Here is a 568,994-nt window from a genome sequence, read left to right as displayed (position 1 = left end):
GTTTCGAGTACCATTCTTATTTACGGGACAATACATTTCGGACACTGAGGATTTTAATTTGAACTCCTGTGTCATTTTGTGTTTCTTCTATTTCTAAATATCACGGTTATAAATTTAGCTAAAATTGACCGTACATCGATTCTTATATTCTACTAAAATATTCCAATAACAGTGGACCCAAAAAAGTTTATTTTTATTTGAATATAAAATTACTAATGTCAAACTATGAACGTTTTATAAATATTAAATATGACCGTCCAGTCAGTTATCCGTTGAAGTAATAAAAATTGTCGATGACAAATATCTTGATTGTCTATAGCTTCGTGTAATATAATTATTTCTTTACGTACTTTATATAAATTGCAATATTTCAAATGATTTGAATTATTTCAATTCAGATAAAAAAGGGAACATTTTCATTTTCTCATTGAAAAATCAGTCTTCAGCGAGCTCTTTCAATTACGTGCCTCCTCGGTATATTAAACATAAAATGTAGAACGTTCGCGCGAGCGAGTGCACCTCTTCCGGTCAGATGCGGCCAGTGAGGCGCGGTATTGCTGCTAGCCTAACGAGCAATGCTTAGTACTATGAGAAAATATTTTAAATTGTTAATAGATACATTTTAAATGTTTTATTTACCGCGAAATATTTCAATGATTTTACAAGGGAATATTAATGTTCTTATTTATTACAACAACACTTCATCGAATAAACGATCAGTGGGCATACAATACGATGACATATATTATAATATGTTATGTACTTATTCGTCGAAAAAAAACTCAGAAACATCTCAGAGCCTGCAAGTTGGAAGTGTGTATAATTCCAAGTTTCGAAGAGCGAGCAAGTAAAGTCGTTGGTCCTGCGCAGGAACTTATTCCGATCGGGTTGGATTTGTAGTCCTATCGAATTGTGAAAGTGAAGGAATTATGAGTAGATCTGTATTTTTGCGCACTTGATGATGGCATAGTTCATATAGTTAAGCGTCAATAGCGCAGTGGTTTACGGGTCTACCGACTTAAAAGTCACAGGATCAATCATGACCCCTTAGAATATTGTCGTCTCATTTCCTAACGTAAGGAACAAACAAGTTATTTCCTAATTAATTTGTGGAATTGATAGTATTCTTTAAAAAAAAAAAAGTAAATGTTTCTCATTAAATATGTTGCACGAACTCAGTCAAGATGCAATTATTTAATAACTTTATCACTCAAATTATAATTAGTGAATGATGAACAAATGGGACACCTTCTGCTTTTCGCCAGAATATCGAGTAAAATATAATATCATACAAAGACAAAGTTTGCCAATAATAAAAAGACTTTTAATTTTATATTTTATCGCACAGAACTCTAATTATTCCGATGACATACTTTTGTGAAAGTATAAAACTAGATAAGAAAAGGAGAGACGAAATCAATAACGCGGCTCAAACTTCGTCTTCCCAAATCGATTACATATTGAAACTTTGCCGTCAATTCCATCAAATGGTATAAAGTAATCCTTTTAAACATGCTTCAAAGTATTGGAAACTGGAATGAAATCTGAATAGGTCCAGCTTGAACACTGGTTGGTAAGCGGTCTGTGGAATTTAAATGTAAATACGAATTTAAATTGGAGGAATTGAATGCGGGCACATTAGTGCTCAATTTTTCTTATTATATATATTTTTACATTGAATTATTAAGTAAGTAAAGGTTTAGCCATCAATAAAGCAATAAAAATTATACCCTTATATATGTGTATATACACAGCTCATTGCGTACACCAAGCTCGGCTTTGCTTGGAAAAATAGCCGTTATAAAAAGCTGTTATTGAATATAAATATAATAAATAAAATGTAAGAAAAAGGAAATGACTGCAGAAACCTTTGCACAGGCAAAGTGACTCGTGATTTTTTTATCACAATCAAAATAATAACTTCGAACGGATAGACACACTAAGAATTATATTTTTTAATTAACCAATAGGATACGTTCTCTTGATTATTAGCAGAATAGACCATATATCCCAATATACTATTATAGAGCGTTTTTTCCATAAGATTTACCCGTGAGTTACCAGCCTTTCAACCATCCACCAACGCGTATTGGAACAGCGCAACGTGGTGGAATATGCTCCTATCCTCCTCCTTGAAGGGAGAGGAGGCTGTTACTATTATTATTACCAGCCTTTAAAATGCCTCGGAAACTGATAAGTTGTCCGCAGGAAAACTTCATGCCTTGAAGTAATCGTAATTTGATGACTGGTTTTCTTTATTATGAATAAGCACAAATCTTCAGGCTACGCGTATTTTTACCATTCTATCCGACCATCTCTATAATTTTAATTACATACTCTATTTATTAACCAATTGAAGGATCAATGCAAGGTTTTGTTGACAACTATTAATCGATTTTGCGGTTTAGACGGGCAGGCATTTGCCGTAATTTATGTTCGTGTGCATTGTCCACGATCTGACCAAGATTGTTTATTTAATCTTAACAATATCAACATTAACACACACACACACACATACGAAAAATATCTAAGAAATTTCGTTGCAACAATACCAGATACCACCGTTAACTTATATTTCATAAAACAACAACAACAACAACAGCCTGTAAATTCCCACTGCTGGGCTAATGGCCTCCTCTCCCTTTGAGGAGAAGGTTTTGGAACATATAACCACCACGCTTTCAATGCGGGTTGGTGGAATACACGTGTGGCAGAATTTCTATGAAATTTGTCACATGCAGGATTCCTCACGATGTTTTCCTTCAACGCTGAGCATGAGATGAATTATAAAGACAAATTAAGCACATGAATCAGCGGTGCTACCCTGGGTTTGAACCCGCAATCATCGGTTAAGATGCGCGCGTTCTTACCACTGGGCCATCTCGACTCAATACAATACAAATATTTCACACAGTTTTCTTGAAAATTTTATTCTAGCTCATTTTATTTCGATTTTTTATCAGTGACCAACTTTTCTTCAATAAATGTATTTATTACTCCTTATTAAGTGCATTTCATTTCATTTTTGCCTGTTGTTTGTGCAAGTTTCTATTTTATTATTTCCTTTTCAAATATAATAATTGTTTAAAGTTTTTAACTACACTAGTCTTTGAAACAAGTTTTAAGACACAGCAAATAAATAAAGTTAATAAAACTGCGTTTGCATCTCAGTACACGTGCCAGAAGTGAAACTTCTCGTACGGAAGTTTCGAAGAAGTGGACCATAAATATAATTAATAATAACATGTTTCGCTTTCAATATCGTGAAACAATCCAGAAGTAAAAACAAATAAGAAGACGTATGTAAAAAGTAGATGTTTTAATAAAATCATTGCAATACTTAACACTTTAAATTATTTTCTATGATGTCTGACGATCATTACGTACAAAAAAAAAAAAACATATATTAAATTTACTCTAAAGTAGACTCTAAGCGCACAAGTATAATTAATTCTTGACTAAAAGGGTTTATGAAAGTTGAAATGTCAGAGTGAGGACCAGTGGTCCTAGAATAATTGCCGCGACAGACTGGCCTGTATACCGCTTTACTAATGTTGGTGAATGGTATTGAATCCGAGGTGTGCTTTATCAAAATAATTTAAATTAATTAGTGACAGACCCTGAGAAATTCATTCGGTGAGCCCTGCACCTCTCAAAACATGGTTATTGGCTATTGGCCGATATAATAATTATAATAATTTAATGTATCTATATACAATCTGAGGACATATTAGAGAATTACTGATTTCATATTTGATCATGTTAATGTATACTAGTGGGTTTCCCGCGAAACTTCGTATTTATTCAAAGAATTGGAGTTTGCCAGTAACAAGGTTCTTTTGGTTTGCTTACGTTTTTCGTTTTTTTTCTTTACAGCCGTAGTACCGCTCTCTAACCGAACAGTAACTTTCCGCTCTCTAATAATATTTATTAAATTTCAACAATTTAGTAAATTGCAATTAAGAGACATTGCATTAAACACCCAGACCCAGACAACATAGAAAACTAATGGTAATCTACATCGACTCGGCCAGGAATCGAACCCGGGACCTCAGAGTGGCGTAAAGTTAAAACCCAACAACTATGTGAACACAGATTGTAGACGAAATATTTCACTTATAAAAATCAAATTATTGAATCTAAATAGCTTAAAAAAAGAGTTCCTAAATTATATATTAAATTTACATAATCTTCATATTAATTATATTTTGTCAAAATATTTATACATGGATAAAGTTATTTTATTAGAAATCCATCTTTTAATTAATTGTGACAATTAATTTATGCTTATTTGTACATAGAAGGATAGCAAACTTGTGTTATGTTGACGTTAAGCATTGTTTTTTTTTATATTTATAAAGTCAGCTTAAGAAATTTATTACATTCACATAAAGTGATATTATTTATTAATTATATAAAAAAATATATAAAAACCACCGTCGGGCTTAAACAACTCGTTTTAACTGGCTTAATTTATGAGTACTACCTAAAAATTCGTCTAAAAATTGCTTTACAAATTTTATCTGCATATATATTTATGCAGCTAACCCCATTTCGCGAGTACATTCGACGTCCCACTTTCTCGGCCTCGGCTGCACAATACCTAGACATCTACTTGTATACTATACTAGATATTCAGTGCTTTCTCAGTCTAGGCGTTCTATTGAATTACAAGCTACACGAACTACTATTGAATTACGTCATAGACGCTAACTTGATAAAATAGATCTATTTGTAACGATCTTGTTTTCGACTCCACTGTTAGATGTTGACTCTTCTCTATTCGGGCCATGTCAGTATATAAATAATAGTTTAATGTATACTTTTAATATGTATCTAAAATTAGGCAACAACAAAATAGTTCAGTGTCATTTTTCCCTCTGCTTGTCTACAGATTTTTATTTTTTTTTATCAATCGACAAGCTTAAGTATCATTTTATTTATGATTAGTTTTCTATGTTGTCTTTGGTCTGGGTGTTTGTGGTACAGTCTTTACTTCTGATTTTCCATAACACAAGTGCTCTAGCTACTTACATTGGGATGAGAGTAATGTATGTGATGTTGTATCATATTTATTTATTAATAGAAATATTTTGGAAATATGAGTTAAAGAGTTGTTTAATAAGTACAAATTCATGCAAGTATTTTAAACAATTGTCAAACTAGTGTTTGACAGACGCAACGAGTAACAATTCTTGTACTCAATATTTTCGAAATCCCTTTACTAATAGGTTTATAACTAACAATAAATAATTGCGTTTAATTTAAATGTCATTAAACATAATTTCCCAGTTAATACTCTGTTTGAGGTGGATTGCTTGAGAAGAAATGAATCAAAACACATACAAATTATGGCATTTCGTCAGTTCGTGACGGTTTAAAATTCATGCTTTGAGTTGCAGATTATAAATCAACACAGTGCCTTCGTGCTTAGAACATAACCAACCTTGAGTAAAAGTACCTACATGAATATTTATCGAATATTCACACACAGAACCTCAATTTCCTCTTTTTAATTTATGTAAACACTTTTAAAAGTAAGTAACCTTTGCTTACTATAAGATAGAGATTTAGCGCGGTTTCAACCGCAAAATGTATTGTTATTTTTATACACAATAATCAATATTTAAGTAATTTAGGTAACGTGATTGGCGGTGCTTTACGAAAGCATATCTATAATCCAAATACCAGGTACCAGCTACATAAAATAATATATGCATATCACAATTTCTGATATGCATATATTATTTTAATATATTTCCTCAAAAATGCCTTAAAAACTATGCAATAATTTTAACCCCCATAGGGTTAAAATTATTGCAAATAGTCACCTCTATCACCTCCTAACGGATATACGTCGAGTTACCAATAACCCTGTATATTTAATTCATAGTAGTAAGCTTAAATACTTATATAATTAAAATTGAATGACATAATATGCTTATATGATACTAATACAAACACATAATAACAATGACTATATACTTTTTACAGTGATAGGTTTCCTGTAAAAATAGGTCCAGTTTTAGAAAGTTTTCTTCTGAAATATTTCAGAAGAAGACTGGGGAAAACCTTTTCATACGAATATAATCAATTTTCTTCAATGGAGATTAAAATCGTGTATCCAAACTTTAATCAATTTTCATTCTGTAAAACTACCTAAAATCTTTTTTCCTGTTCACTTTTGATTAAACAAATAAATGTATTAATTTTATTAAGAGGAAACTTTTAAGTTTTCCATATATTAGCGGTATGTATGCTGCGTTCATAATACGGTAGAGAGGGAACCTCCAAACAGTTCCTGGGACTTTTGAAGGTGTAGCTTTAAGGTCTTTCTAATGGGTACCAACGTTCACCTTCTCTGTACGTGTTAATCTCCCTCCCTTTTTTTGTTTTTTGTTTATTGAGGAGGAAATGCATTTACGCAAGCCACCCGGTGGGGACCGGAACGGGTATGTGGGACTCAACCGGGGCCATAAGAGCTTCGTATCAGGGGCTAATGCCCTGTCCTACACACTAAAACATCCTTGGGTTTCCACCATGCCGCCGAGTAGTGAGGCAACGGGATCGCTCAGGGCATGCAACCGCAAACCCACCAGCGATAGCTGCCTTGAGAAAGCTGAATGACAAACATGTGCTGATACCCTGCGGCGGAAAATATGCTTGGCTCCACCACTGACCGCCGGTGGAAAACACCTGGGAGGCTCGAGTAGCAAGCCCTTCCACTCCCTAGAGAAAAGGAATATGTCTGATTTAGATAACGAAATTTTCTTATCTTGCCTGGATGAGCATTAATGCTAATGTCATCCACCTCTAAGTGGAAGTCTGTGGAAAGGTACAGCGTCACGTAGGATGAGACGTTTCACTAGGGTCTTTAACTTAGCCTTAATTTTTATTATACAAGCAATATATCGACGCCAAATATTCAACATCTGGCGCTAGTGTTATTAGCTTGGAACATTACCTTCGTCGATTATTATTTCTGGTATTTAAACGATGTCAATCGTTGATAGATCTTTTCACAATGAGATCTCTATGCAACACCGACTTGCTCCACCGGCATTACAATACTTCTAATAATAATTAACCTTATGTTTAAAACAAATAATTCTGCTTCGGTTATGGACTAAGGTTACAATATGTTTATACTATCCTCAATCTCAGGGTTTCTTTGATACTGTAATGATAATTAACGCTAACGAACTTCTCACTTAACAATATTCTAGCCGCAAAGTAGGAAAATGAGAAATGTCGTCACGTAACTACCTAAGTGTAACACGATAGACGCAATTTCAAGACACTGCGTCGTTAAATTCAGCACTTAACCTTCCCTATTGCTAAGAAAACAGAAGAAATATTGAAGAATTACATTTATTATCATTAGTTATAAATTCAAAAATATATGTAATTTCAACTTACCACGCAGTAACATTTGATAATCTAGGTACCGGGTTTATGAAAAACCAAATTACAATTACCAAATGAAATCAGATAACTTCGTATCATACTGTTGTGACCTCATCTTGACACTACCTAGTGATAATAAGATATTAAAAATTATATAGTGAATTAAATGATAGTGTATTAACATAAAAATGTTGTGTCATATCAAATGCACTTTATGATTTGCCTCGGAGAAGTCACAGGTTGCTTTGTGACTTATTTAAGGCCTTCGACAGAATGTACCTTAAGGCACTGGTTACAAAAGCTACGTCGCTACGATATTAAAGATGTCGCACTTAGTATTCGAGCTGTCGCACTAAGTATCTGAGTATTCGAATTCAAAGGTTCGAGGTTAACGGCAACCGATCTCCTGCGGCTCTGGTGCCTGAGTATATGGGGGACCCTCATAGTTACATTCTTGGACCATTTCTCTTTCTCGCTTCAAATATCGCTCATCCAGAACGTTTTCAATGATATTTGACTGTCATCTATATAACAATAATTCTGACAATATTACACTAGAAAGTATGTACGAAAAGAGATCGTTTGGAATGAAAAAGTAATCTTAGAGATTTTTGCAATTGTGACGATGTCGTTCTGGATGAACGATATATATAACTTTATATTTTGCACGGACGCGCAAGATATTATTCGCTGAATATAATATAATATATATATAATTCTTCGATTTCAAAAAATATTTGACGATGTGAACAATGCTTTCCTAGAAGTAGTACAGTGCTTTAGTACCCATATATTATGGGCCCTACACCAATGATAAACATTAAAAAAACAGTACGTATAAAATTGATGAGTCGATTACAACTACTATGAAATAAAAATCTATTTTTTTTTTTCATATGAAACTTTATTAACATTACATGAAGTATAAAAACACAATGACTTAAATCCTAAGTTATTACACAATGTATAAGTAAGATATACAATACAAATCATCAAATTGGAATATTTTAAAGCCGGTAATCACACATAAAAATTGCAATATAGCACCTAGATTTGCCTGTTCGGCTTATTGTTTTCCTCTAATATGTCTAAGTAACATTGTAAAATCCATATATTTTTCATTATTCAGACGGATGAAAGTAATTTTTAATTCCAACATTTTTCTTAACTGTCATTTATTGAAATAATTAAAATAAATGTCTCATGATTACTGTCTACAAATAATTATTATTTTTTAGACTAGCAACACGAACACGAGTGAATATTATTAGCAAGATTATTTCGAATAAAGCAAATCTAATAAACTTCTATAAACAAAAACATTCGATGCATCAATAATGGCACGAAAATAATATATAAGTAAATAAAAGTTTTGTTAAAACATGTTAGACAGATCTTTAAAAAAAGCATAAGATTCATCAATCTAATTCATAAGAGTATTCTTTATTGGTAAAATCATATGAATAAATGTATTAAATTATAATTTAAAAATTTGCCTAATCTAACAAGCCTCAAATTTTGAGATTCTCTAAACCGAACTCAACAAATATAATTAAACTAATTAACTCTGTCGAGTTTATTGACAAAAATAATGCTAATAATTGTTTAAATAAATGTGTGAATATAAAAATTATTATGAAAGAAAAAAGGTAGTTATGTATTTATATCCGACTCTAAGATTAAACGGATCGAATTCGAAAATACAGTGAACAAATATAGACTAAAAGTCACTAATATGAGTATCTTGCCACATACGAGACCGGTTACTATGTTCAAAAACCATAAATTTTGATATTGGACCGTAGAAGTGTGTATTTAATGTTAATAATTTTTTTTATGGCAATACTAGAACACATAATCTGCATTGATATACTTTTAACTACTATCAATTTTCCTAGCTTTATTTATTGTGGTAGTCAGTGTAAGAAAACCTTCGTCAGTTTTCAAATTTCCTTTATCAAGTCTTAAGCTTTTGAATCTAAACATCTAATCATTGCGATATGTAATCCACGATTGATAAAGCAGATTATCGCTCACAAACACTCCAAAATAGATCTTAAGGTGACGAACGTTTTCGTACCCCAACTCCACAAGCCCATGGTAACTTTTAAATTACGACTCATAATCAATTCCACTATCAGTAACAAACCGATTTGTTTGACGAACATGATAACCTGTCAGATTTATGAATGCATATTTTATATATTTATTTACTGTTAATATTTATGATACTGTTATGAAAACAAAGATCACTAATTAATTATTATTTTTTGGTTATGTAAACATTAAAAAGAATACAAATATAAGTTGCGCAATCAATCAATCGACTGTGACACTTACTATCAACAGAATAGAGGACAAAATTGCTTGATTTATTTTAACATATTACACAACAGCGCTACTGGCCATCTGGTTGACGCCGCACGTTCCGTCGCCCCGATACACGCGGTAGTAACCCTGCTCACCCCATGACTTACCCCATGAATTCTTTATTATCCAGTAGGGCAAAGTTTTGTGGAACAGCGGATAATCTAAAAAAAACATATAAATTTGATATGACGCTATAGAAATATATTTTTGGTATATCTACTTATATTTGGTAGGTAGATACCACCTACTCAGCACATATCACACCACTAGCTGTTACCCGCAGCTGTGCTCGCGTAGACAATATGAATATTAAGCAAATTAACTTAGAATATTACATTGATGTAAGGGCAAATAAAAAATGGCCCATGTCCTTTCTCAGACTCTAGAGTATTTGTGTACGAAAATTCATTTCAATCGGTCCAGTAGTTTTGACGTGAAAGCGAGACAGACAAGAGTTATTTTCGCATTTATAATAGCAGTACGGATCAAACAACAATAATTAGAATTGTTTTGTTCCGGTTCGACAGGTTCCACTTATTCCAAGTGGCACAGTCACTTCAGACACAAGGGATATAACGTCTTAACACCCAAGTGATGGAATAATACAAAAACTCTCCTCACAATCAATACTTTATCTCTCCTGAAGTGGTTCACAATAACTGATACAAGATTGATTATTTTGCTCGATCCTTCCAATCCGAATTTTCGATTAAAGTAAGAATGACCATTTCTAGGCTTACTCCTAATATTTAATGTTTACACGCCCCTCCTCCGACTGTAGCAACGTCCGGTTTCGATCCATTTTAAAAACAATTTAGTTTAGTCAAAACCGGATGTTGACAACCAACGCAAATTGTAACAACTATTTAAATCGAATTATTTATGCTGATAATACTTTAATACATTAAAACAATAAAATATGATCATATTAAAATAAATATGCTAACACAAGGTATGCATTGAATAGGCTATTTGACAATGCGAAAAATAAATTGTGAATTATTGTAATCCAATGATGTTGTAGTAACCAGATATGTTATTAACGCGCAAAAAGTGAAGATTAGAAAACGTCCTAAATGGGACGTTTGCCTTCAGTTGATTTACGTAGTAATACGTTATAATACATCATAATTATGCAGTAATAAGTCTTGCTTAATTAAAACATCTAGTTATCCCTTTTACTTATTGTTTTTATCAAGCTAACTTTTTAAATTTTAACGAAATGTAAAAATAAACTAAAATGAACGGTCCCCGGCGCGGCACACTTTTTTCTGTTGTTTAGTATGGATATAACACATCTGTTTATTAGAATATCATTGTTGTAATCACTATATATTATGAGTTTAAAAACGGTTATTTACTAACGAAACTTGAAAATAATAATTAATTTATTCAAAAAGCAATAAATAAAAATGCATTTTTTCAAACGTTCGTCACGTGACACAAAACGCTCCTGATTGGCCGGGCTTATGATGAAGTCACTTTGTTGTAATTTTGTAAACCTTACTTTTCTACTATATGTACCACAGATTAAATTACAGTAAAGTGACGTCACCGACCACTTTTCAGAGCCATATTGTCCAAGTAGCGTTTCCGCGCGTTATTTAAATATGGAATTTTTAATATGATATTTTTCGGCAAATATGTACTAGAAATAAAAAAATCAACTCTTGCTGGGTTCCTTAACCTCTACTAAATAATATAAAATGGATTTTAAAAACCAGTCAAATAGCCTATTGGTAACGTAGGGAGTAAATAATTCTTAAAACGTCAAAGTCTATGGTGACCACTTACCACAAGCTGGACCTGCCCTACTTGTACGCATGTAGATATGGTATTGTACAAATGTATTCATTAAAAATAATTATATATCTCTATAATAATATAATAAAATAACTAACTTTAATAGTAAAACAATTTTTGGATAGAATTTCTTCTACACGCCTTACAGTAGAGTCAACTGGTAGAAATCGTCTCGTAAGCATAAAGTACTTCGTTCAGGCTACATTTCCTTCATTCTTATAATATATACGGTTTTATAAATTGTTTAAACATATTTTATCTTATTTATTTAATTTACAAGGCATTTATTTATTAATGATTCTCAGTCATTGTTAATTTATTGCATTGTATCTGTATTAATTCCAATCGAATGTCAAATCAAATCAAAATAAACTTTATTCAAGTAGGCTTTTACAAGCACTTTTGAATCATCATTTTACAATTAAGTGAAGCTACCACCTGTTCGGAAAGTAGATTCTACCGAAAAGAACCGGCAAGAAACTCAGTAGTTACTCTTTTTCAACATTTAAAAAATACAAAGTCAAGTTAATTAAATACAATTATTTAAATTAATATATCCCGCTTGGAAGTCAACAGGTATTAACTCCACGCTTTGTTATCGTCTATAAAATCTTATATCGAGTAATGTGCCTTTATTACTCGATATAAGATTTTATATACGTATAAATAAAAATACGTATTTTTCACAAACGATTTGAATTTACGAACGATTTGAATTTACGAGACGGCAAAGTTAAAAATGTCTGCGGAATTTTATTATAGAAACGGATACCTTGCCCCAAGAAAGATTTATTTAAAAATGTCTGCGTATTTGTCCCGTGACACACCGTTATTCTAGTTTCACATATTTGGCACTAACAAAAATGTTTTGTTTACCTTTAACGCCGTATCCTACAATGAGGACACCGTGATCCAAATTCGTAGGACTGCAAAGGACCTTCCACGGGTGAGAAACGCCACCCACGTAGAACTGCATCGCGTTCGCATTGATACCTTAAAACAAAAAACAATATAATAATAATTCAGAGTTATATTCGTTTCACAATCCACACACGAATTCACAATCACCCCTAGGTAGTCAAAAAACAATCTAAAATGTTCTATAAACACCCTTTAGTCATCTTATCTTTAATTTATCTTAATATAACTTACCATTTTCAAAATATAAATAAGATTATTAAGACTAAATTAATAAATAAGTCATACTATTCATCAAAAGAGTACTTTTTGGAAAGAAGCGCCTGGAGTTAGGCGCGGGTTTCATCATAGGACACTAATTACTGTAAATAACAGCATTGTAAATTTGTTTATATGAAAATAACAACTATGAGAGTTTCTTGCCGGTTTCTTCTTAGAGGCTAAGAAGAAACCGGCAAGAAACGGCTTTCCGAAAAAGTAACAGTAACAGCCTGTAAATTACCCACTGCTGGGCTAAGGCCTCCTCTCTCATTAAGGAGAGGAGTTTGGAACATATTCCACCACGCTGTTCCAATGAGGGTTGGTGGAATGCACATGTGGCAGAATTTCGATGAAACTAGACACATGAAGGTTTCCTCACGATATTTTCCTTCACCACCGAGCTCGAGATGAATTATAAACACAAATTAAGCACATATATATAGTGGTGCTTGCCTGGATTTGAACCCGAAATCATCGATTAAGATGCACGCGTTCTAACCACTGGGACATCATGGCTCTTCTTCTGCTTTCCGAAACGTTATTAGTATTTAATTATTGACGATTCAAAAACGCTTCATTGTGAAGTTTATTTGAATAAAATTTAATTGATTTGATTTAAGATCAAAAGGTCATATTAACTGTTCAGTAAATAACGTGCATGTAAAGTCAAATTAGTTCATCCCTTTCTCCATTACAATACGACAATGATACAAATTACATTGATAATTTTTCTTAGGTAAACAATGTTTTTGTAGGTGTAGGTTGGAAATAGACTCACCGATGGAAATAGGGCCGTTCTGTACGAGCCACTTTGCCATGTCAGTTTCGTTGGACGTTATGTTGACGGCGCTTGTGATCTTTACTTTGGAAAGTGTTTTGTTGAAAGCGCACTTGTCGTTTTCACCTTCATATGGATAGTCGTTCTCTGTTTCTAAGCCGCCGAGTTGTTCTATCGCTCTGTAAATAATATAACACATGATATATATTAGGTAATGTGTACAAAAATTTTAAATAGTCAATGTACTTGCGTATTTTATTTCCAATTCATGTATATTACTGTGAATATTGCTATCAAAAATAAAATCGCCCAAGTTGTAGGTCACATATGGTCATCTTTTATTCTAAGTTTTTCTTGAAATTTGTATGTGTTGCCAAAATTCGAGAGTGGATTCGAATTTCGTATGGTATTATATTTGAACGTATTCAAGCTAACAATATTCTTTAACCAAATCACCGCAATCTCGATAGTAGGTACAAGGTGGGATCAAATAGGAAGTAGATTTACCAAAGCTAAATAAAGCATGGAGAACACGATTATTTTAGCATGAAGATAACGCCTATATCAATGAAATTCTAATAAACAGATATGTTATACCCATACTAAACAACAGAAAAAAGTGTGCCGCGCCGGGGACGGTTTATTTTAAATTTCGTTACAAGTAAAAAGGAGTAGCTTGATAAAAAACTTTAAGTAAAAGGGATAACTAGATGTTTTAATTACGCAAAACGTATTACTACATAATTATGATGTGTTATAACGTATTACTGGCATAATTATGATGAAAACGAAAGGCAAACGTCCTAATTAGGACGTTTTCCAGTCTTCACTTTTTGCGCGTTAATGACATATCTGTTTACTAGAACATCATTGGCCTATATTATATAAAATTCGATCTTAAAAGTCAAGTTTTTAATATTAAAATATAACCTTCGAATTTCGAAATTCGAAAAGTGACGTCACCGGTGCTTCGCCCCTTGCGTATCAAAGTATACCAATCAGCTTCGGCTTTTTAAAAATCATATACGTTACAAGCGCGTCAAAATACATATAACGCATAGCAAAATTAAGATCAATCGGAGGTATGGGCAAAAAAAAGTTTCCTAAGAGTTCCTAATCCTTGCGTTTGTTGGTCATATGTCAGTATTAACTTCTAGTCATAATGATTTGGAACAAACATTCAGAAGCCACTTTAAACAATATCGAGAAACACGAACAATAAAATAATTACGAATGTCATTATGCCCAAATGCGTTGAAATTGAAATCAATTAGAATTCATTTAAAAAACAATTAGTAGATTATTTATTATATGAAGATTTTTTTCATAATTAAAATATCTAAGGTGAAATTGAAACGATAATAGCGTATATAATGCATTTATCAAAAATGGCCATTCAGTTACATCCGCAGCGGATGCCAAGTCGATGTTATCATATTTTAAAATCTTCATTTCGACGGACGTAATTGAATTCTTGCAATTAATCAAACAGAATCGTTTGCTACTTTGTAAATAAAATTAATCACGTTGTTTTACACTCGGCGTCGTTCATTGTTTAATAATAACGTGTGAATTGACGACATTTTTAATGCATTGTTTATTAAAAAACAGGAAAACAATTGAATAATAACGCAATACATCTATAATTATAAAATCGTTTGCTCTGACCGACTATGTACTTAGGATCATATCCACTAAGACTAAAAGAGCTAAAATTTTTATAATAATAGGTTTTATAACGTAGCCATCCCTTAAGAAAGGATTTAATTCAGAAGGAAAGTGGATTCATATGAACCACTAAATAATAAAATATTAATTAGAAGGTGACTGTCGTATTTCGTAAGACATGTAAAACCAGTCCCAAGTTTATTCTCTCCGAATAAAATTCACCATTTACATATTATCGCCCCATATATCGCACTATATTGTACATGTATTATACATAGAAACCTTTCGCTAGTATCACTCTTATCTTTTTAAAAAAGCCGCATCAAAATCCGTTGCAATTTTTTTAAAGATCTAAGCATACATAGGGACAAACAGCGGTAAACGTTTTTGTATTATACTACGTAAGGACATTTAAAAATCAATTTAAAAAAACCATTTCATGTCGAATCGCTAAAATTAAACTGATACGTTTCAAATTGTCGATTAAAATATGATTTAGACTATAAAATTGCTCAAAACAACTTTCGGAATAATGATTTTTGTAACAAAAATAATCAAAATTTTTTTTTTTAATAAATGCCATAAATACATTACCGCAATCCTTATTTCTATACGTTGGGTTACAGAGATTTATTGGGTTAATTTGTAGTTGTTCTCAAAAATATTCCAATAAATTTTTTATGCGTTGCAATAAATACTTTTTCGTTATGTAAATAATTCTCAATTTCGTTTCGTATTAATATTAGGTTAGAAATCTTAAGTGTCAACAACATCTGTACAAAGATTGAACTTAATCGTCAATAATATACAAACTAGGAATTCAATTTATAATTAATTTATAATTATGAACTTTACTGGGTCAAAGTATTTGATAATGTTTGCAATTATTTGCACTTAACACGTTTCAATCATTTCAAGGATTATATTTAAAAATAGAACGTTATTAACATTCAACTTCACGAAAGTTATTCGAAACTAATTTAGTAAAAAAAATAAGATTTATTCGTCAGAATTTTAAGCAGATAATATCACTAGATACCAATGTCAAGACCTAGGCCAATAGGCTATTTGACTGGTTTTTAGAATCCATTTTATATTATTTAGTAGAGTTTAAGGAACCCAGTAAAAGTTGATTTTTTTATTCCTACTTAGTACATATTTGCCAAAAAATATCTTATTAAAAATCCATATTTAAATAACGCGCGAAAAACGGGGTCGGTGACATCACTTTGCTGTATTTTAATATATGTAAACATATAGTAGAAAAGCAAGGTTTACAAGAAAGTGACTTCATCATAAGCCCGGCCAATCAGGAGCGTTTTGTGTCACGTGACAAACGTTTGAAAAATGCATTTTTATTTATTGATTTCTAAATAAATTAAGTATTACTTTCAACTTTCGTTTGTAAATAACCATTTTTAAACTCATAATATACAGTAATTACAATAATTCACAATTTATTTTTCGCACTGTCAAATAGCCTATTCAGAAACCTTAGCTGTTAGTAAAAGCTCTTTACGACCAATTGGAAATTATAAACCTGGATACCGTAGGCACAACAGTTACAAGGCATATCAGTATTTATTTTACCTATAAGCATTGTCTGGGAGACCGCCATTGCACCCGTCGTCCAACTTGTCACAATCCACGAGCTCCTGCTCCGACAGCGACACCAATTCGCCTGTTTGAATCTTCCATTGACCTTCTATATTACCTGCAAGTCGAAATAGTCTATTTACTTGGTGGTAACGATTTGTCCAAACCTTTCTGGGTATATCATCAAACATCAATCAACAGCCTGTACATTTGCCACTTCTAAGCAAAGGCCTCCCCTCCCTTTGAGGAGAAGGATTGAAGCTAATTCCACAACACTGCTCCAATGCGGGTTGGTGGAGTACACATGTGGCAGAATTTCTATGAAATTAGCCACATGAAGGTTTCCTCACGATGTTTTCCTTCACCATCGAGCACGAGACGAATTATAAACACAAATTAAACACATGAATATTCAGTGGTGCCTGCCTGGGACCCGCAATCATCGGTTAAGATGCACGCGTTCTTACTACTGGGCCATCTCGGATCTTCTGGGTAAGTCTGGTACCAACTACTCCTTATGTATTTCATCGCCAACACTTAGCATTGTTGCGTTCCATTTTGAAAGCTGAATGAACCAACTTCAGCGTGTCGGTGATATGAGGCAAGCTTAATATGTCTGTGTTTGTCTATGGGCTGTGATGACCACGTACTTATGTGACCCTTTGGCTCCCCCATTTATTACTAAAACATATAAATACCATCATACTATTGCAATACGATCAGTGAATAAGGATAAATGACAGAAATATCGAATTAAAATTCTAAAAGTCGGTTTGAATGAATATTAGTAGACATTATGTGACGAAATGTACCGAAAATATTAGTTGACACTAAAGTTTAGTTATAAAAGATTTACCTGTTACACTAAATGCCCAGCAACTGCCACATGAACCCTGGTCTTTGACTTCAGTGACTGCATTGTACTGCCTCCAATCAAACAATGTTGGAAGATGCACCTGAGGGATCTCAGCCTTTCTCATTGGTATTTGGTTATGGTCTCGAAGACTCGGTTTCAATCCCATAAACTTCTGGGCAAACTCCTCGTAAGTCAAATCGGCAAATCTTGTAACAGCATATCTAGCTGTTCCCCTTTCATGAATGTTGAAATCATGAATCTTCTTCACATTTTCTTTAAATATACTGAACCTTTTAAGCATTTCGTTGTGATCATTTACATAATCGGGCGTGTATGTAGCCAGAAAATCGGAAAACAAATGTTCCGCTTGTATATTTCGATACAATTCAGTTGTAGCGCCGTCTTGATAATCGCAGGATACGCGATATATAGGCGGACGGTCAGTCCAAGTTCGCAACCAAACATTTACTCGACAAAATTTATTTAAGCCCATATTATTGACCACCTTGCAGTTATCTCGAATGCTTAACGCCATGCAGTCGGTATACCCAACTTCGATCTTCATTCGATAATGGAGACCGGCTATTTCTTGTTTTTCTAATGAATATACTCTAACGACTTTCTGTCTTCTTGGACTTGGGTACTTCGCCTCAATGTGCTTCACAGCCTCGTTGGCTAATTGCATAGCAGTCTCGGTACTCTCAAACTCGACGTGCGCTTCAAGAGGAGTTTCGTCATCAACACAACTAACATCGATCTGCCTACCATTTTCCAACCAAAGTCGCTCCCAGACGTGCGAAATGCAATGTCGTCTGGGTAAATGTTCTATGAATTCACATGAAGTGATATTTTCTACCCATTCGTATTTTAGACAATTTGTGTAACCCACGTCGAAATCTATAGTAGTAAGCTTGCCTGTAGTAATTTTGTTCGAAATGCTGTTGATTTGCATAACTCTTTGTTTATATTTATTTATTGAAGACATTTCTAGTTTTTCTAATGACTCTTTTACAAAATTTTGTATAGTTTTATCATCACTAGTGATATTCTTTAATTCTAAGGATCGCTTATATCGATACTTTTTCTGCTCTGAACATTTCGTAGACATTTTCCCAATTTTTTTACTATTCGGTTTCATCCACACGTATGAGGTACATGTCTTCGAAATTCTAGATACATCTACAAAGCACTCATCGGGGTCACGATCTAAATCTACGTGTTTTGAACAATTTAAAGTATAAACTACGAACGTCACTTTAGTGGGGTTGTAAGAATCTAAGCTAGGTACAACGTGCGGGTCGCCCTTATTAATCAATTTGTTATGAACCTGAGGTGACGCTTCTAACTCTCTTAGAGATCGTTTTATTATATCTGGTACTGAAAGGCCTGTAACTTTTTTGAATTCGGCCTCATCATCACACACTACATCAATGGTCTCCACGTCCAATTCATCGTCCGGCGATGTTCGTAAGTTGACAAGGCACATCCTGTGATACATTCCCGACAATTCTTCACAGTTTTCCAAGCGCACTTCATCTTGATGACGTAAACAGAAAGTATATGCAGTTTCTATATACATTTTTACCGTATTTACGATCCCACTCTGGCTTTGAATAGAATGAATAGTGATAAGCTTTTGCAAATTATTTGTGTCCGATTTATCATTAATTTTATTTATAGCACGATCCGCGTAGTAGTACATGGTGTCCTCGTCAATATTATTTTCACCTGAATGTATTTGCCTCTTTGTTCTTTTATCGTTATCAATCAAATCGTCCGTTTTAACATTCTTAGTATAAACTTTCTTACAACTTACTTTTATTTCCTTCTCTGATTTTAACCATGGTCTGTTCCAAACTTCAGATTCGCAGCGTAGCACGGTTTGAGGTTTCAGTAAACTGCATTCGTCGATTACATTTGGGCCATCAGCGAGTAAGCATTTTGTTGGTGATATAGAAAATTCTAACTTTGTGAGAACACCCTCTACGATTTGTTCGGTTACATGATGTATTTTAACAATCTTATGTTGATACTTCGTGTTGCTTAATTGTTGATATTTTTCTAGGGATAGATCAGCTAGTTGTTTGTACTCTTCACTGCCTATATCTTTTTCTTTCGGAGCTCCCAACCGGATACTGCGTTTTTCTCTATTATTTTTTTCATTGTCATCATCATCATCTTCATAGCTAAAATAGTCATTGCAATGTACATCGATTTCCTTGCTTCCTTTCCAAGGTCGATCCCAAATTTTCGAATGACAGGTAAGTATGTTATTTGTTTTACATTCAGATTTTCTTTTTCTGCATGAAGCAGGCGTAGCTATAAAATCTATTTTATATATTATTCCCGAAACAATTTGCTCAACTACCCGTTTTACTGTTATATCATGTTTAGTTTTTGTTTTTTGAATACGTTGATATTTATTTAGTGACTCTTCAGCCAGTAATTTGTATTTTTCACTATTTACATTTTTTTTCGATGGAGCTCCTGTTAACGCTCGTTTACGTCTTACATTTTGCTTGTTTTCACTTTTTTCCCTATAAGTATGAACATTCTCTAAATCTTTTCTAGAATTCAAAGCGCCAACGTCAGCAGGTATATACCGTTTCATTCTAGATTTACTCCCTAAATCTTCACAATATACTTTATAATTAGTGTCATTCAACCATGGACGTTTCCATATCTCTGAATGACAAATATGTTTTTCGTTTTGGTTATTTTTATTTATTATTTGAAAATGCATTTTAATTAACAATCCAGATACAACTTGCTTTGTAACATTATGAACTTTAACAACTTCATACCCATTATTAATGCCTTCGTTCTGCAAAAAACTTTTCAACGATAAATTAGCTAACATTTGATATTCTGGGTCATTTGGATCAGTGTCCTTAACTCCTCCAAGATTTATCGATCTTTTCTTTAAAGATCTATGACTATCTTTGTCTATAGGTTCATCACATTTGACCTTCATTTGTCTGCCATCTTCTAACCAAGGGCGATCCCATATTTGTGCCTGACACTTTCGTAGTGGTTCATTATCTAATAATTCACAAGTTTTGAGATCAACTTTATAATCATTAGCGCATTTTGTGTAACCCACAGCAAACTTTACTTCGGTCAACAATCCTCCTATAAGTTGGGTTGTCACAGAATTAATTTCTACAACCTTTTGCTTATTGTTTCTATTTGAATTAACGTCTAAATATTGCAAGGCATCTTGCACCATTCCATATACTTTTGGATCATGTAAGTCTTGTATATCATTTGATTGTCTCTTTTTAGTAAATCTGCCATCAATAGGCCTTTGATTACATACATGTGTCATTTTTTTCTCTTTTAACCAGTGTCTCTCATGTACTGTTATCTCGCATATATTGGAATCCATACTTTGTATCACTGTGCAATTTTTCCTCTTCCCATAGGGAATTGTTTTATTACAATCTGTATATACAAGGTGTAGGATGAATTTTGTAAGTCTACCCGAAACTTGTTGTGTATTAGCTTCTAATATTTCTTCGATTTTCATTGCATTTGGATTCGATGACTCTTTTTCGATTTTATTTAATGAATCCTGAGTAAGTTTCAATAAAACAGGATCATTTAATGGAATACTTTCTGGTTTGCTGAATTGATTTTTTCTCTTTTTTTCGTCGTGACAAAACGCACTTAAAATTTGAGGTGGATTTTGTTCAAAAACTTCAATCACACCATTGCAAATTTTAGTTAACTCATTGTTACTCTCGCACTCTGCTTTATCGCAGGGAATTGCAACACGCGCTTGAATATAAAAGAAATGTTGGTAATTTTCGTATTCTTCTTCTGCAGTAATTACTTCTTTAAGGATTCTTGTTTTGATTGATAAGTCCATTTCATTAATGTAATCTACCATATCCTGTGCTAGATTATATAAATAATGTGCATTATTGACATTATCCTTGATCTTATGGATTTTTTCAGCAAGTGACATAATTTTTAAATCATGATTGTAGCTTCTTTTATTTCTTATAATATCATAGTGATTACCATCAAAGCCAGCAGAGTTGAAAAAATTTATTAACTCATCAATAGCTTTTTTCTTGTCTTGGTTTAAATAACTAGGCTTTTCTCGATTCTCGGGTGGCTTCTGTTGAGCTGAATTGCCATCGTAATGTCTCACTGTCTCCATATCAGAAACAGTATTTGCACTCTCATCACCTGAGTTTTGTGATTTTAATGTTTCACTGATATCACTTACAGTTGTTTCATCAAATTTATTATAAGGAATTATTTGTTCTTCTAAATTTTTCATTTCACTCTCAGTAAGAGTTTTCTCTTGTTGGGGCTGTGCCTGTGCATCACTGATATGAATCTCTTTAAGGATTTCACCTTCAGATTTTCCATTGTCATTATTTTGTGCAGGTTGTTGTTCACCATTATCATTGTTATTGTCATTATTCGGTATATATTCACCCTCATCTCCAAATATCCATTCCTCTGTACAGTTATTTGATAGAATAGTCCTGTATTTAGAACCGTCACTCGTTCTTATCCAACTTTTTTCTAGTATAGTTACCTTGCATGGTTTAATTTCGATACATTCATCTGTAGGTGGTGAGCATTTATTGACACCAACTTGAAGTGTTAAGATATATCTGACACCATTCACAGGCTGAAATAAAATATAATAGTGAATATATCTGCATTGATAATTATTATAGAAGATAATATTTTTAACTTACTTGCACTTGTCTTTCCACATCAAGCACAGAGTCGAGTGAGTGTTTGACACTAGGTTCATGTTTATCTAACTGCTTGATAGCAAGAACAGCCAGGTCATTGACTCCAGGTGCTTGAATGTTTACATGACTTGAGCATCCTATGCAGGAGCTACCATACTGTTTTCTAGGTATTGCTATAAACTGCTCACCGGATGTAATCTATTAACAAAAAAAATGTTGTGATATTTGATTAATTTTGTTATCCAATTTATATAAAAGAACAACATGAATCAAACGACTTTGTATTAGAAATAATTAATAATTAAACCAAATTACGTAAAAATTTTCAGTTTAAAATATTTGTAGTGAAATATTTTACCCCAATATTTGATTGGACTTCATTATCCAAATGCACAGGTTCATGGGCAGTGACTAGTTCCGTTTGAGTAGTTTGATCAATATCCTGCTGATCAACGTCTTGCTGACCAACTTCACTAGACTTTTGCTGTGTTATCTGATCACTGTTTTCACAGTGATACTCGTTATTCTGTACACTTATGCCAGCTTCATTCAAGTCTTGTATGGTTGCTGAACATTTTAAGTATCTCGATGAATCTAAGTCATGATTATCTGTGGCTTTCAAATTGATTTCAATATAATAACTTTCACTAGCATCATTCTAGAACAAAACAATTTTTATGTATGTGAGTTTGTCGGACTCATAAGAAATGTTTTCTAGCTGGTTTTAATAACACTTTATTTTTCTAAAGCAATTATAAATATATTTTGTTGGAAACAATTAGCACATCATTCATATAATCAAGGTTACAAGAAGTTATTTGACTCAGAATATTGTAATACATTAATATTCTGATATCGTTTTAAATTAACATCGTACAATTTTATTTTATATAACAAATGAGCATACGATAATTTAACCAGGGGTCTTCCTTATGATAACCTTAGGCAACTTAAAAAAACGTATTGTCTTTTGTATGGCTTACCGTTTTATGCGCTTTAATAATAGCACCATCTTCGTAAGTATATGGCTGATTTGGTAAGTTATTTAAGTAATCTACAAATCCATTTAAAAATTTATCCCTTCTCTCGAAGTCTAATTCAGCTAAACAAGCAGATAAAAGACAGCACACATTTAACGTGAACGCAAATTTTAACCACCGCATGACGCTATTATTCAGGCGATATCATAGCTGAACACACAAAAACAGAATGAAGAAAAGACTATGACACTACGACTTATTTAAAATAGTGAATGATTCAACAAAACAGCAGTGATTACTGATCAAAACAAGTAATACGTATGTTGTGTATATATGTATGTTGGTTATTGTTGAGTGTTGACAATGTTGACATTGACATATAAGTCGCGTATTATTATAAAAATCTTTTAACAATGCATAAATAAAAATATGATAATCTATAATAATATCATAAAATTTATAATATTCGTTACTTTAATTTAATGCTGGTTGATTAGTGGATTTCACATTTAATGTGAAAGTAACTCTGTTTGTCTGTCTGTCTGTCACTCTTTCACTTCGAAACCAATAAACCGATTTTGATGAAATTTAGTATGAAGCAAATTTGAACTTCCAGGCATAGGCTACTTTTTTGCTGAACACATGACAAACAACCCTCGAAAACGTGAGCGAAGTCACGGGCGACAACTAATATATAATATAATAAATAAAATATTCTTTAAAAAAACTATAAGCTGGCGATTTTACTATCATTCCCATTTACAGTTTACCCAACAATTATTAATCATATCCTAAAGATTCATTTAAATTTAACACTTAATTTATAAGAATAAAATAAAATAATGTTTTCAAAGGACACTTTTTATACGCAAAGATAATTCCTTACCTCTGCTTTGATAACAATAGGACATTCTGCTATGTTTGAAATCGTACTTCAAAATGTTAATTTTCTAATAAAAAGTTATAACAAAATATGGTAAATATGTCGAATCAGGTCTGCAGCCCAAAAGTGGTCCAATTTTTTTTTTTTTGTTTTTAACATTAACGAATCAAGACCAATCAATATGTCACCGTTATTATTCGGTAGTTTACATTCTATCGAAGTAAATTTTAGTTAAATTATAAAAACTCTAACTTAACCGATATGCGCCTAAACTTGCAAAAAGACGACGTATATTCGACATATTTACCAAAAATATATTTACAAATACTAACATTGAAACTGCAGAAAAAACTTTATCTATGTAGTATACCAGATGATATTGAAATGAAAGTTTTGCCTATATATATACGTATAATTTATTTTTTATGAAATTTTCATAATTTATTTTACATTAACGAAAATTTGTGACAGATACTTTTGATGATCCGCCCATTGACTGGCAATACTGACACTTGACAAACTTTTAGACATTTAATAAACAAATACCGTTATATGTATATCGTACTAGTGGGACTTTCTCCTATGATTTTCAATTTATTTTAATATGTTAACAATTTTTTTTCCTATTGCAGCATACGTTATGGTATTGTAAATATACACCATGACTGAGTTAAATAAAAATCGGTCAGCAAGTTCATCGAATAATAAAATGTATGTATAATGTACATGTAGTTTAAAGGAAATGCATAAATTATAATTTCTTAATAGGATTATTATTAACTGAAGTTAATAATATGAATATTATTTCTATTATTTTCTTAGATGGTGGTTAACATTCGGCATTCTATGCGGAGGAACATTCTTGACTCGATTTTATAAAGTTTTAGAACCAGATCATGTTTGGTGAGACTTACATGTTTTGTATCATAAATTTAATTTCACACTCGAACGTTAAACCGTAAGAGAGATATTAACACGAAAAAATATATATTATTGTTACAGTTGGGATGAAACACATTTTGGCAAAATGGCAAGTTGGTATATAAATCGAACATTCTTCTTTGACGTCCACCCTCCGCTTGGAAAGGTACCATTGTTAAGCTATAGCTCATTGACATTTAAAAGATAAACAAATACCTGTATTAAATTCAGTGGGCTATTCAGCTAGGTGAGGAAGTGCCCCGGTGCTTAGAAATAGAATCGGGCCCTCACCCCTTTTCTTGTGTGTATGGTCATGTTTTTCTAGCTTCAGAAGGTTAAAGTTTAGTATAGAGGGCTCCCTGAACTCTGGGCCCCTGGTGTACTCCAACACCTGCCCTACGATAGCTATGTGACTGTGCTTATTGTGATAAGACCTAATGATCCTATTTGTTGGAAAGCAATTACAGCCCGGTTGCTCTTCATCCTACTAAATATAACTCTGAGACCAGACTGATTGTTACTACTTATTAATACTGAAGAATTCACAGTTATATGATGTCTGTGTCTATAACTAACATAAGAATAATTAAATTTCAGATGCTTATAGCCTTGTCTGGAAAGTTGACAGGATATGATGGCACATTTCCATTTGAAAAACCAGGTGATAAATATGATGGGGCCAGATATGAAGGCATGAGAATTGTAAGTTGAAATATGATTCCAATAGAATATTTTACCCTTGGTTTACTTTGATAAAATAAAAAACTAAGATCTATGTATATACTTATCAAGGCTGGTGGAGAGTTTGTATTAATATATTTAATAAACATAAAAATATATAATACCATACTATTGTGAAGAAATTAGCTAATGAAAAGTAGATAAATACACAGTCTTTGTAGTGTTAGCAAAAATGTACAGATCTAAATAATTTTAATGGCTATAGCCACTAACTACATATATTAGATTTTATGAGTTTAAGATCACATTATATTAATATAAAATCTAATATAAAACCTTTCTTTTCAGTTTTGCACTACATTAGGAGCTCTCATAATTCCACTTACATTTTTAACATTGTGGGAGATGACTAAATCAATTGACTCCACTTTTATTGGAACATTACTGTTATTATGTGGTAAGTACTTTGATTTTTATTATATGAATACTATATAATATGAAATTTTTGAGATTGTAGATTATACTGTCAAATCCAAGCAAGCATGTTGGCGCTAACTGTATCATGTCTTTATTTGATGTTCATATTTTATCTTATACTTAGTGGGAAAGGAAAAAGTTTGTTGGGTGAAATTTTACTACATCTGTAGCCATCAATCTGCCTCTCAGTAGTATAGTGAAGTGTTGGATTAAGCTTCTAATATTCGAATAGTCTAGCATTAGGAGTTCAGTTAATTTACTTAATACATTGAGATTGTGTGAGATGTGATTTTCTCATGTGACATTACTTATTAGTACTGAAGCTAATTGTACTCTAAGAAGCCACTTTTTCCTTCATAGGCATATGAAATGAATTATATGAATATTAACAAAAAAAAAAACTAGACAATCCATTCAGCTTTATAATATTGGTATAGATGAATTGAAAGTAAATAATATTCAGTGGCAACATTCTTCACTCGGCACACAATTACATTGCAAGGAATATGCTTCACATTAATGCTGGTGTTTCCACATGCTTTCAGACGTTTTTTGTTGGTCAGATACCCATGCATTATTTAATTTTTATTTAAGTTTGTATTTATAAAGTTGCTATTTATTTTAATTTATTAAAACTGTTATTATTATTTTAGATGTCGGCTTTTTGACTCTTAACAGATACATTTTGCTCGACCCGATTCTGTTATTTTTTATGAGTTGTTCACTTTATGGTGTATTTAAGGTAAGCTTTGTAAATTAATTTACATACATAATACGAATGCTATATGTGTGATGATATAAAATAAAAATTATTATTAAAGAAAATGATTAAACTGCCTTGTCTACAGGTTCGATCGCTTACTGAATCTGGTCTCGAGCCATTTTCCACAAGAATGTTATGTTGGCAGTTATACTTGGGTGCGTCACTTGCTTGTACAATGTCTGTTAAATTTGTCGGTCTGTTTGTTGTTCTCTTCGTCGGCCTTCGAACTATTGCCGATTTGTGGAACGTGTTAGGCGACCTAACGAAGCCTGTGGTAAGTTGACTCTTCCTTAAATATTAAGAAACATGATGTTTGTACCCCCCAAAACCACCCCATGTTTACGGTCAAGATAGACGGTCGTATGTAATTATTGTGTAAGTTACAAAGAGTTTAAAGGACTTCATAACTATTTATTAATTTATGGTTTTATAACTGTAATCACGTATCACAACGTAAGAATATATAATCATCGAAACCAATTAAGAAAATCGTTGATTCATATAAGTTGTAACTTTAACAAATTGTAGTTTAAAATTTAATTTTATTAGAATAGTGTTTATATATTAGCTAAAGTATCCTACAGTATGTTAAAAGAGCCATCTACTATAGGACGCCTTTGTGTGAGAATCACGTAGAGTTGTTTCTAATAATGAAAACTTTATTTTCAGAGTTTGACGATAAAGCATTTAATTGGAAGAAGCATAACTCTCATACTGTGGCCAATTGTAATGTATGTTTTCTTCTTCTGGATTCATCTAACAGTTCTCAGTAAAAGGTAAGAAATAGTCACCATGAAAGACTCCTTCATCTCTTTAACTCTTTATTTTTGTTCTATCGGTCTTTTTTATGGTATATGTTGGCGGACGAGCATATGGGCCATCTGATGGTAAGTGGTCACCATCGTCCATAGACAATAACGCTGTAAGAAATATTAACTATTCCTTCCATCGTTAATGTGCCACCAACCTTGGGAACTAAGATGTTATGTCCCTTGTGCCTGTAGTTACACTGGCTCACTCACCCTTCAAACCGGAACATAACAATACTGAGTACTGTTATTTGGCGGTAGAATAACTGATGAGTGGGTGGTACCTACCCAGACGGGCTTGCACAAAGCCCTACCACCAAGTAAGTCTTATTTGCGGCTTTGTATAACACTGAACATTTTTTAAATTGTTTTTTTTCCAATTTGTTTAATTGTACCGGTTATTTAATAAAAAAGGAGATGTCTCACAGTACAGTCCTGTAACACATGTCCTTTTTATTTATCTCTTTATAATGCGATATAAACATGCGACATTTTAACATTACAAAAAACTATTAAATATTATTTTTATTATGTCAGTTAATCTTTCCAGTGGCAACGGAGATGGCTTCTACTCATCTGGCTTCCAAGCGCGCTTGGAAGGTAACAGCCTGCACAATGCTAGCGCACCTCGAGTCCTAGCGTATGGAGCTATCATTACCTTAAAGAACCATCGAACCGGTGGGGGCTATTTACACTCCCACCACCATTTGTACCCCGCCGGAGTGGGAGCAAGACAGCAGCAGGTACAGTACACCTTTACCTTTATTTTTTAGTGCGTGTGTTGTATACGTCAAAAGTAACATACTTGGTGGTACGGCCGTCTGGGAAGGTACCGCTTGCTCATTATTTTCTACTCAAAAAAAAAAATCAAAATCAAAGTATACTTTATTCAAGTGGGCTTTTACGAGCACTTTTGAATCGTCATTTAACAACTATACTATGTGAAGCTCCTACTCAGCAACAATACTCGGTATTGGTGCGTTCCGATTCGAAAGTCGAGTGAGCCAGTGTAACAGGCACAGTAACTAATACATACCTGTTCTCAATGTTGCTTGGCGACCAGTGGCGTAGCTATTGTAGGGCCAGGTGGTGCAGTGCACCAGGGCCCCTGAGTTCAGAGGGCCTTCTTAACTAAAGCTTAAGCCGCTGAAGCTAGGAAATCACGACCCTGACTTCCTATTTTGTATCTATAATTTTAAAGGGTAATTATTAGTTAAAGAGGGAAGGGAAACGGGGTGAGGGCCTCATTCTTTTTCTATGCACCGGGGCCCTTCCTCACCTAGCTACGCCACTGTTGGCGACGTAAGGAATTACTTCAGGTGGCCAATGTAAATATTTGCTCCCCACCCGCAGATAACGACGTACACGCACAAGGACGACAACAATCGCTGGCAGGTGCGCGCTTGGGACGGCGCGGGCGCGGGGGCGGGCGCGGGCGCGGGGGCGGTGCGCGTGCGCAGCGGCGACCTGGTGCGCCTCACGCACGTGGCCAGCGCGCGCAACCTGCACTCGCACCGCGAGCGCGCGCCGCTGTCGCACAAGCTGCTGCAGGTCACCGGCTACGGCGAGGTGAGCGCCTCCAGTTATAATGACTTCAGAAAACGGAATCGCGAGCTTATATCGACATGGCCCAGTGGTTAGAACGCGTGCATCTTAACCGATGATTGCGGGTTCAAACCCAGGCAAGCACCGCTGATTCATGTGCTTAATTTGTCTTTACAATTCATCTCGTGCTCAGCGCGAAGGAAAACATCGTGAGGTGTGCAAATGACCAATTTCATAGAAATTCTGCCACATGTGTATTCCCCCAACCCGCATTGGAACAGTGTGGTGGAATATGTTCCAAACCTTCTCCTCTAAGGGAGAGGAGGCCTTTAGCCCAGCAGTGGGAATTTACAGGCTGTTGTTGAGCTTATATCGAGATATAAGATACGTTGCTGGTCGTGAATTGCATTCGACGTTCGATTTCAATGGGACGTTCTGACGACACCGATATTCCAGGACGGCGTCGGCGATGCGAACGACGTGTGGAAGGTTATCATATCCGGTGGCAAGGATGGGGATGAAATCCAGACTGTCCGCAGCAAAATTATGTTCGTGCACTACTTGCAGGTATGTACCAATTTACTACAGTCACGAGTGGAGTCGTGGAAACATTTTGTTTATCATATTTTTTATATTGACCACTCAATGGTCGATGGTCACCACCGCCCATTTACATTCTCGCTGAAGAGATCTGTTCACTCGCGAACGTATGTCCCTCTACGTTAAATTAGTATGGGCATGCTTTATGAGTATCTATGAGTAGGTGACGTTTATGTTTATAAGATGTTTTAGGTTCGTGAGAAGACTAAAAAAACATAACGACAAATCATTACATAGTATAAAACGAATGCCCTTGCCGCTGTCTGTCTCTATGTATAAATAAATAGACAACATCACATACATTACTCTGATCCCAATGTAAGTAGCTAAAGCACTTGTGTTATGGAAAATCAGAAATAACGAAGGTACCACAAACACCCAGACCCAAGACAACATAGAAAACTTATGGTAATCTACATCGAGTCGACCGGGAATCGAACCCGGGACCTCGGAGTGGCGTACCCATGAAAACCGGTGTACACACCACTCGACCAGGGAGGTCGTCAAATGTATGCTTAGATCTTTCAAATTGCGCAACGGATTTTGATGCGTTTCTTTTAATAGATAGAGTTTTTGTATAAATAACACATGTAAAATGTACTAAAGAGACAATGAAAATTCTGGAATATATTAAGTATCTAGGGGGGGGGGGATGTTTCTAGTTTATCTTTATAACAAATCTATATGACATATATAAAATTGACGCACTCTTCAACTAACTCGCACCTATCCTGCATTTAAATGGCAACATAACATTTGTATTCTGTAGTCGTGCGCTCTGACGACGACCGGCAAGCAGCTACCGAAGTGGGGCTTCGAGCAGCAAGAAGTCGCTTGTAACCCCAACCTGCGGGACAAAAACGCGCTCTGGAACGTCGAGGACAATATATTCGATCAGTGTAAGTACTTTGATCGATTATTCATGTATTTATTATTCTTATACATAAATCTATATATTTATTATAACTATATTGAATATACGCGTGTTACATAGAATTAGTGATAATGGTTAGATGCGTACGAGTGTTTAATACGTAGGGATAATCTTATAACACTGAGATTCCGACTCCGCAAACTTAATAAATCCTTCTTGTGGCAAAGTATCCGTTTCTATAATAAAAATCCGCAGAATTTTTTGACATTGCCGATTCAACAACAAATTCCTGTAAATTCCCACTGCTGGGCTAAAGGCCTCCTCTCCCTTTGAGGAGAAGGTTTGGAACATATTCCACCATTCTGTTCCAATGCGGTTTGGTGGAATACACATGTGGCAGAATTTCTATGAAATTTGTCACATGCAGGTTTCCTCACTATATTTTCCTACACCGCTGAGCACGAGATGAATTATAAAGAGAAATTAAGCTCATGAATCAGCGGTGCTTGCCTGGGTTTGAACCCGCAATCATCGGTTAAGATGCACGCGTTCTAACCACTGGGCCATTTCGATTCATAAATTCTAAAAATATAAAATAAAATAATAATTGTACAAGCATATAAAACTCTAAAATAAGACAAGTAGTGTCTCGAGTCTCATCGCGTATGCTGACGCTACCGCACATGTCTCAATTCCTAAACGTCGTATCAATATTGATAGCGCGCGGATTATGTCGCGTTAATGTTAATTTTAAAATAAATAACGATATACTATTCTGACTCCTAATTTCATCAGGATAGAGTACAAAATTCCTCGAGAAATGCAGTAACTGACCACCCAATTTTTAATAATAAACATATATTAGTAGTAGTATGTATATTAGTTTATATTTACGGATTTTTTATACTTAAATTTATTACAGTACCAAAAATGAGTTTCGAAGTTTATGCATCGGGTTTCCTGGAGCGCTTGTTCGAGTCTCATGCAGTGATGCTGCAGGGAAACGCCGGACTCAAACCTAAGGAGGGAGAAGTCACCTCACAACCCTGGCAATGGCCAATTAATTATAGAGTAAGGAACTATATGGACTGATTATATTAGAACTGTAGAATTATTTTGTATAATTAATATTTTTATTATTTGTTTTATAATACACTTAAAAAAAATCTGCACGTTTTAGAATCTAATATGTTTAAATTAAGGATAAATTGAGGTTAAATAAAATAGCATATCAGTAAGTTATATAGATTTTTTTGTCATTATCGCTCGGGCTATTTGCTTTTTTATATTTTAATTGTTGTATTTTTTTTATAAATAATAATAATAATTATTGAATAAAATTTCAGGGTCAGTTTTTTTCAGGCAGTGCACACAGAATATACTTACTTGGTAATCCAGTCGTATGGTGGGCTAACCTAGCGTTTCTCGTCATATTCTTCATTGTTTTCATTTACAATTCGGTGAGAGAGAAACGAGCAAAAGCTTTTGGGAAAACTGTACAAGGTGAGCTTCTATAATATTAAAAAAAATAAATTTTTGAGTTTCCGACTCAAAATTTTTTTTTTTGGCCCAGTGCTTAGAATACATACTTCTTAACTGATGATTACGGGTTCAGGCACGCACCAATGAATGTTCATGAGTGACGACCTCTGTGGTTGAGTGATGTGTACACCGGTTTTCATGGGTCGCCACTCCGAGCTCCCGGGTTCGATTCCCGGCCGAGTCGATGTAGATTACCGATAGTTTTCTATGTTGTCTTGGGTCTGGGTGTTTGTGGTACCGTCGTTACTTCTGACTTTCCATAACACAAATGCTTTAGCTACTTAAATTGGTATCAGAGTAATGTATGTGATGTTGTCTCATATTTATTTATTTATTTATTTATGATGTGCTTATAAGTTTATCTCGTTCTCAGCGGTGAAGGAAAACATCGTGAGGAAATCTGTGTCCAATTTCATAGAAATTCTGCCACATCTGTATTCCACCAACCGCATTGGAACAGCACCGTGAAATATGTTCCAAACCTTCCCCTGAAAAGGAGACTAGGCCTTAGGCCAGCAGTGGGAAATTTATAGGCTGGTGTTGTTATATATTTTTATATATAATTCATTTTTATATATAATTCATTTTTATATATATTCATCATTCATCTTCGGGTAGTACTTGTGTAAACATCGATTGTAACCGAGCGCCGTAAAATAATCCTAAAACGTATTTTTCGTGGCTGTCAGTGCAAATACTTTTATTAAAATCAGTGATTATAGACAGTTTAAGTGTTATGACAATTAGTTTATGCAATAACTGGAGTTTTGTGACTGATATTAACGAACTGATATTATTGCTAAGTGATGAATGAATGAAGTTATTTTACACTACCCACTAAGTACTGATTATTTGCTTGTCTCAGAGCTAAAGTATTGTAATGTACATTCTTTTCGACCTCACTAGTGTTTATTATATTGGCGCAGCGGTGCTGATTAGTGCAATAAACTTAAACACTTGGCGGGTACTGAGTTCAAACCCCGAGGCCCAGTAAATGTAACTTAATTTTTATTTTTTAATTATATTTTTTTTAATTTAATATATGTTAGTGAACACTTATCACTAGCAAACAAAAAACTTCATGCAGCCACAAGAATATTCGCAAAGGAGAAGAAATATGAGTTTGTCTGGATTCGTAACAGCCGTATCTATACTTGTAAGAATAAACATTCACCTGCAATTTTAATAAAAAATGCCGAATTTCTTGAAACCCTTAAATAGTTTTGTAGAGCTTTTTTGTATTATAAGCTACTCTATATGGTTTTGTAATATTAAAATTCAACTTTAAAATTTATTCTCAAAATGTTAGGGGCTTGCGGACAAAAACCGAAGATTTCTACTTATCAGTTTTATGTCATGATTGCGATGCATTAATCCTTACGGAAACTTGGTTGAATGATACAATATTTGATTACGAATTATTCGACACTCGTTATTTAGTATTTAGGCGCGATCGAAATTCAACTACATCTAGTATGGAAAAAAAAGATGGTGGTGGTGTTGCTATAGCTATACATAGAAAGTACGAGGTTCTAAGAATGAATTCCTGGGAATCCACATCCGAAGACCTTTGGGTTTCAATCAAAATGGGTAAAAAGGCTCAAGTAAATATCTGCGGTGTATATATTCCACCACCAGTAAAGGAGTCAGATTTAGATTACTTTCTTAAAAACACTACACAAATTATTAACGCTAACAATAATGACGACACAATAAATGTTTTAATAGGAGACTTTAATTTGGGAAACATTATTTGGGAATATAGCACTTACAGCCGTAGCCTAATCCCTATTCGAAGTAATAGTAATGTTGATCGTTTGTTTATTGACAATATATTTTTCAACAACTTAAATCAATGCAACTCGATTTCAAATACTAATGAGCGAATTCTCGACTTAGTTCTTTGCTCGCATCCATCCTCTACTACAGTATTTGAAGAAAGCCCCTTAGTTCCACTTGATAGTCATCACCCAGCTTTATTAATAGACCTGCATTTTTCGAGTCATAACCGCTACCTTAAAAGAAATACTGAGCCTAAACTAAATTTTAGATATTGTGACTATGATTCTGTCATTAAAGAACTTTTTGACGTTGACTGGTCATTTTTATGGAGAAATTGTAACTCTGTAGATGAAATGATAGAAATTTTTTATGATACTTTATTAATTATTATTGAAAAAAATACTCCAAAATCCAAGTCTCGAAACGGTAAACATCCTATATGGTACTCGCGCTCTCTTATATCTACTTTCAGGGAAAAGGCTAAATATCATAGAATATTCAAGAAGTATAAAAATCCTATGGACAAATATACTTACGATCTTTTAAGAGATCGCTCAAATGAGATGATACTTGAATGTCACAAATTATTTAAAGAACATGTATCTGATCACATTCGCAAAAATCCAAGATATTTTTGGATATACTTTAAAGAGAAAAAATGTAATTCTAAATCAATTCCTAACCAAATGATTCTAAATGATAAAAAAGTGACCGGAGGGCAGGATATATGTAATCTTTTCTCTTACAACTTTCAGACAATTTACGGCACGACTCTTAACTTTCCACCCGTTGAATTTAAGAACCTAACCAATAATAAACTCATTAACGAAACGTATGCCACCTGCTCTGTAACAAAACAAGAAGTAAGTACACATCTTGCTACCCTAAATTGTAACAAAGGTGCTGGACCTGATCTAATACCACCTTTATTTATTAAAAATTGTGCTGAAGTTTTAGTTAATCCTCTAACAACTATATACAATCAATCTCTTCGATCAGGTATATTCCCAACTAAATGGAAAATCGTATATGTGACACCTGTTCATAAATCTGGAGACTTGAATAATATAGCAAATTACAGACCAATATCCATATTGTCTTCTTTTGGCAAAATTTTTGAGTCGCTAGTTCAAAAGAAAATGTATTCTCATTTAAAACCTTATTTGGATTTACAGCAACATGGCTTTTGTCCCCACAAATCAACTGCATCTAACTTAGTCAGTTACATATCTGATATTGCAGAAGCAGTTGACAAAAATAAAGAAGTACATGCGATATATCTGGACTTCAAAAAAGCTTTTGACCTAGTTAACCATGACATTCTAATAGCCAAATTAAAATTCATGGGGATTCATGGTTCTTTATTACGCTGGTGCGAGTCATATTTAAGGAATAGATCACAGTTAGTTGCAATTAATGGTTTTAAATCCTATCAGTGCACAATTCCGTCCGGTGTGCCACAAGGATCGCATTTGGGACCTTTATTTTTTCTTGTTTTTATTAATGACATAGGAGAAGTAATTAAATCAAAATATCAAATATTTGCAGATGATTTAAAAATTTACAGAGAAATATAGACATTGCAGGATACAGATATCCTTCAAAATGATATTAATAGTATTGTTCACTGGTGTTTTGCAAATAATATGATTTTAAGTAAGGATAAATGTACACATATTAAATTTAGCCGAAAACGAAAGCTTCATGATCACACCTACTATATTGATAACGTGCCTCTGAGTGAATCAACTAGCGTTAGAGATCTCGGCGTAATAATAGATAACACTTTAAGTTTCAGATACCATATTGATTATATTATATCAAAAGCCTCACAACTATCTGGTCTTATACTAAGACTTATGAAAATCTTTAAAGAGCCAAGCCTAACAATACTAGTATACAATAGTATAATAAGAAGTATTTTAGAATACTGTTCTGTTGTCTGGAATCCTGGCTACGAAGTACAGTCAGACAGAATAGAACGTGTACAGAAACGGTTCCTCTATCACCTTGCTTATATAGATCTCAATGCTAAAAAATATATTTCCTACGACGCTCGCCTAGCTAAGTATAAAACAAACACTCAAACATAGAAGAGATGCTGCTGACTTTCTCTTCTTATATAAGCTGTTAAACGGATTCATTGATGCACCAGAGTTACTAGCTAAGATTACCTTCTCAATACCGCGTCAAGGCAGCCGTCTTCAAAATCGTAAAGTTTTTACCCTACCCGACACCAAATCGAATCTTGGTCAGCATTCACCAATTTACTGTATTTGTTCGCTTGCGAACTGTACTCGTCAAAACTTAGATATCTTTGGTGAGTCCACTTGCTCTATTAAAAGAAAATTAAACAAATATTTTATGTAGTATTTACACAAGTACGGTTATTCTTTGAGTAACTTAAATTTATTTTAAAGCACGCTACGTTTACATCTAGAAGACTGCAACAAAAGTATTGTCTCTTATGCTAAGATTTAATTTTGTAAGTTATAGTTGTAAGTCAGTTTTGTAAACTTATATAAATAAATAAATAAAATATAACAACACCAGTTATGGATTGAAAAACCTTTACAGAGAGCTGTGGCGACGGGCGGCTTCTGGGCGCGGCGGGTTGGTCGTGCGCGGGCTGGGCGCTTCACTACGTGCCGTTCTGGGCCATGGGCCGCGTGCTGTACTTCCACCACTACTTCCCCGCGCTCGTCTTCAGCTCCATGCTCACCGGTGCGCCCCCCCCCCCACTAGCCTCACACACCCTTCCCGCTATCTCTATAGCGGTAAGGGTTTGTGAGGCTATGTATGATTGGATCTTTCAAATTACGCAACGGATTTTGATGCGGTTTATGTACTTCCCCGCGCTCGTCTTCAGCTCCATGCTCACCGGTGCCCCTCCCCCCACTAGCCGCACACACCCTTCCCCGCTATCTCTATAGCAGTAAGGGTATGTGAGGCTATGTATGATTGGATCTTTCAAATTACGCAACGGATTTTGATGCGGTTTATGTACTTCCCCGCGCTCGTCTTCAGCTCCATGCTCACCGGTGCCCCTCCCCCCACTAGCCGCACACACCCTTCCCCGCTATCTCTATAGCAGTAAGGGTATGTGAGGCTATGTATGATTGGATCTTTCAAATTACGCAACGGATTTTGATGCGGTTTATGTACTTCCCCGCGCTCGTCTTCAGCTCCATGCTCACCGGTGCCCCTCCCCCCACTAGTCTCACACACCCTTCCCGCTATCTCTATAGTGGTAAGGGTATGTGAGGCTATGTATGATTGGATCTTTCAAATTACGCAACGGATTTTGATGCGGTTTATGCATCGATAGAGTGATTGAGAGGAAGGTTTCTGTATATATGAACAATATAGTAAAGACTTTACTTGGTGGTAGGGCTTTGTGCAAGCCCGTCTGGGTAGGTACCACCCACTAATCAGTTATTCTACCGCCAAATAATAGTACTCAGTATTGTTGTGTTCCGGTTTGAAGGGTGAGTGAGCCAGTATATTACAGGCACAAGGGACATAACATCTTAGTTCCCAAGGTTGGTGGCACATTGACGATGTAGGGAATGGTTGATATTTCTTGCAGCGTCATTTTCTATGGGTGATGGTGACCACTTACCATCAGGTGGCCCATATGCTCGTCCTACCATACCATAAAAAAGACATATTGATAATTTTAATTTTTAAATTGATTTCGTAAAAAAATAAAATGTTTAGTATATTTTTAGTTTCGACATTGCACCGGTGCATGGCCGGGTCGAGTCGCTAGTACAAGTATAGATGTTAATCAAATACCTGAATTATTTTAGACCAGTGGTCAAATATTCAGGCCACATTGAAAACATAGATAAGAGAGTACATACAAACAGACATACACAAAACTACACTGAAACCTGCCTCACTCATATAGTTTAATCTGACTCTCATCGATCCCGATCAATGGATTTAACGTGACCGAGGAAATCTTTTATGTACATCCGCTAGTCGTTATAATAGAATCCAAAAAATTCATGAACCATCATAAATATAAATAAAAATTTTAACAAAAAGAAAAACCGACTTCAAACAAAACACTATTTTAAAACAAATAAAAATGCACTAAAAAGTAATAATAATAATTGCATATTTAACATATTTTTTAGAGTCCTCCTAGGTAAAATGAAACGAAAAATATTAGACTACTTAAAAGTCAATTTACGATTATATAATGCAGTTATAGTTATTGTTATATTTGGAGCCGGCGTCCTGGCGTCCTTGGCGTTACCTTCTCATCTCCGTCAATACATAGTATAAAACAAAGTAGCTTTCTCTGTCCCTATATCTTTAAAACTACTCAACGGATTTTGATGCGGTTCTTTTTAATAGATAGTGTAATTCAAGGGGAAGGTTTGTGTGTATAATGAATGAACAATATAGTAAAGAAACACTGACAATTTTAGAAGTTTGCAATGTGATGTCGTAAATAAACAAATTCTTTAGTATATTTAGTATCAGTATTGCACCCGTGAGAAGTCGGGGCGGGTCGCTAGTTGATTATAATAATCGATTATGGCAATTACATGAACATAAGCACGTTCAGGAAGGTGATTCAAATATCCAAGTAACCCATAAATAAAAGATTCGACCGAGTATTGCTAACGTGCTCCTCAGAATTGTTCCGTTCCCTCCAGTTCCCTTAATTTGTGATGGATCCTATGCACAGAACCTTACCAAACTTTCACAAAACTACCCTTAAAGTATATCCTTTATAATAAAAAAAGAATCATCAAAATTGTGCCAACCAATTTTGAGTTATTCACCTATTTACCGCGCACATACTTAATGCAAATTTAAGACTTATGTCGTTTTCATACGGATACCATCATCGGAAAAAAATAAAATTAAAATGGGACCCCACGGGAAGCACTACCTTTCAAACAAAAAAAAAATTATCAAAATCGGTCCACCCAGTAAAAAGTTATGAGGTAACAAACATAAAAAAAAAACAGACGAATTGATAACCTCCTCCTTTTTGAAGTCGGTTGAAAATGATTCGATTTTATTTTGAAAAAGACTGAAATCTAATCTGCTATTATGAGGCAAAGATCGCATAATTTTTTTCAACTAGTCGTTAATATTGGATCACAGAAAGATTTCCTGAGCCCGGTTTTGATGAAAACAAACCTGTCACATTCAGTTTTTTATAAAATATTCATTCCAGTTTCAGCCAGGAATTGAAACTTGACCGCGAGGATTTCAAGTTGTGTAATTTTAATATAAGCATCATATTCCGCGAACTAATGACATTACATACACGAATTAAAGGAAATATTGTATTTAAATGTAACTTCTCTTTGATTCATTATTACACTTAAATTATATAAATCAATTATTTATATCTCTTCTCATTTAATGGCCACAATAATGTTTTAGTTAATTGTAAATAATTGAAATTAGAACTTAGTGGCACTCCGTTGATAAATATTTATGCAGAATAAATTTTACTGCTGGAAAGAATGTTTCTTGTATGACGTCATCAGATTGGGAAGAAGATATGCTGCGCCGAAGTAAATTGAATTGGGATAAGGACAGAAGCATGATGGCTGGATAACTTTTTGTTTTTTTTTTCAGGTATTCTGACAGTGTACTTGCTGAGAAACCTAAGACGTTACTTGAGCCAGGAGTTGGGGAGAACAGCGTACCAGTGCGCCATGGGCCTGGTGATATCCACTACCGTATACAGTTTCTACTTGTTTTCGCCGCTCGCCTACGGCATGAACGGGCCTTTGTCTCATGAGCCCAATTCAACGATGACTGGATTAAGATGGCTGGAGTCGTGGGAATTTTAAATTAAAAACAATGATAAATATTATAAAATATCATATATTTTATATGTTTCCGTCCTTAATTTTAAGCAAAACAGTGCTAATTTTATATACATTATATTATTTACTAATGTTACATTTACAAGTATAAATAATAATTAGGAATGTGATTTATATTTACACTTTATATACATTTAAATAAAACTAATTATAACGGACGAATCGCGTATATTAATTATTTTTAAACATCCCGACGTTTCGAGCACTTTGCAGTGTTCTTGGTCACGGGTAAAAAAAAAAAAAAAAATTAATATACGCGATTCATCCGTTATAATTAGTTTTATTTAAATGTGTAATAATCGCGAAAATTTAAGACAACATCACTTTATATACATTTTTTTTAAATATAAATTGTACATGAATAAAATAATTTTATTTACATCTTTTGATGAATATACAACAACAACAACTGCCTTTAAATTCCCACTGCTGGGCTAAAGGCCTCCTCTCCCTTTGAGGAGAAGGTTTGGAACATATTCCACCACGCTTTTCCAATGCGGTTTGGTGGAATACACATGTGGCAGAATTTCTATGAAATTTGTCACATGCATGTTTCCTCACGATGTTTTCCTTCACCGCTGAGCACGAGATGAATTATAAAGACAAATTAAGCACATGAATCAGCGGTGCTTGCCTGGGTTTGAACCCGCAATCATCGGTTAAGATGCACGCGTTCTAACCACTGGGCCATCTCGACTTTCAAATATTGGTTTTCAAAAATAAATATCTTTATAAATAGGACCCTTAAAACTTATAATAATATCTACAGATAGGCTATAGAGTCATGACAATTTATATATGTTATATATGTTTTTGAACCACCTGTAACCTAATTTTTTTATATAGAGATTTTAATATTTTTTTACCAATAAGTTAATACATTTTTAATATAATGTAATAAATGTTTTATAAACCTCCTAATATTTGCATGCTGTATCTGCCTTAAAAGATAATGCATTTAGAACTAAGCTACACTGTAATTCTTTTTACCCAATATTGTATTAATCTAATTATCACTGGTGGATCTAAATAAATAAATATATACATAAATAAAGACTCGTAGATTATCCCTCCTATCGAGCCGAAATGCTTTTGAATAAAAAAAAAAATATATATTTTCGGCAAGGAGAAATTATAACACCAAATCTGGCGTGTGATTATTAAAATTGCATGCAATACTTAAACGGTGACTAAATAATATTAACAAAGACATATGAAACTTACTATCACAGATTTAATAAATTATACTACTAATAATAATACCTTCAATTAAAAAATTACACATCATTTCTCTGTATACAATTAGCTAAGGTTTAAGATTATTATAAATATTTTATGGTTTTGGTTTGCAAAGTACTTCTATATTTTTTTCATTTAACCATGACTGTTCCAAAATTTCGGCACTACAAACGAAAATATGAGGCGGGTGGTTTATTACACATGGAGGATTATTTGTTTCCACGCCTTGCATCAGGGGACACGTGGTCGAAAAAGCATAGAAATATATTCTCGTTAACGTTCCGGCGACTACTTGGGTTGTTACTCTTACCACTTGTATTTCATGATGTCGATTGAAACCAATCTCTTCAAGATATTTATTCATCGCTTCTTGAGCCAGCTCCGTGTATACTACGTTGTTTGGATTTTCCACAGTTTCTCCGCCAACAATTATGTCTTCAATAGGATCTTCTTCGTTACTTACCTAAGAGAGGAAAAATAAAAATTTGAATCAACGAAATCAACCATAAAACTGGGTGGGTTTTTGAAATACATAATAAAAATAAATATAAATCTCTGAAATATTCTAATCTTGTTTTAGAAAACAATATTTTTATTTAATTTGCTAAAGGAAAGTTTTTTTTACATAATTTAGTGTAATTTACCTCATCGCCGTAAGAGAAACTTGCAAGTAACACATAAAATAAAATTATGAATACTAAAAAATGACGGATATAAGTCTTGAAAATGTAATGACTCATATTTTAGAAATAAATTTGATTTCAGATCAAAATTCAAACAAGGCTTGATTTACAAGCACGTAACTGTATACAAAGTTTATTGATACACAAGTTATATAGAACATTTTTCATTTCCGTTATCTTAGATATTATATTCATTCTTGAAACACTTATATTATTGAGATCATTCATGATAAGTGGGCTACGCTATAACTCAAACTATTATTCATAAATTCAGGAAGGTTTTAATTAAGCAAATCAATTACACATATAGTTTCACAGTTGTTACAAATACCGTTACGCTAACATATCACATGCACAAACACGTAAAAAACACTGAATCTATTACAAAACAATAGAGACACTATCGGAAATTAGCGATACGTCGTGAGAGCCCTTCGCTGCTCCTGCCGCCTGAGCGCTCCGAAGGCAAGTCAGGGTAGGACTCATTTCCGCCACTTTGACGAACGCGACTCCGGTCGTAGAGCTGCCATCCCTCTCCGCCAGGATGGAGTAATGACGAGCCTAGAGCTCATATTGTAAACAGTTCGGGGATCTCTTTTCTGCAGAATAAAAATACTTCAATATCTGCTGCATTACCCATAACAGCATTCCATATGACATAAGACTGTGAAAATTACTAAAATAAACTAGACTAGCAGTACTTATGGCCGTGAACTTTCTAATTGTTTTTGTTTTTCCTTCCCATATCTATGCGTGCTTGGCGCTTGCTCTCGATCGGACTGTGACATCAAAACCATCTAGCACGATGAAATTTGACATCTTTTTACTTTGTCAGACCGCTAAAAAGTCTAACTCACGTTATTGTCTCCTCATATCACCGGTTTTCCGAGTCGTGGCTAGTGCAGTTTATTTTTCCTGACTGCTTGCGTTTGGTCTTCATTACCTCTTAACATCAAATGAAGTGAAGGTATTTGCCTACTGAAATATTTATGCAAAACTAACCTAACCTAAACTAAATTATTTTTTAAAAAAAATAACAAAGGTAAAAGTAATAATCCACTGTTTCATATGCATTGAGAAAAGGGTCCAATATATGATTTTTGTTATATTTTATTACGATATTTAGTTTTGTTACATTAGTCGTTTTAGATGATCTTTACTCGTAGTTGTTTATGAATAAGAATATTAATATATTACAAACAGTACTATTTCAAAAGTCAATAGAAAAAGTGCAGAGAAGTCATCATTTTCATGTTAACATTGAGTAGTTAATATATAACGATGTGTCAATACAATTTGATTATGGATATTTATACTGTTTAAAAAAGCGTGTAGATACTGTTACGAGTTTGTGTAAATAATAAATGATTTTAAAGAAATACCTATTGAATGCTGTACTTGCATAAGCGCAGCGCACAATACGAAAGTGGCAATGGAAAATGATTTATTATTTCCGCGTAAGTGCATTGGTTACTTTTACATATAATTAACAATAACGCCATTATTTTAAAGGACTTAAAAATTGGTCACAGTTGGCTTCGATTTACTCTTTTTACTACACCATTTATTTTGTAAACTAGGGACTTTCGAGTATCACTTATGAATAACAATAGCTATCTTATCAGAAATACTTCTTTACTCAATCGTAATCAACAGCTGGACAGCTTTGTTTTGCATGATAATCCCCGTGATGCATGCTTAGCCAACACACCCAAGGTGAACACGATCACCACGTAATAATCGATCCCGCTGATCGCCGCAACAATTCTTAGTAATTTTCTGACGTGAAAGATTTAATGAGACAATAATACCTAATATATTCACCTAATATATTAATAATAAATATAATAATAAATATAATAGATATATTAATTAAATTATATAATTTAAATGATAAAATCGAATTATAATTTTACGAATATTACATAATAATAAACACTAGTAAAATTGTCTGTATCTAAATCTCTCTGTCATGTTAGAGTGATTTGCGGAAAATTCATCTAAAACGATTCGTCTAAAACAATTCGACTAAAGCAATTCGTCTAAAAAACAATTCGACTATTAGCAATTCGACTAAAGCAATTCGACTACAACAATTCGACTAAAACAATTCGACTAAAAACAATTATACTAACAATAATTCGTCGAAAAAAAATTTTGCTGAAAAAATATAAAAAGTTTGTTTTTTATATTTTTTTCTGTTGCTTTTTATATTAAGTTTATTGCAATTAAAAACTTTACTCTTTAATTATACTTATATTTATTAGTAATAAAACACGGAATTAAATATACAGAAAGGGAAAAGCAAAAAAAAACAAACAAAACGTTACACTCCACGAGCGCAGGAGTGGAGATAGCGCACAACGTTGACCTTTCCCTTTTAATTCCCGCGACGCACTGCTCTCTTTAAAATTACAAGGAACTAATGCGGAGGGAAAGTATCAAGGTCGAATCGCACTGGACGTCGTCGAGTACGTTGGGGCCTTAAGGGTGGCGGGCTAGGCACTACATTTGCTATAAGTTTCATATTATTTTCTTGAACGAACGATGGAGAGAAGCTGATTTCAAAGATGAAAGAAAGAATAAAATAAAAAAAAGAAAAAGAAAAATATAAAATGATGAAATAAATTCTTCATATCGACAGACTGTTCACAATTGATTTGACGTGTACTGTCTGTATATATCGGATCGTCATAGTTGGGCGGGTGTGGGGCATTTCAGGAGTGCATGTCAGTCACGTCCTCGTGGTGCACCCTGGGCAACGGGGCCGGCTTGAGCTTGCTCGTCGGCCACAGCTAAGACTGGCGGGAGGGATGCCGCGTGGCTGCTCTTGGTACGTTCCTGGTCGGCGTCGGGGCGGACCATGTGAGTGGCCTCGTTGGCTAGGAGGGAGTGGGAGGGCTCGCTACTCGAGCCTCCCAGGTGTTTTACACCGGCGGTCAGCGGCGGAGCCTACCATCTTTTCCGCCGCAGGGCGTCAGCTTCGTTGCCGCCCAGCCTCCAGTGGCGGACTCGGGGGAGTTCGTCACATGAGCACGTGGAGGATGAGGAAGAAGGCGCGCACTAGGCGCGCTTTACGGCGGCTGCCGCTGGTGGGGTCGCGGTTGCATGCCCTGGGCGATCCCGTTGCCTCACCATTCGGCGGCATGGTGGAAACCCGAGGATGGTTTTAGTGGGTAGGACAGGGCCTTCAGCCCTGGCACAGTTGAGTCCCACATACCCCCGTCCCGGTCCCCCGGCCGGGCGGGAGGCGTAAAATGCCTTTCCTCTTCGTAAAACAAAAAAAAAGGGTGTGGGGCATCTCGGATGGTGTGTGGGACATAACCGGGCTGGTGTCGGGAAGACAGAAGGTTCACAAGTGGTCGCAAATTTACAATAAGATCGATGAAGACTGCGGAGTCGCGAGACTGAAGTGTAATGGGGAATGAGCAATGTTTCTAGTCGATTTGTTTTTAGTCGAATTGTTTTAGTCGAATTGTCTTTAGTTGAATTCTTTTAGACGATTTGTTTTAGACGAATTTTTATTAGTCAAATTGTTCTTAGTCGAATTGTTTTTAGTCGAATTGTTTTAGTCGAATTGGTTTAGACGAATTGTTTTAGTCGAATTTTCCGTAGACGTGTTAGAGTATCTCATGGTGCAGACTCAGCATGTTCGGCTGGTACATTTTGGAGTACTTGCCGGTAATGGTTTAACACTATGTCACATAATGGTTTACATATGTGTTTATATCATAAGAAAACGATGGAGAGGTAAGGATGCATTCGCCTTGCGGCTGAGCTGGCTATACAAATCGTTTTGTGGCGGTACCTCAAAGAACCGCACCTCTTAAGGGGACTACATGAGCTAAATGCAAGTTTTAAAATGCCAAAAAGTCCAATGCAATAAACCAAATGAAAAAAAGATATGTTAATCTTCAGAATACATGCTAATTATTTCTTATTTTGAAAACATGATGTAATAAATTTGGTACGATAGAAAAAAATCGCAAAGTTACCTCTAAAAAAGTCTTTTTTTGTTTTTTAACTGTACTTATATACCTTCAGTAATTTTGGTCTTTTGTCAGATTATTCTACTAACAATATACTAAAATATTGTTATCTTAATTATTTAATAAAATTGTTTTTAAATCAGATATTCTTATTTTCGACCAAAATGCGTAAGCATGTGGCCTCGTACAGACACTGCCGGCGGAGGCCTGTTGCTATACAGACGTGTCGCTCTTTTCACCGCATCATTGCGAATAAAATCTCGTAGATTTTAGTTTTTGTGTAATTTTAATTGTAAATAAATAGTCGAATATTATTCTTTTTTTAAATAAATGTATTAAATTAAAATAGTCTAATTGTAGTTAGCCATTTATTTGTTTATTAAGTTATTTTTTATAAAGTTTAATTTTAAATGTAAACATGGGAAATAAAGTACAATCTGTGAAGAAAACTACAAAACGTTCATATAAATTAAAAAGCCGAACATATGAACGGTATGAAAAGGTAAGAGTATTTTATTAGAAAACATATATATATATTATAAATAATGATTATTGGAAACATTTCTTAGAAAACAGTGCAATCAGTTCGCATATGGAGTATTTGGTCAATGTAAGCAAATCGATGAAGAATGTACGGGTTCGATCCCCTGCTCTCTGAATCTAAATATTATTTATTTTTAAATGACTATATTTAAAAATATATTATATGATAATTATTAAAATTTAATTACTAACAACTATGTATTTATTTTTTCAGAATTAAGAAAATCGAAAAAAAAAATAACACGGAAGCTAAACCTTAATAATAAAAAAATAAATAAACACAAATTAGCACATCACAGGAATATTTAGTGGTGCATCTTGAAATATGTAATTGTTGTGAACCAAAGAACTAAAATATTTAGAAGTGTCATATGCGTAATTCAATATTTTTTATAGATTGGAAATAGTATAAAAAATTTCAGCTCGTAGCTTCAGTGAAAGTGGGTGAAAAATTTGATTGCAAGTAACCATGATATTTTAAAAACGAACGACGACGAACGAATAATTTAAAAAAAGATTTTAATAAAAAAATTAAAACTAAATTTATTTGTTTTTTTTTTTTGTTATACCAAAAATAAATAAAAATATTTGAATTTAATTGAATCAGTTTTATTTCAAATATTAGTCAAAAACAATACAAATAATTCTAATATTCTAACTATTTTTATGAGATTAATGACTAAACCCATTATGATTGACCGAGTTTACGAATAATTCAACTAAACCGACTTGACTTCATTTTTATAGTAACTTTTTGATGCTGATTTTTTTTTAACTTATTTTTTTTTCTTTGTGAACCGATATTAATAAAACGAACAAACACTACGCTTTTTGTCAGTGTACAGATTACGAACAGTTCCAATTTTATTTAATAAATCGATTAACAAACTTATAAAATTTAAAATAGGTACGATTTAATATTTAGTATAACAACTAATTGAGATACAGTAAAAATGAAAGAAAAAAATGTTTAAATTAACCATTTTTTGTACATAAAATATAAATGAAAATAATTTAAGTTTAATCAATTCAGTTTAATTTTATCATATTTTTTTAAATGACACTAAAGAAATTAAAATAATTCTTTTGTCCTGTCTATTTTTATGAAATCTGTGATTGATGGAATTGATAGAATTGACTTCGCTTCGCTTTCGCTCGGTGCGGCGCGCGGCGGTTCGGCGCCATCTATTGGAATATTCAGGCGTAACCTCGCCGCCTCGCTAAGCGTAGTGCGCGGGGAGACATGCGACATGCCGTTTTTGTCGTTAGTGTAAGTGTGTGCGCGTGATTCTCAAGGGCAATTAGCTACTGTAGTCCCCTTAATGAAAACACCGTTTAATCCACAGCCAACAAATGCCGACAAGCCGACGCGGTCCTTTTGTCGGTTCCGTGCCGAAACGGTCCGGCGCCGTTTGTCTTCGCCGACAGGGATTATCGCGGCACATCAACGCCGCCTAATAACACCGGTGTCTTTTGAGCAGTTGCCGCCGCGATCATATATAACGCGTACTCGAGTTCTACAACGACACTATCAGTCTGTTAAACTCGATAGGTAAAATATACGAACGTGTCATATTAGCCCGACTTTGTAGAGGTCAATAACCTCTTACCTAACGAGTAATTCGGATTTCGCTCCGGACACTCGTGCGTCCATCAAGTGCACCGCATAACGGAGCACATTCTATCCGGTCAGACCCGCGCACGCCTACCGAAAGGTACGGGTGCTATTTTCCTAGATGTAGCGAAGGCATTCGATAAAGTCTGGCACAACGGGCTTATTCATAAGCTCCGCAACTCAGGCCTGCCTGACACGCTCGTGCACATCATACGAGACTACTTATCGAATCGCTCCTTTCGCTACAGAGTGGACGGTACACTATCGTCCACCCGCCCTATCCGAGCCGGTGTATCGCAAGGTTCCGTGCTCTCTCCCATCCTGTTCTCTCTATACACCTCGGACATGCCGAGAGCGAGAGGCAAAGAGTTAGCCCTATCCGCGGACGACACAGCTGTGTACACAATGTCCCGCTACCCCGTCTTTATTGGGGCGCGTCTCCAATCCGCGATCAACGCGCTAGGCGCGTGGTTCCGGAAATGGAATATAGAAATCAATCCCGATAAAAGTGCAGCAGTGTACTTTTCTCATTCAACCCGTCGCCACCCGGGGTCAATAACCCTGTACGGCAAGCAACTCCTCTGGCAACCTAAGGTTAAATACTTATGTGTTATTCTAGACCGACAACTATCGTTTAGACTTCACATCGACTACATAAAGAACAAAGCCGCCTTTATTCTAAGTAGATTGTATCCGATGCTAGGCAAGCGTAGTAAAATAAGGTAACAATTTACAAAACTTGCATACGACCCATCCTCTCATACGCTAGCGTGGTGTTCGCTCACTCGCGTCTTCACAACATACCTAGGCTACAAGCTATTCAAAACCGCTTCTTACGCATTGCCTCGGGCTGTCCGTGGTACATGCGTAATGTAGACCTCCACAGAGACTTTAAAGTCGAATCAATATCTAAGCTGTTTAAAGACCTCTCTATCAGATACTTCGACAAAGCGTCGCAACACTCAAACCCCCTAATATCCGAGGCGAGCAAATATAGCCCCTAGGAGTTACCCTAATAAGAGGCCGCCGGCGGGTTCGAGGTCCCTCTTATTTACCGACACGTCGGCGCCTAGGCGTACGACGTTGAATGCACACGTCATTCCTCCCTGGAGTCGACGACGGCGTCCTAAGCCGAGGTCCGGCCTCATAGGAGGCACCCTTAGGACGCGCGTATTCTGAGCCCTTCAGTGGGCTCCCATCACTTGGCTTGAGTATTTTAGCTCGCCTACCCCACCCGGTGATGCTACATAGTTCCTCAGCCTCGTCATTTACTCCCTCAAGATGGATAGTTCATGGACGCCAAAGTACCACATGACCAAACCGGAACCCTTTACCAGTTCCATGTGAACGAACTTCTAATTAACCTTCTGGCCTAGGTATTTTAATGTTGACAAATAGGTATCTAGTGTTAAGTAGTTTTTTTTTAAATCAGAAGGAAAATATAGATTTTAATTGATTTTTTTTTTTAATTAATTTTTGATGTTGCATTTTTCACTTATTTAGAAAACATCTAAAAAACGTGATAACTCAAAAATGATTTACATTTGCATTATGCATCATCATCATCAACAGCCTTGAAATAAAACTAGTTATAACGGATTTGAATCGCGTATATTAATTATTTTTTTAACATCCCGACGTTTCGAGCACTTTACAGCGTTCGTGGTCACGGGTCAGTCTACCCGTGACCACGAACGCTTCAAATCCGTTATAACTAGTTTTATTCCAATGTGTAATAATCTCGAAAATTTAAGACAACATTATCAACAGCCTTTTTTGTCCACTGTTGGATATAGGCCTCTCCAATAGCACGCCACTGTGATCGGTCTTCGGCTACTCGCATCCAACTCCTGCCAGTCGCCTTGCGTAAATCTCTCAAAATAATGCTAAGAATATCGAGCCATTGTGTCGGAATTAGCACGTATTTGCTGTAATTGTTTGGGCAGCTTAAAAATATTTTTGAAGTGCCTTGCGTAGCGTCAGACACTTCAAATCTGACAAGGACATTGCGTTGCGTTTTGTGTCCCAGATTTTGCTAATAAAATCGATCCGTTGTGTCGGAAATAGTAGGTTTTCGGAATTTGGTAGAATTCGCTATAATTGACTGTGAAGTTTTTATTTTTGAAGTGCATTACGTAATGTTTAGCACTTGAAAAACTTGAACTCTGACAAGGACTTTGTGTTGTGTTTTTATGTATCTCCAACAATTTACTGTAATTAATTGACTTGTCTTATCATTCAATAATAATAGCTGTATCGTTTACGCTATATATTTTATAGCAATTACAATTTGGATTGGCTTGCTATTAAAAAGTCGTTTGACAACTATGCATCTGAATCTGCAACTTCTTACTTCGGCTCTGTTACCCAGTTAACGCTTTTGGTGCTGACGTAGAGCCAAAAGGGAGACAAGTCATCTGAATTAGAACAAAATGAATCTGTAATGGTGTTAGGGTAGATACATGAAAGTAGTCTTGCATTAAAACCCACTTTTATCATTAATTCTAGACCTAAAATAGTGGTAATCAAGAAACTGAATAGAAATAGGTTAGTATTTGAAAATCTATTTAGTTATTTAAAATTAAAGATTAGGCTGCAAAAGCCTAAGAGGCTTTGGCACCAAAAATAAGATTTATCGACTAACAACATCGTGTCGTTCCAGATCATATTGACAAATGTTGTCATTCTGTATCATTGCATGAATTTGTAAATAAGTATAAACATTGACGTTTTAATATTAATTTAACGGCACATTGCCGTTATCATTATTTTTGGTTCCCATATGTGGCTGCCGAGCGATCGTGGGATGTCGGGCGAAGAGAATTAAAATCACGTGTATTAGGTTGTTTTACAATATCCAATAATTATTATAACGAAATATTATCAGTAATACAATCAACTCAGGTAATGACGCTCCATCAGGCACGTTTTGTTTCTGCGAGATGCAAAAGGATTGTTTTCCGTTTGACTTCGCTTACAAAAGAGACTGAAGTCGCGTCAGAGCGAAGAGACGTCAAAACCGCCACAATTTAAAAAGGTTGCTATCCAATATCATAATCGCATTTGACGTTTCTTGACGCTCTCAAAATACAGTGGCGCCGTCAAATTTATTAACATAAGATAAATTAACAACATTAAATGCTTATTATATATGTAATGTGTTATATGTTATTGGAGTAAAATAACACAATGATTGAATATTTATCTAAAAATAGAAAAATTTATTGTTATTATATTTCAATTAATGAATATTAAATATTTACATGTTATATATTATTAAACATCATCCTGTATTAACTGAATGTCATCAACTGATTTTACTGTTTTGTAAATTTTTAAGCCATCTGCATATAACGAGCATGAACAATTTTTTATAACATTAGTGATGTCATTAATAAAAGCTAAAAACAACAGTGGTCCTAAATGGGATCCTTGGGGAACGCCGGATCTGAGATCTCCGCTCAAGATAAGATTTAATCCAATTAGTTAGAGTGGATCCTATACCATACTGCGAGAGTTTGTTAACAAGTTAACAAGACGATGATCAACTTTGTCGAAAGCACTGCTAAAGTCAGGATAGATAGTGTCAACTTGTTGTCCCTTGTCAACCTCCGATAGCAGATCAGATGTGAAATTGGATAGATTCGTTTGTACAGAAAAGCCATTTCTGAATCCATGTTGAGAGCTAGTAAGAAAATTATCAAGGTGTTTGGCTAACAAGGGATACACAAGACTTTCGAATAATTTGGAAAAACAAGATAAAATGGATATAGGACGGTAATTTATAATATCCATGCGGTCACCTTTCTTGAAAACTGGCACGATTCGCGCTTTTTTCCATTCTTCCGGGAAAACACCTTCATCAATGGAACGATTGAATATAAACACAATGGAAGTGCCAATCCTAAGCCACAGCGCTTAACAAAAATGGGAGGAAGGCCATCTGGTCCAGCTCCCTTTTGGGTATCCAATGTTTTGATTCGCTTAATAATATCCGATTCGAGAAATTTAAATTTATTTAACTGTAAAATGTTGTTATTTTGTTGCAGGTTCACAGGCGTGAAGTTTTTCGTTACAGTATAGATGGATGAAAAATGATTAGCAAAAAGATTGGCAATTTCAGTCCCAGTGCTTGCTATGTCACTGCCGAGTCTCATAGATGCTGGTAGAGAAGATTCGTTTTTCTTTTTCTGTTTAAAATATTTCCAAAAAGCTTGCGGGTTTTTGGAAATATTATATTCAGTATTGGGCTTAAACTCGTTTAGACACGAATCAAAAAGTTTATGACAGCGACTGCGAATAATTTGAAACTCTAGTTGATCCCTAGGATTTTTGTATATGCCAAGTTTCTTATGTAGTTTCTCTTATTCCGAAAGTATTTTAATTAAGTTTTGTTTGAACCAAGCTGGGTATTTAACAGAAGTAGGCTTATGTTTAGGCACAGATTGTTCGATAATATCGAATAGACTGGTGTAAAATATCTTAACCATGGCATTGACATTTTCGCAATTTGAAAATTTATCTGACCAATTTACATTTTTTATTCTTTTACTTATAAGATTAAAATCAGCTTTAAAGTAATTGTAGTCGACCTTTGGAGTGAAGGTACAAAATTTTAGAAGAGTCTATATTTATTAACAAACATGGATGGTATGAGTCAAGTTTGCTCAGCAGATCGGGGGGCTTTGTAACTGTTACACTACTTAAATTACTTATTACCAAGTCCAAAAGTCTATCGTCACAGTTACTTATATTATTATATTGGTATTAATTATTAATAGACATAAAATCAACCAACGAATATCCGAGAGTATTGTTGTAATTAGATGGTGTCATGTAGGAACTGTGATCACCCGCTTTACATTCGATAAAATCCAAATTGAAATCTCCTATCACAACCACATCATTAACTTTGTTAATTACATCGTCTACATTTTCGTGAAATTTATATTCATTTTCGTCTACATTCTGGCGAACATTCTTAGACGAGGCCGCCATTTTAATTGTTCGTTCATCGAAAAATGGCGATTTGAATGTCGGCAAATGTGTTTTGTTACTTCGGATGTAAAATTAAAGTGGAGGAAATGAAGATATTATTATATTAATGAGGAACTGTTTGTAGTAAATCATATAATGGACTTATATCGTATCGTACGTATCTTATTAATCAAAAATAAACAAAGTTTTTATATATATATGTAAATATTTTTTTAAATTCTACGTGTACAGATACAATATTAACATCGCGTTGCCAATATGAGCTGGACAGGTATTTCAAATAAATATTTCAATGGGTAAGTTTGAATTTGTTTTTTAATCCACCAATAATGAAATATGAGCGAATGATATAGATAGATATATTATAAGTAGTGATGACAATTACTATCGTAAATTAGTTTTGGAAAATGTTCGTGTTTCGTTTCACATATAGCATGGGCAGCAGGTGTATCCGTGTTAACTTCTGTTTTTCAAAGGATTGCATGTTACTTTTACTTGTCTGAAGTTTTCCCAATTCATTTCATATATTTCTGAATAACACTCCAACATTTCGACCGGATAGATTATGACACATGGGGGATTCACTGGATTCATTTGATTGTCGAGAATACAATTTGTCGCTGCGGCGACGAAATTTATTTTTGTTATAAATCCCTGAACTGGTTTGACCCTCACCCTCTGAACTTGTAACACAGTATAAAGCCGGTCATATTTATTGGTTTCTAAGTACTTCCACAGTGATTCTTCAGCCATTACTTTGTAAATAGGTTTTTGCGGATCCTCATCATGATCGCAGCCAAAGCAAATTTCCTGAAAGTATATACCAAATATTATAGGTTTTTTGTTATTTTTTTACCATAAAACAGAGAGAACAGTAGTATTAAAAAAACTAACTAAGTAGGTGAAATTATTAATTAATTATAATAACAATGAACATGTTGATATTAATAACATTCGAAGGGGGCCTCAGATAAGTTGTATCCCACAACTCAAAAACTTTGCCTGTTTTTTTTTTCAGCACAAATGTAAAACTGTTACTTTACTAGATTAAAAGTAGCAGCTACCAGCTTTCCGCATCTAAAATTTCCGGCAAGCACTACAAAGAGTACCAAGTAAGAGCAGAGTGTGACCGTCATATGCATCGTACGACATCAGTGTCGAGGTGACAAGTGATCTATTCAGCTGAAATACTAGTACCTGTGTACCCTTTTCACAAAAACATTTTAGTTCGACTTTCGATCGATCGCCGATCGTACTGCATCAGTGTGAGGTAATTTCGTACGTGACATGTCTACCAAAACTCGATACAATTCCTTCGTATACTGTCATTACGATGATGTTTTGAGATAAACTAAGAACTTTAACTTTTACATTGCTTACCTTTCCGTTGTTGTTGTTCCCCAAGCAACAATTAATTAGTAAACATTGAATCAATGCAATGACGACCCTCATATTAAAATCCTATATGCGAGATAAAATATAAGGCGTTATTCGGTCAAAGCACGTCAAAATAATAAAAAATCATCGAAACACCTACGGCTTATATAGATGAGGACAACACGTAAAACTGTAAATAATACCGATACAATTTAATCAATGCGATAAAAATAAAATAAATTTAGTAAGTGTATACACTTAATACAGCTAATTGGTCAGGGTATGATTTGGTTTGTTTGGGTATGTACCCAACATCTAAGTAGGTAATTCGCTAATTACTTTTTACGATTTTTACACCAGCATAAAATAATTGATATGTACAACAGTATAAAATAAAAATAGGATATTAATTTCAAAAGGATTTAATAAGGATATGGAATCTTGATTGACTTGACTTGAAGAGCGCGATAATTAATCCGCTAGGATTATACCAATTAGAAGGAGCCTAGTAGGCTGTCTCCTATTGGTTGCTCCGGTAGATATACGCACACGATAGCAAAGCGGGAGCGAGAGACCTATGCTACTAAACCACTTCGCCGAAGAAGACCGGGAGGAAATGTCTACGCTGTAAGTGTCGTCATTTGTCGGAGCTGGGCTCTCTGCCCTGAGAAGCCTTGAGTTGGAGGACCGCAGAGGTTATATATTTAATAGTAGCAGTATATGCCCAACGTCACTATGGTGATAGTCAGTGCATACTGTAATTGGTAGTTAATAAGGCAGTAAAATTGAGAACGATCCATTCTCAAAAATCTATTGTGACATTCGGAATGTAGACAAAACTACTAACCTTAACAGGATTTTTAAGAATATTTTGAAATATTTTCAATCTCTACAAAATGAGATAACTTAGGTCTCATTAAATTTAGTACACCTAAAAAAAAGATATTCGTATCTTATATCAAATTAATTTTGTTGTTCCATTTGCTGTCGAAACGCTTGGCCCTTGGAGTAGTGGTGCAAAAAGCTTCATCAAAAGTAACAACACCTCGCCTCATTGCCTCCACTGGTGACATCAAGGCTGGTTCGTTTTTTGCCCAGAGGATCGGAATTGTGATTCAACGGGGAAATGCTGCTAACTTTTTGCCATAATTCCACGAGGACAAGATTTATACAACTATTTTCTATTCATACTTGTATATAATATGTATGTAAGCATTTAATGTAATTAATTCTTTTGTTATTAAAATGTCCTCATTAGTATCTGTATATCGTCAGCAATACAAGACAAGTTTAAGTGGTAATACAATACTGTATACCTTCAGGTTGCAGCTGAATGGGCCGGCACGCCCGGGGAAATAAATTAAATAAATAAATTTTGGATAACATCACACACATACTTCTATTTCGTTCGCCTTTGTTCGTGGCCTCATAACCCCTAACAGACAACCCCTACCACCCTCGCAGTGGAGTTTTGCAACATAAGGGGACTCAACTCCAACTTCGTTCACTTTCACCTTGAGACGGAGAAGCCGGCCTTGCCCTTTCTTGCCTTACTCGATTATCTTACTTTATGTAGACTCTGACGACCATCCTCGAATCCATGCGTATAGGTTCCATGGTGATAATGACGAAACTGACCGAATGGTTGGGAACGTCTAAATTGCTGCAGATTCCGTGCTGAAGTAGATTTAATCGCCCACGCATCTATAAGGTAGGTAGTAGATTTGTTCTGGACTTCGCTCTAGCATATGATCTGACACAACTGGTCAATTTAAATTCTGTCGATTCTGGTCAAATACCTAATGTGGAGAACCATATACTTTCCCTCTTAGGCTACCAGGTTATCGTTGACCTCACTCTGGACTTGTTGGACTACTGTCTCGTCCGATTACGCAGACACAGTGCCGGTTGTGCGGTACTGACGACCTCGCTATCGCCGGTGCATGCTTTGACTTAAAATTCGTCAATGTTGGTGTTCCACAAGTCTGCGTTTTATTACCCACTCTGTTTCTTTTTCAATCAATGACTTGTCAAATCAGTAACATTCACTGCTATGCAGACGACAGTCCTGGGGCACCTTATATACCGGTCGGACGAATACCTCTCGGAAAAACGTCTAAGAAAACTGGAAATGAACTTGTGTTTGAAATCGAGGCCTCATTAAACTAATTCTTGTACTAGAGCCGGCCAAACCTATCGATCAAGCCCTTCGATCTGCTTGATCTTTTGGCTTTGCCTATAGATGTTGGATCACTCTGCATCTCCAACCGATTTTTTCACGGTAATCACTTATCAGTAGATAGGCCTTCTGCTCATTTAACCCCCAATAACATAAAAAAGACAAATTTGTATTTTTTTATTAGATATCTAGATAGGCTCTACTGTAAACGATTTCTTTAGTTACACTTTATTACAAAAAATATACAATAAAGATAAAATTAATCAATTTTCTATACATATTTTTTTCGGTTAAAACCATAGCATAGCATAATGTAAGTATGATTGTTTTCGAAGAGTAATAGTAGAAACTTAGGATATAATTCCTAAGATATTCATTTAAATAATGTAGTTCAAAGGAAAAAATCTTATGTATTTATTACGAATATTACATAATAGTAAACACCAGTAAAATTGTCTGTGTCTAAATCTCTCTGTCAAGTTACATACAGGTACATTTTGGAGTACTTGCTGGCAATGGTTTAACACTATATCACGAGAGGTAAGGATGAATTCGCCTTGCTGCTGAGCTAGCTATACAAATCAGATCAGAAGTTCAGTCGCAACTGCATTCCTCGATAGGAAACCGAACGAAACCCGTAGCGACTTAAGTGAGGCTTACGCAGGAAATATCGACCTTTATAATAGCTCTACGTTAAAGGCGTGGCACTATTTATGAGTAGAGCTGCCAAGAGGATGGGCATCGGATACTACGCCTCCCTGTAATACTTGGATTTGAAGACGGTGTCTCCTGGACTAGCCTTGCTCATCAAAAACAATGCAGCAACGACTCATCTCAAGTTCTCGAACGGAAAATGTAGGAAAGGCACATGGCAAGGCTGCCATGTAGCGATGATACAGCGATGCGGGAAGATACGTGATACTGGTTTAAGCGGAGAAGCTCTAGTTTGTTAAAAAGTAAAAAAAATAAAAAATAAACTAACCATGGTATCCGTACAACTGAATGTTTCGCAAAAACGGCACTCACAGAGTTTTACATTTGTAGAAACTCAAACTCAAACTCAAACTCAAATAACTTTATTCAATATAGAAGCATTACACTTTCTTATTGATGGTCAATTGAAACACTACCACCGGTTCGGAAAAGAAAATACCCTGACCTGAGAAGAACCGGCGAAAGAAACTCAGCGGGTTTTTTTTTTTTTTTTAGTTGTCTCATATATTATTTAAACCATTTAATATGAGATGAAATAGCCAGGAGGCGATCGTTTCATTCCCAAGGTGTGCTATCGATCATAAACTCATTAATTGTATAGTAACCTTTTGCACACAAGCGTTCCTTAATAATTTTCTTAAATTTGGCAACAGAGGCATTTTGAACGCTTTCTGGGATCCTGTTGTAAAACCGTATACATTGCCCCACAAAGGAGTTACTGACTCTATGTAGTCGAGTAACAGGAGTAACAAGTTTGTGTTTGTTCCTTGTACCAATGCTATGAGTATCACATTTTCTCATGAAATCATTAATATTTTTTCGTACATACATAACATTGCAGAATATATATTGAGAAGCAACAGTCAATATCTTGATTTCTCTAAATTTATTCCTTAACGATTCTTTAGCTCCTAGGTTATAGATTGCGCGAATAGCCCTCTTCTGTAGCACAAATATAGTATGGATAGCGGCTGCGTTGCCCCACAGCATAATACCGTATGACATTATACTGTGAAAGTAACTGAAATATACTAAGCGAGCCGTATCAACATCGGTACATAATCTAATCTTTTTGACCGCGAATGCCGCAGAACTCAGTCTACTCGCTAATCCGTTAATATGGGGGCCCCATTGCAACTTGGCATCAACAGTAAGGCCAAGAAACTCAGCAGAATCAATTGGATCCATAGATTCCCCGTTAATGAGTACATCGGCTTTTACATTATGTACATTTGGTGTACTAAATTTCACAATTTTTGTTTTGTTATTATTAAGCCTAAGATTGTTTACGCTAAACCAATGTACTATATCAGCTATAGCATTGTTTACGTCGTCGTACTGTACCTGTTTTCTATTAATTTTAAAAACTAAGGAGGTATCATCAGCAAACAATACTATATCATGTTTGTTCCCAACAAGAAAGGGCAAGTCATTTATATATGTGAGAAACAGAAAAGGTCCAAGAATCCCTGAGGGACCCCCATACCAACTGAGACCCCAGGAGACCTATTTCCTTTAACGTCAACCCTCTGAATTCTATTGTTAAGATAAGAAGTCAGAAGGTCAAGCGCACATTCTCTAATTCCATAGTGATAAAGTTTCCTGACCAGAGTCTCATGTTGAACACAATCAAAGGCTTTGGATAAGTCACAGAAAACCCCTAAGGCATCCCGTGACTCCTCCCAGGCTTCATAGATATTCTTAATAAGCTCGATACCAGCGTCTGTTGTCGAGCGACCCCTCGTGAATCCAAATTGTTTACTATGAAGCAGATTATGTTTGTTAAAATGTTCTAATAATTGATTCAGAATTATTTTCTCAAATATTTTGCTCAGGGTAGGTAGAATCGAAATTGGCCTATAGTTATTGGGGTCTGAAGAACTACCAGATTTAAATATTGGAATAACTTTACTATGTTTCATCAGGTCAGGAAATATACCACGTTGGACACAACTATTAAATATTAAAGCAAGAAAAGGTGCAATTACATCAATAATCGAATTTATCACCTTTAGAGAAATACCCCATAAATCAGCCGTTTTCTTGATGTCTAGTGACTTAAAGGCGCGTATTATGTCGTTGGGGTTTACAAGGGTAAAATTAAAGTTATATTTACAAGCTTTTACATTTTCTTTCATCAATGACTCGGCAACATCTGGAGAAGATACAAGTGACTTAGTTGTCAAAACTGGTATGTCAGCAAAAAATTTTTCAAAAACTGTAGCAACTTCCTTTTGACTATTTACTACTTTATTATTATAATTCAGGCTCAATTCGGAGTTGCAACTGCCAACTCTACCAGTTTCACAATTAATAATTTTCCAAGTCATTTTTATCTTGTTATGTGCATTCTTAATTTTATTTTTTATAGTTAAAGATTTTGCCAAAAAGCACACTTTTTTAAATAATTTAGAATAGTTACTTACATAATTGGCAAAAGTGGCACTATGATTGTACGTTCTTTCATTGTAAAGAAAATGTATGAGACATTCGTTGCCTACTTTTATGAATTCCAATAGTCGCCCAAACACTGAATTTTAAAAAGTTTTTTGTATTAACTGTTTTAGAAGTGAATATAGATTTAAAACTGTTTTTAATTAATTTAAATAGATTGTTATATAATACATTGGGATTATCACTGAAATGTATGTGAGGGAGATTAGCCATAATATTACTTCTAAACTTCTCAATACGACTTGCGGTCAAAGGAACAAACATTATCTTTTCAGAAGTACTTATTTTTTTAACATGAAAATTAAATAAGGCTTGTTGTCCACAATGATCTGAACTTAGGTTATTAATAATAATTTTGTTTTGTGGAATATAGGTAGCAAATATGTTATCAATGCAAGTTGATGTAGGTGTCAAAAAACATAGTTCCTTGTACTGGGTCTGCAGGTGAGGATGTCCTCAATGGAGATATCAACCAGTTGACTTATAGTGGTAGTAGTATATACATACGTATGTATATAGTACTATATATTTTAATTTGCTCACAATTAAGCTTTTTTCACTTTCTAATACACGGTGCGGTAATTTTCGTAACATTGTACGAATCTGATTGGTTACAAATTTTAAAACTTTAAAACTTATACAAACTGTTGGCTATAATATATCTATTTTTCTCATGAAGAGCACGTCTATAGCTTTCAACTTTTAATATCGACTATTATAGTCACTTGCCTTTTGATAAATATGCCAGTTATTTCATACAAATACGTCAATTTCGAAAGTATACATAACTGTCTACGTATTGAAGAAATCGTTGGCTCTTCAGGGCTCTCGCAGGACGGGGCCACGGCCACGTGCCCCGACCTGCGTCCTATCAGTCAAGGACGGTAGTGTATAAAATATATTAAAGCAGTTTTTTTTACAACTTTTCAAGAGGAACGATTAAGCTACAGAATATGATCGCGAATTACTTACGCAGCGAACGCCATAGCGATACGCCCGCCCCTTCATAAAATTGCATTGCATTTTTTTGTTTACACATTTTGCAACAAATCAGGTTTTAGGTATCTAATTATGTTGCGCAGTACACCGTTTCTACCGACAAAGGAATTTCTGGGAACCTTCCGTGAGTTCCCAGTAACTTGCTGATTCCTTAAATTTTACATTGTATAGTTTTAAGCTTAACAAATCATTACATGATTGGCATCCAATTCTGTCACATGTATTCATTTTATAATTAATTTTAATTTCTGTTTAAATTCAAATACATTTTGACATACAAGTCTAATTGAAGCTCTCGAAACTTGACTTCTGAATTTTATCAATAAAAAATAAACAATGTTTTCATATTTATGTAAATATTTTTTAAAATTCTACGTGTACAGATACACTATTAACATCGCGCTGTCAACATAAGTTGGACAGGTATTTCAAATAAATATTTCAATGGATAATTCTGAATTTGTTTATTGAGTCCACCAATAATGAAATATGAGCGAATAATATAGATCGATATAAGTAGTGATAACAATTACTGTCGTAAATTAGTTTTGGAAAATGTTCGTGTTTCGTTTCTATGAGAAAAATGAAATAACAACACAGATAGCATGGGCAGCAGTTGTATCCGTGTTAACTTCTGTTTTTCAAAGGATTGCATGTTACTGTTATTTGTCTGAAGTTTATCCAAGCCATTTCATATATTTCTGAATAACACTCCAACATTTCGACCGGATAGATTATGACACATGGGGGATTCACTGGATTCATTTGATTGTCGAGGATACAATTTGTCGCTCCGGCGACGAAATTTATTTTTGTTATCTTTCCCTGAACTGGTTGGACCCTCACCCTCTGAACTTGCAACACAGTATAAAGCCGCTCATATTTATTGGTTTCTAAGTACTTCCACAGTGTTTCTTCAGCCATTACTTTGTAAATAGGTTTGTGCGGATCCTCTTCATTATCGCAGCCAACACATTGTACCTGAAATTATTTAATATACAAAAATCTATTTGCTATCATAAAACATTGAGAACAATAGTATTAAAAAATACTTACAAGTAACTAAGTAGTTACTAATTAATAATTAATTATAATAACAATGAAATAGTTGATATTAATAACATTCGAAGGGAGCCTCAGATAAGTTGTACCCCACAATTACTAAAACAAAAACAGCACAAATATATAAACTGTTACTTTAATTAATTGAAATTTACAGTCACCGGCTTGTTACATCCAAAACTTACCATTTCTGGTAAGCACTACGAAGAATACCAAGCAAGACTAGAGTGCACCACGCGTAGGTGACTGTAATATGCACCCAACGTGTTATTGGGTGGGTTTTCCACTATATACAAGTGACCTATTCAGCTGAAATACTGGTACCTGTGTACCCTTTTCACAAAAACATTTTAGTTCGACTTTCGATCGATCATCGATCGTATTGCATCAGTGACGAGGTGATTTCGTACGTCACATGTCTACTAAAACTCGATATAATTCCTTCGTATACTGTCATTCCGATGATGTTTTGAGATAAACTAAGAACTTTTACTTTTACATTGCTTATCTTTCCGTTGTTATTGTTCCCCAAGCAAACATGAATTAGTAAACATTGAATCAATGCAAAAAAGACCCTCATATTAAAATGCTATATGCGAGATTAAATATAAAGTGTTATTCGGTCAAAGCACGTCAAAGAATGAAAAATAATCGAAACACCTACGGCTTATATAGCTGAGGACTCAAACACGTAAAACTATAAATAATACCTGTATAATTTAATCAATGCGATAAAAACAATAAAATATTAGTAAGTATACACTTAATACAGCTAATTGGTCAGGGTATGACTTGGTCTATTTGGGTACATCTAAGTAGGTAATTTGCTAATTACTTTTTACGACTTTTACACCAGCATAATATAATTGATATGTACAACAGTATAAAATAAAAATATGATATCAATTTCAAAAGGATTTAATAAGGATATGGAAACTTGAAATGACATTTTACACAGAGTTTGATAAAAGTTTGTTAGGATTACATCAATTAGTAAAAGCCTACTAGGCTACCGTTGTAGTTTGCGGGAGGTACATGACCTTTAATTAAATAGGTTTCGCATGTAAGTATTTACCGGGCGCGGTCGCTTCGGTAGATATTCGCACCCGATAGTAAAGCGGAAGCTTGAGACCTTTGCTGATGACCCACTTCGCCGAAGAAGACCGGGGAGAAGACTCTCTCGGGAGTCTTGATTTAGAGGACCGCAGAGGTTATATATTTGATGGTATCAGTCTATGCCCAACGTCTCTATAATGATTGTTAGTGCATACTGAAATTAGTAGATAAATAAGGCAATAACATTGAGAACGATTGTGACATTCGGAACGTAAGAAAAAGCACTAACCCTTAAGAGGCTTAGAAATATTTTTGAAATATTTTCAACCTCTACGAAATGAGACAATTTAGGGCTCATTAAACTTGGTACCTCTAATCGTAATAATGTAACGTCAGCAATGGGCATTATTTTTTACAGTGCTTATGGGTGCTGGTGGCCATTGTAAGGTAGATATTTTGCTAGTACAACCTACCTATCATATAAAAAGTCAAAAATTAAAATATGCAGTTGGTAATAACTTAGATCATACACAACTTTTTACTATAATATCATTTTTCGTTACGTTCGTTAATAGTTTTTTATTAGGTACCTATACCTACAACATTAAATCTATGAAAATTAAGTAGTATAATATATAATATACTATTTTTACAGAAGAAAAATGGTATCGCTTTTTGTACACAAAATTACAGCTTCATAGCCTAGTCCTCTTAAGTCTCCGGTCGTGTCGAATTTGCCGTTCTAGAAGATTAAGAGAGTTAGGTAAGTTTGTGTACTTACTTGTGCACTATAATAATAATTAATGAACCTTTTTTTATGGTAAAAAGCTTGGCCCTTGGAGTAGTGGTGCGAAAAGCTTCATCAAAAGTATAACAGCTCGCCTCATTGGCTCCACTGGTGACAGGAGGGCTGGTTCGTTTTTTGCCCAGAGGAGCGGAATTGCGATTCAACGGGGAAATGCTGCTAGCATTCTTGCCACCATTCCACCCGGTCATGATTTATACAGTAACTAGTTTTAGTTCATATTTGTATATATATATATATATATATATATATATATATATATATATATATATATATATTTAAGCATTTAATGTTGTTAATTCTTATGTTAATAAAGATTATTATTTTTTATGGTTGGACTTTTGTCATGGACTCCCTCCGGCCTCGGGGAAGAGCGAAGGGGACTGCCCATGCGTCGGAAGGGCGGGTATCGCCGAAGCATTCGTCGCAACCCTTCCGACGTGTATCGGCTCACCTGATGTAAAGAGTCAGACGTGCCCCGTCACTCGTCACAGTGCTAGTGCCACACTGTATACCTCTCATTTGCAGTCGAATGAGTCGGCACGTCCGGGGAAGTAGTAGAAGTAGTAGTAGTAGTCTAGTCTCTCGCCAAGACTGTCCTAGGGAATTTCTGTCAGCCTTCGTTTCCATCTCTGCACAGGGACGGTGAGTCATTGGCCCATACTGCGAAGAAGAAGTTCGATCTTTTAGGGTCTTTCTTCGCGTCGAACTCGACTCTGGATGACCGAGGAATGTCACCACCATCAATCCCGCGGTGTGACACGACGATGCCGGAGGTTAAATTTCGGCAAAGTGCAGTTCGGAAAGCACTTGTTTCCTTGGACATTCCACAAGTCGAGTGGACCAGATGGCATCCCTCCAATAGTGCTACGGACATGTGCTCCTGAGTTGGCACCGGTCTTGACGCGTCTTTTCCGGCAATCCTACGCATTAGGCGTCGTCCCGAACTCCTGGAAGACTGCTTTGGTGCATCCGATCCCTAAAAAAGGCAACCTCTCAGATCCGTCCAATTATAGGCCTATAGCCATCACCTCCTTGCTCTCCAAGATAATGGAGCCCTTATTAACTGCCAGCTCCTACGTTTTTTTTTTGTTTTTTGTTATAGGTTGGCGGACGAGCATATGGGCCACCTGATGGTAAGTGGTCACCATCACCCATAGATAATGACGCTGTAAGAAATATTAACTATTCTTTACTTCGTCAATGCGCCACCAACCTTGGGAACTAAGATGTTATGTCCCTTGTGCCTGTAGTTACACTGGCTCACTCACCCTTCAAACCGGAACACAACAATACTGCGTACTGTTGTTTTGCGGTAGAATAACTGATGAGTGGGTGGTACCTACCCAGATGGACTTGCACAAAGCCCTGCCACCAAGTAACGTTAGTTAAAAGTTAACTGGAGGAGAACCAACTGATTAGCGATCGCCAGTATGGTTTCCGTCGGGGTCGGTCGACTGTAGATCTTCTAGTTTAACCTACTCATAGATGGGCTGAAGCAGTTGAGAGTGTTGCTGGGCTGATGTTGAGGATAATGAAAGTCACTAACTAGTTCACGATTTATTAACGAGACGGTACAATTATACAGACTGCGACGCACTTGATAGACGCTCTGTTTTACATATGCAATTGTTCGACTTTTATACAGGACATATGCCAAAGAATATGAGATACACAGATGTGAACTATTTTAGTCATAGAATATGCAACTTTACTAACTGTTTACTTTAATACCTATGTGCATATACGGCACATTATGAGTTAACACATTTGGAATTTCATGATGAATTATAACTATCGAATATAATTACACATTACAAAATATACGAATAAAAGAGACAGATTATATAGAAAACATAAAAAACAAAATAAACTAGAATAATATGTTAACAAATAAGAAATATAAGAGGCGAGATGGCCCAGTGGTTAGAACGCGTGCATCTTAACCGATGATTGCGGGTTCAAACCCAGGCAAGCACCGCTGATTCACGTGCTTAATTTGTCTTTACAATTCATCTCGTGCTCAGCGGTGAAGGAAAACATTGTGAGGAAACCTGCATGTGACAAATTTTATAGAAATTCTGCCACATGTGTATTCCACCAACCCGCATTGGAACAGCGTGGTGGAATATGTTCCAAACCTTCTCCTCAAAGGGAGAGGAGGCCTTTAGCCCAGCAGTGGGAATTTACAGGCTGTTATTGTTTATTGTTTGTAAATAAGTAATAAGATTGTCGATATAGCTATGTATGTATATGTAAATTTGGCATCTCTACAAATTTTTAAAAGATATACTATGAACCTTAACTATTACAAATGTAAGTTGAAAATTAATCACAAAAAATAAAACACTATAATTTTATGTTTCATTTATTCACTTTATCTTCACACAATGATTTGTTGGGTGGTCAAGGGTGAGGCATCAGCAGCCAGCTTGGACATAGCGAAGGCCTTCGATCGCGTGTGGCACAAAACGCTTCTTTCGAAGCTTCCTTCCTATGGGCTTCCCGGGAAATTATGCAATCGGATAACCAGCGTTTTGGCAGATCGGAGCATCAGGGTCGTTGTCGATGGTGCATGCTCTGACTTAAAATTGGTCAATCCTGGTGTTCCACAAGACTACGTTATATAACCCACTCTGTTTCTTCTGCATATCAATGATTTAATGTTGTCTTAAATTTTCGCGATTACACATTGAAATAAAACTAGCTATAACGGATTTGAATCGCGTATATTAATTATTTTTAACATCCCGACGTTTCGAGCACTTACAGCGTTCGTGGTCACGGGTAGACTTAGGTGACATTTGTCTATATGAAGAACAAAGGAAATATTATTTACAACTACCGCCAACGATTTCTCAATTGGTATCTTGAGTAATGTTCCGGTTGCACGCAGAAGGCAGAGAGCCCACCATCTCTGCGATGCTGAACACCTAGAGGACGAGCTACGTCAGGTCAAGCTTGCACTCCACCAGAACAAGCTGCCCGTGCCTCGCCAGCATCGCAGAAGTCGTATCAAACCACCCACAGTTGAGCGACAACCTGCATTTCTACCATATGTGAAGGGAGTTACAGACAGGATTGGCAACATCTTGAAGCGAGCTTCGATTAAAACCGTTTACAAGCCTCATAATAAAGTGAGCCAGTGAAAATCCACAACAGTGCGATTTCTTAGACATTTTCTGCCTCGCACAACCACTTTGTCGAACCAGCTTTCGCCGGCGGTTTTTACGAACCGATACGTCATGGGAACCTTCAAGAAAAGAGCGTACTCAGTCTGGTTGGAGGATAATGCGTAATAATGAAGATCCGAAATTAGATCCGTTTAACTGGATTAATCAAACGATTAATTTATTTAAGTCAAGACGTGTCGAAGCTAATTGTAATAATTTATTTATTAATATTAGAGGTCAACCAAAGGCTGCCTCACGAGCAGTTATTGCTGGTTGGATAAGATCTTTGTTATTAGAAGCTGGTATAATCTCCACTCCTGGAAGCTGTCGTTCTGCCGTGGCTTCAAAAAATTGGTCGGATAATTTACCTATTGATGAAATTTTAGCTCGAGGTAATTGGCAATCGGATAAAACATTTAAACGATTTTACAGACGTGAAGTTATGCCAGTATCGTCTCAAAGATGTATTACTAAATTGTTTAATCCTATTAATTGATTATTCTTTTTATTTTTATATAAAAACCGAATTTGTATTTTGTGTTTAAAATGAGAATTTAAAAAGGATTGTCTTTCATTGTTTTATGTTTCCAATTTATATATATAATAATGATGATATGAATCAATGTATATATACATATATACATTGACACTGTAATTTTGTTTTAATTTAACATCTAATACCTCCTTATTAAATCAAGTCTCATTGGCGTACTATTCTACCACCAGGCGATAACAAACATGTCTCAAATAAATAAGCTTTGAATAACGGTCAAGTGATTTAATAGACACGTTTTACCTGTAAATAAAACGTTTATTAAATTACTTACCTTATTCAAAGCTTAGAGTAAACTCTGCCTGATTATTTCTTCGAGACTTAATGAGCTAGACATTCTAACGAAGCTACCTGGTGGTATGTGAGGTGGGGGAGACCCGAGGGGGAGAGATGGTGAGTGAGACGGACGGACTTTCCTATCAACTGTCCGTCTCACAGAGGTATATAAGCGGAAACGGAAGGTGCCTATCTCAAATAAATAAGCTTTGAATAAGGTAAGTAATTTAATAAACGTTTTATTTACAGGTAAAACGTGTCTATTAAAACGCGTTGCCAATATGAGCTGGACAGGTATTTCAAATAAATATTTCAATGGATAATTCTGAATTTGTTTATTGAGTCCACCAATAATGAAATATGAGCGAATAATATAGATCGATATAAGTAGTGATAGCAATTACTGTCGTAAATTAGTTTTGGAAAATGTTCGTATTTCGTTTCTATGAGAAAAATGAAATAACAACACATATAGCATGGGCAGCAGGTGTATCCGTGTTAACTTCTGTTTTTCAAAGGATTGCATGTTACTTTTATTTGTCTGAAGTTTTCCCAATTCATTTCATATATTTCTGAATAACACTCCAACATTTCGACCGGATAGATTATGACACATGGGGGATTCACTGGGTTCATTTGATTGTCGAAAATACAATTTGTCGCTGCGGCGACGAAATTTATTTTTGTTATAAATCCCTGAACTGGTTTGACCCTCACCCTCTGAACTTGTAACACAGTATAAAGGCGGTCATATTTATTGGTTTCTAAGTACTTCCACAGTGATTCTTCAGCCATTACTTTGTAAATAGGTTTTTGCGGATCCTCATCATGATCGCCGCCACAGCAAGTTTCCTGAAAGTATATAACATAATAGGCTTTTTGTTTTTTTTTTTTTACTATAAAACAGAGAGAACAGTAGTATTAAAACTAACTAAGTAGGTGAAATTATTAATTAATTATAATAACAATGAATAAGTTGATATTAATAACATTCGAAGGAGGCCTCAGATAAGTTGTATCCCACAACTACAATAAGTTTGCCTGTTGACACAACACAAATGTGAAACTGTTACTTTACTAGATTGAAAGGTGGCTGACCTTCTACGGTAAGCACTGCAAAGAGTACCAAGTAAGAGCAGAGTGCACCACGCAGAGGTGACTGTCATATGCACATGCATCGTACGACATCAGTGTCGAGGTAATTTCGTACGTGACATGTCTACCAAAACTCGATACAATTCCTTCGTATACTGTCATTACGATGATGTTTTGAGATAAACTAAGAACTTTTACTTTTACATTGCTTACCTTTCCGTTGTTATTGTTCCCCAAGCAACAATGAATTAGTAAACATTGAATCAATGCAATGACGACCCTCATATTAAAATGCTATATGCGAGATGAAATATAAGGCGTTATTCGGTCAAAGCACGTCAAAAGAATAAAAAATAATTGAAACATCTACGGCTTATATAGATGGGGACAACACGTAAAACTGTAAATAATACCGATACAATTTAATCAATGCGATAAAAATAATATAAATTTAGTAAGTGTATACACTTAATACAGCTAATTGGTCAGGGTATGATTTGGTCTCTTTGTGTACATCTAAGTAGGTAATTTGCTAATTACTTTTCACAACTTTTACACCAGCATAAAATAATATATACAACAGTATAAAATAAAAATAGAATATAAATTTCAAAAGGATTTACTAAGGATATGGAAACTTGAATAACTTGAATTTGACTTGACTTGAAGAGCGTGATAATTAATCCGTTAGGATTATACCAATTAGAAGGAGCCTACTAGGCTGTCTTCTATTGGTTGCTCCGGTAGATATTGGCACTCGATAGCAAAGCGGGAGCGAGAGACCTATGCTGCTAATCCACTTCGCCGAAGAAGACCGGGAGGAAATGTCTACGCTGTAAGTGTCGTCATTTGTCGGAGCTGGGGGTCTCTCTGCCCCGAGAAGCCTTGAATTGGAGGACCGCAGAGGTTATATATTTAATGGTAGCAGTATATGCCCAACGTCACTATGGTGATAGTCAGTGCATACTGTAATGGGTAGTTAATAAGGCAGTAGCATTGAGAACGATCCATTCTCAAAAATCGATTGTGACATTCGGAATATAGGCAAAACCACTAACCTTAAGAGGATTTTTAAGAGAATTTTGAAATATTTTCAATCTCTACGAAATGAGATAACTTAGGTCTCATTAAATTTAGTACACCTAAAAAAAAGATATTCGTATCTTATATCAAATTAATTTTGTTGTTCCATTTGCTGTCGAAACGCTTGGCCCTTGGAGCAGTGATGCAAAAAGCTTAATCAAAATTACAACACCTCGCCTCATTGCCTCCACAGGTGACATCAAGGCTGGTTCCTTTTTTGCCCAGAGGATCGGAATTGTGATTCAACGGGAAAATGCTGCTAACTTTTTGCCACCATTCCACGAGGACAAGATTTATACAACTATTTTCTATTCATATTTGTATATAATATGTATGTAAGCATTTAATGTAATTAATCCTTATGTTATTAAAATGTCCTCATTAGTATCTGTATATCGTCAGTAATACAAGACAAGTTTAAGTGGTAGTACAACGTTGTACACCTTCAGGTTGCAGCTGAATGGGCCGGCACATCCGGGCAAATAAATTAAATAAATAAATTTTGGATAACATCACACACATACTTCTATTTTGTTCGCCATTGTTCGAGGCAAGTGGAGCAGGCCTCATAACCCCTAACAGACAACCCCTACCACCCTCGCAGTGGAGTTTTGCAACATAAGGGGACTCAACTCCAACTTCGGTCACTTTCACCTTGAGACGGAGAAGCCGGCCTTGCCCTTTCTTGCCTTACTCGATTATCTTACTTTATGTAGACTCTGACGACCATCCTCGAATCCATGCGTATAGGTTCCATGGCGATAATGACGAAACTGACCGAATGGTTGGGAACGTCTAAATTGCTGCAGATTCCGTGCTGAAGTAGATTTAATCGCCCACGCATCTATAAGGTAGGTAGTAGATCTGTTCTGGACTTCGCTCTAGCATATGATCTGACACAACTGGTCAATTTAAATTCTGTCGATTCTGGTCAAATACCTAATGTGGAGAACCATATACTTTCCCTCTTAGGCTACCAGGTTATCGTCGACCTCACTCTGTACTTGTCGGACTACTGTCTCGTCCGATTACGCAGACACAGTGCCGGTTGTGCGGTACTGACGACCTCGCTATCGCCGGTGCATGCTTTGACTTAAAATTCGTCAATGTTGGTGTTCCACAAGTCTGCGTTTTATTACCCACTCTGTTTCTTTTTCAATCAATGACGTGTCAAATCAGTAACATTCACTGCTATGCAGACGACAGTCCTGAGGCACCTTATATACCGGTCGGACGAATACCTCTCGGAAAAACGTCTAAGAAAACTGGAAATAAACTTGTGTTTGAAATCGAGGCCTCATTAAACTAATTCTTGTACTAGAGCCGGCCAAACCTAGTCCACTTCAACCCTAAGAAGACGCAAAGGCAGAGCGACTCGAATAATTGACGATCAAGCCCTTCGATCTGCTTGATCTTTTGGCTTTGCCTATAGATGTTGGATCACTCTGCATCTCCAACCGATTTTTTCACGGTAATCACTTATCAGTAGATAGGCCTTCTGCTCATTTAACCCCCAATAACATAAAAAAGACAAGTTTGTATTTTTTTATTAGATATCTAGATAGGCTCTACTGTAAACGATTTCTTTAGTTACACTTTATTACAAAAAATATACAATAAAGATAAAATTAATCAATTTTCTATACATATTTTTTTCGGTTAAAACCATAGCATAGCATAATGTAAGTATGATTGTTTTCGAAGAGTAATAGTAGAAACTTAGGATATAATTCCTAAGATATTCATTTTAAATAATGTAGTTCAAAGGAAAAAATCTTATGTATTTATTACGAATATTACATAATAGTAAACACCAGTAAAATTGTCTGTGTCTAAATCTCTCTGTCAAGTTACATACAGGTACATTTTGGAGTACTTGCCGGCAATGGTTTAACACTATATCACGAGAGGTAAGGATGAATTCGCCTTGCTGCTGAGCTAGCTATACAAATCAGATCAGAAGTTCAGTCGCAACTGCATTCCTCGATAGGAAACCGAACGAAACCCGTAGCGACTTAAGTGAGGCTTACGCAGGAAATATCGACCTTTATAATAGCTCTACGTTAAAGGCGTGGCACTATTTATGAGTAGAGCTGCCAAGAGGATGGGCATCGGATACTACGCCTCTGTAATACTTGGATTTGAAGACGGTGTCTCCTGGACTAGCCTTGCTCATCAAAAACAATGCAGCAACGACTCATCTCAAGTTCTCGAACGGAAAATGTAGGAAAGGCACATGGCAAGGCTGCCATGTAGCGATGATACAGCGATGCGGGAAGATACGTGATACTGGTTGAAGCGGAGAAGCTCTAGTTTGTTGAAAAGTAAAAAAAATAAAAAATAAACTAACCATGGTATCCGTACCACTGAATGTTTCGCAAAAACGGCACTCACAGAGTTTTATATTTGTAGGTGTCAAAAAACATAGTTCCTTGTACTGGGTCTGCAGGTGAGGATGTCCTCAATGGAGATATCAACCAGTTGACTTATAGTGGTAGTAGTATATACATACGTATGTATATAGTACTATATATTTTAATTTGCTCACAATTAAGCTTTTTTCACTTTCTAATACACGGTGCGGTAATTTTCGTAACATTGTACGAATCTGATTGGTTACAAATTTTAAAACTTTAAAACTTATACAAACTGTTGGCTATAATATATCTATTTTTCTCATGAAGAGCACGTCTATAGCTTTCAACTTTTAATATCGACTATTATAGTCACTTGCCTTTTGATAAATATGCCAGTTATTTCATACAAATACGTCAATTTCGAAAGTATACATAACTGTCTACGTATTGAAGAAATCGTTGGCTCTTCAGGGCTCTCGCAGGACGGGGCCACGGCCACGTGCCCCGACCTGCGTCCTATGTCAAGGACGGTAGTGTATATTAAAGCAGTTTTTTTTACAACTTTTCAAGAGGAACGATTAAGCTACAGAATATGATCGCGAATTACTTACGCAGCGAACGCCATAGCGATACGCCCGCCCCTTCATAAAATTGCATTGCATTTTTTTGTTTACACATTTTGCAACAAATCAGGTTTTAGGTATCTAATTATGTTGCGCAGTACACCGTTTCTACCGACAAAGGAATTTCTGGGAACCTTCCGTGAGTTCCCAGTAACTTGCTGATTCCTTAAATTTTACATTGTATAGTTTTAAGCTTAACAAATCGTTACATGATTGGCATCCAATTCTGTCACATGTATTCATTTTATAATTAATTTTAATTTCTGTTTAAATTCAAATACATTTTGTCATACAAGTCTAATTGAAGCTCTCGAAACTTGACTTCTGAATTTTATCAATAAAAAATAAACAATGTTTTCATATTTATGTAAATATTTTTTAAAATTCTACGTGTACAGATACACTATTAACATCGCGCTGTCAACATAAGTTGGACAGGTATTTCAAATAAATATTTCAATGGATAATTCTGAATTTGTTTATTGAGTCCACCAATAATGAAATATGAGCGAATAATATAGATCGATATAAGTAGTGATAGCAATTACTGTCGTAAATTAGTTTTGGAAAATGTTCGTGTTTCGTTTCTATGAGAAAAATGAAATAACAACACAGATAGCATGGGCAGCAGTTGTATCCGTGTTAACTTCTGTTTTTCAAAGGATTGCATGTTACTGTTATTTGTCTGAAGTTTATCCAAGCCATTTCATATATTTCTGAATAACACTCCAACATTTCGACCGGATAGATTATGACACATGGGGGATTCACTGGATTCATTTGATTGTCGAGAATACAATTTGTCGCTCCGGCGACGAAATTTATTTTTGTTATCTTTCCCTGAACTGGTTGGACCCTCACCCTCTGAACTTGCAACACAGTATAAAGCCGCTCATATTTATTGGTTTCTAAGTACTTCCACAGTGTTTCTTCAGCCATTACTTTGTAAATAGGTTTGTGCGGATCCTCTTCATTATCGCAGCCAACACATTGTACCTGAAATTATTTAATATACAAAAATCTATTTGCTATCATAAAACATTGAGAACAATAGTATTAAAAAATACTTACAAGTAACTAAGTAGTTACTAATTAATAATTAATTATAATAACAATGAAATAGTTGATATTAATAACATTCGAAGGGAGCCTCAGATAAGTTGTACCCCACAATTACTAAAACAAAAACAGCACAAATATATAAACTGTTACTTTAATTAATTGAAATTTACAGTCACCGGCTTGTTACATCCAAAACTTACCATTTCTGGTAAGCACTACGAAGAATACCAAGCAAGACTAGAGAGCACCACGCGTAGGTGACTGTAATATGCACCCAACGTGTTGTTGGGTGGGTTTTCCACTATATACAAGTGATCTATTCAGCTGAAATACTGGTACCTGTGTACCCTTTTCACAAAAACATTTTAGTTCGACTTTCGATCGATCATCGATCGTATTGCATCAGTGACGAGGTGATTTCGTACGTCACATGTCTACTAAAACTCGATATAATTCCTTCGTATACTGTCATTCCGATGATGTTTTGAGATAAACTAAGAACTTTTACTTTTACATTGCTTACCTTTCCGTTGTTATTGTTCCCCAAGCAAACATGAATTAGTAAACATTGAATCAATGCAAAAAAGACCCTCATATTAAAATGCTATATGCGAGATTAAATATAAAGTGTTATTCGGTCAAAGCACGTCAAAGAATGAAAAATAATCGAAACACCTACGGCTTATATAGCTGAGGACTCAAACACGTAAAACTATAAATAATACCTGTATAATTTAATCAATGCGATAAAAATAATAAAATATTAGTAAGTATACACTTAATACAGCTAATTGGTCAGGGTATGACTTGGTCTATTTGGGTACATCTAAGTAGGTAATTTGCTAATTACTTTTTACGACTTTTACACCAGCATAATATAATTGATATGTACAACAGTATAAAATAAAAATATGATATCAATTTCAAAAGGATTTAATAAGGATATGGAAACTTGAAATGACATTTTACACAGAGTTTGATAAAAGTTTGTTAGGATTACATCAATTAGTAAAAGCCTACTAGGCTACCGTTGTAGTTTGCGGGAGGTACATGACCTTTAATTAAATAGGTTTCGCATGTAAGTACTTACCGGGCGCGGTCGCTTCGGTAGATATTCGCACCCGATAGTAAAGCGGAAGCTTGAGACCTTTGCTGCTGACCCACTTCGCCGAAGAAGACCGGGGAGAAGACTCTCTCGGGAGTCTTGATTTAGAGGACCGCAGAGGTTATATATTTGATGGTATCAGTCTATGCCCGACGTCTCTATAATGATTGGTAGTGCATACTGAAATTAGTAGATAAATAAGGCAATAACATTGAGAACGATTGTGACATTCGGAACGTAAGCAAAAGCACTAACCCTTAAGAGGCTTAGAAATATTTTTGAAATATTTTCAACATCTACGAAATGAAACAATTTAGGTCTCATTAAACTTGGCACACCTTTATCTAATCGTAATGTAATAATGTAACGTCAGCAATGGGCATAATTTTTTTACAGTGCTTTTGGGTGCTGGTGGCCATTGTAAGGTAGATATTTATTATTTGCTAGTACAACCTACCTATCATATAAAAAGTCAAAAATTAAAATATGCAGTTGGTAATAACTTAGAACATACACAACTTTTTACTATAATAACATTTTTCGTTACGTTCGTTAATAGTTTTTTATTAGGTACCTATACCTACAACATTAAATCTATGAAAATTAGATAGTATAATATATAATATACTATTTTTACAGAAGAAAAATAATATCGCTTTTTGTACGCAAAATTACAGCTTCATAGCCTAGTCCTTTAAGTCTCCGGTCGTGTCGGATTTGCCGTTCTAGAAGATTAAGGAAGTAAGGTAAGTTTGTGTACTTACTTGTGCACTATAATAATAATGAATGAACCTTTTTTTACGATTGGACTTTTCTCATGGACTCCCTCCGGCCTCGGGGAAGAGCGAAGGGGACTGTCAGACTTCTACTGACTAAAAAACCAACCCTTGTACTCTTGTGCCCATGCGTCGGAAGGGCGGGTATCGCCGAAGCATTCGTCGCAACCCTTCCGACGTGTATGGGCTCACCTGATGTAAAGAGTCAGACGTGTCCCGTCACTCGTCACAGTGCTAGTGCCACACTGTATACCTCTTATTTGCAGTCGAATGGGTCGGCACGTCCGGGGAAGTACCACTCTCTCACTTAAAGTCTGCGTGAAGTGGTAGCTACGCTACAGCGTTTCGTCCGATAAGTGAGAGTTCCGGAGGCCTGATCCCTCTCCCCCCAAAACATGGTTGTGCAGAATTTGATGACATTACCCCAGGAGGGTACCATCAGCGACTGCGGTGGAGAATCCCTCTCTGGGCATCAATGTTCAGGACGTACACCACCTGAGCAGGGATGCCCAGGCTGCCCTCAGAATTCGGGGGGGGGGGGGGATATCTTCTCCTGCCGATACGTCTTTTCTCTCTTACCCCGGGTACAAACTCGAACATACTTTTGTGCCACGAATTGGGGTGTGCGTTTACGTCAGAGATGATACCTGCTCTCGACGCCTCGGCAGCCTTGAAGGGCAGGAACTATCACTTATCTGGCTGCGCGTAGACTACGACGACCATCCGCGAATCTACGCGTGCCTTTATAGGTCCCATAGCGGGAATGCCGAAATCGACCGACTGGTTGAGCTCGTCCAATTGGCTACAGATTCCGTGTTGCAGCAGACTCCATCCGCAGATATAATTATTCTGGGCGATTTCAATGCCCATCAAACACAGTGGCTTGGATCACGCACCACTGATCATGCGGGTAGATCTATTCTCGTCTTCGCTTTGGCATATGATTTGACACAACTAGTTACCTCGCCAACGCGAATACCGGATGTGGAGGATCATACACCTTCCCTGTTGCACCTTCTGCTGTCTTCCCATCCGGATGTCTATCAGATTGTCGTCGATCCCCCTTTGTTACACGGTACTCACGACCTCGTTTCGCGGGCTGTCGTCGCGTGTGGCACTACAAGTCAACAGATTGGGATGGGATGCGGTCCTTCTTTGCATCTTCCCATGGGGGCGGGTTTGTTTCTCGATGGATGATCCGAGCGTTATTGCTGATTCTGTCGCCGATGTGCTTCAGCGTATGGAACTTTTCATTCCATATTCTGCGGTGCCCATTGGTGGCAAGTCCCAGCCCTGGCTTTTATCGTTTCTGTAAAACGGCTTCACGCCGAAAATGGTAACGCTACCAAGACTGGGCTAACGCATCGGCGTCTCGTGATGCAAACACCAGCACATTCAGAAAGGAATATAACTCTGCCTCTAGGTCCTTCAAAAACGTGATTGCTCAGGCGTAGTCGAAGTACATTGGAAGAATTGGCGAGAGACTAGTGCGCTTCCCTTCAGGAACACGTGCGTTCTAGTCTCTCGCCAAGACTGTCCTAGGGAATTTCTGTCAGCCTTCGTTTCCATCTCTGCACAGGGACGGTGAGTCATTGGCCCATACCGCGAAGAAGAAGTTCGATCTTTTAGGGTCTTTCTTCGCGTTGAACTCGACTCTGGATGACCGAGGAATGTCACCACCATCAATCCCGCGGTGTGACACGACGATGCCGGAGCTTAAATTTCGGCAAAGTGCAGTTCGGAAAGCACTTGTTTCCTTGGACATTCCACAAGTCGAGTGGACCAGATGGCATCCCTCCAATAGTGCTACGGACATGTGTTCCTGAGTTGGCACCGGTCTTGACGCTTCTTTTCCGGCAATCCTACGCATTAGGCGTCGTCCCGAACTCCTGGAAGACTGCTTTGGTGCATCCGATCCCTAAAAAAGGCAACCTCTCAGATCCGTCCAATTATAGGCCTATAGCCATCACCTCCTTGCTCTCCAAGATAATGGAGTCCCTTATTAACTGCCAGCTCCTACGTTTTTTTTTTTGTTATAGGTTGGCGGACGAGCATATGGGCCACCTGATGATAAGTGGTCACCATCACCCATAGACGATGACGCTGTAAGAAATATTAACTATTCTTTACATCGTCAATGCGCCACCAACCATGGGAACTAAGATGTTATGTCCCTTGTGCCTGTAGTTACACCGGCTCACTCACCCTTCAAACCGGAACACAACAATACTGCGTACTGTTGTTTGGCGGTAGAATAACTGATGAGTGGGTGGGACCGACCCAGATGGACTTGCACAAAGCCCTGCCACCAAGTAACGTTAGTTAAAAGTTAACTAGAGGAGAACCAGCTGATTAGCGATCGCCGGTATGGTTTCCGTCGGGTCGGTCGGCTGTTGATCTTCTAGTTTACCCTACTCATAGATGGGCTGAAGCAGTTGAGAGTGTTGCTGGGCTGATGTAGAGGATAATGAAAGTCACTAACTAGTTCACGATTTATTAACGAGACGGTACAATTATACAGACTGCGACGCACTTGATAGACGCTCTGTTTTACATATGCAATGGTTCGACTTTTATACAGGACATATGCCAAAGAATATGAGATACACAGATGTGAACTATTTTAGTCATAGAATATGCAACTTTACTAACTGTTTACTTTAATACCTATGTGCATATACGGCACATTATGAGTTAACACATTTGGAATTTCATGATGAATTATAACTATCGAATACAATTACACATTACAAACTATACGAATAAAAGAGACAGATTATATAGAAAACATAAAAAACAAAATAAACTAGTATAAGGAGAATTAGTGTGACTTTCCGAACGCCACGCGTCAAGCTGACAGATGTCTTTTAAAATTATTTCTCTTTTTGGTGGGACTGGCGGGAGGTGGCGCGAAATACGGTCAGGCGTATCATTGTTTTACTGTTTTGTAATAATATTAGAAAACCAGAAATTGATTGAAGTATTTTGTTGTTAATGTTTATTATTTTATGTCCTTCCAATAAATTTGTTATACAAGTAATTTTGTTTTGTTAATATCAGAAGTGGGATTTCAAACTCACTTTTTCTTTAATTGATTTCTGGTTCTAATAATTCTTAATAGCTTTTATTTTTAAACATAATTTGAGTTTTTGTTTTGTTGTATTTATTTAAATTGTAACTATGGGAAAACGCAAGTGTAGCCGTTCTAAAGATTATAACGTTCCGAAACGTCGTCATCGTTGCCGTAGTCGTTCTACGCACCGTTCACGATCTAGAAGTATTTCTAATAACTCGGAATTACGTGAGTCATTGAATACAATTATTACTCGACTTAATGCGCTAGAGGATATATCCTCACTGCCCGTATCATCTAATTTTAATGTTGAAAATAATAATACGGCAAGTGATACTGCTACTAAGATAGTTGAAGCTATTCATAATTTAAAAAGTAGTTCTCGCGACTATTACGTTTCTAATTTTGATCCAAATGTGCACAATATTGATTCTTGGTTTGATGAAGTCGATCGTGCACAAAGTATTAATAAATGGAGTGATATAGAATGTTTGTCACGCGTAGGGCACTGTCTAAAAGGTGACGCAAAGTCTTGGTTAAACGATTGGGTCACCACGGATTGTTCATGGAGTAATTTTAAAAATGATTTTAAATCTTTATGTGTTAAAAATGTTGATGTGGCTAATATATTGTATGACGTCATGAGTACAAATTCGGATGATTATCCTACATATGCCGAATATGCTCGTCGATCTTTACTACGTTTGCGTATGGTAAAAGGTTTAAGCGAGGAACTTATTAGCGCAATTGTGATACGGGGAATTAATGAACCACATGTAAAAGCCTCAGCTAGCAATGGAAAACTTATGCCCTGTGATTTAGTTAATTTCTTGTCAACTTTCGTTAAACCAGTATTAGTTAAAAATGAGAATTTCTTGTCAAACAACTCTTCAACGCGCAAACACATAATAAAATCACATACAACTAAGCGTATGCCCCTTATTACATCATATAAGTGTTTCACATGTGGTCAAACGGGCCACAAACAAGCCGTTTGTCCGACGAATAAAAAGTAACGATGTAAAACCGAATACAAAAATAACTTGTGCATATTGTAAGAAACTCGGTCATCATATTAGTATTTGTTTTGCTAAGCAACGTTCCGATCAGAGAAAAGGTCACGTTAATTTTTGTTCTTTGCCTAAATTAAATAATTCTAGAGATGTAATGGTTGGAGTGGTTCAAGGTATACCTATTGATATCCTCATAGACAGCGGTGCTTTAGACGTGTCACTTATTTCGTCCTCCGTGGTTAGTCATTTAGCATGCGCTATGAAGCCGATTTATCGTGAATTGAAAGGTGTCGGACAAGGTACCACTAGAGTGTATTCTTATGTTACTCTCTTTATTGAATTTGAAGACATCACTCTTGAAGTTGATTTATTGGTTGTGCCAAGTGATAGTATGAACGCACCTATTATAATTGGTACCGATGTCCTCAACCGTGAAGGCGTAACATACGTGCGTACAAAATATTTTCAGCGCTTATCTTACAGTCCTGCCTCCACAAACGTTTCAAATGTAAAAGCGAATGAGCAATCTATTAAAACTCCGTTGGTTGGTAAAGATTATGGAAATCTTAATAAAATTTTAAAGGAATTTTCAAAATTTATGATTGTTGGAACTGCTACTTCTACTGTAACTACAGGTAGCATGCACATTCGCTTGAACAGTGAGACGCCTGTATATTATAGACCTTATAAATTGTCAATTAATGAAAAACTCAAAGTCCGAGAAATAATACAAGACCTTTTATCAAAAGGTATAATTCGTGAATCCGAATCTGCGTATGCCAGCCCAATACTTTTAATAAAGAAAAAAGACGGAACAGATCGAATGTGTGTAGACTTCCGCGCATTAAATAGGGTGACGATTAAGGATAGGTATCCTCTGCCGTTAATCGAGGATCATATAGATCGTTTAGGTAAAGGACGTTATTTTACAACTTTAGGTATGGCGTCTGGCTTTCACCAGATTCGTTTAGATGATGCGTCAATTCCGTTAACAGGTTTTGTCACGCCCGAGGGCCATTATGAGTACTTAAAAATGCCTTTCGGACTTGCTAATACACCAGTAGTTTTTCAGCGTATTATTAATAACACGCTGCGTTCATTTATTAACGATAATAAGGTGATGGTATATATCGACGATATTTTATTAGTAAGTGATACCATTGAAGAAGGGTTAAAGCTTTTGCACGACGTTTTGCGTACCTTAACTAATGCTGGGTTTTCTTTAAATTTATTAAAGTGTTCGTTTTTAAGCACTCAAATTGAATATTTAGGTCGTGTTATTTCGAATGGTGAAGTACGACCATCAAAGTCAAAAATAACTGCTTTAGTCAAATCTCCGGTGCCTGAAAATGTACGACAGGTTAGACATTTTCTAGGATTAGCTGGATATTTTCGAAAATACATAGAAAACTACGCCCTTAAAACAGCGTGTATAGCTCGTTTAACAAAGAAAAATGTTGAATTTAAATGGGGAATAGAACAGGAACAAGTACGACAAAATCTTATTAAATGTTTGACAAGTGAACCAGTGCTCACTATCTTTGATCCTAACCGACTAACTGAAGTTCACACTGACGCTAGCAGTCTTGGATATGGTGCTGTTTTACTTCAGATTCGTGAAAATGGCAGCAAGTCCGTAGTCGCATATTATAGTCAGGTCCCGCAGGGGGCAGAGATACGTTATCATTCCTATGAATTAGAAACCTTAGCGGTGTTCAAAGCTCTTCGTCATTTTCGTCATTATCTCATAGGTATTGAATTTAAGGTTATCACTGACTGTAACGCTTTAAAAGCAACACAAAATAAAAAGGATCTCCTACCCCGCGTCGCAAGATGGTGGGTTTACTTACAGGATTTTTCTTTTACGATTGTTTATCGAAAAGGTGTTTTAATCATCACCTCCTCATGCCGACTACTTGAGTCGCAATCCCATCCGTGTAGTAAATAGCATCGATAGACCACGCAACTGGGCACGGATAGCGCAATCAGGTGATGAAGAGACGCAAAAACTTATGGAACAGTTAGGTGAAGGTCAGTTAGATGCTAGTCGATATCAAATAAAGAACGACATCCTTTATTACAAATATACGCCTGTGGGTGAACAAACGCGTTTATTGTGCTACATACCCAAAGGTTATCGATTAAGTTTGCTTAGAATTTTTCATGACGAAAATTGTCATGTAGGCGTTGAGAAAACGATTGGGTTAATTTTAAATCACTTCTGGTTCCCTGGTCTTTTCACATTCGTGAAGAAATACATAAGTCATTGTCTAACTTGTATATCCCATAAGAGAATCCCGCGAGCACCATTACAACCTATCTCATCATGGCCTAAGCCGGATACTGTTTTCCACACGCTTCATGTAGATATTTTAGGGCCTTTGCCAGAATCAAATGGCTATAAACATGTAATGATAGTGATCGACGCTTTTTCTAAGTATTGTCTCATGTACGCTCTCTACAAACAAGATCTAGATGAACTAAAGCGTGTGTTTAAAAATGTTATTTCGTTATTTGGTACGCCACGTCTTGTCGTCACTGATAGGGGTCGAATGTTTGAGTCCTCAGAGTTCATAAAGTGGATGAATAGTTCCGGGTGTAACATACATCATATAACACCCGAGATGCACCACGCTAACGGTCAGGTGGAGCGATACGTGCGTACTGTACTTAATATGCTACGCATAGAGGTCAGTCATAAAAAGAATAAGTGGTCTGAAAGTTATGGCGCCTGCAGTTGGTGCTCAACATTACTAAGCAAAAGACGACACAAATGTCTCCATTGAATCTTTTAATTGGTTCTGAAGGGACTACTTCTGTGATACAAGCTTTAGTTCGTGATGTGGCTACTGATTATTCGGGATCAAATCGCCAGTCTTTACGGGAGTTAGCTAGGCAAAGGACGGCCGAACGTCTCAAAGAAAATGAAAAGCAACAAAATGAATATGTCAATAAGGGACGTGAATCACCTCGCGCATTTCAAGTTAATGATTTCGTATTTGTCATTAAGTACTCTCAATCTAAATGAAAATTAGATCCCGGAATGCGTGGTCCTTACAAGGTGACAAGAGTTCTTGAAAATGGACGATATGAGTTAAGACTTGTGGCTGGAGACTATGGCAAGCTGACTTATGTTGCTGCTCAGTATATGGTGCCTTGGAGAGGAGAATGGACACCTGATGAGTGTGCCGCTTTCTTTGATAGTAAGTTATTTCTTCTTTTTGAAACTAGACCTTGCTGTGTTATGTCTAGTCTTATGTGAATAACTACTAGACCTTGCTGTGTTATGTCTAGTCTTATGTGAATACCTACTAGACCTTGCTGTGTTATGTCTAGTCTTATGTAAATACCTACTAGACCTTGCTGTGTTATGTCTAGTCTTATGTGAATAACTACTAGACCTTGCTGTGTTATGTCTAGTCTTATGTGAATACCTACTAGACCTTGCTGTGTTATGTCTAGTCTTATGTAAATACCTACTAGACCTTGCTGTGTTATGTCTAGTCTTATGTGAATAACTACTAGACCTTGCTGTGTTATGTCTAGTCTTATGTGAATACTTACTGGACCCTACTTTTGTATGTCTAGTCATATGTGAATGCTAGAGCTTCAAGTTGCTATGTCTAGACTGGCTTAAATGTCTACTAGACCTTATTGACATTTACATGCTCTAATAATACATTTCACAGGTGTAGACCAAACAGATGAACTGACCCCTACGAGCAAAAATGATAGATTTAATAAAGAAGATGGACTTCAGACTGGCGAGGACGCCAGGACGTCAGGAGAGGCCGTATAAGGAGAATTAGTGTGACTTTCCGAACGCCACGCGTCAAGCTGACAGATGTCTTTTAAAATTCTTTCTCTTTTTGGCGGGACTGGCGGGAGGTGGCGCGAAATACGGTCAGGCGTATCATTGTTTTACTGTTTTGTAATAATATTAGAAAACCAGAAATTGATTGAAGTATTTTGTTGTTAATGTTTATTATTTTATGCCCTTCCAATAAATTTGTTATAAAAGTAATTTTGTTTTGTTAATACTAGAATAATATGTTAACAAATAAGAAATATAAGAGGCGAGATGGCCCAGTGGTTAGAACGCGTGCATCTTAACCGATGATTGCGGGTTCAAACCCAGGCAAGCACCTCTGATTCACGTGCTTAATTTGTCTTTACAATTCATCTCGTGCTCAGCGGTGAAGGAAAACATTGTGAGGAAACCTGCATGTGACAAATTTTATAGAAATTCTGCCACATGTGTATTCCACCAACCCGCATTGGAACAGCGTGGTGGAATATGTTCCAAACCTTCTCCTCAAAGGGAGAGGAGGCCTTTAGCCCAGCAGTGGGAATTTACAGGCTGTTATTGTTTATTGTTTGTAAATAAGTAATAAGATTGTCGATATAGCTATGTATGTATATGTAAATTTGGCATCTCTACAAATTTTTAAAAGATATACTATGAACCTTAACTATTACAAATGTAAGTTGAAAATTAATCACAAAAAATAAAACACTATAATTTTATGTTTCATTTATTCACTTTATCTTCACACAATGATTTGTTGGGTGGTCAAGGGTGAGGCATCAGCAGCCAGCTTGGACATAGCGAAGGCTTTCGATCGCGTGTGGCACAAAGCGCTTCTTTCGAAGCTTCCTTCCTATGGGCTTCCCGGGAAATTATGCAATCGGATAACCAGCGTTTTGGCAGATCGGAGCATCAGGGTCGTTGTCGATGGTGCATGCTCTGACTTAAAATTCATCAATCCTGGTGTTCCACAAGACTACGTTATATAACCCACTCTGTTTCTTCTGCATATCAATGATTTAATGTTGTCTTAAATTTTCGCGATTACACATTGAAATAAAACTAGCTATAACGGATTTGAATCGCGTATATTAATTATTTTTAACATCCCGACGTTTCGGGCACTTACAGCGTTCGTGGTCACGGGTAGACTAAGGTGACATTTGTCTATATGAAGAACAAAGGAAATATTATTTACAACTACCGCCAACGATTTCTCAATTGGTATCTTGAGTAACGTTCCGGTTGCACGCAGAAGGCACTGACTGTATCTTTAGGTCTTGCAGTCTTATTATCAAGAATCCTGACAATACATTAAGTCACACAGTTTATAGGAAAGCCACACACACCAACAAATACCTCAATGGTGACTCGCACCACCACCCTAGTCAGTTAGCTACCGTTGGCAAATCTTTGTTTCAGAGAGCCCACCATCTCTGCGATGCTGAACACCTAGAGGACGAGCTACGTCAGGTCAAGCTTGCACTCCGCCAGAACAAGCTGCCCGTGCCTCGCCAGCATCGCAGAAGCCGTATCAAACCACCCACAGTTGAGCGACAACCTGCATTTCTACCATATGTGAAGGGAGTTACAGACAGGATTGGCAACATCTTGAAGCGAGCTTCGATTAAAACCGTTTACAAGTCTCATAATAAAGTGAGCCAGTGAAAATCCACAACAGTGCGATTTCTTAGCCTATTATAGTATGTATGAACTTGTAATAAAATCTCTTTGGCTATACCATTTGTATCTGGCTGGTTTTGGTATCATTAAAAAGTTTTAATTTTAAAGAAGGCACTTCCAAATTCAAATTAGGAATTTGTGTGATTTTCATTTGTTTTTGTTGTTAAAATGAGTGAATCTAAAGAAGAAATTCGATACATTTTAAAATTTTACTATAAAAAAGGTAAAAATGCAACTCAAGCCGCGAAAAAAAATTGTGATGTTTATGGACCTAATGCAGTATCTGTGAGAGTATCGCAAGTTTGGTTTAAGCGATTTCAAGCCGGAAATTTTGATATCAAAGATGCATCTCGCTCTGGTCGTCCTGTTACGGATAAAATTGATGCCATTATTGAAAAAGTGGAGCAAGATCGGCATATTAGTAGTTACGATGTAGCTGAAGAACTGGCAATTGACCACAAAACGGTTTTGGCTCATTTGAATAAAGCTGGGTACACAAAAAAGCTCGATATATGGGTGCCTCATGAACTCACTGAAAAAAGTGATAAAAAGTGTATCACATACGACAAGAACGTGCGAAAAAGATCGTGGTCAAAGGCCGGTCAAGCTTCACAGACTGTGCCAAACCCGGATTAACTCGCAACAAGGTAATGCTGTGTGTATGGTGGGATTGGAAGGGCATCATTCATTATGAGCTGTTACCGCCCAGCAGGACCATCGATTCAGAACTGTATTGCGAACAATTGATGAGATTGAAGCAAGAAATTGAGAGAGAGCGGCCAGAATTGATCAACAGAAGGGGTGTGGTTTTTCACCATGACAACGTTAGACCTCACACATCTTTAGCCACTCAACAAAAATTACGAGAGTTTGGCTGGGAGGTATTAATGCATCCGCCGTATAGTCCTGACCTTGCACCTTCAGATTTTCATCTGTTTCGGTCTCTGCAGAATTCCTTAGGCAGTGTAAGGTTAACATCACGAGAGGACTGCCAAAACCACTTGTCGCAGTTTTTCGATCAGAAGCCCCAAAATTTTTACAGCAATGGGATCATGTCACTACCAACAAGATGGCAAAAAGTTATGGAACAAAATGGCACCTACATACTTTAGTCAAATGTAAATAAACTATAAAAAAAAACTTTTTGAATTTTCATATAAAATACGAAAAAACTTTTTCCCCAACCTATTATTAGAAGGCCTTTCTTATAATACTATTCTATTACATAAAACAGTTGTCTCGACTTTATGTAATACGGACTCTTCTAATTTATTAGGCTCACATACTTTAGTAAGGCACATTTTAAAATCCATTGCCGTTAAAAAACCACCTTCCCATAAGTCGTTTATTTGGAATATTGATAGTCTTATCTTATATATGTCTAATTATGAATTGGATGAAATTAATTATTTTCAAACTGCTAGGCATACAGCAGCTCTCCTTTTGCTTTGTTCTGGCAGGAGAATACACGATCTTACTCTGTTAGAAATAAGTAATGACTCATTTATTAGATGCAGTGATTATGTTATATTTTGGCCGAAATTCGGGTCTAAAACAGATTTACATAATTATCGACAGTCTGGTTGGAGGATAATGCGTAATAATTTTTAGGATGGTCACGAGTTTAAACAACGATATTCTTCCAGATTCATTTATTAGCGCTATTTTCACATTCATTTTATCCACTATTTCATGTTTTACAATACATCCCGTATTTTATATCTAAATTTAGCTTCTCATTCTCATTATTTCCAAATCAATAATATAAATATCACCAAACATTGCCGTCGCATTCGATTTCCTGACATTCTCTTTCTTACCGGCCAGTATCAGACAATCGGCCAGTATTCATCGTGAACAATTAAAATATTACATTACAACATATTCTAAAAATAGTCAAACGACATATTATTAACTAAATTATTCTAATAAATTATAGTTATACGATTTATAACAAAAATAACTCTAACAGCTCGGCCTTCCTGTCCAGCGCGTGTCCTCACGCGTTACAAACACTATTCTTTAAAATATCAGTAAATACCTACATAGGACATAAAAAAAAATACGAAAACTAAATTAAGCTTCATACAAATAGTACTGGATATTATGGAGATATTTTGAACCATACAATATCTTTTTAATTACATATATATGCTAGTGTTATTAACATAATCGTCTCGATCGACATTGTCAACATTATTTACATCGTCATCATTATCATTGCTGGTATCATCGTCTGTGGAATCATCGAAATTTCGGTCGAAACTCATCCAAGGTTGCATTTTATCTACGACAATGATGTCTTCATATCTTTATCATTGACTTCTGAAACTGTTTTGTCTGTCCTATTTTCAGTTTGTTTATAAAAACTAACTCCAGAGCAGTCAGTCATCAGTAGACTGATGGCCAATCCTATCACAATTTGTAATGTGTACATTTGACCAATCTATCAATCAAAATAAACTATTGTACAACAGTGAGTATTCTTACTTTGTTAAAAACATCCCGTCCCGTCTCTAGTTCAAAGATAATTAATAGACCGGATTACTTTCTTTTGTAAAATAATAACAGATTCAATATCTGCAACGTCACCCCAAAGTAATATAAAAAAAAAATATATATGACATAATAGTGTGAAAATAACCGAAATAAACTAGACGAGCAGTATCAATATCAGTTAGTTGTCTAACTTTTCTAATCGCGTATGCTGCAGAGCCGTCTTCCTGTTAGGGTTGATAAAAAATAATGGGGACTCTACAGAAGTCTGGAATTCTATTCCTTAGAACACCGTAGTATCGGCTACATCAAGACGGCCACCGTTTAAAAATATATCATAATTTTGCTTTCTCACATTGGGTAGTGAAAAAAAAATTACATATTTTGTATTTTCATCATTCAAAACCAAATTATTTATTTTAAACTAATCATGTTTCTGCGATAATGCACCGTTCACATTGTCATAGTAATTTTTTCCTGTCAACCTTAAAAAGTATCGTCAGAAAACAATTATATCACAAATACCCTTAACATAGAAATGGATATCATTTATATATACTAGAAATAGAAAGGGGCCGAAAATTGAACCTTGTGGAAAACTTATTAGTAACGTGGATCCAAAGCCTTAATTCTATTAACCTTACTTAATACACCTTAATATTTGTGCTTATAAAGAAGTGTCTCGTGTTCTACACAATCAAATGCTTTAGATAAATCACAGAATACTCCGATAGAAGCGGTATTCCCGCATCAGTTGTCGAGCGTAAGTATAAAACCAAATTGCTCACTATTAAAATAGTATTTGTACGGAAATTAATGAGAATTTGATTGAAAATAGAATTTACTTTAAATTTATTAGATTTTACATAAATATATTGAAATAGGCCTGTAATTACTGGGATCGCTTCTGTTTCCATTCTTAAAAAGTGGTAAAACTACTTCATTTTAACAAGTAAGGCAAGGAACCCGTGAGCAAACTTTTTAAAAATTAATGCTATATACGGAGCAATATCGTATATGATACTATTAATGAATTTTACCGAAATGCTCCATATGTCGTTAGTTTTTTTTTAATATTGAGCGCTTTAAATATTTTTATGATATAAATTACAGAAACTGTTTCAAAGGAAATTTCAATAACGCATTTAATAATCTTGCTGCATGTAATGTTGATGATTTTAAATGAGATATTATTTTATCAGGTATATTATCAAAAAAAAATATTTCAAATAAATTTGCCACTTATAATTCAGAATTAGTTTTATAATTTAGTATCTACTACCTGTGTACAGTTGGATTAGTATAATTTCCTTTTTAGGTTTTTCCACAAACACTTCCAATAATATCCCAATTGGCCTTTATTCTTTTATCGGAAGTCAAAATTTCGTTCTTTATTTATATTATATAAAGACTAGATAGATATAGAGCATAAATGCATACTGTTTTAAATATTTTGGAATATTTATTGACGTATTCTAGAAATTCGTTTCGATTCCACTGCCTCATACCATTTAGATCATATAATTTATTTCTACTTTTAAATATACCAATAGTAGCCCATTCACTTAACTTCATTTTTGTGCTATTAAAAAAGGATTTCATTTTGAATATCCTATTAAATTCCTTTAATATTAATTCAAAAAAATAATAAAAGTTAATTTCGATCTTGTGTCGTTTGATTTAAATTACATATTTTAGACGCCACAATATCTTTAAAACATTATTGGCCTGTACATTATTTTTTAATGAATAATTTATTTGTGTACCAAAGAAAACTTCTGTCGGTTCATTAAATCTTTGCGTTAAATTAAATGACTTAAACAAGATGGCAAAGCGAACACTCAACGAAGTTACTTTTAATAAGTCGACGTAAAAGATCGCCACATACAATTACATATTTATTACTATTTAAAGTTTGGGATATTAAATATGTCAAAACTCTAATCCAATGCTTTGTGAAACAAAATACATTAGTTTTATAACACTCCGAAAATAATTCTATTTCATGATCTTTGCCACCTATGCCCTGTATATTTTGATGTATAATATTTAAGAATGGGCATAGGTACTGTCATTTTATATACTTTAAACTATATACTGTTGTCGGTGTTAATATAACTTAAGTTACTATTTTTATCATATATATGATCCTTGGTAACATTACACATTAAATAATTATCAATATTGTAAGCAATTAGGTTACCAAGTTGTCTTCTGGATTTAATTGGTAGGTACATAGTACCCTCTATCAACTTAAATCTATAAATGAATTTATTAATATCAAATAACATGACATTATTGCTACAATGTCGAGTCAAATTGTATAAACTTACATTTAATTCATAAATATGTTAGTTATGTGCATATGTGAATATGGAAATGTACTAATTATAAATTTTCATTTCTTTTGATTTTGAATTTCAAATAAATGGTTTGTCGCACCTAAAGCTAGAATAACCCATCTGATTACAGCTAAAACATCTAATTGTTGGGCTTAATATTCTGACTATTTTTTTATAGCTTTAAACTTTGTTAAGCTCAGACTTGCCATTTCAAAATAGCTTGCCATCGCCATTGTCCCTGTGCGTTCCTATTTTAACTGACCTAAAGTATCTTAAAACGTGCTCAGGTTCAGAGAGATTAGCTGCTCGTGCTCCTACTTTAACCACGCAATCGTCTAACCCGTAATTTAAAATGTTTATCTTTGCACAATCACAATACTCTATATTCCCCATAACGTACCCATTTATTAAGTATTTCAGTTACTAGTTCAACAAAATCCTCTCGGATAAGGAAAGACTCTATAAGCTTATTTTTCATTCCGACCAACTAAGCAGTAAAGAAAGCAGGCCCTGGTACCATGACTTAGCAATACCGCATAATTTTTGAAGCGCATAGTAAATGATAGCTTTTTCATTCCAACCATATATTTTCGCACATTCGTCAACTTTGTTTATCCAAGTTAAAATAGTTTATTCTTTACTCATAGGATCAAACTCCGGGACAACATTATTTTCGTAAGATAACTTAAACGTCCTTGATAATTGACAGAAATTTGTCAAGTATTTGGCTGATATCGTTTTCAGAATCATTATAAGAATGCTTAGGTTTTGGATGAATTTCGATCGACTTACCGACTGACCGACCAGATTATTCAGTTGATGAACTTGAACACCTGTTCCCCTACGTTTTCTATGTCAATTCGTGCTGTGTCCGCCACTCCGCTTCTATTCACCATGGTCTTCCTTTCTAACTTCAGCAGAAGATAATGTTCTTTTCTTCCCTAGTCTCCTGTCCATTTGCACCTTAAGTTCACGTTGTGATCTGAAAATTCCAATCAATCCTGGCCTCGGACCTCGGGAACAATTATCATTATGCCCTAATCCTCGGGCACAATGATAACTATGCCCCAATCCTCGGGCACAATGATCATTATGTCCTAATCCTCGGACACAATCATCATTATGAGCTAATCCTCGAGCATTATCATCCTCACGCCCTAATCCTCGGGCACAATCATCCTCAAGCCCTAATCCTCGGGCACAATCATCAACACGCCCTAATCCTCGGGCACAATCATCAACACGCCCTAATCCTCGGGCACAATCATCAACACGCCCTAATCCTCGGGCACAATCATCATCACGCCCTTAACCTCGGGCACAATCATCATCACGCCCTTAACCTCGGGCACCATCATCATCACGCCCTTAACCTCGGGCACCATCATCATCACGCCCTTAACCTCGGGCACCATCATCATCAAACCCTCGTCCTCGGGCATCATCATCATCATCAAGCCCTCGTCCTCGGGTATCATCATCATCCAACCCTCGTCCTCGGGTACCATCATAATCATGCAGCCCTCGTCCTCAGGCATTGCATTGATCCATGTTACTGAAGCTCAAGAAAAAGAAAAAAAAAATGGTTTAGTATTATGTGTGACATTAAAGCGTTTATGCATGATTGGTTTTTTTTTTTTTTAAATAAATAAATAAAATTAATGTGTAGGAAATAAGAATATTTTTTTTCATGTAGTCTACGCTCAACAATTATAACATACCAAAAATATGCGAGTAACAACGAAGGTATTAATATAAATAGCAATTAAAAAAAAAAAACATTAATAATCTTAATTTAACCCAAGAAAAGACAACAAATACTATGAAATCTATTTTTTTAGTGTCATTTCCTAGAGTCTTTCCGGTGCCATCACCACATCGTTTCACTTTTACAATCACATTATTATTCAAAATTTAAAAACACTCATATCGTACCTCAATCAACAATCGATAAATGGGTCCAATCCAAATCCTTTCAATTGAATATTAATTCTAAGTTGCTGCTAACAATTTTAATGGTGGGCGCGCAAGGAAATTTTATTTATCCTTGTCGTAATCCCACTTCTGAACTTTTAGGATGGTCACGAGTTTAAACAACGATATTCTTCCGGATTCATTTATTAGCGCTATTTTCACATTCATTTTATCCACTATTTCATGTTTTACAATACATCCCGTATTTTATATCTAAATTTAGCTTCTCATTCTCATTATTTCCAAATCAATAATATAAATATCACCAAACATTGCCGTCGCATTCGATTTCCTGACATTCTCTTTCTTACCGGCCAGTATCAGACAATCGGCCAGTATTCATCGTGAACAATTAAAATATTACATTACAACATATTCTAAAAATAGTCAAACGACATATTATTAACTAAATTATTCTAATAAATTATAGTTATACGATTTATAACAAAAATAACTCTAACATAATGAAGATCCGAAATTAGATCCGTTTTACTGGATTAATCAAACGATTAATTTATTTAAGTCAAGACGTGTCGAAGCTAATTGTAATAATTTATTTATTAATATTAGAGGTCAACCAAAGGCTGCCTCACGAGCAGTTATTGCTGGTTGGATGAGATCTTTGTTATTAGAAGCTGGTATAATCTCCACTCCTGGAAGCTGTCGTTCTGCCGTGGCTTCAAAAAATTGGTCGGATAATTTACCTATTGATGAAATTTTAGCTCGAGGTAATTGGCAATCGGATAAAACATTTAAACGATTTTACAGACGTGAAGTTATGCCAGTATCGTCTCAAAGATGTATTACTAAATTGTTTAATCCTATTAATTGATTATTCTTTTTATTTTTATATAAAAATCGAATTTGTATTTTGTGTTTAAAATGAGAATTTAAAAAGGATTGTCTTTCATTGTTTTATGTTTCCAATTTATATATATAATAATGATGATATGAATCAATGTATATATACATATATACATTAACACTGTAATTTTGTTTTAATTTAACATCTAATAACTCCTTATTAAATCAAGTCACATTGGCGTCCTATTCTACCACCAGGCGATAACAAACACGTCTCAAATAAATAAGCTTTGAATAACGGTCAAGTGATTTAATAGACACGTTTTACCTGTAAATAAAACGTTTATTAAATTACTTACCTTATTCAAAGCTTAGAGTAAACTCTGCCTGGTTATTTCTTCGAGACTTAATGAGCTAGACATTCTAACGAAGCTACCTGGTGGTATGTGAGGTGGGGGAGACCCGAGGGGGAGAGATGGTGAGTGAGACGGACGGACTTTCCTATCAACTGTCCGTCTCACAGAGGTATATAAGCGGAAACGGAAGGTGCCTATCTCAAATAAATAAGCTTTGAATAAGATAAGTAATTTAATAAACGTTTTATTTACAGGTAAAACGTGTCTATTAAAACGCGTTGCCAATATGAGCTGGACAGGTATTTCAAATAAATATTTCAATGGATAATTCTGAATTTGTTTATTGAGTCCACCAATAATGAAATATGAGCGAATAATATAGATCGATATAAGTAGTGATAGCAATTACTGTCGTAAATTAGTTTTGGAAAATGTTCGTATTTCGTTTCTATGAGAAAAATGAAATAACAACACATATAGCATGGGCAGCAGGTGTATCCGTCTTAACTTCTGTTTTTCAAAGGATTGCATGTTACTGTTATTTGTCTGAAGTTTTCCCAATTCATTTCATATATTTCTGAATAACACTCTAACATTTCGACCGGATAGATTATGACACATGGGGGATTCACTGGATTCATTTGATTGTCGAGGATACAATTTGTCGCTCCGGCGACGAAATTTATTTTTGTTATAAATCCCTGAACTGGTTTGACCCTCACCCTCTGAACTTGTAACACAGTATAAAGGCGGTCATATTTATTGGTTTCTAAGTACTTCCACAGTGATTCTTCAGCCATTACTTTGTAAATAGGTTTTTGCGGATCCTCATCATGATCGCCGCCACAGCAAGTTTCCTGAAAGTGTATAACATAATAGGCTTTTTGTTTTTTTTTACTATAAAACAAAGAGAACAGTAGTATTAAAACTAACTAAGTAGGTGAAATTATTAATTAATTATAATAACAATGAATAAGTTGATATTAATAACATTCGAAGGAGGCCTCAGATAAGTTGTATCCCACAACTACAATAAGTTTGCCTGTTGACACAACACAAATGTGAAACTGTTACTTTACTAGATTGAAAGGTGGCTGACCTTCTACGGTAAGCACTGCAAAGAGTACCAAGTAAGAGCAGAGTGCACCACGCAGAGGTGACTGTCATATGCATATGCATCGTACGACATCAGTGTCGAGGTAATTTCGTACGTGACATGTCTACCAAAACTCGATACAATTCCTTCGTATACTGTCATTACGATGATGTTTTGAGATAAACTAAGAACTTTTACTTTTACATTGCTTACCTTTCCGTTGTTATTGTTCCCCAAGCAACAATGAATTAGTAAACATTGAATCAATGCAATGACGACCCTCATATTAAAATGCTATATGCGAGATGAAATATAAGGCGTTATTCGGTCAAAGCACGTCAAAGAATAAAAAATCATTGAGACACCTACGGCTTATATAGATGAGGACAACACGTAAAACTGTAAAAAATACCGATACAATTTAATCAATGCGATAAAAATAATATAAATTTAGTGAGTGTATACACTTAATACAGCTAATTGGTCAGGGTATGATTTGGTCTGTTTGGGTACATCTAAGTAGGTAATTTGCTAATTACTTTTTACGACTTTTACACTAGCATAAAATAATTGATATGTACAACAGTATAAAATAAAAATAGGATATTAATTTCATAAGGATATGGAATCTTGATTGACTTGAATTTGACTTGACTTGAAGAGCGCGATAATTAATCCGCTAGGATTATACCAATTAGAAGGAGCCTAGTAGGCTGTCTTCTATTGGTTGCTCCGGTAGATATACGCACACGATAGCAAAGCGGGAGCATGAGACCTATGCTGCTAATCCACTTCGCCGAAGAAGACCGGGAGGAAACGTCTACGCTGTAAGTGTCGTCATTTATCGGAGCTAGGGGTCTCTCTGCCCTGAGAAGCCTTGAATTGGAGGACCGCAGAGGTTATATATTTAATAGTAGCAGTATATGCCCAACGTCACTATGGTAATAGTCAGTGCATACTGTAATTGGTAGTTATTAAGGCAGTAAAATTGAGAACGATCCATTCTCAACAATCTATTGTGACATTCGGAATGTAGACAAAACTACTAACCTTAACAGGATTTTTAAGAGTATTTTGAAATATTTTCAATCTCTACAAAATGAGACAACTTAGGTCTCATTAAATTTAGTACACCTAAAAAAAGATATTGGTATCTTATATCAAATTACTTTTTAGTTCCATTTGCTGTCGAAACGCTTGGCCCTTGGAGCAGTGATGCAAAAAGCTTAATCAAAAGTACAACACCTGTGGAGGCAATGAGGCGATCATTGCCTCCACAGGTGACATCAAGGCTGGTTCCTTTTTTGCCCAGAGGATCGGAATTGTGATTCAACGGGGAAATGCTGCTAACTTTTTGCCATCATTCCACGAGGACAAGATTTATACAACTCTTTTCTATTCATGTATGTAATATGTATGTAAGCATTTAATGTAATTAATTCTTATGTTATTAAAATGTCCTCATTAGTATCTGTATATCGTCAGTAATACAAGACAAGTTTTAGTGGTAATACAACGCTGTACACCTTCAGGTTGCAGCTGAATGGCCGGCACGTCTGGGCAAATAAATTAAATAAATAAATTTTGGATAACATCACACACATACTTCTATTTCGTTCGCCATTGTTCGAGGCAAGTGGAGCAGGCCTCATAACCCCTAACAGACAACCTCTACCACCCTCGCAGTGGAGTTTTGCAACATAAGGGGACTCAACTCCAACTTCGTTCACTTTCACCTTGAGACGGCGAAGCCGGCCTTGTCCTTTCTTGCCTTACTCAATTATCTTACTTTATGTAGACTCCGACGATCACCCTCGAATCAATGCGTATAGGTTCCATGGTGATAATGACGAAACTGACCGAATGGTTGGGAACGTCCAAATTGCTGCAGATTCCGTGCTGAAGTAGATTTAATCGCCCACGCATCGATAAGGTAGGTAGTAGATCTGTTCTGGACTTCGCTCTAGCATATGATCTGACACAACTGCTCAATTTAAATTCTGTCAATTCTGGTCAACGACGGTCAAAAGACGCAAAGGCAGAGCATCTCGAATAATTGACGATCAAGCCCTTCGATCTGCTTGATCTTTTGGCTTTGCCTATAGATGTTGGATCACTCTGCATCTCCAACCGATTTTTTCACGGTAATCACTTTCCAGTAGATAAGCCTTCTGCTCGTTTGACCCCCAATAACATAAAAAAGACAAGTTTGTATTTTTTTTATTAGATATCTAGATAAGCTCTACTGTAAACGATTTCTTTAGTTACACTTTATTACTTATAATTCATATTTTATTATAGTTTATAATTCATCTCGTGCTCGGCGGTGAAGGAAAACATCGTGAGGAAACCTGCATGCGTCTAATTTCATCGAAATTCTCCCACATGTGCATTCCACCAACCCGCATTGGAACAGCGTAGTGGAATATGTTCCAAACCCTCTCCTCAATGGAAGAGGAGGCCTTATCCCAGCAGTGGGAAATTTACAGGCAGTTACTTTACTTCTTTATTACAAAAAATATACAATAAAGATAAAATTAATCAATTTTCTATACATATTTTTTCGGTTAAAACCATAGCATAGCATAATGTAAGTATGATTGTTTTCGAAGAGTAATAGTAGAAACTTAGGATATAATTCCTAAGATATTCATTTAAATAAATAAAAATTTTAACAAAAAGAAAAACCGACTTCAAACAAAACACTACATATTATAAAACAAATGAATATGCACTAAAAAGTAATAAAAATAATTGCGTATTCAACATATTTTTTAGAGTCTTCCTAAGTTAAATGAAATGAAAAATATTAGACTACTTAAAAGTCGATTTACGATTATATAATGTAGTTATAGTTATTGGTATATTTGTAGTATATACATACGTATATATAGTATATAGTATATAGTATATAGTACTATATATTTTAATTTGCTCACAGTTAAGCCTTTTTCACTTTCTAATACACATTGCGGTAATTTTCGTAAAATTGTACGAATCTGATTCGTTATACAAACTTTTGGCTATAATATATTTATTTCTCTCATGAAGAGCACGTCTATAGTTTTCAACTTTTAATATCGACTATTATAGTCACTTGCCATTTGATAAATATGCCAGTTATTTCATACAAATACGGCAATTTCGAAAGTATACATAACTGTCTGAAGGAATCGTTGGCTCATCAGGACTCTCGCAGGACGGGGCCACGGCCACGTGCCCCGACCTGCGTCCTATGTCAGGGACGGTAGTGTATATTAAAGCAGTTTTTTTACAACTTTTCAAGAGGAACGATTAAGCCACATAATATGATCGCAAATTACTTACGCAGCGAACGCCATAGCGATACGCCCCTTCATAAAATTGTATTGCATTTTTTTGTTTACACATTTTGCAACAAATCAGGTTTTAGGTATCTTGTTAACCTATTAATTAACATATGTATATGTTTTTATATTTATGTAAATATTTTTTAATATTCTACGTGTACAGTTACAATATTAACATCACATTGCCAATATGAGCTGGACAGGTATTATAAATAAATATTTCAATGGATAATTCTGAATTTGTTTATTGAGTCCACCAATAATGAAATGTGAGCGAATAATATAGATCGATATAAGTAGCGATAACAATTACTATCGGAAATTAGTTTTGGAAAATGTTCGTGTTTCGTTTCTATGAGAAAAATGAAATAACAACACAGATAGCATGGGCAGCAGTTGTATCCGTGTTAACCTCTGTAGTTCACGGGATTGCATGTTACTTTTATTCCTCTGAAGTTTTTCCAAGGAATTTCTAATATTTCTGAATAACACTCCAATATTTCGACCGGATGGATTATGACACATGGGGGATTCACTGGATTCATTTGTTTGTCGAGAATACAATTTGTCGCTCCGGCGACGAAATTTATTTTTGTTATCTTTCCCGAAACAAGTTGGGTCCTCACCCTCTGAACTTGCAACACAGTATAAAGCCGGTGATATCCATTGGTTTCTAAGTACTTCCTCAGTGATTCTTCAGCCATTACTTTGTAAATATGTTTCTGCGGATCCTCTTCAAAATCGCAGCCAACACATTGTACCTGAAATATACAAAAACATAAATAAACATATATAAACATTGAGAACAATAGTATTAAAAAAACTTACTGAGTAACTAAGTAGTTACTAATTATTAATAATTATAATAACAATTAATAAGTTAATATTAATAACATTCGAAGGGGCCTCAGATAAGTTGTACCCCACAACTACAAAAACAAAACCAACACAAATATATAAACTGTTACTTAAATTAATTGAAAGTTACAGCCACCGGCTTGTTACATCCAAAATTTACCATTTCTGGTAAGCACTACGAAGCTGGGTTGCCAATGTGTGGGGAATTCCCCAAATTGCGGGGAATCGTAAGTCGATCGGGGATTAGTGTGGGGATTGTCACATGTGGGGAAAATGAGAGGAATTTATACTTATGCGTTTTATACCAAAACGATCAGTAATTGATTGTTTACCCGTCTTTTAGTTAGTACAAGAAATGAAATGTAGACGCATAGTAACAAAAACACACTATATACACATATTAACCACGACTAGTCTGATTCAACGAAAAAAAAAAAAATATATTGTCAGTAACCATGACTAGTCTGATTTAACGAAATTTACCTCGAAAATTGGATTTTATTGTTAGGAAATGAAAAACAAACATACAAAAACATGATTTTTTTTCCGTTATTTCTGTGTGGGGAATTGGGACATTTCTTTTCCCCAATTTGGGGAATTTCGATAAGATTTTTGGGGAATTAGGTGAATAGGCATCGGCAACCCTGCTACGAAGAGTACCAAGCAAGACTAGAGAGCACCACGCGTAGGTGACTGTAATATGAACCCAATGTGTTATTGGGTGGGTTTTCCACTTTTAACAAGTGATCTATTCAGCTGAAATACTGGTACCTGTGTACCCTTTTCACAAAAACATTTTAATTCGACTTTCGATCGATCACCGATCGTACGGCAACTGTGACGAGGTGATTTCGTATGCGACATATCTACCAAAACTCGATATAATTCCTTCGTATACTGTCATTCCGATGATGTTTTGAGATAAACTAAGAATTTTTTACTTTAACATTACTTACCTTTCCGTTGTTATTGTTCCCCAAGCAACAATGAATTAGTAAACACTGAATTAATGCAATAAAGACCCTCATATTTAAATGCTATATGCGAGATGAAATATAAAGTGTTATTCGGTCAAAACACCTCAAAGAATAAAAAAATAATCGAAACACCTACGGCTTATATAGATGAGGACTTAAACACGTAAAACTGTAAATAATACCGATACAATTTAATCAATGCGATAAAAATAATATCAATTTAGTGAGTGTATACACTTAATACAGCTAATTGGTCAGGGTATGACTTGGTCTGTTTGGGTCCATCTAAGTAGGTTATTTACTTATTACTTTTTACGACTTTTACACCACCATAAAATACATGATATGTACAACAGTACAAAATAAAAATGAGACAATAAGGTCTCATTAAATTTAGTACACAATAATTTAATCGTAATGTATTCATGTAACGTAAGTAACGGACATTATTTTTTGAAGTGCTTATGGGAGCTAGTGATAATTTATGGTAGACATTTTCTTCGTACAAACTACTTATCATATAAAAAAGCAAAAAGTAACAGCCCATATATTTCCCACTGCTGGGATAAGGCCTCCTCTCCCATTAAGGTACATATTCCACTACGCTCTTCCAATGCGGGTTGGTGGAATGGTAGAATTTCGATGAAATTAGACACATGCAGGTTTCCTCACGATGTTTTCCTTAGCTACATCTACAAAATTAAAAGTATAAAAATGAGACTACGTTTACAGAAGGAAAATTGGATTGCATCTTACTCAGAATTGTTTCTCACCCGATGATCCGAGCGTTTGTGCTGACTCTGTCACCAATGTGGTGTTTCAAGGTATGGAACTTTTCATGCCTTATTCTGCAATACCTATCCCAGCCAGGTGGCAAGTCCCAGCCTTGGTTTGGTCTTTGGGTAATTTCTGTCAGCCTTTTTTCCATCTCTTCAGAGGGACGATCTCTTTCTCACGAGGGACGATATCACGACGCTGGTTATTCATAAGTCAAGTGGGCCCAATGAAATCCTTTCCACCATGCTACGGGTATGTGTTATCCACAGATATGTCTGTTCCAGTAATCCTTAGCATTACGCATCGTCCCGAACTCCTGAAAGACCGCTTTGGTGCATCAGATCCCTAAATAGGGCAATCGCTCAAACTCGTCCAATTATAAGCATACAGCCATCACTTTCTTGTTTTCTAAGATTATTGAGTCCATTATTAACTGCCAGCTCAAGCCCTTACCGATCTGCTTGACTTTTGGCTTTGTATATAGACGTTAGATCACTCTTCATTTCCTACCGAATTTTCCTCGGCGAATGTTCCAGAGCGAGGGTAATCACTTTTCAGCAGATGAGTCTTCTGTTCGTTTGATCCCTATAACATAAAAAAGACAAGCTTGTATTTTTTTATAAGATATATGTTCTACTGTAAAAGACTTCTTTAGTTGCACTTTATTACAAAAAATATAGAACAAAGTTAAAATAAATTAATTTTCTATACATTTTTCATAGGCCTCTCCAAGTGCACGCCACTGTGGTCTTTCTCCGGCTACTCACATCCAGCTCCTGCCTGCCGCCTTGCGTATATCGTCACTCCACCGTGCCTGAGGACGTCCTACACTACGTTTGCCGAGACGCGGTCTCCACTCTAGAACACGTTTTCCCCAACGGTTGTCGGTTCTGCGACAAATATGACCAGCCCACTGCCACTTCAGCTTACTAATCCGGTGGGCTATGTCGATGACTTTGATTCTTTGACGGATCACTTCATTTTTGATGCGATCCCTCAAAGAAACGCCGAGTATAGCCCTTTCCATAGCACGCTGAGCGACTTTAAGCTGGTGGACCAGCCTTGTCGTGAGTGTCCACGTTTCGGCTCCGTATGTCATGAAGGGTAGGACGCACTGACTGAACTTCGAGGACGGTACCGTGTGTCGTAGTCGGTTCCGGTAGAACATGTTCATTGAACATGACCTTGGTTTTATCCAAGTTCATCCGTAGGCCGATACGCATAGAAGAATCAGCCAGCTCGTTCAGCATTTGTTGTAGGTCCTGCAGCGTTTCTGCCACGATGATGATGTCGTCTGCAAATCTCAAGTGAGAGATGTATTCGCCATTGATGTTGATACCACGTCCTTTCCAGTTCAGCGTCTTGAACATATCCTCCATTGCATGAGTGAACAATTTGGTTGAAATAACGTCCCCTTGTCTCACTCCTCGATGCAATGGTATGGGATTTGTTTGCTGATTCTGTACTCGGACGGACATGGTGGCAGCTTCGTAGAGACATCTCATCACTTGGATGTATCGCCATTCAACTTGGCAACGCTGCAGGGACTCCAGAACAGCCCAGATTTCAACCGAGTCAAAGGCCTTTTCATAGTCCAGGAATGCAAGAAAGGGGGGTTGGAATTCGTCGAATCTTCGCGCAAGACGTGATCACACTTGAAAACAGCTTATAGACGTGGCTCAGTAGGGATATGGGACGATAGTTCTTCAGCAGGGTTTTGTCTCCCTTTTTGAAGAACAGGACGACCACACTCCTACTCCACGCCTCCGGAGTTCTCCCTTCGAAGAGGACAGAGTTAAAAAGCGTCTGAAGTTCCCTAAGTACCGGTTTACCTCCCGCTTTTAATAGCTCTGTGGTAACGCCGTCCTCTCCAGGGTCTTTACCATTTTTAAGCTGTCCAAAACCAGTCTCGATTTTGCCAATACTGACTTCAGGCAGGTCTTCGGAGAAATAGCGTGTAGCTCTAGGAACCTCATTTTCGGGATCAGGTCGAGATGCATGCGATGCGTATAACTGGCCGTAGAAGTCCTCTACTTCCGAAAGTACTGCCGGCTTAGAAGAGACGATTTCTCCACTTGCTGTGGTCAACTTCGTCAGATGGCTCCTTCCAAGAGATTGTACGAACACCTTAGACCCCCGATTCTGCTCAATAGCTCTTTCTATTGCAAGAGTATTGGAGCACCGGAGGTCGTGCCGTAATCGCCTGCTGATCTCTTGGTTTACTTGCCGTTTCTCTGACGAAGTGACAGGTGGGTTTTCACGTCGTTTCTTCATGAGCGCTAAAGTCTCTTCCGAAAGGTTGGACTTCCTGCCCTTACGCTGCATGCCACAATATCTCGTGCCTTCTTCCCTGAGAATTCGAACTACATCTTCGAGATTCTGGTTTACGTCAGTTGTGGTTTCCACAGCAGCGAATTGGTTCTCCAGGATTGACTGGAATGTTTCAGATCCCGCAATGGTTTGGAGCAGCTTTGGTCTGAGCGTGGACTTCATCAGACGGACGCGCTCGGCCTTAAAATTGATATTCAAAGTGCCTCGGAGAAGTCGGTGATCACTACCGGTATTGAACCTGTTAATCACTGAGACGTCTCTGAATATATGCCTCTTGTTGTGTCATTATGAAGTCAATCTAATTTTTTGTCATAGTGTCAGGTCTTTGCCACGTCCACTTCCTTTGCGGCTGCTTCTTGAAGAAGGAGTTCATCAAAAAGAGCCCCTCTCTTTCGAGGAAGTTAACAAGCATTTTCCCCCTATGATTCCTGCTTCCAAATCCATGGGGTCCTACTACCGATTCGCTGCAGTTCTGTACTCCCACTTTAGCGTTAAAGTCCTCCATGACAACGTTGTAGTGGGTTTTAGTGGTGAAGTGGAGGGCCCTCGACATGTCATCGAATAATTCTTCCACTTCATCGTCCGAGTGTGTCGGTGCGTACGCTTGCACCACCTTGAGGCTGTACCTCTCGGCAGCTTTATAATGAGGTACGCTACCCTGTTCGACACACTGGAGATTTCCACAACGTTGTCAACTAGGGACTTATTTATCAGAAACCCAACGCCACCTTGGGATTGTTGGTGTCCCTCTCGGAAGTACATTAGGTGGCCCGATTCGAGGGTTACGGTGTCCTCTCCCTCTCTACGGACTTCACATAGCCCTAATATGTGCCACCTAATTTTCCAAATTTCTATCTCAAGTTGCGCTAGATGCGAGTCAAGCCGTAGCGTGCGTCCGTTGTACGTCGCAGGGTCAGTCGGTTGTGGTGGCCTCCCATAGCCCGGTGATTCTTAGCACCCCCCATCCCGCCGTTACCATCGTCGCCACCATGACGAGAAATAGCGGGGCGGGGCAGGACTTAGGAGAACGCTGTACCCTGGACAATAAAACTAAGGGTTTGGCTCTCTTTATGAGTAGACCTACCGAGAGGATGGACATCGGAATCTGCCTCCCGTAACACTTTGATTTCATGACAGTCTCTCCTGGACGAAGCTTGCCACTCAAACACAATGCTGTAACGACACATCTCAAGTTATCAAAGACAAAATGTAGGATTGGCACATGACGCTCGTTGAAGCGGAGGAGCTCTAGCACCTTCATGGTTTTCTGTTTGTCCTAAAGATTGTCTGGCAGAGAAAGCCTTCAAGCTTTAACTATCTTTTGTTCCATTTACTTGATGGTGGTCAATAAAGTTACAAGTACAACAGTATCATGTATATTCACAGTAGCATGATCACTTTGATAAAATAAGTGATAATCATTGTATAGGCACTAGAAGTAAGGATAAGCTTATAACGCCAAGTTTCCGACTCCGCAAAGTCAATAAGCTTTATTGACTTTGCGGAGTAAGGTATCTGTTTCTATAATAAAATTCCGCAGATATTTTTAACTTTGCCGTTTCGTAAATTCAAATCGTTTATAAAAAATACATTGGTAAAAAATTAAAAAAATCATTGTTGTATATACGGAGAGCCATAGTGATGTCATATCGACAGTTCCAGGCATCGAGAACTCGAAAACCGAGCAGCCCCGAAATTGTCGGACTCACCGTAAAAAAGGAACTCATAAAGTTTTACATTTATAAGTCTCAAAAATATTTTAGTTCTTTGTAATGGGGCCTACAGGTTAGGCAGTCCTCATTGGAGATATCAACCAGTCGATTTATATCGTCGCATACGATATTCACGAGCTATACCGTAACATCTATTGTCTGTATAGTTCCTGGATAGTTCCTGGACGCCAAGATACCTTCTCACCAAACCGAACCCAGCGAAAATCTGCTGATGTGTATTAAACAAGAAAAATAGTAAAGGTAGAAAAAATTGTACATCTAACTAAAAAGTGAAAAAAGGCACGGGCAACTAAGAGTCTATAAACTTAGACTTAAAGAGTCTATAGACTTTTATTAAATGAAATATAATAAATGATATTTCATTTTATAAAAGTCTGTAAATAATGTAAATAGTAACTGATCAAGGCAAAGAACTCAAAAATGATAATTAATTATGCGTATATATTATGTATTTAGCGTACAGAAGTGAAATAGATTAAAAAAAGGACAAGAATTTAAAAAAAAAAAAAAACAAAATAAAAATACTAAAAAATTTACTATCAACCAAAAATAGCTCTATCTTCGAATTTATCTTAACATAAATAAATCACACAAATTTTAATAATAATTAAACTTATATCGTAAAGTGAGTCAAAAATAAAACACAAAGAACTCTTTTTAAAACATTACAAGTCGCGCCTATATCGACATTACAGTCCGCGTCCAAAAAGAAAAATCAATGGTGATTAAATTCAGTTTCGCAAAATCTCAAAACAAAGTGATTACAATCAAAGTATTGAATTATTTGACGCAGCGCCATATACATTATTTGAGCCGTCGTAGATATTTCCGACCACGAAATGAAATAACAACACAGATAGCATGGGCAGCAGGTGTAACGTGTTAACCTCTGTAGATCACAAGATTGTAACTTTTATTTATTTTATACAGGTTGTTTGGTAGATGGTCCGACAAATGAAGTGGGCGTATTTGTGGACCCATTTTGAGAATACCGGTAGGCCAAAAAAAGTCACCCATCCATTTATTTTTTAAAGATTTTTTTTTGCAACTTTTTCGGTTTTCACCAAAATTTAACTACTTACCTCCATAACATTTTTAAAATCTGTTTTCTTAGACTGGATGTTTTTACTTTAGCCTGGTCTCTGATACATCTTTAAGCATCGAAAAGCAAAAGTTCGTTAATTAAATAGTTTCGTAAATTTAAATAGTTTTTAAAAAATACATGGGTAAAAAGGCATATTATTCGATTCAAGATTTTATAGATGATAAAAAAATGTTACCCCATAATGAAAACGCTATACAATAATAAGAAAGTAAATGAAAACTTTTTACGATGGATAGACTGCATCGAGAGACTTGGCATTTTTTAACATTTATTGTTTTTGGTGCGATCTCATTTATTTTTTGTAAGTGTATTTCTTTCTTTTTTTTTAGGCGACCTCATAATTTCTTGGACTTCAGCTACTGCTTTGCTTCGAAACCATTTTCTATCTCTATCTCTTTTGTTTCTTCTCTGAGGCTTCGTTACTTCTAAGGTAGACAAGTCTGGGCGATATATACTTCGGAGTCGATTATATTCAGCTATTGCTGTCTCCTGAGCTTTGATACTACTAAAATTCGCATTTATTAAATGTAATCCACCCAAACTAGTCACTTTTGAAAGGGTCACGTATGCTTGACCACAGGTAAAAACTGAAGAACATATATCCATCATTACATTGTTTAGGCGGAGTCAGTGAGTACCCAAATAGTGTAACTTTGATCGACCGTAACTCCTAAACTATTAATTCAATTGGCATGTATTTTCGAACTTAAGCTTGTTCTAATGCCTACTGGTAGCTTTGGTAGTGCCACGCTGTATACCTTCGGGTTACAGCCGAATGGGCCGGCACGCCCGGGGAAGTACCACTCTCTCACTTAAAATCGGCGTAAAGTGGTGGCTATGCTACCGCGTTTCGTCCGGTAAGTGAGAGTTTCGGAGGCCCAATCCCCCTCCCCCCCAAAACTTGATGGTTGTGCAGAATTTGGTTAAATTACCCCAGGAGGGTACCATCAGCGACAGCGGTGGAGAATCCCTCTCTGGACATCCATGTTCAGGACATACACCACCTGAGCAGGGATGCTCAGACTGCCCTCCGAATTCTGGGGGGGGGGGCTGTTCTGGACTTCGCTCTAGCATATGATCTGACACAACTGGTCAACTCGCCAACGCGAATACCGGATGTGGAGGATCATACACCTTCCCTGTTGGACCTCCTGCTGACTTCGCATCCGGATGGCTATCAGGTTATCGTCGATCCCCCTCTGGGCTCATCTGACCACTGTCTCGTCCGGAGTACAGTGCCGGTTGTGCGGTACTCACGGCCTCGCTTTGTTGGGTGCCGCCGAGTATGACACTACAAGTCAGCAGATTGGGATGGGATGCGGTCTTTTTTTGCATCGTACCCATGGAGGCAGATTTGTTTCTCGCCGGATGATCCGAACGCTGCTGCTGACTCTGTTGCCGATGTGGTGCTTCAGGGTATGGAACTATTCATTCCTTACTCTGCAGTACCCATCGGTGGCAAGTCCCAGCCTTGGTTTGGTCGCTTCTGCAAAACGGCATCACGCCGAAAGTGGGAACGCTATCAAACCTGGGCTAATGCATCTGCGTCTCGTGATGTAAATACCAGCGCATTCAAAAAGGAATATAACTCTGCCCCTAGGTCCCTCAAAAACGTGATTGCTAGGGCGAAGACGGAGTACATTGGCAGAATTGGCGAAAGACTGGTGCGCCTCCCTTCAGGAACACGTGAGTTCTGGTCTCTCGCTAAGGCTGTCTTAGGGAATGACTGTCAGCCTTCGTTTCCATCTCTGCACAGGGACGGTGAGTCATTGGCCCATACCGCGAAAGAGAAAGCTGATCTTTTAGGCTCTCTCTTCGCGTCGAACTCGACTCTGGATAACCAAGGAAAGTCTCCACCGACAATTCCGCGGTGTGATACCACGATGCCGGAGGTTAAATTCCGGCAAAGTGCAGTTCGCAAAGCACTTCTTTCCTTGGATATTCATAAGTCGAGTGGACCTGATGGCATCCCTCCAATCGTGCTACGGACATGTGCTCCCGAGTTGGCACCGGTCTTAACGCGTCTTTTCCGGCAATCCTACACATTAGGCGTCGTCCCGAATTCCTGGAAGACAGCTTTGGTGCATCCGATCCCTAAAAAAGGCAACCGCTCAGACCCGTCCAATTATAGGCCTATAGCCATCACCTCCTTGCTCTCCAAGATAATGGAGTCCCTTATTAACTGCCAGCTCCTGCGGTACCTAGAGGAGAATCAGCTGATTAGTGACCGCCAGTACGGTTTTCGTCGGGGTCGCTCAGCCGGTGATCTTCTAGTTTACCTTACTCACAGGTGGGCTAAAGCAGTTGAGAGCAAAGGCATTAGCAGCCAGCTTGGACATAGCGAAGGCCTTCGATCGTGTATGGCACAAAGCGCTTCTTTCGAAGCTTAATTCCTATGGGCTTCCCGGGAAATTATGCAATTCGTCAAAGTCGTTGCCGACGGTGCATGCTCTGACTTAAAATTCGTCAATGCTGGTGTTCCACAAGGCTGCGTTCTATCACCCACTCTGTTTCTTCTGCATATCAATGATTTGTTGCAAATCGGGAACATTCATTGCTATGCAAACGACAGTACCGTTGACACCTTATACACCGGCCGAGCTAATATTTCTCGGGAAAACGTCGAAGAGAACCGGAACAAACTTGTGTCTGAAATCGAGTCTTCATTAAACGAAGTCTCGAACTGAGGCCGGCTAAATTTAGTCCATTTCAACCCCAAAAAGACGCAAGTTTGCGCGTTTACCGCTAAAAAACACCATTTGTTACGACAATACGGCTAACGGAATGTTCTCAAATCGTGGAGATACGTCTCCACAATTTGAGAACATTCCGATAGCCGCTACAGTTAGTATCGGAATACTTGGCGTTGATATTTCGAGCCTCGTTCAGTTCCGCGGTCAATTGGAAGGCAAAGCCAAATTGGCTTCAAAAAAGCTGGGCGTGCTCAGCAAGGCGAGACAGTATTTCACGTCGGCCCATCGCCTTAAACTTTACAAGGCGCAAATTCGGCCTCACATGGAGTACTGCTCTCACCTCTGGGCGGGTGCTCCCCAGTACCAGCTCCTTCCATTTGACCGCATCCAACGTAGAGCGGCTCGAGTTATCGACGATCAAGCCCTTTCCGATCTCCTTGATCCTTTGGCTTTGCGTAGAGATGTTGGATCACTCTGCATCTTCTACCGAATTTTTCACGGGGAATGTTCCGAGGAATTGTTCGGATTAATCCCGGCTGCTGAATTTCACCTTCGGACATCTCGCCAAAATTCTAAGTTTCACCCGGGGCTTGAAAAAGCCTACCGAAATTAAGTTTTTTATTTTGATTTAGATCTTTTGCTCGTAAAATGTATTGTATCCTATTGTATAAAAAGTCAAAAATAAAAATATATAGCTGGTAATATAATAACCCACATCACACGTAAAATTTAAGTGTAATAAAATTTTATGTGATCGATTCGTTCCTGTCATTTTACAGTTCAGTGTTTCGAATTCGAAATTCAAAATTTTCAATTATTAAATATTTTAAATTCCGGTTGAGTGTTAGCCACAGTAATAAAGAGGAAAAAAAATAACATACCTATATTATTTGAAATCGTATAATGAGTGATTCCATGGGCTCTCAGAATGAACATAATATCGTATCTCAAGAACACAACCATCCAACAAAAAGATAGATGAATCTCACATTCGATATCAAAATAAAAAAACTCTACAAAGTTGCAAGTAATAAAAATGGAGTGTTCTTTGTGTGAGAATGAGAATGAAGGGGGAGAAGTGGGAGAAAAGAGCTCTGGAAGAAAAAGCAAGAAAGAAAAAAAGAAAATCCTAAAACAAAACCTAATAGAACATCCATCCATTTGAACAGATAATAGAAAACGAAATAGCTTATGACAATAATTTTGAGAAAATATGTGAAAAGAAAAAAAAAAAAGACTTTAGAAACTTACTTAAAGAAGTAAGAGCTCTAACCAAAAATGTGAAGAGAATATATTTGTGTAAAGATTTTATTTGAAGAATAGAAAAAAAAGTAGTTAATTTATTTACAAGAGCAAAAATTTATGGAGGATTATTATTAGACCTTATTAATGGATAAGGCTGAAAATGATGATTTATGCAATGGAATGCACTGAGCCTGTGCCTTAAATTGGCTAGTTTTGATGCGTTGTTAATTCACAACAGAATTCGTATAGGTAGCTATAATTAATGAAACGTGGCTACATGAATTTGCATAGTATCTATTAAAGACTACAATGCTTATCGGAATGAATGAATGTTCTGCATTAATCTATTTCATAGTAATTCTGATATACTTTTAGGTAAAAATACAACCAAACAAATAAATCATGTGCGATTTCTTCGAAATAGAGATAAGTAAAGCTGCGGACATATCCATACCCAAGGCAAAGATTTGTATTGACTCCACGTGAAATTTCGCGCCTAGGCAATACACACGTATAATCTAATTTTTTCTACTAGTATTATCCCAGAACAATGGCGAAATGTCGACATTTTACCAATTCCCAAAGGAGATTATACTTATGTACATGTAGTACAACTCCGACCTCTTTCACTAATGTCATGTATTTGTAAGATATTTCATATTATAATTGCTAAGCGTTTAGAGTGGTCTGTACAAAAAAATAAAATACCTATATCTTATACTAGTAGATTTTTAAAAAGGTCTAGCACACCTGTGACCTGATATCACCGCTTACTTTTAATGTTTTAACTTATAATTTTTTTTTTTTATTTTATAATTTATTTATTTAAGCATCCTTTTGAACAAAAACAAGATGTGAACGATAATAACTGCGATATTAATAAAACTGTGGTGTAGTTATTTACGCCCGCCAACAAAGCGACATTGCTATATTAATTAAGACACTTAAATTGCACATATTTGTTACATAATATATAAATACAAAAAAAGATAGATAAATAATTGCATATGGAAGATATTTTTTAGAGCCCTCCCAGGTAAAATGAAATGAAAAATATAAGACTACTTAAAAGTCGATTTACGATTATATAACGTAGTTATCGTTATTGTTATATTTGGAACCGGTGTCAACAGTACACAATATTGTTGTATTCCGGTTTGAAGGGTGAGTGAGCCAGTGTAACTACAGGCACAAGGGACTTAACATCTTAGTTCCCAAGGTTTGTGGCACATTGACGATGTAATAAATAGTTATTATTTCTTACAGCGTCATTGTCTATGGGTGATAGTGACCACTTACCATCAGGTAGGCCATATGCTCGTCCGCCAACCTATACCATAAAACAGGGACCCCACGGAAAGCACTACCTTTCAAACAAAAAAAAAATATCAAAATCGGTCCACCCAGTGGAAAGTTATGAGGTAAGAAATATAAAAAAAAAGTACAGACGAATTGATAACCTCCTCCTTTTTGAAGTCGGTGGAAAAGAAAAATAAAACAACAAAACACTAAAGAATTTTCAATTGACCGATTACAAGATTTAAAAAGATAAAATAAAATTACTAAAATCACCAAATAAAGAATAAAATAAAAGTCATCAATAAATAGTAACATCGATTTAGCCAAAACAATTTTAAGAATTAAGTAATATTACACTTAGTGTATTATACTTAAAACTAATAAGTTACATCATTAATGAAATAAATTAATATAATATTAGTTGTAAAAATAACATTTCTAAAAGAAAATTAATAACAAAAACAAAGCTATTTAAAACAAATTCAGACCATATAATTATTCAGTTAATGTGTTGTAAAATTATAGGTAGAGGAATCGAAGGTAGGGGATCGTCAGATTATGGGTTTAATTAAATTTTCAGTCTCATCGTAACTTAGATTAAGAAGCCAGTTACTTAGTTTTATTATACATTGAAATTTAATTAGTGAATAAATATTTATGCGTTTATTTATTTTATTTTACAGCACTGAACTGAGGTAGGTCTGTCAAGGAAGATACACTTGAAACAGTCTTGCATACATGATCAGCTCTACGCTTATTCTGAGCAAGTCTAGGATCGAAGGATATATGTGTATGCTTCCGCAGAATTGTCAAAAGTATGTAAACTTGACGCACGGAATGCACCGGGCATATGCTGTACAGAGTCGAGGTAGGAAAACGCCTAGGTTTTGCAATCATAACCTTCAGAATTGATCTGGTTAGAAAGAGCACATCTGACCGAAGCATGACGGTCTTGGCAGCACTACCCCATATTCTTATGCATAATCATCTGTCGTTAGTTACTTAATAAAATTAACTCTGTCACAATATGCTGATGATTTGTTTTTTATATGAGACTTAACAATCTTCTTAAATGTTAAATCGTTATAAAAAATATCTTATATTAAATCTTTTTTATTTTAACTCAGATAGACTTAGAAGTATATCCATTAAAGTCCAAAATATGTCTTTTCAATAGAGGTCATAGAAAAAAAACGTTGAAAGACATATATATACAATTACAGCAGTTGTAAAACCTTAAATATTTTAGTATAGTATGACTAGACAAATTACTTTGGTGGACAAAACATATGAAATAAACTATTAATAGAACATTTAAATTTATAAACATTTTATAAATTTTAGCAGGGTCCCGTTCAGGATGAGGAATGCAACCGAATCACTTACGTGAAATATACATATGCTTAATACGGAATAGATTAGTTTTCTACGGCAGTTTTATTTCTGATAACTGTTAGCAAAGTTAATTTGTCAAAACTCGATAGAAAGTTTTGAAGACATCATATTACATCACTTGTTGATAGAATGTGACAAGACTCAGAATCCGAGAAAATTACTGTTACCTAGTTTAAAAGCATCGTTTGATCTTGGATTGATTTTTATTCAGAGTATTGAAGCAGATTCTGATAAAGGATGCTCCTGGAGTTCTATCTAATAGCTATTAATAGTAAATAATTTTTAAACAAAATGAATAAGGTACAATGGGACTAACTTACCCGTGTAGGACAAAAAATTCAAAATTAAATAAAGAAAAAACAAATTATGTAATTAATTCTTTGCCTATACCTACAAAATTAAATTATTGAAAATTAGCCTATGTTCAAGGGAAAACGTTATCAATTTCTGTACTTGTCGGATTGGCCGTCTTAAAAGAGTATGAGTGTAATAGTCCAGTCAATAAAGCTTAAAATCCGTAAGAAATTCGTAACACAGTGAAATTTTGTGGGTTTGTTTAGGAAGGTAAAATAACTTACCGTGTGATTTTGCAGCGTCTTGGGATGATCGGAAAGGGTTGTTTTTGTTTGTTGAATTTTGTAACTACTATATCTATTAGCAGCATTTTGCCACCTACCGTAAAAAGTAAAAGTGAAATGAATAAGTGTCGTTCTCATTTTCTGAACAGATGGATAGTAAGAAGGTCACAGAAAAGACTTGTTATTGTTGAAATAAATTAAATTGCAATCCTTCATTGACTTTTTACCCCCGTTTTTAACAAATATCAGTGTTTTTCAGTAATAAACAATGTTCGTTACAAGTACAGTAGTGATCATGTTTGTCCGCTAAAATATTAGATCCTGGGCTAAGTAATCTAGACTCACTTCATTAGTATCTCTTTATCATCATCAATACAAAGTTTGTTTACAAAGTTGTATATTTTTTATTTGATATAAGTTTACTGTAAATCATTTCTTTAGTTACACTTTATTAAAAAATATATAGAATAGAGATAAAACAAATCAATTTTCTATACATATTTTTTTCGGTTAAATGTATAGCATAGCGTACAAGTATGAACATTTTCGAAGGCCGTAGATAATAATAGAAACATCGGATATTATGCTTATATATTTTTTTACTCGTATTTTGTATTTTTTTCAAAAAAAATGTTTTATTTATTTTAATAAAGATTATTATTTAGATTAGATTTAGATTTATTTATATTATTTATTAGATTAGATTATAAAAATAAAATACTTTGTGAAAATTTACGTACAGTACAGTTACTAAAACATGATATAATTATGTGAACTACGTATCCACTATCCAATAAAGATTGTTAATGAATTTTCAGTAGATATTTTAGAGAACTACATTTTGATTTATTGTCTTTATGAAAGTTTCCATCTTTGACTTTTTCACCTTTATACCTTAGCTATCTAGAATTTTTGTAATTTCTTAATTACAAGATTTGAATCGATTAATCTGACAAAAATTATCATTCCTCGAGTACTGTACCCTAAGTACGAGTTTGATTGTTAACTTCAAGTTATTTACCACTACAGAGTTTACACATGTTTTTTTCACACACTGACACTGGTTCCCTGGAAACGTTGACCTAGTGTGGGATCATGCATGTTAACATACTGGACTCATCTTATATAGAGGAAACTGTTTTAAGAGACGATAACTTCGTGGAAAAGACTGAAACGATCAAACAATTCAGATGTTATTTTAAATATATTTTTATAGCATTTGCAGTTGTTCCTTTCTTTAATCAGAGCATCTTCAACTTTTCCTCCCATGAGCTTCCTGACGGTTGAGAATTCAACTGCAGCTATCATACTTTTGCAGCCACAGTAGTCGAAACTTTGGGTGAAAGGCTGCAACCAGCTGGCATACTTCGTCTTCCATAAACCATTCATTTTTTTTTAAATTCCAGGTAATAGGGATTCGGCCAAAGGGGCACAACAATGCACCTAGTGGTTAAGATCTCGTAGTTTAAACACTTCGTCACATCGTTGGAAGTAGAGTCCTAAGATATGCTTAAGCTTCACCCTCAATAAACGACTAATGTAACAGAATTAACGAGTTAATGCCCACATTTGCATATGTTATACATGTGATATTGTTATTGCTAACCCCTGTCTTCTACATATAGCAATCTCTTCTTTCCCCGTGTGCACCATCATTGCTATTAGAATTGACGTATTATTTTACCCAGTCTTGAGTATGACCGAAAGTGGTTTTCCGGCCGAAACCGAAACCGAATATTCGGCCATGGCTTAAGTTTTGGCCGAAACCGAAACTCAGATGGTCAAATATAATAAAACTCCTTTAAATGCTGAAATTTAGTGCATTTTATCCATTATTCTGCATTAATTAGGACAGTAAATAGAAACATTTTTTCTCTTTGCGACATTTGACTTCTAAAAAAAAAACTGTAATATTAAATGAATATAACAAAATATATCAATGGATCATCGGAATGAAAAACAAATGAAATAAGTTTATACAACGTAACGTAATGAACGGTGCGCGACCGAACAGAATCGCGAGCGGCCGCCAAAGCTTTGCTACGAGGAACGAAGTTAGGCGAACGTGCACAACGACTTCCGAAATCAGTTTCGGTTTCGGCAAAAGTTACGGGCTAGGGCCCATTTTAGTCGAAACCGAGACTGCTGCCGAAACTTGATTTTTGATCGCAGATTCTTGGCGAAGGAATCTACTTTCCAAAAATGTTGTAGTTTTACATTTTATCCAACACTGTACCCGAAAATTCAAAAGCTTTTATAATCCTACTTGAATAAAAAATATTTTAATTTGATTTTCACTCACCTTACCCTCATCATCATCATCATCATCATCAGCGTGTTGTTGTCTACTGCAGGATATAGGCCTCTCCAAGCGCACGCCACTGTGGTCTTTCTCCGGCTACTCGCATCCAGCTCCTGCCTGCCGCCTTGCGTATATCGTCACTCCACCGTGCCTGAGGACGTCCTACACTACGTTTGCCGAGACGCGGTTTCCACTCTAGAACACGTCTTCCCCAACGGTTGTCGGTTCTACGACAAATATGACCAGCCCACTGCCACTTCAGCTTACTAATCCGGTGGGCTATGTCGATAACTTTGGTTCTTTGACGGACCTTACCCTACCAACATATATTATTTTATTAAATATGACTTTTATTTTTAAGTTCTAAGTAAAGGTATTTTCTTCTAGCTAAATAAAAGGTACAACAACTTAATAAAATAAAATAAAAACCTTTTGTACTACATAATTATATTTATTTTCAAGATATTTATTTTTGAATGTAAAAATAGGAATTACTTTTACATTAAAAAAATAGTCAAATATATAGTAAAGTAATTGTTTATGGTATCCATAATGTTTAATATAAATTTTAAGTCTGGCCACTTTGTGTAAAATATCTGACATAAAAAAAATATAATTACAAATGGCGTTTACGTAGAATAGACAGATGTGTTCACGGCCACGATGGGCGATGATTCTTTGATATTACGAGAAGATGGTTATATACGTATGATCTTTCCTGTTACTTCATTGACGTATCACAGTAATTTAAACATAATAATAGTGACTACTGATGAAGGCCGTGTACACGTTTTGGATGTTAACTCTGGTGTGATTCTTCAATCCTCTTGTCTATCAGCGGGTAAGCTCTTAATATTTTTTTCTGTAATACAATTTCTCAATTGCTATTTTTTAATACTGGTATTCCATAAGAAACGGATGTATAGGGTTTTGTGCTCGATCTACCTTAATTATCCGTGCCCTACATTGTCTTACTTTGACAGCTCTCAGTAAACAATTCTGATTATATTGGATTGTTGCTTATCGCAAAACACCGGCTATCGATGTAATAGCGTATTTCCGTTATGTTTTTAGACGATGGGGGAATTCTGGGTGTGGAATACGCCTCAGGAGCCGACAGGGTATTCGTCTGGGATAGTAGTGGGATCGGCGCCAGGACCGACTACAATGGTGTGTTACTCCTCCACACTGCCTTACAACGGCCCCTGTTTTCGTCTCAGCCTGATAGCCATGTCAAAATTGAACTTGTCCTATCTGAGGTTTGTACTCCATTAATTTTAAGGATGCATAAATTACAAAAAGAGTGTCTTAATTTTTAAATAGTAAGTACATATCCCATAAATTACATTTTATGTTTAATAGTTAATCATTTAATTAATCTTATTTAAAACACATTTTAACATTTTATAAGAATTTTAAGTTAGTATCTAACTGTTGTGCTTTGCAATGATGCTACCACTATTGAAATGAAATTGTGATCAATTATATCAGCAATGCGAGCACCAATAAACAAGATTACTTGTTACACAAATTTATTATTTGCATTTACATAAATGGGAGACAATAAGTGAGAATGATGTCATAAAACTAAATGTTGAATGTTCTGATGTTTAATTTGAAATAAGTTATCATAGATATTAAACATTTTAATCACACCTCAGACTTTAAAGGCAGATTATGACTGTAAGCATTCGAAAATGTATACTTCTGCAATTTTTTCTGCGCTTATATCTAACTCATTCATTTCTAATGTAGTGTATTCTAAACACGCTGCGCCCATTTATTTTTTTATATCATTGGTTAAGAAATTTAAAAGGAGCTTGGAATGCTCCTATGAACATAAATCGATTTATATTAAAGGATGTGATACAAGACTTTCAAAACATTTTAAAATATATGAGACCAGTAAAACATAAATAATGAAGACTGTTTTATTATATATATGTATATTTTCAAATGATGTCTATAGCAGATAAATTTATTGCTATTGCTGAAGAGAAAAATTGTCTATTATTTATTTTCAAAATAATTCTAACAAGTAATTTGTAATAGTTTACTTATTTGGTCGTCTCTTATTGCCTGGACACTTAAGTTTACAATTGTTTGTCGTGAAATGTAACAACTATTCATATATAGCTATTCTTTATTATATTATTACTGTTTTTATAACTTAACTATAATATTTTGATGTATGTATGTATGTATAGTTTTTATATTCAATAAACTTTTGATTAGTTTGTACTGCATGACATTTTCTAGTTATGTTTTATTAACTTAACTATCAATATTACATATATTTTTATTGTTAAATTTTTTATTAGGATTGATTTATTTTAAAGTTACAAATTACAAAATAATGTTTTAATTTATTTTATACATTTTACTTAATTTGTTTTAGCTTTACATTATTTAAAATCAACTTAATTGCTCATATTTGTGTACTTTATAATTATTATTAATTAAATTGTATTTGATTGCTTCATAAAAATAAGTAAATACTGAAATTCATGCTAGTTCAAATTTATTATTGATACAAAAGTATCTAAATATCTAAATGTATAAGAATTCTCAAGTAGTTACTTGAGAAAAGTATTGTTTGATATGGAGAGTTATTGAATATGGTTGTGTCAGAATTTCAGCTGGCATATGCATGTCTCCTGATTCCTGTTTTGTTTTCATTGAAACCCGAACATCAATTTGTAAGCACAAACAAAAAACACTATGAGTCATTGTTGTTTTCTATGATTTGAAGTTGTGATGTTTGGTCAAGATTCAAATATTCTATCAACAGAGGCATTAATTTTACAATATGTAGTTTCCTTATTTTTCTATGTAGCAGAATGTAATAGTTGCCAGTTATGTAAGAAATTTATAATGTAAATAAATAAGTTTATATATTTGTTGTTGAAATGTATAGTTGTATTATACTGATTTAAGTTTTAATTTATTACATAAAATTCAAATTCAAATTGTTACAGAAGTCCTATTGACATAATTCCTTATTTGAAGTATATACATATAGTATGGTGATTCAATGTTATTTTAAAACTTGAAATTAGATCTTAAAAGTATATAATATTAATTGCAGGCTGTACTCCTCTACCAGTGCGTTCAAAGCCTGGACGCACATTCCATCGAAGGATTGACGGATTTTATTAAGGAACTCAAAAATGCACTAGACTCTAAACCAGTTAGAAAAGGCGTCAAAGCTCAAAAAGTATATTTTGAAATTTATTTAAAACTTAATAAAAATGTATGTATTTCTTACATAGTACTAAATATTAATATAATTGCAGTGGAGCACAGTCACTATGACTCTTTCACAATCAACACTACGCCTGGTAATGTTTGGTGTGGTCCAAGAATTGAAAGGACTGAGCCGCCGAGTACCAGCACTGGCTATTGCATCAGCTGTGGGCCAACGTGCTAATGAGCTTATGCCGTGCACACGAGATGAAGAGTCTAGGGCCTTAATGTACTCTGAAGCCGAAAGGAAGGAGACCTTTAAGAGGTGGCCACATATGGACTACAAGTTTGTATTCTGTATTATTACAAATTTTTGTAATTATTTCTAAATAATACACATGAATCACATGATATATGATTCTTAAATATTTTTTTTTTATATTAAATGCAAATATTTCTGCTTTGCTACTTTATTGGCTATATAATAAAGCCATTTTTCACAAGGTCCTAGGATGAGACCCGCTCAATTCAGGCTGATAAGATGTTATTGGTTTTTTTCTATTGATAATTTATCAGTATTCCTTATTGTTTTATTTTTTGGTTAGTTGGAAAATAGTATTTAGGTTATGAATAAATGAATAAATATGAGACAACATCACATACATTACTCTGATCCCAATGTAAGTAGCTAAAGCACTTGTGTTATGGAAAATCAGAAGTAACGACGGTACCACAAACACCCAGACCCAAGACAACATAGAAAACTTAAGTCATAATATTTTCTTTGGAAACCAAGTGAAGCCATTTTTTCATTTGCATGTAATTTTTGTTGCCGTAGCTAAAATCGTTAAGGACGACATCATAGGCATTTAATCATCAATTTTAATTTCTTCAGACTTTTATAATAAACTTATAAAATTAAAATCATTCAAGGCTTGCATAAGAAGTCATAAATAAACCTGTGTTTATTATAGATGGGCACTACCGGCACGGATGGCGCAGGCGGGCTTCTACCACCAGCCGTCGCCCAGCGGCGACGACCGCGCAATGTGCTTCACGTGTATGGTGTGCCTCGTGTGCTGGGAGAAGTCGGACGAGCCCTGGGTGGAGCACGAGCGCCATTCCCCCAACTGCCCCTTCGTCCGCGGCGAGTACACGCACAACGTGCCCATATCGGTCAGTCGGAATATTTTATTTTATGAATACAGGCAGTCCTCGTACTTACGGCATGTTAGGTTCTAGTAATAAGCGACGTAAATCGAAACGACGTAAGTCGAGACATATTAGATTGCTTCGTTTCTTTCTTCTTGCTATGACACTTTGACCTCGCGACAAGTGAATCTCTATCTCTCCTATGCCGGAAATCGAAACAATTGACGTATGATTGAGGAATAGTGTCAAAACATTGTTGGACGTAACTTGAAACGTCGCAAGTCGAAACGACGTAAGTCGAGGACTGCCTGTACTTCACTGTTTATGTGGCAAGTGCAGTTTTGATCAATTAAGGCTGCGTGCTAATACAATCTTTCATTGAAATTGCTGGTGAGTGGTCCATTATCATGAGGTTATTGAATGCTTGATGATATTAATTTAATATCGCATGGTCAATTTTTATTTTGAAGGAACAACTCACTTTTAGAAATAAAACTCACTTTAGTTATTATATATAACACTGTTGTATGTTATATTTAAAGCTATGCAATATTCTATAATTCTTTTATAATTCTTGTATAATCATATTTGTGTTAAATAGTGATAATGTAATTTAATAGTTTTATTGTCAAGTATAGTAGTTTTAAGTTAGTTATAGCGGCTGCTTCATATCTTAATTATGTCTTTAACATATTTTCAATTATATACAGTGCATCATTAATTATTATGTTATTAAACAAATTATATTTTTCATTGAGTAAATTTATACCGCTTTGATTGTCCTACTATGAATTTATTTATGCAAGTAGTGGTAAGTAGTAAAAAGTATTATGAAATTATAAAACTTTTTGTTTTGTGCAGATCACAAATGCCACAGCCTGTGCCGTACCATGCCCTAACGTCCGCATTGTCTCAAAAGGAAACACAGGCGATTTAATAGCAACGGGAACAGTGGAAGGCAAAGTTAATGTTTGGAAATTCGACTGCGGTCTCAAACTTGTCAAGTTCATTCACCTCTCGCCATACGACTCCATCTTTAGTGGAATTTTGACCACGGATTGCAATAAAGTTTGGTCAGCTAGTTTAGAAAAGGACACTTGTAAGTGACTTTTATATTGTTTTATTTAAAGAATTCTTTGTTTTTTGTTACCTTACTTAACTTATATAATTTCACAGAAAATTATAATAGTTTCGTACATGTTTTAAAAAACTAGATACTGATTTATGGATATATTTTTAAAATCATATTTAACCTAAGAATTATGTCTGATTTTTTTAAAATTTATTTTAGCCAATTACGGCATTGAACTTACGGCTATGGCGTTCGTTGGGATGACATCACAACAAGAGGTTTATCCTCAAGCACAAAACACAGAAAGCACAGAGAAAGAGACAACTGCCAATAAAGCTAAGCCATCTTTAATCTGTGCAGTCACGATCACTCGAACGAATACCACACCCACGAACCAGCCTATCAAGGAGGACTCGAGTAAAGCACTCTTCGATTCAGGGGCTCCGGATCGCTCCAAAGAGAGTATTCAGGCCATGAATGACGAGAATGAGGCGAAGAGTAACCTAGCGTCTACGAATAAAATGTTATTCTTGTTAACATATGACATCCACAGTTCCTTAGCTGGCTCAATAACAACAGTCGTTCACACGTCGAATAGTAGCGGCAATTCGAAACCGGGGGGTAGTAAAAAAGTCTGCCTAGTAACTAGATCAGATTATGACGATCTTTGCCTTCAGTATTCAGATGAGGACACAGAGCTTCCATCACAGTTCACGAACAGCTTAAAATGTATAGATGAACAAATAAGTAATATAATTAATTTAAACGCGTCGTCGAGTAAAGAAGATTGTAAGATATGGGAGCCGAAGAAAATTAATTTTAATAAACATTACAAAGTATTACCTCCGCCTCCGCCAACGGCCCTCTTACCTGAGATACCAGAATCGGGGCAAGCTAGTGTCAAGGACGTCGTTAGCAAAATTTCACAACTTAAAAGTTGGAAAAGTGGACATTTGGAATCTGTGGGCACTAAAATCGTTGACCAAACAGACGCTGTTCATGGAGATCCTATAACTCAGTACCTAAACATGACTGGCAATGGACCTTTGGAGATATCAGATTTGAAATGGTATGACGGTGGAGAGGGGACGGAAAAAGTTAAGGTAATGAACTTCGGAGAAGTCAAGGTTGGCGCCCAAACGGTCGTACACAGTAACAATGACGGGTTTGATAGTGATCCTCCTCAAGAAGAGGCCGTGACGCAGGGAATAGCTGTTCAGTGCTTAAGTCTTCCATCCAAACTGAATCAAAGAGAAGATTATAAAGTTACTCATTTGTTGCCAACAGAAGACAAAGAACATCTATTAGTAATCGTGTCCAGTATCGACCCCGTTAAAGTCAAAGGCGAAGAAGAAACGGACTGCGATAGTGACTCTAAGATGGACGTTGACGATGTTACCGACCAACAAGATAAGACTGACAAATCAGACATTAAAGCTTATTTTATTCTTTATAAAATCAATAATAAGACCTCTATTTTTACACTAGAAGATAATCCCGTATCATTCAAAGAGTTGCCATTCAATGAAAGTCCTGTTGATCTTTGTCTTCTGCCGGCCGACAAACATGATCAGTACTCCATCGCCGTGGTCGGTCTTGACGGTGATTTGAGACTCTACGGCTTACCCGACTTTAACATACTCACTGAGAAAAAAGTACCCAAGGGTCAGTTTACGTCAGTCGTCTATTGTGCTTCCGTTGAACGCCTAAGTCTCTCAACAAAACATGGCGTTATTTATTTTTATGCATTAAACAATGGCGAGAAAGACTCTGGTAGCGACGGAAATGAAGATGAACTGGCTAATTTAGATTTTGACATGCTGTCGAAAGCGCCGCGAGACGACGTTTCCGGGCCAGCGTCTCCGCCAGTCATTATAGCAAACAAGCCCGAGCTAGATATGACTGATCTGGAAACACTTATGTCCCTCACAGGATTTTACGGTATGAACACTACTGTTCCATACAGTGCTGTAGTACCAGGGTTCTGGTGTGAGCTATCGCCTGCTCAAAGGTCCCGCTCCGAACATCAGAATAACAGGTCATGGCGTCTTCAGAATACATCCTCGACGTGGGACGAACACGTCTTAGAGTTGACATTGCCTTACAGTGTATCGTTAGCGCACATTGAGTTCAGCTTCACGCTGCATTCAGCGAGCTCTATTAACTTACCAATAATACAGGTGACGCTATTGAAACAAAATTTGCACGGAATTGGTTACAAAAAGGACGCGTCTTTTGGCCAAAGATCGGATTCGCCTGTATGGTTTCCTCCTGTAGACACAGATATGTCCAATCTCGAGAACCCAATTAACAGTGAGGAATATCTACAGGCGCATAACGCTGAGATCCTAGCAGGGCCACTTTTTCTGTCTTCAGGACTAGATACGACACAACAGTCGGGTACGTTGATACTAACGAGTCCTCGTCTGTATAGAGCGAGAGGAAGAACTTTCTTGATCCACATTAAAACTTTATTTGATCCAGCCAAAGATATGGCTAAAGGTCCTATAAAATCAGGTGAAAGTACATCGAAGAAGTCTAGCTTTATTGGTTGCGATTGGCTCCATCAAATATCTATAACAGTTCGATCATGTCCTCATACTGACGTACCACTGGAGAGGCAACAGAGGATAGCTATGCTGGAGTCTAACAGCTTCTTGAATTCACTCTGCGAAATAGCTGTGAGCAAAGCAGATATAGAAAAACGAAAAATTGCACTGGATCTCATTAATTGGGTTATCTCGATTCGGCTTCAGCGTATGCGATTCGCAAAGTCCGAGAAGGCCAAAGACAAGGAAGTCCAAAGTCCAATTGAGACTCAGCAGTTGGAATGTATAGCTGTGATCGAGAAACACACGGATAGTTTAATCAAGAACTGCATTTTGTGCGGAAACAGAAGCTTTGCGAAAAAGTGTGTCAAAATCATGCTGATCACAAGCGAGTAAGTGTTAATATTGTTTAACTTAACATTTGTGAAATTCATTATCATTATTCATACTATCTTTAAAAAGAGAACACAACATCTACACAATATCAAACAAATTCGTGTTCGGATGTAATTCTTAATTATGAGCTTCAATTTTCCTGCGAATAGGGGAGTGAAGGAGCTACCGAAACCTTGGAAGTCGATATTCGAGCAGACGCTAATGAGCAGCGTCATAGCCTGCATCCCGCTCGTGGGCGCCTGCGAGTCCCCGGGCGCGCTCAAGTGGCTCATGGCGCTCGCGCAGCACTGCACGTCGCGCGCCTTCGCGCCGGGGCTCGTGGCCAACGCGGTGGCGCTGCTGGAGCGCGCCGCGCGCTGCCTGCGCGCCCGCGCCGACCCCTACCACCACCTGCTGCGCGCGCGCTTCGGCCTCTACGGCCTGCCGCTCGAGCTGCGCCGCTTCGGCGCCGACGTGCCCGAGCTGTGGCGGGCCGCCGGCGCGCCGCACGCCTCGCCCTGGACCTCGGCCGCCGACGCGCCGCCCGCCGCGGGCCAGCCCGCGCACTCCGCGCAGCCGCATCACTACCACCTCAAGGATCTGCTCAATTTGCCTCCCGATACAGGTACCGAAGTCTTGTTATTTTGAACGATATTATTTTTGTACGGTGACGTTTTTCGTATTAATATTTTTTATGTGTGTACAACAGTAGCTTGGTTAATTTTGACTTACATCGAGTATAGTGTTTCCTCTCTTTTTGAGTAACTATAAAACATGATTTTATATAACCAAAGACAGTTTAACTAGATTAAATGTAATGACGGCTCGTGTTTCTCAGAGGGCGGCAAGAACGGCGGCGCGTGGAGCGGCGCGGGCGGCGTGGAGGCGGCGGGCGCGGGGCTGGGCGAGGCCACGCCGCTGCACGTGTCGTGCCACCTGGCGTCCGACGGCACCAAGCTGGAGACGGCGGCCGCGCGCCCGCCGCCCGCCGTCGTGGGCGCGCACTCGGCCGACCCGCACCAGGTCAGACCGCCGGATTCAATTGCTGACATGAATTTTTCTTTCTCAGATTAAGCGATAAATACAATAATATTGTAGCATCATTATATTTTATGATGCGAGAGAGGAGCCACCGCTCTGCACGACAAATAGATTGTATAATGTTATTTAACAATTTCAGCTTTGGACTGTGGTCAAGGAGGGTCAGATGAAACAATTCTCTCAGGACCCAGACTCTTTAGACGACGTCGAGAGTTCTTTGATGGAGTGCGATCCACAAGACAAACAGGAGTATACCGATGAAAAATTGTTTAAGGTAATGTAATTTGATTTAAATAATTCAAAACATAATCAAATGTTTTCTTGAAATTTTATGACAAATATATAAATAAAATATTAGTATTATACGAGTAATAAAGTTACCCCGAGTTATCTTCGGTTTTAAAAAAAAAAATGAAATGATTGAATGTCGATGCTGACGGTACAGGACGGGTCGTCGTGCGCGCAGTGCGGCGTGCCGTGGGCCACGCTGGTGACGCGCGCGCCGCAGCACACGCTGGTGGTGGAGCGCATGCACTCGGGCGCGCGCCGCTACATCGTCTTCGACTTCGGACACCTCGTGCGCCTCACCGACCTGGTAACCGCTTCTACGCTTACATTGTTATTTGCATTCAAACCATATGAATGTTGACCATGTGGATCCTGAATAACCTACACGTCATGATTGTGTCATGACGTGTATGTATAGTACGACACAACTTAGATGTCGCATCGGCAAAATTTGTAAACCGATCACATCCGAATTGAGTATGCTATCCCAAATTATCAAAATTTATTTCTGATGCGAATATGATCTTTACACAAACGTAATAACTTGTAATATCATATGACCTAATATATTCGTCAATTTGACACGTCGATTTACATGCACTTGCTTTCTCTGACGCGCGAATTTATAGCGACGAATAGCGTCGAATGGCGCGATAAGGAGCTATTTCTATTGGTTGTGTAAATCGGCAGTAATCGGTTTTATTTTCATTCTATTGCATTTTCCGATGCTACATCTAATTTGTGTCGTACTATACATTGTTATTTGCATTCAAATCATATGAATGTTGATCATGTGGATCCTGAATAACCTACACGTCATGATGGTGTCAAGACGTGTATGTATGTGTATAAGCGAATTCATGAATTCAACTTCATGAATTCGCTTGCGGTGGTATGAAAATACATATTTAATTATTCATATTATATGTGCTAGGGAGGCATTTTCAATGTACATTAGCCTATTTATCTCTTCGTCTCTTTTGTTTATGTATCCCATATAATTGGTAAATTAACTTTTAATATTTAACAGATTATACCAAGTTGTTCTGACCTGGTGACGTTGTGCATCGATATTTGGTCTGTGGGCGAAGAAACCGATTGCGTGAAACTCGCATTTGCCACTGACATCGCCACCAAGCACCTCGTGCTCACCGACATTCAGCCGCCGCCGCTCTGCCGCTATATGAAGGTTCCACTCCATTTATTTGTTATATATATTGGCATAAACAAAAATCTTCTGATTTGATTGATATCTTAGCTCCATTGTACAATATTTTATAAAATAATTATGATCTTAAATTAGTTAATAAAGTTTAAATTAAAGTTCACTTTTACAATATTATAATATAAAATAAATGCATAAACCAATAATTATATCAACAGATAACAACTATAGGGCGGTATGGCATGTCGGCCATGAAATGCAAAATTCCTTTAGGCTGGTTTTACGGAGAGATAGCGGAATTTGCTAACGTGCAGGCTTCTATCAATGCGCTCAAGGCGCTCTACGAAGATTTGTCTTGTAGATTCAGGTGAGATATGTTTAAACCTTTTGATGACAGCTTTTTACAATCAACTAGCAAGTTTTGCTTTGGCCTTTTGAATTTCAACGTGTTTTTTATTTTCAACATGTTTTAATATAAAAATTAAGCGATTACATATAATATATGTATAAACTGCTATAATTTATTATTAAATTGTTATAGAGCAAATTGAATACGTTTACACGTTTTATAATACACGGTATTTTTTTTTAGTAATTATGTAGTTTTTATGTAAATTTTAAATTGTCATGTTATGTCTTTTTAGATTGGCCACTGGGAAGCTGATGGACTTACTAAATCCATACTTGGACCTTTATAACGGTAACGCAGCTCACATGATGGCATACCTCAACCAACCTAACGAGTCAGATCCGAAAGTGATCGCCGCTTACCAGGAATGTATGGAACTGCAGCAGCAACTTCACAACTGCACCAATATATTGAAAAGATTACAGAATACACCCGAGTTCAGCAATAAAGTATTGGAGGCAATCAAAAAGGGGGTCGTTTCGTCAGAAATGCTACTAGAAAGGGCCTCGACTGACAAACTTCGAGTAATCATAGAGAATATCATCGATCTGCTATTGTACTTCCTTTTCCAAATGAGTGACGTGGTAAGCATAGAAATGTATAAAACGAACAAAAATAACGAAGTGAATTTTTTATTTTTTATTTTTATTTTTTTTTATGGTATAGGTTGGCGGACGAGCATATGGGCCACCTGATGGTAAGTGGTCACCATCACCCATAGACAATGACGCTGTGAGAAATATTAACTATTCCTTACATCGTCACTGCGCCACTAACCTTGGGAACTAAGATGTTATGTCCCTTGTGCCTGTAGTTACACTGGCTCACTCACCCTTCAAACCGGAACACAACAATACTGCTACTGTTATTTGGCGGTAGAATAACTGATGAGTGGGTGGTACCTACCCAGACGGGCTCGCACAAAGCCCTACCACCAAGTAAATTCGATTTGAGTGTAAAATGATGTCCGTGTCGCAGCAATACGGCGCAGTGAGCGGCGAGTGGTGCCGCGCCGTGGCGCCGCTGGCGTGGGAGAGCGGCGGCGCGTGCGCGGCGGGCACGGCGGCGCTGCTGGCGCGCGTGTGCGGCGCGTGGCGCTGGTGGGGCCCGCTGCTGGCCGACTCGCTGGCCTCCGCCTTCGCGCACCGGGACTCGCCGCCGCATCCGCTCGATAGGTACGGCCTTGCGAGCTTACCTACAATTTTTTTTTTATCTAGAAAAAAGAGACTTTTACTTTGGTTAATTTAAAATCTACACTAATATTATAAAGAGGAAAACTTTGTTTGTTTGGTTGTAATGAATAGGCTCAAAAACTACTGGACCGATTTTAAAAAATCTTTCATCATTCGAAAGCTAAATTAATCCCGCATAACATAGGCTAAATTTTATTTTGAAAAAAATAGGGTTCCGTAAGATATTTTGGGTTTTTCGGACAAAAAAGGAAAAAATCTACCAAAAAAATTGTTTTTTTGCGTATGATGCCTAAACTATAAAAGATAGAACTATAAAATGTTCTAACTCCGGTCATTAGAGGGCATAATGGCCTCCGACCCTAAGAACCTCATCAGATTCGTGGTTGATGTTGGTCTGGCTGAGGTGTTGTGATCACGAATTTGAGGTTTATCACAATATTAGAAGACTGATTATGAACCGTTATCTACGCGGGCGAAGCCGCGGGCGACCGCTAGTAATAAATAAATGAATGTGAATAAAAGAAATGAGAATAATGAAATAATGAATATAACCATGCTATTACTTTTCGCAGATGTCTAGTGGCTGTGATGTATATGGCTCGAAAGAGTATGTATGCGCACGGCAACAATGGCGGCGGTGTAACACACGCGTTGTGCTCGCGTACGCTGGAGCTGCTGCGCGGGTCGCGGCCACAGCCGGCGCTTTTAGCAGCGCTGCTGACCGCTATCGCCTCCGTACTAGACGCTGCCGTCGCCGCTACCACTCCACCGCCCACGCAGAGAAATAACCGGTACGTTTCGGTAATACAGACATAGGTTACTTTATAAAAAGCGTATTCTATTTGTTTATTTGCGATTAGAAAATAAGTGTCGCTTAATAATGATATATGTATTCCAATTCTCTGACTATGATTAAAAGGTGGGACTGGGTAGCCGGTGGTAGAGCTCGTCCGACTCCAACAGATAGCACTACACCTTCGCCTCGCGCCGTTGAAGGCAAGCTGCACAGGCGCAAGTTGCATAAGAAGCTGCTTCATCAGATGCAGGAGCTGGAGGCCTCACGTCGTGGAATTCAAGTAGCGCTAGAGGAACAGCAGGCTAGTTAACGAACATAGACCTACCTTATTATACAAAGATGATTTAAAAAAATATTTAATACTGCGTATTATTAATGTTGCGTCTTAAAGTATGGATTGCATGATTGAATGAGTACTTTAATCTACAGCGCGCTCGTCTCAGCTTGAAAGCGCGCATGGCAATGATGTGCAAGCGCAGCAGCGGCCCGGAAAGTTCCGGCTCCGGCCCCGGCCTGGCCAGCGCCTGCAACAGCCGGGCGGATGAGGGTGCGCGCCTGCTGAGCCCGGCGCTGGGCGCTGCACTGGCACACGCGCTCGTCACACACATGCTGGCCATGGATTCCACGCTGCTGGCTGACCATCTCCTACTATGCGCCAAGGTCGGTGAACCACATCCTGTTATATCATTGTCATTATCAGAATCGCCCTGAGAAACATTTTGTGGTACATATGATATACGTTTTCAGACAGGTATCAATGTTCCTTATGTTATGATTTTCAGGTCGTGGGTCGCCTTTGCGCATTGTGTGGCGGTGCAGCGCTGCTGGAGCCTTCGTGTATTTTGGGCCTTGCGCGACTTGCCGTGACACTTCCGCCCTGGCCGCGTCACGCCATCACCACTCTGTTACAGGTTAATAGATGTTAAATCACATTATGGAAACATAGTATATATTGTAGTGTTATCGCCAATATGTCCAATAATTATAAAAATGCTGATGATTGATTGTGAGTAATCGTTGGCAGGATCTAGTAGAGCACGAGTGCGGCGAGCTGCCGCCCACGCCCAACGAGGAGTGGGGCGGCGCGGGCTCGTCGCGCGTCATCCGCGTCGCGCACGACGACGCCAGCTTCGCCAAGACGCCGCCCAAGCGCCTCAGCTCTGTAGCGGGTACCATGAATCTATATATTGCAATATTGCTATACTAGCGGTCTGTTCCATCGGTAAAATATTAGAAAACAGCATGTGTGACCTTAAATATTTATTTTTTACAATTTGACTACAATACAAATTAGTTGTGTATAATTTGTATTGAAAAACTAAAGAATCGTCCATATATTTAAGTTGATAAATTTAAGAATTATACATCAGTATGGAAGCGTATTTGCAAAATTTTAAATGTCCTTATTTTTTGATATTTGGTACCTTTGCTAAACTATAACCACACCATTTTGTATTCCAGATGTGTTAGCAGACAGTTTCGGTCTGGCCAAAAGTACAAACTTTACCAAACCTAAAATAAACACCCGAGCTACGCTCGTAGCCTCAAGTAAGGAAATGTTTTTGTATAAATATTTCATTAATTTTAGTTAAAATAGAATTATTGTCTTTCTGAAAGTACATCTGTTTTCCTGATTTATTGATTGATATCTAATAAAATTCTATTCAATATTTTTTCGTTCATCAGGTTTCTTTGAGGATATGGAATGTCAATTGACTCAAGTAGTAGAATCTGATGATTCTGAATCCGAAGACAAACTCGCACAATATTTCTTCGAAGCTGTCAAAAAGGAGACGAGATCGAAACCCGTCGCAGACGGGAGCAACTGGTATGTGGTCTCAGGACTCGATCGTCACTATAGGATATAATTGAGGACTCTTTTGAATGAAATGAATCGTTCCAGCCTATCGACGTGCGTGGACGCGCGGCTCGAGAGCGGTGCGGCGGCGGGCGGCGAGGCGTTCGCGCAGCGCGTGCTCGTGGCCACGGCGGCCGCGCTGCCGCTGGCGCTGCGCGCGCCGCCCGTGCGCGGCCCCCCCGAGCCCGCGGCGCTGCTCGACGCCGCCTCGCCGCCCGAGGCGCACGACGAGGCGCGCCACAATCCGCCTCTGGCGCACACCCTCTACGATGTCTTCAGGCATCTCGCGTTGGAATTCCACTCGCAGGTACCGTATTCTGTCGACTCGATTTGCAAACTATTTTTAGTTACCATAGCGTGGGGGATACGAATTTCGAATTTGAATCAGATCGACTGCACGCTGATGGAGAACGTGGTGTCGCTGTGGCTGACGCTGAACGGGTCGGCGTGGGGCGGCGCGTGGTCGCTGGGCTCGCTGATGGTGCCGGCCGACGCGCCGCGGGTGCGCCTCGCCTCCGACACCGTCACGGCGCTGCTGCGAGCGCTCACGCAGTGAGTATCAAGCCGGTGGCCGCTCTCGGTCAACTTGTTGCCGTCGCTCTATATATTATATAATATATATGTATAGTCTATTCCAATGGGAAGAGGAGAAAAGGTAAATAAACAACTTTGACCTTGAATTGTTATGTCATTTGCGTTCGACTAGTGAGGTGAAAATAATTGAATGAATGGGTAATTAATGCTAAGGAACGATATATATTTTTTTGATTTTAAAAGTAATTTTCCGTTTAAACAAAGTCAGGTCGTAATAAAAAACTTCAGAGAATTCCGAATATGCATCCGTGCACATGATACGAAAGATGAGAGACGAATGTCTTTCTTAACATTGTATTATTTTCAAAACTATAAAATCGCTATGCACAAAACTGATCTACATTTCGAGATAAGAGATTATTTTTAAGTAAAATAATTCTTTTAACATTTTTGGTAAAAATATTATTTTTATGTAAAAACCTTACTGTATAAAAATAACTTTTTTGTCTATCGTTAGGTAACTTTTTACGTTTCTAATAAATAATTCATATTATATATTACAACCAATTAAATAAATATATTTAAAAAAAATATCTATAATGAATTTTAAAACTAAAATAATATATTTTTTATCTGTATAAATTCATTCGTCTACATTCGTTTAGCAAACATGCCTAGTTGAGGTCTCTATTTTTAATGTTCGTCATCGAGAAATGGCGTCTTGAATGTCGACAAAACTGTTTTCGTTACTTTGGTAGTGAAATTAAAGTGGATCTATGTAGTTTAGTGAAATATTGTTGTATTACAAATGAAGATATATTAATCAAGAACTGTTTGTAGCTAATCTTATAGTGGAATTATCAACAAAACACTTGTAATATTGAAAAATACGGTTTGTTTTGAATGTTTCCTTTTGTCATTGGAATGGACTATATATTTATCATCATTTCCAGATTAGAAAACATATCGTTGAGGTGTTGGGTGCTCTCGATGCAAGCTTTGGCCTGGGTAGCAAGTTTACCATTACTGGTGAGAACAGTTTATTCGTTCGTGTTTGTTTGCATTTATTTATTTTTTATTCTAACTTTATTATTATATTTTGTAGACGGAGGGCAGCACTCAGACGATGGGACGCGTAATCCTAGAATGCGAATATTTTGTCCCTGCCCTCGTAAAATTCATATCTATTGACGTCACCGCTGATGGAGCGGTTATCTCCTCTGAACCTTATCTGGTGAGTAAAATATTACAAAATTTTATTTTACTGCTCTAATATTCTATTTTATTCCCTCTTATTCTTAATTTACCAGTAAATAATTGTATGCAAATAATTCTACCAGGGTGGCGCAAGTATCGGTGCGGGTGCAGGTGCTGCAGCAGCTTTACAGTCGGTTCTCTCTCGAGTGGTGAAAGCACGAGGCGCAGCCGGAGCCCTCGTATCGCTCAAAGTCCTTGCGGCATTGTGGAAACGAGTGCCAAACACTCCGCCCGTGTCGCATTCTGCGCTCGATCTGCACGCTGCCCTGCTGCGCGCCGCTCACTCCTTGCTGCCCGCCCTCGCCCCGAAGCACGTCCACCACGCGCTGCCTCTCATCGAGGCCGTCGGTATGCTCATAGTCAACTTACTGTCATATAAATACAACAATAACAAAATTTTAAATAAAACTAGTTATACCGGATTTGAATCGCGTATATTAATTATTTTTGGCATCCCGACGTTTCGAGCACTTTACAGCGTTCGTGGTCACGGGTAGACGGGTAGTCTATGTATAAGTTTTATTTAAATGTGTAATAATCGCGAAAATTTAAGACAACAAAATTTTAGTTTGCTTTGTTTAAAATAATCGTTTGCTTTAAAAAATCGATTATGTGTTGTTAAATGTAGTCAGTTTAGTTTTCTAAGACGTAATCGTTCTCGTCCGCAGCGGAACAGTGCGGCTGGTGGGTGCGCGAAAGCAGCGGCTGGCGGGCGGAGAGCGGCGGCGGCGGGGGCGGCGCGGCGGGCGGCGAGGCGCGCCTGTCGGGGCTGCTGGCCGACGTGCTGGCCGGCAGCACGCGCCGGGCGCCGCTGCGTCGCGCGCTGCTGCAGCAGCTGCTGCACTACGCGCGCAAGCTGCTCGCGCTGCCATTGCCGACGGCGTCAGCCACCACGCCTCCTTCTGCCGCCACACCCTCCACCAGTCATGCGGTAGGTCTCATCTGATAACGACTGACTTCATCCATTTATTTATTCCACCAAATCCCTATTTCGTTTTTAAAGTACGCAATTAGATTAAACGAGTTTTGAACATTTTTTTTTTCAAATAGCCTTCAACCAGCCCTGGCGGGTCAAGTAGCGACATGTCTCAGACGGATGAAAGTAAAGCTCAAAACAACGCAGCGCAGGCGGAGGGTACCAACCTGGAAGACGAGAGGAAGCAGCAGGTGCCGAAGATGTCCTGTCTTGCAGATACAGGTAAGATATTTCGTTATGTACCTTTATATTATTTTTGGCGGCTTACCTGTGTACAACTTACCTGTATTTTAATGTAACTGTAACCTGAAAAAATATATAGTACCTATACAATACTATAAAAGACTTTGTACGAGCAATTCGCCTCTTTACCAATTGAGCAATTGCTCTTTGTTTTCTACTACTCTACTAGCCATCCGACTATAGAAAACCAGACTAGATCAGTGTTACGGTTAGAAATCATAATACTTAATCGTAACAATAACTAATAGTTTTGTCTTTCCTCTGATGACTTTTACAGTTTATTTTATAATTATTGATCGCAGCTAAATGCGCAAAATATATTGCCTACTACCAAATTGTATCTGATTTCGTTTTATTTTCAGTATTGCAACACCACGAAATCATGCAAAAATTCTACAGAACATTATCAATGTGCGACGGTATGAATACGATCATTTTAAACTCAGGTCAGTATATCTATTACATTGTTCATATGTTTCGTTTATTAACGAAATACTAATTCGACTGCAGAGATGCTGTATTACCATAAGCTGTTATTTATTACTTATTTTTCTAAAAATTCAAAAAATTTTGATCGACTTAAATGTGTCGAATTTTTATTCGTTATCTATGGCTCTGTGTCTTTTGGGTGATGTTAGTTTCAATACCTTATAAACGGTTATAATTAATATTGAAAATTCCATGTTTACGTATTTATGGATTTACTTATTATAAAACATTAGTGGGTCATGATAATTAATTTTTTTATAATAGTGACTTTAATATTTTTCTATTATTTTAATCTAATTTAGTTAATTTGATATTAAACAGATGTTTTTGTTATTTCAAATTTATATTAATGTCTAAGCAAACAATACTAATAATTATTTGGTCGAGTGGTGTGTACACCAGTTTTCATGGGTACGCCACTCCGAGGTCCCGAGTTCGATTCCCGGCCGAGTCGATGTAGATAACCATAAGTTTTCTATGTTGTCTGGTTCTGGGTGTTTGTGGTACCTTCGTTACTTCTGATTTTACACAAACCAAGTGCTTTAGCTACTTACATTGGGATCAGAGTAATGTATGTGATGTTGTCTCATATATATTTACATTTAAAGGATAATATTTATTTATAATTACTTTTTTAAATACAGGTGTGAACGGCGAGTGTAGTTCAGAACAGTGGTCCCTAAAAGAAGAAGTGTTTTGGTTGGTAGCGCAGCTGCCAGCATTTGCTGCTAACCCTGTGCTGATTCTACCAAGTCTAATGGACTTCCTTAGTGAGTATCACACATCACATCACAGTGTGATGAAAATCTTAGTAGTAATATAGAGAGATGAAATGTTAGTAAAAAACGTGTGCCGCTCGGGACGCCTAGCAGAAATGATAAATGAAACTGTTTGAAATACTGCTGACGCTGTGGGTTAGAGGGTGTGAAGAGGTTGTACCGTTGTCGTATGCGCAAGGGAAAATTATTTAGCCCGTTTGGCGCTGCAACGCGTTACGTAACAAAGCGGTTTACCCTCCATATAAAGTAATTTTAGCTTAAAAGTTGACACTGATCACTATGACTGAGATAGAAATTAAATGATATAAATGCCCTCACTTACACAAAAAATTAAATTCTTTACAGGAAAAGAAGAGATGGTAAAGTTATCCCAAGGCATGCAGCAGCTCGTTGTGCGCGTGCTGGATAAACCAGAGGTTCTGGCTGCTTTCGTGGATGCAGGCGGCCTAGAGCTCGCCCTCGACAAGCTGTCCGCCTGCCACCAGGTGATTTCCCTGCCTCGTCATAACAGTATTAGTCGAGATATTTTTATATGAAACATTGGCGCGCCCAAGGACTCTTTAGACTCAGATGCCGTGACGGCAAACGGCGTTACGCTCTTAAATGCCGTCATGTCTTCCATCATCGCTCTTTTATATATATTTTTAACTGTATTAGTTATTTACTTAAATGTATAAACTATCTGTCTAAAGGCTGGCCCGAGCAGCAACCAAGGACTGGTGTCATCTCTTATGAATCATCTTAAGCTACCGCCTCAACTTATCAACCTATCGACTCCCGCTTCGGCCGGTAACAAGAAGTCGCAACCGCCTGTTATAGAGACTACCGATGGATTAATTAACATTGCACCTCTTTGTGAGTAATAAGTCGTTAAACGTTTGTTTACTTCACTTTATATACTTGATAATTACATTTGTATGATACCGATATCCTTCTGAGCAATTTACGGCGAAGGAAGTTAACCTCGCTGACTAGTCAACTGCATAGATAAATAGAATATACTGACATAATCCCACTCTCACAATCTGGCACGAACGCTTTTCATGCTTCTATTGAGAATTTGTTGAATTGGTTTAAATATGGTATATTGTGCGCAGGCACGGTGTCGTGCGGCAACCCCACGGCGCAGGCGGCGGACGTGCTGCTGGGCGGCGGCGGCGGCGCGGGCTCGTGCGCGGCGCGGCGCGTGCGCGCGGCGGCGTGGTCCTACCACTTCTTCAGCGCCGACGACGCGTCGCTGGCGCTCACGCTCACGCTGCCCTACGCCGCCACGCTGCACGAGGTGCACTTGCAGCCGCACCTCACCAGCCTCGCCAGTCAGTACCCGTATCGCGATCTCGCCGCGCTCGCCAAAGCTGCTCGTTTATTGTTCTGATCAGTAAATTGTCCTTCGATGCCGCAGCTTGCCCGGGGGCGGTGGGCGTGGAAGCGGGTTGCGGCGGGACGGTGGCTCCCCTCGGCGCGCCGCAGAGTACGGCCGGCATGACCTTCATCCGCCTGGCCCTGGCGCGGCCGCTGGTCGTGACCACGGTTACTCTGCGCCTCTATAAGCCTCGTGACAGTTCAAACATGGGGCTCTTGCAGCTGCGATTACTCGCTGCTCCCGCCTTCACCACTCCCACGGATTCGCACCTCGCTGCGCAGGATAATCTCGAGTAAGTTTTATATTTTTTTCGTCTTATGCTATTTATTATTGATTTTCATCAATAAGTTATACCTATACAATCCAAAATCATAAAAATTGTAATATGGGTATAATATTATTCATGGTACTTGTTTAGAAACCGTTGGGCTCGTGTCGTGTGGGCGTGTACGCGCGCACGTCTGGAGAGCTCCCGCTGGGCGGCAGTGGGCAGCGCGGGCGCCGTGAGCGCACTCTGTGCCTGCGTGCTGGCCGGGGGCGCCCAGGCGCAGCATGCTCATCGCGCACTGCTTGCCGCCGCACGCGCCTCGCCTGCTCTGCGTGCACCCCTTCTCACCACCCTGCTGCAAATGGATTCGCACGCGCACGCGCATGGTATGTGTGCACCCTGAACAAATAGCAACATTCATTTGACTAAAGGTCAAACCGAGCAAAAAGATTTTAATTAGAAAAGTGTAAGTTATGAGTAAGCTGATCTTAATCGTACGTCACAGGTTTCAACCCGTTACATAATGTTGGTAAAATCTTATTTATATTTATCAACTCACAGTTGCATAGAGAACAAAGTCGCAAATCCTCTTTCCTAGTAGAAAAGTCTTTTGCTCAGAGAGGGATTCAGTGTTCGTTAATATATTAAAATAACGAGCCACATACGTTGCAGCGTTTCAATCGTCGAGCGCAGCTGCGGGCGGCGTGGGCGGCGGCAGCCTCGGCGGCGTGTGCGCGCTGGCCGTGGCGCTGTGCCGCTGGTGCGCGCCGGGCTGCGTGCACGCCTACGTGCAGTGGCTGGCCGGGGCCGCCGAGCGCGCCCTGCGCGACAGCAGCCCGCCCTCCGCCGCGCTCGTGCACACGCTCGCCACGGTACTAGATTTCCAATATTTATATACTATACTCCGAACACACCACACGAGTCGAGATGGCCCAGTGGTTAGAACGCGTGCATCTTAACCGATGACTACGGGTTCAAACCCAGGCAAGCACCGCTGATTCATGTGCTTAATTTGTCTTTATAATTCATTTCGTGCTCAGCGGTGAAGGAAAACATCGTGAGGAAACCTGCATGTGACAAATTTCATATAAATTCTGCCACATGTGTATTCCACCAACCCGCATTGGAACAGCGTGGTGGAATATGTTCCAAACCTTCTCCTCAAAAGGGAGAGGAGGCCTTTAGCCCAGCAGTGGGAATTTACAGGCTGTTGTTGTTGTTGTATATACTATACTATAGTAGTAGATAAAAATTATGTTCGAAAATATTTGGAATCCATCGAAAAGGCAATAATAAGTAATGTTTGAATCGTAGGTACTGTGGACAGCGAAAGAAGAGAGACTTTTAGATGATCTGGAAGAACTCATAACAGACGATTTATTTGAACTCGTGTATACATGGGTCAAGGACGTCCCGGAGATGAATTTACTTAAGAAATCTTTAGACGCAGGTATACAATCGATTTATACGTAATTAAATTTTAATATATAAGAGAATCAAAATAAAAGAGTATGTTAAATTTAGTTTTAATGAAAGCGGATCGATTAATTAGTACTATTATTTTTCCAGTCCTATGCTCCATGTGCTATATACGACCTGAACTGTTCCGGCTTCTGCTAGAACAAATGGAAATTCCAATGGATTCAGACGAGAGGTAAAGAAAATATATACATACTGTTGGAATAATACAAAAACTCTCCTCACAATCAATCAATCAATCATCAATCTCTACTAAAGTGATTCACAATCAAAACTTATACAAGATTGATTATTTTTCTCGATCCTTCCAATACGACGATTAAAGTAGGAATGACCATTTCTAGGCTTACTGCTAGTATTTAATGTTTACACGCCCCTCCTCCGACTGTAGCAACATCCGGTTTCGATCCATTTTAAAAACAATTTAGTTTAGTCAAAACCGGATGTTGACAATCAACGCAAATTGTAACAACTATTTAAATCGAATTACTTATGCTGATAATACTTTAATACATAAAAACAATAAAATATGATCATATTAAAATAAATATGCTAACAATACATCGTAAATTACAACGGTGTCTCAGTCCTATAGTAAAGGACCCACATTCGATCAATCAATATCAATAAACTTTGTCCTCCGTCCCGTCGCCAGCATGGAGAGCCAGACCGACGACACGAAGGTGCGGCGGCCGGCGGCGGCGCGCGCGGCGTCGGGCGCGGCGCGCCTGCGCGGCTGGCAGCTGCGCACCGTGGCCGCCGCCGCCATGTCGCCCGCCGCCACGCTGGCGCTGCTCAGCTGCCCGCTGCCCGCCGCGCTCGTGCGCGCCGTCACCGGTGAGGCACCGGCCCGATGCTCCGTTGGAAGCCAACACTTCTTTGGATATTCGTGTAATAAAAGTAATTGTGTCTTTTCTATTACGGCACGTTTTGATTGCAGAATTCAGCGAGGCTAAGCTGGAATCGATAATGGCGCAGGGCGAGTCCCAGGAGGATGTTAATATGATAGATCCAGGTAGCTGTGAAGATAGTCGATTGAAAGGTATATTATCACGTTATCAAGTCCTAGTAATCCTATTATCGAAATATAAAAACCAAATTTAAATCCTAAAATTAAGAATCCAAAATATTATTCTGAATAATTTACATTTAGAAACTGCGTATAAGAAATACAAAATTCTGTTTGTCTTGAAACGTTTCAATCTTTGAATGTTTATTGTTAAATGTTTTTTATTTATTACATACCAAGATTTTATTCTAAAGTTTTTAAGTTTCTAGAGATATATTTTCGTACAGATTTGCCGTCGATGCAGAGTATCTGCGAGGTGGTGGAGTGGGCTCGGCTCGTGTGCTCGGAGCGGCGCGTCAAAGAGTGGCTCGGCGGTGCCGGCTCAGTATTCTGGCGCCCACTGCTGAGGCTGCTGTGTCATCCGCGATCGTACACTGGGTACATCCTCCTGACTGAATTAAGGCTCAATAGGAAGCCTAACACAAGTATACATTTATTATAACTGATTTGTTTATTTACATATAAATGAACATTACAGGACATGGCAAGAGAATGCACAATATGCATTGCTAGAAGAGAATACGATACGGTTGTTCTCCGAGCTAACGGTGTGCCACACTGCCAATCAAAAGCTTTTCGCTTCCACCCTACACAGTATTTTGGAATCGATGCATTGTACCGGTAAGAATAATATTTGTAATCGGGCTTATACTTAACGCTCAGGACTCGACGTGTATTTATGAAACGTAACGATATCGGCAGGCCCGGAAGGCTTGTCGGGCTTCACGCGCGCGCTGATTCTGCGGCTGGTGCTGTCGGGCGAGCGCGCCACCGTGGCGCTGCGCTGGGCCGGCGGCGCGGGTGCGCCGGCGCACACGGGCGCGCCCGCGCACCCGGGCGCCGCCGCGCACGCCACGCTGCACCTGCCGCTGCACACAACCGTGCGCGCGCTGCTGCTCGACCACCGCCCGCCTGGTACGCGCATCGACCTCTTATATGTTCACATATGTTTTGCACCAACATTGTTGATGGCACGACTTTGAACACTATGATGATAATTCCGTAGCCGGAAAGTCTTTATGTTATGTTATGTGCAGTTCCCCTGTTGGAGGAAGTACACCGGCTGGCCAGTAGCGCCGCAAACGCATCGAGCGCGTGCGGAGCGGGCGCAGTTTTACGCAGTGCGTCCGACACGGCCATCCTCACCGTGGCCGAGGCTTGGGAGCTCTCCCTCGCCGCCGCCAGCGCATCCAAGGATAAGCGTGTCAAAGATGTCAAGAACATTACGCTCAAACAGCAAACTAACAAAAAAAAGCAGACTAAGGCGAATAATGAGAGCAACCCTGTGTCTGTCAGTGGAGGTCAGTGATTTTTTTACACAAACAGTTTTTACAGCAAATTAAACATGGATTATTGCTACTGCAGATCCATACTGAGACTACGAAAATTTTATTAAATATCCTATCAATATTGAATAGGTAATTCTTAAACAAGAATCAAATAAAAAGGTTTTTATTTACAACATTTAATTTCAAAATCCGTTTTAGATTTAATGGAGTCGACGGTCCGCGTGCAAGTTGATGGGCTGGAAGGCTACATTCCCACGAACACGACTCTGGCTCAGCTCACTGCTGCCGTGCCGCACGTCTTTGGACCACACCTCACGCTCAACTTACATATAGCCAGTAACGGAGGTAAAAAATCTATTTAAAACGAAAAACCTCAAAGGCCTGTAAATAATTACTAAATAAATAAATGTACTAACAAGTAGCACGGTGTTCGTTTCTATAATAAGACTCAATGAATACTTTTGTCTATTAAAATAATAGCCCTACTACTCGATACAAGATAATATCAATGATAAAAAAAGCGTGGACTTAGTTTTTGTTGAACTTAAATGTAATATGAGTCAATTTCGATAAAGAATATACTGATGTAGATTAGTTTTTGTAATTGGTAGTATAAAATTGAACACATGAGAAATGATCTTAAACTTAATGTAATTCATACAATGATTATTCGGCTAGACACCTGGACGGGCCCGATGTGGGAGGGCGGCGGCAGCGACGGCGCGGCGGGCGGCTGCGCGGGCGGCGTGGTGCTGCGCGAGTTTGGCGCGAGCGGCGGGCTGGCGCTGGTGGCGGCGCGCCTGCCGCGCCCGCACGTGGCGCCCGCGCCGCCGCCCGCGCCCGCGCACCACCACGACCTCGACTGGGTCAAGCTGGACGACCCCTACGAGGTGGAGGAATTTAATGATGATGAACTCTGTGACGTTGACGTGACGTAATCATGAGCCGAGGTGGCCAAGTGGTAAACGCGTCTTAACCGATGGTAGCGGATTCAAACCCAGTCAAACACCACTGAATTTTCATGTGCCTAATTTGTTCTTATAATTCATCTCGAGCTCGGCGATGAAGGAAAACATCGTGTGAAAACTGCATGGGTCTAATTTCAACGCAAATCTGTCACATGTAAATAACCAACAACCCGCATTGGAGCAGTGTGGTGGATATGCTTCTTACCTTTTCTTCAAAGGGAGAGCAGGCCTTAGTCCAGCTTGTCAAATTGTACTGTACTTTGTGATTATCATGGTAACTGTAGAGGTAAAAGTACCAATAATCATTTAAATAGGGGCACTATTCTTGGATTGCGCAAACATTGGTGCAATATTTATCAAATTACGTGCTTTGCGTAGCTGGAAAGACACTCCCTTGAGAATAGCCGCCTTGTCTAAATCAGTCAAGATGATAGTAAATAGTCGTTGTAACCCTAGGATTTGTAGTTAGTAATAGTAGTACAGGGATTAATATCAATTTGCTTCAAAACACTAACGATTATCTTAAAATTGTTCATCAGGAGATGGTAGAATTGGGTGTGACGTCAGCCGGAAACGCTACCACTGGCAACGCCACTGAAGAAACCAGTGGGTGTGCTGGTGTGCCGGCACATGCACTTGTGGCGCTGGCATTGCTACTGAAGCTGCCCGGGTACGCAGCCGCATTGCTGGACGAAGGCGCTCAGGCAGTGCACCTGCTGAGACTGCTCCTCGGTGTCGCACATGATGAGGAGGGCCGTTAGTACAAATATACCATACTACACTGACAACGCACGAAACGGCTATGTAGGGTTCATCTCCATTCCCGGGGAGTAAATGGGTCTTTTGCTATTATGAGGACTAATTTCAGAGCGTACAATAAGAGTTGAGACATCGATTGTGACATAACGCTGCCCTTATTCAAATTATATTATTTCAAGTGCCTCATTTATTTTATTATCAAAATTATTTAAGTAATACGTACATTCAAAGAACATTTGAGTGAAATATATAACGGAATCCAACGTGATATTAATTTTCGATAAAAGTCGTTTTTATTCAGAATTACATGATCCCCTTCAGGTCCTTTTAAAAGCGTTCTCATACCAGCGTTGAAAATGTCGTAGTATTCACGAATTGTCATAAAGAGATCGAGAGGCTTTTGGTCTGAAATAGTTCTGCACGTATTGAACGTTCGGTGTCGCGTCAGGAAACATAGTGGTGAGCGGCAGCAGCAGCGGCAGCGGCAGCGGCGCGTCGCTGGGCACGCTGCCGTTCCGCGTGGTGGCGCAGCTGCTGGAGGCGGCGCCGCTGCCGTCGCCGGCGGGCCGCGCGCTGCGCGTGGCGCTGCTGCAGCTGGGCGCCGTGCGCCTCGTGCTCGCCTGCCTTGCCGTGTTCACGCACCACCGCCCCGCCAGTGCACAGGTGCATGTCGCTAGCTTAGCGTGCTCGTCACGTGCACTATCCATTGAGATTGCTTTTGCTTACGGAGGGGACGAGACGTATAGTACGACACAACTTAGATGTCGCATCGGCAAAATTCGTAAAACCGATCACATCCGAATTGAGTACGCTCTCCCAAATTATCAATATTTATTTCTCATGCGAATATAATCTTTGCACAAACGTAATAACTTGTAATATCATATGACCTAATATATTCGACAATTTGACGCGTCGATTTACATGCACTTGTTTTCTCTGACGCGTGAATCTATAGCGACGAATAGCGTCGAATGGCGCGATAGGGAGCTATTTCTATTGGTTGGGTAAATCGGCAGTAATCGGTTTTAATTTCATTCCATTGCATTTTCCGATGCTACATCTAATTTGTGTCCTACTATACCGGTTAATTTGCAATTTATTGTGATGCTAAATTTGTCGTGGAAGCAGAACAGTCAAAACTCAAACGGTTCTGGCGGCAAGGAGGAGAAGTCGCAGCTGTACTGGGCCAAGGGCACGGGCTTCGGCACGGGCTCCACGCAGCAGTCGTGGAACGTGGAGCAGGCGCTCGTGCGGCAGCGCATCGAGGAGGAGCACGTCACAGTGCTCTTGCAGGTAGCTCAGTTGTAATCATCTAATTTTTTTTTTATATATATAAATGAGACAATATCACATACATTACTCTGATCCCAATGTAAGTAGCTGAAGCACTTGTGTTATGGAAATCAGAAGTAACGACGGTACCACAAACACCCAGACCCAAGACAACATAGAAAACTAATGGTAATCTACATCGACTCGGCCGGGAATCGAACCCGGGACCTCAGAGTGGCGTACCCATGAAAACCGGTGTACACACCACTCGACCATGGAGGTCGTCAAATTGTTGATTTAGTCTTAAAATGATTATCAAAATGCTAATTAAATTATGGGATTTAATTCTCGTATAATTGACTAATCACTATTATTTATGAATTAATGAACTATGGATATAAATTTTTTAGTTTTTCATTTTTCTTTATCATTTACCTTAATTCTTGTCTCGTCTCTTCGCTGTATAATTTCAGGTACTAGTTTCATACATGAACCCTTGTGAGAGGTGGCCCCCCGAAGAGGGTTCCCAAGAAGAGGAAGAACTCGAAGAGAGCGACGAGAGCGAGTCGCACGAGTTGCCGTCCGAGTTTATCGACCTCGTGGCTGCCAGCTCGCTCGTCCCCGCCATCTGCTCCTACCTTCGGAACGATTCGGGTAAAGAACTATGCTATTGTAGGAGCATGTTTAATGATTCAGAACAAAAAAAAGTAGTTCTTAAACAATTACTTTGTTTCTCTCCGGCTCTTTACAAACCATTCCACATTTAAATTGTCAATCAACAAGTCGGTTTAATGTTTCTACATCGAATTAGGGAATCAGATTCGATTTGCCTAGTTTTAGAAGTGTTATTTATTTATTTATTTAATATGGAACTCCAACACAGGTACATTTGAAATACAAAAAAATAAAAGTTTAGACAATAAAATATTAAATGTACCTCCAATTATAGGAGAACACAACATGCACTTATAAAGTATTGAACTCTAAACTTAAGAAATAAAAATAGAAGAAGGAAAAAACAAACTAAAACTAATAATTACAAAACAATGAAATAAAATAATTTATCGAAAACTATTTAACAAATTTAAACTAAACAAAATGTAAACTAAACAAAATGAAAATAAGATCAGAAACAAATTATAGAAACAAATTTACTTTGACTAACAATTTGCATAAAAGGCATTACATTTCTTTTTGAAAGTGCTAAAAGTGTCGAAACCCATATCGATAGTTGGTATTGCGTTATATGATATTAGTGTTAGGCTCATTACATTACCGCTACAGTGCTGGACATGTCGCGCCACATCCCGCTGTACGTGTGCGTGCTGCGCGCCGTGCGCGCGCTGCGGGCGCTGCGCTGCCGCCGCCTGGCGCCCGCGCTGCGCGCGCTGCCGCGCCTGCTGGCCAGCATGAGCCGCACCACCAACTCCTACGCCACCAAGCTCAGGTGCGCCTGCCGATATCGCGGCTTCTTCGATCTTAACTATACCAGTATTTTATTTGATCCACAACAACAACAGCCTGTAAATTCCCACTGCTGGGCTAAAGGCTTCCTCTCCCTTTTGAGGAGAAGGTTTTGGAACATATTCCACCACGCTGTTCCAATGCGGGTTGGTGGAATACACATGTGGCAGAATTTCTATGAAATTTATCACATGCAGGTTTCCTCGCGATGTTTTCCTTCACCGCTGAACACGAGATGAATTATAAAGACAAATTAAGCACATGAATCAGCGGTGCTTTCCTGGGTTTGAACCCGCAATCATCGGTTTAGATGCGCGCTTTCTTACCACTGGGACATCTCTGCTCAATTGATCCACTGATTTACCTTTTTTTTATTATTTCAGAATGAGTAAAAAGAATATATTCGGAAAGATGACCTACAGCCAAAGATTTAGTACGTCGAGTAATTCAGAACTGTCGGAGGAGGACGAGGGTCTCGCACTGCTTATTGCTGATATACAGGTATGCGGTGACGTGTGCGTTGCGACTGCGACTCGGGAACGTCTGAAAGATGCGCTACGTCATCCGATCGTGAGTGGGCGTGTAAAGTGACCCGTGTTGTGTGCAGGCGACGTCGGCGCTGATGTGCCGCTCGGAGGCCGAGGCGGAGAGCCTGGGCGCCAGGCCGCTGCGCGGCGCCACGCGCGAGGCGCGCTACATCGAACTCATGCGCACCATGCAATTCGGTGAGCACTGCCGACTGGCGACGCTATTCTTGTAATCTAGCCGTATATGCGTTATCAATCATCGAAAGCGCTTATCCTACGATCCAATCAATATAAAGCATCGTGATACTATTGCATAATTTATTCCGTATATAAAATTTCGATGGACTTTATTTTCCATTGTATAGAAAATAAAAAAACATACGAATTATAATAATTTACTGAAAGGACTATAATATATTGGATATACATACATACAGTTCATTTAAAATAAAAACTTTTAGTAAAGTATTCAAATCGATTGTCAATCATAGTAACCTACTAACCTAATAAATGCTACTAATAATTTTCCTCCTGAGGTGAGTGAGTAAGGGTGGTGAATAAGTTAAATACGCTCGGTGTGCGCGTGCGCAGAGACGTTCGAGATGATGGCGGAGTGCCCCGAGGGCGGGTTCCGGTTCACGGTGCCGTACCACTTCGAGGGCACGGTGCGCGCGGCGGGCGAGCGCGCGCACCCGGCGCGCATGAAGCGCCTCGCGCAGGAGGCCGCCACGCTCGCCACCAGCCTGCCGCTGTCCTACTCCTCCTCCGTGTTCGTGCGCACCGACACCGACCGCCTCGACGTCATGAAGGTCACGCTCGCACGCGTCATGCGTTTGTGTCGTCTACTGTAAACTGTGCTAAAGATTATAGACAATTTTAGATAAAAAAAATATTTAATAGTATTAAACTACTTGACTTGTTTTCACAAATCGCGATGCATTCCATCTGACGAGATGAAAACGGGACGAGAGTTTTTTCTTATTGACCTATAAGAGATACAACCAAAACTATAGGTTTTTTGAGGATCATTTTTCCATTTTATAAATAATAATTATTCATTTGAATATTTTAAGCTACCTTAGGTGTTTAATGTAGCTTTAAGTTTTCTTATTATTGGAAATAAATTTTTGATGATATCACAGTTTACAAATTATGTGAACTGTGACTGACTGTAATAATAAAGCTTGCTGACCTTGGCAGTTAAATTATCCAGATCTAAATTAACATGAAGTGCTGAAATTCACTCATCACAGCCAAGTAGCATATTTAGTATTTTTGCGTTACGTTTTGAAGGGTAATACTGCCTTACCATCAGTGTCATATTTCTTTAAATAATGAAAAAATATTGTAGGTGCTGATCACGGGTCCATCGGATACGCCGTACGCCAACGGCTGCTTCATCCTCGACGTGTACTTCCCGGCGGAGTACCCCGCGGTGCCGATGCTCATCAACCTGGAGACCACGGGCCGGCACTCCGTGCGCTTCAACCCGAACCTGTACAACGACGGCAAGGTGTGCCTCTCCGTGCTCAACACGTGGCACGGCCGGCCTGAGGAGAAATGGAATGCTCACACTTCTAGCTTCCTACAGGTACTGCATTAGATCTTATAAAATGATACAACTTGATCATCATCGGCATCGGCAAAATTCGTTAAACCGATCGCATCCGAATTAAGTACGCTATCCCAAATTATCAATATGTACTTATCGATGTTTACACCAAAATGAAACTTTGAATAAAATTAATAACTGATTTCATTGCTATTTTATCAATAAGCACAATTCTAAATTTAGTTCACATATTCGAATGTATTTCTAATAATAAATGTATTACCCATAGGTACTAGTATCGATTCAATCGCTCATCCTGGTACCGGAGCCCTATTTCAACGAGCCGGGCTACGAGCGCAGCCGCGGCACGCGCGCCGGCAACAGCGCCAGCCTCGAGTACAACTCCAACATCTACCAGGCCTGCGTGCGCTGGGCCATGCTGGACCACTTGCGTTCGCCGGAACCCTGCTTTAAAGAAGTAAGTACAAACATTTACCATTTACTGAAATAACTTTTTCTTTAGTGTTGTCTTAAATTTTCGCGATTATTACACATTTAAATAAAACTTGTTATACCGGATTTGAATCGCGTATATTAATTATTTTTGGCATCCCGACGTTTCGAGCACTTTACAGCGTTCGTGGTCACGGGTAGACTAAGGTGGCATTTGTCTATTTGAGGAACAAAGAAATATTATTTACAACTACCGCCAACGATTTCTCAATTGGTATCTTGAGTAACGTTCCCGTTGCACGCAGAAGGCACTGACTGTATCTTTAGGTCTTGCAGTCTGTTGGATTTGGGATTTTAAATTTTTAATAAGTGGATCCCAGGTGTTAGAAAGTCTCCAACCATCTTCTCTATTGAAGTTCGGATGTTTTTGAATTTCAATAGCCTCGCGTATCATTCTATCATTCTTCTATTCTATTTCTTTTATTATAATATAACAAATGGCAATATTTAAAGGTAATCCAAACGCACTTTTGGATGAAACGAAACGAGATCATGCAGACCGTGGCCAACTGGATCACTGAACTAGAGGGACAGACTGGCGATGAGCGCACTCAGCGCAGCATACAGCTCAATCTCATGGCGCTTAAGGTATGCTAATACCGAGTTGATGAGATTATTATCATGTAATAGACTGGTTATACCATATAATAATCAAAATATAACATTGTACTTTAAAGCGTCACTACATGAAGCTGCAAGAGGAACTGTCAAGGTTGCCCGTACCACCCGGCCTCGAGGAGCTGGACGAGCCCTTCCAGCTGCCCGCCGCGCCCGCCTCCCCGCCGCCCGCGCCGCCCGCGCCCGCGCCCGCGCCGCCCTCCCCGCCCGCGCAGCCCTCCTCCGACGAGATCGACCACGACATGGAGAAGATCGTCTCGCAGGTCCTCGATTGAACCGAGGGCGCATCTCGGGCCTCTCCCTAGTTTATACGATTACTATGTGTAACCTTGTACAAATGGCTCCGAGTGGAGCGTCCGGGCGGGATGTCCGCTGCGTGCGGCGACAACGCATTTAACCTAGCTTAGACTCCGACGTCTCGACCGCACCCGCGACTCCGCGCGCGACACGCGCCGCCGTGTCGCGTCGTTTGATTTGTTTGTAACGGAATTTCAGTTTTCTATAAATATTTTTTTAGATGTATTACATAGAATTTAGTGGGACCTTTGTTTAGTTTAACATATTGTGATACTATAACGGGCTCACGACCCTGTAAGGTATATAAGGTGAATATTTCCGGCCTCGCGGCTTGACACGTACAGTGGATGAGGTTGTCTACGACACGCAGCGTGACGTCTCGCTGGAAGTTTCGAAAGCGAACATAGTTTGGTAGGAAACTTTCCTTAATACGGGATGATGCTTACTGTGAGTGCACTAGTATATATTTATATATATATAGTGTCGAGTTAATCGTGCTGCCTGCACACATCTGTGTTACCTCTTAAGTGTAAACCAGCATTGTATCAGACATTACAACTCTGACCTCACGTCTGGACGTGTGTGGTTTCGCCTAAGTGGCGATGTCTATCTGTATGTATATTAAATTATAATTTGATGTATATAAAAACTTTTATTGCGTTTTAATTTTTGTATTTAAGAATATATACGTATCGCGATATACTCTAACGTGGGCTATGCAGCCTACATAACGAAGCATTGAGCGGAATTATTGTACAGGCCTAGCCGAATCGTTTACATCATTTTACTTGGTTTTTATTTAGTAAATGAGTTCTGACAATAAAGTTTTATTTTATTGACGTGGTGCTGTGCGCACACTTGCGGTCAGTCAGACAGACGACGGACGAAATTGCGAGGTGTGATTGTATATATGAATCATCAGTTCACCGCATTGTCTCACTATATTCTAATCGTCAGGTAAGTTGAGTAGGAAGTTTACTTGTTATATAATATTTGACTGTGAAATTCGGGATGTAAATAAAAATTTATGTTATTGCAATTTTTTGTTTTCTTTTTTGTTATTTATTTTTGTTGTTTTGTAGTTTCTAAAGTAATAAGTGTCTAATAATTAAAGGCCCATTAATATTAGTCGATAAGGCAATTTCTGAAACACATACTATTCATATAAGTTTAATTTTTTAACGGTCATTAGAGAATCTGAAGTTAAAGGAAATTTTCTGATTTGGATTCCTTTTTTAAGGGATGCAAGTAAGAGTTCCGACCAACTAACAGCAAAAGTATTATTTGCGAAGAGTTCTCACTCAAGATTAGTTAGTTATCGTATAACAAAATTAAGTCATCGTGATTCCTAATACAATGCTACTTAGGAATAAGGTTCAAAGAATAATTAAGCTAGGAAGGCTTAGTAATAAAAACCAAATAACTTGTACACTTTTATTGTAAATATATTTACATTTGTTGATATAAAAATTCACGTACACAAATTATTATGACTCAAAATTATTCGTAAAAATTACGTTACTATTTTATATTATATTTATTATTATATTCTGAAATAAATAATTATTTATTTTCCAGACTTGCTGTATCTGATACGTTTTACTATTTATCATAAATTATACAAAAACAATAAAAACACATTGGTAACGTAAGTCATTACATTTTTCGGCAAAATTATAAGTTTATTTTACTTATAGCGAAGGAAATAATTACCGGTGTAAAAAAAAATCATTTTTTAATATCAATTTAGTATAATCTATGACAAAACTAATTACTTGCGATGTTAAGCCTCTTAACGATAATGTTGTCAGTTTATCTTAAAATATTTGTATTTCCATCACAGATGGAATTAACTAATTGTGACATTACAATATTTATTTACACAGATATCATTCTATCTACAAACTATAGTATCTATTTAATCTATTGGTATTTTTTTTATTGATGTGCAGATAATAAATTTTTATTTAAAACGATGTTTGAAATTTCGATTTTTTTTAATATGGCACCACCGAATATTTTTCTTGTATCCTAAAATGTTGATCTTAAATTATAAGGAAATTGTTTTAACTTCAAACAATTCATATAAAAATTTGGAAAATAGCATAAACATTATGTTTTATTATAATTCAGTTTTATTTTTCTCAGCTATATCAATTTGCAAGTAGATTTATGTAGTGAATGATTATTTCGACTATCTATTCTTTAACGCTAAATTATTAGTTCTAACGAGGCGTGTGGGTAACTACTTCTTCCAAGTCCAGGAGTCTGCCTGCATGCTGAGCTCGCTCGGGTCGAGTTGACCTGCCTCCACACAAGACTTGCAGCAAAAACTACACAAGAAGAAAAAATCGTAAAAATATATATCTTAAAACTAATAGAACAGTATACATGGAAGTATCTTTCAAATTGTATTAACAATTAAAAAGCGATAGCCTCGTAGTCCTTACACTCAAAATTAAGGCTGGGTTTTAATGTTGAAAAATTCTACATGGCAGCCTGGAGTAACATAAATTTAACAGTACGAATACACTCGTATCTCATAAAGCACAATAAGCTTTCCGTGCCAACGGATTATGGAGTACGAGTATAGTGTATTCTGCACTTGTATGCTATATTCATAAGGTACATAGTATACCATCAACCAAGTCTTTACTTGGTGGTAGGGCTTTGTGCAAGCCCGTCTGGGTAGGTACCACCCACTCATCAGTTATTCTACCGCCAAATAGCAGTAATCAGTATTGTTGTGTTCCGGTCTGAAGGGTGAGTGAGCCAGTGTAACTACAGGCACAAGGGACATAACATCTTAGTTCCCAAGGTTGGTGGCACATTGACGATGTAAGGAATAGTTAATATTTCTTACAGCGTCATTGTCTATGGGTGATGGTGACCACTTACCATCAGGTGGCCCATATGCTCGTCCGCCAACCTATACTAAAAAAGTCGTTATTTCAATAGGCTACATAATATTTTATACATTGAAACATCACACTAAAATTATTAGTAGAAACAACAATGTCGTTCTACTATTATGTAGTGTACTATTAAAAAAAAAAAACTAGATATTTAGATTATTACCCAGAGTAGTATTTGTGGTGGCAGAATTTGCTCCGGACAATAAGATGACACGTGGCGAAGTATGGATTATCCTTGCAGTTCGGCGGGATGTACAATCCTAGAATAAAAAAATAATAATAGGGCTTTTCGAATGAAGACAATCAATTGGATAAATTTAAGAAAATTTCATTAAATTTTATTAGAACACTGTACATACATAGTTTATCTATATATGAAAGGGAGCGTTCAAGTATTACGTAACGATATTTCTGAATATTTTTGCACCGTAACGTTTTTCTGTACTCCACCTCCCAGTCGCTAAATTTTACGTAACACTCAAGTGACCATTTTTACCAAAAAAGTATGTTACCCCGTGAAATATAAACAAAAAGATTTGCCAACAAGCGAGAACAAATCAAAAATGACGACCAGACTAATACAATCATATCAAGGGATTCCCCATAAAACGTAAATGAAAAGGGTTGCCAATTTTGGAGTTATAATTCCCTAATTTTTTATTTAAAAAAAAAACAATGTTACGTAACGTGTTGTAAGAAAGACCCTTTCCGCCCCTGTAACGCATCGTAATGTTTTACGAGACCCCCCCTCCCCCTAAATTGCGTTAGGTATTACTTGAACGCTCCCAGATATCGAAGCATGTTATCTAATGTTTATATTTAATTTACTTCCCTCCATGGTGAGTAGAATACTGGTTTTACTAACGACAACATTAAACAATGTTTTATAGGAACAATAATAAATAAATCGTTTTATGATATTGTATATGATGTTATTTAAAATGTATCATATATATCTAATTTAAACAAAAATAATTTATAAATTAATTGTAAGAAGTAGTAAAATTATCCCTGTCTAAATATTATTTTGTATAATTAATTTTATGTAGTTTTCTTATAATTGGAAATACATCTAAATTCTATCTCTAAATAGGGTGTATACCCCAGGACCGTAATTATTAGGTAATTATTATGTATGGTGTGATTATTAATTAGTAGATAAATAGGATAATCACTGAATAGCGGTAATAATACACTGTGCAAGACGTGAGTTCACGTCAAAAGGTCTATAGACCCTATAGTTAAATGTCTTAATTTCGACTAAGCTTTTATAACTTAACTAGCGAACCGCCCCGGAATCTATTGTGATACTAAATATACTACAGAGTTTGTTAATTAACGACAACACATTAGAAACTATTGTAAACCAAAACTATATGCATTATATTTTATTTTTTCGCTATATTGACCATATACAAACACCTTCCTCTGGAATGAGTCTGTATTAAAGGTCATCAAAATCGGTGGCGTAATTTTAAAGATCTAAGCATACATAGGGACAAAGACCGCCGTAAACGACTTTTTTTTTTATACTACTATGAAATGATTTTATGATGGCAAATGTTATATACCTTCGACGGTGATGGAGACTGTGGAATAGTGCGAGCTGAAATCGTTAGAAGCATGACATCCGTACACGCCGCTGTCGTTCGTATTCGCGTGGAGCACTGTCAGTCGCGCATCTAGAAAAAGTCGCATATTAAGTTGTAATCTGTACATGAATACAGTTATTTAATACATAATCAGTTTTTAGCTATAAATCTTTATAAGAAGGTAAACTGAAAAATTGTACTGGGTGATGACAAGGAATTATTTTAGAAAAAAATCAGTAATTTATTTCTGTGAATATGCCTACAACGTTTTGGTTGTTTACATTGTCGTTAACTTATAGCTTAAAAGTGGTATTATGTGTATTTGTCTTACCAGTTAGAATGACGCGATCGCTAGAGACGATCGTCATGCCGTCCTTGGTCCAGCGGACGGCGGGTAAGGGGTAGCCATCTACGTCACAAGGCAGGTTGATCTCCGCCCCCGCGGGTACACGTGAGCGCTCCGCAGTCAGGCGAGTGTTTACGGGTACTGTATATGTGTGGGTTAAAATATACAGATGAGTAATACGCGTGCTCCCGATGAAAATCAAACAAGTTTTTTAACATCGATTACCAACTTATAAGTTCAATTTCCAGCTATAATTTACTGTATTTATATTTTTTCTTGTACTTGTAGGTTATATATTCGTCTCGGTTATTTTTTTTTTCTAAATATTTGTCGTTAAACATCCAACAACACCGACAATTAGAAATTACAATAATCAAAATTAAACTTTTACATTAACACGTGAAAATTTTGACACGACAATAATAATAATTAAGTATTTGTAATCACAGCTCTATAATCACATTTATGTATTTAATACATGTACTGGAAATCTGGTTGAACTCTATAGACAAAGTTAAACGTGTCTCTCTGATGAGTCAAAGTTCAAAATCGTTTAATAATCAGCTTAGAAGATCATGCAAACATGCCACATGCGTCCCAAACCATGCATTACAAAGATGAACGAAATATGTAGGCGTCTAAACCCTTAGAGTAAGGGCCGATCTTACCGGTAAAGACTGGTATTTCTATATCGGGCACTGTCGGTGTAGTCGTTGCAAGTTGCGGCTCGCGAGGCGTCACCACCACCACGTTGTCTTCCCGCGGTACCAAGTACGGATGGTCTCCGGAACCTTCTGGCTGGTACGCACGAACTACGAAAGCCCAGTCCGCCGGTTTGCCGATTCCATTGTATGCCTGGCAGACGTACTCGCCGAGAGTCTCGAGAGTTAGCTTTCGGATCAGGAGCACATATCCTCGGGCCTCGTAGAGCGGGCTGCTATAGGGCACCATGGGACCGTTTCGACCTCGGTACCAGTAGATGGCAGGCGCGGGATGTCCATAGGCGAGACAGCGCACGCTCAGCGGTCGGCCGAGCTCGCCGGCGACCGTGGCGTCGGGTGTTCCCGCTATTGCCGCTGGCCTTTCCACCGGATCTAACCACCCCCTTTGTTAGTAACTACTTCTACTGTGGTTTGTGGATGACTTGGTGGTACTGATTAAATTTTACAATATTAACTACCTCTCGTTGGCAATGATTGTCGTTTTGAATGAACCTTATGAATTTTGTTAATAATAATAATTAGTGTATTGTGATAATTATTGTATATTAAAATTGTTCTTGTTAATTCGCAGTACTTTTTCCCGTGTATTGTTTCATTAAATTACTTTAGTTTGCAATAAACTCCTCAAATTATAACAACTTTCACTGCCAATGAAATGCACCAAATACGATTAGTAAATGACCATAGATTTGAAGTAGGCTAGATAACACAAGCTGTCTACCCAGTAGTAATGAGCCGAGTTAATGAAGAAGGTTGATTTAATCATGTATTTTATGATATACCAATATCATTACTAAAATAAAAATTACAATTTGAGTGAAATCAAAAAATATATATGTTTATATTTCCGTTTCACTTTTGAGGCGACGAAATTATTTAGCGTTTTGTCTTATCACAGTTAATGTCAAATGAACGCAAAACAATGTTAGTTTCATAATAAACATGTTTTTACATGATAATATTAATTAAAACTTACTATAAAGATCAACATTAAATCATTAGACGTAATTTTAATACATTTATCAAATAACTACTAAAAAATTACGACTGGTATTACGATTTGCTATTGATTTTAAATTTTCGTGTTATTTTCCGACAGTGAGGGACGTAAGACGGCTTCATGTGTGTGTACGTTTATAAAAAATAGCAAGCTTAGTTTTCATTAAGCATGCGAAATCTAGTCTACACCAAATTTGTGTTTAAGAAAAATATTAAATGTACTTTCCACAAACTATACCATCTAATGTATAAAGCCAAAACTAATTAAGATTCAAGTCACCAAGTTTGATATTTTAGATTTCTTAATTAATTATCCTTATTTATATTCGAATATGGGAGTAATCGAAATACAATTAAATTAAGAAATCCAAAATTATCAGGCGAGTAAAACCACTGTTAATAAAAACAAAACCTCTAAAAGTAGCGTGCGCGCACAGCACGGCGAAACCGGCAACCACTGAGAGCTGTGACAGTATCATCTTTCGAATGCAAGGACACTTCCACTGATACTGAACAGTGAAAACAAACCAACCCGACGGAGACTGACTGCATGTATAGGGTTGCTAACCCTGTTTTCTCAAGAATTATTTTCAATTTAAAAAAATAATATGAATCGAAACCTTTTTTGACAACAGCGATATCTTTACATGAAATATAAATGGTATTTCATTAATCATTTATTTAAAAATGTAATTAAATAGTAACAGAAATAAAATTAATGTAATAATTGGCTATAATTTGTCACCGACAAGTGTCAACCCTAACGAGTAGGGAGTTGACAGGCAGTATACTATTTCAAATGTTCGAGGGGCGTTGATACTGATGCTGCTTCGATAAGATAAACGACTGTTGACTGCGAATAATAACGTAGGTACTTCCGACACCACGATGATATAACCAGTATTCAAAATAAAATATATTAAGTTCTTGGTAACATCAAACTATAATATAAGAGTTAGGAGTCTTTTAGAATGTAAGAATTTTTGGGTAAGTTACGCGGTCTTTGCGTGTTAAAATAACAGAAATTTATAAAAATATATGATTGTTGACATATCTTCAATGGATTTTCATCGAGTATAGAGTTTTATTTCAAAATATTATATAGAATATCTATGTTCATAGTTGTAGGTAATAGAAAACGTATGAGTCAAAAGAAAGGTTATCGTAATATTATTTGCTTATACAAATGTATAAGAGTATTTATTTATTATCTAAAATAAATAGACTAATGAGATCGTCAAGAAAAATAAGCAAGTATGACAAAATAGATTACGTATGTACGATTACGATTTATAACGCATCCGCTTCACTAGGCTTACATTAAATTTGTATCACTTTGTATGATACTAAAAGTTTTCCATGTTTCACTTTCAAATGTTCTTAGTGGTTCGTCTTCAGAACTTGAATAATTAACAACATCTTAACTTAAAAGTATAAGTAAATACAAATACTACAAATATTCGTATTTGTGTATAAGTGAAATTAAGTTGTGTGGCTTAAAAAAAGTTGACGCCAATTACAATTATCTCAATACATAACAACAATGTATGGGACATTTCCGTCCAATTTTGTTATCTCGTTGAAATTGTGTCAGCTAAAGTGATTGGCATGCGCGTAAATGTCGAAATATTCATATGGCTTACAAACAAATAAGCTATATCAATTTACATTGATAAACGTGTCATAGCTCTCAAAACAGTGCAACAGTTTCGCTGTTAAAAAACAAATCGATCCAAAAACCCACGATTACAATTAAGATCGGAAAATGTTAAAGATAGTAGAAAGAAAGATTGAAAAGCAGGGTAGAAAAAAGTGCCAACTATCTACTTTCAATTACACTTCAAAAAAGCTGTTTTGTGTGCTCGTTAGGGCGCTCACATTTGTGAAAAACTTGTTTCTTTTAAATGCAATATTTGTTGTTACAGAACCTTCTCAAATATATTCGCCTTCGAGTAAACAAAACAGAATAATTTCCTTTCGAAGCAAGCCGCCACTCACCGGCCACCTCGAGTCGAATCTCTTGCGTGGCGCTTCCGATTCCGTTGTCCGCCACGCAAATGTACACGCCCGAGTCGTTGCGATACAGCGACACTATCTCCAGCGCTCCGTCTGACAGCAGCCTGTACCGGCCCATGTCACTCTCGATCTGCGATCATCCATTTAAAAATATGAGACAACATCACATACATTACTCTGATCCCAATGTAAGTAGCTAATGCACTTGGGTTATGGAAAATCAGAAGTAACGACGGTACCACCCAGACCCAAAACAATATAGAAAACTAACGATAATCTACATCGACACGACCGGGAATCAAACACGGGACCTCGGAGTGGAGCGTCCCCGTGAAAACCGGTGTACACACCACTCGACCACGGAGGTCGTCGAATCGAATTTATGTTGTGAATAAGCAGTTAATAATATAAAGTCTGTCAAAGCAAATTTTATATTTTGATAAAACGATTTATCACTTTAAAAAAACTAAATTCACTGATTGGCCAAAATATGTGACCACAATTAAATAGAGTTCGTTTAAATTTAGGGAAACTGAGAACACATCACAATAATCACTTATAGTAAAATAATACTAATTTGTGTTTCAGTTCGAAAACGAAGAACAAAAGACATTTATATAAACGGTGTGTGGAATATGTAATACTTCATAAAGTTCCAATTTTTACGGTAAACACTTATTAGGTCATCCATAGGGCGTCAAGCGAATGGTTTCGTATAGCACTGACCGTGACGGCTCCTCTTCGCCAGGTGATTTTGGGTGGAGGGTTGCCGTGGAACACACAGCGGAGCGTGGCCTTGTCGCCCTCGCTTGCCACCAGCTCAGGCTGCGTTTCTTCAACGTTGGCACTAGGTGCTTGTGGTAATTCTACCACGAAAACAAATATTTCAGAAAAAATCATGATGACAATTATATTCCAATCTCTGTATAATATTAAATTATTCTATATTAAATTACAGCATTATTTTACTTATTTAATAACTATACTATAGTATGTGTTGGCTTCATAAACTTTGAAATATATTTCTGTAGTTATGTACTCACCGGGGGCTCGTGTGGTATAGCGGGGCGCGGGGCTGGTGGCAGAGAGCGGCTCCAGGCAGAGCTGGCTGCAGCCGCTCGAGCAGCATTTGCCAATACCAAGGCAGTCCGCATCGTCGTTACATTCTCGCCTGCACTGTCCATCTGCTACCGCAGGTATTAGACTCTCGGGTGGGCAGGAACCAGTTTTATTCGCTGTTAAAAATATGTAAATGTAATTTATATCTTGGTAAATATGAATATGTAATTTGAATAATGTATAGTTTTACCGATCCTGCATTCGGCTGAGTAGCGTGCGTCTTGTGTGATGGGATCTCTGTAAGCTGTCGCTACGCAGCGCTCGCCCGCGGGGCAATCCTTGTTTGCACACGGGTGGTCGATGCATATGCATCTATTGCAAAAAAATATTAAGAATTAATTTATTCACAATTGTCTTAAATTCATTTCATTTGATTTTTACCCTTGATTATTATCAACCCGTCCCGGCTTCACACGGGTGAAATACTGATACTAAATATATTACAGGATTTGTTTCTATACGACATCACAATATAAACTTATAAAATGAGCAGTATTTCTTTTTTATATTGTCCATGTTATATACAAAAAAAATCCTTTCGAATTCTCGAACTCTGTCTATTAAAAATAACCGCATTAAAATCCGTTGCGTAATTTTAAAGATCTAAGCATAAATACGAACAGACGGCGCTAAGCGACTTTGTTTTATACTACGTAATGATGTCACAATGTGGTACCTCTCGCAACCGTCGGGCCCGGTCGATCGCTGGATGCCGTACGTGCAGCGTAGGCTCTCGCACTCGTGGCGCAACAGCTCGCAGTTCACATCTACTGGTACGCATGAGCAGCGCTCGCAACCTCCAGACGTGCGCGTGCGTTGCACGCCGTACTCGCAGCGCAGCGTCGAACATTCTTCGTTGTAGCGGTCACAATCTGGCAGAACCTCATTGCCACCCACATCGGTCTCATGACTGTCGACCGGCTCGTAGGGCTCGACCTCTGTGGACAAGACGAACTTCAGTCGTCCAGTTCTAGAATACGTAACGAAGCTAATACATAAAATAAATCCTAAAGTGCATGACTCATGACGTTCAGATAATTGTCAAAAAAAGGACAAAAACAATTCTTCCAAATTTTAAAGGTAATTTTTAAAAATATATATAGACATAAAAGTATACAAGTCTGTAATATTTTATTATTTATAATTAAACGACACTGAGTAAGAAAGCCATTTGCAATACTTACGAATTGAACGAATTTGTAAAACAAACAACAATTTTTAAAACGATTATTCGCAAGTTTTCCATTCGCAATACTTAAACGAATTTGTAAAACAAACAACAAACAACAATGTTTAAAACGATTACTTGCAAGTTTTCATATTTCACAATTGATTGGCAGGTTAGTTTCTATCACATTAAACACATTTTTGAAAAGGACAGAATTGAACTAACAGGGTTATAACAGAGAAGAAAAATTACAAAATATTACAAGTAATTTTGCGGTCTCAAAGAACTCTCTGATGTTTCTCACAAAGAGTTAAAAAAACATTAAGTAACGTTTTATATCCGAGATGCCTTAGACAAGAAAAAAACATGCATGTAGGTGTAAAGGTAGCTATTAATTTCGGCTTGGATAAACCGATTAGTTTAACATTTTATACAAAGGGCAAGATGTGCAAATTTCGTGTTACAGAAATAATGTAAGCGTGCAAGCGGTGGAAGATAGCATAGAAGAATTCGGCGACGACTTCTCACGTCAGCTCTACATGCTGAATTTTTTTGAAACAAATCAAATTCAATAACGAACGATATCGCATATACTTAATTGTTTTTACACGACAACGACAAAAATACATATTCGGTATGATGCGAGTGCAAAGCGACGATGTGCAGCACTGTACCGGCGGGCGTCCTCTTGCAGAGGAGCGCACACTCTTCGTACGAGAGGAAGTTGTTGTCGTTGCCGCCGCAGCCCGCGTACACGAAGGCCAGGCAGTCCCCGCTGGCGGCGCTGTAGTACCAGCGGCGCGAGGACAGGCCGCAGCCCGCCTCGCCCGACGACACCTCCCGCAGGCACGCCGGCTCTGCGCCGCGCCGCGCGTACAGACCAATGTACTCGACTGACCAATACTTAGACATGCGACGTGGAAGCCGATTCCGATACAAGGTTTGTATGCATAGGGTCAGATCAGAAATTGTGGAGAAGTATTGAAGGGAAAGAATCACTGAGTTAAGCATCTACGTACCTGGTCCCGTGCCTCCACAGACTTCTTCACACTCATCTACGGTGGAGAAGCGATTGGGTCCGCCGAGGCAGCCACCGTATGCATAGGTCAGGCACCGGCCCGATACGGAGTTCCAGTAGACCTTGGTGATTGCGGATATACATGGTCCAGGATCGAGAGGTGAACCACATACGTCTAAGACAAATTACATGATAAAAATACATATAAAAATAAGTTACTATACATTACAATTATAATTTATATATGACATACCGAGGCCTCTGAATGCACCGCACCTCCTTTCACATTCCTCCTCCGTGCGGTAACTGTTCGGGTAGCGACAAGCACCGAAGTCCCCTGCTAAACATGCTTGAGTCTTCGTGTCGTAGTAGTAAATTGTAATATTTTCACCGCAAGCCTCCAATGAGTGGGGAGTTGTACATTCCAAGTCCGCTGGCTAAGATGAAAAATATGGAAAAAAATAAAAATTACAGAATGTATAACCATTCTGGTAACAATACATACTGCATTAAAAAAACCATTTATTAGTCAAGTAAAAAAAATACAAACCAATAGTGTATTTTTAAACTAGGTACACTAAAATTTACGTCATTGCAAATTTTTGAGTAATTTTTAAAATAGAAGCTAACCTCAGAATACAAGTGTGTTAATAGACTACAATATTCATAGCAATCAAGTAACCTCCTGAATAGTACTGATGTAATATAAGATTCGAAAGAAGTCTACATGTTTGCAATTAAACAAACTTTTTCTTTTAGCATACCAGTGTGGTAGGAACGTTTTGAGGGATCGCCGGAGTTGTAGCTGCGTGGATAGAAGCAACCGTGGTTGTTGAACTAGTTTTGCAACGCCCTTCGCATTCTTCTTTAGTTTCAAATCTTTATAAAAAAAGACAAATTTTCAGACTATTGTTCAAACATTGATATTAAGTTCTTACAAGAGATCATATGATATTATTATGAATGTGTGCAATGTGATATACATCGAGTTTCAAATAAAATTCCAGATCACATAAATTGAGAAACAAATTCTGCGTCATGATTTAAGTTATTCTTAAATGTCGCACCTATTGTCGTTGCCGTTGCAGCCGCCATAAATGAACTGTCCACACTCATCGCGCGCTGAATCGTAGTACCACATGTATATGTTCGCCAAACAGTTGCCAGGCTCAGGATGCTGTCTACAAGGATCTGATGAAAAACATCTCATGAAACTCAGTTCTTGTTTCGGAGAACATAAATAAACAAAAGGAAATCCACAAGCTTTATTCGATACCAGTCTCGCTATCAAGATAAATATAAAGAATTTACCAATGTTAGGTCTGCAGACTTGTTCGCATTCTTCTATGGAGGAGAAGCGATTGGGGCCGCCGTGACAGCCACCGTACGTGAACTCCTCGCAGCGTCCTGCCGTGTTATCGTAGTACACCTTGGCGATGGCCCCGCGGCATGGGCCAGGATCCAGTTGGTACCGACATACGTCTGATAGATATAATTTCGCATATTATAATATGTATATAATTATGATTAGCGGCAGATATTGAATAGCGGCGATATCAAAAAGCTGATGTGTAACCTATAGATTACATGAAAAGAAAGATTAATATGTTGAAAATAGTAAGGGTTTACATTAAAGCAGTTTCATACTACTTAAAAACGATGTCTTAAGTATTTTCTTAGTACGACATAGGGTCCAAAGATTTGGTATTCTATCTGTAAATAAAAATGGTACCCACCCAGATCTCTAAAAGCTCCACAAGATCGCTCGCAAGCCTCCTCTGAACTAAAGACCCCGGTGTGTCTGCATTCTGCACCCGATCGTTGGTTGTCATGCGCCACACAGGCTCGCTGTCGGAGGTCCAGGAACCAAACTATTCCCTCGCCTCTGCACTCCTCGAGCGTTGGAGACACTTGGCATTCGGTTGGAATGTACTCCTACGAAATAGATTTATACGTAAGTATATCTGAAGACCTAATTAATTATTTCAATTTTGATTTGTGTGGCAAAATGTTTTGAAAAAAAAATTATATCTTGTAATATATTGAGTATACCGGAGCTATGGTTGTAGTCGAAGAAGTAGTAACTTGAGATTTAGGTGGTCCTGATCTGCATCGACGCTCGCATTCTTCTTGTGTGTTGAATCTATAAAATAATAAAAAATATATAATTTTTACAAAATTTTCGAATACTGTTGGACACTTAGAATCAGAATTTTGTCGAAGGAAAGTCTTACCGATTAGCGTTGCCTTCACAGCCGCCGTAAGTGAACTGACTACAGGCATCGCTTGCTGAGTCGTAGAACCATTGCATTAGTGACTGGTCGCACGGACCCGCCAACATTGGTTGCTGGCAGACATCTGGTGGATCAAAGTAGATATTGATAAATATATTCTATTAAAACTGCGTGTTGGAGTGATTTAGAATATATTAATAATACAGAGCAATGGTAATAATAGAGCATGCAATTTCACAGGAAGGCAAGTGCTGGCAAATAGTCCCAAAAATTGAACGAAAGATCTCTAGTAATGTAAGAGAACTAATCTCATTCGATTACACATTACAGAAATATAATGTTCCAGTTTATATTTACCCTGTATGTTTTCGGGGCCATAGCGGTTGTCGAGAGCGGGCTGACGGGTGGTGGTGGTGGCGGGTGCGGGTGCGGGCACACAATAGGAGATGCAGTAATTCTCGTCGGGGAAGTTATTGCGATTGCCTTCGCAGCCACCGTACTGGAATTGGGTACATGTGCCGGTCGCCGTGTCGAACGCCCAGCGCGTCTGCATTTCCGTGCACGGTCCCGCATCGATCTCAAAGTAACAGAAGTCTGCAAAGAAATATTAACGATCAATCAATTCTTTTGTTCAAATTTCATTAATTGATAACAAAATATTAATTTTAAATAATATGGCTCAATTGAATTCAACAGAAAGTAATCATTGCTTGTGGTTATACCTGGTCTTTCCTGTTCATACGGCGAAGGTCGTGATGTTGTTGGTCTTGGTGGAGGAAGGGTTGTAATGACCATTTGTTCCATGCAGCTGTCCTCACACTCACGTTCTGAATTGAAGTTGTTTTCGTTACCTCCGCATCCGCCATAGTAGAACTGACGACATCTAAAATAATTTAATTGAAGATGAACTCTTAGACAAGTGATTTCGTTCGGCCAATTTCGGTCACGTTAGTCAATTACATGAGAGTATAATTAACTACGCAGGGCATAAAGAGCACAAGTGTATATGCAAACAAAGGTGAACTCTCGTATTGGGATTGGATATCCGACAATACTGGATAGAGTTCAATGTAATGTAAGTACACAAACTTCGAACTTCCAAATTTTAGGCTATTGCTGAGAATTTTTCGACAAAAAATGCAATGTTTTTTTATGGGCTTGACGGCAAAGTAGTATAGAAATTTCCAACTTTCAGACTTTAGGCTTTTACTGAGAACTTTGAAAGAAAATCCCGATTCATATTATGGGTTTGACCTGATAAAATGTTTTGAACCTAGAACCTCGGAATCTGGCCTTAATATGAAGTCAATGTAGCAACAAGGTAGTCTAACCGTAGATAGCTATCCTTCCATTTTTGCCTGGCAGAAAATATTAGTGATGGACTGTCGTATAAATAAATCTTAATTTTTTTGTTGGAATTTATCTTACCTTCTGTTTTTAGTGTCGTAAAACCATCTCTGTGTATAGTCGGCACATTCGCCGGTCAAAGCCGGCAATGTACATGTTTCTCTTTCTGTAACATTTCACCAAATTTAATATACAATACAATATTTGACATTAAAATGATTGTTTACGAATCTTTTAAAAATACATTTTGTTTAAGAAGCTCCTGACGAGCAATTTTGGACGTTACTTTAAATCATTAAGTTAAGCTTAAAACTACCACATGCGACTAAATTATAAGACTGTAACCTTTGTTAGTGGTAAACATCCATCACGCAATACATGGTTAAAATATTAATTTTCTACTTTCTAAAAGAGCTATATTCTAAGAAAAGACAGTAAGGTCAATAATTAATAAGTACAAACCTGACAGACTTTAGTCAACCTAGCTTTTGATTCTGTTGATAGACTGTTTATAGATGTAAGACATTTTTATATTTCTAAATTGTAAAGTCCTGTCATCCTATAGTGACAGTTTTTTTTCAAAAGACAACAAATTCTGTTATGTAGCATCTTGGTGACAATTAAGGCTTAATTCGTCATAGCTTACATTTATAAATTACTTAATCGTTTTGTTATCAAGACAAACTTACCGTAAGCACTTGGACAAGCATTGATACAAGTCCGCTCGTCGTTGAAACGATTCTCATTTCCACCGCAGCCAGAATAATAGAAGGGAACACAGCGGTTCTCTGTGGCACTGAATGACCAGGCGGGATGCTTCTCAGTGCAGTTGCCTGCCTCTTGTGGTAGCGAACATGCCTCTGTACCCGTGCAACCATGTTAGTTTTTTTCCCCATTGACATGTCAAATGATCCTTTGTTCTCTTTTCGAATTTCCTTAACTTTAGTCAGTCACGAATATGGATCACGAATTTGACATATCATTGAGGAATTATAATAATTGGTCAGTACTAACTACTTCAACTAAATACAGTGCAACTACCACCAGATTGATCTAAATGATTTAAGGTTTAAATCACTGATTTTAGCACGAATGGATCGTCATTTCGAGATTCACACTCCATTTCCAAACCAGATAAACCCCATTATTATTTCATGCTTCTAAGTGTTTCTAAACTACATTAATGAATAGCATTTCATAAAATATTTGGTGTATTTGGAAATATTACAAAGAAGTTAATATGTTATATATATCCCGCTTATTCACATAATAATGAACGCAATAGCGTAGCAATACTACTGAGTGCACTCAACGTAAATAAGCAAACATTCTCCGCCAGATGATGTGCCACCGTGAAATATGTGCCAAAATTATGAAGCAGATTTAATAAAAAAAGTGCTTGATATTTTAAAAATTGTTAGAAATCCCCAAAATTAAATTACCACATTTATTTTACGTTCAGTAATTGAAGTAATGTAGAAATAAATGTTGTAAATGATTATTAGCACTTGAGTGCTGGGACAGTACTCACGCTGCGGCGCGCCGGGCGGGTCGCAGCGCAACAAGCAGGCGGCCTCGGAGCTGAAGCGGTTGTCGTTGCCGCCGCAGCCTCCCCACACGAACTGCTCGCATCGCCGTCGCTCGCTGTTGAAGCCCCAGCGTTGGAAGTTACCGGCACACGGTCCGCGTTCGATTTCAAGATTGCATTGGTCTTTTAGAGAAAATATAGACTCATTAATATTTAATTTGTCTTTCTTGTCAATTATGCTCCTTAAGATATAAACATCTTGTGGTCTCTAGCGATTTTATTTTAACATTCAACGAATACTAATACACCATTTTAAGACATGGCGTCCTACTAAACAGGAATCGAGAAAATACAACTATTTATATTTACACTAGCAAAAGCGTCAGCGTCCTGTTGTAAAAGGCTAACCAACGATTTTTCTTGAAGTGTCATAAAAAACACCTCAGATATTTAGAAACAATTTATATTTTATAAAATTAACCTTTGCTCCTCTGCGGTTCGCAGCGTTGTTGACAGAGTTCCTGGGAGTCGAAATTGTTGGCATTGCCGAGACAGCCGCCGTAAACAAATTGAGAGCATTGTTCGCGGGCAGAGTCATAGTACCAGCGCACGTGGTAGCCAGTGCATGCTCCTTTCACTTTCGGTAGGTTGCAGGTTTCTGTAGATGAATCATAATTTAAATTACTGTTATGAGCCAACGTAGGGTTTAATAAAATAAATTAAATTTAAGAAGTAGATAAAATACAAAGTATATTCGTAAGCCAAAATAGATTTTGTTTTTAAATATTTTAAGTGAAGAATACACGGTCATACCCTTTGGCGTTGGTCGTACACAAACGTCTTCGCACTCATCTTTGCTAACGAATCTGTTTTCATTGCCCTCACAGCCGCCATACCAAAACCGGGAACAGCCTCCGTAAGTCATATCGTAGTACCAATACACGGAGAAGTTTCGGCAGGAACCTCGGTCGTTTGCAAATGCACATGCGGCTAAAAATACAGAATTATTATTATATATGCACAAGCTATGTCCTCCGAGTTTTGCGATAAAGTAATCTTTTATTACAATCAATGTCGAATAAAGCTGGCTATATGACCGTACATAACCATTGCTTAGCGCTCGCTCGACAACCCGAAGGTACTTGTCCATAATTCAAAAGATTAAATGGTAATTTTTAATGTACTTTAAATATGAACTCTTTTTTCGAAGATGCCAATTTAAGTATACTTTAACAAAAAAACTATATTTCAAAAACATTGAACATATCAATATACTACTTTCAAATTTATTACCTTGTCGGTTATCAGGAATGTCAGTGCAGTTTAAGAAGTTCTTGCCCTTCGCCTCAGTGATTCCATCAGGACAACAACCATATTTGCTGTTGGAACAGTCGCAGCCATCCATATTGGGACCTCTAGCGGCTGTAATCTCGTCTCCGCAACATCCGTACTTGGACTGTTGACATAAACAACCCTGTTGGTTCGGGCCGCTGGCGACGGTGACGCCATCATCACAGCAACCAAATTGGTATGTGTGGCAGCCACACCCGTCGAACTCCGGACCCTTGGCTTCTGTGTGTCTGTGTAATTATGAGAATAAAATAAAGAAAATTAATATTTTGAATATTCTTGCTACAGCGGATTGAAATGCACGAACATTATGTGAAACAAGGAAATTGAATTGACGTATGACATGCAGACTTCAAATATTGCTACGCTGTAGATCTAAAAGTCAATATTCTTGAAATGTTTTAGTCATTGTTAGATAATAATTTAAAGGAATTGACCGAAGTAGCCAATAATAATTTAAAAATTATTTACGGTTTATTCACGAGCCGTAACATTTAAATTTGTTTTATGATGTGTAAATCACAGTTGCTTATGGGTTATTTATGTATGTAGGCTTACCTATCTGGACAGCATCCAAATCTAGTGTACTGACATCCACAGCCTTCGTTATTCGGTCCTCGCGCGACGGTGATATTGTCCGGACAACATCCATAATGGGCATATTCGCAGCCACATCCTTTTTTGTAGAAACATTATCATTTTTAAATTATTTATCGATAGGATATAATAAGTGATACTATCTTAAAAAATAATATGATGTACCTTCCAAGTGTGGGCCTTCAGCTGGTTTGTAATTATCAGGACAGCAACCGAAAGCGTACTGCAAGCAGCAACCCTCATATTCTAATCCATGCGCTGGGGTCTCTCCGTCGGGGCAGCAGCCGTAAGCAGAGGTATTGCAAGACATTATGCAACCTTCCAAATTGATACCCCGAGCTGAAAAAAAAAAATGTTTTGGAATATTTACTTATATAAGTATTTGACTCCTTCGAAAAGTATTCAGCAATTCTTAGGAGTTAATACAAAATTATCTTCTGATGTCAGATGTGGAATTCACCTGTTGATACACCATCAGGACAACAACCAAATTCAGAAATACTGCACGGACAACCTTCTCCATTTGGTCCCGAAGCATCCGTCTCGTTGTCATAACAACATCCAAATTCTGAGACAGCACAACCTTCTTCGGATTCTGTAGTATCTGGTTTTTCAGTCTCTGCAACTTAAGTATTGTTTACATAATTAGTTTGGAGAATTGTGGTCATAACTATTTCAAGAAAAAAAAATCGTTAATATAATAATAGTTTCTATATTTAAAAGGTCCGTTACATTCATTTAATATTATGTATCTGGTATATACAATATTAGACTATATTAGGCTATTTTAGCTGCGTACCTGTTTCTGGACAGCCTTGTTTGTGTGGACCCTTTGCCTCTGTTTTTTCGTCTTTACAACAGCCATGTCTGAAACATCACAATTGTATTAAAAATTTAAATACATTTTTAATATTACAATTGATTTATGTTTGCATAATTCCTTACTTGGAATGATGACAGGGTGGTAGTGGTGCCGGACATCCTTGTTGATCGTTACCTTCGGCTGCTGTAATGTTGTCCGACTTACAACATCCATACAAAGTTTCATTACATGGAGTGACTGGACAGCCGGCTGCTCGAAGACCAGCCGCGGGCGATACTCCATCGGGACAGCAACCGAATTTAGATTCCTTGCAGGTTTCCGGGTTTGGACAACCTTTAAAACATTTATTTTTTAGAGATTGTTGTATGTCTGTCATTTATCGAATTAAATTTTGCTACTCACCTTCATCGAATGGCCCAGCAGCAGGCGTTCTTTTGTCAGGGCAGCAACCGAACTTGCTTCGAACACACTTGGCTGTCTTCTTCTTGGCTTTGCAGCGTTGTTTTTTAGGTGAGCCGACAACAACAGTCGTCCAAGTCCATGATGCTGGAGAAACCAACATAATTAGATGACGAAATAAATTTATGTAACTATTATATTACTTCATTTATTTTAATTTTGTACGCACTTGATTGTTCAGTGGTCGATGTGTCTTCCAGGGACGTCGAACTGCCCACTGTAGTACTTCCCGTGCTTTCTATAAAAAAGTAATATTCGTTTACATTTCGGATTATTACTAGTATTTATAAATTTGATATGGTCAAACTATTTGGTTCTATCTGGTATTTTAATTGTATTTTTTGATTAAAGATATGTATATATTTATACATTATTTAACATTTTGTTACAAAAGTTACCTTCGACGGTGGAACTCTCACTGCTACTAATAGATTCGGTAGTTCCTGTCGATTCCACAGTAGAACTTAAATCAGGCGCTTGTGTAGTACTTTCGTCGGTAGATTCTGTTACAGATGATTCAGTGGTTGCTGTATTTTCTGAACTTGACTCAGTAGCCTCTGTAGTGCTCACTTCAGTTGTCTCCATTGTACTTATGGTTGAACCAGTATCAAAGCTAGTTGTAGATTCAGTTAATTCCTTTTCGGTCGAAGAAGTGCTAGTTTCGGCTTCTGTAGTTATTGTTGATTTATCCTCGGTTGTACTAATACCAGTATCGCTAGTAGTCTCCTCAGTCGAGGCAGTTTCTATATCAGAACCTAAATATAAGAGATGACTCTTGTATACAATTGGTTAGCAAACAAATTTGTTCTGTTCATAGTTTTGTTATAGTGAGTAAGAGTCTCTGGAATCTCATTTTAACAAAAGAAATATATCATCAAAGATTTTGTAACGAAACAGGCTAGTGACAGAATAGAGGCGAATGAGGTGGAAGGAATAGCGACCAAAACGGTAACACAGTAAGAAAATAAAAGCAAATCTTTGACAAACAATTTTTACATCAATTAATATCAGATTTATTTAGTAATACAACTTAAGGGATATCAAGATATATCAATGTATATGATTCTTAAATAAAGGCTATAATAATATTTCAATTGTGCACTTACTTGAGGTCTCCGTGATAATAGTAGTGCTACTTTCTGTTGTGCTTATTTTTTCTTCGGTTACATCCGTAGATACGGTATTAGAAATTCCAGTATCTTTGTCTGTCGTTATTGTTAAATCTGTATCTGGCGTAGTACTGATTTCTGTTGTATCTGTTAAGTCGGAAGTCGTTGTTTCAGTAGACCCGGTCTCCTTCTCTATTGTAGTATCGGTAACGGAACTGTCGGTAGACTCAGATTCCGTTTCTTCTGTCACGTCCGTAACTGTAGATTCTGTGGACATTGTCGATTCACTTTCTGTTGTTTCAGATGTTTCTGGACCTTCAGTAGGTGTTATAATCGTGTCGATACTTGTAGTTTCAGTAGAATCTTTTTCAGTCGTTCCAGTTAAATCAATAACTTCTGTTGTAGAAATGTCACTCGTTGAAACCGAACTAATATCAGTAGTTTCTGTGGAAACTGTAGAGTCTATTGATTCAATGTCGGTAGCTTCTTTTTCAGATTCAGTGCCTGTAACTTCAGTAGATCCTGCTTCAGTCGTTATTGTGACATCGCTAGATTCTGTTGAATATGAACTGGCTGTCGTTAAGTCCGAATCGCTCATTGTGGTAGACTCTGTCGAGTCTGTTATTAGTGCTGCTCCTGTAAATTAGGAATCCGTGAGTACATTACTACCAAATATTTAATTTTGCAAATTATATATTCTTTTTAAAGCATTTTTTTTTAATTGAATACACTCCAACTACCTTCAGTCGTACTTGTTTCATCTTCAACAATTTCTTCTGTACTTGTGATACTTTCTGATGTATCTTTTATTGTCGATTCATCTACGGGAGTGGACTCAGATGAGCTCGTACTTAATATAATTGTACTTTCGGTGAATGATTCAGTTGCATCTGTACTGCCTGTTTCTGATTCAGTAGTAAACGATTCTGTTGTACTCTCATCTTCCTCGGTCTCTCCTACAACAAACATAATTTGTTATGCCGAATAATTAATAAGTTATATGATCCAAAGCTATGAGTTACTACCTGAGCCGGATCCGTAGTATGTATCATATTCACTGGGAGACGAATAACCGGATCCTTCTGTAAAAAGGTATCAATGGCCTGAGTAACACTTCAACATTAATTATAGGGGATCAGACTTATTTTACAGTACATACCAGTAACTTTATCTCTTCCGAAGTCAGGAACCTGTAATAGAATAGAAGGAATTCAAGTATTTATAAGGTCTCACACTCCAAAAGGAACTTATTCGTTTAAATTTAAATGTGCACTTAAATGCTAATTTTTTATTTTTATTTTAAGTAGATATTGAGTCACTCCAATCATCACCAGATGGTAAGTGGCCACCAAAGCCTAAATGAATTGGATGGTAATGTAAAATATTACCCACTCATCAATTCATCATCAACCTTGATAATTAGAATATTACTCAAACTTCAAACTGGAATACAAAAATATGTATAGTGCTACCACTATTCTACAAATGTGAGAGTGATAGAATGTATGAAGGGTTTGTGCTCAGAGTTGTGCATGGTATCATTGTCATATGTATCTTAATACATCATGTGATGTGGCCTAGTATAGGAAGTCATCATTATGGTACTACTTACCAATGATACACCAATATCTTCAGAGCTAGTTTCGATAGCTTCAGCGTTTTCCTCGGGATATTCTTCCTCTTCCTCGATGCAATCTTCATATTCATAATCATCCATTATTGGAGTTGATTTCGAATCAAGTGGCAACATTTCATCTGCGAAGTGTTAATAAAAAATACTTAACAATACTTAACTATTTCTAATTTCCAAAACATCCTTTTGTATTACATATGAGGCAATAAACCGAAATTTTTAACATACATATATTTATCATACAATTCCATATTATTCTTGGATTAACTTTATTTTACGTAATTTTATATGATGTACGTGATATGAAATGTAACCATTTCGAGAAATTTGGATGATTTAAATAAGATGGAGTAACTCACCTATACCGCATGGATTTGTGTTACAGGATTGACTGGAGTCGAGCACTTCGAGCTCGTCACACTCCATAACTTCGCGTCCTCCACTCAGGCACATTACGCGACGGTATTGTTCACCTCCATCACATTTTTTGGTACACTGTCAAAAACAAAAATTAAAATGTTCACCTTTTTTTATAATTTTGTAGACGATTAATATTTCGTCATCAAATAATTTTATTATAGTTACTTTTAGTTTTAAGATAAAACTTAGTCTTGCTCGCAGACATTTTTCTTTTGTGTGAGCGTAAAGTTTTATTGAATAAAGTTTAGAACTTCCTTTTATGTTTGTAATAAAAATTTGACGCATTATCTTATCGAGAAAATCATACCAAGTTAAAATTATTTAAATAATATAATATTTTCGTGCCTATACAATATACATGCATATAATTATGAACCAAATACATTAGCCTGAAATATTTTTGAAAAAGACAAAAATAAGGAAATTGTTATTATTCGCGTTAATTCATATTTTTACCAAAAAAATACGCTCTCACCTCAGACCAGGGTCCAGCAAACCATTTGGCAGGACATTTTTCTTTTGGCACTTCGCATTCTTTAGTATCTCTGTACTTCGAGTCTTTGTCACACCGGTCGTCGTCCACTTTTGTCACTGCGACTCCATCAAACAATCCACAGAAAACTCGACGAGTTTGGTTCCCTTTTCCACATTTTGCTGAACACTACGGAAATATTAGATAATGTTTAAAGATAAGTTCTATTTTATTAACACAGTTAACACGTAAATCCATACTGGATTGTGCTTAAATTTTTAATTAATCTCGGGCTCATCAATAAAGAAAATATCGTATGAAAATCTTCATAGGTCGAATGTAATTTGCCAGTATCTATATAATATATGTGTGACTAATAGGACCGCTAATTTTAAGGCTTCGGCTTGGGCCGATAAAAGTATAAAATAAAATACTTATTTTTAATTTTCACTAGGAGCTCGGAATTTGTAACTTCGCAGTATTAGAAGTAAATCTTTTACTCTTGCGCGTGGACTCTCTGCCATCGATTCGGATTGGTGTTATAAGGTTATAAGATTAAAGGAATAGCTGGATTGCAAAACTGGACGCTAGCTTGAATGGCCACTGAGACCGAAATCGTCATCATCATCATTATCAACCATCATCGATTACCTTGTCATGTGTTTGTATTTATCAGTAATCTTATGATGTCTTTCTTCTTTGTGTATAGATGTTTATTTGTTAAATAAAGAGAAAAACAAAATATTTCTTACTACAGTTAAAAATAGCAAACATATATTTTCTCACCTCGCTCCACTGCGTTGCGTACCACAGTGTTTGACAGGCTGGCAATTCGGTACGGTCACAACTTTCCTCAAGTTTTGGCGGCGCATGATATGCACAGAGCTTCGAGTCTACAACCTTGTGGTCCTTGGTAGCGCAGTGTGCAGAACGAGTGCGCATCGTTGACAAACATGTATCACACTGTGAAAACACACAAGATTCAGAACGTCAATAGTATCAAAATGGATTTGAGGAAATTTATTTCATAATTTGTATTGAAACAGATTTTTATGATTATGATTGTGTTGTTAAAAGTGTAATGATAACTTACACCAGTCCATTCAGTGAGAACCCAATCAACGCCGTCGCAAGGATGCAGTATACATGTCTGTTCTACGATTGGCTTTTCTTCCGTGCACACGCTGTCGTCATATACTTCCACTCGCCCGTTCAGCTTTTGGTGGCAAACCACTTGACGTGTCTGTTTGCCCTCTCCGCAAAGTTTGTTACACTAAGTTACAAAAAACAAGTTAAAGATTATACGGTTATTTGTTGTCCATTAAATTTAATAGAATATATATATTTCCTATGGTCACTTTATTAATCGATACTTACAGGTTTCCAGGGTCCGGTAAACCAAGTAGGACATGTAGCGTTTTTATTACATTCCTGGTAAAGTTCTGGTTTAGGCCCTAGAAGGTCGAAGCACTCTTTATCCGACACTATCGATGGGAACCTGAAAGTTATTCTAAAATTATAAAATATTGTTTAATATTTCAAAAATAAATTATTCAAAATTAAAACGATTAATAGAGCTGGTGGAAACACGGAGCACATTAGTAATAATCTATACTACAATATAAAACGTGAGCGAAGCAGCGAGTCACTACTAATATTATAGACTATCTTCGAAACTCGTTATAGTAGTCGTTTTTCAGTTAGATATTAGAATATGATAGTTTTGTATTTACCCATTTGTGATGATTTTCTCGCAGTGAACTTGACGCGATCTGGTACCTCCATCCCCGCAAGGCTTGGAGCATGGACTCCAAGGACCCTCTACCCATCGTGCAGGGCAGGATTCGGTATTACAACTCTGGTTGGTTGGGGGTTTTAGGCCTTCGTCACAGAGAGTGTCATTAACTACTTCTAGTTCTTCGCGTGATCGACATGTGACTTGACGAGTTTGATAACCTGATGTAATAAAGGTTTGTTACTAACACAAATCTAAAATATATAAAAATTCTCTTTTGGAAGAAAAGAGAATTATTAGTATTTAATTTATTTTTAGATACAATTATCATCAATTAATGAAAGATATATATGATAGGTACCACACACACATTTGCATTCTAGCAAACAGCACTCAGATGTGTTGATGAGCTTCAGATACATGGGACATAAGATATTAATTCTCAAAGGTGTTATTTTGAAGAATGGTTAATATTTTCTACTGTATTATTATCTATAGGTGATGATGACCACCTACCATTCGGTAGGCCACTTCCTAGTGTGCTTTAATATGCGTATAGAAAATGCCTTACCTCCACCACAAGACGCACTGCATGCAGAAAACTCTTCATGAACCCAGTTATACTGTTGGTTGGGAGGTGGCGCTAGAGCAGAAGGTACGCTGTATTCGTAACTAATGCCCACGTTTTGGTCTTGCAGTAGGAGCTGAAATTGTATGCCATGGAATAAGTAGATCATCTTTTTTTAGCGCCGAAATGAGGTGTCAGGCTATTAGAACAAAATATTTAGAGAAACTCTGGATACCAGTTTCATAAACCGAATCCACTTCGGTTTAGTTATCAAGAAACATTCTCAAATATGCATTAATGTAAGTCTAAAAATACGTGTAAACGACCGATTCTTGCTCGGCTCTAATTTAGTACTAATTAGTTATACTTTTTATTGCCTTGCGTTATTTCAGGTAACACTTAAAAACAAAATAGTTGAAAAGCGTTTGTAACTAAAACTTTAAATATTTAGAATAAATAATCTTCGAAGGATATTGGTATTTATATTATAGTAGAAATATGATAAATCTCACCGATAGATAAAGTGGTTCGTTGGTGGGTCCGAGGCATCGCAACTTGTCCGGTGCTGCGAAACCCTGCTGGCTGCGCTCGTAATGCCACAGCGTGCCCGCGATCATTAAGCTTCGAGGAAAGTCGATGTGGTATTCGCCGTTCAGATAATACAAGTTGTCGTATTTCGCTCTCAGTGCTAGAAAAGTTAGACATAGATTTTAGTGGAACCTTAAATCTCAATACATAAAAAAGTAAGATAAAACTGGTTTAAAGTAGTTTTGTCTATTGTCTCAGATTACAAAATAAAAAGAGGTTATTTCCATTTAATTTATAATATGATTACTATAATTATATATTACGACTTTCAATAAGAATGAAAAACAACGATCACTTTAATAAAACGCTAAATTATGTCATTAAATCACTATATTGACACTGCACACTTGTTACTCACGAAATTATTTCGAATGTCAGGTTAAAGGTGATAAAAAAAACAATTCATAATGTCAATATCCATTTTTAAATGTCTATAATTAGTAACGCAATCATGCTGAATTTACTCTTGATAGAAAAATACAAGTTAGATTATCAAGCTCACCGTGTAATATACAATTATAGTACTTGTCATGGCAGTGTTGGTATTTTTTTTTGATAGCGTTGAATAATTTACATAAAATCATTAGATATATTCTGTTTCACATCAAGTTTAATTTAAAAGTGTAATCTGTAGTTATGCATTATTTGGGATTGTTTTGTTGTAGATAGCAAGGTTACAAAAATAAAATATTAAAATTTTTCAGTACTTAAGTCTAGCACAGGGTATTTTAGATTTTGATATACCTTTTAATGAATAATTAGTAGTATGCAGAGTATTAATAACTATTAATATAAATATAAATTAATTAACAACTCACCTAAATAATTATTCGACGCCTTCATCTCCTCTATGAATATATTCGTAGCTCCTTGAGGAATCAGGAGTATATCGTTATAACCTAGACACGGAAAAATAAATATAAATAAATCGCCGTTTACATGCCAGATTAAAAAAAAATCAATAAATAAATTTACTACCTAAATGTTAACCGAACATTATTGGATTCAAAGTCGAGCAAGCATCAGATTACTTGAATGCTCAGTTTGGATCAAAATGCTTTTCACGGTTCAAAAATTTTTCAACCCACAAAAACATTAACTATTGTTATAATGATTATTGCACTGAGTCACTGTGTTAATAATATACAGGATATTATATTAAAATCATTTTATAACATGGTTCATCTCAGCAAAGTTCCTGAGGAAATCTGGAGATATCGGACGAGAAATGATTGAAATTTAACAGCGGGAGATTTAATGGCTACTATTTGTCATCGTAATAATATAAGTGTGGTATCTTTATTTTAATGTGGAGTGTGTAGCGTACCTTTCCTAAGGTCTTGAGAGTCCAGTATGCCGCTGGTAGTGTGGCAGTTGGTGCCGTTCCCGCGACAGTGTCGGCATTTGTCTTCCCGCGCGTTTGAGCCCAACATCATATCACAACCGACGGGCTACAAATTTATTCGAATATAATATTAATAATTTACATCTTAACTATTATTTTAATTGATTGTTAATGGAAATGTAACCCTGTCTGATACCTCTTCACGCTTAAACCGGTGAACCGATTTAGATGAAGTTTGGTATGGAAAATGTTTAAGTCCCGAAGAAGAATAAGGCTAATTTCTTATTTATCCCCCGGGGGAATAAAAAGGGTGTTGAAGGTTCGACTACTATAGTTATAGTTTTATAATTTTCGCGCGGCTAATGCATGCATGTTCAGCTAGCAATGAATAAATGTTATATGGTACTTTTAAAGTATATTTTTACTTATAGAAACGATTTAAATAATTTAAAAGGTTACAAACAACATGACATTCAGTTTTGTGTGCTAAAAAGATACAAATGTTACCTGACAAACACCATCTACGCAGACATCGAAGGACTCGTCGCTACATCGCGTACCATCTACCACTTTTGTCTTTTGGCGATAGTAGAAGCGTTCCCCGCGCGGCATACAGTTAAGCTCGCACGGGTTCGGTCCTTTCGTGTACGGCACCCAGCTGGAAATGATGAATGAATTGTATATTTGTCAAATTAGCTGAAACACTCAAGATTATCATAAGAAAAGTCATGCCAATTGTAAAGCGTTTGTGCTTAGATTTCAACTAACTGGCTGAGATAATAAGATTTTGTTTCATTAAATAATATTCCCGCTTTATTTTTAATTTAGTTGTTCTTATTTTTGTGATTATTTTAAATCTTACTGATATTTTTGGTCTCTGAAGCTCTTATCGTCATATTCTGCACACTGCTCGGCTCTGAAGTCATTGGAGCCTTCTGGGCAATCTTGTGTCTGACACGAAAAGTACTTCGTGTCGCCCCCTGTGCACTGCGGTCGCCCATCTGACCTGAATAAGAAAATACAAATTATTATATTATATTTAAAATATAAATTCAAATTCACTTAAAACTTATTTCGCAAACAGTTTTTCAATAAAAATATATTATTTTATAAACATTTTATATAAACGAATTTCAAAATTAAAAAAATAATTTTTGGTATTGCGTTTTTCTGCATTATATTTTTCGAATGCTTAGTTTTGCGTACGTATCATTTCATATAATATCATTTGCTCTTATAAATATGAGACAACATCACATACATTACTCTGATCCCAATGTAAGTAGCTGAAGCACTTGTGTTATGGAAATCAGAAGTAACGACGGTACCACAAACATTCAGACCCAAGACAACATAGAAAACTAATGGTAATCTACATCGACTCGGCCGGGAATCGAACCCGGGACCTCAGAGTGGCGTACCCATGAAAACCGGTGTACACACCACTCGACCACTGAGGTCGTCTTCTTTCTCCTTCTCCGCGAAGGAAGAATCCTAAATTCAATCACAGGTATTTAGCCTTTCGATATAATTCATTTTTACTTACGCTACTTCGAGACATATTCTTTTCTGGCTGGCAACACCTCCGCCGCACGTCCGGGAGCACGGAGATACCTCGCTCCATTCTCCCCAAGCACCATGCCCCTCTCCACCAGGTATTATGTAAGAAGCTGGTAAAAAGAGACCGGCTCCTTGCCTCCTATGCCGGCTGCGGTGTCCATTTACCTATAAAAACAATCATTTTATTTTATTTTGTAAATAGAATCGTGTTAATTTTTTTTTTTCTTTTAACGACACATTTACCTATTACACTTTTTTTAAATAGTGTAAGGGAAATATATACATATATACATCACCCATATCAATCGAATGAAACTAAGCGTAACACACGTAACTCTTTTTTTTACATGTTTTTGTGTAGTAGTTGGCGTATTCGGTGGGGTGCACAAAACGCGTGACCATTTGTTTTTGAAAGTCAAAGTTTTGCAATATTTGTTAATTTCCACAGTTTTAATTATTACATTATTTTTTAAGTACCCTTACAATTTTTGTATGAAGGTATTAGGCATATTCGTAAGCGTTTACGGCGTTTCGTACATCAATCTCGAAGAGTAACTACTGATAACGACTTCATAACAACTAAATCTGAAATTAGGCATGGGAAGTAATGATTAAATATTCATTTTATTCGTTTTATTAGCTTTCAACTGCTTTATATCAATTTCAATAATAGGTATATAACCAACAATGTCAGTATCTAAATCATCTAAGCTAGGAATTCCATTTTAAACCAACTGAAAGGTTACAAGTGAATTAAGATAGAAATGAAATAATTGATTACCAAGCTCATCAGATAACGACGAAAAGTCGATAGCAGATTCTATGATTTTAAATTACAATGAAAAATTTACAAAACATTACACGAACATTAGAAATCATAAGACAATGTCTAAGATTCGCTTTCTCTTTCGCTCCTGTATATAAGTATATACATAATATATCTTTGTTAATAAAATAGGGATGAGTTTCATTTCTTCATTAAGCTATTTGAATGCAGCTTTAATCCGTCCGATGATTGCGTTCAGCTTTCGAAATGCTATAAACTTATGCCTGTACAAATATGAAGTGCCCCTTTATGTCTAACTGAGTGTATTTAAGGGGATTTTCTCACGTAGCGTTTACATTTTATAAATATAGAGGTACGTATAGTACGACACAACTTAGATGTCGCATCGGCAAATTTCGTAAAACCGATCAAATCCGAATTAAGTACGCTATCCCAAATTATCAATATTTATTTCTCACGCAAAAATGATCTTTGCACAAACGTAATAGAATTATTTTAGTCTATATATATAATAAAATTGGAGTATCTGTTTGTAATAATAAAGCCCTTTTTTACTCAATGCATATGAATGTTATTTTGGTATATGTACCGTACATATACCAAAATAACATGTTTTACATTTTTTGTCTGTCTGTTTATTCCGGCTAATTTCTGCAACGGCTGGACCGATTTTGACGGGACTTTCACTGGCAGATAACTCATATAATACGGAGTAACTTAGGCTAGAATATTTTTATTTTATTTTTATAAATTCATACGCGTACAATTTCGCGGGCACAGCTAGTTATGGTACAAAATAACGATTCCAAAGGAATTAGAATACTTGATAATATACAAAAAGTTATAAATATAATCTAATACGAATATTATCTGTGTAAAAGGCCTTATATTTATAATGCAGATCACCGCGGGAACCATCCGTTGGTCGTGTTAAATGTTATGACGATAAACAACTTGTATGGGCACATTATGGACGCAGAGAGATTGCTGCGCGTACGCACTTGAGCACGAGTGTTTGCGCATGCGCAACGAGGGCGACATTTTATTTGCTTACCTTAACAAGTGCACCTGTCCTGGATTAGACAAATTGTTGACAGTAAGATATTTATGTTTATATTTAAAGAATTTATGTTAAATAGTTTTCTAAAATTGTTATTAATTTTAATATACAATTTTGACTTGCTTGTTTTAGATACATAAATATAACTATCTATGCTTAAAAATAGTAGTATTTGTCCGGGATATAAAAAATAACTACCATTTTTAATCTGGTCAGGACAAGAAGTTATTTTTTTATTGTTACCTGTTTGTTTTTCTTATCTTTTTACAATATGTTTTTGTTCGACGTAATATTAAAATTAAGAGAAATAATGTTTTCTATCTTGGAAAACAATTTAAACAACGTTTATTAGTTGATGGGAATTTAAAAATGAGAACACTTTTCATACAAACAAGACATTCACCTTATTATGATTATAGTCGCCGGTTGGTGTTATGCTTTAATTCTAAAATAATGTTAGTTTTGTACGCTTTGTAAATACCTTCACTCGCCAGTATTTTAGTAACCTATGCCTACAATATTTTGTTATATCATCGCTTCTCAAACTTTTGTAGTGCACCTCCATTATCATGAAAATAATAGTTGAGTATATTCTCTTAAAAAATATAGTCGCTATTATAATACGTAAATGGCCTATATTTTGGGACTGTAATTGGTTATCCAATGCATATCGTTTATTAAAATACATATACAATATATATATATATATATATATATATATACGTATTTGTTGTTATGCATATGTATTTAAAATATTTTTATTTTTTCTTTCAGCACAGACTAATATTTATTTTATTTTCTTTAATTTATGTTTCCTTACCATTTTCAAATTTAATGAAATATATTATATATTTTGAATATTGACTGAAAACAGATTTTAGGTTTAAATTTAATTGCTATCAATAATAGACATTTTCATTAGTGTTTTGCACGACACATGCTCAAATAATTCATCATGGAAATGAATGTGTGTTAACAACCATGATTAGTTCATGGTATAGTATGGCATAGACCAAAAATAGTGTGTTAGATGACCTGATACTGTACGTCACGCGGAGCTAACAAACCCATCAATTGCGGCGCCTTCTCATTAGATTTACGAGTTCCCATAGTTTACTTAATGGGCGGTTAGGGTTATCAAAAATAAACCATTAAAATAACATTAATATGTGAATTAAAATCACTATATTCCTTTTCATCTTTACAACGTGTAGAAATATTAAATCATGTTGAACCAATAGCATAAAATGATTATGATTATTTGATGACAAATCCGATCAAGGCTGTTAACTGCGCAGGATGTATGTGTGCACTTTCTAGTAAGTGTTATTTACATTTTATAATTAGATATTCGATATGTGGGACTACAAATGGGCCACCTTGGTAAATGGTCACTATCGCTCGTTGACTTTGTGCTTAAAGAAATATTAGACATTCTTTGCATCACCAATACACCAGCATTTTTGGGTGTGTCCCTTGTGCCTATAGTTAAACGGGACCCTCAACCTAGACCGGACCACAAAAACTTTTGCTGCTTGGCGGCAGAATATATGATGAGTGGTTGGTACCTTCCCAGACGAATTTGCACAAAACCCTACCACCAAGTATTGTGCTCTTTCTTAATAAGGCAGAATTTATTGCGAAATGATTAAATACAATTGAAATCAATAGAATTACATCGAACTAACCGAATACGTCTAATAACCTATTGATATAATTTTAAATGGTTTACGACAATCACAGACAATAGAAACCGTTGTGCATTTTTTATTGTTTTTGTAATGAGCAATTGTCGCGTAGAATGAGAACTTTCAAGCTATATGAGAATTTATTGCGTTCAAAGTCAAGGCCGGGTCGGTCAGTCACGGTGGTCAACGAACCCTGTGTCGAAATTAGACATTAAAATCAAAATACCATCACAAGTAGGTTCTTACAAGTACTTATGAATCGACAATTTACAAGGTTAATTTTAATATTGAGATACAATCGGTTTGAAATGGATTTCACCGAGACGAGAAAGTACTTTCTTACCACTGAGTAACTCTTTTTTATCCAATAAAAATTGACATGATAAGTATCCTTATAGCATTTGTGTCTATGGGCGAGACTATCCACTTGTCTTTACATATTCAAATTTCTCGTGTACTAGGAACTATTATAGATTATAATCTATCAAATTCTATACTTAAAGGTTTAAGTAAATGTAAAAGGTATCCCTTACATCAAATATACATTTTTATTGTTTAAATAAATAAAAAAGACATACAAAATGTTCACGGTTATAAAGAATGAGTTGATTCGTATTAAATTCTGTTATCGCTATGGAAAGTGATGAAATACTTGTACGGTGTATAAATATTGTACGGCGAACTTACATTATGAGTGTAGTGATGTCTTGAAGCGGTCCACGTGATACAATTACTTAAAACGATGGCTGCCAAAAGCAGCGATCTGTAACAAAATAAAGATTTTTAAATTAACTGTCAACTTCTTCTTCGGCTTATTAGAAAGTCGATTAAACAGTGAGCATATTTTTTCAAATCACCGAGTGATTGCTATTTGAGATTTATTTTTGGTGTATTATATTAAAATTTGGATTTTTCATCTGTAATTTTTTGTTTATTAATTTAATTTCCGCCTATTAGCGAATATACCGCGTGGCGCGTATATTTCCGCTGTGAGGAATAAAAACCTATGCTCATCGGCTCAGCTATACTAAGCGCTTCTGGCGAACAACATTATGAGTGAAATTTTAATTGTCATTATTTGTTTTGTTCTCTAATGTGCGGTAATTGAATAAGATTGTGTCTACACTAAGGTTCGATCCCAGGTCGATTGAATAAAAAAAACTGGGATTTCTTACAAAAAAATCAGTTCTGTGCCTCCAAAAACACTAAAGAACGCGATAGTTCTGGGCAAGCTCTTCTCAAAGTACGCCCCATCGGATATTAAGAGTGAAGGAATATTCGTGCTTTTTAATTTTGGATTAAGAGGAGTCGGATTGCTATGATTTCTTATTTGAGCAAAAATACATTTAGGTATCGTTTGTGAGTTGTCAGCGTATTGATATAAATTAGTATTAAAATCTCAATCGCGGTTTAATCAAAGAAATATATTATTAATATTATTCGATATGAGTTACCAATTTTGTTAGCTTAACATCACCGATCAACGGTGCTTTAAACGAAACGAGAAATCGAAGATTATTCGAATGAGATAAACGTCAACATTATCTGTTCTCGAACGTCTGACAACACTTTAGAAATCCAATTACATCGTAATAGTGGACATAAAATTTTAAATCGATATATATCCATCTAACGTCCTTATCGATTTTGAAATATCGATAGATTATCGATAAAGGATTCTCGATAGTTAACTGTAAAGCCGTGCCTGTGCTGATGATATCATTATTAGATAGTGGGACGAGTGATAGTCAATCAAATCATTAAAAAAAGTCTAAAAATCTAGCAATATAAAAACTATTTTCATAGGTATTGCTTTAAAAGTAAAAAATATGTTTTTTCGTTCTTGCGGCATAAAAAGCAACATAAAAATGAATATACAAGTAATACTTTATATATCTACTTAAAACATAAATACGTAATTAGAGTTTAAATCCTTAAAATACATATCTAAAATATATTATTATATGTTATTCATGAGATGTTACTTTTAGAGATTTTGAAAATCAGGCATTAAATTTACCTTAATGCTTCGGGAAATAAAATATTCAGATCAAATGGATCAGTTTTTTAGATGCAAGAATAACGCTGCTTGCGTTAAATGCGTTACAAGACACTTTAATGTAATTTGTTTCCTTAGTCAGCTCTTACGACATCCACGGATTCGATATTTTCTACTCTACTGAGTACATTTAAAAGAGATGACTCATGTGTATTAATATACAACACTTAATAATAATGTTAAACATCCTGCCGATACATAAGGACCTAGGTCATGATTTAGGTAGCCTGAATATTTTACTAACAATGAATTTGATTGTTAATCGCGTCAGCCTGCGACGAATTTAATATCACTACATATTATAAAGCAAAGTCGCCATACGCCGACGTCTGTTTGTATGTTCGCCGTAAACTCTAGAACTACTGAACGGATTTTAATTTGAATTTCACGAATAGATAGAAGGATTCATGAGGAAGGTTTAGGTATATACGTTCTTTTGTGTAAACAAGTTGTAATATAACAACAATCTCTAAACATGTTGGAAAAAATCAAGCCGCTAGGGAATCATCATCATCATCAAAAACACTGTCCTTTTATTTTTATTATATAACATAATAATATAAAAAAAACCTATGTCCATCCGTACGGAGCCGGGATGGCCGCTAGTACTATTATAAATGATGATGTAATATGATTAATAGACGTAATTTATGATATTTAAATTCAGATTTGATCATGGCTTCAAAACAATTATTCGGACGTATTAATTACTAGCTGTGGCCCGCGGCTTCCATCGCGTTTTAAGGGTTGCTTGCCAGGTGTAAAAAAATAGGCCATTGTCCGTTTGTCCGTGAGATTGCTGTAGTCAGACTGAGTGACTTTTGCTTTATAATATTGACATATATTTGAGTGAATTTAATATATTTTAATGATTTCAAAGTAGACATAGATGCAGCCTAAAATGCAATAATTTGCAATAATTATTAATATTCGATTTGCAATCACAATCTTAAATACTTCAGTATTCAAGGGAGTATTTAAGGGATAATATTCATAAATGACTCGCCTTAATCTTATTTAAACGGATTAATGACAGCGTTGAAAAGCTGACTCACGTTAAAACTCTATTTTGTTAAATTATTATTATATTAAATGTTGATTGTTGCATATCACTATCTGATATTTAAAAATCGTTTGTTATTTTAACCTATAAGTTAGTTCTTCAAGGAAGCTCTCCTGTTTCAAAAGCCTTCAGATTACATACATGCACTGTACATACACGTGGAAATCGATTCGAACAATTTAATATATTTAATATGCCTTTATATTTATGATTTTCGAATGAATATACTAAAATGTTACCATAATATAAGTATTCTTTAAAAGAAAACGATATGTAAAGTTTTCGAAGTAGATGTACATATACTGGAGAGCAAAGTTCATAATTCTTAAAATAAAGATTCTTTTAGTTTTACCTTGAAGCGGTGAATTTAAACATAATTACATAAACAAAGATTGTATGTATATAATTTCAAAGGGAGTCCGTCGTGATAGACGAGCAAAGTTGCCAATAAACACATGGAGGGAACTGATGTTAATAAATGTTTGTTTAGCTAAAAATACAGTTTCACCTGTGTAGGTTTAACGGGCCCGAGGTTTGTACGAAAGATCGTAGGTACATACTTGTATAACGTGAATATTCTGACAAGAAATAGGAGTTATTGTACTATTTTGGATTTGATGTTTGGTTTTCTTGTTCACTTATTTCACTTGCTTCTATGTCAGTTTTAGAGCTTATTTTTCGTTACGTTGAAAAGTTATAAATCAAAAATATATAGTAATATCACAGGAGTAAAGAAAATGTACTTCCGTTGTAATATTATACAACAACAACAACAACAGCCCAGCAGTGGAAAATTTACAGGCAGTTGTTCCTGTTATGTGCTGTTATTTGAGGAGAAGATTGGAAACATATTCCAATTCCATTTCAATATACAATTGGCATAATTTACTTTGCGGTAGGACTTTAAGCAAATCCGCCTGGGTAGATAACATCAGATATTGTATTCCAGTTTGAATGGTGATTGAGCCAATGTTGCTGCAGGTACAATGGATATCACATCTAAGACGCAAAGGTTGGTAATTCATTGGTGTATTATAAAGAATGGCCCAGGTGGTCCATTTGGACCGCTATTACATAAACAGATAATTACGTTTCATTTGGAGAATTATTATCAATTACAGAATTAGTGTTTTTTTTAGTTTTCATAATTGTTCAATATTTATTCATGTTTTAATAAAAATACACCGGATCTGCGTGTAAGCGAACATTGTCAATATTTGTTCTTCATAGTACCTATCTCTGTGTCTACTTTGTTACTTAACAAATGTATATGGATTTGAAGAGAATAAAGACTGTATTGTATTGTAGCTTCAAGATATCTTTCAATTTAGCTTTGTTATTGGTTTACACAAATAAATACACAAAACGTTCTTTATTTAAGAGAGTGGCTAGGAAGTTGCAAGTTTATTGCTGTTTCTTTTCAACCGACTTCAAAAAGGAGGAGGTTATCAATTCGTCTGTATTTTTATGCTAAAAATTTAATATGAAAATATTGATATATTAAAAGAAAGAAAGACTAGTTTCGATAGGTAATTTTAATATGAAATTTCTTATTAAAAATTCAATAACATTGTAATCGATCTTTAATGCAATGAGGAGTACGTCGATCGTTTTATCAAACTCAAACGTTAAACCTCTTTTTCGAAAATTGTTACTGAGTAATGATATTACAAGCAAGATTGAGTCCCAATATCAAGTAGCTTTGGGAGAAGCCGATTTAATTAATTTTTAAATAATACCATCAATATTATATGTAATGCAGATTTTCAAAGTACACCAAATATGTATACCTAAGTAGACGCTGTGACGGATGAAATTAAAATAATATGTATAAAGTGGACAGTAAACATTTGCTCAAAAAACTTAATATAAACGTGCCACGAAGACCACCTCGGAACCCATGTCCATTCTTCAAAATGAGCAAGAATAGAACCAATCTTGGGAAAAATTCACAATTAGCCCGAATGACACGCTCATATAACGCAATACCACCTATCGACATGGGTTTCGACACTTTTGGCACTTTCAAAAAGAAATGTTATGCCTTTTATGTAAATTTTTAATCAAAGTAAATTTGTTTCTGAACTTATTTTCATTTTGTTTAGTTTACATTTTGTTCAGTTTAAATTTGTTAAATAGTTTTCGATAAATTATTTTATTTGTGTTGGAGTTCCATATTAAATAAATAAATGTAGGTATATGAAGTATTAAATAATACAGACAAGAAAGAGACTTATTGTGATAATTAATATAAATAATACAATATTTATGTAAGTTTTTATAGGCTTCGGAATGTAAGTCAACCAGGAAAACGGATTAGAAAAGAGATCAAAGAATGTTTTGTTAATATAACACCCGCTGCAACAAGATACACCAAAACAACGCTTTAATTGAATGCCATTGCCGCTGTAATGAACTTGGCATTACAAATGGCAGTTCCGCAGGATGGCAACTCGACACCCGACGTAACGGATCCTACCATCCGACTCGCCTGTCAATTAGCGGGCCCCGGACAAGGGCTGATTTATATACTGTGGGTATTATGATTCATTTTTTATAACTTTTTGGTCATTTTACAAAGGAGAGATAGTGATTTAGTTTGTATACCATCTGAATATTGTTAAGTTAAGAATATTATTCAAATGTGTACTAATGGTTTCATCATTGCAAAGTATTTAAAACAAAGTCCCTTACCGCTCTCTATCCCCATGTATGATCTTTAATATTCAAAACGGATCTTGTTGCGGTTTTTTGTAATAGATAGATTATTATTTATAGATTAGAGAGGAAGGTTTTTGTATATAACATGGACAATATAGTAAAGTAACACTGATTGATAATTTTACAAGTTTCTAATGTAATGTCGTAAATAAACGAATTCTATATTAAGTATTAGCATTGCACCCGTGCGTAGCCGGGGCCGCTCGCAAGTAAATAATAAAAAAAGACTACGATAATAATATAAAGAACACGATTTGAAATTTGAACGAGAGCCACTGAAAATTCACCTTCTTTTTTTCCTTGTTCAACCAACTTTAAAAAAAGGAGGTACTGCATTAGACTTTTATTTGTGAGTCATTTAAACGTGCACTTGTTATTACTGGATCAAAATATAAAGTGAATCTAGTATGTTTATAGTTCTGTAATGAAAGGAGGTTGCATGATTCGATTCCATAATCGAAATTTCATTAAAATAAATTGCAATACGCAAAACTAACCATTTATTGTCTTCCTTGTACGTTCTTTGATGTAGCAATACTTTATTCTAACAAGGCTCGTTCTGTGGACGCGGTAACTATAAAAATGCTTTAAACATTATATTCAAATAGGAAACGATAGTTCAAACAAAACGTCTCGAAATGATATCACTATGTTATGACAGTAGGCGTAATAATAGAATATCATAAATTTCATCGGACGACTCACGACTCGCCCGTCGAATACTAATTGTGAATATTGAAAAGGCAACAACTTGTATTATTTATTGTAGCGCTGTAAAATTATACTCTTCTTATTTATTCATATCAAGACTTAACTGAATTTCAATTAGTTATAAAAAGGTCTTAAATAATATTTATCTTATCAATACGTTAAGTTACTGTTTTAATATCTATTATATAGAAAATATTATCGTAACGTTGCATTCAAATTCAAGAGCAGAGATGGCCCAGTGGTTAGACCGCCTGCATCTTAACCGATGATTGCGGGTTAAAACCCAGGCAAACACCGCTGATTCATGTGCTTAATTTGTCTTTATAATTCATCTCGTTCTCAGCGGTGAAGGAAAACATCGTGAGGAAACCTGCATGTGACAAATTTCGTAGAAATTCTGCCACATGTGTATTCCACCAACCCGCATTGGAACAACGTGGTGGAATATGTTCCAAACCTTCTCCTTAAAGGGAGAGGAGGCCTTTACCCCGCAGTGGGAATTTACAGGCTGTTGTTGTTCCATTAAAAAAAATGTGCGACAAGAACCGACTTATAATATCAATAAAATTGTATAATAGATTTATCTTTAAAAAAACATCCTAATCTTCATTAAGTATTTTAGGTATTTTTTTTATTTCATCTCAGAGTGAATGGGGAGTTTTGGTGAAGAGAAATCAACGAATCGGTTCGTTTTCTTTGGACAACAGAAACTTAAGATTGCCCGTCAGACGGATAATTACAATAATTTTAAATTCAAAGCGAGGTACGAGTTGGATTCGTGACCTGGAGCTAATTGATCCAGCTAACGAGAAAGGGTTTGAAATATAAACGTATAAACAATCTTGAGATTTATTACTACATTTTATATTAAATGTTAATTAGACGTGCTCATTATTGGAACTACCATTAAATCGCATATCCATGAACTTGTGTTGTTGACGAGGAATATACTCCAAAACTTTTTCTTAAGACAGGGTTTCTTTCCCCTCTGAATAGCTATATTTAAAGTAATATAGAGAACTAATAGTCGCCCGCAGATTCTCTCGCATTTTAGTGTGTTAGTTGTCATAAGTCAGGCAAAAAAGTAGCCTACGTCCTTTGTTGGAGTTCAAGTGTGCTTCATACAAAATTTCGTCAAATTAGGTTCAGCGGTTATACTCTTCGTAATGAAGTAAGTGAAATATAATATATAGTCGCGGTATCTATTCAGCTCGCGAGCACCGCTTCCGACGGTGACGCCGTTGCGTCTGCGCGCGCAGATTAGCAATCGTTGTTAACATATTGTTTGTTCTAAAAATATACACCACGCACTTCTGCTTTATATTCTATAAAGCAAGTCTCCGTATTTATAACTGTGATTTTAAATTGAATTTTCTGTAAATGACGATTGTGACGATGTGCGTTAAGTAAATCGTTGTGACTTCGAATTTCGATTTTTTTTTTAATTGTAACTCTCTAGTATGTGTATGCTATGCTATTTTATTTGTGCCTTCTTGAATTTATGTTTTGCCGAAAGAAGTAAATTCACGTTAGCCTTTTTTCCAACTGCATTATTAAATAAATTATTTTAAATAAATATGCTGCTTCAAAATCAACTTATCTTACCAAATCATTCAAATTGTAGTTAGTTGTAGCGTTAGCAAACCTTTTTGTGTAACTTGACACCACAAGCGCCACAAGTTTTCATGATGTGCTTAGTAAGTAAACGCTTACTCATCACTTATTTTATCTCTAAATAGCATAATTTAGTATTGCTATGATCCGGTTAGAAGCGAAAATTAACCCGGTGTATCTATAGGCAATAAAATGAAACCTCTTGCTTCTCAAGGCCTTAATATATCATACAGAGCAAACTATGAACTCACCCGCCAGTGTCTATGGGCGATGGTGATCACTTACCATCAGAAGGTCCAAATAGTCTACCTACCTAATACAAATAAAAAATAACAATAATATTTTTATAAATTGAAATGTCAAACTGTATATTTTAATATGCTAACATAAAATATCTCCTACATATAGGTTATAATGAATTTTATATCGGTTTAAACGTTTTTGGTATTAAGGCATGACATTAAGTATTTATGATGCATCCATTAGTAGAATATAGTCGACTAATTTATTCAAATAACGGTGAATGATTGCGCAATAGAAAGTATTTAAAGATTTTGTTGTTCTAAAAATATTAAAAACCTAACCTAACTTTTATTTTAAAAATTCTTAAATATTAAAACATAATAAATTTTATTTGATAGTATAGATTAATTTAAAATGTTCAGGATCAGATTTTCACCCTTAGGACCTTTTAACATTAAATTTATTTTTTTATTTGTTGTTTATAATCTGTCCCAGTTTCACATAAATAAGCAATTTAACTGCATTATCTAATTATCCATTAAGTTTATAGTTCCATACATACGACGTATGTATAGATCTATAGTAGTATGTATAGACAACCGAAAAAAATCCTCAACATACCTAGACAGGTTCGAAGTATGAACAAACATAGGTACCTACTACATATAAACGTGCCCCACATAAAAAGTATACTTAAAAACTTTTCTTTAACTCCAAATATTAAATTAAAACATCCGAGCTTCTAACATATCACCAGGGTCACAGATAAATTAAGGAGATACATTTTCGTCATATCTGGCGCCGAATTAACGAGCGCTTATATTGGGTGGTGACAGTATGAGATGTCTCGGCAATGTAGGTCTTCCTAACAATTAGAACTCACGCTTGCCCACTTTAAGCTTAAGGATTAAGACTATATTTTGGACGCACTAATAAATCTAGTAAGACAAGTTGAAGCACTTTAATATATGGCGTATTTAATTTCAAATTCACGAAATAAATTTCATCTCTCAATACTTGTTATTATTCCAGAAAGAGTTTGGTTTGGTACAAAGACGACCGCGTCCTATCAGGTTGCACTGTGATATTTGATATCTCATTATCATTAAAAATCATCGATTAGTTTTGACAGTTTTGGTAAGTTCACAACACTAACTATGCATAAAGAGATTTACTGCCGGGATATAAAAAAATTGCACACTTTGACAACTGGAGCGTTATTAATTCGATGTAACAGTTAATTATGATAATCTGATTAGCGTCAAATATCGATATGAGTCGAATAGTCATGATCGTTGAAATGCCAACAAGTTAAAACTAATGGTAAATAAAATTTTCTTAAAAATGTTGTGTAGTTGTTTCCACTTTGCGCATAGGTTTCTGGCATGGCACTTGCGCTTCATATTATACGCTAATTTCAAGGTAAAGTAGAAAGTACTTAGGTAGTAATGTGAGGAGGATTGAATACATATGTAATTTTAAGTTTTTATCACCATATGGACGGACGTGCAAATATATCACTTGATAGTAAGTTTACCAACGCCCATGGACATTGGGACGGAAGAATATGTTATCCATTCCTTAATTCTCCAATACGCCGTAAATCGTGGAAACTAAGTTGAAAAATCCTGCTAAAAAATTCTGAACAGCTTGCTACTTGGCGGTACAATATGATAAGTGTCTTTGTGTTGGTGCAATCACGATAATATTTTATATATTTACCGTATTATTTGTTGTTATTGCGTCGTTGGTCTAGAATCATAGTGGCAAAAATTGATCAGCACGACATAATATTCTTATTTTTAGCAGACAACCTAAGTTCATTCCGTAGCGAAAACCAGATCATCCATCTTGAAAAAAACCGTATCGCTGTTTTATTGTATTTGCTGTAATTTGTTAGTATTTAAAATAAACTTAACACGTGGACTAATTCCACTATCTCAGCTAACTAATTTAGCTGAGATCTCGATGTACGTCTAGTAGTTTCAGTGAGTTAAAATTAGTGACTCAGAAAATCAAGGTCTTTGAATGATAATTATACAAATCCATTTGATTGTTTTCTGTGAATTCTCTATAAATTTTGACCATCTTAAATATGATATACTAAATACAACAAACTGTCGAATAATAATCATATACCATAATAAACCCTAGTATACAAAGCAAATAATGTATAGAATTATTATCTTTCATATAAATTGTGTTCTATCTATTTTTTTTTATTACTATTTTAATACTATACATGCTGTTTACTATATAAACATACCGACTTGCTTGTGGATCGTAAAATCTAAGACAAATAGATGCGTCAAAATAAAAACCGTTCCGTATGTTCGAAAGTGTGTGAGGAATACGAGCGATTTTAACGATTCGTTAGTAACTCGAAAATGATCGATTACTCATGTACAATAACGATACGTTAAATATAGAAAATTGAGTACTCGAATACGGAAACCCTGTCCTCAAGCCACTCCGTCCGCAGACACTTGTTGAGAGAAAATGTAAATAAATTCTCCTTTGAGTCACGCATCGATCTTTACATTTAGTTTACTGAGTGCGATAGTTTTTAGGCTTATTGTTAGTCGTGATTGATGGCATAAAACTAGAATTTTAGTGTACCTACGCGTTCGCCCACGAGGCTACTAGCGAGGTTAATGGCTCGAATGAGTGGATAGTAGTTCTATGACTTGCCTATTTTTATTAATCAAACAAAGTAAAATAAATGACTAAGAAAAAGTATCTTATTGATCTGGTTTTTTTTTTGCATTAGATTGTCCGTTTATTGAAGAGGTTTATATGCTTGTTTTGTACCAATTACGCAATGTATAAAGGATGTAAATAGTCGCAAGATCGAACCTGACACTTTGAGTCAGGTCGCTTTCAGTCAATTGTCGTCCTCATTCCTACTACAAGCTTTAAGCTTAGCTGTAAGAATTTACTTTCTACCTAACTATTAAAATGTTGTAAGTTCTGTGGTCTCCTATAATTGAAAGAGCACATAAGTTGTGTAACCTTTATACCGTTTTATTTTGAATGTGTAATTAGTGTGTATCCTTTGTTGGGGACTCATAAATAAATAAATAAATAAGGTGATACGCTATTTTAATCCGTGTAACATTTCAGTAATTATTTAACAAAAAAAACTATGTATCATGGCCAGTGATTGTATAAAATGGTATTATACGATAATTTGTATACATACACATACATAAATTACTATTTTTAAACACATGGTATTATAAATTGGTTATATTCATTTTAATCTTAAGAAGAAATAAATATTAGGAATCGCCTATATATATTTTTTAATACTTGCTAATTATGCTAAGTTACATAAAAAAACTCTAGTCTATTAACAGATTCTGATAACTGAAGTGTAAATATAAAAGCAGTATTTAAAATTCGTGGAAAATGTTCAAAGCGAACCGCAGCATCTCGATCGTTACGCGGGATCTTTACTCGCGTAAACGGTTTTAGCAACAATAAAGCGATGTCCGTCCGAGCCAACGATAATAAGACGATGACTCTGTGCGTTTGACGCCAGCCGCGTAGACCAGGAGCAACGAACCGTTTAGATTATACATTGTAACACCACTGACGCCATGTGTCATTCCTACAAAAAGTATTGTTATCTAAATGATAAAGTGCACTTAGATACGGCGGCCATAGTTGTTGCGCCAAAGTTAGCGCATGCGCAAAGGACTGGCTGTCAATTTATGTGATTTAAATGAATCGATAAATCCAGAAGGAATATTTCTGTGAAAAAATGGAGCATAATTTATTTTCGTGTAGATTTTTTTTCTTTTTGGAATTTGTACAATATCTGATATATTTGATTTAATTACCATTAAAGTCGCGTAATTATCGCGTAGTAGGCTTGTAAAAATAAGTAGAACACGGAAATAATTTATAGTCAATTAAAAATAATAATTATAAATAGTAAAAAATAAAATTAATTGAGATTTGCAAGTGAAATTATTACTTAATTAATCTCAAGGAACTGTACAAATTAATATAATGTGATAACGTTTATAAATAATTACATTCATAATTTTTTGTTCATATTTTCAATAAAAATTTATAAGGTCATGACAAAGTATTAAAATTGCATAAGTTTTCTGAAACTGTTGTATATTAGCTAGGTTTTTATTGAATAAAATGAATGAACAAGCATGATATCTTTATTTTTTCTATATAACTAATAAAAAAAAACGAGTAGCTCTATATAATGTATGAGAACTTCATTAAGCACTTTTAACGAATTTCCGAATCGAATATATTATGTGCAACTTTCTGTATTTCTTTCTGTGTTATTAGGTAGGTATATACATTTTTTTAAACTGATTTGTGTATACTTAAATGGCTGATATACAAAATATAACACTGATTAGAATATTTGACTCGACAGTTCGGTTGTAGGCGTTGACTATTCAATTGAACGAGAGCTCATTTGTTAATTTGGCATTCATAAAATAACGTTTTTCATTGAAAGAAAGAATGTCATTCATTCAAAGAAACCGTTAATTTCTTAACATTCTACATTCGAAATTCAAAATCAATTCAAAATTTGAACTAGATTTGAATACTACCTATGCTAGGTTCTGATATATTACAATTTGTGTATGATCCGCCCCGGCTTCGAACGGATGCATTGCTGATACTAACTAAACTACAGTCTTTTTTTATTTACGACATCACAGAAACTTTTAAAATTATCAGTATTTCTTTACTATATTATCCATGTATTATATACAAAGACATTCCTCTCGAACCTATTTATTAAAATAAAACCGCATCAAAATTCGTTTTTTAAAAATCTAAGCATACATAGGGACAGATAGTGGTAAGCTACTTTGTTATATACATATATACGATAATGATGACAATGATTTGAAGCGTCTATAGCGCACTGGTTTACAGGCCACCTAGGGAAGTAAAAGTTGCAGGATCGATCCTGATCGTTGAGCTTATTGTCGTATACACTCCTATTACAAGTGATAAGCTAACAATAATAATGAATATTCGTTGATTGCACACCTTGGCAATGAGTTGGTCGCCTCCAGGCTGTTTCTAATATCGAAAATATATTTACTATATATGAAATAACACTTTTTAAAGTGGTATTTAAAAAAAAACCGCTGAATTTCTTCCGCCGATTAGTCTCGTAGCCGAGGTGTTAATTTCCGAACCAGTGACAGATTTTTAACTATCAAAAGGAAGTGTAAAACTTCCATATTGAATGAAACAAATAGACTTTAAAAATGATGGGGCACTGCTTGTAAAAAAATAAAAAGAGGTAGGTTTATGTTAACCAGAGATATCTATATTAATATTACAAAGTGAATGTAACTGTCTGTCTTTCTGTCGCTTTATCGCGACAAAACCGCTGAACCGAATTTGATGAAATTTGGTATGAAAGAAATTCGAACTCCAAGAATGGACATAGGCTACTTTATTGTCTAATACATGAAAACCAACCTCTAAAACGCGTGAGCAGCCGCGGGCGACTACTAGTATATAATAATTTTGCAATAGTTGTATCCATAAGTAATTCGCAACGACCGTACGCGACAAATCGTTGAAAGCGACCTAAGATGACAATGCGTGGTTGTAAATTAATTTAATTTTGAGCACGTGGGTTTGCTACTATTGTATTCATTTTAATCTAAATCTCTGATTTCTTCTTTTCTGACAAAAGAATTACACAAGATTTTATTCAAATATTTGACGCTGCTATGTAATAAATAGGCAACAAAATGTGTCCGGGTATGAAACTTTATTAGATATTTTTTATAACCAATTTAACTAGACGGTTTCATCCGCGTTTCGACTAAACATTCTTGTCTCATTCTGTTTAACTTGATAAATATTTGTCAACTGTTCGACAGATAAGTTGAAGTTACTTTGCTGTTTAAGGTTCGAGCAATATACCTACAGCTATATCTTACTCTACGAACGAGATAAATACTTTTTTGACTTTTTTTTAATTTACCATACGATCTACCACCTATAATACGTACCTTCGTATTTTGAACAATGCTAGAACTTCGTGCTGTATAGATTTTACTTCAATTTGAAAATGAAATATATTATATAAAGGCGAATTACCTGATGGTATATGCTCACCGCCACCTATAGACATTATTATTGTAATAAACCTTGGGAGCTAAAATGTTATGTTCCTTGTGCCTGTAGTTGTAGTAGTAGTAGCTCACTCGCCTTTCAAGCTGAAACACCACCGTACTGGTAATTTGTTTCGTGCTAGAATATGTTATGAGCTGGTCATACCTACCAACACATATGGGTTTGTATGAAACCCGATAACCATGTAAAATTATAATTATATTTACATGATATTTTTTATGAACCTATTTAGAACCTATACATAGAATTTCAAAGCAAAGGTTATTACTCTGTGCTCCTTAAACGATATATTTATTTAACACATGTTATTAAATACAGGATCTCATGATGACTACGCTAACGACTGCGCCTTAAAGGGAACTAACAAATAAGTTCTTTTTTTATGGTATGGGTTGGCGAACGAGCATATGGGCCACCTGATGGTATGTGGTCACCATCACCCATAGACAATGACGCTGTAAGAAATATTAATTATTCCTTACATCGCCAATATGCCACCAACCTTGAGAACTAAGACGTTATATCCCTTGTGCCTGTAGTTACACTGGCTCACGCACCCTTCAAACCGGAACACAACAATACTAAGTACTGTTATTTGGCAGTAGAATAACTGATGAGTACATCCACGTAGCAGCGACGGAAAACCAGGGCAGATCATTAGTTTCAGATCAAAGTTCTTTTGACTAGGTTCAATGATTGTGAAACAAGATGCCCCATTTAATTCCGCGAAACTATTTAGACGATTTCTAAATTAGGACTATGAAACATAGCCGGGATGACTTTAAACTAGTTAAACCATTTAGGTTAAATAAATATGCCTTTAGATTATTGTAGCACTAAGCTTTTATAAGACCTAATTTTTTTAAGTAATAAATTTGCTGTGCATTTCTCTTGAGAACATAACCAGAGAATCTTTGTGTTCAAATAAATTAAGTTCATCGTTAAAATAAGTCAGATTATAAAATTTTAGAATTAAATAGGGAAATTAAAAGTAAATAAAATCAAAACATTCTTTATTCAAGATGACTGAAAAAAACACAACAACATAGCGCAGCATATAGTTTTTTAAAGGGTCTTTCTATTCAAAAAACGTTTCATTTTGCTCACCAATTATAGAAGTTTCATCAAATCATCTGTCATTTCAATACATTGTCCTATCCTATAATCTCTTATTGGTAGCCTTCAGTAGTGTCATTCTGTAGGAATTAACATCTTATCTCACTAGTGAAATGAAACAAGCGACTTACGATAACACGCCATTCTAATACGTATATTCTATAAACATTCATAAGTATTATTTTCAATATCCCATATCACATTCATCATTTCAATCTCGTGTTCTGGGGTAAGTTTTATCTTAAGAAATATCAACTAATATGTAAGCGCCAATGCTAACTCTTTAAATACACCTCGTGTATTAACAGAGCAGAGATGGCCCAGTGGTTAGAACGCGTGCATCTTAACCGATGATTGCGGGTTCAGACCCAGGCAAGCACCGCTGATTCATGTGCTTAATTTGTCTTTATAATTCATCTCGAGCTCAGCGGTGAAGGAAAACATCGTGAGGAAACCTGCATGTGACAAATTTCGTATAAATTCTGCCACATGTGTATTGCACCAACCCGCATTGGAACAGCGTGGTGGAATATGTTCCAAACCTTCTCCTTAAAGGTAGAGGAGGCCTTTAGCCCAGCAGAGAGAATTTACAGGCTGTTGTTGTTGTTTGATGTTGTATTAACATATAAACAAAACGCGTAAAGCGATTTATTAAATGCCGCGGCCGAGTTTCAGCAGCTTACGACTGTTCCAAAGTTAGAATTTCGCCTTAAGCCTTGCTAAAATATTTTATAATGTTGTTTTGAAAGACTATTATAAAAAAGATCTTGCTTAGATGGTATTATAAGTTGTTACCGTTCATCGTTACGTAACTTTGTTAATTTGACGAATATTAACAAAGGCAAGTAATTTATTATAATATTTAATCGCTAATTGCGGCTCTTTCATGATTGTTATTTTTCTAAATATTAAATCGATTTTTACAGAAATAAATAAAAAATGACTGAAAATAATATTTCATATAACATTGTTGAATTATTAGCTAAGCAAAAGAAAAAAGAAACAGTCCCTGCTTGGGCGCCATTTAAACGAAAATAACTTTATTTTCCAAAATGTACTCATATCACCGTAATATATACAGTCTCCTCGGTGAACATTTAATATTTTCTATATTATATATACTCGTACATATAAAACTTATAGACTTACCGAGGATAAAATTAAAAATAATTATATAAAAGATTCATGCATGAAATGAGATGCTGAAATTTATGATTTACTGTCGTTTAAAATACCCTGTCTAATTGACACGATCTATGTAGATAGGTCATGGGTGGGATCTAGATAAATTTGATCGCAGTAATCAATTAGTATCGCGCCGTTTTAGTTGACTGGCTCGGACGTCGAACCCGGGAACGAACGGCAGTGTTTTAAGACATTATATTTAATAGTTCGTTGACTTTCTGAAAACTCAAAGCTTAGATCTAGTTGATACTAGATTCTGAATGATATCATCTAAAAAAATAAATATTGCTCACAATACAATACTTGAGTATTGCGTATTATTACTGTTATAGTGATTAATTTATCATTATATGATTACTATATAATAGTTTAACAAAATAAAATCAAAATGAAAATTCTATTACTTGTTTTCCACAATCATATGTTCTAGTTGTGTGCTTAATATAATATGATTTATGAAATTGTATTTAAATAAAAATGACTTCATTTATTTGAATCGCTAAAACTGATGTGATGAACTCATATTTTATCGATTAAAAAGTATGAAATTCTCGCGTACCCGTGATGTTATGATCAAATGCGAATTATTAAAACTTAATATGAGTAAACTTCTCACGAATGCCTAACCTTGCAATGACTATAATAATGTTTGTTGTCTGTTTTGTCGACGGTACTATGGTAGAGACCTTAGCCTAAGTGTTAACAACAATTTAACAAGTTCCATTACAATCGAATTAATGATGTAAAAAAAATATATTTATTACACTTTCTGGTCTCAACTAGTTTCCGATCATTATTAAATTTTGCATACACGATACTTGGGCTACAGAAAAGCACACAAAGCTCCTAGGAGGAGCTATATAAGTAAAATCCGCTTAAGGTTTACAATATCGGGAACATTAAGACACGGTCAAGCGTCATGACGCATAAGCAGCTGTTCACATGGAAACATATTTTTATACTTATTCGTAAAAGTGTTACAAATAATAAATTCTCTTTGGGGTTTTAGGTGAAATAGAAAGTAATATAATGGACATGTACAATGTTATTATATGAGATGTAATACATGCAATACTAATTTTTTTTCGATGTTATTGTGCGGAATCATACCTTGAAGTAAGAATATATACTTACCTTTTTTCACATACAATACAATTACATTTCAAACTTAACATAAATGCTATGCATATCAATTAGATATCGTTTGTTAATTATAGTTTTATCAATGTTATCATTAATTCCAAACAAATCCAGCGTGTCAACTCAATCCTGAGCTATGCATGATGCGACAGCCGTTCCAAATTATCCAATTCTGATAAAAATGCTAATTAAATATGTACATGCTCGCCTAAGCTAAAGTTTTCACTAAATCTTATTAACAAAATACTTATTAGTGATTAATTTTTTTCTGTATTATTTTTCTAGCTTTATACTTTTACTACAAAAATATTATCATCCTTCTTGAATATAAACTTATCTTCACAATAGAGTCCATTTCGGCTTGACAAAAACTTAATAGATACCGGGCTTGAAATCCTATTCAACTGTTAACATGTCAAGGTAGGGGTCAGCGAGGTCAACGTGAGAGAGCCCTATCACCTGTTATTTGGGAGCGTACCTGTGGCAAGATGCCAGCCTAGTACTAGGCTACCAGGAACTATTAGGAGGCTTACCGCACTCACCTGACGCATGCGTTCTACCTGTTCTACCTGTTTATCGTGACCAGTTTATCGAGGTATCCACGGGGTGCAATATTACGCCCATTCTAGTTTTAAAATAATAAGTAGAACGAGACATGAGAGTTCCTACTTAAGTGGTAGGGGTGTTCCTCACGCATGCGCTCTTAATACACCTGTTCACAGGGCCATTTGTGTATTTTATGATTGGCACGTGACGGTGCGGTCGTCGTCTAATAAGCAAAGGTTGTGCTCTAAATTGTATCCCGTTAGTGTTTATGTTATTTTGCAACTCCACAACTAATACTACTACTACAACTAATAATAACAATGGAAATTGCGTGGAAATCTATTAAATATAATTAATGTATTTAATATTGGAAAAAAAATTAAATATAATGAAGTAGATCTCTTAAGATGTGAAGTTTCATAATCGCAAGCGACAGCAATAACTTTATCAGTCAATTCTTCGAAAATTAAAAAAAATCGTGCTGCGAACTCAATACACAGTTTACCTTATAAATATTTGCGTTCATATAAGGTTTCATAAATTTTCAGAATTACACACACGCACATATAAGTGCATGTTTTTTTTGTCTTATTTTAGTGACAAAAGAATCACGCTTGAACGCTCAAGTATAATTTAGCAATTAGACGGTGATTGACCCAAAAACATCGCTACGCAATTAGTCGCGGTATATATATGTATGACTGTAAGCTAATATTGACTACCGGCCATTGTTTGATGTTAAGACATTTTGAAGAAGGTTTGTATTTGAAGAGAGATTTCATATTGGAATTTCAAGACTAAGCTGCCTTAAGGCTATGCTAGCCTGGTGTCTCAAATGCATTAACGTGCCTTACTAAAACAACCGCATCACAAAATTGTAAAATATAAAGAAAAATAATTATTTATTAATTAAACAAACCATATATTATATTTTTTATTTCTATCAAATTTACTATAATAGATAAATTTAGACATTATCTATTTATTAAATATAACAAAACATCATTCAAAATATTCCTAAAACATATTATGAATGAAGGAATTTAAGTTTGAAACCAACATGACACATTACTGTCACAGGATGAAAGAACATCGTGGTGGATCACTTCCTCTCCAGAAGCCCTTCAAGATCGGAAAGGATATTAATGGATTTTTTACTAATCTTTTGAAGTTAGAGTAACCAAAGACAGGTTTTATATTCTACATAATTATACCGTACGTCAATATGCCGGTATTATTTTCTTACTCTTTCACATTCAGTATGTATTATTAATAGGAACTTAGTAATAATACTTGATATTATTTTACGATTTTAATATGGTTTTCCATTTTATATATTTTCAACATATTATTTCTTTTAGTTACAGCTAAGAGCAGTTAATTAATTAATCAGCATGAGATAAACAAAAGAACATATTAAGCAAATAAACACTTAGCGTCGCTTAAAAGTGGTAAACACTCTCCCATAAGAACGAATGAACTAATTTTAATATGAAAATTAATTTATTTATGTAAATTTATAATAAAATTACATGTATTGTTTTCACGTTGAACAACAAAATAGCAATGTGTTTACATTAAATATATGTGTCAACCGATAAAAGTAATAGTGAAGTGAGACCCTGACTCTGCGGACAACGTGGGCGGCGGAAGGGCTATATCGTTCGTCCGCTCCATATCGCGATGTATCATTGTTTGAAGCTACTTCTTCAGTTTTATGTCTTTCTGGTACATTTTTGGCGCAAGCGGGGTTTCAAGTCAATCTCGTTATATTCTGTGAATTGTTTTTTAATTTAAAACAAAGCAGGTTTCGAGTTTGAGATACTACTTTAGTGCCTTTGTACATTGGTAAACTGCCACTTGGTCAGTAATTCTACCGACAAACATCAATACTTTTTGCATTGCTGTGCTCTGATTTAAGAGAGCGAGTGTCAGAGGGACAATGTAAATTACAGTGCGGCACAAGGGATGTGACATCTTAATCTCTGGTTGGTAGCACATAGACAACATAAAGAGTAGGCATATTTCTTGTAATGCCAGCTTAAGAATGTTAACTGAAATGGATATGGCTAGCCTTTCGTATTTTAAGTTCTACAATATGATTTCCTATGCCAATATCCATACGATTTGTTCTTACAGAAAGACTTTTATATTTATAAAACATTTTTTTTCATTTTTGTCGACCCGTCTGTCTTAGGCTACAAAAATAACTTTATCTTGTTAAATTTAAACACGCACGAAGTTGCGGGCTCGGCTATGTATGTTATAAATATTAACTGTCTTCCTCGGCGTACATATGTAATGTAAATGTATGTTCGTAAAAACATGGCCGATTTTCTTTGAAAATTACACATATGTACTGTCCGACATTCCTTTTATAACATGATACTGGAATACATCTATACGATTGTAATATATGTGTCTATTTTTATTGCAAATACTGGCTGATATTATTATATTTACCTTCCTTAATAAAAAAAACAAAGGAATATCAAAAATAAAATCTGACAAGTCGCTTAAAATCTTAATATGAAATTAGTAAAAATAACAATAGGCAACTCTTTTACAAAATTCTTTGAATTATATAAGTAATATACTTTTTGTAATACTTTAAGACCATTCATATTCGCCGTTCAAACGAGTTCTCTAAAGGTTTGTAGATATTATGAGTTTTTATTAAAAATAAAAATAAATTTAATTTATTAAATATACAAATATAATAATTCTATCAAAATGTTTTCACGATGCATCAATGACGCATCTTATAAGCATGCATATCGTAAAAAACAGGATCTATTTAATTTGAAAGCATTAATAAAATTGCTTTAAAATTGGAGATCTGAGCATAATATATATAATAAGGTTAAAAAACATAGACCCCACAGACAGCAAAGAATTGACTTAGCCTGGATTAAAATGATTTGTATCTATCGCTAGAATGGCTTATAATCCCTGCGCCCGTGACAAGATATTACCTGAAAGAAAAAAAAAATATTAGTTTATCTGCTTTGAATTGACATTTATCACTAAGTGGATTTGAAATTATTTAAATATTAGAAATTTATGAACATTACATATTCGTTTGGGTAAAACTAAAAATAAAATCATACATTATTTTTATGTTTAATTCACAAATGATAACTTTTTAGTAAATATTTTTAATTTTGTTAATTTGGCAGAATAGAATACATTTTTTTCTGAAAAGAATAGATTCTTAGACAATTAAGTGTTTGTTCCTGCAAATACGAGGCTGAGACAGGATTAAATAACGTAATTAATGATATTATACAAATAAGATGAAGTCAGTCGTGAAATATCTGACCGGTATAACTGGAAAAAGTGACCTTGCATGTTTTAAAATGTTTGGCCGTAAATAAACATGAGTGCATGTCACACATCGTCGCCAATCAAGTGATAAAATAACGTAGGAAGACTTATACAAACTTTATTCGGTAAAAAGAATTCTTTCGTTCTAACGACCTTTATCAAATGTTTACATTGTCAACCTGCTGTGATAGCCTATGTAATTTTAACAAATGTTGTATTTGACGATTATACGTCATTTATATGAAACGCTTTTACAGCTTAGAATAGTATAATCATTATTGAATCACTTTTTAAACTATAAACAAAAATATGTTATATTGCTAGTTTATTTTTAAACAATCAAAAGGATATTTTAAATTTGTGACGATCTGGCACATCTATTACGTAGAATCTTTACTTACATCGAATATATATATTTGTAGGATTCTGTATACTTAGTACCTCTATGAAATAAATATAATGCTAGTTTTTTACATACGAGTTATATTAATATAATATCATAAGCAAATATTTAAAAGTTAATACTAATATATTCAGAGAACGTCGTAATGTCTATTTTAATTTAATCAATTGGCTCGTCAAAACTCACATCGTACTGTATTAAGGGACGTGGATATTTATCTACGTATGTGTTCCCGGGAACAGGATACGTACATGTACGAATACAGCCTTCTCGCTCTTCCGAAAGCGCGCCATCGACTGAATACGTTCCTGAATGTTTAGAAAAATTGTCGGAATTGTTGTCGATTAAGAGAAATAAAAAACGAATCAAATTTTGTTAGAAGTCTAACATTAGACTCATATGTGGAGGATGTGTTAGAAAAAAACAGCGTTTGCTTAGCAAATTCTAATCTCTACACATACTCGGGAACCAGGATAACATAAGGGACTAGGAAGTCGTCTCACGTATGCCTCCGTGTGAACATAACACACACCATAGGCACACACGCAGCCCATATCCAAGGGGTTGACATAAATGCCCCCTAACCTACGTCACTCACACACCCGAGGGGGTTCGTGACGCTACCCTATCTAAGCAAGGGGGAAAGAGATAAAATTACAAGTCACAGGACATGCGTTAGAGGGAGTTAGATATGTCACTCTGTTTGCGGTGCTTACCAAGACAAGTTCGAGCCTGCGCATCTTAACGTTGCTCTAAGGGTCGCGCCAGTTAACTGTTCATAAGATCTGGGTGCCTGGTAGTTGTTTTCCATTTTAGGACAAAACTTGATAAAAAAGGGCGTTCGGGAGTGGGGAACCCATGGGGATTTCATTAATGACGCCTTGGCGTATAAGGGTGCGTAGGGTTTAGGCTCAGTTGTGTGTAAAGAGTGCGTAAACGTAATATGTAAATGTGTGAGTAAGAAGGGACAAACTCTCTTTTTAAGAATATCATTCTTTTTATTTCTTAATCAAAGCTGTTCTCATAGTGAAATTAAATATGATACTTAAAACAAGTTTTATTAAATCAATTAAACTAATAACATAAAAATTAGTTGTTTTTACTTTATTTTTACTTTTTACTAATTTTTTAAGAAAAAGTTTTGTAAGTTTAAAAATAAAGAAAAAAAATACGTCAAGTTTAATTAAATTACTTTTGATTAATTTAATTAGGTACAATTATTTTTACGAAAATCATTCACAGTTACCTTGATTTCGTAGAATGTGATTCAAATTAGACAAAAGTATACAACTCAGTCAGATCGGGCACACGCCTCATCTAAAGCTATTGTGAGGCAATGGGGACGAACCAACCGACCGCGAAATACGGCCATTACATGAACAATTCCACTCGGCCATTAGTACACTTCGAACGACTCTATTTATATGCCTACTGTATGCAGATTGACGTATCGTGTGACACATATAAAATTTACATATATATTTAGCTCAAATATTGATAACGAAGATATTTTTTTTGTCAAATTTAATTTAAATTTAAATATTTATAGCAATGACAAAGGAATTAAAACAAAAACATGAATATATATTAAAAGTTGCAAAATGATTAGTTACCTAATCATAATCAAGCTTAGTTTTTTTATGGTATAGTTTGGCGGACAAGCATATGGGTCACCTAATGGTAAGTGGTCACCATCACCCATAGACAATGACGCTGTAAGAAATATTAACTATTCCTTACATCGTCAATGTGCCACCCTTCAAGCCGGAACACAACAATACTGAGTACTGTTATTTGGCGGTAGAATAACTGATGAGTGGGTGGTACCTACCCAGACGGGCTTGCACAAAGCCCTACCATCAAGTGTTTTGTTTAAGTTGCATTGTAATATTCACAAACTAAGTAATAATCAATCAGGACTGTGTAAAAAAAACATCAATAGTATCCAATATCATTAATAATAATTGCTATCGGAATTTTTAGGTTGTATGTATAATAAAAAAGAGTAACATCCGATATATACAAACTTCTTTTATAACTTAACAAAACGTATTGAAAATTATCGTGTAACTGCACATTGCTCTATTTCCGTTTCTGTTTGAGTATTTTCTGATACCAATAAATTCCTCCGTGCCCTTGCAATGCTTGATAAAATGCAAAATTAACACTTCATTCTCTCACTTCCGCAGCGCATTGCTTTTGTGTATTCAAATACATTGCGTTACTGCTCGACTATAAAGCCACTTTAAAATAACACACATATCTCATATGGAAAGTATTATCATTCACAACTGAAGGCCTATTCTATAAAATTAAAGTCGAATTTCACCGCAGAACACGAGTATTACATGTGAGAATGTGAAATGTGAAATTAAATATAATAAATATAAAATTTATAGGAAACGTGTCAAAATAGCGTATCACTTTAAGTTAATATAGTAATTAATTGCCAATAGTGTTGGAAGAGAGCAACTTTTTGGTTTCTTGTTGGTTTTTCTCAAAAGAATCTTCATTCTGAACCTGTGGCGGATTAACATTTAAGATAGCTCTGTAAAATGACTATTTAAAAGTAAAAGCCTACCCTAATAAAGTATATTTGATTTTGATTATTGTCCTAATTATGCTCCATGTAATATACGTGTGATTATTATGCAATAATTTCAAAATTTATACAAGTGTATTCATAATATTATGTTTAATTGAAAACTTTGCATGTTGATACTATCATTTAAGACAATACTTAACTTAATCACTCCATCAACCATCCTTGAAACTCGATCGGATAAAAAGGATCATTAAATACTTTACGTTTAATTAACTTTGATATTTATACATCTATATTTATGTAGAGCACACATAAAATTATTCACAAAAAACAAATAATGCAAATACACGGTGCGCATGGTCTGTTTTCATTCAAGTGTCTATGCCACATATTTTGTAAATTTTACATTCAACAACTGAATAATTCAAATTGTGGTCAAGTACAACACTTAGCCTCAGAAAGTCTTAACGTCATAATATGTATATAGCGGTTCATTTAAACCTTGTTTTTCTAACAAACAATATTCTAGATAAAAAGTGAAAGTAAATATTTAAACATAGCTACAGAGTTTGCCGCGAAAAAGGTTTTATTTAATCCAATCAAATAAAATTTACTTTTATAGTTTTCTAAATAGTGGGTGGAAATAGTTTTTAAATTAAATTACATAATTAAACTAACCTAAACTAATCACTAAAGTTAATAAGAGAATAAAAATATAGCTTAATTAATTTCGAAGAATTCTTTTAAATTATATAACTTATTTAATTTAAATTGCAAAATTGTATAAGCTTTTAATTTAAAATAGCATTGCGATAAATGTATAAAAGTAAATAATACAAGTAAATATGTGTATACAAGGTTCATTGTTGTATACTCTGGGTGCGTTTGACCCAATATGAACTCAAAAACGTCTCTGCTTGGGCATGTTTATTTAACTGTCCATGTTCGTACAACATTGATGTATCTGCAAAAGTTTTAAAAGTAAGTCAGGCATTTTTAAAAATTCCCAGTTATACAACTTTATTTATTTTAGTACTAATTAAACCTGCCACAAATAAATTTGTAAAGTCTAACGCAGGTCATATGTTAATAAAACAAAATAATCTCTTACTTTATAAGCTGTTAGCAATATATCACGTCGAAAGATCTTATTATAATAATTAATACTATTCACAAAATTTTAATAAGAGGGTTAAAAAGTTTCCCTTTCGTTGGAATGCCCGACGAACTAGTCCCGGAGGAATGCACCACTATCCCTTTCATATTACCTGTCCTTTTCTGGCTCGTGGCGAGCTGTCAAAACTGGTTAGCTTTGATTAATGGCTTATTTTTTATACAAAATGTATTCTTCATCCAAAATTTTTGTGTTATGTAATTAACTTTAAATGAGTACGTTACTTATGATTAAAAAGTTGTAGAGACACGTCGGGAGAGGTGTACTAATATTCCCACGGAGATAGAGCTCGCTCAACCTTTTGAATTAACTTCGCGTTACTTATGTTTGCCTGGTACTTGGGGTAAGAGAGGTATTACGTCATATCCAAGCGTTTCATAAAAAAAATATTTAAATAGAACCTTTTTTATCTGAGCTCATCTTAATTAATACTTAAATTAGTTAATTATAAGTCGTATATAATAATTATTATAATGCAGATTATAACTGCGTTAAATAGAAGAAGTTTATTTATTCTGTACTATGTATTTGATTTATTTTAGCATATAGCTTACGTTTAAAGCGAACCTTCCTTAAATTATTTTTGAAATTATGCTTAAAACACATTTTAACGGCTCGAAAGTGTATTTAATATACCGCACAGATTCTTGAGATGGATGATAAACAAACTATAAGCAAACTTCCGATCTAGTTAACAATTTAGCGCGCAAACGAGGTTTGTGTAAGCAACTATCAAGTGGCGAAGATTCATTCGGACGTGGGTGTACTGTCTTGAGTGCTGCTAAACAGATATTGTGAAAAACACATAGTAACAGGTTTTCAAAGAAATACCTGAATACCGATCTATATGTATCGATATTAGAATAACTTCTTCTTACTTCTTAATACTCTTTAACGAGTTTGAGAATCGGATCATTTTTTTTTCCATAACCTATTTATTTTAATAAATTTTCAATTATAACATTTATAGTTATCGATTATGTATACAGTTCTTTATATATTTTTATCTAAAACTAATTCAATTCAAATACAACAACAACAACAACAGCCTGTAAATTCCCACTGCTGGGTTAAAGGCCTCCTCTCCCTTTGAGGAGAAGGTTTGGAACATATTCCACCACGCTGTTCCAATGCGGGTGTTTGGTGGAATACACATGTGGCAGAATTTCTATGAAATTTGTCACAGCAGGTTTCCTCACGATGTTTTCCTTCACCGATGAGCACGAGATGAGTTATAAAGACAAATTAAGCACATGAATCAGCGGTTTTTGCCTGGGTTTGAACCCGCAATCATCGGTTAAGATGCATTCTAACCACTGGGCTATCTCGACTCAATTCAAATAAAATGATAGCTTATTGGAAAATTAGCTTCAGATTAATCTCAATATGTATATCCAATTTCAACATTCTAGACATGAAGTTGAGCAGAATATCCCTTGTGACCTACATCCAGATACCGTTTACGTAAGGCAGGTTATATGTTTGTTTATGTAAGAAAAAGCTTTGAGCGTCTTACGGAATTCTGCAAGTGAAACACGTGTTTCGTTCTTTTGTTCTGGGAATACACATAAAATATATTCTTTATTGGCTGTAATAGTGTTCTGGTTATGAAATGCGAAACATAATAAATAATTGTTTAGCAGAAAAGATTTTACGAAAAATTTCGTTTTTTAATTATAAAATATATGTTTATATTATATGCACTGCATTGAGCTACATATATTATAATATACAGTATATTGATGAAAAGCAATAATTACATAAAAAAATAAATTACTTGTCTGTCTGGAAGGGACCGAAATTGTAAATAGTAGAGATCATAAATGATAGAAAAGCAGTGCGTTTCTTACCGAGTCTTATTAGAAAGGTTGATGTGTTATGAGATTAGAAATATATACGTACCCTTAAACCTGTTTTACACACGATATAATATCAAGGAGTCCTTCCAATTTCTCGCTTCAAGAATATTTCTTGTACTTACAATTTGCTAGATTTTATATATTTATTTATGGTTGCAGTTGTTCGGTAGCTCATAGCACCAGAGTATCATAACATAGATAGGTAGTTACTAATACAATTAAATAGACGATATACAGTGGGAAGCTCTACATAAAAATATGCTTGATCAAATATAGATTAAAGTTAAAGTAAAAGCACGTAAATGTCCTATGTCTGAACAAACACAATTCTTTTAGGTGGAAAATTGAAACTTATTCCACTGACCACCTCGCTACACTCAAGATTAGTTCCTGTACCATCGAGCGCAAAACTTAAACACAAATTAAGCAAATGTTAACACACTACAGCCCGGATATGAACCCGCGACCTTCAAATAAGCTTCACGCGCTCTCTACACTGGCATCTGAGCTCTTATGCAAATATCCATTTTAATTGACAACCTTTCTGTCTTGCAATGGTCTTTATGAAACACATGTATTTTATCTATCACTTGGAGGTTCACCGCGTCTGACCCAAGGAATACCTTTTAGAGTTGCGCAAGAATACCTAGCTTACCAATAGCTTTATCGATATTTCGGCTTATAACGGTTATAGCCCATTAGAAATAGAAACTTCATTGCTCGATTTACGACCACGTGTTGATAAAAAAAATTAATGCTTCTTTTTTAAAAAAAATCTTGATTACATTTTTTTTAATCTTCTTTTATATAAAATATCACTTTAATAAGTGCTGTTTCGAATAAAATTAGAAATTTGTAAAATTATTTTTAAATTTATTTTTAAATATCTTATAAAATAGCATGATAAGAAAATGTTTATTGATGATAATTTCGGGACATTAAAATCCCATTCACGACCCAAATATTCAGTTTGATTGAAAGTGCTATCAATCATTTGGAAAAATAAATTCTAAGACAATACCCTAAAGTTTTATTTTATCCATATCCCGAATAGCGGGATCTTTCTTTTGATCAGACGCGCCAAAAACGTTCTAAGCCGACGAAGGACAAAAGGTCTTTTGCGTTTTTGATTGTAAATCGTATAGATTTTATATACACAAACATATCTTAATACAGGCCTAATATTACTTACAAGATATATAGAATTAAGTATTACAATTAAGTTACTTTTATCTAGTTTAAATGTATGTTCATTCACAGACAGAATCTGCTAGTATGCTCCTGGAGTTCTACTCAATAGCAATTAATATTAATTAATGTCAAAACCACATTAAAAGGGTACAGTGGGACTGACGTACCAGTGTTGGACAAAAGTCCCAAAATAAAAAAAGATTTAAAAAAAAAGTATTACAATTAATTAAAATTTTAAGTACAGAAAGTATTTTAAGAATTAATCAGTATCAGAAGTGTGCGTTTCTATTCGATATAAACTGCAGTTTCCTGACTGTATAATGTTATCAATCCAATTCACACACTACAAAATCTGTGTAACTATAGAGTACTGGCGGAAGATTTTACGAATATTTAGACAAAGCACCGATGCACTCTTGAGCTTTATTGAATTTATTTGTTTAAAAATTGATTATTTTTAGTATACATGCAGTTCTAAAATACCAAAAAACCTATATAATATGATTTATCAGAGGCACAATAATAACACTCGTCTCGTCAAACTTATAAACTAAATTAAAAAAACGGATGACATTGTAAAGCGCACTGCTTGTATTATTAATAATTTTATACTAAAACCTTCGCCGAAACACGTTGCATGATCTAGTGTAAGTTTTACGTATATTTGTTTAGTAGATTTTTTCAAGTGTAATAAACATCCATTCAATTGTGAATATAGTCATGATGAGATTAAATTTAATATTTAGAACAAACTGGATATAATTTTTTGTAAGTGTCGTCGTTAAAGTAACGTTCTCGTTTATTATAAAAAACACAACCCAATCCCTCGTCCTTATCTTAAAGAGTATTTATCTTAGTAATTTAATTAGAGAAATTTTCCAAGAATCCCTTTCGAGACGGCTGATTTAAGGGGGCGGTTTCTTATAGAGGTTAATGATAAGCTTTGTTGCCTCAGAGCTCTATTATTGATATAGAATTTTAAGTAATCATTTTAATTACATTGGAAATGTCGTATTTTTTGGCCTCGTTGATAGTTAAAAGTAGAAAGAGATTTTGTAATCAACTGCAGTTTTTATATATTTTTCTATAATATAGCAATCTACTAAGGCTACACAGACTGTGTAGTGTTACATTTATAGAAACATATTACGTCTCTATAAAGACTGCCGTGACTGGCCTAATGGTCTAGTGACTAGATTAGTTTATTGTGTTCTAGATCCTGAAGATCCTTGATTCAAAATCAAAAGGGTCAATAAACAAGTTATTTTATATTTGGTTTTCACTCGATATTGATATCAACTCGGATTCTGGATGTCAACAGTGTTACCAATCTCATATCTTGAAACGCACGTAATAATTCGCTTCACTTTCCTGATGCGTTGTATTCACTCTCATGAGATCAGAAAACATGCCCAAAATCATGTCAGAAAGACATTATCATTGCTTTATTATGCAAATTAAAACCTGTTTTTATAGCCTACAAATAAATGAGTATTGTAATCACAAAGAATAAAAGAAAATAAGGTCCTAAAAAGTATCAATTACTATGGATGTAGTAGTAGTAGTAGGCACTTAAACATTTATGATATTATAAAAACATTTATGAGTGTAACAATGGTTACGTTAAGTTAGTAACAAAGGTCTAGGCTGTAAATTCGATTGGTGCCGGCAATGAGCCCCCGGTGTATAACGGCTGTGGTGTAAGATGGAAGATAGAAGCGTTCGTTTTAATTGGCTTATCTTTATTATTTATGATCACAAGTAATGAAAGTTTAAAAAACAGTCCAGTTCGAGTTTGACTCGTGTCGGGAATGTTCCGTACAATTACGTTCCCGTGGGAATATACGGAAGATTTTCGTTTAGATTTTCGTTTGAATTAAGCATACGGTACGGTACCCTGTAGTATTCGCGTGTTCTTTTTTAATTTTAAGCTGTTTTTGATTCGAAGGAAACGGGCGTTAAGGCTTAGTTTTCGTATATTATCTTAAATTTATTTTTAGCCGAGTTTTAAATTTTAAATTTCCTTTATTAGCAAATACTTCCAATATGGAAAAGGTTTTGAAAACATATTTATTTTAAATACATATGTATTGTTATTTGAATTTGTTACAATTGAAATATGTAAGAAACCATTCTTTGTATTTATGCCTTACATTTTGAATTTGGGCATCTACTTCTGTTCGAGTACCAATAATAAAAAAAATATAAAGTAGATTCAGAAAAATGCGTTGTGTACAAATAGACAGACACGAGAATAAATCTATAAGGGTTGCGTTCATCGAACGCATGAATGATCAAATCATCGGAACAATTAAAAACGAATATATTAGTATACATTTTAAGAGATCCCAAGACTCTTTAATCCACCAGCAATCCTGTGTATTTTTCATTTATCAATATAATTTCGCATTAGAAATACATCAAAGAATGTAATCTAACATCTAATTCAGATTACATAATACTGCACTTGAATTGCGCAAGATGGATGCGAGATCTCTGTTAGCTATGGTTTTCAAAAAAGAATAATGATCAAATTATACTTGTTCCTCTCGTGTTCACATGATTAATCTTACATTTACGTTAACTGTTAACCATAGCCTTAAGAGTTGATGGACTCAATTAATAATTTCATATCTATTTGTAATTTATTTCCGTCTTTTATAAGACTTGTAATAACGGACCGCGGGAGATTCAGCTTGAAGCAAGCGACTGAAAAGTAATGTTTAATTTTCATTGAACATTTCAAAAAGGATGATAAAAGTGCAGCCGGTCAAAGTGTTCGATGTACGATAAATAATGATTATTCAGTAATATTTGTAGATACGTCGGCATATTTAAAAGTACGTCAGGGCGAGCAGGCGTCCGTCGGGGTATGGCGCGTCACAGATCATTAAGATAGGAGACGTACAAAAAGTCAAAAATGAATTTGGTAGTTGGAATCTTCGGATATTTTGTAACGCGATTGATCGACTGCGGTTGCCTTTGACGTTTATTTCCTCGATCTCGAGATATACTTGTGCTTAGACAGCTTGACTTCCAATAAGATTTTACTTTTTGTGTACACCATTACTAAAAAAGCAAAGATTTTATTAAAAGGAAAGATATTTGTGAATTGTACCAACACTGAATTTATATCTAAAGTAATTTATTTTTTGTAAAAAAGTATGCTTATACTTAATTATGTATAGAATAACTAGATTTTAAACAAAAATTGTAAATTAATTAGTGATTTCATTCATTCTTTATAGAAAATCTCTTAATAATGTGTTTAAACAAAATTAAAAAAAAAAAAAACAAATTAAGAGATTAAGGATAAAAAAAAAAGTTTAAATTCGCTATCAACGACCAGACAGTTATATTCAAACAATTAAATTTGTATCCCGGCTTATTTTTTTCAAGACATGACTAAAACATAAGATCATACGCTTCGTGCTAAAATTATTATCCCCCTCAGATCTTAGATGATCTAGATACTAAATAGGTTTAGTTCTCCTGAATTTGTTCACCACATGTCAAGTGATGCATCGTCTTCCGGTCTCCCATGCTTTATGAAGCATAAGATCAATTCAATTATAACATTTTATACTTGTGTTAATAATTATTATCATTTCAACATGTAGACTCCCGTGGAGATCATGGAAGACCTAATTAATCGCCACCATGTTTGGGTCCTAATCATAAGTACTAAATGATACTAAATATAAAGAAGTTATTGTTTTCGCTATATCGCCTAAACTTTAAACTACTTACATACTAACTAACAGCTACTGTTTCTTGTAAATCCGTCTGTTTCGAATTATTTGTCACGTAGATTCCAAATTTATATCATCTCCTATTTCTACCTGTTCAGTAGTTTAGTAGTGAATTGGTAACAAATAGATGGACTAACATTTTTGTAATTACAATAATATGTGCAATAAATTATAATATTTACCTTAATATAAAGTAAACGCAGAATATATATAAAGAAAAGGCAGTAAAAAGTGGGTAATCTTCCATTATCTATTTATTTTTACGTTATAATATAATAATAACTAAAGAATTAGGCTAGTACTGGAAACTGTTAGGTACAGATTTATGATAATAATACCTTCAAATAGGTCACCTTTTAGGGGTAATATGAAACAGATAAACAAACATACGCGCAACGAGCATTCATACTATATTTTAGGAAATTTGACCCAGATATCTATTTACGCTGCAAACTAAAAAAAACGCTGTAATGGTAGACGATGCATTCATATGTAGTCGATAAAATACAGATTAAAAAATAAATTATAGTTCCCAAGTTCCATAAAAAAAGGTTTTATTTTTTTTTTATATTTGTCCTTAATACATTTGTAGATGTAAACTTTGTAAAGTTTTATTGTTAGTCAAATAATCATGGCTAATATTTCTTACAGCACCTTCACTTTCGATAATTTGCTTGCATGTTACATTTGAATGTTTATACGCACGAAAAAAAAAATAAAAAAAAAATATCGTGATCAAATTTCTGTTACAAAACTTCATGAGTCATAAAATGGCGCCTAAAACTAATAAAGTGGGTTGTACTCTATATTTTTTTATTCTCTTCGCTCGGCCGCTCGCAAAGGGGCACCCTTTTTTAATAAAACTATAAGAAAATAAACAAATCCATCACGTTCATACTGTTAACAGATGCATCCATATCCCCAACAAGTATAGACATTACGAAAATAAATTTGGTTAAACATCAATAAAATTAATGTAGATTATTAATATTTTCTACAATATGTGTGTGTATTTTAACGTTGTATAAAACAATTCTTATTAAATAATAAATCGTGAGCTTGATTGCGCTTCTGTTGATAATAATGTGACTTATAAATAAAGACTTTACGATTATATGGAATTCACTTGTCAAAAAATAATTCCTTGAATTTAAAATCAAATCATCAAATCTATAGTTAAATATTCTTAATAGTTTCTTGTAATACCATTTCCTCACTTTTATTAGTAGAATACACGCAGTCTAAAAAAATCAATGTTTTATCGTACACGATCAATTCAACCAGTGAATCACACATCCAGATTATTTTCTGTTTTTAATTTAATCTATATATTTTTTTTAATTTATAACAGTGTTACCATTATCTTGAAAAATAGCTTAAGCATATCGCTAACAATAAATACAATTTTACGTTTTCGTGCATGATTGTTCGTTATTATCACATTGTTATTAATAAATGGCTATTATAAATGGATCTAGATTTTAGACAAACAAGGTCGCTAAAATACAGCGTTACATATGCTTAGTTTTGGTGAACAATGATGTAATAGGATTACGTGGTATGCGTCATGGTAGAGGCATCTTTCCAGGGTTGACTATTATAATACTAACTATATCTTGAAATAATATACCTTTGTATACGAATATACCTTTGTAATATGCAATACAATCATAGGTCAATGACCTATCGGTTCATCATGATGAAAAATGACAAGGTGTTTGAGGTTAATTTTCGTTTTCATAGATAAAACATTCAATTTTAATTAAAAAAAGACGAGAAGTTAAGATTGTCTCAAATGGAAATTTGACACAATCTTGAAATTTTCAGATTTTGAAAGAAATTGAATTTCAGAAGTTCTGAGCCGAGATGGGACCCTATGAGTTAACATAAGATTGCATGTTTAAATACGAGTAAGTTCTGATCTACTAAAATTAGATAATCATTAATTTACTAACTTTACGAATAGTATAGCAAATAAGTTTAATTTTGCAAGAAGTCATTTAAAATAAAATGCGATGACGATTGCCATCAGTTATTCCAAATTATTGAAAAATTTACTCAGTCATCGCTAGGATAGTTATGCCTCTTAGCTTACCAAATCGATATAAAATCACGATAATTTATATTTGTATAATGCATAAACCATAGACCATAATATAATAGCAATCAATAAATAAACAATTATGTAGGTCAAATCGTAGCTGTTTAGTATAATTCATTTGTTTGCAATAAATTAAGAAATATTTCTACACACTGCTCTTAAACGTAGATATACGTATAATAAATTCGTAACAATTGAGAATGTGTCTTTAACAACGTTATGCTCTCATTCCAGTCTGTTTAAATGTACTAAACAGATTGCATTTAGCACTCTATAATTCGTAAAACATGACATAATGTAACATATGTGTATGTTTAATAGAAACAAGTTAGTCTATGATATCAATGGCCTTGTACCTTAATAAACATATATAATAAACGCTATAAGAAGATATATATTTATTTGACAAGCAAATTCGTTCTATATTTTGATGCCCTGACCGACTTCGGACAAATTTGACGTTCTCGAGGTACAATAGTCAACTGCAGAAGACATTATAAAGCGCTTATATGAGTGTACTCTCTATTGCTTTGTTCTTATAATCGAATTCGGTGGAAATCCAAATCGACCGAAATTAGTTCAGACCAACAGCGTCAGCGTCCGAGCCGAGATGGTCTAGTGGTTAGAACCATCAACAAAACGTTCATCATAGCCGCTGATTTCGGGTTCAAACCCAGGCAATCATCACTATATATATGTGCTTAATTTGTGTTTATAATTCATCTCGTGCTTGGCGGTGAAGGAAAACATCGTGAGGAAACCTACATGTGCATTCCACCAACCCGTATTAGAACAGCGCTGTGGAATATGTTCCAAGCCCTCTCCTTAATGGGAGAGGAGGCAATTAGCCCAGCAGTGGGAAATTTACAGGCAGTTACTTTACAACAGCGTCACACATTTTGCACGTTTCAATACTATCTAATAGCTCTATATTCCTACTATTAAGAATTATTCGATAGAACATTTTCCAACCCGAGAAAAAATGTCTTATTATATTTTTAAACATTTTACAAGCTGAGTATCGATCGTAAACCACTTTACCATTATACCCGCTAATAACCCAATAAAAGTTGAATTGCCTTTTAAAACATATTCTTCACATTGCAAGACTGTGCACGTATATTTTAAAATTAATATCGTAATAATGATTAAATTATAGTACATTAAATTATTGAAGACATGCTCCGTAACGTACTTCACTTAAAAATATAATAAAACATTTTTTTAAATATATTTTCTATAAATATAAAGTAACGTATTTCACTTGGTGGTAGGGCTTTGTGCAAGCCCGTCTGGGTAGGTACCACCCACTCATCAGTTATTCTACCGCCAAATTCAGTATTGTTGTGTTCCGGTTTGAAGGGTGAGTGAGCCAGTGTAACTACAGGCACAAGGAACATAACATGTTAGTGCCCAAGGTTTGTGGCACATTGACGATGTAAGGAATAGTTTATATTTCTTACAGCGTCGTTGTCTATGGGTGATGGTGACCACTTACCATCAGGTGGCCCATATGCTCGTCTGTGCTCGTCCGCCAACCTAAACCATAAAAAAAGAAAAGCTTTGTTTTCTATATACGTGTCAAAGAAAACAAGCATTAAATTGTATATCTGAAAAGTTAATTGTAATAAATATCTATAGTTCTTCTATTTAATGTTAAAATTGGGCTACAAAATGGGACTCATCGCAATGTCTGCTGAATCGCGTACCAATCGATCTTTATAGATAAAAGATTAGAAATCCTTCCATCGAAATAAAACCTCCTTCGTGTATTTTTACAAATATATATTTCTTCGGTATTTCTACGAGATTTAGACAAAATATCTTGTTACTCATTAAATAAACAGTTAATAATAATGTTATACAACTTTTAAATACATATAATCATAACTCTTCATTTTAATTTTGAAGTGGACTCTACGCGTTAATACTATCCCACGACTATCAAGTCATGTTCATCGTTTTACACTAAATATAAACATAAATATAAGACGTTTGATTGCAGTGTAAGTACTGGTGCCGTGTATTGTGAAGAAACCGCCTCATCAATCTTAACGGGAAGATCTTTAATAAATCCAATAGAAAATGTATAAAGGAACATCTTCACTATAGATCAGTGCATCTTATTATACAAATAATATAACATTTAATATAGGTATATCACTCTTGATGTATTTTCTAGTATTATACCTGAATTGTATTTAAAAAAAATAGTGGATAGAATGCAAAAGTACTTTACACCATACATTTATACATTTATATATTACCTAAACCTAGTACTTATATTTGAATGTAAGAAAACCTCACTCAACCAATATCGATAAACTACGATACTTACTCGTAATGATGAATGAAAAGTCACTCTAATAATATACTCGTAACATCTGTAGTCCATTTAAGGTGACTGTAACATCACCATTTTAGAAGCTACGAAAGACGCTCTCTTAATGTTTAACCATTTTAAGCTACAAATCTCTTCACAATTTTCTTATTTTTAGTAACAGTTACTTAACTTGAAAAGGGTTGCTCCTTGTTAATATAAATCTATGGTTTCGTTATAGTATGTGCTTATATTTACAAAATTAAATCCCGCACTCAAGCATAAAAAAGTACTTCAACAGGCATAAGCATGTCAGTACATCAGTATGTATAAGCAGGCCGGTACATAAATTTTTAAGACCTTTAACAAGAATTATGAAGCTTTTGATAATTCTGATATCCGTGTAGTGTATATCGATAACATAAACAATAAATTAATTAATCGTATGTTGTTATGGAAACCGGCTCGTATCGAACAGTCGATAAATATTAACGAAAGCTTCGCGTGTCTATGCAATCCTGGTACCGGTGTTGATATTACCGATATTTGACATTCTCGACGTGCCTTTTTTTTCTGTGCTTGTTTTTTTTAAACAGACTAACTAAAAAACAAAATTTAAAAGTATCCTATAAACCTATTTTCTTCACTTTCTGAATTTTTTTTTTTTAATTTATATAAGAAATATTTTTGGGACTAAAAATATATAAAATAAACTTTTGTAAAACTATCTAAGTTATTCAGTTTCGAGCTTGTTTATTATTTTTGTAAGGATGAATCGTCGAATTATATATATACGGTCGAGGATCGGCCTTGCTCTCGCTTAATGAACATGAGCCTCAGTTCTTGGTCACGAACGAATATTCACGCAATGAGATTGCTCTAAATAGTTGCAAATAAATTCTTAGAGAAAAATATTTTAGTTCAAAATTTCATTTCAAAATGAAAAAGAATTCCCACGACTAAATTTTGCTTATTTTTAGTAAATCGTATTTTATTAAAAGAACGAAGAATTTTATTTTAATTAAGTTTCTTTTTACTATTTTATATAATATTTAAATTAATGTTTGACGCATATTAAATCTATAATTATATTATATATTAATACCGTTATGTTATTGATTACAAAACGGAAGTTTGCATTTAAAAATATTTAATGATTGCAATGAAATAAATTTCGATTATTTCTTTTACACGTTTTTACAGCGCTTCCCGTCGCCCCAGATGCGTCAGCGCGCGCATTCAAAGTGATCATTTACGAATTATATATATGCGCATCCATACCGATGGCTTAAACGTTGCAGGGAATTAATTGCACCAAAAATAGTTTGGGTACACAGTCTTCCGTGTCCATTACCAATGTGCGGAGGAAGGAAGTGAAATGCTCCCGAAACGGTCCATAAAAGGCGAAGCATGTTTGACATTCATATTATTTATTATCATCGTCTAGAGAGACAATTTATTAATAAACACTGCTGTGTACATACAATTGCCATTATTTTTGACTTAATTTTATCTTTGAAAAAGCCAAATATTTTAAAAGACTGTTCAAAAATACATTTTCTCATCCGACTACGGAAAAGTAAAAAGGAGTTTATATTATAACTTTGTACGTATGTTCACATATTTTGTCATAACTTCTTAATTCATGCAGAACATGCAAAATTCGTTCTAAACGAATACTGCTTAAAATATTTTTGTCGTGTTACGAACAACGCTAAACAATAGCTCATCATTCGGTCAATGTCGTTAGCATAATATATAGCACATTAATACATAATACAATGTGTATTTATTCATGTAATCGTATTTGATAGCCTTCCTTATATTACATGCGCTTACTACAGTACCTACTAAAATTTGTTGAAACCTTTTTGCATAAAATACGCGGTCAAATAGTATTTATGGTACTTTATTAATATACCCTTGTTATTTAATTTAATACCAATTCATAACGGCTTGTAAAAATCAATTTGCATGATATTAATTTTAATTTGGTATAAATTTATATCCTCATAATATGTAAAGACTTAGTTTTTTCGGTATACCATCATATACATTTTAGTTCGAATTATTGTTTGAAATTTGAATTGACTAGGAAAACTTCGTACAAACAAACGTGCAGTTGGCATCAATACATCTCCTAAAATTATATGTGATATATAGAGCAATATACATACCAAATAATATCTTAATACATCTAAATATTCAATGTAAAATAAGACTAATTATACATAAATAAGTAACTCGATTAGGAAATAAATTGCAATAGTTGAAAGATAATACTTCATCTAAATTATATCATAGCTTGTGTATGATCAAATTCCCAATGCTTCATAAATTCAAACCAGCTGCACTAAATTTTACGAATGAATTCGTAAATGTTATTCCTAATATTTTCCTTTTTAATTACAACCCGTTTCGAGACAGAAACGCTAATTTGACAAACAGCGTCTGACGTCCTAACATTGTGTTTTTCGAATCAATTACACCTCTTAGAACAGTTTAGTTACAAGTATGTAGGTGAAATGGTGAACCCTTTAGTTACGAAGTTTACGCAACGTCCGTTTAGGCATCAATATTTTGACAGATGCAACATAAACTTTGAAATATTCACATTCGAGTTATAGTAAACTATAAATATGAAGGAAACGACCAAAAAAATTTACGATTTGCCCCTTTTAAAAGTTGGCTTCATTGCACAATATATGTAGGTACGCAAAATCTAGACGTTTCTTACTTTTTTTCTATGAATAATATTTTTAATAGCTTCAAGCTTGCAAATAATTGTTCATGAATAATTTATTGTCAAATTATTTTTTATCAAATTGGACGATTAATGTTATTATTTCCTACTGTGTTTGTATTTATTTTAGTCAAACAGCGGAAATACGTACAAGGCTAGAACAATGGGTATCTTGTTTTGGTTGATCATTCGTCACAAAGTTTATAATATAATGGTCGGCCGTTGTCTGTCGAGGTGTCCGTCAGTCTCTTTCCCAGGATATGACTCAGTAGCGACGTGATCAATTATTGTAATATTTTTTCACATAGAAATAGTTTAAAATATCACATTTTCGATATAATTATAATTAATAGGCTATTTGACTGATTTTTAAAATCCATTTAATATTATTTAGTAGAGGTTAAGGAACCCAGCAAAAGTTATTTTTTTATTTCTAGTACATATTTGCCGAAAAAATAATATTAAAAATTCCATATTTCAATAACGCGCGAAAACGCTACTTGGACAATATGGCGCTGCAAAGGGGTCGGTGACGTCACTTTGCTGTAATTTAATCTGTGGTACATATAGTAGAAAAGCAAGGTTTACAAGAAAGTGACTTCATAATAAGCCCGGCCATTCAGGAGCGTTTGTGTCACGTGACAAACGTTTGAAAAAATGCATTTTTATTTATTGATTTTTGAATAAATTAAATATTATTTTCAGGTTTCGTTAGTAAATAACCATTTTTAAACTCATAATATACAGTGATTACAATAATTCACAATTTATTTTTCTCATTGACAAATAGCCTATTAAAAAATGTTATTTGTTCAAACAAAAAAATGTTGATAAAAAATTCTTGATACCTAACAAATAAAATATCATATATATACTGACTTTCCTAGGACATCATATACCTTTTAATAAAACACAACTAACAGGCAATTCATTGACATTAGCTCCCATACCGTTATGACTTTTTAAATATAATGCGTTATGGCATGATCGGAGATATCTTGTCTCTTCTATGAAGGAATCATCTGTGAAATTCTTATCCCGTGTAATCCTGTGGTTTAAATACTGTTACATAACATAATTAGTCACAAAGAAGCGGTTGACTTTGGCATGTTAAGCAAACCACAAAAACGGGATAATTTATAACGGGTCTTATTAAGTATTTGTTCATATCAATTAATACTAAAAAAAATTGCAATCAAATCTGCAATTAGCCATCGCATTCATCGATACTAGATATGTTGGGTAATTAATTATTCGTTTTATATAAAAAAACGCAACCTTAATTATTGAGTTAAAATCAAATGAAACTGGTGGTATTAGAAGCGCAAGTGTGTGTGTATCACAGCAATACGATTGTTGTATGCATGCACATGCATGCACTGCGCATGTGAGCGCGGTGCGGGCGTGCGGTGCTCCAACGCCCGGCAATTACCAGGCCAACAGAACTACAGAGAAGGAAACGAGATGACTTGTCGCAGTGTGAAAGAGACAAACTATTAATCAATGTGTCGCGTCGCGGTGAAGTTTAAGTGGGAAAGTTAATATCTACGGTGTAAACTTTTGCAAAGTTTGCGATTGAAAAATGGAGATGTCAGCTTATCATTCAACTTTAAAAAAAATTAATGGTTTATATAATATGATATTAACCATTTAAAAAATTATCTTCTCAAAAAATTAATATTTAACGTACAAATAGAAAAACAACACGAAAGCTGTAAAAGGATCTTTAATCAAGTAAAGTCAGTGAATTAGACCAATGAGTGTATCAGCATACATTATACTAAAATACATGATGAAATTATGGGTGTCATTATATTCTGAATTACACATGCACTTGTATACAAATAAACAAGCGCTATTTGTGTAACCATTATGTTACCGACAAGTTAAACGCAAGTACACTTTCAAAGGAAAGTTGCATAAATTGCATTCACTGCATGATGTCACGTGTCGTAAAGAATTCTATGTGTTATTGGATTTCCTAGAGTGTATAGTACGAGTCTAAAATTTACTTGGTCATAAAATTATTTTCGAATTACACAATATACAATACAATTAAACTTATAATTAAGAAAGACAGTAATAGTAACTTTGCTTATCTTCTTTATGGATTTTTTCATTAAATTGTTATTTCGATACTATCAATAATAATTTTTAATCTCATCGTCTGCCATATTTTTGGCATTAGAAAAGTTGCAATTCCTATACTGGTTTTGTTGTCAACGTCTTAATGAAAAACGAATTTAAAAAACTAAAAAATGTTGCTGCTGTTGGGAGTCATTAGCGGTCTTTCAATATTTCTGAAATTAAATTCGCAACAGTTGAAGTGTGTGTCTGTTTGTGTGTGTAATACTTTCAGTGGTATTTTATTTATTTGTTGTGATACGAGTGTTCGGTATACTAGATTTGGTGTGAGTGATGATTAGTTTTGTGTTAGAAGATGATCACATTTTCCAATACTATCTTCAAATGAAATATTTAATATTGAATGCTCCACCAAATTATGGGCATAGTTTAATTTCAAGGCTTCTATTTTTGTTGCAACACGTTCCCCAAAATGTAGTGAATCCCCAAATGTAATGAATCTATTTCGAGACGGGTTAGCTTAAGATTCATTTAATGTATTGCGAGTGTTCTTGTCAATGGCCATAAATTAAATTCTTCCTTTTTGAAGCTTTCATAGTTTTTCGTACTCTCTTCATTCGGTAACGGTCTTATGTATTGAGAGATGTCTCTAGACTCCTATAATTACTCAAACAATGTTATTCTACTAATTCAAACGATTCATTACAATAAGTTTATCCTACTTAAACACCTTTAAAATTTTCTAAACTTGGCAATAATTTTTCAATACTTCCATACTACAAAGTGCTTATTACATTTTAGTATTTTAACACACTTACTTTAGATATTTTAACTGAAATAATACGTAAAACATCACTGAAATAGAAGAAATATTATTAAAAGATACCAATATAATTTTAAAAATATTGATTGTGTTCTTATATATTTATTATACGTAACTTAGGTTCAAAATTCTCTATTATAAACGTAAACATTGATTAACAAACCAGCATGGAGTTTCAGAAGCCGTGAACCCACCCAGATAGATTCTCTAAAATACTGTGTTATTTATTTTCTTATTTTACTTTTAATTTTCAGTTTATCTAAAAAAATGTGTCACAAATATATTTCCATGCATCCTTTCTTTTTATTTATTTATATACATTATTTACATCGCTATAAAAATAATGCTTATTTTTTGTACAAGCATGCTAATGTTTGCAGCTGATCAAGCGTACGCACAAAAGTTGCCAACTATTTTTCCGTGGAGAACTTCTCCAACCTTTAGAACAAAGGACCTTGTAATACATCTTGTAAATGTTACCAGGATACCATAATTATAGTAGAGTAAGGCGCCAAGGCGTCGCAAGTCGCAACACCAAAAGCGTAAAAATAATATTATAGACCATCCTTTGCGTGACCTTTTCTCGGACCGCAACGAAATTATTTTTGTTTGTAATCCCATGTATAAAGGCCACAATAAAGTGGTTTATAGCGATAAAGGGACAGCCTTTGATGTCCAGGGTACGTTAACTTCATCGCGTGACTACTTAGTGATTTAAGTCAAGCTATTTTATTTATAAAAGAGTAAAATAAAATTACGTTTATTTCTTACAGTTGCCATCAAATATATTTTTATACTTAAGAGATATATGTATGTATTTTTTTTATAATTAAGCTATGGTCTACATAGGTACACAAAGAGATCGTTATCGTTACGTTTCAACTTGAATTAGCGATAAGTGGAAATTCACTTGGTTATTTTCTTCTTATCTCGTAACTTAACCTCTAATTACAAACACTTTGTAACAGAAATCTAACCTAAGCTAGTTTTATGTGAGCTGCAACGATAATCATTTTGGCAATATTTCATTTTCTTAGAGCTATTATTATAGAATTTTGCTGATCGTTGTGTAATAGCGTACACTCGTGTTGTGTATTTTTTTAGGACAGAAAGTATTAAACCTATAAATATTTGTTTTTTATTTATTTATCAATCTATACTTTTTACGTAAAAAATTTTTCTCTCTCTCCAACTTCACTTACAGTAGACAAAGCCATAATTTTCCTTAAAATCAGGAAACCATTTCCCTGCACAAAAATAAATGAAGCTTAAAATGAAATAAATTGGCCGGCAACCTTCCTCTCTCCCCAATTCTTTCTTTCCCTCATTTTGCTAGAAATCTTTAAGTTTTTCTGACAAAAGTACCAGGAAAACAGAATAGCTATGAAGGTTGACGTTCAGAGATTAAGCTTCATTGGTAGAATAGGAATGTCGTGAAATGGAAGAGCCAGGAAGACATCAATGTTTTGTCATAAAACGAATAGCGGCTTGTCAAAGCGCACGCCTGCTCGTATGCACTCTGCGGGTGATTTAGCGCGCATTGTCGATAAACTCAGATAGGGTTGTCCCATTATGACAAATTCAATTAACTTATTCTTTTCAAACAACCAAAACATCACGATAGGGTTTTTTTAGAAACGTTCTATTAAATTGTATGGTATAAATTAAATTTTCGATGGTATTATTTTAAATTAAAACATTGAATTCAATCGCGAAGTTCTAATTACATTACAGTTTTAAAAATCTACACATATTTTTCATATATGGTATTACTTAATATTGAAACACATTCACCAAATACTATTTTCAGATACATGTATACAATGATGTTTTAGTAAACAGATATGTTATTAACGCGCAAAAAGTGAAGACTAGAAAACGTCCTAATTGTGACGTTTGCCTTTAGTAGTTTTACGTAGTAATACGTTATAATACACCACAATTACGTAGTAACACGTTTTGCTTAGTTAAAACATCTAGTTATCCCTTTTACTTATTGTTTTTATCAAGCTATCCTTTTTACTTTAAACGAAATGTGAAAATAAACTCAAAAAAAAACGTTTGCCGGCGCGGCACATTTTTTTCTGTTGTTTAGTATGGATATAACATATCTGTTTATTAGAATATCATTGCATGTATGCAACTAATTTACTTAAAACAAAATAATACAAAAAATAACGCGTTTTAAATTGTGTCACTTTCTCCAAACGTCTGTAAAACAGAGTGCATGTGACCACCCCCAGACGACACACGTGGTGGCCGGCTGTGACGAACACACTTTCCCATGTCTAACTTTGACACTACTCTTCAATTTTAATTATTTCTTAATTGGCTTATTAAGTTACATATTAGACTGAATAATTATTTCACTCAATTTAATAAAATCATTATTTGTAAAGATTTTATCGTAATTCCTAGGAAATATATTTGCCTTGAAAATTAATTAATAATTATGCATGTATTAGATCGATTTATTGATAAGTTATAATTGAGATTAATTCACGAAATAATTTAGATAGAGTATTTGTTATATGGAGTTATATTTAATATTTAAATATTTTTCGCGAATTGATTTCGTAAAGCTTCAGCGAAACGTGATTTTATTATTCATCATTTTAAATACATTTTTAAGCTTAATTTAAAATATTGTTTGTTTATTAATAGATGAATTTAAATGAACAACTTAAATAGGAAAAAATATATAGATTAGTATATCACAAAATAAATTAAGTTTTACGTAGGTATCTGAGTAATATATAATACTGTAAGTAGTTGATACCACATTATTTTAAAATTAAACTACTAGGAATTAAATCAATTTCGGTACATGCAAGATAATTTTATAAATTTAAAAAATATCTTTGAACTTCTAGCATTAGAATACCTATCGATATGATATCAATATGATACCAGAAGTTTTCAAAAATAATTATTTGAATATCGATCATCATCATTATCGTCCATCATCCAATCATCCAACATGATATTAGCTATTCTTTTAAAATAGGTCAATAGATTCAAGTCGTACATATCTAGATAATAAAAACTTATAAACTTTGTATTTTTTATTCACGCAATAACGTTTAGGTTACTAGTTAAATTTAAGGATTGACGATCAAAAACATAAAAATGCTAATCAATTTTGTATAATATGTCGGTATGGTTATCCGATCTATAGTAAAGTAGAAATATTCATGGAAATTTATGTACGTAAGTCTCGTTTATTATGCATTTTATCTTCATATAATATATTTAATATTAATGTTTTATAGAACGCACCTTATTTACTTTTTTTTATATTTCGTCTAACATCTGACAATATAATCAATACAAACAGGTAAAGTCTATTATTACAGATGCTAGATTCATTTTCAATAAAATAACACAATGAGAGAAAAAAATATTTTATATACACATAATATTATATACTGAAAGGACTACTTTTTTTCTTTTTGATCTTTTATATTATAACCAAGTTTTTGCTACTTCCTTGAAATCGAAATATATATATATTAAAATAGAAAAACTCACGATATAGGTATGCCTTCGATATTCAAAGTTATTTAAAATTAGAACAAAAAAAACTTTTTTATATTTTATAACAACTCGTTTAATAATAAGAAATATTATTTGAGTACATTCAATTAATCTAAGACAACTTCAATATCTCTACCGGAGTCTGGATCTGTCTGTGTATCTTTATAAATAAAATGAAATAAGTTCGTTTAGCATCAACATGTAATTTATTTTACGGATTTTGTTTGTAAAATTCGTAATGATCAAATAATAAAACAAAAGGTTGATGAAGCGCTTGGAACATCATAGTAAAGAAAAAAAAAAGCGAATACAAAATTTGTAGTAATTACGCAAGTTGTGAATGCGTCAATATTTAAACAGACTGCACCTTTGCGGCATTAATGTCTTTTATCTTCACCTTAAAATAAGGTGAATTAGGCTAATGATAAATTATTAAAAACTTTTGTTTAAAATCCATGAACCCAAATAACCTATTATCCATGGTATTTAATCCATTAACTCCCACGCAATACCACACACCCTGTAATGCGCCCACACGCTCTCTCTAATAGACGAATGTATGTATAAACACTACTAATAGCCTTGACCAAATTAGACTATATTAGCAGTTCTGATTCCCTGTTACCTGTGCGCTAAGATTAAATATTTCATACGAACAAATAACTGCATGACATGCTTTATATTAAAATAGTATAGTTTCCGACCGCGGCACCTTCAGTTGAGAAAAGGTGGTGTTGTGCAGGTTTTAGGTACCCATGTCCCTTTCTGTGTCCCTGGTAACGTGTAAGTAAATATAACGATTAAACAAATTTATTTTCGCATGTTAATAATAATAATATATGGTTACCCTTACACTACTATATGGGCATAATAAATACTCAAGTAAAATAAAAACAAACACATCCCATGGAAACCTTACATTTTTCGGGATAAAATGTAAATATATATTCCAGATTTTATCTGACTCTGTGCAGAATTCTTAAGATCCGTTCAGCCGTTCTAGCTTGATTGTAGTAACAAGTATCCATTAATAATCACAGACTTTTACATGATATATACAAAATATAGATGGACATATTAAAAAAAGTCAACGAAACACTTGATTGATCTATTCAAAAGTTTACATGCAACAGACGCGGTCCCGTTAAAGTTTTATTTTATACCTCACACATACGTAGTTCTTGATTGACTTTTTTGACGATTTAGAAATACCGTGTCCTGGAATTCTTACCTATCTGGTAAATTAAAATAATGACTGACTAAGCGATATTTAATTAGTAAATATAGCATATTAACAGGATGAAGCGTTTTATTAAAATTGTCGTTTTTAGGGTTGTCCTGTATGTAATAAAAAGTAAATATAAAAATAATAATAATAATAGTTAATAATTAAAAAAAGAAACTCAAGTGTGCCAACCCTTGTTTGATATATTAAACTATAAAGTTTTTATTATTATTATAAAACATAATTAACGTATAGAAAGATAATATACTCGAAGCATCAATTATATCGAAATTAAACTTGAAAATTTTTACAAATTAAAAAATACTACGAGTACGGGAAACTAATTACTTCGGAAGCTTCTTAACACAAACCCGACTCGCACTTGCACGTATTTTTAATTAACAGTTCCTGTCAGACTAAAAACTATAGCAAAGAAAAAGTAAACTGATTTGATAAGAGGAAAAGCAAAGAAATGTTTTGAATATACTTTTGACATTTATAACTAATTGCCATAAATATTGCATACTAGCCACAAAAAACGTTTAAATGGATTAATTAAATTGGGATGAATAGAAATTTACGTTTTCATTTACTAGAGACTAACGACCGGCCCCGACTTCGTACGGATGCATCACAGTGGATACTTCTAAAATTATTAGTTTTTTTTTTACTAAATAGTCCACGTATTATAACATAAAAACTTTCTATTCCAAATACTATATCCTTAAAAAAACCGCATCAAAATCCCTTGCAAAATCTTTAAAACTAAGATTTAAGCATACACAGGGATATGGGGACAAAGAAAGCCACTTTGTTTTATACTACGTAGTGATGAAGAAGATGAAAGTCTAAAAGAAAAAAGATACATTTTTAAATAACAGTTCGATTTAAATTTCATGAAAAGACTCAAACATTATTTTGTTTTGTCCACTTTCAAATTGTTTAATATAATAATGATGGCTATTTAAATATGTTTTTATCAATCAAGTGATAAAATTGTTCCTCTTATTTTTAACCACATTATCGAAGTTTTACCAGAAATTGACTTTAATCCTAATTCATGAGTGATACCGGGAAACGAACCGGAAAACCGTTAGACACATACTTTACTGGTTGTGAGAAACTTGATTCAGTGCATCCTGAATATTTTTCGAAGAAATTGAAAACCAATTTGAATAAAAAAGCTTTCTTTGAATTTCTATTTAATTAAATTAATTATTAGGATAACATAAAACTAAAAATTAAAGTTATCAATTATTCACAGTTAATTTATTCTCGAATTAAGTTAGCTAAATAAAAATATTAAATATAAAAAAAAATGTTTAATAAAAACACTATCACAAAAGAATTAAAAACAGGCGGAGGATATCAAGAATATTTTATTATTAAACCAGCCAACGCTGTGCATGACTCAACGTCTACGCCACGTCTAAAGTCTAGACCTAGGTCTTATTTTGTACCTACAAGTACCAGGGGTACATAAAACGCCGAGAGCTTCACAAGCACTAGATTCGCTTTCAGGCGCTCGATTATACATCTCAGTCTAGGTCTTATTCGTTAAATGAGCGTTTCTTTAAATGTTAGTACAAACTCATTATTCTAAGATCCCACGGTATTCATTTCTGAGCTAGCCAATTACTATTTGTATTTAGGCGTCTGTTTAGTTAATTTAGCTAAATGTTTGCTTCACTTTAAAACGCAATTTGGTCTAGGTTATACAACAGTCATAAACTATGGTCGAAAAGCATTGTTTGTCGTGAAGAATGACCTAATTCCGCTTAATGAGGGCTCTCGAAATGTTTGAAATACTGAGAATAGGGGCTCATATCGAGTTATTGTTTTACTTTTTTATTCATATAAAATGGTTGTTAAATATATTAAAGTTTTGGATAGAAATATGAAATAAATTTATTAAAAATAAATATTTAGTTTTTTAGAGATATATATTAGAGCAATGGAAATTTATTTGCAAGAATTAAATTAAACATTATAACAACTTTTAAAAAGCCTGTTCGAGCATTCCTCAATGTTTTTTCTACAAAATCGTCTGTATAGGTCTTGCAAATATTTTGTATTGGTGTGTTCGGCTGTGCTAAAAGGATAAGTAAGATGAAGGCAAAATTGCCGGCATGAGGAAACCTTTATATTAGTTACCATAATTAGGACCGAATTGAAAATAAAACGACACAAGAATTTTTAAAATTTCGCCGAACAAGCTTCAGCCGAAAGTTAAAAATGGATTCCCCAAACAAATATAATTTAAAAAATTATATGAATCAATAAAATATTGGTTGAAATAAAAATATATATTTAAATAAACGTGAAAAAATTGAAAGATATCAATTATATACTTCGAGTGTTTTAGATGTATACAATGCAAGAAATGTTTTACTTACGTACGTAATACTTATATACAATAATGAATGTATATATCAGATTTGGATACATATGGTAAAATATTTGTTTCGATATTTAGGTTTAAAAGATTAAAAAGATAGAATATTAAGTACGCTTCAACTCCAAATAACAGCGGACGGAATTACCAAACTGGACACGCAAAAAAGAAAACTCGCCAAATCTGTAAGCGGAGTTTCAAAGAAATCGCGTGCGCAAAATCCTAACGCTAGCCTCCAAAAACATCCATTGACATTTGTTTGCGTTCAATTAAATTCCCTATTCACGAGGAGTAGTCGTTGGATTGCTTTAAAGAGTTTTTCATCCCTTATCTAAATCTGCTAACCGTTTAATTATACGAGACTGGAGAACAACCGGCAATGAATTTATGCATGAAGCGGTAGGGAATTTCACTCTGTCGGAAGGCGCGGGATAAAAGGAACAATAGGCTTAGTTTTAATCTCGCCTCCTTTTTTTTAAGTGGACGGAGATCCAGTTCGCGTGCGGGCGTCCCCCCCCCCCCCGATCTTTCCGCCGCAAACGCAGACGATTGACATGACAGCCGCTCCAATTTGCGAGCTTTTTGGACTCCTTATAACTTAGTCATACTAAATCAAGGAATCTATTATAATTTATATAATATATAATTTTGTTTATCGATAAAATAAAACGTATAAGACCACAGATGATAAATATATTTTACAGTTTCCAAAATAGAAATATTTATTAATTAGACTAATTAAAATTGTATCGAAATATAGTATATATTGAAATTAATATATACTGAAATTAACCAACAGAATTGAATAGCCACTATTCAATTGTACTTAAATGATTTAGCATTATTTATATTTCTTATTGAAACATTTTATGGATGATTTAAAAATATCATTATAAATAAATATACATCTCCATTTCTTTCAGAAGTTTCTAGCAGAATAGTGTTAAATGACAGCAATTATTTGTGTTTTTTTTTAACATAATTTATCTTTACATTAGCCGACCATTGGCTATTTCCATAATGCGTTCAAATATGGTAATACAGTAAAATTACTCTCGGTATTATTAAGGGCACGGTTAGTTCATTGACATCTCATTAAATTATTAATCTGGAATTAGTACGGGTTGAAAAAATACATTAAAAAAGCATTTAATAATAGCCATAAAGATACACGCCAGTCTTCTTTTAAACAGACTAAAAATATAACGTCTATAATTTTGATATTAAGCGTACTGTTCTATGTTGTTTCAACGTTTATGTTTTACATAATGTATTAATATTCACTGGCGAGGCGTATGTATTTCACTATTGAAAAAGCTCATCATTTAAATATTAAAATTCCTTCGTTACCACTTTTTTTTATTATTGACTATGGAGACAATGAACTACGAGTATTCGGCTTAATTTAATTGTACATAATAAATAGTATAAGGTTTTAAAATTGATTTACTCCAAAATCATTAATGATTAATTTCAATTAGTTCCATTCTTCACTGATACATATTAACTTTATGTACATAATTTAAACTGTAGTCCTTACGTAATGATGTCCTTAATGGGATGAAAAAAATATGGAAGTCCTTCGCATTAAAATGCGTATTATGAGCACTAATTAGTATAAGATGTCGTTGCCATCTCAAGTGCTTATCATTAAAAAATAAAATTTATATTTATTTCAATAGGGTATATACAGGTACTATTCCCTGATATTCTTAATCCACGTGTTTTGAATAAAATTAAAATTCAATGAGTTGCTTTTAATTATTGAAATAAGATCTTCAGTTCATTACATCTCACATATGCGAACATTGTTATTCTGTGTGTAGAAAAATAATGTAATTATAAACACAGAAAAACTTCTCAGTTAGGTGCGATCGAAAATTGCTTTATGTTGAATAAATGAATAAACGCCTAACAATTATTTAATAGCAAAAAATTTATCTCCTGTTTGTGAAACAATAATATTATTTTTTTACAGGAGTCTAAATTTTATATCATTTAAAATAATATAATAACTTTACGTATATCTTTGATAATATTTTTTGTTAAGTTAGTAAATTCATACGAAATTATAAAATGGTTATGAATCGAATTATTTTCAGGAAATCGTCGAAATTGCTTTAAAATATATATTAATAAATATAAGAAAAAAAATGTTATTTAAAATACACGATCGTGTTGAAAAAAAACCTTGTCACGTAATTTAGTAATAATTCAAAAGTTAGTGATTTTTAATTTAAAATTAAAATAGATATTGCATCTCCCGACAAAATGTTAAAAGTTTGTTTCTATATTGTAAAAGATTATTAAATTTTAAGATGAGGCAGCTATAGATATTATTAGACATGCTTTTAATTCTAATAAGATTATTCTTATTATTATTCTTAGGATTTGAGAGAAAACTTTGGAAATTAAATAGTTCATAGTTATTTTGTAGGAAGTTAATAGTAAGCTTAATATATTATGACCTTTTTTAAAATATATTTATTATAATATTTTAATTTACCTTAAGCTGGATATCCCCATCTTACAGCATGCCCGAAATATCACCTAAAAATCCGCAACTCACAAAACTGACACCACAAGATGGCATACACAGTCTATCTGTACGCGAGAAAAAAAATATTAAGAAATCATCAATAAATTGACAATATTGAATTTTTAAAAAAGGAACAATTTGAATTTCCCGCACTCACTCGCAGCGTTATGCGCGAGGTCCACCCAGACGCGGTTGCTTCCACTGGACTGTCAGACAGCCTCCGGCGCGGGCGCAGCGCACGTAAAGCTTAGCGCCCCCACCACGACGCCATTCATGAAAACCGTCGCTCAATGAAGACTTAGAAGCTTCTGCGGGAGCTTTTTGTTCTAAAAGACCCTTTAATGAGTTTGCATTGTTAAAGGAATTTAATTATACACGTATTGCGTTATAAAATTAATATTATATTAATTATTTCATTATTATTCTACCTCCCACTAACAATAGGTAATAATAATAATAACATATAATTTATCACACCATATTTAGGCAATGATAAGAAAGCCTAAAGTGACACAAATACACATTAAAAATTTATATTTTATCGAGTGTATGATAAGTAAAAATATATTTATATCATATTTTTAAAATTGTGTAACATTTTCATGTATGACGTGAGATGGTTCTAAATATTATTTTTTATTGTATAAGTATTAAACTTTATAAAAAAATCAATAAATCAAAATTGAAAGTAGTAATAATCATTTTACGACGATCAATAAAAAATATAGTTGCCTTTTCTGCGTTTTATGAAACAACTTTCTTTTATTGTGTTTTTACGTTTAAGAATGGAACGCTTAAAATTTAATATATCCAAAATACTAGTGATATTAGCAATGGGTTGATTACGTAAGAAGCTCAAGAGATAATCAGTACTTTTTGCGTGCATAGTAAAATTGTTTAATTTAAAATCCTAAGAGCATTGAAACAAGTAACTTGAAGCTCTAGGTTATTTAACTTATTCTACAGTGTCTGCTTAGCGATTAAGGTCTGGAGAGATTATCGTCGCAGTAATAAGAAATACGAAAACAAGTCTAACGCAATAAAAAACCTTTTAAAGCTACGAACTCATTTCCTTTTTTACACGAAGATTGTTTCTTGGCAAAAAAAAAAGTTTACTTTGACAATGCTTTCTATAATATATTTGAAATACATCAAAGTTGTATTATTTTATATGAAGAGCATTTTTGAATTAGCAGACTTAATAAATCGGTGTACTAATTTTTAAAACAAATGCATTTCTTTATTAGTTACAAAATATATTAAACACACTCGGTTTTTCATTATTGAGTTTATTGAAACAATAATGATTATATGATTGGTATTGCACGTAGATGTTAAATTTAAGGAAATCATTATCAATTTCAATTTATAACAAGTGTGTCTAATAAGATCAGTCACATTATCCCAAACGTAGCAGACGAAAACATAAAATATTTCAACTAGAAAATGTAAAAATTATAAATAATTGTACAATAAGATTAATGATGATTATATTTTTCTAAATTGATTAGTAGTCTGAGTTAATGGGTTTGAACTAAGGTGCCTTAGTTCAAGATTTAGTTCTTATACTCAAACCCATACTAATCGGATCTATTTATAGTAAATAATCCGAATAAAAAAGTAAAGTAAAGTAACAGTCTATACATTTCCCACTGCTGAGTTAAGGCCTCCTCTTCCATTAAGGAGAGGGTTTGGAACACATTCCACCACGCGGGTTCCACCATTGTTCCAATGCATTTCAAAATATTTGGCAGAATTTCGATGAAATTAGACACATGCAGGTTTCCTCACGATGTTTTCTCTCACCGCTGAGCACAAGATGAATTATAAACACAAATTAAGGACAATATATATAGTGGTGCTTGCCTGGGTTTGAACCCACAATCATCGGTTAAGATGCACGAGTTCTAACCACTGGGCCATCTCAGCTCAAATAATCCGAATATTATAATTAAATTATTATGAATTGGTATAACCAATTCTGCCATATCTTCATATTAATTTTATATATAAATTATAATGCCTGATATGTACCAAGCACGTCAGGGGATGTGCGAGATAAGTGACCAACGAGATCATCGAGTCAAAACGACCATTAATTATGAGATACGACTCGGAATAATAATTCCGCTCGCAAATAGTAACACTATGTATAATATTGAATGACTAATATCACACTGAGATAAATCTGAATTATATCTTAAAATACATCCTTTTATTCCCAGAAATATGCCTTTTCGAATTTCCCTCTTCTATTTCCATCGCGTCATTAACCTAAGGATATATTTAATTTGGTATTTAAAATGATTTGAGACTGAAATTGGTCATAAAATATAAAAGTACAGTGTACGATTTCCATCTTTTTAATAAAATAAATAAGCTCGAATTTATCTCTTGAAACTCGATAGGTATGCAATTAAAATCGATTTAATGTTAAAATAATCTCGTAAGGTACTAAAAATTTGGCAAAATTTCGCAATTTATAACGTTATCTAGGATAGCGAAGTACGGAAGCACTCGCTTTGCGCAACAAACGGATGCGATGCGCGTGGGCATATCACGCTTACATCCGTCCACGAGTTACTGCGTGCTTACGTTACTATTTGATTTTTTTATTAGTAACCCAGTGATATTCATTCCTAATTATGGCGAAATATACCTAAAGGGAATAACCAAAACCTTTTTTATTTATTTGACGGGGAATGTAGCGTACATTACTACTGTAATTTCAGTAGTTCGGGATGGCGTGTCGCGATCTTTCGTCAATCATATTTAAAATAAGAAATTGTGTTATATGCAGTATTAAATGCTATGCCATATAAAATAATATTAATTAAAGTTTAACAAATTATTGATCAATTAATAACAATAATAATTGCATATAATAAAGTTAATTCAATAGCTCCTGCTATATTAATAATATGCAATAATAATATGATATAAATTATGATATAGAATCAAATGTCATAACACCGTATTGAAGGCTAAGGTTACTCTCGTAACACTACTTATCATGTTGCGAGCTTAGGAGAAATTCTGTTTCTGAAACAGAACATAGGTTATGCTTGACTCCCATATTTCTTGACTCGATCACCAATTTAGATTGCAGTGATTTAAATTGTTCATGGCCCTTGTCATGGGATTAAATTAACTACGCAGGAAATATAGTTGGGACCTTTCATTTCACTTTAATTCAACAGAGTGGCAATCTGCTGCGACCGAAAGTTCTGAATGCATGCTCTGAAACAACGCATTGACGTACTTTTCCAAGTATTCGAAGAAGCACAGTCAAGTATGAAACTATTAGGGTACTAATGATAGTATATTGTCAAACAAACCAAATACCTTTTCATTATATAAACCTTTTGAATCGGAGCTTGAATACTCATGGGTACATATATCTACATGAATAGGTAGTCTTATTAAGCTTAAAACTTGATACCAATATTGAAAGTATCCCTTTCAATATTGGTATCAAGTCCCGTGCTGTGCTTTGCTACGTGGCAGAATTATCCTTCAAGTCGAGAGTAATGACTTTATCGTTTCCACTCAGCGATTTCGGCCACTTTTCAGTCGTTTAGCCGTCTTCATCTCGATTGTGGCAATGACCTAGGAACATGAGCGTCCAAACAAACTTTTTGTAAAGCGTAGCTAACATAATTCTAAAATTTTTAATATCAAAACCATTTGTATATTTTATAAGGTTCATTTAAGATAATCTAAAAAAGAAAAAACACTTATAATTTATGAGATGTTTTTTAAATTTAATATGTACCGACAGGATAATGATCCTATTTAGAACTTGGGCTAATTTCGAAAAATTTACAATGTCATATTTTAAAGTGTTTTTATTTCAAACTAATTATAAAGTGGTTATAAACAAATTACATGTAGCAATTAAAACCCCGTCCTTGTTCATAGCTAATTAAGAATTAAGCATTTAATATTAGTTTCGATACAGAAATATAAAATGTATTTTGTTTTCAACTACCTCTGTTATTAGTAATTCGAAGACTTAAAATATTCATTAATAGCAATTTAATATAAAAATTATCATATAGTCTTCGATCAGCATTAGATACGTCAAATGAATTATGATAATTTTATGGCCCTGCATATAAAGTATCTACTTGAAGTTGATTGCAGATAATGTCATTCGATACATCTTCCATAATAATAAGAATGACAAGGATGCATTTTGTTGTTTGCTTTCAAATATACTATATACCTATTTCTAAGTTATGGTTAGGTTTTTTTCCTTGAAAAGTATGTTGACCAGATACGCCCTAAAGCATTAACACTAAGAAAATTTAACAACTCCTTTTTTCAAAAAATCATGTTGCTTGTGTTTTTTGTTACACTGGCTCACTCAGACTGGAATATAATAATACTATATAAGTCGCATAATAAAGGCTGTTTACCTTTATCATTAAACGAAAGACATACGCATTCGTAGACTTCTGTAGTATACCCAAATCTTGTAAGTGGACTCTCATAAATGTAAGCATCTTTCTGTAGTCAACAGATCTACACAAACTTTATATACAAGTTTTCTTGTATATTTAATGGTCTTAAATCCGTATAGGTTTGAAACACCCGGTCCTATAATTACTCTATGACAGCGATATTATTATATGCTTATGTATAAAAATCTTAATAGTTATAATAAATTAACAATGAAATAAAACATAAGTAACATTGCATTCAATTTTCTCTCCTATGTAAAGTCATACACAGATCGGGTCGAGACGCTAAAAATACATAGAAACTGCGATCCTTACTCTTAGAGAGACAGAGAATAAAATTAATTTTATTGAAACATGTATTTTCAATAAAACTAATACTTAATTGTGGTCGAAAAATCCCAGTGAAATCTGCACTTCCAACACCACCTACCGCACCACACACGAAAACAAATAAACCAATAAGCTTTAACACTATCTTCTTAGCGAGAGATGCCTTCGCTCAGTAGCATAAGAGTAAAAAGTCTCTGCTTCTGACTTCATATCATCAACGCCCAGCTTAAATTATAAAAAGTAACTACTTGACATTTGGAGAGGACCTTGGTTTTATAATATACTAAGAGTGCTCTCCTTAAGTCCAACAGCCATCATCTTTTATCTGTCATTCCTTTCCAGCTTGCCGAGGATAATAAATGTGACCATACATGTACGCTTTGAGATAAGGCAAGACAGACAGACAGTATCATTTACGACGATTTACATATATTTTTAAGTTTTATACATCGATTAAACCACGTATAAGTTCAATAAAAATCAACATAACTTTACATTTAAATTATGCACAATCATATATCACAACTATAATTATCTTTTTTACACGTAAACGCGTCTATGCACCAATATATTTCTATATTTTATTATATAATTAATTATTAGAGAAATAAAACCTTTGTGGCGAAAACTAATCGATAATCTCCGCTTTGCAAAATTCTCTTCTAAATTAAAAAGAAAAATTCTCTGTCAAATAATTACTTTACAATAAAAATTTGTGCTGTCTTTTAAATTCTTCGTATTTTTTCAACTTAATTTCTTAGAAAAATTGTTAACAATGTGTGAAAATTTAAGCCCGGATCGCATAAGATGCGAGGCATGCCGAACCATTAACCTAGCAAAGCATATAAACCATCCCAAACCAGACATGCAAATGTACGATAAATGCAGTCCAGTACAGAAAATAGAATGTTCTCGTGTAACGGGTAATGTTTTTAGCTTCTTTTATTTCCTGCATTCCTAGTTACAAAAACTCATTTGAAATTCGGACTGTTTTTTTTCTATTTCGTTTCAAGCTATATCTTTATCTATGCGTGAATAGGTAAATGGTTAATTTTGCGGTATTCATTATATGTTCGTATAAAATCTGCCCATAATAAATTAGAATGCTACATAGTGTTTGTTTCACACTCATTTATGTCATAACATACATGTTATTTATTTTAAAAAATAAAATCCTATCTATAATTTAATGAATTATTTAATGGCACTACAGTCATTATTATCAAAGAGAGGAAAAAATCTCTTGAAACCCGAATGACTGCAAGAGAATTTCGTTGCTAGTAGCACTCTATCTCTTTCTTCCTTCTTAACTTGTACGAAAATCCAAGCTATATTGTAACTTACACGTACATTGTACAATCTCTCTCACGCCGCTGTTATCCTAGTCATTATTACAAATTATGTAACAATTCGTGTTCCAAAATTGACTGATTGACTGACAACCTTTTTGCCATCACATATCACGGTTATATCGAAAGTAAGTAATTAAATAGATAAGAATTTTATGCATATTGCAGAGCATAGAGCAGAGAGCCAGGTTTAATTATCTATTAAAATATAAAATTAATTTTAAAAAAATCTTTATACAGAACTTCCTTTACATCCGACATGCATTAAAGTTTGCTCTAAGGAAGAATACAACTTAAGGAAAAGTGGCAAGAAACCAGCTTTGCCAAAAATGCCCTATGCACACGGCAAACTAATGTACGCTGTTAAAGTAAGTAATACAAAATCTTTTAAAAAAAATGTTATGCTTAAACCATTTCCCTTTCGAAAATAATGAATACCTCCTAGGCATTTCGTAGCTATTAGTAACTATTTAAGTAATAGTGAATTATAACTTCATCTGCAGGCTGGTATCCTGGTAGGCGCTGTTTACTTTACGCATTCACAAGGAGTATGGGGCGATCAACGAGACGTAACAGAATGCATTCGACGTTGGCAGGAATACATTCGCAGTATCAACACTAGGCGTCCGCCCACTTTCGATCAGTGTGGTAACGTCATAGTACGTAAAAAATATATTTTGAAAATAAAGTCTACTTATCTAGAGCATAAAATTCAATATACAGCGTACGCTTAGCTCTGTGTGAGTCTTTATAACGACACAATGCTGATAAGTCTACCTGTTTTGTACTCATGTAATCCTAGTATACATGGTTACGTCACCAGTTGTTTCAGTTCAAAAACCGGCATAGCGTCGTCATAGCAATCCCCACGAGCAAGGTTAAAAATAATACTTGACAATTTTATCAATTTCGTTATTTTATATTATGTCTATTTTAAATAAAACACTATTTCATGCATTAAATATAAAATAATTCTGTATGGTTCATGTTACCACCAGTATCAACATGGATGTTATTAATAATTATTATGTTAATTAGTGAAAAAGTATATCTAAAGAGTTACTTATCGTCGGTTGTCTATTTACCGAACGTCTGCTCAGGTAAAATTTTAAAGATTTTTTATTTTGATTTGCTTTGAAATAGATGCCAGTTACATTTTGTTATATAAACTTTATAAATCTTACGTACCAGTAACTTTAAAAAATAAAGGATAGAAAAATATATATAGTTAAAAAAGCGGTGAGACCTTGATCTTTGTAGAGCAATATTTGTGCTGATTTTGATAACACATTTCCTTGTAAATTAGCAATATTTCTATTATAATTAGTAGCTTATCTAATGGTAAGTTCAGTATTTACGTGATCAAACAGTATATAATGTAAATAATATATAACGTGCCTAGAAAAATTGCTTTACGGGTCTCTTAATTATTATTTTACATAAAACCAGTCTAATATAAATATAGCAATGATATATTAATTAAATAACCTAATCATTATTGGAAGTCCTTGACGATACCACATTTACTTAATACACAGTAATATTTTCATTTTAATGCGTGACATTCAAAAATATTGTCCATTAACTGTTTAAATTAGAATCTTGAAATTTTTAATTTTTTGTTCAATGAGAAAGAAGCAAATTTTATTTTGTGTTCTATTTTTCTTCGTGAATAATTTCACATTTTGAAATTATAATAAATATAATATAACATTATTAAATTATAATAATTCTTTTAACGCGTCTTTTTGCACTCATAAGTTTAATCAATGATTTGTTTTATTAACAAATACAAACTTAGCCAAATCGTCAAAATCTGAATCGTGGCGTTTTTTTTATATATATTTTATATAAATAACTCTAATATTACCGTTTGGGTATTTATATAAGAGCTATTATAACGTGAAAATCGTGATGACAGGTATTCCAATTATTTTTGAAATTATTCGAAGAAGTCGATATCAAATCCACCTGAATTGTAAATGACCTGAATTGAACGCAAAATTTAAAGGCTAAACTATTGGTAAACATGGTTATTTAAACAATGAGGATAAGCCTTTACGTACATTGACAAGAAAGATGGCTACTGATCATTATTTATTGGATTTTAAAAACGGTGTTCCTAAAATCGTTAGCAGTAAGAAAAAGTGTACAAGATGTTGGAATTTGATTACCTATAAGCGATTGCTCGGAGTTATCGATGCTACAGGAAAGCCTGGCCTAGTAATTAAAATATAGAAAAAATAATAATACCCACAATAAGAAAATTTTCTGTATATTTCTTTAATACTAAATATGACAAAGTTTATGTGTCATTCAAGGAAACAATTGCACATTTTAAATACTATATGTGGCGAAATAACCTGTGCCCTCTTGGCTATATACTATATGTATGTTCGGGTTTAAACGTGGTTAAATATATTATATACAAAACCAATTATTGAGTACTGATCCAAATACACAAATTTTGAAAAAAAATGAATGCAAATTCATTCAAAAAACTAACTACATTACCCTTTTCATTATAACGGTCACAACTGCAAGATATCAACTACATACTAGAACTGTTAAACAATATACGAGGACGTTTCAAAATAGAGCATGTGTTCAGTGGAAAGGATTGACCATATAAATAATACATTTGTAGAGAGAAATAAACAATAATGTCCAAGATTTATATACATGAGAATAAACAATCAGATTGCTCTATACGGGTCTAACAGACTTGGTCATGAATTATAGTACTTCAAACTACGCTAGAACATTCAAATTATACTTTAAAATATTTTTTATATTACATAAAATTACTCAAAAAGATAATAATTCTGAAAATCATATAGCAAAATACATTGCTACTGAAATACAATATTATTACAATATGAGAATTAAAAATTCTTTCCTCGGGCTCCCTAAAATACTCCTGTAAACGTGTCGTTTGCACTTTTTATTTTCTCATTGGTAAATTCTTCGGAATATCATTTTTTTCATTGGAGCATATACTTAGCATAATAAAATAAAAATATTCTGAAAGAATTCCATATTCCATAAAATTAGTCCCTATTTTCCTATTATTATATAAGGTAAAAATATTTAAAATTATATTTTCATCGAGATAAGATTATAAATTACATTAGAAATTAACTTAATACATTGTTCGAAAGAAAAATATCTCCGAAATGCAAAGCTTTCGAAAGAGAATTATTATAACCTCCAAATAACTTATGTTTTCCTAGTACTTTGAATCCCTTTCTGTCCAATGTCGAACTCGTCGTGTACAGTGCTGCCTAGCGCAATACGTCCATCCCCGACTACAAGCCATAGGCCGAATGGCTGAATGATACGTCTACTCCTTCGCTCTGTTATCCTAGTATCTTGTAACTCTGTATGACCAACGTTGATATTTCGTATTTGTACAAGATACGACTCGATAACGTCCTACCCCAGAAAGAGCGCCTTGGCGAATGGTTTTATAACGTTGTTGAAATTGTTATATTCTAGTCGAAACTGCACGTTTATTCTGAATTCCTAGTTGGTACATGCCGCACTGAATCGATGATATTTAACTTTCCGTAGAACATCTCTTGTGATAACAATGTCTCTACATTTTATATGATGCCCTAGTAAGTTCGCGCAGGCTACATACGAGGGACGTCATTCCCTGCATTTGTAGTATTCGTTCATTCCATACCTGTCTATTTTACCAGTCTGCTCTATCTTTTCTCTTCTTTTTTATAAATAAAATCATTGTTTATAAATATTGTTTTCAATAGTAATCACTTCGTGAAGCAATATTTTCTGAAATATTGTATTAATATGCATTTTGTAAACAATATGAAACAATACATTTTACCTTGAATATGCAACCAACAGATTTGAATCCAGTGCCAGATAGCTATAATTTGTACACATACATACATGCGACGCAAACCCTTGAATACAGGAAGGGACTTCCTTGACGTTGATAACTCCCTAGTATAAATGGGTCATATCATTGACAATGTCGAGCATAAAAAAAACCGCAATGTTCGTATTTGCTATATTTACGCTGCGAAAATATTAATTATTAAAATACTATTTATAAATAATATGTATTATTATTGTGTTTAAGTAACATTTTTTTTTAATTATTATAATATTTTAATAATTAACTTTTTAGAATGTATGACACTTGGTTTTGCATTAAAAGTTAATGACATAATAATTTAGTTCAAATAATCAAATCCTCGTTCAGATTTTTTAGTAATATAAGTAATGATTACAAAAATACCTCATAAGATTTTGCACTAATCTCATTTTTGCTCTTTTCATGGGCGGAATTTCTTCTGCAACCATTTTACTTAATTGAATAAATAAAGTCTATGTTCCATTGTTGTTGATATTAATAGAAGTTGGCATACACTCCTTAATTAGTTATGTTAAATTATTAGTTTTATGTATAGCCATTAAGAAAAGCAAGCTCTATTTGACTCTACTCATTTTTTTATATTATTGTGTATATACTACACCATCACTTACTATTACAGCGCAGAGAAAAAAAAATGCATATTTTGCAGGTTGAAAAACTTTATTCCTCTAAAGAACAAAATATACATATTTAATTAGTGTTAAAATCATTTGTTAAAAATATTTAAATACCTACCAAAATCCTCTTTACAGATAGCTTTACAAAGGCACTGTATTTTCAATATTATTTTCACACAATAGCTTTTAATCTTTTTTACCTTTTAGTCCCTTTCACTTTAATTTTTAATCCATATAGGAATAAAGTTCTAATTATTTAAATAATTCTATGGGTAATAAATGAACGTGTGTGTATTTTCTTTTTAAGCATAAATTAAAAAAGCATAAATATTTTGTTTCCAGAGAAAAGAAAATGCTGAGAGTCTTATGGCACCACTGTACGCCTTATACAAAAGTTTTGTTACAACGTGCTTTTCAGGTAAAACCCATAATCTACATTTTAAGTAAAGTATTAATTGAGTATTAATTGTTATTTTTATCGTGAATCTTAATTATGCAAATTAAGATTCACGATACATGAATTCGCTTTGGATATTTTTTTTATATAAATTAAATAAAAACGTAAATTAGTTTTCTACAGAGGTCAATAGTAAAGTTGAAGATGGAGTCAAACCCAAAAATTAAAAGTATATTTTTCTACATAGGTTTTTTTTAGTAATAAAAAGTTATAAAGTATACAAAATAGTCTAATCATGCTAATTTCTAGGTGTCGTAAAAGTACCTTTGATAATCAAATGTGCATACATTGATTATCTTAAAGCTCTAGAAAGAAGGCAGGCTGAACTGGATAAAGAACGAAAAATTAGAAAAAAATCCGGCTGAAAATAAGTGTTTTTGTAAGACAAAAATGAAAATATGCTATAAAATATTTTTAAATATGTACGTTTTGATATGAAACATGTGTAACAATTTTTTAATATTTTTTTTATATGATAAATGTCGTAACTTGATTATTGTGTAAGAATAAATTTGAATTGAGTTTTGACAGCAGTCTGAATAATTTTGTTTTCGATATCCCACTTGTATTTTGTCGATCGGTTATAAAAATAAAGAATATTTATTTTATTTATGCAAATTACTAATTATAGTCGAAAAAGTTTGCATGTCTACTGCGTTAATAAAAAAGTAAAAATGGTATAATCGTAAATGACTATTATATATTTGTAGTTCAGTTATTTTTTTTTTTTCGATTTCGTAAACATATATTCAAAACAACCACTTTATAAACAATATTTTATTCGAAATTTAAAATACATAATATCTATAAGTCAAAATCTTTGATGTCTTTGCCTCTCCTCGATGACATGGGGGTCGAAAAATGTAGAGCTTTCTTCTGGACATCCGCCAGCTAGCATGTACTCTAAGTGACGGATATAACATATTGCTATTCTGAAAGTATAATAGCTTGATAGTATACATTTAAAATATATATAATTTTTAAATTGAGAGGAATACAATATATCAATCAGCAATTCGCAACAGACATTTTTAAATTGTCCCTTAATGGTAAACAGTCACCACACTCAGTCAAATATGTGCTAAACCATTGCTTAAATCACCAATGGGCCTTGGAAAATTAGATGTTATATATTTTGTGACTGTACCCACCCTTTAAATCAGTACACAAAAATACTAAATAGTACTGTTTGGCTGTAACGTTTTGGTAAAATTCTAGCCCAGGCGAGCTTGCACGAAGTCCACCAAATAACTAAAATAATTGAAAAAGTGTCTTCTTCATTTGCAGGGGAAAGTAAAAACTGAATATATGTATATATCACTCACAAAATGTACCCTCTACTGTAGAACATAAAGCAATTTATAACCATGTAGGTTATAAATCGCCTAAAACTTTTATTATTTTTAATTACCAACTCATACAATTTTTTAAATAAATTTATATTGTAATGTATAGAAATTAAGAGTTATTTTTTGTAGGATAAATAAGAGAGGATTTACTGCATATTATGATGTAAAAATAATTTAAGATTTTTACACGGTGGTAGGGTTACTCATCAGTTATTCTACCGCCAAACAGCAATACTTGATATCGATTCCAGTTTTAAAGGTGAGTGAGCCAGTCTAACTCTAGACACAAGAGACAAGATCTTGGTCCCCAAGGTTGGTGGCGCATCGGAGATGTAAGGATTGGTAATTTTTTCTAACAGCGTCAATATTTATGGGCGGTGGTGAACACTTAACATCAGATGCCACATTTGCCGCTTTATCTACGATTATTATTGTCCCCAAGAAACCCTTAGTAAAGATACTCACCGAAGACATTCTATTTTAGAGTACTTCTTTTTTGAAGGTTTCGTTATTGGCAACTTTGAACGAAGCAAATCGAATGCGCGGTTCATATCTCTCATTCGCGTTCTCTCTCTGTCACACGCTGTCTTTTTGTATTCTGTAATTTATTTAATTTGAAATAAATTTTGATAACACATCACAGTATATATACAGTATTTAACATTTTAGTAGTAAACACGTATAGTTCGACACAACTGAGATATAGTATCGGCAAATTCAATAAAACCCATTTCTGCCGATTTACACAACCAATAGAAATAGCTCCCTATCGCGCCATTCGACGCTATTCGTCGCTATAGATTCACGCGTCAGAGAAAAAAAGTGCATGTAAATCGACGCGTCAAATTGTCGAACATAGTCATATGATATTAAAAGTTATTACGTTTGTGTAAAGATTATATTCACATAAAAAATAAATATTGATAATTTGGGAGAGCGTTCTTAGTTCGGATGTGATTTGCGAATTTTGCCGATGCTACATCGATGTTGTGTCGTACTATATGTTCATAAACAACAAAAACAATAGGTAATTGAAAAAAGTACTAAGTTTCATAATAGGTTCTTAAATAAACCTACCTTTCTCTAGTTGCATTGCCCGCTCTTTCCAATTCAAAATGGCGTCTTGCTGATCATCAGACAGTCTACCATTATCGTGCGATTCGTGTGAGAAGTCAATAGAAGATTTTGAACTGGCTGCATCTATCATGTTGACGTCCCTGTATTCTTCATGCTCTATGTATCTAATATCTAAAATTGTAACAATAATATATATTTAACTCATTAATAAATATAATATATGTTTGAACAAAAGATTATATACACAAAAAAAGCGTAGCCCTAATACTTCTTGACTTTCAGGCGCAATATATAATCGAATTGAACACAACTTTGTATTTCAAATGTTGGAAAAGAGTAGTCTGATTTACTTGCAACATACAACTTCATCAAACTTCTCGGTAGAATCTATATTCCTATTAGGTAGTATGGATGGTACGTATACTACAACGTTGTGTATAAAGACGATTAAACATTGTTTTTAAAAGCCAATTGGATTTAATTACATTTTAATTTGACCTACAAATTAACAGTACTTTAAAAAGACTGACAAATCGCTTCTATTACTAAGGACAGTTACTTTTAAATATTTAGAAACTGCGTAATGCAGGATTTTTAGATAGGTAGATATATATAGATAGACTTCAATTATAAACATAAGGATCGTGTTAATAAAAACTCTTATATTTAATATTACTGTAAAACTAATCTATTTAGCGTAATATTGTACTTCTAAAATTAAAGGTATGTATAATGTAGAGTTATCTAACACGAATCTTATATGAACATTAAAGTAAGGGCTTTACTTACTTTCATGAGAAGATTGTTCCAATTCATGAGGCCTAAAGTACGTAATCCTTCTCGGTTCGGAGTAATCTTCGAGAATATATGACCTGTGATGCGAAATCGTCTTATCATATTTCTTATGAGAAAATGTGAGTTCTTCTTTGGGTTTATCGTCTTGCCTTCCAATTTCAAGAATAACACGATCTTCTGTCTCTCTCTTATCTTCTACCGCCTCCTTAATAACTGTGTAATTCGCTATTAATGGCAACGGCGAGTCTTCGTAAGCTTGACTGTACATTTCTTTAACTATCTTTAAAGTGATACAGTCATTGACAGAAGTGTGAATTAACTGGATTGTTCACGATGTCTTTGGTAATACATGAGGTAGCTGAAGTTTTTTTCTAATATACCAAATTATAAGTCTGGGTTTAAAAAATATCACAAATTTCGTCCAACAGTTACCTGTTGCGAGTTGTAACTGTGTCATCCACTCTGCTGTTCTATTGTCATGTATATTCGATCAAAGTCGGTATTGTGTACTCAAGTGTTGTGGTACGCTTCAGAAAGGTTTTGTCTTTTCGTATTGTTATGTTTGCGTCGTTCTCACTCTCACACACAAGAATTTTTTATTGTTTTTGTAAACCGATGTCATTTTTAAATTATTCGTATCAATTATTATATTCGTAATTGAAAACCTCTTTTTTAGGTTGTTACCAACAAATTCTACTAAGAAATAAATAACTAGTAGTCGCACGCGACTTCGCTCGTGTTTTAAGGTGTTGGTTCTCATGTGTCAGGCAAAAAGTAGCCTATATCCATTCAAGAATGGATATAGGCTACTTTTTGCCTCAAACAGCAAACTTGAACTCCTTGGAGTTCAAGTTTGCTGTTTGAGGCAAAAAGTTATACCAAATGTAATCAAATTCAATAGGCTATTTGACTGGTTTTTAAAATTCATTTTATATTATTTAGTAGAACTTAAGGAACTCGGTAAAAGTTACGTTTTCTTGTTTCTAGTACATATTTGCCGAAAAATATCATATTAAAATTCCACATTTAAATAGCGCGCAAAAACGCTACTTGGACAATATGGCGCTGCAATGGGGTCGGTGACGTCACTTTCCTGTATTTTAATCTGTGATACATATAGTAGAAAAGCAAAGTTTACAAGAGAGTGACTTCATCATAAGCCCGGCCAATCAGGAGCGTTTTGTGTCACGTGACAAACGTTTGAAAAAATGCATTTTTATTTATGGATTTTAGAATTAGATTTAGTATTATTTTCAACTTTCGTTAGTAAATAAACATTTTTAAACTCATAATGTACACTGATTATTATTTTTTTATTTTATTTATTATTTATTTTTCGCATTGTCAAATAGCCTATTCAGCGGTTTGATCGTGAAAAAGCGACAGACAAACAGAGTTACTTTCACATTTATAATATTAATATAGATTTCATTTCTTAATATTACAGTCAGTATATTATATATACATTGTTTAAAAACAATTAATAGTATGCATTTAGGGTAAATACTCTTTGGATGGCACCACGCATACCTCACTTATTCTAAAATTCGAAGTGCTGTAAATAAAAGAGTTTTTTAATAAAAATAAAACAAAAAAATATGTTGAATCGTAGTTTATTTCTCTGCAAAAAATAAATTCTTTACGCTTTAACCACAGCCAAATAAACAAGGCCTTAGAGAAGTGGACATATTTATATACAAAGGAAATTTAACATGACATATAATCGGGTTGACATTGTGAATAATGTTTGCATAATTAAATTATCATTAATTTTAACGTGTATTGTCTCTAACACGTATTAAAAGAAAGTCAGTGTTTATATAGAGCTGCAGGAGAATCAAACGGTCTTTCACTGTTCCAAGACTTACATGATAGTTGTCAAGTCTTGGAGAATCGTCAAAATATTTCAATATCGCAATTGATATAATAGAAACTGTTTGAGGAAAACTAATTAAAAAAAAACTGAACAAAACGACACGTCATATAAACTTAGAAATTTTAGCCTCTACAATAAAAAATAAGTCATTTTTAATTTAACATTTCGAATATATAATAAAATAAATTAACATTTTTTTTAATTGGAGTTTAAAATTAGAACCTGAATTTAAAATAAGGATATATTATGACATAATATACTCGTTTAATTAACAGCATGATTTTTACAAGGCAAAAGCAAAGACAAATTAAAAAAGCAAATATTCATATAACAATTTTAAATACTGAGGTATTTAAATGCTTTTTTATGTTATGACATTGTATTGAATTTATTAAGTAACATATTTAAATTAGGTGTCCTTAAATATATATAATTATTTCTTAGAAGATATATCTTATAGCAACTAAGTCTCAGTTTCCGATACCGTACAAAAGCATTAAGTATTTATTTAGAAAAAAAAATTGATATTGACGGAACTTGTAGTTTTATAATCCTTTTAAAAATTTGCAAAATTTTTACTTGAAAAGCTGACAATAGTTTAATACAAGTAATAGTACACAATACTTAGTACACTTATAATGTACAAATTAAAGTTACAAGTAATCCTTTAAATGCTGGGCTAAAGTCTCTTCGCTTTCTCAATAATTTGGAGCTGACATTACTCCAAAGCATGTATGGATGCATGCACCTGGCCAGTTTCTCATCCGGCACGCAAATTTCCTCAAGATTTTTTCTTTCATTGTTTATCATAAGATTATAAAACTAGATGAATTTGTAACACAAATTGAGCTGATACTTCAGTGGTGCTTACTCGGATTTGGATTAAAAAAAAATTGTAAATGTTGAAAAAGAGTAACTACTGAGTTTCTTGCCGTTTCTTCTCGGTAGAATTTACTTTCGAAACCGGTGGTAGCTTCACTTAATTGTTAAATGACGATTCAAAAGCCTACTTGAATAAAATTTATTTTGATTGATTGATTGAAAAACTTCACTTAAGTTTCATGTCTTGAAACTTCTATTGCACTTTCATTTTTTATTATTATTTAGACAAAAACTCAATATTATATAAATTATACTTTTATATGATTATGAGATAAAAGCAAGTTTTTGTGTCGACCACACACAGCAACATGTCAATAATAGCTTAACAATAATGATTTAATTTGTTTATTGAATATGCGGACATTTTTTAATATGTATTTCATAATATATATATGTATCGTTTCACAATTGGAAATTTAATTTCCGTATAGCAAAGAATTCTTTCATAACTTCGTCCGTGACCTTGGCCCTTCGAGCTTGATAGTCTTGTATGATGGGGGTGATGGTGTCTATGGCTATTTTCTTCAGTTCTCCAGTTAACATTTGACCCGATTCGTATAATTTTTTAATCTGTAAATTAGAAATTAACTTTATATTTACTAAACTTTTGTTTTATTTCAAAATTAGCAAATTTTACAATTAAAAATGTACACATAAGCTCTTTTAAATTCACAGTCAATAGGCAAAATTTTTCTTTTTAAAAAAAAAAAACGCTTTGATTATTTTACATAGAATAACTGTGTTAAAGAATGTTACCTCAGCTAATCTGTCATCATCTTCCAGGAAGAAAGTTAGGTATTTGAATGATATATCCACTTCTGAGTTACCGCCCTTCTCTCTGTGCTCCTCGACAGTTGGTTGACCGCCCGAGAAAGCATATTTATTTATCTGTGAAATGACATTTAAAAAAATAAAATAATAAGAAAATAAAAAAAAATCAGTAGTTTATTAATTATACTACTGAATTAAATTTATTTTTAGTTTGAAAATTGAAACTAAAAATAAAAATAATTCAGTAGTTTATTAATTATACTACTGAATTAAATTTATTTTTAGTTTCAATTTTAAAACTGAATTTTTTTTTTATAATTTATTACATTGTATTAGAGACTAAAAGGCAAATATAATCAAGAAAATGTTAATTAAAGATATCAATATAGGTTCTATTAAATTTTTTAGTAAAATTCTGGGTAGTCTACCCGTGACCACGAACACTGCAAAGTGCTCGAAACGTCGGGATGTTTAAAAACAATTAATATACGCGATTCATCCGTTATAATTAGTTTTATTTAAATGATTTGATAGTGTTTTCGTCACTCAATATTTTTTATTATTAGCTTTTGGAATGTCAATAAATGTAAATATAATAGCAATAAGATCGTAAGATCGTGTAGCAATTATAACGATAAATATAACCACATAGACTTGTTCAGCAGGGGTCTCAGTAAGTTTAACTCGATACTTAGAAATAATTAGATTAAGATTTGTTATTAACAGTTTTTTTCTTTTTCATATTTCACATGATATAAGTTTGGTTTATATACATTCATACAGTTGTTAGATATTTGTTTTTTTTTTTAATTACCATACATTTATAATTTTACTGTTTTATCTTTTTTATATATATGTTCACTTCCAGATTAATTATTTGTTGAAACTGTATTGGCATGTGTGTTATTTAAGGTTTATAAGTTTTATGTAATACATATAAAATATGCTGTTTGTTTCACTTACTTACAAATAAATAAATAAATAATGTCAGTAGTGTGTTACCTTGTTCTTGATCTGTTTGGGCGTGTCGTTGAGGAATATGGATGCGTTGGGGTCGCTGGCGGACATCTTGTGTTGCGCGCCCTGCAGCGCCGGCAGGAACGTGGCGTGCAGCAGCGCCGGCTTCGGCAGCTTGAGGCGCGCAGCCACGTCGCGCGACATGCGGAAGTACGGGTCCTGGTCGATAGCGCACGGCACCAGGCACGGAACCTGGAATGAGGAATCAATTAAAAATGCGATTTAAAAGACTATTATAGTAGGACACAAATTAGATGTAGCATCGGAAAATGCAATGGAATGAAATTAAAACCGATTACTGCCGATTTATACAACCAATAGAAATAGCTCCCTATCGCGCCATTCGACGCTATTCGTCGCTATAGATTCACGCGTCAGTTCGACCCGAGACAGCGAGTGCGTGTAAATCGACGCGTCAAATTGACGAATATATTAGGTCGTATGATATTACGAGTTATTACGTTTGCGTAAAGATCATATTCACATATGAAATAAATATTGATAATTTGGGATGGCGTACTCAATTCGGATGTGATCGGTTTTACGAATTTTGCCGATGCGACATCTAAGTTGTGTCGTACTATACATACATATAGTATTACAGACTGATGCATATTAATTCATCTATAGTTTACTTAGTAATCAGGGAGTTCAATTATAGATACGATTTAAAATAATATTACAGACTGATGCATTTTAATTTATATATACTTTACTTAGTACAAAAAATTACTGAATTTCTACTGTTTATAGATGATAATATTGAGGTAATTTCTTCCGGAATATCGTTGTGTGGATGATCCATTAAATTAATACTATACTAAATGGTAGTTATTTAAAATGCGTATAGAAAAATCAGGAATAGCATTTTATATATAAATTATTACACAATTATCATTTACCATGTTTAATTTTTACATAAATTTAATGATAAATAGAATCATGATAATGTTAAGGATTAGTTATAATGGATTGTGGATTGCATTATAAAAAAATATATATATATCCTGTTACTTACTACTTTATTGCCGAAAATAAAGGGAAATGTCGTTGAGAATGCTGGAGCTGCTTCAATGGAGGGAAAAGTTATTTTTCCAATGATATCAGAGTCTCCAAAACCGAATATACCCTTCACTTGGTTGAAAGTAACACATTTCTGTATTCTGAGCATATTCTGGTAAAATGCTGGACACTGTCTGAAAAAACATACCACAGTAGAAAAATCGAATTGACTTCTTATTTAAAGTAAAATCTTATTAAATTGATTATTTGAAAATAGTTTTATTTACTTATAGTTGTATAGTAATGTAATAAGATGACAAAATGCAAATATACATTGAAAATCTAGTAAACAAAATGTTGTTATGCTATAATGAGTGCTTGTATAATCAAATAAAATTCTTGTTAGAACTTCGGAAGTAAATTTAGAATGGATGTAAATAATTACATGGAATAATATTATATCATAAATAGAAATATATTAATTAATAACTTTTAGAAGTGTACTAAGTGTACATACCAATAGAAACTATAATAAAATTAAGTTCACATAAAATTGCTATATGATTATAAAATTGTTAAATGATTATAATGACAAAAATTATAAAACATTATTACTTACCCAATAAAATCTAGATCATTAAAGATGAAAGTGTTTGAAGGATCAAAACCGACTGCTATAATGTCCTTGGCATTAGAGTGAGCCATTTGTCGAGCATCTTCAACCTTTATATCCCTCCACAGAATTTTCTCATCATCAGTAAGTTGAATAATTAAAGGAACATCGAATACTTCTTGTAACCATCTGTTCAAAAACAATTAAAGATTGATTCACTGATCAGATATAAAAAAAAAAAATTTGCATAAAAAATGGAAAAGATTATAAAATTCTACATAATATAAGTCAACCAAGTCTCAATTAGTGAGTTTAATATCATAAATTATATTTAACAACAAACAATGAATGAGTCTAACTCATCTTGTAGTAATGTAGTAATGAAATTAATTGAATGTAGAAGAAGATTTAAAAATAAATGCAAATAGAAACAAAAGAATGAATTGCAACACATAATCTATTACAAGACTTGTCAATGAAATTAATACATAAAACACAAATTTGATTTTTATTTAAAACTTACTTTGTGAACATAAATGGGATCATATGCCCAATGTGCATACTGTCAGAGGAAGGTCCTCTACCTGTGTACAGGTAGAACTTCTTGCCAGATTCGAAGAGATTCAAAATACTGTGTATATCTCTGTGGGAGAAGAATATGCCTCGCCTTAAAAAGTGATGCGCTGAAAATTATTTTGAAACTATTTATCACACATGCACTCTGACAATCCATAAGAATGATTACAAATTTTTATCATTGTATTGACCCTCGTTATCTACCAATGTTATTAATTTGTGTAAAAATTACATGTGTTATGTACCTCTCTTTCCTGTTACTTTTTCAAATCTAGCAATAACTTCATCATCAATCTTCTGACTGCCAAATCTTTCTGAAAAAAAGAAAAAAAAAATTGTATGTTTTTGTATATCCTGTGTTGTAATTACATTTTTTTTTATGTAGTAGCTGTGGGCTTTCATACAAAGTTCTAGCCTTCATGTTTGCCCATTATGTTTGGAGTTTTGTAAAATCCGTTCTTAGTGGATGTCTACACCCTATAAGGATCCTACTTGTCAAATTTCCAGTTGGTAGGTGTTACAATTTCTGAGTGGTCATATTTAATCAATAGAATATGGCATTTTTCTTATAGGAAAAGAAAATAATTCACTTTTGAAATTTTATCAGTTTATACTTTTATAAAACATAGTCATGGTATATATATAATTAATATGTTATCACTTAAACTTAATTACATTATCAAGGTATTTATTGAATACTTACTAATCAACTTATCATAATCAATTCCAGTTTGAGATTTCCCAGCTACGTTCCATGGATCAACCACATCATCCTCATTAATGGATAAGTCATTTATCTGCTCTTCTGTCATGATTAACTATAGGTACAAAAAAAATAATAAGTTCTATAGGATTATTCACGCTGATACATATTAAAAGTTTTCTTTACATATATTTATTATAATTTTTCAATAAATTACAATGCAACTTACCTTAGTGATAATTTATTCTTAATATAATGTAAATACTTAGTAAATTAATACTAAAAGAAATTTGATGCAATTATATTTCATCAATACTTTCACGAGGTTATCGGCAATTTCTGCCAAAGTTGAAGTTTAATGTGCCAAATACCCAAATAGTCGATTTGTCAAAAGTCAAATTCAATATCAAAAAGTGACATTTAAAGAAAATCGAAACTCGAAATTCTATACCCGATATAAAGCTTAAAAAGCTTAATTGTTTTAAATGCTGAAAGCCTTAAACTACTAAAATATTACACTATCCTCGATACCGTTAAGTTCATTCGTATGTATTAATCACTGATCCTTTTTTTACATTTTTAATACGTACAAATTGATGTAAAAATATTTTAAATGTAATATAATACATACGATATTTTTTTTTTAGATATTCCAATGAAATTCTATGCTGTACCAGAAATGTTTAATTATAAATTAATTAATTATACAATCTACTGTATAATGTATAAATTTAACATTAAATAAATATTTAGAGAAAATTAATAAACGAGTTGTAAATTTACGAGTTTGAATTAATTTAACTATTGTTGTATTAAATTTATGTTTTTGTTGCTGGAAAATATTTTTGTAATAAAACGGATTTTATTTTGTACTTAAAAATATATATAATTGTTAAACTCGTTACATAAACGATATTTCATTCTGTTCATTTTTGATCTAGTAACACTATCATTTTTTTTTTACTGCTGACCATTGACCAATGTAATTGTCAAAAATGTCAATAACTCTTCAGTCATCACCATGTACTCTTGCTGTTTTTAGATTAATAAGTAGAATAATAACCGTGCGTGTCTTTGTTATAAAGTATATGGCTATTTGGTGTTAAATCGACGGGACTTAAGTGTTCTTGATGGTTTCCGGTGACGATTTCAATGGTGGTCGTTTACCGCGAAAAACTACTAGGTCGCCGAACCGAAAATCTAAGAAGACTGATGCAGACATAGCGAAGGGATCAGCGTTGCGAAATGACTCGCAACCTTCTGTTCATAAAAGGAATCTTTATGTGGTTTCGTTCCCTATCATTATCCTATTTAATTTACTAAGGTCCATTTTGTATCAGTTATTTATTATTTTCAAATATTTGTACTCGGCGTCGCATCGTTTCATTCATAGGCCTCGTAAAAACGGTGAATGTAATTTAGAAGTGGTTGTAAAAGACGGTATAGTGTCGACTGAGATCGCGCACAGTGAAGAGATGTCGTATATAAACAATGTGGGGCCGGGGGACCCCCTTCTGGCGAAACAAAAACATCATCACAGGAAAGCTTTCGAGTATATATCGAAAGCACTTAAAATTGATGAAGAGAATGAAGGTAAGATACTTATTGATTTAATGTAGCAAATGCTTTAGATGATTTATTAGAGTATTATTTATTCTAGTTTTGGTTTGCCTTTGATATAATAGACAGCATTTAAAGGAAGTTAAATGTTAGTTAAGTTATTAGCTATTAGGGTTTTAGGTTCAGTATGATTTATTTTTTAATACAGGACAAAAAGAATTAGCTATAGAGCTGTACAAGAAGGGTATATATGAGCTGGAGAGAGGCATAGCAGTGGACTGCTGGGGGGGTCGAGGAGATGCTTGGCAGCGGGCCCAACGCCTCCACGATAAAATGAAAACAAATCTAGGGATGGCGAAGGACCGATTACATTTCCTAGGTAATAATTATTTCTATATTTTTAACTAGTTATTATGTGTTTATTGTAATACACTGCTACCTTTTATTTTATGCCATTATTAGTTGATGTATTATTTAGTTAAATAAATGAACTTGGCTGTTTATTGCATGGTCAGCTTCTTATATATTTTCTTTTGTGATATATATTCATATATCCACACCATACTCGTGTAATATCAACGTTTAATAAAGTAAATGTTGTCCCCCAATGTAGCCAACCTAGTCGCTCTCAGTAAGTTGGGCGTAGAGAGTGAGCCCGACCGGAATGACAAAAAACCTACGGAGTCACCTCTTAAGGGGCGAAGGCAATTAGAGAAGTCCAAGACAACGCTACTAGCACATACAGAAAGTAACAGTGGTCAAACGAAGCCACCAAACGAAGGTAGAATACCACAAATTGTTTTGCTTCGTTTGACGTAACCTACTGCAAAGTTTTGAAAATCTCTCACGAGTTTCACATAACCCCCTGACATGATATTTAACCAGAAACATTAAATTCAAACAATTGGTACATTTTATGTAAAGCAATGTTTGCATGTGGGTTCACTGTGCTTACAATATATTTTTTTCTGCTTTCCGTGTGACACAATTATTAATTTCATTATTGTTGATAAATATATAGTAATAAGTTTATGTTTTTTTAAAACGTTACATATACAAAAGCGTATTGTGTAACGCGAACGGCATTAGAAAACTTGGAGTTAGAAGCTTAATTTCACTCAACTGTTCGTCGGATTTCGTCCGAAATGGCTTGAGATTTTTTTTTTAAATTATATATTGGCGTAAAAATTTCTTTACGATCAAAAAAACGTGGGAATCGTTTAAGCACTTAATTAAAGAAATTATTTAATGGCGAAAAAACGTCTGCGAAATCTGAATTGCTAGCTTTTGTATCTAAAACAAAAGAGATACTCATTGAAATTGCAGATGCGTCATTTTATAGTCGGTTTGGCATGCAGAGTTAGTTAGTTAGTTTGCAGCCTTGTTTTATGAATGCCAGGCGCGTATTGTACGACAATTATTGTTTAACATGGACGAGGAATTACTACGATTCCTATATATATATTTATACTATATGTATTTCTATATAAACTTAAACGTTTGAACAACTCGCTTTGAACCATGCGTCATAATATTATCTAATAGTGTTGAGTGCTGGGGTTAATAAACTTTTGCCAATTGATAATTGAAAATTATTCCTATTTGCTCAGTTTAATTTACTGCTAAGAAACTTTGATCGAGACTTCTAATTTAGTAATTGTTACGTTTAAGATATTATATCAAAATTGTTTGAAACATTATCCGAACAAGATTGAAAATCGTTTTTCGTTTTGAGCACTTAAGTAATAAATTTTCAATTGTGATTCGCAAATGGTAATTTTATTGCAAGTTACACTCGATAACTGTCCACGTTAACATCATTTTAATAAATACAAATGTCTGCGTCGCGATACAAAGATAAATTTTAAAAAGTGAATTTTGAGGGAACCGTATTTTTTTTTAAATTTTATGCAGATAAAATATAGCATTAGTATGTCGCTCGATGAGTATAATATTAATCTTACGTAAACATTGTTGATCAAGATAATCGAATTTACAATTGAATATACTAGCAACAAAACCGCTACCAATAATAGGCTATTTGACTGGTTTTTAATATCCATTTTAAATTATTTAGTAGAGGTTACGGAAGCCAGTAACAGTTGTTTTTTTTTTTGTTTCTAGCACATATTTTTCGAAAAATATCATATTTAAAATTCCATATTTAAATAACGCGCGAAAACGCTACTTGGACAATATGGCGCTGCAATGGGGTTGGTGACGTCACTTTGCTGTATATTAATCCGTGGTACATATAGTAGAAAAGCAAGGTTTACAAGAAAGTAACTTCATTATAAGCCCGGCCAATCAGGAGCGTTTTGTGTCACGTGACAAACGTTTGAAATAAATGCATTTTTGTTTATTGATTTTTTTAATAAATTAAGTAATATTTTCAAGTTTCGTTAGTAAATAACCATTTTTAAACTCATAATATACAATGATTACAATTCACAATTTATTTTTCTCATTGTCAAATAGCCAATTTTGAAACATTAGTATGTTATTATACTGCAGTTCGATAAATCCGATCCAAACAATAACACACATGTCATCAATTACCAGCTAAAATTAGCCATCTTTGTAACAGTCTAGCTTACTCAAGTTTCATACGTATCAGTTTACGACTCATATTCTAAGTATAGCGTCGGCCCATTTCTCTTTTGCAGAATAAAAAGACCTTTCGGCTATGAAAAGATTTTTAGAACATGATTCAACGCGGTTTATTCTCGGGTTAAGTATAAGTGGAATTAAAAAAAAAAATCTGCGCGAAACTCATGTTTTCCCGCGTATTATACGTTTTAAGTTACGAGTCAAGTATTACGGATTGAGTATAATAAACTTTACAGGGCGTTTGCTCTTTTATACTTCGTGTTTACTTTAATTACGGTGTATATTTTAATTATTTTTAACAATGGTATGAATTAAACTTGCTTTTGTTGAGTAAAAAATACACAGAAATCTACTTTCCTCTGATAATTTAAACACAACCCACGACCTATTAATATTGTGTACATTGTCTAATCTCCGGTGGCGTGGTCGAAACATCTATACAAATAAAAATGTTAAGTTAACTAATCCCTTGATGGGAATATCGAACCAAAGTAATTTAAGCAACAGTATACTAATCCATTATGTTACTTTACTGTACGTAGATATTATTTTATTTTGTGTTAAAAACTGTATTGGTATTTTGAGATCACAGGCTTTCTAGTGCTTTGAAAAAAGTAACCTATAGCAATGTAGGGTCCGGAGAAAGCGATGAAGCGGATACACAGTCACCCGCCCGTTTCCGTTTGACTTGTATTTCCACAATGGGATCACGTTACGGATGGTCAGGCGCCACCCAGCTGGCTCACTTGGCGACAACGGTTGCCTGCATATATACAGGCCCTTTCAATAGTATTTCTATTGTATAGCTAAAACTATGAAATCATTTAACGTAAACTACAATGCGAATGTATTTTCCAGATTTCGAAGAATCAATAAAGTATTATTAATAACATGTTTTGTCGAATTGTTCGAAATGTAAACTTTATATTGCGTATTCTGTGTATGGTATACGAATTCTATGAAAATCTTTCTGTAACAGTATCAACTGTGCAATCAATTCAAAGATTATCACATATAACATTTAATTGATATTATAAATGTAGTATTGATGCAAAACACATTCAAAGATTATATTTGGTATTCACATTTAATAGTTTTTGAAAATATTTTTAAATAATATAAACGATGATATAATCGGTTACATAATGTCCCTAGTATGCACCTGAGAAATCCTTAGCTTCGTAATAATAATAGCGAGACAACTACCACTTACTGGTCAATCACGAAATCTCAGCAACTAAACACTTACATACTTATAAGAGCCAGGTAAGTTCTTTATAGTGTGTAGATATCAGCTAAGAACGGATTTTACGAAACTCCACCCTAAGAGGATAAAACGGCGTTAGGACGTTTGTGTTGTTTGCATTTTAAATTTCGCGATGGATAAAGCCAAAGGCTCAACTAGTACATAACATTATTGCAAAGCTAGACATTTTCACAATGCAATTGAATAATATAATTATCATATTTGTTTTTATAGTGCGCATAGGATAAGATAGGCTTTTGATTTCAAATTTCGAACTAATACAGCACTTCAAGAATAGAAAATATCTAACAGACTCTAAATATTGCTTTTAAATGGAGGTCGCTAAATTACGCATTCATAATATGAGGAAAAATCTGAAATTGGGATTTCAAAGCCCGTAAAGAGCTATGTATTTTCTTGTATTCGTAATTTTCCATTTTAATCTTACTAAAAATGAAAACATTTAAGGTACGTCCTTATAATTCTTTTAACTACTCCACGTGTGTATCGTAGTGGTAAATTAATGTCTATCTCTCTCTCGAAACATTCCAATTATTTTCCATTTTCACAATATAATAAGCCTTTTGCTAAGAAATGTTTTGTTGTAGAGTAAATCCTCCCATGCTACACAGCCCGTAGTCGGCGCTACGTTATTCGTATCTTTTCTCTATTATAATGGACTTCCTGTGTTGGGAAAATAATTTAGCCTTTCTTCAGTATCGCTTATATACTACCGTTGTATCATGCGTTGTATAATGAGTCTAACAATTTATTATGTAAAATTAGATTTAAATGTTGGTCATAATTTTGCTCTAATATGATTCATTAATTGTCGTCTATCGCGTCATCGGCTGTTAGTTCAAGATCCATGGTCCATTTTTTCATTTGATTCCTATCAAGCTAATGCTTCATTATGACGTGACGCCCAAAAATTTCTTGTACGAAACCTCCACTGTGGTAGCTAAGAGACGTTGCATGGAATATATATTTTTAATTCAAATATAAACTTTGGGTAAATGAAATGAGTTTCAGGCCGACCGAAAGTTATAATACCTACCTATTTATTATCTACTTTATTCTGTGTCCCAGTTAAAGGATAAAAGTTGAGTAAGCAGAGGGAATTAAAAGTTTATTTACAGCTACAAAGCATAATAGATTTATGTGATATCTATATTAACAATTTCTTTAGATGTATTATAGTATAGATATATCAATGGATCGCCTCTTTACTATGGAAGAAAAAAATTCAATACTATCACTTATTTTATAAAAAAACAGTCATAATTCAACTAGCAATGTAGGATGGATAAACGTATATATTTACGTATTTATTTATAAATTAACAAACATATCATGTTTCACACAACTTTGTATAGGCTGTAATGTTTGGGTCAATTCTACGAATTCAACGATACCGCATTAAAATCGATAGAGGCGTCTAGACATTTTCACAATGCAATTGAACAATATAATTATCATATTTGTTTTTATATTGCGTACAGGATAGGATAGGCTTTTGATTTCAAATTTCGAACCAATACAGCACTTCGGGAATAGAAAATATCTAACAGATTCTAAAGATTGCTTCTAAATGGAGGTCGCTAAATTACGCATTAATAATATGAGGAAAACGTCTGAAATTTCAAGTTCAAAGCCGGTAAAGAGTGTTGTATTTTCTTGTATTTGTAATTTGCCATTTTAATCTTACTAAAAATGAAAACATTTAAGGTAACACGAAAAAAAAATCTCAGAGTCGGTTCCGTTGTGCAACAATATGGAGTAATCGCTAAATCCTGAACAAGAGACCTTTGGCCTTTGTTGAAAAACTAGTGCGTGGGTCGTACCTACGCTGGCTGATCGTAACTACCGACCCTGCACAAAGTTCTCCCATCGATAAATAACATTCAGCTCGTAAAAATCATATAAATTTGACGAAAATGTTGATCCTTTTTAAGATTATTATTAACGATATAAAGATTGACATATATGTCGTATCTCGCGACTTAATTAACCTTACGGTATTACAAGGCATGTAATAATTTATTATTTTACATTATGTTAAATTGCGTATGAACCGTTTTGCATAATATTTTGTCCATTGCCATCGTCTTTAATTATAAAACTGATCAAGTATTACGGGTTTATAGTTTAAAAATGATTGATTATTTTTGACATTTTAAATATATGTAATTTTGTATCTGTAGAGGAAACTGATTCTAAAATATTACTGGCCTTATTTTAATGGACTCGCCTTAAGGTTAGGTAAACAATGGAATCTCTCTTTCTGTAATCCTGGATTTGAAATGCAGATGAAGAAGACACGTCCAGTTTTCCTGATAACGTTGTCTGACTGATTTGGTCTCTGTGACCAGTCTCTGAGAAAGCCAACGAACTACATATGTAAATAGTGTACAATTGTTTGAGTATACACATATGGACTCTCTATTCTCCCCACTCTTAAAATAAGATCACATTTGATCTGACAAGTCCGATACGACCGAAATTAGTTAGCACAGTATCAATGCTTTTACGTGCTTTCTGAATCACAAGAGTATAAACACTACAAATCTTCAGACTATCTAGAAGTGAGTTTTTTTTTTGCTAGTAAAATTCAATAATATTTTATCGACCTGACCCGGGGTTTGAACCCAAATCCTCGAGATCTGTGGCCGTACATCGAGGTAATCGAGTCGTAGTTGAACTACTTACCCCCAAACAACCTTTACAAACCACATTTATACATACAGCCTTATATGATATCTTTTATGTTACAAATGACATTTAGATATTTATTTTTTCTTAAATTCCAAAGAGCGTTGTACGGATAAAGGCTTAGAATAAAAGTAATGCTGGCTGTCTGGATGAACAAAGGATAAAGTTTAAAGACCTGTCTATGGCTTTATTCTTTGATGTCGGGACAGTCTTGTCTATGAATTCACAATTCGCTTTAAAAAAAATAAACGATTCATTTACATGTTCTATTTTTTTATGTGACATTTAAGGCAACGTTCATATTATTTGCAGTGTTTAAATAAAACGGTTCCAAATTCAAAAGTAATAAAGTTCAACCGATTCTTTTTTTTTTAAATATTTAAAGTAATTAGTCCGTCTGCAAGCGATACTAGTGGGTCGATTTTTATGAATCACGGTAAGGTGAAAGTTAAACGTCATTAAAAGGTTACAGGGGGTATCGCCATAAACAAGTCCACGCCTACAAGGTATCGGCAGAACGAATATTTAAACATAGCAACACTGCGCTTTTATTTATAAATTAAGTTGAAAAGTGTGTAACATTTAAACTTACATTAATTTTATCATACAATATTTTGTTTTATATTCACGCACATAATTATACCGTACTACATTTTAACGATAAAAATTACTTAAATTTTGATGAGTTAAAAAAAAAATATAATTAATTTGTTATATCAATTGATATTTATTAACAGTTATTTGATTCTGCTATGATAATGAGTTTAAAAGGTGTGAAGGTCGCAAGCTACTTCAATTAATTTTTGCGCTATTGCTCTTGAATTTGATCACTGCTCTTGAAAATATTAATTCTTATGTTTTGGTATCGAATCTCTAACAATACCCAAACTTATGTTACACTAGCTTTGCCAACGAATATTGTAGCCTATGTTACTCCTTATTATATCAGTTATCTGAAAGTAAAGTCCCGTCAATATCGGTCCAGAGATTAGCCGGAATAAACAGGCTGACAGACAGACAAGAATTGTAAAAAATGTTATTTTGGTATATGTACCGTGTAAACATACGTATGCATTGAGTAAAGAATTTTAATATTACAAACATACTCTCCAATTTTATTATATGTTTAGATGAGATTTTCTTTTATTAAATATTACTAATACTACGAGATAAGCCTTTGTACTACAACTCTCTTATATTCAATGTTCCTAAGAATATTATTAGTATATACATAATTAAATATTAGTATGTTTTAAAACAAAGTACATGAGTAATACGAGCTAAGTGTACTAAGGTAACTTGTAACATTGAATACAACACTAGCCTTCGCGTCTATTCAGTGTAGTTATTTAAATCTTCCATCTGCTAATAAAGCGTGAATACTCGGACGCGCTGAATTAAATAAATCTAGTTGAAAATTGCTACCGCTTTGTACGCTCAGCACAAAGAGCTGGAAACAAGCGTGTGTTATCGACATCCTTAATATTTTGATTAAACGACTCGTCCGTACTGCAGTTATTTGTTACGGTGCTGCACGAAAATTTCCTTTAACATTATTTTACGTAACATTTACCGATATTTTCATGTGAGGCTATGACAGGACTATACTAAAATACGATTTAAAAAAAGTTATTCTGTTTGAGAGTCGAGATGGCCCAGTGGTTAGAACGCGGGTTCAAACCCAGGCAAGCACCGCTGATTCATGTGCTTAATTTGTCTTTATAATTCATCTCGTGCTCAGCGGTGAAGGAAAACATCGTGAGGAAACCTGCATGTGACAAATTTCATAGAAATTCTGCCACGTATACAATAAATACTTGGTGTTGTTGGTGGAATACACATTCCACCAACCCGCATTGGAACAGCGTGGTGGAATATGTTCCAAAAACCTTCTCCTCAAAGGGAGAGGAGACCTTTAGCCCAGCAGTGGGAATTTATACGCTGTTGTTGTTGTTTTGTTGTTGTTGTTATTCTGTTTGTTGTAAAACCCCAGCCTCCTCATTCTCCTCATCGTCCAATGAAAAGATGTACTTAATTTTAAACACGATCGCGATGACGTCACAAGACACATGCGTACAAACATTTGTGTAGTTACTCACGCAATTATATTACATCGACGGATTTTAATAATGAACTTAATCGATCAATGTTTGGGTGAATTCTACAGATGTCACAAATCTGAATACAAATTCGTTTTCGGAGAATCAATTGTAATGTTTCAATAATGATTTTATTTTATTTATTTATTTATTTAACAGTTTATTAAAATTTGCCAGATACAGTACAGATACAAATATATAAGTCACAGGAAAGCAAAATTTAAAAGGTATGCTTATCCCTATAAGAGATTTCTTCCAGCATACCCAGAAGAGTGAGAATAGACAGAACAGTGAAAGGTAGACAGGCAAGAGTTTACAATTACAAAATAAAACTAAAACAAATACTAAACTAAAAATGAGAAATATATATATAATACATTAAAGTTTACATATATAAATGCTTATAATATACATACATATAAATACATATGCCAAAATTAGGAGACTGATAAGAAATGCTCTTTTAACTTCTTTTTAAAAATGTGAATTGAATTAGAAGTGCGAATCGTGCACGGCAGAGCGTTCCACAAACGCGCTGCATGCACTGTGAAAGCGGAGGTGTAAAAATTAGAATTATGAGAAGGGATTTGTAGTAGGAGCTGGACATTAGGACGGCAAGGAGAACCAGGAGGATGCAAGAACTTGAAACGTTCTCGAAGGTAATTGGGATATAAGGGATTAAAAAGTATATTATAAAGGAGACATAGAACGTGAGTATCCCTGCGAAGACGTATAGGAAGCCACTTGAGTTCAGCTCGGAATCTAGAGACATGATCAAATTTGCGTAGACCAAAAATGAAGCGGATGCATAAATTTTGTAGCCTCTCAAGTTTATCAAGCAGTTCTTCAGTAGCGTCAAGAAAACAGGAATCAGCATAATCTATCAGAGGAAGCAAAAGAGATTGAACAAGAAGAGTTTTTGTTTTTGTAGGAAGGAAATATTGAAGAGGTTTAAGGGAGTGAAAGGAGAAATTAATCTTTTTACTTACCTCATTGATATGCTTGGACCAGGACAGGTCACTACTGAAAAGAAGACCCAAATTTTTGGCATGCTCGGTATAATTGATTGGTATGCCGTTATATGCTAAAGGAGGAATGCTATTTAAAGAGAGACATTTATGCATATACCGACTTCCAACAATTAATGCCTGCGATTTTGCGGGATTCACGACAAGGCCAAAACTGTTAGCCCAATTGTGAATCCGTTTGAGGTCTTCGTTTATACCAGTAATAGCCGTAGTAACATCCACAACACTAAAGTGGCGATACAATTGTAGATCATCTGCATAAAGGTGAAACTTAGAAGAAATTACCGCTGATATAGTATCAATGAAGACAGAAAATAAAAGAGGGGATAGCACACTGCCTTGAGGAACGCCCGAATTAAGCGCGCTCCAATTTGAGCTTAATTCACCCAACTGAATGCACTGCGAGCGTCCTCGAAGATATGATTCAAACCAGATACACGCAGAGGATGACACGTTTAAAGATCGTAAAACGCATAAAAGAACATCATGATCTACCGAGTTAAATGCATTGCTAAAATCAAGCAATACAACTACAGTAAGTTGACGATTCTCCATAGCGTATCGAATGTCCTCCGTAACCTTTAGAAGCGCTGTAACCGTGCTGTGACCAGCCCGAAAACCAGACTGCCAAGGGCTCAGGAGACGATTAGACACGAGGTAAAACGCCAACTGTTCGTGAGTGATATGTTCCAAAACTTTAGAAAGGAAAGGGAGGATTGAAATTGGTCTATAGTGTGAAGGAGAACTAGGGTTAGGTATTTTAGGTAGAGGGATAATGTGAGCATTTTTCCATACTGACGGAAAAGTGCAGGTATATATGGAGTAATTATACAGATGCGTCAGGACAGGAAGGAGCTCAGAGAGAATAGGGAGAATCATTCTGGAACAAATCGAATCACTACCAACTGCAGCTGATTTAATCGATGATACATGTTTCTTTACATCATCTTCGGTAACTGGCTGAAGAGAGAAAGAAGAACATTGCGGTAATACATGTTTGGACAAGTCCGAAATAGTATTTGATTTAATTACATCGTCCAAAACAATAGGGGATGTAGAAAAATGTGAAAATTTTATTATTACTAAGACTTAAATCAAATGCGACTTCACAAACAATAAAGTTTTAGTTTTGTATACACTGTCGTGATTTGATCAAAGGACAAACTAGTCTATATATAAGAACAGTATGACATAGGTACAGTCTCATTTGAATATGGAATTCCTAACAATTAATTAATTATCTATACTAAGACTTGCAATACTTTTTACATTGTTTTGCATTCGACCATTGTACATTTAGAATCCTTTGTTAAAACTTTTTTAATTATAATTCAAAAAAAGAATAATAATATGTTGTTATTGCTAATCAAGATTTGAGTAATGTCTCAATAATTACGACTTAATATACTGTCGTACGAAAACATAAATCATCGTTGGTGGCTTTTATTCTGTTAATTTAGGTCTCGGGCGATTTATTTTTTAATCTTTTAAAATTGAACCAAGGTGTGTCAATTTGCGTCCCAATTTCACAACACTTACGACCGGTCCGTTTTTGCATTATTTGATCGTGCTGTATAGATAACGCCTACGAGGTGACGGAAAGTATATTATTTAAAAACGCTTGTATCGCTTGAATTTGATTCCACGTGGCATGTGTTTGCTCGGCCTATAAATCATTGGAACGCAGTCATACATAAAGTCAACAAACATATACTTTGAAAAGAAGCACAGATACATATAAAATAATAATTTTGAAGATTATTAATATTAAATATCTATGAATTAATAATAGCTTCAGTCAAACTTAAAATATATACATATTAGTTTATCTGTCGTTAAGATAATTCGATATTCATAATATGTATCTCCGTCGGTATCCACGACTAGACGAAGACTTGGACACGATTTATAATAATTTATATACTTTGTGCTGTTAACCGCTCGCTTCGCTGGGTGCAAATAATATAATCATCTTTTTAGCCCACTTATAAAAGAAGGAGGTTATCAGTTCGATTTTATTCTTTTTTAATTTAAAGATCGTTTCCATATCGCAATTACATAAGCTTAAGCTTTGCTTAACTAATTATGATCGTCTTCTTTTTTTAATATTAATTTCCTTTATAATAAAAGAAAAATAAATAAATTATTAAGTAAATAAAATATATAAAATTATTAAGAACAATGAAAACAGTGAATAATTAGTTACTTCAGTTGTGTGTTAATCGCGATATCTTAGCCGATACTGAATTAGTTTTAATCGGTGCATTATAGCCTGTTAATTGTTAAAAAAATTGGATCCGGATAAGGAAAACTAGGTTACTATGTTTCTGTCTCATTTGTAGAGTAAGTTTTGTAATCGTGTGTACTCTTATTAAATTATATGTTAACAAATCAAATCAAATGTAATTTATTCAAGGAAGCTTGATAAAAGTGTATTTAATCGTGTTTATATCACCGCTTCGAAAAGCGAGAAGATATGCCAAGAAACTCGCAGAGTAGCTCTTTTGAAATAAAAAGATTTACAAGACTTTTATTCATAATTATTGTTCAATTAGTGCTGTGATGGATCGCGAACCTACAGGCGTTTTTTTTAAGTATTATTTTAATTAATAATAAGTTAACGTAAACTAAAGTCATTTTTGTTATAATATCTATCAACGTAACAGTGATACGATTATATTTTTTTAATAATCTTATCTGATATTAGTTATGGTCAAACAAGAACTGAATTTGAAAGCCACTGGTACAATAATTAATTAAATTAAACACATAACTTAATTGCGTAACACACCCAATTTAAATGTAGGTACAGCGACTATAATTATAAGCAATTTATCAAATTGAATAATGTGACATTTATTGCAAACTAGCTGTGCCCGAATTCGAGCGCGATTGAAGTTAACAAAAAAGTTATTAATAAGTTCGTAGATTCTATTATTAGTTACTAAGTTACTCCTCATTACATTAGCTATATGCCAGTGAAAGTTTCGTCGGAGTCGGTCTAGCCGTTTCATAGATTAGCCGGAACAAACGGAGAGACTGGCAGACAAAAATTGTAACATTTTTTTATATATGTACCGTGTGTACATGCATATGTATTCAATATAAAGGTTATTTTAATATTACATACATACACTCTAATTTTATGATATGTATGAATAGATGCCATGTCTTAAAAACTTTTCTCTTCACACAAAATATTTCATTTTTATCAGTATTTAGGCGTAGTGTTGAACTTAATGGAAATATGGAATTAAGTGGACCTTCGTGGTGCCTCCTCCAGAATGTCTTTGCTGGTACATTTCGCTACTGCTCTTGTAGACAATAAACGTATTATTTTCCCCTAATCAAGTTTTAATGTAGCCACGGAATGAGGCTGAAGATCTCCCTTCTACATTACCAAAAACCGCTGCTAGCCTAATTAAATTTGTGCAAGTTAAATGTACAAACAAAGCGCACGATGGATGGTGACAATAATTGCGTCTAAATTAAGATATTTAAGACATTTACCTTACTGAACATTCCCAACGTAGGAACTTTAACAATAAGATGTTCCTTATCTCGGAAAAAACTCGTAGACGGAGTCTCGAGTGAACTTGAAAACGTCTCCAACTTGACGTGATGGCACTTCAGCGCCCTTACATACGTACTTAAATTCGATGCTTAGACCTCTCGTGGTTCACGAGGATCGAAGAATACCAAGCTGAACCGAGTATTTCAATATATAAATCCTAATTGGCTAATTACTTTGTATTTGAACGTTCTGTCAAAATTAGTTCACATAAGTGACAGTAGGTCATCGCTGTGTTCAAAGACATTATTCGATCGTAACTCCTTGGTGTATTGATAACCCTCTCTTGTCTATTTAACGATATTTTGTATTTATAAAACCTCTACGATGTCTTTAATTTATGTTCTAACGGAACAGAGTGGCCGCAAGTATGTCTTCATATAAGGAATTGTTCGTAAATCGGCGAAGCTCACAGGGCAAAAACGTATATTCCGCATTCGTCGATGCATACGCTAGATATAATAGAAAAAGGATGCACTCCCTGAACTGATCCTAGGTATGTTTTATGCCCCAGGATATTCGTTAATGAGGGCTTCGCAGGGTTAAAATAGTATGTATTTAATTCAGAGTAAGAGGAGAGGGTTGTTCAAGAATATTCGCAGTGTTTATTTTAATGAAAAAATAGTGTACCTAAAATCTAGGTAGTTAAAAGATTTTTATCTTTGAATGTCTGAAAATTAATTAAGTACAACAACAGTGCGATGAGTCGTAAATCTACTAGGCTAGTAGCATAAACTACTCCAAATATAATTAAAATATTATGTAACACTAAAAGACTGCTTCAGCAAACAAATTTGGAAGTAACCGCTAATGTGCTGGAAAGAAATATTAAAAATAAAATCGTGACTTGGTACCACTAACAGATCGGAAATATCTAAGTCACTAGCACTTTTATTGTGAGGATCGCTCGCTTTTCTATGAGTCGTGAAAAAAAGTCTCAATAAGGCTTTCACCGTAATGCATGTTTGAGTGTAGATTGAAACGTAGCCTACTCTCGATCGCTAGTCATTGAAAACTGTGCGCTACAAAGTTAAGGCGCGTGGGAGAACCGCAAGGTCTCAATATACTTATATATACTTAATTATATATATACACGCATTGATATTATCTATCTATAATTCTTTGTTATTAATATATCTTTGGAGATTTTATAAAATTTCAAACTAGAGTTATGTGAGGTTAACTAAAAGTAAATTAAATTTTTAATTGCTTGTTTAATCGTTCATAAAGCCACGATGTACAACCATTAATTTAGAACGTCTGAGTTTTATATTACAAACATTTTGTAGAGCATTTTGTGGTAGCTTTACATTTAATTCAACACTGGCACAACCATTCAAAAGTGCTTTTATGAACTTACTTAAATAAAGAATATGTTAAATTTATAAACGTAATTATGCAAATTCAAATACTAAGAAAACAAACAAAACAAAACAAAAGAAACTAAGAGAAAAAACAAAAGAAAGAACGATTTTAGATATACTGCGTAGCTAAAGCCTCCTCTCCCTTTGAGGAGAAGGTTAGGAGCATGCACCACTCTGCTCCAATGCGGGTTGGTAGATTCACTTGTGGCAGAACTTCTTTAAAATAAGACACATGTAGGTTTTATCAGAATGTTTCAACAATGCTTCACCGACGAACTCGAGGTGATATACGATTATAAACACAAATTAGGCACACGAAAATTCAATAGTTAAGATGTACACCTTCTAACCGCCGAGCAATCTCTATTTTAGATAATTCATTCATTTGAAAGATTACAATAGCTCGTATCGTAAAATCGTAACCTTCCAAACGGTCATAATAATTTAATATTTCGATTCGCGCTATTTGTTCTGACCGAAATGTAAGACTCGAACAAATCGCTTGAAACAAATTAAGAAATCGCTAATAGCATGAATAAACAAAAAGTAAAAGCTACTTTCAACAACAAGTAGAGTGAAGAGTTTGCTTGTTCTAGGTAGGAGGGCTTTGTGCGATCCCGTCTGGGTACCACACAATATCCACGTACTCTAACGGTAAACGGTACTACCGTTACCAGTAGAGTATAGTATTGTTGTGTTTTGGTTTAAAGACTAGTAAGCAACAGTATCTGTATAGGCTCCTTGAGTTCCCAGGGTTTCCAGGGGAGCTTTAACGACGTGAGGAATCCTAAAAGAAGTAATCGCTTAAACACATCCTATGGACCATTCTGGACCATTAATGTATTTTGAGGGACTATAAGAGTTTTTGACCCAGTACGAAGTCTTACTCCTAGTGTATGTAACTTCGCTTTTACGAAGTGTATATAATTTCGCGTATCTTGTCTGCCAACTCGAGGTAAAACTGCGACCTTAAACTTAAAGTATGTTAAAAATTATGTCATTTTTGTTTTCTAAATTGTACTTTATTACTACAACTAGCTAGTCCCAACTTCAGACGGGTACATTAATTGTACTTATATAAGTAAATTGAAGAACAAACATTTCAGGAAAATTCTTCTATTTTCCGCCTAGGAAAATTAAAATTCTCAGCTATTCTTTATCTTTGATATTCATATATTTACATACAAATCTTCCTCTTAAGTAGCTCTGTTTATCGATGAAAACCGCATTAAAATCCGTTGCGTAATTTAATTTATCTTAACGTAAGTTGGCGGGAAGCGTCTTATACTATACCGAATAGAGCTGTGTAAAGTTGGTGAAAATAATTGGAACAAAGCGTTCCGTGTTTCGTTTATTTCCTAATAATAAAGCACTTCTACCTCTCCACTACGTATTTAAGCAAAATAATATAAGCAAGACTCTAAAATAAATATAGACTCGTATACTTAAACAGTGGGATAGGCAAGATACCCTACCTTTGGAAGTCATTAGGTATATATCGTGTATGTGATGCAAAGATTAACTTTTGTATCACAGTTAATCTTTCTCACCGTGGCCCGTGAGCTACGTTACTGGAACAACTGCAATAAATGTCGGAGTCAAAAATAGAAGTGATCTTGGCTCTGCTAATCTCGCGTACATATTACTAATATTATTTAAAGATGACATTTAGGCTTATTATATTAACATTATATAACAACATACAGCCTATACTAATCACAAGACGATTATAGGTAAATAAACAACAGTGAATTTACTTGATATCATTGGTCAATATACTATAATTTGCGAAATAATTCGCTTTAATTGATGATGAAGATATCAGAACTTTAGAAGTGCTGATAAAGTTAATATAAGTATTTATAAATAAATATATATTAATGAGTAGAGCTACTATGTGCATGTTGTGTATAAATCTGTGGTTTGTTTTTCCTTCTTCGATAGTAATAGGGATTATTCCATATTATATCATACTCTTTGTTAAGAAAATCGTTTTATTACATTAGTTTACATATAACACTAAGTAAAACAAATATTATAATATTATTTAGTAATATTGTAATGTCGTATAGTAAGTTGTAAGTGTATAAAATATATTGCAATAGATCTCGTATATCATAAGGTTTTTTAAATAACATAAAACTACATGCTTCTGTACTGATTCGTTTTGTTATGTTACATAGTCTATGACCTTAATAAATGGACTGTCCACTGCAAAAGCTTTTTTTCAAATCGAACTTGTATCGAATCTAGCTCATCTAGAGATAAACGCGTTCAAATAAACAACTACAGCTTCATCATATTATTCTTCTATATAATAGATTATTTATGTATCTGAATTGAGTTTTTCATTCTAAATTAAGTAAAACGAACGAGCTGACTTTAATATCTTAGTGTGTGACAAGTACGCTTGATAAACGAAAAAGGTCATACTGTTTTAGAAGTGAGCGTGTACTTAGTGGCCAACAGCTGGTCACTATATTTTTCGACGCATTTAAGATAATTCCATATACATATATCGTCTTAGGTTATGAGGATTAAGTGGGTACCGCACATGTAACACTTTCGTTACTCAGATGTCCAAAAAGGATTGGTATCGTTTATTAAACATTATATTAAACTAATACTTTGTCCATAACATTATACCTAACGCATGCTTCATGCATGTAGAATTAACACATAATCTCACTAATATAATACATAAAAATAACATTAATGTGGACCATTTTCGGCTTGTGATACTTTCTACTCCATTAATATAATTAGACCAAATGTATTCGTACAAAGACCATTCGCTATCTCAATACCTGTCTAATTATATTGATCAAAAAGTTATAGAATTGTCGTCGAAATAGAAATGGTATCCAATATTATTATAATATCAAATCAACAGCGTTTGGAATATAAAAATATTTTCGATATTTTTACTAAAAGTTTTTTTAAGTCTCACATGACAAAAAAATTATACCATTTCTACTAAACCTTTTCGTTATATATATTAAAAATTGTGCGTCAAGAATCTATTGACATCATTACAAAAATTATCTAATAGTCGCAGGCCGCAAGCTCACTACCGCCGGCCGGCGAGTACCCAGCGGCGGTGGACCGCTGATGAAGTCTCAAACACTCCCACGGTCCATGGGACGGTCGTCATCCCAGCCGAACAGTTCAAATGGAGGCTATAGCAGATACCCTGTGAAGCCAGCTTCAACACCACCAGCTGTGAAGAGACAGTTATCCGTAAGTTATTATGAGAGAAATCTAATATTTATCGAGACGAATTCCTATGATCGAGCACCGCATTTATGATGACGTCATTATATAGGAAAGTTTTTTAAGAGGCTGTGTTTTCGAGTGATAATAATAAGCTATGCATATTTCAAGCGCATATTATCAACGTATTATTACGTATTACGAACGTAAGCCTTGATAGTAATTAAATTATTGACATAAGTATGTACGTAAGTGAGATTGAAAATAGCCTTATCATCTTATGACATCCTTGGATTGAAAGAGTCGTTTATATAAAGAATAAAATATTTCATTGAAAGTATTGTCCAATAGCAGTAAGGCCGGAGCGTTTTAGATTATTGTATCGTCCAATCCTAAAACGAGCCTTACGGATAAAAGGATAGTATTCTATATTTATATATTTGCTTTTCACGCAAGACTGAGGGATAGCTTTACAGTATGTTTTCAATGAAATTATTATTCTGTTCCTTCTTTCTTTCTAGACAGCTAATAAATGCGAATCGTAAATGAATACGACTATCTATCTGGTCGTATTTATTTATTGATGTAACGGTAAATTTCACTTTCTAGATATGAATCGTCTTTCTCATTGCTTGCTAAGATTCACAAACAAAGCCTTATCATTATGAGTTAAATAATAGCGTACGTAATACAAATAACGCTACGTACAATACGTATAAACCAATATCAAATATACAGGTTATGTTATAAACGAGATAGTCGGAATATGTATGCAAATATGAAAGTGAAAATATAACTAAGTTTATAATGAATTTTATCGGTAAGGCGACCAGTGACGTAATTTAGTAAATAAGAAATCGTCCGGGAAGGTTTGAGAATTTTTTCATGTATTTTATTTCATAGCAAGTTTGACTCAAGGAGAAATTGAAGATGAAACTTTTGACACGTCAACTTTTTCCGCTCATTGAATAAAGGCTGGGCTTTTTAAGTGCGTTGTTGTAGATATGAAATATCTAATCTGTGTCTTATGTAAAACAGGAAGTTATGACAGTCGTATCGTAGATAATTGTGTCTTGTGGACACTGCAATGTTTGCTTGCATATTATACAACAACAGTCTGTATATTCCCACTGCTGGGCTAAAGGCCTCCTCTCCCTTTGAGGAGAAGGTTTGGAACATATTCCATCACGCTGTTTCAATGCGGGTTGGGGGAATACACATGTGGCAGAATTTCTATGAAATTTGTCACATGCAAGTTTCCTCACGATGTTTTCCTTCACCGCTGAGTACGAGATGAATTATAAAGACAAATTAAGCACATGAATCAGCGGTGCTTGCCTGGGTTTGAACCTGCAATCATCGGTTAAGATGCACGCGTTCTAACCGTGCGTTTAGCTTGCGTTTAGTTTAGTTGTGCGCTGGTCACATTGGCCAGAAGGCATCCCAAATTGTTGCTCATAATAAACGTATTGTCCCTGTAACCTTGTCACATTGTACGAAACCAGTCAGCCGCTATCGAAATGTGACACACTTTGAAACTCCCAACAAAGTTTGTTTTAAACGTTTGAGTATTACCGTCGTCATACCAAACAAGGTTGAGCATGTGAGACTTCAGCTTTGCTTAAATTTATCTAATTATGTTATACGGAAATATTACAACTTACATGTGACAATAATTTAAAGCAACACAAACAAAGTGTTTGAACTTACATGTGACAGGCATTTAAAGAAAGAAGAAGGAACTTAACACTAGAAATAGTTCATCCTTAAACTTGTAATATCAAACTGCGTTGAAATATCGTGATGATATCAGATGCATCAGTTTACCCAGCTGTGGGAAGTTACTTACTAAAACTTTTTTTTATGTTCTTCTAAATATGTCCTTGTGTGCACTTAACATTTTTATATTACTCGAGCTATCTACACCTATCTACATACAAAATCATTTTCGTCCTGTTTTACTTTACGCTCTATCTAATTGTGTGATGATTCATTCAAAGTATTTTTTAATTGTCTCATAATTATGCTCGCACAACAACTTTACTTTATTCGTAATAAAAAAGGCAATAGTAATCATGTGGATTATTTTTACCTTTTTTTACATTTTCGTGAAAAATCTTGCACATGATATAAGCTAAGATAGGCTCGTAAAAAAATCATGAAAATTTAGAATCTGTATTTTTTATCTGTTACTGAATTGGCATGTCATTCACTCTCCATCAAAAAATAACATACGAAAAGTTTTTAATACACAAATACAAAGCTTACTAAATCATTAACCATAATAAAATTGTAATAACCAATAATAATTATTACTAATGTACCTCATCTTAGTACAAACATTTACGTGACGTAAAAATTTAAATCTTTGTTTCTAACACAGTCTATAAAATTTCTTAAACAGAGTCTAATTACAACTATTAAAAATAAATAAAGAAAAGTTTATTAGGACACGGCACAATTATAAGAAGTATTAAAATAAAACCTGACAAAAAATAAGACAAACAAATGTTGTGCCACTTAATCTATAAAAAAAAGAGATTTGGTAAGCAATGAATCGTGTCCTAAATAGGTACCATACAGCTTCCAAGTTGGGTTCCAAAATCCAATGCTGATTGTCATTGGTACAATCTGTTTATGTTAATATTCAATATAAATATATTAACAATACAGTGTGGATTTCAATTTTAATTTCTAATCTGCCTCACTAACCATCTCATCGCCATTAACAAAGACTACTTCTCTCACGTATAGAGCGCATATCAGGTGCCAGTAAACGGTTCGCCAGTCAGACGAGCTGTAGGGGGAGGCTCTCAGCGCGGGACGCCCACTCGGAGTAGAACCCCACAGCCAACGCTGGCGGTACGGGGAGTAGATCCGAAGCTAGTCCAACTAATACTGGACGAGATAGTTGAAGGTGGCCCGAAGGTTCATTGGGAGGACATCGCTGGTCAAGAGGTAAGCGACCACTCTTGTAGTTTAAAATTATCATAATCAGAACTTAATAGCATTGTAGCACAGTAAGTACAGAAATATTTTAAGACCTTATGGCCTAAAGGGTACTATTTATTTCAAGAAAATCCTAAATCACAACTTGCAGTATTTCAAAAGTATGTGTTACATAAGTTAGTATAGTTTTGCTGACTTAAATATGGGTTGAGCCATCTTAACTTTACATATTACTTATATTAATAAATATTAATTATTTTAGGCAGCAAAACAAGCCCTGCAAGAAATGGTAGTGCTGCCATCCCTGAGGCCCGAACTCTTCACGGGACTCAGGTCACCAGCTAAAGGGTTGCTTCTATTCGGACCTCCTGGAAATGGTAATTTTTAATATAACACAAACTCGTATTTATGATAATAGATGATTTACAATTTTGTAAAACAATAATATTCTTTACAGAACAAAAACATCTTTACCGTTTCAAAATTGATGTTTATTCAATATAATAAAATATTTTGTGTCTATTAAAGATTTTTAGAAGTGAGTACTCTCACGTTATAGACAAAATATTCTTTCATTAATTTGTTTAATGTGACATATAAAGTTTTCAGGCAATATTTATCTGCAAAGTAAAACATAGTTATGATATTTATATATAGAATGATATTTTTTGAATACTTTCATTAATTAAATAGTTTGTTTAAATGTAATGTACGACGACCTCCATGGTCGAGTGGTGTGTACACCGGTTTTCATGGGTACGCCACTCTGAGGTCCCGGGTTCGATTCCCGGCCGAGTCGATGTAGATTACCATTTTTCTATGTTGTCTTGGGTCTGGGTGTTTGTGGTACCGTCGTTACTTCTGATTTCCATAATACAAGTGCTTCAGCTACTTACATTGGGATCAGAGTAATGTATGTGATGTTGTCTCATATTTATTTATATATAACCAATTTGGGTACCAATAAATCGTTTGTTCCATCAGGTAAAACGTTGCTGGCCCGATGTGTGGCGGCGGAATGTTCAGCGACGTTCTTCTCGATATCCGCGGCGACGCTTACCAGCAAGTACGTGGGTGATGGGGAGAAGATGGTCCGTGCACTGTTCCAAGTGGCCAGGGAACTGCAGGTACGAAGTATAAAACGCTTTAAAAACGGTAGATAGTGAAAGTTGGGATCGTCCGAATAATAGTACCGGTTTGCATCTTAAAAATCAACTATATCCATGATATGTATATTACCAAGTTAAAGTAAAAAATATCAATATAGCTGCATAATCAATAATACACTTATTGATAGTCAAAATCTACCACCGCATCGGATAGAACAGCGCGGTCCTGAGAAAGACCGAATAAAATTTGGAGGATTTAAAAAAAATAAAATGAGTGTTGCTAGCGGCGAAATTGTAATGTCAGCAAAAACATTTCATGTCAAAAGATTATTATCAATAGATAAATTGAAGTCAGATATGTAACTTTTTGATTCCAAAAAGGCAATATAAAATCTATAAACCTTCGGGATTTAGTTAGGTTTTATTAGATACCAAGCTGTCAAAACAAAAGTATTAAGTAAGACCGCTGTCTGTGACGCCGCAGCCGGAGTCGAGATGGCCCAGTGGTTAGAACGCGTGCATCTTAACCGATGATTGCGGGTTCAAACCCAGGCAAGCACCGCTGATTCATGTGCTTAATTTGTCTTTATAATTCATCTCGTGCTCAGCGGTGAAGGAAAACATCGTCAACGAACCTGCATGTGACAAATTTCATAGAAATTCTGCCACATGTGTATTCCACCAACCCGCATTGGAACAGCGTAATATGTTCCAAACCTTCTCCTCAAAGGGAGAGGAGGCCTTTAGTCCAGCAGTGGGAATTTACTGTCTGTTGTTGTTGTAAAGCTTCGGGATTTAGTTAGGTTTTATTATATACCAAGCCGTCAATACATAAGTATTAAGTCGAATATATCGAAAGGATCTTCACCCGTACGTGGTTGACGTTGACGTATTTAAGACACGTACGAAACGTTTTGCTTCCTCGTTTCTGATACGCACCGCCAAGGTCTGGAATACCCTCCCCCCACCACCTACAATATGGGTACCTTCAAGTCCCGAGTGAATAGGCACCCTCTAGGCAAGCGCGCTCCATCTTAGACTGTATCCCACTTTCCATCAGGTGTGATACAGTCAAGCGCTAGCCTATACATTTAAAAAAAAAAAAAAAGTAAGACCGTTTTCTGTGTCGCAGCCGGCGATAATCTTCGTGGATGAGGTGGATTCGCTTCTGTGCGAGCGCTCGTCGGGCGAGCACGAGGCGTCGCGGCGCCTCAAGACGGAGTTCCTCGTTGAGTTCGACGGACTGCCCGCCGCCGGCGCCGACCGCCTCATCGTCATGGCCGCCACCAACCGCCCGCAGGAGCTCGACGAGGCCGCGCTCAGGTACCGTTGACAAAACAATAATATAAAACTCAGAAAACATTTTTTTTTTTTTTTGAATCAACGTCACATACATTACTCTGATCCCTAAGACAACGTCACATACATTACGCTGATCCCTAAGACAACGTCACATACATTACGCTGATCCCTAAGACAACGTCACATACATTACGCTGATCCCTAAGACAACGTCACATACATTACGCTGATCCCTAAGACAACGTCACATACATGACGCTGATCCCTAAGACAACGTCACATACATTACGCTGATCCCTAAGACAACGTCACATACATTACGCTGATCCCTAAGACAACGTCACATACATGACGCTGATCCCTAAGACAACGTCACATACATTACGCTGATCCCTAAGACAACGTCACATACATTACGCTGATCCCTAAGACAACGTCACATACATTACGCTGATCCCTAAGACAACGTCACATACATTACGCTGATCCCTAAGACAACGTCACATACATTACTCTGATCCCAATGTAAGTAGCTAAAGCACTTGTGTTATGGAAAATCAGAAGTAACGACGTCACAAACACCCAGACCCAAGACAAAGTAATGATAATCTGACTTGAACATTGACTCTGCTGGCTGGGAATCGAACTAAGGACCTCGGAGTGGCGTGTGAAAACCGGTGTACACACCACACGACCACGGAGATTAATTCAATCTAAAATTGCGCTAGTAGTTACAAATCTACTTTTCTTATCGAGAGAAACATCACTTATTTAATAAATGTTGCCTCTGTTTTCGTTATCACGACATATTATAAAACAAAAAGACTACAAAATTACTGAACGGATTTTCATGTGGTTTTCAATAATAGACAGACTGATTCATGGAGTAGGTTTAGGTATATCATTTATGACTCATATTTCACATCGTACACTTTATCGCTATAGAGATAGGGAGCATTATGTTTATTTATATTGGTAATTAATTTTATTGGACTTCAAGAGTAGGGCCACTGCCATATTGAATTAGTGCCATATTGCAAATGTATGGCGTTGACAATAACCCAACTACAATTAATAACCCATTAGGATATTTACGATGACGATTGATTCCAAAATAAGTTTTCATTTTTATATTTTGATTTTTAAAATCATACCAAGTTCTCCCAGTAAAGTGATTTATTTTAATTTGATTTCATAAACAACAAAGTTATGTTACTTTTCCTTCTTGCCTTTAAATTGTTCAGAACGTGGCCGGCAGCCAACAGATAACCATATTTGTTTAAAATTTTCCAATATACTATAATTTCGTTTTGATACAAGATATTTTTAGTCATATTTAATTTAATTTTTTTAAACACTTGAGTTTTTTAAATGTTTAATTTTCGAGCGGCTAATGTACCTCGTTTTAGTTTGGGGATTCCACTTTAAAACCTTTTTTGTAGATAGGAAGTTCTTTAGGAACTTTTTTTTAAGAAGAGTAAATCGTGGATACAGTCTAAATTAAAGGGCAAAAATGATTCTTACATATGTAAGTTAGTTTAAAATTCCTAACCATATATGTTCAAATTCAACAAACACCATTTACAACCGATATTATACTTTTATTATATGCATTTATTCGAAAGGAATATCGAAAGTGGCTATAATCAAGTTTCGACTCGGGAGGTAACTTCAATAAAAAAGTTTTAGTCATCAATGAAAGAATAAATTTGCAATATTTGACAGTAATGCTGTAATTATGATAATTTTATACTTATATAATCATACGGGTTTTATTAAAAGTCGATACTTTAGTATTTATTAATTTTTATCGAAAGTTATTTTAAGATTTGTTATGATCACTTAATTGTGTTTGCATGCTAATTCAGCAGCTTCATTACGGTTTTCAATTAACGAGTGGTCGAGTAGTCGCGGGTTCGTTTGCAGTCTGCTCTCGTTAAGCATAAAAAATAATCCTCTCGAGCTCGCTTGAACAATAGATATATCAAACATTTTAAGTAGTGGTCACCCGCGGGTTCGCTCGCAGTCTGTTCTCGTTAAGCATAAAAAGTAATCCTACGAGTTCGAGCTCGCTTAAACAACAGATATATGAAACGTTCAGACATACTTGTATTTTTTATTTAAATTTGAAAAGTGTGAGCGTAGAGCTCATTGTGCTTACTTACTACGGGGTATATTAATTTAAATGTAAAAACTGTGAGCGTAGAGCTCATTGTGCTAACGGGCTTTCTGGCGCGAGCTCATTGTGGTAACGGGCTTTCGCGTGTGGCAGGCGGTTCCCCAAGCGCGTGTACGTGTCGCTGCCGGACGCGCGCACGCGCGGCGCGCTGCTGGCGGGCGTGCTGGCGCGCGGCGCGGCGGCGGCCGAGCTGAGCGCCGCCGAGCTGGCGCGCCTGGCCGCGCTCACGGACGGCTACTCGGGCAGCGACCTCACGGCGCTGTGCCGCGACGCCGCGCTCGGGCCCATCCGAGGTGCGTGCGACAGTGTCACGCAACCATAGCCTTACTAACCTAACTAACCCACCAGGACGACGAATACGAGACGACCGGCAAGTGTATCGAACGCATGCCCACTGATTTTGCGTGCCCACCAAAGCATGGATTTCCTGCCGTGCACTCGTACACACATTGTGACCAACATGCAGATTCAAGGCTGTAACTTAGAATTTTTTCAACAAAATAACATAATAAACCTTAAACTCACCTGACTGGGACATAACTTCGAAATAAATGACCTCATATCTAACCACTTAACTAAGGAAGCAGTCAGCTACGATCTCTTTCACACATGAAAGCCTTCAATCACACCCAAATAGAAACGTAGTGCTTTTTCAATATAATCCTGTGCACAATAATCCCTAAATAGCACCTCTTTCTACTTTGGAGTACTGAGGGGATTGATTAAGGTCCTCGTTATTTTATTTTCTCTGGCTTACTCAACTTTCCGAGCAGCCTGGTATTTATCTTGTCAAGGTGAAAAACAAACATAGGTTCTGAAAACTTAAAAAAGTGCATGACATTTATATAACATTATATTTAACTTTAAAAATATATGATAATTTTTATATGAAATGTTAACGTTATCCGCGTGGTTACAGAACTAGACCCAGAGGAGGTGAAGTGTCTCGACCTGTCTCTGGTCCGGAGTATCACGTTCCAGGACTTCATGGACTCGCTAAAGAGGATCCGGCCGTCCGTGTCACCGCTCAGCATCGTCGCCTACGAGAAGTGGTCTGTGCAATACGGCGAGCAAGGAGTTTGAACTTTATGTACAGGTAATAAGGTATATTTTGCATAAAAAGAAGCAGTATCGTGAATCTTAAAGATTTATTATTATTCGTCAGTACAGTACAGTAACAGCCTGACTAAATTCCCCACTGCTAAGGTCTCCTCTCCCTTTGAGGAGAAGATTTAGGAGCGTATTCCACCACGCTGCTCCAATGCGAATTTCATTGAAATAAGACACATACAGTTTTCCTCACAATGTTTTCCTTCACCGCCTAGCACGAGATTAATTATAAACACAATTAATGAAAATTCACTGTGCTTGCCTGGGTTTGAACCAGCAATAATAGCTTCCCTGGTTACCCTTCAAATCGTATAAATCTTTCGCCTTATGCTTCCCCATTTATTAATTTACGTTATTTCCGCAGGTACTGGATTACAATAATACGAGGTGAGTCCAATACTCTTAAGGCAATATCGTTATTGCGATGGACATGCGCCGGAACGATTGAATTTCTAATTGTAATGAATTTATTCCAGAATTTTATATATCGCTCAAATTTTAAGAATCTCCAAACTTTTCCCTCGTAAAATTCCAATGAACTAACCGAATAACATATTTTAAATTGTTTTGTTGTAAAGTAATTTAGGAATGAAAGTAATTTTAACTCCTCTAGTCAAAAAACCAGGTTTTGACTGTAGTTGCCAAGCGTATGGCCATATTAAGTCATAGAAAAGAAAATGAATAATTGATCTCTAAGTCCTGCCTTATTCGTGGCGAATGTAATCCGGATCAATAGAGAAGTAGCTTTCAATGTTTCTAGATGTAAAGAAGTCGCTTACAAAATCTACACTTCTCTATTGAGTCGTGTTACATTATAATGTAAACCCGTCCAGTCAAAAGGAGAACATTCAAAAATAAACCGTATGTCAAGTAAAATGCGACATTTGTTCAGATCTCGCTTATCCTTTTGGCGCTATCGGACTGATTTTATTCAAACAGCAGGCTATTCATGTGCACGCAATTTTAAACCCTCTGGTGTATGCTTTTAGAATATAAATTTGTAGAATTTCATTTTAAATTTATATTGTTTTTGCAAGAATCTGTGAAACAATTAGCCTAACAAAGGCATAATATGTGTGAAAAGAGTAAAGGTGTGCTTACATTAGTCGTATGTCGCTAATTATACTGGGACTGTTTTTGTAAACTTGAATAAAGATATTTTTTTACGACAGTGTAAACGCACCTTTATCTAAGGTTTTAATGTATTTAGCTATACCAGTGAATAATCGAAGGGAATGTTGTACAAAATGTGTTAACCGTTTATACGTAGTACCTCATCACTTTGTATATTTGGATGTAATGATGTATGAATATGTTGCAATTGAATGTAGCTTAACGATTTTTTTTTTTTTAATTTTATTAGTATTTATTTATTTTAAGCACACGTCTACAATCCAATAATTATATAATAACTATCATTATAAAATTACACAAAAACTTCAATAAACTTAAATAAAGATTTTTATATGGAAATATTAAAGACTTTAGATATTCTTATAAAAACAACATTAACGTTTAACTTTATTATGATTATCTACTAATAACTTTTAATATATGAAATGGTAAATTTAACATCAAGTGATAAAAACTTTTCTATCTTAAAAACACTAAAAAGTTTACAAATATGTCGCTGATTCAGCTGAACACAGTCTTAACTAATTCTATGAGGCTAGTGACTTGCTACCCTTTCGTAACCAGAGAGAATTTTTTTTTCAGTCATGCCAAATCATTATGGACTGTTAAAAATTTGATTAAATTCTTAAATTAAATGTTCTCATTCTGCCAATATTTTTAAAAGAAATTGTTTTCCATTTTTTTGTTTCATTGAAAGTTTTGCCGCAAGGCACAGATTATTTCGTCAATATGTTAAAATATAATTGTCAAAAGAACGGTGATCTGTCAATGTCAAATGAATTGTTTTTTTTTTATGTGACTATTGGATTGTCGACTGTTATTCTGTTGGATGTAGTTAAATAAATTCTGCTCAGTGCAGACGATATCATGATCGTATAGGAAATTTATTTATGTAAAGTCGCGTCTTTATTACCGAGAATAAGTTTAAAAATCTTTCTGTTTATAAAGAATACGGTAGATCATTTTTGTGATTTTTGAATACCAAGACGCGACTTTCATTCAATCGAAAAAGAAAACAAATTTGTTGTTGTTATTGTACTTATTCTAATTCTGTTGATTATTAATTATTATTATTATTTTTTAATTTAAATAGAATCTTGCCCTAATTATGTTAACGTTTTTAAAATTATGCTGCAAATCTTATGAATAGATGAGTCATGTAATACGAAAGACATACATAACGGGTAAATAAACGGTATATAGCTAGCTTCCATTTAGCCGAAAACGATAATGATTTGCTCAAAAATGGTAACATGTTAATGTGAAGAAAAATGAGCGAAATTGTGAAGAAAATCATATATTTTCATAGTTTATTATAAAAATCGACTATACCTTCGTATTTTAATGTATTTATTCGGCTATTATCGAATACAGGACCATGCAATTATTATATCTCGATATAGTGTACCATATAACAAGCAGGACGGTTACTATTCCTCTTGCCATAGACTAAAGATAATCGATGATATGAGTTCATTCTGCTACGGTCAATGATATTCTAATAAACAGATATGTTATACCCATACTAAACAACAGAAAAAAGTGTGCCGCGCCGTTGACCGTTTATATTACATTTCGTTACAAGTAAAAAGGATAGCTTGATAAAAACAATAAGTCAAAGGGATACCTAGATGTTTTAATTACGCAAAACGTATTACTACGTAATTATGATGTAATATAACGTATTACTACGTAAAACAATTAAAGGCAAACGTCCCAATTAGGACTTTTTCTGGTCTTCACTTTTTGCGCGTTAATAACATATCTGTTTACTACAACATCATTGGCTACGGTTCTTGTCTTTAATCTATGGTTCAGTTTGAGGCCTTGGAGAGGGATAATAGAACATTGGTTTTTGTAATATTGAAATTAGATACTCCACTATATCCTTTAACAATGGTTTCCGTTATGTTATATAACTTAATAATCGCTAGTAAATAAAATAAAACGAATGACTAATTTCATCTCCCCAAGGGCTCACTCTCAACGTAGGACTAAATAGTATATGGCCGCTGCCCGCTTATAAAGTGACCTTCTAACTATTTCTACTATATGACAGAACAGGTCATAAAATTGTACTTTGTAAATTAATGATATTTATCTATCTTTCTAATGTGAATTTATTTATGTCGTGTATACTTAGTCATATAAAATAGTTTCATAGCTAATACTATTTAGTCTTACGTAGACTGTTCCGCACGCTAGCCAATAGTAGTCTTCTATTCTCGATCAAAATTATTTATTATCTGTAGCCGTGTTACCTTGAAAGACAGCGACGTAGATATTAACGCAGTTCTAAGTAGACGTAATATATTTTTACTATAGCTTTCTCAGTCGACCGGTGCTACACATTCGAAAAATTATTTGTTAAAAGTAATATCATGATCGTTTGAAAAATTTATGACATATGTGACCGCTGATCTTTTTTGGACTTCGTCGAATGTGTGGCACCGGCATTATTTGTAGAAAAATACGCCTATCGTATCTGTTTAAGCAATAGAAATGTGCAGGCAAATGTTAGCTGTACAAGATTAATTTAGATTCGATTTTTATTTTAACCGCAAAGGTGTAGCCTCGTCTTGTAATCAATCAATTAAAAAAAAAAACAGTATTTGTTGATATTTTTAAGGTGTTTTTATAAAACATATGAGACGTTGCTCGATTATTTCTTAAACGTAGGCTTTGATCTAATAAATGACTGAAATAGAAACAAAATTATAATTTGACTTATGTTAGTAGTTCCGACGGATAGAATTAAAGTCCAAATGTAATAACATAATAATAAATAATGGAATCGTCACAGAACAAACATATGGACAACCAGAACAATTTGATCATTTAATTTTAATTTCAAATTCAATTATAGATAATGTAGTTAAAAATTAAATTATTCCGACTAGTTTTATTCCTTGAAACAGTCTACATTATTTTTCTTCAAACATGCTCGCCATGTTTCATTTTATTTGCAAGCTTAATTAGAAACACAGAACATCAGTGTTACCAATGTAAAATATATAAAGTAACAGTGAACAAGTCTTAATAAAATATGTTCAAAATGCCTTTCAAGACTTGTAATATGTAACGTTGTTAATTGTGATCAAAAACTTCTAAATAATTAGGTTGTGCCTATTAGATACCGCTTTCTTAAGAGTTAGTTCACATTTTGTTGGACCGATTATTTTTGTCTCTGGCTGACAAAAACCTTGCATTTACCTAATAAGCGTATTTACTAATTGTGAGTTTAATTATTGTAGAACGTTCGAGAAACGTGTCATATCCGGTAATTTTATCGCCTCCCACCAATATGAATGTTGCTATTCAAATAAAAATCCAACATTAAACGACAATAATTATTGTCGGGACGATAATTATATCGGTCCCGCCTAATGTGAACTAAGTAAGAACAATCTTATACGTTTTGAATTTTTTAAATATTTGCATAAAATTGTATGGTTGTTAATGGTTTTTGAATGAATTTTCACTTTTAATAAATTATATGTAAATTATTTTTACGAAATAGATTTTTTTCTTATCGCTATTATTCGCATTTAAATATACGTAATGTCAATCAAGAATATCGTTTAGAAATTTAATTGTATGTTAATAGGTTTATTTATTACGTTCGCCTAAACATTTTACATAAATTATTGAAAATCAGTAAATTGTGTATTTGTATTCTAAATAAATTGGAAATTTTTGTTTTAATATGTTATTGTTTCAATTATGTTTCAAATTATTGGCTCTGTTTACCATAAAAATATTAAATGAACTGTACTGAAATCTATATCTCAAAGGCATTGCATCGCTGTGATATAGATAATAATAAACCATGCCTTATTATTTACGCATTTTTGCATCAGACAACATTGTTAAATCGAGTAAGCGACCGCCGTAACACTGTAACAGTGCTTTAAAATTTTGATATTTTTAACAAAAAAATTACGCTTTCCATTTAATTTCTTTTCTCAATACATTCGGTGTTATGGACGGCCAATATCATTTTATCAGAGCTTCTTAAGAAATAAGTGACGATATGTGACTGATTGTTACCATATTAAAATATTTCAATGAATTGTCAAATGGTATTATTTCTTTAAGGTAAATTTCGAATACATATGTGTAATGGTGTCGGATAAGGTATTTTAGGCGCTCTTATGATTCTTTGATAATGTTACAGACCAATTTATCTCTTAAGTATTTTTACGTAGAGGCTGAATTGGTGTAACGTTATTTCGAAGACGGGAACGATTTATCGGTATTGTTAAGTGGTTGTATTCAAATTTTGATAAAACAATATCAGTGCGAATGTTACGATTGTTTTTAATGTAATCTTGTTTAAGTTCGCTTCGAGACCGTTTTATGCTACAATTACGATAGCGTCTTTAAATTAGTTCGTCAAGTGTGGCTGTGAGTAAAATTATCGGGCTGTGAATTAAATTTTGAACGCAAACCTCCCCTTTAGCTTCGTACAGCAGCTTTCGAAAAGTTTATTTCCCCAAACAGCGCTGGTTGTAGCATAAAACTGGTATCGTTGTGAGATATGAATGTATGTTTCGAAACGTGGTTGTTATTACTTTACACGCTCGCCTTTGTTTAATTTAAGCGCACGAATTTACTGACTTGACTAAAAAGTTTTTATTAGTTAAGCGTCGTTGAGTGTTACAAAAAAGTGTATTTTTTCATAATTTTTCATAAAACTAAGCACATTTTTGCCTAAAATGTCGTGAATGTACACAACGCATATGTGATACACGGTTTACCTATTAATAAAACAATTAATTTGTGAATCTGGATGTTTTATTCACTTTTACCTCATTTATCCAATTCGCTCAACTTGGGATTTCGAAATCGTAATGGTAAGGCTGAACTGAGTGTTCCTGCACGTAGCAAGACCTTGCTAATTCATTATACCAATTAACGTGCAAATTTCACAATGGCGGTAGTTCAAAGACCTCATAGCTAGACTAATACAATTAATGCCATAATTATGAATGAAATAGTTACTGATACAGTAAATATCAAGAAAAAAGATCAACCGTCGGTTTCGGAAATGAGCAATATTAAGTTAATATATTTCAATATTCAACGCTCATTGATTGCTTATAGCATCTTTGTCTACTATCGACCAAAGACAATTTAAATTTAAGTATGTAAGATTTGACACTATAAATTATGTATAAAACATTACAACTGCGCTGTTTATATAGGAATCATGAAAAGCCATCTTTATATTTCTTTTATATACTTGAAAGATTAAATATTAATAACAACGTAATAAATATTAATGACAACGGGCTACATGAAAGCCAAAATTGGTGCGTAAACTGAAAACTTCCCTAACGGAAAAGGAAATAATGGTTAATATTTGTTACAGCGCTATTGTCAGTGCTAACCCCTTAACATCCAGGTGGATCATCTGCTTATTCACATATTTGTTTTTAATTTTATAAATAAAGGATTATACACTAAAAAACTGTTATTAATAATTAATTTATTTCATCTACATTCTACAACATTTAATGAATATTATTTGAACCCTTAAGCTTAAGGCTCATTAAGTTATTTATTATTAGCTTGATTCAAAACAGCGAAATACGAATAAGATGTTCGAAGAATCTGCAAAAAAAATGTATTATGATAATCAATAGATATACCTAATGGTTCTTTTTCTTTGTAAAATAAAATCGTCACAGCTGAACGGGGTTCTCAGGTAGGACAGGAGTGGTTGGTCACTGAAAGAACGGTCCTGTCATTGAATTAAATTTCGTCCAGTAAACTTATCCGAGATGTCGACTCTGCATAATAGACACTTTAAAATGGTGACCTTAAAATTTTGTTGTTTACACCTATAAAGATGTATCACCTCGAATGTCACCCTTAGTTCACCCATTAAATATATTTTATAAGTGTTTAGTGATAAATCGATGGTGTAACTTTTTACAATAAATAAATAAAACAAAAACCCTATCTTCTCCTCAGCCAACGCCTCAACAAAGTGTGTTTTGATACGGACTTAAATATCGAAAAACTGTAAGTTTGGAGTTAGACCTTAACATTTACGCGCACAAGACCAAAGCAATGAAGAGAGGAAATTTCAACTGTATACAATCTAGTTAGACATTGGAAAGAAAGCTTTTGGAACGACACAAACCAAGAAGTCCTTTTAGTTTGCCGTCTTTTTATGTATATAAATATATATGTATAGTTTACTTAGTAAGTACAACAATATTGTTCAACAAAAGTCATGGTATACTTACAGACACGAAAGTAGGCCGCGAAAGCGGAATGTAATGACCGGCTTTAAAAATAATTGGTCTTTTCATAGTCTCCATCGCAATGAGAAGAGATCTCCTGAACTTGGCATCCTGTTCGTACCATGGACATTGGTACAAACATTCGCGCAACTTTTCGCTCTGAAAATCCAATCAATAGAATTCAAGTAATATTATAGCATATAACTAAAATGTGTCAACAAATAAAAATAGGCGAAGGCGGATAGGGAGCCATTTAAGTTGAGTACGAAATGCAGATATATGGTCATATTTACGTAAGCCGCAAATGAACCAAATAGCCAGGTTTTGAAGACGCTCTAATTTATTAAGTAGCTCCTCAGTCACATCCAAAAAGCAAACATCAGCGTAGTCGAGGTTTGGTAGAAGAAGAGATTGCGCTAGCATAATTTTTGTACTGAAAAGGAGAAAGTATTGGAGATGTTTAAGAGAGTGGTAAGTGTAGTGTATCCGCTTGCTAACATCATTGACTTGGGCCACCCAGGACATATTGCAGTCAATAACAAGACCCAAGTCCCTTACTGAATCGCAGTAAGAAATTGGAATCCCGTCATAAAGTAGTTTGGGGACTAGCCCCCAGTCTAGCTTGCTTCTAAGCCTGCTACTGCCAACATTTATGGCTTGTGATTTTTTGGTATTCACAAGAAGGCCAAAAGATTTAGCCCACGACTGAATAACAGACAGGTCCATATTCAATAAATCAACAGCCCTGGGTAGCTCAGCCAAACTAAAATGTCGATAAAGCTGTAGATCATCTGCATACAGATGGAAGGGAGAAATAATAAATCGGGAAATGTTATTAATAAAAACAGTAATAGTGAAAGTACGCCGCCTTGAGGGACACCAGCCGTGAGCTCTAACCAATCTGACGAGGAATCGTCGGTTTTTACACATTGCTGGCGTACGAAAAGGTATGAATGAAACCAGTTAGTAACAGGAGGAGAGACGTTGACTGCTCGAAGAGTACCAAGAAGTATGTCAAAATCAACGGAGTTGAAGGCGCTGCTAAAATCCAATAGATCAATTGCAGTGAGCTTGGTGTTATCCATAGCCCACCGCACATGATCACTGGTGCATTGTCATCCAACACTGGTAAAATCATATTAAGGCTGAGGCTATCGCTACCAATGGCTTTGGTGGAAATAGAATTGACACACCTCTTGATAACATCTTCAGAAACCAACTGGAAAAAGAAAGAGGGACAGTTTGGTGGTTCAAGAGAAGATAAATAAGAAAGAGTATCTGATTTCGTTATAGGATCTACAGTAGTGGGAGGGCTAGTGAAGAAAGAATTTAGCGCTTTAAGGTCAACGGAACTGTGGCAGGCTACAGGAGTTTTGCCCACACCCATTGACCTTAAAATCTCCAAACTTGGGTTTGACAGAGATTTTTAATGTGAGAGTACAACAACAACAATAATATATAATATATAATTTATGATTATCGTTTTATATATTAAGATCAGCATTAAAAATAAATATTTGAAATATTACTGATACCAATAACAGCCACAAAAGCGTTAAATACTCATATCACACGAATATGGTCCTAAATTTTTAAATACTTATGGAACGTGTCTTTACGGTAGTAGTGAGTTCGCTTCCGCACCAGCAGTAGAGCAACAACTGGGACAGCATGGTTACCATATACACCAACATCGAGTAAAACTGCAAACTGCTTGTCTTTGCCTATTGATAAGTGAAAAAAATATAAAATTACAAAATCTACTGAAGTGGCTACGACTATAGACTAAGTTATTGATAATTATTAATTCTTACAATAGTAATGCAGAGCCCTATGATACAGATAATAATAACTGTACCACTTAATTGGAAAAAAATGTTCGCGTGATATGTGTTTTCCAATAATTCAATGAATCTGAAACAAAGTGTTTTAATTACTACTACAACTTATTTATTTTTTTCAAAACGTATGCAGTAGAGTAGGTAACCCAAACAAGATGTCCGTAATTCTCAAAGACCAGAACAATTTTGAAAACCTTTTTATAGAGAAAGCAACAGATTAAACTTGAGTCCTCAAAATTAAGATGTGAAATATAAAACCTTATAACCGCCTGGTGTTGGCGAATACACTCAATAAACAACTGATTATTTTCTTCGATTATTTCACTATATTCCTCTTTTTTCAATTTCGCTGACATCGGTGCATTTTGTATCTGCAAAAATGTAATAGGAAAATGTGAAAAACTTCGTAAACAGCACAGGCGATATAATAGGTGTTAATCTACGGTCAGTCTGTAATATGCACACTTTAAACTTGCTAATTTCGAGCTGTCACTGACAATTTTTCAACATAAAACCACAATAACTTGCTATCGACCGGATCTGGGTTTTGAACCCTGGATCTTAGCCTTGATCTACGGCCTTATATTTAGTCACTAAACTAAGCAGAAGAAAACGTAATATAACTTTAAAAATGTTTTAGTTAAAAAAAAGCTATTCTCTTTAAGATTTGGATTTAGAACAAAATCAGAGGATATCTGATAAAGGCATATTATTCGATACAAGATTTTGTAGATGATAAAAAAGCGTGGAATTAATACCTGTTGACTTCCAGGTAGGATATATTAATTTAATAATTGCTTTTTGGCAAAATCTTTAACTATAAAAAATAAAATTAAGAATGCACATAACAAGATAAAAATGACTTGGAAAATTATTAATTGTGAAACTGGTAGAGTTGGCAGTTGCAAGTTGCCACTCCGAATTGAGCCTGAATTATAATAATAAAGTAGTAAATAGTCAAAAGGAAGTTGCTACAGTTTTTGAAAAATTTTTTGCTGACATACCAGTTTTGACAACTAAGTCACTTATATCTTCTCCAGATGTTGCCGAGTCATTGATGAAAGAAAATGTAAGAGCTTGTAAATCTAACTTTAATTTTACCCTTGTAAACCCCAACGACATAATACGCGCCCTTAAGTCACTAGACATCAAGAAAACGGCTGATTTATGGGGTATTTCTCTAAAGGTGATAAATTCGATTATTGATGTATGTTGGACACAAGTATTATCATATGTAATATGATAATAGTTGTGTCCAACGTGGTATATTTCCTGACCTGATGAAATATAGTAAAATTATTCCAATATTTAAATCTGGTAGTTCTTCAGACCCCAATAACTATAGGCCAATTTCGATTCTACCTACCCTGAGCAAAATATTTGAGAAAATAATTCTGAATCAATTATTAGAACATTTTAACAAACATAATCTGCTTCATAGTAAACAATTTGGATTCGCGAGGGGTCGCTCGACAACAGACGCTGGTATCAAGCTTATTAAGAATATCTATGAAGCCTGGGAGGAGTCACGGGATGCCTTAGGGATTTTCTGAGACTTATCCAAAGCCTTTGATTGTGTTCAACATGAGACTCTGGTCAGGAAACTTTATCACTATGGAATAAGAGAATGTGCGCTTGACCTTCTGACTTCTTATCTTAACAATAGAATTCAGAGGGTTGACGTTAAGGGAAATAGTTCTCCTGGGGTCTCAGTTGGTATGGGGGTCCCTCAGGGATCAATTCTTGGACCTTTTCTGTTTCTCACATATATAAACGACTTGCCCTTTCTTGTTGGGAACAAACATGATATAGTATTGTTTGCTGATGATACCTCCTTAGTTTTTAAAATTAATAGAAAACAGGTACAGTACGACGACGTAAACAATGCTATAGCTGATATAGTACATTGGTTTAGCGTAAACAATCTTAGGCTTAATAATAATAAAACAAAAATTGTGAAATTTAGTACACCAAATGTACATAATGTAAAAGCCGATGTACTCATTAACGGGGAATCTATGGATCCAATTGATTCTGCTGAGTTTCTTGGCCTTACTGTTGATGCCAAGTTGCAATGGGGCCCCCATATTAACGGATTGGCGAGTAGACTGAGTTCTGCGGCATTCGCGGTCAAAAAGATTAGATTATGTACCGATGTTGATACGGCTCGCTTAGTATATTTCAGTTACTTTCACAGTATAATGTCATACGGTATTATGCTGTGGGGCAACGCAGCCGCTTTCATACTATATTTGTGCTACAGAAGAGGGCTATTCGCGCAATCTATAACCTAGGAGCTAAAGAATCGTTAAGGAATAAATTTAGAGAAATCAAGATATTGACTGTTGCTTCTCAACACATATTCTGCAATGTTATGTATGTACGAAAAAATATTAATGATTTCATGAAAAAATTTGATACTCATAGCATTGGTACAAGGAACAAACACAAACTTGTTACTCCTGTTACTCGACTACATAGAGTCAGTAACTCCTTTGTGGGGCTAACTCCTTTTTTACAACAGGATCCCAGAAAGCGTTCAAAATGCCTCTGTTGCCAAATTTAAGAAAATTATTAAGGAACGCTTGTGTGCAAAAGGTTACTATACAAATAATGAGTTTATGATCGATAGCACACCTTGGGAATGAAACGATCGCCTCCTGGCTATTTCATCTCATATTAAATTGTTTAAATAATATATGAGACAAATAAAAAAAAAAAACCCGCTGAGTTTCTTTCGCCGGTTCTTCTCAGGTCAGGGTATTTTCTTTTCCGAACCGGTGGTAGTGTTTCAATTGACCATCAATAAGATAGTGTAATGCTTCTATATTGAATAAAGTTATTTGAGTTTGAGTTTGAAAATTGTACTAACTTAAAAATTAACTAACATGACTGTATTTTTTTAAATGTTGAAAAAGAGTAACTACTGAGTTTCTTGCCGGTTCTTCTCGGTAGAATCTACTTTCCGAACTGGTGGTAGCTTCACTTAATTGTTAAATGACGATTCAAAAGTGCTTGTGAAAGCCCACTTGAATAAAGTATACTTTGATTTTGATTTTGATTATATATAACGATATGCTTTGCAATTTCAAAATTTATTTATTATTATTTAAGAAACTGTTGTTACGCAAAATTGAATTAGCAAACAATGTAGAGGCTGAAACTCATGCTAAACGAACATCTCAGTGCGAACGATATGTAAAAAATACAGTACCAATCTTGTATAGAGAATAAAATTTCACATAGGTACCTTTTGTATTTTGTTAATAATTATTTCAATTTGTGCGCAGCCGAACATGATCATGGAGAGGCTGATGCTGTCAACGGAGAAGAATAGCAAGGCGCTGATGTAGATACTGATCACTTGATACAAATAGCCCGTTACAAACTCCGAGAACTTCAAGGGGTCTAGAGGCATCCTGCATATGCATCAAAAATATTATGAATCCTGTACACACCCAAACAGTTTTCTTACATAAAAGTAAAAAATACTTCGTACTACTAGCTAATACTAACTACCTACACTTTTAAATTTATTAAATTGTTTCTCCTTTAGAAAAAATGTTGTTTGGTGTAAAATTTAATTGCCAGGAGCTCATGATTTTAACACACGTTCTTATTTATATTATAACAAACAGGCCTTTAAAAAATAAAGGCAGATACAAAATATGTTCTATAAAAATAGTTGACTATATGTTAATTTTACCAAATCTTAAAAGGAAAAGTCCTCACATCCGGGCTGTCAAACCAAGGCATGATGGTCCACAGTGTGCAAGATATTAATGCATTAACTAAGAAAATGTTGCATAATTTTTTCACTTTGCCAGCTTTCGTCAATAGTAACCTGTAAAATTAATTCATATAAATTTGAATGTCCTCTATAGGTATATCTAAATTTAGCACCTATGGTCATGGATGCTACAATGCGAAGTTACTAGCTCTAGAGTGGTTTGTACTGAAAATTATTATAAAATTTATTAATTTTTGAATAAGACTACCAGTTTTCCAATAAAAGTTATTGTATTATAGTATAAATTAAAAAAAAACCAAATACACAAGATTTTGTCCGCGCACATTTTAAGTATTGAACAATGAAAATTTCGGATAGTCAGAATGATAGAAAAGATAATATTTGCCGCGCGTTTTTGGAAAACAGAGCCAAAATATGAAGTTCCCAAATAATATTTTAAAGAAAGGGCTTCAACGAATTCGGTTTGTGTGTTGAATCCCTTTAAGTAGGTAGGTATATAATATGAATGGTATTTTATAATAAATAAAAAAAAAATACTTGTCGTGAATAGAAGATTGTGATTCGAAGATATCAACCACCATAAAATCCAATAACTTTATTAAATTTCTCTTATTGTTAATAAATACTGCGACTTTATAGCAGACGGCGGCCTGAGTGAACAGCAAATTTGAAGCCTCGGAGACCTCATTCAGATCTCCCCAAACCAACAAAATATATATTATTTCGAGTAACAAAAACGAATATTGCGTTAGCAAAACCACGAATCTGACAACGTAGAACGAAACAGCATTTTTTGTAGGCGGCAACCAAATTGATAAAATCATGAGAATTTTTTTCGATCTCGAGAGAAATATGTCCATATTATTTTCGGTCATCTTTCGTTGTTGAAATACGAAAGCGGCAATAATTCAACTTTACGATAAGTGCTCTTACATATATATATGTTGGCACGGTGTGTGTATGTATCTACTGCCTGTAGTTGTTGTCAGTGACATTTAGGCTGCTCTTTTTACAGGGCTTTTATTTAACCCACAATGTTTATTTGTTTAGCTCAAATTTCGTTGTAAAGTAAAGTTGTATGTACCTCTCTTAACCGATGATTGCGGGATCAAACCCAAGCCAGCACCTCTGAATATTCATGTGCTTAATTTGTATTTATAATTCATATCGTACACGGCGGTAAAAGAAAACATCGTGAGGAAACCTGCATGTGTCTAATTTCATAGAAATGCCACATGTGTATTCCACCAATTCACATTGGGACACTGTGGGTTGCGAACGTTCTCGTAAAAAGGGAGAGGAGACATAATATGTACCTCTTGCTCTTAAATACTTACGACTAATAGTTGAAGTTATCCATGTTGAAATCCATCCATCAATCCATGTAAACAAACTAACATGCTATGTTTTTAGTAAAACTGAGCATTGATTGTAACAACCTACATTTTATGATACTTTTCATCCACGTCAGACTAAATTTTACGATGTATGTGTTTTTATTTTTTGTCTCATTGAATATAAGCCATTCAACCACTTAATGATGAATTTGCGAGATTTAAGGTAGACTGTACAAAAGACATGGCAAAAATCAGATCGTCATAAAGATGACTATTGATGTAATTTGAACACAAATTTCGCTTATACATAGACTTTTCTTACTAAGTATAAACTACTTTTAACTGTTTACCATTAATATTTTGAATAACTTTTAGAAATAATCATGTAAATATCGTAACACGCTGTATAACCGACATTCAAATAAACTATTGATTGACAACAATTAGCAGTAAACTGTAATGATCTTTGTTTACAAACTTATACTAAGGTAGTAATTAAAACAGGTGAAATAATTGCTAAGTACAACTTTAAAACTTGAATTGTATTCTAAAGTAATAAATGTATCGTGGTATACAATTTATTTACATTAAATTAATTAAAGTTATAAACTAGGTATACACGTGCAGAATTGTTCGCAGTTTTCTATTATTCTACATTGTTTGATTCAAAACAGCGAAGTATGAGTAGGACATTCGTAGAATCTGAAAAAATCGTTATTAAAATATATTGAGTGTAGCGGATTTTGAGATATCTATAGAAGAATAACTAACATACATATACCCTACTCCCATCGAAAAAGAATTGAATAAAAACCTTACACTTACGCATTACATGCTATTCACTATGGCTCAGCTATATTTTGCAGTTCTTAATTAATATATTTTTAAACACTATTCTACTTACTTAAGTACCTAAAATGTAATATAAATAAACAATTAATTAATTATATCTACTTTCATTTTACATCTAAGTCCCAGTACCTTCGTCAGCTATTGAAACGCATTTTTTTTGCATATCAATAAATAAAAAAGTGAATATTATAGATTTAGTTAAGTTAAGTATTGCGTCAATTCGGTGACCAAGATGGTACCATCAAGATCCCGGACCTAATTAATATCTATTCCTTCAAGCCAGAATACGGAAATATAAATATTAGTATTTAGCAGTAAATTATATGTACTCTTAAACTATGATTGCGGAAAGAGCCGAGATGTCCCAGTGGTTAGAACGCGTGCTTCTTAACCGATGATTGCGGGCTCAAACCCAGGCAAGCACCACTGAATATTCATGTGCTTAATTTATTAAAAAATCTTAAATTTGTGCCCACCCAAGTGCCCAGTGCTGGTTTAGCGTAATTCTTGAGTTGTGTTGTATTTACAATACCATGTCTTGACATAAAATAACAACACTTCAATAAAACTTACAGACACAAACGTCTGCCTCGACAAGCTGATGTAATGACCAGCCCGCAAAACTATTGGGTGACTCATGCGCATCATAGCGAAACAGAGCATTCGCTTGAACTTCATGTCCTGCTCGTACCAGGTGCAGTGGTACAGCACTGTGTGGAGATTCTCACTCTAGAAACGAAATGGGTTCATTATAAAAACTATAACGACTAGTTAACAGAACGTAGCGTAGCGTTTAAATTACGCTAAAGTTTTTACAAGAAAAGTGGGCTCATTAGAGACTTGGAAAAAAGCCTCTAAGAGTCTTGGACATAGATCCATTTCCAACCGATTTTACTTTGACATAAAGATAAGTTAAAACTACTTATATTTTAACAATAAGCTTTTCTACAAGTATAGAGACAGAAATAATATTAAAAATGTACAAATGCTTACTGTTGCGGTAAGTTCGTGTCCACACCAGCAGCACACAAATAACTGACTGATCATGACCGACAAATAAGTCAAGATTGAAAAGAATTGCATGCTCTGCCAGTCCTCCTAGTTAAGAAAATGAAATGAGACACAATGAACACATACAAAAAACAAATCATGTTACAAGCGACTCGAATAGCGCGTGATACTTCCTGTATTAGCATAGCTTCATATTTTCCATGTTTTGACAAATTTAGCCTTACAGGGATATTACTGAAAGTTAAATATAACCCATAACCTATTTCTTGTCTTAAGAATTGTCAAACTAAAGTTATCCAGGTTCTAGAGTTGGCTCTTCTCTAGAAAAGCCTGAGTCGAATTCAAAAGCTCCATTTTGAGTGATAAACTAAATCATCGTACCAATACGGTAGTCGATTTTATAGTTTACATATTTTACCATAATTATAATCATATAATTATCATCATCCATTTAATTTGTTTAACTTTTTTATTTCCGAACTAAGTATTACGTACCACTAGAATTCGTAATGCAGACATACAAATAAGTCCAACACTTCCCACGAGTTGGAAAAATAAAAACGTATGGTATGTATTTTCCACAAGTTCTGTAAACCTAAAACAGAAGGTATTTATACGGGTATGATTATATAAAGCAGAATTTAAAATATGACAAATACAAATGATGGCGTTTGTATTTCAAGCGCTTAGATTCTTCTCAAACAAATACATAAAAACAGCCTGTAAATTTTCCACTGCTGGGCTTGAAGTTTCCTCTCCCTTTGAGGAGAAGGTTAAGAACATATGCTGTTCCAATGCGGGTCGGTGGAATACGCATTTGGCAGATTTTTCATAAAATTTGACACATGCAGGTTTTCTCACGATGTTTTCCTTTACCGCCGAGAACGAGATGAATACAAATTAAGCACATCAATATTCAGTGCTTTCCTAGGTTTGAACCCGCAGTCATCAGTTAAGATGCACGCTTTCTAACCACTGGGCTATCTCGTCTCCAAACAAATAGCAGCAATTTTTCACTGGATCACTATACCAATTAATTAATGCATGCAGTAAAATGTACATAATATACAAGAACAAAAATGAATAAAATATAAAAAAATGAGTTATTAGATTCGTTCAGCCTTACGAAACTATAGCCTGGTGTTGCTTTATACACTCAATTAATTTTCTATTGTTTTCAGCTATAATTGCAATTCTTTCTGTCTTGCTTTCACATTGTATTGGTTTAATCTGTTGAAAAAAATAACACTATATATTCAAAAAACTACTTAAAAACACATATACTAAATATATTTTTTGTTTTTGTTTTTTTTATATGTACTAAACAATTGGTAGGGTAAAAATATTCTAATACGAGCATGAACTTTATGATCTCTTCATAGTTATCGTCACTGTTAACTTTCTTGTTATATTTTAATTTTCTCCAAACGAGTACGAGAAATACTATTTTTACGGTATCAAAGAGGACAGGAGTTTTTCAATCTACGTCAAATCTACGTCATTTATGAACCCATTATGAAATTTTTAATAAAATAGTTACGGATATCTATTACGTTACATTTCAATTGGGAGAAAAAATTGAAGTTGGTTATAATTTTGTTAAATTTAACATATTTTACCTACCTACTTTATTAAGTTAAAAAAATACTTGTAATATTTATACAAGAAGAAAAATATAACGTACTATCAAATATAAAAAATCATACATTCAACGCATCATAAGATTATTAATTTATTACAGTCAAAATCTTATCCTTGATGATATCCAACTGTGCACAGGCAAATATAACCATGCTGAGTGTGACGCTGTCCACTCCGAAATACATGTAGGCGCTCATGCATATTGTAAGCAGCTGAAATGCGTAACCAAGTTCGTACTGCGGAGAATATTCCGGTTTGACAGGCATCCTGGTTGATTTAGATAGAACAGTTTAGTTAGATTATATATAAATGTACGTAATAAAAAAAACCCTGTAAATCCCTCAGATTTTTTTAGAGCTAGATCGAAAAGTTTTTCTATTAAATTTAAGGCCAAAGTATTTGATATATCAATAGTCCTATAACAACATTGTATTAGCCTTCAAGATGCTGTTGATGGCGTTTCATTTCTTCATACGTGGCTGATATACATTTTCAGAGGGTGGTTAGGCGCATTGCCAAGAAAAGTATTTTCCATATTCACCACACTGTCAGATGTTTTCCCATAACCCCTAATTGTCTTGATCTCTTAGTCGCCTCACACGACAGTCTTTTAAAAATATGCCAGAGAGCTATTGTAACCCCGTCTATGTCTGTAGACATTTATCGTGACAACTCAATAATTTAATTAACCAAGGTGGAAATTATATTGTTTTTTTTTTTTTATAAACTTATCTTACCACATATCAAACGGGAACTTGCGACTACCGGCATCATCAAAAAGTGGTTTTAAGGCCCATAGACCGCAAGTGGTTTGGGAACTGATCATGAAGGCCATTAACAACCGCTTAATCCTTTTAGCCTGCTTCTTCAGAATTCTGTTAAAAGACTTCATATTAAAAATAAAACATTGTCTTTCTTAACATGACCTACAATAGTAAAGGTAAAATAAACCGACATATATTAATATTATTCTACTAAATAAATATATTTAATCTTTATGTTATGCTACGATTAATATTTAATCCATATAAGTAAATGTTAGGTGATTATATGTTGAATTATCAAAGAAATTCTAAAGAACCAAAAATAAAAAAGACAGCCGTTTTAACAAGGAACGGATTGAGCTTAAGATAAAAAGCCTGAAAAGCTCTACAAAGACCCGAAACAAGTCGTAATAGTCATTTTTTAGCTCGAGTCTAGACATGAAGATAAGAAATCTTGTACCGTCAGCAGGAACTGAAATTAAAGTTTATATAACTTCTCGTATTATTATACCTCTCATGTTCGTTCGATTGTGGCAAGAATATTTCATCGTTCATTCTTTTAAGCAAATCTTTAAGCGCACTTATATTTACTTGTAAGACGGTAACTTTAAAACATAAACAGGCCTGCGTGAACAACAAGTAAGATGACTGGGATACAGCCTCCAAGTCTCCCCAAACCTGTCCAATGAATATAATTTGGAAAAGTAAAAATATATATTGTAAGGACAGCATGAATATTCGATATGCTTTGTGTATTGCAGTTTCGTTTGATGGCGGCACCCAAACTCCCAAATATTTCATTACGAATTTGGCTCTGTTCAAATATAAGTCTTCAGATTTCATTACTTTCATTATTGAGTAATATTTCCAATGACAGTTTTCTGAACGACGTTTTCCAGTATAATGAGTGAAAACATAATAAGCTATGAAAACAAAAGACTTGATAAGGTATGATTATGTCATTAGGATAATTTTGAAAATAATACCCTGGATATCGTTGATATGTTCTTGGATGGTAATTTTCGCTTTATCAATGTAAAATACATTCGTAACGATTTTGTACTTTTAATTTAATTGTTGTCAATTATTACTTTATTCGTACAAACTACTAGCACAGAATCCGTGAATTCACATGGATATATTACATATATTTTTACAATTGTTATTATTTCATTTTAATATCGAGTTTTTAGATGGGTAATGGGCGATAGTGGGGTAGTCGCCTTTTTGTAGAGTATAATCATGCCCAACCCTGACCATTGAAAAGGTGCAGTGCCTGAATCTAATCTGGAGTAAAGAAGTCGTTAATCGTTTCATATAAGACATTTACAGCCTATTTTATTGACTCGTTAGTAATTCCATCAGGTTCTGGTCATATTTCTACTTTCATTGTTTTTGTTCCTTCTGTAATTATGAGGTCGTCTATCATTATTATCTACAAAACTTCTTCTGCAGATTCTATGATTATCTTTTTGCTGGTGCTGTCAAGTTTATTTGTTGAATTTTGGACTTTACAATCATACAAGATTTTAATAGAATTCTGTTGTGGTTTTCATAATATCCTGTTATGTGATTTTATGCCATAGGCAGTCATAACTACTATATGAAAACAAAATCAAAATATTCTTTATTTAAGTAGGCTTTTACAGGCACTTGAATTGTCATTTAACAATTACATCACTTTAATAGTCATATTACAGTGTTGGATTAAATGTAAAGCTACCAACGGTTCAAAAAGTAGATTCTACTGAGAAGAACCGTCTAGAAACCCATTAGTTACAATTTTTCGCCATTTTATGTGTATATAAGTGCTTTAAATGTTTGAATAGGCCAAGTTGTAGATACTTTGCGAAATCAAAACTAGGTGTTATTAGTAAGTATAGCCTCTTTCCCCGTTTCTATATTTTTCGTTCAGATTCTTAGGAATAGATCATTTAGTGGAAAGTATTAGTCGATTTAAAAACTAGTTACAGATTGTTTATATAAATGATTGTTTATATAAAACATACTTCTTAAATCGTCAAGTAGCAAGCCCGGCATGGGAAGTGATGCTTAATTTTTTTGGAACATCGTTTTTTTAAGGAATTTAACGTCATGGGCAACTTTCCTCGCAATTAACCTTTTTTCTCTTTGTTTATATGCGGTTTTATTTAAACAATTATTTGTTATTAATTTTTTTGTGACTGTTTTTGTTATTAAGTAGAGTGCCTACCGACTTAGCTAATTGTAATATTTAAATATAGTCATACTTATTTTGTCAATTTATATATATATATATACAAATTGAATAAAATGATATTCTTATAAGAGTCAAAGGTCTACAAGATCATGTTCAACATCCAACGGTCAGATGATTGACTCTTTGAAAATAATGTAAACAGCTTTAGCCGCTATTGTTATTAACATGGCCAAATGGCCAAGTGCTCGGAAACCACTGGATTAAAAAATAGATGCTGGCAATTGGCAAACTATTTTTTTGTAGAAGTCTAACATTTAATGACAATTAATTCACATATGACGATAAATTATTACGTTAAGTAATAATATATAACGTTTTTATTTATTATTAAATATATCAGTTATGTAATTTAATCAATTTTGTGATTTTATCATTATTTTATTAATTAAAATCTTATAATTTTATTTAAGGCAGTCATTGCATCCAAATTCCGAACTATTCCTGACGTGTTAAACGTCAGGCTGACGTCAGTGTACGTCAAAATGATTCCTGAGTGCAGGGGCGATTTCAATAGATAAATAATTTGTTAACCCGTTCCTAATAATAATGGTGCCTTAAAAACGATATACATGGACATGGATAACGATAGTAATGATTTTACATTACCACCGGCCCCGAGGGGATTATGTTTTGATCGTAATGACTTCGTCAAGGTATTTACCATTTATCACTGATTTAGACCTCTATAACAATTATTTACTTCATGTAACTTGATTTATATGATAAAATAAATTTCAGACGAGCTTTTCGGTGGATAATTTCCTCTCCGACCATCAAGATGTTGCATCGTTGGAGACGATGCGAGATGACCTAGGTGTCTATTTAAAAGTACTTAGGCTAGCAATGATAGAACTCATTAATAAGGACTATGCAAATTTTGTAAACTTGTGTGCTACACTAATTGGCTTTGATAAAGCTATTGTAAAAATACAAGTGCCATTGGGTCAATTGAATGAAGAAGTTATAGTAAGTTATTTTCGAACCTTACATATTTTCAAAAAAACAATATTAACTTATAGTAAAAATTTTAGTATCAATAACTATAAATATTGCATTCATTAATGGAATGATTTTAATTGCAGAATGTAAAACAATGTTTGGAGGATGCTATGAAAGAATTGTCATTGTGGCTAAGCCAGCGTCATGGTTTGATTAAGAAAAAACAGCTACTTAAATATTACAGTCAGACTTTAAACTGCCTTACAACATTAGAAAATGTTTTGCATGAAATTTCTGATAAAAGAAAATATGAGCAAATAATCATTGCTGACAGGGCTGCAATGCAATATAACCAACTGAAGTATTCAATATCAAAATGTGATAGCCTTGTTAAACCAGATCAAAAGAAGCAGTACAATGAGGTGGGAAGAAAACTGGTTCAAATCCTAAATGATTTGCTTTTTCAATTTTGGAATGACAATAATGAGGAATATTTACTTAGAACACTGTTGACTTTAACATCATTAGATAGAGTTACTGAAACAGAAATGCTAATAAGAAAACAAGCAGTGGCTCCACTTTTACAAGACATAATAAATGAACCTGCATTACAAAGAAGTAAAGATGGCTTACAAGGAGTATATAAAAGCATATTGTCATTATTAGACAGTAAATTAAATTTATTCATTGTTGTCACTCAACATTCCAAGTTAACATTTCTTGCAAAAAAATATAAATTTTTAGTAAATTGTTTCTGGTGTGAAGTAGAAAGCCGTTTAGAAGTTAATTTAGCGTCAATTTTTGCACCTGGTAACCCTCAGCTCTTCTATAGGAGATATAGTGAAAGTATGCATTTTATAAAACAGTTAGAGGAATACTGTTCTACAAAAGAAATGATTCAACTGCTGCATGAAACGGCAGAGTATAAGAGTTTTCTTAGGAGGTGGAATTTGCCAGTTTATTTCCAGATTCGATTTCAGGAAATTGCAGGTATCTATTAAATTTGTAACATTTGTTTTTAGTAAATTGTATCAGTAAAACCAAGATTCCAATCCAGAACAAATTTGGTAACATAATTTGAAAATCAATAAATGGAGATTAAAAAATATACAAATTATGTTTTAACAGGTAGTTTTGAAGCATCACTTAAATCAAGTCCAACATTACAAAGTAATGATGACTTCATTTTACTTGAAACATACAAGTGCTGGAAAGCTCTCCAAGACTGCTGGTCAGATGGTATCTACATAGAGGCTTTGGCACACAAATTCTGGAAGTTATCACTTCAATTGTTGTGCAGATATGCCACATGGATAACTAGTATTTGTTCCGAAGTAAGTTTAAATAAGACAATTTTAATCATGTGATCTTTATCCATTGCTTTTTTTTATAATTAACTAGCTGGTCTATTTGTTTTCACCTAAAGCACTGCTCACCCCATGGTTTGTAGAGCTTATTTTATGATTGGTCCTGAAACAAACAAACTTTACAAAGTTAGTGTGTGTAAATAATGTTTAATCCTTTCAGCAACCTGTTTCTCCTAAGCTGGAATCAACAGGTATTAATAAAATATTAATTGACAACTGTATATCCTTACATCTCGATAGTTCAACATTGGCACAACAATTAAATAAATTGTTAATAATTGTTGAAAGCAAAACACCCAATAATAGTAGAGAATTAATAAGAGAAAGCTTAAAACCCACTGAAGCTTTGTTACAAGGAACAAAAGTTAAAATAAGCGAATGTATAGTTAATGAATTATATGAGTATTTCAATGTACAGTTAAAACAAGTAAGTGACATACCAAGATTATATAGAAAGACAAATCGTAGCATACCAACAAAACCCTGTAATTATATAGATGTTATAGCAAGATCAATGCAAGAATTCAGTGAAGATGCTACTAAGAGACTTGATAACTCTTTTTTAGTTGAACTATATAATATGTTATTCAATGTTATGACCATTTCGTAAGTATTATATTATTTTTATTTAAAAAAAAAAGATAATATTCTCACTTTTCGTAATTTGTTGTAATAATTTGTATCTTAATAATGTTTTCAGATATTATAAATATGTTGAAGATGTGTTAGTGTCTGTGCAAAGAACTGAAGAATCTTTGAGAAGACTAAAGCAAATTCGAGATATGGCTTCTCCTCAGAGTAATGACAGCTCAGGCATCACAGATGGCGACAAGATTAGATTACAACTCAATGTGGATGTTGTTTCATATACTAAGTTGGCAGAAACCCTTCTGGTAGATGTAAATAGTGTGCACAAATTAGCCGATTTATCTTCTATGGTTACAGATGCTGTAAAAAATATAAATATTAAATGATATGCCCAGTTGTATACTCATGCTTTTAACTTAATATCCTATAAATAAGGTATAAATAAAAATATTTTTATAACATAAACATGTATTTGATCAGTTTAATAAAAATTGTATGATTTGAAAAAATAGAAACCATTCACTTATCACTTAAAATAATTAACAAGATAAAATCTTACTAATACTATTTGTGTGGAACAAAATATTTCAAGAGTGTGTTAGGCTTTGCTTTATTCAAGTTTCTAGGGCTACTTCTGGGCACCTCTGAGCTTGAGGGATTTTTCCACATGGCTTTTAATTCCTGTTGCATCTCATCAGGAAGAGCACTAAATACTTCTTTATCAACATAACTTGGACAGTCATCACAATTAGTTCCTTCTGCCACATCCTTCATAGTGTCTGAGGTGTCTGAGAGATTATCTTTTGCGGGGCTCGCTCGAGGTGTGAGAGACCTGTCCCTAGAACTTAACCGGAGTTCTGATACTTTTTCCAGTTCCTTTGAATTAAGCCTGAGCTCGCCAACTTTCAACTTACTAGGGGATGCAACTTCTTCTTTTGATAAACACCTTCTCTTTGCAATCCAATTGACTTTTTTGGGCTTTTTAGGTGACGGTTCAACTTCACCATCTGAAAGATCAGTTGTTGTACTACTACTGGGTGATGCAGCGGAGTAATCCATTGAGGAGGCTGATGTGTCACAATCATTCTGTATGTTAAGAACTGACTGCACAGATATATCATTCATCAAATAGTTGACAATTGAACTTCTACCAGTCATACGCTCCTGGAATTTTGTAAACGCCAATCCTACTAAAGTTAAATGGAATGGTTTAGATAAGTCAATGAGTTTATTGAATAGTCTCATTATCATGCTCATCAGTTTTTGTTGGCCGGCTTCAGTTACTGTCAATGTCCCACTGCTTATTGTAAAGATTGAGGGAGACACTTGACATTGTCTGGATTCTCTGTGACTACTCAACCTTTTTACATCTTTCTTTCGTAATGTTACTCTAAGTGAAACTGGAATGCGTCCATCTTCCCTTACTAATATTAGCAATCTCTGTAATAGTGCCCCAAATTTCTCTTCGACTTCACTTTTAACACTGACAGTCTTAAAGCTATCTTCTAAACCTATACTCTGTGGTCTACCTGATTGCTTCACTGGAGTATTATCTTCACCTGCACTTAAACTTTTCAATCTAACTGCCATGTCACCACTGAAATGCTTCTTGAGAACATCTAAAGATACTTCTTGCAGGTCACTTACTGTAATTATTTTTTGAGAAATGAGAGCTTCGGCAGTCTTTGAACCAATACTTGGTATTGAACGAACACTTTGAAATGTAGTCATAAAAGTGGCCCCATGTTCAGGAAATACAGTTGTTTGGTCATTTGGCTTTTTGAATGGACAAACTAGTTTAGCCAAAAGTTTGTTATGAGCTATTCCAGCACAAGTTGTAAAACCTAACTCATCATATATTTTATGTCTCATTTCACTGGCTATTTGTGATGCTACTTTTAATCTCGTATGGCAGCCACAGAGACAGTCTGAGCTTGGCTCAGAGAAAACATGACCAGATAGTGTGATGCTTGTTACATTTAAAGTTTTTAATTTTTCCTGTACTAAATTTGTGACATCAATAAAATTTTCATCCATGCCTAGTTTTTCAACTGGACATTTCCAACTTTGAAGTAAAGTAAATATTTTATTCGAGGCGGCCCTGTAGTCGTGCAAGTCCTCACCACTGACTAACTTTAAGTTTGGACATACTTTCAACGCGTCTGAAACGAGCATACATTTTCGTATACCGAACTTCCTAGCTTCATAATTACTGGTCACTACGATGTTTTTCTGTTGAATTCCTAGTGGAAGGGATCGTAATTCTGGTTTCCGCACCATCTCTACTTGAGCGTAAAAACAATCGACGTCTATGTGTATAATACTCTTGGAATGGTCGCTTGAGACATCAGTAAATGTGGAGCTGCTCGTTTCCATGTTCCTGTGGATTATTCACACAGTTTCAACATAATTTACTTTGTTCCGACTTAAGTTTTACCTGTTGCGATAGAATGTTATATTGTGAGTCAGAACCTTACCTGTCGTCCATGCTTTGACATAAATTTATAAAATAAGTTAAATAGTAAATAAGTACAGAATATAACTAGGTAATTATTATTTTTCTTTCATAAATTCCAAAATATTGATATTTTAGATCGGACAATCACGACACATCAACAGAGACAATGTTGCCAAGTAAATGTATTTAATATTAATAGTGCTGCCAATGATATTGCTTACAATCCCACATAAGTTTTGCTCATTACTCATCTTGAAATCTAAAAATTCCCCGTTTGATACTTACTACCCTTTCCCGATAAAACCATATGGATGTTAATTAAAATGCAATAATCAACAAAATAAAAGGTCTATCAATTTAATTGTTTATAAAGCATCTTAACTCCTAAATAAAATATCATATTTACATTTTTACCAAAATAATGAAACCTCAATACATATATAATTAAATAAACAATCCTGCGTACCATAAGTATCAATCTTAATATTTAATTCATGAATTTATTGTTGACGACATCATTAAATAAAAGTATACATACATATATTTTTTGACTTTCTAATAAAGTATAACGTAAAAAGTATAAAGTAACGTATCCCAAAACTGTCACCATTAAAATGTAATATTATGAATTTCCCATTCTCTGAACTATACATTTAGAGAAAAAACAAGTTGATATGCTAATAATTCATATTGATAACATATCGACTGTTTCTCTCTCAACTTACAATTGTATTACACTACAACTATCCAAACATTGTTTTTTTTATTAAACGTCATTTATTTGTCAAATTTGACTGTCATTTTCACACGAAAGTGGGTGTTCGATACGGTACTAAATTTACCAAATAAACAATTAAAGTGTAACGAGAAAGAGTTATGACCTCTTGAAACCTAGTCATGGAGGGGCTGCCTTCTGGTGATATTCAAGCCAAATATCAAAAATTAGCAGCAGAGTATTCTAAGGTATAGTACTTATTTATACAGCGGATTAGTGGTATCGGCAATTGGTGTAAATTTACTGTTTCCGTTCACAGTTGAGGGTTCACGTGAAAGTATTAAAGAAGGGTGTCCTAGATGAACAAGCAAAGTCAAATGAATTACGGGAAGTATTAAAAGATAAAGAGAAATCGTTAAGGAAAGGAGAATTAGAGATAGATTCATTAACTTTTAGAAACCAACAACTGACGCGGCGCGTTTCCGTCCTTCAAGATGAACTTGATCTCCTTCAGGTATGTTAAAACACTATGAACAATATAATAAGTCATATTATTAAATATGTCTGATGAAATATTTTAAATTAATATACTAATAAGTGTGTTTTTGTGTTGTTCCATTTTTTTGATACTGTCTATATGATTTAGGATGAGGTCATACTATGCAAACTTTCTTTAAATATATTTATAACATTCACATTCAAGAGACATCTCTTATTAGAATCCTATTCATCAGATTGTGAAATCTCATACATATACTATTTGTTGAATTTGATTTTTAAAAAATCACCACAATATTGTAGATCACACCACAAAGCTGTAGATCAGAGTCTTCTTGCACCATACACATTCACAAAGATTTTTTTAAATGTAACCTCATTAGGACTTTATCGGTAAAGCCTAGAGTACAGGTACTGTTTCACAGGCTTAATTACAAAATATGTTTTTATAGAATAAGTTAACAAAGAAATCTAAAAGTAAAGGAGACGAGAAGCAAGCCTCAACAAGCCAAGCACCCTCGCTCGACTCGGGCCTCCTGCAAGAAGAGCTTCAGAAAAAGATCATCGAGAATGCACAGTATGCATCACAGGTACTGAGATTTATGACATATTTAAACCAAGATTAACGACAAAAAGTTTACTAAAAATATTGATCGGTTTTAATTGAAGGAGATTAGCGTCGATAATCTTCATGTGATTGGAGTAGGTTACAGATTAAACTTGTATGTTTTAGAGATGCACAATGCCTCTTGCATACACTATACACCAGATTAAACCTATCTGTAATAATTTGGATTAGATGTTAAATAAATTTTACCATAATAAAACAACAAAGTAATGATAAAAAATAGAAATAATGTGTAGCTAACTTCCTCTAAACAACATTATAAGTGAGGGTGTAAGATTTTAAAACAATTTTAATGAAAAGCACATTCTGTTAACAGCTTTCCGACAAGACATTTGAAGTGTCTCAACTCCAAGCTTCGATCGAAGACTACCAGAAGCACATTAGTGAAAGTGAAAGCAAATATAAGTGCGAGATTGCTAAATTAAAGAATAAGAACCAGGAACTCCAGTTTGCATTGGAAGAGGCTCAGAAGGACAGACTGGGTGTGATCGCCAAGCCGCAAACTAGCAGTCAAGCAGCAAGTTGTAATGGAGATTTTCTATCGGAAGGTGGAAGCTTGGTTAGTCCAGTTTGTTTATTAATTCATTCATATGCAGAGTCATTTTGCTCTTAGTAGTACTTTGAATAGGCTATTTGACAATGTGAAAAATAAATTTTGAATTATTGTAATCAGTGTATATTATGAGTTTAAAAATGGTTATTTACTAACGAAAGTTGAAAATAATACTTAATTTATTCAAAAATCCAATTAAAAATGCAAATATTTAAATGCTTGTCACATAACACATTTTTGTGATTACTTTGCTTTTCTACTATATGGACCACAGATTAAAATACAGGAAAGTGACGTCACCGACCACATTGCAGCGCCATATTGTCCAAGTAGCGTTTTTGCGCGCTATTTAAATATGGAATTTTTAATATGATATTTTTCGGCAAATATGTACTAGAAATAAATCATAATTTTTACTGGGTTCCTTAACTTCTACTAAATAATATAAAATGGATTTTAAAAACAGTCAAAATGCCTATTGTCTTTTGTTAAAGATACGCTTATTCTAATGCAACCACACAAAGAATGTAGATTCTACTGATGAAAAACTGACAAGAAATTGTGTGGATTTTGGATTGGATGGATTATTTTATATATTATAAAAATCCTTTGTGATATTTTCAGGTGGGAAGTGAAGATGCACTTAGTTCAGTAGATGATTTGAATATTAACGAGCAACTGAGTACAAAAGCTCATACTTTAGAACAGGTAATAAATATACGAATAGTACCAAAATATGTGATTTTTAGGTAATGTATAAAAATAAATAAAATACTAGAACATTTTTAAACATCATCTACATATTGAAATGGTTCTGAAGTTAATTTATATGTAAACTGTTTTTATCATTTGTAAATGATTATTTATTATCTGTTAAATTATGCTATTATTGATGAAATATTTTAAATTTGCAGGAAAATCAAAAACTTCGTATGGAATATGAGTTGCTCGAAATGGAGAATGAAAGCCTTAAACTAGAGATAAGTAAACACGTGTCCGCCGCCCAGAAGAGGAGGGGGGAGACGCACGACTCGGGTGACTTTAATAGCTTCAGTGAGACCTCTGTCGGTGAGTTTCTAAATATTTTAACTTATATAAATTGCTATGCCTACTATATCCTAGTATACCGGAATATCTAAAAAGATCTACCGCTACTCTACGGCGGGTGATCACTTTTGTATGTTACCATAACATCCTAACGAGTTTCTATAACCTGCCTTAACCATTATATATAATACAATTATATTATATATAAATCAACAATTTTTCAATATTTATTATTTGTCTAGTCTGTTCAATACTAACACACACACAGAAGGAGTAAAGCAAGTTAAACAACTTTGACATTAAACAAAGGCATTAAAATATCATTAGTCGATTTCTTGAATAATCTACGTGTTACTACTCAATATGGATTCGCGAAAAGTTTTGAAGGAAATTTAAAGATATAGTCATCAAGAACTACCAGGGCGTAATGAGTGTAGACTAGTGTGTGTGACGATACTCATTGTCATTATGGATTCGCGAAAATTTTGAAAGAAATTTAAAGATATTGTCATCAAGAACTACCAGGGCGTAATGAGTGTAGACTAGTGTGTGTGACGATACTCATTGTCATTATGGATTCGCGAAAGTTTTGAAAGAAATTTAAAGGTATTGTCATCAAGAACTACCAGGGCGTAATGAGTGCAGACTAGTGTGTGTGACGATACTCATTGTCATTATGGATTCGCGAAAGTTTTGAAAGAAATTTAAAGGTATTGTCATCAAGAACTACCAGGGCGTAATGAGTGTAGACTAGTGTGTGTGACGATACTCATTGTCATTATGGATTCGCGAAAGTTTTGAAAGAAATTTAAAGGTATTGTCATCAAGAACTACCAGGGCGTAATGAGTGCAGACTAGTGTGTGTGACGTGGGCGTGTGGCGTGTGTCGTGTGCAGACGCGGGCGGCGTGGTGACGGGGCTGCTGGGCGCGCTGGCGTGCCCGCTGCAGCTGGCGCGCGAGATGCAGCAGCGCGAGGAGCGCGTGGCGACTCACTTCCGGCGCCGCCTCGCCGCCGCCGCCGCGCGCGCAGACCTGCTGCAGGGCAAGACCGACCACTACTTGCAGGAGGTGAGTTCGTTTATTACTATCGATGAAGTATTTTTTTAATAATAAATATGAGACAACATCACGAGAGAAGATATGAGAAGTTATGTGGAAGGCGGCTATCATGGTGTGGACATGTAATGCGGAGGAATGAGGAACACATTGTGAGGAAGGCCTTGAGCATGGATGTGGATGGATATAGAGGTGGAGGACGACCAAGGAAACGATGGATGGATTGTGTGAAAGACGATAAGGTTAGAAAGAATGTTACTTGTAAGATGACGTCTGACAGAGAAGTATGGAAGGAGAAGACATGCTGTGCCGACCCCAAATAAAATTGGGATAAGGGCAGGAGAATGAATGAATGAGACAACATCACATACATTACTCTGATCCCAATGTAAGTAGCTAAAGCACTTGTGTTATGGAAAATCAGAAGTAACGACGGTACCACAAACACCCAGACCCAAGACAACAGAAAACTAATGGTAATCTACATCGACTCGGCCCGGAATCGAACCCGGGACCTCGGAGTGACGTACCCATGAAAACCGGTGTACATACCACTCGACCATGGAGGTCGTATTAATTAAGCTGTTCAAGCTCTCATAAGTAAATTTTCCATACAGGAAAAGCTCCAAGGAAGTTTTGCTTGTCTTAATGGCTTATCGTTAGTCATTATTGGACTTATGGATTTGTAACATGATTTTTATTTATGTGTAGTGCGAAATACTTCGACTACGGTTCGATGTGATGGAGCGTGAAAAGGAGGAAAATGCGCAAACGTTACAAGAGAAACACAACACTATCAGCAGGCTGGTGAGTCGTTATCTATTTACAGTGACTCACGGTCGTTGCGAGCATTAGCGCGAGTAGTCATGTTTATTTATCAAACACTACGTGAATATTACTCGGTACATTACTCGGTAATAAGTGAATTAAAGAGTATTCTAATTGGTGGTACGATTTTTTGTAGTAGGTACCCACTAATAAGACATTATATTGCTAAACAGCAGTACTTAGTATAATTGTGTTCTCTTTTGAAACTACAGGTACAAAGGACATAAAATCATAAGCTATTCAACAACAGCCTGTAAATTCCCACTGCTGGGCTAAAGGCCTCCTCTCCCTTTGAGGAGGAGATGTGGAACATATTCCACCACGCTGTTCCAATGCGGGTTGGTGGAATACACATGTGGCAAAATTTCTATGAAATTTGTCACATGCAGGTTTCCTCACGATGTTTTCCTTCACCGCTGAGCACGAGATGAATTATAAAGACAAATTAAGCACATGAATCAGCGGTGCTTGCCTGGGTTTGAACCCGCAATCATCGGTTAAGATGCACGCGTTCTAACCACTGGGCCATCTCGACAAGCTATTCGCCTTCGAAAAATCGTTCAGCGGGACAAAATTTACACCACAAAACAATTTGGTTTCCTCACAGGAAGAGGAGCTGCAGTCGACGTCTCGTAACTACGAGCAGCAGCTCGGCGTGCTGACCGAGCACGTTGCCGCGCTTAACGAGCACATCGCGCGCCAGCACGACCGCCTGCAGCAGCTGCAGCGCTCCAGGGAACGCCGCAAGTAGCGGCGCTCGGTCTCTGAAGCGCTGCAGCGCTAGCGTGACGCGTCCGACGTACCCGCAGCCACTAAAGCGCTCACGGATATCAAACTACCGCTGTATACCGTACGATCACCATTCATTCTATCACTCCTCAGCCCATATTTCAAACTCAAACTCAACTCAAACTCAAATTCCTTTATTCAATATAAAAGCATTACACTTACTTATTGATTGTCAAATAAACACTACCACCGGTTCGGAAAAAGGAACACCCTGACCTGAGAAGAACCGGCGAAAGAAACTCAGCGGGTCTTTTTTTTCTGTTATTTTTTTTTTTGTCAAATTTATAAGGTACATAGTAGTATATAATTAGAAATAGCCAGGAGGCGATCGTTTCATTCCCAAGGTGTGCTATCAAACATAAACTCGCTAATTGTATAGTAACCTTTTGCACACAAGCGTTCCTTAACAATTTTTTTAAATTTGGCAACAGATTTAAATGAAAAGTACGGTCAGCATGCGCGCACTGGTCATATTCCCTGCTAGATAATTCTAGTATGTACCCACGACTGGTATAGCGGTATATTAAACTCCGTCGAAGATGACCATCGGGTAGCTAGTGACTTATCGTTATGTCATGGTTTTCGTCGCAAATGATATTTAAATTAATAAACGAATTATAATGTTGCTATCTCTAATACTATCCTATAACCAAAAATCATGTTTATTTTTACAAATACTGTCTACCCTTCTTTTAGTGTGTGATAGATTTACATACATATGTGTATGTTTCATTTTAAAACACATACACAAAAACCGTATAAATCCATACATTTATTAAATATTAGTAAGTGGCAGAATATTCAGACTTCTTAAAAAAAAAGAAGTAAAACAGTTATTTTTTTAAAATAGGAACAACCTCGAAAGCAAAGGTCTTTATATATATTAAACAAAGATTTAATATAAGAGAAAAAAGAAATCGTATGTCCAGTCGTAGATAAGATATTATAATAATTGAATTGTTCATGCATGTACATAAAGTGATACGACTATATTATTAATATAAAACGTTAGGTTAATTGGCACTTTTATACTTGGAAATATAATAGTGATTTAAGATTATTGTCGAAGAAATGAAACGATGAACTTTATCATACAATCGCTGCTGGATTCGCCGAATATTTATTTTACTTTCTATATATTTGAAATGAATTAAATAACATATATGTAGCTCTGTATTAACAAATATATAAATATATTGTTAATAAATGACGTATTGTGTAAGGATAATACTTAAATTATATGTTAACTTCATAAATGAATTTCTTATACAATACGAAATGTGAATTTGAAAAATGTAAGACTTATTATTATTAAATGTAATTAAATATGTATTTGTTAGTAATACCGCAAGGAACACATTTTAAGTAATGATTTTATCTTAATTTATTTACAAAGAATTAAGTCGTGAATGTTCATTTTTATTTTTTATCTTTAGCATTCCTATCGAATATACGAGGCCTAATTAGGTATTGTTTATTTCGATCGAATTTGTACGAAAAGTGAATGAAAAATATTTAGATACATATTTAGCGATTTAAAGTTGTATAATTTACGATATCTATCTGAAATTTTGGTAAAAAATTGTTACTAATTTGATTAAATACTTAGCGCTCATTGGCTTATTGCGTCACAAGTTGCTATCGACCAATTACAATACAGTATACATAAATTGGAAATCTGTCTGGTTAAAATTCAACAGTTGCAACCTTCTGACAAATTTAGTTCAGGCTATAAATAAAACCTTGTAAATATATGTATATGTAACAAGTTGCAAAAAAATTGTTTGTAATATAATTTCTCAAAATTATGATAATATGTTTCTATTTTTTTTAATACTACGCAATAAATCGTCAGTATATAAACATATAACGTGTCTAATTAATTGGTTTGATATATTTGTTTGTGATTATAAAGTTTCATACAAATTCAATTGAAGTACGAGTATGCCACTATTGTCAGTGCAAAAGGTCGTATGTATTTTTATTAACGAATGACATCCAACTAGAAAGTACTGGATTTGTTTATTAAAACCCAGAAGGTGAAGTTGTGAAGTGAACTGCGGGCCTATTTGAGTTAAAAGATCTATAACGGTGTGTAGTTAAACATAGAGATGTCTCTTTCTATTAACATTGATTTTACATTCGAAAGAAGAAGATAGAAAATTTTCAATAATAACCCTCTAAATATTTATCGCCTGTCGCTTTTTTTTTAAAATGACGTAACATAATAGTTACTAAAATTATACAATAAATACTATATCAGTACTAAATCCTATGAGGGTTGTGGTTGAATATAAACAAAAGTTGACTTGACTAGCCCGTCTGGGTAGGTACTACCCACTCATCAGTTATTCTACCGCCAAATAACAGTACTCAATATTGTTGTGTTCCGGTTTGACGGGTGAGTGAGCCAGTGTAACTACAGGCACAAAGGACATAACATCTTAGTTCCCAAGGTTGGTGGCACATTGACGATGTAAGGAATAGTTAATATTTCTTACAGCGTCATTGTCTATGGGTGATGGTGACCACTTACCATCAGGTGGCCCATATGCTCGTCCGCCAACCTATAACATAAAAAAAGTAAGTAATTAATTTATGTGTGGTATTTATGTTCAAGTACACAATATACATACGACCTTTTGTAGTTGACGGTAGCGATGCCTTTTGTACCGGCTAGTGATTGGTTTTTCCTCTAGTTGTAAGGTTTTAAATGCAATATAGGCTTTATAAATTAGCCGTCGATATATTTTTAGTTTTATCGTTTATCTGAAAAGCTTAGTTACATTATAGAAGTTTCGTTTTGTGATCTGACAAGTATTCATATTTATTCAGAGATTATATGGATGAATATTGTTAATTCTATATTAGGAACACTTTATATAACATTGGAAAAATGATACGAAATGTGTTAACTTGAATAGTGATTTCGATCATATTATAATCAAAATTAATAATATTATGGAATAAATTGAATGTTTCAATAAATTAAAAATTTTATGTTGCGACCTATTTTGGTAAAACTGGTATGTATGTAATATTAATACGCGTTGAAACATAAATGTTATCTATATCTTTTGACAGAAGTTATCAGAATTAGAAATGATGAAAAAACTGTAAATGAAAAAAAAAAAATACTAGTCGCCTCGATGATCTTTGTCAAAAGTACGAGATAGGGTTGTAATGGAAGCTTCTCTATATTATGTAAAATTTATAGAATTGAATTATTAATGCAACTTTTATAGTAGGACACAATTTAAATGTAGCTGAAAAAATTAAATCAATCAATCGTCATTTTGGTTAATTTGGATACATGACATCACAAATTATTACAGTTGCGTATTTTCACATAGCAAATAAATAGTTTGATGATTTTGTATATATGTGCTTAATTCGAATGTGATGGCTTTTACGAAACATGGCGATGCTACATCTAAGTTGTGTCGTACACCTCATTCTAATTCTTGTTCTTTTTTTTCAATCATGGTGCTTTATTCGTAATTTATTCATTATTAATATATTAATGTTTCGTTTTCATTTTAGTGAAATTATACAAGTTATAATAGAACTATTAGAATGAGGTCAAATTAACATAGTTGTTTTGAAACGACATTCATAATAATTTCTGAGGCGTTAATGACCATTGGGATATAAAGTGCTATAGGAAGTAAAACTTACTGAGAGCATTCGCGTGTAATTTAACGTATAGGAATTTAATGGTGAGCATACATTACCCGCTTTAATATGTATGGTGCTGATTTGTGCATTACATTACACGTAATGTGTAATGAAATGCAGAAATCAGACACATAGGTGAATATCGTATCCTTTGAAGGAAATATTTAGTTTTAAATCTTAGAGAAATCTAAGTAAGCAAAAGTATTGGCTCTTGTGGAAAGATCATGCAATCATATTCCACGGTTCACAATATTCCGACAGATTACAATCTGTCTAGTCAGACTGTAATCTAACGAATTTTGTAATCTTACGGTGACATATGTATACATAGAGAGATACCGTCATATAAGTATGTTGATCTTTCGCGTCGACTTTGAAAGGTATATTAATTGAAAACTGCTAAATGTTAATTACTGAGTTTATCAATATGTAATGTTCAAAGTTGTAACATTACAAATATTCCTCCTACATTGTTCTTGAAATTTTTACTTATGTATTGCTAGTTTCTGATGTTACCTACACGCGAATGATCTTGGTAGTCTCCATAATGATAGTACACTACTACTTAATTATAATATGAAGATATTTGTCGCTCGTCAACATTTGACGAAATACCAATCTCCCCAGGAGAATTCAATAGCGGACACAATTCAGATTGTCTAAAATATGATATGTATAAAATGTGGAATACAATGTGTATTTATATATTAATAAATAGTTTTATCAAGCAAGGTTTTATTTAATTTCTAAATAACCCACAGTATTTCTAGGACTTGTATTGCCCAATACACTACACTACATAATGGAATTGCAAATGAATGGCTATAGTACTATCGATTATATTAAAGTGTATAAGTGTACTTTCTGCCTTTTTTTTTCAAGAATTATGTCAAGTTAAGAAAAGAGGAAGACACGAGGCTGGATTATATATATGTCTAGATAGGCTGTAAAAACTGGGAAGGCGTCGAAAAATAGAGGCCAACAGTTGGATATTCAGTGTTACTCTCACACAACTTTTCTTATATTGGCTCAAACAAATACTTTGTTTATTGAGTTAAGCTCGCAATTTTTCAATGTTTCATTTGTGAAATAGATATAGGACCCGAACATGAAAAGATTCCTAAGATATAATATTGCTATCAATAACACACGATGTTAGACCAACAATAATTATGGCGACGCTAAGATTTTGTTTTTTAAATTTTTAATTAGGTGTTAGAACAAATCACTTTTTATCGCGATTGAGTATTGATATCGCTTAAAACTGCCTTTAGCCCGAATTTCAGATTGTGTAGTCTGTAGCGTGACCGTTTAATCTTGAGAAAGTTTTAAACTGTACAATATTGATATTCGATATATCATTGTAGGATTACTTTAAATGATTTGAATATGAACAGAGATGTGTTTGTGTGTGTGTATGTGAGAGAGAGAGAGAGAGTGAGAAGGCAAATAAAACATCGAAATATATGCACAACTTTGTATTATAACGATAATCATAAGCACCTTACAATATGTCATCTGTTACAATATTTTATTTCAACAGTTACATTATCGTTATAAATATTTATACAAAATTTATCATTTTATTTGAACAGCTTTGCAAATTATCGCTAAAGTGGTCAGTCCAGTCACTCGCCACACGCAGAGATCTACACCTAATCGCTACACACCGAGTGACCGTGTCAATCGCTTAACACGAATAATTTTCTTATAAAATTGCACACATTCGCTTACCGGAAGCAAAATATACCGTTTCATATACACTGGCTTAGTCATAACTTACATATACATTTTATATAGACGCTACTCGATGGCTCCAGTCACTCGATGCCCATTAATAATACCGTAACAATAGACAAGCGTCGGCGAGCCAGCTGTACGAGGGCCGACTGCCCAGGCAGACACCAGGAACATTATGAATCGAATGATTATTTCGACGGGTCCCAAGAACAAAATCTTATGGAAAAATAAGACAAAATCGACTTTATTGTTAATTATTAACCTGTATAACATTAACTACACGATAGTGTGTTTTTCTTTTACATTAAGTGTTTACTTTTTGAGATAACCAGTAGAACAATACCGTATATGAAATACCGTATATGAAAAACATAGTTTTACAAAACTTTAAGCCATCACACTGTAAAGTAGGAATTTCGCAGATACGATTTTGTTCTTGGGACCCGTCGACTTATTTAAGCCTTAAACGTCAATATGAAATAGTTTTGTGATTTATTAATAGTTTTATATTAAAAGTGGATGTTATTGAGGTCTGATTCCTGGTGGCTCTGGGTGTACGCTGGTCGCGCCGACGCCGACGAAGGTGTTTGCAAGAGCTTGCTGAGGTGACTATCATAGTTATTGCATTTATAAAATTCATCTTTTCCATTAAGGTGTAAGTTAGTTATAACTGTATTCTTCAAAATTCAGTCAATTTATTCATTTAACATTAAAAAAAAAGACCTGACACCGTATAAAACGCCTGATGCGATACAAAAAAAAAATTATAATAAAAATAAATTTGATTTCTAATAAATACAGAATATAGTGTTTCCAACCACGCACACATTCTTACAGCACATTCATACAATTACAAATTTTACACATAAAATATTTAAGTTTTGACAGTGCTCTTAAAGAATTTTATCTGATAAAAAATGGCTTCAACATAATCACTTTGGCACACTGCACTTAACGAAAAAAAAAAAAATTAAAAATATAACAAAAATGCAGAAATCGTGCCCTACCAATCCATATTTTCAATAGGCTATGTGTGGATATTTATAAATTAACTATGGCTAACTAAGCGCCTATAACTTTTTTATCTAGTGTAATCTATATAGTCTGTCCCTGACGTCATTACGTGATAGAAACCGAAACATTTTATTAATTTGTAAATTATTTACTGCTTTGAAAATAATAGCTTCCATAAAAGGCACCATCATTATATTAATGCCCTTGTGGTTCAATTTTTTTCCATACACCAATATTAAAGCATTAATTTATAATCTGTTACGAGTACCGTCACAATAACATTATGTTCATAATAATAATGATATCCGTGACTAATAAATTTATTTTTAAATTTAGAATGTTTATGATCTTTTATAGCAACGTTCAAATAATTAAACGATGTTATATATTTAATTTAATGAAGACAACAATTTTGAACTTTAATTTATCAAACGACTTATTTATTTAATTAAAAATAATTTCAATGCGCTGTGGACATAATGCATGAATAGAAAATGGCATAAGAGTGTAATTTATGAAAATGAAAGAAAAAAGAATTGTTGAAAAAAAGCTTATATAAGTAACTTAAGGGGTTAGATGAAAGTATATGTATCTATATAAAAAAATAAAAAGTAATTAAAGAAAGATAAAATTATATACTGGAATGATTTTTGCAGTACAATTAATTTTACTAATATTGTTTTGAATAATTGTAGAAACTAACTTTCAATCTATGAATGTTTTTAATATTAAAAAGCATTTATTTGTAGATGGAAGCCGAGTTTGTAATAGGGTTCCAAATATCCTGTTGTAATAAAACGTCTCCTTAAGAAGACTTGTAATAATTTAACAATATATCTATGTTAAGGAGAAGAGGGACAGACAATGAACAATATAATAGTGAATACCGCCACATAGAAAGTGTCGTTAAACGCTTCGAATCAAATAAATTATCAACAAAAAAGAAAGTTTTAACTTATACTTAGCATATTAAGACACTTTCCTTGTGGCGGTTAAGTCATTTTTAACACTAACTATAATATATAAACAATGCATCACATCACTTCACTGTAGCGTCCATTTGTCATCGCTATTGACTCTCTTATAACAATGAAATCTATCAAAATTGGCGGTTGTAACTGTCACTTTGACACTTGTGATGGCTATCGTATCAACAATTACTAGACACATAAAACACCGAAAACGTATGTATGTAATACCAACATTATATTTTACTTCATTATGTTAAAAATATTCGTGGATATTGCTGATTGTAGGCTTAAGAATAACTAATATATTATCTGTGTTTGTTTTAACGTATAACTATTGTTCAAAATTTTAGTAAATACTTTTTGATGTGTACTTTATGTTAAGTCTAAAGCGGTGCGATGACTACTATGTTAAGATACATTAAATGGATTCCATGTTAAATGGAATTCTCATTAGATTGCATTCGTGGACTGACGCTGTTGACATAACAAAACTGGATTTGGATAAATAAAACTTCATTTGACTTCAATTAATACATAAATAAACATTTTTTTTATCGATTTAGTTTGAGGCTGTTTATTGTTGCCAATTCTACATTGCATTTAAACGTTTTTTTTTTCATTTTAAACATGCATCTTTTAAAGAGTTTTGTCTGAATGCAATCTAATAAGTTATAAAATTTAAATGTTATGTATACAACTTAATACAACTGTGTTATTTATATTTTTTGTCTATACTCATTTATTGTTGGAAATTCAAACTTAGTGTAGCACCTAACTGTATCGACACCTCACTGTCTGTAAACATGAACCAGCCACCGAAAGGATTTAGGATGTACAAGGAATTATTATTGGGTATATTTAACAATCGTATCAAAATCTAATAGCACTTTAGTTTTCCAACAATACATAAGTCATCGCTCTTGTAAACGATGAGCGAAGTAGTCAACAGTCAACTCCGGGTAAAGTATCACAATTTGGCAACTGTTTCCATGGAGAATGAGTCACGTACTGACGTCATCCCTAACTCTAACTCCCAGCGACGCGGGTGGATGACGTCACGAAGTTTCAGACACGTTCAGTTTGGAAATCATTAGCACTAATCGGCTCTGGGCGGTTTTCACACATTTGAACTAGATAACCTTTCGACACAGTCGATAGGGGGCGGCGACGTGAGAGTCGCCAGGCGAAATTAGCTCTTATAGAGGGGTAATAAGGGTGGATACCGCTAGCACTGGTCGGCGTCGGGCGGCGTGGCGAGGTAGGCGTCGGCGCGCTTGTGCTCGATCAGCGCCTTCACCGTCGACGTGTCTGCGGGCAGCTCGGACTTCTTCCTGAGTAGCGGCTTACTGGCGTTGTAGTTCTGTTTTCGCGCCTGGAACCAAAACCATGTTATTAATAATAATCCCCAAACCGTTATTAATAATAATGCCCAAATGTCGAACACCAATTAACAATCACACGCTAAAATGTATGTTTATTAATTTAATATGAATTGTATGATTGTTAATTACAAAGAGTAAATGTTACGTGCATGTTCGGATATTCATTAATTCGAATTTATACCAATCAAGTTTCCACTTAAATCTAATTCATACCTGACAATAAACATGCGCCTTAGTTATATCATAAATAATGATTATTTTCAAACTAGGACAAAGTTTCAAAACAAATACTTTATTTGGTAGCCTTGTTTTGTGTCTTATTTTACCATCTTGCAGTAATTAGTATGGATGTGTTCCGGTTTGAATGGTGGGTGAGCTGGTGTAACTACAGACACAAGGGACAAAAACATCTTAGCTCATATGTTGATGGTGTATTGGCGATGTAATGGTAATGAATGGTTAATACTTCTTACAGCTCTAATGTCTATGGTTGGTGGTGATCGCATACCATCAAGGGGCCCATCTCCTCGTCCGCCCACCTAAATCATAGACAAAATATCTAAATTATTAAATTAATTGCTACAACTATTATAAAAGCGAGAAAAAAATATTTGAACCAATTTTATTCAAATAGTGAGTAAGTGGAACAGAGAATTGTTGCGTGTGTTCACTTTTGGACAACTAAAGTCAACTTATTCAATATCAATTAATTAATCATCATCTTACACAATCTTTAAGTATCTGCTTAAATAAAAAAAAATATATGTCGTAACGTTTGAAGATCCCCAATCAGGAAGTTATTTTGTGCAGACTTTAAGAAAGGAGTCGAGATGGCCCAGTGGTTAGAACACGTGCATCTTAACCGATGATTGCGGGTTCAAACCCAGGCAAGCACCGCTGATTCATGTGCTTAATTTGTCTTTATAATTCATCTCATGCTCAGCGGTGAAGGAAAACATCGTGAGGAAACCTGCATGTGACAAATTTCATAGAAATTCTGCCACATGTGTATTCCACCAACCCGCATTGGAACAGCGTGGTGGAATATGTTCCAAACCTTCTCCTCATAGGGAGAGGAGGCCTTTAGCCCAGCAGTGGGAATTTACAGGCTGTTGTTGTTGTTAAGAAAGACGAAATTATTTAAATTTAAGACATTTAACAAATTAATAATAAGGAGTGACTTAACGTACGTCGTGCGCGTCGGGCTCGAGCGCGGGTGCGGGGTGCGCGGGCGCGGGGTGCGCGTGCGCGTGCGCGTGCGGCGGCGCGTGCGCGGGCGGCGCGCGGGGCGGCGCGCGCGCGGCGGGGTTGGCGGCGGCGCGCGCCTCCAGCTTGTGCCACAGCTCCTCGCGCTGCAGCATCCTCTCGCGCTCCCTGCGCCCCAAGCGTTACGTATCATCATTACATACTATAACACGAAGTCGCTTACTGTTGTCTGTCCCTATGTATGTATGTCGGTTGCGGTATGCGGTTTATAGATAGATAAATTCGATAGAAAGGTAATATAAATAAATAAATATGAGACAACATCACATACATTACTCTGATCCCAATGTAAGTAGCTGAAGCACTTGTGTTATGGAAATCAGAAGTAACGACGGTATCACAAACACCCAGACCCAAGACGACATAGAAAATTAATGGTGTAATCTACATCGACTCGGCCGGGAATCGAACCCGGGACCTCAGAGTGGCTTACCCATGAAAACCGGTGTACACACCACTCGACCATGTAGGTCGTCGTTTTATTACATACTATAATACAGAGTCGCTTACCGCTAACCATCCCTATGTATGTATGTACGTCGGATTTTGATGCGGTTTATAGATAGATAAATTCGATAGAAAGGTTTATGTATATAATACGTAGAAAATATTGTAAAGAAACATCGACAATTTAGACGACATTTAGTATCAAAATTGCATATCGAGGAGCTAGTCTATATTTTTTTCTGTAACTGAATGGATTATTTTGTTGAGTATAACATTTTGGAAAGCAGTTTAGGGTCACGCAATTTATTACAACCGTGTCTAAGACACTTTACGCTTGAAAACTCAATTAATTTTGAAAACCCTTTAATTACTACTAAGTAGTACTTTTATATATTTTTTCTGTCGGTATGAATCCACATGTAGAGAAGATACGACCGTACTCACTTCTGTTTCTCCTGCTTGTACTGCTGAGTGCACTCATCGAAAAGTTTCTGGTTCATCTCCATAAACAGCTTCAGGGCGTTGTACACCAACCCGTGTATGGTCTTGTTCCAGTGGCTCTTCGTGTTCCGGTAGAGCGACGGAAACATGATCGGCAGGATGTGAGTCGCGTTGTCCGATATCAGCGACATTATGTACTCGTTGTTCCAGTAGTACAGAGCTCGTTCTGCCACCTGAGAAACATACGATATTTTTAGACAAATACTTTAAATACTCACACATATAAATTATATGAGTATAAGTGTGTGCGTGAACACGTGTTTACTTTGACGTGATTTTGAGAATCAATAACTCCCCAGATCGATTTCGTTTAATAAATTTTATAAAATGAAATGTCGAAACTGTCTATATTAACTTGAATATACTAGATTGCAATTGGAACAGGAAAAATGTTAAACAAACAACTTTGACCATGAATTGACGTGACATTTGAGTTCCACGAGTACGGAGAAAATTATTGAGTGACTGGATGATGAAAGCTAAGGTACGATATATTCTTTGTTTTTTTTTTTATTTGTTACACTTACTCGTCTTAAACAACGCCCCCCTCCCCCCCCCATCCTATACCGACGAAGGCGCATACGAAAAATAGTATCGTATTTTTCAAATAATAAACGCAGAGAATTCAGATAAATACCTGAAAGTGTGGACTGGAAACACATTTAGCGAGCTGCCTGAACAGCGGGTCCATTATCTTCTGAAACTCCGCCGGCTCTATCACGTCCAGTATCTCTTCCATTTCGTTGAGGAACATCACCTCCTTGGGTGAGTGTGTTTTCGGCCAGTATTTTAATAACGCTCTGAAAATTAAATATAAAACTATTATTGGAATGTCTATATTTTGGAGTTTGTGTACCCACGTGTGCAGTGTCTCAACGCATTTAGTCTTAAGTCCCTTGTCTCTGATAGGTTTGTGCATGGTCGTACAGGATTCCATTTATGAAAAGTGATTTATTACTTGGAAATTCTTAACATTGTGTACAAGAAACGCTGGGACTCAAAACGCCTCTTTCATCTCGATGAAAAGGTTTAGTATTATGGGACATATGCGTAACGTTTTGTCCCGATGCTTTCCATCATTTTATGACAAAGTTAAAATATCTCCAAAAGTCTCTATTAGCCTTGCTATATTCAGATGGAATCCAGAACTATTCGTTCTCTTTTTTAATTTAAAGTTATACATAAAAAACTTATACATTTAATTATGTCATCGAAGGTTTTTAAGTAAAATAATGTGTATACAAAATCAGCAGTATAAGGATTTATCGTACCTAACGACAGGTTGCGTTAAAGACGGATCCTTCTCCAGGAACTGTACGACGCAGTAGGCCAGCTGCGGGTGGTACACCGACAGTGACTTCACCTTGTGCAAGGGCAGCAGTACCTGGTGATACAATATGACAATGTTAAAGTAGAAACAATACTAAATATATTATGACTAATTTTAATCACCTAAATTGTATAGTACAAATATGGGTTATTTTATAAATTGCTCAAAATATAAGCTAAATATTGTCCATGATAATTGTTGATTAAGCCATTCTGATACCGTATTGTTAATTGACCATAATAATATATCTATATAAAAAAACGCCATGAATGCCGTTAAAAGGTTCTGCATAATAAAGATAGATAGATAGATCGATAAAGTATTTATTTGGATCACACCACATGAGTAAAAATAAGAAGAGAAAAAAGAAATGACAAAAGTAACACAGACTTTAAGTTAATTTATGGCGTAGAAAGAAAAAAAAATAAAAATAAACAAAAAAAATAACTAACTTACAAAAATATTTACAAAAACAAAAATAAAAAAGGACATAGATTCAACTTATATACTCTATATCTTACCAAAAAATATGATTATAATGACGCAAATTCATATTTATATAAAATAAATAATTGTCAAAATTGTAATCAGACTAGTAAAGATAAAATACTTACCCTCAGTAGGAAAAGTTTGTGTTCTTCCTTAAGCGGCAACGCGAAACCGTTGATGATCGACCCGAGGATCTCTAGCAGCTCTGCGATGCCGTTATGGTGTTCAGTTTCGTATATAAACCTAGGGAGAGACAAAGGATCAGCAAAAACAAGTCAAATACTTGACTAGACCGACGAAGAAAAAATGCCAGTCATAGTTCTGTGAATCAAATGCGGATTAACGAACCTTAATTTTAGAATTTAAGTTTTGCCTGCGACTTCATCCGCGTTCTATCCAACTATTTATGTATTGCATTAATTATAATTTTTAGTAAATACAGTAAGATTAAGCTTAGTGTCTCTTTTTCATCTAGCTTGCTTTACAAAGTATATTTTAGTATTTCAGGTTACTATTACTGAAATAAAACATATCTCATGATACTTCTAGATAGTGGCGGCGTAAGGCGTGGGCAGTGTGAGCCACCGCCCACGGCCTCGCGGTGCAAAGGGCCTCACGCCAGAAATTTGAAAAAAAAAAATTTTTTTTAAAGCTAAGCAGCATTCGAATTGTATTGGATTTAATAAAACCGTCTTATTCGTTTCATAGTTTATCATTCACAAACAAATCTTCATAACAGTATATATAATATAATAGTAATTGACGTTTTTAATATGTCAAATACCTACAAACACAATGACACTTGCAAAAGGACTATTCTGTAAGAAGAAACTCGAAACTCACAGAACACGAGAGTGAAATGTCATAATGTATTATTGGCTATAATAATTATAATATTTAGTTAAACGGTGGCACACTGTAAGTTGGCAATCAACGTTTCACAAGTGAGATTCGAAGTTAATTCTTAGCAGTGTCGCAATACTTTATTATAAAGTCTGAACTCAATCGAACGACTGGTTCGTGAACGAATAGAAAATAAACAAATACTGAGTTTATCTTTTATATACAAGATGTAAAGTGGTTTTTATGGAATAGGTGGCGGACGAGCATATGGGCCACCTGAGGGTAAGTGGTCACCATCACCCATAGACAATGACGCTGTAAGAAATATTAACTATTCCTTACATCGTCAATGTGCCACTAACCTTGGGAACTAAGATGTTATGTCTCCTTGTGCCTGTAGTTACACTGGCTCACTCACCTTTCAAACCGGAACACAACAATACTGAGTACTGTTATTTGCCGGTAGAATAACTAGTGAGTGGGTGGTACCTACCCAGACGGGCTTGCACAGAGCCCTACCACCAAGAAAAAGAAAAGTTATGATCTGCAATGGTAATGTATAGAATGGTGGAAGATAATTGCCGTGGTCACGCCATTATATGTTGTGTCCAAAAAACTTAGCAACCCAAATATTGTAATTACGTTCTTCATTATACTAAGCGATGCAAATGCTCCGGCTTTGCACGGAAGAATTTTATATAAAAAAATATACCTATATGGTATAAATAAAATTTATACATATAGCATTCAGGAATAACAACAACAGCCTGTCATTTCCCATTGCCTCGTCTCCCTTTGAGGAGAAGATTTGGAACATATTCCAACACGCTGTTCCAATGCGGGTTAGTGGAATACACATATGGCAGAACTTCTATGAAATTAGACACATGCAGGTTTCCTCACGATGTTTTACTTCACTGTCGAGCACGAGATGAACTATAAACACAAATTAAGCACATGAAAATTCAGCGGTGCTCGCCTGGGTTTGAACCCGCAATCATCGGTTAAGATGCATACCTACATTCTAACCACTAGGCCATCTCGAGTCTCTCGCATTCAAGAATATTTATTGGAATTTTTTTATTAACAAGTCCTACATACAAACAAACACCTTACTCTCTGAAATTATAATATTTTTATAGTTAGATCAGTTAACACTAGTAGTTGCCCGCGGCTAAGCTCGCGTTTTAGTGCTATGATTGTCATGTCTTAGACAAAAAAGTAACCAATGTCTTTTCTTGGAGTTTAAGTTTACTTCACACCAAATTTCATTAAAATTTGCCTGTTGGATCGTGAAAGAGCGACAGACTAACAGAGTTACTGTCACATTTATAATATTAATATGTATATATTTTATATGTTTTCATTGAATTGGTATTAGAAATTAAATGATATCGTCTGAGTAATACGGCAAATATGGCATGAGTGTTTTTTAGCGTAGCTTCGAAAATACACTACGAAATTCGCTTGCATATTTTAAAGTGGTGGCGGTCACGACATACCGCCATTACGATTATAATTGCGGCGATTGGTAAATAGCAGTTAACGATGTGTATCATTTTATAAATTATATGACATTATACGTTTGGAAAATTCAAGGTCATTGCGATCATTTGCCGCACATATGGTAAATTATATCATCGGTCATTTTAGATCTGACATCTCAAAGCTATAGTTGCTAATTCCGAAAAAAGTTATTTTCCTTAAAGGCTCTTAGCACTCCCTTGTTGATACCTCGTACTTACAGCAGTGGAACCTGTGACTATATGGGGCGGCATTGTAGTCTGATAAAGTGAGATCATGAAGCCGCCGAAAAGATTAGTGTGTATTATATATATGTAGCTTATTTTTCTTTCCCCACTTCATGTGAGGGTTTTAAGTACGTACGTACTTCTAACTTACTACAGCGAAAACAAAAACCTTGGACTAATCTCATCTATCATTGCAAACTGCCGTCGCATTTGAGGTATATTTATACATATGTATACCTTAGTAAGAATAGAAGGCGTAGGTATTATGTATTTGTGCATAAGAAAGGTTAAAGGCGATATAGCCTGTATTGCATAAGACCTTAAACGAGATGTGGGCCAATTGTATGTATATTTGTCGAGTGCGCCGAGTGAAATGGCGCATCGTGTCAGACACGACTTATCCATTATCCCATTTACAAACATTGCTGCTGCCTTATTTTATTATTTTCACTATTGATGACAAAAACATTACAATACCAAAACACACGATTCCATTTATATTATAGAATAACACCAAACGTACCAAGTTTAATGAGTGCAAAATCATAAGAGAAGATATAATTCGAATTCAAATATCTCTTGAATTGGAGGATTATTCGTATCAAGAACGTTAGGCCATGAAGTTGAAGATCATGTTTGTATGTTTTCGGGTGATACGACAGGTGTTAAAAATTATCACTTTTTGAACAAATTGTTTAAATTTGGCAAATCTTGTTAAGCGATGAGTAATGATCACGGTCCAAAATCAAAGGATATGTGGGTGCCGATTTGAAGTATTAACAATTACTATCTGTTGTCATAACATATTTATATGTGTAAATATTTACCATTCTTTGATAGATGATTTTCTATTTGTTCGTGCACATTAATAGTAAGTCTTTCGAACGAAGCTTTATTATCACGTATAACTCTTTTGTCATATATACTAAATTACGAAAAATGTTTTGAGGTTAGAGCTCGATGTTGGGACCCTACAATAAGTAAAGTAAATGTAAATATCGGACAACATCAGATACACTACTCCTGTCCCAGTTTAAGTAGCTAAAGCACTTGTGTCATGGAAAATCAGACTTAACGACGGCACCACAACACCCACGCAAGACATAGAAAACTGATGAACTTTTTCTACATCGAATCGGCCGGCAATCGAACCTGGTACCTCGGAATGACGTACCCATGAAAACCGGTGTACACACAACTCGACCACGGAGGTCGTCAAAATAAGTAACAAGTACGACTAAGTTGCACGGTGCTGAGGAATATATTATGTATTTCCTGAAGCAGGACGTCGAGAAGTTGAGTTCATCTGTATTCCACTTACCTATAGAATACATTATTGATTTGTTTCCGTATGTAGGCGCGTAGAACTAAGAACTTTCCGTATATCCTGTGAAGAGTTGTCTTGAGGAAGTCGCGCTCTCGCGGGTCCTCTGTGTCGAATAGTTCTAGTAACTGAAATAGAAAAATATGTTTATTTTTATGCTGTAAATAGAAAAAAAACGTAATTACACTCATATTGAAAAGAACATAGCAGTCACTTTCTCCTTAACACGTTTTTTTATATTTTTAGTTATTTTTTCAGTTAATAATAAAAGAAAAACGTCTTCACTTTCTATATTCAAAAGAGTAAAGACATATTAACAATTTCGACATTTCATTAAAGCAATATCATTCGTCAAGATATTTGACGTTTTAAAAGTTGAAGAAATGGCGATAGCGATGACGCTTTTTTTAATGGTATAGGTTGGCGGACGAGCATATGGGCCACCTGATGGTAAGTGGTCACCATCGATAATGACGCTGTAAGAAATATTAACTATTCCTTACATCGTCAATGTGCCACCAACCTTGGGAACTAAGGTGTTATGTCCCTTGTGCCTGTAGTTACACGGGCTCACTCACCCTTCAAATCGAAACACAACAATACTGAGTACTGTTATTTGGCTGTAGAATAACTGATGAGTGGGTGGTACCTACCCAGACTACCACCAAGGTGATATTATCGAAATAATAGCATTAACTATTGGATATAACTAGAAGGGTAATATTGTTTTACAATATATCAATCAAGATCTGTTTGTGCATAATACAGTAGTTCTATTATCTAAGCTTTGATTTTGGTTATCTTTGTATCTTCTTTGATTTTAATAGGCTACATAGTCGAAAGATAATCTTATGGAGCAACAATGTAAGAACTTTCTTATAACCATGAGTTTGGCGCTATATAAAGATGTGTGCAATACGTATACAAATCGTTTCGCTAAAAGCCTGGATGTGTGTGTTTCTGATTGAGGTCTGTGATATTGATCTCGGCCGTGTGTCACGTGGGGTCTTGATAACAGATAATTGGATAGTGATCAGTCTCGGGCGATGGTCCGAGTGAGGCGTGCTATATTGCGCGTTGGAGCCAAAACGAAGCAAAGTGAACGTATAAACTGATATATATTTGTAATCATTATAGATATACACTATCGTAAATTAGATACATAAATTTACAACCTTTTCATTTTGGATACATGCAACTTAGTTTTAAACTTATTTTAAATTTTAAACGAGAAATTTCGTTTAAGTTAAGGTGATGTAGATGAATTAATAATAATAATAATGAATTTATTACACTACAGACTTACATCTATAGAAATTATTAGTAACATTTACAACTTAAGAACTATGGTTAGTACGTAAAATAAACATAAGAAAATACAACATTAATTCATTAAAACTAAATTAAACTTAGCAACCCTTTTTTAATAGTTAAAGGTAAGGTTTAGGGAAATATTTAGATTTTGTCTGTTACATAAATTCTAACTGGTTTCGTTAAAGTATAAATCTTATGATATTTAGATATTTCACCACGAAACAGCAATATATTGTTGTGTTCCGGTTTGAAGAGTAACTGCAGTCAGAACAAACATAGTCCTAGTTTCTAATGTAAGTCGCCCGTTGACGATATAAGGAATAGGTGATATTTCTTACAGCGTCATTGTCTGTGTGGTGACCACTTACCATCAGGGGGCCCATTTATCTGTTCGACTACCACTCACAAAAAATACGTATTACATAAAAGTATTTTTAGACAATACATTTTTAAAAACTTTTATTATAATAATTTGTATATGAAATAAGTTTAAATTTCTCAATATAAAGTTCACACGATCAAGGAATAGTTTGTAATTATGTAAATAACACAAAAGTCATATTCAATATCGGTATTGAAATACTCGTTAAGCCATATTTAAATCGCCAGCTTAAATGATCTTTTTAATTTATCGGAAACACACACACAGTTAACATAATAGTTGTTTATTATCGATTAGCTGTTCATTCTACAATGAGTTGTTGATTTGTGATATTTTTATTAATTAGAATTGTACTTATATACTGAATACTTCAAAAGCTAAACTCATACACACTAACTCAATGTATACCCATTCGTATGCAACGAAAAATAAGCTATTTGACTGGTTTTTAAAATCCATTTTATACTATTTAGTAGAGTTTAAGGAACTCAGTAAAAGTTCATTTTTTTATTTCTAGTACATATTTGCCGAAAAATATATTGCCATATTTAAATATCGCGCAAAAGCGCTACTTGGACAATATGGCGCTGCAATGGGGTCGGTGACGTCACTTTCCTGCATTTAAATCTGTGGTACATATAGTAGAAAAGCAAGGTTCACAAGAAAGTGACTTCACAATAAGCCCGGCCAATCAGGAGCGTTTTGTGTCACGTGACAAACGTTTGAAAAAGTGCATTTTTATTTATGGATTTTTGAATAAATTAAGTATTATTTTCAACTTTCGTTAGTAAAACCATTTTAAACTCTTAATATACATGATTACAATAATTCACAATTTATTTTTCGCATTGTCAAATAGATTATTGTAGCAATTTTTTTTATTATACAATAATGTAAATAAAATAGACGCAAGTCGGATTTTCTAGAAATAATTAGGTAGGTTACCGTCAGTACTAGCAAAAACGATGTACCTATGTATGAGTATGTTTAAAAACCGTTACTAACGATTTAAACGTACACCTATTAGAGCCATTGTTACCTAAGTCTGAAAACCGCAATCAAATAAAAAGTAGGTAACAGTCGCATGTGAAAAATCTTGTATCAAATAATTAAAACAAAATAAGTGTAAAGAGAACGCACTTATGCATATTTAGTTAATAAATTTAAAAAAAAATCATTATTTATATTTGGAAAATATAAGTGCCATGCCATGCCACGTACATTATTTTCATGACTGTTTAGGCGTATCCGAAGAAACATAAGGGATGCCAATGAACAAACCAATTACAACATTACTTTACAATCGTAGCTGTTTTCTAATTAATGACGCACGAGCGTTCCAACAAGTTCATTGACTTGTAGGTTAATGTAAAGAAAAACAAAATTATTCAAAGATTTAAAAACGCGCAGAACAGTTTTAAGAGACAAGGGGATTAACATCGGACATGTATAAACATTTCAAAGAACACAATTGCTTTATAAAAAGCGACGACAAAACTCTTCTTTAACAACGCACCGCAAGTGCATGCCCTATAAATCTATTTATGAATGAATGAATGTTTCATTCTTTGACCCGTATGCGTTCGTAAACCATTCATCCGGTTGAGTTGAAACTTTGTGTAGTTGCTGTTGGTCCATGTAGGGTCAGATAAAGTGTCGTGTGTTTGAAATGAAAATTAAAACGTCATTGTGACTTGAATACCGGCTAATTGTTACACGTATATGATTATTATGACATTTTTTCATGACTAAATTTAGTATGGCAGATGTGCCTAAGTCTGGTACAGACGTTTGGCATATTAACCATCCTAAATAGGCACCAATGCGCCGTTAACCTTCAGATCTGTTATATGTTCGATCATAATAGAAATCAAAGCGTAATGATTTAATATCAAATTATAGTATCGTCGATAACTTCTAGTAATTTATTTGAGAACAGAACCAAGAAAAATTACGAAACTTTCAATACCATATAATACCATTACCAAATTAATGTACATTATTAACAATGACCCTACTTCAAAGCTTCAGGCGTGAAATGAAACATCAATTTATAACGTGTCAATCGGACGAACGAAACGTGGTTCGTTTGAAACCTACAAAAAGTAATAACCGCCAATGGTTATATATAAGTAATTGTGATAATTTTTACACGTTATTGTATAAACAGAAACTATTCCAATACGAACCGGTGACAAGGACGAAAGACGTTCCTTCATTAATGAATGACGCACGGCAGGCGTGTCACACGATTTTCCATTAGCTTATTAGGGACCGTCTGTTTGTCGGTACTTGTAACTAGATAAGGGTAGGCAAGATTTTAATCTATTACTATTCGGCTATTTCACTTAGAAATGTTTACTTATCAAATTGAACCATTACCAAATATTTTAGAACCTTTAGCGGCCTGTTCATTTTACAAGGCGTACATAAACCAATTAATTTTACTTTAATCTAAAGTGTCTTATCATATTCAGGACATTATTTAATATTAAATATTCAAATACTATTTCATGTAGGTACCTACAGTTATTAACAGCTTACAATTATTACGTATACTATAAACACTTTAAGATAAGGAATACCAGTTTGAGAGAGATAATTTTAAGCGTTATTTTATTGATACAGATCAGGAGATTATAACATCTGTAAAGAATTTCGCCATTAACTTTGTAATAACCCGATCAAAAATATTTACATTATAGAAAAAAAGCTAGTAACTAAAACGGAGATGAGATTAACGCGAAAAGCGGTAGTGATGTTCTCAAATAAATATACATATTTTATTACGGCCATAATGAGCACCCGCGAGGCGGAGGCGTACAAATGAAAAAGACATAAAGAGGCGAGTTTGCCTTCAATCATTCAGTCCGCGGTCAAGGGCGGTCCGACGTGCTAACACATGAACAACACATCCTAGCTCGTTAAAGTACTTACGACTATACTTATATCGATTTTATCGACCGTACGTGCGGCAAAAGTTAGCATCGAAATATTTATGTAAATACGCACTCACTACTTTCCGACAGCTTTAATGCGAGAGAGACTCACCGTACTCACGTGGAATCGAATTTTCGATTGAATGTAACAAGTGCGTGGAAAATATTCAGGAATCTATTTCCAAAAGTTATTATTTTCAGAGTCTCACTCTGTATTATCGTTAGATTTAATTAATGTGTGTATAAATAGGATGCATAGGCCGAAGTGCTTGTAAAAGCCTACTTGAATAAAGTTTATTTTTTTTCATTTGATTTGAAGTGATCTAAAATAGTCGGTTACTCACAATATGTTACAATTTTTCTGGCAAATATCTATCGTATTTAATGTTAACCAGATCGGTTTGTCAACATATAAGCCATTAGCATGTGGTATGTTTACAAAACAAATTGTCACAGGTTACTTTTATACGTTATTTATAGTATTACTATGTATTATATTATGGTATACCTGCAAAACAAATTTCTGGTCGATGTACTTTTTGGCAATGTTGGGCTGAAAGTCAGGCGATTCTAGAAGTCGAAGGAACAATTCGTAGACGAGCTGGAGGTGGGGCCATGCTGCTTCCAGCGTTGGTTCGTCCTCTTCTGGGTCAAATTCCGCACCGTTCGGATTTGACGACGGCGGCAGTGTTCGGAATAAATTCGTCGCGAACTGTGAAAAACGAGAAATTATCGATAAATACGCAAAAACTTGTTATGGTAATTCCACAACGATCTACGATTATTCCACGTTATTCGTAATGAAATACAAGGTCGTTTCATAATCGCACTTTAGCGTTAAATAAATGGAAATGTTTAAAATAATGTAAATGCAATGTATAACTAATAGCCCTTGAACTGAATGCGTTGCAACAGCGAACAAGAAAAATATTGACATGGAAATAGGTAAACCGTAGTGGTTCGTATACATAATAATATAAATCAGTTAGACTTGTTGATTTTTCTAGACACGTCAAATATTCTGTATCTTGTTTATTTATAAGAAAACATTGCTATAAAAACATTATTACGAACGTCATTACATTTGTAATCAAGATCAAATTGATAATATGGAAATTCCAGTACTCCTTTGGCGTACAAAGTCAAGTCAATCTTTTAGTTTTGAGAAAAGCGACTAAATACAATGAAACCTTATAGTGTTGCAGTGCACTTCAGTCGTAGCATCATAAGTACAAGTAATCCTAGATAATATGGAAATTCAAATAGTTTTAAGACCTTTCACAGTACTGAGTGCACTATCGTCTAAACAAGATCGCAAAGGAAATGACATCCTAGACAGCAATGAGGACAAAGAATTTCATTCAGATTCAAAAGTTAAGCAGGTTGAATGAGTCGGTCTTTTATTTTTAGTCTCAATGTTAGGCAAACACTTTGCTTTAGCTGTTATGGAGATTTGGGTCACAGTCAATGTCATTTGTGAGTGCAAACCGTCAAAGTGCTGTTCCAATAATCTCTTTTTTAATGCGCTTTATAAATTAGGTCAGAATGCAGCTGCCGAGGAGAACAATCATTAAAGTTATATTAAAAGCAGAAGCACATTATATCAACAGATAACACCTGGGACTTTATCGAGTAATAATGTATAATTGACCTATTTTGTGAATATGTTTTCATTAAAACTAAGCTTTATAAAGAGTAGTTATTTTTTCATACTGAAAATACAACGATAATACTATTCATTTAATAATTTCTAAAGCACTTTTGTTTCGACATGTTTCCTTTCTAACGTGTCACGTGTAGGCACTTGTTTAACCAATCCTTACCATGTTGACTGCCTCTGGGTAAATAGCTTCTGTGATGACGCCCTGCTGCGAGGTGACGTACTCGACCATCTCGAGCAGGGCGGCTCGTTTAACTTCCTTCCATTTCAAGTCCGACAGCGGTTCATCCGCAAAGTCGAACAGTAGACAACACTGTCGCAGTTTCTGGACGAATAGCTGTTCCTGTTCGGCTGCCGGTGTATCTGTTAAAAGAATATTACAATATTTTATTGAATTTTGTCGACAAAAAAAATATACCATTGTGTAAATTTTCTTGTATAAATGAGGCTATTGTCAAAACAATATTAATAAGTTACAAAAGTCTCGTTGGGTAATATATAACGTCAAACTTGGCCGAGTCTAAGTTTTTTAATTTAAAAACTTTTTGCTCCAGTGTTTCAATGTAAATAACAATATAAAGTACCTACAATTATTCTTTTTGTTAAGAATAAACCATTATTTAAAATCTATATGATAATTTTAAATGTAAATAAGTGTTACCAGTATTGGAACGTAATGGGATAATTCCTATACTATCGTGTCCGGCTTAAGTGTTTCAATAGTTTCCCATTAACGTGTGCACCGCCGATTGAACCGTGAACTAAGCTCGTCTGATGTAATTTAACTCCTGCATTGGTGTAATGGAAACAATGTCAGTCATGTAACCGTGTTCGTTTTATGCAGATCACTGTTTTGTCACGCCGTTGAAACTATTACTTAACCTTGAAACATCATATCGTACGTATCTTATTGTTATCATATTTTTAGACTGATCAAATGAGTAAAATAAACATAGTAATATGGGAAATCAACAAATACGTTTCACATTTATCCGTGAAAGATATTTGTAACTGATGCTATTTTGAGAAATAAACATTTATTTAAGCAATTTATATATAATTCTGAAAGTCTGGTAGTGTTTAATCTGACCATCAATAAGAAAATGCTTCTACATTGAATAAAGATGTTTGAGTTTAGAAACTCTTATGTTTTGCGTTAAAACTGTGATAAGTACACGTGATAATCCGGGTTCATAAACGAATATGATCTAAACTTAAACATTTAACGCTAAATTGGGCACATGATCTCAATAAAGTGATTAAAATGTTGCAGGTGATCACGTCAGATAAGAATGAAGTACAAATTTATGTTCATGCGTCAAATCCGACAGTCTTGTATTAGGGGATAAAACTATATACGAAGTGTAGGGCGAAGGACGTCACATTCCATTACCCATGGCTATACTTATAATTTTATTGTAGCCGTCAAATGCCGGCCAACGATCGGTCGATATATTTCTGCGGCGGTCTCGCCATTTGCTGAATAAAATTGTTTCAGCTTGAACAAATATAATTTATTACACGTATTCGCAGTTTGTTTTCTTCGCTACACAATTCGTATTCGGTTAAGGAACCTGCATGGTCGATAAAGTCATTGACACGTCAGAAACATCCGCAAACCGATTCACCAAACATTTTTTTGTCGTATACGAGGCTCCATATATAAACGCGTATTTTTGTGATATAACTGTATTCTTCGTAGACGTAATGGATAAACAAAATCACTATTTTAAAGTTCAGCGAACCTTTGAGCAACGGCAGCTGTACCATCAAGCTCTCTTTGTCGTTAGTAGGAGCTGGTGGGCGCTCGGGCGAAACGGCGACAGTGGCGACAGCATTGACGGGTGGTGGCGGAGAGCGCGCATCAGGAGGCGAAGGCGCCTTCTGGGGCCCTTGGCCTTCCATACCGAATAGTGCGAACCGGAACGCGCGTGCTACGTCAGATACGCTCTCGGAGCGCTTGGTGCCCTGGTTGGCGACGAGATCGAGACCGGAATGGAACGACGGCGACTTAGGTATCCCAAGTGGCGAGACAGCGCGGCGCGGCTTGGTCTCAGCGGCGGCGAACATAGCGCGAGAGGGCGCGCGCGCGGCCGGCCCGGCGTGGACCATCGCAGGCGGCGGCCGGCAGCGGCATCCGAGCGGGAGCCGGCGGCGCCGGGACCGGAGCGAGCTGCGGGGGCGGCCGGACTGGCACGCGTCTCTGCCCGCACCCGCGTCGCCGCGAGGTTGCGCGCGCACTTGCTCGCCCCGCTCCGTCTCACTCGCTCCCGCAGGCATCGTGTCCTATGCAACCTCCGTTACCACTGCCTTCGACCCTTTTACACAACATGTCACATGCTTACGGAAGTGAGTTAATATTTTCATATTATATTTAGCCGGCTAAAGTAAGTAGGATATTTTATCGGCTTTTAGGAAATAGGAACTGTCAATTTATTTAATAATATATATTGGGAAATACACATTATTGTAGTGATGTGTATAACTCCAAAGATAACATAAAATACTTTTCTATACGATATCTTAAGTCGATACCGAGTAATAATTTGTTTTCATAGCACTTTTTTATAACCAAAAAATATTACCTTGGTATCTTACCCTATACTTACGTTGTCATGGTTAAGAGTTAGCTACAATTATAAAATATTGATTTTAAGTAACTAAAACAAAGTCTATATTTTTTACTACCGAGCATATCATCGCACATAACGTGACTATGTCACACAAATCGCAGGTTTCTGGCAATACTTACGATTATTTAAAACTTTTCGACATCATAAATATGTCGTAAATATATTACCAACCCCTCGGAGGAATTTTTCCGAGAATCGCTGAGGGTCAAAGTTTGTTTGGTTGTCTGAGGGTCGAGCCAGTAGACAAGGGGAGCATTCTTGTGGCAGACGAGTTCCCCCTTGATTAAGCCATCGATCGGCTATGGGCTTTAAATATCCTGACTCATGCTTAAAAAGGTATTATGTAAATCACCTACCAACGTTTTATATTTACCTACGTTGTCAACGAGCAGATTGTTTTTTTTTGCATTCAAACGTTCTCTTTCAGCCTCATTCAACGTCCCTTGCGTATATCATTGATAAAAGTTCTTACAATGTTATTGATTGTGGAACGGGCAAAAAAGAATATGCAGTAATATTGTAAAAAATGTATCAAGTTGAAAGGTCAACGACCTCATACAAATAATTTTATACGACAAGATACAGATAAAAATTAAGCGGTATTTTATCAAACAGTATAAAAAATATTTTTTTTATATAGAAGAATATGAAATTAACGCTTGAACGTCAATAGTCTAAATTGAAAGCGAGTGAAACGAGCAGCTGCTTACATAATTATATTATATACCAAAACCTTCTTCAAAGCATCTTTTCGTAACTTTTTTGTGTAGTGGCAGTTCTCCGTGAGTTTATCCGCGTTACATTTACATTTACGTTACTCTTTATCTAGACACGTGGTAGCGTGTCAGCCAAGTTCAGGTAACAGAACTGGCGAGTAGCACCGTGTGTAATTTTACACGAACCATTTGGAGCCAATTTTGACCCCTTCATAACTCAAAAACTGTTTGACATAAACGTGTCAAATTTGGCAAATATGTCAAATATCCAAGTCAGACCTTAGTCTACAATACATTATTCTAAGTTATAAGGAGAAATGTTATTTTATGTAGTATCAAATGAATTTCAGGAAGGATAATGGAACTTGGCACCCATTTAGATCTTACTTCTTTTGTCGTTGAAGTCAACACCCAAGGTAATTTCATAGTACTGAACTTGGCTCTCATTTTACATTTATGTTTTTGATGGGATATTATATACCAGTGGTCGCCCATTGGTCGAAATTCGACCTTAATGTAATGCTAATAAAATATTAAATACTTTTTTGGAAGGATACTTAAAAGTCGAGGCTCAACTGGACGATACGTTGTATATATTAAAAAAAGTTCAAATGTAAAAAAAGTCATTGATTTTGATGGAGTGCTGGGTTACAAGTAAAAAATTGCATATTAATATTCATTATTATATAGCTATAACAGCTTTAGTAGAACATAATATTATCGCAAATGCAATCATTATCTTATCGCATATCCATTTAGTACCAATCAAATAAACGGCTATTAGACAAAACAATATATAAACTTAGCAAATTGTCCGGAATTCTAATAAATAAACATTAAGTTTTTGGCCCAAAAATTATTCATTTCCGTCACGTGTACCGTTGAACGGGCTTAAATATATTCTCTTATAAATAGTAATAGTATACAAATTATTTATATAACATTTCTCCGAAAGTTCTCCGGAAGGCACTGCATCTTCAGGTCTAAATCTATAAATAAAACAAAGCCCAAGTTTTCTCATCCTATCTCAATCTCCGCTAACTGATTCTTGAACTGGTGCAAAGCCAGGGTGAGACGCTTCTCTATTCATATCAGATCTTAATAATTTGATATTATGACCGGAGCTACGGTACTGCACAGCACTAACCTACATATATGTATATTTGTAAACAAAATTTTCTTATACTTTTAGTTAACCTAATATAGCTAACTTAAGCTTCTTTCAAAACCTTTTTTATTGTATAGGAGCGATTTAACGATAAATTTGAATTAGGTGTACATATGATTATAACGATGTCCTCAGAATCAATTCCGGCCAAGACGTTTTCTCGCTCGTAAGCCGATGGGACGGGAATCCGACACGACCGGAGAACTCAAGCGCTGGATTAACGGCTTTAAGCGCTTACCGAGAAAACTTATTACTCTTCCTTCTATGGAAAACGTAAATTTTAAATACATAAAGACATTTATTTATTATTAGTTTCTTAAGCGTTCGTTATAATAGCAATCGGTTCGCTGATCAGCTGCGTTGACGTGATCAACTATGTATATCTGATATATGAAGACTGTGTACATGTAAACATACAATATTTATATATAAGTAAATATCCTACATGTGTGTTTGTAATTGAACACCCCCTACGGTGTTGGATCGATTTTGATTGTTTTTATTGCGTGTGTTTGTTAGGTTAAGCTTGGATCTGATAGATGGTGATGGTATATAAAAGCAGTAGATAAATGACTATAAATTCTACCAAGCAACAATACTTAGTTTCGTTGTGTTCTGGAATTAAGGAAAAATCAGCCGGTGTAACTACTGGTGCAAGAAATATAAAATCTTAGTTCACCAGGTTAGCGCATTGTCTATGTAAATGATCGTTTAATATTATTACCCTCACACATGACTATGGCCAGTGAACTTTTACCATTTTTTGAGAAACTTGCAAAAAAAACAATGTTACTTGAATAAACATAAATAAATTTTACGAAGAGCGTAGAGCGTAATAATTTTTACGCTTCTTCTTTTTCATGATATATTAAAATAATTCCAAGAAATATTATTCATTTATAGAAACAATAGTTATTTAGTCTTCAAATTTGGTAAGGTAATGTTGTAATTATTAAACTTTGAACAATGCACGATTGGATGTAATCAAAGATGCTCTTAAATTCAAAATTTCGCAAAATCTCAACTTAATCACCATCTTTCCACTCGAATCTACCTTCATTAAAATAGCTTAGAAGCGTCATTAGAAATTTGGCAAAACGTGAATTCGTTTATGGAGTTTTATCTAGCCGTTAATTGCTTCTGAGGGCAAAGACACGAGATGAGAAATGTAAAGAAAATGTCAACATAATGTTTAACGGCATAACTGGGTCACGCGAAAACTGAAAAGAGGAAATAAACTTCCTAGATTCTTTTGAAGATCGTTGAAAGAGCGAATGTAGTTCAAATCTTTTTGCATATCTACTTATGCATCAATGGTTTCGTACTCGAAAGAATGACGCTATTGTCAGTTTGCTGAAGTTTATTATGTAAACACAGTACTTTAATTAGCAATTATTCAAAGTTTGCCAACTTATATACCCGTCAAAAATCGAGTCTTGTTTGAATATGATATAGACCTGTTCACTTACGAAAGCACTCCCCTTCACGTTAAACTACTGGCGTGCATTAGCAAAATTTGTATGATTTTTTTGTTTATTCTTAGTAATCTCACGCACACTAAAATAATGTAAGCACGAGCGTCACTCACACAAGTGTTCACCAACAGTTTTGCGTGGAGGGGCGCGCCTTCGTGTGTAAATAGATCCATAAGTACATACAGTTACAATTTTATTCATAATGAAACTTTGCGACGTGAATGAAATAGCAAGTTTGAATTTGGGAGCATTTTTTCCATTTTAATGCTATAAAATGAATCGTTTTTGACGGAAAATCCATTCCGAGTCTTTAAACCCAAACACGCAAATGCTTTCCAGAGCTTATATGTATTCGTTCAATATTACATATGTGTGAACCTTGTTGGCTTGAAGTTAACAGAAATGAAGTCACAGCAATGGTTATTATAGACTCAGAAGATTTTAATAAATTCAATATTAAGTTAAGTGGAAAAAAGATCAACAAAGTATTTGATATATCAATCAAGATAGCCCAAAAATATAGGTACCCTTACACAAATTATCATTATGCTTAAAAGCAGGAGTCAAGAGCGAAAAGTCCCCATCGATTCCATGTGTTTTAACTTATATACAACAAGAAAATATACAAAATTGGGTTCTTAAAAATAAAATAAGGCAGACAAGAAAGTATTGATTTTGACATTATCTACAAAAAAAATGTCCCTACAGTTGATCCCATAGGATTTATCATCGCTGAGAAAAAACGATTCTAAATCAGCGACACTACAAATATTTTCGTTTCTGCAGCAAGAGGTATCCTTTAGCTTTATTATCAAGACATAAGGCGAAGTCAAACAGTGGATAAGGTCAGACCGCAATTAAGATAAGAGGTCTAATTAGCCTTCTGTCGACGAATTAGCTTTTGTTAAATGACACAATTTATGGGCCACTAAAGGGCTTACAGCGTTCTAATGGTAGATTACAATACTGTTCTCTAGCGATAATTAAAAACACTGTCCACGAGGCAATTCTAATTGAATTGCACACCTCGAACGCAAGGCGACGTGGAAAGCTGAGCTCTGAACTGTCGCCATTTTTTCTATATTTTAAGCAATTTTCCTACATTTTATCAATCAATAGTAAATTAAGTTCCGAAACAAAAAACTACGATACAATATTTTGACAGGAAAGATTAAAACAATAGTACGATGCATACCGATTATATTTGCTTTGTTTGAAAATTTTCAATCACAGATGATTTGCATTCTATAACTTATTTATAACTTTGAAATAACAAATCAAAATAGGCTATTGAAAAAAAATATTCATCTTAAATACTACAATCAATAATTCGACGATGCCACCGAAATTGCTATGATTTTTTTTTTTTGCAAAAACGAATTAACATTTGTTCGCCAAGCGAAAGTCTGTGACAAAATTTTAGTTTTGAAAGTATAATAAAATTTATTTTGAAGTCAATAAAACAGTTACGGTTTTGTTTCGTGTTAATTAAAAGTTGAATCCTGAAGTGTTGGCTCTTAAAATTTCTAACGCTTAATTTAAGTGTTCTTGCAGGATTTTAATTTTGAATAAGGGAGCCTTTTCTGTTTTTGACAAGTACAAGCGCGCTCAAGATAAATGTTCGCAGCAAAACTTAGATTAAAGCTCGGGATATTTATTGCTTACTAAACAAATATATGGTCAGACGAGCGTTGTTTATGATTCAAGATTTTAATTGTACTTATGCTACTTAAAAAATAAGAACGGTGACATTCTTTTAGGTAGATTTTTTATGTATTTTCATCAATACTAATATTATAAATACGAAAGTAACTCTACCTGTTATCTGTTGTACCGCTTAAACCACTGATCCGATTAAGATGGAAATTGGTAGGATATAGTATATGTTCTTACGAGGGGTAAAGTGGGGCTGAGGGTTTGAGAGCTGTAGGTAAAATTTAAAAAAAATAGTGCGTTTAAAAAAATCAATTATGAAGTTATAAATTTATTTGTGCCGAAACTACATAAGCTTGATATGATTAATAATAATATACCAACAATATTACGCGTATTATAAAAACAACGAAGATCCAAGTACATTATTTCTGTTACCAAAATAAATCTGTAAAAATAAAGGGTTATTGATACCTTGTAGCACCAGGCCACAGATATAATAAGTATTTATTTATGAATCTACTAGTTAATGGTACAAATTCAAATTCATGAATCATTTTATATCCTATAGAATTGCAATAAAATGCCGTAACTTCGTGCAAATAAAAAAAAAATAATGTCTGGCATTTAACAATGAACCAGACAGCTAGAAGTCCGAAGCTAAAATGCTTCACGGTTCAAAAGGCAAAAGTAGACATCGAAGAAACAAAACGAATTGGATTTGATTAATTGGTTTCCTCCTTATACTGGGCGCTTCTCTCTTTGTCTAGTAAAGTATACTGAATTAATAACAAGTTCAAGGTTGGACGGTGAAGGAGAAAGGCGACCGGATGCGTCACTTGATAGTAAGCGACTTTTGTACTTTCGCCATGTCCTTTTTTCTCTTGGGACACGATCAAGATTCACTTACAATACTATTACACAAACTGTGTCTCTATAGAAATTATATTGTCAAAGAAATTGCGATGATTTCAGAAGAAGCTGCCAATCAATAGTGAACATTGCTTACTAGTATTTCTCACGACTTTATGAACGGTTTGATTTAAATTTATCCTATTTAGGTATTTATATTTTCTTGCAAGCAAAGCAATTGGTTTTAGTGATTATAGATCAATACCGCTCACACAAACAGATATTGAGATATTAACAATTCCATACAAGTCTAATGTGCCGGTAATTATTGCAACTAGGATATTATAAGTGCTTGTTATTATTACTTTGACATTCATGCAATAAGCTGAAAAATACAGAGATAATAGTTAGTTTTTTTTTTAATTCTAAACATATTTATTGAGGGTTTGTTTGCATTTTGAACATGTCACCCTCATCTAACTTCCACTTAGACGAGGTTGCACAACTCCCGACCAGATATTCCAATTCCGATCACAAGAGTACAGAAACCAAATAAACAACACTTCATCGAGCATCGGTTTCGTTATCACAAGTCGATGGCTTGAATAATTAATCTATGATATTAATTATGGGATAACACAAATATTGTGTTTTGAACGGCATTACCGTAAATTTGGAAGTAAAATTAGAATAGACATATGTAGTTAAGTGGAAAAGTTTTGCATTATGAATGGCCCAGTGGTTAGAACACGTGCATCTTAATCGATGATTGCGGGTTCGAACCCAGGCAAGCACATATAATATATATGTGCTTAATTTGTATTTATAATTCATCTCGTGCTCGGCGGTGAAGGAAAACATCGTGTGGAAACCCGCATGTGTCTAATTTCATCGAAATTCTGTCACATGTATCTTCCATCAACCCGCATTGGAACAGCGTGGTGGAATATGTTCCAAACCTTCTCCTTAATGGAAGAGGAGGCCTTATCCCAGTAGTGGAAAATTTACAGGCTGTTACTTTTATAGAGCTGAGCTATTAGTATCGCTTTGAATAGGCTATACGCAGAGTGGTACTTGTCGGTTACGCAAGACTCATGTCGATATGTGTCACAGGGGAGATATAATAAATCTCCTCACGATCTGCTCTTTACCGTAAGTCTATCGAGTTTATTTACAAGAAGTATAACGGTCTAGTTTCAGCGACATCATTTCTATGTAAATCAATACCGAAGTGTCGCAGTCAGACGTCTTATACAATCCATTTTATATAAATTTTAAACGATATTCATTCGCAATAACCATTCGAAAAGTTTTGACTTATTTTCTAGTTAAAAGAATAATGTTCTACCGTTATAGAATTAGGAAGTCATCGAATTTATTATTTAATTTTATTTCAATAAAAATATTTATTGTAAAAATTGAAGTTAAATAGGTGACTCTATTTAGCTCTGACTGAAAACCTAGAGTTAAAGAGGGTCATCTCCAAGCATCTCAACGCGTGGGCGTCATAAGAAAATTTGTTTAAGTATTAATTTTATCAGATACCTGTTCATACAGAACGTAGTAGAATTGGATCCAGAGGAGTAGAGTCCTGGAATCTAACGCGCATCGCAGCAGTGGTTACGAATGCTTGATTTGTATCATTAACGCTATTAACATTATGCGTTTACAAATGTAGTTTATCATAATATTGCTCAACAAATAGACTATTTAATATATATAGAAAAAAGTGTGAGCGTGTTTTTACTATGTTAGTTAAAAGCTGAGATAAGATAATGTCCAAAGATAACTTAATAAGAAAACAATATTTTGTAGATGACGATGATTGTGTCTTGATCGAAATAAAAAAAATATCAAGAATAGTATAGACAACCTGATAATAACTACACATGTTCATTAGCGCTGCAGAATTATAAATGGAAGTTACATCGCCTCTTGTGGAGTTTTCTAATGCAAACCACGCTCACATTGATCGGAATTAGATATTTTACAATTGACTGCGGGCGGGTTGCGTTAATCGACTTTGTAATTATATCGAAACATAAAAACACAAGTATGTCATATTGTAACTAATTAACTAACGATTCAACGTCCTGTTACATTCATTTATATTTAAATAAAATATGACGTCACAATATTAGAAACATTTTATAAACGTTTGGAATCTACTTTTTGATAACGCGTCGATGATTTGAGACATCCTACAGTTTTTTTGTTTGTACTCTATGCACCAAGAAACTACGAAAACAATAATAATCACTATTACTAATGTTGTTACAATATTATTGCTCATGGCGAATTTTAATTATTTTCAGCGAAATCATTGTTTCAAACAATAACACTTTGCACTAAAGATGCATAAATGGAATTGTATATTAAATAAAAAAATATATGATTCCCTTTTTAATGGGTGTAAAACAGTACCCGTTAATGAGTAGGGCCCTTGCCCCGTTTCGCTAAGTGGCATACGTTCGTCCCGGCTTTTTGCCTGGCATCCTCTGCTTTGTGCTTAGTTCCGCTTCCTCTGCCATTCAACGAGCTGTTTGCTCCTCATACCCACGTATCCACATGCACGAGTACTATTCTCACACGCCAATCGCACGTGTCATGTGTAGCTGTGTGTGTACTGTACCACTTAATGTTCAACCGTTCGTGTAGATAATGTAAGTAATCTCTTCGTCATTTAAGTACAATAAAAATAGTATTTTTGTATAATTGACGATTTTAAACTGTTTAAGGATCACATTGAAGTCACTGAAGCAAAAAGAAAACTATTGTATATAAATACTGATGCGAGATGGCCCAGTGGTTAGAACACGTGTATCTTAACCGATGACTGCGGTTTCAAACCCAGGCAAGCATCACTGAATATTCATGTGTTAAACTTGAGAATACCTGTATGTGACAAATTTGACATATGCAGGTTATTCTATGAAATTTCATAGAAATTGTTGTTGTATATAAATACTACATATCAGAAGTTAATGTATTTATAACTCTTACCTTTTAAAGGGGGTAGTTTGACAAGTTCTTGATTGTGATTGTGCACGTTAAAGCGGCTGGAGCCGTGCCGCCGCGGTTGGCCGTTCCACCCGGGGGGGCGCGGACCATCTGCGGATTTTGGCACAATGGCCGCGGGCGGTGGCGGCCTTGTTCCCAGCGCCGGTTTCTCTGGACGACTCTGTTGAATAAAAAACGTATTGTTTTCATAATTTTGTTTATATCGCACACTACGATATGATACATTTAACTCAGTTGAAAACAAAGGTATAAAGCTATGTCATATAGTAAAGGTATCTAAAGTATAGTACTATAATTATGAAAGAGAGTAAACTTGTTTGTTGCACTCTCACGTTTTAACTACTTGCATACATGTTGTTAGTTGTACCTACAGAGAAGGATCTGACAACTGCAATAATACAACCTACTCACTCGAGATAGAAACAAGAACCTTGTCGTTATTCCTCATTTATCGAAGTCTTTAACGCGTCCGGAAAATTTTGAATTATATTTGAATGAAATCTTGTTATATAGAATCGAAATATGATTTCCAATATGTGTATGTATATATGTATGTGTGTCAGCTGCATTCTAGTGTGTGTATCTATATAATTATGCTTTCTTATTTAATGCAGGTAATTGTAATGTCTATTTTATAAAAATCGCTTTTTAATATCTTTCCCTATATAAAGTTTAACCGTATAAAATTCCATACTTATCCGTACTCGTAATTTTGAAAATAGGACATAAAGTAATATGCATAAGATAATCTGGATATAAAACAGGCGCCATATGGATTACAAGTAGGTCAAGTGACGTCACATGCCATGGGCGGATCAAAACCAATTCAATGTCAATAGAACGCCGTAGCAGGAACCATTGGAATGACATTAACGGTTGGTTATTTTTAGCTTCGCCATCGTCGGCGTCATCACGAATCTATTTGAAATCTGCCATGTTATAAACACATGGTTGGGAATCTTCTATTTCGCTTAACAGCTTAATATTTGCCACATCGATATTAGTTAGAAGCTGATACATCTTAGAGATGCTACTACGTTACGACCTTGTGAGTACTGGATTTGCATAATTTAAATGTATTCATTTTACACATTACGTATGAAATGGAAAAGAATAATTGATATTTTTGCGCTTCATTTCAACGCTTCCATCACTAAATCTCATAATGGTTTTATTTATAAAACGTTTTAAAAAGGTGACAGGTTGGACTATTGACAAATGTTTTTCATATAAGATTTTAAATTAACGTGGTTATTTTTATTACTGTTCGAATGTTTTGTTCTGTCTCGTGAATAAGAGGGAATAAGAGGCCTGGAATTCTTTGAAAAGAAATACTCGACGGTGAAGAACGCGTTTTTTTCATATAAACGTGAAAAAGCGACACCGCACCGCGCCGTGAAACGAGACGACCGGCTCGGCTAGTACAAATAAATCTCATCTGGAGTCTGCACGGTCAAACGCAACACTTAGGTTCCAAGTGTTTGATATGTGTATAATAATTCAAGTCATGATCAGTGGTTTAGGAAAATATCATCTTAATTCTTGGTATGTGCATCTTGGTAACTACAATGGTATGTTCGTTGCTCCTGTAGATACACTGTTATTCACAGGCACTTCTCTCACTCACCCTTAATACCGAAAAAAAAGTAAAAAGCATTGCAGCATCACGTTGGTAAACACTATGAGTAGCAGGTACTTATGATAGCTATCACAAATTCAAAGTAAAATGAATCTCTAAGGCAATCGTGTATACGGACTCAATTCTGCGTTCTTCCCATGTATAAGCCATCAATCCGTCGACCATCATATTCACCTATGTATAAAACTAAATCATTAATTCAGAGTATCATAAACGGTCTAAAGTGCTCACAGTACAAAGAACATAATCCTGCAATGGAAGATCAGAATGTTATAAGAACAGCGCTATAAATAAAGGTAACCTTGGCGAGCACAAACAATTAATGGCTCCATTCATCAGCGTTTTAATCTTGAGTTCCGCAAGGAAAACAAATAAGTATTTTCATAGTTTTAATAGCTTCGATCATGACTTGATCCTAGTTTTCTATAAAAGCAATATCCAACTGTCACGAGTTTAAAACTCAAGTTCCATAGATAATATTTTAAGACGTATTTGTTCTTTAAAACTATTGTATATAAACTACAACGAGTTGTTGTAAATACTGCGTTGCTATAATTTAAAAACCAATTTTTAATATATTTAGAATTACCGTAATAATTACAACAATACAATACGGCTATATGTTCTTTTTTCACTAATTAAAACATCGCTGACGAGAAAATCACATTATAATAATTATTAATAAATTAATAATTCCAACTACGTTTAACGCTTTATTCAGTAACTTTTAGTTCTTTTTGGCTTAGGTCACCACTCTCCATAGACTTTCGATACCTTAAGAAATTATAACCATTCTTTATATCGCCACCAATAGTGGGAACTAAGATGTTATGCCCTTTATGCCTGTAGATACACTGGCTAACCCAACGTACAAACTGGAACACAACAATACTAAGTATTACTGCTTGGCGTTAGAATCTATGTTAATTGGCTGTTATATACCCAGAAGGCCTACACAAAGCCCTACTATATTTATTTATTTTTATACCAATGTAAATAGCAATAGCACTTGTGTTATGGAAAATCAGAAGTAACGACGGTACCACAAACACCGAGACAACACAACATTGAAATATACGAATTTTCTACGTCGACTCGGCCGAGAATCGAACTCGAGACCTCGGAGTGGCGTACCCATGAAAACCGGTGCACACACTACTCGACCACGGAGGTCGTCATCACAAATAGGTTAATTTTGGTTTTACCAAATCTTTTAGATACGATTAAATTTGTGGCCGTTGAAACTGTCGGAACGGTACGTTAACATGGTAGCGTGGATAACCGTTTGGAACTCGGCTATGAATGCGAGACAGGTACTGCGTAACAAAAAACTCGATAAATAATAGGTTGGGGAAAAAGTTTCTTCGTATTTTATATGAAAATTCAAAAAGTTTTTTTTTTATAGTTTATTTATATTTGACTAAAGTATGTAGGTGCCATTTTGTTCCATAACTTTTTGCCATCTTGTTGGTAGTGACATGATCCCATTGCTGTAAAAATTTTGGGGCTTCTGATCGAAAAACTGCGACAAGTTGTTTTGGCAGTCCTCTCGTGATGTTAACCTGACACTGCCTAAGGAATTCTGCAGAGACCGAAACAGATGAAAATCTGAAGGTGCAAGGTCAGGACTATACGACGGATGCATTAATACCTCCCAGCCAAACTCTCGTAATTTTTGTTGAGTGGCTAAAGATGTGTGAGGTCTAGCGTTGTCATGGTGAAAAACCACACCCCTTCTGTTGATCAATTCTGGCCGCTTTCTCTCAATTTCTTGCTTCAATCTCATCAATTGTTCGCAATACAGTTCTGAATCGATGGTCCTGCCGGGCGGTAACAGCTCATAATGAATGATGCCCTTCCAATCCCACCATACACACAGCATTACCTTGTTGCGAGTTAATCCGGGTTTTGCCACAGTCTGTGAAGTTTGACCGGCCTTTGACCACGATCTTTTTCGCACGTTCTTGTCGTATGTGATCCACTTTTCATCACCAGTTATCAGCTTCTTCAAAAATGGTTCGGTTTCATTACGTCGTAATAAAGAATCACAAATGAGTACACGGTTCATTAGGTTTCTTTCAGTGAGTTCATGAGGCACCCATATATCGAGCTTTTTTGTGTACCCAGCTTTATTCAAATGAGTCAAAACCGTTTTGTGGTCAATTGCCAGTTCTTCAGCTATATCGTAACTACTAATATGCCGATCTTGCTCCACTTTTTCAAAAATGGCATCAATTTTGTCCGTAACAGGGGGACCAGAGCGAGATGCATCTTTGATATCAAAATTTCCGGCTTGAAAACGCTTAAATCAAACTTGCGCTACTCTCACAGATACTGCATTAGGTCCATAAACATCACAAATTTTTTTCGCGGCTTGAGTTGCATTTTTACCTTTTTTATAGTAAAATTTTAAAATGTATCGAATTTCTTCTTTAGATTCACTCATTTTAACAACAACAAAAACAAATGAAAATCACACAAATTCCTAATTTGAATTTGGAAGTGCCTTCTTTAAAATTAAAACTTTTTAATGATACCAAAACCTGCCAGATACAAATGGTATAGCCAAAGAGATTTTATTACAAGTTTATACATACTACACACATCAACATTGTCTAGGGATATTTTGAATTTACTCAATTATTTCAAAATTTATTAAAGATAACATGCAACATGTTTATATTTTTATAAAGCCCATTTATCTGACTATACTCCAGAATAAAATATAAACCATATTATTTTGCGTAAACAATTTTATCCTTAAATAAAGAAAAAACGTAAAATAATGGTAAAACTAACAATTAATGTTTGTCTCAAGAAAATGTGAAAAATGTAGAAAAGTTATTATTTTTAACAGTCATATGAAAAATCAGTAGTCTGTAAAACTACCCAGGACATTTATAACGTCCTGCAACAATTTTTCATACTTTGGATTAAGTTATCCAAGTCTTGCTGCGGTATATTGTCCCAGGTCCGACTAAGATGCAAAAAAGTGGCTCATCCGTCGCAATATTTGCAGGGAAATTCCTCGAAGCCCTTCTTTGGAGTATGTCCCACGCGTGCTCTATGGGGTTTAGGTCAGGTGATTGAGCGGGACAGCCTAAGACTGATACGTCTTGTTCCTAAAACCATATCGTTACCACTCCCGCTGTATGCGGACGGGTGCTATCGAGCATGAGCGTGAATTCTTGGCCCATTTTTAGTCTATGGGGCTAAATTATTGGCACAAGCATCTCGTTACGGCATTTTTCGGCCGCCATGGTGTTTCTGATCCAAACGAGGTCTGTTCTTCCACCAAGATAAATTCTCGCCCAAACCATAATTATGCCGACGTGATATGAATGGACTTTCTGAAGATGTTACAGACGGCTATCATGACCAGGGAATCGCCAAACACGTACGCTACGTGTATCGGGATGGAAACCGAACCGGGACTCATCGGTAAACAGCACTACAGACCACTGGTTATCATCCGAGAGCAAATTTACACGAACCCACTCTAGTCGTCGCCTACGATTTCCTCGGCGTAGTGCTGGAGTACAAAGCGGTCTGCAAGCATGAAGGTTAGCTTCATGCAGCCTTCTCCTTACAGTTTGGTCACTCACAAGCAACTGGTCCTCTGGCTGGAGCCTCTGAACCAATTGAAGTGCCGTAACATTTGGTTCTCTTTTCGCGGCAACTTGCAAATATCGGTCTTGTCGTTGATTGGTTATGCGCTTCCCACCTGGATATCTTTCAGTCACTTCACCAGTAGCACGGTAACGTGACTATAACCTAGATATAACGTTTTGTCTTGTTCCAATCTCCTCAGCAATACTCCGTTGAGTAGCCCCAGCTTGGAGCATGCCTCCTGCCCTTAGCATTTCTTCTCTCGTTAAATGGCACCGCTGCATGATGCACACAATAGGTTTAACTCGAAATTAATCGATAACTTGTTATAAAACTTAAATTGGACACAAAAAAATATCTTAATATGACGGTACATAAACGAAACCTTCGGCCATCGCTACCATTATGTCGCGTAAAAATTTTATTTTTATTTATTTTTTTCAAATTCAAATTTAGAATCGTCCAAGAAGGTTTACAAAATAGTCTTTCATCAAAAGATTTTAAAACTGGAAATGATTTTTCGAGTTTAAGAATTTTATACAAAATATCCCTAGACGGTGTTGATGTGTATATATGCGAAAAGACTTTTTCCAACCTAATACTTATGTTGTATACAATTGCGCCCAGCGCCAATGCGGCCAATGTTATGACTAATATTTTGTGAAAGTGAATGATGATTGACAATCAATTATCAACTCAGGAATGAATTTAGTGTGTTACTGTATCCATTCCTTTTAATATTCAGGCCCATTAAATGATATTTTAGGAACTCTTCACATATATTTCATGCTTCCGAATGGAAATAATCAACAACGAATACGATCTAAGTTGACCTGTTGGAAATTAGTCACAAGTGGCTGCGCAGAGCGCGTGCGGTAACCAAAGAGAATAATGCGTATACGCATGCTGCGTTGATACAATAACGGAGATAGCCGACTATTTCCTTTTTTACTTGCATACGAGAGCCTAACGTAAATCTTAAGGAAGCTTAAGTTTGACTAACAAAGTAAATTAAAGATTTAATTACGAGTCGAGATGGCCCAGTGGTTAGAACGCATGCATCTTAACCGATGATTGCGGGTTCAAACCCAGGCAAGCACCGCTGTTTCATATGCTTAATTTGTCTTTATAATTCATCTCGTGCTCAGCGGTGAAGGAAAATATCGTGAGGAAACCTGCATGTGACAAATTTCATAGAAATTCTACCACATGTGTATTCCACCAACCCGCATTGGAACAGCGTTGTGGAATACTTCAATAATTATTGTTGGAATACTTGTTCCAAACCTACTCCTCAAAGGGAGAGGAGGGGAGTAAATTCCGGCTGTTGTTATTGTTGTTGATTTAATTAAGTTACCGATTTCAGCCATGACAACCATCCTCAATAAAGACTAGTCTGACCGTCCAATTACAAATTGCCTGGATAATACTATATTGTGCAACGAAGTCCACAAACTCATATAGTCACTGGTCAATATTCTTATCGACAGACGCAGACTAACACGACAGAGTTCTTGCGCGGACAACGGCTACATGAACTTTCCGTTGGAAGTATAGACTCTACCAATTTCTAAAGCTTTAAAACCTAAGATCCTAACCTAAGGTCAACTTCAAAATATAATAATGGAATGTTATTATAATTCTATTGCCTATAAGAATAGTATAATTATTTCATATTATAATAGCCTTTTCTTTAATCATATAACTGTTTCACCAAAATATTGCCAAATATTTAATAAGAATCTACGTGAAAGAAGCTACGTGTTGACAATAGTTTGAGGTGTTAACCTTGGAGGGAACAGTTGTAGCATATGAACGTTTACATTACAGCAGTAAGGGTATTTGAAAATAGACATGCGTACTGAGTGCACATTCGATTGCTCAATGCATCGGCATGTCTTTATTATATTAAAATAAGTGATGTTTTTTCAAAAAAAAAAAAACTATCTTTAATTAAACCAAAGTAAAAAGAAAGTAAATCACCAAATCATTTGACTCTCTAATTTATAATATTTCTTATTATACAATGTCATTAGACCGGACTAAAACAAATTTATATTTTGTTTTGATGTTTTTTTTTATTGTGTAAGTACGGACTAGCAAATGAGTCAGCTGATGGTTAAGTACCCACCGCCCAGTCATTAGCTCAGCTAAGCCATGTTAAACATTTCTTACATTGCCAAAGCACCTCTAAGCTCACCTAAAGTATCATTTCCCTTGTGTCTGTAGTTAAAATTGGAAGAACAATACTTAATATTGGTTTTCTGTATTGGTCTTCTTGTGTTTCTGAACTGATCTGTCTATCGTCATAAAAGCAACCATTAATTTTACTTGCGCGTATCTAGAATGCCGTTAGGATTACTCCGGAACCGCTGTATCATGGCGCTTCATCGCTTCCGCATATGAGATGTATACAATAGAAGTCGTAACGATGCGTTGCTACAAAATGTTTACATTGGAATACACTTTTACCATCGTATGAAAAAGATCGTCTAAAATTTGTTCAAAACTTACGAGTCACAAGTGTTCCAGGTTATTTTTCGAGTGTCTGTGTATATATTTGTATATCTATAGTAATTAATCTTTCGCTACACAATATTAAAACTGAGAAACTAACAGCCTGTAAAAGTTCCAATGTTATTCAAATTCAAGTTCAAATGACTGAACTTCATCGGCAAGAATATGCGGAAATCCATACAATTTTTCAAACTAAAGGTGTTACGCTGGTTTTGAACCTGCGACAGATTAAGATTCTCATATTCTAACTACTGAGCCATTAACGCTCCAATAATACGAATAGTCATTTCCAAATTAAGTAATCAAATTTGCATTTAATTCAATCAGTAGTTTATATAAAAAATAGAGTCAATAAAATGAGAATACTATGAGCAAACAAACCAAAAATACATACAGAATATTTTTTGAGTTCAAAGACCGAATGTTGACAGAATATAGCATCGTACAAAGGTCTTTTGACATTCGAGAATACGTGATAATAACTTCGAGCCAGGCCGAGTTTATAGGATTGAATAACCCACCTATGGTTATTCAAACGAATCCAAAGTCTAGTTCAACAAAGCCGACACGTGCCATCTTAACGAGCGCCGTACGGAGACAAAAAATATATCTACGTTTATATTTAAAATAGTTTTTGTATAATTTACTCACTATTGTAATATTTTATTTCATTTGCAATTGATTTATTTCATTTATTATTTCACATAGTTTTACTTTCATATTTTGTTACTTAGGTAATATAATATACTTGCTATTGGTCCCCGCTTCGCAGTAGAACATGGGTATATATACCTATAACGTTTATGCTGTCATACATATATGTATAATTCTATTAGTTAGATTAAAATCCCAATCGGTATGATTTCTCAAACAATCGACATATTGTATTCGCCCTAATTGATTATAAACCTAAACCTTGATCATGAATCCCTTTGGCCTAGTGATATACATATAAAAATCCTTTCATTAAAAAGTATAACTAAGTAACAGTCTGTGTGTGTTTGTAAAAATATTAGCATCTTACAGGTCTCTTAAGCTGCACAGAGCGCATAGTTGCTTAAATGGGTAATCCGAACCTTGTAATTTGTAACCCAAATTTAAGCAACATATATTGCACATTGGGTAACAAAAAACTGAAACAGAGTAATTATTTTTCGAAAAAAAAAAACGAGTATTTTTTAGTGCAGATTAAAACTGATTCAAGAATTCAACTTCGCAAATAAGAACTAAACTAGTACATAAGTTTAGTTTGTTCTATCAATTAGTATCGTTTCTTACATTAGCTGTAAAGTGAGACAAGGTTACGAAGCGATTCCTTACAAAAGACATTGTATCTTTCATTTATAGAAATCTATGTAAGTGTCATACATACACACACATGTGTTTTAAGATAAGACTACTTTAATATTGAAGATTATTTAATCATCATAAAAAAATGGATTGAACAACAATATGATGATATTGGGGATTTCCTATTACACGGCTATTTAGTTGGATACCGACTTCTCTTTCTATCATCATTGTTTTAATATTCAAAAGGAAAAAGACAGAACATTGTCTAAAGAATCACCCGTTAAATCAAATGAAACGTTGATGAGTACGTAAGTGAATAATTAAAAAATATAATATTGTATTTTTCAGTATAAAATAGTGTATACAATTTGAAACAATTTTATCCCTAAGAAAGGATTTATGGAAATTTCAATGAATTGGAAACGTACATGTACTTCGTATGAAATTAAATCTTACGAAGTCGAGACAGCTAGTTATAACATGGAAATATAATTACAATTACAAAACTTTTGTATAAATTTAATCAAAAATGCTTTGTTTAGCTTATCACCACATCAACCTTTGTTTACCATTGGTTACGAAACAATTTAAAGTTATTTTTACATGGTTTTATTTATAAGTTCACCTGTTAGTATATGTGGGGCAAATCTTGCATCATTTTAGGCCAGCTCCAAGCGATTGCGCTAAAATTTTGCACATATTTTTGGTACTGGCGATAATACTATGTGGAATACTACTGTATTACTATTAGAGTCGTATACATATTGTTATATACATAGTTTGATCGATAATTGTTTTATATATAACAGCTGTGCCCACGACCTTGTACGCGTTTGAATTTAACAAAAAAAATATTATACATATTGTTATATACATAGTTTGACCGATAATTTTTTTATATATAACAGCTGTGCCCACGACCTTGTACGCGTTTGAATTTAACAAAAAAAATATTATTATAGCCGAAGTTACTCCTCATTATATCAATTATCTGCCAGCGAAAGTCCCGTCAATATCGGTCCTGCCGTTTCAGAGATAAGCTGGAACAAACAGACAGAAAGACAAAAATTGTAAAAAAGTTTTTTTGGAATATGTACCGTGACAAAAATAATAAATATGCAAAAATATGCATTGCGTAAAAAAGGCTATTTTTTCTCACTCCAATTTTATTATATATATAGAAGATAATATATAAAAAATGAATACCGAAAACTTTAAATTATCATGTCACGGCACTCCGTTTATGGAGTCATCATAGAACACGATCCGATCGTATTTTGATCGGGTGTAATCATTCGATTCCGTTAGTGTAACATAATACTTAGCAGTTAACATATAAGGTAGCAGTAATTGTGACACGATACATGTATACTGCTTGATATTAAGGTATATACATATACTTTGATTTTGAAAACTTTTCCTAAGATTACCGTAAGATTTAATTAAATATTTTAGGTTTGTTCTGAATTAAATCCCACTCATTTTAGGATAAAATATAAACTATGACTCTACCCAGTCAATAAATCCTAAAGAAACAAATAAGTTATAACCGTTATAACATGATTGCGTTAAACAAGGAAAAATACACGCATTATGTTGTGTTTTGGATGAATGTTTCCATGGAAACAAAAAAAAAACAATTTGTGAGCCGCTAATTCGGTTTTGACACATAGATTGTTGTCATATCAAATCAAGATTTAACGCTTAATTGAGTTGACAAACGAATTTTGGCCAGTGAATGTCCAGAAGCAGAGAATTCTCTGAATACTACTGAACAACTAACTTAAATTAATTTCAAGAAGGCACAAGAGCCTTTCATTATTAGTAGCTTATTTCGCAAATGCCAGTGGTGTCTTCAATAAGACGATTACATTTCCAACCATTAGTTTTGGACATGATATATCCCACGTACCTGTAAATACACTAGCATACTAATACATATTATTTTTGTGTAGGTACGTTATAACTTAAAAAAATACCCAGGAACTTAGAACCTAGAGTAGAACCAACAGATCAATGAGGTAGTTGAAATAGTGTTTCAGAAAAAGATGTATTGCTTACAAACGAAAATTATATATTATGGATATAATAAGCAAGGTCACGGCCAAGGTCGGCGGAGTAGTCATTAATACAAATCAATAACACATGTAAAATTGTTAGGATATCGACTAACGACTGCGATGGCTGCGACACTTGCGAAGGACGTTTGCGGTACGGACACGTAATACTATACTACGCTATTTTTATCGTAATTATTTTTAATACGAACAACACATTAAATTAACTATACGTTTTGTTACTTGTAATGTTTGTTTAAACATATGCAAATACAGCTCAATTGAAACGCCGTGAATACCATTCAAAACGTATAATGAAAAGTATAAGAAGTACTATAATCAAGTAATCGTCTACAATTATCTTAAACGATCAAAATATTCATATATTAATTACAATTAGTGCACAGCGCCTCACAATTGTCCGCGGTGAATTAAAGTGTAACAGAGATGTGTTTGTGTTTACTTTTCGCATCTCGTGCAATTTTCTTTCCTTTTATTTTTGCACGCATCACGCGGGTGACTGGCGGGATTTTAATTAAATTCGACATGGCGATAGCTACACGTTCGACATGCTTATAAGCATACTAGATATTAATCGTGGATTCGCTCACGGGATAAAAAGTAAACAAAACAAAAAAAAATCATTTAGAGTATGTCATTCGTTTGTTTTTAACTAATTATACGAATACAGTATACTCTGTAAACGACTTCTAAGCAAGATATTGAATCGATAGGTCACTCACCTTTTCCTAAAAGGAGGACAATAAATGAACATTTTTGAGCATTTTTTACATACATTTATCTTAGTGATATACATCAGCAATCTGCCGGCGCAGCAGTCATTGCTAAGGTCACGGTAATCTGACCTCACTTAAACAACGATAATAGTTATACCTTTACGGTTGAACAAAAAATAGTTTTACCTGTGGCTCCCGACATCGTAACAAAATAAAATACAATGCAGTTTTAAATTATAATCATTGTCTATGACACTTTCATTAAGATCTGTTCGGAAGTAAGTTTTGACTTGATACTCAAACGGGCATTATTGTTCGGAAGTAAGTTTTACGTGATACTAAAACTAAAATTTCATTAAGTTTGAATTTTCATTTATCCAATAACCCGTATTGGAGCAGCATGATGGAGTAAGCACCAAAACCTCAAAAAAGTAGAGGAGGCTTAATACCAGCAGCGAGAGCTTTACGGGCTTGGACTGTTACTGTTGTGTATTTTGTTTACCGGTAAGGTATCTTTGCACAGTATCTTAGATGCAAGATAAAGGGAAATTCAAATTAAATTTCAGATACGTACATTGACTTCTAACTACACAAAAACAGTTACTTTTCGGTATTAGCAAAAAGTTTTTATATTGGAATAGTTTACCGATGACTTAGATAAAGTATCTAACATTTTTTTAATACAATTCCGTAATAACGAGTTCCATAACTTGACTTTTAACTATTTTTTTATACAGGATTGATTTTATGCGTAAAAAATGGGGACCGAAGCCTTATGAGGCTGAGAAAGGCTGTATATTTCTGAATAAATACATAAACAAAAAGTTTATTCCATACTTACGAATACAATGTTCTAGAAATGTCGAATAAAAGAGTTGACTATCATTAAAACAGGTTCATTTATTACAGAACTATGCAAATATTGCGAGAATCTGTTAATTCCGTAAGAGCATTTCGCCGTCACTATAACGTCGAGACATCGACCTAGATAATATAAACTTTACATAGAAAATTTATAACAAAATTCACATATCCAATGTTATTTGGCGGCCGAATATTTAGGTCACAACGTGCAATGAAGACGTCCACGCATATAAAATTATAATTAGTATATTACTTTGTTTTTATATATAAACGTACGTATTATATTTGAATTCCAACATATTTGGTATAGTTACTTTATTACCACGAATAAATTATTGCGTTAATCAATGAAATAGCGTCTTTGTAAAATCACATGATTAATATATATATTTTATTTAATTAATCAGAATGATCAAGGTACCTTTTGAAATGTGAAAATTCATAAATCGATCAAATAAATAAATTCAACGCGGAGAGCATTTAAGATGATTTATTTATCATTTTCATAAATTCATCCGCTGTACCTGAGCAGATATATCACCAACTTACCATAATCAGAGGTCTATCGACCGAACGTCGCTTCTGGAACATGGCGGAGAGCGAATGCCGACTCAGGTTGGCGGAAGCGGCCGAAGCCAACATTTTCGCCACTAAACAAACTTTATAAACCAGCACTGTATCTTGAATCGTTTTAAACTTATCCATCAACACTTTATCATCACTTACACACACGTATCGCCAAATCATTCCATATCATTGACAAGCTGGCAGAACTTCGGAACCACGTGACATATATGTTAATACGACTTAAATTGTTCAATTCGCACTTCGACACTAACTTTCTCTGCAAATGATTCTCATAAACTGAATAGAAGCTCGACGAACAGGATATTTGGACAGTAAAAAAGAATTATCGAGATCGCTTCATACAAAATTAGATGTTGGATAAATACGTCAATTACTTTAACAACCAACAAACGCCTGTACACGTAACCTACGTAATATTTGTAAATTAAAAATAAGTTGAAACTATTATATCAAAAGGGTTTTATTATTTTTGTAATAAGTACTAATATACATTATGCATTCTATGGTATGTAGGCTATAATGAAGTAAATAAGACCGAAGAGAACAGTATATACCTACACCGAATTAAAAACATTTCGTACGCGTAAAAAGTAACGTTGAAATCCAATTTCGCAGCGATTCTGTTTTACAAATCCGCATTATCTCGATTATTTACAAGGTATATAAACCAACACTGACATCATTGCTGTAAAAATTCTCATGAATTACGTTATGCATTAAGCCACGGTTTGTGACCGACTCAATGTTAGCTTTGATGTTTGTACAGACAGACACAAAAGTTTGTACACTTGATCTTAGACATTCTAGGCATACATAAATAGCCGTAATGACCCAGTGGTGGGTACACGTGTATAGTAAATTGAAGCATAAAGCTTCAATACCAACGAGTTTTCGCGTGTTATGATGCATCTATCTGTATCTAAGATGCGATGAGTCTGATGAAAATGTGCCTAAAATATCCCTAACTTCAAAAGGACCTCTCCTTAGTCCAGAAGGACGATTGCACTGACTGTCCAACAATATTTTATAAGTAATTCTGTATTTCTTATCATCGGCAAATGGCTTGAAAAATAATTATTTAAAAATAAGAACGTTGATTTATTTGAAAATTATTTATAAACGGTAAATGCCAAAACTCTATTTCTGAGTGTAATACTCTGGAAGAATCCTGACACACTTTTTTTATAAAGTGCAGAACACGCTTTACACGTCAATATAATCTATATTAATAAATGAGAGCACGTATTATATGTAATACCTAGCCGAAAAAACTATGAAACCAATATACATAAAACATTTACCAGAAGATGCTATGTATTTAGTAGAAGGCGTTTTTGCATGGCAGATAACGTCTGTCGACGGTTTTCTTTGGATATATATTATTTGTATATATACTCGTATCGCTTCACAATTTTACCCGTTTTGAATTTAGACTATTTACGTGATAAGATTTGTGTAAGCCCTTGTGTGTATGTTTCATGGTATAAACATTTACTTTTACATCATAATATGTATTTATTTATCAATAGCTTTTATGTAACATTTAAAATAATATATGTATATTTTCATATAACATCCTTTGAAAGATATAATTTATTAAATTATTATTCTTATGCAGTTTTTATTAATATAATTATTGTATTATGTGTTGAATGGTAAAAATCATGGGATATTTTTGGCGCCAACATCTGGTCGTACATCTTGATTGTAAACAATGCGGGGCCATTCAACCACTGTCGCTTTTAAATAATTACGACGAAATTCGTCCTAACTTATTTAAGTACTTGATATAATATATCCAATATTAAATCAATTTAATTAAAATCCTAACAATACGCTAATCTGTTACTGTTCGTTTTTGTAATATACATATATACATACAGGGTTATTGGTAATTAGTAGGTAATAAGGGTGATTATTTCTCATATTTTTACACCCATATGCAAAAGTGAACTATTTTTGAGTTATCGGGTAAGATTTTTTCAAAGTACGCAAAAATGCAACTAAAAATATTAAAAAAAATTAAATCAATTGTGTGGGTATTTTAAAGAGCGATTTTTAATGCGAATTCGTTCATGTTCGAATACGAATTTTCACCAGCGTCCTTACTAGTCATTTTATTTCGACTGCTTTGAAATAAAAGACTAGTTTATAAATAAAGTGGTTTTTAGAGAAATAAATGTTCTTTAAACGTCACATTTTGGAATTCCTGCGTATTTACGTCATACATTCTCACCGACAGTACTGCAATTCGCAAAGGAAATCCATTTAATGAATTAGATACGGAGAGGGAAACAACAAATGCGCGTTCAATAGTGATAAGAACAAAACAAGAAAACCAAAGCTATTGTAAACATGTTCAGAGAGTAAGACGTAACTGTTATAGTAGAGGCGTATAAAAATTATAATTACTATGCAATTAAGAGTTTATCAACTATAATTAATCTAATAGGACAAGGGTTATATTTAAGGGGAAAAATAAACTAAAGGTGTTAGTTAAAAAAATTCAAGAGCGAATGGAATCTGTTCTTATTTTAAAAATATGGAGTTCAATTATATTATTTTTTAATTTAGTATATGTTGATTATAGATTGAAAGTCGTTATGTTTGCATAAAAACATACGAATGTTTCGGTTTGTCCGACGCCTAAAAATTCTAATTTCAAAATAAAGCAGATGACCTGCTCTGCTGCGCACACGCAGATAACGTCAGCGGGAGACGCCCACGTGACACAGAGAAAGCAAATAATGACGCGCCAATGCCAAGAATATCCGCAGATTTTTTTAGCACGCGCAGATCTTTTACTGTATATGGCAAATTGATACATAATTCAAGACATCACCGACCAAGATCAGTGAAAGCAACGACTTAAACTTGGAAGGTATTAAGACTTGTTTTATTCAAATTAAGTCTGTAACATCGATCTACAATACGTCGATATGAAGATCTTATACATACATCTGTATTAATATTATAAATGCAAAAGTAACTGTATCATAACATCTTCCAGCTTAAACCACTGAACCCATTTTGATAAAATTTGGTGCGGACATAGTTCGAATCCCGGGACATAAACTACTTTTTTTAATCATCCTCGATGAGCAAAAATGGGAGTGACGGTTTGTGTAATGCAGGTAAAGTTTATAAATTTTGCGCGATTAGACCCGCAGGGACAGCTAGTGTTTATATAAAAATTGATGATGTTATGTGTCAGAGATTATTGTGCTTTACGTGGCATTTGACTAAAAATCTAAAAATAGTCACAAACCAATTTATTTACAATTATTTTTTCGTGTATGTTTTTATACAATGCACTTTGCCACCGCCTCCTTTTGCCATTACAATTAGTACCTATACACACTGACAGAAGAACGTGTTCCGGGTTTTCCTAGTAAATATTTATTATACATCGCTAAACCTTCATTAAATACAAACGATGATGACAAACCAAACGACAGAAGAAACGTATCTCTCTTGTCGTTTTGTTTGTTGCTCATCAGAACAGAAGCTGTTTCTTAATTCCAAAGTTCAGTTATTTTTTAGCTTTAATTAGTTTATTTCATAACAAACATTTTTTTTTACACGTAACACACATATTCGTCTTAATAATTAGATACGAGATCATTAACAAATCTAACATTAAAACCAGAGAAAGTAGCAGAACAACCATTTAAAAGCACTTCGTCATAATTATATAAGCTGTTACATCATTCTTGAATTCCTTAACGATATTTTTTTTTACTGAGACCTCCACAGAGCAAATTAAGATGAAATTATTCAACAGTTACCAATCCAGTTTCCGAATTAGTCCCAGGCTGAACACGCTCACCTGGGTTTCTTAAATTCGCAATAACTTTAAAAATTAATTATATATATATAATAACACAATTGCATATTATACAATAATTATATTCGCAAATTACGTATGTTTAATGTACATATATTGTATGCTTCGTGTTTTATTGTATTTGTTTCTATTCTAAGATTCCGTAGATATAATTGGCTTGCCTTATTAAGAAATTTATATACCATGTTATCAAATATATTTTATAAATAAAACTTATTACGCGCTGAAACACTATAGGTCTTAAAATGGCTTGATGTTAATATTCGTTAATTTTATGCAGGATGCATAATAATTTAAATGCATAAGCACAGGCTTTTGTAAGTTGGAGGAAAAGAGTAACTAATGAATTTCTTGCTGGAAACGATTGAATCAACATTCAGAAGATAATTTATAAAAAATCAATATACCTATCAATATAACTGCCTAAATGATATTAATTAATTAAAAGTTAAGGGAGCAATCTTGGTACTTTTCCTTATACATAAAGAACGTTAAAGATAAAATTAATTCGTATAAAATAAAATTGCATATCTTCCGATTACTATCTAGCCTGATACGAAGTAAGACCGCGTCTATTTTGAACGTAACTAATCTAAATAAACTGCAAGACAAACATTAACATGTGATAGTTTAAAATAGTTTAGATCAGACGAAGTTAAACATTACTCATTGGTAACGTTAACAAAACAAAATTTTCTTAGTAGATTCGTTGCGTGTGTTCACTCTACGCGAGGTAGAATAACTTATTTTAAAAGAGTTCACAGCGGGTGTTTGTGTGTGAGTGCGCCTGCCCGTATGCGTGTGTGCGTGCGTTGAATGCATGCTTGCATTTGTGTTTATGGTTTATATAAAAAAGACGGCAATAGAATACGCCAAGATGTTATTATAAGATCGTTCAAACATATCATTATCTGTTAATATGTATAACTGTTATTACAACAAAAAATACCACTCTTTACGCGACATTATTCGTATCAATTAAAACGGTAGCTACACGATAATAATCTTTTGAAGAAACCGAAACATACGTAAAACATATGTCTTATAATTCATAATTTGTAATGTAATTAATAATAAAGCGATAACGTGCTATCGTTACAAATTCACAGAAAACAGAACAAAGTGCAATTATACCAAAAAGCGCTTAATCAAAAAAACTTCTGTAACATTTCTTTCAGAACAGTTTATACTAGTTTTAAAACTAGTTGTCGTCTGCGACTTGCCTCTTGTGATAGGTGTTCGTCTGGTGTTAGTCTATAGTCTTTCCTTGTGATTGAAGCTTGTTTCACAACAAATTTCAACCCATTCAGACTGGCCATGAGAAAGCAACAGGCAGACCGACTGAAAGATTTACTTTATCATCAATAATATGAGTATAGATTGGAATAATCTGAATACGATGATCATACCTTTCATCTCATTGCGTCTAAAGTTCTGGAAACAAATAGAACATCCACTCTTGTTTTCGAGTTTCATTGATCCAATCCAGTTGATTGGCATATTGGAAAGGGCCTATAAATAGAAGAGCAAATTCGTCGGTTTATTCGGCCAAGGGTTGTTTGGGGTTGGACGTGTGTAAATGTCGAACAGCACGATATCGAGTTACGGCCAATAGCCAATTAACACGCGGCGTTCTTAATTTGGAGTTCGTTAGTCGAATTGGTAAAACATTAGTTTCAATAATAGCATTGAATCTTTATAATATGTAAGAAATATAATATAATTGTAATAAATTATGCATAATACGTAATTAAACAGCAAACGACAGGTCATGAATGAAAAGTAAACATGTCCTTAAAAATGAAGTAATAATAAAATGACTTATCAAATATATAGGTATAGCATAATTATGATTGCTATCTCTTTCTTACACGGGTGATTAAGAAGGATAACAAGATTTTAGTAATGTCAACTATTTTCGTTTAGAAATAAACGCACAAACAAAGTATTCTATTTATATTACGAAACTAAATAATAAAATTTAATGAAAAGTTTAATGAAAACCAGACATTACTTAACAATGGCTTGTTAATCCAATTATTTATTTATTTAAAATACTTCATTACACAACACATGGAAATATATAGGAAATACAAAACAATTAGATACATGGTGCGCAAAGGCTGTCTTATCGCTTATAGCGATCTCTCACAGACAACCTTTGGTGATTAGAAAGAAATAAAACAGGTAAGTGAAGAAAAATATATAGAAATTATGTAGATCTTTATCTTCTAGCTTTTTATATATTTTTCAATGTATATTCAAACTTCTTCCACACAAACCAATGCTTTAAACTATGTTATCAATGCAAATGAATACAGACGAAAATCTCGATCCCTCCTTCTTATTTAATTTGTCAAAATTAAGTCTTAATTCGAAACGACGGTAGTTGTGAAATACTAACGTTTCAAGCAGCATTATTATAAAGTGTGTTTGAATGAAATACAATGGATTTTAATTTATTATAAAGAATAGAAGCAAACATTTAATAACAAAAGTAGTTGGCAAATAATTTCAACATCAAGTAATATGGGTGACCTACCTTTAATGTTACAATTAACTGTAATAGTACTGCATAATAGTGGCTTACAGGCACTTAATTTAAGGCACTTAATAAAAAAAAAACTAGTGCCTGACATAACGGACTAATGTGCGTCGTAATTGACCGAATGTGATTTAATTAACGAAACTAGTATTTTTAAATTCAATAAATTTAAAATTATTTTCAATGAAACAAATCCATCCAGGAAAACAAATGTAACGTTATAGACCGCAATGAAATCAATCTGTTTAGTGGTTTCATAGTCATAAATATACAGACGGATACGACATATATGAACAAGCCGTTCTAAAGACGTCGTCGTTTTCTGTATATTAATAACAATTAAAATTTAAATCCTGATATAAAACCTTCGCAAAGAACTACACTTCATTATCATTTGATAATATAAAACAAATTCAGGTCTTTAAAATTACACAACGAGTTTTGATGCGATTTTTTTTTATAGATAGATTCGAAATTCAATAGGATGATTTGTTATAATGAATGACAAAAGACTAAAGGAACACTGATAATTTTAGACGTTTCTAATGTTATGTCGTGAATAAAAAAATCTGTAGTATAGTTTGTTGCAGTATTGCACCAATGCGAAGCTGGTGCGGGTCGCTAGTAAATGATACATTTATTTGTTCGGAAGAAAAACAAGCAAATCAACTGACACGTGGACACAACCAACTTTTGATTCGTAATAAAATAATTATAAGCAAGTCAAGCGGGCAACGGTTAATCTAATACGTAGTATCCTTCATGCCTTAATCAAACTGGCTCAATTACGTAAACAGTGTATCGATGACCGGCGCTAAGATAAACGCCGAATAGTTGGTTCTCATCCAGGCGGCCCATTATAGTCGTGTTCAATTAATTCAATACATAAAATAAATAGGTTATATACATAACCCACTTATGCGTTGCAATTTGTTTGTAAACAAATTCCGAAACCGATTCGTTCGCACTCACAGTACTAAGATTATAATATAAAACACGCGACACATAAACTTATCATGTGATAATATTTATCTAAAAAAATAATTCACTGACATTGTAATACATATTTATAGACTGGCATAATAAGAACAATCTTTCTCGTTTCCGTCCTACCGAATTATCTATTGTTATTGACTCTATCCCAATGGGATATCCCATCATAAATATTTTACCGAGATCTTTCAAATTATCTTAAGTTTTTTTTGATAACCCGCTTTGCCAAAAAATTGCCATTTAAATGATAGACTAGCAGTTCCCGCGACTTCGTACGCGTTTGAATTGAACAAAAAAAATATTATTGTAGCCTAAGTTACTCCTTATTATATCATTTGTCTGCCAGTGAAAGTCCCGTCAAAATCGGTTGTATCATACATATGCGAGTAAAAAAGGTATAGATATTCAATAATGACGAACTTCTTTACATAATTTCAACCGGTATCATCTTTTTTAGGGATGATTTTTCAAAAACACTAAAACGAATGTCTTTCTCGAAATCGCAAGCTTTATTGGGTGTCCCCATTCCTAACTTCAAAATTGACGAATAGACAAACCTCCAACTTTTAGCTAACGAATTTTCTACGCCGCGGTTACAACGGTTTTATCATAAACATAACTCTTAAAACGAATTTTACATTCTTCTAAACTGAAAAATTTACATACGAATCCCCATCCCCAAATTCACCTTCATACATGTTCTTCATAAGTTTTCAAAAGAAGTTTTACCATTCAACAATTTCTTAACATAAGTTTAGCTTCAGAATTGGTAATTCAATATTACATTTCTACTTAACCCTCTTTTAAATTTATTTACGCAGTTATGCAACCGCAACAACACTTCTAATATATATTTCGTTTACATATATACATGCGTTACATTTACGTGTACATATACTCATATATGCTTTTTTACATCCATAAATATAAATATATAAAAGCTGCATCGTTATGAGTTGAATGCAATTAACAATACAAAATTCAACTTAAAACACATAAGACTATTTTCACATTATAGTTCGATACTGTTTTAAAAATAACAAATATTTGCTACTCAATCTTATGTATTTCACAAGTTATTCATGGCCAAATAAAAAAACATATATATCGATGAGTGCGACAAATCGATTTCACGTCCTTTCATATTATGTAATTGGAAACACTTTACGTGTAATCAAGACAAATGTTTTGTTCTTTTTCACCTAATATGTTCTATATTACGATTATTCCTCTATTTCTTTTAATACGACCTTGTTTTTTTCTGATTCAACGAACACTTCTACTGCTGCTTTTTTGGATTTAAACTGATACAATTACATCTTATATGTATTTTGTATAGAACACTATGTACATTAATGATTTCAAGTCGTGTTAAATAAAATTTAGAATAATACTGATAAATTCCACCCGCAAAAAGAAAATAGTGGAGACTGGAGATGTTTTAAAAATTTGCAAAAGCCGCTGAGCGGGAGCGGGAAGAGAATGCCGCAGACAACCGAGGAAGTGTAGTGTAGAGTAAGTGCAAGTTACGAGCACCTTTTTCTCGCGCCTCAATCAGGCGCTGCAGGGACAAGGGGGGTTCTCAGTATCCAAGGTAAGGATACTGATACTATAATCATACTATGTATGTATGCAAAACACAACACTTGTCTCTGTTGTTAACAAAATATCGTTTTTTGATATATTTTTTTATATCTTTCACTTTCCCTCACGTTTCGCGTTTCTTATATTCGTGTATTCAAGTACAAAATAATAAGTTTAAGAAACGCATTAATAAGTTACTTGAGAAGATTTAAAGTTTTAAAATAAAATGATTTTGGATTTGCACACGTCATAATCAAAATAGAATCGTAAACAAAATTGCCAAAAAGGTTATGTGACATAACTTTTCGCTATTAAACCTCGCATGTACGAATATACCGATAGTGAATCAGTAGTCTATTTTTACCAATGAATAATAAACAACTTTCATAGTATTAATATTGAATAAAAAATTAACTTTTAATTTTAAAAACTCGACCGCACCGATCAAATGCTCTCATTTCTTTTTCATCCTACGTGACATTGGCAGAATAATCTATGCCTTTCTACCACTATAAAATACAAAAAATAAAAGGTTTGACTTTTATACTAACTATATATTAAACAATTCATATTAAATATTCCGCTCGAACTATCACTATGATTATAGCCGTGGTGTTGTTATAACTGTACTTGAAACAGACCAGCAATTATTTAGCAAGCGGTTTAAGCGCTGCGACATGCTGACTGCTACATTTCGAGGAAACTAAAATAGCTGAGATGGGTCAGTGGTTATAATACGTAACTCAACCAAAGATGGGTTCGAGCCTATCAAAATGCATGTGATTGAATCGTGTTCCTGATTCATTTCGTGTTCGTGGGTTGAAGGAAAACATCGTGTGCAAACTTGCTATTAGATGAAAATCTGCCACATGTTTATACACAAATCGGCAATGGAGCTGTTCAATGGAAAAGCTCCAAACCTTGTCTTCAAAAAGAGAGGACGCCTTAGCCCAGCATTAATATATTTACAGATTCCTTAATACCTACATAACATGCAAGTAGTAATGAACAAATTTAATACAGGTATATATAGAAAAATGTAGTAAAGAACACAAAGAACAACATTAAATAGCCCAATTACGGTTTAATTGGGCTATTTAATGTTGTACTGTCGCTGCATTTTAGAGACATTGCCTTTTCATTGGATACGTCACTCTTCAAGGGAAAAAGCTACAATTCATACTATTGATGTTTAGTGGTAGAATTACCAAATTAGGTGGTGGTAATCTATATATAATCTACTGGTGCAGATATTGTTATGAATATTTATTTTAAAGAACGTTTTACACGAGCACGCTTGACATTACAAAAAATAGGAATCCAAATTCTCTTTTGTCGTATTTTTTATTATTGAATGATAACAAGAGCATCAATATTTTTAACTTTTTCCATTCGTTCTGGTTTTAATACAACTACTGATCTATATACTTGACACATATTTCATTGCAACAGACACGTAACAGGTAAATCTAAGCTAAAAGAGATATAGGTCAAGCTTCAGTGAGCTTATCAAAAGCGAGTAACGCTGGGAGCACTCGCTAGTCAATGAGAAGTGAAATTTGAAGAAACGAGGTCTCTCATTCATATCATACATGTGTATGTATGTGTATATAGGCTATTTTATCACCTTAATTTACTCTGTAAATAGTGGCTTGAAGGTAGAAGTCATTATGTCGCTAAATAAATATATGGAAGTCTTGATAAGGAAAAATATAGCTGTTTTCAAGCGCAAAATTAACATCCGGCATTTATTTAATACGAATAAATTTACAACACAATATAAAATAATGTGACATTAAATCGCACTTTAAGCGTTTAAATACAGACAGATATAGTTACATATAAAACAGTTTTGTTTTTTTTTTTATATCGACACAAGATCTAATAACTTACATCCCATGGCTGAGAGAACATTAGCAAGTAATATAAGTCTATGGGGCAGAGAATGCCATTTACCATCAAGAAGTCAATTTGTAGATACTTTTCCCGATATTCATAAAAAAAAAATATATTAAAGATACGGACTATAAAAATTGAAAAAATGCAACTGCGTAACATAACCCGGCATCAGTTTCCATTTCATTTGCTTTATAAATAAAAGAAATTATTTTATGTAAGGCGATGTGCATTTTGCATTATGCTGTCGAGTTTAAAAGGTATTTGAAGCAATACGCAGTGAAATTTTAATATAAGCGTTGCAACATTTACATCACTCGTAAGAATCGAAATAATTGTTAAAAAATGTATTATAATAACTAAATTAACTTCTATTACTACATTGGATTTTCTGTGGTACGTAGTATTTATATAGAACCTAATTAAATTTTTTATAAATTTAACTTGATTATAATTAAATTTAAATTACCAATACCATCCACTGTACATCGAAAATTTGCAAAATTTATTTTTATTTAAACTTTTCTATTTACGTAAAACATAACGCAAAGGAATTCCAGAGCTCTGCCAAGTTATCGAAAAAAAAAAAAGTCAACGTTTCGCTAACATCACACACAAAGTGCACTTTTCACACGTAAACAAACTTGACACGCGACACGACTTGCGTAAAAACTTAAAATACAAAAATTCACGTTTCGTATACTGCCAGTGTTTGGAACACACGCATACAAACTGTGTACAGAATAGAGAGTGCTGCCAAATCGTTGCAATAAACAACACCTATCACAACATGTCAGTCACTCATACGATAATAGCCTATATTACTTGCATAGAGGTCACATAATTGAATGCACGCGATCATAGCGATCTACTGAATTGTAAGCTTCATTACAATATTGACATTTCAATGATAATATTGTCTTTTATCGCAATGAAATAAGGTTCAAAATAACGAATCACAACGTAATTCAGGTAAACATAATTCTGAAATCTGATATCATGATGTACGATAAAAAAAGAAGTTTAACAAAAATAAAAACACATTATTCTTATTTTCGTTATATTTAAACCAAAACAAATATAACCAATTACGGAACAAAAGTCTAATTCTTAATTCGAACTCAAATCTAGGATATTCAATGTGATGCACTAGAATTGCATAAATAGTTTTTAACAAAAATCTAATTATAATTTATTCAAACAGGCAAAGTAATTCTGAATTCTCTTTTTGCAGGGTATTCAAATTTACATTACCACCACTTCAGTAATACTAGGGATAGTTTGTATATGGTACATTTATCAACTGATATAGAAGGCGTTAAAACCATTCACCATTTAATCTATATATATATGAAAGCAAAATACCACTCACCAATTAATCATGAAATCTCAGAAACTATAACAGCTACAAACTTGAAGTTTGACATATAGGTGTAGACATCTGTTAACAACAAATTCTTCGAAATTGACCACTAAGGGGTTACAATGGGGCTTGGAAGGTTGTGTTTCATAAATTTCGTGTGGATGACGTCACAGTTTCAGCTAGTACTTTATAAGGATTTAACAACAAGCACTAACGTTAAAAGAATAGAATAATTTAACCAGGTATAAAGAGCAAATATGTACATCATTTGTATGTTACATATTTTCAAGATTTCATAATTAAAACCTTATAACACATATTTAAATTCATTCTTGTTTCAATCATATGGGCCTCATTTGCCTATTCATAATCTAACCTCTTTAAAAGGAAATTTAGGCTTATATTAATAATGAAATATATAAAAAATTATCATAACTTTGATCGTATCAATAAATCTTTCATATAAGGACAGTGCCCCATAACAAGTTATGAAGTAGATATTTATAGACAATATGTTATCTTCTAGTCTCTTAATTATGATTAAGAAACAATATATGAATATGAAATGTGAAGACATATTTCATTTTATAGATATCGGTATAACCTTACAGGAATTGATTATTGACTCACTTGGTCGTAGGGCTTTGTGCAAGCCCATAGGTAGGTACCACCCACTCACCAGTTATTCTACCGCCAAATAACAGCACTCAGTATTGTTGTGTTCCGGTTAGAAGAGTGTGTGAGCCAGTGTAACTACAGGCACAAGGGACATAACATCTTAGTTCTAAAGGTTGGTGGCACATTGATGATATAAGGAATAGTTAATATTTCTTACAGCATTGTCTATGGGTGATGGTGACCACTTACCATCAGGTGGCCCATATGCTGGTCTGCCAACCTATACCAAAATAAAAAAAAGTAGTTGACATACACACCAACAATCATACATTTTACCTAGTATGGAGGGTTATGTTCAGCCGATACCCATATGTAAAATAATTCTTATATACATTTATTGTAAATTTTACTATTAAGCAGTTGTTAAGTAATTAAAATAAAAAAACATATCAATAATTTCTTTCTTTCTTCCATTTATTTGTATATGTAAGAACTATGTGGCAAACACCTATATTTTATACTCTATTGGTGGGTAAACTTAACAAAAATTTTGCTATTCAGCTATAGCAACATCTATTTGGTTCTTTGATATTTATCCAATACAATTTATTAAAAGATTTGCTATATTATATTATATAAAGGTTATTAATTAACTTTTTACAATCACTTTAATATAACTTAGGAAGTAAAACAAAAAACAAACTGGGCAAATAAGAGTGAGACTAGCACATAAGGGGTTCCATATCATTCATCAATAAATAAATCTAAAAATCATAACTTTATGGGATTTCATTAAAGATTCATTCTATTCTGTTTTTTTAGTTTCTATCGTTAATGGCAACAGAAATTCATCATCGGTGAAAATTTCAAGTGTCTCACTCATGTCATGGTTAATGAGACATAGTTTGAAAAAAAAAAACCTTAACAAATAATTGAAAAATATGTATTCATAATGAGTATCATAGTATATTCAAGATATCTAAAATATGATAGCATGTCGTCATAATAAGCCATAAGTCGTTTTGTATATGATTTTTTTGATTATTTTAAATGATCTGTAGGTGTTCCAAAGAAATTTATAAATAAACAAACCCACTTTAATTTATAATTTAAGTTATGATATCAAAACATTGACAGCACATAATTAAATTTAATTTAAAACAACTAAAGCCAATCGAATATATTTTATTCAAGTAAACTTTAAAATATAAATTTTTGAATTGTCAACATTTCAGCTCTAAAATCATTTCGGAAAGCATCTTCGGGAAAGATGAAAAGTAATTACATGTATAGTTGCTGTTTTATAACAAACAAAATTAGCAATGAGGTTTGTATCCACAATTACTGTTATTAAACTGAGCTTATATCGAAGCATATCTGGTATCCCAGGGTAAATTAGTTATATTTTCTTGTTTTTTTATAATAAAGTATACATATACCATTTCTTAAAAATATCCATTGTAACATATCAGCAGAAAATGAAATGAAGGTTAATGAAAATGAAGGTTACAAGTTTGTGTTTATTTCTAGTCTTATATGTGTTTTTACGGAACTATTTTATTTCTACAGAATGCTTTTAGTGGTTGGGTGTTCTTTTCTATAAAATAAATATAATTCCCTATATCTAGATTATTACTCCATAACAGCATTCTATATAACATAAGACTATATAGGTCACTTGATATTATCAATTAATAAACAAGAAATATCTCACAAAATGGGTAGATCATCATCTAGAATATTCTGTTCAGGTTCTAAGGTTAAATACAATATAACATTGGAATAACTGTATTTCAAGTAAGGCCTAAATTCATCTAGCTAAGAAAGTCTTAACCACCATTAAAACCATATAATAAGAAATAGTAAGAGTTGATATTAATAAAAGCTTCAACACCTTGCCACCTTACGAACATACAAAGATAGTAGAGCTACACCTGATTTCAATTCAGCCATGTCCAAGAACAATCTCATTGGATTGCGAGAATGAGAGAAGAGAATTCACTGAGTTTTCACTTATAGTCGGCTAAATTGTTTTGAAAATAGTTTATATGGTTGAAATCCATTACAAATTCATGTAGATATACTTTAGAATGATTAATTATTATTCTAGAATTTTAATGATCTTAAGTGAAACTAATGATACATTCCTCTTACCAGAAATAATTTCAAAATGAGTTTTTTATATTTTTAAAAGATAAAGCTTCAACTTTTTAATTTCGTTCGTAATTACATGTCTTAAAACAAGTTAAAGATGTTATCTGATACTTAAAGAACCTTAATTGTTTTCAACTGTTATGTCATTACAATTCAAGCCTGTATTACGTTTATATTTCAAGTTATTCGAAATTACGAATAGTGTTGTTTGAAATGAAAAAAAAAAATGTTTTTTTCGTGCGAGATTAAAACCATAAATTGATGAATGAACCTAAAATAGCGTAGAATGCGGACTAACTGTCAAACTATATAAAAAAATCAGGCGGTAATTTGAATACAATGTTTTTATACAACTCGTACGGACAGAATTATAAATAAATCAAGGTATTCTCATTACAAATAAAATTAAACATCTCGTAATATTTATAAACCAATAAGAAGTTACAAAGATTCTTATACAAATTTCAAACTTACCTCAGTGTCACTGTCGCCGTTTTTATTTTTATCACTTTTAGTCTTCATCGCCTCCTGTAAACAACAGTCTTCACTAAAACTTTCACAACACCGATATTAAATAAGTTCACAAATAAACTACGGTATTAAACACTTAAATTATGCAGAACCGCATACCATAAACGAACTGACATGGCATGGCATAGCTTACAACTCGCGAGTGAAGCGTATTGTAAATGCCGACAACACTAAAGTACCGTTTTTTAGTTTTAGCACGACGCCAATGAAGCTACAAACTGTTTTTTTTTTCGTACTTAGGTATTTCTTTTCTTAGCTCACCTTTTCTTTCTTCGGCATCATTTAACGAATAAATAAGTCTCAAAACATTACTTCAACACTTTAATGTATTTACAAATCTTACAATACGTACCGATTACTGAATTACTGACCATACGGATGTCAAATGTCAATTTGAAGCTGTACTGTGATTGGTTGCGAAAGTCACGTGATCATTAAATTGTCACTGTCGGTTAATAATAGGGATGTGCTGCTTATATCGAAAGTCGATGAAATTTTTAGTGTAATATATATATTTAAAGTTTGAAGGCGGTAATTTATAATTTGTAGTTTTAAGATTCTCGTATTTAGGAAAAAATACTTTTACGAAAATTTTGCTATTTGTCAACAATCTTTATGGATAATCCTGCAACATTTACATTTTTAAATATATATTTCTGTATATGAGTCACAGTAACTAGTTTAAAGTAAACCAGTTAACAGCTTTAAATGAAAACGCCATGAATACCAAATACCGGTAAATTTATGAATATTTTCGATATTCTATATAGTATACTTGATCTGAATAAGTAATTTAGTTATTTGTTTTGTTTAACAGACACACACACTTTTACAGTTTAGTTTTAAATTATGATTTAACTGATATCGATAGTTAGTGGATAAAATTTGATATTTAAATATATATAGATAGCGAATTTAATAATTCAATAAATTAAGAAGTATAAGGCACATACTGGCTTTAACAGTTTTGAAAGGAATTGTGAGGCGAATCGATATCAGTTACTCAATCAAACAATACTACTAGTTATGTCTTTCTTTTGTAGTATGTTTAGAAAAAAACCCAAATAAACGTTACTGATATTTGAACCTGTTTTAAAATGTAACCTGCCGCCATTGTATTCATCCTATGGTAATCCTGTGCTTCACTGTTCGATATTTTTCGCCATCGATTTGAATAATTGAATCGAGATACCGAAGAGAAGACTGGAAATGCCGCGCCATCAAGCACTATGTCCACAGGACCGGAAAGACCGCCAAAATCGCAGAACCTTTATCCAGTCTTCGTTCTGCTGATTTTCAAGCCAACAATACTCCAGTTTCTATTGCCTGATCTCAATGCCGGAAATAGCCTTTTCTAGCTTCTGTAACTGTAACTGCGCCCTATTTAAGGAGACCCATTGCCTATTTTACTGTCTCGCACCAAAACTTAAGCGCAGGTTCACTACTGCAAATGCGTTGCCCATTAACCATAAACACTAAACACAAATACGCTCGTGCGCTGCCCAAAAAATGAGCGCGATGTATGTTTTTAATTATACAAGAATGTAAGTACGTTTGTATTGGAATCGAGTACTAGGGGCTCAGCGGAATCTTAACAAGAGCAAAACGAAAAAGCAATAGTCCTGCCCAGTCTGTCTATTCTTGCGCCCCCGAGAGTCTACGCCCTGTGCCTGGGCACCAGTGGCACCACCCTCTTCTCCAATCTGTGATCCATCCTCACCAAACAGAACAATGTCGTTAGCAAACAGCATGCACCAGAGTGTCTCTTTTTGTATCTCCACCACCAAGGCGTCCACAATGAACAGGAAGAGATAAGGACTTAGAGCTGACCCTTGGTGTAAGCCTACAGTCAACTGGTCAGTGTTGCCGGCAGTTGATCGAACGTAGGTACAGGTTCTCTGATAGAAATATAAATAGCAAAAATGGTGCCTTTAATTTATTGCATTGATTTACACATCTTAGTTGCATTTATAATTAGACTACCAGTTCCCTTTTAAAAAATATACACATATTGGGATGTAAGATGTTGAAAACTATTATTTATTAACTACTGATTAAATAAATTTAGAAAGTGAAAGTGTTAAATAAAATATTAAGTTATATTATTAATATTAATTTATTACATTAAATTCAATAATATACTACAACTACTTATTTCTTCTTCTTATCACCTCCTTTCTTTTTAGCAACTTTATAAGGACCAAGTTGACGGCGAACTAAAAGTCCTCGCCACCAAGCTTGAACAATTATTGCCGACTTAGTCATAGTTTCCCTATACAGGCGTAATTTTTCACGTTCTGCTTTAAATTCTATCCACTCCTTTATCATGGTCTTATGTTTTTCAATCTAAAAATTACAAACAATCATAAGTGTGAGCTTTCAGCTTATGTTGAAATTTATGCTATTTGCTATTAAACTGAAACGAATACCACAAAGCGTTCAAAACGCGATATTTAAACAAAACACCGATATATAAACATATTTTCAACATCGAATACAAATGTACTACCGTTTCCTCCAAGTTTATTCTTTTATCTAACATGTTTTGGTAATCATTTTTCTGAATCTGTATTTTTAGGTCTATCCTTTCCATGTCCTTGTCATATTTATTCATCCAATCATCTATTTTTTCAAGAGTTTCCTACGATTAAAATGAATTAATAATGGACATCATAATGTATACTAGATACAATAAAGGAATACATTACATTTATAGATATGGTAACTAAGAGTTCCACTTCAGAGTGAACTCTTTGCTCACTATCAGCTCTATGTTTATAGTATTCAATAACAGCGGTTGGTAAAGCTTCTTTGTCGTATATTGTCTGATTATGTTGTTCAGTACGAGCTATTTGCCAACGCTCAACGTAACGACTACGTATTTCGGCATTAAGATTTGCGTCCTGTAAAAACAAATGTTTAGTAAATAGAGGAATGAATACTTTCAGCATTTTAAGGAACACAAAAATTATTATTTTGATAAAAATGTTATTATTTTTCTCTCTTATTGTATACACATACATGTTTTATAAATAAACTACGAACCTCAACTTCGCTCCTTAGAGTATCAATGGTAGCATCACTATCGTATATAACTGACTTTATATGATTATGTTGCTGCCTTATTTGCTTGTGAAGTTCACGACGGAGGCTACAAAATGATTAAGTAAATTTTTTCGCTAATTATCGCAACTAAGTATTTTTTATAAAAGTACTTAGAGTTTACTTACATTTTATTTTTTGCTTCGTCATTAAACAATTGGACGCGATAATTGTCTAAGTTCACTATAGAGTTCACAATGTTTTGTAAAGCTTTAAAGGTTTTTGTTTGTATTAAGTCTATGTAAGTAGACGTGACTGCATTGATGATTAATTTCCTGTAAATATTGTTCTTATTATATGTAATCATGATCATCTAACAATGGATTATTAACTGGAAACTTACCTATCGCTATCGAGCTTGTTTAGTTTATATTCGTTTGAGTTTATTTTTCCGTAATCAATACCTTCCAATTCATCTGTTACTTTAGGTTGAGATATTCCAAATTTTAATGCAATATGTAGCCCCATATCCGACATAGTCTTGGTGACTCGCAATTCATTATTACACTCAACTATAACATACGTGCAATTATGTAAGAGATAAAAAGGTAATAAATTATTTATTTAAAAAAGTAGTAAATAAATACTCAGGATGCGCATTTCAGTAATAGTGTCTTCTAAAGTATTAGCGAATAATGCTGCTTGTAGATATGGTAAGCTAAAATTGAAAAAATTTTACTTAATTACCATTGTTTGGTTAATATAATATTGCATTTATTAAAGCAAAAAAAAAATACCATTTATGACGTTCATAATGCTTTTTTTCCTTACCATACTGAAACTGAAAAATAAATGTTATAAAAATAATGTCGATATCTACAGATGTTATACACAACACTATTCATCCCGACTCCATCCAGGTACATCCACATCGTTTTCTTCGTAAATGTTTCACTACATTAATATTTTTTGTGCTTAAATATTATTAGTAAGAGCAAAATTCAATCTCATTAATGCTACTTTGTTCTAAAGTTGATTCTTAAAAAATAAATCTAAAAAATATTTAGAATTTAGAAATAATTAAAAAATTAACTACTTCCAGTTCACAAGGATCATCTTCAAATATACCGACTGCAGTATCATTGATTTCACAATCATTGATATCCGACATATTAATAAAACAATTAAACTGGATACTTTTTGATTGACATTTAACGAATAATCTTTTTTTCTTTTATGAGTGGCCAGTATCTTACCTTGTCTAGTCTACTTTGTTTTTTATTTACATATTTCTTAAATGCATATGAAGATATCTACACTAATATTATAAAGAGGAAAACTTTGTTTGTTTGGTTGTAATGAATAGGCTCAAAAACTACTGGACCGATTTTAAAAATTCTTTCACCATTCGAAAGCTAAATTAAACCCGCATAACATAGGCTAAATTTTATTTTGAAAAAAAAAAAAATAGGGTTCCGTAAGATATTTTGGGTTTTACGGACAAAAAAGGAAAAAATCTACCAAAAAAGTTGATTTTTTGCGTATGATGCCTAAACTATAAAAGATAGAACTATAAAATGTTCTAACTCCGGTCCTTAGAGGGCATAATGGCCTCCGACCCTAAGAACCTCATCAGATTCGTGGCTGATGTTGGTCTGGCTGAGGTGTTGTGATCACGAATTTGAGGTTTATCACAATAGATCCAAGCACCGGTTGCAGTAATTTTTCAAATGTGACCGTGCCTCAGCAGTAGGGATATTAGAAGACTGATTATGAACCGTTATCTACGCGGGCGAAGCCGCGGGCGACCGCTAGTTTTTTATATAACCATGTACCTACTAATGTTTTGTAAATATATTGTTCCTTACATGGTTTAACCTAAAGTAAATATAGTATGTCGTCTAAGGTTTACGTACTGGAAACTGTGGAACTAGCAACATAGTTCGGATTACTTTGGTAAAAAAATATCTTATCTTATATTTTGAAATTCGCTCGATATTCGATAACATGGCTTCTCGTGTTTTGTTTTGGTCACGTGACATGTAGATTAAAAATTACGACTTTTTAATTTAGTATAATAAAGTAATATTGTGCTTTTATGACTCAAAATCAGAACTTTTAAGTATACAACAACAACAACATTAACAGCCTGTAAATTCCCATTGCTGGGCTAAAGGCCTCCTCTCCCTTTGAGGAGAAGGTTTGGAACATATTCCACCACGCTGTTCCAATGCGGGTTGGTGGAATTTCTATGAAATTTGTCCCATGCAGGTTTCCTCACGATGTTTTCCTTCACCGCTGAGCACGAGATGAATTATAATGACAAATTAAGCACATGAAGCGGTGCTTGCCTGGGTTTGAACCCGCAATCATCGGTTAAGATGCACTCGTGCTAACCACTGGGCCATCTCGACTCTTAAGTATATTTCTATTTAATCTCTAAGTTTTAATAAGTTTTATATTTCACCACCGAAAATATTTATTAATATTAAAACAGCAATAGGGTTGCTGTTTTAATATTAATAAATAACCAGTATTTAATCGTTTATATAAACCAGAAGAAAAATTGAGATTTAAATTGATACTTTTTTTTAAAAACAATGAATTTTTGATTTCATTTGCTATGTTCATTTAATTAAAATTATCAAAAAAAGTAACCCTATCAGTTCTTAGCGGGAGTTGGGAAATTATTGACTTGTGTCGATAATAATAAATAAAGCTACACTTTCATTGGAAATTGACCTGACGAGTATTTGTGTATATCTGCAATTCATCACAATTATAATAATAATACGACATAATTTTACAAAATAAATTTAATAAGTAAATATATCTAACAAATAAAATTCTATAAAAATAAATATTGATTGTTCTATTGATGTATTATTTCTTTTTTTTGCCTGACTTTTCTTCTGGTTTGGGCGCAGGCCCCTTCTTCTTGACGATTTTGTAGGGCCCCAGTTGTTGGCGCACAAGGAAACCGCGCCACCACGCCTGGACCGTAGTTGCGGCATTGAACATCTTTTCGCGGTATTGCCGATCCGCTTCTCTCTCCTCGTTGAATTTCTTCCAGCTATTAATTGATTCTTCGTGCTTCACAAGCTAAAAAGATAGAAATTTTAACATGAAATATAAATCTGTAAAATATTGTACATCATATTTTTTTGTGTATTTGTATATAAACAAAAATATTAAGGTATAGGTGATTCGTGTATTTACTGATAAAACACAAGGTTTATTTGACATAAATAACACTGGTCGAACATATGGTTAAATGACTCAAATGTATATATCATGAGTCTCATATTTTTAATGTTTATGTGTTTTGGAATATTTACCTTTATAAAACTACAAGAATAAGTTTTAAGAGTATAAAATTTGTTCTAACAACTTCGAATAGTAAAGTCGCCATGATGAATACATAGAATAGCATAATTGCAATGAATCCAATACTAACCGTTTCTTCCAGTTCTAATTTCCTATCGCAAATAGCTTCGTAGTCATTCTTCTTTAGTTGTACCTTTAGATCCATACGTTCAATATCTTTGTCGTATTTAGCCATCCAGTGCTCGACTTCAACAAGAACTTCCTAACAAAATGATAATTTATATTAATTATCAATTAATATTATAAATGTGAAAGTAACTCTGTCAACCAAACCACTGAATATGATGAAGCACACTTGAACTCCAAGAAAGGACATTTTTTCCTAACACATAAAACAACACATAACACGCACTGACCTTAACGCCAGCGAAGTTGCGGGCGACTACTAGTATATCATCTGATTATTTTCATTGCATTTGAATAGTAAAGTAAAATGCCTCAAAGTGCATCAGTGGTTCAGTATTTATTATTATTATTATTTAAATTTATAATTTTTTTTTATGTTATAGGTTCGCCGGCGAACATATGGGCCACCTGATGGTAAGTGGTCACCATCACCCATAGACAATGACGCTGTAAGAAAAATTAACTATTCCTTACATCGTCAATGTGGCATCAACCTGTGCCACCAACCAATAATATTAATATAGATACGAAAACAAAATAAGCCTATGTTAATTCTTAATAAATCAGCTATCTGCCGTTCCCGAGATTACTAACATTATAATAGGAAAGTTAAAGTGAAGGTAAGTGGTAATAAAAAAATATGAAATATGCCGGAATCCCTGGGAACTATAAACTATATATCTATATAGAGAGATCCCTTGTATTACACTGGCTTAATGTTTCTCCGACCGGATATACAGCGATACCAGAGCTCCGGACTTCGACCAGTAAAGATTGACTAATAGTATTTAAATAACAGCAGTTAGTCTAACGCTTATTCTGATATTGTTCAAAAGTTCGATTTCGGTATGGACGCGTTGTTCCTGGTCGGATTTCATCTTAAGGTATTCGATGGTTTGATTGGGCTTCAGCTCTTTATCGTGAATCATCTGGTCATGCTGTTCAGTTCGAGCTCGCTGCCAGCCGAGCACGTAGCGGCTTCGAATTTCAGAATTCAATTCTGCATCCTACAAATATTTTATTTACAGTTACAAAGGGTCTCAGGACATTGAACGCATGATACTTTTATTGATGATATTTTTATTATCTGCGAAAAATATGTCAGTCTTTAGTGCTGGATTATTTCCTGATGCAAAAGTGTATGTTGGCTCAATTTAAAAAGGAGAACGCAAAACATTGCTCAGTATCCTAATTGGCATACCTTTTCACTTCGATTGTCTCTATCAAAGACCAACTTACATAAGTTAAAGCAAGAAAAGCGGAATATTGGGAAATGGACTTAACAAATATATAACAAAATTAACTAAGCGAACAGGGATATAATTTATTTTTATAATGAAGTACTCACTTCTAAACCCGTTTTGAGGAGTTCGATTTCAATGTTTGTGTCGTATGTTACGGATTTTATATGATTCCTTTGTTGGCGGAGCTGTCGATTGAGTTCTCGACGCAGGCTAACAACATTAGACTTTAAAAATTATGAATATATTTGAATTAGCGTTTGTTAATTTATATGCCTCATACAATATAAATTAATATAAGACTCTATCTTGTGCTCCAAACCTTTGTGAGTGGAATGGAAGCCTCTGTTCGGGGTATCTAAAACGGCTTTTAATAAATGAGAATTGAAAATCTTTCTAAAAGTGTAGTAGTTTTAGTTTTGGTGTTAATTATTTTTTGGAAATTGGATATTCTGTAACATTCTCACATTCTGTTATTGGACTCCTCTTCGATGAGGTTCTTAAGATGACTTTGGCGTTCCTGAATCCGGCTCACGTTTTCTTGCAAATCGTTGAAATGACAGTTTATTGATAGATCCAAGTACGTGTCTTGAATAATCTTTAGAACTAATAACCTAAAAAATACGATTTGTTACCAAAGTTAATTATCTAATTATAACATTTTAACTGTGAAACCGTTCATCATCAATTGTTGTACCTCAAAATGGTAACCGTTTGTGTGTTCTTTGGTTACGTTTGAAGAGCTAGTAAGCCAGTTTGTCTAAGGTAGTTTTTTTTAGTAATTAAATAAATATGAGAAAACATCACATACATTACTCTGAACCCAATGTAAGTAGCTAAAACACTTGTGTTATGGAAATTAGACGTAACGACAGTACCACAAACACCCAGACCCAAGACAACATAGAAAACTAATGATAATCTACATCGACTCGGCCTGGATTCAAACCCGGGACCTCAGAGTCGCGTACCCATGTAAACCGGTGTACAAACCACTCGACCACGAAGGTTTTCAAAGGTATGACAAGATCATAATACTCCATGATTGCCGGTTCATGGACAGCTTATAGAAGAATTATGCTTTTTATAGTGACAGTCTCGGACTGGTGCTTTTGCAATTTTTTTAATTTTTAAAACGCATTTGCCAATTAACACTTATAAGGTATAAGTGTTGTGTGTACCTTTGGGATCTAAGTTGTTGTCATTATTCTCCTTTTGACTCTATCTACAAAAATATATTCATTTTTTTCTATATCATAGGAAAGCAGACTAGTAAGTGCGCAAACTGATATCAAGTGGTGACCACTGTCCATAGACGTTGGTACTGTAAGAAATATTAATCATTCCTCATATTACCAATACGCCAAAACCTTGGAAACTAAGCAATTCCATTAAAATTTAAAATAAAAGTACATTTTTTTAATACCCACCTGTCCGATTGAAGTTTCTTCAGCTTGTATTCGAGACAGTCAAGTCTTTTGGGATCGATGTCGTCCAGCTCGTCAATAACTGTTTTCTGTTTGACTCCGTATTTACGAGCGAGGTTTTCTATCATTTCCGTTTGCATTTTAAGTATGCGAAGCTCTGAGTTTATTTCAACTGTAAAATTGCCAAGATATTAAATACATATATAAGGTGTATTTAAATGAATACAAGCTTGTGAAAATGAGATGTTAGATGAACAATGGTTAGAACGCGTTCATCTTAACCGATGATTGCGGGCTCAAACCATCAGCACTACTGAATATTCATGTGTGTAATTTATATTTATAATTCATTCTGTTCTCGGCGGTGAATGAAAACATCGTGAAAAAACCATCATGTGTCTAATGTCATAGAAATTTTGCCACATTGTGTATTCCTCAGAAAACATCGTGAGAAAACTTGCATGTGTCTAATTTCATCGAAACTCTGCCACATGTGTCCACCAACCCGTATTGGAACAGTGTGATGGAATATGTTCCAAACCTTCTCCTCAAAGGGAGAGGAGGCCTAAGCCCAGCAGTGGGAAATTTACAGGCTGTTGTTGTGAAAATTATCTAAAGTTATAGTTGTGTTACATTTAAAAAATGGGGTAAATCGGAATGTAATAAATTTATATTAACGTCGTATGTACATAATATGTAGAGCTGAGAGATGGCGTCCTCCAGTGCAGTGGCGAACAAGCTCGCCGTAAAGAAGGGTAACCTGGAAAAAATGCCCTAAACAAATAAAGTCTTAGCAGATTGTGTTTATAAGTTCCAAAACCTAACCAAAGTACGAAGTCGCTTACGGCTGTCTGTACCTATGTATACTTAGATCTTGAAAATTACGCAACGGATTTTGATGCGGGTTTTTAAATAGATAGTGTTTGGAGAGTAAGGTTTTTGCATATAATACATAAACAGTATAGTTACCAAACATTGATAATTTCAGAAGTGTCCAATGCAATTTCGTAAATAAACAAATTCTGTAGTATATTTAGTATCAATATTGCACCCGTGCCAAGTTGGGGCGGATCGCTAGTTATAATTATAATCATTTATAAAATAAATTAATCATAAATTTGTTTATCATATTTGCCAATTTTATTGAAATCGAATAGATAGTACTATACACTAGTATTTCAATAAAACTTTCGTTAATCAAACAGATTCGAAAGCGTACATTATGAAGATTCTATGGCGTAAATACGGGAATTATTTATAAATTTAAGAATTTTGCATCTCAGTTGATCAGAAAACTATTATATATGTATCATAATTTGATATAACCTGCAGGTCTCCTGTAATTCATCACGTACTTCTAGATCCTGTTAACAGATATAAAATTAAGTCTAGTATTAAATACATTATCAGAATAAGTATTGTGTAATATTAAAAAATCAGAACGAAAATCAATTTGTAAAAATAATTAAATTTGCTCTTTAAGAAAAGGTTTTAAGAGTCTATTCCACTTCATTCCAATTTCGAATTAACGGCGCAATAATGCACGTAGGTTACTTAGAAATTCTGCTAAATTCTTAGAAATTCTGCTAAATGTAATAATAAAATGACACATCATAACTGAACTCAGCTAAAAAATGCTCTTGTATTTGTCATTATCAGTGCTCGCCAAGATTTGATTTCACAGCTATTCCTTTCAAACAAGACTAATTACTTTAAATTAAGTCTCCTACTAAGTAAGTGTAATCTATTGTAGTATTTCTTTATTACTTGGGTTTTCGAGTCTCGTTCTAAAGATTGACTAATATTGCTAGCGCGCCCCCAGGACGCTTGCACATCACTTATTATTTTGCTTTGTCGAGAGGAAGTCATTGAAAATAAAATATATTGTTTATTAAAAGTAAATCAAAAAAATTACAAAAATACATGTACAAACGACACTTCAAAAATGATGGGCAAAAATGTTGCCATGACTTAAAAAAACTTAAAAAAATGTTTCCTTTTTAAATTTCGATTCTGAAACGAATTTATTTGTTACTGTGAGGTATTCATTTATATATTAAAATTACAGATCCTTTTATGGTCCTTTGTATATATGTATATAAAGATTAATTTGTGACAGGGCTTTGCCTAGCTATGTTTTTATAGTTTTTTGAATCATTAAAAGCAACACTTCGTGTACTTATGCTCTGGTTTGTAAATGATATTTGCCAGTGTAACTGGAACTTAACAAGACATAACGTCTTTGTATCTTCACTTTCGTGGTAACTTAATCAAATCAAATCAATTCAATATAAACTTTATTCAAGAAGGCTTTTACGCTGTCATTTTACAATTAAGTGAAGCCACCACCGGTTCGAAAAGTAGATTCTACCGAGAAGTACCGGTAAGAAACTCAGCAGTTACTCTTTTTTAACATTTAAACATTTAAATTGTAAAATGACGATTCAAAAGTGCGTTGAAGATATATAGTTTGAATTATATTTCTTGTAAGGATTGCCAACATAAACTTTATAAAAAAGGTTATACATTATTTATTTTGTATACATTTTTTAAAAGTTTACTGAGTTTAATGTATTTCAGTTTCGATATAATATACATTGGGATACGGTAGTTCTTTTATGTTAGCCTGTTCACTTCAAGCTTAAAGTGGCCTACCGAGTATTTTTGAATATCGATTTAATTATACTTTTATGATTCAAATGATGAATCAAAAATCGAATGATTTTTGTTTAAGAAGGTTTTCACATATTTATTTTTCATTTTGGGTGAATTATATAAATTAAAAAAAGGCATGTATAAAAAGAAAAATTTAATACCAGATGTGTCCACAACTTAATTTATGACTTGAAATAACTTTAATTCGTTTTAAAAGCTAATAAATAAAACAGTTTTGTTGGACAACACTGAATCTTACAATATTTATAACAAGCTATAAAATCACAAAATAATAAAAACGCTTTCATGACAAAGCAATATTACTTAAAAATTACAATTTAAAGTAGGAATATAATCTTAACAAATGTACCTATATAATATATTTGTATAAAATTCAATACTATATTTTTTACACACTGTTTGTAAACAACACACTTTATTATAATGAAATTTACAAAAGTACTATTGAAATGAGAATAATTCATATTTGATAATTATTTAACTATTATATATCAAATTATCATATCTGGCTACACTCAATACTCTTGACAATTTTTGAAATGACTTGACTGCTATCCTTTTTTAACCACACACGTGAGAAAGAGAAACATATAGCATAGTCCTGTCAATAATTGAGGTTAGGTTAGGAGATATACAAATTGTTCTCTAGTATTGGTTCCAGACTTTCCTTTTTTTTATTCGCACAAACAATCGAAATAAAATCCATTTAAAATTATTTACATAATAAGAATTTCTAGACAAGTAATTTTTTCTCAGACAGATTAGTACAAAATAAAAAAAAATACAATTCTGTTGGCAGTTACACGGCTAACGAATTTCACATAATTCTTTGTATTTTCTAATGATTAAAAGTTTGTGACAATATATAACAAAATTTTAATTTATACAATTTCAGATACAAACTAAATCGAACGCACTTATAACCTTAATTTTGACAAACCGATACATTTATCTGTTAAAGTCGTTACTAGTTAATAATATTCATAATAATTATTCACTAGAGGAATACTGGCTTTGAGCCTTACTGATACAAATCAAATTTCACTACACAAGTTGTTATATACAGTAAAAATTAATACAACAATAAATATAGCTATATAACAGAAAATCTCTAACTATATTGAATTGAATTTTTATTCAGTCTTAAGTTATAAAACCTCACATGAGTATGAACAGATCCTTTCTTTGAAAAAAAATATGGAAAAAGGCATAAAGAAAATATTAATTGGGGCGTCTTAAAGGGGCCTTAAGGTTATGAAAGAAAAATGTATCATACAAAACTGGTAGAAGAGATCTTAGAGTACTAAAGATCCAAATCCTGACAGCCACGATGGTATTGCTCAATTCAAAATATAGCCTATCTCAGCAGATTTAGGTAGAGAACACAAGGTCCCAAGGATGGCTCAGAGGGATCAGTAGTTCATAATTATAGAACTGCTGATTCATCACACATAGTGAGGTTCTAAGCGACAAATTAAAGATGTTAACTGATGTCTTGTTTCATGCCCTTGACGAAGTAGTGAAACGTTACTATAGCGTTCATTGGAGTAGATAGCAATAAAGTGAGTCCTCATATGTTGGAAAGAGACAATAAGACTCCTTTGATTGTCATATATCTGAATGCTCTCGGATTGCACGGCGAGGAAGGGGAGACTACTGTGGCAAATTCAGGTTACATCCTGAATACTCAATATCTTACTGTCTGGAGATGGATTCTAACTTAAACATCACTTTACATCTGACAGCACAGATTCAACAACAACAAACTTCACACACAGAAACCCTGGGCATTGCAGTGTTGGGGCTTTAATTGAGTGATGATTCATTGAGTGATGGGATCTCGCAGCAGACAGGGGCATATTCACTTATGATGACAATGAAATGTTCCTATATGTTTTTTTTGCTGACCATACCATGTCGAGCATGAATCATTGGATACTATGAGATTCCCACGTACCAATAAGTTCATAACAATCAGATGAACGATTTGAATGAATGGAACAGTGAACAAAACAAGCATTTTTTTTAATAATAGATTAAAAATATAATAGACATCAGCGTATCGGCTCAACTAAGAACTGCAATGAATGACACATAATACTTAAGAAACAACTTAAATTATTTTAAACTACTGTTAGAAAATATATTACAACGGTTTAACTGAAAACAATTAATTACAAACATAACTCGCAACTAATTCGGTAAGAATCGATTGATATATTTAAAATATAGGCCGGTTTATTGTATCATGAAATTTTTCGACGTTTCTAATATTAAAAAAAAAAAACACAAAACCAAGATAAATAATTCGTAAATACACATTTATATCTTGACTTGTGTTTAAATAATAAAAGAAGAACACTTATTACTTTACTATGAGAGGTTTCAACAAATTCTTTGATGACGTCACCTTTGATAAACTGGATGGATTTTACTAAAATTTATCTGGTTTGAATTTTATTTTACAATTAAAATTTCATTACATTAAACTTATTCAGTAATATTAAAAATACGATAACTTTTTACACCGGCTTGTAAGCTCATCACATTCTCAAACTGTCATCTCGGTAGCCATAAACAAGTTGCGCTACCAATCGTTCGATCGACTCGGCCACGGTTCGGGTCGTGTGTGAGCACTCCTACGTGTATAGTCTGTATCTAGTGGCAGTTCGCTAAGAGCACGTGACGCGCCGTTTCCCGCGCTCCCAACATCACTTACTCGACGACGGTTGACCGCGCTCTGCGACAGAGTAAAAATCAAAAATCGAATCTAACGAAATAGTAAAATAATACATCGTCAAAATGACTTAGCTAAACAATGATATTCTAATAAACAGATAGGTTATACCCATACTAAACAACAGAAAAAAATGTGCCGCGCCGGGGACCGTTTATTTGACATTTCGTTACAAGTAAAAAGGATAGCTTGATAAAAACAATAAGTAAAAGGGATAACTAGATGTTTTAATTACGCAAAACGTATTACTAAATAATTATGATGTATTATAACGTATTACTGGCATAATTATGATGAAAACGACCAACATCCCAATTAGGACGTTTTCTAGTCTTTTTGCGCGTTAATGACATATCTGTTTACTAGAACATCATTGTAGCTAAATAAAAAAATAATATTAATAATTGGAACATTAAAAAATGTTACGTTAAAATTCAATGTAAAAATTAGTAACTTACTGTATTTTCTAACTGCCTCTTCTCGTTCTTGAGCATCGAAATACCACAGTGTAATTGCATATCTGAAATTAATGTAATGGATGTTTTATTTAAAATTTCTCATACTGGTAACATTGGTATGCATTGTCAAACATTGAAGGAAATAGAAAATAGTTGAGTGTAATAAATGACCAAATTGCCCATTTAGTTACATTTCTTACGCATACATGTCCTACTAATTTACAGGATAATAAGTTGTATAAACTGATTCAGCGCTAAGATAAAAAAATACGACGAATAGCTATTAAAGTTATTAATTTCGGGATATTTACCATGTTTTTTATTTTTGTTCGGTGGAGCTCGATATTTTATCTACGAATGTCTTGTTTCTCGTGAACAAGACATTCGTAGATATTTTCGAAATATCCCGAATAACATTAACAATAAAAATAACCATGTTAATTTAAAATCTTATACGATGAATAGCTTTTGCTTATATTCATTTATGCTCTAGAAACTCAAAAGCGAAAACGTGAACGATTTGGGCAGATTATTAGTTAATAGACTGATTACATTAGAAAGAAATAATGCTGAAGTTAATGATGAGGCAAGGAGTACTCTTCATTCTCAATTTCTCCTAGCGGACATTTGATGACAGCGACTGTTCTCAAAGGAGATCCAACTGCGCAGGACGTTTTACATACATAACTATTTATTGACCCAACAAAGGGTTCGATTCTAAGACCTTTGGCGATCCTTATAAGCTTGCCACTGGAACAACGAGGCTATCCGTGAAAAATGAAAATGAAAAAAGATATATACTGATATACTCTTGAGTGAACCAAAAAATATATTATTGGTCTTAAAAATTACATTACATTTGTTAATTCTCACCTAGTCGCGTACGCAGGTTGTACCTCGTGTGGGTTTCTTCTATCTGACCAGAAGAAAAGCATTCTGTCGAAGATCGGCGCGATGTCTGCCACTTGATTCGTACCTTCCGGGAAAACCCTGTAATAACGATAAAATAAAATTCAAACAGATCTGATTTTAATTTAATTTCGTGTAGTGTTATATTTGTGCAATCTTAAAATATTAGTTACTAGCTATCCTTTACAAGGTTTATCTCAAAAAATTGTACAACGTATAAAAGTACTTTATAGTTTAATTCTTTCTAAAACCTTTATATTACCTTTAATTATGTAAATATTCCATATCAACTGGATTAGTTTTTTTGAATCCACAAAAACTAACCTCTTTATAATCATAAAATGATTACCAGCTTACTTAACTAACTTAATCACTAAGATATGTATGTCTTTGTGATTAAGTTGGTAATCATTTTATGATAACAAATATGCTTAAATACGTTATTATGTATATTTGTGTTACAGAAATCCTCTATTTTAGATTATTTTCAGAACTCTTTAGGGGTTACAGGTTCCATTTTTATATTCGAATTAATAATACTAGTGCGTTAATATATAAATAGTTGTTATACAAAATGCCGAATTTCTGTAGCCCAAAACTATTCGAGGTATGTACATATATAAAAGTCAATAATGTCAGAGAGATCGGAGGCGTAGGACTTGCCCCCATTAGCGATATCAAGGTTGCCATAGAAAGAGCAATGCTCGGAATTTCGCTACGCAACCGAATTTATAACGGAGAAATCTGTTGACGAACAAAGGTCGACATAGTTCGAGGTATTAACAAACTGAAATAATAACGGATATCCTATCGATGGACTGGTGACCTATGGAGAAAAAAGACCTCAAACAGAGACCATCAGGATTTCTGAAGACCTAAAGTAGAGAAGTGCAAATCATTGGATTCAGTGGGCATTCAACTGGCCGAAATTATCATCGATTATGGAGACCTATAAAGACTGATGGCTTTCCTCGTATAAAAGAGCGCAGAATATATGTACCTGTTTGGAAGAAAAATTTTTGAATGCGATGAAAACAAAATTAAGTGGTTGTTTTGTGCATTGATTTGCGTGCACGTTGTTCAGATTTCAGGGGCCACTAGACAAGTAAGCAAGCGTAAGGAACCAATAGTTATACAAAAGACATAACATGTATGCTACACTTGAATGTCTTAATAAAGGAGGTTTCGTGATTTAGTACCAGTTTTTATCTTATATAGTACAGGATCCTATTTTCCTCCTATAAAAGATATAACCCTGTTAACCACATCATAATTCGAACCAAGACGATTCGTTACACTAGAAACATGTATGTGTATAAAGTTGCAGAACGTAATCGTGTGTTTTAAATAGTTACCTAAGAAGACCGCCATATCGCTTGACATCCCAGTCAAGGTTTAGGTAGTATATTGCCGTTATGCATCGGCCATCTTTATTCGGGTTATCTACATGTTTCACGTAATGGCTGCCAGATCCTGGGTAGCAGGCCACCATTGCCTGCGAATAAAATATTAAAGTTATAACCTGTACTTTAGAACGTTTTCTTCTATTCTATAACCAAAATGAACAGCACTGCTGGGCAAAAGCTTTCGCTCTTATTGAGAAGATAAGGCGAAAGAAAGTCAGCGTTCTTTTTTAACAATTAAAAAAAATTATAAATTTTTATTTTATTCAATAAGATACTATGATTAACATTCAATTTGCTTTAACATAAATATCAAACACAGTAACTCTATTTTGGAAAACTCATGGATTTAACTGGCATGGATTTATATTTTAATTATTCAATTATAATTGTGAAAAAAAAATGATTTCGTAAAAACGTAGTTATGGAGACTTTCCTTAAGTACCTCTATATATACTTATAAATAACTTTCTATATTTTATATATACATATATATTATAGTAACATCAGTAATTTTTATACAAGATATATATCAGAAAATCATAAGTTTTATGGTGAACATACATTTGTGTAATTTGCTTTTTTCGTTATACAAGAGATCTTAAGAAACTATGGTATATTTCGAAAATAGTTTAAATTACAACACATTTGTTTTGCACATTCAAATGCAACAAGTTTTCCTCTTAGCGAGTAATATTAGTTTGACGAATGTAAGTAAGTACCTACTTATATTTATATAACGCGGGAGTGTGATGTGCGTTAGGGAATTCCCTTGAGCAAATGAAACTAGATTCATTGATATATTTCGTACTCGTTTGTATAAATAGAGTATGAAAGTTTCATTTTCCTTATGAACTAAACTTTTATATTACACATATTTTCTTACATTTATTTGAGCTATAATGTTCGAAAATCATTGAGACAGTTTCAGTTTACTTGTGATATGTATTATATAAGTTTTAATAGTAAATGTGATATGTTTTTATCGTTGTTCGAATTGGAATCTTACGAATTCTATTCAAGAAAAGAAACTCTACATAAAAATTATTAACGTTTATTGCTGAGATAAGGCCTCCTCTTCCATTAAGGAGAGGGTTTGGAACATATTCCACCACGCCATTCCAATGCGGGTTGGTGGAATGCACATGTGGCAGAATATCGATGAAATTAGAAAGATGTAGGTTTCCTCACGATGTTTTCCTTCATCGCCGAGCACGAGAATTATAAACACAAATTAAGCACACATATTTAGTGCTTCGTGCCTGGGTTTGAACCCGCAATCATCGGTTAAGATGTACGCGTTCTAACCTCCGGGCCATCTCAGATATGTGATATAGATATATGTTCCTTTTTCTTAGTAAAATACTTAGAGGAGTATTACACTGATATGAATAGATATTTGACTGAAGCTATGTAAGGTGGGACACAGTTAGTTTCGTTAAGTGGGTTGAAGTCTTGTTAACTTTGGAAACCACTTATCCGTGTAATATAACCGTCTGTAAATTCGAGATAAGAAAAACCAAAAGCATGACCACGCATTTATAAGTTTGCGCTACGATCAACTCGAATCAGCGTTTTCCATTTTACGAATGTATTTGTCAATATTTATTTACTTATATTTGTTGAATGTAAGTATATGACATGTTTTGATTCGTTTTTATCTTTTGTAAAAAAGGGATAAATATTTACATCACATCATTTTCATATAATCATGATTTACTTATAAATGAAAATTAAGTTTATATATATGATTATATATGTTACAAACTTAGTTATTCTTATTTACATTCTTAGTGAAATAATGAACTAGATGACTTGATCGATTGTAGTCAAATTAAATTAACAAAACTAATTTAACGCAAGTAAACACTCGGACATATTATATTTTGGACAAGGATCAAGATTATTTGGTCCGGCACAAATAACTCACCCACAATGTACAAATAAAATGACGTACTTTATGTCGTCTGTAGATCTCAAATAGAAAGGTAAACAAACCACAGCATAATAACATTGCAGTGTAATAATGTCATTGTAAAATCGTTCTTACTGACATTGTAATAAACTTCACTTTAGTATGAACAATATATTTCAGGGTCGTCAAACGCGAGCAAGATGCACTCAATATTGTTATTATTTCCGTATAACGTAGCACGTGCGCGTATTTACGTATATTATATTTGTATACAGGGTCGTATTAAAACTTGTGGTAGAGGGATAAGTAATTTCAGTTCATTATACAAATAGGTTTATAAAGATAAAAAGGCATAAAGAAATGGTAAATTTTAGCGTTTAAGCCTTTTGATAACTGAGCGTAAACTAATTGAAAAAAACAAACAAAATTCTATATGTATATAGATTATGTAAATAAGAAAGAAAGTGGAATACAATTGTTTTTTATGTAAATGTGAGGCTAATTCCAAGTCATATTTAAAATACCACACACTGCATATAACAAAATTTGTTCTTCACCTTAAAATAGGTAAGAACTGTTTTTAGTGCCCAACATTATGAAATAGCAAGGAATAACAATATTAGCAAGGAATAAGTAAATCAAGTTTGTTAGTTTTTTACAATTTTAATTACAAAAAAACCCGCTAAAAAAACACCATTTGTCGTATCTCCACGATTTGAGAACATCCCGATAGCCGCTACAGGTAGTATCGGAATACTTGGCGTTGATATTTCGAGCCTCGTTCAGTTCCGCGGTCAATTGGAAGGCAAAGCCAAATTGGCTTCAAAGAAGCTCGGTGTGCTCAGCAAGGCGAGACAGTACTTCACGTCGGCCCATCGCCTAAAACTTTACAAGGCGCAAATTCGGCCTCACATGGAGTACTGCTCTCACCTCTGGGCGGGTGCTCCCCAGTACCAGCTCCTTCCATTTGACCGCATCCAACGTAGAGCGGCTCGAATTATCGACGATCAAGCCCTTTCCGATCTCCTTGATCCTTTGGCTTTGCGTAGAGATGTTGGATCACTCTGCATCTTCTACCGAATTTTTCACGGGGAATGTTCCGAGGAATTGTTCGGATTAATCCCGGCTGCTGAATTTCACCTTCGGACATCTCGTCAAAATTCTAAGTTTCACCCGCACCATCTTGATGTCCGAAAATCCACAACAGCGCGATTTCTTAGACATTTTCTGCCTCGCACAACCACTCTGTGGAACCAGCTGTCGCCGGCGGTTTTTCCGAACCGATACGACATGGGAACCTTCAAGAAAAGAGCCTACTCCTTTCTCAAAGGCCGGCAACGCACCTGCAAGCCCCCTGGTGTTGCAGATGTCCATGGGCGGTGGTAGTCACTTTCCATCAGGTGAGCCTCCTGCTCGTTTGCCACCTATTCCATAAAAAAAAAAAAAAAAAAAAAAAATTTTTTCGTTTGGCTATAATGCCTTAGATTTAGTGTTTTTATATCGATGACACGATGCATACCTTAGTGTAAGAATGACCATTCACATTCCATAAAAGACAGTATCCCGGCAATATTAAGATTAATATTTATTATTTTGACGTAACAACGTCTTTCAATTACATGTAAATTATTTATTCTATTCGTATATTATGAAAGTTATTACTACGAACTATTGTGTTGAAATAGGCGTTGTAAGTTTCATTTATTTCATAAATATATTCGTATATATACCAAAAAAAAATGCGCAACAAAACCCTTGCCTTATCTAACACACTGACCTACATATTTATGGAACATAACTCACAGAGCACTGTTTTATTGGCGACAATTTGCTTACGTAAGCAAAACGTAGCCCGTACCAACGAGATATCCATATACGGTTGCGCAAATGCCTCATTTTTTAAACAATTTCTTTTTAAACAAATTTAGGCAAATGTTTCACCTGGTAAAACGAAGGTCATAAATCATCGTCTAAAGATATTGGCGCTGTAAGAAAAATAACTTGTAGATGAATCTATAAATGCCATGACAAGATTGTCGTAACTTTACAACACACCCTTTTTATAATTATTAAGTAGGTGGTACTTACTGCATTAGTGTTGCATACTCTTACGAAAAAATAAATAAAAACTACTGAGTTTTATTTTTTTATGGCATAGATAGTCGGACGAGCAAATGGACCATCAAATCAAAATCAAATCAAAATTTATTCAAGTAGGCTATTACAAGCACTTTTGAATCGTCATTTTACAATTAAGTGAAGCTACCACTGATTCGGAAAGTAGATTTTACTGAGAAAAAACCGTCAAGAAACTCAGTAGTTACTCTTTTTTAACATTTAAAAAATACAAATTGATGTTAGTTAAATACAATTATTCAAATTAAGATATCCTGCTTGGAAGTCAACAGGTATTAACTCCACGATTTTTTAACATCTATAAAATCTTGTATCGAATACTATCTCATCTGATGGTAAGTGGTCATAATCGCCCATAGCAAATTATGTGTAAGAAATATTATCCATTCGTTACTTTGTAAATACGCTATTAACATTGAGAACCAAGATGTTATGTCTATCTATGATGTACATATATGTATCTGGCTAACTCGCCCTTCAAAACAACAATTAACAACAAAATATTGCAGTGTAGTGGTATAATAGGTGATGAGTGGTAACTGGTACCGTCACAGACAGGCTTTCACAAAGCCCTACTACCAAGAAAAAGTAGTTAGTGCGTGTCGGTTTATACATCGTTAAGTAGACATTGAAATCGAAATAGCTGTCATATTAACGCTATAACGTCGTAACGCAGTCATTATTAATGACGATTTGACGTTTCGGAATTGTAGCAGTTATCAAATAACGAGGGCAGTGTTGATATATGTAGGTATCACCTGCTTTGGAAATATGTCACGGTCAACACGTAGACTTATTTTCTCCTTAACTATAATCTTTTCCATTATACATTTTAAATTATGAATTATTTAAAAAAAAAAAACATTTTAATTAGGAATAAGATTAAAAAAATTTTTAACAGCTGACGTGAAACTTTAGAGAACTTGGTTTTTAGTTGGTAGTAGTTTCCTCTTTTTTTTTTTAAGTAACAACAGCTGTTATCGTTTACGACACAGATCTCAAGATACCGGATGAGATACTACGAACATTTTTTATTTGAAAGTTGTACGAAGACTTAAATTTTGCATGTAGCAACTTTTTAGTAATTATACAACATCTATAACAAACACAATTTGTAGGATAAGTACTCAAAGTACACGTTTCAGTTTAGTTATGTTTACATGAGTTTTCAAATTGGCGTACGTTCAAGCAGATAATAGAATCGGCGAACCCGTTTAAACATCTCAATGTTTGGATAATACGTCGTACGCTGGCAAAGTTAATATTAACAGAATTATTAAGAAATATCCCAAGTCATTTATTTGTATTTGATATACAATTACCTACGTGACTCAAATAAGTTTTTCATGATCTGCGTACCCAGTTTCTAAAATCACTACAAAGAAAATTTTGCTAAGAAATTTAATAGGTGAACTTGTTAAAATCAATACACTATGTTGAACGTAACACGAAGGGACCTTTAGGCAGGGCTACAGTATGTAACAATGAGGGGGTACTTTACAGCGCGCATGTCGTCACCGTTTGTAAACATACGGGGGAAGCGCGGACGGCGTGTTCATACGGCAATGTTTACAGCCCCCCCTCCCCCGCCGCCCGTCCGCCCGCGGGCGCCATGCCGTTGATCACGTACGCCGTACGGCCGTACCAGCGCCGCGCATGCGCCGCACCGCCCGCCGCCCGCTAACACTTATCAGCGCGATCCTAAACGATACACATTCACATTTGCCACTGATAAGAGCGCAAATAGAAATAGATTGGCAACGGTATACGCTTGTGCGAATCCGTTAGCTAAGCGCACGGCGCCAAACTATGATTAGTTGATGCGTGGGTTTCAGCGTAATCTGCACCTGGTGCTATATTTAGCTATAATGTGTTCCTTTCAAAATTTACTGTCATCATAATTTACATATGTTTTATTTTATCAGTGTACCGACGAGTGTTTTTCCAGACGCGTGTTTACAAATAAAGCTTCATAATGGATGAACGGCATTCCGTCGCATGATAAAAAAAAGAAAGTATGCTGCCCTTGCAACCTAGCCCTTGATTAATTGCAAGTTAATTGTCGCACCATCAAAGGTCATAGCGACTGAAGTGAGTTATTTTACGAATAAAAAAGTAATGAAGACTTTTTTAATGTAATTAGTATAAATAATTTAAATATTAAAATAATCCTAATATCGAACTGAACTATGTAGATAAAAATAGTTTTATTCAACTTCATTTTTGAAACTTAAGTTTGAATCAACTTAAAAAATATATGACCATTTTTAAAAAAAGGTATGTCTAACCCAAAATATACTCAGTAACGGTCATCTTTACAACTCACGGCATTGTCGCTTTAAACTCGTTTACAAATAGGAAAATCCTTCATAAATCAGGATTAGTATCAATCATTTACACAGAGAAATATATATTGAAGAACCGCAAAGACAAGCGTAAACGATAAATTATTTAATTAAATTATTATTTTTAAGATAATAGTTGTAAAATATTCTATATAGTTATTTCCTGGAGACATGTTATACTTTTGTAAATATAATTTCGGCGTAAATTTATGTATTATATATAAAACTAGAACTACGATTACTTGAATATAAGTACTTCAAGCTTCTTTAACGTTTTTTATCGTAATAATATTATTTGTTAAAATAGGTTTTATATCTGAAAATAATTATTCCTATTTCAAAAACTGCTACAATTATTAGTTTTACATTCTGGCAACACTTGTCCTAATAAGTCTTTATACTATAATTTTATTCGTTATTAAAATTAGAATTACCTAGGAAACATAGATACCTACTCAGATGCTTTTCAGTAGCACGTTACCTTCTATTCGTCTATAGTAGTAAAATTTTATGAATGTAGATATTATTTCATCTCATTTGAACTATGATAACCTCTATATCTACTATTAATGAATACACTCTTATAATTTTTAGAATACCATTATTCAACGAAATATCAAGTTTACCATTGATCATATTAATGGGGATAGTTCAACTGAACTTATTCTCTTCAATCTTGGATTAAGAGAATAATTCAGTTTTTTTTGTTTTTATTTTCGATAAAACTCATAACTCATTTATTTAAAATTTTGTAACGACAGAATGCGCAATTTTTTTTATATATTTTATAGTTTTTTTTTGATAAAACAAAAATGATTTTAACAATCAAAAGAAATATTAAAATTAAATTTCTATAGTTTAACAATGTCTAGTGACCTTTTTTAAATATATTTAAAAAAGGTCACAGAGTATGAAAGTGAACCTAAGAAGCCGTAAAATATAATTAGTCAACCGCTTAGAGCAAATGTATTTTTTTAAATTATAAATTTATTCTGTAAAGTGCTAATTATTATTCTTACAGTGAGCTATTTATTTACTGAATTTTATAGACTTGTTTAAAGGAGTCTCAAGAACGACGTAATTTAAAAAAAAAAACTTAAACTGCATAATTCGATCTGCATATAATGGACTACCAATTAAATTGTATAATAATTATTATAAATTTCTCTCATTTATACCCGACTTTACACAATTAACACATAACTATTGTGTAAGAAAAAAAAATCGAAACTCATCATAGAACACGATCGTGAAATGTCAAAAAGCGATAACTTTAATAAACTATTATATAAACAAAATAATTCACGGATTAAAATAGCGTATCGTTATGAGTCGTTGTTTATTTTCAATATTTCACTTGTGAGATAGAGAAGTGAGTTCTTATAGAATAACACTGTTCTACAGTGATATATGCGTACATATAACAGTGTAATATTTGTCGCGTGTAGGAATCAAATCAGGAACTTTAGACTCAGGTTCATTGATCAGAATGTAGAGTCAGGGTTGTTTTGTTTACATCGAGTTAAAAATAGTACATACCTGACTCAGGACTAGTCTTTATTTTTTAATAATAGTTGAACGCGTCTTACCTTCGTCCTACCATTGATGATGTAGTTCCCCATTTTTCCATTGTTGACCATTTTGTTCGCTGTCAGTATTATATTATCGACCTGTAAAATAATCAAAATTTTTATTTAATTCATTTCATTCAATTGTAAGAATAATTTATGTACTTGGTAAATACATAGAATTGTTTATTAATACAATATTATTATCGAATGTCCTTATTAACAAACTTTACCGCATATCAGATTTTCGATCGAAAATCTAGATATTAAAGATTAGATTATTCATTTCGGTCGTATGAATGACGCGCGTATGTGACTTAACCGATGTTACTCTTACAGAGCGTATTTGATGGACATATATACATTATACACATTTACTTGATGGTAGGGCTTTGTGTAAGCCCGTCTGAGTAGGTACCACCCACTCATCCGTTATTCTACTGCCAAATAACAGTACTCGGTATTGTTGTGTTCCGGTTTGAAAGGTGGGTGAGCCAGTGTAATTACAGGCACAAGAGACATAACATTTTAGTTCTCAAGGTTGGTGGCACATTGACGATGTAAGGAATAGTTAATATTTCTTACAGCTTCATTGTCTGAGTGATGGTGACCACACTATAAAAAATAAAAAAAATTATATATTATATTAATATGGAATAGTCGAAGTCTCTCGTCAGGATCATAAAATTTAAAATTTATTATCCAACATAGCGTATATGTATATAAATTTAATTATTGATACAGTAAAAACATTAAGCGGTTTATAAGATGAAGAGGGGGGAAGAGAGAGGGAAATTACATTTGGTGAATTATAAAGTAAAAACTATGACGTCCCATGTCCCGATATAACATCCTATCATTTGTTATTCCATTTATATATTATCCGAAATCCATTTTAAGCAAGTTTAACAAAAACTTGCTAATATCAGATACTACTTACAAAAACATTATGGTTGTTTTTAATTTAAAAAAAATAGGCACAAATGATTCACGTGATGACAAACACACGAATCATCGTTAACTTTTATTTAACGATACCATCATTAAACTTACTTTATACCTATTTTTTTCAACTACGCCCTTTCCTTGATATATTATACTTACTATGCATAAAAGGCAACATTACTCATGCCCTTACAATTATCGCGATGCTAATGATTTCCCTACAATCTCGTATGTTTAGTTACGGTTAACTTAAGTGTGATGCTGGTCACGTTTGCATCTCGTGAAAGGGAATGGGCCCGTTGTATTCGTTTTCAATGAACGAACATCTAACGCTAAAATAACGCAATGACACACTTATTTATGAACGATTATTTCGTAACGTGCGTATAGTACGACACAACTTAGACGTAGCATCGGCGAAATGCGTAAAACCACCTCCGAATTAAGTACGCCATCTCAAATTATCAATATTTATTTATTAAATGAATATGATCTTTACACAAACGTAGTAACTTGTAATATAAAATTATTTAATATATTCGTAAACTTGACACGTTGCACTTTACATGCACTTGCTTTCTCGGGTTGAACTGACGCGCGAATCTATAGCGACGAATAGCGTCGAATGGAGCGATATGGTGCTATTTCTATTGGTTGTATTAATCGGCAGTGATCGGTGTTATTGAATTTGCCGATGCTTCGTCTAAGTTGTGTCGTACGATACATATACAAAAGTTTTGTAAGACAGACTTGCTATTGTTTACGGATATGCGATACCTAGTAATCTAAATATAGTCGATTTGGATCACTAGGTTATACAAACATATTTTTTCGAATACTATGTTTATTCGTTTGTTTACATTCGGAAAGTTTTCGTTTTTGTAAACAGGATATACATAATTAATAAAAATCTACAGAGAAAACACTATTGAGATTGGTCTTAGTAATAACAAATTTGTATTCAAATAATGTTAACCCAATTCTAAGCCTCTTCAAATCTGATTTAGAAATTTTAAGATGATATTTAACGAGTCAATACAGTATAAATATCACTGACGGTAAGACCAACTACTTATTAAATGACTGAGATATTCCATTGAATAGATGTGAGGATCTTAATTTAAGATAGCGGGCTCAAATACGGATAGACCACCATTGGGCTTTCAGATACTTTGTGCTTATAATCGCCTCGTACTCTGGAAACATCATCTATATTGGATGTCAGGTAAGATGTTGACACATGTGAGTCTGTGGTGGTAGAAAAATTGCCTTTGGCTTTAGGCATAGAAAAAAATCCGAGCAACCGTAACTATATTTATATAAGTATATGAAATGATACAACGTAGAAACAGCTACTGAAAGACAATGCAATCGGTGGCGCCATTAAATCGAATTATTATCAGCTCTTATCAGTTTGAGAATTTCTTAAAGATATTAAATCATTTGTCTGGTATTTTATCGCATTTAAATATAATGCGAATTTAAGTAGCACATAAACAATAATAACGTCAATTACGTTAATTTTTTTTTATTGTTAATCCGTCGAGTTCCTGGGCACTGAGTCATAAAACCATGACCACTGCCTCAATAGATGAAAAGCATAGGAAACGGTTTATTGAATTCGTACGCGGCTTGTCGAATTAATGAGGCGTTGTTCGCGAAATGAACAGTTATATAGAAGATCCTGTTATTCGTCCTATGCTATGATATTTGTGTATTATGATACGATGTCGTATATTCATTATTATTTTATAATTACTACGGGATTTCGAACGATTTTTTTATTGGTATAATCGAACCGTGTTTTGCATTTATATTCCAACCCAGAACTAAAAGGTATTAAGATAAATAAGAAAGAAACTTTTTTATAGGTGTCAACACTTTTTAAAAATATTTTATCGATGTCGATACAATAATAGATGAAAAAATACTTATGAATTGTCTTTAAGAATTTTACATTTATGTAAAATAATGCCCTTGAAATTAACTGCTAATTTATTTCGTGATGGTGTTTGACAAGAGGGCAATATTGGGTACAAATAATTCTCGTATAGACAGAAGTAAATCACAAAGTATGTAGATGATAAAAAAGCTTGGAATTAATACCTGTTGACTTCCAGGCAGAATACATTACATACATATATTGTATTTAACCAATATGATTGTATTTTTAAATGTTGAAAAAGAGTAACTACTGATTTTCTTGCCGGTTCTTCTCAGTAGAATCTACTTTCCGAACCGGCGGTAGCTTCACAATTGTTAAATGACAATTCAAAAGTGCTTGTAAAAGTCCACTTGAATAAAGTTTATTTTGATTTTGAGTATGCGGTTCTAACAAAACTAAAATTAAAATAATAATACCGCAAAAGTATGATTAGAACCACATAAAGTAATCTAACACGGCTTATTTAGTATCATATGATTAAATACATATCGAAGAAAGAATGAAGAAACCGTAGATTAATGAATTCCGTACAAATTGCTATTAGCTCAGCTATATTGTACAGTACCAACGGTTCTTGATTATTATACATTTTTATTAAATAATACAACACTATTCCGCGTAACTACTTATGTCAGTATTTAATTTTATTTCCAAAGTTCAGAAGTTCCATCGACATTCCAAATGTTATTTTTCGCAAAATCCATAATGAATATCATAGATTATTTAAGCTCTCGATCAAATGATATCGCGTCAGTTCGATGCCAAATGTTTATTTGGCTCTTGTGGGTTGTTGCTATATGTATATCTATCATGTCATAATTATTTCTCGCTTCGAGGCATTTAATTTTAGTACATATTAATTATTTGACATAACGCGTGAGAATTAAGAACATTTAATGAACTTCATTGATATATCGAAATGAATTTTATTGTATATTGTTGCACCAAAAAATATTTACTATGCTATGAGTTATGAATATATTCTATGAAAGACCAAAAATTAAACTATTTTAATCGTATAAGTTCGAATACATTGATAAACAACGACGGTTTCACTTAGGAACGTTGTTTATTTAAACAGTTTTTTCTCTTTCAGTCACCTTTGATCTCTCATTCGAAATAAGAAGACAAAGCATCGTTTAACCGATCATCTAAAGTCTAAACAATATCTTTAAGTACAGGGTACTTCGACAAATCCCCATCATTCACTCAGAGAAACAATAAAATTACGTTATTCTTATAGTATTCTATGTTGGCTTAGTTTTTTTGTGGTATTGTATGATAGATTCTTGGAATACGTACTTGATTGATGAGCTGTCCTATGTGGAAGCAGTGTGGTTCCTTGCCGTCTATCCACGTGATTCGATCGCTTCGTATCGTCTGAGCTTCTGTACTGCCTGGATTTGATACTAGTTGACCTGCCTGGGGAACAGTTGATATGCAATTGAAATTCAGTTTCATAAGTCATTTCATCCTTCAAATATATTTTTAATATAATACACCAATCAAAAATAGATGTTAAATCGTCTATGAAAAACCTTAATTGTTCTATCGCACTCTTACCACCAATCGACAGATATCGGTTCTACTTTTTTATTAAAGAGTTAAAAAAAATCTTCCTCTGAACCGAATCGTCTTACTACTCATAAGTACAAAAAACTGATATCTATAATTCGATATATTGTATATACATCGTTTGTATACGTATACGAATATGTTACGTTTTCTTACCTTATTAATACTACGTATATACTTATATATACTTACGTATTAACGCCACTGAAGCAAAAGATCCTACGAGTGCATCAATATAGGTCTTATTTTATTTCGTATTTTTTTCATATAAAAATAAATAACACCTCACTTAACCTGTATTGGTGCATTCGAAGAGTTTTTTTGCTGCAGTGGCGCCAATACAGTATATATTATGATATTCTTTGGGTGAACATATACCATCAGGTGTCCTATTTGCCAGTCAGTGGTAATATATTATAGTAAGTAATAATTATTTGATATCAAAATCCTATCCAAAATAAAGTAAACTTCCATATCAGGTATAAACTGTTGTCTAGTTTTTAATTTTAACTTTGTAACCTTGTGCTATTTTAAAATTTATTTGGTTATTGAATTAAACACAAGTTTTTTTTGGAATTAAATTACTAATATCTGAAATTCTAATAACTATCAATGTTTAAAATACACTTAAAATTACTCATTTAGTGTATGATTCTATACCAATCATTGGTTAAGAAAATTCTATTAATAATAAATAAAATAATACTGTAATTATAAATGTGAAATACTGTATATTATATGTTTAATACTCTTCCAAACAAAACGACTGAATTGATATCAGAACTTATTCATTAGAATAATATATTGGCTATAATATTGCGTGAAGCATAAATGACTACCCCCTAAAATCCGAGCGACGAGCGACGCCGCGAGCGAAACTAGTATAAGTATTTTGTTACACAAACATATTTCTTCAAATCAAAAATTTACTTGTCAATGCTATTAATATAAGGTTACCAAGTAAAAATTAATATACAGTGTACATTTATACAAATGTTGTAACTGCATTTATTAGTAAACAAATGTTAAATCAATTTTCATACATCTTGAAAGAAATATTTTGAAGAGTAATCGAAATACAGCTTGTTTATTAAAAAAAATAGGTAGGTTGTCTTGTGCATAGACTATCTGATACAAGTAATAATGACCACCAATGGTTAATCGCAGTAACATATTACCAATGGGTTTATCTATATGAAGGATCTAAGAAGCTTTGTCTCATATGCATGTTATTGTAAAAAGAAGAAAGATGCAAATTTCATTCACACATAAATATTTATTGTTAATTTTAAACATTATATGTTTCAAGTTGTAGTCCATCGTGGTTGTTAGGTAATAGTTGTGATGTAAGTTTAAATTGAAAGCATGTAATATTGCTTCACAGTAACTTCCTGAGTACAAGCAGACATGTTATTGTCTGCATGGCAATATATTACTTAATTATATAAAACAATTTAATATTAATATCATCATGTTTTTAATTATTATTATTTTATTGCTTATCTTTTTTATATAATTATTTACGATTCATATAAATTTTAACTAATATGGAAACTGCATACTCATTTACTAATAATAACTAATTATTATTTAGAAACAATAGATGAATAATTATAAAGTATTTAACAGGTGCAGTCTTATAGACATAACTATGGTATGGTCCTAATTATTTTTAAAATTTGTGTAAAACTTGATTGTATGATGACAAATTTATAATGTATATATGTATTTGATTTATCATTTATAAATTATTATAAATGATAAATCAAATGACTTATCTTGGCAACAAAATACTTGCAATAATTTATGTTTATGTCCTAAAAGTAAAATTTGGCAATTTGTGAGGTGAACGTCTCACCAATGTCTATTGAATTTTACTTTCAAAGTTCTGTTACTGACTTTGGAGACATTAATAGTTGTTTTTTTTACAAATCTGTAGGGAATTTTCAACATGTCGATTAATTATATTGCATTAGTTTAATGTTAAATTTTGTTTATGTTATTTTAAATCCTTTTGTGGTTTGAATAGACTATCCAAGCATTCCATTACATAATATAATCATAACATGTTTATTACCATCATATATTTATTTACATAAATTTGATGAAATAAAGATTTTTTTTATTATACTACCGAAAAAGTTGTCATGAAAAATAGTGCAATTGCATCATATGTTTTAAATATCATTTTAATCTTGTCGCATAAACATTGCTGTATGAACTGTGGAATGTCAGTGTTGTTTTTCAAATTCTAGACATTCATATTAATTTGTAAAAACTTCAATAAAGGTCTTATTGTTTATCCAATATTTTTTATAATAGTATCATTTATTTAATTCTCCTAAATTAAGACTACTTTTCTAAGACTATAATTGAATCAATTTGTATCACTTACAGCTTTTTATCTTAATAATGGTATCTTAAGGTATAAATTAATGTTTGTACTTACTGTGAATATTCCCGATCTGTACATTTCTAAAACTTCATTTAATACTAAGAGTCCTCGTTCCTTGCCTAGGAAGTTATTTAACACACACACACCGTACTGAGTCATGTCCCTGATTACTCTTTGACAAATTTCATAGTTGGGATCACTTGGGTCCATGTAGTAACTGTTCATCATGTTGTTGAAGGGTGCTCCGCTACCTCTGAGTGTAGCTTCAGGGTATTCTCTCATCCTAGGGGGCTGCTCACTAGGTATAGCTGGCATTTTTACATCAGTTTTATTTACCTCCTTCAAAACATTAGATGTACTTGCAGTAGAAAAATCCACTGTACCCAACTGTTGAGCTTTTTCACTCAATATTTCCTGTTCTGAAGATCCCTCGTGAGTTATGGCACTAACTTTAACAATGTTTTTATTACTATACACGACACTAGAAATAACACTATTGTCTTTTAAGTTTGCTTTATGACTTATAATCTCTACAGATTGCGAGGTATTTTTATTATCACTAGCAATGTCACTACCCTCTTTTTTAACGGTTTTCTTTTTAGATTTTTTTAATCGTCTCACTTCGTTGCCTACTAGTATCGTTTCTTCTTTATTATTGTTATCCACTGAAGTGTTAATATTTATTCTTTTTTTCTCATCTATCTTTAATTCTTTATCTTTATGAGAAGATGGTTTAATAGCTTTGTCGTTTTGTAAGCTCTGCTTTTGTAACTTTGGTGCACATTCACTTTTGTGTCTTTTCCAATCCTGTCTTTGATGTTCTGTGTTACAATAATAAATATTAAGACACCGACCACATCTCCGATGAGTCTGCTGGTTACAAACGGCGCAACAAGCAAGTACGCCTTCTTGATTCATTCTGATTCTGAAATATTTCGTGCTAGGCCGGCCCTTACGACTGTCAATTCTAAACGTCATCCCATTTTTTTTTGTATATGTGACATGGACTCTGTTACTTTGACTCGATATCGTAAATAAATTTGTTCGGATACAAGATTGAACATATTTAATTTTAATTGATAATTCTTCGAAACTACATTTAAATAACAAAATATAATTCACAAGTGTATTGATAATTATATTTATATTGTGGCTTATTATTCATAAGATCAAATCTTAATAAATGTTGAAATTACGTCAATTGTATTTTTTCTTTTTTTTTTAAAAAAAATTATGAATTCTGGTTTACTAAAATGTTTGTATCTTTTAAATTAGATATCAGTTTAGGATTTGTACGGGTAGACTCTATTTCAAACATATAAATTGTTAGAAAATTCCTCTATCTATTAATTTTGTAATTTTTATTATAATTTCCCATTAACTTTTTATTTGATTTCCTTTAATATTTGTATTAATTTATTTTCAAAAAATTTGATAGGTCAAGTTTTATTAATTTCTCTTGATTTATTTATCTATTTAAAGCGGTTTTACTACAAAATATATATATATTATACATTATTAAAACTTTATATAATATTTAATTTTGTTGATTTGAGTCATCAGTGTTCTCCATCAGGTTAAGTTAAGCTGATTTAGATTAAATTGAAAACATTAAAAGTTTTCGTTATAAGTAAAATAAATATTATAATTTAAAAATGTAATGTTTATGGTACCTTTTTTACAGTATCTTTTTCCGACATAGGTGGCACGATCTGCTCGTTCTCAACTGATGTGACGAAGGTGACTTGCAGGTGCGTTGCCGGCCTTTAAGGATTGGTTCGGAAAAACGCCGGCGAATCGGCCGCGTCTATCATAATGATATTAAAATTCAAGACTATACAATGTGTTTGATGATCTTTACTAGCTGTAGCTGCAAAACTTTTTTATGCTGGATGCAAATAGCAGTGTCCAGATCCATCCTTATCCAATAAAAAAATAAACGACTAATGCCTAATAAAAGAACAAATGACTATGCATTAGTCACCGTCATGAAAACAATAGTTTTCTCATCATGATATCCAGTACGTTGACTCAACGTCGACTTAATGTACATATATTTACATATATTTGTATACACATAATTATCCCAATGTGAAAAAAAAATTAAAAAAAAATTATTGTTTTAACTAGGTAACTCAAATAGGAAAATGAAAAGAGAAATAGGTCTTTATATTTATTTGACATAGTAATAATACATAAATTCATGTATAAAATTAAATATTAACTTATGATTAAATTAAAATAATACAGTTAGACAGATAATAAAATAAAATACAGAATGAAAACCATTTCGGTAATACTTTAATTATAGTATGTAATGTAGTTATTTACAATAAAGTATTTATGTTTTTAATTGATAATATGGAAGAGAAACCTGAATATAAAAAAGACTAGATTAGTTCTACGTCGAATCACGATCTATTGGGTAGTTAAAATTGTCTTTACATAATTTTTACATTTTTTAGAGCGAGACTCGACAAAAGATACTAAAGGTGCGTATAGGCGTTCGTCGTTAAGCTCGACGCACGCCACTTCGCTTTCTTAGTAGTACTTATATGCTAAAAATACTTACTAAATGGGTATTGTAAAATTAATAGTGTAAAAAAATAAATGGTTTATTGATAGACATTTGTTCCAGTTGAAGGATATGAAGTAAAAATTGAATAAAGTATTCTTTAAGATCTATTATTGTTAGTGTAAACTTGTCTACTATTGTGCACCCGAATTGTTTAAATTAATTACATTTAATCTAATCGGAAATTAATTGAAAAATTTTATTTAAATTTTTAAGGCCAAGTTGTTTTCTATGTAAGTATATTTTTTATTATCTATTATAATTTAATTAAATAGAATGGTAAGGTGTCATCACGAGTTTCTAGCCAATTGGACCCAATAATTATTTATATATTAAAACAAATATTGTTAAACATTTTAAGAGCGTGTATCCGATCGCTGCTATACGCAAGTGCATCACCAAATCAAAAACGGTCAGTCCTACCAACATAAGTATTCCAATAGCAATATGAGTTTGAGCACTAATATTTAAAATAGAAATTTCCTTCACTGGTGGATACAAGTAAAGAATAAAAGTCTAAACTAATGACAGAACAGCTGACGCTTAAATTACAGCTTTGATTTATGCCTCCTGCCCTTATTCTAATTTTTCAGAGCAACAACTTTAGTAAATTTGAATAAGGTCAGGAAGATAATGATTCTTGTAAATGGATGCCTGCCTGCAGATTGTAAGATTTTTTTGTTCATCAATTATTATGTAAATTTATTTTAATACCAAATATAATAGAAGCCTTTTTTTAATTTCTACTATTAAACATAATATAACGTATGTAGATTGGACTTGAAATTGGTCACTTGACTGATTTTTACAGGTATTCGCAGTTCGTACACTTGTAATACATTCAATAAATCAAATTTGTTTAGCATTTCAAGCTGAAAATGTATTTTATAGTGCCGTGCAAGAAATTTCTACACCTTACGCGTGTTATTAATAAAATGAATTTTACACGCACGATGTTTGTGTTGTAAATTTAATAATATATCTACAAGTAAAAAGTTCCAGAACAATATTTTATCAATTAAATTTAAGGCATTATATTATAATTATAATCTGTATAGAATATTTTTTTCGTCTTTGGACATTCTCGATTAAAATTGTTGACATCACACTCGTAAGTCTTTTAAGTTGCGTTTAATCGAGAACTAAAAATCCATGAACATTAAATACATCACAAACTAATTTACAGAAATATTATCACTGAATATTAAATTCATAATGAGATACGTATTGTATCATTTATTTTAAAATTCCACCGACTTATTAATACAATTTATTTCATTATGATTGTGATACCGAATGAACATTATTCGAAATTTAAAAGTCTACCCTACACTCTCGAGTGATCTTCGTTAGAGGGTGGGACTGGAGCTGGGGGAGCGTGTAGCACCCTTGCAAGTTCCGCCTTCTCATCAGCAGAGAGGACGTATACAGGGGGTGCAGCGGGTAGGAACCTTTCGGCTTTGTGAGGTTCTCTCTGTAATCTAGCCCTGTACAGCATGACAAGAACGCAGAGTACGCTGATGATGAAGGCTGATGTCGCTGCCAGGACAATTAAAGCTGTGTGATATGACGTTGCGGCTGAGACCTAAAATTAAAAATATAATTTAATGATAATGGAATCAATAATATTATTGTATATATATACAATTAATAAGCATTACCCGCCTGTTTCGCTGGGCTTAAAAAGGATATGTTCAGTAGTTTTTGTGATTAATTTTTTTTTTATACTTTACATATACAGAATAAATTTACCGTAGACTCGCTTAATATCTCTCTTTGCATGGCCGGCGATGGTGTCACTAGTCTGTACTCGCTACGGATGACGTCAGCGCCCAAAACACCTTCTGATGCTTTATCGGCTCCCGACATCTTCTCCTTTTTAACCTGTTCAATTACCAAATTTTTATGAATTATTTATCTTTAGATATAGGTGTAGTATAAAGTATAATACAAAAGTGTGATGGGACAATTTTTCCTTAAATCTGGGTGGGGTAGTTTTAATTTATAGTTGCAATTCGATATACCTGTAATTCAAGATGGTACACCAAGTCAGCCGCTCTAGGTCCTGAGAGTAAAGCGCGCAGTTTCACAACCCCCCTGTCCTTGGTAACAGACACCGGCACTTGGGCTCCCAGAGCCGATAATCTAGACGTGAGTAATGCTTGTGCCTTGTTTGCTATTTCTTCCTCAGCGCCTATTATTTCCAATTCCAAAAGAGCAGATTCGATTTGGGTGACCTCTGTTTCAAACAATAATATAAAAATAACGTTTAAAAAGATTAAGTTGTAAAAGTAAATAAAATAATTTCGGAAGAACGCAATATGCAATACTCATATATCAGTTCGCTTAAAAGGGGTTCCTCGAAGATTAGCCTCTGTTACTCACCACAGGGATCATTCTGTAGAGCAGCTGCACCAGGTCTCGCCTGTCCAGCAGCGTCAACGCACCAACAGCGAGCTCGTCCACACTGACGCGGTGAGAAGGAACCATCTGGGAGACATCTAGGTCGCCAGCCCTCAGCACCTTGGAAAGTAAATAATATTGAATTCACATGTCTGCTGCAACTTTTATGTTATAACTGAAAAATCCAATACACATCGGACTTTAATCCGTGGTTAGCTTAGTTACATTTTAAATATGCGGTAAGACGAATTCTTATATTCAAATTTCATTTCCCCGAGATAACCTAAGTAGAAATATATACACAACATATGTGCACAGACAACCTTCAAATAATTTGTTGATTGTACTCATGCATTATTGGCTTCAATTATTATATAAAATTTAATACAAAACTGGTAACATACCATTGTCAATTTCTTCTTGCATCAATTGGCATTTAGTTTTGAAGTTAACTTTTTCAGTCACTACTTCGACAGGGATCAACTTCCTCCTCGTTGTCTCCGCCGGCTTCGGCTCGATAACTTCTGATAGCAAGGAACTATCTTCATTGGATACATCAGCAGATAAAGGCCCACTTTCAGAACGGTGCTCTCGTTCTAGTTCGATACTGTCAAAATCTTCCTCTTCTTCGAAATCGTCTACTCTATACGTTGTCATCTGCCGAATTAACTCTTCTAGCACTAAAAGATAAAATACCAACAAAAATTATTGACTTAAATATTTCTTCTATATATATAATAAAAGTGGAGTGTCGGTTTGTAACATTAAAATAGCCCTTTTTTACTCAATGTATACACGGTACATATACCAAAATAACATTTTTTACAATTTTTGTCTGACTGTGTTTGTTTGTTCTGACTAATCTCTGGAACGGTTGGACCGATTTCGACAAGTCTTTCACTGGCAGATAACTGATATAATACAGAGTAGTTAATTTAAAACGCGTCGCGGGCACATCTTGTCATACTAGTCATAAAATAAATTGTTGCATCAACTCATGGAAAAAGAATATTGGTAAAACTTTTATAGGTATATATATATTTTTTTTTTTATCTAAAAGTGAGCATGGATGTGGATGGATTTAGAGGTAGGGGACGACCAAAGAAGCGATGGAAGGATTGTGTGAAAGAATGGTTAGAAATAATGTTATTTGTGTTGCATGCTGCGCCGATCGCAAGTACATTTGGGATAATTGCTGGAGGATGATGGTACATATATTTCTTCTAGTTAATTTATTTTAAAGTCAAATTCTTACCTTCATCAGCTCTCGCTTTTTCATCTAGCGGGTCTCGTCGTACCCACTTTCGAGCTTGTCTGAAGTTACAGGTTGGTTTTGCCCCACGTACCAATGAGCCCTTCTGTGGTTCTCCTCGGGCACTTACACACCAACACACATCTGATAACAATAAATGTTAAGGATTTATATACATTCAAATTTAAGATTACTATACAAGTATTATTAAGTATACTTTTACTAGTACTTTTGGGTCTAGGATAAATAACAATAATTTACTGCAAATTAATTTGTATAGAGGAAGCAGCAAACAAGGAACAGTCTGTAAATTTCCCAAAGATCGGCTTAAAAGACTTTCTCTCCTTCCGGAAAAGGCAAGTTAAAAACTAAATCTCATTGCACCACCTTCTTCCAAAGCGGGTGATAAATATACAGAATTTCACCCCCATATTTTTTTTAAGCAAGTGAATTTTAGTAAGTATAGTTGGTTTTAAACTCGCAATTTTCGATAAGTTTCACCAGTTCCAAGCAATAGTCCATCTCGTTAGATGTATCTATCATGTACTTGCAATAAATTTGTCATTTTGTGCCGCTGACTCAATTTATAGAATACCTAACCTACTTTAGTAAATACTATTTTATAATACTTATAAATAATTGTTGTTATGGGATAATGCAGCAGATATTGAAGTTGTTTTTATTTTACAGAAAAGAGCTTTCCGATCTATTTACAATATTAGCTTTAGGACATCAATACGCGAGAAATTTAAAGAAATTGGTGTATTAACGGCTGCTTCGCAATATGTTTATGATAATATAGTGTTTATTCAAAAGAATATAAAAAAATATTCCATTAATGCTGATATACATATGTAGTATTAATACAAGAAATAAGAATAAACTTGTTACCCCAGTTTCCGTTTGCATACGGTAAATAGAACGTTTTCAGGCTATGGTATACGCATATATAATAAGATACCGGAAAATATAATCCATTTACCACTTTCAAAATTTAAAAAGATTATTAAGCCTAAATTAATAAATAAATCATATTGTTCATTAAAAGAGTACTTTTTAGAAAAAAACGCCTGGAGTTAGGCTCGGATGTAAATAACAGCATTGTAAATCTGTTTATTTGAAAATAGCAACTATGCGAGTTTCTTGCCATTTCTTCTCGCTAGAAGCTGCTTTCTGAAACGATGGTAGTATTTAATTATTGACGATTCAAAAACGCTTCATTGTGAAGTTTACTTGAATAAAATTGATTTGATTTGAATAAATAATTAACGTTAAAATAGATGAAAGCTTACCGATATGTGACATGCACTGCACAGATTCCCAAGCGCCGGTTGCGTCGCACTTTGGCACGAAAGTACCTTTACCGTACTTCTGTACCGCTGCTTCGTTTTTCTCTCGTAATCGCTCACATGGACTCAAAACTGGAAAAGATATTGAGATACATAAATTAACATCCAAAAATTGCGACGATGATATTATTATAATTTTGTTAATGTATATGTAAGATTACAAACATTCTTAGATTACAATCTATCTCGTCACATTGTAAACCGTCGAAGAATGTGAACGTTTATACAACTTAGAATAAAATACATACAATTTCAATAGTTCATAATATTTCGGTTTGGTTAGGTGAGAGTTTTATAATTTAACCGAAATTTGCTTCGATAGATTATAATCTACCAAAATGTCATGCGCTAAATTGTAAACAGGTTGCGGTTCACAATTTTACGGCGACATACATATATATGATGATGACAATTATGTAATAATTTAAAAACATGACACATAATGAGCTAAAATAAACAATCGTGCGGTTATCACTTGTGCAAAATGTAAAGTGCAATTGAAATAATGAAATTGTGACAAAAAGCTTTAATCCATAATGATCTTACTGTCTTTGTCTAATTATGATATATGTAACCAATGACTTTTACGATTTATGAAACAAACAATGAATCTGAACACCGAATTCGTACGAATGGATTAGCCACATGGTGCACCCAGTACTACACTTCTATTGTTACCAATTGTTTTAAGTACCAATAAAATATCATAAACGTGCCTTCAGAAATTTTCAGTTTTTGTTCTGGCTTCTTCAATATCGCCGTTTTGTTTACTGTTAAACATATATTTATTATTAAGAATAATATGTATATTCAATGAAATAAGTATAATTCGGAGCCATATAGAGATCAAAGGATCAAAGGAAAGAAAAGGGAGGAGTCTTAAGCCATATAAAGATTTGATGCAATTTATTTCTCTGGTTCAATTTGTCTCGCAGTAGAAAAGAGTTTTTTTTTCTCATTCTCTATATCAAGCTTAACTAGTAACACATTAAAAAAACGTATTTAAATTCTTCGTTGCAAAGCAGATTTATGGTTAAGCTTAATCGTAAGCGTAAGGATGATATATTACGAGTCTTCATAAATAAATACCATGCCTTTGAAATATATTTGGTAATATTTACATAATCAAAAGATTTTCTTTGAGGAACTGTACATAATAGACTATAATACTAGTAGCTCTTACCCGGGCATACGGAGTTACATTCTTCTTTGGTGCGGAAGTTGTTATGGTTGCCGGAGCAGCCGTAGTAGCGGAAGCGTTCACAACGGTTACGTTCGTTGTTGAAGAACCAGCGCGTTGTGTTGAGACCTTCGCCGTTCGCACACTCGCCTTCGTCTTTGCTTTCCGAGCAGACCGTTCCTATGACAAGACATGACGAATTTACTTGCTAATATGTAGTATTACATTAAATATTGAGATATTGTCCCTGATTCGAATCAGTATAGCTAGAGTTGATACGTATGTTGGAAAGTCGTGACAATTTTCTCCTCCAACGATGTGTCCCAATCAAACAAGTGAAAGAAAATATTGTAATGAAACCTGCATATTGCGTTGAATGAATATGGACTATATCAGTTTCATTTCTAGGTACGCTTTTATTTATAAAAATATTTTTACGCATTATAACTTACGTGGCTTGGGACAGCAGAGTGAAGGTCTAGAGTCGTGTGGAGCAAAGCGACACGCGTGTGTGGAGGGACAGGCAGCAGCGTTGGGGCCACAGAGGAGGGCTCCAGAGCCATCTGGTGCTTGGAGAGGTTCCCCTTCAGGGCATTGAGGAGATGGCGAACAACGAGCTAGAGGAGGGCAAGATTCACCCTGAAAGGAAATATTAAATGTGTTAAATTTTTTTTAGTTCAAACTCCAAATCATATATGAATTAAGAAAAAAATCAGTACAAAAATATCATAGCCGCAAAATAATATTGTGATCTTTTAAATGATAACGAATTTATGATCCATAAAATAACAATAAAACTAGTCACTAACCTCGCAATCTAACGGAACAAGTTCGCAAGTCTCATCGTCCCTGCATTTCGCTTCAGCACATGGGTCTCTGCAGGCACAAGTGGGGCAGCCACTTTGATCCAATTCCGGTCCATGAGTACAGATTTCTTCTTCATCACAACCCGGATCTGGACATTGGTTGGGTCGATCGCAAGACGGCGTGGAGTTTGTTGATCGCGTTCCTGGAATCTATTGTATGGCTTGATTACGGAGATGTAGCATTTATACATTCGACGTTTTCTTTTTATGGCAAAGAATACTTTTATGAATTTACAAAATTATAATAACAATAAGCGTTCGTTTAAATGATATATGCCCTCTGTAAAATTAAGAAGTATTTTTGTAATAAATCTCACTTAAAACAACAAAATTTTCACTGCTACATTAAAACATTATTCAAATTATAAGTTATAATTTTTTACTCTTTCGACTTTAATCACGTACCTCATTACCAGCTGCGTCCACACACCAGCACATGTTATTCGAACCACGACATTGAATAGTTTCGTATGTCCCATCTTCTTTACACTCCGGTACCCAAGTCCATGATGGAGGGTTGCCATTCTCCGCTGCAGTGTGAAGAGCGAGGGCTCTAAAAGGAAAAAAATGTATTATATTAAACTTCATTTTTACAAGTCGAAAATCAAGAAAGGTCTTTTGAACTCAGAAACCAAACTTGATATAAGGATTCAAATCAATATAACTCTTACATTACGACGATATAATTAATTATTTTTAATTTATTCGTCGAATAAATGTAACATTAAATAACAACATCAACACATCAACAGCCTGTAAATTCCCACTGCTGGGCTAAAGGCCTCCTCTCCCTTTGAGGAGAAAGTTTGGAACATATTCCACCACGCTGTTCCAATGCGGGTTGGTGGAAATTAAATTACAAGGAATTTAATTAATTAAATAACAAGGGTTATGTTAAATTTCCCATTTAATTGAATGTATTGCGAGTGACGCTGTGTACCGGCGCTGCTGGCAGGCGGTCTGGTGCACGGCGGTGGTGCAGGCGGTGCCGCAGCCGGTCGCGCAGCAGCGCTGGCCCGCGCCGCACTCCGCGTCCCCGCGACACGCCCACTCGCACGCGCCCGTCCACGGCACCAGGTACGGGCACTGGCCGCTCTTGCGTGGGAGGCCTGGTATGGGTATAGCTTAATTAAATAGCTTTGCTAAGTCATATAACTCTCTAAGCGTATTTTTTAATAGCTTAGTAAACCAAGTGTTGCGTAAATGGCAATAAGTGGTTATTGGTAATTTACCACTGCGCATAATATCGGTACATTATCGGTAAGAAATGTTAATATTTAAATATATCAGCAATGCACCGATAACCTTGGGAACATCTTAGGAGAAGTTATGTAGTTATGCCCGTTAGTTAGTGTACACTGACTTGCTCAAACTTCAAAGCCGAACACGAAAATACTAAGTATTGCTGCTTGGCGGTAGAATATATGGTGAGTAGGTCATAGCTCCCAAGGCGGACTTTTGCAAAGCTTTACCAATTAGTAAAGTCCTACACCAAAAAATTAAGATATATTTATTATAGATAAAATAAACCCATACAGGCTGGTACAGGCGGGCAGTAGTCGGCATCACAAGCGACGTCCACGAGCGCGCACGCGCGGCCCGTCGGGCACGCCACGCCGGCGCACGGGTCGCGGCACTTGCACGTCGGGCAGCGGCCCGCTCCCAGCTCGAAGCCGTAGTCGCAGCCCATGCGACATGTCAACTCCAGGCACGTCAGTTCTGAACGGAGTCTGAAAATAAATAAAATATGACATTTTAAAATTAATTTCAAAATTATTAACATTGGTGCTCTGGGTATGAGGACGGGCCCTTGTGTGGGACGCTATATGCGTTGACAAGTTGACTCCGTCTCATTTCCGAGAAATAATGTTAAGAGCCGGTGTCACCGTGGAAAAAGCTGAAGTAAAGAAATGATCTAAATATTCATGTCTTATGTAAAATTACATATTTTTCGTTAGTAATAGTAGTAGTAATGGTGCAAAAAAGCTTCATCAAAAGTAAGTGACAGGAGGGCTGATTCATTCTTAGCCCAGAGGATAGAAATTGCGATTCTACGGGGAAATGCTGCTAGCATTCTTGCCAACTTTCCAAGCGGTTAAGATTTATGCATTTACTATTTTTAATTAATATTTGTGTATATTTAATCATTTACTGTAATTAATTCTTATGTTATTTTTTCAAAATGTCACTATAACTAATAAACTTTATAAAATCATAAATTTAATACCTGTAAACATTTTTGGTCCGTGACTAAATACTAGCTTTTTAACCACCTTTATTATTTTTATTAAAGAAATAATTAGTTGAGGTTATAGAATTAGATTATAGAATATTTACTTGTCACAGTCTACGGCTGATGCGTTTCTCGTACTGGTATCGGGTATCTCTGTTCCGAAGGAATCCACACACCAACACCGTCCGTTAGCACATTGCTGGGTCGTGAACGAACCGTCGGGTTGGCAGGTTGGCGCTGGAAGAGCTAGCTTCATACCGTCAACGGTGCCTTCCATTTTCTCATCGAAATCACGAAGGTATTCACACACTGTTGGGGAACCAAACAATTTAATAATATGACTCTTATTCCAAAATTCATAATTAATGAATCAATACATCCATATATCATCCTGTTAATGGTCTGTTTACTGCTAATTAAACATGTGTTTTATATTAGGAGTTAAGAGTTTTGAGAGGGAAACTTATTATTTTAGAACCATAATATCAAATCCAATAATCTAACGGCATAAATTGATACTTTAATAGATTATATTTAAACAATATGAATAGTGAAGTTGACGACCTCAGGGGTCGAATGGTGTGTACACCGGTTTTCATAGGTACGCCACTGTGAGGTACCGGGCTCGATTCCCGGTCGAGTCAATGTAGGTTATCATTAGTTTTCTATGTTGTCTTGGGTCTGGGTGTTTGTGGTACCGTCGTTACTTCCGATTTTCCATAACACAAGTGCTTAATTAGCTACTTACATTAGGTTCAGAGTAATGTATGTGATGTCTCATATTTTTAAAAGTGAAGTACACGTATGTCGTAATGTCCGTAAAATAAGGACCTTATCAAAACGTTCTGACAAGAAAGTCAGTAGTAATTTCATACATTAACTTCAGTATTATATACATTTACTGCTAAAATAATGTCATATTTTGATCTTAAAATAAGCGGTCACTGTATACTTACTTGTGGGGGTATCGTCGACTCTATCCGTCTGAAGACGCATTTTTGCAGCATCCGCACACACGGGTCCGCAACTCGCGGTAGAGCAGCAGACAAGACCCTCTTCACACACACCGTCAGTGCAACTGGTTGTATTGTTCATGGTGCATATCGCTTCTGCTTCAGGACCGCACGAGTCGAAATTGATCTGTGTAAAAATATACTATTAATAATGAATTTAAACACTGGCGTTTCAAGTCGAAACAAATCTCCTTTTCAAAACAAAACTCAAAATTTTGAAAAATAACAACAGCCTGTAAATTCCCACTGCTGGGTTAAGGCCTCCTCTCTCTTAGAGGTGAAGGTTTGGAACATATTCCACTACGCTGTTCCAATGCGGGTTGGTGGAATGCACATGTGGCAAAATTTCTATGAAATTTTGTCACATGCAGGTTTCCTCACAATGTTTTCCTTCACCGCTGAGCACGAGATGAATTATAAAGACAAATTAAGCACATGAAACAGCGGTGCTTGCCTGGGTTTGAACCCGCAATCATCGGTTAAGACGCACGCGTTCTAACCACTGGGCCATCTCGACTTTTTTAAAATAATTATTATTATTTAAAAATAACGTTTACTATAAAAGTAGCAACCTGCCCCGTTTTCGATCGGATGCAAAGCTGACACTATATAAATGTAATACAAATTTTGTTTATTGACGACATCACATTAGATACTTCTAAAATTATCAGTGTTTCTTTTCTATATTATAATAATATTGTGGATTCACTCAGTACAATAGGGTTGGGAACTGTAATCAACGTCAATTAGATTTAGTATTGAGTACGTTAGAAGAGAATGAGTGTGTGAGTGTAAGCGCCGCAGATGCGCCTCTCGTGCCTGTGGACGTGCACCACCCGCCGCTTGAGATTGCGGTACGATCTCACGTTAGTCCATATACCGCCTCATCTACTCCTAACGCAAACACATACACAACTTATTGGAATTTTAATAAAGCTAATTTCTTTTTATTATATTCGTTAATCTCGGCTATAGATTGGAGTCTATTATATAACTTGGACTTAGAAATGAGTATCATTTTTTTCTATAATACAATAAACTCGATTCTAAATGATTGCGTTCCATTAAAAAGACAAAGGTCTGTAGGTACTCGATATGTATATCCTGAATGGTATACAATCGAAATAATTCGAGCAATACAATTAAAATCCATACTTCATAAGAAATATAAGGCGACAAAGTCAAAGGTCGATTATGAAGCGTTCGCCCAATGTAGGACAAAAATTAAAAATATGTTAGTACTCGCAGAAGACCAATATAAAACTCGGGTTCAGGAAAAATTACTGCAAGATCCTATGTCCTTTTGGAATTTTATTAAATCCAAAAAAGGTTGTAGAAACGCACAAATGATTTTAAAAAACGGGAATGTACTGACGAATAGAGACAGATTCAATATCTGGGACAGATATTGAATCTGTCCCAGATATTGAATCTGTCTTTATTTTACAAAAGAGAGCAATTCGGTTTATTTATAATCTTGGAGCTAGAGACTCTCTTCGGGATGTTTTTAACAGAGTAGGAATACTTACTGTTGCGTCGCAATATATTTACAACAATATCATGTATATTCACAGTAACATTGATCACTTTGATAAAATCAGTGATAATCATTGTATATGCACTAGAAGTAAGGATAAACTTATAACGCCAAGTTTCCGACTCCGCAAAGTCAATGGATCCTTCTTGGGGCAAGGTATCCGTTTCTATAATAAAATTCCGCAGAAATTTTTAACTTTGCCGTTTAGTAAATTCAAATCGTTTGTTAAAAATACATTGGTAGAAAAAGCATACTATTCGATACAAGATTTTGTAGATGATAAAAAAGCGTGGAGTTAATACCTGTTGACTTCCAAGCAGGATACATTAATTGAAATAATTGTATTTAATTAACATGACGTTGTATTTTTTAAATGTTAAAAAAGAGTAACTACTGAGTTTCTTGCCGGTTCTTCTCGGTAGAATCTACTTTCCGAACCGGTGGTAGCTTCACTTAATTGTAAAATGACGATTCAAAAGTGCTTATAAAAGCCTACTTGAATAAAGTTTATTTTGATTTGATTTGATTTGAATTCACAAAGTGCTAAGGAGTTCGCTGAGTACTTTTATTCCGTCTACGGTACTCAGCGACCACAGTTGGACGTAAACGCGGCGATAATAGAAGCGGGTGGCGAAAACGCAGCGGCGCGAGTTCAATTGGACCGATTGCAGCTAGAAGAGGTTTGTCGCGCGCTTAAGCAACTGAAGCCGAAAAAGTCGGCTGGGCCTGATGGTATACCGCCTTATATTTTTAGGGATTGCCGATCGGTGCTGGCAAGACCGTTGCTGCATATATATAATAAATGCCTAAAAACAGCTGTGTTTCCAGACAGATGGAAAACAACCCGAGTTGTACCAGTACCGAAAGAGACTTCAGGACTAAACGTGGAGGGATATAGGCCTGTGGCAATATTATCAACACCGGCTAAAGTATTTGAGTCTGCCATTCATAGTAATATATTTAATCAGGTTAGTCCACAACTTTCAGAAGCCCAGCATGGATTTCGACCTGGAAAAAGTACTAGCACTAATCTTTTAAGCTATATAACAAATATTATACCAACAGTGGACGCCGGTGGCCAAGTAGATGCGGCATATTTCGACTTTAAAAAAGCTTTTGATTTAGTTGATAACGATGTACTACTTACAAAGCTGGCGTGTGTTGGTTTCACCCCCCATTTGTTATATTTCTTTGCTAGTTATATGAGGAATAGACAACAATATGTAGATTATAAGGGATTTAAATCGGACGCATATTACACAAGGTCAGGGGTGAGTCAGGGAAGTAATTTAGGTCCTTTGCAGTTCATAATAATGATAAACGATCTACCGGAAGTGGTAAAGAGGGCAAATTGCTTATTATTTGCGGATGATCTTAAATTGTCACGTGTAATAAAAACAGAGCATGACTGTGAGAAATTACAACAGGCCATTGATAGTGTAGTTACCTGGAGCAAAAGTAATCTCTTACAGTTTAACCTCTCAAAATGCGTAACGATTGCAATATCTCGTGCAAATAATCCCATACTATATAACTATCAAATTGATGGAGTACCACTAACAAGAGTAACAGAGGTCAAGGACTTAGGGGTTACTATCAACAAGGAGTTGACATTTCGCAATCACATTACTAAATGTTGTAAAAAAGCTTTTAGAAATTTGGGTTTTGTTCTTCGTACGGTAAGGGGATTTACAAACATTAAAGCAATAACAGTTTTGTATAACGCTTTAGTCAGAAGCCAACTGGAATACAGCTCTGTAATTTGGTCACCTCATGAAAAGAAATATTCTTTAATGATAGAACGAGTTCAAAATAAATTTATTCGGTACTTGTATTCTAAAATATACGGGGTCTACCCTTGCTATCCATTGATGTACCCAACTTTATTTGTGCTAGGAATGATCGGATATAATGAACTAAGAGTTAGAAGGGATCTAATACTTGTGTTGTACATCTTTAAAATAATAAGAGGTAAGGAGCACAATCAGGCCGTACTCGGACAGATAGGATTCTTTGTTCCTGATAGGTACGTATGGCGAAGACGCCAACCACAGCTATTGGCTATTCCAAGCGGCAGGACTAAGTTACTCAGAGAGGCGCCTATGACACGAGCACTACACATTCTCAACTATGTATCCCAGGACACGGACATATTCTATTGCACTTTGAATGAATTCACAAGGAATGTTTTGTATATAATCTGTTATAAAATGTCATAGTTATGTAAGATAGTTTTAAGTTTACTAAATAAAGTCTACACCATTGTATTGGGTAAGCCTGTAAGGATGGTTGTAATGTAGTATAAATAAATAAATAAATAAATAAATAAATATTGTACATGTGTCATATACAAAAACTATCCTTTCGAATCACTCTATCTATTAAAAAAAAAACGCATTAAAATCCGATCTCCGATATAGGGACAGAGAAAGCGACTTTGTTTTAGACTATGTAGTGATGATGGCCCAATTACCAAAAATTGGACATTAGAATTTTGGTCAGTATTTAAAGAAGATGATGATGATTGGATTATCGATACTTGCCTCCAAAAGCTCGGCGTCAGTGTTATTGTCGGCACCGGGGTCGGGGCAGCACACGGCAGCCCCGGAGCGGCGTGCACGCTCACACACGTGCGCGGCGGGACAGTCGCGCGCGTCGCCGCACGACACCACGGACCCGTCCTCATCGGTGGCCGGCACGCCCACTTCACATGGGTTGTCGTATGAGACTTTCGGTCGACCTGTGAAAGAAATCATGTAGATTATTTAAGCGATCTTATTTATTGCCAATATCTGTACACATTTGTAGTATATATGATGCTAACTACACGTTTTCTTCGTTTGTCTTAATGTTAAAAACTTTCTGTGCTAAATTTAGTTCCAAAATTTTACAATGTATATTTAATTAACATGTCAATTTCATGTAAGCATTATGCGTGTTAAGATTAGATGCGAAAATAAGTCAGAGGATTGAGAACAAACTAACGACTTTCACAACGCTAAGGGGTCACGTATACCGTTGGACGACTGAGAGTTATTTTAATGTGTCCATTCAGATGAATCCCGAACCGGGTTTCACCTAGAAATGGAACATTTCGAAATATAAATAGCATGTAGCTAGCTCATATGTCCTTAGTTAAAATTCGAACAAAATTCTCTTTATTTTAAAATTACCCTTAATTTCTCTGCTTCTAATAATTTCAAAATAATTATGGGTGACATATATATCTGATTAAATATCCCAACATATCCAAGTTTCAAATTCAAAACCTACTTTGAGTATATTTAAATACCTTAAGGTTACACTTTCCTTAACGAATATTGTATTATTGCCTGAAAAGTTATCATACGAGTTGTACTTACAAACGGGGTATCCAGTGCATAGTTCTCCAGAGCAATCTGAATCTCTTACTCTTACACACTCTTCCCCATCAGCACAAGGATATCCCGCACAGGGATCGTCACATTCACATGTCGGGCACCCATCACTACCAGTCTTGTATCCATACTCGCAAACTCCGGCACAGAGAGCTCTAGCACAGGAACTTAAGCTCCTTGCACCAGATCTAGCAGGACGAGGTGATGGAGAGCATTGGACTGAAGCTGAGGGACCCATTGAACCGCGGAGTTTATTTCCATCAGTGTCAACACACCTAAAATATTGATTACTAGTAAGAAATGATATCAACGTATGCTAGTATGTTATGTATTCTTAATTGATTTATATTCCAAGTAACAACAACAAACAACAACAACAACAGCCTGTGAATTCCCACTGCTGGGCTAAAAGCCTCCTCTCCCTTTGAGGAGAAGGTTTGGAACATATTCCACCACGCTGTTCCAATGCGGGTTGGTGGAATACACATGTGGCAGAATTTCTATGAAATTTGTCACATGCAGGTTTCCTCACGATGTTTTCCTTCACCGCTGAGCACGAGATGAATTATAAAGACAAATTAAGCACATGAATCAGCGGTGCTTGCCTGGGTTTGAACCCGCAATCATCGGTTAAGATGCACTCGTTCTAACCACTGGGGTTCCAAGTAAGTTATCTCTAAACATTTATACGATTACTCTAAAGAAGGTTCTCACCAACAAACCAGCCCATTTCTTGAACACTGTTTCGAGAGGAATGATCCTTCGGGAGTGCATTGTGGCACATAGCCTCTGCCTTCCTTTTCGCTCACAACAAGCAGTTCCGCCAACATCTTTTGCTGTGTACACATTGTCACGTTATGTGGTAACGTGCAATGCCGGCCACATTCACCACCGTCACAACATTTCTGCATTGATGGACATTCCAAGTCATGGGCACAAGGTGTTCCGCAGTCCAATTCAGCAGCAGTGGATGGTTCAGGGCAGGTACCAGCTTTTTGTAGTTCTAAAGAAGCTGGGCAGCAGACCCCATAGTCGTTTCCTGTTACATACAACAACAGACTGTAAATTCCCACTGCTGGGCTAAAGGCCTCCTCTTCCTTTGAGGAGAAGGTTTGGAACATATTCCACCACGCTGTTCCAATGCGGGTTGGTGGAGTACACATGTGGCAAAATTTCTATGAAGTTTGTCACATGCAGGTTTCCTTACGATGTTTTCCTTCACCGCTGAGCACGAGATGAATTATAAAGACAAATTAAGCACATGAATCAGCGGTGCTTGCCTAGGTTTGAACCCGCAATCATCGGTTAATATGCACGCGTTCTTACCACAGGGCCATCTCGACTCTGTTAGATATCGTTTTTTTAATTTCAAATGTAAATACGTACTGAGTAACTAATATTTTTGTTTTTTTTTTTAACAGTTATCAGAGTTTTGCTTTACTCATTTTGTAATTAAATTAACCTTAAAATATAATTCAAATGGTAAGCTAAAAAAATAATAACTTATGGCATTATTTTAATAGTTTTTCATTAATATTAATCCAAAAGTAACATATTAAAATTAAAACAATTAAAAAAGGCATGTCTTGTAAAGTTACTTTTCAAAAATGATTGTAACATTCTTCTTAACGAGCATTTCGGTTTTTAAATTATGAAGCTATATCATTGAAGCAACTCTTGCAAATTAAAATATATAATATTTAAAAGTGACAATATCAATAATGGATGTCGTTTAAGTATCTACGTGAGTTTACATTTGCACGAATGTCATTGTCTTTATAATGCGTATAGGTCGAGCACTTAAAGACAACAATAGGCAGTTGATAAATAATAAATTCAACATGTCAACTCGTACCTGACTCGACTAGACATCTGTAAAGTGGGGGGCAGTTCGGTTTTCCTGGATCTGTGCCGCATAAAAACGGCCGACTCGTCTCTGATATCAGTAGAGGTTCACCAACAGGACAAATATTTTGGAGACTACGTCCTCTTTTACCTAGAAAGATAATATTAATAAAATAACACTAATAATTAAAGGATATGAAGTACGTTTTATAATTGCTGGTTATTTAATTTAGAGACGCATTTTCCTTATGCGAATACAAAATTTGTTAATCATACTTACATGTAGGCACGGGAGGACACGGTGGTCTCAGACAAGGAGCTTCCTCCAATTGGCATGACAGCTGACCAGGACATGTGACTGACGAGCATGGATCCCTACACTTGCACAGAGGACAGCCACGGCTATCCAAGTCAAAGCCCAGCGGGCAAAGCATACGGCATGTATGGGCGGCGCAAGGAGCTGTTCTTGTACAGTTGACTAAGCCAGCAGCTGGTGCCCGAGTACCTGGCACCTAGAGATTATATGGAATTATTTTTTATAGGAATTCTCCTTTCATATACCTATAAGCAATGATATTCTAATAAACAGATATGTTATATCCATACTAAACAACAGAAAAAAGTGTGCCGCGCCGGGGACCGTTTATTTTAGTTAATTTTTACATTTCGTTAAAAGTAAAAAGAATAGCTTGATAAAAACAATAAGTAAAAGGGATAACTAGATGTTTTAATTACGCAAAACGTATTACTACCTAATTATGATGTATTACTACGTAAAATGACTAAAGGCAAACGTCCCAATTAGGACGTTTTCTAGTCTTCACTTTTTGCGCGTTAATGACATATCTGTTTACTACAACATCATTGCCTATAAGCAATAAGTGTTTGCTTATAAAATGTTATTGACGTATAACTGATAACTAAGATATGTTTGCATTTTATTAAAACAGTAATAGTTTTAATATATAATTTATAAAAGTTCAAGATCTAAATTTTCATTGCTATGCAGATTCATTGCTATGCAGACGACAGTACCGTTGACACCTTATACACCGGCCGCGCTAATATTTCTCGGGAAAACGTCGAAGAGAACCGGAACAAACTTGTGTCTGAAATCGAGTCTTCATTAAACGAAGTCTCGAATTGGGGCCGGCTAAATCTAGTCCATTTCAACCCCAAAAAGACGCAAGTTTGCGCGTTAACCGCTAAAAAAACACCATTTGTCGTATCTCCACGATTTGAGAACATTCCGATAGCCGCTACAGGTAGTATCGGAATACTTGGCGTTGATATTTCGAGCCTCGTTCAGTTCCGCGGTCAATTGGAAGGCAAAGCCAAATTGGCTTCAAAAAAGCTGGGCGTGCTCAGCAAGGCGAGACAGTATTTCACGTCGGCCCATCGCCTAAAACTTTACAAGGCGCAAATTCGGCCTCACATGGAGTACTGCTCTCACCTCTGGGCGGGTGCTCCCCAGTACCAGCTCCTTCCATTTGACCGCATCCAACGTAGAGCGGCTCGAGTTATCGACGATCAAGCCCTTTCCGATCTCCTTGATCCTTTGGCTTTGCGTAGAGATGTCGGATCACTCTGCATCTTCTACCGAATTTTTCACGGGGAATGTTCCGAGGAATTGTTCGGATTAATCCCGGCTGCTGAATTTCACCTTCGGACATCTCGTCAAAATTCTAAGTTTCACCCGCACCATCTTGATGTCCGAAAATCCACAACAGCGCGATTTCTTAGACATTTTCTGCCTCGCACAACCACTTTGTGGAACCAGCTTTCGCCGGCGGTTTTTCCGAACCGATACGACATGGGAACCTTCAAGAAAAGAGCCTACTCCTTTCTCAAAGGCCGGCAACGCACCTGCAAGCCCCCTGGTGTTGCAGATGTCCATGGGCGGTGGTAGTCACTTTCCATCAGGTGAGCCTCCTGCTCGTTTGCCACCTATGCCATAAAAAAAAAAAAAAAAAAAAAAAATATGTGAAGTCTTGAAACAGTCTTTTACGCGTTTTTTATTCTTGGAGCTGTTTCCTAATACTCGGCTACCCGCTGGGACGAAATTTATTATTGTCGTTTTAATTAATTCTAAAAAATATGAGCACATTTATGTTTATTGGCGTGTTCGGAAGAATAATTGAAGAGTTCGGATGGGGTTAAAGTTTTTTTGTATAGTTAGAGAGAGATAGATAGATTTTGTGGCAGTATATCTTTGACAATAAAAACATCCTAAAATTATTATCTTAGTAATACAACAACTTAGTAACAACAAGGAATTCATCATCCAAATTTTAAGTCATACAGTTTACACTGAGTGATGATATTGATAGATAGATAGTCAGTGCATTGCTTTTATATGTTATAAATAATCTTATTTTTATATCATAACGGTATTTCTTAAGGTTTCAATGAATGCCAAATCTATTTTTAAAGGAAGTATTATTAATGATGTTTATGCGCTATATACTTTCACGCTAAAATTCTAACAAACGCAAAAATTACAACGTCGAATATTTGACTTATTATACTTGATTATGCGTTATTTTTATGCGCGTATCCGATAAATATTACCTATAGTATAGAGGTAATTATAACATGTGTAGGTATAAGGTAAGTTTTTAGTTGGCATGTGTATAGTAATAGGGACAATAGGTATATGTAACACAAATGTAACTTGTCTAAGTTAATTACTTATACTAATAAATATGGTAAATAAAAACTCACCTCAAATCCAGCAGAATCCACACACCAGCAAGTGCTGACGATTTCATTATCACACTGGATCTCTTCGAACTCTCCGTCAGAAATTCTACATCGTGGTGACCGCAGCGAGCGAACGACGCCTCGACCACTTCGAGTGTTCTCTGCAGCGAGAGCCCGTGATATCCTCTCCGATGATAACTTTATATTTTCACAACCTAGTGTAAACAGAATTAAGTATACAACAGTTTATAAATGCCGGAATGCTAAGAAAGAAGTCAAAAACTTCATGAAATATTTTTTTTATTATTTTCAACATACGAGTTCCTTATGATATTGCTTTATCTAAATGATAAACTGTTTTAACATCAAAATAAATGTAGATTAAGTTAATAATCTTTTATAAAAGTGATGTTTTTTAAAGCGTTCATTATCTGCGTGCTTGCACTAAGCTCTTCCAAAATCAAAGTACTAGGATAAACTACGATTTACCTCATGATAATATAATCTGCGGTGACATCTAAATGTTTATATAAAACTGTTAACTTATATGTTTGTTGAGCTACCTGTGTACAATGGTTCAACGCATGACCGTCCACAAGAGGTGTTGCAGCAGATCTGTTCCCCGCAGTCATCATCCTCATTACAGGGCTTTGATCGTGGTGGACAAGCTGCATCTTCAGCCGGACATCGACCCCTCAGCTCGGCGCTTGCTGAATTATAATAATTTTATTTTACATAGTAAATTTAAATAAAATATCTATTCGCACGCATGACTTATTCTAAACTCGAAGTACCTAGTAACTATTAATAGAATATTATTTCATTATAATCACCATAAACAAATAAACTTTTTTTACCAGAAAAGTTTTTTTTTTTTTTAAATTAATTTACAACATCACTGCCTTTTTTACATTTTACATGAAACATTTGGGCGTTTTATATTATATATTTTTACTAAACATCAGCGATCTTCACTGGATTTCCTTCTTGTCGTCTTTTCGGGAGACGTGGCCCACATTGACATTTTTTTTCTCTTTGATTTTTTTTTTTATTTTAAAATTATATATACATAATCTATGATTTATCAGAAAGGTTATGTAGGTCTATTAATTGGATATATATATAATGTTTAAGATATATTATATACCTTGTTGTATTATTAACAGGCATGCGCAGAGCAGCACCGCCCTCACCGTTCGCGTCGCCATCGTTGCATTACACAGGCGACCCCTGCAAGAAAATAACAAGATTAGTTTTGTTTGATATTAATATCGCCGCAAAGTTATTTAATACCTTTATATTTATTTTTAAGATAGATAAACTTTTCCTGTTTCAAATCGATTACACTCGGTTCAAACGATTAGTGAGCATACAATATACTCTTTATATTAGTTAATAAATAATTGATATGGGAAATGTATTATATTATATATTAACAAAAATATATTTGGTCTTTGACATGGAACGTATTTAACATTTTTAAAGGCGTAAACCTAATCTTTTTTATATAGGCGGTACCTATTTTTGTTTGATAGTTCTTATACTCCTGCGTAACTATAAGAAAGATACCTACTGTCAATCGGAATCATTGATAAACCTGCAGAAACCTCCGCAATTAATTTAATGCTTTATTTTTCAGTCTTGTTCGGTACACATGTACTAAATAGTACGAGGTTTTTGAAATATACTCATCTTGATCACTTAAATGGATTATCAAGACTCTTAAATAAATAAATATGAGACAACATCACATACATTACTCAGATCCCAATGTAAGTAGCTGAAGCACTTGTGTTATGGAAAATCAGAAGTAACGACGGTACCACATACACCCAGACCCAAGACAACATAGAAAACTAATGGTAATCTACATTGACTCGGCCGGGAATCGAACCCGGGACCTCAGAGTTGCGTACCCATGAAAACCGATGTACACACCACTCGATCATGGAGGTCGTCAAAATAAATTATGTTTTTATTATATTATTGTTTTAATCGTCCCAAAGGAGTTTCTATAACAGGGACCTTAATAAATTACCGTCGAATACCTCATGAATAATGCGCGGGTGTTTGTATGAAAGCGCCGTTTTTAACAATGTAACTTTCCTAACAAGGATCGCGTAGTTAATATTCACTTCGAGTAAATTGTGAGTCATTATAAATGATACGCGAGTACCTCCAGCCGAATGCAGCGCTGGCCTTGTAGACGATTGTAAAACGACGTACTTACCTGCATCACGGTTGGGCAATCGTATAATATGATTTTATAATTACACAATCTAATACGAATACATTGTTATTATGAAATCGTTATGTTTTGTTCAATTTTCATACGTAATAAGTTCATAATAAAAATTATTTAGTTACAACACGGGTGTAATCGTACGAACATTTTCTATTTACAATTACATGATTAAATAAACTAATAAACAAGAGCACTGTTACTCGAGGAGTTTCAATACTCTTTTTTATGGTATAGGTTGGCGGACGAGCATATGGGCCACCTGATGGTAAGTGATCACCATCACCCATAGACAATGACGCTGTAAGAAATATTAACTATTCCTTACATCGTCAATGCGCCACCAGCCTTGGGAACTAAGATGTTATGTCCCTTGTGCCTGTAGTTGCACTGGCTCACTCACCCTTCAAACCGGAACACAACAATACTGAGTACTGTTATTTGACGGTAGAATAACTAGTGAGTGGGTGGTACCTACCCAGACGGGCTTGCACTAAGCCCTACCACCAAGTGAACTTATATTCGATACCCAACTACAATAGTCATAAACTCTTCTAGTAAATACTAAATTCATAGTTTCTATTACGTGTTGTGGTTTCGAGGGTGTAATTGTTTATATAATTTATTGACAATAGCCGCCTTATTTATAAACATAATCGTCTACAGCGTCATCCGTGTCGTAAGTACGAATTTAGGAGGTTACATTTTAGTAGGTACTTACAACGTGGATGAATCTCATTTGTAACAGCAGTTTCGATTCCGCACATTACACATGCACAGTTACCGCTTGTAAATCCGATCCTTATGTATGATTCGTGTATTGTTCTATGTTACGACGGACTATTTTATTTAATTTTATTTATGTATTTAATAAGTACACTAACAATAAACATATTAATTAATTGCTTACACAATATCCAAAAAAAAGAAAAACAACTTCTGATATTTACATCGATTACAAGTGTACATAACATTCGCAGTGTGTCGTGTCAACATGTTTATTTTAAGTTGAAATTAAAATATATTATAAAATTTAAGAAAAGATTATTGACATATGCTATCGTCGTTTAATAACATGATAACTAAATAATATAACAGAAAATAAAGAAAACAAAAAATAATATTTAATTTTGCTATTAACAATGACAATATTCCATGCAACTAATAAAATAAAATTTGAATCAATTTCTTGTATATTTGTACTGTTTGTTATATAAAAAACGTAACATATGTGCTTCCCTGAAGTTCAAGTTAGCCACACACCAAATGTTATCAATTTCGGTTGATTGTTTTGGTCGTGAAAGAGCGACAGACAGATAGAATTACTGACACATTTATAATATTAATAAAGATAATATTAATCTAAAAATGTCTATAACTAAAGCTTTCTGTCATAACTTGTTTCGTGATAGCAAAGAAGAATAATGAAAGCGATCGCAAAACCACACAAAATTCATCAATTTCAATCTCCGGTACATACCGATCTAAACATACACAATCTATAGTGTACGTGATATGATATGATGCAGTTTATTAGATCTTTACTATGTCACCATATACAATATCACGCTCTGAAAGCAGCCATTGTTTGTTTATCATTACACCGAAGAGCACTTACGTAATTTTAAGTAGAGCATTGTCATGCTAATTCTGCTTTCTCCTGATTGCATTCAATATATTTTTGTAGGTCAGTGAACCCAAAATTAATTTTATATACTGAGATCACATGGACGGAAAAAGTAAGATAACAGTAACTATTAAAAAAATAGTAATATTTTGCTGCTGGCCCAAAGGAAGGATTCAGGAGACGAATATTGAGGAGTACTTAATCGTATGTACATAACGGTTATAATATGTGTTTTTGGTATTTTATTGACATAACGGGCGTCCAGTATTGTATTTAAACCGAATAACCCGGTATTAATTTCCATAATGTCGTTTTTTTTAAAGCATAAAGATTAAAAGTTTTACTATCAGAAGATAGACATAATTTGTGCTGATTAATATAACGATCTCCTTTACAGTTATTTTTCTGAGAAGTAATGTGTTTTATACGCCTTGAAATATTTTATAGCTTCATATTTTTATTAACAGTACCTGCGTAATAATTATAACATTTTTATAAAATTGACTGTTAGATATAGTTTTGCCTATAAATGTTGTTTTAAATTTATTTCATAAATTCATAACGTAAGTAGAAAGACACTTATGACGCTGAAACGATTTAATGTAATCCCTTTATTTTAAATCTATGTTGAGGAAGTTAGTAATATTTCTCTAGATGCATTTAATTATAATGTAACCTTACCCAAATGAGAGTTAATTTAAAATAACATGTAAATAAAACGAAAGAGCCAGTATTAAATAAGTATTATAACTAGTCTCGATTAAAAAATGCAGTAGTGATTGTTTGTTTTTTAAATGGGTATAATAAAGGTATTAATTATACAGCAATAAACGTAGCGTTTAATTTAGAGGCGTCACATTTCTTTGAATGCTTTATGATAAATGCGTAAAGATTTATACACACATGTTTTTATAAAACATCCTTCTCTAATAAATTTTATGTCACCTTGTTTTTTTTTTTGCACCAGTTAACTGTGCTATCGAAATAATATTAATATGATTCGAAAAACATAATCTATCGATTGATATTGATCATAAATTAACGTATTCATTACAAAATAATCGTTTGTTTTTATTAATAACTATTATACATATATACCAATATGGAAACGTTCTCGTTATCGATAAGGTGTAGCTTAATACATATTTGATAGAGTTATACGACAAAAATATGTCATAACTCTTTATGTACTTGCTACCCATAAAAAGAAAACAGAATTAAATTCCGCACAGTTTTCCGAACATGTCAGTAAAATCCAACAACAGCATGGACCCGAAACTTGATGAAAATAAAACGTAAAAGTTGTTTGTGTCCGCTATTAGGCTGAACTTCCACGCGGAAATGAATATTTTGCGTTTTTTTTTTTGCTTTTCATAATGTTATGCATATTTTATGGTATGCTATATATAATCACAAGAAAATAATGCATAATATTTTGTCTTGATTTAGTCTAGAGATATTTTCGCAGTGTGGCCACACTCAAAAATTTAACATTAATAAAAACAATAATCAAAGCCATTTATTAAAATTTTATATTTACAGTCAAAAAAAACGTTATGTCATAAAATTTACGTTCAATCTATCAATTATGAATACGCTTATTATCTTAGTATAAAAAAAATAAATTCTTGCATATATTTACATATACATACGTATTATAATACAAACAATATTTGTACTACTAAGTATAATTGCCAAATAAAATTACGAGAGATGCAAATTACTGTTTCAAATACGTAGGAAATGGTTTTTATCTTTAATATCTATATCTTCAGTGGTCCATAAGGTTTATGGGTGAGTTTTAAAGTGAGTGAACTCTAGCGTTGTGACGTCGAACTAGAATGACGCAAGAGGCGGTGTTTTGAGTGAAAGGCACCGAGATGCGTTTACGTACCATATGCAACTTTCTTCAAACCTAACAAAAAAAAAATAAGGCTTTGTTTCCACTAAACAATGAATCAATCATTGTAATTATTTAAAATTAGGTAATGCCTCGCTTGTTTATGACATATTCGTTTGTTTAGGTAAATTTTGAAGGATTTTTTTTTCTAAATTCGGTTTAAGATATTTTTGTTAACCCAAAAAATAAAAGTGAACGCAAAATAAAGAGTGATTTGAATTGCATATCACTAAGTGTTGGTGCAAAAGTTTGTACGTCACCTACAAAATATTTGGGTTGAAACTTTGTGTAATTTACAAGAGATCACACATGTTTTGTAATAATAAATTTCTTTAATATGACATTAATATTTATTCTTTTTATATATTCCATCGTAACTAATTTATAGCAGGAGTTATGAATTACATACCTTTGCACTTGTATTAACTGTTAGATGGAATAATAAAATTTCGGAATTAAATAAATTTACCTACTTATCTTTGGGTAATCGTAATAATTATGTGCACATTAGTGTGTGAAGTGTATATATAATAAGTGTATCATTATCGATATTATTCCGATTCTCCATCTCTCTATCTATTAAAAAAAACCGTATAAAAATCTATTTCGTAATTTGAAAGATCTAAGCATGTATAGGGTCAGACAGATGAAGGCGACTTTGTTTTATACTATGCATTACACAGTATAAAACAAAGTCGATAATGATTAGCTATGTAGGTACTAGGTTTTTTCAATACAACAACAATACTTTGGTCTACACTGTCGTGTGGCTTTGAATGTTTTTTTACCCGTCATATATGTATACATTAATACAAAGAAAAACAATTTAGAAATAAGTCAATTTAAATATACAAGTTCAAACAGTTGAAATCAAATCTTCACAAACAATTCTATATCTTCTCTAACTTCTTACACATATCATTCACAAACATAATATCTAATTGATCTGACGATAGCTTTACTTTACGAGTATTTAGTTAAATTGTTTGATGTAATCTCTTGCGTAATTATTTAGGGTAATGCTTTTATTAGTTCAAAACTTTGTCGGCTCACATTCAAGCTAAGAATTTAACTTTGTGGAACTGTTATTATTAATCTTTACGATTAAATCTTCCGCAGGTAACTTTTTCAGTAAGATTTTTATAACATTACGATAACATTAACAGTAAGATTTTTATTTTACCAGGATATCATAACAACTTATATATCTAAACATATATCATTAAAATTGTTAACTCGTTGGAATTTCGTAGTAATTGCTTCGGTTGCCATGTTTGCCTATTGGTAACTGACCATAGTTTTTACTACCATCCGATCCAGATAAAATACATATTTTTTTTATAAAAATGTATTAATTTTATCTAGAAACATTTAATTGCATTTTACTTGCTAATACTACGTGCTAGAAAGTACTACAAATTGTGTGTAGCATATTCAATATTAAGAAGTATATTTTATGATATACTGTAAAAAAATCTATGGATAGAAAAATCATCTATACTTTTTTAGCTTGAAATCAGCTGTATAAATAAACATTTAGTCTGAATTAGAAAGTGAATCGTTACATTTATGGAATACAAACGATGACGAATCAGACCAGACACGACTTCGAAATGACTCGTGAGCGGTTTCACTTCAGTTCCCGTAAAGTGGCCTCAGGATCGCTGACCTCACGTCAAAAATATTATAATGCTATTTGAATGGCAACGGCTCAACATTATTCAGCCAAATAAACACCAATAAATAAATAAATTAGACTGTCGTATCTATTACTTTGGTCGTATTAAATATTAATCACTTAATAGTGTAGTTGAATATTTTTATAAAACTTTCACAGATAAAGAAAGTTATAGCGCTCGTTGCTAACATGACGAGTAGTAGCATTCGTTTTTATTTTGTTGTTAAGTAAGAATTAGTTCTAAATTGAATAATGCAAATCCGAAATACAAAACCGTAAAGTCAGAGTCGATATCGCGAGTAGAGTGTTTCATAACGATATAAGTTTTACATTTAATTCTAAACCAAGTCGATAAAACAAATAATTTAATAAAGAATATTTGGATTTAGATTTTTTGTTTTTGCTAACTATTGTGATAGAAAAAAAATAAACAATCTCAAATTTATGCCACGTACTAAATTTAATTATCATGTGTTGTGATCAGTGCCAAAAGGCTGAGCAAATTTGCATATTATTTGGTGAAATAGAACTGAGTTAAAATTTTGTTACACGGTTTGACCTAAATATATTAAAAGGAAGGGGGGGGGATTGGTCGAATAAAAGTATCTCATGTTCTTTAAGATTACTTTAAAAGTAATATAATCATCAAAAATAAAGAATAAAATTTACGTCTCATATCAAGTTCATACGTTTATTATGAAACATGATTTATATTTTTTATTTTTCATCCCAAAATAACCTCTAACATCAGAATTCGTTTCGCTTATAGTTTATGATTGAGTCATCTAATTCTATTTGAGTAGGTCCCAAAATTCAAATATTTAATCCAGTAGATTCTAAGAAAATAGGCTACGACCGATCGACGGACAGATACTAATGATTTATGAGGTTTTATATTTTCGTTGGATGTACGAAACCCTAAAACATCATATCACTAAACAAGCTTACTATGGAGATGAATTATTGTATGTAAATTTTAATTGTAATTGAAAATTATAATTGTATTATCATATTGTAGAGATCGTTTAACTTTCGAATATGACATTATTTGAACTTAGTATATCATAGTTATACAGATTTAAAACATTAAGACATTAGACAAAGTTAAAAATATCTTTAAAATATATTATCAAGCATACGAATAAAAGAAAAAAAAATCTAATTAAAGTAGCTTAGTAAATAATTTGCTAAATTTTGTTGTTCCTTTTTTTTGTTCAGTATAAAAAAAATGAAAAGACCAATGATCAAAAAATTTCCGAAATGACATAAGGCGTTGCCATTAAGAATATCTTGAATTAAAAAAAATAGACATATGACTCAGTGTTACGACGCAAATTATAGTAGTATAAAAAGTAGTAATAGTAGTGAGTATAAAAAGTAAGTTGAATGAAGAGTAATAATAGAGAAGACTGTAATAATAAACAACAACTTGAACACAATAATAACACTTTCTCCTCGATCCTATCGCCCTGAGTGCAAAACATTCCGCATTCAACTATTAAGCTTGATTTTAAATAAGTGTTAAAGAAAACATAACGACAAATGAAATTTTATTTAAGAAACATATTTGGAATGTTTGATCAACTCTATTAAGATAATATGACTAAGCGATCAAGAAATAATCATTACCACACAATGGTTTTATCGATAAATGTACCTCTGTATATACATATATGTACTCATAACATGACATAAGGGTTTTTTTAAGATGTCTAAAAAATATAAGGTAAGATATCGTCATGCCATTTGTTGTCACGGCGTATTATTATATCAGGCGATTTGACCTCCAGGCGCTAACACATGTTTCACAATAACGACTCCTTTTTAATTAAATACTAGCAACCCACCACAGTTTCGCACAGATGCAATTTTTTTAATATAAAATATCATATTATAAACTTCTAAAATTATCTGTGTTTCTTTACTACATTGTCGATGTATTGTATACAAAAACCTTCCTCTCGAATCACTATATCAATAAAAAAACACCGCATTAAAATCCATCCATCCATCCATCCATTTGAAAGATCTAAGCATACATAGGGACCGACAGCGGTAAGCGACTTTGTTTTATACTATATAATGATTATGAAGTGATAAATTAGTTCATAATAGATATCAATTTCATTATAATTGCTATAAATCCTGAAAGATACGTTATAACAGGTAAAATATCATGTTCACGTATCACACATAATACAGAAACCGGAATTTACTGGATTTTAAAAACTCCAGTCACGTTCTCAGGAGATAGATAAAAACTCATCTCCATGTCCGAAGCTGTCTCGAACGAAATCATTTGTACTTTTCGTTTATAAATAAGTAATGAGCGTGTGGCACTTCTGTTTTTTCTAATCTTAGATATAATCCATATCTGGCCGGTTCAAGTTTCACTGGTACGTTTTGGCTTTCGTTTTTATTTACAATGCGACAATACGTCGTCGACACTTGTGACCTTTGGTGAAATCCAGTTTCACAGCATACGTCACACTACGCTTATATATATGATGAAACAAAAACGGGGTTTTGTCTGTTTAGGAATCACCTACTTTAGGGTTTATTAAGTTTAATTTTTTTTTATTAAAGAAAATTCTGGCCTAACAGTAATTTTAGTCAAAGGATAAACATCAATGTTAAGAAAAGGATAAAAAGGGCAATCTATTGAAATTCAAATTCCGTAAATTGATAAGGGTTGTAAGGGAACAACAAACTTTATCCTATTTGTGCTTGGAAGCGAGAAAAACATTGTATTATAATTCGATTTACATTATACAAAATCAATTTTAAATAGCTATCACCTTCGCTTGTTTGTTGATTGAAAGGTGATTACTTAATTAATATTTTGTAGATATATTATTATAAAATATAGTAAATACTAAAAAAAACAATTTGAAAATAAAAAATCTTTAAATAATTTATTCAGAAAGAAATTTTAATAGACTATTACGTGGAGGGTGACGTCCATTATTTCCTATTGGAATGTATCAAAAACGCTGTCAGAACACAGGAGTTGAATCGTCGTTTAGGCGGTTTAGGTGTTAATTTAAAAGATGGCGGGGGTTTTCAAAGCGACCTATTTAACTCAGATATAGAAAAAATGATTGACTAGATTAAGATAAAATTATTAGTATATTTTAAGGTTCTATTATTGTTGGAGGTGAAAATGTATTTAAGGAAATGATTTTACTGACATTTAGCATTTTCACATGAGTTGAGATGGCCCCGTGGTTAGAACGCGTACATCTTAACTGATGATTGCGGGTTCAAGCCCAGGCAAGCACCACTATATATATGTGCTTGATTTGTGTTTATAATTCATCTCAAGCTTGGCGGTGAAGGAAAACATCGTGAGGAAACCTGCATTTGTCTAATTTCATCGAACCAAAACCAACCGGCAATGGAACAGCATGGTGGAATATGTTCCAAACCCTCTCCTTAATGAAAGAGGAGGCCTTATCTCAGCAGTGGGAAACGTACAGTACAGGCTGTTACTGGCTTTGGCACTAAAATGTCAATGTGACAAGAAAATAGTATTAGTATTAGTAGTATTTAAATCCATAATGTAAAGGAATATTGTAATCATATTAGAGATTTCGTTGCAAAATTAAATAAGGCTATATTAAGTAAACATATTTTAAGCTACGAGGGCCTTAAGTCAACGCGGGTCAAAGCTATACACGCATTAAAATTCCTCGAAGTTTCTAAAGGGATAAAGGACTTGCCTTAACTTTATAGCTTTGGGAATAACATTTCTGTATAATTGTTATTTAAGTTATGCATAGAATTACATTGTGTTATGTAAATGAATGTACGTATATATGTATATTAATTTAGGATGGCAGTTGAGCTAATAGTCACGTTCAAACATATATATCGACATAATTATGTGTGTAGAAATAGCCAGCCATTTCTCGATAAATTACTCACAACCTTAATGCTCCTCAAACCTTCCGTGGTTAATCTGTGTCATTCAGTGTTTTGTGCCGGAAAAACACTAGCTCAGATCAAAACGTACTAATGGTTTTTTATGTACTTTTATATAAATATATATAGTGTTAAATAATTTAAATTTTGTAAAATATTTATACAATTTTCATTTAAGAACAGAAAGTACAATAAACGTAGTAATTTAATGCATCTGTTTTAGAAGTTTCTAATGTGAAGTCGTAAAAAAATACAAATTCTGTAGTATATTTAGTATCAGTATTGCACCCGTACGATGCCGGGGCGAGTCGTTAGTAACATTTAAATTAGAATAAATGATAGTCACGTGTTCCATTTATTGTACTCTTGTGAAGGCAAAGTTGAACTTTTAACTTAACTTTAATTAACATACATTTCGTTTCCTTTGAAATATTCCTTTATAAAATTTGCACAGACTAGCTGAAAGAGATTCCGCAAGGTATTACGTGCGCCGTTCCTTTAGCTGCGACGTGTATACTTTTATGTCTCTATATTTTGTATTTTGACAAAGATTCCAAGAAAATAAATGAAAGTTAAATCAACTTTACCCACAAAAACAAACAGTTTTTTAAAGTTAATATTTGTGGTCAAAACGTTTGTAAAAATTTAGACTTCTGAATTTGTCGTTTAAAAATTAAAAATGGAAATAATATGTTATAATCATTACTTGACACGCTAATTCTGCTGTTTAGACTACGCTGGGCATCTTATGAAGAAAGAGAGATATTATCTACATTTATGAAATAAAAAATAATAATAATGAATCTGTCGTAAAATAATGAAACTCTAACGAGCGTCTATAGTAGTAAGCCTTGGTATTAGTTAATGTAAGGCTGTCAACTGGAGACAAGACGTCGCTACGGGCGAAAGGCTGGTGGCTAGTAATTATTAAAAGGAAAGCTACTCGTGACAAACAAACCAACACACACATGGGTCATTGAGTTTGCGCATACGACTTGCTTTCACCATTTCTCTACACAACCATCTCTGAGTTAATCATTGAATATTTTAAAGTAACGATTAAATTGGTTTCTTCAGACTTTTTTTGTATATATCAAAAACTATACTAATATAAAGTGAAAGTAACTCTGCCTGTCTGTCTGTCTGTTTCACGACCAAACCAAATAATCGAATTTGATGATTTTTTTTATAAAGTAAACTTGAACTTCAAGGAAGGACAACTTAATGTCTAAAACGCGAGTGAATACGCTGTTATATAATACATATTAGTTATACATAGAGTCGAGATGGCCCAGTGGTTCTAACGCGTGCATCTTAACCGATGATTGCGGGTTCAAATCCAGGCAAGCACTGCTGATTCATGTGCTTAATTTGTCTTTATAATTCATCTCGTGCTCAGCGGTGAAGGAAAACATCGTGAGGAAACCTGCATGTGACAAATTTCATAGAAATTCTGCCACATGTGTATTCCACCAACCCGCATTGGAACAGCGTGGTGGACTATGTTCCAAACTTTCTCCTCAAAGGGAGAGGAGGCCTTTAGCCCAGCAGTGGGAATTAACATCCTGTTGTTGTTGTTGTTGTAGTTACACATACTTCAGATGAAGTCTATGAAGACTTCGTGATATCAAGTGTATAGTACTGTTATATACAAAAATTTTATAACATATAGTAATTGATTGTTGTTTCATTCTTTACTGATCGGACAACTTTTGAACGATTTTACCGATGAGATCACACAATATGGTTATTTGTTGTGACTAGAATGTGATATATATTTAAATCATAATACGTGCTATCTTTTTCCGATACATTCAAGGAACGTCTATATTTGAGCTCTATCAAATCGAGTGTGCGAAAGAATCGGGTCTGATATCTTTAAAATGATATTTCCATAAATTGAATTGAATGTCTCAGTACCGCTTCGGAGGGATTTAAGTACTTCCAGTTGTAAGCTATTTTTATAGAAACGATTTTTGTGAAAATTGTACCTAACTATTTATATATTATTTAGAACTAAATTAGTTTTTAAATATTACGTATTTTTGAATTTTATAAAAGTCTCTAGGTTTCCTACTGTCGAGCAAAACGTTCTTGTTTTGGCAAACCATATGGTAGAATGTCGAATGCATGCAGTTTCCTCTGTAATGTATTTCTGAAGTGCTGAGAACGTGACGTATTTATAAGCACAAATAATAAGGCTTTTAAAACTCAGTGGTGTACAAGACATGTTTTTCCATACAATAGTCTTACCAGCGCTATTCTATTTTTCATTTTTTTTAAAGTCAAAAACCTTTATTCAATATAGAAGTGATTACATTTGCTTATTGACAGTCAAAAATCTACCACCAGTACGGAATCTAACACTACGGATCTGAGAAGAACCAGCGAAAGAAACTCAGCGGGATTTATACATATTTCTTTCATTTAACTAATATAACGATATCTGCGAACTAATCACAAAATTTCGAATATGTTAAACCTATGAATAATATACTAATTAATCTCGTGTTAGTGCGCCGAAGTTTCTACTTCGGAATCTCATCGATGAAATTTTGAATCGTATCTATATTTTAATTACATTAATGTAAATTCAAGCTTCGCTCAGAATATAACGTAACGTTCGATGGCTCATAAATAATTAAACTTTTAAATTGAGACAAAAGCAATAAAGCATAAAATATGGACAGGATCAGATATGAAAATGCGAACAGCGAACTGTTCTCATAATGCGAGTTGTTTATAACATAAAATATATGATGCATGGCGTGCACATCAAGCTTCCATTTTTCAGGAACACTAAAAGAAAAAAGACACAAACGCATTTATAACATAAATTTCTATCATTATTAATTAATGGTTCTTTCTTCCTATTAGAAAAGTTGTCACTGTTTTTTTGTATTTCTAAGACATAGTCATTAATTATCATTGAATTCACTTCATTTTAGGATGCAATTAGACAATTAGGATGTTGGTGTTGGTTGAAAGTTTGAAGCTTAATCCGCAATGAGTGGATACACGTGTGACAGAATTTGATCTCACTCATCCAACCTGAGTATAAAAAATAATTATTTAGTACATGAAAATTTCCATGGTAGGTTCAACATTCGATTAAAATTCAAAGAAAGTTTTATAAAAAAATGCATATGATGCTTTTCAGACAATCGAAATTAAAATCAAAATATACTTTACTCAAGTAGACTTTTACAAGCACTTTTGAATCGTCATTTAATAACTTTTTTTTATATTAAGTGAAGGTACCACCGGTTCGGAAAGTAGATTCTCCCGAGAAGAACTGACAAGGAACTCAGTAGTTACTCTTTTTCAACATTTGAAAAACAATCGTGCTAGTTAATTACAATTATATATGCTATATAAAATTCATATAGTTTTCCCAAAATTTGACAAAAAGTGACATTTCATTTTAGCCCGGCGTGACATGGGCGAAGGGTATGAGGAAAGGTCGTACGGTATGCTTGTACCTTTAACTGTAAAAGGGTTTACATCAATAAGTGACATTTACCACTTTAATAAAATTTACGAGGTACGTGAGCTTCGTGTTCTGAATATTCCGCCATTACGAAACAAATTTGGCCACGTATGTTCTTAATTTCCATCAGAGAAGCGATATGCAATTTAGATGAGCACGTGACTGAACAAACAAACACTGAAACTTAAATATAAAAGCTTGTAAATATTATACTAGCGACTCGACTCGGATTCGCACAGATGGACATAAGTTTTTATTTATGTTTTTGTTGGTTTTTCCGAAATGTTAACAATCGTCGATTTCAATTTGACGACCTCCATGGTCGAGTGATGTGTACACCGGTTTTCATGGGTATGCCACTCTGAGGTCCCGGGTTGGATTCCCGGCCGAGTCGATTACCATTAGTTTTCTATTTTGTTATGGGTCTGGGTGTTTATGGTACCGTCGTTACTTCTGATTTCCAAAACACAAGTGCTTCAGCTACTTACATTGGGATCAGAGTAATGTATGTGATGTTGTCTCATATTTATTTAATTTATTTAAACAAAAACTTCAAGAATTATATAATATGAGATATATAATTATATACCTAAACCTTTATATAACCTATGAAAACGGCATGAAAATACGTTCAGTAGTTATGGAGCTTATCGCGAATACACAGATAGCCAGACTCGGCTGGAGGAATTACTTTTATTATTTATTTTTATAACTTATATGTAGTGATAATAATTGTAATTTTGAAACTAGGTTATTTTTTGCATTTTATTTGCAGAAATTTTACTATATTTTTTCGATTCAACTGTAAGTTATTTTTGATGGGCACTGGCCGTAACTAATAGGATTTGTGTATTTATTAAATATATATCTCAAAACATTTTTATTTTTGCGGAATAATAAATCATAAAATGTAAATCGTATGTAAATAAATTCAAACATAAAACGATGGAACGTTTCTTTTTTAAGCCTAAAATATGACTTTATAGTAAAACCTTTTTTTAATTATATTATTATAATTGACTTAATTAAAAACAAAGTAGTTTACCGCTATCCGTCTGTGCCTGTGTAAGCTGAGATCTTAAAAATTAAGCAACGGATATTGGTGCAGTTTTTTTTAGTAGATAGGATGATTCAACAGGATGGTTTATATATGTAAGACACATGCTCTATATACCTAGTAGAGAAACACATTATTTGTGCTTACATAGAAAACGCTGGCTGTACCCTACGATAACGAAATTGTTTGAACTTTTTTGTTTTAGTATCATCATTAAAATAATTTTAGAAATTAATTAGAAATTTTAGAAAGATAGCACAAATATTTTATTCAAAACACACAAATCCTATAATATGTGTTTCCTAATTTTTTTTGATAATGCTCGAATTACGACCAATCGCGGCCTCGTTTTTAATTGGTGTGTAAAAAAATAGTCACACATTATAATTACACAAGTAGACTATAATTATAATTATGTCTTAAGCACATAATACTGTTATAAAGAGATAGAATATAATACACAATCATCGTTCTGTATGAGCGAATACTTTCACCTGAGTCATGCGACGCGAGAATGAAAATTTAACATTTTAGAGAGTTTGCGATCAAGGTTGCCATTTTTGTTGCTAATGTACTGTAAGAGATAAGACGCTCATTCTTAGTCCTTTGGCTTAAACATTTTTGCCTATAATAAAGAATATTTTGATTTGAAGCGTAGACAGGTGGCTTACTGACCGTCAGGAGCTAAAACATTTCTGCCTATAGTAAAGAATATTTTGATATTAAATCGTCGATACATGTTTTACGGACCGTTAGCGATGTAAAAAGGCAAAGGATCGTTCGTGATCCCTTTGGATATTATCATCTCGACACAAGTGATAAGCTTAAAAGAAGTGATAATATTAGTTAGTCGTAATTAATTTGTGGCATTGCTGATATTCTTTTGTTTTTTTTAATTAGCGTTATAGTGGATAGGCATCTCTAGCTGCAATTCGTAAGGATTCCAAACAGGATTATATCTATATAAATCATTGAAATTTTCTGTCTTTGCTACTCCGATATATAGATAGATATATTCCGATAGTTTAAGCTTTCTTTCCTCGGTGAGTTAGATATATCACATAGATATATTTATCATGCACCTAATTGCGCTTCGGTTGCACTGGATGTTTATTTACCGTAATGGTCGTTGGCCAAGTTCCATTGGAAGGGAGAGCCTTGCGGCTGAACAATTTGGCAATGATGTGACACAGGTGGCAGTTCCTACTGGTCTCGCGATAATAGCTGCACTAAGCGAAAATGTAAACCGAGCGAGGTAGAAACGCTTAACCACCAATGCAAGGCATCCTTCAGAATTTAATTTTGATCATCTGCCTGAAGGACATAATTATTAGGTTTTGTATTCGGGAACTTATGACTTTCAAATAACTAGGTTTTATGCAGAGTTTACTGAACAAATTAGAACTATTATATTTTTTTGCTTATATATTTTAGACTACGCAACGGATTTGATTACGGTTTGTGCCAATAAGGAGGGAGATTTAAACGGAAGATTTATATGTATAATACAAGCAATAAGCCTATGAGATCTTCCGTCTAGGAGAGTTGAAAAGCCTATGTGATCTTTTTAAGCTTGTTCTTCAATCTAAGAGTCGTGTACAACAACGACAACAACAGCCTGTAAATTTCCCACTGCTGGGCTAAGGCCTCCTCTCCCTTTAAGAAAAAGGTTTGAAACATATTCCACCACGCTGTTCCAATGCGGGTTGGTGGAATATACATGTGGCAGAATTTCTATGAAATTAGATGCAGGTTTTCTCACGATATTTTCCTTCACCGCCGCGCACGAGATTAATTATAAAAACAAATTAAGCACATGAATAGTGCTTGCCTGGGTTTGAACCCGCAATCATCGGTTTAGACACACGCGTTTCAACCACTGGGCCATCTCTGGTACAGGTACCTAGTATATTATATATTGATATTTTCAAAAGGAATACATTTAGTACATACAACTGAAAATTCTGATAACTTAAATGCAAAAGAGAATTCGCTATACGCTTTACGTCAGCCACTTCTGAAATCATCCGCTTCGTGAATAGCAAATCGCATCTCGATAAACCAACAGAACTTTACTACTCCACATCAAACTCATAATCATTCATGATACTGATTTATTTTCTTCGCTTTTTTTTTCGCTATAAAATAAATCAGACTAGTCACACTTTTTTTATTAATTTTAAACTTGTAGGTGGCCATGTGCAGTCGAGGTAAGAAAAGTTTCGTCACGTTAAGATCTAAGTATTTTCGTGTGCTCAGTATGAGCGATAATCTTCTTTACCGATCGAGAATGACATATTGCGTCGCTGATTTGATCTTTGGATTCAAAAGGTACTAAGAGTTCAAGACTTGATAGAATGTTTTCTTACTCTGACTGTACATGGGCCATTTGATAGTTGGTACAATATCACCCATAAGCATAGTTGTAAGGATTTTTTTATTTATTATATTATTAAGACTGTTAACTACTTCTTTTACTATCCATGCGTCACCAACACTAGGAGCTAAAATTTCACCTTCCTTAGGCCTGTTACACATACTATTATTAAAGAAAACATAATCTTTAGTCAATTAGGCTCCTATAGTGAAATCTAAATCATAAAGTTATTTGTTTATAAGTATGCAAATCTGTCACCGGTTCGGGAAGTGGTCTATTATCTATATCTATTATCTATACGTTATCTATTATTATCTATCCCGCCAATTATTATCTCTCTTTCAAAAACGACGATCGAATTCAAATTTAGTTTCATTTCCGAAATATTTTCGATGCGCATCTGAATTGAAAAATATTCGGCATTCTCACTGGTATGGAAATCAACGAATACCTCCACGCTTCTTGTCATATGTATACCTGGCATTTTATCGAATAATGAGCCTTATGTATAATGTAATGTGAAATTAATTGCACTAAGTTACTTATGTTTGTAAGTCCATTGTGACTTCAAAAGCTGCTTCATGATGATTTTATAATAAATGCGCTAGTCGTGGCTCAGTGATTAGAACGCATACAATTTATCTGATGATTGTGGTTCAAACCCAGTCAATCACCGCAGAATTTTCATGTGCTTATTTTGTATTTATAATTCATCTCGTGATCAGTGGTGAGGGAAAATAACGTGATGTGTCTAATTTCAACGAAATTCTTTCACATGTGAATCTACCAACCTGCATAGAAACACAGTGGTATATGCTCCTAACCTTCTTTTTAAAAAAACTTTAGTGCAGCAGTGGGGAAATTTACATGCTACTGCCAGGAACGATTAAATTACATTTATAACAGACGCAGAATTACAAAAGAATAAATACATTGAGAATATTTTTTTTATGTGGTATACGAACAAATAATCTACCCGATTCTATATACGGTAGAAGTACGACTACCTAACCATAGTACGCAATATTGCTGTTTGGTGACAGAATCATTCATGCGTTGGTAATACGCAGATGGGCCTCGAAAAGTCCTCCCACTGCACCGCTTAGATATAATATAACAGAGGGAAGAGGTAGTGTATGTTTTTTCACGTTCAATTAGCTCGACGGATTATATTGTTAAATAAAATATTTGTGATATTTATTTCCGTTCATAGATTTGGGAATTTCAATTCATTTTTATTTTATTTGATTGAACCGAAACCCGAATTGAATTGACAACTGCCGCTATAATAAATTAAAAAAAAATTCTTCTCGAAACCATTAATTTAAATAACTTGGCTGAAACAGCGACATCTAACGATTTCAGTTGTAAGTTATATATATTGAATTATATTTTTGCATTATTTCTTTTTAAAACCTTAAAAAGGTCGGTATTTGTCGGTTATTAATATTCTTATATCGTAAAATTTTTAACTATTGCTTTTGAGATTGTTTTCAAGAATAGTATGCAAAGAGAACTGTGTCATTATTAATAAGAACTGTAACTGTGCAATGCACTTTATATAGTACATAGATTAATTCCGCATCAAAATCCACTAAAGACGTAATTCGTGTTATGGATTCTCATAAACAAAAGTTATGACATTTCATAATCAAAAATATTCACATTTACAATTTAATCTGAACAAACCAATTCGTGGACATCGATGCAACATAAATAAAGATGATTTATTTGAAGTGTGTTTATCTTAGAATCGATGATCGAATTCGGCTTACGAATTCCTACTGTTGTTTGTACAAACAATATCTCTGTATCACGTAGGACTTGTATTATTATTATGATATTAAACAAAACTCGTTCGTGTACCCTCGAGGCTTTTTGCTTTTTTAATTCAGAATAATATACTTTATTCCAGATATAATTTGCACTATGAGGCACCCATTGTACATGTAAATTAAGTAATTTATATTAAGCCCAGTTACTATCCCATTAGATCGCAGATCTCGAGGGACTGGGTTCAAATTCAGGGTCGGGAGAGGACTTTGTTTTTTTTTTGGTTGATATTGAAGTTGCTAGTACTAAAATTTCCGCCTTTAGAAATCAAGAACAGGACTTAGTTGATCCTCCCTCTGAACTCACTTTTCAGATACCGAGATCAAAGATAAAATAGATAGTTGTGTTTGCACACATAAATGGACGTACTGGTGAACTGTAATATTTTCTAGGTAGTTGACTATTCAACGTTAGATTATTCTTCGTAAGCCCGATTTGACCAAAATAAACCGGAAGGGTGTTATCAATTTTAGCTAAATTTAAAGTGCCATTGACACCAAAAAAAAACTTGACCACATCTGTCTCAAGCACAACAAGTGTTCTGGTGATCTGCCCTCTCTTTCAAAATATTTTTAACAGTCTAAAGCACCTAACCAATGGTCCGAACTAATATGTGACGAACATCGGCAAGGTACTCCCCCAACGCGCGGCACCCGAGCCATATGCAGGCTTTATGCACCCTAAATTGAGAGGGACCTAATCAAAAAACAAATATATAATCCGATTCTTTTATTAAAATAAAAATAGTCGCCACTTTCATACTAACGCTTTTCTATTGTAGCACTAAAGAGATCAGACAATTCGTGAAGAGAAGAAGGCTCATTATAAAAATCTTGGAGAGTAAACTTCGCAGTGATATGCTCCTTCAGTAAAGGCCCTCGAGGTAACAATCCACCTTCTTTAGCTGCAGCGCTTGACCTGATTTCACTGGTATCTTGCACTAAGCTAAGATTTTAACCCCCTTTCAAACTCTTATACTCTATTTTTATAACACTTCCATTGTATGTTCAAAGCGTGGGACCATGACATTTCATACGACCGTGAAAACTTTTACATATCGAATAAGTACCATTTCTTTTATTTAACATTGTACTCCTATGAATGTCTTATTAGCCACCCGTGCCGACTCTGTACTGGTAGAAATCATACAAAATTATTTATCCTTCGACGGTCTACCACAAAGACATTGAAATTTCTAAAAACTTTTTCTTGTGGATTCACGTCCCTAATTTCAACTCTCTAGACATAATTGTTTTGCCGGTTTAATAATTAATGAGGACTGGTGGTTTCAAAGAGACATATGTTCATATATTTTATATGTAGAGACATGTAACCTTTATGTAATATTGATGCAGGTCAGAACATGAAACTCTCGTATTCAGGAATACTCGCCTCTAACGGTATTAATCGCGTAGGATTAACTCCGCTCTGCACCCTATTAGAACTGCGTTGTAGACAACCGAGAAGGCTAAGACCAATACCATCTTGGTTACATTAAAAATAACATATGTTTTGAAACTAACGGTTACTTATAGCATTAAAAAGGGATAAAAATATCGATTTTGATAAAACTATCTACTACTTAAATTTACCGATTTGGGTATGTACCCAATTTTTCGGCTAAATTTGGTTTTAAAGCGAATGAATGATAATACATGAGTACTTTTAAAGTGTGTTACGATTTGAAACATATTTAACATAATAAATATTGCAATAGTTCGATTGGCGGTTGAAAAAGTTGAATGCACAAATTAGGCGTAGGCTTAACTATGATTTCATTCGCTGCATATCCGTTACGAGCGATGCGTTCACTGACCTACACGCGGATGCGCGCGCTGGGAACACTGCTCGTTATAGCGGCTAACACCGATACCAGTTCAGCTATTGAAATAGCTTCTCTTTTTCTAACCAATCGAATGTTTTCTTCGAGAAAGTTAAGAATCGTCATATTTTTACTATTTATGGCAGACTATAAACCTAGGGTAGGTTTTGGTTGTTTTCTATACAATCAAAGACCTAGACTTTCTTTTCGTTTGATGATTTGAGAATTTGATTATTTTTCAAATCAAATCATAAAAATACAATAATATAATTTTCATAATATTTCATTTTAGTTAGAATTAATACTATATATCCAAAGAAAGTTTAAGCTGAACGTTGGTGAACGAGCTAAACGAAAGTGGATTTTGCTTAGGGAATCGTCGTTATTTGACAGTTTAGTTGTAAGATCAAATTTTAAGAAAATTTTGGTTACCTAAGTTGAGATACTTTAGGGCGTTTGTAAAAAAAATATTAAAATTGAGAATAATCTGAGTAATCAAACGAATAATACGATTTAAACTGTTTAATGAGTATTCTAGTCAAAGATTTATTATAAGAAGGCTAACAAACTGGCAAATGATCATCCTAAGGGTAAGTGGTCATCATTGCCTAAGATAAATACATTTTAGTGCCAATGTACTGTATAATATATCTTAGGCACCCCAATTATTGTTAATACGTAAATAGACTACGGTGTTACGGTAGAATTCACCGTTAATAGGGAAATTCTAAGTATTGCTGTTTGGCGGTCGAATATACCTAAAAGGTATACAGATAGACTTACATAATGGCCTATCATCAAGTTCGAAAACGCTAAGATAGCATAAAAGAAGTCTATCTTTACTGCATTTTTACTATCAAAGTGTTTCGGTCGCAGCATATTTTATTAAATACTCCTTAGTTATAAAATTATGCATAGCTCGATAGCAGTATTTGAAGTTTTCATATTCCTTATTCAAAAATAAAATAAATATATCCATAATTTAATTATTTTTCACGTATTTCATTAAACATTGTATGATAACCGTTAGAGGAATAAACACACAATTTTCTTAAATAAAAAATAACCATCAACATGATTTCCAGGTATTTTTTAGTTTCAGTCGCTTATTATTTATATGATCGATCGTAGGAAATTTTGTATCGCAATTTCTGTAATGAACTTTAAACTGTAATTACCCTAATTGATAGACACTAAGAAGAGATAACGGATGTGAATTACTTTAGCACAGATGGTTATCTGTTCAAAGACCAACTGGTAATCATTATCATTATTACTACATAGTATTTAAAAACAAAGTCGCTTACTGCTGTCTGTCTGTCGGGATTTTGATGTGGATTTTTTTGATACTAATACTACTACTATACTACTTTATTTCGTTAGCACACTCGCCAGAGCGCCCTTTGATGGTAAGTGTACACTCCCTTCCATACACGTTGTTCCATCCCTTATACCGCCAATGAGCTACCAATCTTAATAACTATGATGTTGTGTAACTTGTAGTTCACTGGCTCACTCACCCTCCAAACTGGAACACTTCTAGGTGAGTATTGCTACTTGGTTCTATATATGTTACGATGCTAATTACAATGAACTTAACAAAATAAATAGATGTTATGCTGTCGTACTATATTATAGCGAGTTATGTGATAACATATAAATCTTTTCTGGCAAATCAAGTTATATACGTGCCAACATTTGTAGATTGATCAATATGTCTATGACTATTAATTTCAAATATATATAACGAGATATATAAGGGATTCTGATTAAAGCATTCGGAGAAATATCTAGAAACACATCGGGCATACATTATTTGCTTGCGTTTTCTAGATTTATATTTAAATAGGAAAATGTGTATGTTTGAATTCGTAAAATTAATATTTGTATAGTGTATACATCTCCTATATACTCAATGTAAATTGAATATAAATTAACATTAAATAAATTGATAATTTCAATTAAAGTCTACATTTAATTAACATTTAACAAAGCGGCAGTGTAAAACTAGTATAGCTAGTTTAATCACAATTTCGACGTTGATTAATATGATATGATAAGGAAATGTGTCTTAAAGATGATGGCGAAATTAAGGCAATCTTAACAGAACAGATTACTTACAGTTTATAGTTATGTATAGCTATGCTAATTTAAATTTCAACTCAAACAAGGACAGGACAGAATTAATATTTGACTAATTAAGCATTATCTTTGAACAAAGATAACATTAATTTTCCAAAGCCTTTTTTTAAACTTCGAAAGACTTCATCAAGTTTCAAAAAATATATAAAGAGTCATAATATAATCGAGTCGAGATGGCCCAGTGGTTAGAACGCGTGCATCTTAACCGATGATTGCGGGTTCAAACCCAGGCAGGCACCGCTGATTCATGTGCTTAATTTGTCTTTATAATTCATCTCGTGCTCAGCGGTGAAGGAAAACATCGTGAGGAAACCTGCATGTGACAAATTTCATAGAAATTCTGCCACATGTGTATTCCACCAAACCGCATTGGAACAGCGTGGTGGAATAAGTTCCAAACCTTCTCCTCAAACAGAGAGGAGGCCTTTAGCCCAGAAATGGGAATTACAGGCTGTTGTTGTTTGTTCGTTGTTGTCATATTATAATCTGTTTGTAAATCTGTCTGTTTGTTATTTCACGACCAAACCACAAAACCCAATTTCATTAAATTTGGCATGAAACTAACATGAACTCTGAGGAAGATTTGTTCATATGAATAGACGACCAGCCACTAAGACGTTAGCGAAGCCGAGGGCAACAAGTAGTAGTATATAGTTTGAAGTTCTGAAGCGCTATTGATTTATTTTTTAGTCGCTTGCCAAACAATGTTTTACTTGATTAAATCCAATTAGATTACGGAGAATAAAAAGGATTCATTATCTTTTTGCCTTTTACTTTAACATATATAATAGAGTTAATATTATTAATGGATAGTTCAGCGCTAACGCTCAGTCTATTAACGCTAATACGTTGTACTATCTATTTATAATGCATGCATTAATTACGTTGGAAATCTTTCGTTAATACCAGCCATTATACAATAGAAAACAAAAATGGGATAACGTTTTTCGCAAAAGAAAACCATTATAACAAAAATTGCAAAGGAAATTTTAGTCAGCGTCAGTTTTATATTCGAAAAATCGATTTATCAAACGCTAAAAACTAAGTGCATATCAAGTTTTGGCAGTGCATTATGTTGAATGTGGGTCAAGCAAGTCTATGTACACAGCGCGGTCAATACGGAAGACATTTTAAAACATACCAAAGCATTTTATTTTATATAATGGACGCATCACACCCGTGAGGTACGACTTAAGTCTAAATTAAAAAAAAAACCTTTGAAACCTCCTTAAATAAATATATATAGTTTTAATTTTTTTTTATTTCTTGTGCCACTGTCAATTTATCGATGAAATAACGCCCATAAAAATAATGACAGCGTACGGGTCGCGCATACAATCGCTTGCAAATGCGGTTAGTACAATTTCAAGTGGTTATTGCGAGTGCCGAGATATTCCGTTAGCAACTGGTATATAGGATAGGAAATAATGCTTTTTTTTAAAATTCATATTTATTATGACAGTTTTTTTTAATTATCGTCGAAAGCAACGAGGTCATTTTTGTGTAGTTATTTAAATTTTTATTAATCTGTTAAAAGCATTTTTTACTTATGTAGTGTGGAATACATTTTATATGGCACGATTGTTGTCGAAACTGCGTAAAAGCTCTTGTATTTTATAGTCCTTTTGTCATAAAGTCACACATTGTACGAAAGTTGGCACAAGAGTAGACAGGGTGACAACAAAGATATACAACACTGTGCATGTATATGTTTGCTAAAGTTACAGTACTATTAATATTCGCTCACAAAGGTGCGCCCCTATGTAGAACTGCACGTAAATTATTGGTAATCGTATAAAGTAATTTGTACTTTTTTTTCCTCTTATAACCGTTTGATGTACACTAAGACATCTTATTAGCTCGAGCGGCACTCTACCAAACACCGCTAATGTAAGGTGAGAAGGCCTTTAGGAGTTAATTGATCTGTACTCTGTACACGACTTTCAATAAAGGGAATGATAAAAAAATGTCTTAGTATTAATATACATAGAACATAATAAGAAGCAGAAATGAAATGAATAACGAAACAATCTACAATAGTCCCAAATAAATGAGATACAAGCAAGAGAATTTCGATGATTCAATTTATATTACCAAAGAGGGAATATAACGTTTGAAGATGCCTTAAACGGTAATTTTGATATGTATTACCGGTCTGGAATAAAGATTCGTTTGCAATACGCTGGCTGCTTCAGTTTGCACCGCCAGGACTGGACCAGTGGACCGGTCCGTTACCACGGTACTTCGCAACTGTGGGCCACGTTTTACGGCTCGATGCTCCACGCGATCTACATATCGCGCTATTATCGAACCACATGATTAGACTTACACGATTAAATAGTTATATATGTTCAGGAAATATTGCGTCGATTTAAAAACATGATGATGCTGAATGTTACATTTGTATATACGATAAAAAAACTGCATATATATTTTAAATTCTATATGAATTAAATGGCATGTATTTTTTGTAGACAAATATCTAGAGCACCACCAAGAGTCAAAAATTTAAAATACATTTTATTGAGGATATTACAAGTGCCACATTAAAGTAATCATACCACCGGTTCTGACTGTAAATTTTAGAGAAGATATAGCACGGAACTCTGTAATTACTTTATTTCATCAATCATTATAGCACTTATTATACGTTGGTACGATGCGAAAAACCTAATACATTGCTGTATTGTATGGTTTATTTTCATAACTATTTATTTGGTGGTAGGGAATTTTGAAATTGATCTGTTTAGGTTCTCACTATTTATTTTAGTGCCAAACTGCAAGAATACTATTGTGTTCTGGTCTCAATGGTTAGTGAGCCAGTGTAATTACAAGGACATTTTAGTTTCGAAGATTGGTGGCGCATTCACATTATTAAGAATGGTATATATTTCCTACAGTGCCTATTTACTTGGTATCCCATTTATCTTTCATTAGTCTTTCTAAGTTAAATAAAAAAAAACTGTTAAACACATAATACCTACAAGGAAAAAAAAATTATAACATTTTAGTTTAGTTTTTTTAGGTTAAGCTTTCATTTAGAAATTACACAAATCGCTTTGTTTTTTTGGAACAAGTAACCTCGTTGTGAGTGCAGTTCTTAATTCAATTCGGGTTAAAATTTAAACATATTTCGACAATAAAATAAATTGAATGATTGTGAGAGCTGCGAGCGTTCGTTTAAATTTATAAATGAAATACAAAATATAAATTCTTACAGTTATAAAAATACATATGTTTAAATTGTTATCCTTTTTCATGAGTAATTAATAATTTGCCAATGTTATATTCATATATGCAAACACATACGAGTAAATAGCAAGCTAAAAATAAATAAGATACAATTTCGCTATAAATTCAATAAAAGTCAATGATAAAATTGACATTTTGTTGTTCTAACAAGGCTGAGGCATAATGAAATAAATTGAACCGAAATGAAAGGAAAACAGCCGTCTTTATTTACCGAATCTTTTATTTATACTCGCTGTATATATGTATGTATCTAGTATTGGTGCCATAACGACTAAATTTATTGCGTCGTTTTCAAGATATTGCCCGTATACTTTTACGATCATTGCTTCAGATGATGAGGAATGGACTTGAGTTTTTAATTAAAAGTTTATATTATTTGACGGTCATTATTAATTATTTCGAATTATAAATTAGGCTTTATATTTAAAAAAAAAGATATAATCAAAGAAAATACTTTCTAATGCAATCTGTTGTTTGATGCGATGCGCTGCGTTGATCTTTGTATGAGTGCAATTATTACTTAGAAAAAACGATTAAAGATAAATTAATTGCTCGTGAGCGCGAATACAGAATGTTGTCAGTGCGAGCATAGGGTTACCTGTAAACAAAAAAAAAATGATTTTCAAATGTTCAATTGATATTGATGTTATAAAATAGATACAAAAAAAATATTTATTTTTAAGAATATACTATTGTTAAGGATTTTCTTGATGATTAAACTATTTACATTTTTTTTTCATATTCAAAAAAAATATGTAAATAGTTTAAAAGTGTTGAAAGTATATTTATATTGTTGAATGAATTGTTGTAAGTAATTATAATATAAGTAGTAATAAATTGTTTAAATTTTAAATAGACTACAGATGAACGGCGTAAATGGTATATATGTATAAAGGATACAGTTCTGTTGGGTCATCGTATTAGTTGTGCAAATTTATTTATCAAAGCAATGGCCATCCTGCAGCGGCGCCATTTGAAATGCAATACGTATAAAGTGGAGCAAATACGCGCGCGGGTATTAATTAAAGCTGACTTCTTTATTACGTGGAAATTATTACATTTTACTGAAAAATGTTTAAGCCCTATTGACGATTTTTTTATACATTTCAGGTCAAATGGGTAATTTGATAGTGAGTGTACAATCTATATCTATAGATATTAATCTATTTTGTTGTGATTAATGCACTATGACAAAAATTACCCATTCCTTACATCGCCAGTGCACGACTAATCTTGGGAACAAAGTTGTTATGTATCTGTAGTTACACTAGCTCACTCACCCTTTAAGACGGGATCAACGATACAAAATATTGCCGTTTTACTATTTGATTTGACAGCTGGAACCCACTTATCTCAAATATGTAATAAGTGGGTAACAAAAACCTATCACTACGTAAATATATTACTTAAATATTAATTCATATTTTAAAAATAAACTATATTAACTTTTTTTGGATTATTTATCGAATTAGATTAACATCTAATGACATTTGAGATGGTGGACCTTACAGTTGCAAGCTTTTGCCCTGCAGTGCTCTTTATATTCCATTCCTATCTTCCTAAAGTTAAACCTTAATATTTACGTCTATAGTAATAAAATCCATACAAAAAATAAGATGGCCTCGGATTATCTTGTATAATAATACAATGCAATCAACATACACGCGACCTTAAATTAGGTCGAAGCATAAATTTTTACTATGTGAACTCATTCCCTAACGGGCCACTTTTCATACTCGACTCCGCAGAAATATGCTTTAAGTTATTTTCTTGTTTTATATACAAAAGTTTTGATTAAACTCTAAAAGTATATAAACACATCTATATATTTTTAAAGAATAGTAGCAAAGAGCAATGGCCCAAATGAATAAAGGAAATAACTAATATTCCCATTTACCCCTGCTTTTAAGCTTTTCTCTAATGTAACTGCGTCTTTTTGTATAGGCGCTATTACAAGCATGTTGTGATTATAAATTGACTTCTTCCACTTGCATTCTTTGAAAACGTTTATCTAATAAACAAAAAAATTTTGAGGTTAGTATTTCGTTATTCCAGATAGATACTGATCTATTTTGTGTTTGTATAAGTAAATAAGTATTTTATGTTGCATCCATTGAGATACAATCACAAAACACGATTGTTTTATCGATCAAGCAAATTCAAATCCGAGCAAGCGCTACTTTGAATGTAATTATGTTTTTTTTTTATTTGACGGAATAACATCTTGAAAAAAACCTGCATGTTTTAATTTAAATGCGCTATGCGGTATGCGTTATTAAAAAGTTCTGAAACGAATAGATACTCAACCAAATTCTGTGATTATATTTTATCCGCATACTATCTCTGATGTGGAAATTTAACGATACCGTTATACGACTAACATACTTACCCTGAATATCTTCAATGTTATTTCATAAAGAATGTCCCGAAATAAACATATTTTCTTAATCATTACATAGTATAAAACGAAGTCGCTTACCGCTGTCTGTCCCTATGTATGCTTAGATCTTAAAAATTCCGCAACGGATTATGATGCGTTTTTTTTAATAGATAGAGTGCTTCTATTAAAAAATAAATAAAAGGTTTTTTGTATATAATTCATGGACAATATAGTAAAGAAACACTGATTTAAGAAGTTTTTATGTGAAATCGTAAATAAACAAATTCTGTAGTTTATTTACTATCAGCATTGCACTCGTTTGAAACCGGGGAGGGTCGCTAGTAATTTATAAATAGATAATCCCTTTCGATACGACGCAAGACGTCAGAACTGAAAAGGTTCCTCGAAATACCCATTTATATTTCGTTTCTGATGTGAAAATCCGTTTACCATTACTTCTCGAAAGCCAGCGAGTGGACAAAGAAATCCTTGGACGTCAGCCAGTGAATACATTATCCGTATACGAATCTATTGAAATTTTTACTTATGTATATTGAGCTTATGTCTCTGTCCAAATACATTGCGTTTACTTTACGCATTTTATATAAAATTGTATACATTTTTCGTTCTTTTTTACATTTTTAAGTAACTTATAGGTAGCACTCATCTATACATATTATAATTGTATGTTCACCTAAGTTATTGCTTTCTGGATATCCAGTGCTACAAAGCTTCGAATTAAATATTTAAAAAAAAACATCAAGTAACATATAAAAACTTTTTAGATTTAAAAACACTGCATGGCCTGTATTAAGATTAACACTTAGGGGTACCGTATTAAACGACGGAATATTATTTTGAGATAAATCCAGTTATTTCAGGGTTGGTACTGGACGATTGATCAGCCTTTGAATTCAGTAAATGATATCTAATTAAAAAAGTTAAATTATTATTTTCAGATATCTAATTGTTTAATACATTTTATCGCTTAAAATATTTTGTTTATGAAAATATAAAGATTGATGATGTACTTATTTTTTTTGTGATCAACCTTTGGGTTATATAAATTATATTTATTGAATATAGATGTGGCACTATGTGTTTAAACGATATTGAGTAAGTTTATGCTTTCTGCGAAGTAAAGCAACTCTTCCTATAAATTATAATTTTGTATGTAAGTTACGAATATAATAGTAGATAATATTTTGTTTTACGATGTATTGAAGTAACAGGTTTTTATTATAACGGTTAGTCTCACTGATCTTCCTTCCATCACGTGGGCTTCCCTTTGCCCTTGTGCTAACATAAAAACAATTAAGAAACAGTCACAATTTAGTTAAATCCCAAAGACAACGCATATCTAGGCGATTCTTTAAAATTGATCTTTTAAGTCTCCGAAACATTATTATGAACTACATATTTAATTTTTTTAATTTCTAAATGTACTTTTAAAGTGATTGATATAAAAGCGTATAAAGGCAATTTCTTTAAACGTAATAAATAACGCATAGAAACTGGGTAGCTATAATCTGATATGCAAGCATGTTTACACGAGGTCAGTGGGGCACACGGATACGAGAGAAACCAGTTCGCAAATACTAACTTATGATTGTGCCTTAGAAACCACCAGAGTTTCTCCTGGTTCGGGCCTTTCACCAAAACTTATATTAAGACTTATATCGTATAAGATAAATGACTAAGTGTAAGACTCGTATATAATATAACGTAACATAAAAGCATGCACTGTTTTCGTATTTTTATCATTCTTTACAGTTTTTTTTATATATTTTTTTTCCGAACAAAATTAAATACTTATAATGACATATACGTTTTTTTTTTAAATATTCCTGGAATTACTAGTTTTTCTATTCACTCCGTCTGTTAAGCGAAGTTTGTTTGAGAAGTAAGTACAATAGCTCAAGTAATCAATATAGAAGCTGCGACTTTCCATTGCTACGCATTATAATGTTGATCTATTCAGGCTTCAAAATCACGTACATTTGTTTTTCACAACTGCATTTTATCATGTTTGAATGATTGATATGATTGAATGATATGATAAGATTATTTTACAATATATTTTATTGAAATAACAATTAAATTGTTTTTAAATACCTAAGTAAATTGGTCGAAAAGTTTACCTACTGAATTTCTTGTCTGTTCTTTTTGATAGAATAAGGATTATCCATTTACAAATCAAACAATTGAATATACCTATTTTTTTACTATTATAATATTGAAATTAATAAGTGTTAAGTGTTTTAGTGATACTAAGCGGCTTTCGATTCTTAAACCAACATCTCTCAACATTCTCATATATTTATATAAGACGTTGTGAGCTTGGTTTAAATGCACTGGGCGGAAATGTGACCCTGTTTCGGTTGTGTTGGCTTAATGTTGATTTTATACACAAAACAACAAACAACACAGAGAGAACAAAGATTTAATAGCAACTATTTGTATGAGTTAAGTCACAGGGGAAAGTTTTTCAACGACGTCACTTAACATAATCATATCGAAATGACCAGCGATTTGTGAAACACTGAAAATAATCTTGCTAGCTTACTTTAATGCTTAATTTTTATTCATATATAATGATTATGGTGCTCGGTGACGTCAAAGATCGTGTTGGAAGTAGAATAAGTTATAGTACGACACAAATTAGATGTAGCATCGGAAAATGCAATGAAATGAAAATAAAAACGATTACTGCCGATTTACACGACCAATAGAAATGGCTCCCTATCGCGCCATTCGACACTATTCGTCGCTATAGATTCCCGCGTCAGTTCAACCCAAGAAAACGAGTGCATGTAAACCGACGTGTCAAATTGATGAATATATTAGGTCATTTGATATTACAAATTATTACGTTTGTGTAAAGATCATATTCACATGAGAAATAAATATTGATAATATGGGATAGCGTACTCAATTCGGATGTGATCGGTTTTACGAATTTTGCCGATGCTAAATCTAAGTTGTGTCGTATTATAGTATACAATAAGGGCTCCTTTTTAAAAATTGTTTTCAAAAGAAGCCCAAATTTTCTCAATCCGTATTAGGGCTGTTTAGCTGTTATTTTTAAACCATTAACGCAGAATATTAAAACCAACACATCTATCACGTAAATCTCAAACTTGTAAAGAAGCCGTGGAATAATATAAATAAAATAAATTACTTTTCTGTTTTTTTTTCTGTAACTGTTGAGAGTTAAGTTTTATTTTCTTCTTTAGTTGGTAGGGTTTCGTGCTAGCCCATCTAGGTAGGTACCATCAAATTTATGAAGTATTCTACCGCCAAGCAGCATTACAGTATTGTTGTGTGAGTGAGTCAGAGTAACTACAGACACTACAGACATCATCTTAGGTCCCAATGTTGGTGGCGAATTGGCGATATGTCATGATTAATATTTCTTACTTCTAATATCTATAGTTGGTTGTGACCACTTACCATCAGGTGGACCATTAAATCCTCCGCCTATTTGAATCATAAAAAAATTACTTCACCATTTACTTTGACACGGTAACTATTTTCCTTTCGCCGAGATCAAAGCGAAAGTGACATATAAATGGAAGAATGCGAAAAAAATTACGGCAAATATCAATAAGAGAAATGCAAATGAAAGACAAACGAGACACGAATGTTTCTGCACGAGTTAATTACATTTTACTTGCTAAATCATGCGGCAAGTTGCAACGTATCCCATGAATAGGGCCCGAGTTGAAATGCATTGAGGTAAAAATGTGACCCGTTTTCGGATTCATTGCTTTTTAGACCTTTTCACTATTCCATCATGATAGTTCTCACTTTCGCTATTTTATTTACATGTTTCAATAAAATAATGTTAATATATTCACTCAACAAGGTATCACCTTTATGATGACTAATTATTAACGAAATTAATGAAATCGAATCGATTATAAAAATATATTTTAAAAATCGAATATAATATTCAGATATAACTAAAAACTCTTTACTAAAAACTTTTTTTAACAAAATATTTCAACCACAAGAAGTCAAAAGCCGAATAAACAACATTTGAATAATCTATGGTATTCTGAATACGTGGAAAGTGGTGTTCTGCACTTCGAACAAGTTCTCGTTGATACTTGGTATTGTATTATAATTAAATAAATATTAATCAAGAATTGTTAGTAGTGTATCATAAGACTAAACTATTAACAAACCCTAATGGAGTACGTAAATCGAAGCTCAAAAAATTCAGTTTATGTATGTCAACAATCTATTACAATATTTTGTTTAAAACAATGTGTATTTTTTATTTACACTAATTGATTGAACTAAATAAAAAAAAAAAAAACATTTAATGTACTAGGATCACATGATAGCAAACATCAAAGATATCGAGGTCATTTATTTTTTGTGTCAAAGTATAATATCAATATCAGCTTACTTGGTGGTAGGTAGGGCAAAGGGACATAGCATATTACTTAGTTCTCAAGTTAGGTGGCGCATTGGTGATGTAGAAAATGGTTAATAATTCTTCCAGTGCCTTTGCTCATAGGAGGTGGTGACCACTTACCATCAGGTAGTATACTTGCTCCACCTATCCATTTAAAACCGCATACCTAGAAGACAACTACAAACAAATATTCCTTTTGATGTTCCGCTTTCCCGCAAAGTTAGAAGTTGGTTCAACAGCACACCCTTTTAATATTCTCAGGCAAAAGGCAGTTCTAAAAGTTTGAAAGTCTGTAGTCAGTTCCAATTACTATATTCCCTTATAAGTCTTTATATGTTCCTAATTGAAGATCATTATTAAAACACTAATCAATGTCTGTTCCAATGTATGCTTAGATCTTTAAAATTACGCAACGGATTTTTAAGTGTTTTTTTTTTAAATAGATAGAGTATCCAGAGGTATGTTTTTGTATATAGCAACATGGAAAATATAGTAAAGAAGCAGATAATTTTAGATATTTTTTTTTTTTATATATGTTGGCGGACTAGCATATGGGCCACATTGACGCTGTAAGGAATATTAACTATTCCTTACATGGTCAATGTGCCACCAACCTTGGGAACTAAGATGTTATGTCCCTTGTGCCTGTAGTTACACTGGCTCACTCATCCTTCAGACCGGAACACAACAAAACTGAGTACTGTTATTTGGCGGTAGAATAACTGATGAGTGGGTGGTACCTACCCAGACGGGCTTGCACAAAGCCCTACCACCAAGTAATGAGATGAATGTGATGTTTTAAATAAACAAATATCTGTAGTATATTTTGGTATCATTTATTGCATCCGTGATAATCGGGGCGGGTCGCTAGTTAATAAATGGGGCCAACATATATCCATATTCTGTTACTAACACAAAGTAAAATGCTCCCGTAATAGCTACATAGAAATGGTTATAATTACACATTTTTTATCAACGAGATCAAAGCGAAAGTAACAACTGTCTCTGTGATGAAAACGGCCGGGAAATAAAAGTGCAAATGGAACGTGTATTTTTCAGATTTAATTGTACCGGCTTGTTAAACTATGTGCAAACGTGCTGTGGCATGAACAGATGGATTGGATGGAGGAAATATTTATTGGCATACGTTTCAATACTACTAGTAGCTAATTAATTACTCTTAGTAATTAAATTGTTTTACGGTAATTTTTATGTACTTCTAGGAAAATAATTATTGAATATTTTTATAAGTGTATGTAATTTTTACGAGTATGTGTAGATTGTGTCGAGAAGATCCAGTAAGAATCCCAGTAGTTATGTTTTTGCGATAACCAGTAGAATATTATATAACACAACAATTAAATATCCCACACAAACCTAAATCAATTAATAATAACTCCTTAATTTATTTTCATCTTTATGTGAATTATATATTTTAATTGGCAAAACTAAGTGTTTGAGGATTTTTATTATAGAAGCATGTACGTTGCCGAAGGTAGGATTAAATGTTTTCTTAAATATGTTATAAATATTCTATAAAAGTTTTCAATTTTGGAATTGTGATGATAAGCAATAATAATAGTAGTAATTAATAACGTAATAAAAGCAGAAAGTGTTTGATTGTGTCGGAACAACGGATGTATTAGCGTTACTTATACATATTGGTACGTACAACCGATTTTAATATACTTCTTAATGTCAATTGACTCTATAAGTCTGCTGTATTCGCATGACTATATATGATGATTTGATATCATTTTCTAATGATACTGTTGGTGGATAGTAGAGTATAATGGAGTATTAAATGATTATTGTTTATTCTTGAGTACATTTCGGGTACATTTGGTTTGTTTTGGTAAATCCCATAAACTTGAAAATTAGCAAAAGCGATAAATAAAAAGTTGCAGAAATAAAGATGCAAGAAATGATCTCTCGAAACGTTGAAAGTATTAACTATCGTTCTGTGAAAGTTCTATGGCGACGGGATTAGTATGATTACTCCGAGGCGCTCTCACAAATGTAATAATAAGCATTATAATTCAAACATAGAAAGGATAATTTGTTAGATTACTATCTGAAAAATTTTAAAGATAAATTACAGTACACATTACAAGTTTAAAACAATAAATATTATAATTGGTTTACGTAGCGTGATTCTTTCCCATCAAAACGAATATTATACATTATTAAAACATTTTTAAACGCGCTTTTCGTTTGTTAATTGAATACTATTATAAATAATCCTACTAATGATTGTTGTTGGTAAAACTATTACGCTTCTATTGATATTTTAAAGTCGTTGAGACGATTTATAAAACGTGAAGCAGTAAACTAACTTTCCCGCCAGTCAGTACAAAACACTGAGTAGCGACTGCCCCGCCGGGAGGGCAGAGTGGGGCACACAAAGTTCATAACTAACTTCTCCCTACTTGATTGCGTATGTGTAGTCCATGTTGGGAATAATAATGGGACTCTTAGTAATAATCGTAAAGATTATATTATAAACTTAAATATACGATGACTTTAAAGTATTTTATTAATAGATAGTATGGCTGTAGGAAAATGTGTTACTTTATATAGCTATATTCGACTGTTGGGATTGACATATACAGCACTGGGTTTAAAATAAAATTAATGACGTATAAAGTGTTACCTATATTATAGCAACATTTTAAATAAAAAACAAAAATAAGCTAGTACGACTACTTCCATGCCTAATTTCCAATGGAAGAAAACTTGTAAAAAAATTACCAATCAACTACGGTTTTATGTCACCTTAAGTTGTCTAACTAAAAATATGTTATAGAATATTGATAATAAACAAAATATTTCAACGCACTTGGCGGGCTTCTCGGAGGAAGTAATCAGAAACCTGACACATAAAACATTGTAATAAGAGAACATTTTTTACGGCACTTTTAATAAAATATCAGTTTTATTAACTAGCGACCCTCCCCACTGTTCTGGCTTCTTATAAATAAAAACGTAATCAAAAACAAAAATATAAACCGACCAATACAAAGACAAGTATAAGACTTCATTCAGAAATTTATTGTTAACTGTGGTCCCATAGAAATGTAAAGCCATGTTGAACCCATGATCAACAAACGCCATGGATTTATGTCGTGATATCACGCGATAGTTAACGATTTTAAGCTTAAATAAATTTATAGTGACCTTAAAAAGAGTTTCGGGCGATGCACTTATTTAACTTTTAGCCTGTGAGTTATGGATTCATTATTTATGGTTTATTTTGTTATCTCATGCAGTAGTTATTAAAATCACGTACATAAGATCTTGTGTATATCTATATCCTGAGAATAATATTCGTGCCTCTTGAAATTCGTTAAGTTGATGCATTGGTTGATATTTTTAAAAACATTTTCCGTAATAATTATTAACTTGGATTAATGGAACTCATTTTTGTGGTATATATATTTCTTGAGGTAAAATCGCCAAAATCATACTATCGACCTATCCAGACCAAGATAGGCCTGACCTGGAAATTATGATGTTTGTGATTGTACTCTTACCCTACAAGAGTGAGTGAGTGTGAGTGCGTTAGTCTAACTGCACAACAATGGCAAATGTTTTAATTTAGCGGTATTTTTTGTGACGTGTTGTTATACATACCTACTTTAGGTAATGTAGAAAAACAATCCGTGAATGAGATGACTGTTAGTGTGTATGTTTTTTTAGGTTTTTTTTTTAAATACTTGCCAATTATTTATGTATATACTCTATGCACTAAATAAGAAATAAATACATCCGTGAATAGCTTGAAAACCGGTAGCTAACTTTCAAAATATTTCATATATAGAAGACATCCTCCCATGCATTTCTTGGAAATAAAACATTTTATGGGCGCTGTATATTTTAATATAAATTAAACATTTATTGACAGCTGGTTGGTTGACGCATGATCGCCGGATAAAATCGCTCAGTACTTTCATGTTTAGAAATGATCTCAAATACATCTCGCTGTCTTAAGGAAAACGTCGAGAATTCTGCTTTAAAACAAGTTTAAAACCTTCTTAAGAGAAAGCTTTTATTTTTAAGCGGTTTTATTTAGCTTGCCCCTTTCGTTCTTTGGGTCTTTTGTAATTGAATTTAAATTATCTATATACATACCTATAATAAAATTGGAGTGTCTGTTTGTAATATTAAAATAGCCCTTTTTTACTTAATGCATATGTATGTCAACACGTATACCAAAATAATATTATCTCTAATACCTGGAATGGCTTGACCGATTTTGACGGTACTTTCACTGGCAGATAACTGATATAATTAGGTGTAACTTTTTTTTTTTTTTTTATTACGCTGGAAAAACGCTTTGCGCGCTTCCCCCACGTGATGGAAAGTGGGGGGGTGTGTGGGACTCCCCGGAGCCCTGAACGCCGAGTGCGCCCAAGCACACCGGGTTTACCCACTAAAAAACCAGCGGTACCCTCTCCGTCTTTCGGCGGACGCCACGGGATCGCTTACGCATGCTACCGTGACGCCCTGACGGTCGGCCCGCTTATACGGGCCTTCAACAGCTAGGGGGGATTCCCAGGGTACTGGGACCCCCCCTGGTCCCTACGGCGCCTATTGAGGCGGAGGGAGAAGATGCGCGTAGCGCCTTTTCCTTCTCCCCGGTCGTCTTCTGCGGAGCGAGTCAGCGGCGGCATTTTTTTCCCGCTCCCGCTCCGCTGCTTCCTTCTGCGACATGACACTTTCGCAGAAGGAGCGCATCTCTGACCAGCACACCTCGCTACCGAGCATGGTGTTGATAACGCTCGGTAGCGAGAGGTCTCCGCCCATAGTCGCCGCAAGGATGTGCCTCTGGGGCCCCCACGCAGCACACTCGTACAGGGTGTGGTACGCCGTGTCCACTGGCGCACCACACTCGTGACAGAAGGGTGACTCCTCCCGCCGCGCTATCCCGTGCAGGTACTTACCGAAGCATCCGTGTCCGGTAAGTACCTGCGTCATTCTATACGACAGTGTGCCGTGCTTCCTCTCGACCCAGCGACTCAAGTGGGGACGGATCGCCTCCACTGTCGCTAGGCCCGCCGTGGGAGTCCCCAGATCCTCCTGCCATCGGGCGATCAGGGCTTGCTGGGCTAGAGCCCTGATCCGCCCGATCTCCGCCGACCCTGGACGGTCGCCGCGGTCCCTCGCCTCGACCCGGAACCGGTACACTTCCGCGAGCACCTCCGCCTGGAGCTCCCAGGGCGGATCGCCCGCGAGAAGTGTCGCCGCAGTCCACGACACCGTACGGTACCCTCTGATGCCTCTCACCGCTATGACCCTCTGCGGCTTTCGCAGCAGAGCCCGATTTTTAGCGGTGAGGGCGTCTATCCAGATCGGGGCACCGTACAGCGCCATCGACCTCACTACGCCGGAATAAAGACGCCGGCATAGCGACCCCGGCCCTCCTACATTCGGAAGGAGGCGACCAAGAGCGGCAGCGGCGTTGATGAGCCTTGGGCCGAGATGAACAAAATGCTGCCCGAAGCTCCATCGTCCGTCCAGGATCAGGCCCAGATACTTCATCTGGGCCTGCACCTTGATAACCGTCCCCTGGACGGTGATACTCGCCCCTCGTGGGGGTCCTTTTCGTGGACCGTGAAAGAGGAGGGCCTCCGTTTTGGATATGGAGACCCTCAAGCCCAGCATTTCCATGCGGTCCACGGTGAGAGCCGTTCCGACTTCGGCAAGGCGAGCCGCCTCCCGGAAGTCCCGTCCAATCGCCGTGACGAGAGTGTCGTCAGCATAACACAACACCCCCATCCCGGGAAGGACGGGAGCCCGCAGGAGCCAGTCGAAACCGACGTTCCATAGAATTGGGCCGAGGACCGACCCCTGTGGAACGCCGCAGCCCACTCGATGCCGGACGATCCTCCCATCGACCCCCGCCCAGAGGATCTCCCTGTCCTGGAGGTACGCCTCCAGCAGTCTCCTCAGATAGGTCGGCACCCCATGGTATCGGAGTGCCTCCCGTATCGTCTCGAAAGGGAGACTGTTGAAGGCGTTCGCCACGTCAAGCGACACAGCCAGGACGACCTGCCCCCGGGCCACCGCTTCCGTCGTCCGAGTCTTCAGGGCATTCAGGGCGTCGACTGTCGATCGGCCCGCCCTGAATCCGTACTGCGCCTCCGAGAGACCCGGACCGACCTCCTCGAGGTGCTGAACGAGACGGGTTGCGAGGACCTTCTCGAAGAGTTTTCCCGTCTCGTTCAGCAGCACAATTGGCCTGTATACCGAAGGGGAATCCAACGGCCGACCTTCCTTCGGCAACAGGACCAATTTCCCTTCTTTCCAAGGCTTCGGAAACTGCCCGCTGCACAGACACTCGTCGAATAGCTCCCGAAGCCTTGCACCTAGGTATTCCAGGGCGTCGCACAGAATACGCCCTGGAACCCCGTCCGGACCCGGCGCCGTCTTCCTGGCCCTCAAGCGACCGAGGGCCATCTCCATCTCCCGCTCCGTAATCAGTGGTGAAACCACTGGGTCTTCGGTCACGGAGCGGGGCGCCATCTGCGGAGGGACGTGCTCGCCTGGATGGGGGAAGAGTTCCCCAACCAGGCGAAGGAGGAGTTCCGGTGGCATTGTCTCGATGACGGGGGCGCCTTGGGTGCGGAACTTCCCGCGTACACCGCGGTACGGGCGCCCCCACGGGTCTCGATTGAGACCCGCCAGAAGTTCCTCCCTGGCCTTCTCCTTGGCCTTGCGTATCGCCAGCTGCAGCTCTTTTTTCAGCTGGCGATAGGCGTCCAGCAACTGTCCCTCCAAATCCGTGTCGAGGCCGTTGCGTCTTCGACAGCGGACGTAGGCCCTCCGTGCCCGACAGCACGTCGCCCGAAGGTCGGCGATTTCGGGCGACCACCAGTATACGTGTCGGCGCGGAACTCTGCGCCGGGTCCGAGGCATGGCCGCATCGCAGACTTCCTTGAGTGAACTGCGCATCCGGCCTGCCAGCTCCTCTGCGCTGGCGCCCTCCCTCCTCGCTGCGGAACCCCACCGCTGCACGATTGCGGCCTCCTTGACCAGCTCTCGATCGACCTGGCCGAGAGACCACCTCGGCAACGTGGTCGGCACCCTCTGGGGTTCCGCCGGCCTGCGAGAAGTGGAGATCTCAAATCGGATGTACCGGTGATCCGATAGAGTCTCCACCTCCTCCTCCACTCTCCAATCAACCACTCTGCGTGCTACGACAGCAGTGGCGAACGAAACGTCCACCACGGAACCCCCGTGATGGCGAACGCAGGTGTGAACCTGTCCCCTGTTGAGAAGGGACAGGTTGGAGAGCAGGGCCCACACCTGGACGGCCCTCCCTCGCGGATTCGTGACAGGGTTACCCCAGGCACGCGACTTCGCGTTTAAGTCGCCGAGAACCATTATCGGTTTCGGCGACTGCCTGGCCACCGCAGCTCTGACCAAGCCGAGATAGGTCTCGAACTCAGCCAGGCTGCGGTTAGGGGAGAAGTACGTCCCGACGACGACGTACTCCCCCCACCCCACGACTACGTAGCCCGAACCCCTTTCGATGAGTGAGAGGGGGGGCCCCGTTCCGCTCCTCGTGAGGACCGCTACGGTGTCGTCCAAGTCTCCCAGCCAGTGAGGTAGGGGAGGGACGTAGTAGGGTTCACAGGCCACCGCCAGGTCTACCTGCCACTCCGCCATGGACTGCAGTAGAAGATCCTGAGCCCCGGCGCAGTGGTTGATATTCGTCTGAAGGAAGCTGAAGTCTGCGCTCATGTTGACATTGCAGCTTCCTCCTCAGCCTGGCGTCGTCCGACGTTATTGGTAGTCTGAGTAGCGAGGGCCACCTTACCTTTCGTGATGGGGGGGCTACATTCTTTAGACCCCATCACGTGCCCGGAGGGCTTGCCGGCGTCTGCGCATACTACGCAGCGTAGCTTCCCGGTACATGTAGACGATTTGTGTCCATCAACGCCGCACCGGTAGCAAAGGCTTCCTCGTTCCGCACTGAATGGGCAGAGCAACCTTGTATGGCCTAGACCCATGCACTTGTAGCAGCGCAGAGGGCGCTGCTCCATCACGTACACTCTGGCCGAGCTCCACCCAACCAAAAGACGACCGGTGTCAGCCAGCTTTTTTGCCGCAGTTATTGGACAAGACACGAAGACCATACCCATGGAACCAGGTCCTCGTGAAATATCCCCGCACCTTACCGTTTCAGCGGGGCAACTCCCCTCGCGAACGACTGCGGCAATAATTTTATCTTTAGTGACGGAGTCGTCTAACCCTGTCACCTTGATGTCCACCTTTCTTATGGGGCGAGCAACGTTGGCCACTCCATCCAGCACCGTACGGAGCTTGTCGGCTAGTTTCTCTGCCTGTTCCGTCTGTGCTTTCGGCAGCTCCAACACTCTGGCCCCCGTCGCTGAGCGTCGAACTTTGAGCCCACCATTGATCCCAAGGTCTTGGAGTTTCACGCTCTGCTCAGCGCGCTCCAAGACCTGAGCATACGTGATGCCTTTCTTCTCCGCTTCCGGCTGCAGAGTTAATACCACTGCAGCCGTACGAGGCGCGGACAGCTTAGGCTTAGTTGCTTGTCCTGCCTTAGGCACCATAGGCGCAACTGTGGTGGTTGCAACAGTCGGAAGGGAAGCCGGCTTTCCCTTCTTTCCCTTTTTAACCACAGTGGACCAGGACACCTCCTGGACCATCTGTGGCGGAATTATCTCCGACGAAGGCTGGACGCCTGAGGGACCAGCAATAGATGCCGTCGGAACAGCAGGTGGCGCCCGCTTTGGCGCGGGTGCAGCTTTCGGCGGTGGAGCAGGCTGGACAGCCTGCGTGTAGGGCGTAGCATTCTGCTGCGCCACCTCCCGCCTCTTATCCGCAGCTAACGGAGGGCGATGTATTTTTGCGGGAGGCAACCGTTCCTCTAGTGCGGCAAACCGTGCGTTGATCATGTCGCCGACAGAAGAAATTATGGAGGCTTTAAATCTCTCCATTTGAGCATCCTGTGCCGAGCCGGAAGCATCACTTGCCCCTGCCACCTTGGTCCGCATTTCTGCAAACTCGCGGCGATGAGCCTTTACCTCGGCCTTGAGGCTGTCCACCTCTTTGCGCAGGCGGCCATTATCGGCACGGAGCTTTTGCGTCTCCTCGGCTTCTGTCCGAGCTGCTAAGGCGTCTACAATGCCCTGTAGTGCAGCCGCCGACTCCTTCAGCCTCTTTGCAAAGCCACCTTTTAAATTGGTGGACTTTTGGGCCACCTCCAAAATTAGGGCTGCGCTTCGGCCAGCTTGTGCCCGGAGTTCCTCTGCTCCCATCTTCGTGGGATCTTCGGTGTGTACATCCGAGGATGAGGATTCCTCGGAGTCCACGACAACCTGTGGAGCGTCCTTTCGAAACGCCCGACTACGCAGGGACCGCTCGAAAGCCTCCTCTCTGGCCTCGCTGGCCTTGGCTTTCAGCTCAGCCTTTGCCCGAGCGAGGCCACTACCCCGTCCTTTCGCGGTTTTGCCGCGAATCGCAGGCTTGCTCTTCGCAGCCAACCTCATCTCCGTCTCCGTTTCAGAGTCGGAGTTATAAATAGCAAGGCCCCCATAAGGCCGTTTTCTACGAACCAGGGCGTCGGACGACAACTCAGTGTCGACGTCCATCGCCGAAAACGAAAAACATCTATAAACAAAACAATAAAACAAACGAAAATATTTATATACAATAATAAATATTAAACTGAAACAATTAAGATCTAAAAAGATCTATTCCACAACAACAATAGGACCAATCCTTAAACAAAACAAGTGTCCGATAAACAAAGCCAATAGTCCAGATGTTACGCGTCAGAGATAACGAAACCCGGCAAGCAGGTGTCGTTTTAAATCTTCAATCGTAAAATCTTATCGCACAATTCAACACAACCTCAGTCGACGACGTCCGAACGTTGAATGATCATAATTAGGTGTAACTACGGCTACCAATAATATTTTATTTTTTTTTGGTAAATTCAAACGCGTACAAGGTCGCGGGCCCAGCCAGTTAATGATAAAACACGAGAAAACAAGAAGTGTTGCCAAGTTACAAAAATATAATTATATCAAGTGTGGAGGTTAAAAACTGTTGTCTTATTTACAAGAATAAACAAGTAATTAATCAAATATATTACCGTAGTCGCAGATTGCTCTTGATAACATTTTTGTTTTAATTGGATATGAACCCAATTAATATATTTTTTTATCGTACTATTAAGTTACATCAATATTGTTTTTTCAATTGTTTACGTTTACTTCTTGTGTTCATATACTAAGGAGGATGTTGCCAATTCGATGATTTTCATTATCCGGTTTTTATTTTTTTTAATATATGTAATGAAATTGGGTGCTTTGATTGCTACAGAAAATTATATACCTACAATAAGATGGAGTTTCGGATATATCATTACTTATTTCCTTTACGTATGTTTAGTAATTAAAGTATAACACTTGTTTACGAAAAAATAGACTAGATTGACAGTGCCTTCTTCTACAAAATTTCTTCGTAATAAAATAATAAAAAAAGGGGAATAAATTACAATCTTCTGAGAATAACCAAATACCAAAAAAATATATAACAGCTCACAGGACTATATTTGTTGGAATATTACAAAAATCCAAGTCTCCACAGATACTAAATAATTAATTAGTTATTTGATTACATGTTTACATTCATTCAATCTTTCACTCACTCAATTATTGTTAAGATACTCGGTTACTTTGTGTCACATTAAATTAAACTGTCGAACAGAGCAGACGTGTTTTTCTTTCTACCTGCGACCCATTTCACAACAGGTTATGGGCCCAGGCCACGTGCTATAATTTTATTAGTTTATTCGAAGTAGTCAATCTAAATTCCGTTATTTTAAATTCAAAAATGGATTCACGAAATAAAAGGAATATACAACAATTTAATGGTGACCGTTACAGTACTTGGAAGTTTCGTATTAGATCACTTTTAGGAGAATTGCAAGTATTATCCGTGATTGACGAAGAACCGCCACATATACCGAACGAAGAGTGGAATAAGAAGAATATGATTGCAAAAGGTACGATTGTTGAGTACTTAGGTGATGCATTTTTGATTTTTGCGAAGGGTTCCGCTACAGCGAAATCTATAATGGCCGAATTAGACAAGATTTATGAAAGAAGAAGTTTGGCTACGCAATTGGCACTGCGCAAACAATTGCTTAATTTGAAATTACAGCCAGATGTGACTCTTTTCCAACATTTCAATAATTTTGACAATATTATAACGGAATTAATTTCTGCCGGTGCGAAATTGGATGAGATGGACAAAGTATCGCACTTGTTATTAACACTACCCACATCTTACGACGGTGTTATAACGGCGCTAGAAACGCTAGGAGAAGAACAATTGCATCTTGCTTTCGTTAAGACTCGTCTTCTCGATCATGAAGTGAAATTAAAAGCTGATACAACAACTGAACTCAAAGTTTTACATACATTTACGAAGAAGAATACCTTAAAAATAAACCCGGATTTGATAAAAATAAATCACATTATTATAATTACAACAAAAAATATACAGGAAACACGACACATAAGATATCAAAATTGTATTGCGATCATTGTGGACGACGAAATCATGTGAAGAAGGATTGCCGTTATTTCAAGACGATGCAACAAAATGGCGGTAGTAGCAACAATCAAACGCCAACTGCAAATACATTACAAATATCCAATAACGAGGAGAGTTTCGCTTTTATGTTATCAAATTGTAAGTTGTCTAATTCTTATCACAATTCTTATAATAATACAATTGTTTTTCTTTTAGATTCGGGTGCAACTGACCACATTGTAAATAGTAAAGATTTATTTTCATCATACTCAGAATTAATGTCTCCGATAAAAATTGGTGTCGCTAAAAACAACGCTAGCATTCCAGCTCTTGGTAAAGGCCAGATTTACGTCACTACTAATTTGGGTTTTCAAGGATCAATTGATGATGTCTTATACTCGCCTGAGGTACCGTATAATTTGCTTTCCGTAAATCGTATTCAGCAAGCAGGTATGTCTGTTATTTTTAAAAGTAATAGTGTTTATATTTACAAAGATAACAAGTTATTAATGACTGGTGTTAGCTATAATAATTTATTTAAATTAGACTTTCAAGTAACGCGATGTCAATATAATTTAAATTTATCTCAGACTTCTAAATCTTATGAACTGTGGCATAAACGTCTTAGCCATTTAAATAAACAAAAATTTAATGTTCTTAAAGGTTTAATTGTAATAATAATGTAATTAATGATATTACTCCTAGTGATGAATTGTGTGAATCATGTATACTCGGTAAACAATCACGACTACCATTTGCCAAATCAAAACAAAAATCGGATAACAATAGAACACTTTTTATAATTCATTCGGACATCTGTGGTCCTATTACGCCAACTACATTTAATGACAAAAATTACTTTATAACTTTTGTTGACGATTTTACTCACTATACAGTTACGTATTTAATGAATTCTAAGTCGGAAGCATATAAATGTTTCAAAGATTATGTATCTAAAGTGAAAATTTGTTTAATTTTAAAGTTGTTAATTTGTATTGTGATAACGGTTGCGAATATCTTTCAAATGAATTCAAAGAATTTTGTGTTGACAAAGGGATAATGTATCATTTAACGGTTCCATATACTCCGCAACAAAATGGTGTATCAGAAAGAATGAATCGTACATTGACCGAAATGGCAAGATCCATGGTTATAAGTGCGAAATTAGACAAAATATTTTGGGGTGAAGCTGTTTTAACAGCTACATATTTAACAAATATTTTACCCACTAAAAGTCTAATAAATAAAACACCATATGAGTTGTGGCATAATAAAAAAACCGAAAATAAATCACTTAAAAATTATTGACTCTACTGCATACGTGCACAATAAAAATAGAAAAACTAAATTTGACGAGAAATCTATTAAATCAATATTAGTTGGTTATGATGCAAACGGGTATAGATTATTTAACGTTGAAAACAATGAAGTGTTTGTAGCCCGCGATGTTATATTTGACGAGTTAAATTTTGAACAAACACGACCAACTCGATGCAGTAGTGACAACAATAATAAAGTGATTCCCTCAAAAATTAGTAAGCCCGAAAATGATTTGGCAAAACTAATAAGTCAACAACAAGATTCTTTGAATAAAACTTCTTTTGAAAATCAGCCAAGTAATATAAGGCGCAGTGAAAGAATTCGCAATCTACCCCCCAAAGATTACAAACAAATGAATGATCCTGATTTACTGCTATCTCTAATTACTATGCAATCTTTACCTTCATGTTATAAGAATATTTTTAATAGACATGATTCCGACAAATGGTTAGAAGCTGTAAAAAATGAAATTGAATCACTTTGCAGCAACCAAACGTGGACTTTAGTTGAAAAACCAAAAAACGTTTATATTCTTCTGTATGTTGATGACTTAATAATTTCTACTAAAAATTCTGATTCATTACAAATGTATAAAAATAGTCTTATGCAAAAATTTCAAATGTCAGATTTAAAAGAAATAAAATTATTTCTTGGAATTAGAGTTCAAAGAACAAATAATACAATTTCTTTAGATCAATCTACATATTTACAAAATGTTTTAAATACATTTTCTATGAATGATTGTAATCCGTCAAAATCACCTTTTCCACGTAAATTAAATTATTTAGCTTTAAATTCGGATGCATACTACGATGCACCTTGTAAAAATGTCATAGGCTGCCTTATGTATGCAATGCTTTGCACAAGGCCAGATATTTGTGCTTGTATTAATATATTAAGCAGATATCACTCTAAAAATAACGAGGAATTGTGGAAAAATTTAAAACACCTTTTACGTTATATAAAAGGAACAGTTGGGTTAAAATTAGTGTATAATAAATGTGATTTTAAAGAAATATTATGTGGGTATGCAGATTCTGATTGGGGAGGCGATCAAAACGACAGAAAAAGTACAACAGGCTATTTGTTTAAAGCTTTTGATAATTGTACAATATCTTGGAAAACACACAAACAAGCTACTGTCGCCGTCTCCTCAACGGAAGCTGAGTACATGGCTCTTTTTGAAGCTGTAAAAGAAGCAGTGTGGATAAAATCACTGCTAAACAGTATTTCTATCCAAATAAAAGAGCCTATTATAATTTTTGAAGATAACAATAGCTGTATTTGTATTGCAAATAACCCCACGGACCACAAAAGGTCCAAACATATAGACATAAAGTACCACTTTATTAGGGAAAAAATCGCCGACAATATAATAAAGTTAGAATTTATTTCCACAGGAAATCAACTAGCTGATATATTTACTAAGGCGATGCCCTCGAACAGATTTCTAGAATTAAGAAAGAATTTAAAATTAAATTAATTCAAAACTTATGTGAATTTTGTAAATTAACTTGAATGTGTACTTGTATTTTTGAGGGGGACTGTTGGAATATTACAAAAATCCAAGTCTCCACAGATACTAAATAATTAATTAGTTATTTGATTACATGTTTACATTCATTCAATCTTTCACTCACTCAATTATTGTTAAGATACTCGGTTACTTTGTGTCACATTAAATTAAACTGTCGAACAGTGCAGACGTGTTTTTCTTTCTACCTGCGACCCATTTCACAACAATATTTAAAATAGAAAAAATATAATAAAAAACGTATAATATATAAGTGATATAATAGTGCAGTAGTATAGTTGTATAAGTCCACATATTTAAAACAATTTTATAAAACAACAGCGCTATTAATAGAATATCGTTTTACAACGTTTATATCCGAAGTTTAATAATTAATTAAATAAACTCTGTGTTCGATATTGGCCTTTGAAAATATTTCGGTGATTAAATGCTCACCGATACAATGCAAAATTAATGACAGCTATAATATCATGAAAGCGTACTCAAGAGTCGAGATGGCCCAGTAGTTAGAACGCGTGCATCTTAACCGATGATTGCGGGTTCAAACCCAGGCAAGCACCGCTGTTTCATGTGCTTAATTTGTCTTTACAATTCATCTCGTGCTCAGCGGTGAAGGAAAACATCGTGAGGAAACCTGCATGTGACAAATTTCATAGAAATTCTGTCACATGTGCATTCCACCAACCCGCATTGGAACAGCGTGGTGGAATATGTTCCAAACCTTCTCCTCAAAGGGAGAGGAGGCCTTTAGCCCAGCAGTGGGAATTTACAGGCTGTTGTTGTTGTTGTTGTACTTAGTCTGTTTGTTGAAGAATTAAAATAACACAAAAAATAATTATATACATTTTAATATTTTGATACAATTCAATGTTGTTTACACCTATAAAGATGTATCACCTCGAATGTTACCCATATTAAATATTTTATTTTTAAGTGTTTAGTGATAAGTCGATGGTTTAACTTTTTACAATAAATAAATAAATACACTAGTCTAACTAAAGAGTATTTACTTACGATATTAGTTACGCATTTATTATCGATGAATCAAAATATTCTCTAACTTCAATTACATATATTATGCTAATAGCTAGTCGTTGCCATTAAGCTTAACCCAATCGTATTAGATTTGCGTTAATTTAAAAAACTTTTAAAAGTAGTGCGAAAAATAAGGAATTATTCAAAAATTAAATCATATTGTCTCTTTGTGAATTGACCAAAAAACTTAGTCGAGTTAATAATAATGTATCCATACGTCTCAAATATGATCAACTGATGAATAAAATAAGGAGATTTTTATTTGAACCCTCATTGTATGCTATCATTGTGATATATGGTGACATTATTAATGTCATTCTATTTGTTGAAAGGTTTAATCGAATACCATAATAAACTTTGTTTTGTCGCATCGTTTCGCAAATTTCCAAATTATATAGTTGTTCCATTTGAACTTGAAACACTTGGAATAATGTAATATTTATTATAATTAAACTATTCCTCATCATTGTAAAAATATTCAGTCTCCTGGATATTTGTGAAAGACAGGGGTATGATTGAGAGAAAAACTAAGAAAGAAGAGATCAATAATTGGAAGCTTTCAGTAGCAAGTTCTAGCAACTGTACATAATCAAATTTCTTACTTCCATAGACGTGACAGAATGTTAATGTTACCACCGATGGGCTGAAGCCTTTTATCCACGATAGATGTTTATTATTATTTTTTTATTATTTAATTTACTACATCCACGGGCTCGCAGATGCCCGTGCCTTTTTTTACATTTTATATTAAACATTTTGGCGATTTATATTTTATACTAAACATCAGCAGATCTTCGCCGGAAATCATTCTTGTCGTCTTCTTGGGAGACGTGGCCCACACTGACATTTTTAGTTTTTTTTTTTACCGTTACCACAATTTCCACCGATAATTTTAAAGGATTCGCCGAGCGCCAGATGAATTTAAATCATTATTGGTTGAGATTTAAGTGTATAAATTGAAAACCTCTCTTGGCATATATTAAAATAGGTAGTGAGATGAACTCTTTTTTTGTACGTATCTACATCAAACCACTTCTAAAACTGTTTAATGGAAGACAGACAAACGCTTCCATTGTAGCAAAAGAGAGTCGTCTGCGTGAGAATTAGTGTAGTTGAAGCATTTGTCATTTCGTTCCGTCTGTATTCCTCATTGTTATCGTCGCCCATACTATATCATGTGCGTCGTAGAAAAAGTTATGGGATTTCTGTATTGTTTTAAAACACTTGGTTATAATTAAGTAGTTCTAAGTTCAATATTTTTGAAGATTATTGTTTCTATGGAAAAAATATAAAAGAAACATTAGGGATTGTCTATTGAATCGATTTATCCGTATTCGAATAATCATAGATATACATACATGTATAGTATTCTATAACAATAAATATATTATTGTTATAGAAGCCGGTTAAAAAAAACATCAATAGACTTCCAAATTCTTAATTTAAACTGCTGTAAGTTTCCTCCTTCCCCGTCATTTTAAGAAGAGCTTATTTCACCAGTATGACATTATATGGAATTAAGAATATCACTATACTATACTGTAGATATAATGACTATTAATTTCAATGGAGACATGATTATTGTGTTTTAAGAAAACAAGCATGCAACATATCCAAGCAACGTTTTTCGAGTAATTAGAAGTTTTTAGAGAATTCTCTTGAGCAAAGTCATACAATACAATTTTCAAAATCTCATTTTAGTTCTAACAATCAATCTTCTCTAAAATTAGATTCCATTACAACTCCTTGGTATAATTTAGCTATTAATAATTAAATAGAAATTATGCGATCAATTACCTAATTTAGTAGTCTGAATTTTAGACTAAATCGCACGTCGCTTCAACCCACAGCGCCATTTATCAAAGCTATGTTCTGCAAACCATTGTACGGACGGTCATTTAAATATTTATATGTTCGTTGCACAATCGCCTCTATGATATACGCAATAAGGTTTAACAGCTCAAGCATTCGAGGAACACCGTACTCTCAGAGAATTTGGTGATTAAATGGGCTTTTCATGACAAATCCAGTGTGGATTTGTCTTGCCAAATGGTCTACATTCGAAAAAGCTCGCTTTGTTGTTACTTGTTTATGGAATTCAAAGATTATTTAATCGTACACATATTTATCGGGCCCTTAATATATTCTTTTGTCTGTGTTTCTGTGGTTATATGCAAGCTCGTCTGTAGGTAACTACAACGTCAGATGTTTTAGCCAAACAGGAATATTTAATATTGTTGTGTATTGGATTGAATATAAAGCCAGGCAGCGTAATTACTGAAACAGGGGATATGACATTTTAGTTCCCAATGTCGGTGGCGCTTGGGAGATGTGAGGAATAGTCATTTGTTACAGCACCAGTGTCTGTGAGCGCGTGAGTGATGACTGTTTACCGTAGCCAAAATAAATTTATCACAAAAGCCTTACTTACCAGCTATGCAGCAAATATTATTGAACCGATTTTTATGAAGCATTTAAAACATAAAAATTCTAATATCTCATGTATAATATCGCTGTAAATATGAACATTAAACAAAGAAAAGAGTCAAGAACAGTTTCACAAACGCAATCTGTAGGTAATTTTGTACTTTAGGATAGAAACGTGAAACTCAAAGCGATCGTATTATTATGTAGATTGTTAGGCCTTTCAGCAAAATATGCGCGTTGTGTTGTTACATCCTTGAATCAGCGAATTCAATCGAACATTCTATTAAGATTTTAACACGATCTCAGATTACAGACTGAACTAAATATGTAGATGTCAAAATTACACGAAAAAACTTTATGCATTTTTGTTAATTTGTCTGAGAACTAACAATGACTTAATTTTTTTTTGTCCCCGTGAGTTATAAAAGTTAAAAATAAATTCGTACATCTATTTCCATTTCATGATGGTTGTAAGGTACCAATTATTGTCTAAGATCTAATTGAATACAGTTGGTATAGTTAGATGGCATTTAATTTGACTGATTTACATAATTACTCGTCTTAAGTTTTTATGCATTAATAAGCAATGTTTTATCAGATTCAGTAGATTGTAGTTTCGTTACGTTAGAAGCCGTCTGAGAGAAATAAATCAAAACTGCACACATGCCAATACTGCCCGAAGGTACACATTGTTATGTAGATTGTTTCAACATTTCGACGAAGCACGTGCCCATGTCTCGTACATATAACTTCGTCTCGGACGAAGACGATCCCCTCGAGAGATAACTGTCTTGTCTTTACAAAACATTTAAACTATATTCTCCTTCTATCTCCATTTATTTTCAAGTCCGAATAAAAACAAAAGTTTAATGAAAACTTCCTTGAGTGCTGAGTTTAGTAACAGGAAGTTAAGATGAGTTTGCAATTAAGCGAAGTGTCCCTTTAACGAAACCGCTCGTGTAAGGGATCATTCTCATTGAAAAACAAAGGCTACAATTTTGTACGTTTCATTTACATAATAAAATATCGTAAGCGTGAGTCAGATGCGCTTGCGCCACACACGTCATATTGCATTTGTATTTTGTATGAGCATTCAATCAGTCTGGTTCAAATATATTAACGTATAATAAAATTATAATAATGAAACATTTCGAAAACATTCTTACACAAATGAAAAAATAAGAAACTGGATTCAATTAAAAAGTCGTATATTTCACTCGGTTTGTTTTCCCGCTTTCGAAAATGTCATTTCGTTTTCGTCTTTTGTGGTAAGAAATCAAACTTTTTAATTGAATCCGCTGCCTTAAAACATGACGTTTCTAAAATTACTAAATATTTAACAAATTCGAAAAATCTGAACAAGACAAGTAACATTATTATTTTTGGAAAAAGTTAAAAGAAACTGTACTTTACAAATATCTTTTAATGGTATGTTAAAGAAATAAATCGATGTACGAGTATGTACTATAATAAAATACTTACCTATCGAAACGCATACCTTTCTTTTTAAAGTATTTTTTGTGTGGGTTCTTGTAGCATATTTTAAACCAATAAATACCATCCGAATTCTTGACATAGGATCACCGAAGCTTTGTCATTTTATGCGTTTGAATATATTTTAACATTAAATAAAAATTTATTGCCTTTTAAGTATATCTATAGAAGAATATTCTCAAAGCCACAATTATTTCAATTTTTAAATATTTGTTTTAGTTATATTGTATATGTATATCTAATATTTTTGTTGTAATTAAATGAGATGTTTCGGACATTAAAGTAAGTAAAGTAAAGTAACAGCCTGTACATTTCCAACTGGTGAGATAAGGCCTCATCCATTAAGGAGAGGGTTTGGAACATATTCCAACACGCTGTTCCAATGCGGGTTGGTGGAATGCACATGTGGCAGAATTCCGATGAAATTAGACACATGCATCCTCACGATGTTTTCCTTCATCGCCGAGCACGAGATGAATTATAAACACAAATTAGGTAAGCTCATATTCATAGTGGTGCTTGCCTGGGTTTGAACCCGCAATCATCGGTTAAGATGCACGCGTTCTAACCACTGGGCCATCTCTGTTCTTAAACATACATATTTACAAATTTAATATAATATACAAGATACATTGATGAATTTCTCTAGTTTTTAGTTAAAGTACCCAAAGCTGTAACACATTATGTTTGATTCAAATGCTTCTCAGGTTTGAGCTTAAAGGTTCTATTCAAACATACATAAATCAATAGAAAGCATTTTAATTTGAGTGCTCTTGGGTTCTAAGCTTGTATCATATAAAGGCGTACTATCAAAATCAATACATCGATTGAATGAAAAGAGTTTTGTTCATCTATTGAATTGCTGTTAAACTATTTTAATAGATCTTATATATCACGTGATTATGTTTATTGGTAATCAATTTTCATATAAAAACAAAACAAAGTCTAAGGATATATGTATATTGTATACATGTATATTAAAAGTATTTAATATCTTTTTTATTCCCATTGTTTGTGTGTGTATACAAATAATTGTTTATAATTAATAATAAATCATTAGACACGAAAAAAAAACGACAACATTATGATAAATTTCTTATTCTAAGTTACATGTATTCCAAGATATTGGATGTAGTAAAGCTTTACCTTCACCACCTACATAATTTACATTTTATTAAAGAACATTACGTATGGGTTATATTTAACATACAATATTTAGAACGCACGAATATATTACATAAATTGTTATACACACGAAGCGTGCTGTAATTAAACAACTAATTATGTAATGAGAGTTTTCCCTTTGAAGTTGAAAAGATAAAAGAGAGAGTTTAACAAAAAAGTAAAATATTAAATCTTTCCCTGGCTTCCGCGTTTTAGCTTCAATTAATTGATCAAAGTATCGTTCTTAAAAAGAGCTTTTTACTTGGCTCATTTAGTTTCATCTGGATAGAAAGATTCTAAAGTTCCACTTAGTAGTCATTCATCCTCCAGCAATATTGGAAATAACACTAGCCAGGAGAGAGGTTGAAATATTTGTGTTTCTGTGTCTATGTGTTAATAAATATATATGTATAGGTGTATTGCATAAACGTGAGGTTTAAACCTCGTAACACAGTAATATTATGAGGAGCATGTATTTGTATATGTTTTATATTTGCACAATATTTCAAAACATTTTACTCTAAACTTATAATTATTTTATTAAAAATTTATTTAGTAACAACAACAACAGCCTATAAATTTCTCACTGCTGGGCTAAGGCCTCCTCTACCTTTGAGGAGAAAATTTGAAACCTATTCCATCACGCTGTTCCAATGCTGTTTGGTGGAATACACATGTGGCAGAATTTCTATGAAATTAGACACATGCAGGTTTGATCGCGATGTATTCCTTCACCACCGAGAACGAGATGGATTATAACCACAAATTAAACACACAAATATTCAGAGGTGCTTGCCTGGCTTTGAAACCGCAATCATCGGTTAAGATGCACGCGTTTTAACCACTGGGCCATCTACTACGAAACTTATATATTATTATATAGGTAATTACTCTGTTTTAATAATAAAAAACTTGGACAACTTTTACGTGCCCTTAAAAGGGTATCTAACTGAATCCAACTGACAAACTGAACAAAGGCTTTGTTTATTAAAACGTCTACAGATGTTTTGTTTCGCCGGCTGTGTGATTTCAGTCGTGAAAAATTTCTATTATGTCCGAGTTTTAAGATGAAAAACGAATCGTTAGAATAATTAACCCACATTATCGAAATTGTAAAAAGAGAGGAATAATATGACTTGATTTTAAAATTTTGTAGCTTGATTGATTTGTAGTATTGCTGTGTTCCGGTTTGAAGGGTGGGTGCGCCAGTGTAACTACAGGCACAAGGGACATAACATCTTAGTTCCCAAGGTTGGTGGCACATTGAGGATGTAAGGAATAGTAAATATTTCTTACAGCGTCTATGGGTGATGGTGACCACATACCATCGACATACATACACATATACATCATAAAAAAAATTATTGTCTTATCCAATAGTTATGTCAGATGTTCGTAGTAGTTTTTTATTTATGTTTTGTAGGTATTCATGTAGCTTGATGCTACAATATGTTTAAGTCTAAAAATATAGGATGTTGTTTAATAAATTTTAAATTGAAAAAATATATATTCATACATTGATATTATTATGTTATCCAAAAAAGTTTGTATTCATGAAATGAAATGAATATTAATCGAAGGATAATTAAAAACTTTTTTGTAAATAATAAAATAAAACTCCTACAAAATAGTCCTGAAATATGATTAGTTAATCTGTTGTCGCTTTATTCCTAAGCGTTTATTTATTCTATAAAGCAGCTGTTTCGATCACAATTAATTAGTTAACGTTCATAAATTGCTTCTATATTTCGTTTTTCTATAAAAAAAGGCAAAGTAGATTTTCTAGAAGCAATTCTCTACATTCTCTACATTATAACTATACAGTGAACAGGGTATTTAAATATTTACTAAGGCCTTAACTATCAAAAAATTAAATTAAAAAATAGTTATTGTACAAATCATGACCGCGTGGAATGGTGGCATTTCGACAAATTCCGACAAAAAATGAACCAGCCCTCCTATCACCAGTGCGGGCAGTACGGCGAGGAAAAAATAAAATAATATGTATATAGCTAAATAAGATATTTATGTAAGAATGTTTTGATCAATGATTTCGATAAATTCATGCCAAGGTTTCGAGCGTATTTATTGCGTTTCTGTTATATACCGTTTCAGCGGACTGAATCAATATATATTTATTAAATACATTTGAAAAAAATACATACTACTCTACGCAGGAAGCGACAAAAGTAACCTTTGCATCATATACATTTTTTATATTACAAATAGCGAATGAAAACAATGTAGTGTGCGTTGACTGATGCTGCATTACATACATAGGTAATTAAAGTTAATGTTAACAATGTACCTACATCCATACTTACCATTTTTAAAAGTTGCCGGTCTGAATAAATGTCAGCAATTAAGTTAAACAAAGGCACAGGCACAAAGACAGCGGCGATTTAATAAAATAAAAAAGGTTGCATAGGTACTACAAATCCCTTAAAATAAAATATGAAATTATTGATTATTACAAAGAATCTTTTTATTGTGTTTATTAATTGTAGATATGTCTACTAAATAACGTTTTATTATATTATAAATACATCTTTTGTAACATTTATAACTAATTTTAATTTCACGTTTGCCTATATGATTTGTATGCTGATATGTAAAATCGAATGTAACCTTTAGCTATTGTGCTCTTTAGCTAATGGAAACATATTTAAAAAAAAATTAAAGATAAATTGAATTGTCTATGTTTATTTTTCACCTTTTTAAAAAATCGAACATGTTCCAAATTTATAACTCCCTTTGTAAGTAATATTTAAATATTCAACCAGGCTAAAAAAATCAACAACAGTAAGAATATCCTTCTTTAACCTTGGCTAAATTATTTAGATAAAATACCGCCGGAATCGAATTGCCCAATAAAAACCCGCCTTACGGTCCGATGCCAGCGCCATGTCCAACCGATTTTCTTCTAACAAATAAGTTACGAAAACTCGACTTATTAATTAGGAACAATCGGATATTACGAAATCTTGTTTGCAAAGGCACGATAAGTGCCTTGAATTAATTGTAAAGTAGTATTTTTTTGTCAGACAAGCCTTTATAGTCAAGAGATCTTTTGATCTTTTCGTTTTATGAACTTTAAATAGCCTTGTCTTTGTAACATTTTTAATTAAAATAAAAAATTATTGAAATGTTATGTATTGCACATAATAGTTTGACATATAAATTTGTAATAAGACGGTGTCTTAACGTACCTATATGTTGCTTGGAAATGGATTTAAGATGGGAGGCAATTTAGCAAGGGGTTCATCTGATGAAAGCGACTACTGCCTGATTTTTTCTAATTCATCTGTTGGTAAGAAGACTCAAGTCTTATCACAAATTAATTAAAATTTTATAAGACGCGTCAAAAATAATATTCAAATGCATTAATTCGCGTAATATACATATATCTCCCTAATCAAAGTAATTTCAAGGTACTATATTATTGCTATCCTTTTCTCCTGTAGAGAATAAAAAAGAAATGCAACTTGTCAGGTCGTGTACAAAACGTACGTGTGTCTAAATCGGCACTATTGATAAAAAAAACTCAATCTAAACAGTGTTAATGCTTTAATAACATATACAACCTTTTTTATAACTATTGTTTTTTTTAAGATTTTTTTACCGGAATGTACGCATAACAAATATTCAAAAATAGAATTTTGTATTATTAATAATAAATATCAACGTTTATTAATAAAAAAAATCACGATAAAAACATTTCGTGCGTCAAAATTCTTGAAGAGATAATAAGACGAAAAAGAAAATACGCCTTGAACTTAATCTCATTAACGTCAGTATTATTAGGGTTCTTGTTTATTCGGGGGAAAATATTAATGGTGTTCTTTTCATATCATTATTATCGGACGAAACGAAATTGCGTATTGAGGAATATCTCTTATGAGACAAATAGCCTCTCTGGGTAATGTCAAACAAGCTACAAATATAATAAAAAGGAATTTCGTTTTATGTTCTGATGATAAAATAGTTACTGAGACAATTGTTTCAAAATTTTGCAAAAAAATGTTAAGGCGTTAAATATGGAGTTTGTAGAAAAGCTATAAGTTTTGTGATATGTACAGTCAGAGTAAGAAAACATGCGTCTATTTTTAAATTCATTCCTGAATTTTTTCAGATTCGATAAATTTTGATCTTTCCTTACGTCGCTAATGTGTAACCTTGGGATTTAAGATGTTATGTCCCTTGTGTCTGTTACACAACAATATTAGGTATTTCTACTTGGCGGTATTATATTATAACAAGTGGGTAAGTAGACACATGAGCTCTAATCCTAATAATAGTGTGAAACAAAAACGGTATTAATTCAATGTATTTATAACCCAATGCTCTTCCTTATCACAATTACTAAATAGATTATCATAAGCATTTCTTGTTCCTAAATAAAATTTCAGTTTTAACCTTGACAAAGTTTTTAATAATAACAATGTTTGAAACATATTAGTTTACTTCGTATAAACCGAATTATAAAAAAAGTCGTTGATTTTGTAGCAAGATATATTACAGAAAGCTATATTTAGCATGGTTGGTTTTGAACGAAGATATATGCGATACTGTTTCTGTTAAATTATTTTTGCATTGTTATAATGAAATTAACAAACTAATAAATACAAATTTAATAGATATTGTAATATTAGGAATCACTAGGAACTGCTTGGAACAATAAAAAAAACGTCATTTAAACTCATTTGACATTGATTATTGCTGGCAGTTAAGCTTTTGTTTAATTGAATACATAGCCACATATTACAATACAGGATCGTATGATAGAGGCGAAAGGCTACACTCCAAACATACATTAAGATATGTTTGAAGAACCTGACAGTTAGTTAGTATTGTTTCGGTATGAATGAAACTTGGATATTTGTAGGATATATAAAGTTTTTTTTTAAACAGAAAGTTGTAGCAAAGACGTTGAATTGTAAGGAAATGTTAAAATATTATTTTTAAAAAAAGATTCATTCTCAAGGGTTCGTATAAAAACGAATAGCATTTTGCTTTGCACTTTTTTAGAAGTGACTTAATTTTATCCTTCCGCGTTCTCTGCTAAGAATTCTTTCATGAAGTATCCAATTTAGATTTTAATGAGGCAATTTAAAAAATAAGTACGTTCCTTTTTACCTCAATGAAAAGTTTTTCATTTCTGCAAGATTAGGCTTAAAATTTTAATGCAAGTTGTTGAGCGAAATGCTATTATTATATATTAATTAATGTATAATTAATAAAGTAAAAATAAAGAATAACAATCCAAATAAAAAAAGTTTAATTCATTATTTAAATCGTAATTTAAAAAATACATTTATATTATTGGTAAATAATGAAATTTGTAATCGGATATTAATAATATTTTTATATTTACACACACGTACATGAAGTTATATAAAAAATAATGGCAACACTGAAGAGTTTTGTTTTGGTTTACGTAGAAGTCTTTAAGTACTTTAATGCATTTTATGATAAAATAGATCGTAAAAATGAACGCAGCTCTAATTAAACCGTATAAGAAATAAACTTATAAATAAAGTTCACTTTTTAAAGTTAATTGTATCAACAAACTTTAAGTACTTAACATGCAAAACTGAAATTATTAATCTGTTTTGAAAACATTATTCTACTATTTATCCTTGACCTTGTAAGTTACATGCCAAATACTAATCGTTTTTATAGTTAATTTCAATAGGTTCTTTGTAAATAAAGAGGCATGTAGACTCATTTAATGTTTGTTCTGCGATAATGAAAAAAATTACAAATCTATTGAAATTTTTGAAATGAAATTGAAATTTGGACTTTGTATATTTTAGTTTAAATAAATATATGTCTTAATGTCTAGCTTATTCTTTTTTTAAATTAGATTATTATTGTATCTTCGCTTTTGTATTTTTTAATGTTTATTTTCAAGTGTTCTCCTAAAACACTTCGTGTTTTTTTTTTAAACTATTAAAATTAAGTCAAAAGCAGAAGATCTTCATTAACATTATCCATTTATAATAAAAATATTTATGTATGTAATTTATGTAGGAATGAATGTCTGTCACTCATTCACATATACTTGCGATTAGAGAAAGTTTGCTCATCAGAATGTAACATCTTAAAAACAATCAAAATGGCTAATTAATAACTGGACATGACTTCAACGCAATAAATCATTCCATACATTATATAGCTAACTGGCGTGACCATCGCGATACGAGTAACGTATCGTTTGACTTTCACATTTTTTTACTTGACCAGCGAAATCTTGAAAAAAAAAATACAAAAGACCCGATTTCATAAATTCGATTTTTAAATAAAATCAAACGCACCTCGATAGAAAAACGTAAGGCTCCAGATTTGAAAGGTATTCCAACACACAGGTTCACAAAACACGGCACTTTTCACTCGCGTTGCTTTTCGCGCCGATACGACTCTGGCCCGACACGCACTCCTCTCACAAACGCCCGGCAGAGACTGATGGAGTTCGCCCGAGTCCGGTTCGGCGCTAGGTTCGGAACAAGGCCATGCAAAACGTTGCTCCCATTTCCCCCCATTGGAAAGTGTTCGTATCCGTGATCGTCCGGACAGGTGTGGGAGAAAGCACCAAAAAATATATATCTGAGTCATTCGCGAGAGATGATTCTTTGTATCTGTCGTTAGAGGTTATCAGGGAAAGTGACCGGACCGGTTTTCGTGAACTGTTGTCGAAATTGAAATGTTGTATTCGAAAAAAATTATTGCACGCAACACGTTATCATTTCGTTAATAAATACGGAATAATTTACGAGTTTAATAATAAACCATATAATTAATTACTCTGAACAGCCGTTTCCATATATTTATATAATCATTTTATATTTAAATAAAATTAAAAATGCACTAGTTTTTCTCTACTAAACATTTTTCTCTCTATATTTCATATGACTTTATTTTTTTAATTAATTATCTATGAGCAGTGAAGAACTTTTGAAAATGGTAAATGAAATAAAATACTATCAAGAAGGTCTGAATACTCTGCAAGCGTCATGAATTTCATGTTATCTATTCAAATACAGAGACGGGATCTTTCTTAAGACTCACCAACCCTGAATATTAATTAAAAAATAATCTAATTTTTCTATCTGCTATATCTTAACTTTTCTCAGGTTTTTACAAAACTCATCTGAATTGGGTACATATTATTTTTACTAATACTATGAACGTATGAAGTTTTCCTTTGGAGGATTGTTTTCTCACGATCTTTCCCTATTCCGCCGAGGAAGAAATCTTTATAGTTATCTAAACTGACTATTAACGCACATTCAAAAAAACTTCTATAAAACTGTATTGCTGTAACCTATTTGGAAAATTGGCTTTATTTATAAGATATATTAGGGAGTGTGACTTCGTGTGAATTTTGCCTATTTGCCTTTTAGAATGGGCACTTTAATGTTGTCTTAAAATTTCGCGATTATTACACATTTAAATAAAACTAGTTATTACGGATTTTAATCGCGTATATTAATTATTTTGGACATCCCGACGTTTCGAGCACTTTACAGCGTCACGGGTAGAGTATTTAAATGGGCACTTTTTAATTACAGATTTATTTATTGTAATCGATACTCGCTCGAGCTAGAACCTGCAGGTAACATCAGGCCATCACGGCGTAATATTGAGGTACAATGCTATATTACCGAAGACACAAAGGAGGTCCATCGATGTTATCCTTGATCTATAGTTAGATAGAAAACTCATTGTTAAGACGTTCGCAACCCTTATATCACAGGAAATTCTTTTACCAAGAAAATACATCACAATTTTGAATCTTCTTTCGCTACAAAATCTCACGAAATTACTTGAGTTACATTTTGTTCAAAATTTATCATGATCATAATTCTCCGGAGATATGAAAGTATTATTATAAGGGCTTTACGTTGATGGAATCGTAATTAGTATAAAACTTTGGAGATTTATAATGGTTTAATTAATTTATAATAATGGGTGTTGTTGTTTTATAACAATTCTTTATTGTTCGGAAACAAATTAAATTATACGTCATTTATATATTTATACCTATATACTGTTATATTTTTCTTCGTCCCTCAATCACGTGAATACTGAACAAAATGAGACTGACAAATCAACCAATAATTTTTAATCATTCCATTGTTTTCTACAAAATGTAGAAAACATTTTCATACTTTTACAATTAAAATAAAAGATCATAATACGAGAAAATTATAAAACAAAAGGTCCTGTTTTGAAATCTGATGACCGGAAGATCAAAAGTCGAAGTAAGATTAAGATATCATGAATTAATGTTGACGTATCTGTATTTTTTTAAATATAATTAATGTGAAAGTCTGTCTGTCTGACGCTTTCTCACGACCGAACCGCAGAACCGAATTTGATGATATTTGGTATGAAGCAAACTTGAACTGCAAGAAAGGACATATGCTACTTTTTTTGCATAACTCACGAGAACCCTAAAACGCAGGCAAAGCCGCGTTCGACTACTGGTTAATAATAAGGAACGAAATCAAATATATGACATGACATATGATATATCTGTCATACAAAATGTTGGCAATGATTGTTGTAGACACATTCTAGCTTATATTGTAAATGGGAAAATGAGATAATTTGTTACGCTTTCACGTCTTAAGTACTCGACCGATCGCCATGAAGTTATGCGTACAATTTTTCAGGAGTACATTAAAGATATTCCGCCGAACAGAAGTACTTAGTATTGTTACGTTCCGGTTTGTTAGGTGAGCTTGTTAACCTAGAGAGGCATTACCTCTTAGTTCTTAAGGTTGGTGGTGCATTAGGAAATACTCCCAGCCACATGAAGACAGTAACTAGTCTAGGCCATATTAAATAACTAGTGACACGCCCCGGCTTCGCCCGGGTGCAATTATATAACATCACAGTAGAAACTTCTAAAATTTATAATTAATACATTAACTTGGTGATAGGGCTTTGTGCAAACCCGTCTGGGTAGGTATTACCCATTCATCAGTTATTCTACCGCCTATTCTACTCAGTATTGTTGTGTTCCGGCTTGAAGGGTGAGTGAGCCAGTGTAACTACAGGCACAAGGGACATGACATCTTAGTTCCCAAAGTTGGTGGCACATTGACGATGTAAGGAATAGTTATATTTCTTACAGCGTCGTTGTCTATGGGTGATGGTGACCACTTACCATTAGGTAGTCCATATGCTCGTCCGCCAAACTATATCATAAAAAAATATCAGTTCTTCTTTACTAAATTGTGAATGCATTATATAAAAAACGTTATTCTCGAATCACTCTATCTAATAATAAATAAAAATTTTAACAAAAAGAAAAACCGACTTCAAACAAAACACTATTTTAAAACAAATGAATATGCACGAAAAAGTAATAGAAATAATTGTGTATTCAACATGTTTTTTAGAGTCTTCCTAAGTTAAATGAAATGAAAAATATTAGACTACTTAAAAGTCGATTAACGATTATATAATGTAGTTATAGTTATTGGTATATTTGGAGCCAGTGTCAGCCACGGTGCCCTTGCCCCAACAATCAAAAGAAAGAAGCGATACGAGCCCCTTGATTGATCCAGTATATTATTGTGTAAAAGGTAATTTGTAAAAAACATATTTGTTAAAGTATTCTCGTATTGTTTTATGATATACTGTAGGGTTTTATTGGCTGACACCGACTCCAAATATAACAATAATTATAACTACATGATATAATCGTTAATCGACTTTTAAGTAGTCTAATATTTTTCATTTCATTTAACTTAGGAAGACTCTAAAAAATATGTTGAATACACAATTATTTCTATTACTTTTTCGTGCATATTCATTTGTTATAAAATAGTGTTTTGTTTGAAGTCGGTTTTTCTTTTTGTTAAAATTTTTATTTATTTTTTGATTTTAAGTGAAGCTGATGTTGACTAACTAATTTTTTTTAATATAGATATATTAAGCGTTCCATTTATATGAGTCAGAAACTACTTCGAGGACAATTTCAAAAGAAACTTGCGAATAAAGCAAAAATAGACTTTCGAAAATGCGGATTTAATACGTCACGCGGCGTAAACTACAAGGATCCTTCGAAAGAGCTGTAATCGAACTCAGCAAAAAATCTTTGAAAAAGACCAACTATATTTTGTACATCATATGACATCACATCACATACACAAAATTTGATTAAAGATAGTAAGAAATTCTGCCCCATATCGCACCCTAACTGCGAGCCGTATTGTTCCATTACTACATAGTATAAAACAAAGTCGCTTTCTCTGTCCCTATATCTTTAAATCTACGCAACGGATTTTGATACGGTTTTTTTTAAAAGATAGTGTGATTCAAGGGGAAGGTTTGTGTATATAATACATGAACAATATACTAAAGAAACACTGATAATTTTAGAAGTTTGCGATGTGATGTCGTAAATTAACAAATTCTGTAGTATATTTTGTATCAGTATTGCACCCGTGCGAAGCCGGGGTGGGTAGCTAGTTGATTATAATATTCGACAATGATAATTACATAAACATAACCACATTACGGAAGGTGACTCAAATATCCAAATAACCTATAAATAAAAGATTCGACTGAGTATCGCTAACGTGCTCCTCAGAATTGTTCCGTTCCCTTCCGTTCCGTTACTTTGTCATGGATCCTGTGCTCAGAACCTTACCAAACTTTCACCAAATTACCCTTGAAGTATATATTTTATAATAAAAAAAGAATTATCAAAATTGGTTAACGTGATTTTCAGTTATTCACCTATTTGTCGCGCATATACATAATGCAAATTTAAGACTTATGTCTTTTTCATATGGATACCATCATCGGAAAAAAATAAAAAAAAATGGGACCCTACGGGAAGCACTACCTTTCAAACAAAAAAAAATTATCAAAATCGGTCCACCCAGTGAAAAGTTATGAGGTAACAAAAATAAAAAAAAAATTAAAAAAAAAATACAGACGAATTGATAACCTCCTCCTTTTGGAAGTCGGTTGAAAAAACGCATCAAGCAATAGTTTTTTCAGATATAGGAACAGAGAAAGCGACTTTGTTTTATACTATTTAAATTAAATAATTAATTATTTAAATATGTGAAGATTTAAAACTAATGGAGTTAGTGATAAAAAGAATCATTCAGAAATCAGTTGTTCTGCGTGTTAATGGTACCTGCATTACAGCACCATCTTTGGCCTTGTTCTCGATCGATTCACAACAAATTAATAATTATAACGTAGAAAAGGAAAAATTTAAATAAATCTCTAATCATGGAATATTTATTGACGACCTCCGTGGTCGAGTGGTGTGTACACCGGTTTTCATGGGTACGCCACTCTGAGGTCCCGGGTTCGATTCCCGGCCGAGTTTATTTACATTAGTTTTCTATGTTGACCGATGGTACCACAAACACCCAGACCCAAGTCCGGGTGTTTGTGGTACCATCGTTACTTCTGATTTCCATAACACAAGTGTTTCAGCTACTTACATTGGGATCAGAGTAATGTATGTGATGTTGTCTCATATTTATTTATTTATTTATTTATAATGGTATTTTTGTTCTTTGTTACTCAATATGGAAAATGAGTCGTCGATTTCAAATTTTTATTAATTTTTTTTTATTGTTTACTGTCCTCTTTTCGAGGGAAACTTCACTATCAATACCTGGCTATATCGATTAATACATTGCAGACTGATAATATTTAAATGCGAGTTAACAAACCATATCAAATTGAGTTATCGACGTTATAAGTAATATGAATGTCGTTAAAAATTTGCATAATTAGCTATAGTTAGAGGAGATTTAAGTACGATTTGTTACAAGGAAAATAGGTTTATTAGGCAGACTATCCGGACTTTAAATTAAGAGTTAAAAAGTATAGACTAAAGTAACAGCCTGTAAATTTCCCACTGCTGGGCTAAGGCCTCCTCTCCCATTAAGGGGACTACATGAGCTAAATGCAAGTTTTAAAATGCCAAAAAGTATATAATCCAATGTAATAAACCAAATGAAAAAAATATATGTTAATCTTCAGGATAGATGCTAGTTATTAATTGTGTTGAAAACATGATGTAATTAATTTGGTACGATAGAAAAAAATCGCAAAGTTACCTCTAAAAAAGTCTTTTTTTGTTTTTTAACTACACTTATATACCTTCAATAATTTTGGTCTTTTGTCAGATTATTCTACAAACAATATACTAAAAATTTATTATCTTAATTATTTAGTAAAATCAATAGATTTTTTTTAAATCAGATTTTCTTATTTTCGACCAAAATGCGTAAGCATGTGTGCGTGAGCGCCTCGTACAGACACTGCCGGCCGAGGCCTGTTGCTATACAGACGTGTCGCTCTTTTCACCGCATCGTTGCGAATAAAATCTCGTAGATTTTATTATTGTGTAATTTTAATTGTAAATTAATTGTCGAATATTATTCTTTTATGTAAATAAATATATTAAGTTAAAATAGTCTAGATGTAGTTAGCCATTTATTTTTTTGTTAAGTTATTTTTTATAAAGTTTAATTTTGTAAACATGGGAAATAAAGTACAATCTGTGAAGAAAACTAAAAAACGTTCATATAAATTAAAAAACCGAACATATGAAAGATATATATATATATATTTTATAAATAGTGATTATTGGAAACATTTATTAAAAACAATGCAATTAGTTCGCATAGAATCAGATTTTTCGACATATTTCTTACAGTCACCATGGAGTATTTGGTCAATGCAAGCAAATCCAAGAACAATTTGCGGGATCGATCCCCGCACTCTGAACTAAAATTTTATTATTTTTAAAGGACTATATTTAAAAATATATATATATTTTATAATTATTAAAATTTAATTGCTAACAACTATGCATTTATTTTTTCAGAATTAAGAAAATCGAAAAAAAATAACACGGAAGCTATTTCTATTACGTTAGAGTTAAATTTTATCAACTTTGTTTATAATAGGAAATATAGTTATGTATGGATGAAATTTAACAATAAAAAAAAAATACAAATTAGCACATCACATGAATATTTAGTGGTGCTTGCCTGGGTTTGAACCCGCAATAAAATGCGCGCGTTCTACCCACTGGGCCATCTTGAAATATGTAATTGTTGTGAACCAAAGAACTAAAATATTTAGAAGTGTCATATACGTAATTCAATATTTTTTAAAGATTGGAAATAGTATCAATTGAATAGTACAAATTTTAGCTCGTAGCTTCAGTGAAAGTGGGTGAAATATTGATTGCAAGTATCCAAGACATTTTAATAACGAAGTACGACGAACGAATAATAAAAAAAAAAATATTTAAATAAAAATTTGAAACAAAATTTATTTGTTTTTTTGTTAAACCAAAAATAAATAAAAATATTTGAATTTAATTGAATCAGTTTTATTTTAAATATCAGTCAAAAACAATACAAATAATTCTAATATCCAAACTATTTTTATGAGATTTATGACTAAACCGGTCAATCACAGTGTGATTGACCGAGTTAACCAATAATTCTACTAAACCGACTTAACGATATTATTTTTATAGTAACTTTTTGATGCTGACTTTTTTAACTTAATTTTTTTTCTTTGTGTACCGATATTAGTAAAATAAACAAACTCTACGCTTTTTGTCAGTGTACAAATTACGAACAGTTCCAATTTTATTTAATAAATCGCTTAACAAACTTATAAAATTTAAAAATAGGTACGATTTAATATTTAGTATTACAACTAATTGAATTGATACAGTAAAAATTAAAGAAAAAAATGCTTAAATTAACTATTTTTTGTACATAAAATAATAATAATTTAAGTTTAATTAATTCAGTTTAATTTTATCATAATTTTTTAAATGACACAAAAAAATTAAAATAATTCTGTTGTCCTGTCTATTTTTATGAAATCTATGATTGATAGAATTGATAGAATTGACTTCGCTTCGCTTTCGCTCGGCGCGGCGCGCGGCGGTTCGGCGCCATCTATTGGAATATTCAGGCGTAACCTCGCCGCCTCGCTAAGCGTAGTGCGCGCGGGGACATGCCGTATTTGTCGTTAGTGTAAGTGTGTGCGCGTGATTCTCAAGGGCAATTAGCTCCTGTAGTCCCCTTAAGGAAAGTGTTTGGAACATATTCCACTACGCTGTTCCAATGCGTGGTAGAATGCACATGTAGCAGAATTTCGATGAAATTAGACACATGCAGGTTTCCTCACGATGTTTTCCTTCACCGCCGAGCACGAGATGAATTATAAACATAAATGAAGCAGATATAAATATATATATATACTAGTGGTTACATACTTATTATACATATATATAATAGTGGTGCTTGCCTTCTACCACTGGGCCATCTCTGCTCTACTGCTTTAAGATTTAAATTTTCCGCAAATCCTTTTTTATTATATACTTGAAATTAAGTCAACATTCTATTATCGTGGTAATGCTTTGACAAAGCCGGTATCTCTGACCCACTTATCACTGGAGCCTTTACGATATAATCTGTTGTCTGTTTTCGACGGATATATTGACGTAAACATTGTTTTATTCATAGTGGGAAAGAAGAAACAACTAATATACTACTAAGAAACCCTGTATTATTTTGAAAATACCCAAAGTACTTATACATTAAAATGGTATGCCTTATTATGTAAATAAATTTGAATATACCATTGCGTAAGGTCGTGGCAATCGATAACAATATAATTATTATAAGTACATAAAATTTACCAGCTGTTTAAAGTTATTGAGTAATAGTTTACCTTGGTTTTCTTTTTTATTAACGTAAGTGGAGGATAGATCAATGTCGTATGTATAATTATTGTGTATAATATACTAATATAATACAAATTAGGTATGAAATTTTAAATTATTATTAAAAAAAAAGAACGATGATGTCGCAAACAAATATTGGAAGTTAATTAATTTAGTTTTCATACGAAATTACATCATTCGCAAAATATTATATTTTACGAGTATTTGTGCAAACTTGAGGATAAAATCTAGTCTGAAATATGTTGGTAACATATGACGTTATATTATTAAAGTTGTACCTAATTTTTATTCAACCAAGTATTACTGGAATTTATGTTGCAAGTTTCGACTGAGAAATGACGTATGTACGTTTACTGTAATAGTTTGTAAATTATGACATCGGAGAAAGACCCAAGCAACACGGATGCGGATTTGACTCAGTGGGTCAATGTCAGTTTTGACGTTAGCAAGGCAATAATAAGAAATACTACTATTCTTGACTTTAAGGGGACTACAGGAGCTAATTGCCCTTGAGAATCAAGCGCACACACTTACACTAACGACAAAAACGGCATGTCTCCCCGCGCACTACGCTTAACGAGGCGGCGAGGTTACGCCTGAATATTCCAATAGATGGCGCCGAACCGCCGCGCGCCGCACCGAGCGAAAGCGAAGCGAAGTCAATTCTATCAATTCCATCAATCACAGATTTCATAAAAATAGACAGGACAAAAGAATTATTTTAATTTCTTTAGTGTCATTTAAAAAAATATGATAAAATTAAACTGCATTAATTAAACTTAAATTATTTTCATTTATATTTTATGTACAAAAAATTGTTAATTTAAACATTTTTTTCTTTCATTTTTACTGTATCTCAATTAGTTGTTATACTAAATATTAAATCGTACCTATTTTTAAATTTTATAAGTTTGTTAATCGATTTATTAAATAAAATTGGAACTGTTCGTAATCTGTACTCTGACAAAAAGCGTAGTGTTTGTTCGTTTTATTAATATCGGTTCACAAAGAAAAAAAATTAAGTTAAAAAAAAATCATCATCAAAAAGTTACTATAAAAATGAAGTCGTCAAGTCGGTTTAGTTGAATTATTCGTAAACTCGGTCAATCATAATGGGTTTAGTCATAAATCTCATAAAAATAGTTAGAATATTAGAATTATTTGTATTGTTTTTGATTGATATTTGAAATAAAACTGATTCAATTAAATTCAAATATTTTTATTCATTTTTGGTATAAAAAAAAACAAATAAATTTAGTTTTAACTTTTTTATTAAAAATCTTTTTTTTAATTATTCGTTCGTCGTCGTTCGTTATTAAAATATCATGGTTACTTGCAATCAAATTTTTCACCCACTTTCACTGAAGCTACGAGCTGAAATTTTTTATACTATTTCCAATCTATAAAAAATATTGAATTACGCATATGACACTTCTAAATATTTTAGTTCTTTGGTTCACAACAATTACATATTTCAAGATGGTCCAGTGGTTAGAACGCGGGCATCTTATAGCGGGTTCAAACCCAGGCAAGCACCATTAAATATTCCTGTGATGTGTTTATTTATTTTTTTTATTATTAAGGTTTAGCTTCCGTGTTATTTTTTTTTCAGTTTTCTTAATTCTGAAAAAATAAATACGTAGTTGTTAGTAATTAAATTTTAATAATTATCATAAATATTTTTAAATATAGTCATTTAAAAATAAATAATATTTTGATTCAGAGAGCAGGGGATCGAACCCGTACATTCTTCATCGATTTGCTTACATTGACCAAATACTCCATGGTGACTGTAGGAAATATGTCGAAAAATCTATTCTATGCGAACTGATTGCACTGTTTTCTAATAAATGTTTCCAATAATCATTATTTATAATATATATATATATTATGTTTACTAATAAAATACTCTTACCTTTTCATACCGTTCATATGTTCGGCTTTTTAATTTATATGAACGTTTTGTAGTTTTCTTCACAGATTGTAGGTACTTTATTTCCCATGTTTACAAAATTAAACTTTATAAAAAATAACTTAATAAACAAATAAATGGCATTTTGGTCGAAAATAAGAATATCTGATTTAAAAACAATCTATTGATTTTATTAAATAATTAAGATAACAATATTTTAGTATATTGTTTGCAGCAAAGATTTAAATCGTTAGATGCGCCCCTGCCATAGTATAACCGCTATAAAATGTGTTAATACTCAAATGAGTCAGCTCACTCATTCGCAATCAGTGTTCATTTATACGTAGTGACAGTCAGACGTCATCCATTGTAATTAATGCGCTAATTATAATCCAAAAAAAATCGCAAAATGCCGTCATGTGCCTTTCGAAAGTGCAATCACAACTCAAGAAATACTAATAAAGCCCAGGGTGTAACATTTCACTCGTAACTATTTATATTTATTTTAATATTGAATTTATTTTATTCCGATGTTCGACAAGACCACGAAATGAAAGAAATTGTGCGACAGAGAAAGTAGTATGGCATAATTTATGTAATTAACAGAGATGAAACTATTGTCTCAGTACCATACTATTAACTAATATAACCAGATACACGGAAGTACTACGGAAGCGGCTTGGAAAGGGATCATCTATAAATGGACATTAACAGCGGCAATCCTGTGGTAGCGTCGGCATTTTATGTTTTATAAATATTATATTACAAACAATGTTTTAAATTGCATCGTAATATATTTTGTAATATTAATCCGTCAAAATATATTTTTATTAAAAATGGTTCAGTTGTTCAATCAAGAGTAACTTATTTGGTGCTGGAATAAAATTTAAATAATTGACACACGAACGTTACCTACGAAATTTAGTCAAGTTTGTTCTGGCTAGAACAACCAGCAACTTGGAACCATAAAATACAATTAATAAAGTCTGTAATTAAATGCTACGCTGATGTACGCCTTCATCATATTCATAAAAATGTTAAGAGAACAAACAGTCAAAAAGTATGATAAATTGATTTTATTTCATGGAGAATAAATATTATGCAATAACAATAAAATTATAATACATTTTTTTATAGTACAATAAAATTATATATATTTTTTTGTTAAAATGAAAAGTGTTTCTTAATAACGTGTAAAAATTGCAAAAAATACATTTTTGTAATTTTTACAAATTATTTCCTTTAACAACCTAATTTCTTACATTTTACAATTTGATGAATTTGTTGACCGTACTTCGCACGCATTCGTGTGAGTGCGTAAGGCATCGTAAGCGACTTGTCAACACACGCATTGTAAAAATTTTTCCACAGTTTTTTTAAGCTGAGGGCGTATCTAACGATTTAAATCTTTGGTTTGCAGAATAATCTGACAAAAGACCAAAATTATTGAAGGTATATAAGTACAGTTAAAAAACAAAAAAAGACTTTTTTAGAGGTAACTTTGCGATTTTTTTCTATCGTACCAAATTAATTACATCATGTTTTCAAAACAAGAAATAATTAGCATGTATCCTGAAGATTAACATATATTTTTTTCATTTGGTTTATTGCATTGGATTATATACTTTTTGGCATTTTAAAACTTGCATTTAGCTCATGTAGTCCCCTTAAAATTCAATTGAGTTTACTTTTAGTGTCTCAACCGTACCGATGAATCTCAATCGTGTCTTCTCCATCCTAAGTGACATTGGCGAAATAATCTGTGCCCTGCCGGCACAACAAAAAGCCATTAAACTAAGAATTGAATTGAATTGAATAGATTCATTTTAAGATATTATATTTAGGATAGAAACTAAGGTGTCTCAGTGGTTAGAATTTGCTCATCAAGGTGAATGCGGACTTAAACCCAAGCAAAGCAAGTTTATAATTAATTATATCTGGTGCTCGGCGCGGAAGAAAAACATCGTGAGGAAACTTTTTGTGTCTTGTCTTTCGAAACTAGCTTTAAACCTCGTTCTCATCGAGAAAGGAGTCTTGGTCCAACAGTGGGACATTTACAGATTGCGACTATACTTTTCAAACTTTTATTACAGTTAATGTTATTAAAAAAATACCCAAAATTTGAAACCATTTTATCTCCTGTATATTAATACTAGCTGAAGAGGTTTTATCCGAGGAAATTTTATAATTCACAAACCTCCTGATAAGAAACTCCATCCAGTTTCGTAGCGGATATCTCCACTGGCCTGCCAAATTTGATTGATTTGATTTGAGGTGATTTAGTTTCTAAAATATTCGTGAATAATCAGTGAGTAGTATTTAGATTTTATATATGTATATGAATAGATTAAGTTTATATTAGTTGTTATCAACTTATCTTTTTGGAGATCTACGATTTTGTTAGATGAAGTTTTTGTGTGCTTTCTACTTTTGGCAAAGTTTGCTTCTGTACCGACAATTTACTCTTCTACGTCTAAAGCTTATCTGCGAAAATTTGCAATATTTTAATATATTTCTCAGTGGTTGGACGCGTGCATCTTAACCGATGATTACGAGTTCTAGCCCAGGCAAGCACAACAAAATTTGGATTTATAATTCATTTCGTATTCGACAATAAAGGAAAACATTGCGAGGAAACCTGCACGTGATAAATTGCATGAATTTCTGACTCATATGTATCTATCGACCCGCATTCAAGCAGCTTGGTGAGACACAAACCCTCTCCTCAAAGGGACGAGAGATACCTTACCTTACTTTTAAATGTAATATGCCCGTTTTAAACTGAAACTGAAATAATTATAAATAAACTGAAATATTAAAACGGCAATCAGGATGAAGTTGTAGTTTTTACGAGAATTGGTGAAATATAAAATAGCTACCCATCCAAAATAAATATTTTATTTAAAATAATTTTGAAAAACTCAATGTTTATTCTAGAAATATTAAACAAGTCAAAGTAAATAAATAATAATAATAAATAAATGTGGGACAACATCACATACATTACTCTGATCCCAAAGTAAGTAGCTAAAGCACCTGTGTTATGGAAAATCAGCAGTAACGACGGTATCACAAACACCAAGACCCAAGACAACCACTCGGCCGGGAATCGAACCCGGGACCTCGGAATGGCGTACCCATGAAAACCAGTGTACTCACCACTCAACCACTGAGGTCGTCAAAAGTTAAATTTATATTAAAAAAATGACTTAGAAAATGTATTGTGTGATTATTTTACCGTTGTACATATGTGTAATCAACAAGTCTTAATGTCTTTACGAAAATTCAGCTGAAACAGAGCTAACTAATCTTCGAAACTGTATCTAAATATTCGATTTAAGTAAAATAATTGAAATTTTAGCCCGATCGATTGGCTGGGACCACAAATTTGGGGTGGACTAGATACCGCTTGTCCATTATACAGCATGAAAACCGAGCGTGTAGTTTTTTTTCGATCTATAATGACGTCACTCGTGCTTTTACTGTCGGTGTTATTTGTTATTATTCATAATTTGTCTTTATTTAAAACATATATACAAATTTAACAAATATTGGTAGATATAGGACACAAGTGAAACGCGCTGTAGCTCATTACGCACTGACTTTATTGGCGCTCATCTGTGGTGACGCAGCACGCACCTATATATACTTATTTATCTACTATTTCCTCCCCCCTTATTTGACAATTATTTTTATCTAAAAATATTTTTTATAGTTTACTCTAGGAATATTTCTCAAAACCATCTTAGTTTGCGTCCTCGTCGAGGGAACTGATGCAAGTTTCACATCACTTCGGTGTTGATTTTCCTCCTCACTTCGATTACTGTTCCCCGGTTGAACCAGTTGGTTTTTAGACACATTCCTTGACAAAACAATTTGATTTTTGTGTTTTTTAACATTAATACCTTCACAAGTCTTTATTAAGTATAACACTTTACCCAACTGTTTGATAATAGTACCTTTACACCACACATATCTATTTTTATTTATAAAAGATTTAAACATCACTACATCGTCTGGTTTAAAATTAGTTCTTAATTTTCCGCCGTGATATTTAGTCTGCAAGCACTGTTTGTTTTGAACATGATTATTCAGACGAGGGGACGAAGGCGACGGATGAGGAATTAAAAGATCTAGTATTGACCTCAGTTGACGACCGAATACCAGTTTCGCGGGAGACACCCCCGTTGTACTATGCACAGAATTCCGATAGTCGAATAAATATTTTAATAACCTATTATTCATATCTTGCGCATTTTCACCTAGCAACAAAGCTGTTTTTATGCCCTTTTTCACTATTTTAACATAAGTCTCTGCTTGGCCGTTACTGGAGGGATGGTATGCCGGCGAGGTCAAGTGACATATTCCGTTTAATTTACAAAATGCATTAAACTCCTCAGATGTAAATGAAGTGCCGTTATCGCTCACGATTGTTTGAGGTACCCCGAACCTAGACATGAATTCACATAATTTACCAATAACCGATCCCGATGTTATATTGTTATTCATATTAAAACACTCAACCCACTTACTGTAAGCATCAACTATTACAAAAAACATTTTATTCTGAATTGGTCCAAGGAAATCTATATGAATTCTATTGAATGGTTGTGTCGGATACGGCCAGGGCGCCGGCGGAGCGCGGGGTGGCGATTGCCGCATACTAATGCATGTTGAACAATCTCCGATCATTTTTTCTATCGCTTCATCAATTCCCGGAAACCAAAATCTAGAACGGGCCTCCGCCTTAGTTTTTACTATACCTAAATGTGACTTGTGTAATTCTAATAATATGTGTTTACGTAAATTTTCTGGAATAACTACCTTATGCCCCCGCATTAAAATTCCATTTTCTAATGATAACTGCAACCTACATTTAAAATATGGTAATAAATTACAATCATAAACTTTCCGAGGCCAACCCTTAAAGACATAATCACTAACTTGAGTGAGTACCGGGTCATTTTTAGTCTCATGTTTTAACTGATCTAATGTCACCGGTAAACATCCTTCTAAAATAAAATTGACGTATGTAGCCGTCTCGTTCCATCCACGTACACTACCGGCGTCTTCGCGAGTTCCTCCCGGACTAATACTCGCAGCTCCGTCGGTCGACGCCGCTGCTGTCGCCGGCCGAATCCCGCGCGATAAGAAATCTGCACTATTGTTGGCGCTTTTGACATACTCAATGGTGTAGTTATATGCTGACAAAAATATTGCATACCTTTGCAACCTATTTGCAGACACCTCTGGAATACCCCTATGGGAACCGAAAATTGAAATAAGCGGCTTGTGGTCGGTTCTTAATATAAACGGCTCGGATCTAGCATATAAATATTGATGAAACCGGCGTACCCCAAAGATTATAGCCGTGGCTTCTTTTTGTATTTGAGAATACTTTTTTTCAGCTGAGTTTAGCGTTCGTGAAGCGAACGAAACTGGACGTTCTAAGCCGTCGGCTCCGACCTGCGATAACACCGCCCCTAGCCCGTAAGGTGAAGCGTCCACCGTTAATATGATTTTTGCGGTTGAATCAAAATGAGCTAATACGTTTTCTGAAGTTAAAAATGTTTTTACTTCCAAAAACGCCCTTTCGTGTTGCGGGGACCACGACCATTTAGCTCCTTTTTTTAATAAATCATACAGAGGGGCTAAGTGCGTGGATGCATTGGGTACAAAATTCCTATAATAATTAATTAAACCTAAAAACGACTGTAATTCTTTTAAATTTTTAGGGACTGCAGCTTCTAAAATTGCTTTAACTTTTTCTGACGATTTCCTTATCCCGTTTTTATCAATTATATATCCGAGATAATTTATTTCATTTTTGAAAAATTCACATTTCTCTTTTCTTAAAGTTAAGCCCGAATCTTTTAATCTATCGAAAACTAATTTTAACCTAGCCCAATGTTCCACCTTGTCTTTTCCTGTAATAAGGATATCATCCAAAAAGCAAAGTACGCCATCTATCCCCGATAAAATACTTTCCATGGCCCTCTGAAATATGGCGGGGGCCGAAGACAACCCGAACACAAGCCGTTTAAATTTAAATAACCCTTTGTGTGTGTTTATACAAGTGACATGTTTATCATCTAGCAATTCGAACTGATTATACGCTGAAGACATGTCTAATTTTGAAAATTGTTCCCCACCATGTAATCGTGTAAATAGTTCTTGTATAGTCGGTAAAGGATATTTCTCCACTAATAACTGTTTGTTTAACGTTTGTGAATAATCAGCGCATAGACGAACCGTACCGTTATGTTTTAACACCGGCACAATAGGTGACGCGTATTCCGAGAACTCGACGGGCTCGATGACCTTGATCTGCAATAAACGGCTTATTTCTTTATCTATTTTATCCCTTAACGCAAACGGAACCGGCCTGGCTTTCATAAAAACTGGTTTTGCATTTTCTTTCAAGTGCAATTTTATTTTATATTTATTAAAACAACCTAATTCGTCGGTAAAAATATCCGAGTATTTTTTTAAAAATGATTGCAATTCCGATTCCGGTACCGACGACACATGATAACAACCGTTAATTGGTGATAATTCTAAATTAAATTTTGAAATAAAATCGCGACCAAGCAATGGCGGCCCTCCATTTTGTATGACATAGAAATCTAATACGTTTGTTTTATTGTTGTATGTCACTGGTAACCTAGCTATACCTAAACTTTGAATTAAGCCTCCGTTATAACTGATAAGCTTTTTGTTGGTAGGAATTAAAGTAACACTGTTAAAATAAGAATAATAAGTTTTATCTGATATAGCGGTTACAGACGACCCACTATCAATTTGAAATTTTAATAAAATATTATTGATAGATATTGTTTCGGTCATAGGCCCCCCGTTATTACTGCGAATATTAAAAAACTCACCGTCGTCACCCTCGTTCACCTCATCTGAGTCTACGTAATTGACTTTTTTACACATTCGGTGCAGGTGACCCTTATTATTGCACTTCTTACACCGGTAATTTACAAAGCGACACTCACTAGATTTGTGATTCTTTCGACCACACACGGAACACTTATCACCGTCACTACGATTGGTGCGGCCCTTTGTCATTTTAAACAAAGGGTCAACGCTGACTCCTTCTGCTGTGCCTGCTGCCGTAGTCGCCATGCGTGCACACCGCACGCCCTCCGCCAGGTCAACCGCCTTTGCCATCGACAACTCCCCGATTTCCATTGCGAAGAGTTTTTCTTTTTCGGTACCCGGAAGCATCCCCATCACAAATTTGTCTAGCAAAGCTTCTTCTAAATTCTTGAAACTGCAATGGCTCGCTAGACCTCGTAACCGCGCCGCCCACTGCGCATGCGACTCCCCCGGTCGCTGCGACGCCGCGTAAAAGTGATGACGTTCTGCAAACCCGCAGCGCTTTGGAGTAAAATGTACATCCAAAACTCGTACAATTTCCACATAACTCACTGCGTCAAGAGTTTTTGGAAAAACGAGATTGCTGGCCAGTTGATAAGTGCTCTCGTCGAATGCGCTGAGCAATATGGCGCGCCTTTTAAGACCTCCTTTGTCCGATTCACCATCGATGTCATTTGCCACGAACCACTGCTGGAGTCGACTTTTATATGTGACCCAATCTTGATGCTGATGATTAAATGTAGTTATATTTCCAAAAAACGGCTTTGAATTGGAAAACATTTTAATCCGCCTCAATTCCTTTGTTCGTTTTTTATTTTTCGCTTTGTGGGTAGATGTTCCTCGTCGCCACTGGTAGATATAGGACACAAGTGAAACGCGCTGTAGCTCATTACGCACTGACTTTATTGGCGCTCATCTGTGGTGACGCAGCACGCACCTATATATACTTATTTATCTACTAAATATTTTATTACGTTTGCTTAAATTATACATTTTCTGATATCGATGTATAAAAAGTGTTTGAAAATTAAAATTTAAGAATTATGTATTTAGATTTCACAACCTTCTTTGTGGATGTAGTTTCACGTTCATCTGAATTTTATATTCAAAATGCTCCACGATGGTAAGCACAAAGGACAATTTTATATAAATAAATATATATTTAAATGCGTATCTTAATATTTACAACGAAGTTACGTAATATATTTTCTAATGCATTAATTTCATTGCATCATTCCAGTCATGTCATTAGAATTCCAAGAGATCATGCTTAGTATGTAAAAAGTGACCAGTTAATTGGACGAAATCTCAGATTCATCACAACAAAATCAAGTTGTTTTTTTACTGTAACTAGTAACAATAACAATATTTGATACATATTTTCATGCATTAAAATCAAACCAATTAAAAAGAATTTACCAATTAAAAAAAATAAAAAATACGAAAGCGGTTTAAAATTATGTTATTTGTCAGTCAAGTATACAATTGTATACTTGACTGACAAATAATGTTTTACCAACTTTGCAGCCAACTATTGGAATTTGGTGAGGAGATTCGGCGAGATATGTCGCGTCAACGCGACAGTCGTTGGCTTTTGATATATTCGCACGAGCACGAATACCTGTCTAGGCACTATCGGTAAATTGGCACATCAAAGGGTTTTATCGCGGCGAACTTCATTCTTGAAAACCATATGCGAAGGTTTGACGTTTACATCGATGACCAAACATGAAGTTTTTATCGATACTGCGAGACATGAAGTAGGTATAAGTAAGGTTTTAGTTTTATCACGTGGTTTTCTCATCATAAAAAACTGGTATTTGTTATCCATGGATACGGCCAATTAAATGATCTCATTATAGTTACTTAGTTACGCCTGATGTAGGTTCATCCTTAAGAAAACGACGAGCAATACGGTACGTATATATTGCAGCTTTTGGTTGGTAATTTGATGCATTTGATAGTTGTATTAATGAATAGATACTGTGTAGATGATACGTACTCCTCTTTTGGAGGTGGGCGATGTAAATTCCCACTGCTGGGCTAAAGGCCTCCTCTCCCTTAGAGGAGAAGGTTTGGAACATGTTCCACCACGCTGTTCCAATGCGGGTTGGTGGAATACACATGTGGCAGAATTTCTATAAAATTTGTCACATGCAGGTTTCCTCACGATGTTTTCCTTCACCGCCGAGTACGAGATGAATTATAAAGACAAATTAAGCACATGAATCGGCGGTGCTTGCCTGGGCTTGAACCCGCAATCATCGGTTAAGATGCACGCGTTCTAACCCCTGGGCCATCTCGACTCGCGCGAAAAATATTCTTCATATCATTTCTATTTTAGATAACATTTTAGTCCTTTCGTTTATGAAGAGATTTATGAAGCGTGTTTAGAATGGAAATACTATTAAATTATGAGCGTAAATAATAACAGTGAGATTAATCTGCACTCGAATGAGAAAAGTGACTATACTCATAGTATAGCAATTATATGTAGACTTTCAGGGACTCGACTTTTTGATATAGCTAGCTTGCGAGGTTGCAGATTTCCAGTCCAATCTCCGTGTACAACCTATGAAATGTTATTGCACTTGTCAGTCAGGCAGTTAGACCCGGAGAGAAATTGGTAGTTTTTACATTTCCCGTTGCCTCGGTAAACTCTTTCCGGATGTGTTGGATTTTCTTTTGGGAGCTTTTTATTAAAAAGTGCACTTGTCTTTCAATAGCTTTATTTGGAGAATCTGGGGCTATAGTTTCGGAGAATTTATAAACATCTTTTTTCGACTGAAAATCTAATTTACCCGTTTCCTCCCCATGAAAAGTGAAGGTTAGTTTCTTGGGGTCACCAGCGCAAAAAGTAAAATTCCAGCGGTACCCACTCCTCCGTTTGGTAGGAGTCACGAGATCACGTGCTCACTGAGACACACTAAAAAGGCTCCCAAAAGATGGCCATTATCAAAAAATATTGCCAGGTCATTTTATGTGTATGACATTCGAAACAAGCGTGAATAAATTTTACACAACGCTGTCATGTCTAGCTCGTGAAAAGTTGCATTTTTCGAATAAATTAAACCCCACATGAGTTCCAAACCCAGCTTTCTGGAACGGCGAATGAGCTCCAAAACTTCTCCATAAATAGAGGGGCAACCTCAACACAGAAGTAGGGGATTTATATGAAGTTACTTTAGAATTTATTCAATCCTTTTATTACGTCTCTAATGAACATACTATTTTTTTCCATGAAAATGTAAAAAGGTTTCACTTCGGCCTGCAGTTGTAGATTGCTTCCAAGTTAACTTGGCACGGCCTGAAGCGCTTAATTAGCGATTGAAGTAAAACTTTGTAGTTGTGAGCTTAATGTTCAACTAAAATATTAATTGTGGGTACTCAGTTTCGTTAAGAATTTTAAACAATACTGTATTTATTCAGACATTGTTTTGATATCTTTTTTTTTTCAATATACTGTTATCTATATTAAGAAAAAAAAAATTCTCGACGTACGTATCTTTACGCAACGACTAAAGTTCAACAAGCTGGAAGAGGAAAATAACTTAGTTCATTCGAGACCTATACTAATGGGATTAAAACGATTCCTACCTTTCCCTTAATTAATTCTGAATTCAATTATATATTACTCAGCAACCATTGGGGTACTACTATTGCTTTTAATTTTATAAATTCATTTGATTTTTAGAATAACAAGTGCTTACAAGTTATTATATAAAGTAAGGTAAAAACACTTTGTCTTTAAAATTTTATTTATGAGTATGAAATATGTTACGCTTAAAATTTATACTAAATAATATTACAAATGTGAAAGTAACTCTGTCTGTCTGTCTCTCTGTCGCCCTTCCACTACCAATATTAACCGAATTTGATAAATTTATGAAGCAAATTTGAACTCCAAGGAAGGAAATTGGCCCTAAAACGCGAGCGAAGCCGCGCGTAACAACTAGTATTTTAGATATATAATGAAATCGAAAGAATGTATTCTTTAAGAGTAAGTCAGACACTTGGTGGTAGGGCTTTGTGCAAGCCCGTCTGGGTAGGTACCACCCACTCATCAGTTATTCTACCGCCAAATAACAGTACTCAGTATTGTTGTGTTCCGGTTTGAAGGGTGAGTGAGCCAGTGTAACTACATACACAAGGGACGTAACATCTTAGTTCCCAAGGTTGGTGGCACATTGACGATGTAAGGAATAGTTAATATTTCTTACAGCGTCATTGTCTATGGGTGATGGTGACCACTTACCATCAGGTGGCCCATATGCTCGTCCGCCAGCCTATAACCATAAAAAAAAAGTCAGTGAAACTACAGACATAAGGAATATATCTTCAAGATCCCATTGACTCATTAACGGTATAACGAATGGTTAATGTGTCTTACAGAACTCATGTATATCAGCAATGGTAACCACTTCTTACCAATTAATACATTTGTTATAATATTTAAATGTTATACTCAGAATTGTCGCCAATCATTTGTAAATAATTTTTATGTAGGAAAATGATTTTAATCCTGCAGAATTTAAATAAATCGTGTAGAGACAGAAGTGAAATTTTACAAAAATTGTGATTTTGCCGTATGCATAATGTTCTCAGCATTCTGCTTGCCGTCTATTTTCAAAAAAAGATATAACACAGCCACGGTCAAAGCTATGCTGCAGTCTTTTATAATATTCAAACGGGAAATTCAACAAGACTTTGAAATTTAAATTTTTTGGTTAGTTTTTTTAAGTCAACAACATACAACAAACAACATGTACCTACATCCTACTAATTTCCCACTTCTGGCTGATGGCCTCCTCTCCTTTTGAGGAGTAGGGTAGGAGCATATTCCACCATGGCCCATGCATGTTGGCGGATTCCCATTTGGCAGATTTTCTTTGAAATTAGATACATGTCTGTTTCCTGTTTACTTTACCGATGAGCACGAGAAATATTATAAACACAAAGTTCAATGTGCTAACATTAAAATACGGTGGTGCTTGCTTGGGTTTGAACCCGCAATCATAGGTAAAGACGTACGCGTTTTAACCACTGGGTCATCTCATCTCGGTTTTTTTGAAGTCTGTATAAAACGGCGTATCTTTAATTCACATTAAAACAAACGGCAAACCGTAAGGTGGGATTGTTGTCAATCGATCGCAGAGTCACGGACACGACACCGAATTGATGGGACTCACGAGATTTCCGCCGCCTCGCCTAATTTGTCAACGCCACTTACTACCGTTATCCGGACTACTGAAGTATCATGCGTCTTCGTCACAGATTACAAATACACTTTGTTTTATTTTTATGTTTACCCTTGTTTCAAGTTTTTACAAATGAAAATGAAAGAAAGGCGAAGGCATCGTATTAAACTCAGTGGTTAAATCGAATTATAAAGTTTGTGTGGGAAACGAAATGAGAGAACCCAAAAAGGATATATATAAATAGGTTAACTTATATAATATCATATTTATTTTAATAATATGTGTATAAAAATGAGCATTTCAAATCTCGGATTTTAAATTAACATGGTTATTTTTGTTATTAAAGTTATTAATTTCGGGATATTTACCATGTTTGAACTCGTGAACAAGACATTCGTAGACAATGTCGAAATATCGAGCTCCACCGAACAAAAATAAAAAACATGGTAAATATCCCGAAATTAATAACTTTAATTTCAAATCTCCTTAAAATTACATAGGTCCTTTACAATACAGAGTAAAAAAAACGCCACAATTCAGCCTGTGGAAATACTAAGATCACATAAATGTTATGGCTTTAATCACTAATATTATCGCGGAAAACCAACCAGGCAACTTCACAACAAATCGTGATACATAAGGTTTCTTTCAAATTATGTATATAAGTTTTAATAATTTATATACCATAAAACTAGCATCCCGCCCCGGCTTCGCACGGGTGCAATGCTGATACTAAATATTCAACAGAATGTTTCTTGTTTCTTTACTATATTGTGCATGAATTATATACACAGCAAGCTTTTCCTGTCATGAGTCTATAAAAAAAACCCGCGTCAAGATGTGTTGCATAATTTAAAAGATCTAAGCATACATAGGGACATTATGTAATGATGACATATACATTACAAACAAGCACGATATCATGTTAATTGTTGAAGATTTTTCTTGTCTATAAAAACTTTTCCCGTTTCGTTATTGCCATAATGGGAAAAGTTATAAGCGTTATGTCAATTTTTTGTTCGTGTATTACAGTTTAATACTTTTTGAAGTAACAATGTACTCGTACATGTATCACTAATGTTTTTGTAGTCGAAGTTGACCACAACTTACTTAGGTACTTAGTGGTAGGGTTTTGTGAAAGCTCATCTGTAGATACCACACATTTATCAGATATTCTACCGCCAAACAACAATATTTATTTTTGTTGTGTTCCGGTTAAGGTTGAGTGAGCCAGTGTAACTACAGGCACAAGGGACATAACATCACAGTTCCCAAGGTTGGTGGCACACTGGCTATGTAAGGAATGGGTGATATTTGTAACAGCGCCAATATCTATGGGCGATGGTGACCACTTACCATCAGGTTGCCCATACGCTCGTCCACAAACTTATAGCCTAAAAAAACTTTTCAGGATTGAAAATGCCAATGCTAATAATCTGTATATTAAAATATTTCACTTTATTGTTTTATTCATGTTATATCGAATTTAAACTGTAACAACAATATGTGAAGAAAAGTAATAGCCTGTAAATTTCCCACTGCTGGGCTAATGACCTCTCCCATTAAGGAGGGCTTGGAACTATTCCACCACGCACTCTGCACATGTGGCAGAATTTCAATGAAATTAGACACATACAGGTTTCCTCACGATGATTTCCTTCATCGCCGAGCAGGAGATGAATTATAAACACAAATTAAGCACATATGTATATTGTATAGTAGTGCTTGCCTGGGTTTGAACCCGCGTTCATCGGTTAAGATGCACGTGTCCTAAACACTGGGTCATTTCGGCTCTTATGTGAAAAAATGCACTGTAATATGGATGCATAGGAGTTATTACAGCGCACACGCGTTTGCGCAAATACAAGTGCACTTTATGCATCTCACTTTCATAATCCGTGGGAACGGCAAATATGACACGATCGAAAATATTTCAAGCTCAAATCCAACAACTTTACGATATTTTCGAAGTTCGGTAATGTAAAACAGCCAACTGACCAGAATAAACGACTAAAATAATCTAAATAACTTCTACATTGTAATTTGTACATACATCAGATAAGTGTCAGTTTTAAATGTTTAGTTTTAAGTGTTTCATGTATGTACTGTTGATGTGCCATTCAAATAAATAAATAAATACATTCTACCGACTCGGGTTTGATATCAGAACCAAACAACAACCACTGGTACATTATCAGCTACAATATAGAAAGAGGTACATGCAACGAATATTTAGCATCTTAATTGATATTATACAATATTGAAATACCTAAATTCCATATATGCAATATAAAACCACTTTCAAAGTGTAGTAATTATTACCTAATGATTCTTATTAAACACTATAACTACATATAGGTATTACACGTTGAAACATATACTTAAAACCAGTTATTTAAATATTACATATTATGCAAATATCTATTTTCCGTCTTCCTACTTAATTGTTGCATTCCGTGATGTTTTATAGGAATTGTGTAAAGCTGTTGCATCCTTACATAAACACCTTAACACACCCACATCCTACAAACATACATTGACTTAGTACTATAACAATATATTTTAATGTTGTATAGTTCACGTTAAAGGCCGATTTACCAATTAGTTTATATTTAAATATCAGCGCGTTATGCACACACACACTGTCTTCACCGCGCGCCCATTTTTGTATCTATTCTCTTTTCCCGCGTTTTTGCTATGAGTGTCACTTATGATGACAGATGCATAATTACACAGATTATATATAATATTTATACAAAATATAAAATATTATGTTATTATAGATGTAAATTTCACTACAAATGTGTTCTACTATTAAACAAAATATTAATTCCAGTGGGAACTATCAAGCTATTTAATTTTACCAATGATTATTCAATTCAATTATTTTTTTACTTATTGTATAAAACCGCAAATGCATCTCACCACGCAGCTATATTTTTTCGTTTCATTTGTTCATTTTCACGTTCGAAATAAAAGTGTATTCGAAAATATTTTTATAAAATGCATATTTTCCGGACGGATTTTTTACTAGCCAGGATTTCTGATCCTACATAAAACCTTATTGTATATTTTATTTCATAAACCCAAACGCTAGTACTGCACTAATATATTATCCGAATAATACATAGTAATTATACTTGTGGGGTTTTATACAGCTAAGTAAAAAATACAAGAGAGTTCTTACTATTTATAATAGGAAAATTTTAATAAAAGAACGTTCAACAATGGCGCCAGGGTCGACATTTTAAAAAAACTCTCTGCTAATATTTGTGTTTATTAGCTATTTTGGTTTGCCAAAGTCCGTTCAGTCTATTGTTCTATGTATGCTTGTAGTTATCATAAAAAATGAAGTCATAATTTTTAAAGCTTTTTGTTAGTTTTCAGTCGTAAAACCACTTCAAGTTTCAATAAAAAAAAAATTGTGAAAATGACAACAGCACACTATACAAAATATAAACATAAAAAATACAATATATATACAATAGAGCCAATTACTATATTCCATTGAATTATGAAAACTAAGCGTTTGTTAACAGAAAGACTAACACACGTTTTCATAGGTAAAATGTAAAAGTAATAAAACAAAGAAAAAAAAGAATCAATACAAATCATTATATGGAAAAAATCTCTATTTACCTTATAATAATTTCGGTGCTGATAACATGATAATTCTATATGTGATACCATGATGCCGAGTGAACGTAATATGTGGACATCCCTCCAATCGTAGGACGGGTATGTACCGGTTGTTACCGGTTTTAAGGCGTCTTTTCCGTCAATCCTACGTGTTAGGCAAACGTCCCGATCTCTTGGAAGACTGCTTACAACAACAACAACAACAGCCCGTAAATTCACACTGCTGGGCTAAAGGCCTCCTTTCGAGGAGAAGGTTTGGAACATATTCCACTACGCTGTTCCAATGCGAGTTGGTGGAATACACATGTGGCAGAATTTCTATGAAATTTGTCACATGCAGGTTTCCTAACGATGTTTTCCTTCACCGCTGAGCACGAGATGAATTATAAAGTCAAATTAAGCACATGAATCAGCGGTGCTTGCCTGGGTTTGAACCCGCAATCATCGGTTAAGATGCACGCGTTCTAACCACTGGGCCATCTCAACTCTACGACGTCCAAGACTGCTTAAGAACCTTGAAAAGTTAGCAAGTACGGTTTCCGGTTAGCCGATGATCTTCTATTTTACCTGAAACATACATGGTTGAAAGCAGTTGAATCCGAAGAAGCCATGAGCGACCACTGCAGACTGAATCTAGGAATTACCGTTGATATGGCACAAAATCGTTTCTTTTGAAGCTTCTTTCCTGTGGGCTAAGACAAAAACAGATAGATATAATTATTATTTTATTATTAATCCAAGCAAATCCGAATATTGTAAACGAATTTTTTAACAAATAAAATATTTTTGTAGAAAAAATGAGTCATCTTAAACTTATATCGACATTATTATATTATATCGATACGGATAAAATAATGTAATTTGTTATTGAATCTTTGTAAAACAAAAAATGAAGTTTTAAATTAAAATTTCGTGATTTATCTTGGATCCGTACCTAGGGGAGTTTAACCTATAGACAGTTGTATATAATATAAAAAGTTCATTACGTTGTCATTGTTCATTGTTAACGATATTCTGTAAGAATAAATATGTGTGTGTACATCAAAATAGCATTTCATGTGTCGTAGCAACCATGCGGCAAGGAGGTGATGTGCAGTAGGGTTCTGAAACAAATTATTAAAAGAAAAAAACAATTTAAGTTTGTACTTATTGTTTTGTAAGTAATGGTGCTCGCTATCAAAGGAAATACTGCTTTCATTTTTATATTGATAAGAAGCAACTTTTGTCAATAACACCGCACTTTTATGAACTGAGATGGCCTAGTAGTTAGAACGTGTGTATCTTAACCGATGATCGCGGGTTCAAACCCAGGCAAGTACAACTCAATATTCATGTGCTTAATTTGGGTTTTTATTCATCTCGTGCTCAGCGGTGAAGGAAAATATTGTGACGAAAATTGCATGTGTATAATTTCCGCCACATGTGGAACACATCAACCCGAATTGGAACAGCGTGGTGGAATTTGTTCCAAACCTTCTTCTGAGAGGAGAGGAGGTCTTAGCCCAGCAGTAGGAAACTTACAGGCTGTTACTGTACTGTTCTGTAGGATTTTATTTACCTAGCAACCTAGCTAATGATCTCACCGTAGACTAGTTTCACAACATTTCACAAGACGTGAATGACGAAATAGGTCATTCTCTACAATCGTTAGAGTTAGTTATGTCTGAAAAGAGGTTTTATTTTAAACATGTAAATATATTCTAGTTATAAATCGCTCCGTGATACGGCGTGGCCCTGATTGCGTGCGGGCAACCTTAGATGCCAACTCATCCTCTATTTAGGGCGCTATAATTTCCTATTCGCTTCCACGTATCATGAAGACTCGGCGAAATTTTGTAACGATATATTCAAGGCCGATGAGAAAATGATTAGTATGTAATTTGTCTTGTGAAACAAGAAAGTAATGGCAGCATATAAAGTTATATTCTATATTACAATTTGATTTGATACAAAATAAACGAATAAATACAAAATTAGAATGTGAAAAAAGAACGATGGCGTATATGTGTAAAATCAAAATCAAAACAAAACTTTATTCAAGTGGGCTTTTACAAGCACTTTTGAATCGTCATTTAACAATTAAGTGAAGCTACCACCGGTTCGGAAAGTAGATTCTACCGATAAGAACCGGCAAGAAAATCAGTAGTTACTCTTTTTCAACATTTAAAATATACAATCATATTAGTTAAATACAATTATATATGCTTGTAATGTATCCTGCCTGGAAGTCAACAGGTATTAATTCCAAGCTTTTTTATCATCTAATAAACGAATAAATACAAAATTAAAATAAAAAAAAGACAAATGTAAATTATGTGTAAAATGTTGAATAATGTAGAAACATACAATGACGTGTTATATGTATATACTCGTACTTATAAATATACGATTATATATTACATTTACTACTTTAAATAAGCGTTTTCGTCTCTTACAATATAATATAGTATCTAGTATTGTTTGTTTTGTTGTACGTCAAATATAAACTTGATAATCTTTCCTAAAGTCGCACGCAATTCACATTTAAGTAATGGTTAAAATTTTAAAAAAGCACCGCCAAAGTCTATGAGCAGGTGACCACTTACCATTAGTAGGCCCATATTCATTAAAATATACACGATTAAAACAATTGAGAAACCTCAAATATTATTTGAGCTAAATATTATAGGCTTTTACAAACATGTTAATAGTTTGAGCACCTCATTGCTAACTACTGTTATAAATGTGAAAGTAACTCTTTCTTTCTGTTTATAAGCCAGGCTAAACCACTTAAACAGTCACTTAAATAATCATATCAATATATGATATTTGACATAGAAGTATAGGGACCTGGAAAAAATGAAGCGTTCCAAAATATATAATTCCCCAATTGATTTTCCCTTAGATAATAAAGCACGGTAGGAGGCACGAATAGACATTAATAGGCAGTTATTTAAACAAAGTTTGCTATTTTTGGCTGTTTACTGCAGCAAACATTACCTGTAACTGGACTGACAGCTTTGCGTTATAGGTTATGTAATGTTCAAATTCAAAATTACCTTTTTATAGGCTGTTATTATTTGATACGTATATGTAATCATCGGACAACAGATTAAAAATAATGTATTATAAAACATTAGGTTTGTTTGAAAGAAATCTTTAAAAATATATATTAATAAATGTGACACATAATAATGTGAGGCGACTATACAAAAAGTGTGTTGTAAAAATATTAAAACAATATAGCTGAAACTTTTAGCAATGGATACAGCACATCTCTGATAGTCTTTGACAGTTTTCCTTGTATGTACTAAAATGAATACAAGGATATAAATATTCTAGTAGTACCTATTTACGTAAAGGATACAAATAAATAAATTTAAAAATGGAAGCCATTATTAACAAAGGGTAAGTAATACTTTCAGTGAAACCCTTTCTATTTACATAAAAAATACGCGTTACTCAACCTACTTTAAACACCCACTGAGTTTCCGTAATAAAGTTACAGAATACAAACGTAAGACAAGCCCGACTCGCCCACATTGCGTTAAATAACTGCAACTAGATACAGAGGACATCACGCGACTATACGTTCTAATATACCTACTTTTTTGAATGTCTACCTTTATGCCTGCCTGGGTTGACAACACCGGCCATCTTTCGCTTATCAGTAGGTACTACTGTTATTGTATTTGTGTTCCAAGTTGAAGTGTGTGTCAGACTCATCAACACTACAGACACACGAGACTTTTTTTATTTCTCGAGGTTGGCGGTGCATTGGTGATGTAGAGCGCCAATGTCCAATGTCCAATGCAGGTAGGTATCTTTCTTTAGGTTATCTACATTGTGAGAATGCTTGTATGATTTGGATGAAACCCTTAAACCAAATCATCTATTTAAAGCGAACGAATGTCGTCGCCCAGTAATAGGATGGTTACTGATATTTTATAATATTATAAAACTAAATTCCATTGACAATGATCTAGTTGTCGCCCGTGGCTTCGCTCGATTTTTGAGATGATATGAGAGGTAGTCAAGGTCAGGCTTGAAACCAAAAAAGCAGCCTATGTCCTTGATATTTCCTTGCTGCACTCCATAAAACTACAGCAGACATACAGAGATACACATAAAAATATTTTATTATGATACATGAAACATACATAAAAAAGGCCCTGTACCCCTAGGAAACCTCGCATCTTAGTGGCCTATGCCTATTGCCTATGGCCTATTTAAATTATTAATGCAGTTTTATACAAGGCAATAAGTATCTGCATGTCATTGCTATTTTTAATACAAGTTCGTTGAATTATACAATGAAAAAAGTTGTTTAATAAAATTATTTTAACGTAGGTATATGATAATAAATCATGAGTGATACACTTCTCTTTAGTTACGGCATTCGTCGGTAATATACACAAGTGCAGTTATTGTTAGCTACAAATGTTGAGGCCGACATAACCTATTGTTTCTTTTGCAATGAATATGATGTCGCGTTTGCTAGAATAATTTAATAACATATAATTTCAGTTAAAAATTGAATCATACATATATTCTTTGTATTCTCATTCACTGGTAACTGTCTATCATGCGGTCATTATACTCTAAACGCAACGCAGACTATTTACTTGAGATATTAAAAAGTAATATGTATATATAGATTTCCGCCGTAAGTTACTTTTCAACTGGATACTGAATGAGTTCAGTATCATATCAGAGAATAATCAAAATCTATATAAATAATATAAATGTGAAAGTAACTATGACTGTCTGTCTGTCGCTCTTTCACGACCGAACCAATGAATTTGATGAAATTTGGTATGAAGCAAACTTAAACTCCAAGAAAGGACATAGGCTAAATTTGTCTAACATATCAAACTCAAACAAAAATAACTTAATTCAATTTAGAAGTATTACACTCTCTAATTGATGGTCTATTGAAACAGTACCACCGGTTCGGAAAAGAAAATAACCTGACGTAAGAAGAACCGGCGAAAGAAACTCAGCGGTTTTTTTTGTCTCATAAAAAATATGATAACCAATCACTAAAACGCGTGCGACAACAAGTATCTTTATATATGGCTATATATAGATAAAAAAATATTTACATGCATTATTTGATTACATGACATATTTACAAGGAACATGTGAAAGAAAGACTAATAAGAGTTCAAGATAAAATTTTTATTTTGGCTTTTATTTGTGCCAAGAGGGCACAGATAATAATTATTTCGCCAATGTCGCGTGAGAAAAAAAAGGCTTTTCTAAACTCCAACAATTTCTAGTTCATTGACATGTCATTGTTAATTTACACGGATAGAAAAAAAAAAACGATTGAACCGAAATACGAGTTAATAAAGTGAAAACTCCTTTGTGGCACAGATAATATTTCGAACACCGCTGCGGGCAAATAATGCGGATTTGAAATTTATGTCATGAGTTGCATTGCGTTTCTGGCCTTGTGATGAACCGTGGTGTTGAATGAACATCGGCCGTTTCAAAATTGAATCACGTAAATAATGTAACAAAGTAATCCTTGAAGAATCTGACGTCCTTAATTACTTTTACCAAAAAACAAATTGCTAATGTGTTCGTTCCAATTCATTAATTTATAATTCATCTCGTTTTCTGCGGTGAAGGAAAACTCAAAGGTAGAGGAAGCCTTAGCCCAGCAATGAGAAATTTACAGGCCGTTGTTGATGTTGTTCGTTCCAATGAATGCAATATAACTGGTACGGCCCTAATCTTTATCGATTGTATTATTTAAATGTATCAAATAAGGGGCCCATTCCAACGTAGGACGGGTAAAAACAAAGAAAAAATTACCATTTTTTTACGTACGTGCCTTTTTTCCATTCTTAAGGGGACTACATGAGCTAAATGCAAGTTTTAAAATGCCAAAAAGTATATAATCCAATGCAATAAACCAAATGAAAAAAATATATATTCATCTTCAGGTTAGATGCTAGTTATTAATTGTGTTGAAAACATGATGTAATTAATTTGGTACGATAGAAAAAAATCGCAAAGTTACCTCTAAAAAAGTCTTTTTTTGTTTTTTAACTACACTTATATACCTTCAATAATTTTGGTCTTTTGTCAGATTATTCTACAAACAATATACTAAAAATTTATTATCTTAATTATTTAGTAAAATCAATAGATTTTTTTTTAATCAGATTTTCTTATTTTCGACCAAAATGCGTAAGCATGTGTGCGTGAGCGCCTCGTACAGACACTGCCGGCCGAGGCCTGTTGCTATACAGACGTGTCGCTCTTTTCATCGCATCGTTGCGAATAAAATCTCGTAGATTTTATTTTTGTGTAATTTTAAATTATAAATATATTAAGTTAAAATAGTCTAGTTGTAGTTAGCCATTTATTTTTTTGTTAAGTTATTTTTTATAAAGTTTAATTTTGTAAACATGGGAAATAAAGTACAATCTGTGAAAAAAACTAAAAAACGTTCATATAAATTAAAAAGCCGAACATATGAAAGATAATATGAAAAGGTAAGAGTATTTAATTAAATTAAACATATATGTATATATATATTTTATAAATAATGATTATTGGAAACATTTACATATTAAAAACAATGCAATTAGTTCGCATAGAATCAGATTTTTCGACAGATTCCTTACAGTCACCATGGAGTATTTGGTCAATGCAAGCAAGTCCATGAAGAATGTGCGGGTTCGATCCCCGCACTCTGAACTAAAATTTTATTATTTTTAAAGGACTATATTTAAAAATATATATATATATATATATATATATATATATATATATATTTTATAATTATTAAAAGTTAATTCCTAACAACTATGCATTTATTTTTTCAGAATTAAGAAAATCGAAAAAAAATAACACGGAAGCTATTTCTATTACGTTAGAGTTTAATTTTATCAATTTTGTTAATAATAGGAAATATAGTTATGTATGGATGAAATTTAATAATAAAAAAAATAAATAAATACAAATTAGCACATCACATGAATATTTAATGGTGCTTGCCTGGGTTTGAACCCGCAATAAGATGCGCGCGTTCTATCCACTGGGCCATCTTGAAATATGTAATTGTTGTGAACCAAAGAACTAAAATATTTAGAAGTGTCATATACGTAATTCAATATTTTTTAAAGATTGGAAATAGTATCAATTGAAAAATTTTAGCTCGTAGCTTCAGTGAAAGTGGGTGAAATATTGATTGCAAGTATCCAAGATATTTTAATAACGAACGACGACGAACGAATAATTAAAAAAAATATTTTAATAAAAAAATTGAAACGAAATTTATTTGTTTTTTTGTTAATAAAAATAAACAAAAAAATAAACCAAAAATAAATAAAAATATTTGAATTTAATTGAATCAGTTTTATTTCAAATATCAGTCAAAAACAATACAAATAATTCTAATATCCAAACTATTTTTATGAGATTTATGACTAAACCCACTGTGATTGACCGAGTTAACCAATAATTCTACTAAACCGACTTGACGATATTATTTTTATAGTAACTTTTTGATGCTGACTTTTTTAACTTAATTTTTTTTCTTTGTGTACCGCTATTAGTAAAACGAACAAACTCTACGCTTTTTGTCAATGTACAAATTACGAACAGTTCCAATTTTATTTAATAAATCGCTTAACAAACTTACAAAATTTAAAAATAGGTACGATTTAATATTTAGTATTACAACTAATTGAATTGATACAGTAAAAGTTAAAGAAAAAAATGTATAAATTAACTATTTTTTGTACATAAAATAATAATAATTTAAGTTTAATTTTATCATAATTTTTTTAATGACACAAAGAAATAAAAACAATTCTGTTGTCCTGTCTATTTTTATGAAATCTATGATTGATAGAATTGATAGAATTGACTTCGCTTCGCTTTCGCTCGGCGCGGCGCGCGGCGGTTCGGCGCCATCTATTGGAATATTCAGGCGTAACCTCGCCGCCTCGCTAAGCGTAGTGCGCGCGGGGACATGCCGTTTTTGTCGTTAGTGTAAGTGTGTGCGCGTGATTCTCAGGGGCAATTAGCTCCTGTAGTCCCCTTAAAGTTGAAATTTCCAAAAATCCTTTCTTAGTGAATATTTAGTTACGTTATAATATAAAGCTAATATTTTCCGAATATTAGCTTTCTAGCTCTAGTTACCTTAGTTAGCTAATTAGTTTTAATTTTAGCTGTGTATTTATAGTCAGCCAGGACAAACATTTTCATAAACTGCAGCTGTGTTATTTAAAGTGTATATTCATCTTTCCATCTAAGTTCAGAAACATGTAGTTTCAACAATGAACCAAAAAGTTTCAATGAAATAAAACAACCTTTTTTAATTACTGTATTTACAAATTAAAAAAAAAATCTCATAGAATGTTGTAACATTGCATTGGGTAAATACACCGGACTTATGTGTCAGGCTAACAGTAATTCAAAATGCAGACCTTATAAGATTGTGTTAGCAATGAATTAGTCGAATCCAGAATTTCCTAACCTTTGATTTTAACAATGTTTTGTAACATTGCACAATATTGGCAATATATCTACGATGACGGCTGATAACAAAACTTTATTACAGATACTAATGTTTACAACTGGCACAAATATCTGCAATGTTTGTAATTTGTGAGCACCGTACGTTGGTCATTATTCTATACCCGATAAGCCATAAATTACTTACTACTGCTGCAATGAACGATACAAAAAGCATTTGCCAGTCTTTAGAAAAGCAGAAGGAAGAACAGGACTTTTATTTTAAAAACATATTATATATTAAACAACAATTATTTACAAGTCAACAAGTCGACTATGCTCATCTATATAATATACCGTGTGATATTTTAACCTGATCGAGTACACAATTATTTTTCTCCATTGGTCTAGAAGCTAGCTTATGAGACAGTAGACATTGGTGGTCGAAGTCCAAGCCAAAGGTCAGTTTAATAAAAATGTACTAGGTGATTCTATAACAGCATTGTCTATAAAAGCGATGAGCATGGAAATGAGAAGTGTTTGTAATCTTGGAAAGCACGTATAGCCGTTGGGTTGCACTTGAAGTATCTCCTGTCCAGGCAGATGTCGTGTCCTATATATGTCTCGAGCCTGGTTGTTATCTTGACACGTGCCAATCATTAACTCTAATTAGGGCAACTATTCTAATCAACTATGATTCTAGTTTGCCCATTTGTGAAAGTCGATTTGCAATCCAGTAATAAACCTGTACTCATTAGTTAATCCGTAGACTAATTAACAGACCCATCCCAGCACCGGGAAAATCTATAAAAAAAGGTTAAAACGTACATCAGGGAATCTCGTGATTGGTTGGTTACGATAAAGGAGGAGGATGAATAGACCGGATTTGAAATTTGTGTCATGACTATTGTATTGCGTTACGGACCTTGTATAATGTAGCGTAGCGATCAATGAACGCACTGGGCATTCCCAAGTCGACTCACACTAGTTTCTTTTATTGTTACTTGTAAATATCTCAAGTATATAAATGTCCTAATTCTGGAAAGGCCTATCACTCTTATTTTTGGAGAATATATTAGTACAAGCTGCTTTATAGCAGCTTGTACTAATATATTCTCCATCTGGCTTATGAGGGGTTGATGCCAGATGAGATATGAATACAAAATTATGCACTGGAAAACTTAGTGGTTAAATTTCGGATAACACTTACGTGCTCGAGCCACTGGTTAATCCTAGCTCTTTTTATGATACAAAATAATTAAATATATTTAATAATTCTTTCATATTTTGGGTATCAAGATTGTCTGTTAGATTTTTAAGAGATTTGAGTCAATAGTTGACCTTGAGTATTCATATATGATCTTGAGTGTTCATATGTCTTCAAATACTTAGAGTATTTTTTTAAAATGGTGGAGAGATAATTATGTTAAAAAAATACCTTCCGCGATTTAAAAATATTTTTTATATCAATTTAAAGGATTCGTTGAACCCACTTACAAAGTTTAGTAGAAATATAATAGTAGAGTTCATTTCTAAATATATTTGAAAATAAAAATTTTACATTCCATAATTTATATGTATGCCATCTGTGCATATAATAATATCTATATATGTGTGCATATAATAATGTATATAAGTACATAAGTATCCACCATAACATGCATCACTCATTTTACGATGCAAAATAATCATATTTTTATTAAGTACTTCTCGCACGTTTTTTAAAATAATCCTGCGATATATAAATATATTCTGTTTATTGCACAGCAACATGTGCCGGGTCTGAGTAAGAAAAAGACCGGGTAAGTACGAGTCGGACTCGACCACAAGGGTACCGTACCATTATCTATATAAACTGCAATAAAAATCATGTATGTTGTATAGGAATCATGTATGTTATATGCCCATCCAATATTTTTTTCTTTTGTCAAAATGAAATTCAAATATAGGTACATCATCTGTGAAATTACAGTGTTTACATACAGAAATATATCTTGTGTGAAAATTTCAACTGTCTTGACGGACAGTCTAAGTAATGAGGGAGACCCTTGGGCGTTTGTTATCATTTGACTGCGGAACTCTAAAAAGTCGACAAAAATACAAATTAGACGATATGTTTGTTTTTATTATGTAAAACCTTGTATGAAATTATTTTTACTTTTACTCTATATGATTTTTTTTTTAATAAAGTATAATTACAAAAATATCTTAGATTTATTAAAAGAACACATGCAAGCTTTAAAATATATATTAAATAATGTACATACAAAATATATATTAAATAATGTACATACAAAATTTTAATTAACGACAGACCAATACATCCACTTGATACATTTGTGGACAAGGAAGGCTGTGTCGTTAGTTTATAGTAAATTGACATATAATTAATATTAATTTTATATGCATTGATATTACTTATAGCAGGAAACCATTAATGTTTTCTTTTAATTAATAATATCAATATTTATAATAAAAACTGATATCTCAATCTTTTAAATCTACACTACTTTTTTTATTTTTTTCACTAATTATCTCGTATATCAATCAATAGAGAGATAAGCTACTTTGTTTAGATAGTTACAATGTCATTAGAACACTAAATACCATTATCATTATAGAAGGTATGACATTAATAGAAATATTTTGATAAAAAATTAGATAAATACTTTACACACGTCACAACATGTTATCATAGTATCATTTATTGATAGTTTTATTATTGCCTACTACTTTGCGAAGATTATTATCAAATTATTTTATCTTATAATATAAGGGTGTGTAGGTATTAGAGACTGCTCGCTTGCATGGCATAAGGTTATGGCTGCTCAGAAACCATAGGCGGCTAATTGCATATTAATACTCGACCACAGATTAATAATTGGGAAACATGGGAACAACTGAAGTTACTAATAAATTCATGATCAAATCCCCACGTAATTGAGTCCTTACTGTGTTACTATATTATAAATTGTGAAATCACATTGGAGAGAAAAACAAAAACAAAAGTTATTTACGTTTTTACACACGAGGAATTAGTCGGTAGTAAAGAGAAGTTAGTCGAACCGCGTCAGTTGAAGGTTTTTTGAACATACATCCCGCGTCGCGTTCCATTTTTTTAAGTTCCGTTCGCATTTGAGCAAATGGACTACTTAGACCCTGAGCTGCCTCAGATGTGTACACGCCTTTATAAAAGTTAAGTAACAAGATAACAAGACAATGCCATTAAGCTTTAAACGATTAGACAAATATTCTCATGCCTTTTACAACTTTACAACCGACATGGATCCGAACACATTAGATTTCTACCAACTGTAGGTATTAGCTCGATAAAATTGGTATTTTTTTTTTTTTTATTATATTTATATTGTTAGAAATAATAAAAAGATGACCCTTGCCTGTAGTTATACTACTTGTACTGTTTTACTCACCCTTCAAACAGGAAGACAACGATACTTAGTAGTGCTGTTTGCCAGGAGAATATTTAAATTAAAAAGTATCAACAAAATCATCTAATTAAATATAAATGTTATTTTTTATGGGCCAGGTCCTTCATTGGCTAACTTAAACGCCTGGCCTGTAAAGTACTCTGCATAATTACTTACACAGGCTGACTCCCCTGAAACACCAAAAACCGAAGCTTTTCGGCTTAGCGGCGAATAAGATAAACCTTCGCCTGAAAATTTTGCAATATAAATGTAACTCGCCTGATCTCGTCCTCTTAATTTCGAAAATTTTTCGATTAGCTTTGTACAATACAAAGAAAAAAACAACAAACATTACACAAAATCTGCCAATATATGTTTACAACAAACGCAAATTACTGTACAAGCGTTATATTACTATGACATAAAATTTGCGTAAACAAACACCCTACCACGATCAGCAATATAACACCCTCATAAATAACTAACATCCCTTTCATGGTAAACTCACGTTCACAGTGTGTTGTGATAAATTTAGTTAAAAATTAGCACTGATATATTAATACGGTTTCTGTTATTGAATCACGCACTTCAGAAAATCTTCACGCAATAACAGAAACCGTATTATTAAACGCTACTGAGCTGAGATGGCCCAGTGGTTAGAACGCGTGCATCTTAACCGATGATTGCGGGTTCTTAATTTGTGTTTATAATTTATCTCGTGCTCGGCTCGGTGAAGGAAAACATCGTGTAGAAACCTACATGTGTCTAATTTCATCGAAATTCTGCCACATGTGTATTCCACCAACCCGCATTGGAACAGCGTGGCGGAATATGTTCCAAACCCTCTCCTTAATTGTAGAGGAGGCCTTATCCCAGCAGTGGGAAATTTACAGGCTGCTACTTTACTTTACAAGTACATTTAAATCGTCATTATACATGATTTACTTAGCATGAAAGTACTAAACATTAGTTACATAATATATGGTAATAAACTAATAGTAATTTTCTTTTGCCTTTTTACTATTATACATAAATTTAATCGGCTTCAGTCTCATAATTCTAATTTTCCAATTGTGTCGAGTGTCGACAGTTATACAATGATAGAAAATATGTAACTATTTTTATTTCGGAGGTCGAGTGTAAATATAGTCTGTTATCTTAACTTGGCTGGAACTACTATACTACTAGGTACTTTTAAAAGCCTTCTTAAAAAAAGTACATTAATTTTTGACATATATTATTCGGATATATGATATCCAAATATTATGATTCTATTATTATTGCTTAAGCTTATTTACTTAACTATTTTTAAACCGTTAAACAACAAAGACTCGTAATGACGTTTAAAAAAATATTTAAGAGTGTTTGTTGATTTTAAAATATGTATACCCAGTATCAAGTAAAAAAAGTACCTATGAAATAAGACAATAAGCATCTAATCCATTATAGAAACACCTTATTTATCTCTAAGTAAGGGGATGTGGTGATAAGGGTTTCAACAGTGGTGACAAACTTAAGGGAAATTAATAAACTTTCAAATATATAGCTTCACATACCTATCGATAGATAATAAATGATTATAATACGGTACTAACCTATTTAACTGACCGAACAAAATAAAACCAATAAGCCGGTTTTGGCTAAATGTAGCGAGTGACGTTTCATTTCTGTATGCTAAGAAATTATCTTACGCCAGGAAAATTTATCTAGGAAAATGACAGTGAGCAGCTATATCATAAAAAAGTAAATTAATACGATTGGAATATATGCCAGAGAGCCTATACTTACTACACCCTACCAAATATCTGTAACCAATATTGTTTAATTATATCGAAACTGCTATTTGGGATGGTAGGAAACTATTATCTACTAGTAACTCGACAAAAGCCAGTTTCAGTATTGAGAAAATAAAACGGCCACATTATGTATAATTGACGTTTGCTACAGATTGCGAGGTCTTTTGCACATACATTAGAGATAATTTCGTTTAATATCTAATTACTTTAGCTAGCACTGCTGTAGTTCTGGAAGAAAGTTGCGATTTAAGTTTTGGAGCGTTGAACTTGGTAGATAGTATAACAATTTTCCAAAATTCGGTACAAACATAAGGAATGGAATATCAGAAACAGAAAATGCTGTTCTAGCGTTAAGTCCGCCCTTTGTTCATGTTTTATTATTGCAATAAAGAATAATAACAAATAAAAAAAAATGTTATGACTTTTAATTTATGAATGAATATAAAAGGATTCCAAGTGCATTCAGAATATTTTGAGTAAAATAGGAGTCAAAAGTTACACCCGTTGCAAATATGTATTTTCAATTTTCTCTCTGATAATTTAGAGGGGAAAAAATTGAGTCAAGCCTGTCATATTTATTTGTGCTAAGTTTCATTCAGCTCCATTGTGTTCAACAATATTATTTTATACATATATGAAATATAATCTAAATAAACCTCTTATAGTAATTTTTTATTCTTTCTGTAAAAGGGTTGATCAACTCCGAATTTTTTACCCAGAGGATCGGAATTGCGATTCAACGGGGAAATGCTGCTAGCATTCTTGCCACCATTCCACGCTGTCAAGATTTATACAGAAACTAGTTTTAGTTCATATTTGTATATATTTAAGCATTTAATACTATTAATTCTCATGTTAATAAATAATGTTAAGTACTGCCAACTTGACATTGATTGCTTCGCTTATTTCTTTTAATTTTAATGATCAGAGACAAAGTTGAAAGCAAATATATACTTACCAATTATTAATAAACAATTGTGTAAAAACAGTGAATTGATTAAAAATGTCTAAGAAAGAATCGCAGAAACGTTTTGTTAATTATAATTTGGTATTTTATATCACAGCGAGTGATATTAGTTTCATCACTTATCAGCGGGCCCGTCGCCAAGTCGTTATAACGCCTGCTCGGCGCCTCCCGCAACATAAGACGCCGATTGCTTTTTGCCAACTTTTTACAAAACTGACTCAAAAAATATATCTGTAAATAGAGCATTTCATTATAGTTTTAGTACATTACAGAACTTAAGATATGATAAATATCGATATAGCGATAAATTAAACATAGATTTAAGAAATATATATCTTGGTTGAATTCTTTTACTGCCAAACAATATTAATATTATGGAAAACTTGTTTGAACGATCAGTGAGCCAGTTGACTGCAGTCATATGGGACATAATATCTTAGTACCTAATAAAGGTTGGTGCCACAATTACCTTATGAGGAACAGTTAGTACAGTACAGTACAGTACATAGGTAGACAATGTTTTGTAGTACCAATTTTTTGGTAGCGAATCGAGATTGAAGTTTTAGTGATAGATTACATGAGCTATAATTTTACGTACACTCTGAGACTCAGGAGCATACTGCTACCTTCCCAACTCCATGCTGCAACTGATAATACTAATCAAGAGAGACAGGTTATAAACCTAGATTTTTAAATACTAAATGAATTAAAGAGTATTTTATCAACAATTAATGTAGAATACAGTTTAATTAGCTGAGTTTAAATAAGGAGGTTATCAATTCGGTTTATTTGTCTGCACGTTACGCTATCTCTCGAAGGTCTGTGTACGAAATTTTATATTTAAACATTTTAATCAATGGATGTTTTATATATTGCCATTTTTACTTAAAATTAATGTTTATTTTCGTGAGAGGATTATCATTAGTTACTGAATAACTCGTTTCATACGTCTCTTATTGCTCGTTTGACTACAGTAGGTATTCATCAGTTGTCTGTGCGTCTCGACTCTAACCGGTTACGTAGTCCTTTTTATAAAAGTAACGCGCGATTTAAAAAATAGTGCCACTTAATAATGAAATCCTTGGTAGTTCTATTTGCTGTTGCAAGTTTAACATCCGGTATGTTATATTGTTTTTTTAGTTTAAGTGTTCAAAAACAGAAATATATTAGTAAATTAATTATTTAAGGATATGTCAAGAGGCTCGATTTTTTTTTTTTTCAATACGAGTTCATTGATCTGAACAAGCTTTGGCGGTCTTCATATAATATTATAAAAAAATAATAAAGTAATTGCGCTGTGTAGAAATATTTCAAATGCGACATAGTTTCTCGGAATACTGAATAAGCTGTATTATGTGGATCATAAAGAAGCTTAGGTTTAGCGTTTATGAGATACATTACGATATTTTATATATATTTCCATAAATAGCTCACAAACAAGTTTTGTTCTTCTTAAAAGTCTTTGTGATATTCATAACGTCAAAACATTTTTTTTCCAATTTATAACTAGTCCTCGAAAAAGAAATAGAAGATTCTTTTTTCTGTTTTGTAATTGCACAGAACTTGCTATATGTAAATTTTATTCACAGTAATTCTAGAGTACGTCTGTTACAACTTTGTACCGCTAGATGGCGCTAATTAATTAGTAAGTCTCTGAATCGCGTAATGAACCTTTTAAAAGTAAAATTAACTTTTGAATGCAGTTCTTTATTTGTTTCATTCATTCATCAGATCCAGATTAGAGTAAAAAAGCTATTTAGTTATTGTAGTAGATTTTATACTTATTTTAAATCTAGGTGTACCAAAATTGAATCCATTCGGAAGCGTACAGTACTGCAATTTTAACGTACCTACAAAAAATATACTTCATTATTGACATTACAAAGAATTTCGATATTATCGTCAAAAGTTCACCTTTCACCTATTTTGCTGTTTAGTATTCAAACACACCATAATTAACTTTTAGAAAAAAATAAAACCGACTTCAAATGCGTGAACACAAAAAAAAATAATCGTTCAAATTGGTTTATAATCGGCGGAGATATTGCGTATAAAAAAGTTCATCCCCAATTTTCCACCCTTGGGGGTTATTTTTTTTTTGAGATATTACCTATACGCCGAAAAAAGATTTGTTCAAATCGGTTCATAATTGGCAGAGTTATCGCGTAACAAACATAGAAAAAAAACATACGGGTCGAATTGAGAACCTCCTCCTTTTTTTGAAGTCGGTTGAAAACTGCTAAAGAAATTCATCTCGGTTAGTTCCATTCGCTTGGACGAATATTAATATATACAGATTTTATTTTGTCTCCTTGTTTGTTGTCCTGACTGTAATTCCTCGTATTACTCCTCGAGAAATTATATTATTAATACATCCTGGCTTCCTCATGAATGTGAAACAACAACAACAAACAACAACAACAGCCTGTAAATTCCCACTGCTGGGCTAAAGGCCTCCTCTCCCTTTGAGGAGAAGGTTTGAAACATATTCCACCACGCTGTTCCAATGCGGGTTGGTGGAATACACACGAGGCAGAATTTCTATGAAATTTGTCACATGCAAGTTTCCTCACGATGTTTTCCTTCACCGCTGAGCACGAGATGAATTATAAAGACAAATTAAGCACACGAATCAGCGGTGCTTGCCTGGTTTTGAACCCGCAATCATCGGTTAAGATGCACGCGTTCTAACGGGCCATCTCGACTCGAGTGTGAAACATAATGATAAGATAACAATATTTAATTGACTCTTTAAAAGTTGTAGAAGTCGGTTGACTGCGATCCTTAAATTTAATATAAACTAGAAAGATTTCAATAATTTGTTTTATGAAACCGTATAGTACAATATTCATAAAACGAGATATCTCTGTGAAGTTCAGTTTTTTGTAATTGTCATTGTAAAAATATTACATAATAGCTTTTATTTATTTCTAATTTAATATTTAATAAAACAATTAAAACAGTTTTGTTTTTGTTTCAGGTATTCAATACAATGGATTAAGGGGTAAGACTATTATTCCAAGACATACCACTTATGTTTTCTATAACAAGCCAAATAATGTATAATAGCTGTTTCTATTAAAATTTATTTAAGACTTTGTACTCAGACTCAGACTTTGTACTCAGGATTATAATATCTTTTAAATTAGAATAACAACACGAACAGGTGTTATAAATGCGTAATATTGCTTTAAAAAATAGTTTTGTACGAAACACTAACGTAAGTAGTTATCATATAAAATACAATATCATATCAAAACTCATTAAACAATAATTATTACAATCTAAGACGGTATCAATAAATATTAATGAACTTTTAATTGATTACATTAATATGACACTAAGTATCTTTAGAAGTTATAGTAACACCAACAACGTAAATTATGTATTTATCTGAAAAATTGACAATAACGGCCGATAACTGCCTGATTGGTGCCATGTGGTACAGAACTCAATTTAACTTGGTGGTAGGGCTTTGTGCAAGCCCGTCTGGGTAGGTACCACCCACTCATTAGTTATTCTACCGCCAAATAGCAGTACTCAGTATTGTTGTGTTCCGGTCTGAAGGGTGAGTGAGCCAGTGTAACTACAGGCACAAGGGACATAACATCTTAGTTCCCAAGGTTGGTTGCACATTGACAATGTAAGTTATAGTTAATATTTCTTCCAGCGTCATTGTCTGTGGGCGATAGTGGCCACTTAACATCAGATGGCCCATATGCTCGTCCGCCAACCTATACCATAAAAAAAAAACTCAAGTCTCAGATTACGTAATTTACTGGATTTTTCTATTTATAAATAGCCCGAAGTTAGTAAATTTTTATTGTTATACTTTCTTTAACTCTCAATGCAAAAGCGTTAGCCCTGTATCTAAGCTCTCTCCGATCTTGTCAGATTTCCGTTCCAACAGACGTTAAAAGGAAGCAAATAGAGAATGGATCTGACTTATTTTGGATTAACGTGGACACGAGAATGGAGTTCGTATAAGGAAGGACTGGAGTCGGAATTTGTCAAACTCTCTCCAAGTTTAAAGTTTCCACTAATCCTCTTAGCTTTCCAAATCCAAAAATCAAAGATAAACTGATGTGCTATTTGCTCGACTAATTTTCCATCCAAATGCATACATCAAGCTGATTGGTGATGATTTTGTTAGGAATATAGTCTTATTATTAAAACGTGGTAAATATGTATATGTCTAAATCTCATTGTCTTCGTTGCTTTGTATTAATGATCTCTGTTTGATACGCAAGAAGGCTATTTTAGAATCAGAGGACTCTGCAGTGATATATAATATAATCAGTATATAGTGTATATAATAACCAAACAAGACTAAGAACTCAATAGCGACAATTATAGCGATTATTACTTATTATCAGTAACTACTGAGTTTCTTGCCGGTTCTTCTCGGTAGAATCTACTTAAAGCCTACTTGAATAAAGTTTATATTGATAAAATGTTTCGGACATTTTTACCGTCAAAGGTAATTTAGAAATGATATTAATAAGCATTAATTATAGTATCATGATCGATTACTTGTTGTTATTAGTTGAAATATAATAATAATCTAATTGAAAGCAAATTGAGAAAGCCAATCAGTTACTATTGTCAGATTTGCATTAAATGATGCGTGGAGGAAATGTATTAAAAACTTAATGTTGCGTGAAAACGTAATGCTTGTTATGATCGGCAGATAAGAGATAAGATTAAGAAATAAGACACATTCGTCAACCAGGCTTAGGGTGACCTACTTAGAGAACTCTTTTTGGATCTTTTATGCGAATAACAAGCGACGTCTTTTCTAAGGAAAAAGCGTTATGCGTTGTTTAGTTGATCTTTCCCTCTTTTTCTTCTTCTCTTTCTCTCTTTTTTCCTAAAGTTTTAACGGTTTTATCAAACTCAAATTCCTTTATTCAATATGGAAGCATTACACTATCTTATTGACAGACAAATAAACAGTAACCACCTGTTCAGAAAAGGAAACACCTAGACCTGAGAAGAACCGGAGAAAGAAACTCAGCTTGTCTCTTTTTTTGTCAAAATAGTTATTGTATATATTGAATATGAATAGAAATAGCCAGGAGGATCGTTTCATACCTGAGATGTGCTATCAATCATAAACTCACTAATTGTATAGTAATCTATGAACACAGGCGTTCCTTAATTAGAACTATTTAATTAATTTATTATTTATATATAATTATTTATATATAATATAAATATATAATTATTTAATTTGGCCTTCTGTAGAACCGTATACATTGCGCCATAAAATATAGGAGTAATAAGTTTGTGCTTTTGCCTTGTACCATGAGAATCACATGTTCTCATAAAATCATTAAACCTTAATGTTTTGTTATAGAAAAAATGAATCTTTTTTCTATAATAAAAACTTCGTCGACTCATGATGGTGTAGATAAAAATTACTGTCTATAAAATGTTCTAGTATTTGTACAATTGTCACCGATCCTAAAGTTATGTTAAATACGTTGCCTTTCATTTGCAGTAAAATTTGGCTGGACTGATGCGCTGGCTGACAAGGAGTACTTCTATAAAATACCCCGCACCATCACGCAGGCGGAGAACGAAGGATGGCGCAGAACAGAACGGCCACCTGGCCCTATGGAGGAGCTGCGTCTCTACTGTTCAACTGGACGAACTCTGTGTCCCTTGTATGACCCCACGGGATTCGTTTCTGGTATACAATTAGCCGTACGTATTATTTTTATGTAATTTAACTAATAGATGTTCGTTTCAATAGTATGAGCCAGAAAATATATATAATCTCATTGAAAAGTGTGTAGTCGTATATGAAATTAAATTTAATTATTTTTAAAAAGCAAATAATCCTGATGTTAAGATGATACCTTAACTCATGGACACCGTGTCTTCGAGATGGATGTTTGTAATCAAAATGGCGGTGTCCATCTTAATTCGGAGTTGGTTATCAAAATGATAATTTACGAAGAATTTCGATGTGGAGTATTAAATTAAGTATATTCGTTAACAAGCATTAAGGCATTGGCTATTAGATATACTAAAGATGTGAAATACGGTTTTTTTTAAACAATCGGTTTAAATTTGAGCCGTATTTCTAATATTACCTGATTTTAATTAAAAATAGCCGACATGGCCCAGTGGTTAGAACGCGTGCATTAACCGATTATTGCGGGTTCAAGCCCAGGCAAGCACCATTGAATACCCATATGCTTAATTTGTGTTTATAATTCATCTTGTGCTCGGCGGTCAAGGAAAACATCCTGAGAAAAAACCTGCATGTATCTAATTTCATCGAAATTCTGCTACATATGTATTCCAATAACCCGAATCGGAACAGCGTGGTGGAATATGTTCCGAACCTTCTCCTCAAAGGGAGTGGGAACCCAGCAGTGGGAAATTTACAGGCATTTGTTGTTGTAGTTACACTACCTAGAATTAAATAAAGGAATTATATTTGTTTATTTAACAAAATTTATTTAGATTTTATCTTCGACATACCTACTCGTAAATACAATCTTATTATAGAAAAATTTTAACATATCTTTTATATTGAATGAATTAATTCATTCATTGACCATATAACTAATTAATTTTAAAATTGAAGATCTTTTTTTTTTTTTTTTTTTTTTTTTTTTTTTTTTTTATGGAATAGGTGGCAAACGAGCAGGAGGCTCACCTGATGGAAAGTGACTACCACCGCCCATGGACATCTGCAACACCAGGGGGCTTGCAGGTGCGTTGCCGGCCTTTGAGAAAGGAGTAGGCTCTTTTCTTGAAGGTTCCCATGTCGTATCGGTTCGGAAAAACCGCCGGCGACAGCTGGTTCCACAGAGTGGTTGTGCGAGGCAGAAAATGTCTAAGAAATCGCGCTGTTGTGGATTTACGGACATCAAGATGGTGCGGGTGAAACTTAGAATTTTGACGAGATGTCCGAAGGTGAAATTCAGCAGCCGGGATTAATCCGAACAATTCCTCGGAACATTCCCCGTGAAAAATTCGGTAGAAGATGCAGAGTGATCCAACATCTCTACGCAAAGCCAAAGGATCAAGGAGATCGGAAAGGTCTTGATCGTCGATAATTCGAGCCGCTCTACGTTGGATGCGGTCAAATGGAAGGAGCTGGTACTGGGGAGCACCCGCCCAGAGGTGAGAGCAGTACTCCATGTGAGGCCGAATTTGCGCCTTGTAAAGTTTTAGGCGATGGGCCGACGTGAAGTACTGTCTCGCCTTGCTGAGCACACCGAGCTTCTTTGAAGCCAATTTGGCTTTGCCTTCCAATTGACCGCGGAACTGAACGAGGCTCGAAATATCAACGCCAAGTATTCCGATACTACCTGTAGCGGCTATCGGGATGTTCTCAAATCGTGGAGATACGACAAATGGTGTTTTTTTAGCGGTTAACGCGCAAACTTGCGTCTTTTTGGGGTTGAAATGGACTAAATTTAGCCGGCCCCAGTTCGAGACTTCGTTTAACGAAGACTCGATTTCAGACACAAGTTTGTTCCGGTTTTCTTCGACGTTTTCCCGAGAAATATTAGCGCGGCCGGTGTATAAGGTGTCAACGGTACTGTCGTCTGCATAGCAATGAATGTTCCCGATTTGCAACAAATCATTGATATGCAGAAGAAACAGAGTGGGTGATAGGACGCAGCCTTGTGGAACACCAGCATTGACGAATTTTAAGTCAGAGCATGCACCGTCGACAACGACCTTGATGCTCCGATCTGCCAAAAAGCTGGTAATCCAATTGCATAATTTCCCGGGAAGCCCATAAGAAGGAAGCTTCGAAAGAAGCGCTTTGTGCCATACGCGATCGAAGGCCTTCGCTATGTCCAAGCTGGCTGCTAATGCCTCCCCCTTGCTCTCAACTGCTTCAGCCCACCTGTGAGTAAGGTAAACTAGAAGATCACCGGCTGAGCGACCCCGACGGAAACCGTACTGGCGGTCACTAATCAGCTGATTCTCCTCTAGGTACCGCAGGAGCTGGCAGTTAATAAGGGACTCCATTATCTTGGAGAGCAAGGAGGTGATGGCTATAGGCCTATAATTGGACGGATCTGAGCGGTTGCCTTTTTTAGGGATCGGATGCACCAAAGCAGTCTTCCAGGAGTTCGGGACGACGCCTAATGCGTAGGATTGCCGGAAAAGACGCGTTAAGACCGGTGCCAACTCGGGAGCACATGTCCGTAGCACGATTGGAGGGATGCCATCGGGTCCACTCGACTTGTGAATGTCCAAGGAAAGAAGTGCTTTCCGAACTGCACTTTGCCGAAATTTAACCTCCGGCATCGTCGTATCACATCGCGGGATTGATGGAGGTGACTTTCCTTGGTCATCCAGAGTCGAGTTCGACGCGAAGAGAGACCCTAAAAGATCGGCCTTCTCCTTCGCGGTATGGGCCAATGACTCACCGTCCCTGTGCAAAGACGGAAAAGAAGGCTGACAGAAATTCCCTAGGACAGCCTTAGCGAGAGACCAGAACGCACGTGTTCCTGATGGGAAGCGCACCAGTCTCTCGCCAATTCTGCCAATGTACTTCGACTTCGCCTCAGCTATCACGTTTTTGAAGGACCTGGAGGCAGAGTTATATTCCTTTCTGAATGTGCTGGTGTTTGTATCACGAGACGCCGATGCGTTAGCCCAGTCTTGGTAGCGTTCCCATTTTCGGCGTGAAGCCGTCTTACAGAGGCGACCAAACCAGGGCTGGGACTTGCCACCAATGGGCACCGCAGAATATGGAATGAAAAGTTCCATACCCTGAAGCACCACATCGGCGACAGAGTCAGCAACAACGCTCGGATCATCCATCGAGAAACAAACTCGCCCCCATGGGTAAGATGCAAAGAAGGACCGCATCCCATCCCAATCTGCTGACTTGTAGTGCCACACGCGACGACAGCCCGCGAAACGAGGTCGTGAGTACCGTGCAACTGGCACTGTACTCCGGACGAGACAGTGGTCCGACGAGCCCAGAGGGGGATCGACGACAATCTTATAGCCGTCCGGATGCGAAGTCAGCAGAAGGTCCAACAGGGAAGGTGTATGATTCTCCACGTCCGGTATTCGCGTTGGCGAGGTGACCAGTTGTGTCAAATCATAAGCCAAAGCGAAGTCGAGAACAGATCTACCCGCATGATCAGTGGTGCGTGATCCAAGCCACTCTGTATGATGAGCATTGAAATCGCCCAGAATAATGGTCTCTGCGGATGGAGTCTGCTGCAGCACGGAATCTGTAGCCAATTGGACGTGCTCAACCAGTCGGTCGGTTTCGGCATTACCGCTATGGGACCTATAAAGGCACGCGTAGATTCGCGGATGGTCGTCGCAGTCTACGCGCAGCCAGATAATTGATAGGTCCTGCCCTTCAAGGCTGCCGAGGCGTCGAGAGCAGATATCATCTCTGACGTAAACGCACACACCAGCTCGTGGCACAAAAGTATGCTCCAATTTGTACCCGGGGTAAGAGAGAAAAGACGTATCGGCAGGAGAAGATATCTGGGTCTCGGTAAGAAAGAGCAAGGCCGGCTTCGCCGTCTCAAGGTGAAAGTGAACGGCATTCAGGTTGGAGTTGAGTCCCCTTATGTTGCAGAAGTCCACAGCGAGTGTGGTAGGGGTTGCCTTATGATGCCTGCTCCGCTTGCCCCGAACAGTGGCGAGCGCAAAATTGCCCCCCCCAGAATTCGGAGGGCAGCCTGGGCATCCCTGCTCAGGCGGTGTACGTCCTGAGCATGGATGCCCAGAGAGGGATTCTCCATCGCAGTCGCTGATGGTACCCTCCTGGGGTAATGTCACCAAATTCTGCACAACCATGTTTTGGGGGGAGAGGGATCGGGCCTCCGGAACTCTCACTTACCGGACGAAACGCGGTAGCATAGCTACCACTTCACGCCGATGTAATATATGTAGCATAGCTACCACTTCATGTAATTTTATCATCGATACATTTATTTTTATATACAGTATAGTAACATGAAAGTCCAAAATTAAAAATGATAAGTTAAAAATTAACGATAACGTATTTGTTTTTCGTATTACAACTAAATCCCCGATAAGATCACGTTGTAAAACGATTACATGTGTTGACATTGATTTGTATTTTGTTCGATGGTTTTATTACGGTATTCGTTAAGTAGTATAGGAAATAGACACTAAATCATAGCGAAAACAAACCAAGAGTGTGGTACACCTAATCTTCTATACACATAATGAAGTTGGAGTGTGTGTTTGTAACATTAAAATAGTAAAGTAAAGTAAAGTAACAGCCTGTAAATTTCCCACTGCTGGGCTAATGGCCTGCTCTCATATTAAGGAGAAGGCTTGGAACATATTCCACCACGCTGTTCCAATGCGGGTTGGTGGAATGCACATGTGGTAGAATTACAATGAAATTAGACACATGCACGTTTCCTCACGATGTTTTCCTTCACCGCCGAGCACGAGATGAATTATAAACACAAATTAAGCACATATATATAGTGGTGCTTGCCTGGGTTTGAACCCGAAATCATCGGTTAAGATGCACGTGTTCTAACCAATGGGCCATCTCGGCTGTAACATTAAAAAAAAAAACAAACATTAAAATAGCCCTTTTAACTCAATGCATATGTGTGTATAAACGGTACATATGTATACCAAAACAACATTTTTTACAATTTATGTAGGAGCCGTTGGACCGATTTTCACGGGACTTTCACTGACAGATAACTGATATAATAGGGAGTAAATTAAGCTACAATATTTTTTTTGTTATATTCAAAGGCGTACAAGGTCGCGGGCACAGCTAGTCTATATATAAAAATGGATCTATATTACCCTCGAACACGACATAACTTGAGAATAACTTTAACGATTTAACTTATCTTTTTAAAGAAGAAAGAAACATGATCATTATGTGATTATGTGATGCCAATTAGAGGTCTAAGGCCTAACGGTCTATACGTATGTAAGCGCTTAAACGTCCTTTTATTTTTATTGTTTTTATTTAAATACTTTATTGATCACCACAAAGTTTACGGGATCAAAGGCGGACTTAATGCCTGAAGGCATTCTCTGCCAGTCAATCTTTAGGTTAATCAGAAAAGTATGAAGGCGGTAATTAATATAGGATTAACAATATAAAACAATATATGAACATACTTATATAAATCTAAATTTAAAAAAAAAGAAAAAGTGTTTTCTTAGTCTAAACTAAGAAAGATTTTCTTGATCCTTGTAATGCACGAACGTAATGTACGTTACGTACGTTCCAAAAATACCTCCTGCTCATTTGCCACCCATGCAAAAAAGATAAATATACTCATATTACAAACTATCAAAGATGAAGTTGAACTAAAGGATGAGATATTTATGAGAAAGAATGTGTGTATATGTATATGTTACCATAAGATTACAAACATCGTTAGATTACTATCTCGTCAGATTGTGAACAGTGAAATATGATTGCAATTGAACGCATTATTTTTCGCTATATTGTAATCTATATATTATACATGAAATTTCATATTACATGAAGAATCGTTTACATTATCTTTTGTTCACAATACCTAAGGTCAAAACCATTACTATAAGATTACGTATTCTTATTCGGCACGAAAGAGCAATTTGTTGCTTTCATCACTGGTCACAATGCAATCGTTTATCTAATTTATTTGAATCAACGAGACGTTAGGGCCGGAGACCGATTGCTCATCACTCGTAGGACTCATAATTTATATTTATTTCTAGTAACTTCTTGTTCTTGATCTTAAGACATGTTTTTTTTTACATTCAATCGTTCTAATTTCCACACACATGTTGTTGTTTGTGGTACTTATATACCATAAATAAATTTATGGTATATAAGTTTGTAAATCAAACCGAATAAGAATACGTAATCTTATAGTAATGGTTAATCTATTATTTGATTAAGTTTAATTATTTGATGGATCTGCGTGTCTTTTTTTCCAAGTAGTATCAAAATAAATTTTAGGATTACATTTTGCCTTCTTTTTTACACATTTTTTATTCAGGATTCCCAGGCCTATCTGGATTGTAGACCAAAAATATAAATCATCGTAACAAAAACAAATGGTACATTGTTTATAATACAATATTTCAGAAATGGAATCCAAAAAAGTATTAAACAAATGTATTTGTCTAAAGAGGTCAACTAAAACAAAAAAGCAATATGATAATAATTAAATTAAAAAAAAAAACATCTTTACAAAATCAAAGACAAGCATTTAAGAACTTATTGACTGTATAATATGTAGCATAAGCTTCGAATTTCCTATTGTGTAAAAAATAAACTGTTTACTTGTAACATACTACTAGGAGCCACTGCCGATTATTTTATTCCTGTTGGTATAAATAAAAATTGACATTAATACCATTTAGTCCTTAATTTCGCATGACATAGCGTGTATTTGATATCACATACATGTATACATATATTTTCGCCAGTGTAAGATTTAATTTTCCAATAAGTATAAATCGTTTTTCTATTAAATTCATGCATCTTTCTTTTACACGTTTTTTAATGATTTTTCCTGATTTTCTCAAATTTGGCTGATATAGATATGGCTTCTAAACATTCAGCCCTCATTTCTTACTATAAAGATATATTTTCAGCTGTGTTGCTGTGTCATGAATCACTTCAAATAATTATTTAAAAAGTTCAAATTCTACTTATTTTTACTTTCTTCGACAGTTCCCGGTAGATGAGCTGGTATCACCGTCATTCAGACCTGAACAGAGATTCGTTAAGTGGAACCCGCCAGCATCAGACACCGAGCCTGCAAGAGAATATTGGTCAATTACACAATATTTGGTTTCAGAGGGTAAGACTTTAAAGTCAATGAGACTTAGAAAGACAAAGACAATTTTATAACTTTTTAATAACTTGATATAGGTATTCCAATATTTTCAATAAAGCTTTCTTCGACCATAAATTTCTCACCGACTAATATAGTACACACTATAGAGTAAAATAAGTATGCAGGTAGAATTTTGTCTAAATATACATTTAATTTACTTTCAGAGTCACTTAAAGCTGGCGCTGGTCCACAAGTGGAAAATGGTGCAACTTTACAAGATGGCGGCGTATGGGTCAACGACCTCGATGGTCAACTCATGCGCATCCCTAGCACCGAGGCGGAACTCAACACTACCCTTTTCAAGAAACAGAACTGTATACCTAACATGGGTAATTATATTTTTATAATTTTAACAAACCACTTTTTAAGCTAATTAATTTTCTACATTATGGTAGGGTTTTTGAGCAAACTCGTTTGGGTAGGTTACTCCACTTATCAAATTTTCTCCCGCCAATCAGTACTTGATATTTTTGTATTCCTGTTGGAAGGGTGAATGAGTCAGCGTAATCAGAGACACAACATCTTAGGTCTCAATAATAATAATTTCAACTTTCATTTTATTAGCTTTTCTATTGTCTAAATCACGAAACGATTTTATATTTAATTCAATACTTTATCATGAATGAAGATTCAAAGGTTACTTAGAATCTACTTGAATTAAGAATTTCTTAGTTTAGTAGCTAAAATATTCCCGAACTCGAAAATCAGATTGACTAAAATTAGGAGAATACGCCAACTTATGTCTTAAATAAAATTAGCTCGTATTAAAAATAAACTATTTTTATCTATACCTACTGTTATTACTGTTAATGTGGTATTTTTGCGTTATCTTAAAAAAATAGATCATTTTTTACAACTGAGTATCAATTTCAATATCATAATTTTGTTAATCAGGATGTAAAGATTACTAGAAAAATATAGTTACTAATTATGTAGGTGTAAGTATGTATCTATAATTTCGTAGTTTTTTTTTAATAAAAAGTTTGTCATAAGACGATTTAAAAGATTATGACATTATACTTATTTCCTATACTCAAATTGATTACATTTAAGTAGATAACTTTATATGTATCCAATTATACGCAAAACAATAATTTCAAGTTTATACGTTATATAAATTTGAAAACAATAGCGAAAGGTGTAGCAAATTAAAAATATTTTTAATGGAACTATTTTGCTAGCTTTTCTCGCGTCCAAAAAATCTCCCAATGAATTTTCAGTACAAAACTTCTTGTAACCGCAAACCATTAAATAATATTTAGTTTTTATTCCAATATTTTTTTGACTTTTTCAGTTTTATCGTTAAAAAAAGATTGGATATTAATTGTCATATCTTATTATTTTTTAATTATTAGGATAACTATCTACACGTGATATCTAATTAGTAAATGTGTACTGATTGTGAACTTCTGTTACTATCTGCGCTCAAATATTTTAACTGAGCTCTTAAATGATAAAAAAATTATAGTACAGTTGAGATAATATAACGATGCAGTATATGTGTTAGCTACCCAGACGGATCTGTACAAACATCTGCACTTTTCAGATCACTTACATATGTACATCAGTTAATTTTAGAAATTTGTAAGTTGTCTTCCGAAATTATGCAGACATTAGGTTCAAATCTGATGAGCCGATGAGGTGGACGAACAAGCTGATGGTAAGCGGTCACCGTCGCCCATAGATAATGGCACTGTAAGAACATTAATCATTCCTTACATCGCTAATACGCCACAAACCTTGGTATCATAGTTGCTACGTTCCTTGCACTGGCTCACTCACCCTTCAAGTCGAAACACAACAATACTGACTTCTGTTTGGCGGTAGAACATATGATGGGTGGCTACCCAGACGTGCACTAAGCCCTACCACCAAGAAGTCCTAGTATAGTAGTCGTTTATATTTTTAATGGTACCATGGGTTTTACGTTACATAGCTTCACGACAATTATTTATCTATGGAACATGTACATGTATTTTAATATAAGATTGCTTACAAGTTATCAAATATTATCTTTGTTCTATATTTTTACATTATCGTTGAGGAAAAAAACAATGAAATTATTAATTTGGAATTATACTTCATGGACAAATTGATTCATTGCTAGAAAGTTATTGTTTTTGGGCTTACAGTATAAGCGGCAACACATATCAATGTAAAATTTTAAATTATATGATTTGATGTTGTGATTCACAGCAGTATATTTTAAATTAATATTTCTTCTCCCAAAATGACGGCTAGCATGTATCCTCAAAGTTTTTCTAGTAAAACTTGCCAAACGCACGGGTGCAATACTGAACTAAACTAAATACATACTACATAATTTGAAAAAACTTCTAAAATTATCAGTGTTTCTTTAATATATAGTCCTTGTATTATATACAAAAACCTTCCTCTCGAATCACTCTAACTATTAAAAAAACCGCATCAAAATCCTTTGCGTAATTTATAAGATCTAAGCATACATAATGACAGACAGACAGTGGAAAGCGACTTTGTTTTATACTATGTAACGTTAAAATATTTCAATTACAGGAACCCATTATCACTACAACATGACAAAGGAGAAGTCATGTGACAACCTGTTGCCTTGGTTCGCTCTCACAAATAAGGGCTATTTAGTCGGTGTCGGTTTCCAGATCATCGGCAAGCTGACCAAACCGCCCGTGGGCAGGGATTGGTTCGAAGTATACAATAGCAGGGAGATTGCTGAGGTAAACTAATTCCACGTTTAGGGTATTATTTGGGAAGCATATGTTCCGTGTTCCGATTTAAAGGACTAGTCAGCCATTTTGAATTTAACACCCTAAAATAAATTGGAAATTAAATAGATATAAATACCTATAACTTTCCAAAGGTTCTTGTCATTCGGGTGTAAGGAATGATTAATATTATTGATCGACAATTTATATGGGCTGTAGTTACAGCATTGTACTTGTTCCTTAAGATACGTTTTCATCATGTAATTAATAAAAAAATAAGCTGTAAATCTATCTCTGGAAAACCTTTCCCGAACGAGGTGTTACTTTTTGTTATTGAATAAAATTATTATCAATCCACGGGCTCGTCAAATCTTAAACCTGCATGTTATCTACTTCATATTTCAATTGGCTTTAGATATTAAATTATATAAATAGTTTGGAAAAATTCATGAGAATTAGTGTATTTTCCCAAATAATATTTGGGAAATATATATTCTTTTTTAACAAATAAATTATGAGTAAATTGAATAAATGCGTGCCGTTCGTTTCGATATTAAGATATATATACATATATTCTAGTATCATATTTATTATATATACCAGGGACATACAAAGGACTATAGGGCGACGTATGAAAGGGTCATTTCGTTATTTCGTCTCGGTTTACCAATCGACATTAACGCCCAAGATATGTCAATCGTTTCTGATATCATTATATTTGTCATCAACATACCTTAAGTGAGGATCTTACTTTATTGGGATATTTGGGGTACTTTAGGAGAATCATGAGCCAAAATGGCCTAGTGGTTAGAACGCGTGCATCTTAACCGATGATGCGGGTTCAAACCCAGGCAATCACCACTCAATATTCATGTGCTTAATTTGTGCTTACAATTCTTCTCGTGCTCGGCAGCAAAGGAAAACATCGTAAGGAAACCTACATGTGTCTAATTTCATAGAAATTCTGCCACATGTGTATTCTAACAACCTGCATTGGAACAGCATGGTGGAATATGTTCCAAATCTTCTCCTAAAAGGGAGAGGAGTCCTTAGCCCAGCAGTGGGCAATTTACTGGCTGTTGTTGTTGTTAGGTGAATAAATAAATGACCATATTGATAATATGTGCCCAGCGATGATTGTGACTTGCAAATCCCTATTATCAACTTCGTTACGTAATTCTATTAATGACATTAAAATTATAATTTAATCTCTATCATTACCGATATGTGGTTAGCATTATAATTTAAATAAATAATCAAATAGAAGTGATGATTCAACGACGGTCCAAGGCTACTTAATTATGATAAATCTACTTATTTTATTTAAAGGCAAGAGGTAATGTTATTAATTATAAAGCTAAGTAATGACATAGTCTATATAATAATTGTATTTATCTAACAACTACACACTCCTCGGGACTCCTTTTCCCTTTCTCAGCTTCCTAAAAATATTTTTATTGAATTATTTACACTGATTACTATTTATGACCCATTTTTAGCCTGCTTTGGGTCCTATTTTATGCGACCCCTAGACAGTTACTTTCACTGCCTAAGGGAAAATCCGGCCTTGGTTACAATATTGAGTAAAACACGAAGTGAGCTCTTTGATTCCTCATTAAGAAGTCACAGATATAAATAATACTTTTAAATTTTGAAAGGAATAAAAAATGTACTATTAAAGAAAATTTATAAAAAAAAATGAGTACTACGATATATAACTGCATTTTTTATTTCAGATGACGATCCCTTTTGCTCCGGAATGTCTTTACAAGTTGACGGAAACCTACCCAGTTTTATCTCTCCACATTTACTACATCGACAACCCTTGGACAATAAAATGCCGGTAAACTTACGGAATAAAATCGAAGATCTTAAGATATAATAGTTTATAAGATATATCTTGCAGCACGAATGTCTATGGTTGATGTTCACACATCGTTTCTACACATCGCATCTTTCGTACATCTTTCATCCGACTACCGATTTTATAAAAGATAAAATAAAATTGATTGCTTACACGCACCTCATATTACTTGGCTTGTATGGAACTAACATGATCAGTGTGATATCATATAAAGGAAGTAGATTGTAATCAACTTCTACATTTATTATTGGTCTTATAAGTTCGCCACTACATCTATAGACTACTAGTAGTCGTCAGCAACTTCGCTCGCTTTTTAGACATTTTTCATCAAATGTTATGTAAAAAAAAGTCTATGTCTTACTTCATACTATATTTCATCAAATTCGTGGTTTCAAAATCAAAAGGCAAAAGGCAACAGAGATAGACCGACTACATACTTTCACATTATACGTAGTTCAAAACATCTTTTTGTTCGATCTAACAACTTAACGTAGTGTTTCAAACTTATAGTGACGGAGACTCCGCCAAGCCCGCAGGCGTTGTCAATCGGCTGCTTCTGAATGGAGAACGCTATATGTCTGTACTGTGGGACATGACGAAGAAGGCGTTTACTGGATAGAAACATATAGAAACTATGCAATAGAGCGTGACGTGCTGATTTTGGAAAACTGTATAAATAACTGAATATTACTTGTAATAGAATGATTCAAAAGAGTTTTGCAATAGTACAGTTTCTAAACGTTCGTCCCTCAATAAATGGAAAAAATTACAACACATATTTTTTTTATAATAATATTTTTAATTTTCGCCCAAAAAAATCCCTGTATACAATTTGTTTGATTTTTTTTCTAAATTTAGATTTTTACATTGGACACTGGTAGTCGACTTCTGACCGCATAACTAATATAAATAGGCTATTTGACAATGCAAAAAATAAAGAGTCAATTATTAAGAGGAGTATACGAGTACATTATGAGTTTAAAAAGGGTTCTTTATTAACGAAAGTTGAAAATAATAATTAATTTATTGAAAAATCCAAAAATTAAAATGTATTTTTTTAAACGTTTCTGTGGCAAACGTTTGACCAATTTTATAATAAAGCCACTTGCTTGTTAACCTTGTTTGCCTACTGTATGTACCACAGACTAAAATACAGGCAAGTGACGTCACCGACCTATATTATATTGCAGCGCCATATTTAGTGGAGTGCCCAGAGTGTCAAAATCAAACAAACCTCGGACTTTATAGTAGACGAAAAAAAAATTGGAATGTATACATTCCAATTAATTTGCTAATAACATCCATAAAAAAGTTTACCAATTGAAAATGTATGCCTTTGATTGTTTTTTGTAATGGATAATTCAAGTATTATGAGACATATTAGGTTTATCAATATTAAGTTAATATATATATTTCTCTATAAACATAATCAGCGAGAAAATTGAGTAATTCGAGGATAATCGAAAAAAAGTAATATTTAAAATAAAATTTTGGTTTATTTAATCATTTTACATCATTGATCTGCATCAAATATTCTCTTCCTCTTTAAAAGTAAAGTAAAGTAAAGTAACAGCCTGTAAATTTCCCACTGCTGAGATAAGGCCTCCTCTTCCATTAAGGAGAGGGTTTTTGGAACATATTCCACCAACCTGTTCCAATGCGGGTTGGTGGAATGCACATGTGGCAGAATTTCGATTAAATTAGACACATGCAGGTTTCCTCACGATGTTTTCCTTCACCGCCGAGCACGAGATGAATTATAAACACAATTAAGCACATATATATAGTGGTGCTTGCCTGGGATTGAACCCGCAATCATCGGTTTAGATGCACGCGTTCTAACCACTGGGCCATCTCAGCTCTTCCTCTTTATTATTGTGTATTTGAATTTTCTGTTAATATATATCGTATTTTATTGTCCAAGTAGAGTTTTCATGCGCTATTTAAATATGGAAGTTTTAATCATATTTTTCGGCAAATATGTACTAAAAATTAAAAAAAAAAACAACATCTTTTACTGGGTTCCTTAACCTCTACTAAATAATATAAAATGGATTTTGAAAACCAGTCAAATAGCCTATTTGTAATATCAATAACAATAAATTAGGTGGATAGATTCCTAAATAATTATTACATTCATTATATATACATTATTAAAGTGTAGTAAAAATTTTATATAAAAATATAAATAAAACAATTGATAATAGAACGATCGTACACGTGTTTTAGTAGATTACTTACGCTAGATAAAAAGCTCAGAGAAAGACAACAATAGGTTAAGCTGATATATTTGATATTCAAATTTAATTTACGCAGGAGATTGTTAAGAAAGTTACGTTATCTTTTATAACTTATCATAAGAATGGAATTTACAGCGTCATTCTGTAATGATCTATGCATGTTTTTTATTTATTATTATTGTAAATAATACATACAAATTTATTTATAATATATACAACTTCACGATGTAATAATGTGCCATAATGAGTGATTAATTATTTTAAATATATATTTGAACCAAATAATGTATACCTTTAGTACGACGAGAGTACGAGAGAATCTAGAGCGAAGAATAGCTTCGAATGGCGCGACAGGGAGCTGTTTTTATTGGTTGTATAAATCGGGAGTAATCGGTTTTATTGAATTTGCCGATGCTACATCTAAGTTATGTCGTACTTAATAAAAAAAATATTTATATATTATATTTTTGCGTAACGCGCAAGGAACACTGAATCTACTAGGATGTTTTATAGCAGGATACCAAACATAACGAAAAAGTTTGTTCAGCGAGTACATACTCTTTACTCCCTAAATCACCCAGAATTAGCTGGTTCAGCATGTTGACCGAGCGTGTACAGTGGTTTTTAATAAGCATCCGATTAGTTTCAGAATAAAATAAATATATATGTATATAAATCAGTATATGCCAGTATATGACTCGAACATAAATGGAGTACAGAGCAGCTACAGGTGGAAAAGAGAGATTAAATCTTGGACTAAATTACATACTTTACTGTGATCCTAATGTAAGTAGCTAAAGCACTTGTGTTATGGAAAATTACAAGTAACGACGGTACAACAAACAATTAGACCTAAGACAACATAGAAAATTAATTAACTTTTTCCACATCGACTCGGCCGGGAATCGAACCCGGGACCTCGGGGTGGCTTACCCATGAAAACCGGTGTACACACCACTCGACTAGAGACGTCGTCAAATACGAAGAGTTAGGCCATTTCACACTACACTCACTTAGTACAGGTTAAAGGTGATAGTAGTAGTATTTTGGCAATGTTGACCAAATTTTCCTCCATCGATAAAATAATTTAAACAACAACAGAAATAACATTTGGTATCGTCACACCCTAGAATCACAGCAGCAATTAGGTAGTAGTTACATCCTATTCGCTAATCACGCCTGATAAACTTGATACTTTATCTGGCGTGATTAGCGAATAGGATTAGCAAAAAGTATATATAGGATTGATTTTCGCCCTCATTACAAACAGTGCAGTGTCAAGCTTCGTCATGAAAGGGATACTGTTGTTTCTCGGCCTCGCCGTCGCATGCGGTAAAATTTTAAACGAATATTTTGTGCTATTAACATTCTATCCGTACTTAAATATTAATTATTATATTTCTTTTTCCAGCATCGGCGTACAATGTTGGCTTTAGGGGTGAGTTATTTTATTTTTAATCGATTTGAAAAAAGAAGGCATAATTTTTCCCTAATATATTTATATAACAGTCCACTATTACGAGATAATCGAATTTCTTGGTATTTTTTTTAATTATTAATAAAATATTAAGATAAGACTTAGTCCAGATATAGTGTTTGTGTTTAGTAGAGTATTTTTCGGTTAGACTCAAAGTTTCTTTATTTTGCAGTAAAGTTCAACGTTGGTATCAACTTTGGCAATGACTTCTTCTTCGACGTGCCCCGCACCAGGGCCGCTGCCGTCATCCAGCGCTGGACGCTGACCCAGCGCTCTACCACTGAGAGACAACCCCTTGTCCTTTACTGCCACTCCGACCTCGTCTTCTGCGCATACTACGATGACAACGGTTTCGTAGCTGGAGTTCAAGTAGCTGTAAGTAAAATTATTTTGATATTAATATATTCGTTAGCGCCGTGATTTTCCAGAAGTTGAAACTTGTGTAACTTAAATGCCACTGATTTTGTATGTGCTTTATTGTGTTTAAAATTCATTTTGAATGGAGAATAAGGTGTGCGATATGGTAGAATGCAATTATATGTAACTAATAAACCGCTGTGGAAAAGTTTCGGAACTTTCCCCTCAAAGGTACGGTAGGTTTTTACTCAATGGGACATTTTCAGATTGTTTGTTTTTAGTTAACAAATTATTTTTTATTTAGGATTTTCTACTAATATAGTATTATATTAACAAAATTATCTTTATTATCTATGTTTGGCAATTAATAGGTACCAGTAACGTAGCTAGGTTGACTACTTCGACCATTTGGCGAAAATATAAATCGGTCCTTAAATTTAAAAACGCTTACGATAAGAATACTGAATATTAAATTGTAAATGAATATTGAATTGCAAACGAAAGTTTATAAAACAGTTTCTCTGCGTGACAAGAAAACGCATAAAATAAACGACGAATAGCTAATTACTTATATTTATTCATTCGGAAAATAATATTCATTTTTTTAAATATTTTTAGATTCCCCAAGAAAAATTCACCGGTGCTATTTTCGACTGGACAACCCAAGGTTTCGTTGAATGGGTTCCTGCTTTAGCTTCTGGAGAAATTAGGAAGTTCTGGGCTATTTCACAATTTTTCGTATCAGAAGGTAAGTGTGCATAAATTTTATAATTATTTCGAAATTGTGTAAAATATTAGTATGTAAAAACTAGCGTTACGTTAATTATAACGCAAATTTAATAATAAAAATATTAAGTTGCAATATATATATTATATTACTAATATAAAAAAACAAAATAATGGTTTCGCAGAAGGTGACTTTTACTTAAATTCGTAACCAAGAACATATGTTTGAGTTTGAATTGTATGTTCATATACTTGACAAATATGTTTTAACTAAATTAACAACTGACTCCTGTGATTATAGAGTACCTTCAGCTGGATGCAGCTGATCGTCGGGCATTGTACGATAACACTAAGTTATTGCAACAAGATGCACTCTGGTTGACCGGTTTCAACGGACGTTTGGATAAAATATCTAGCAAGACCAGTGACATTGAGAACAGTATCTACACCAAACAGGCCTGCATTCCTTGGATGGGTATGATATAAAACTTGAACATTAATTAAATAGAGTTATTCTTCTGATTAATTAGATAGTTAAACTATTTCAAAGTTGGATGCAGAATCATTTAATCAGTCAATGTTGCAAAGTCGCGTTGCTCTCTCGTGCTTTTAGTGTTAATATATTCGTAAAATGGGTCCCAAATTCAGTATGCAAATTTGAACATTTAAACAAAAATAGAGAGTCTTCTGTGGCCATCCGTAACCATCATCAGATCCACTCCGCTAAATTATAATTTCCGACTATTTTTCGGATGTACATATACCTTAGCTTAGTAACGAAAAAACTATTTTCAAACACACCAACAAAATCTACTAAAACATCCATAAAGACGGCAAATTAATTTATTTTCCCATTAAGAGAAACTATCAGTATCACATGCTGTTGTTTTTAAACATCAGATTTTATTGTATATCAGATTTTTTTTAAATCACTGGCACAAAATGACTAATTCATGATATGTTTTAGGTCGTCACTACTACTACAACATGACTGCAACGACCCCCTGCCAGGCTGATACTATGTACCCCTGGTTCCCTCTCGTGCACGACGGCAATCTAATCGGTACTGGCTTCATCGCCTTCGGAAAAATGCCCGTCGAACCCAATGCACGTGACTGGTTTGAAAGGCCACCTAAGCTAGCTGTCCAGGTAACATTATTTTTCTATTAGCATATGTGGAACACATATGATTTATATTTATCTAATCATTTCAAGAATCTCAGGAAATGAAATATTACAAAATATAGTAAAATTTGTCGACACATCTTTAATATTTATAAAATTAATGTTATCGATTTGCTGCAAAAAAAAATAAGAACTGTTTAAAAATAGACTAAAAAATAGGGATACTCGCATTAAAAAAAATCACCCATTCATTCACCTTTTACTTTGTTTTGTAAGTGTATTACCATAAAATAAATTTATATCTGTGCCTAAATAAAATTATACATAACTTTTCAGCTGATCGTTCCCGATGGACCTCAATGTCTTTACGATTTGACCGAAAGCGTTGGACTACTTACCATGCACATTTACTACATCGACCAACCCTGGAGTTTGGGCTGTCTGTTCCAGTAAATTTCTTACGCATTTAATGGGACATAATCGAATTTACCTGATTTTATTTATTTATTTATATCTAAACTGTTTCAGTTTAGCGAAAAATGTACAAAATGTTAAGACTTGCATGACTTGCTAGTAGGCTAATAGCATTTTAAAATATAAAACAATTTGAAACTATTCTGTCTTTATTTACCTAAACATGTCAGAAGTTACCACGTAGTTGATTATTTTTGACTAATAGAATTGGGCTTAGAATTAAAATTCAATTAACATGGTAATTTATTTAAAAAGGTTTTGCATTTGATTTATAATAGCGAAACACTTACCTTTGAACCATAAACGTGCGAATATACAGGTTCTTGGTAATTCGACGTATATCCGTTAGGAGGTGATAAGGTGACTATTTGCAATAACTTCGGTTGCTTTGAAATAAATTCCTACTTTTTATACATTTTTGGAAAGCCTAGAAAACGGGCATGTTTTTGAAATAATTTGCAAGCCAAGTTCCATAATGTTTTTTTTAAGGCAGTTTTGACGAAAAAAAATCCAAAAAAAAATTTGAAATAATTTTGTTTTTAGTCTTGCTTTTATAAATTTGGTCAGACAATTATTATTTAAACATTGACAAATATCCAGTGTTTAATCTTATAAAACAGAAGTATAAAATTAATTTTAATTAATACTTTTCTTAAAATCAATTTTTGAACTAAAAACACGAAAACTCAAAAATGGTTCACTTTTGCATATGCATATGGGGGTTAAATTATTGCAAATAATCACCCAAATCTCCTAACGGATATACGTCGATTTACCAATAACCCTGTATAGGTACATTTATTATCAGTTGGTTCTTTAGGATCCATTTCATCACCCCCCCTTAAGTACTAAAGTGATAGCTATTGGCTGATATTTTCCTGGTACAAACCCCTTATAAGAACCACTTAAGCCCGCTTAAACTTATATAAACGGTGTGCAAGTTAAAGCGACACAAGGATGGGAAATAGATACCATTCTGCTATCATTTAAACTCAGTGGCGGATTTACCAATAGGCTAGTAAACTGGAGCCTAAGACGGCAGATTAAGAGGGACGGCATATTTAGCCCAAATTTGTTATTATCGTACAGAAATAAAAAAACTTATAATTATATGTATACACATTACGTCCATAATTTTTATGCTCCGTATAATCCGTTGGAAAAATATACTAGTAACAGACAGAAATATCACCTAGTTACTAAATCATACTAATAACGGGAAAAAACCGATGTAATGAGGACGATAATAACGCACACAAATATAAATGTTGCAAAAAACATTAGGGGCGGCAGAAATTGAATAGCCTACTAGCTTACTGGCGTCAGATTTGTAAATCCGCCACAGTTTAAACTCCTTTCAGTATTAAGAAAAATACTTATAAGTGTTTTAAATCATGTTTAATAGCTGTAGTGAATAATCAAAATAATGACCCTAAATATAGGGTACCGTGGGACAATAATATTTGTTACTAAAGTATACATGAGATGTTTATTTACAAATAGACATAATTTGCTTAAATTCGAACTATTATGAAAAAGACCACGATTACCCAAAATACAAATCTTACTCTGGAACAATGTCCTTAACATAGAAACGTATCAATTTCTTACGTACCGAACTCAACTGACGTATACGACATTGAAAACATTTAATGCGTCGTTATTGCGTTTAATTGAAAGTGATTGACAACCAACACCAGTTACTTAGGATATACACACATGTACAGGTATATAAATGTTGTTGGAACTTTAAAAGCAGATTTATAATCCTCTTTAATAGCTCTTAATTCCAGGAACAAATACAAGTTGTATTATTAACTTTTTAGATTGTAAAGTAGTAAAAGTAAAGTATAGTAACAGCCTGTACATTTCCCACTGCTGAGATAAGGCCTCCTTTAGATTGTACATTTCCGGATTCAATAATAAACCAAAAAGTTTGTTTAAACGTTTTATTTTATGAATACCTTATTATAAATGGACATCGTCAACTTTCTCCCATTGGAGTTCTAAAAGAGCGTTTTTTCATCTTCTGCTGTCTACGTTTAAGATGTCTCTGGATGCGACCTGTGCCTTTCTTCTTTAATTCTTCATACTGCTTTACAAGTGACTCGACGCGTAACTCAGCTATAAGAAAAAATATATATATTACAAGGTATTCGAAATTCAGGCCTAGCAAATTGATCCCATTATGTGTAAAATACAGGTTTGAATTCTGTACATTCGCTGTTTTTATTTATCTATCTGTGATTTAGCAGCTGTCTTATTTGGTTAGAAATGTATGCGCTAGAGTTCCACATAAAGACTAAATTAATATAATGTTTTTTTTATGTAGCCTAGAAATATAAATGTTAATAGGAAGCCTGCTTTTGGGCTGCTTGTATAAAATAGTGATATATAATGGAGAATATAAGAGGACAGTAAACTCTTTAGTAGTATCAGCAACATATACCTGCATTATGATCAAGGAGAAATGTTTCGTTTGTTGAAATTAAATTTTTAGTACTCAATTGTAAACCACATACTGGTTTCCAATCTAAACCATACCGGATATCACATTAGGGACAAAAAAATTAAGCATAAACTGTTTTGTGTGCGAGTTCATTTACAAACACTCTTACAGAATGTTTATGTATGACGACAAAGATTAACATACATTTATTTTTGAAGTGTGGTTGCTTTCCAGTGTTGAACTCTGTCTCAACTTCTTCCTTGTGCTTTTCTAATACATCCCTCTCTTTCTTCTTCTTCTTGCTGTCTTTGTGTTGGTCATTCAAACGCTGCAATAGCCTCCTCAGGCTCTGTTCTTTCTCAGGGTCTGTTGTTTTCTTCAATTCCGCTCTTATAGCTTTGATATCGTTTATACGAATATTGGAGAGAAAACCATAGTTTTCAGAGAATTCCTTCTTATCAAAAGTGCCACATAGGGGATCGAATCTGTAAAAAATAGAAATAGCTATAGTAGCATCAAATCAATAGTGGCCAAAGAACAAAATTTTATATGAGCAATATAATTTTTAGTAGGAACAATCTCAAAAAAGGTGTATTGTAAATTTTATTTATCTCAAAAAAACAGCATTCTAGTCAATCAAAATATTCTTTATTCAAGTACATAGGCTTTTGCAAGCACTTTTGGATCGCAAACTGAACTATATTAAGTGAAGCCACCATTGGGTCGGAATGTAGATTCTACAGAGGAAAAATCTGTAAGAAAGTGTATTATCAAAGTGATTTTATTTTTATATAAAAAAAAATGATATTATTATACATATATTTTAATGAAGCCTCTTTAAATATGGTATCTATGTCTAAGTTTTTTTTTTACTTTGCAAGATATTTTATTAAAACATCATTTTCCTGAGATCAATACAATTAAAATCAGTAATTTTACAGTAAATCTGGAACTACAAGTACAAATTCAAGAGTAATCTTGATTTACATTATACACAAGCCAAGTTAGACAGCGTGCCCTTCATATTCATATCATGCAATATATAATTAAGTCAACATTAAAAGACTTTATATTAATATTGACCTTGGATCACGAATTTCGGTTTTCTTAACAGTAACAGCCTCTCGTAACATACGCACAGGCCTCTTCGAGCTCATTTCTCTCGGCCTGTTTTTATTTTCTCGCTTAAAAACTTTCGGCGCATTGGAAACTTTATTATTTTCCCCAAATACGGCTTGTCTATATACTTTTGAACCAACTTTCTCTTTTAGTTTCTGAAGAGCTTCAAATGATAGTGTAGATAATTCCTTTTTTATAGCTAACTGAAATATTTAACATATTATATTAGCTTCGTGAGTTTTGTACGCAGTTATAAACATGCATTCGTCGAAGTTAAATTATTACTTACACGCTCGTCGTCTTGTTCCTCATCAGAATTATCAACAAATTCATCACTGTCTTCCATTTTTTTTAATTTCAAGCAACTAATCTCACTATATATGAATGATATTTAAAAAACTGATTATGATATTGATTTATTTACTTCAATATAACCTATTACAAATAAATCTTTTTTTTTTTTTTTTTTTTTTTTTTTAATATATGGCTTTTATTTGTGCCAAGAGAGCACAGATTATTTCGCCAATGTCACGTGCGATGGAGAAGACACGATGGAGATTGAACGGTGCGGTCGAGATTGCAGGCTTAAATTAATTTTAAGGGCACAATAGTAGTAGACTCTCTGTTAACCCATAACCTAAAACAATACAATATATAAATAATTAGATAAACATATTACAATATTATTAAGACATCAAATAAGAACGATCACAAAAATATTTACAACTTAATTTTATTACGCTCAATATATTTACATAAAAATTTACAAAGTGGACTAAACACACACATTAACAAACATTCAACATTAATAGGGCGAGGAACTTTGGGAGGGAGAACGTCATATACGGGGTGGAGGAGATTGGGGCAAGAAAACAGTATATGGGATAAGGAACCTTCGTCAAGGCCACATTCACACAAAGAGTGATCTCTAACTCTAATTTTACAAAGATGAACGGGCGTACATGCATGTCCAAGGCGTAAACGGCAGATAGTTGTGGTGACCCAACGTTTAGCTTGCCTGTGATGAGAAAACCAAGGTCGCCTCGGAATAACTGGTTGTAGACTTGCGTAAAAACTACCTTTAGATTTTGATGAAACTTCCCAAACAGAGTTCCAGGATTTAACAAGATGAATTTTCGGTAGAGCACACAAGTCCTGTGTTGAGTTTTTAAAATGATCAAGAGAGCCAGTCGATATCGCAGATTTAGCAAATGAATCTGCTGCATCGTTGTCGGGAATACCAGAATGGCTTGGTATCCAGACAAGCGATAAATCTAGCCCTTTTTGATGACAAGAAAACAATGCTTCCCTGATCTTAAGGATGATGAAAAACTTTCGTTTACTACGAAACGGATTTTCCTTAATTGCCAACAGACAACTCAAAGAGTCTGTCAAAATTATCGTGTGTCTGAGGTCATGGGAGTGGACAAAAACGATGGCTTCTAAAATTGCAATCGCTTCACCGGTAAAGATGGATGATTCAGGAGGGGATTTAAATTGAAGGACAATTTTGAATTTGGGGATCCAACAGGCTGAGCCGACGCAGCTTTCAGGGGATTGTTTAGAGGCATCAGTAAATATAAGTAAATGATTTGACCAATTTTGATGAAGAAATCTTTGAAATTTAGAGTTTGTATCAGGGGCCCCTTTAATAAGACCAAGATCTGTAATGATTGACGGATTATAGACTAGAGATCTAAATGGAGTGGAAAAAAGAGGATTTGACTGGAATCTTAAGATAGGATGTGGGAGTGTAGTAAATTTTAAAAAACTGTCTAATAATAAGGATGGACTTCTAGAGCGAACGCAGAGTTGGGACAGTTCGCTTAGACGGGACCAAAGAGGATGAGAGGATAACTGTAAAGATTTTACTACAAAACGGTCGCATAAAAATTGTCTTCTCAGTTGAAGCGGAGGATCAACACATTCAACCTGCAGAGCGTTAGTGGGAGTAGTTTTCATAGCTCCTAGGATTATTCTGAGGCATTTGTATTGAATTTTATTAAGTTTTTCAGAAACGGATTTACTAAGTGGTTCTAAGACAAATAGTCCGTAGTCTAAATGACTACGAACTATTGCATTGTACAGTAGTTTAAGAGAATAGGGGTGAGCTCCCCACCAGACTCCTGAGACTGCTCTAAGGACGTTAATACCCTTTTCACATTTTTTAATAACATGCTCAGAGTGACAAATTCCATTCAGTTTGTTGTCGAGAATAATGCCTAGAAATTTCGTCTTGTTGGCAAAGTTGATGCGTTGATCCCCAAAAAACAAGTCGAAGACAGGAATTTGTCTTTTTCTAGTGAACACAACTGCCTGAGTCTTATCAATAGACAAAGACAGGCCATGGTCAGAGAGCCATAGGTCAAGATAATGTAAAGCAGAGTTTAATCGCAAAGTTAAATTTTCAACAGATGTAGATTTAAAATATAAAACGATGTCATCAGCATATTGAAGTATGTTACAGAAATTATTCACAGACAATTCGAGATCATGGGTATAAATGCTATAAAGCAGAGGGCTAAGGACTGAACCTTGCGGGAGACCTTTCCAGACAATCCTGGGGGGAAGAATACAATTTTGGTATTTAACAGAAATTGATCTGCAAAAAAGCAGATTACATATGAAATGAGTAATCCTCGGAGGGATACTCAGCTGTTGCAATTTTTGCCTGAGTACCGGAAGAAGAACATTATCATATGCAGAAGTAATATCTAGAAAAACACCCACAAGGTACTCTCCGTTAGAGAAGGCTATTCGAATGTCTGTCGTAAGAATGCTGAGACTATCAAGAGTGCTCAAACCCTTTCGAAAGCCAAATTGAGAGGGCGAGAGAATATTTCTGCTTTCCATTATCCATTCCAAACGGTTTTTTAGGAGATGTTCAGTAACTTTCACTAGTGTAGACGATAAAGCAATGGGTCTATAAGAATTGGGGTCCAAAGGGCTTTTTCCCGGTTTTAGTATGGGGATAATAATTTGGGACTTCCAAGATTCCGGGACGATTCCTGTTGAGAAAAAAGCATTAATTATATTCAGATAGACGCATTTAGCTTTATCACTGAGGTTTATTATAAAGGAGTAGGGCACGCCATCTTCCCCTGGTGACGAGTCCTTCAGTCCGTTCAGAGCTGTGTGTAGCTCTGAGATAGTAAACGGACTATCCATATCATCTGAGGAAGATGATTGAGTAAAATTTATAAAACTATCCCGACATGGAACAAAGGGGGGAGCAAGTTTGGTAGTAAAATCATTAAGCCATACGGATGGATTATAGGCGTTTGGGTTATCAGAATCGAGGGAGCGGCGAAATCTCTTAAGATTTCTCCAAACTGTTTGAGGGGGAGACCGAGGACTAAGGGATTCACAGAAATTGGTCCATCCCTGTTTTATCTTTCTGGAAAATAGTTTTTTAATTTTGGCATCTATATGCTGATATTTGATAAAATTTTGTGAAGTCATAGATACATTATATGACTCTTCGGCTTCAGATCTCTGTTGGACCAAGGAATTACACTCTTCATCCCACCAAGGCGGAGAGATGCAAATTTTTTTATTAAGATTTTTTTGTGGGAAATGGGAATCAGCAGAGGATTTAATAATATTAAGAAAAAGCTCGTAGTAAGCAAGAGCATTTTCACCGTTCACAAAATCAGGGAGGGAGCTTAACATGACATCAATAGAGTTAGAGTATGCTAACCAGTTAGCATTTTTAAGTTTATATTTAAGGAGAGGGGAGGATTTGGATGGAGCAATGGATCTGTTGTTTAATGAAAGAAGGATAGGGAAATGATCACTTCCAAACGTAGATGGAAGGATATTCCAAGATATTTGCGAGGAAAGGGATGGGGATGCTATGGATAAATCAATAGCAGAATTAGGATTCTGATTAGGATAAACCCTACGAGTCGGCGAACCATCATTGAGAATGCAAAAGTTTACATCATCAACAATGTCCACCAACAAGGGGGCAAATCCATCACAGAAATAGGAACCCCATAATGTATGGTGGGCATTAAAATCCCCCATAACAAGAACAGGGCTTGGGAGGGAAGAAAAAATGGAGTGTAATTCAGGAACAAGTGAAGGGTTAGGATGAGGAATGTAGATAGATAAAAAGGAGATGTTGAAGGCTTTGATAGCTACAGCATTGATTTGCTGGCTAAAAGGAGGTAAGGAAATTTGGGAGAAGGGAATGGAGTGCCTGATCAAGATGGCACAACCTGCATACCCATCATTTCTGTCATCCCTCAAACAGGAGAAACCCGGTACCCGAAAACGAGAGCCGGGAATTAGCCATGTCTCAGAGATGGCAATAATGACAGGTTTAAATGAACTAATAAGTGAGAGGAGTTCAGGTTTCTTACGACGGACGCTTTGACAGTTCCATTGAAGGAATCTGATTGGGGCCATTATTAAGGATTGTAAATAGCTGGGATAAATCATTGGCAACGTTGGACGGTAATGGGACATCATTACATGTACTGAGGATATTTAGGAGGATTTTGGTGAGTAATTCCAATAAATTAGGATTATTATTAGGTGGGGAAGGCTGAGGAACGTTTAGAGCGCAACCATTAGGAGAGGAGGAGGGGCAATTGGCAACTATGGCCTGATGGGCATGTTTATCATACCCCTTTCCTTGAGGAAGTCTAGGGGAGGGAGAGCGGACAACGGTTTGTCTGTAAGATTTAGTAGGACTAGGGGTGGACCTCGAAGGACCAGGGGTGGGTGGGACGTATGCAGGAACAGAGAACAACTCTTTTGCTACCTCAGCATAGGATCTGCGGACATTAGGGAAGCGAGAGGCAGCTTCCATGTATGAGACATTATCTTGTGCCATTACAATTTTAATTGATTGCTGACGAGAATACTCAGGGCAATCCTTATCTGTGGCAAAGTGTTTGCCAGAACAATGTAAACATGTAGAATTATCTTTAATAACCTCACACGAATCACCCGTATGAGATTGAGAACATTTAAAGCACCTGGGAGTAGATCTACACTGAGTCCGAACGTGGCCATATCGACAACAGTTTAAACATATTATTGTGGGGAGATTGTATATTTCAACGGGGAGGGATGTATGAAATGAATATATTTTGCTAGGAAGGATTTGACCTTTAAAAGTTATGACTACCGATTGAGTTGGTACCCAAGACACAACTCCTTCGTTAATAGTCTTCCGGTTAAGACGCCTCAATTTTATTACTTCCCCACATCCATGAGGAAGCTCAATTGATTCAATGAGATCCTCCATAGACCAGTCCACTGGGATGCCTTTTATTAGTCCCATTCTGGTAATGTTATAAGTAGGAAGGCTAGCCGTATACTTACACAATGCTAAGACTGGGTTCTTTAAAAAACTATTTGCAGCTTGTGCTGAAGCAAACTGAATTTCAATTTTGTTCCTTCCAACATTTTTGACACCATCATTCATAATAGAACCAATCTTGTGCTTATGAAGAAATTGTCCGAATTTAATGGCTCTAATTGAATTACCTGCAGCTGGATCAGCTACTTCCCGAGAGACGTGGACAATGAAGGGACCTTTGTCGTCATCCGTGTAACTTTTTGGGCCATCAATAAAGGAAGGATTAACATAAACATTCTGGATAGAGGCACTAGCGGTAGAAGGGTGGATAACTGTTTTCTTTGAAGAGGAATCAGGAGAGCAAGAAGACTTATCGCCGGAGCGTTTGCGAGAAGAGGATGTTGGAGGATCAGTTTGACATTCTGAACCCCCGGGATCAGGAGGTTCGGGAGGTGGATCAACATCCATTATAAACTAACTACTGTAACTTAACTAATATACTATAACTATAATCAAAAGTAAATAACACTTACCGAAACCGAATTATGTTAGTAAAACCCAGAAACCATAAAATTAAACTATTTGCACTGAAAATTCATAAAAAAGTTACACAGAATTAATATAAAAACACAGATATCTCACTAACACGTGTGTCAACCAAAGCTAACGCAAGCGGAAAAACCTACAAATAAATCACCCTCATTTGATTTTAAATCTTATTTCGT

At 34.3% G+C, this 568,994-nt stretch overlaps 25 protein-coding genes across 44 annotated transcripts; 8 read left to right on the top strand and 17 right to left on the bottom strand.

Moving 5' to 3' along the window:
- Window positions 1-9,639: 9,639 nt before the first annotated feature.
- LOC124538295 lies at window positions 9,640-23,707 on the bottom strand. Its single transcript, XM_047115308.1, has 8 exons — window positions 23,362-23,707; window positions 22,737-23,036; window positions 22,379-22,576; window positions 17,658-22,308; window positions 16,796-16,919; window positions 13,538-13,716; window positions 12,457-12,573; window positions 9,640-9,938 (listed from the first exon to the last, which is right to left on the bottom strand). Exons 1-8 carry the CDS (start codon window positions 23,539-23,541, stop codon window positions 9,793-9,795), a joined length of 5,895 nt encoding a protein of 1,964 aa, XP_046971264.1. The 5' UTR covers window positions 23,542-23,707; the 3' UTR covers window positions 9,640-9,792.
- A 1,070-nt stretch (window positions 23,708-24,777) lies between these two features.
- Window positions 24,778-40,193, top strand: LOC124538296 (protein O-mannosyl-transferase 2). Of its 2 annotated transcripts, XM_047115309.1 has the most exons (16): window positions 24,778-24,952; window positions 25,064-25,144; window positions 25,244-25,328; window positions 25,760-25,864; window positions 26,192-26,300; window positions 26,974-27,062; window positions 27,169-27,357; window positions 27,753-27,859; window positions 28,443-28,635; window positions 29,246-29,461; window positions 29,894-30,004; window positions 30,807-30,936; window positions 31,834-31,982; window positions 32,258-32,414; window positions 36,813-36,959; window positions 39,849-40,193. In XM_047115309.1, the coding sequence occupies exons 1-16, from the start codon at window positions 24,903-24,905 to the stop codon at window positions 40,064-40,066; spliced, it is 2,136 nt and encodes a 711-aa protein (XP_046971265.1). In that variant the 5' UTR covers window positions 24,778-24,902; the 3' UTR covers window positions 40,067-40,193. The 2 variants fall into 2 exon arrangements, with proteins under 2 accessions (XP_046971265.1, XP_046971266.1); XM_047115310.1 differs by lacking the exons at window positions 36,813-36,959; window positions 39,849-40,193 and adding an exon at window positions 34,991-35,192.
- Window positions 40,194-53,466: 13,273 nt separating this feature from the next.
- Window positions 53,467-54,702, bottom strand: LOC124538614 (kininogen-1-like). Its single transcript, XM_047115730.1, has 2 exons — window positions 54,550-54,702; window positions 53,467-53,979 (listed from the first exon to the last, which is right to left on the bottom strand). The coding sequence occupies exons 1-2, from the start codon at window positions 54,619-54,621 to the stop codon at window positions 53,626-53,628; spliced, it is 426 nt and encodes a 141-aa protein (XP_046971686.1). The 5' UTR covers window positions 54,622-54,702; the 3' UTR covers window positions 53,467-53,625.
- A 6,639-nt stretch (window positions 54,703-61,341) lies between these two features.
- Window positions 61,342-69,273, bottom strand: LOC124538613 (kininogen-1-like). Its single transcript, XM_047115729.1, has 2 exons — window positions 69,126-69,273; window positions 61,342-61,873 (listed from the first exon to the last, which is right to left on the bottom strand). The coding sequence occupies exons 1-2, from the start codon at window positions 69,195-69,197 to the stop codon at window positions 61,520-61,522; spliced, it is 426 nt and encodes a 141-aa protein (XP_046971685.1). The 5' UTR covers window positions 69,198-69,273; the 3' UTR covers window positions 61,342-61,519.
- A 4,166-nt stretch (window positions 69,274-73,439) lies between these two features.
- Window positions 73,440-99,840, bottom strand: LOC124538353 (kininogen-1-like). Of its 4 annotated transcripts, none has more exons than XM_047115396.1 (2): window positions 99,707-99,826; window positions 73,440-73,971 (listed from the first exon to the last, which is right to left on the bottom strand). In XM_047115396.1, exons 1-2 carry the CDS (start codon window positions 99,776-99,778, stop codon window positions 73,618-73,620), a joined length of 426 nt encoding a protein of 141 aa, XP_046971352.1. In that variant the 5' UTR covers window positions 99,779-99,826; the 3' UTR covers window positions 73,440-73,617. The 4 variants fall into 4 exon arrangements, with proteins under 4 accessions (XP_046971352.1, XP_046971353.1, XP_046971350.1 ...); XM_047115397.1 differs by lacking the exon at window positions 99,707-99,826 and adding an exon at window positions 94,777-94,898; XM_047115394.1 differs by lacking the exon at window positions 99,707-99,826 and adding an exon at window positions 74,561-74,712.
- A 15,952-nt stretch (window positions 99,841-115,792) lies between these two features.
- Window positions 115,793-149,027, top strand: LOC124538421 (baculoviral IAP repeat-containing protein 6). Of its 2 annotated transcripts, none has more exons than XM_047115476.1 (59): window positions 115,793-116,026; window positions 116,260-116,444; window positions 118,274-118,402; window positions 118,482-118,717; window positions 119,346-119,547; window positions 120,385-120,622; window positions 120,815-123,536; window positions 123,690-124,144; window positions 124,358-124,542; window positions 124,700-124,834; window positions 125,006-125,155; window positions 125,879-126,037; window positions 126,232-126,380; window positions 126,658-127,006; window positions 127,401-127,597; window positions 128,188-128,406; window positions 128,535-128,712; window positions 128,841-129,071; window positions 129,194-129,322; window positions 129,436-129,580; window positions 129,873-129,959; window positions 130,098-130,239; window positions 130,315-130,576; window positions 130,658-130,821; window positions 131,757-131,832; window positions 131,909-132,037; window positions 132,144-132,408; window positions 132,729-132,991; window positions 133,111-133,258; window positions 133,642-133,725; window positions 134,413-134,538; window positions 134,893-135,032; window positions 135,240-135,402; window positions 135,645-135,863; window positions 135,950-136,202; window positions 136,329-136,564; window positions 136,851-137,050; window positions 137,493-137,628; window positions 137,748-137,832; window positions 138,313-138,494; window positions 138,598-138,699; window positions 138,954-139,104; window positions 139,205-139,347; window positions 139,429-139,641; window positions 139,764-140,027; window positions 140,214-140,360; window positions 140,694-140,905; window positions 141,523-141,739; window positions 142,191-142,405; window positions 142,874-143,038; window positions 143,491-143,671; window positions 144,302-144,464; window positions 144,865-144,982; window positions 145,089-145,206; window positions 145,600-145,817; window positions 146,360-146,599; window positions 146,850-147,038; window positions 147,527-147,661; window positions 147,751-149,027. In XM_047115476.1, the coding sequence occupies exons 1-59, from the start codon at window positions 115,849-115,851 to the stop codon at window positions 147,964-147,966; spliced, it is 13,338 nt and encodes a 4,445-aa protein (XP_046971432.1). In that variant the 5' UTR covers window positions 115,793-115,848; the 3' UTR covers window positions 147,967-149,027. The 2 variants fall into 2 exon arrangements, with proteins under 2 accessions (XP_046971432.1, XP_046971431.1); XM_047115475.1 differs by having other exon boundaries at window positions 142,191-142,411.
- A 381-nt stretch (window positions 149,028-149,408) lies between these two features.
- LOC124538422 (papilin) lies at window positions 149,409-233,949 on the bottom strand. 5 transcript variants are annotated; one of them, XR_006966980.1, is made up of 55 exons: window positions 233,905-233,949; window positions 233,715-233,812; window positions 181,874-181,949; window positions 177,638-177,816; window positions 176,954-177,097; window positions 176,599-176,749; window positions 176,074-176,197; window positions 175,565-175,645; window positions 174,671-174,846; window positions 174,162-174,294; window positions 173,589-173,811; window positions 173,233-173,365; window positions 172,949-173,128; window positions 172,642-172,818; window positions 171,859-172,044; window positions 171,323-171,458; window positions 170,943-171,085; window positions 170,490-170,520; window positions 170,356-170,412; window positions 170,071-170,286; window positions 169,328-169,966; window positions 168,620-168,976; window positions 168,391-168,459; window positions 168,165-168,308; window positions 167,885-168,095; window positions 167,739-167,806; window positions 167,400-167,564; window positions 167,105-167,278; window positions 166,901-167,018; window positions 166,286-166,572; window positions 165,806-165,982; window positions 165,474-165,650; window positions 164,996-165,175; window positions 164,154-164,324; window positions 163,546-163,630; window positions 162,840-163,000; window positions 162,475-162,711; window positions 162,118-162,241; window positions 161,936-162,026; window positions 161,620-161,818; window positions 161,195-161,365; window positions 160,951-161,074; window positions 160,648-160,762; window positions 160,137-160,320; window positions 159,885-160,058; window positions 159,540-159,722; window positions 158,374-158,635; window positions 157,888-158,009; window positions 157,622-157,813; window positions 157,305-157,444; window positions 156,561-156,708; window positions 152,827-153,935; window positions 152,475-152,585; window positions 151,067-151,163; window positions 149,409-150,321 (listed from the first exon to the last, which is right to left on the bottom strand). XR_006966980.1 is itself a non-coding variant. In XM_047115477.1 (55 exons), the coding sequence occupies exons 1-55, from the start codon at window positions 233,732-233,734 to the stop codon at window positions 150,234-150,236; spliced, it is 9,093 nt and encodes a 3,030-aa protein (XP_046971433.1). In that variant the 5' UTR covers window positions 233,735-233,949; the 3' UTR covers window positions 149,409-150,233. The 5 variants fall into 5 exon arrangements, 1 of the variants encoding a protein (XP_046971433.1); XM_047115477.1 differs by having other exon boundaries at window positions 152,827-152,982; window positions 153,510-153,935; window positions 233,715-233,949; XR_006966981.1 differs by having other exon boundaries at window positions 173,233-173,353; window positions 233,715-233,949.
- A 5,281-nt stretch (window positions 233,950-239,230) lies between these two features.
- Window positions 239,231-245,403, top strand: LOC124538482. Its single transcript, XM_047115560.1, has 5 exons — window positions 239,231-239,466; window positions 240,133-240,260; window positions 240,396-240,551; window positions 244,756-244,831; window positions 245,120-245,403. Exons 1-5 carry the CDS (start codon window positions 239,319-239,321, stop codon window positions 245,233-245,235), a joined length of 624 nt encoding a protein of 207 aa, XP_046971516.1. The 5' UTR covers window positions 239,231-239,318; the 3' UTR covers window positions 245,236-245,403.
- A 229-nt stretch (window positions 245,404-245,632) lies between these two features.
- On the bottom strand, window positions 245,633-248,570 carry LOC124538435 (transcription factor 21). Its single transcript, XM_047115501.1, has 4 exons — window positions 248,086-248,570; window positions 247,297-247,467; window positions 246,685-246,817; window positions 245,633-245,802 (listed from the first exon to the last, which is right to left on the bottom strand). Exons 1-4 carry the CDS (start codon window positions 248,357-248,359, stop codon window positions 245,682-245,684), a joined length of 699 nt encoding a protein of 232 aa, XP_046971457.1. The 5' UTR covers window positions 248,360-248,570; the 3' UTR covers window positions 245,633-245,681.
- A 2,440-nt stretch (window positions 248,571-251,010) lies between these two features.
- On the bottom strand, window positions 251,011-255,971 carry LOC124538443 (tryptophan--tRNA ligase, cytoplasmic). Its single transcript, XM_047115512.1, has 9 exons — window positions 255,761-255,971; window positions 255,532-255,646; window positions 255,074-255,142; window positions 254,776-254,935; window positions 254,259-254,441; window positions 253,656-253,833; window positions 252,623-252,829; window positions 251,606-251,737; window positions 251,011-251,419 (listed from the first exon to the last, which is right to left on the bottom strand). Exons 2-9 carry the CDS (start codon window positions 255,638-255,640, stop codon window positions 251,252-251,254), a joined length of 1,206 nt encoding a protein of 401 aa, XP_046971468.1. The 5' UTR covers window positions 255,641-255,646; window positions 255,761-255,971; the 3' UTR covers window positions 251,011-251,251.
- A 558-nt stretch (window positions 255,972-256,529) lies between these two features.
- Window positions 256,530-285,290, top strand: LOC124538344 (spastin). 4 transcript variants are annotated; one of them, XM_047115382.1, is made up of 11 exons: window positions 256,530-257,124; window positions 257,300-257,470; window positions 257,705-257,872; window positions 274,774-274,961; window positions 277,701-277,892; window positions 278,146-278,260; window positions 278,868-279,010; window positions 280,125-280,315; window positions 282,567-282,766; window positions 283,393-283,569; window positions 283,948-284,087. In XM_047115382.1, the coding sequence occupies exons 1-10, from the start codon at window positions 256,662-256,664 to the stop codon at window positions 283,554-283,556; spliced, it is 1,995 nt and encodes a 664-aa protein (XP_046971338.1). In that variant the 5' UTR covers window positions 256,530-256,661; the 3' UTR covers window positions 283,557-283,569; window positions 283,948-284,087. The 4 variants fall into 4 exon arrangements, with proteins under 4 accessions (XP_046971338.1, XP_046971337.1, XP_046971339.1 ...); XM_047115381.1 differs by having other exon boundaries at window positions 277,689-277,892; XM_047115383.1 differs by lacking the exon at window positions 282,567-282,766 and having other exon boundaries at window positions 277,689-277,892; window positions 283,948-285,290.
- A 4,933-nt stretch (window positions 285,291-290,223) lies between these two features.
- Window positions 290,224-297,438, bottom strand: LOC124538303 (odorant receptor Or1-like). Its single transcript, XM_047115329.1, has 8 exons — window positions 297,101-297,438; window positions 296,519-296,656; window positions 296,063-296,231; window positions 293,071-293,183; window positions 292,786-292,885; window positions 292,591-292,695; window positions 290,975-291,130; window positions 290,224-290,333 (listed from the first exon to the last, which is right to left on the bottom strand). Exons 1-8 carry the CDS (start codon window positions 297,436-297,438, stop codon window positions 290,277-290,279), a joined length of 1,176 nt encoding a protein of 391 aa, XP_046971285.1. The 3' UTR covers window positions 290,224-290,276.
- Window positions 297,439-298,486: 1,048 nt separating this feature from the next.
- On the bottom strand, window positions 298,487-303,020 carry LOC124538302 (odorant receptor Or1-like). The gene is made up of 9 exons (XM_047115328.1): window positions 302,949-303,020; window positions 302,680-302,864; window positions 302,142-302,279; window positions 301,503-301,671; window positions 300,890-300,993; window positions 300,259-300,358; window positions 299,746-299,850; window positions 299,326-299,481; window positions 298,487-298,602 (listed from the first exon to the last, which is right to left on the bottom strand). The coding sequence occupies exons 1-9, from the start codon at window positions 303,018-303,020 to the stop codon at window positions 298,552-298,554; spliced, it is 1,080 nt and encodes a 359-aa protein (XP_046971284.1). The 3' UTR covers window positions 298,487-298,551.
- Window positions 303,021-304,861: 1,841 nt separating this feature from the next.
- Window positions 304,862-307,703, top strand: LOC124538584 (conserved oligomeric Golgi complex subunit 2). Its single transcript, XM_047115685.1, has 6 exons — window positions 304,862-305,060; window positions 305,146-305,373; window positions 305,490-306,336; window positions 306,475-306,680; window positions 306,874-307,319; window positions 307,414-307,703. The coding sequence occupies exons 1-6, from the start codon at window positions 304,977-304,979 to the stop codon at window positions 307,685-307,687; spliced, it is 2,085 nt and encodes a 694-aa protein (XP_046971641.1). The 5' UTR covers window positions 304,862-304,976; the 3' UTR covers window positions 307,688-307,703.
- A 48-nt stretch (window positions 307,704-307,751) lies between these two features.
- On the bottom strand, window positions 307,752-309,944 carry LOC124538585 (DNA polymerase iota). Its single transcript, XM_047115686.1, has 2 exons — window positions 309,779-309,944; window positions 307,752-309,681 (listed from the first exon to the last, which is right to left on the bottom strand). The coding sequence occupies exons 1-2, from the start codon at window positions 309,787-309,789 to the stop codon at window positions 307,866-307,868; spliced, it is 1,827 nt and encodes a 608-aa protein (XP_046971642.1). The 5' UTR covers window positions 309,790-309,944; the 3' UTR covers window positions 307,752-307,865.
- A 598-nt stretch (window positions 309,945-310,542) lies between these two features.
- On the top strand, window positions 310,543-316,072 carry LOC124538586 (protein phosphatase 1 regulatory subunit 21). 2 transcript variants are annotated; one of them, XM_047115689.1, is made up of 10 exons: window positions 310,543-310,722; window positions 310,794-310,988; window positions 311,425-311,562; window positions 311,917-312,159; window positions 312,778-312,861; window positions 313,068-313,221; window positions 314,097-314,269; window positions 314,969-315,064; window positions 315,693-315,797; window positions 315,858-316,071. In XM_047115689.1, exons 1-10 carry the CDS (start codon window positions 310,657-310,659, stop codon window positions 315,867-315,869), a joined length of 1,266 nt encoding a protein of 421 aa, XP_046971645.1. In that variant the 5' UTR covers window positions 310,543-310,656; the 3' UTR covers window positions 315,870-316,071. The 2 variants fall into 2 exon arrangements, with proteins under 2 accessions (XP_046971645.1, XP_046971644.1); XM_047115688.1 differs by having other exon boundaries at window positions 315,693-316,072.
- Window positions 316,073-321,015: 4,943 nt separating this feature from the next.
- Window positions 321,016-379,644, bottom strand: LOC124538178 (serine/threonine-protein phosphatase 2A 56 kDa regulatory subunit gamma isoform-like). 6 transcript variants are annotated; one of them, XM_047115134.1, is made up of 12 exons: window positions 379,520-379,644; window positions 379,202-379,255; window positions 350,406-350,583; window positions 339,069-339,268; window positions 337,754-337,957; window positions 332,608-332,738; window positions 328,818-328,935; window positions 328,145-328,257; window positions 327,511-327,673; window positions 326,817-327,046; window positions 325,850-326,033; window positions 321,016-324,649 (listed from the first exon to the last, which is right to left on the bottom strand). In XM_047115134.1, exons 1-12 carry the CDS (start codon window positions 379,538-379,540, stop codon window positions 324,503-324,505), a joined length of 1,743 nt encoding a protein of 580 aa, XP_046971090.1. In that variant the 5' UTR covers window positions 379,541-379,644; the 3' UTR covers window positions 321,016-324,502. The 6 variants fall into 6 exon arrangements, with proteins under 6 accessions (XP_046971090.1, XP_046971085.1, XP_046971087.1 ...); XM_047115129.1 differs by lacking the exons at window positions 379,202-379,255; window positions 379,520-379,644 and adding exons at window positions 363,689-363,983; window positions 375,062-375,323; XM_047115131.1 differs by lacking the exons at window positions 379,202-379,255; window positions 379,520-379,644 and adding exons at window positions 363,689-363,912; window positions 375,062-375,322.
- Window positions 379,645-381,409: 1,765 nt separating this feature from the next.
- On the bottom strand, window positions 381,410-383,106 carry LOC124538561 (dynein regulatory complex protein 9-like). The gene is made up of 7 exons (XM_047115651.1): window positions 382,948-383,106; window positions 382,704-382,872; window positions 382,489-382,635; window positions 382,304-382,409; window positions 381,967-382,161; window positions 381,768-381,899; window positions 381,410-381,604 (listed from the first exon to the last, which is right to left on the bottom strand). The coding sequence occupies exons 1-7, from the start codon at window positions 382,958-382,960 to the stop codon at window positions 381,410-381,412; spliced, it is 957 nt and encodes a 318-aa protein (XP_046971607.1). The 5' UTR covers window positions 382,961-383,106.
- A 2,069-nt stretch (window positions 383,107-385,175) lies between these two features.
- Window positions 385,176-390,449, bottom strand: LOC124538560 (dynein regulatory complex protein 9-like). The gene is made up of 9 exons (XM_047115649.1): window positions 390,405-390,449; window positions 389,808-389,845; window positions 389,171-389,241; window positions 388,485-388,653; window positions 387,522-387,668; window positions 387,162-387,267; window positions 386,626-386,820; window positions 385,758-385,889; window positions 385,176-385,402 (listed from the first exon to the last, which is right to left on the bottom strand). The coding sequence occupies exons 1-9, from the start codon at window positions 390,447-390,449 to the stop codon at window positions 385,184-385,186; spliced, it is 1,122 nt and encodes a 373-aa protein (XP_046971605.1). The 3' UTR covers window positions 385,176-385,183.
- Window positions 390,450-391,275: 826 nt separating this feature from the next.
- On the bottom strand, window positions 391,276-412,451 carry LOC124538319 (egl nine homolog 1). The gene is made up of 7 exons (XM_047115348.1): window positions 411,543-412,451; window positions 408,821-408,940; window positions 404,650-404,730; window positions 396,617-396,756; window positions 395,226-395,342; window positions 394,353-394,414; window positions 391,276-393,897 (listed from the first exon to the last, which is right to left on the bottom strand). Exons 1-7 carry the CDS (start codon window positions 412,404-412,406, stop codon window positions 393,869-393,871), a joined length of 1,413 nt encoding a protein of 470 aa, XP_046971304.1. The 5' UTR covers window positions 412,407-412,451; the 3' UTR covers window positions 391,276-393,868.
- A 1,197-nt stretch (window positions 412,452-413,648) lies between these two features.
- On the bottom strand, window positions 413,649-495,002 carry LOC124538273 (neurogenic locus notch homolog protein 1-like). 2 transcript variants are annotated; one of them, XM_047115276.1, is made up of 25 exons: window positions 494,843-495,002; window positions 434,969-435,051; window positions 434,385-434,531; window positions 433,843-434,036; window positions 431,399-431,630; window positions 431,129-431,269; window positions 429,988-430,312; window positions 429,259-429,548; window positions 428,440-428,636; window positions 424,303-424,486; window positions 423,451-423,655; window positions 422,650-422,843; window positions 422,054-422,222; window positions 421,519-421,666; window positions 421,057-421,263; window positions 420,700-420,886; window positions 420,251-420,427; window positions 419,784-419,837; window positions 419,011-419,139; window positions 417,722-417,862; window positions 416,871-417,146; window positions 416,449-416,586; window positions 416,088-416,302; window positions 415,816-415,947; window positions 413,649-415,648 (listed from the first exon to the last, which is right to left on the bottom strand). In XM_047115276.1, the coding sequence occupies exons 2-25, from the start codon at window positions 435,027-435,029 to the stop codon at window positions 415,391-415,393; spliced, it is 4,401 nt and encodes a 1,466-aa protein (XP_046971232.1). In that variant the 5' UTR covers window positions 435,030-435,051; window positions 494,843-495,002; the 3' UTR covers window positions 413,649-415,390. The 2 variants fall into 2 exon arrangements, with proteins under 2 accessions (XP_046971232.1, XP_046971233.1); XM_047115277.1 differs by lacking the exon at window positions 419,784-419,837.
- Window positions 495,003-508,785: 13,783 nt separating this feature from the next.
- Window positions 508,786-513,036, bottom strand: LOC124538587 (uncharacterized protein K02A2.6-like). The gene has a single exon (XM_047115690.1). It carries the CDS (start codon window positions 512,864-512,866, stop codon window positions 508,898-508,900), a length of 3,969 nt encoding a protein of 1,322 aa, XP_046971646.1. The 5' UTR covers window positions 512,867-513,036; the 3' UTR covers window positions 508,786-508,897.
- A 23,507-nt stretch (window positions 513,037-536,543) lies between these two features.
- Window positions 536,544-553,614, top strand: LOC124538400. Its single transcript, XM_047115448.1, has 8 exons — window positions 536,544-536,689; window positions 538,552-538,575; window positions 541,075-541,280; window positions 548,257-548,386; window positions 548,587-548,751; window positions 550,958-551,136; window positions 552,861-552,967; window positions 553,499-553,614. The coding sequence occupies exons 1-8, from the start codon at window positions 536,644-536,646 to the stop codon at window positions 553,605-553,607; spliced, it is 966 nt and encodes a 321-aa protein (XP_046971404.1). The 5' UTR covers window positions 536,544-536,643; the 3' UTR covers window positions 553,608-553,614.
- Window positions 553,615-556,431: 2,817 nt separating this feature from the next.
- Window positions 556,432-559,471, top strand: LOC124538367. Its single transcript, XM_047115412.1, has 7 exons — window positions 556,432-556,560; window positions 556,640-556,666; window positions 556,878-557,080; window positions 557,681-557,810; window positions 558,090-558,263; window positions 558,756-558,937; window positions 559,250-559,471. Exons 1-7 carry the CDS (start codon window positions 556,518-556,520, stop codon window positions 559,364-559,366), a joined length of 876 nt encoding a protein of 291 aa, XP_046971368.1. The 5' UTR covers window positions 556,432-556,517; the 3' UTR covers window positions 559,367-559,471.
- Window positions 559,472-561,323: 1,852 nt separating this feature from the next.
- On the bottom strand, window positions 561,324-563,400 carry LOC124538370 (ribosomal RNA processing protein 36 homolog). Its single transcript, XM_047115415.1, has 4 exons — window positions 563,245-563,400; window positions 562,920-563,158; window positions 562,041-562,321; window positions 561,324-561,511 (listed from the first exon to the last, which is right to left on the bottom strand). Exons 1-4 carry the CDS (start codon window positions 563,299-563,301, stop codon window positions 561,372-561,374), a joined length of 717 nt encoding a protein of 238 aa, XP_046971371.1. The 5' UTR covers window positions 563,302-563,400; the 3' UTR covers window positions 561,324-561,371.
- Between the last annotated feature and the right edge of the window lie 5,594 nt (window positions 563,401-568,994).

Source organism: Vanessa cardui, chromosome 20 (genome assembly GCF_905220365.1).
Source record: "Vanessa cardui chromosome 20, ilVanCard2.1, whole genome shotgun sequence".
NCBI classification, from domain to species: Eukaryota; Metazoa; Arthropoda; class Insecta; order Lepidoptera; family Nymphalidae; genus Vanessa; species Vanessa cardui.
Note: the sequence above shows the minus strand (reverse complement) of the source record. Positions and strands in the feature narration are given on the sequence as shown.

Bases quoted from the DNA above. Each gene is read 5' to 3' on its own strand.
- LOC124538295 (XM_047115308.1), bottom strand. From the start codon at position 23,541: ATGCGGTGGTTAAAATTTGCGTTCACGTTAAATGTGTGCTGTCTTTTA. The intron at 23,037-23,361 runs GTAAGCCATACA...GTTTTGTTCTAG, and splicing joins TTATTAAAGCGCATAAAACG to AATGATGCTAGTGAAAGTTA. The intron at 22,577-22,736 runs GTAAAATATTTC...TTTTGTTAATAG, and splicing joins AAGTCCAATCAAATATTGGG to ATTACATCCGGTGAGCAGTT.
- LOC124538296 (XM_047115309.1), top strand. From the start codon at position 24,903: ATGACTGAGTTAAATAAAAATCGGTCAGCAAGTTCATCGAATAATAAA. The intron at 26,301-26,973 runs GTAAGTACTTTG...TTATTATTTTAG, and splicing joins AACATTACTGTTATTATGTG to ATGTCGGCTTTTTGACTCTT. The intron at 27,063-27,168 runs GTAAGCTTTGTA...CCTTGTCTACAG, and splicing joins CACTTTATGGTGTATTTAAG to GTTCGATCGCTTACTGAATC.
- LOC124538614 (XM_047115730.1), bottom strand. From the start codon at position 54,621: ATGAGGGTCGTCATTGCATTGATTCAATGTTTACTAATTAATTGTTGC. The intron at 53,980-54,549 runs GTAAGCAATGTA...ATATACTTTCAG, and splicing joins GGAACAACAACAACGGAAAG to GAAATTTGCTTTGGCTGCGA.
- LOC124538613 (XM_047115729.1), bottom strand. From the start codon at position 69,197: ATGAGGGTCGTCATTGCATTGATTCAATGTTTACTAATTCATTGTTGC. The intron at 61,874-69,125 runs GTAAGCAATGTA...AAATAATTTCAG, and splicing joins GGAACAATAACAACGGAAAG to GTACAATGTGTTGGCTGCGA.
- LOC124538353 (XM_047115395.1), bottom strand. From the start codon at position 99,778: ATGAGGGTCTTTATTGCATTAATTCAGTGTTTACTAATTCATTGTTGC. The intron at 98,654-99,706 runs GTAAGTAATGTT...TGTATATTTCAG, and splicing joins GGAACAATAACAACGGAAAG to GTACAATGTGTTGGCTGCGA.
- LOC124538421 (XM_047115475.1), top strand. From the start codon at position 115,849: ATGGGCGATGATTCTTTGATATTACGAGAAGATGGTTATATACGTATG. The intron at 123,537-123,689 runs GTAAGTGTTAAT...TCCTGCGAATAG, and splicing joins ATCATGCTGATCACAAGCGA to GGGAGTGAAGGAGCTACCGA. The intron at 145,818-146,359 runs GTCACGCTCGCA...AAAATATTGTAG, and splicing joins ACCGCCTCGACGTCATGAAG to GTGCTGATCACGGGTCCATC.
- LOC124538422 (XM_047115477.1), bottom strand. From the start codon at position 233,734: ATGGGGATATCCAGCTTAAG. The intron at 171,459-171,858 runs GTGAGAGCGTAT...TGTTTTTGACAG, and splicing joins TTGCTGGACCCTGGTCTGAG to TGTACCAAAAAATGTGATGG. The intron at 160,321-160,647 runs GTATGCTAAAAG...TTTTCATCTTAG, and splicing joins AAAACGTTCCTACCACACTG to CCAGCGGACTTGGAATGTAC.
- LOC124538482 (XM_047115560.1), top strand. From the start codon at position 239,319: ATGTGTGAAAATTTAAGCCCGGATCGCATAAGATGCGAGGCATGCCGA. The intron at 239,467-240,132 runs GTAATGTTTTTA...ATCTTTATACAG, and splicing joins AGAATGTTCTCGTGTAACGG to AACTTCCTTTACATCCGACA. The intron at 240,552-244,755 runs GTACGTAAAAAA...TTTTGTTTCCAG, and splicing joins ATCAGTGTGGTAACGTCATA to AGAAAAGAAAATGCTGAGAG.
- LOC124538435 (XM_047115501.1), bottom strand. From the start codon at position 248,359: ATGTACAGTCAAGCTTACGAAGACTCGCCGTTGCCATTAATAGCGAAT. The intron at 247,468-248,085 runs GTAAGTAAAGCC...TTACAATTTTAG, and splicing joins GGAACAATCTTCTCATGAAA to ATATTAGATACATAGAGCAT. The intron at 245,803-246,684 runs GTGAGTATCTTT...TTATACTTTCAG, and splicing joins TCTAAAATAGAATGTCTTCG to AATAGCAATATGTTATATCC.
- LOC124538443 (XM_047115512.1), bottom strand. From the start codon at position 255,640: ATGACAGAAGAGCAGATAAATGACTTATCCATTAATGAGGATGATGTG. The intron at 255,143-255,531 runs GTAAGTATTCAA...TCTTTTTTTCAG, and splicing joins TGATTATGATAAGTTGATTA to AAAGATTTGGCAGTCAGAAG. The intron at 253,834-254,258 runs GTAAGTAATAAT...ATGTTTTTTCAG, and splicing joins AATGATCTAGATTTTATTGG to ACAGTGTCCAGCATTTTACC.
- LOC124538344 (XM_047115381.1), top strand. From the start codon at position 256,662: ATGGTTTCCGGTGACGATTTCAATGGTGGTCGTTTACCGCGAAAAACT. The intron at 279,011-280,124 runs GTACGAAGTATA...TCTGTGTCGCAG, and splicing joins AAGTGGCCAGGGAACTGCAG to CCGGCGATAATCTTCGTGGA. The intron at 280,316-282,566 runs GTACCGTTGACA...CGCGTGTGGCAG, and splicing joins CTCGACGAGGCCGCGCTCAG to GCGGTTCCCCAAGCGCGTGT.
- LOC124538303 (XM_047115329.1), bottom strand. From the start codon at position 297,438: ATGACCGAAAATAATATGGACATATTTCTCTCGAGATCGAAAAAAATT. The intron at 296,232-296,518 runs GTAAAATTAACA...ATGCATATGCAG, and splicing joins ACTTTTCCTTTTAAGATTTG to GATGCCTCTAGACCCCTTGA. The intron at 292,886-293,070 runs GTTTTATATTTC...ACTTTGTTTCAG, and splicing joins CAACACCAGGCGGTTATAAG to ATTCATTGAATTATTGGAAA.
- LOC124538302 (XM_047115328.1), bottom strand. From the start codon at position 303,020: ATGAAAGTAATGAAATCTGAAGACTTATATTTGAACAGAGCCAAATTC. The intron at 302,865-302,948 runs GTGCCGCCATCA...TTACTTTTCCAA, and splicing joins TGAAATATTTGGGAGTTTGG to ATTATATTCATTGGACAGGT. The intron at 302,280-302,679 runs GTATAATAATAC...GTCTTTTAACAG, and splicing joins CAATCGAACGAACATGAGAG to AATTCTGAAGAAGCAGGCTA.
- LOC124538584 (XM_047115685.1), top strand. From the start codon at position 304,977: ATGGACATGGATAACGATAGTAATGATTTTACATTACCACCGGCCCCG. The intron at 305,061-305,145 runs GTATTTACCATT...AATAAATTTCAG, and splicing joins ATCGTAATGACTTCGTCAAG to ACGAGCTTTTCGGTGGATAA. The intron at 306,681-306,873 runs GTAAGTTTAAAT...TAATCCTTTCAG, and splicing joins TAACTAGTATTTGTTCCGAA to CAACCTGTTTCTCCTAAGCT.
- LOC124538586 (XM_047115688.1), top strand. From the start codon at position 310,657: ATGGAGGGGCTGCCTTCTGGTGATATTCAAGCCAAATATCAAAAATTA. The intron at 311,563-311,916 runs GTACTGAGATTT...TTCTGTTAACAG, and splicing joins ATGCACAGTATGCATCACAG to CTTTCCGACAAGACATTTGA. The intron at 314,270-314,968 runs GTGAGTTCGTTT...ATTTATGTGTAG, and splicing joins CCGACCACTACTTGCAGGAG to TGCGAAATACTTCGACTACG.
- LOC124538178 (XM_047115129.1), bottom strand. From the start codon at position 363,886: ATGATTTGGCGATACGTGTGTGTAAGTGATGATAAAGTGTTGATGGAT. The intron at 339,269-350,405 runs GTAAGAGTTATA...TTCTTTTAACAG, and splicing joins CAAACTACCCCCTTTAAAAG to ATACACCGGCAGCCGAACAG. The intron at 324,650-325,849 runs GTACGTTAAGTC...TTTTGGTTCCAG, and splicing joins TCGAGCCCGACGCGCACGAC to GCGCGAAAACAGAACTACAA.
- LOC124538561 (XM_047115651.1), bottom strand. The intron at 382,410-382,488 runs GTAAGTAAACTC...ATCATTTTGTAG, and splicing joins GACGAAGCAAAAAATAAAAT to CCTCCGTCGTGAACTTCACA. The intron at 382,162-382,303 runs GTTCGTAGTTTA...TTGTTTTTACAG, and splicing joins CTCTAAGGAGCGAAGTTGAG to GACGCAAATCTTAATGCCGA.
- LOC124538560 (XM_047115649.1), bottom strand. From the start codon at position 390,449: ATGGCAACATTTTTGCCCATCATTTTTGAAGTGTCGTTTGTACAT. The intron at 389,846-390,404 runs GTATTTTTGTAA...ATCTGTTAACAG, and splicing joins TTGAAGTGTCGTTTGTACAT to GATCTAGAAGTACGTGATGA. The intron at 388,654-389,170 runs GTACATACGACG...GCAATTTTACAG, and splicing joins CTCTCAGCTCTACATATTAT to TTGAAATAAACTCAGAGCTT.
- LOC124538319 (XM_047115348.1), bottom strand. From the start codon at position 412,406: ATGAATCAAGAAGGCGTACTTGCTTGTTGCGCCGTTTGTAACCAGCAG. The intron at 394,415-395,225 runs GTGAGAATTAAC...CATTAATTTCAG, and splicing joins CAACCTGCGTACGCGACTAG to ATATGCAATTACACTGTGGT. The intron at 393,898-394,352 runs GTAAGTTACTAA...ACTCTGTCGCAG, and splicing joins AGAGGCAGTTAGAAAATACA to AGCGCGGTCAACCGTCGTCG.
- LOC124538273 (XM_047115276.1), bottom strand. From the start codon at position 435,029: ATGGCGACGCGAACGGTGAGGGCGGTGCTGCTCTGCGCATGCCTGTTA. The intron at 434,532-434,968 runs GTATATAATATA...ATTATAATTCAG, and splicing joins CCTGTTAATAATACAACAAG to CAAGCGCCGAGCTGAGGGGT. The intron at 420,428-420,699 runs GTAAGTTATAAT...GTCTTGTCATAG, and splicing joins ACTCTGCTGTCCCAAGCCAC to GAACGGTCTGCTCGGAAAGC.
- LOC124538587 (XM_047115690.1), bottom strand. From the start codon at position 512,866: ATGTTTTCCAATTCAAAGCCGTTTTTTGGAAATATAACTACATTTAAT.
- LOC124538400 (XM_047115448.1), top strand. From the start codon at position 536,644: ATGAAATCCTTGGTAGTTCTATTTGCTGTTGCAAGTTTAACATCCG. The intron at 548,387-548,586 runs GTAAGACTTTAA...ATTTACTTTCAG, and splicing joins ACAATATTTGGTTTCAGAGG to AGTCACTTAAAGCTGGCGCT. The intron at 548,752-550,957 runs GTAATTATATTT...TTTCAATTACAG, and splicing joins GAACTGTATACCTAACATGG to GAACCCATTATCACTACAAC.
- LOC124538367 (XM_047115412.1), top strand. From the start codon at position 556,518: ATGAAAGGGATACTGTTGTTTCTCGGCCTCGCCGTCGCATGCG. The intron at 556,561-556,639 runs GTAAAATTTTAA...TTCTTTTTCCAG, and splicing joins CGGCCTCGCCGTCGCATGCG to CATCGGCGTACAATGTTGGC. The intron at 558,264-558,755 runs GTATGATATAAA...GATATGTTTTAG, and splicing joins GGCCTGCATTCCTTGGATGG to GTCGTCACTACTACTACAAC.
- LOC124538370 (XM_047115415.1), bottom strand. From the start codon at position 563,301: ATGGAAGACAGTGATGAATTTGTTGATAATTCTGATGAGGAACAAGAC. The intron at 563,159-563,244 runs GTAAGTAATAAT...TAAATATTTCAG, and splicing joins AGGAACAAGACGACGAGCGT to TTAGCTATAAAAAAGGAATT. The intron at 561,512-562,040 runs GTATGTTAATCT...TTTTTCTTATAG, and splicing joins ACCACACTTCAAAAATAAAT to CTGAGTTACGCGTCGAGTCA.